The sequence below is a fragment of the Panulirus ornatus genome, chromosome 37 (assembly GCF_036320965.1).
Source record: "Panulirus ornatus isolate Po-2019 chromosome 37, ASM3632096v1, whole genome shotgun sequence".
Classification (NCBI taxonomy): Eukaryota; Metazoa; Arthropoda; class Malacostraca; order Decapoda; family Palinuridae; genus Panulirus; species Panulirus ornatus.
In genome coordinates this window covers 5,871,169-6,306,764 of record NC_092260.1, presented here as the reverse complement: position 1 = coordinate 6,306,764, position 435,596 = coordinate 5,871,169, and the positions used below count along the sequence as shown (strand labels likewise).

The 435,596-nt window shown below is 41.7% G+C and overlaps 2 protein-coding genes across 6 annotated transcripts in view; one reads left to right on the top strand and one right to left on the bottom strand.

The window, feature by feature from the left end:
* The first annotated feature begins 68,257 nt into the window (after nt 1-68,257).
* tws (protein phosphatase 2 regulatory subunit tws) lies at nt 68,258-353,116 on the top strand. Of its 5 annotated transcripts, none has more exons than XM_071683744.1 (11): nt 68,258-68,439; nt 68,616-68,681; nt 92,793-92,890; nt 123,230-123,395; nt 162,420-162,532; nt 193,920-194,090; nt 210,977-211,148; nt 234,480-234,649; nt 275,900-276,115; nt 290,059-290,239; nt 298,160-299,469. In XM_071683744.1, the coding sequence occupies exons 1-10, from the start codon at nt 68,433-68,435 to the stop codon at nt 290,209-290,211; spliced, it is 1,332 nt and encodes a 443-aa protein (XP_071539845.1). In that variant the 5' UTR covers nt 68,258-68,432; the 3' UTR covers nt 290,212-290,239; nt 298,160-299,469. The 5 variants fall into 5 exon arrangements, 4 of the variants coding, with proteins under 4 accessions (XP_071539845.1, XP_071539844.1, XP_071539842.1 ...); XR_011715348.1 differs by lacking the exon at nt 298,160-299,469 and adding exons at nt 338,582-338,660; nt 351,903-353,116 and having other exon boundaries at nt 68,259-68,681; XM_071683743.1 differs by lacking the exon at nt 298,160-299,469 and adding an exon at nt 351,903-353,116 and having other exon boundaries at nt 68,259-68,439.
* Nucleotides 353,117-385,816: 32,700 nt separating this feature from the next.
* LOC139760470 (RWD domain-containing protein 3-like) overlaps nt 385,817-435,596 on the bottom strand; it is a 66,633-nt gene continuing 16,853 nt past the window's right edge. Inside the window, 4 exon segments of the mRNA XM_071683740.1 lie at nt 385,817-387,080; nt 396,136-396,161; nt 396,164-396,295; nt 412,031-412,205. Of these exon segments, the coding sequence (XP_071539841.1) occupies nt 386,850-387,080; nt 396,136-396,161; nt 396,164-396,295; nt 412,031-412,205 (564 nt within the window). The 3' untranslated portion in view covers nt 385,817-386,849.

Sequence of the window (435,596 nt, the reverse complement as noted above, 5' to 3'; positions counted from 1 at the left end):
TTTACGTTACTGTAAAATTACCATATATACTACATGTATTGCGTTACTGTAATATTACCATATCTGCTGTATGTGTTACGTTACTGTACCATTACCATATGTACTGTATGCGTTACGTTACTGTAACAATACCATATGTAGTGTATGTGTTACGATACTGTATCATTAACATATGTACTGTATGTTTTACGTTACTGTAAAATTACAATATGTACTATATGTGTTACGTTACTGTAACATTACAATATGTACCATATATGTCTTATGTTACTATAACATTACCATATGTAGCGTAAGTGTTGCGTTATTGTTACCATATGTACTGTATGTGTTACGTTACTGTAACATTACAATATGTACTATATGTGTTACGTTACTGTAACATTACCATATGTACTGTCTGTGTTACGTTACAGTAAAAACCATTTGCACTGTGTTACGTTACTGTAGCTTTACCATATGTACTGTATGTGTTACGTTATTGTAACATTATCATATGTAGGGTGTGTTACGTTACTGTAACATTACCATATGTAGTGTATGTGTTACGTTACTGTAACATTAGCATATGTACTGCATGTGTTACGTTACTGTAATATTACAATATGTACTGTATGTGTTACGTTACTGAAACATTACCATATGTATTGTATGTGTTACGTTACTGTAACATTACCATATGTACTGTATGTGTTACGTTACTGTAACATTACAATATGTACTATATGTGTTACGTTACTATAACATTACCATATGTACTGTATGTGTTACGTTACTGTAACATTACAATATGTACTATATGTGTTACGTTACTATAACATTACCATATGTAGCGTATGTGTTTCGTTATTGTAACATTATCATATGCTGTTACGTTAGTGTAATATAACCATATGTACTGTAAGTGTCATGTTACCGTAACGTTACCGTATGTACTGTATGTGTTACATTACTGTAACATACCATATGTAATGTATGTCCTATGTTACCGTAGCATTACCATATGTAGCGTATGTGTTACAGAACTGTAACATTACAGTATGTATGTGTGTCTGTTAGGTTATTGTAACATAACCATATGTAGTGTATGAGTTACGTTACTGTGACATTATCATATGTACTGTATGTGTTACGTCTCTGTAACGTTACCATATGTAGTGCATGTGTTACGTTACTGTAACATTACCATATGTACTGTATGTATTACGTTACTGTAACATTACCATATATACTATATGTGTTACGTTACTATACCATTACCATATGTACTGTATGTGTAACGTTACTATAACATTACCATATGTAGTGTATGTGTTACGTTAATGTAACATTACCATATGTACTGTATGTGTTAAGTTACAGTAACATTACCATATGTGGTATATGTGTTACGATAATGTAATATTATCATATGTACTGTATGTGTTACGTTACTTTAACATCACCATATGTACTATATGTGTTACGTTACTGTAACATAACCATATGTAATGCATGTGTTACGATACTGTAACATTGCCATATGTAGTTTATGTGTTACGGTTCTGTAACATTACAATATGAACTGTAGATGTTACGTTACTGGAACATTATCATATGTACTGTATTGTTACGTTACTGTAACATTACAATATGTACTGTATGTGTTACGTTACTGTAACATGACCATATGTACGATATATGTTACGTTACTGTGACATTACCATATGTACTTTATGCATTCCGTTACTGTAACATGACCATATGTGCCGTATGTGTTACGTACTGTAATATAAGCATATGTACTGTATGTGTTAGGTTACTGTAACAATACCATATGTACTGTATGTGTTACGTTACATTAATATTACCATTATCACATATATGTCTTACGTTACTGTAACATTACCATATATACAGTATGTGTTACGTTACTGTAACATTACCATATGTACTATAAGTGTTAAGTTACTATATATTACCATATGTAGTGTATGTGTTACGTAATGTAACATAACGATATGTTGTGTATGTGTGACGTTATTGTAACATTACCATATGTACTGTATGTGTTAAGTTACCGTAACAATAACATATATAGTGTATATGTTACGTTACTGTAACATTACCATATGCACTGTATGGGTTACGTTACTGTAACATTACAATATGTACTGTATGTTTTACTTTACTGTAACATTATCATATGTAGTGTATGTGGTACGTTATTATGACATAACCATATGTACTGTATATATTACGTTACTGTAACATTACCATATGTGCTATGTGTTACGTTAATGTAACATAACCATATGTAATGTTTGTTGCGTTTCTGTAACATTACCTTACATACTGTATGTGGTACGTTACTGTAACATTGCCATATGTACTGTATGTGTTACGTTACTGTAACATTACCATATGTACTGTATGTATTACGTTACTGTAACATTATCATATGTACAGTATGTGTTATGTTACTGTAACATTACCATATGTACTGTACGTGTTACATTACTGTAACATTACTATATTTACTGTATTTGTTACGTTACTGTAACATTTCCATATGTACTGTATGTGTTACATTAGTGTAACATTAGCATATGTACTGTATGTGTTACGTTACTGATTCCATTGTAACATGGCCATATATAATGTATGTGTTACGTTATTGTAAAATTACCACATATACTGTATTTATTACGTTACTGTAACATTACCATATGTACTGTATGTGTTACGTTACTGTAACATTACCATATATACTGTACTTATTACGTTACAGTAACATTACCATATGTACTGTGTGTTACGTTTCTGTAACATTACCATATTTACTGAATGTGGTACGGTACTGTAACACTGTCATATGTACTGTGTGTGTTACGTTACTGTAACATTTCCATATGTAATGTTTGTGTTACGGTACTTACAGTACCGTAACACAAACATTACATATTACCATATGTACTGTAATTGCTACGTTACTGTAACATTACCATAAGTACTGTATGTGTTACGTTACTGTAACATTACCATTTGTACTGTATGTGTTACGGTACTGTAACATTACCATATGTACTGTATGTGTTACAGTACTGTAACATTACCATGTGTATATGTGTAACGTTACTGAAACATTACCATATGAAGTGTATGTGTTACATTGGTGTAACATTACCGTATGTACTATATGTGTTAAGTTACTGTAACATTACTATATGTACTGTATGTGTTACGTTTCTGTAACATTACCATATGTAGTGTATGTGTTACATTAGTGTAACATTACCATATGTATTCTATATGTTACGTTACTGATTCTATTGTAACATGACCCTATGTAATGTATGTGTTACGTTAATGTAACATTACCATATGTACTGTATGTATTACGTTACTGTAACATTACCATATGTACTGTATGTGTTACGTTACTGTATCATTACCATATGTACTGTATGTATTACGTTACTGTAACATTGCCACATATACTGTATGTGTTACGTTACTGTAACATTACCATATGTAATGTATGTGTTACGATACTGTAACTGTACCATACATGCTGTATGTGTTCCGTTACTGTAACATTACCATATATACTCTATGTGTTACGTTACTGTAACATTAACATATGAACTGTATGTGTTACATTAGTGTAACATTACCATATGTACTGTATGTGTTACGTTACTGTAACATTACCATATATACTGTATGTGTTACGTTACTGTAACATTAACATATGAACTGTATGTGTTACATTAGTGTAACATTACCATATGTACTGTATGTATTACTGTAACATTACCATATATACTGTATGTGATACGTTACTGTAACATTAACATATGAACTGTATGTGTTACATTAGTGTAACATTACCATATGTACTGTATGTGTTACGTTACTGTAACATTACCATATATACTGTATGTGATACGTTACTGTAACATTACCATATGTATTTTGCGTGATAAGTTACTGTAACATTACTGTATGTACTGTATATGTTACGTTACTGTAAAATTACCATATGCACTGGATGTGCTACGTTACTGTAACATTACCATATATAGTGTATGTGTTAAGTTACTACAAAATTATCATATGTACTGTGTGTGTTACGTTACTGTAACATTACTGTATGCACTATATGTGTTATGCTACTGTAACATTACAATATGTACTGTATGTATTACGTTACTGTAACATTACCACATGTACTCAATGTGTTACGTTACTGATTCCATTGTAACATGACCATATGTACTATATGTGTTACGCTACTGTAACACTACCATGTGTACTGTATGTGTTACGTTACTGACTCAACTGTAGCACTACCATATGTACTGTGTGTGTTAGGTAAATGTAACATAACCATATGTAGTGTTGTGTTACATTATTGTAACATTACAATATGTACTGCATGTGTTACGTTGCTGTAACATTACAATATGTAGTGTATGTGTTACGTTACTCTAACATTACCATATGTAGTGTATGTGTTACGCTACTGTAACATTACTATATGTATTGTGTGTTACGTTACTGTAACATTGCCATATGTACTGTATGTGTTACGGTACGGTAACATTGCCATATGTAGTGTATATGTTACGTTACTGTAACATTGCCATATGTACTGTATGTGTTACATTACTGTAACACTGCCATATGTACTGTATATGTTACGTTATTGTAACATTGCCATATGTAGTGTATGCGTTACGTTAGACTCCACTGTAAGAAGAGTAACATCACGATATATACTGTATCATATCACGTGTTCTCATCATTATGATATTGTAAGACGTTTTATAACCAGACATGAGACTTATACCCACCTGACAACCTCATACCAGACTTATACCCACCTGACAACCTCATACCAGGCTTATACCCACCTGACAACCTCATACCAGGCTTATACCCACCTGACAACCTCATACCAGACTTATACCCACCTGACAACCTCATACCAGGCTTATACCCACCTGACAACCTCATACCAGGCTTATACCCACCTGACAACCTCATACCAGGCTTATACCCACCTGACAACCTCATACCAGGCTTATACCCACCTGACAACCTCATACCAGGCTTATACCCACCTGACAACCTCATACCAAGCTTATACCCACCTGACAACCTCATACCAGGCTTATACCCACCTGACAACCTCATACCAGGCTTATACCCACCTGACAACCTCATACCAGGCTTATACCCACCTGACAACCTCATACCAAGCTTATACCCACCTGACAACCTCATACCAGGCTTATACCCACCTGACAACCTCATACCAGGCTTATACCCACCTGACAACCTCATACCAGGCTTATACCCACCTGACAACCTCATACCAAGCTTATACCCACCTGACAACCTCATACCAAGCTTATACCCACCTGACAACCTCATACCAGGCTTATACCCACCTGACAACCTCATACCAGGCTTATACCCACCTGACAACCTCATACCAGGCTTATACCCACCTGACAACCTCATACCAGGCTTATACCCACCTGACAACCTCATACCAGGCTTATACCCACCTGACAACCTCATACCAGGCTTATACCCACCTGACAACCTCATACCAGGCTTATACCCACCTGACAACCTCATACCAGGCTTATACCCACCTGACAACCTCATACCAGGCTTATACCCACCTGACAACCTCATACCAGGCTTATACCCACCTGACAACCTCATACCAAGCTTATACCCACCTGACAACCTCATACCAAGCTTATACCCACCTGACAACCTCATACCAAGCTTATACCCACCTGACAACCTCATACCAAGCTTATACCCACCTGACAACCTCATACCAGGCTTATACCCACCTGACAACCTCATACCAGGCTTATACCCACCTGACAACCTCATACCAAGCTTATACCCACCTGACAACCTCATACCAGGCTTATACCCACCTGACAACCTCATACCAGGCTTATACCCACCTGACAACCTCATACCAAGCTTATACCCACCTGACAACCTCATACCAAGCTTATACCCACCTGACAACCTCATACCAGGCATATATCCTACTCTACAGGGTGGGAGTTGTACACTGGTGGACCCATCTCTTGTACTGTACGGGGAGGGAGTTGTACACTGGTGGACCCATCTCTTGTACTGTACGGGGAGGGAGTTGTACACTGGTGGACCCATCTCTTGTACTGTACGGGGAGGGAGTTGTACACTGGTGTGGACCCATCTTTTGTACTGTACGGGGAGGGAGTTGTACACTGGTGGACCCCATCTCTTGTACTGTACGGGGAGGGAGTTGTACACTGGTGGACCCATCTCTTGTACTGTACGGGGAGGGAGTTGTACACTGGTGGACCCCATCTCTTGTACTGTACGGGGAGGGAGTTGTACACTGGTGGACCCATCTCTTGTACTGTACGGGGAGGGAGTTGTACACTGGTGGACCCATCTCTTGTACTGTACGGGGAGGGAGTTGTACACTGGTGGACCCCATCTCTTGTACTGTACGGGGAGGGAGTTGTACACTGGTGGACCCCATCTCTTGTACTGTACGGGGAGGGAGTTGTACACTGGTGGACCCCATCTCTTGTACTGTACGGGGAGGGAGTTGTACACTGGTGGACCCCATCTCTTGTACTGTACGGGGAGGGAGTTGTACACTGGTGGACCCCATCTCTTGTACTGTACGGGGAGGGAGTTGTACACTGGTGGACCCCATCTCTTGTACTGTACGGGGAGGGAGTTGTACACTGGTGGACCCCATCTCTTGTACTGTACGGGGAGGGAGTTGTACACTGGTGGACCCATCTCTTGTACTGTACGGGGAGGGAGTTGTACACTGGTGGACCCCATCTCTTGTACTGTACGGGGAGGGAGTTGTACACTGGTGGACCCATCTCTTGTACTGTACGGGGAGGGAGTTGTACACTGGTGGACCCCATCTCTTGTACTGTACGGGGAGGGAGTTGTACACTGGTGGACCCCATCTCTTGTACTGTACGGGGAGGGAGTTGTACACTGGTGGACCCCATCTCTTGTACTGTACGGGGAGGGAGTTGTACACTGGTGGACCCCATCTCTTGTACTGTACGGGGAGGGAGTTGTACACTGGTGGACCCCATCTCTTGTACTGTACGGGGAGGGAGTTGTACACTGGTGGACCCCATCTCTTGTACTGTACGGGGAGGGAGTTGTACACTGGTGGACCCATCTCTTGTACTGTACGGGGAGGGAGTTGTACACTGGTGGACCCCATCTCTTGTACTGTACGGGGAGGGAGTTGTACACTGGTGGACCCCATCTCTTGTACTGTACGGGGAGGGAGTTGTACACTGGTGGACCCATCTCTTGTACTGTACGGGGAGGGAGTTGTACACTGGTGGACCCCATCTCTTGTACTGTACGGGGAGGGAGTTGTACACTGGTGGACCCCATCTCTTGTACTGTACGGGGAGGGAGTTGTACACTGGTGGACCCCATCTCTTGTACTGTACGGGGAGGGAGTTGTACACTGGTGGACCCATCTCTTGTACTGTACGGGGAGGGAGTTGTACACTGGTGGACCCATCTCTTGTACTGTACGGGGAGGGAGTTGTACACTGGTGGACCCCATCTCTTGTACTGTACGGGGAGGGAGTTGTACACTGGTGGACCCATCTCTTGTACTGTACGGGGAGGGAGTTGTACACTGGTGGACCCATCTCTTGTACTGTACGGGGAGGGAGTTGTACACTGGTGGACCCATCTCTTGTACTGTACGGGGAGGGAGTTGTACACTGGTGGACCCCATCTCTTGTACTGTACGGGGAGGGAGTTGTACACTGGTGGACCCATCTCTTGTACTGTACGGGGAGGGAGTTGTACACTGGTGGACCCATCTCTTGTACTGTACGGGGAGGGAGTTGTACACTGGTGGACCCCATCTCTTGTACTGTACGGGGAGGGAGTTGTACACTGGTGGACCCCATCTCTTGTACTGTACGGGGAGGGAGTTGTACACTGGTGGACCCCATCTCTTGTACTGTACGGGGAGGGAGTTGTACACTGGTGGACCCATCTCTTGTACTGTACGGGGAGGGAGTTGTACACTGGTGGACCCCATCTCTTGTACTGTACGGGGAGGGAGTTGTACACTGGTGGACCCCATCTCTTGTACTGTACGGGGAGGGAGTTGTACACTGGTGGACCCCATCTCTTGTACTGTACGGGGAGGGAGTTGTACACTGGTGGACCCCATCTCTTGTACTGTACGGGGAGGGAGTTGTACACTGGTGGACCCATCTCTTGTACTGTACGGGGAGGGAGTTGTACACTGGTGGACCCATCTCTTGTACTGTACGGGGAGGGAGTTGTACACTGGTGGACCCATCTCTTGTACTGTACGGGGAGGGAGTTGTACACTGGTGGACCCATCTCTTGTACTGTACGGGGAGGGAGTTGTACACTGGTGGACCCATCTCTTGTACTGTACGGGGAGGGAGTTGTACACTGGTGGACCCCATCTCTTGTACTGTACTGGGAGGGAGTTGTACACTGGTGGACGCCATCTCTTGTACTGTACGGGGAGGGAGTTGTACACTGGTGGACCCATCTCTTGTACTGTACGGGGAGGGAGTTGTACACTGGTGGACCCATCTCTTGTACTGTACTGGGAGGGAGTTGTACACTGGTGGACGCCATCTCTTGTACTGTACGGGGAGGGAGTTGTACACTGGTGGACCCCATCTCTTGTACTGTACGGGGAGGGAGTTGTACACTGGTGGACTCCATCTCTTGTACTGTACGGGGAGGTAGTTGTACACTGGTGGACCCCATCTCTTGTACTGTACGGGCAGGGAGTTGTACACTGGTGGACCCCATCTCTTGTACTGTACGGGGAGGGAGTTGTACACTGGTGGACCCCATCTCTTGTACTGTACTGGGAGGGAGTTGTACACTGGTGGACCCCATCTCTTTTACTGTACGGGGAAGGAGTTGTACACTGGTGGACCCCATCTCTTGTACTGTACGGGGAGGGAGTTGTACACTGGTGGACCCCATCTCTTGTACTGTACGGGGAGGGAGTTGTACACTGGTGGACCCCATCTCTTGTACTGTACGGGGAAGGAGTTGTACACTGGTGGACCCCATCTCTTGTACTGTACGGGGAGGGAGTTGTACACTGGTGGACCCCATCTCTTGTACTGTACGGGGAGGGAGTTGTACACTGGTGGACCCATCTCTTGTACTGTACGGGGAGGGAGTTGTACACTGGTGGACCCCATCTCTTGTACTGTACGGGGAGGGAGTTGTACACTGGTGGACCCCATCTCTTGTACTGTACGGGGAGGGAGTTGTACACTGGTGGACCTTCCTCATTATCTTTATATAACTTATGAAATTTTCTTATGATCGCCTAAGTTGTTTGATTGTGGAATAATTCGCTCTAAACCCTTGAGGAATGACAGTAAACAACTTAATGAAAGACAAGAGGAATGACAGTAAACAACTTAATGAAAGACTTGAGGAATGACAGTAAACAACTTAATGAAAGACTTGAGGAATGGCAGTAAACAACTTAATGAAAGACTTGAGGAATGACAGTAAACAACTTAATGAAAGACAAGAGGAATGGCAGTAAACAACTTAATGAAAGACTTGAGGAATGGCAGTAAACAACTTAATGAAAGACAAGAGGAATGGCAGTAAACAACTTAATGAAAGACTTGAGGAATGGCAGTAAACAACTTAATGAAAGACAAGAGGAATGACAGTAAACAACTTAATGAAAGACTTGAGGAATGGCAGTAAACAACTTAATGAAAGACTTGAGGAATGTCAGTAAACAACTTAATGAAAGACTTGAGGAATGTCAGTAAACAACTTAATGAAAGACAAGAGGAATGACAGTAAACAACTTAATGAAAGACTTGAGGAATGTCAGTAAACAACTTAATGAAAGACTTGAGGAATGGCAGTAAACAACTTAATGAAAGACTTGAGGAATGTCAGTAAACAACTTAATGAAAGACTTGAGGAATGTCAGTAAACAACTTAATGAAAGACAAGAGGAATGACAGTAAACAACTTAATGAAAGACTTGAGGAATGTCAGTAAACAACTTAATGAAAGACTTGAGGAATGGCAGTAAACAACTTAATGAAAGACAAGAGGAATGACAGTAAACAACTTAATGAAAGACTTGAGGAATGTCAGTAAATATCTCAATGAAAGACAAGAGGAATGACAGTAAACAATTTAATGAAAAACAGGAAAAGTGGCAGTAAACAACTTTATAGAAGACAAAATATGTGAGAGTAAACAAATTTGTAGAAGACAAGATTAGTGAGAGTAAATAACTTTATTGAAAACAAGATCAGAGAGAGTAAACATCACAGAAAACAAGATTACTGAGAGTAAACAACTCGATCACGGAGACAACAAACGTTACAAAATTGCTGAGAAAATATCAGAGTTTACCATTCAGACTCGTGCTGCTGGGAGCTAGGGCTGGGGTCACTCGTGCTGCTGGGAGCTAGGGCTGGGGTCACTCGTGCTGCTGGGAGCTAGGGCTGGGGTCACTCGTGCTGCTGGGAGCTAGGGCTGGGGTCACTCGTGCTGCTGGGAGCTAGGGCTGGGGCTGGGGGTGACAGACGGAGCTGAGGGCTGGGCTAAGGGACTGGGATTTATTAAAGCTGGTGTGGGAGAAACCCACCAACACAAACCATCTCCACCACAATCACAACCACCATTGTACCCCCCTTACCTGGCACTAGTGGTACCTCCTGGTCTTACCTGGCTGGCTAGCACTAGTGGTACCTCCTGGTCTTACCTGGCTGGCTGGCACTAGTGGTACCTCCTGGTCTTACCTGGCTGGCTAGCACTAGTGGTACCTCCTGGTCTTACCTGGCTGGCTAGCACTAGTGGTACCTCCTGGTCTTACCTGGCTGGCTAGCACTAGTGGTACCTCCTGGTCTTACCTGGCTGGCTAGCACTAGTGGTACCTCCTGGTCTTACCTGGCTGGCTAGCACTAGTGGTACCTCCTGGTCTTACCTGGCTGGCTAGCACTAGTGGTACCTCCTGGTCTTACCTGGCTGGCTAGCACTAGTGGTACCTCCTGGTCTTACCTGGCTGGCTAGCACTAGTGGTACCTCCTGGTCTTACCTGGCTGGCTGGCACTAGTGGTACCTCCTGGTCTTACCTGGCTGGCTAGCACTAGTGGTACCTCCTGGTCTTACCTGGCTGGCTGGCACTAGTGGTACCTCCTGGTCTTACCTGGCTGGCTAGCACTAGTGGTACCTCCTGGTCTTACCTGGCTGGCTAGCACTAGTGGTACCCTATGGTCTTACCTGGCTGGCACTAGTGGACCTCCTGGTCTACCTGGCTGGCTGGCACTAGTGGTACCTCCTGGTCTTACCTGGTGGCTAGCACTAGTGGTACCTCCTGGTCTTACCTGGCTGGCTGCACTAGTGGTACCTCCTGGTCTTACCTGGCTGGCTAGCACTAGTGGTACCTCCTGGTCTTACCTGGCTGGCTGCACTAGTGGTACCTCCTGGTCTTACCTGGCTGGCTAGCACTAGTGGTACCTCCTGGTCTTACCTGGCTGGCTAGCACTAGTGGTACCTCCTGGTCTTACCTGGCTGGCTAGCACTAGTGGTACCTCCTGGTCTTACCTGGCTGGCTAGCACTAGTGGTACCTCCTGGTCTTACCTGGCTGCTGCACTAGTGGTACCTCCTGGTCTTACCTGGCTGGCTAGCACTAGTGGTACCTCCTGGTCTTACCTGGCTGGCTAGCACTAGTGGTACCTCCTGGTCTTACCTGGCTGGCTGCACTAGTGGTACCTCCTGGTCTTACCTGGCTGGCTAGCACTAGTGGTACCTCCTGGTCATACCTGGCTGGCTAGCACTAGTGGTACCTCCTGGTCTTACCTGGCTGGCTAGCACTAGTGGTACCTCCTGGTCTTACCTGGCTGGCTAGCACTAGTGGTACCTCCTGGTCTTACCTGGCTGGCTAGCACTAGTGGTACCTCCTGGTCTTACCTGGCTGGCTAGCACTAGTGGTACCTCCTGGTCTTACCTGGCTGGCTAGCACTAGTGGTACCTCCTGGTCTTACCTGGCTGGCTAGCACTAGTGGTACCTCCTGGTCTTACCTGGCTGGCTAGCACTAGTGGTACCTCCTGGTCTTACCTGGCTGGCTAGCACTAGTGGTACCTCCTGGTCTTACCTGGCTGGCTAGCACTAGTGGTACCTCCTGGTCTTACCTGGCTGGCTAGCACTAGTGGTACCTCCTGGTCTTACCTGGCTGGCTAGCACTAGTGGTACCTCTGGTCTACCTGGCTGGCTAGCACTAGTGGTACCTCCTGGTCTTACCTGGCTGGCTAGCACTAGTGGTACCTCCTGGTCTTACCTGGCTGGCTAGCACTAGTGGTACCTCCTGGTCTTACCTGGCTGGCTAGCACTAGTGGTACCTCCTGGTCTTACCTGGCTGGCTAGCACTAGTGGTACCTCCTGGTCTTACCTGGCTGGCTAGCACTAGTGGTACCTCCTGGTCTTACCTGGCTGGCTAGCACTAGTGGTACCTCCTGGTCTTACCTGGCTGGCTAGCACTAGTGGTACCTCCTGGTCTTACCTGGCTGGCTAGCACTAGTGGTACCTCCTGGTCTTACCTGGCTGGCTAGCACTAGTGGTACCTCCTGGTCTTACCTGGCTGGCTAGCACTAGTGGTACCTCCTGGTCTTACCTGGCTGGCTAGCACTAGTGGTACCTCCTGGTCTTACCTGGCTGGCTAGCACTAGTGGTACCTCCTGGTCTTACCTGGCTGGCTAGCACTAGTGGTACCTCCTGGTCTTACCTGGCTGGCTAGCACTAGTGGTACCTCCTGGTCTTACCTGGCTGGCTAGCACTAGTGGTACCTCCTGGTCTTACCTGGCTGGCTAGCACTAGTGGTACCTCCTGGTCTTACCTGGCTGGCTAGCACTAGTGGTACCTCCTGGTCTTACCTGGCTGGCTAGCACTAGTGGTACCTCCTGGTCTTACCTGGCTGGCTAGCACTAGTGGTACCTCCTGGTCTTACCTGGCTGGCTAGCACTAGTGGTACCTCCTGGTCTTACCTGGCTGGCTAGCACTAGTGGTACCTCCTGGTCTTACCTGGCTGGCTAGCACTAGTGGTACCTCCTGGTCTTACCTGGCTGGCTAGCACTAGTGGTACCTCCTGGTCTTACCTGGCTGGCTAGCACTAGTGGTACCTCCTGGTCTTACCTGGCTGGCACTAGTGGTACCTCCTGGTCTTACCTGGCTGGCTAGCACTAGTGGTACCTCCTGGTCTTACCTGGCTGGCTAGCACTAGTGGTACCTCCTGGTCTTACCTGGCTGGCACTAGTGGTACCTCCTGGTCTTACCTGGCTGGCTAGCACTAGTGGTACCTCCTGGTCTTACCTGGCTGGCTAGCACTAGTGGTACCTCCTGGTCTTACCTGGCTGGCTGGCACTAGTGGTACCTCCTGGTCTTACCTGGCTGGCTAGCACTAGTGGTACCTCCTGGTCTTACCTGGCTGGCTAGCACTAGTGGTACCTCCTGGTCTTACCTGGCTGGCTAGCACTAGTGGTACCTCCTGGTCTTACCTGGCTAGCACTAGTGGTACCTCCTGGTCTTACCTGGCTGGCTAGCACTAGTGGTACCTCCCTGGTCTTACCTGGGACCTGGCTAGCACTAGTGGTACCTCCTGGTCTTACCTGGCTGGCTGGCACTAGTGGTACCTCCTGGTCTTACCTGGCTGGCTAGCACTAGTGGTACCTCCTGGTCTTACCTGGCTGGCTAGCACTAGTGGTACCTCCTGGTCTTACCTGGCTGGCTAGCACTAGTGGTACCTCCTGGTCTTACCTGGCTGGCACTAGTGGTACCTCCTGGTCTTACCTGGCTGGCTAGCACTAGTGGTACCTCCTGGTCTTACCTGGCTGGCTAGCACTAGTGGTACCTCCTGGTCTTACCTGGCTGGCTAGCACTAGTGGTACCTCCTGGTCTTACCTGGCTGGCTAGCACTAGTGGTACCTCCTGGTCTTACCTGGCTGGCTAGCACTAGTGGTACCTCCTGGTCTTACCTGGCTGGCTAGCACTAGTGGTACCTCCTGGTCTTACCTGGCTGGCACTAGTGGTACCTCCTGGTCTTACCTGGCTAGCACTAGTGGTACCTCCTGGTGATTCACCTGGTGTTGTGACCTAACCACATGTTGTCACCAATACACTGGCCTTACTGTAATGGTGTTGTGACCTAACCACATGTTGTCACCAGTACACAAGCCTTACTGTAATGGTGTTGTGACCTAACCACATGTTGTCACCAGTACACAAGTCTTACTGTAATGGTGTTGTGACCTAACCACATGTTGTCACCAGTACACAAGCCTTACTGTAATGGTGTTGTGACCTAACCACATGTTGTCACCAGTACACAAGTCTTACTGTAATGGTGTTGTGACCTAACCACATGTTGTCACCAGTACACAAGTCTTACTGTAATGGTGTTGTGACCTAACCACATGTTGTCACCAGTACACAAGCCTTACTGTAATGGTGTTGTGACCTAACCACATGTTGTCACCAATACAACTGCCTTACTGTAATGGTGTTGTGACCTAACCACATGTTGTCACCAGTACACAAGTCTTACAGTAATGGTGTTGTGACCTAACCACATGTTGTCACCAGTACACAAGCCTTACTGTAATGGTGTTGTGACCTAACCACATGTTGTCACCAGTACACAAGTCCTTACTGTAATGGTGTTGTGACCTAACCACATGTTGTCACCAGTACACAAGTCTTACTGTAATGGTGTTGTGACCTAACCACATGTTGTCACCAGTACACAAGTCTTACTGTAATGGTGTTGTGACCTAACCACATGTTGTCACCAGTACACAAGTCTTACTGTAATGGTGTTGTGACCTAACCACATGTTGTCACCAGTACACAAGTCTTACTGTAATGGTGTTGTGACCTAACCACATGTTGTCACCAGTACACAAGCCTTACTGTAATGGTGTTGTGACCTAACCACATGTTGTCACCAGTACACAGTCTTACTGTAATGGTGTTGTGACCTAACCACATGTTGTCACCAGTACACAAGTCTTACTGTAATGGTGTTGTGACCTAACCACATGTTGTCACCAGTACACAAGTCTTACTGTAATGGTGTTGTGACCTAACCACATGTTGTCACCAGTACACAAGTCTTACTGTAATGGTGTTGTGACCTAACCACATGTTGTCACCAGTACACAAGTCTTACTGTAATGGTGTTGTGACCTAACCACATGTTGTCACCAGTACACAAGTCTTACTGTAATGGTGTTGTGACCTAACCACATGTTGTCACCAGTACACAAGTCTTACTGTAATGGTGTTGTGACCTAACCACATGTTGTCACCAGTACACAAGTCTTACTGTAATGGTGTTGTGACCTAACCACATGTTGTCACCAGTACACAAGTCTTACTGTAATGGTGTTGTGACCTAACCACATGTTGTCACCAGTACACAAGTCTTACTGTAATGGTGTTGTGACCTAACCACATGTTGTCACCAGTACACAAGTCTTACTGTAATGGTGTTGTGACCTAACCACATGTTGTCACCAGTACACAAGCCTTACTGTAATGGTGTTGTGACCTAACCACATGTTGTCACCAGTACACAAGTCTTACTGTAATGGTGTTGTGACCTAACCACATGTTGTCACCAGTACACAAGTCTTACTGTAATGGTGTTGTGACCTAACCACATGTTGTCACCAGTACACAAACCTTACTGTAATGGTGTTGTGACCTAACCACATGTTGTCACCAGTACACAAGCCTTACTGTAATGGTGTTGTGACCTAACCACATGTTGTCACCAGTACACAAGCCTTACTGTAATGGTGTTGTGACCTAACCACATGTTGTCACCAGTACACAAGGCCTTACTGTAATGGTGTTGTGACCTAACCACATGTTGTCACCAGTACACAAGCCTTTCTGTAATGGTGTTGTGACCCAACCACATGCATGTTGTCACCAATACACTGGCCTTACTGTAATGGTGTTGTGACCTATCCACATGTTGTCACCAGTACACAAGTCTTACTGTAATGGTGTTGTGACCTAACCACATGTTGTCACGAGTACACAAGCCTTACTGTAATGGTGTTGTGACCTAACCACATGTAGTCACCAATACACTGGCCTTACTGTAATGGTGTTGTGACCTAACCACATGTTGTCACCAGTACACAAGCCTTACTGTAATAGTGTTGTGACCTAACCACATGTTGTCGCCAATACACAAGCCTTACTGTAATGGTGTTGTAACCTAACCACATGTTGTCACCAGTACACAAGCCTTACTGTAATGGTGTTGTGACCTAACCACGTGTTGTCACCAATACACTGGCCTTACTGTAATGGTGTTGTGACCTAACCACATGTTGTCACCAGTACACAAGTCTTACTGTAATGGTGTTGTGACCTAACCACATGTTGTCACCAGTACACAAGTCTTACTGTAATGGTGTTGTGACCTAACCACATGTTGTCACCAATACACTGGCCTTACTGTAATGGTGTTGTGACCTAACCACATGTTGTCACCAGTACACAAGTCTTACTGTAATGGTGTTGTGACCTAACCACATGTTGTCACCAGTACACAAACCTTACTGTAATGGTGTTGTGACCTAACCACATGTTGTCACCAGTACACAAGTCTTACTGTAATGGTGTTGTGACCTAACCACATGTTGTCACCAGTACACAAGTCTTACTGTAATGGTGTTGTGACCTAACCACATGTTGTCACCAGTACACACGTCTTACTGTAATGGTGTTGTGACTTAACCACATGTCACCAGTACACAAACCTTACTGTAATGGTGTTATGACCTAACCACATGTTGTCACCAATACACTGGCCTTACTGTAATGGTGTTGTGACCTAACCACATGTCACCAGTACACAAGCCTTTCTGTAATGGTGTTGTGACCCAACCACATGTTGTCACCAATACACTGGCCTTACTGTAATGGTGTTGTGACCTATCCACATGTTGTCACCAGTACACAAGTCTTACTGTAATGGTGTTGTAACCTAACCACATGTTGTCACCAGTACACAAGCCTTACTGTAATGGTGTTGTGACCTAACCACATGTTGTCACCAATACACTGGCCTTACTGTAATGGTGTTGTGACCTAACCACATGTTGTCACCAGTACACAAGCCTTACTGTAATGGTGTTGTGACCTAACCACATGTTGTCGCCAATACACAAGCCTTACTGTAATGGTGTTGTAACCTAACCGCATGTTGTCACCAGTACACAAGCCTTACTGTAATGGTGTTGTGACCTAACCACATGTTGTCACCTATACACTGGCCTTACTGTAATCGTGTTGTGACCTAACCACATGTTGTCACCAGTACACAAGTCTTACTGTAATGGTGTTGTGACCTAACCACATGTTGTCACCAGTACACAAGTCTTACTGTAATGGTGTTGTGACCTAACCACATGTTGTCACCAGTACACAAGCCTTACTGTAATGGTGTTGTGACCTAACCACATGTTGTCACCAGTACACAAGCCTTACTGTAATGGCGTGACCTAACCACATATTGTCTCCAGTACACAAGTCCTACTGTAATGGTGTTGTGACCTAACCACATGTTGTCACCAGTACACAAACCTTACTGTAATGGTGTTGTGACCTAAAAACATGTTGTCACTAGTACACAAGCATTACTGTAATGGTGTTGTGACCTAACCACATGTTGTTACCAGTACACAGGCCTTACTGTTATGGTGTTGTGACCTAACCACATGTTGTCACCAGTACACAAGCCTTACTGTAATGGTGTTGTGACCTAACCACATGTTGTCACCAGTACACAAGCCTTACTGTAATGGTGTTGTGACCTAACCACATGTTGTCACCAGTACACAAGTCTTACTGTAATGGTGTTGTGACCTAACCACATGTTGTCACCAGTACACAAACCTTACTGTAATGGTGTTGTGACCTAACCACATGTTGTCACCAGTACACAAGCCTTACTGTAATGGTGTTGTGACCTAACCACATGTTGTCACCAGTACACAAGCCTTACTGTAATGGTGTTGTGACCTAACCACATGTTGTCACCAGTACACAAGCCTTACTGTAATGGTGTTGTGACCTAACCACATGTTGTCACCAGTACACAAGTCTTACTGTAATGGTGTTGTGACCTAACCACATGTTGTCACCAGTACACAAGTCTTACTGTAATGGTGTTGTGACCTAACCACATGTTGTCACCAATACACTGGCCTTACTGTAATGGTGTTGTGACCTAACCACATGTTGTCACCAGTACACAAGCCTTACTGTAATGGTGTTGTGACCTAACCACATGTTGTCACCAGTACACAAGTCTTACTGTAATGGTGTTGTGACCTAACCACATGTTGTCACCAATACACTGGCCTTACTGTAATGGTGTTGTGACCTAACCACATGTTGTCACCAGTACACAAGCCTTACTGTAATGGTGTTGTGACCTAACCACATGCTGTCACCAGTACACAAGCCTTACTGTAATGGTGTTGTGACCTAACCACATGTTGTCACCAGTACACAAGTCTTACTGTAATGGTGTTGTGACCTAACCACATGTTGTCACCAATACACTGGCCTTACTGTAATGGTGTTGTGACCTAACCACATGTTGTCACCAGTACACAAGCCTTACTGTAATGGTGTTGTGACCTAACCACATGTTGTCACCAGTACACAAGTCTTACTGTAATGGTGTTGTGACCTAACCACATGTTGTCACCAATACACTGGCCTTACTGTAATGGTGTTGTGACCTAACCACATGTTGTCACCAGTACACAAGCCTTACTGTAATGGTGTTGTGACCTAACCACATGCTGTCACCAGTACACAAGCCTTACTGTAATGGTGTTGTGACCTAACCACATGTTGTCACCAGTACACAAGTCTTACTGTAATGGTGTTGTGACCTAACCACATGTTGTCACCAATACACTGGCCTTACTGTAATGGTGTTGTGACCTAACCACATGTTGTCACCAGTACACAAGCCTTACTGTAATGGTGTTGTGACCTAACCACATGTTGTCACCAGTACACAAGTCTTAGTGTAATGGTGTTGTGACCTAACCACATGTTGTCACCAGTACACAAGTCTTACTGTAATGGTGTTGTGACCTAACCACATGTTGTCACCAGTACACAAGCCTTACTGTAATGGTGTTGTGACCTAACCACATGTTGTCACCAGTACACAAGCCTTACTGTAATGGTGTTGTGACCTAACCACATGTTGTCACCAGTACACAAGTCTTACTGTAATGGTGTTGTGACCTAACCACATGTTGTCACCAGTACACAAGCCTTACTGTAATGGTGTTGTGACCTAACCACATGTTGTCACCAGTACACAAGCCTTACTGTAATGGTGTTGTGACCTAACCACATGTTGTTTCTTCCTGCAGTTCTGGTCAGCTGACGACCCACGTCATCTGCTCTCGCCTCACCCCCCCCCCCCCCCTCCTCCCCGCAGGTCAAGATGGCGACCTGTTGTTGTTGACTATTGCACAAGGTGGCCACGCCTCAATCATGGATTATAAGGTGACATGTTCACCATTTAAGGTTGTGAGGAAGTGTGAGTGTACCTCACCTGTACCGTGAGTGAGCAACCTCATAGAAAGATGAGGATGGAGAACATTGGTGTTGACGACGACCAGGTTGGCCCAGGGGGAAGGTTAGCACTCTCTGCTCCTCATTATAATGTATTATGACCTTTATGATCATGTTCCAATATGTGTTGTGAACTTACTCAGATCCAGTTAGTGTTGACCGGTGTTAACTCATTACGTCATCAATGTCTGAATTATGTCACATATTTTCTGGCTCACTAACTGCCACACGTAACACATGTTCCTAACACATCACAACCAAATAACAGATCTTCCTCACACATCACAACCAAATAACACATGTTCCTCACACATCACAACCAAATAACACATGTTCCTCACACATCACAACCAAATAACACATGTTCCTCACACATCACAACCAAATAACACATCTTCCTCACACATCACAACCAAATAACACATCTTCCTCACACATCACAACCAAATACTTGACAACATCAAACTACAAGACATTTTCTGTGTGGTTGTTGTAGCGGTTATAAGAAAAAATTCATATATTTGATATATAACACCTCCCCGTAACAGATATCTAGATAACACACATCTAACACTTCCCAGTAGAAGATATCAAATATACCACACCTCTAACACCTCCTCGTAAGGATATCTAGAGATAACACACATCTAACACCTCCCAGTAGAAGATATCAGAGATAACACATATCTAACACCTCCTCGTAAGGATATCTAGAGATAACACACATCTAACACCTCCTAGTAGAAGATATCAGAGATAACACATATCTAACACCTCCTCGTAAGGATATCTAGATATAGCACACATCTAACACCTCCCATAGAAGATATCAGAGATAACACATCTAACACCTCCTCGTAAAGATATCTAGATATACCACACATCTAACACCTCCAGTAGAATATATCTAGAGATAACACACATCTAACACCTCCAGTAGAATATATCTAGAGATAACACACATCTAACACCTCCAGTAGAATATATCTAGAGATAACACACATCTAACACCTCCCCTAGAAGATATTTAGAGATAACACATCTAACACCTCCATGTAGAGGATATCTAGACATAACATATCTAACACCTGCCTGAACAAGATATGTAGAGATAACACATATCTAACACCTCCCTGTGGAAGATATCTAGAGATAACACCTATCTAACATCTCCCTGTAGAAGATGTTTAGAAATAACATATATCTAACACCTCCCTGTAGATGTATAAAGATAACACATATCTAACACTTCCCCGTAAAAGAAAACTTCAGAGAGCACATATCTAACACCTCCCTGTAGAAGATATTTAGAGATAACACACATCTAACACCTCTTCATAGAAGATTTCGAGAAATAACACACATCTAACACCTCATCGTAAAAGATTTTTAGAGATAACACACACCTAACATTTCTTTGTAAAGATACATAGAGATAACACACACCTAACAACTCCCCGTAAAGATATCTAGAGATAACACACAGTTAACACCTCCGAGTAGAAAATATCTAGAGATAACACACATCTAACACCTCCCCCTAATAGATATCTAGAGATAACACATACCTAACACCTCCCCGTAGATATCAGAGATAATACACATCTAACACCTTCCAGTAGAAAATATCAGAGATAACAATCATCTAACACCTCTCAATATAAGATATCAGAGATAACACACATCTAACACCTACCGGTAATATATATATATATATATATATATATATATATATATATATATATATATATATATATATATATATATATATATATATATATATATATATATATATATATATATATATATATATATATATTATCCCTGGGGATAGGGGAGAAAGAATACTTCCCACGTATTCCCTGCGTGTCGTAGAAGGCGACTAAAAGGGGAGGGAGCGGGGGGCTGGAAATCCTCCCCTCTCGTTTTTTTCTTTTTTAATTTTCCAAAAGAAGGAACAGAGAAGGGGGCCAGGTGAGGATATTCCCTCAAAGGTCCAGTCCTCTGTTCTTAACGCTACCTCGCTAATGCGGGAGATGGCGAATAGTATAAAATATATATATATTTTTTTTTTTCATATTATTTGCTATTTCCCGCAGGGAAAAAATGCAATTGAGTGGGAGATGTATAAAAGAAAGAGACAGGAGGTCAAGAGAAAGGTGCAAGAAGTGAAAAAAAGGGCAAATGAGAGTTGGGGTGAGAGAGTATCATTAAATTTTAGGGAGAATAAAAAGATGTTCTGGAAGGAGGTAAATAAAGTGCGTAAGACAAGGGAGCAAATGGGAACTTCAGTGAAGGGCGCAAATGGGGAGGTGATAACAAGTAGTGGTGATGTGAGAAGGAGATGGAGTGAGTATTTTGAAGGTTTGTTGAATGTGTTTGATGATAGAGTGGCAGATATAGGGTGTTTTGGTCGAGGTGGTGTGCAAAGTGAGAGGGTTAGGGAAAATGATTTGGTAAACAGAGAAGAGGTAGTGAAAGCTTTGCGGAAGATGAAAGCCGGCAAGGCAGCAGGTTTGGATGGTATTGCAGTGGAATTTATTAAAAAAGGGGGTGACTGTATTGTTGACTGGTTGGTAAGGTTATTTAATGTATGTATGACTCATGGTGAGGTGCCTGAGGATTGGCGGAATGCGTGCATAGTGCCATTGTACAAAGGCAAAGGGGATAAAAGTGAGTGCTCAAATTACAGAGGTATAAGTTTGTTGAGTATTCCTGGTAAATTATATGGGAGGGTATTGATGAGAGGATGAAGGCATGTACAGAGCATCAGATTGGGGAAGAGCAGTGTGGTTTCAGAAGTGGTAGAGGATGTGTGGATCAGGTGTTTGCTTTGAAGAATGTATGTGAGAAATACTTAGAAAAGCAAATGGATTTGTATGTAGCATTTATGGATCTGGAGAAGGCATATGATAGAGTTGATAGAGATGCTCTGTGGAAGGTATTAAGAATATATGGTGTGGGAGGAAAGTTGTTAGAAGCAGTGAAAAGTTTTTATCGAGGATGTAAGGCATGTGTACGTGTAGGAAGAGAGGAAAGTGATTGGTTCTCAGTGAATGTAGGTTTGCGGGAGGGGTGTGTGATGTCTCCATGGTTGTTTAATTTGTTTATGGATGGGGTTGTTAGGGAGGTAAATGCAAGAGTTTTGGAAAGAGGGGCAAGTATGAAGTCTGTTGGGGATGAGAGAGCTTGGGAAGTGAGTCAGTTGTTGTTCGCTGATGATACAGCGCTGGTGGCTGATTCATGTGAGAAACTGCAGAAGCTGGTGACTGAGGTTGGTAAAGTGTGTGAAAGAAGAAAGTTAAGAGTAAATGTGAATAAGAGCAAGGTTATTATGTACAGTAGGGTTGAGGGTCAAGTCAACTGGGAGGTGAGTTTGAATGGAGAAAAACTGGAAGAAGTGAAGTGTTTTAGATATCTGGGAGTGGATCTGGCAGCGGATGGAACCATGGAAGCGGAAGTGGATCATAGGGTGGGGGAGGGGGCGAAATTTCTGGGGGCCTTGAAGATTGTGTGGAAATCGAGAACATTATCTCGGAAAGCAAAAATGGGTATGTTTGAAGGAATAGTGGTTCCAACAATGTTGTATGGTTGCGAGGCGTGGGCTATGGATAGAGTTGTGCGCAGGAGGATGGATGTGCTGGAAATGAGATGTTTGAGGACAATGTGTGGTGTGAGGTGGTTTGATCGAGTAAGTAACGTAAGGGTAAGAGAGATGTGTGGAAATAAAAAGAGCGTGGTTGAGAGAGCAGAAGAGGGTGTTTTGAAATGGTTTGGTCACATGGAGAGAATGAGTGAGGAAAGATTGACCAAGAGGATATATGTGTCGGAGGTGGAGGGAACGAGGAGAAGAGGGAGACCAAATTGGAGGTGGAAAGATGGAGTGAAAAAGATTTTGTGTGATCGGGGCCTGAACATGCAGGAGGGTGAAAGGAGGGCAAGGAATAGAGTGAATTGGAACGATGTGGTATACCGGGGTTGACGTGCTGTCAGTGGATTGAATCAAGTCATGTGAAGCGTCTGGGGTAAACCATGGAAAGCTGTGTAGGTATGTATATTTGCGTGTGTGGACGTATGTATATACATGTGTATGGGGGTGAGTTGGGCCATTTCTTTCGTCTGTTTCCTTGCGCTACCTCGCAGACGCGGGAGACAGCGACAAAGAAAAAAAAAAAAAAAAAAAAAAAAAATATATATATATATATATATATATATATATATATATATATATATATATTTTTTTTTTTTTTTTATACTTTGTCGCTGTCTCCCGCGTCTGCGAGGTAGCGCAAGGAAACAGACGAAAGAAATGGCCCAACCCCCCCCCCCATACACATGTACATACACATGTCCACACACGTGTATACATACCTACACAGCTTTCCATGGTCCACCCCAGACGCCTCACATGCCTTGATTCACTCCAATGACAGCACGTCAACCCCTGTATACCACATCGCTCCAATTCACTCTATTCCTTGCCCTCCTTACACCCTCCTGCATGTTCAGGCCCCGATCACACAAAATCTTTTTCACTCCATCTTTCCACCTCCAATTTGGTCTCCCTCTTCTCCTCGTTCCCTCCACCTCCGACACATATATCCTCTTGGTCAATCTTTCCTCACTCATTCTCTCCATGTGCCCAAACCATTTCAAAACACCCTCTTCTGCTCTCTCAACCACGCTCTTTTTATTTCCACACATCTCTCTTACCCTTACGTTACTTACTCGATCAAACCACCTCACACCACACATTGTCCTCAAACATCTCATTTCCAGCACATCCATCCTCCTGCGCACAACTCTATCCATAGCCCACGCCTCGCAACCATACAACATTGTTGGAACCACTATTCCTTCAAACATACCCATTTTTGCTTTCCGAGATAATGTTCTCGACTTCCACACATTTTTCAAGGCTCCCAAAATTTTCGCCCCCTCCCCCACCCTATGATCCACTTCCGCTTCCATGGTTCCATCCGCTGACAGATCCACTCCCAGATATCTAAAACACTTCACTTCCTCCAGTTTTTCTCCATTCAAACTTACCTCCCAATTGACTTGACCCTCACCCCTACTGTACCTAATAACCTTGCTCTTATTCACATTTACTCTTAACTTTCTTCTTCCACACACTTTACCAAACTCAGTCACCAGCTTCTGCAGTTTCTCACATGAATCAGCCACCAGCGCTGTATCATCAGCGAACAACAACTGACTCACTTCCCAGGCTCTCTCATCCCCAACAGACTTCATACTTGCCCCTCTTTCCAGGACTCTTGCATTTACCTCCCTAACAACCCCATCCATAAACAAATTAAACAACCATGGAGACATCACACACCCCTGCCGCAAACCTACATTCACTGAGAACCAATCACTTTCCTCTCTTCCTACACGTACACATGCCTTACATCCTCGATAAAAACTTTTCACTGCTTCTAACAACTTGCCTCCCACACCATATATTCTTAATACCTTCCACAGAGCATCTCTATCAACTCTATCATATGCCTTCTCCAGATCCATAAATGCTACATACAAATCCATTTGCTTTTCTAAGTATTTCTCACATACATTCTTCAAAGCAAACACCTGATCCACACATCCTCTACCACTTCTGAAACCGCACTGCTCTTCCCCAATCTGATGCTCTGTACATGCCTTCACCCTCTCAATCAATACCCTCCCATATAATTTACCAGGAATACTCAACAAACTTATACCTCTGTAATTTGAGCACTCACTCTTATCCCCTTTGCCTTTGTACAATGGCACTATGCACGCATTCCGCCAATCCTCAGGCACCTCACCATGAGTCATACATACATTAAATAACCTTACCAACCAGTCAACAATACAGTCACCCCCTTTTTTAATAAATTCCACTGCAATACCATCCAAACCTGCTGCCTTGCCGGCTTTCATCTTCCGCAAAGCTTTTACTACCTCTTCTCTGTTTACCAAATCATTTTCCCTAACCCTCTCACTTTGCACACCACCTCGACCAAAACACCCTATATCTGCCACTCTGTCATCAGACACATTCAACAAACCTTCAAAATACTCATTCCATCTCCTTCTCACATCACCACTACTTGTTATCACCTCCCCATTTACGCCCTTCACTGAAGTTCCCATTTGCTCCCTTGTCTTACGCACCCTATTTACCTCCTTCCAGAACATCTTTTTATTCTCCCTAAAATTTACTGATAGTCTCTCACCCCAACTCTCATTTGCCCTTTTTTTCACCTCTTGCACCTTTCTCTTGACCTCCTGTCTCTTTCTTTTATACTTCTCCCACTCAATTGCATTTTTTCCCTGCAAAAATCGTCCAAATGCCTCTCTCTTCTCTTTCACTAATACTCTTACTTCTTCATCCCACCACTCACTACCCTTTCTAAACAGCCCACCTCCCACTCTTCTCATGCCACAAGCATCTTTTGCGCAATCCATCACTGATTCCCTAAATACATCCCATTCCTCCCCCACTCCCCTTACTTCCATTGTTCTCACCTTTTTCCATTCTGTACACAGTCTCTCCTGGTACTTCCCCACACAGGTCTCCTTCCCAAGCTCACTTACTCTCACCACCTTCTTCACCCCAAAATTCACTCCTCTTTTCTGAAAACCCATACTAATCTTCACCTTAGCCTCCACAAGATAATGATCAGACATCCCTCCAGTTGCACCTCTCAGCACATTAACATCCAAAAGTCTCTCTTTCGCACGCCTGTCAATTAACACGTAATCCAATAACGCTCTCTGGCCATCTATCCTACTTACATAAGTATACTTATGTATATCTCGCTTTTTAAACCAGGTATTCCCAATCATCAGTCCTTTTTCAGCACATAAATCTACAAGCTCTTCACCATTTCCATTTACAACACTGAACACCCCATGCATACCAATTATTCCCTCAACTGCCACATTACTCACTTTTGCATTCAAATCACCCATCACTATAACCCGGTCTCGTGCATCAAAACCGCTAACACACTCATTCAGCTGCTCCCAAAACACTTGCCTCTCATGATCTTTCTTCTCATGCCCAGGTGCATATGCACCAATAATCACCCACCTCTCTCCATCAACTTTCAATTTTACCCATATTAATCGAGAATTTACTTTCTTACATTCTATCACATACTCCCACAACTCCTGTTTAAGGAGTATTGCTACTCCTTCCCTTGCTCTTGTCCTCTCACTAACCCCTGACTTCACTCCCCAGACATTTCCAAACCACTCTTCCCCTTTACCCTTGAGCTTCGTTTCACTCAGAGCCAAAACATCCAGGTTCCTTTCCTCAAACATACTACCTATCTCTCCTTTTTTCACATCTTGGTTACATCCACACACATTTAGGCACCCCACTCTGAGCCTTCGAGGAGGATGATCACTCCCCGCGTGACTCCTTCTTCTGTTTCCCATATATATATATATATATATATATATATATATATATATATATATATATATATATATATATATATATATATATATATATATATATATATATATATATATATATATATATCTACAGGCAGGGAGAATATCCTCTCCCAAGGCAAGCAGGGAGAATATCCTCTCCCCAGGCAGGCAGGGAGAATATCCTCTCCCATGGCAGGCAGGGAGAATATCCTCTCCCCAGGCAGGCATGGAGAATATCCTCTCCCCAGGCAGGCAGGGAGAATATCCTCTCCCCAGGCAGGCAGGGAGAATATCCTCTCCCCAGGCAGGCAGGGAGAATATCCTCTCCCCAGGCAGGCAGGGAGAATATCCTCTCCCCAGGCAGGCAGGGAGAATAGTCTCTCCCCAGGCAGGCAGGGAGAATATCCTCTCCCCAGGCAGGCAGGGAGAATATCCTCTCCCCAGGCAGGCAGGTAGAATATCCTCTCCCCAGGCAGGCAGGTAGACTATCCTCTCCCCAGGCAGGCAGGGAGAATATCCTCTCCCCAGGCAGGCAGGGAGAATAGTCTCTCCCCAGGCAGGCAGGGAGACTATCCTCTCCCCAGGCAGGCAGGGAGAATAGTCTCTCCCCAGGCAGGCAGGTAGACCATCCTCTCCCCAGGCAGGCAGGGAGACTATCCTCTCCCCAGGCAGGCAGGTAGATTATCCTCTCCCCAGGCAGGCAGGGAGATTATCCTCTCCCCAGGCAGGCAGGTAGACTATCCTCTCCCCAGGCAGGCAGGTAGACTATCCTCTCCCGAGGCAGGCAGGGAGACTATCCTCTCCCCAGGCAGGCAGGTAGACTATCCTCTCCCCAGGCAGGCAGGGAGAATATCCTCTCCCCAGGCAGGCAGGGAGAATATCCTCTCCCCAGGCAGGCAGGGAGAATATCCTCTCCCCAGGCAGGCAGGTAGACTATCCTCTCCCCAGGCAGGCAGGGAGACTATCCTCTCCCCAGGCAGGCAGGTAGACTATCCTCTCCCCAGGCAGGCAGGGAGAATATCCTCTCCCCAGGCAGGCAGGGAGAATATCCACTCCCCAGGCAGGCAGGGAGAATATCCTCTCCCCAGGCAGGCAGGTAGACTATCCTCTCCCCAGGCAGGCAGGTAGACTATCCTCTCCCCAGGCAGGCAGGTAGACTATCCTCTCCCCAGGCAGGCAGGGAGAATATCCTCTCCCCAGGCAGGCAGGGAGAATATCCTCTCCCCAGGCAAGCAGGTAGACTATCCTCTCCCCAGGCAGGCAGGGAGAATATCCTCTCCCCAGGCAGGCAGGGAGAATATCCTCTCCCCAGGCAGGCAGGTAGACTATCCTCTCCCCAGGCAGGCAGGTAGACTATCCTCTCCCCAGGCAGGCAGGGAGAATATCCTCTCCCCAGGCAGGCAGGGAGAATATCCTCTCCCCAGGCAGGCAGGGAGAATATCCTCTCCCCAGGCAGGCAGGTAGACTATCCTCTCCCCAGGCAGGCAGGGAGAATATCCTCTCCCCAGGCAGGCAGGTAGACTATCCTCTCCCCAGGCAGGCAGGTAGACTATCCTCTCCCAGGCAGGCAGGGAGACTATCCTCTCCCCAGGCAGGCAGGTAGACTATCCTCTCCCCAGGCAGGCAGGGAGAATATCCTCTCCCCAGGCAGGCAAGGAGAATATCCTCTCCCCAGACAGGCAGGGAGAATATCCTCTCCCCAGGCAGGCAGGGAGACTATCCTCTCCCCAGGCAGGCAGGTAGACTATCCTCTCCCCAGGCAGGCAGGGAGAATATCCTCTCCCCAGGCAGGCAGGTAGACTATCCTCTCCCCAGTAAGCAGGGAGATTATCCTCTCCCCAGGCAGGCAGGGAGAATATCCTCTCCCCAGGCAGGCAGGGAGACTATCCTCTCCCCAGGCACGCAGGTAGAATATCCTTTCCCCAGGCAGGCAGGTAGACTATCCTCTCCCCAGGCAGGCAGGGAGAATATCCTCTCCCCAGGCAGGCAGGGAGAATATCCTCTCCCAGGCAGGCAGGTAGAATATCCTCTCCCCAGGCAGGCAGGTAGACTATCCTCTCCCCAGGCAGGCAGGGAGAATATCCTCTCCCCAGGCAGGCAGGGAGAATATCCTCTCCCCAGGCAGGCAGGGAGATTATCCTCTCCCCAGGCAAGCGGGGAGATTATCCTCTCCCCAGGCAGGCAGGGAGAATATCCTCTCCCCAGGCAGGCAGGGAGAATATTCTCTACCCAGGCAAGCAGGGAGATTATCCTCTCCCCAGGCAGGCAGGGAGAATATCCTCTCCCCAGGCAGGCAGGGAGAATATCCTCTCCCCAGGCAGGCAGGGAGAATATCCTCTCCCCAGGCAGGCAGGTAGACTATCCTCTCCCCAGGCAGGCAGGGAGAATATCCTCTCCCCAGGCAGGCATGGAGAATATCCTCTCTCCAGGCAGGCAGGGAGAAAATTCTCTCCCCAGGCAGGCAGGGAGAATATCCTCTCCCCAGGCAGGCAGGGAGAATATCCTCTCCCCAGGCAGGCAGGTAGACTATCCTCTCCCCAGGCAGGCAGGGAGAATATCCTCTCCCCAGGCAGGCAGGAGAATATCCTCTCCCAGGCAGACAGGGAGAATATCCTCTCCCCAGGCAAGCAGGGAGAATATACTCTCCCTGACAGGCAGGGAGAATATCCTCCCCCCAGTCAGGCAGGGAGAATATCCTCTCCCCAGGCAGGCAGGGAGATTATTTTTCCCTAGGCAGTCAGAGAGAATATCCTCTCCCAGGCAGGCAGGGAGAATATCCTCTCCCCAGGCAGGTAGGTACACTATCCTCTCCCCAGGCAAGCAGGGAGAGTATCCTCTCCCTAGGCAGGCAGGGAGAATATCCTCTCCCCAGGCAGGCAGGAGAATATCCTCTCCCCATTTAGGCAGGGAGAATATCCTTTCCCCAGGCAAGTAGGTATACTATCCTCTCCCCAAGCAGGCAGGTAGACTACCCTCCTCCCAGGCAGGCAGGGAGAATATTCTTTCCCCAGACAGGCAGGGAGAAAATCCTCTCCCCAGGCAGGCAGGTAGACTATACTCTCCCCAGGCAGGCAGGGAGAATATCCTCTCCCCAGGCAGGCAGGTAGACTATCCTCTCCCCAGGCAGGTAGGTAGACTATCCTCTCCCCAGGCAGGCAGGTAGACTATCCTCTCCCCAGGCAGGCATGGAGAATATCCACTCCCCAGGCAGGCAGGGAGAATATCCTCTCCGCAGGAAAGCAGGGAGAATATCGTCTCCCAGACAGGCAGGGAGAATATCCTCTCCCCAGGCAGGCAGGGAAAATATCCTCTCCCCAGGCAGGGAGGGAGAATATCTTTTCCCCAGGCAGGCAGGGAGAATATCCTCTCCCAGACAGGCAGGGAGAATATCCTCTCCTTAGGCAAGCAGGGAGAATATCCTCTCCCAAACAGGCAGGGAGAATATCCTCTACCCAGGCAGGCAGGGAAAATATCCTCTCCCCAGGCAGGTAGGTAGACTATCCTCTCCCCAGGCAGGCAGGGAGAATATCCTCTCCCCAGGCAGGCAAGGAGAATATTCTTTCCCCAGACAGGCAGGGAGAAAATCCTCTTCCCTGGCAGGCAGGGAGAATATTCTTTCCCCAGACAGGGAGGGAGAAAATCCTCTCCCCAGGCAAGCAGGTAGACTACCTCTCCCCAGGCAGGCAGGGAGAATATCCTCTCCCCAGGCAGGTAGGTAGACTATCCTCTCCCCAGGCAGGCAGGTAGACTATCCTCTCCCCAGGCAGGCAGGTAGACTATCCTCTCCCCAGGCAGGCAGGTAGACTATCCTCTCCCCAGGCAAGCAGGTAGACTATCCTCTCCCCAGGCAGGCAGGTAGACTATCCTCTCCCCAGGCAGGCAGGTAGACTATCCTCTCCCCAGGCAGGCAGGTAGACTATCCTCTCCCCAGGCAGGCAGGGAGAATATCCTCTCCCCAGGCAGGCAGGTAGACTATCCTCTCCCCAGGCATGCAGGTAGACTATCCTCTCCCCAGGCAAGCAGGGAGAATATCCTCTCCCCAGGCAGGCAGGGAGAATATCCTCTGCCCAGGCAGGCAGGAGAATATCCTCTCCCAGGCAGGCAGGGAGAATATCCTCTCCCCAGGCAAGCAGGTAGACTATCCTCTCCCCAGGCAGGCAGGTAGACTATCCTCTCCCCAGGCAGGCAGGTAGACTATCCTCTCCCCAGGCAGGCAGGGAGAATATCCTCTCCCCAGGCAGGCAGGTAGACTATCCTCTCCCCAGGCAGGCAGGTAGACTATCCTCTCCCCAGGCAGGCAGGGAGAATATCCTCTCCCCAGGCAGGCAGGTAGACTATCCTCTCCCCAGGCAGGCAGGTAGACTATCCTCTCCCCAGGCAGGCAGGTAGGCTATCCTCTCCCTAGGCAGGCAGGTAGACTATCCTCTCCCCAGGCAGGTAGGTAGACTATCCTCTCCCCAGGCAGGCAGGGAGAATATCCTCTCCCCAGACAGGCAGGGAGAATATCCTCTCCCAGTCAGGCAGGGAGAATATCCTCTGCCCAGGAAACCAGGGAGAATATCGTCTCCCAGACAGGCAGGGAGAATATCCTCTCCCCAGGCAGGCAGGGAAAATATCCTCTCCCCAGGCAGGGAGGGAGAATATCTTTTCTCCAGGCAGGCAGGGAGAATATTCTCTCCCAGACAGGCAGGGAGAATATCCTCTCCTTAGGCAAGCAGGGAGAATGTCCTCTCCCAGACAGGCAGAGAGAATATCCTCTCCCCAGGCAAGCAGGGAGACTATCTTCTCCCCAGGCAGGCAGGGAGAATATCTTTTCCCCAGGCAGGCAGGGAAACTATCCCTGTATTAGTAACCTGTTACTCATGATCATTATGGCAATGTAATCCTGTATTAGTAACTTGTTACTTATGGTCATTATAGTAACGTAATCCTGTATTGGTAAATTGTTACTCATGATCTATATAGTAAGGTAATCTTATATTAGTAAAGTAATTATGGATTACCTTAGATAAGTCTGACATCCTTGATACTACGTTTTCTCTTGAAGGTTCAGTTGTGATGATGAAGATCACCCACTGTGGTAGAGTTACGAGGGACCAACTGTTATAACCACATCACGTCGGAGGTAACCTGACACCAGATAATAACTTGATAGTTTCATGTACAATTGTTCGTGTAAGAAATCATCCATGAGTCTGTACATATCATCAATATTATCTTGATGTAAGAATGTCATATAATCAGACATTAACAAAGTGAAGAAAATGAGATTCCCTGTAACACACGACCATAACCTGGGCACAACCATAACCTGGGCACAACCATAACCTGGGCACAACCATAACCTGGGCACAACCATAACCTGGATGACCAACTGAACCTTTCAAAACGGTGTTACACATCACCACAGTGGAAGGTAACAGTCTGTGGTACACACCACCACAGTGGAAGGTAACAGTTTGTGGCACACACCACCACAGTGGAAGAAAACAGTTTGTGGTACACACCACCACAGTGGAAGGTAACAGTTTGTGGTACACACCACCACAGTGGAAGGTAACAGTTTGTGGTACACACCACCACAGTGGAAGGTAACAGTTTGTGGCACACACCACCACAGTGGAAGGTAACAGTTTGTGGTACACACCACCACAGTGGAAGGTAACAGTTTGTGGTACACACCACCACAGTGGAAGGTAACAGTTTGTGGTACACATCACCACAGTGGAAGGTAACAGTCTGTGGTACACACCACCACAGTGGAAGGTAACAGTTTGTGGTACACACCACCCACAGTGGAAGGAAACAGTTGTGGTACACACCACCACAGTGGAAGGTAACAGGTTGTGGTTACACACCACCACAGTGGATGGTAACAGTTTGTGGTACACACCTCCACAGTGAAGGTAACAGTTGTGGTACACACCACCAAGTGGAAGACAACAGCTTGTGGATCCACACCACCCAGTGGAAGTAACAGTCTGTGGTACACAACACCACAGTGGGAGGATAACAGTTTGTGGTACACACCACCACAGTGGAAGAAACAGTCTGTGGAACACACCACCACAGTGGAAGGTAACAGCTGTGGCACACACCACCTCAGTGGAAGATAACAGTCTGTTGTACACATCCACCAAGGTGGAAGATAACAGTCCTGTGGCACATCTACCACCACAGTGGAAGATAAACAGTCTGTGGTACACACCACCACAGTGGAAGATAACAGTCCTGCGGTACACACACCACAGTGGAAGAAAACAGTCCCTAGTGCACACACCAACCACAGTGGAAGAAAACAGTCTGTGGCACACACACCACAGTGGAAGACAACAGCCTGTGGTACACACCACCACAGTGGAAGATAACAGTCTGTGGTACACATCACCACAGTGGAAGGTAACAGTTTGTGGCACACACCACCACAGTGGAAGGTAACAGTTTGTGGTACACACCACCACAGTGGAAGAAAACAGTCTGTGGCACACACCACCACAGTGGAAGAAAACAGTCTGTGGTACACACCACCACAGTGGAAGGTAACAGTCTGTGGCACACACCACCACAGTGGAAGAAAACAGTCTGTGGCACACACCACCACAGTGGAAGATAACAGTCTGTGGTACACACCACCACAGTGGAAGATAACAGTCTGTGGTACACATCACCACAGTGGAAGGTAACAGTCTGTGGCACACACCACCACAGTGGAAGAAAACAGTCTGTGGCACACACCACCACAGTGGAAGAAAACAGTCTGTGGCACACACCACCACAGTGGAAGATAACAGTTTGTGGTACACACCACCACAGTGGAAGATAACAGTTTGTGGTACACACCACCACAGTGGAAGGTAACAGTTTGTGGTACACACCACCACAGTGGAAGGTAACAGTTTGTGGTACACAGCACCACAGTGGAAGGTAACAGTTTGTGGTACACCACCACCACAGTGGAAGGTAACAGTTTGTGGTACACACCACCACAGTGGAAGGTAACAGTTTGTGGTACACAGCACCACAGTGGAAGGTAACAGTTTGTGGTACACAGCACCACAGTGGAAGATAACAGTTTGTGGTACACCACCACCACAGTGGAAGGTAACAGTTTGTGGTACACACCACCACAGTGGAAGGTAACAGTTTGTGGTACACAGCACCACAGTGGAAGGTAACAGTTTGTGGTACACACCACCACAGTGGAAGGTAACAGTTTGTGGTACACACCACCACAGTGGAAGGTAACAGTTTGTGGTACACATCACCACAGTGGAAGGTAACACGTTGGAAGGAAATAATACAGGAGGGGGAGGCAGGAATACGAATGAGGAAAGTGCTGAAGGGAAGACGAGCCAACTTAAGAAGGAGGAAGTAGGAGGAGGAGGAGTAGGAGGAGGAGGAGGAGGAGGAGGAGGAGGAGGAGGAGGAGGAGGGAGAGGTAAGGGTCGAGGGTTGAGAGGACGAGGTGAGGAGTTGGTGGTGGCTGGTGGGATGATGCGTCAGTCCAGCTTGACCAGACTTGGTATAATGATCAACACAGCTGTTGCAGGGGTCATCAGCAACACAGCCTACAACAAGAAAGGTTAGTGACTCATCTTTAGTAACTCATCTATCAAGTTAGCAATGATTAGTGACTCATCTATCAATCATTAGAAAGGAATGATTAGTAACTCGTCTACCATTCATCAGTTAGATATTATTAGTGACTCACCTACCAATCATTAGTAAGGAATGATTAGTATATCATCTACCAATCATTAATCAGGAATGATTAATCACTCATCAACCAATCATTAGTTTGGAATAATTAGTGAGTCATCCACCAATCATTAGTCAGGAATGATTAATGACTCATCTACCAATCATTAGTTAAAAATCATTAGTGACTCATCTACCAATCAATACTCAGGAATGATTGCTGACTCATCTGCCAATCATTAGACATGATTGAACAGTGACTCATCTACTAATCACTAGTCATAAATGAACATTGACTCAAATACCAATCATGATTCAGAATTATTAATGATTCGTCTACCAGTTATTAGTTATGAATGATTAGTTACTCAAGCAAATCATTTGTTAGGAATTAGTGACTGAACTACAAATCATTAGTCAAGAATGATTAGTGACTTATCTACTAATCATTAGTTAGGAATAATTAGTGACTCATTTGTCGATCATTGGACAGGAATGATTAGTGACTCATTAACAATCTTTAGTTAGGAATGATTAGTGACTCATCTTCCAATCATTAGTCAGGAATTAGTGACTCGTCGTTAGTGGCTCACTCAATCATTCGTTACGAGTGATTAGTAACTCATCTACCATTCATAAGTTAGGAGTCATTAGTGACTCATCTACCAATCAATAGCCAAGAATGATCATTGACTCATCTACGAATCATTATTCAAGAATGATTAGTGACTCATCTACCAATCATTAGTGAGGAATGATTAGTAACTCATCTACTAATCATTAGTCAAGAATTATTAGTGACTCATCCACCAATCATTTGTTAGAAATTATTAGTGACTCATCAACCAATCATTACTCAGAAATCATTAGTGACATCTAACAATTATTTGGAATAATCATCTAATTGTCTACCAGTCATTTGTTAGGACTGATTAGTGACTCATCTACGAATTATTAGTAAGGGGTGATTAGTGACATTATTAATCATTAGGAATAATTAGACTCATCTACCAATCATTAATCAAGAATTATTAGTGACTTATCTACCAATCATTAGTTAGGAATGATTCATGATTCATCTACCAATCATTAGTCAGGAGTGATTAGAGACTTATCTACCAATCATTAGTCAAGAATGATAAGTGATTCATCTACCAATCATTAGTTAGGAATAATTAGTGACTCATCTACCAATCATTAATCAAGAATTATTAGTGACTTATCTACCAATCATTAGTTAGGAATGATTCATGATTCATCTACCAATCATTAGTCAGGAGTGATTAGAGACTTATCTACCAATCATTAGTCAAGAATGATAAGTGATTCATCTACCAATCATTAGTTAGGAATAATTAGTGACTCATCTACCAATCATTAGTCAGGAGTTATCATTGACTCATCTATTCATCATTAGTTGAATATAATCAAACTCACCTACCAATCATTAATCAGAAATTTGTACTGAATCATCTACCAATAATCAGTCGGGAATGATTAGTGACTCATCTACTAGTAATTGGAAATCATTAGTGATTTGTCTACCAATCATTAGTTAGAATTGATTAGTTACTCATCCATCAATCATTAGTAAGGAATGAGTGGTTCATCAGCCAATCATTAATCAGGAATGATTAGTGACTCAACCACCAACCATCCCTTACGAAAGATTAGGAACTCATCTACCATTCGCTACTTGGGAAAGAGTAGTGACTCATCTACCAATCATTAGTCAGGAATGATTAGTGACTCATCTGCCAATCATTAGTCAGGAATGATTAGTGACTCATCTACCAATCATTAGTCAGGAATGATTAGTGACTCATCTACCAATCATTAGTCAGGAATGATTAGTGACTCATCTACCAATCATTAGTCAGGAATGATTAGTGACTCATCTACCAATCATTAGTCAGGAATGATTAGTGACTCATCTGCAAATGATTAGTTAGGAATGATTAGTGAACCATCTACCAATCATCCGTAAGAATGATTAGTGACCCATCTTCCAATTATTAGTCAGGAATGGTTACTAAGTTATCCACCAATCATTGTTAGAAATGATTAGTGGCTCATCTACCAATTAGTTGTTAAGAATCATTATTGACTCATCTACCAATCATTAATCAGGTATGATTAGTGACTCATTAACCAATCATTAGTGAGAAATTATTAGTAACTCATCTGCCAATCATTAGTCAGGAATGATTAATGACTCGCCTACCAATCATTAGTTAGGTATGATTAGTGACTTATCTACCAATCATTGGTCATAAATTACTAGTGACTCATCTACCAATCATTAGTCACGAATGATTTGTGAGTCATCTACCAACCACTACTCAGGAATTATTAGTAACTCATCTACAAATAATTAGCCAGGAATGATTAGTGACTCATCTACCAATCATTAGTAAGGAATGAGGATTGATTCATCAGCCAACCATTAGTCAGGAATCATTAGTGACTCAATCACCAATCATCCCTTACGAAAGATTAGGAACTCATCTACCAAACATTAGTCAGGAATGATTAGTGACTCATCTACCAATCATTAGTCAGGAATGATTAGTGACTCATCTACCAATCATTAGTCAGGAATGATTAGTGACTCATCTACCAATCATTAGTGAGGAATGATTAGTGACTCATCTACCAATCGTTAGTCAGGAATGATTAGTGACTCATCTACCAATCATTAGTCAGGAATGATTAGTGACTCATCTACCAATCATTAGTCAGGAATGATAAGTAACTCATCTACCAATCATTAGTCAGGAATGATTATTGACTCATCTACCAATCATTAGTCAGGAATGATAAGTAACTCATCTACCAATCATTAGTCAGGAATGATTATTGACTCATCTACCAATCATTAGTCAGGAATGATAAGTAACTCATCTACCAATCATTAGTTAAGAATTAGAGACTCGTGTAGCTACCAATCATTAGTCAAGAATGATCACAAACATATCCACCAATCATTAGTCAAGAATGATTACTCACTTATCTAACAATGATAGCTAGGAATGATTGTTGACTCATCTACCAATCATCAGTTAGAAATTATTAGTGGCTCATCTATCAATCATTTGTTAGGAATTATCAGTGACTCATCTACCAATCGTTAATCAAGTATGATTGGTGACTCATCTACCAATCATGAATCACGAATGATCAGTAACTCATCTACCAATCAATAGTCAGGAATGATTATTGACTTATCTACCAATCATTAGTTGAGGATTATTAGTGACTCATCTACCAATCATTTTGTGGGAATTATTAGTGGTTTATCTAACTGTAATCAGTTACGAATGATTAGTGACTCATCTACCGATCATTAAACGTGAGTGAACAGTGACTCATCTACCAATCACATCATGAATAAACAGTGACTCATTTACCAATCATGATTCAGAATTATCAGTGACTCATTTACCAATTATTAGGTAGGAATGATTAGTTACTCATCAACCAATCATTAGTTTAAAATTACTGACTGATCTACAAATCATTAGTAAGAATGATTGGTGACTAATCTACCAATCGTTATATAGGAATGGTTAGTGACTCATCAATCAATCATTAGCCACGAATGATTAGTGACTTCTCTACCAACCACTTGTTACGAATAATTAATGACTTATCTTCCAATCATTATCCAGGAATTAGTGACTCGTCTACAAATCATTAATCAAGAATCATGAGTGACTCACTTAACAATCATTAGTTACGAGTGATTAGTGGCTCATCTACCAATCATTACTTAGGAAAATTATTGACTCATCTACCAATCATTAGCTAGGAATCATTAGTGACTCATCCACCATTCATTAGTCAGAAATGATCATTGACTCATCTACCAATCATTAGTTAAGAATTAGTGACGTTTCTACCAATCACTAGTCAGGAATGATTAGTGACTCATCTACCAATCATTAGTCAGGAATGATTAGTGGCTCATCTACCAATCATTACTTAGGAATTATTAGAGAATCATCTACCAATCATTAGTCAGGAATGATTAGTGACACATCTAACAATAATTTGTTAGGAATGATTAGATAATCATCTACCAATCACTAGTAAGAATGATTAGTGGCTCATCTACTAATCATCAGTCAGGAATTATTCGTGACTCATCTACCAATCATTAGTTAGGGATGATTAGTGAATCATCTACCAATCATCAAACAGGAATGATAAGTGACTCATCTGCCAATCATTACTTAGGTATGATTAGTGACTCATGTACTTACTATATTAGGAATGAATATTGGTTCATCTACCAATCAAGTTTGGAATGATTCGTGACTCATCTACCAATCATCAGTCAGGTGTGATTAGTGTCTTTCTACCAATCAGAAAACAGGAATGATGGTAACTCATCCACGAATCATTAGTCAGGGCTCATAAGTGACTCATCTACAAATCATTATGAATGATTAGTGACCCATTTACCAATCATTAGTTAAAAATTATTAGTCACTCATCTACCAGTTAAACAGGAATTATCGGTGACTCAACCAATCACTGGTCAGGAATTATTAGCGACTCATCTACCAATCATGTCAGGAATTATTAGCGACTCATCTACCAATCATGTCAGGAATTATTAGTAACTCATCTACTAATTATTAGTCAGGAATGATTAGTGACTCATTTACCAGTCATTAGTCAGGAATGATCAGTGACTCACCAACCAATCATTAGTCAGGAATGAATCGTGATCCATCTTCCAGTCATTAGTCAGGAATGATTAGTGACTCATCTACCAATCATTAGTCAGGAATGATTAATGACTCATCTACCAATCATAAGTAAGGAATGAATGGTGACTTATCTTCCAATCATGAGCTAGGAATTGTTAGTGACTCACCTACCAATCATCATTCAGGAATGAGTAGTGACTCATCCACCAATCATTAGTCAGGAATGATTAGTGACTCATCTACCAATCATTAGTCAGGAATGATTAGTGACTCATCTACCAATCATTAGTCAGGAATGATTAGTGATTCATCTATCAATCATTAGTCAGGAATGATTAGTGACTCATCTACCAATCATTAGTCAGGAATTATTAGTGACTCATCTATCAATCATTAGTTAGGAATGATTAGTGACTCATCTACCAATCATTAGTCTGGAATGATTAGAGACTCATCTACCAATCATTAGTCAGGAATGATTAGTGACTCATCTACCAATCAATAGTCAGGAATGATTAGTGACTCATCTATCAATCATTAGTTAGGAATGATTAGTGACTCATCTACCAATCATTAGTCTGGAATGATTAGAGACTCATCTACCAATCATTAGTCAGGAATGATTAGTGACTCATCTACCAATCATAGTCAGGAATGATTAGTGACTCATCTATCAATCATTAGTCAGGAATGATTAGTGACTCATCTACCAATCATTAGTCAGGAATGATTAGTGACTCATCTACCAATCATTAGTCAGGAATGATTAGTGATTCATCTACAATCATTAGTCAGGAATGATTAGTGATTCATCTACCAATCATTAGTCAGGAATGATTAGTGACTCATCTACCAATCATTAGTCAGGAATGATTAGTGACTCATCTATCAATCATTAGTCAGGAATGATTAGTGACTCATCTACCAATCAATAGTCAGGAATGATTAGTGACGCATCTACCAATCATTAGTCAGGAATGATTAGTGACTCATCTATCAATCATTAGTCAGGAATGATTAGTGACTCATCTACCAATCAATAGTCAGGAATGATTAGTGACGCATCTACCAATCATTAGTCAGGAATGATTAGTGACTCATCTGCCAATCAATAGTCAGGAATGATTAGTGACTCATCTACCAATCATTAGTCAGGAATAATTAGTGATTCATCTATCAGTCATTAGTCAGGAATGATTAGTGACTCATCTACCAATCATTAGTCAGGAATAATTAGTGATTCATCTACCAATCAATAGTCAGGAATGATTAGTGACGCATCTACCAATCATTAGTCAGGAATGATTAGTGACTCATCTACCAATCAATAGTCAGGAATGATTAGTGACTCATCTACCAATCAATAGTCAGGAATGATTAGTGACGCATCTACCAATCATTAGTCAGGAATGATTAGTGACTCATCTACCAATCAATAGTCAGGAATAATTAGTGACTCATCTACCAATCAATAGTCAGGAATGATTAGTGACTCATCTACCAATCATTAGTCAGGAATGATTAGTGACGCATCTACCAATCATTAGTCAGGAATGATTAGTGACTCATCTACCAATCAATAGTCAGGAATGATTAGTGACGCATCTACCAATCATTAGTCAGGAATGATTAGTGACTCATCTATCAATCATTAGTCAGGAATGATTAGTGACTCATCTACCAATCAATAGTCAGGAATGATTAGTGACGCATCTACCAATCATTAGTCAGGAATGATTAGTGACTCATCTGCCAATCAATAGTCAGGAATGATTAGTGACTCATCTACCAATCATTAGTCAGGAATAATTAGTGATTCATCTATCAGTCATTAGTCAGGAATGATTAGTGACTCATCTACCAATCATTAGTCAGGAATGATTAGTGACTCATCTACCAATCATTAGTCAGGAATGATTAGTGACTCATCTACCAATCATTAGTCAGGAATGATTAGTGACGCATCTCCCAATCATTAGTCAGGAATGATTAGTGACTCATCTACCAATCATTAGTCAGGAATGATTAGTGACTCATCTACCAATCATTAGTCAGGAATAATTAGTGACTCATCTACCAATCAATAGTCAGGAATGATTAGTGATTCATCTACCAATCATTAGTCAGGAATGATTAGTGACGCATCTACCAATCATTAGTCAGGAATGATTAGTGACTCATCTATCAATCATTAGTCAGGAATGATTAGTGACTCATCTACCAATCAATAGTCAGGAATGATTAGTGACGCATCTACCAATCATTAGTCAGGAATGATTAGTGACTCATCTATCAATCATTAGTCAGGAATGATTAGTGACTCATCTACCAATCAATAGTCAGGAATGATTAGTGACGCATCTACCAATCATTAGTCAGGAATGATTAGTGACTCATCTGCCAATCAATAGTCAGGAATGATTAGTGACTCATCTACCAATCATTAGTCAGGAATAATTAGTGATTCATCTATCAGTCATTAGTCAGGAATGATTAGTGACTCATCTACCAATCATTAGTCAGGAATGATTAGTGACTCATCAGCCAATCAATAGTCAGGAATGATTAGTGACTCATCTACCAATCATTAGTCAGGAATAATTAGTGATTCATCTATCAGTCATTAGTCAGGAATGATTAGTGACTCATCTACCAATCATTAGTCAGGAATGATTAGTGACTCATCTACCAATCATTAGTCAGGAATAATTAGTGATTCATCTATCAGTCATTAGTCAGGAATGATTAGTGACTCATCTATCAATCATTAGTCAGGAATGATTGACCTACAATATATACTTCGTTCTTCATATGTAAAACATTTTCAATATATATGACAATTTTCTTGATTATTTCATTGTCTATTTATCAAAAAAATGTAATCATTTAGGATTAATCTTGTCAATATTGAAATATATTTGTATATATTTTTTTTTTCTTTTTTTTTTGCTTTGTCGCTGTCTCCCGCGTTTGCGAGGTAGCGCAAGGAAACAGACGAAAGAAATGGCCCAACCCACCCACATACACATGTATATACATACGTCCACACACGCAAATATACATACCTACACAGCTTTCCATGGTTTACCCCAGACGCTTCACATGCCTTGATTCAATCCACTGACAGCACGTCAACCCCGGTATACCACATCGATCCAATTCACTCTATTCCTTGCCCTCCTTTCACCCTCCTGCATGTTCAGGCCCCGATCACACAAAATCTTTTTCACTCCATCTTTCCACCTCCAATTTGGTCTCCCTCTTCTCCTCGTTCCCTCCACCTCCGACACATATATCCTCTTGGTCAATCTTTCCTCACTCATTCTCTCCATGTGACCAAACCATTTCAAAACACCCTCTTCTGCTCTCTCAACCACGCTCTTTTTATTTCCACACATCTCCCTTACCCTTACGTTACTTACTCGATCAAACCACCTCACACCACACATTGTCCTCAAACATCTCATTTCCAGCACATCCATCCTCCTGCGCACAACTCTATCCATAGTCCACGCCTCGCAACCATACAACATTGTTGGAACCACTATTCCTTCAAACATACCCATTTTTGCTTTCCGAGACAATGTTCTCGACTTCCACACATTCTTCAAGGCTCCCAGAATTTTCGCCCCCTCCCCCACCCTATGATCCATTTCCGCTTCTATGTTTCCATCCGCTGCCAGATCCACTCCCAGATATCTAAAACACGTCACTTCCTCCAGTTTTTCTCCATTCAAACTCACCTCCCAGTTGACTTGACCCTCAACCCTACTGTACCTAATAACCTTGCTCTTATTCACATTTACTCTTAACTTTCTTCTTTCACACACTTTATCAAACTCAGTCACCAGCTTCTGCAGTTTCTCACATGAATCAGCCACCAGCGCTGTATCATCAGCGAACAACAACTGACTCACTTCCCAAGCTCTCTCATCCCCAACAGACTTCATACTTGCCCCTCTTTCCAAAACTCTTGCATTCACCTCCCTAACAACTCCATCCATAAACAGATTAAACAACCATAAAGACATCACACACCCCTGCCGCAAACCTACATTCACTGAGAACCAATCACTTTCCTCTCTTCCTACACGTACACATGCCTTACATCCTCGATAAAAACTTTTCACTGCTTCTAACAATTTGCCTCCCACACCATATATTCTTAATACCTTCCACAGAGCATCTCTATCAACTCTATCATATGCCTTCTCCAGATCCATAAATGCTACATACAAATCCATTTGCTTTTCTAAGTATTTCTCACATACATTCTTCAAAGCAAACACCTGATCCACACATCCTCTACCACTTCTGAAACCACACTGCTCTTCCCCAATCTGATGCTCTGTACATGCCTTCACCCTCTCAATCAATACCCTCCCATATAATTTACCAGGAATACTCAACAAACTTATACCTCTGTAATTTGAGCACTCACTTTTATCCCCTTTGCCTTTGTACAATGGCACTATGCACGCATTCCGCCAATCCTCAGGCACCTCACCATGAGTCATACATACATTAAATAACCTTACCAACCAGTCAACAATACAGTCACCCCCTTTTTTTAATAAATTCCACTGCAATACCATCCAAACCTGCTGGCTTGCCGGCTTTCATCATCCGCAAAGCTTTTACTACCTCTTCTCTGTTTACCAAATCATTTTCCCTAACCCTCGCACTTTGCACACCACCTCGACCAAAACACCCTATATCTGCCACCCTATCATCAAACACATTCAACAAACCTTCAAAATACTCACTCCATCTCCTTCTCACATCACCACTACTTGTTATCACCTCCCCATTTGCGCCCTTCACTGAAGTTCCCATTTGCTCCCTTGTCTTACGCACTTTATTTACCTCCTTCCAGAACATCTTTTTATTCTCCCTAAAATTTAATGATACTCTCTCACCCCAACTCTCATTTGCCCTTTTTTTCACCTCTTGCACCTTTCTCTTGACCTCCTGTCTCTTTCTTTTATACGTCTCCCACTCAATTGCATTTTTTCCCTGCAAAAATCGTCCAAATGCCTCTCTCTTCTCTTTCACTAATACTCTTACTTCTTCATATATATATATATATATATATATATATATATATATATATATATATATATATATATATATATATATATATATATATATATATATATATACATACATATTTTAACTTTCTAAAAGGGGAAACAGAAGAAGGAGTCAGTCAGGGAGTGCTCATCCTCCTCGAAGGCTCAGATTGGGGTGTCTAAATGTGTGTGGATGTGACCAAGATGAGAAAAGAGGAGAGATAGGTAGTATGTTTGAGGAAAGGAACCTGGATGTTTTGCCTCTGAGTGAAACGAAGCTCAAGGGTAAAGGGGAAGAGTGGTTTGGGAATGTCTTGGAAGTAAAGTCAGGGGATAGTGAGAGGACAAGAGCAAGGGAAGGAGTAGCACTACTCCTGAAACAGGAGTGGTGGGAGTATGTGATTGAGTGTAAAAAAGTAACTCTAGATTGATATGGGTAAAACTGAAAGTTGATAGAGAGAGATGGGTGATTATTGGTGCATATGCACCTGGGCACGAGAAGAAAGATCATGAGAGGCAAGTGTTTTGGGAGCAGCTGAATGAGTGTGTTAGTGGTTTTGATGCACGAGACCGGGTTATAGTGATGGGTGATTTGAATGCAAAGGTGAGTAATGTGGCAGTCGAGGGAATAATTGGTATACATGGAGTGTTCAGTGTTGTAAATGGAAATGGTGAAGAGCTTGTAGATTTATGTGCTGAAAAAGGACTGGTGATGGGAATACCTGGTTTAAAAAGCGAGATATACATAAGTATACTTATGTAAGTAGGAGAGATGGCCAGAGAGCGTTATTGGATTACGTATTAATTGATAGGCGCGCGAAAGAAAGATAATTGGATGTTAATGTGCTGAGAGGTGCAACTGGAGGGATGTCTGATCATTATCTTGTGGAGACGAAGGTGAAGATTTGTATGGGTTTTCAGAAAAGAAGAGAGAATGTTGGGGTGAAGAGAGTGGTAAGAGTAAATGAGCTTGGGAAGGAGACTTGTGTGAGGAAATACCAGGAGAGACTGAGTACAGAATGGAAAAAGGTGAGAACAATGGAAGTAAGGGGAGTGGGGGAGGAATGGGATGTATTTAGGGAAGCAGTGATGGCTTGCGCAAAAGATGCTTGTGGCATGAGAAGCGTGGGAGGTGGGCAGATTAGAAAGGGTAGTGAGTGGTGGGATGAAGAAGTAAGATTATCAGTGAAAGAGAAGAGAGAGGCATTTGGACGATTTTTGCAGGGAAATAATGCAAATGAGTGGGAGATGTATAAAAGAAAGAGGCATGAGGTCAAGAGAAAGGTGCAAGAGGTGAAAAAGAGGGCAAATGAGAGTTGGGGTGAGAGAGCATCATTAAATTTTAGGGAGAATAAAAAGATGTTTTGGAAGGAGGTAAAGTGCGTAAGACAAGAGAACAAATGGGAACTTCGGTGAAGGGGGCTAATGGGGAGGTGATAACAAGTAGTGGTGATGTGAGAAGATGGAGTGAGTATTTTGAAGGTTTGTTGAATGTGTTTGATGATAGAGTGGCAGATATAGGGTGTTTTGGTCGAGGTGGTGTGTAAAGTGAGAGGGTTGGGGAGGATGATTTGGTGAACAGAGAAGAGGTAGTAAGAGCTTTGCGGAAGATGAAAACCGGCAAGGCAGCGGTTTTGGATGGCATTGCAGTCGAGTTTATTAAAAAAAGGGGGTGACTGTATTGTTGACTGGTTGGTAAGGTTATTTAATGTATGTATGACTCATGGTGAGGTGCCTGAGGGTTGGCGGAATGCGTGCATAGTGCCATTGTACAAAGGCAAAGGGGATAAAAGTGAGTGCTCAAATTACAGAGGTATAAGTTTGTTGAGTATTCCTGGGAAATTATATGGGAGGGTATTGATTGAGAGGGTGAAGGCATGTACAGAGCATCAGATTGGGGAAGAGCAGTGTGGTTTCAGAAGTGGTAGAGGATGTGTGGATCAGGTGTTTGCTTTGAAGAATGTATGTGAGAAATACTTAGAAAAGCAAATGGATTTGTATGTAGCATTTCTGGATCTGGAGAAGGCATATGATAGAGTTGATAGAGATGCTCTGTGGAAGGTATTAAGAATATATGGTGTGGGAGGCAAGTTGTTAGAAGCAGTGAAAAGTTTTTATCGAGGATGTAAGGCATGTGTATGTGTAGGAAGAGAGGAAAGTGATTGGTTCTCAGTGAATGTAGGTTTGCGGCAGGGGTGTGTGATGTCTCCATGGTTGTTTAATTTGTTTATGGATGGGGTTGTTAGGGAGTTGAATGCAAGGGTTTTGGAAAGAGGGGCAAGTATGCAGTCTGTTGTGGATGAGAGAGCTTGGTAAGTGAGTCAGTTGTTGTTCGCTGATGATACAGCGCTGGTGGCTGATTCATGTGAGAAACTGCAGAAGTTGGTGACTGAGTTTGGTAAAGTGTGTGAAAGAAGAAAGCTGAGAGTAAATGTGAATAAGAGCAAGGTTATTAGGTACAGTAGGGTTGAGGGTCAAGTCAATTGGGAGGTGATTTTGAATGGAGAAAAACTGGAGGAAGTAAAGTGTTTCAGATATCTGGGAGTGGATCTGGCAGCGGATGGAACCATGGAAGCGGAAGTGGATCATAGGGTGGGGGAGGGGGCGAAAATCCTGGGAGCCTTGAAGAATGTGTGGAAGTCGAGAACATTATCTCGGAAAGCAAAAATGGGTATGTTTGAAGGAATAGTGGTTCCAACAATGTTGTATGGTTGCGAGGCGTGGGCTATGGATAGAGTTGTGTGCAGGAGGATGGGTATGTTGGAAATGAGATGTTTGAGGACAATGTGTGGTGTGAGGTGGTTTGATCGAGTAAGTAACGTAAGGGTAAGAGAGATGTGTGGAAATAAAAAGAGCGTGGTTGAGAGAGCAGAAGAGGGTGTTTTGAAATGGTTTGGTCACATGGAGAGAATGAGTGAGGAAAGATTGACCAAGAGGATATATGTGTCGGAGGTGGAGGGAACGAGGAGAAGTGGGAGACCAAATTGGAGGTGGAAAGATGGAGTGAAAAAGATTTTTATTGATCGGGGCCTGAACATGCAGGAGGGTGAAAGGCTGCCAGGAATAGAGTGAATTGGAACGATGTGGTATACCGGGGTCGACGTGCTGTCAATGGATAGAACCAGGGCATGTGAAGCGTCTGGGGTAAACCATGGGAAGTTGTGTGGGGCCTGGATGTGGAAAGGAAGCTGTGGTTTCGGTGCATTATTACATGACAGCTAGAGACTGAGTGTGAACGAATGTGGCCTTTGTTGTCTTCCTAGCGTTACCTCGCGCACATGAGGGGGGAGGGGGATGGTATTTCATGTGTGGCGAGGTGGCGATGGGAATGAATAAAGGCAGACAGTGTGAATTGTGTGCATGTGTATATATGTATATGTCTGTGTGTGTGTGTATATATGTGTGTACATTGAGATGTATAGGTATGTATATTTGCGTGTTTGGACGTGTATGTATATACATGTGTATGTGGGTGGGTTGGGCCATTCTTTCGTCTGTTTCCTTGCGCTACCTCGCAAACGCGGGAGACAGCGACAAAGCAAAATAAATAAATAAATGAATATATATATATATATATATATATATATATATATATATATATATATATATATATATATATATATATATATATATATATACATGTGTGTGTGTGTGTGTAGGGCAGACAAGAGCTGATGTATCAGTGTTATAACAGACTAATATGTTCTTCATGGTTTGCTATGTACACTTTCTGGTTATCATAACTTAATGTGTTACCTTCTTTATAATAGAACAACATAGTGATCATAACTGTACTGAGTATTGACCAACAATGTCTTCTTCACGGTCAACACTAACAACTACAACACACAATGTACGGGTCTCTCTCACTGTACGGGGAGGGAGTTGTACACTGGTGGACCCATCTCTTGTACTGTACGGGGAGGGAGTTCTACACTGGTGGACCCCATCTCTTGTACTGTACGGGGAGGGAGTTGTACACTGGTGGACCCATCTCTTGTACTGTACGGGGAGGAAGTTGTACACTGGTGGACCCCATCTCTAATACTGTACGGGGAGGGAGTTCTACACTGGTGGACCCCATCTCTTGTACTGTACGGGGAGGGAGTTGTACACTGGTGGACCCATCTCTTGTACTGTACGGGGAGAAAGTTGTACACTGGTGAGGCTCCATCTCTTGTTCTGTACGAGGAGGGAGTTGTACACTGGTGGACGCCATCTCTTGTACTGTACAGGGAGGGAGTTCTACACTGGTGGACCTATCTCTTGTACTGTACGGGGAGGGAGTTCTACACTGGTGGACGCCATCTCTAGTACTGTGCGGGGAGGGAGTTCTACACTGGTGGACCTATCTCTTGTACTGTACGGGGAGGGAGTTGTACACTGGTGGACCCCATCTCTTGTACTGTACGGGGAGGGAGTTCTACACTGGTGGACCTATCTCTTGTACTGTACGGGGAGGGAGTTGTACACTGGTGGACGCCATCTCTAGTACTGTACGGGGAGGAAGTTGTACACTGGTGGACCCCATCTCTAGTACTGTACGGGGAGGGAGTTCTACACTGGTGGACCCATCTCTTGTACTGTACGGGGAGGGAGTTGTACACTGGTGGACCCATCTCTTGTACTGTACGGGGAGGGAGTTGTACACTGGTGGACGCCATCTCTTGTACTGTACGGGGAGGGAGTTCTACACTGGTGGACCTATCTCTTGTACTGTACGGGGAGGGAGTTCTACACTGGTGGACGCCATCTCTAGTACTGTACGGGGAGGAAGTTGTACACTGGTGGACCCCATCTCTAGTACTGTACGGGGAGGGAGTTCTACACTGGTCGACCTATCTCTTGTACTGTACGGGGAGGGAGTTGTACACTGGTGGAGCCCATCTCTTGTACTGTACGGGGAGGGAGTTATACACTGGTAGACCCCATCTCTAGTACTGTACGGGGAGGGAGTTCTACACTGGTGGACCTATCTCTTGTACTGTACGGGGAGGGAGTTGTACACTGGTGGACGCCATCTCTTGTACTGTACGGGGAGGGAGTTCTACACTGGTGGACCCATCTCTTGTACTGTACGGGGAGGGAGTTGTACACTGGTGGACCCATCTCTTGTACTGTACGGGGAGGGAGTTGTACACTGGTGGACCCATCTCTAGTACTGTACGGGGAGGGAGTTCTACACTGGTGGACCTATCTCTTGTACTGTACGGGGAGGGAGTTGTACACTGGTGGACGCCATCTCTAGTACTGTACGGGGAGGAAGTTGTACACTGGTGGACCCATCTCTTGTACTGTACGGGGAGGGAGTTGTACACTGGTGGACCCATCTCTACTACTGTACGGGAAGGGAGTTGTACACTGGTGGACCCATCTCTTGTACTATACGGGGAGGGAGTTGTACACTGGTAGACCCATCTCTTGTACTGTACGGGGAGGGAGTTGTACACTGGTGGGTTCCCATCTCTAGTACTGTACGGGGAGGAAGTTGTACACTGGTGGACCCATCTCTTGTACTGTACGGGGAGGGAGTTGTACACTGGTGGACCCATCTCTTGTACTGTACGGGGAGGGAGTTGTACACTGGTGGACCCCATCTCTTGTACTGTACGGGGAGGGAGTTGTACACTGGTGGACCCCATCTCTTGTACTGTACGGGAAGGGAGTTGTACTCTGGTGGGGCCCCATCTCTTGTACTGTACGGGGAGGGAGTTCTACACTGGTGGACCCATCTCTTGTACTGTACGGGGAGGGAGTTCTACACTGGTGGACCCATCTCTTGTACTGTACGGGGAGGGAGTTGTACACTGGTGGACCCATCTCTTGTACTGTACGGGGAGGGAGTTGTACACTTGTGGACCCACATCTTGTACTGTACGGGGAGGGAGTTGTACACTGGTGGACCTATCTCTTGTACTGTACGGGGAGGAAGTTGTACACTGGTGAGGCTCCATCTCTTGTACTGTACGAGGAGGGAGTTGTACACTGGTGGACCCATCTCTTGTACTGTACGGGGAGGGAGTTCTACACTGGTGGACCCATCTCTTGTACTGTACGGGGATGGAGTTGTACACTGGTGGACCCCATCTCTTGTACTGTACGGGGAGGGAGTTGTACACTGATGGACCCCATCTCTTGTACTGTACGGGGAGGGAGTTGTACACTGATGGACCCCATCTCTTGTACTGTACGGGGAGGGAGTTGTACACTGGTGGACCCCATCACTTGTACTGTGCGGGGAGGGAGTTGCACACTGTTGGACCCATCTCTTGTGCTGTACGGGGAGGGAGTTGTACACTGGTGGACCCCATCTCTTGTACTGTACGGGGAGGGAGTTGTACACTGGTGGACCCCATCTCTTGTACTGTACGGGGAGGGAGTTGTATACATTGGTGGACCCATCTCTTGTACTATACGGGGAGGGAGTTGTACACTGGTGGACCCCATCTCTTGTACTGTACGGGGAGGGAGTTGTACACTGGTGGGTCCCCATCTCTTGTACTGTACGGGGAGGGAGTTGTACACCGGTGGACCCCATCTCTTGTACTTACAGGGAGGGAGTTCTACACTGGTGGACCCCATCTCTTGTACTGTACGGGGAGGGAGTTGTACACTGGTGGACCCTCTCTTGTACTGTACGGGGAGGGAGTTCTACACTGGTGGGCCCATCTCTTGTACTGTACGGGGAGGGTTGTACATTGGTGGGCCCCATCTCTTGTACTGTACGGGGAGGGAGTTGTAAAATGGTGGGCCCCATCTTGTACTGTACGGGGAGGGAGTTGTACACTGGTGGAGCCCCATCTCTTGTACTGTACGGGGAGGAAGTTCTACACTGGTGGGGCCCATCTTTGTACTGTACGGGGAGGAGTTGTACACTGGTGGGCCCATCTCTTGTACTGTACGGGAGGAGTTGTTGACACTGGTTTGGGACTGTTTGTACTGATAAAGGGACGGAGTGTGAACAAGAGTGAGGCACTGTTGTATGAGGGGAGGAGTGCAGACTGGTGGGGCATAATCTGGACTGGTAGTGGGGCAGGTAAGTTTGTACACTGGTCCATGTCATGAAACGTAGAGTGAAGGGACTGTAGTGTGAGCAGTGAGTAAGGGACTTGTAGTGTGAGCAGTAAGTAGAAGGGGATCTGGTAGTGGTGAGGCGTACAGAGTAAGGACTGGTATGTGGCTAAGAGGAAGGATGGTCCATGGTGAGGCAGGTGATTAGGGACTGTAGTGTGAGGCAGTAAGAGTGAAGGGACTGGTCAGTGTGAGGCAGTAAGAATGATGGGACTGTAGTGTGAGGCAGTAGAGTGAGGACTGTTGTACTGTGTAAGGGGTAGGTGAGAGTATGTACACTGGTGGCAGCTAATTCTTGACTGAAGGGAGGAAGTTTAAGCTAGAGTGGGGCATCTTGGTATGTACGGGGAGGGAGTGTGCACTGGTGCCATGTACGTAGGTGAAGGGATGTTGTGTAGGCAGTAAGATGTAAGGGACTGGTAGTGTGAGGCAGTAAGATGAGGGACTTTGTGTATGTGAGGAAGCTAAAGTGAAGGACTGGTGTGTGAGGCGAAAGTGAAGGGACTGGTAGTGGAGGCAGTAAGAGTGAGGGATGGTAGTGTGAGGCAGTAAATGAAGGGACTGGTAGTGTGAGGCATGTAAGATGAAGGACTTCTGTATGTGAGGGCAGTAAGTTAATGGGACCATTTGTACGTGTGAGGCAGTAAGTTGTGACATGGTGACCACTCATTGACAGTAGAGTGAAGGGACTGTCATGTGAGGCATATGAGTGAAGGACTGGTAGGTGAGGAGCTAAGATGAGGGACCATGTCTTGTGTGAGGCAGAAGTAATGAGGACTGTCATGTAGCAGTAAGAGTGGAGGGAGTATGTGACAGGCAGTAAGTGATGGACGGGTAGGTGAGGCAGTAAAGTGAGGACATGTTGTTGTAGGGAGGAGTAAGTGAGGGACCGTCAGTGTGTAGCTGTAAGGTGAGGATGGTCAGTGTGAGGCCAGTACGTACGTGAAGGGAACTTGTCATGTGAGGCCAAATTGAAGTACGGAGGGAGGTTGTACGATGAGGACCATTCTTGTAGCTAGAGTGAAGGAGGTAGTGAGGCAGTAAGAGTGAAGGGACTGGTAGTGTAGGCGTAAGTGAAGGGACTGGTCAGTGTGGAGGCAGTAAGGGAAGGGATGTCATGTGAGGCAGTTGATGAGGGGATGGTCATGTGGGCAGTAGTAGAGGAGGGACTTGGACAGTGTGAGGCAGTAAGAGTGAAGGGACTGGTCAGTGTGAGGCATGTAAGAGTGAAGGGACTGGTCAGTGTGAGGCAGTATAGAGTGAAGGGACTGGTCAGTGTGAGGCAGTAAGAGTGAAGGGACTGTATGTGAGGCAGTAAGAGTGAAGGGACTGGTAGTGTGAGGCAGTAAGAGTGAAGGGACTGGTCAGTGTGAGGCAGTAAGAGTGAAGGACTGGTCAGTGTGAGGCAGTAAGAGTGAAGGACGGTCAGTGTGAGGCAGTAAGAGTGAAGGGACTGGTAGTGTGAGGCAGTAAGAGTGAAGGGACTGGTAGTGTGAGGCAGTAAGAGTGAAGGGACTGGTAGTGTGAGGCAGTAAGAGTGAAGGGACTGGTCAGTGTGAGGCAGTAAGAGTGAAGGGACTGGTCAGTGTGAGGCAGTAAGAGTGAAGGGACTGGTCAGTGTGAGGCAGTAAGAGTGAAGGGACTGGTCAGTGTGAGGCAGTAAGAGTGAAGGGACTGGTCAGTGTGAGGCAGTAAGAGTGAAGGGACTGGTAGTGTGAGGCAGTAAGAGTGAAGGGACTGGTCAGTGTGAGGCAGTAAGAGTGAAGGGACTGGTCAGTGTGAGGCAGTAAGAGTGAAGGGACTGGTCAGTGTGAGGCAGTAAGAGTGAAGGGACTGGTCAGTGTGAGGCAGTAAGAGTGAAGGGACTGGTAGTGTGAGGCAGTAAGAGTGAAGGGACTGGTCAGTGTGAGGCAGTAAGAGTGAAGGGACTGGTCAGTGTGAGGCAGTAAGAGTGAAGGGACTGGTCAGTGTGAGGCAGTAAGAGTGAAGGGACTGGTAGTGTGAGGCAGTAAGAGTGAAGGGACTGGTAGTGTGAGGCAGTAAGAGTGAAGGGACTGGTCAGTGTGAGGCAGTAAGAGTGAAGGGACTGGTAGTGTGAGGCAGTAAGAGTGAAGGGACTGGTAGTGTGAGGCAGTAAGAGTGAAGGAACTGGTCAGTGTGAGGCAGTAAGAGTGAAGGGACTGGTCAGTGTGAGGCAGTAAGAGTGAAGGGACTGGTCAGTGTGAGGCAGTAAGAGTGAAGGAACTGGTCAGTGTGAGGCAGTAAGAGTGAAGGAACTGGTCAGTGTGAGGCAGTAAGAGTGAAGGGACTGGTCAGTGTGAGGCAGTAAGAGTGAAGGGACTGGTCAGTGTGAGGCAGTAAGAGTGAAGGGAACTGGTCAGTGTGAGGCAGTAAGAGTGAAGGAACTGGTCAGTGTGAGGCAGTAAGAGTGAAGGGACTGGTCAGTGTGAGGCAGTAAGAGTGAAGGGACTGGTCAGTGTGAGGCAGTAAGAGTGAAGGGACTGGTCAGTGTGAGGCAGTAAGAGTGAAGGGACTGGTCAGTGTGAGGCAGTAAGAGTGAAGGGACTGGTCAGTGTGAGGCAGTAAGAGTGAAGGGACTGGTCAGTGTGAGGCAGTAAGAGTGAAGGGAACTGGTCAGTGTGAGGCAGTAAGAGTGAAGGAACTGGTCAGTGTGAGGCAGTAAGAGTGAAGGGACTGGTCAGTGTGAGGCAGTAAGAGTGAAGGGAACTGGTCAGTGTGAGGCAGTAAGAGTGAAGGACTGGTCAGTGTGAGGCAGTAAGAGTGAAGGGACTGGTCAGTGTGAGGCAGTAAGAGTGAAGGGACTGGTCAGTGTGAGGCAGTAAGAGTGAAGGGACTGGTCAGTGTGAGGCAGTAAGAGTGAAGGGAACTGGTCAGTGTGAGGCAGTAAGAGTGAAGGGACTGGTAGTGTGAGGCAGTAAGAGTGAAGGGACTGGTCAGTGTGAGGCAGTAAGAGTGAAGGGACTGGTCAGTGTGAGGCAGTAAGAGTGAAGGAACTGGTAGTGTGAGGCAGTAAGAGTGAAGGACTGGTCAGTGTGAGGCAGTAAGAGTGAAGGACTGGTCAGTGTGAGGCAGTAAGAGTGAAGGGACTGGTCAGTGTGAGGCAGTAAGAGTGAAGGGACTGGTCAGTGTGAGGCAGTAAGAGTGAAGGGACTGGTCAGTGTGAGGCAGTAAGAGTGAAGGAACTGGTCAGTGTGAGGCAGTAAGAGTGAAGGGACTGGTCAGTGTGAGGCAGTAAGAGTGAAGGAACTGGTCAGTGTGAGGCAGTAAGAGTGAAGGAACTGGTAGTGTGAGGCAGTAAGAGTGAAGGGACTGGTCAGTGTGAGGCAGTAAGAGTGAAGGGACTGGTAGTGTGAGGCAGTAAGAGTGAAGGGACTGGTAGTGTGAGGCAGTAAGAGTGAAGGGACTGGTAGTGTGAGGCAGTAAGAGTGAAGGGACTGGTAGTGTGAGGCAGTAAGAGTGAAGGAACTGGTCAGTGTGAGGCAGTAAGAGTGAAGGAACTGGTCAGTGTGAGGCAGTAAGAGTGAAGGACTGGTCAGTGTGAGGCAGTAAGAGTGAAGGACTGGTAGTGTGAGGCAGTAAGAGTGAAGGGACTGGTCAGTGTGAGGCAGTAAGAGTGAAGGGACTGGTAGTGTGAGGCAGTAAGAGTGAAGGGACTGGTCAGTGTGAGGCAGTAAGAGTGAAGGGACTGGTCAGTGTGAGGCAGTAAGAGTGAAGGGACTGGTCAGTGTGAGGCAGTAAGAGTGAAGGAACTGGTCAGTGTGAGGCAGTAAGAGTGAAGGAACTGGTCAGTGTGAGGCAGTAAGAGTGAAGGAACTGGTCAGTGTGAGGCAGTAAGAGTGAAGGAACTGGTCAGTGTGAGGCAGTAAGAGTGAAGGAACTGGTCAGTGTGAGGCAGTAAGAGTGAAGGACTGGTCAGTGTGAGGCAGTAAGAGTGAAGGGAACTGGTCAGTGTGAGGCAGTAAGAGTGAAGGAACTGGTCAGTGTGAGGCAGTAAGAGTGAAGGAACTGGTCAGTGTGAGGCAGTAAGAGTGAAGGAACTGGTCAGTGTGAGGCAGTAAGAGTGAAGGAACTGGTCAGTGTGAGGCAGTAAGAGTGAAGGGACTGGTCAGTCTGAGGCAGTAAGAGTGAAGGAACTGGTCAGTTGAGGCAGTAAGAGTGAAGGGACTGGTCAGTGTGAGGCAGTAAGAGTGAAGGGACTGGTCAGTGTGAGGCAGTAAGAGTGAAGGAACTGGTCAGTGTGAGGCAGTAAGAGTGAAGGGACTGGTCAGTGTGAGGCAGTAAGAGTGAAGGAACTGGTCAGTGTGAGGCAGTAAGAGTGAAGGGACTGGTCAGTGTGAGGCAGTAAGAGTGAAGGGACTGGTAGTGTGAGACAGTAAGAGTGAAGGAACTGGTCATTGTGAGGCAGTAAGAGTGAAGCGACTGGTCAGTGTGAGGCAGTAAGAGTGAAGGGACTGGTCAGTGTGAGGCAGTAAGAGTGAAGGGACTAGTCAGTGTGAGGCAGTAAGAGTGAAGGAACTGGTCAGTGTGAGGCAGTAAGAGTGAAGGGACTGGTCAGTGTGAGGCAGTAAGAGTGAAGGGACTGGTCAGTGTGAGGCAGTAAGAGTGAAGGGACTGGTAGTGTGAGGCAGTAAGAGTGAAGGGACTGGTCAGTGTGAGGCAGTAAGAGTGAAGGGACTGGTAGTGTGAGACAGTAAGAGTGAAGGAACTGGTCATTGTGAGGCAGTAAGAGTGAAGCGACTGGTCAGTGTGAGGCAGTAAGAGTGAAGGGACTGGTCAGTGTGAGGCAGTAAGAGTGAAGGGACTAGTCAGTGTGAGGCAGTAAGAGTGAAGGAACTGGTCAGTGTGAGGCAGTAAGAGTGAAGGGACTAGTCAGTGTGAGGCAGTAAGAGTGAAGGGACTGGTCAGTGTGAGGCAGTAAGAGTGAAGGAACTGGTCAATGTGAGGCAGTAAGAGTGAAGGGACTGGTCAGTGTGAGGCAGTAAGAGTGAAGGAACTGGTTAATGTGAGGCAGTAAGAGTGAAGGGACTGGTCAGTGTGAGGCAGTAAGAGTGAAGGAACTGGTCAATGTGAGGCAGTAAGAGTGAAGGGAGTGGTCAGTGTGTGAGGCAGTGTAAGATCAGTGTGAGGTTAAGAGAAGGGTAAGTAGTGTGTTGCATCAACACCACCTGGGTCACTTTCTCCCAGCCACACCTACTGACCTACCTGCCTGCCTCCCACCTCCTCCTACTGCCTCTCTGCCTCCCTCATGCTTATCATGTCCTCCAATATGGTACATATCATGGTACATAATATGGTACATAATATGTACCATGATATGTACCATAATATGGTACATATTATGGTATATAATATGGTACATGATATGGTATATAATATGGTACATAATATGATACATATTATGTACCATATTATGTACCATAATATGGTACATAATATGTACCATATTATGATACATATTATGATACTTAATATGGTACATAATATGGTACATAATATGATACATATTATGTACCATATTATGTACCATAATATGGTACATAATATGTACCATATTATGATACATATTATGATACTTAATATGGTACATAATATGGTACATAATATGGTACATAATATGATACATATGGTACATAATTTAATGATACTCTAATGATACCCTAAAATTTAATGATACTCTCTCACCCCAACTCTCATTTGCCCTTTTTTTCACCTCTTGCACCTTTCTCTTGACCTCCTGTCTCTTTCTTTTATACATCTCCCACTCAATTGCATTTTTTCCCTGCAAAAATCGTCCAAATGCCTCTCTCTTCTCTTTCACTAATACTCTTACTTCTTCATCCCACCACTCACTACCCTTTCTAATCAACCCACCTCCCACTCTTCTCATGCCACAAGCATCTTTTGCGCAATCCATCACTGATTCCCTAAATACATCCCATTCCTCCCCCACTCCCCTTACTTCCATTGTTCTCACCTTTTTCCATTCTGTACTCAGTCTCTCCTGGTACTTCCTCACACAGGTCTCCTTCCCAAGCTCACTTACTCTCACCACCCTCTTCACCCCAACATTCACTCCTCTTTTCTGAAAACCCATACAAATCTTCACCTTTGCCTCCACAAGATAATGATCAGACATCCCTCCAGTTGCACCTCTCAGCACATTAACATCCAAAAGTCTCTCTTTCGCACGCCTGTCAATTAACACGTAATCCAATAACGCTCTCTGGCCATCTCTCCTACTTACATACGTAAACTTATGTATATCTCGCTTTTTAAACCAGGTATTCCCAATCACCAGTCCTTTTTCAGCACATAAATCTACAAGCTCTTCACCATTTCCATATACAACACTGAACACCCCATGTATACCAATTATTCCCTCAACTGCCACATTACTCACCTTTGCATTCAAATCACCCATCACTATAACCCGGTCTCGTGCATCAAAACCACTAACACACTCATTCAGCTGCTCCCAAAACACTTGCCTCTCATGATCTTTCTTCTCATGCCCAGGTGCATATGCACCAATAATCACCCATCTCTCTCCATCAACTTTCAGTTTTACCCATATTAATCGAGAATTTACTTTCTTATATATATATATATATATATATATATATATATATATATATATATATATATATATATATATATATATATATATATATATATATATATATATATATTTTTTTTTTTTTTTTTTTTTTTTGCTTTGTCGCTGTCTCCCGCGTTTGCGAGGTAGCGCAAGGAAACAGACGAAAGAAATGGCCCAACCCACCCCCATACACATGTATATACATACGTCCACACACGCAAATATACATACCTACACAGCTTTCCATGGTTTACCCCAGACGCTTCACATGCCTTGATTCAATCCACTGACAGCACGTCAACCCCGGTATACCACATCGATCCAATTCACTCTATTCCTTGCCCTCCTTTCACCCTCCTGCATGTTCAGGCCCCGATCACACAAAATCTTTTTCACTCCATCTTTCCACCTCCAATTTGGTCTCTCAATTCTCCTCATTCCCTCCACCTCCGACACATATATCCTCTTGGTCAATCTTTCCTCACTCATTCTCTCCATGTGCCCAAACCATTTCAAAACACCCTCTTCTGCTCTCTCAACCACGCTCTTTTTATTTCCACACATCTCTCTTACCCTTACGTTACTTACTCGATCAAACCACCTCACACCACACATTGTCCTCAAACATCTCATTTCCAGCACATCCATCCTCCTGCGCACAACTCTATCCATAGCCCACGCCTCGCAACCATACAACATTGTTGGAACCACTATTCCTTCAAACATACCCATTTTTGCTTTCCGAGATAATGTTCTCGACTTCCACACATTCTTCAAGGCTCCCAGGATTTTCGCCCCCTCCCCCACCCTTATGATCCACTTCCGCTTCCATGGTTCCATCCGCTGCCAGATCCACTCCCAGATATCTAAAACACTTTACTTCCTCCACTTTTTCTCCATTCAAACTTACCTCCCAGTTGACTTGACCCTCAACCCTACTGTACCTAATAACCTTGCTCTTATTCACATTTACTCTTAACTTTCTTCTTTCACACACTTTACCAAACTCAGTCACCAGCTTCTGCAGTTTATCACATGAATCAGCCACCAGCGCTGTATCATCAGCGAACAACAACTGACTCACTTACCAAGCTCTCTCATCCACAACAGACTGCATACTTGCCCCTCTTTCCAAAACTCTTGCATTCACCTCCCTAACAACCCCATCCATAAACAAATTAAACAACCATGGAGACATCGCACACCTATGCCGCAAATCTACATTTACTGAGAACCAATCACTTTCCTCTCTTCCTACACGTACACATGCCTTACATCCTCGATAAAAACTTTTCACCGCTTCTAACAACTTGCCTCCCACACCATATATTCTTAGTACCTTCCACAGAGCATCTCTATCAACTCTATCATATGCCTTCTCCAGATCCATAAATGCTACATACAAATCCATTTGCTTTTCTAAGTATTTCTCACATACATTCTTCAAAGCAAACACCTGATCCACACATCCTCTACCACTTTTGAAACCACACTGCTCTTCCCCAATCTGATGCTCTGTACATGCTTTCACCCTCTCAATCAATACCCTTTCATATAAGTTCCTAGGAATACTCAACAAACTTATACCTCTGTAATTTGAGCACTCACTTTTATCCCCTTTGCCTTTGTACAATGGCACTATGCATGCATTCCGCCAACCCTCAGGCACCTCACCATGAGTCATACATACATTAAATAACCTTACCAACCAGTCAACAATACAGTCACCCCCTTTTTTGATAAATTCCACTGCAATACCATCGAAACCCGCTGCCTTGCCGGCTTTCATCTTCCATAATGCTTTTACTACCTCTTCTCTGTTCACCAAATCATTTTCCCTAACCCTCTCACTTTGCACACCACCTCGATCAAAACACCCTATATCTGCCACTCTATCATCAAACACATTCAACAAACCTTCAAAATACTCACTCCATCTTCTGACATCACCACTACTTGTTATCACCTCCCCATTTGCGCCCTTCACTGAAGTTCCCATTTGTTCCCTTGTCTTACGCGCTTTATTTACCTCCTTCCAAAACATCTTTTATTCTCCCTAAAATTTAATGATACTCTCTCACCCCAACTCTCATTTGCTCTCTTTTTCACCTCTTGCACCTTTCTCTTGACCTCATGCCTCTTTCTTTTATACATCTCCCACTCATTTGCATTATTTCCCTGCAAAAATCGTCCAAATGCCTCTCTCTTCTCTTTTCCTACCAATCTTACTTCTTCATCCCACTACTCACTACCCTTTCTAATCTGCCCACCTCCCACGCTTCTCATGCCACAAGCATCTTTTGCGCAAGCCATCACTGCTTCCCTAAATACATCCCATTCCTCCCCCATTCCCCTTACCTCCTTTGTTCTCACCTTTTTCCATTCTGTACTCAGTCTCTCCTGGTATTTCCTCACATAAGTCTCCTTCCCAAGCTCACTTACTCTCACCACTCCATTCATCCCAACATTCTCTCTTCTTTTCTGAAAACCTCTACAAATTTTCACCTTCGCCTCCACAAGATAATGATCAGACATCCCTCCAGTTGCACCTCTCAGCACATTAACATCCAAAAGTCTCTCTTTCGCGCGCCTATCAATTAACACGTAATCCAATAACGCTCTCTGGCCATCTCTCCTACTTACATACGTATAAAAAGATTTGTAATGTTATAATGTTGTAATGTTATAATATTGAATTACGTGTTAATTGATAGGCGCGCGAAAGAGAGACTTTTGGATGTTAATGAGCTGAGAGGTGCAACTGGAGGAATGTCTGATCATTATCTTGTGGAGGCGAAGGTGAAGATTTGTAGAGGTTTTCAGAAAAGAAGAGAGAATGTTGGGGTGAGGAGAGTGGTGAGAGTAAGTGAGCTTAGGAAGGAGACTTGTGTGAGGAAGTACCATGAGAGACTGAGTACAGAATGGAAAAAGGTGAGAACAAAGGAGGTAAGGGGAGTGGGGGAGGAATGGGATGTATTTAGGGAAGCAGTGATGGCTTGCGCAAAAGATGCTTGTGGCAAGAGAAGCGTGGGAGGTGGGCAGATCAGAAAGGGTAGTGAGTAGTGGATGAAGAAGTAAGATTATTAGTGAAAGAGAAGAGAGAGGCATTTGGACGATTTTTGCAGGGAAATAATGCAAATGAGTGGGATATGTATAAAAGAAAGACGCAGGAGATCAAGAGAAAGGTGCAAGTGGTGAAAAAGAGGGCAAATGAGAGTTGGGGTGAGAGAGCATCATTAAATTTTAGGGAGAATAAAAAGATGTTCTGGAAGGAGGTAAATAAAGTGCATAAGACAAGGGAACAAATGGGAACTTCAGTGAAGGCGGCTAATGGGGAGGTGATAACAAGTAGTGGTGATGTGAGAAGGAGATGGAATGAGTATTTTGAAGGTTTGTTGAATGTGTTTGATGATAGAGTGGCAGATATAGGGTGTTTTGGTCGAGGTGGTGTGCAAAGTGAGAGGGTTAAGGAGAATGATTTGGTAAACAGAGAAGAGGTAATAAAAGCTTTGCGGGAGATGAAAGCCGGCAAGGCAGCGGGTTTGGATGGCATTGCAGTGGAATTTATTAAAAAAGGGGGTGACTGTGTTGTTGACTGGCTGGTAAGGTTATTTAATGTATGTATGACTCATGGTGAGGTGCCTGAGGATTGGCGGAATGCGTGCATAGTGCCATTGTACAAAGGCAAAGGGGATGAAAGTGAGTGCTCAAATTACAGAGGTATAAGTTTGTTGAGTATTCCTGGGAAATTATATGGGAGGGTATTGATTGAGAGGATGAAGGCATGTACAGAGTTTGAATGTTATAATGTTGTAGTTGTATTGTTATAATGTAATGTTGTAATGTAAGGTTGTAATGTTATAATATTTTAATGTAATTCTTTAATGTTATAATGTTGTAATGTTGTAATGTTATATTATGTTGTAATGTTGTAATGTTATAATGCTTTTATGTTATGTAATGTTATAATGTTATAATGTAACGTTGTAATGTTATGTTATAATGTTGTAATGTTGTAATCTTGTAATGTTATAATGTAATATAATGTTGTAACGTTATAATGTTGTAATGTTATAATGTAATATAATGTTGTAATGTTATAATGTAATGTTGTAATGTTATAATGTTGTAATGTTATAATGTTATAATGTTGTAATGTTAAAATGTTGTAATGTTATAATGTAATGTTGTAATGTTATAATGTGTAATGTTATAATGTTGTAATGTTGTAATGTTATAAAGATATAATGTTGCAATGTTTTAATGTAATGTTGTAATGTTATAATGTTGTAATGTTGTAATGTTATAATGTTGTGATGTTATAAAGATATAATGTTGTAATGTTATAATGTAATGTTGTGATGTTATAATGTTGTAATGTTGTAATGTTATAATGTTGTAATGTTATAATGTTGTAATGTTATAATGTTATAATGTAAAGTTGTAATGTTGTAATGTTACAATGTTGTAATGTTATAATGTTGTAATGTTATAATGTTGTAATGTTGTAATGTTATAATGTTGTAATGTTATAATGTTGTAATGTTGTAATGTTGTAATGTTATAATGTTATAATGTTGTAATGTTGTAATGTTATAATGTTGTAATGTTATAATGTTGTAATGTTATAATGTTGTAATGTTGTAATGTTATAATGTTGTAATGTTATAATGTTGTAATGTTGTAATGTTATAATGTTGTAATGTTATAATGTTGTAATGTTATAATGTTTTAATGTTATAATGTTATAATTTTGTAATGTTATAATGTAATGTTGTAATGTTATAATGTTGTAATGTTGTAATGTTATAATGCTATAATGTTGTAATGTTATAATGTTGTAATGTTGTAATGTTATAATGTTATAATGTTATAATGTTATGATGTAATGTTGTAATGTTGTAATGTTATAATGTTGTAATGTTATAATGTTGTAATGTTATAATGTTATAATGTTGTAATGTTGTAATGTTATAATGTTGTAATGTTATAATGTTATAATGTTATAATGTTGTGATGGTATAATGTTATAATGTTGTAATGTTATAATGTTGTAATATTATAATGTTGTAATGGTATAATGTTGTAATGTTATAATGTTGTAATGTTGTAATGTTATAATGTTGTAATGTTGTAATGTTATAATGTTATAATGTTAAATGTTGTAATGTTATAATGTTATAATATTGTAATGTAATGTTATAATGTTGTAATGTATGTTAATGTTATAATGTTATAATGTTGTAATGTTATAATGTAATGTTATAATGTTATAATGTTATAATGTTATAATGTTGTAATGTTATAATGTTGTAATGGTATAATGTTGTAATGTTATAATGTTGTAATGTATAATGTTGTAATGTTATAATGTTATAATGTTGTAATGGTATAATGTTGTAATGTTATAATGTTGTAATGGTATAATGTTATAATGTTGTAATGTTATAATGTTATAATGTTGTAATGTTGTAATGGTATAATGTTATAATGTTGTAATGTTATAATGTAATGTTGTAATGTTATAATGTAGTGTTATAATGTTATTATGTTGTAATGTTATAATGTTGTAATGTTGTAATGTTATAATGTTGTAATGTTGTAATGTTGTAATGTTGTAATGTTATAATGTTGTAATGGTATAATGTTATAATGTTGTAATGTTATAATGTAGTGTTATAATGTTATAATGTTGTAATGTTATAATGTAATGTTGTAATGTTGTAATGTTGTAATGTTGTAATGTTATAATGTTGTAATGGTATAATGTTATAATGTTGTAATGTTGTAATGGTATAATGTTATAATGTTATAATGTTATAATGTTATAATGTTATAATGTTACAATGTTATAATGCTGTAATGTTGTAATGGTATAATGTTATAATGTTGTAATGTTATAATGTTGTAAGGTAACATTATAATGTAATGTTGTAATGTTATAATGTTGTAATGTTATAATGTAATGTTGTAATATTATAATGTTATAATATTGTAATGTTTTAATGTTATAATGTAATGTTGTAAAGTTGTAATGTTATAATGTTGTAATGTTATAATGTAATGTTGTAATGTGATAATGTTGTAATGTTATAATGTAATGTTGCAATATTATAATGTTATAATGTTGTAATGTTTTAATGTTATAATGTAATGTTGTAAAGTTGTAATGTTATAATGTAATGTTGTAATATTATAATGTTATAATGTTGTAATGTTTTTGTTATAACGTAATGTTGTAATATTATAATGTTATAATGTTGTAATGTTGTAATATTATAATGTTATAATGTTGTAATATTATAATGTAATGTGTAATATTATAATGTTATAATGTTGTAATGTTGTAATGTTATAATGTAATGTTGTAATGTTATAATGTTATAATGTTGTAATGTTGTAATATTATAATGTTATAATGTAATGTTTTTATGTTATAATGTAATGTTGTAATATCATAATGTTATAATGTTGTAATGTTGTAATATAATGTTATAATGTTGTAATGTTGTAATGTTATAATGTAATGTTGTAATATTATAATGTTATAATGTTGCGATATTTTAATGTTATAATGTAATGTTGTAATGTTATAATGTTACAATGTTGTAATGTTGTAATATTATAATGTTATAATGTTGTAATGTTATAATGTTATAATGTAATGTTGTAATGTTATAATGTTATAATGTTATAATGTTGAAATGTTGTAATATTATAATGTTATAATGTTGTAATGTTATAATGTTATAATGTAATGTTGTAATGTTATAATGTTATAATGTTATAATGTTGTAATGGTATAATGTTATAATGATGTAATGTTGTAATATTATAATGTTATAATGTTGTAATGTTTTAATGTTGTAATGTTTTAATGTTATAATGTAATGTTGTAATATTATAATGTTATAATGTTGTAATGTTGTAATATTATAATGTTGTAATGTTGTAATGTTATAATGTAATGTTGTAATATTATAATGTTATAATGTTGCAATGTTTTAATGTTATAATGTAATATTGTAATGTTATGATGTTACAATGTTGTAATGTTGTAATATTATAATGTTATAATGTTGTAATGTTATAATGTTATAATGTAATGTTGTAATATCATAATGTTATAATGTTGCAATGTTTTAATGTTATAATGTAATGTTGTAATGTTATAATGTTATAATGTAATGTTGTAATATTACAATGTTATAATGTAATGTTGTAATATTATAATGTTATAATGTTGTAATGGTATAATGTTGTTAAGTTGGTTATGATGAAGAGAGATGGATGGTCGATCATAATATTTTGTTGTACCTGTTTATCCTACAACAACAACAACAACAACAACAACAACAACAACAAAATAAATAGAAATGAGGTTGTGAAGGTCAGGGAAAACGTTAGCACACACACACACACACACACACACACACACACCTGGTAGCAGGTCATATTGTTCATATATTTTGACTATGTAATGTCTGGCATGATGACATATACATTCCAACTATGTATTTCCATGTGAACGATGTATATGATGTCCACTACCTGCCTCACACACTAACACAATGTATATGATGTCCACTACCTGCCTCACACACAATGTATATGATGTCCACTACCTGCCTCTCACACTAACACAATGTATATGATGTCCACTACCTGCCTCACACACTAACACAATGTATATGATGTCCACTACCTGCCTCTCACACTAACACAATGTATATGATGTCCACTACCTGCCTCTCACACTAACACAATGTATATGATGTCCACTACCTGCCTCACACACTAACACAATGTATATGATGTCCCACAATGAATATGATGTCCATACCTGCCTCACACACTACACAATGTATAGGATGTCCACTACCTGCCTCTCACACAAACACAATGTATATGATGTCCACTACCTGCCTCACGTACTAACACAATGTATATGATGTCCACTACCTGCCTCACACACTAACACAATGTATATGATGTCCACTACCTGCCTCACACACTAACACAATGTATATGATGTCCACTACCTGCCTCACACACTAACACAATGTATATGATGTCCACTACCTGCCTCACACACTAACACAATGTATATGATGTCCACTACCTGCCTCACACACTAACACAATGTATATGATGTCCACTACCTGCCTCACACACTAACACAATGTATATGATGTCCACTACCTGCCTCTCACACTAACACAATGTATATGATGTCCACTACCTGCCTCTCACACTAACACAATGTATATGATGTCCACTACCTGCCTCACACACTAACACAATGTATATGATGTCCACTACCTGCCTCACACACTAACACAATGTATATGATGTCCACTACCTGCCTCACACACTAACACAATGTATATGATGTCCACTACCTGCCTCTCACACAAACACAATGTATATGATGTCCACTACCTGCCTCACGCACTAACACAATGTATATGATGTCCACTACCTGCCTCACACACTAACACAATGTATATGATGTCCACTACCTGCCTCACACACTAACACAATGTATATGATGTCCACTACCTGCCTCTCACACTAACACAATGTATATGATGTCCACTACCTGCCTCACACTAACACAATGTATATGATGTCCACTACCTGCCTCACGCACTAACACAATGTATATGATGTCCACTACCTGCCTCTCACACTAACACAATGTATATGATGTCCACTACCTGCCTCACACACTAACACAATGTATATGATGTCCACTACCTGCCTCACGCACTAACACAATGTATATGATGTCCACTACCTGCCTCACACACTAACACAATGTATATGATGTCCACTACCTGCCTCACACACAATGTATATGATGTCCACTACCTGCCTCACACACTAACACAATGTATATGATGTCCACTACCTGCCTCACACACAAACACAATGTATATGATGTCCACTACCTGCCTCACACACTAACACAATGTATATGATGTCCACTACCTGCCTCACACACAATGTATATGATGTCCACTACCTGCCTCACACACTAACACAATGTATATGATGTCCACTACCTGCCTCACACACTAACACAATGTATATGATGTCCACTACCTGCCTCACACACAATGTATATGATGTCCACTACCTGCCTCACACACAATGTATATGATGTCCACTACCTGCCTCACACACTAACACAATGTATATGATGTCCACTACCTGCCTCACACACAATGTATATGATGTCCACTACCTGCCTCACACACTAACACAATGTATATGATGTCCACTACCTGCCTCACACACTAACACAATGTATATGATGTCCACTACCTGCCTCACACACTAACACAATGTATATGATGTCCACTACCTGCCTCACACACACAATGTATATGATGTCCACTACCTGCCTCACACACTAACACAATGTATATGATGTCCACTACCTGCCTCACACACAAACACAATGTATATGATTCTTACATTATATGAAGATGAAATATATATTGTGAGGTAGTGTTGCGTTATCATTTAATGTTTATTACCACTTATTGGTTATTATAAAAGTCTTACGTTAGTTAAGTGTACAATGTTCCTATAATGATGGTAGTGGTCAGTAATTATAATCATTAATGAATCATAATTAAGTGTACAATAATGATATGATAAAGATGGTAGTAAATATAATCATCATTAATGTCAAGATCTTCGATTGATCTTATCATATATCTCCGGAGTCGTGCCTCTCACTATGCCAGGTGATAAACAACAACTTATTATCGTAATAATCCATTCATTAGTTATCATGCTAATGATCCATTTATTAGTTAGTCATTAATGATGTGGTTGTGGTGGTTGTGGTGGGTGTGCGCATGCCGCTGCCTCGTTGTTCTCCCACAATGCCCGTGTTGATGGTGACGTCACAGTGGAGAGAGAGAAGTTGACGCCATACTGGCTGTAATTGTGAAAATTCTCTGAATCTTATGCCATCCGTGCGAGTTCTAGATGTTGAACGCTAAATACATGACATCCTACCACTTGATAGTTCCAAAAAGTGAATACGAGGAACGAGAATATTGGGATGGCCGGTAAGTAGAGTGGAGAATAGATGCGAAGAGGACGAGCCGAGTTTCTCTCTCATGATCCTCGGAGGGAAGTATCGCCGGTTATTACCACACTAGATAACTTCCGTCTGACAAAATAGGGAAGTGTGGCGGCGACCAGCAAGGAAAGACCATTAACTCCATCATGTCTGATTTTGCAGGCAATGGAGACATCCAATGGTGCTTCTCACAAGTCAAAGGTACATTGGACGATGATGTTAGCGAAGGTAAGACCATCCATCATTCCTCCATATCTTGATAATATTTACTATTACAACTTCATAACCTCACTTGTACAGCCCAAGTTATTTTTATACTTTACATGTTTCTTATAACTTGAGATAATATTGTTGGGCGGCGGCCATCAACACACAACTGTTGTGGTTGTTGTTACTCACAACCCTTACCAGCCCCGACCTCTGTAAGGTTGTGTTGTGATGGTCGACGTCATCATGTCACATTAACGGGGTTTAGTCGGTTATATATGGGTTATAATGAGCAGGTTGTAGTTGTGGTTATATTGACCAGGTTGTAGTTGTGGTTATATTGACCAGGTTGTAGTTGTGGTTATATTGACCAGGTTGTAGTTGTGGTTATATTGACCAGGTTGTAGTGTAGTTGTGGTTATATTGACCAGGTTGTAGTTGTGGTTATATTGACCAGGTTGTAGTTGTGGTTATATTGACCAGGTTGTAGTTGTGGTTATATTGACCAGGTTGTAGTTGTGGTTATATTGACCAGGTTGTAGTTGTGGTTATATTGACCAGGTTGTAGTTGTGGTTATATTGACCAGGTTGTAGTTGTGGTTATATTGACCAGGTTGTAGTTGTGGTTATAATGAGCAGGTTGTAGTTGTGGTTATATTGACCAGGTTGTAGTTGTGGTTATAATGAGCAGGTTGTAGTTGTGGTTATATTGACCAGGTTGTAGTTGTGGTTATAATGAGCAGGTTGTAGTTGTGGTTATATTGACCAGGTTGTAGTTGTGGTTATATTGACCAGGTTGTAGTTGTGGTTATATTGACCAGGTTGTAGTTGTGGTTATAATGAGCAGGTTGTAGTTGTGGTTATATTGACCAGGTTGTAGTTGTGGTTATAATGAGCAGGTTGTAGTTGTGGTTATATTGAGCCAGGTTGTAGTTGTGGTTATAATGAGCAGGTTGTAGTTGTGGTTATATTGACAGGTTGTAGTTGTGGTTATAATGAGCAGGTTGTAGTTGTGGTTATATTGACCAGGTTGTAGTTGTGGTTATAATGAGCAGGTTGTAGTTGTGGTTATATTGACCAGGTTGTAGTTGTGGTTATAATGAGCAGGTTGTAGTTGTGGTTATATTGACCAGGTTGTAGTTGTGGTTATAATGAGCAGGTTGTAGTTGTGGTTATATTGACCAGGTTGTAGTTGTGGTTATAATGAGCAGGTTGTAGTTGTGGTTATATTGACCAGGTTGTAGTTGTGGTTGTAATGAGCAGGTTGTAGTTGTGGTTATATTGACCAGGTTGTAGTTGTGGTTATAATGATGACCAGGTTGTAGTTGTAGTTATAATGATGACCAGGTTGTAGTTGTGGTTATAATGATGACCAGGTTGTAGTTGTGGTTATAATGAGCCAGGTTGTAGTTGTGGTTATAATGAGCAGGTTGTGGTTGTGGTTATAATGATGACCAGGTTGTAGTTGTGGTTATAGTGGCAGGCAGGCGTCTTGAACTGTATGTTCTTAAGTAACATTTCATGTTCATGTGTGACGTCATTTGTCTCTGTAATTGGAATTGTTTCATTCGTCTCTCAGCCTCGTCTACAACCGTGGGTATTTCTCAGAATTTTCAGTTTCTCTTCCTACGAGAGATTACGTTGGCTGGTATGAAGAGATACAGATGAAATCAAACAGCAACAGGCTATTAGACTCTTAATGATCCTGTTCATAATAGTGTAAGAGAACGGAGACTCATGGATCAGTATGGCAGGGAATACATTCAGATTGTTAGAAAATGTGACCGTTTCACATGGCTGAGGAGGTGCTGTAAGTAGTCTTTATCCAGTTTGGGCAAAAGCATATTTATGGTACTTCTTTCAACCACTCCAGTTGGTAAGTCATGCCGCAAGTTAACAATCCTGTTGAAGAGGTATCTTGCTTCTTTCGAGGTAAAGTGTTTACCCGTAAGCGAGTTTATCCATTTATACGAGTTACATTAGAGGAATCCGTCCTTATATAGCTGGTTCGATTATCCAAACTTTTTATAATTTTCATTTCCTGTTTTAGGTCACCTCTTAACCTTATCTCTTTTAGCTTATCAGATTTAATTAGGTTTGTCAGTGCTCGTACGATTTCTTTCTCGGGTTAGTAATCGTCTACCATAGTTTCTCTGAAAAATAATGATTTTGTGTTCTGACAAGAATTGGTAAGTTTTGCTAAATGTTGTAATGATATCTTTATGGAACTCAGCATCAACAAAAGTAATGATTGTTGATTTCAGTACAACGTCAGTAGTACACCAACATTAGGTTGTAGACTCAGAATGTGTTGGTAGCGTTCAAGATTTATAAACACTTCGGTTCCATTATTTGATAACAAAGTACTTTTTTCTCTTGTGTTGAAAGATTTTATTAAAAGGCAAACTCCAGAATGATTTTTTGTCATGAAACTTAATGCCGCCATTACAAGTAGTTGATAAATAGATTAAAAGCAGATAGGAAAATTATGGAATTGTATTATATGAGTGTTGTTCAGTCTTGTCTTTTACCATATGCTGTTAGTTTGGAAACTAAATAAAATCGTAAATGGTTGTAGTAAACAAGACTAAAAATGTGAAATCCTTCCCAGATCTGTACCAGAAAAGCTGATATTTACAGATGCAGTGTTTACCACAATGATCCTGACCTCATATTATATACAGTGTTATGTGGTAAAAGTTTAAGATCAGTAACAGATCAAGCTACGTGTTACAATCGATCATTTGTTCCATCCAGCATGAGAATGATTTTTGCATTTATTTCTGCTATGAACGTGTGGTATCAGACTTGAAGCTCTGGGTATATATTATGAATGCTCTCATGCATATTGTGTACTCGTCGTATAATGTCTGATCCTGTACATGCTTGTTTATCTTTTATATATGCCTGGCCACGAGACAAATTCTCTTTATGAACAATAAGGAATTATTATTATCTTGATTGTTCGCCTATGTACATTCTACAATCTGTTTATGTCTTTCCTCACATATGGAACCGAAACTGAACACTATTTAAGATGGTGACACACCAGTGGTTATGAGAATAATTATTCCCCAAGACTTCAGTTTGGCGGACATAACATAGATTCCAAGAATTCTGTTTTTACTGCCTCTTTGAAGTTTGGTTGCTTTCTTCTGCACATTTTTAGTCATGTCTGATTAGTAATATGGGTTATACATAGTCTGGAAAGTATGGGGTTAAGTTGGTAAGGCACATGTTAAAAACTTAGCAGTACCCATGACACCTCACCCCGTCTTTCTCAGTGACCAAAACATAGAAATAATCAACAATAGTCAGGAATGGGGAAGTCAAAGATATCTAGCTTATGGTCATAGATAAGAAGTGTATAAATAGAAGTGTTATACTTAGTAAAAGTGATTGAAACCAGATGTAAACATGAATTATTTTTATTAAGCTAAAGTCATATAAACCAGAAAACAGTTATTTATTTTACTTCATAAAACATGACTTAAAGTAGAAGGGAATATGAGTTTTTCAGTAAATTCACGTAGTATAAGTGATTTAAACCAGAGGGGAACACGTACTGCTATTTATTTTACTTTGGAAAATTTCATTTAAAGTACAGGAGAACTTGATTTGTTATACAACATTAGTAGAAATGGTTTAAACCACAAGTGAAAATGATATGTTACATTGCTTAGTGAAAGTGATTTAAATCAGAGGGGAACATCATTTGTTACATTATATTATGTAGTAAAAGCAATTAAACCAGCGGGAACATGATTTCTTGCATTATGTTGCTTAGTAAAAGTACTTAAACCAGAGGGGAACATGATTTGTTACATTATATTACATAGTAAAAGTAATTAAACCAGAGGGGGAACATTTGTTACATGATATTACTTTGTAAAAGTAATTAAACTAGAGGAGAACATTTGTTACGTTATATTGATTAGTGAAAGTAATTAAACTGGAGGGAACATGATGTTACATTTTATTACTTAGTAAAAGTAATTGAACCAGAGAACATGATTTTTTACATTATATTGCTTAGTAAAAGTAATTACACCTGAGGGATCATGATTTGTTACATTATATTACTTAGTAAAAGTAATTAAACCAGAGGGGAAGATTATTGCTACAATATGTTACTTAGTAAAAGTAATTAAACCAGAGGGGATCATGATTTGTTACATTATGTTACTTAGTAAAAGTAATTAAACCAGGGGGATCATGATTTGTTACATTATATTACTTAGTAAAAGTAATTAAACCAGAGGGGAAGATTATTTGCTACAATATGTTACTTAGTAAAAGTAATTAAACCAGAGGGGAACATGTTTTGTTCCATGATATTACTTAGTAAAAGTAATTAAACAAGTGGGGAACATGATTTGTTACTTAGTAAAAGTAATTAAACCAGAGAAGAACATGATTTGTTACATTATATTCCTTGGTAAAAGTAATTAAACCAGATGGGATCATGATTTGTTACATTATATCAGTAAAAGTAATTAAACCAGAGGGGAACATGATGTGTTACATTATATTACTTAGTAAAAGTAATTAAACCTGAGGGAACATAATTTGTTACATTATATTACTTAGTAAAAGTAATTAAATGAGGAAACATTATTTGTTACTTTAGTAAAAGTAATTTAACTAGAGGGGAACATGATTTATTATATTATACTACTTAGTAAAAGTAATTGAACCAGAGAACATGATTTTTTACATTATATTGCTTAGTAAAAGTAATTACACCTGAGGGATCATGATTTGTTACATTATATTACTTAGTAAAAGTAATTAAACCAGAGGGGAAGATTATTGCTACAATATGTTACTTAGTAAAAGTAATTAAACCAGAGGGGATCATGATTTGTTACATTATGTTACTTAGTAAAAGTAATTAAACCAGGGGGATCATGATTTGTTACATTATATTACTTAGTAAAAGTAATTAAACCAGAGGGGAAGATTATTTGCTACAATATGTTACTTAGTAAAAGTAATTAAACCAGAGGCGATCATGATTTGTTACATTAGGTTACTTAGTAAAAGTACTTACTTAGTAAAAACATCATTTGTTACATTATGTTACTAAGTAATTAAACCAGAAGGGAACATGATTTGTTACATTATGTTACTTAGTAAAAGTAATTAAACCAGAGGGGAACATGATTTATGTTACCTAGTAAAAGTAATTAAACCAAAGAACAACATGATTTGTTACATTATATTGCTTAGTAAAAGTAATTAAACCAGAGGGGAACATGATTTGTTACATTATATTAGTAAAATTTATTAAACCAGAGAACATGATTTGTTACATTATCTTGCTTAGTAAAAGTAATTTAACCTGAGGGGAACATTATTTGTTACATTATATTACATACTAAAAGTAATTTAACCTGAGAACATGATTTGTTACATTATATTGCTTAGTAAAAGTAATTAAACCAGAGGGGAACATGATTTGTTACATTATATTAGTAAAATTTATTAAACCTGAGGGGAACATGATTTGTTACATTATCTTGCTTAGTAAAAGTAATTAAACCAGAGGGGAACATGATTTGTTACATTATATTAGTAAAATTTATTAAACCAGAGAACATGATTTGTTACATTATATTGCTTAGTAAAAGTAATTAAACCAGAGGGGAACATGATTTGTTACATTATATTGCTTAGTAAAAGTAATTAAACCAGAGGGGAACATGATTTGTTACATTATATTAGTAAAATTTATTAAACCAGAGAACATGATTTGTTACATTATCTTGCTTAGTAAAAGTAATTTAACCTGAGGGGAACATTATTTGTTACATTATATTACATACTAAAAGTAATTTAACCTGAGAACATGATTTGTTACATTATCTTGCTTAGTAAATGTAATTTAACCTGAGGGGAACATGATTTGTTACATTATATTAGTAAAATTTATTAAACCTGAGGGGAACATGATTTGTTACGTTATATTACTAAAAGTAATTAACCTGAGGGGAACATGATTTGTTACATGTATTACTTATTAAAAGTAATTAAACCAGAGAACATGGTTTGTTACATTATATTACTTAGTAAAAGGAATTTAACCTGAGGGGAACATGATTTGTTACATTGTATTTCTTAGTAAAAGTAATTAAGCCAGAGGGGAACATTTGTTACATATTACTTAGTAGAATTATAATTAGTAAAATTATATTTCCTTGTAAATGTAATTAAACCAGAGGGGAACATGATTTGTTACATTATATTACTTCGTAAATGTAATTGAACCAGAGGGAAATGTGATTTGTTACTTTATATTACTTAGTAAAAATAATTACAGCAGAGGAGATCATGATTTGTTATACTATATTACTTCGTAAAAGTAATTGAACCAGAGGGAAACGTGATTTGTTACATTATATTACTTAGTAAAAATAATTACAGCAGAGGAGATCATGATTTGTTATACTATATTACTTCTTAAAAGTAATTAAACCAGAGAGGAGTATGAAATATTTATTTTTTGATAGTGTTGTAAGGGTTTTGATTATTAGGTGAAGTGTGCAATAAACCAGTAGATGAAGAGATAACTTCATGTTGATGCTAATTTTGACCTTGATATTCATTTACTAGACTCAGAATTTACCAAAGATATTGTAGTCCATCTTTCCTGTGCCATATTGGCAATTGTGGGGAGTAAGTAAACTTGGTAAACAAAAATCTCGGCAATTGGATGTAAATTAAATCACAGCATTCACAGATTATCCATTTAACATAGCTGGTATCATAAATTGAGTTTATACGGTGAAGTTTGGTTTTCGCTGTTTCTCTTGGTCTAATTTGTTTTTCATTTACTTTACCTCACATTTTCTCCATATCATCGAAACCCCTACCCAATCTGTTTTCGAAGAATGTAATGCTCTGCATCACTCCCTAGTCTAAATAATTTTTGCCAAGTATTAGGAGTTCATTGATGTGCATTTTCTCCGTATTTGTAAGATTGTTCAGTCGTGCTACAAACCATACTTTACCGTAAAAATAAACTACCTTAAATTGTATGGGTGGTTGCACGTTACACGTACTGTTATCATCCCCCATGTGCATTACATCTCATCCAGATTAATAATACAATTATGTTTGAATAATGATGATTGATAATACATTTATGGTTTAATAATGATGATTGATAATACAATTATGATTAGATAATGATGATTGATAACGTGGTTACATACAGAGACTCAACAAATATGTTTTACATAGAAGTAAAATGATCTCCCAGTGTCTGCCATATGATATTGGCCCAACTTCATCATAGGTATGGTTATCATTGATGAATGATATGATGGAAAACGGTATTTGACTTACACAAACCAGCTCAGTACATACACACGAAAATGTGCATTTAAAACGGTCTTGATCCATCCATATTGTTAATGCCTCGTCCATATTGTGAATGACCCATCCATATTGTTAATGACCCATCCATATTGTTAATGACGCATCCATATTGTTATTGACCCATCCATATTGTTGATGATGCATCCATATTGTTAATGATCCATCCATATTATTAATAACCCATCCATATTGTTAATAACCCATCCATATTGTTAATGATCTAACTGTCCGTATTTTTAAAGATCTGACCTATCCATATTGTTACTCGTCTGACTCATCCATATTGTTAATGACCCATCCATATTTTTAATGATGTAACTATTCATATTGTTAATGATCTGACTCATCCATATTATAAATGATCTGACTCATCCATATTGTTAATGACCCATCCATATTGTTAATGACCCATCCATATTGTTAATGACCCATCCATATTGTTAATGACCATCCATATTGTTAATGACCCATCCATATTGTTAATGACCCATCCATATTGTTAATGACTCATCCATATTGTTATTGACCGATCCATATTGTTAATGACCCATCCATATTGTTAATGACCCATTCATATTGTTAATGACCCATTCATATTGTTAATGACCCATTCGTATTGTTAATGACCCATCCATATTGTTAGTGACTCATCCATATTGTTAATGACCCATTCATATTGTTAATGACCCATTCATATTGTTAATGACCCATTCATATTGTTAATGACCCATTCATATTGTTAATGACCCATTCATATTGTTAATGACCCATCCATATTGTTAATGACCCATTCATATTGTTAATGACCCTTCCATATTGTTAATGACCCGTCCATATTGTGAATGACCCATTCATATTGTTGATGACCCATTCATATTGTTAATGACCCATCCATATTGTTAATGACCCATTCATATTGTTAATGACCCATCCATATTGTTAATGACCCATCCATATTGTTAATGACCCATTCATATTGTTAATGACCCATCCATATTGTTAATGATCCATTCATATTGTTAATGACCCATCCATATTGTTAATGACCCATCCATATTGTTAATGACCCATCCATATAGTTAAAGATCCATCCATATTGTTAATGACCCATCCATATTGTTAATGACCCATCCATATTGTTAATGAGCCATTCATATTGTTAATGACCCATCCATATTGTTAATGACCCATCCATATTGTTAATGACCCATCCATATAGTTAAAGATCCATCCATATTGTTAATGACCCATCCATATAGTTAAAGATCCATCCATATTGTTAATGACCCATCCATATTGTTAATGAGCCATTCATATTGTTAATGACCCATCCATATTATTAATGATCCATTCATATTGTTAATGACCCATTCATATTGTTGATGACCCATTTATGTTGTTAATGACCCATCCATATTGTTAATGATCCATTCATATTGTTAATGACCCATCCATATTGTTAATGACCCATCCATATTGTTAATGACCCATCCATATTGTTAATGACCCATCCATATCGTTAAAGATCCATCCATACTGTAAATGACCCATACATATTGTTGATGACCCATCCATATTGTTATTGACCCATCCATATTGTTAATGATGCATCCATATTATTAATAACCCATCCATATTGTTAATAACCCATCCATATTGTTAATGACCCATCCATATTGTTAATGACCCATCCATATTGTTAATGACCCATCCATATTGTTAATGACCCATCCATATTGTTAATGATCCATCCATATTGTTAATGACCCATCCATATTTTTAATAACCCATCCATATTGTTAATGACCCATCCATATTGTTAATGATGCATCCATATTATTAATAACCCATCCATATTGTTAATAACCCATCCATATTGTTAATGACCCATCCATATTGTTAATGACCCATCCATATTGTTAATGACCCATCCATATTGTTAATGACCCATCCATATTGTTAATGATCCATCCATATTGTTAATGACCCATCCATATTGTTAATGACACATCCATATTGTTAATGATCCATCCATATTGTTAATGATCCATCCATATTATTAATGACCAGTCTATATTGTTAATGATCCATCCATATTGTTAATGACCCATCCATATTGTTAATGATCCATCCATATTGTTAATGACCCATCCATATTGTTAATGACACATCCATATTGTTAATGATCCATCCATATTGTTAATGATCCATCCATATTATTAATGACCAATCTATATTGTTAATGACCCATCCATATTGTTAATGACCCATCCATATTGTTGATGACCCATCCATATTGTTGATGACCCATCCATATTGTTAATGATCCATATTGTTAATGACCAATCTATATTGTTAATGACCCATCCATATTATTAATGACCCATCCATATTGTTAATGATCTACCCAAATTGTTGATAACCCATCCATATTGTTGATGACCCATCCATATTATTAATGACCCATCCATATTGTTAATGATCCACCCAAATTGTTGATAACCCATCCATATTGTTAATGACCCATCCATATTATTTATGACCCATTCATGTTGTGAATGACCCATCCATATTGTTAATGATCCATCCATATTTCTTATGACCCATCCATATGGTTAATGACCCATATGTATTGTTTATGACCCATCCATACTGTTAAAGACCCATCCATATTGTAATGACCCATATATATATTGTTAATGACCTCTCCATATTGTTAATGACCCATCCATATAGTAAATGACCCATCCATATTGTTAATGACCCATCCATATCGTTAAAGATCCATCCATACTGTAAATGACCCATACATATTGTTGATGACCCATCCATATTGTTATTGACCCATCCATATTGTTAATGATGCATCCATATTATTAATAACCCATCCATATTGTTAATAACCCATCCATATTGTTAATGACCCACCCATATTGTTAATGACCCATCCATATTGTTAATGACCCACCCATGTTGTTAATGTCCTATCCATTTTGTTAATGACCCACCCATATTGTTAATGACCCACCCATATTGTTAATGACCCATCCATAAAGTTAATGACCCATCCATATTGTTAATGATTCATCCATATTGTTGATAATCCATCCATATTGTTAATGATCCATCCATAGTGTTAATGACCCATCCATATAGTTGATGACCCATCCATATTGTTGATATGACCTATTCATATTAATGGCCCATTCATATTGTTAGTGACCCATCCATATTGTTAATGATCCATCCATGTTGTTAATGACCCATCCATGTTATTAATGACCCACCCATATTGTTAATGATCTATCCATATTGTTAATGACCCATCCATATTGTTAATGACCCATCCCTATTGTTAATGACCCATCCCTATTGTTATCGATCTATCCATATTGTTAATGATCTTGACCCATCCATATTGTTAATGAACTTGACCCATCCATATTTTTTTAATGATCTTTGACCATCCATATTGTATAATTACTGTCGTGTGGTGATGAAATAGTAACTTGTTCTGTTACTATTTAACTTAACAGCATATGTGAATGCATAAAAATGGAAATGAAATCTGCTGAAGGTGTCGCTAAACCAAGAAATGCAACTTCAAAACCATAGTGTAAAGAAATCCTTGTAAGTGGTGTTTAGAAAGGTGTGGGATGTACATCTTCTATGGTATGGGGTATGGCCTTGTACACACAGACCTAACCTCTGGCAAGACCAATTGTCAATTCAGTTCAATCATTTACATGATCTAGTACCAGAAATTATGGAAACATTTTGTGATTTTTGTACGTGTTGGAGAATATTGAACAGTCATGCCAAGTACGTATCACAAAACCATTTTGGATTGTTTGGAAGGAGTCGCCAGGCATAACAGTAATTGTGTAATGTCTTATGGGTCAGTATAACAAATATTTACCTCTTAATGAATGACGTAAATTGGGCATCTTATTGGATTTACCCTCTACACTAGATATTTGAAGCTGCTAGTCTTTCTGATATCTGTGTATTATCACATTTGTGAAGAACATTCTTATGGCATGAAAGACAATTGTTTAAAAATGATAGAATAACCAAGAAACAAATACTGCAGACTTCAACTTGCCAAGAAAAAATTACAAAGATGTGGTTGGAGTATATTGCTCAGATAACCTCAGAGTAATGTGACATGTTACTGGATGGACAATGCAAAACAAAATCGTAATGCATATAGAACATTGAATTGCTAATATATACCAGTTATGTAAGTCAACCGTTTGTCTTAGTATCATGGGTGTATTTCACTGGCACTGCTTTTGTGTTTAAGTGTATTTTGAATGTTGGGGGTTCATAGCAACAGATTTTTGGACCCAGCAATCTTAGCCAACTTCTTTTGTCACTAGCTACCAGCTTCTTTCAGTGGCCTCGAACCTAGATACTTCAGAGGTCAAGGTGACAATGCAAGATACACTACCAGTTGTTGTAGATGTAGTATAGCATAGTGCCAGTTGTTCTTTGGTGTGGTATAGGTTTTTATAAGCATAGTACCAGTTGTTCTAGGTGTTGTATAGGTTGTTATAAGCATAGTACCAGTTGTTCTAGGTGTTGTATAGGTTGTTATAAGCATGGTACCAGTTGTTCTTGGTACTTGGTAGACTTAACATTACCCAGGGAGGACATCTTTGACAAAACCATACAGGATGGTAGTTTGACGAGCAGAAGTAAAATGGTGTGATGAGCTGTTTGCTCAAGGAAATTGTTGTCACCATTAACTCAAGTGACTTAGTACTGCCGCTGCGTGCTTGTTCCTAAAGCACAGCTTGGAAACCTGACTCGCGATGTTAGAAGCAGTAAGTTGCACCCTTGGAACCCCAACACTACTCCCAGCAACATGAAGTAGCAAGGATTTCAATGTATGGAGAGGCTTTTCCATAACTTAGAAGTGCATTGAATGATAGTCATGTGGTTAGTAATAATATGGTGCTTCAGTGATCTACAAGAAGCGACTCTTACTGGTGTTTTACAACTTTGTTTCAGGTGAATGATTTCTGCTGGATTTTTAAGGGGATTCTTTCTGAGGAGTTAGCTACCATTTTTGATTCTGTACATCTGAATGTAGATGTTGAATATAGTTTTACCAAAGGAGGCATTGCTAAGTGAGTTTCTTCTTCTTGGATGTTGTCAGGGTTGTAAGAACCCATTTAAAGTTATTTCGCTGAACCCGCTTTTTTGTTTAGGCCCTGTCCTTTTTTATGACATTTTTTGTGGGGGATATTAAATCATCATTTTTGAAATGATTAATGTGTTGATGGTCCCAGATATATAATGAATGATGATTTTATTATGTGTAGGCTTAACACTGAAATGAAAGCAAGCGTTAAAGATTTGGGTGGTTATTGAGCTAAGGCCGTGTGCTTATTGTAACATGATGTTGCAGTTGGTAAACTTTGCTGAGTATTGCCATATTACTCTTGTCGTTTGCATTGCTCTGCATATGCATTTTGCACAATGTTTATATGAACTGAAATATTCTTATATATGACAGACATCATAATTGATATTATTTATGTGAAGACATTTCAGTTAGTTTTGAAATGAAACTAGATTAATGGGAAAAATTATCAATCAGTAGACTCAAGGCAGCCATGAGATCACTATTCATTATCCTGGTTGCCACAAATGATCAACTTTCCTTTAAAATTAAGTGAATAAAACTTTATAATGAATAGTGAAGGTGGATATAAAACTACAGAGTAAAGGTATATATAAAGCTACTGATGTAGTGGAAAGAGTTTGAAGAAATTAGGATGAAAAGGGAAGTAAAACATCAAGAAGTAAAAATTGTTATGGTAGAATAAGTTCAGAGATGGAAAGAATTTGAGAATGTGTAAAAAGTGTCAAGAGCATACCAAGAAATCAAGAACAGATAACTGTCCTTGCCTGGAATGCAAGAACTACAACTCGGTTCTATTAACAACAATTAAAAGAATAATAAGTGTTCTGTCTGATAGTTTGGTTGTGTCAGCGTTGAATGATTCAGTGAGTTAGTGCCAAGAATGGAAGCGAAAAGGACACATTCACCCAGATCCATTCTCTAGCTGTCAGGTGTAGTGCTTTGGAACCACAGCTCACCTATTCAAAACCAGGCCTTGGATAAATTTCCATAGTTTTCCTCAGCAGCTTCTTATGTCCTGGTTCAATCCAGTGACAGCACATTGAACCCTGTATACCACCTCATTTCAGTTCATTCTCCCTTTTGCTTCTCTTTTACCTTTCTGCATGTTCAAGCTGGGATCACTTAAGATCTTTCTCACTCATCTTCCTTCTCCAACTTGGTCTTTCCCTTCTTGTATTCTCTGCCTCTGACTCATATGTATATATACTGTTTATCAATCTCTCCTTCCTTATTCTCTCCATATGTCCAAACCATTTCAGCACACCTTCAGCTCTCTCAGCCGCATTCTTTATTGCCACAGCTCTCTCTTACCCTTTTAGTATGTACTTGACTAAATACCTTAAAGCACTTTCTGTTGGCACACACTTCATTTTCACTGCATACACCCTCCTCTGCACATCCTCATCTGTCGCTCATGCCTCACATCCGTGTTACATACCCATTACTTACCCTCCAAGATAACGACCTTTCTTTTTTAGCCTTGAATGCCTCTTCCATAACAGGCCACTGGCAGAGGGTTACTATAGCTCAATGTTCATAGAAGCTCCTACCTACTAACTACTTATACCTAATGTTTCTACATACTACTTCTACCTGTGTTCCTACCTACTTCTTCTACCTAATGTTTCTACCTTATGTTCCTACCTACTACTTCTACCAAATGTTTCTACCTTATGCTCCTTCCTAAATGTTCCTAACTGCTACTTCTACCTAATGTTTCTACCTTATGTTCCTACCTACTACTTCTACCTAATGTTTCTACCTTATGCTCCTTCCTAAATGTTCCTAACTACTACTTCTACCTAATGTTTCTACCTTATGCTCCTTCTTAAATGTTCCTAACTACTACTTCTACCTAATGTTTCTACCTTCTGGTCCTACCTACTACTTCTACCTAATGTTTCTACCTTATGCTCCTTCCTAAATGTTCTTAACTACTACTTCTACCTAATGTTTCTACCTTATGCTCCTTCCTAAATGTTCTTAACTACTACTTCTACCTAATGTTTCTACCTTATTCTCCTTCCTAAATGTTCTTAACCACTACTTCTACCTAATGTTTCTACCTTCTGGTCCTACCTACCACTTCTACCTGATGTTTCTACCTTATGCTCCTTCCTAAATGTTCTTAACTACTACTTCTACCTAATGTTTCTACCTTATGTTCCTAACTACTACTACTACCTAATGTTTTTACCTTATGCTCCTACCTAAATGTTCCTAACTACTACTTCTACCTAATGTTTCTACCTTATGTTCCTACCTAAATGTTCCTAACTACTACTTCTACCTAATGTTTCTACCTTATGCTCCTACCTAAATGTTCCTAACTACTACTTCTACCTAATGTTTGTACCTTATGCTCCTTCCTAAATGTTCCTAACTACTACTTCTACCTAATGTTTCTACCTTATGCTCCTACCTAAATGTTCCTAACTACTACTTCTACCTAATGTTTCTACCTTATGCTCCTTCCTAAATGTTCTTAACTACTACTTCTACCTAATGTTTCTACCTTATTCTCCTTCCTAAATGTTCTTAACCACTACTTCTACCTAATGTTTCTACCTTCTGGTCCTACCTACTACTTCTACCTGATGTTTCTACCTTATGCTCCTTCCTAAATGTTCTTAACTACTACTTCTACCTAATGTTTCTACCTTATGTTCCTAACTACTACTTCTACCTAATGTTTCTACCTTATGTTCCTATCTACTACTTCTACCTAATGTTTCTACCTTATGCTCCTTCTTAAATGTTCCTAACTACTACTTCTACCTAATGTTTCTACCTTATGTTCCTACCTACTACTTCTACCTAATGTTTCTACCTTATGCTCCTTCCTAAATGTTCCTACCTACTACTTCTACCTAATGTTTCTACCTTATGCTCCTTCCTAAATGTTCCTAACTACTACTTCTACCTAATGTTTCTACCATATGCTCCTATGTAAATGTTCCTAACTACTACTTCTACCTAATGTTTCTACCTTCTGTTCCTACCTACTACTTCTACCTAATGTTTCTACCTTATGCTCCTACGTAAATGTTCTTAACTACTACTTCTACCTAATGTTTCTACCATATGCTCCTATGTAAATGTTCCTAACTACTACTACTACCTAATGTTTCTACCTTATGCTCCTACCTACTACTTCTACCTAATGTTTCTACCTTATGCTCCTACATAAATGTTCTTAACTACTACTTCTACCTAATGTTTCTACCTTCTGTTCCTACCTACTACTTCTACCTAATGTTTCTACCTTATGCTCCTACGTAAATGTTCTTAACTACTACTTCTACCTAATGTTTCTACCTTCTGTTCCTACCTACTACTTCTACCTAATGTTTCTACCTTATGCTCCTACCCACTACTTCTACCTGATGTTTCTACCTTATGCTCCTTCCTAAATGTTCGTAACCACTGCTTCTACATAATGTTTCTACCTTATGCTCCTTCCTAAATGTTCCTAACCACTACTTCTACCTAATGTTTCTACCTTATGTTCCTACCTACTACTTCTACCTAATGTTTCTACCTTATGCTCCTTCCTAAATGTTCCTAACTACTACTTCTACCTAATGTGTCTACCTTATGTTCCTACCTACTACTTCTACCTAATGTTTGTACCTTATGCTCCTTCCTAAATGTTCCTAACTACTACTTCTACCTAATGTTTCTACCTTATGCTCCTTCTTAAATGTTCCTAACCACTACTTCTACCTAATGTTTCTACCTTATGCTCCTACCTAAATGTTCCTAACTACTACTTCTACCTAATGTTTCTACCTTATGCTCCTTCCTAAATGTTCCTAACCACTACCTCTACCTAATGTTTCTACCTTATGCTCCTACCTAAATGTTCCTAACTACTACTTCTACCTAATGTTTCTACCTTATGCTCCTACCTAAATGTTCCTAACTACTACTTCTACCTAATGTTTCTACCTTTTGCTCCTACCTAAATGTTCCTAACTACTACTTCTACCTAATGTTTCTACTCTACCTTTTACTCCCACCTAAATGTTCCTAACTTTTACCTCTATCTATTGATCTTACCATTTTACCAGAACACAGGACTAGCACATAGCGCTCACCACAGGAAAATCTAGACTTGAGTTATGATGAATGGGCTGTGTGACTTAAGTATTGTCAAGTGTTACATGTGACAAAGATGGACAGAATGGCACTGGTTCATGTGTGGATGAGGCAGAAAGAACAGCTGCCTGGGTTAGAGGAGTGCAACTTGACAACCACTAAAGTAGTGGCTCACTACACAGCTGTTACTACTCCTGATACTCGGGCAGGTTGTACTGGTAATGTACCTCCCTGGTCGTTGGCTGCTTACCAAGTACTAACGTCACCTGAAATGCTTCATTTTGTCCAAATTTTCTCTATTCAAACTCCCTCCCCCAACTAGCCAGTCCCACTACCCTGCTAAACCTGATAGCCTTGTTTTTATTCACATTTACTCTCGACTTTCTTTTTTCACACACTCTGGAATATTCCCCTTAGCAAGTGACATATTGAAGAGTTGAATCAAGGGTTTGACTCATTTTTCACCTTTTTTTGTTGTCCGTAGATAAAACTTATCTGGGCCTGCTGTTTTACATTGTTTATTTTGTGCTGATGCTTTTATTGTCTAAAGTCAGAAAACATTTTTCTTGTAGCATTGGCACTGGAGTCGGGACAAGCTGTATCTTTAGTTGTAAATGCAGATGTGATAAAATCATATAAAATCTTTGTCATGTCTTTGTTTTCATGAACAAAATCACCATTTTCATTTATTGATTGATCATTTGATTGTATGATGACGCTTCTACCATACCCATAAAACTCCTCCTGGATTTTTATGCTTTTTTTTTTCTTTTACAATATATGCTTAATAGTGATATTTACTTTGATGCACATGTCTTAGTTTCTCTATGCAGACTTAAAATGATTTGCTCTGTCAAGCCAGTTATTGGTCTCTTTGAGTGTCTTATGTGTTACTTTTTTAGATAGCACACTTTCTTAGGTCAGTGCTCTTGTGTTTTGGCTTTGCATTTGGCAATGACCGTCTACCTAGGGCTAACACAAATGTGCCCTGCACTGATTTGGACAGTTTACTGAAACTCTCTCAAGGTACTTCCTCATGGCTTTCATATATCATCCCAAGTTTGCCTGTCGAGAGCAATGCCAAGATCTTTAAAATTTGCACATCTGAAATTTTGCATTTTTTTTCATGACTCATGTTGACCTGAATTATAGGCAGCATTGAAAGGTAACTGTGAGGTAACTTATCACTGATCACTGGTACCAAACTTTTCTCTGACTTCATTATTGTTAACAAGACCCTCATTAGTAGTTTGAACTAGATCTGATGTTCTCTTGTTATGTATAGGTTTATCAGCTAATTCTGTCAGGGCACAGTGAATCAGATTTAGCTGTCCCTGAGCCACTGGAAAGGGATTCACTTAGATATTGGTGTATCAAAACTCAGACTATGATTGAAATCGTTGTCATTTTTCATTCCTGCTATGTGATCATATCGTCTTTTATGTGATTCTGGTGTCTATGCTGCAGCCTATAAACTAATCCTTCTGTTTATCTTTCAAAATTTGTCAGATTTCTAATACAAGGAAATTAGTTATATTAACAGCAGCAGAATTGTCTGCACAGGATTTACATAAGCTTTCACAAAGTGCTAGATGCTATTATCGACTTTATAGCCCCTATCATTGTTAAATATAGACTACCAAGAAATGGCATATTCAGTGTGGAATTCTTTATTTCTAGTATTTAGCCAAAATTCTAAAATACCAGTTGTCATAATTTACTTCTAATACAGTTGTTTCTGACTGAATTTTTTTTTATGTATACTCCATGCATTAATGTAGATTATTCTAATGCATGACCCAGAGTTTTTCAATAGTATGTTTATGTGCATCAGTGGCAGTGGGGAGCCTGCCTATGTAAACAAAGTTGTAACCTTGACTTGAACTGTCCTATCCGTGTGCTTTGTTCCATGCTTCCATCTGAGAACTGATCTCATGCTGCTCTGTCCTGCTTTTCCCCCAGTCTGCTTCATTCCCAAATGGTAGTACCAGCAGACATAACCTGTCATGCACCCCAATTGGCCCGTCCCCTGCTTTTACCTGTGAAATGACCTCTACTACATGAGAATTGACCATTAGGTGTTCAGTTGCACAGTTCCCTATCTTCCTTGTCCCTGTCCTTTATCAGTCCTCAGACCTCCAGTTTAGTGTAGTTTTGAATGCAAAAGTTGGTAATTATTGGGGAGGGACTGGGGTATTCACTGAGGTGAAAGGAAATGGGAAACACCATATAGAGTTGTCTGCTGGAAAATTAATGAATGATATTGCAGATGAATTTCTGAAGAAAGGCGATGACTGTCTTGTTGAGGTAATGAGGAACTTAAGGGTTTTACTGGGGGACTTGCTAGTAATCAGTGAGGTGAATGGAAGTGGTTTACAGCTTGTGGAGTTTTGTGCCGAAAAATGACAAGTGAATGGGAGTACTTGGTGTAAAATGAGGGACATACATTAGTATACATGAAATAGGAAATATAGTAAGTAGGTATTATTGGTTTATGTATATTAGTAATTCATAGACATGCAAAAGAATGACTCTTGGATTTGAATATTGTGAGGAGCAGCTGATGGAGTGTATGTCCAATTATTATCTGGTGTTGAGGTAAGGATGAAGATTTGTAGAAGCTCTTAGAAAAGGGGAAATATTGTGGATGAAAAGAAGGTGGTGACAGTGAGCTTGGAAAATTAGACACCTGTGAAGAGATACCAGGAGACTTTGAGTGTAGAATGACAAAAGGTGAGAGTAATTGAAGCTAAGGATGTGGGTGTTTAGGGTGGCAGTGTTGGTTTGTGTGAGAGAAGTGTTTGGTATTTGGAAAGAGTGTATGAAAAGAGAAGAGTTGGTAAGAGCCTTTTCACATATTGAAATGCCAGATGGAGGCTAGATCAAATGGTATTGCAATTGAATTATTTTTAGAAAGTGGTGACCGTGTTGTTGGTTGGTTAGTTTGGATTTTCGGTATGATTATGAACATTAGTGATTTGTCTTATAATTGGCAAAATGCTGGTATGGCATAGGGAAGAATGGAGAGGTTAAAGTTTTGGCAAGTGAAAAGTTAAATCAGAAACAGTGCAGGAAGGGGTTTGAAACTAGGATGACCAGCAGTTTAGATGGAAATGCAGAAACTGTAGGGATATAGTCATTTGTGAATGAGGCATTTAAGATGTTTTGAGATAGACCGTTAAAGTTTGTAGAATTAGCAGTAGGATACAAGGTTGTGAGATATAGAAATAAAAAGGGAAATGCATAATGGATAGATGAGATTAGAAATGCTGTGGATGAGATAAGATAAAGGCATATGTTAGATTGCTCAGAAGAATATAAGATGTGTAAATGGAATGTTAAGAAGCAGTTAAAGGAAAGCAAAGAGAGTATAGGAAGATTTTGGAGTCAGTAGTTTGTTTTGAAGAATTTGTGTGAGAGATTCATAGTTAAACAGAAGCATTTGTATGTGGCATTTTTGGATCTGGAGAAAGTATATGATATGGTTGATACAGATATGATGTTGGAGGAGAAAGCCATTAGAAGCAGTGAGGAGTTTTTATCAAGAGAGTAAGGCACGTGTGTGGGTAGGTAGAGAGGAGGGAGGTGAGTGATTCCAAATGAGTGTGGATCTGCCTGCAGTAGGGGTGTGTGATGTCACCATTATGTGTTTAATCTGTTTATGGATGGGTTGTTTAGGGAGGTAAATGCAAGGGTCTTGGAGAGAGGAGCAGGTATGGGTGTGATGACTTGGGAGGCGAGTCAGTTGTTTGCTGATGATAGGGCTCTGGTGGCCAAGTTAAGGAGAGGAGAAAGTTCAGAATAAGTGAGAATAAAGGCAAGTTTATTTAGTTGTTAAAAGAGATGCATTCTTTGGAGAGAGCTAAGAGGAACTGGAGTAGACATAGCAGCAAATGGAACCACAGGAGCTGAAGTGAGCCATAGGGTGGATGAGGGGGGACATTGATCTTGGGCACATTGAGGAGTGTGTTGACAGAGGCCACTGTTTTTGTGGGCAAAGATGTTAATGCTTGAAGGTAATATTAGTCAAGTCCACCTTGTATGAATGTAAGGTGTGGGCTGTAGACAGAAATGTAAGGAATTTGGTGAATGTGTTGGAAATGAAATGTTTGAGGACAGAATATGGTGCAAGGAGGGTTGATTAAATATGAAACAATAAGGTTAGAGACAGGTGTTGTAGTAAGAGGAGTATGTGTGAGAGATGAAGAGGGTGTGCTGAAATTGTTCAGAGATGTAGAGAGGATGGCTAAGAGGATATAATTGTCTGAAGTGGAAGGATGAAGGAGAAGGGAGAAACCTAGGAGGAAGTTGAAGGATGGCATGAAAAGTGTTTTGAAGGCTCGGGGCATGCAAAGGATAGAGTGATTTTGAGTGTGGTTTACAGGGCACAACATGCAGTTAGTATTCTAAACCAAGGCTTATGAAAGGGTTAAGGGAAACCATGGAAAGGTCTGTGGGGTGTAGCTTTGGATACGGGGTTATGGTTTTGGTGCATTCTACATGACAGTTAGAGGATTGATGTAAGCTATTGTTACCATTTCCTCATATGGCTGATATTTGTGAAAGTGTTGAATGTGATTTTTTTCCTTGAATGTGAAGTGTTTGGAGCTTACACATCAAAAGTCAATGCCGTAACCCTAATTCTTAATTGTCAAATTTCTGAAATAAAGTACAAAACTTTGCATGTCTGGGCATATGTGTGTGCTCCTTTGTATCTGCTTCTGATGAAAACTTCATGAATGTGACTTCATGCTTATGGTGTCATCACTTGCCGATAAAACCCAGGAACTCTTCCTGTTGACAGATACCTGCCAGTTTGTATTATACTTCTTTTTGTGGGGTTGATGTACTGGATTGATATAGAAATGTATGATGCTTTGAGAAAGCTTCCCAAAGCATGTTTGATAACTTAATGTATCAAACATGGAAGTAATGTGAGTGGTGGAGGAATGGGATGTATTTAGGGAATCAGTGATGGATTGCGCAAAAGATGCTTGTGGCATGAGAAGAGTGGGAGGTGGGTTGATTAGAAAGGGTAGTGAGTGGTGGGATGAAGAATTAAGATTATTAGTGAAAGAGGAGGGAGAGGCATTTGGACTATTTTTGCAGGGAAAAAAATGCAATTGAGTGGGAGATGTATAAAAGAAAGAGACAGGAGGTCAAGAGAAAGGTGCAAGAGGTGAAAAAGAGGGCAAATGAGAGTTGGAGTGAGAGAGTATCATTAAATTTTAGGGAGAATAAAAAGATGTTCTGGAAGGAGGTAAATAAAGTGCGTAAGACAAGGGAGCAAATGGGAACTTCAGTGAAGGGTGCAAATGGGAAGGTGATAACAAGTAGTGGTGATGTGAGAAGGAGATGGAGTGAGTATTTTGAAGGTTTGTTGAATGTGTTTGATGATAGAGTGGCAGATATAGGGTGTTTTGGTCGAGGTGGTGTGCAAAGTGAGAGGTTAGGGAAAATGATTTGGTAAATAGAGAGGAGGTAGTAAAAGCTTTGCGGAAGATGAAAGCCGGAAAGGCAGCAGGTTTGGATGGTATTGCAGTGGAATTTATTAAAAAAGGGGGTGACTGTATTGTTGACTGGTTGGTAAGGTTATTTAATGTATGTATGACTCATGGTGAGGTGCCTGAGGATTGTACAAAGGCAAAGGGGATAAGAGTGAGTGCTCAAATTACAGAGGTATAAGTTTGTTGAGTATTCCTGGTAAATTATATGGAGGGGTATTGATTGAGAGGGTGAAAGCATGTACAGAGCATCAGATTGGAGAAGAGCAGAGTGGTTTTTAGAAGTGGTAGAGGATGTGTGGATCAGGTGTTTGCTTTGAAGAATGTATGTGAGAAATACTTAGAAAAGCAAATGGATTTGTATGTAGCATTTATGGATCTCGAGAAAGCATATGATAGAGTTGATAGAGATGCTCTGTGGAAGGTATGAAGAATATAGGGTGTGGGAGGCAAGTTGTTAGAAGCAGTGAAAAGTTTTTATCGAGGATGTAAGGCATGTGTACGTGTAGAAAGAGAGGAAAGTGATTGGTTCTCAGTGAATGTAGGTTTGCGGCAGGGGTGTGTGATGTCTCCATGGTTGTTTAATTTGTTTATGGATGGGGTTGTTAGGGAGGTGAATGCAAGAGTTTTGGAAAGAGGGGCAAGTATGAAGTCTGCTGTGGATGAGAGAGCTTGGGAAATGAGTCAGTTGTTGTTTGCTGATGATACAGTGCTGGTGGCTGATTCATTTGAGAAACTGCAGAAGCTGGTGACTAAGTTTGGTAAAGTGTGTGAAAGAAGAAAGTTAAATGTGAATAAGAGCAAGGTTATTAGGTACAGTAGGGTTGAGGGTCAAGTCAATTGGGAGGTAAGTTTAAATGGAGAAAAACTGGAGGAAGTGAAGTGTTTTAGATATCTGGGAGTGGATCTGGCAGCGAATGGAACCATGGAAGCGGAAGTGAATCATAGGGTGGGGGAGGGGGGCGAAAATCCTGGGGGCCTTGAAGAATGTGTGGAAGTCGAGAACATTATCTCGGAAAGCAAAAATGGGTATGTTTGAAGGAATAGTGGTTCCTGGTTGCAAGGTGTGGGCTATGGATAGAGTTGTGCGCAGGAGGGTGGATGTGCTGGAAATGAGATGTTTGAGGACAATGTGTGGTGTGAGATGGTTTGATTGAGTAAGTAATGTAAGGGTAAGAGAGATGTGTGGAAATAAAAAGAGCGTGGTTGAGAGAGCAGAAGAGGGTGTTTTGAAATGGTTTGGGCACATGGAGAGAATGAGTGAGGAAAGATTGACCAAGAGGATATATGTGTCAGAGGTGGAGGGAACGAGGAGAAGTGGGAGACCAAATTGGAGGTGGAAAGATGGAGTGAAAAAGATTTTGTGTGATCGGGGCCTGAACATGCAGGAGGGTGAAAGGCGGGCAAGGAATAGAGTGAATTGGATTGATGTGGTATACTGGGGTTGACGTGCTGTCAGTGGATTGAATCGGGGCATGTGAAGCGTCTGGGGTAAACCATGGAAAGTTGTGTGGGGCCTGGATGTGGAAAGGGAGCTGTGGTTTCGGGCATTATTGCATGACAGCAAGAGACTGAGTGTGAACAAATGGGGCCTTTGTTGTCTTTTCCTAGTGCTGCCTGGCACACATGAGGGGGGAGGGGGATGGTATTCCATGTGTGGCGAGGTGGCGATGGAAATGAATAAAGGCAGACAGTGTGAATTGTGTGCATGGGTATATATGTATGTGTCTGTGTGTGTATATATATGTGTACATTGAGATGTATAGGTATGTATATTTGTGTGTGTGGACGTGTATGTATATACATTGTGTATGGGGGTGGGTTGGGCCATTTCTTTCGTCTGTTTCCTTACGCTACCTCGCAAACGCGGGAGACAGCGACAAAGCAAAATAAATAAATAAATAAATAAATAAAGATTTGTGATTTTATTGAAATATGCTGTTGTAGATTTATTTGAAATAATGTCTAAACTTATATTGAATATTTCAGCGGACATCATCTCTTGTGTGGAGTTTAATCATGATGGGGACCTGCTTGCTACTGGAGATAAAGGTGGCAGAGTTGTCATCTTCCAGCGAGATCCCTCGGTGAGTTTTGATGTCTTACTTTTAATTATTGTAAGACAAAGGTTGTCAGAAGAAAGAAAAGTAAAGAAGAATTACATATGAACCTCTCCAATTCCTCTAATGGATATTTACTAAGATCTTTATATATTACAGGTACACTACCGATTTTCCTGCACTCTTGATTCCAAAGCCTTGTCGGATTAATCATTTTGCCAGACCATAATAATGATTCATCAATACACCTCAGACTCACTATTTATACATCTCCCATGTGTCTAAAGTATACCATGGACTGCTAGAAATGTAAATTAAACAAATATTAAATGTTTGGGCTCCCTAAGATGGTAAGTCTGTCCTTAGATTGTTTGAATCCAGTGGCGTATCTAGGGTATGGCAGGAAGGGCAGGTGCCCTGGGTGCCACTTGAAGGGGGTCGCCAGTGGTGTAATGGTGTTCTGGATCCAGACAGTGATTCAGATCTTAAAGATTTAGATTTCTTGACCATGAAAACATAACTTTGGCATTTGGAGTCACATTGATGTTATTAGTTCAATAGTCATTCACAAAAAATATATTTCCATAATTGTGTACTGGATCCAGACAAAGATTCGGATCATTCCCAAAATCTAATCAATTGGTCCTTGTGTCATTTTTGACTTTCCCAGAAAATTTCATCAAAATTTGTTCATAACTTTTGTTGAAAGGTGCTCACAGACAAACAAACAAACGCCAGTAAAACATAATCTCCTTGGCGGAGGTAATAAATGTAAAGGATATTGGTGTCATATGTTTGGATAGGGGCGCAATTTCAGTGTTTGCCATAGGCGCTACTTCCCCTAGATACGCCCCTGCTTGAATCCTGTGGGGTCTTCTTCGTCTTTTGTTGTTAGTGTTTTCTTAGGTGTGCATCGCCAGAACAATGCAGTTTTGTCTGCATTATACACCTGCTCAGGATTGAGGTGCTCGTCAGCTATGAGTTTTGTGAATTCTTCCACATACTTGGCAGCTCCTTTGTGGTTTGCAGATTGCTTTTCTCCACACACATTATTCATGGAAATTCCATGACACTTCTTGAATCTTTAAAGTCATCCTTCACTATAGTCACGTTCATGTTGTAAGTTAAGTTCTTTCTGGAGCAATTTAGTCTGGTCCATTATCAAGCTACCTGACAAGTCTACTCTGACGCTTTTGAAACCATTCCCACATCACTCAATTGTGCTTAGTACTCTTACCATCTTTCATAGTTTTTTCTAATCGTCATTTGCTTCTTGGAATCGCTGCCTGCATATAATTCAATATTTCCTCCCTTTACTTCTTAATATCACAAACAGCTGATAAACCAATACTAGATGTCTCACAGCTTACACACCAAAACACCACGGTCCATTTTTTTCAACAGTTCTACTTTATCTTGGATCAATATAAACTGGTGTTTACATTTGACAACACGACTGACACTCTCATATGTCTTAGAAGCCATAGCTAGGTTTAGATTTAAGCAAAATAAGCAAAGAATCTCACAGAATTGCGGTATCACCACCAACGACCGCAGTGTAAAGAATGTGAATAAGCGTGCCCTACACACATCGCCATCTGTGGCCGCCCAGTAAACTAGTCTGGTGGCCATGGTAATTTCATGTTCCCTCACGTGATTTTGTCTGGACTAAAGGAGATGCTGAACCATCAGTTGCCAGAAATTCGGTGGTGTACCTTTTTAGTATAGATATTTAATTTCCCAAGGCATGGATTTTTTTAAGGTTTAAGGGGAAAAAAGATCTTAAGCATTGGCTTTTGCAGGGGAAATTGGTTTCCAGCTACATATTGTGACTTAGGTTGAGTTGCAAGGCTGCCTTTCCCACCAGCCTGCTCTTGTTGTTCACAATACCACATTTAAAAAGTATTCTTCCCCACCCAGTGCATGCACTGATACAGATGAAAGAATGGCCCAACCCACCCACATACACATGTATACACACAAATGCCCACACACGCACATATACATACCTGTACATTTCAATGTATACAATACATAAACATGCATAGACATATACATACATACACATGTACTTATTCATACATGTTGCCTTCATCCATTTCTGCCGCCACCCTGCCACACATGAAATGGCACCCCCCTCCCCCCATGTGCGAGTGAGGTAGCACTAGGAAAACACTCAGTCTCTAGCTGTCGTGTGTATTGCACTGTAACCACAGCTCCCTTTCCACATTCAGGCCCCACAAAACTTTCCATGGTTTACCCCAGATGCTTCACATGCTCTGGTTCAATCCATTGACAGCACATCAACCCCGGTATACCACATCGTTCCAGTTCACACTATTCCTTGCATGCCTTTCACCCTCCTATATGTTCAGGACCTGATCGCTCAAAGTCTTTTTCACTCCATCCTTCCACCTCCAATTTGGTCTCCCGCTGTTTGTTCCCTCTACCTCTGACACATATATCCTCCATTTACCCTCCTTATGTTCAGGCCCCAATCGCTCAAGATCTTTTTCACTCCATCCTTCCTCCTCCAATTGGTCTTCCGCTTCTCTTTGTTCCCTCTACCTCTGACACGTATGTTATCTGTCAGTCTTTCCTCACTCATTCTCTCCCTGTGACCAAACCATTTCAATACACCCTCTTCTGCTCTCTCAACCACTCTCTTTTTATTACCACATGTCTCTCTTCCTGTTTCATTACTTACACGATCAGACCCCCCCCTCACACCACATATTGTCCTCAAACATTTCATTTCCAACACATCCACCTTCCTTCACACACCCCTATCTATAGCCCATGCCTTGCAACCATATAACATTGTTGGAACCACTATTCCTTCAAACATACCCATTTTTGCTCTCTGTGATGATGTTCTTGTCTTCCACGCATTCTTCATTGCTCCCAGAACCTTTACCCCCTCCCACACCCTGTAACACTTCCGCTTCCATGGTTCCATCCGCTGCTAAATCCACTCCCAGATATCTAAAACACTTTACTTTCTCCATCCTCCGGGTTTATTTTATTTATTTATTTTGCTTTGTCGCTGTCTTCCGCATTAGCGAGGTAGCGTAAGGAAACAGATGAAAGAATGGCCCAACCCACCCACATACACATGTATATACATACACGTCCACACCCGCAAATATACATACCTATACATCACAATGTATACATATATATACCCACACAGACATATACATATATACCCATGTACATAATTCATAGTCTGCCTTTATTCATTCCCATCGCCACCCCGCCACACATGGAATAAGAACACCCTCCCCCTCATGTGTGCGGGGTAGCGCTAGGAAAAGACAACAAAGGCCCATTCGTTCACACTCAGTCTCTAGTTGTCATGTAATTGAAATATGAAAATCACTAATAAACTAAGATGAGTTTTGTGTGGTAACTGGTTCCATAAAGTTATGTGTAAAAGTGAAATAACAAAGATCAATACTAAAACTAAAGTGAATTTATTAACTGGCTATGTACCTTCATTTATATACTAAATGAGATGAGAAAGTAACATATAAATTTAAAATGTACATAGTGAAGTGAGTCATTGGGTGGGGGATGCATCAAAAGTTTTAGGAGTGCTGAAGGATGTGTGGAAAGGGAAAACATTATTTGGGAGGGCATAGAAGGGTATGTTTGAAGGAGTAGTAGTCCCAACAATTTTATATAGATGCAACACATGTGTAGATGAGACTGTGTGGAATAGGTTGGATGTATTGGAAAGGAATGGCACAGGACAATATGTGTTGTGAGGTGGTTTGATCAAGTAAGCTATATAAGGGTAAAAAGGTGTGGAAATAGAAAGAGTGTGGTTGAGAAAGCAGAATAGGGTGTGTTGAAGTGGTTTGGACATATGGAGAAAATGTGTGAGGAAAGGTTGACTAAGAGGATATATGTGTCAGAGATGAAAGGAACAAAGGGAATGGAGAGACCAAATTGGAGATGGAAGGATGGAGTGAAAAAGATTTTGAGTGATCAGGGCTTGAACATGGAGGAAGGTTGAAGGTATGCACAGGACAGAGTGAATTGGAATGGTGTTGTATACAGGGGTTGACATGCTGTCAGTGGACTGAACCAGAGCATGTGAAGGTACTGGGTTAAACTATGGAAAGTTCTTTTTTTGGCCTGGATGAGGATAGGGAGCTGTGGTTTTGGTGCTTTACATGTGATAGCTAGAGAATGGTTGTGAGTGGACATGGTGTTTCTTCACCTGTTTCCTGGTGCTACCTCACTAACACGGGAAATAGCAATCAAGTTTGAAAAAAGATTCTCTTCACTAGTAAGACACTACCTACTTTGTATATAAATCACACCATCACTTATGTAAATGTGTTTACTGTTGTAAAGCTTGAAACAAGGCTCAATACACAATGCTACCTCTCAGACAATAAGGAAGTTGTGTGTTTGCATCTACATTACGAAATCATGAGTAAAACCTGTCATGCATATACATGTGATATTTTATTTATTTTGCTTTGCCACTGTCTCCGGCGTTAGCGAGGTAGCGCAAGGAAACAGACGAAAGAATGGCCCAACCCACCCACATATACATGTATATACACACACGTCCACACATGCAAATATACATACCTATACATCTCAACATATACATATATATACACAGGCATATACTTATATACACATGTACATAATTCATACTATCTGTCTTTATCCATTCCCATCGCCATCCCACCACACATGAAATAACAACCCCCTCCTCCTGTATGTGCGCGAGGTAGCACTAGGAAAAGACAACAAAGGCCACATTCGTTCACACGCAGTCTCTAGCTGTCATGTATACTGCACTGAATTCACAGCACCCTTTCCACATCCAGGCCCCACAAAACTTTCCGTGGTTTACCCCAGTTGCTTCACATGCTCTGGTTCAATCCATTGACAACACGTCAGCCCCGGTATACCACATCGTTCCAATTCACTCTATTCCTTGCACGCCTTTCACCCTCCAATTTGGTCTCCCACTTCTCGTTCCCTCCACCTCTGACACATATATCCTCTTGGTCAATCTTTCCTCACTCATTCTCTCCGTGTTACCAGACCATTTCAAAACACCCTCTTCTGCTCTCTGAACCACACTCTTTTTATTACCACACATCTCTCTTACCCTGTTATTACTTACTCGATCAAACCACCTCACACCCCATATTGTCCTCAAACATCTCATTTCCAGCATATCCACCCTCCTCCGCACAGCTCTATCTATAGCCCACGCCTCGCAACCATGTAACATTGTTGGAACCACTATTCCTTCAAACATACCCATTTTTGCTTTGTGAGATAATGTTCTTGACTTCCACACATTCTTCAACGCTCCCAGAACTTTCGCCCCCTCCCCCACCCTATGATTCACTTCCGCTTCCATGATTCCATCTGCTGACAAATCCACTCCCAGATATCTAAAACATTTCACTTTCTCCAGTTTTTCTCCATTTAAACTTACCTCCCAATTGACGTGCCCTCAACCCTACTGTACCTAATAACCTTGCTCTTATTCACATTTACTCTCAGCTTTCTTTTTTCACACACTTTACCAAACTCAGTCACCAACTTCTGCAGTTTCTCGCCCGAAACAGCCACCAGCGCTGTATCATCAGCGAACAACAACTGACTCACTTCCAAAGCTCTCCTATCCACAATATACTGCATACTTGCCCCTCTTTCCAAAACTCTTGCATTCACCTTCCTAACAACCCCATCCATAAATGAATGAAACAACCATGGAGACATCACACACCCCTGCCACAAACCAACATTCACTGAGAACCAATCATTTTCCTCTCTTCCTACATGTACACATGCCTTACATCCTTAATAAAAACTTTTCACTGCTTCTAACAACTTACCTCCCACACCATATATTCTTAATACCTTCCACAGAGCATCTCTATCAACTTTATCATATGCCTTCTCCAGATCCAGAAATGCAACATACAAATCCATTTGCTTTTCTAAGTATTTCTCACATACATTCTTCAAAGCAAACACCTGATCCACACATCCTCTACCACTTCTGAAACCACACTGCTCCTCCCCACTCTGATACTCTGTACATGCCTTCACCCTCTCAATCAATACCCTCCCATATAATTTACCAGGAATACTCAACAAACTTATACCTCTGTAATTTAAGCACTCACTCTTATCCCCTTTGCCTTTGTACAATGGCACTATGCATGCATTCTGTCAATCCTCAGGCATCTCACCTTCAGTCATACATACATTAAATTACCTTACCAACCAGTCAACAGTACAGTCACCCCCCCTTTTTAACAAATTCCACTGCAATACCATCCAAACCTGCTGCCTTGCCGGCTTTCATTTTCCACCTTGACCAAAACACCCTATATCTGCCACTCTATCATCAAACACATTCAACAAACCTTCAAAATACTCACTCCATCTCCTTCTCATATCACCACTACTTGTTATCACCTCCCCATTATCCCCTTTCACTGAAGTTCCCATTTGTTCCCTTGTCTTATGCACTTTATTTACCTCCTTCCAAAACATCTTTTTATTCTCCCTAGAATTTAATTATACTCTCTCACTCCAACTCTCATTTGCCCTCTTTTTCACCTCTTGCACCTTTCTCTTGACCTCTTGCCTCTTTCTTTTATACATCTTCTTGTCATTTGCATTATTTCCCTGCAAAAATCGTCCAAATGCCTCTCTTTTCTTTCACTAATAATCTTGCTTCTTCATCCCACCACTCACTACCCTTTCTAATCTACCCACCTCCCATGCTTCTCATGCCTCAAGCATCTTTTGCATAAGCCATCACTGCTTCTCTAAATACAAATCATTCCTCCCCCACTCCCCTTATGTCCTTTGTCCTCACCTTTTTCCATTCTGTACTCAGTTTCTCCTGGTACTTCCTCACACAAGTCTCCTTCCCAAGCTCACTTACTCTCACCACTCTCTTCACCCCAACATTCTCTCTTCTTTCTGAATACCTCTACAAATCTTCACCTTCACCTCCACAAGATAATGATCAGACATCCCTCCAGTTGCACCTCTCAGCACATTAACATCCAAAAGTCTCTCTCGCGCGCATATCAATTAACACGTAATCCAATCATGCTTTCTGGCCATCTGTGAGGTCATACTGGAAGAGTTGGTCATGTTGTGAGGTCATACTGGAGAGTTGGTCAAGTTGGCAGGTCATACTGGAAGAGTTGGTCAAGTTGTCATGTCATACTGAAAGAGTTGGCCAAGTTGTGAAGTCATACTGGAAGAGTTGGTCAAGTTGTCACGTCATACTGGAAGAGTTGGTCAAGTTGTCATGTCATACTGGAAGAGTTGATCAAGTTGTCACATCATACTGGAAGAGTTGGTCAAGTTGTGAGGTCATACTGGAAGAGTTGATCAAGTTTTCAGGTCACTTGGAAGAGTTGGTCAAGTTTTGAGGTCATACTGGAAGAGTTGGTCAAGTTGTCATGTCATACTGGAGAGTTGGTCAAGTTGTGAGGTCATACTGGAAGAGATGGTCAAGTTTTCAGGTCACACTGGAAGAGTCGGTCAAGTTCGGAAGTCATACTGAAAGAGTTGGTCAAGTTGTGAGGTCATACTGGAAGAGTTGGTCAAGTTGTCAGGTCATACTGGAAGAGTTGGTCAAGTTGTGAAGTCATACTGGAAGAGTTGGTCAAGTTGTGAAGTCATACTGGAAGAGTTGGTCAAGCTGTGAGTCATACTGGAAGAGTCGGTCAAGTTGTGAAGTCATACTGGAAGAGTTGGTCAAGTTGTGAAGTCATGTTGGAAGAGTTGGTCAAGTTGTCAGGTCATACTGGAAGAGTTGGTCAAGTTGTGAGGTCATACTGAAAGAGTTGGTCAAGTTGTCAGGTCATACTGGAAGAGTTGGTCAAGTTGTCAGGTCATGCTGGAAGAGTTGGTCAAGTTGTGAGGTCATACTGGAAGAGTTGGTCAAGTTGTGAAGTCATACTGGAAGAGTTGGACAAGTTGTGAGGTCATACTGGAAGAGTAGATCAAGTTGTCAGGTCATACTGAGAGTTGGTCAAGTTGTGAGGTCATACTGGAAGAGTTGGTCAAGTTGTGAAGTCATACTGGAAGAGTTGGTCAAGTTGTGATGTCATACTGGAAGAGTTGGCCAAGTTGTGAAGTCATATTGGAAGAGTTGGTCAAGTTGTGAGGTCATACTGGAAGAGTTGGTCAAGTTGTGAAGTCATACTGAAAGAGTTGGTCAAGTTGTGATGTCATACTGGAAGAGTTGGTCAAGTTGTGAGGTCATACTGGAAGAGTTGGACAAGTTGTGAGGTCATACTGGAAGAGTTGGACAAGTTGTGAGGTCATACTGGAAGAGTTGGTCAAGTTGTCAGGTCATACTGGAGGAGTTGGTCAAGTTGTGAGGTCATACTGAAGAGTTGGTCAAGTTGTGAGGTCATACTGGAAGAGTTGGTCAAGTTGTGAAGTCATACTGGAAGAGTTGGTCAAGTTGTGAAGTCATACTGGAAGAGTTGGTCAAGTTGTGAGGTCATACTGGAAGAGTTGGTCAAGTTGTGAGGTCATACTGGAAGAGTTGGTCAAGTTATCAGGTCATACTGGAAGAGTTAATAAAGCAGATATCGCTGGACTTGAGAATTATCTAGTAAGTATGTAGAGCTAGAAATTTTCCTCATGTGACGGCAGAAAAAATCAAACATCATTCCTATGTATAAGAATGGAGACAGGAAACACGCACTGAACTATGTACTGGTCTCAGTGGCAGTTGTGGCATGTAAGTTTATGGAAAATAGAATTATGAAGCAAATGGAAAACTTTTTACAGAGAAAAAAATGAACTAAGTCAGCAGCAGCATAGTTTTAAGGCAAGCTTATGTGTAAGAGCTCTCTTTCTATGTGTTCGACAAAAGGGAAGGCTTGGTGGATTGTTTTTATGTGGACTTATATATGTAAAGCTGATTAAGAAGCTGGATCACTAGTAGTCAAAAATAAGGAGCTATCTCTTTCTTTAGGCAAAAAATTATTTCAGTGAAAGTGAAAAATGAAAACAAGCTCATCTTTTCAGTCAACAGGCCTTATGGTGGCTGGAATGCTTTACACCCATTTTCTTTAGAAAACCATTAAGTTTGTTGATAAGTGATAAATTTAGCTCTTAACTTTTTGTGGATTGTGTAGAGAGTGTATAACCTTCATGAAGAATGTTGTATAACATTCAGGTCGGTCTTCACCATTTGGCCTCATCCTGCCTCAAATGTAACATGATTCTCGCAGTTCCCTTATTATTGCTAATGTGATGGCCTAAGGTATGTATCATATTCTGTTGGCCACTTCCGTTGCACATCCTCATGCATCTCTGAGTGGTCTAACTAGAAGTTTGCACTGAATAATCTAAAGTAATCATAGTATTAGAATCTTGAATTCATATGTCCTAATATTGGAACACAGTAAAGTACATAAAACAGTACATCCTAATCAGTAAATTTCTCAGCCTGGTACATGATGCACTACAGGCTCAGGGTTTTGGAATAGTTTTAACACTACAGTCACTGGAGTGAAGTTTAACACAAATACTCGTTCTAATATTCACATGTAATAGCTTTCTGACATCACCAAGTTCTTTCTAACTTAAAGTTCATCATCATTCACTTCAGATCAAATTTTTCTCCAGCTCCTTTGTTCAGTGGGTCTTCTATAATTTCTGACTGGTGAACATCTTCAAATGTTACTGTTGGCACTTGTCTGTTATCTATGAAGTCAAACTCCCTTTTTACATGTGATTTCAAGCTTGGATATTGCTGGAGTTAGGTGCGGAGTGTTAGTCTGTCCCCTCCTACCATTAAACACTGTTTCTGGAAACACATCTAGATGAAGGGCTGGGTCATTACTTGCAAAACGAATTCCCAGTTATATGTTGCTGTGTCATATATCATGAACCTCCATTCTAAGGGCTGGGTTTAATACTTACAAAACAAATTCCCAATTATAAGTTGAAGTGTCATATATCATGAACCTCCTTTCACAAAAGGATGCCTTTACCTAATGTATTGGTAATAGATGTGAAGTTCTTAACAATGTAACAAGTGATCCAAACTAGGAAAGGCTAGTTTAGAATAATCCTCGTAACTAAATGTTAGCTTACTAAAATTTGAACTATTACATAAGAATGATTCATATATAAAGGGAAAGGGTTGACCTGATAGTTTTTTATCTCTGCTTTTGGACTCTTGAAATGTGAAATACTAGTCCTTCACATTGAAGTGTAACTGTTTCTTCAACCTGAATCAAGTAACATTCTTAGGGGGTACAACCAAAGTTGCAAGTCTGTCTGACATTTCTAGGGGTGGTGCAGTCACCAAGAATGGTGGCACAAAGGTGAGGAAATAACCATGTTGAGTCTATATAGTGGATGATGCGACTGTAATAAGCATGTGGGTCTAGATGTAAATCATGTAAATGTTTTAGGTATGTATCATGCCAAGGTGTAGTTGTTAACGTATCTGCTGTGGCAAAGGTCTCTGTACCAGACTCATGGTCCTCATTGCCCTCATTATAGTTAAGTAACTTATGGTTATCAAAACATTATAGTTAAGTAACTTACGGTTATCAGAACATTCTTCTCAACTCATTGCCCTCATGATTGTTAAGTAATTTGTAGTTCAGAGCATTCTACTCAAACAGCTTGAGTTTCTAAATGTCTGAGTTTATATTTATGTCCTCTTATGTGTTGCTTTACCAAAAATGGTCCTGTGAACTGTGGTGCTATCTTATTTTTCTTTCTTGTATCACAGAAGTCCTTCATCATTACTAAGTTACCTTCTCTAATCTGTTTAGGTCAAGCTAGTCTGTTCTTGTGTGAACTGACGTGTTGCTTCACCTGTGTTCTGTTAATTCGCTTATGTGCACATTTGGTATGTGAGAACTTATATGGTACATCATAAGGTCATATGGATGGTCCTATGGATATCTCTTGTTTTACCAATTCGATGCATTAAATGGGGTGTCACCTATTATGGAATGATACACAGCATTAATGGGACTTTGTTCATTAGAGATACATTCATCCCAGTGAGTATTCTGACAACCTATAGTTACTCTTAAGTGTTTCAAATGCCTTACAGTTCAACCTCCCTGCTAACCCATTCATCACTGAGTGATGAGCAGCAGTGCTAGTCTTCCATATGTTATACTTCACCCACATTTCTTCCATGAGTTTATTGAGGGTGATGGTACTGAATGTGAATGGGGTGACTAGTGAGAGTAAAAGGAGGGAGCTTGTGGACAGGTTTAAAAGTTGTCGATTGGATTTGCTAGGGATTGGGGAAACCCATATCCTTGGGCAGGTTGGGTGGCATGAAGATGGAAATGATGAATGTGAGTTAAGGGAGGGCATGGAAGGAGGTGTGGTATGGACAGGAATGATTAAAAGTTGTCATGAAGAGGGCAAGGAGGAGGTTCAATATTGCTATCACGAAAAGTATAGGAGGTTTGTTACTGAGCATGGATGGAATGGATCAAGAATAGTGTGGGTGAAAGGAAAGGTTGGGATTGTGAAGTATGCATGGGTATGTGTATATGCATCTGTGAATTTGAAGACTATGAGGTAAGGATGAAATGAAGCTTTTCTGGAGAAATTTGAATGACTGTATAAATGGATTTGAGGATGAGAGAAATGTGCTTGTATTGGGTGATATGAATGCAAAAGTGGGATGTGATGAAATTCGTGAGATAGTTGGTAAATGGGGAGTGCCTGAAGAAAATGAGAAAGGAAGTTATCTTGTGATTTTTTGCTGAGAGGAGTTTATTCCTTGCAAGCACTTTTTTCAGCACAAGATGATCCACAGATGTACTTGGACGAGGAATGATGGAAATTAGAACAAAAGGCTTTGATTGACTATGTGGCAGTGGATGAAAGAATGAGAAAGGCCATGCTAGATGCTTGTGAGAGGATTCTGTGAAGATTACAACCATTTTTCAGTTCTTGTGGGGATGAGGACCAGGGAAAAGTGGTGGTCTGGGGTAAGGAAGAGTGGAGAGTTAAAAGAGTTGGCAAGCAAGAAAAAAATGCAGGGAGGAGTATGAAAGGAAGGTAACTGAAAGCTTAGATGGAAGTGCAGTGAATGTAGGAATGCCGTCATGTGTGAATGAGTTGTTTGAAATGTTTATAGAAATACTATTAAAGGTTGTTAGTATTAATAATTGGATACAAGGTCATGAGACATAGGAATGAAAAGGGCAGTGCATGGCAGACAGAAGATATTAGAGATGCTGTAGAAGAGAAGAAAAAGGCATATGGAAGATTGCATGATAGGAATGTACCTGTGGAAGTTCAGCAAAGGAGGAGGGAAGAATATGAAATGTGTTAGTGGAATGTTAAGAAGCTGATAGAGGAAAGCCAAGAAAGAGGAGATAAAGATTTTGGAAGAAGGTTAAGTGAAAAGTTCTGGGATAACAAGAAATTATACTGGAAGGAGTTGAAAAAGGAAAGAGGTGGATGAAAGAGTGGAAATGTTAATGTGAAAAGTAAGGAAGGTAGAAGAGAAAAGAAGATGGAAAGAGTATTTTGCAAAGAAATGATGAATGTGGGAGAAGGGGAGGCAGCAGTTATTACATGCATGGGTATGGAGGAGGGAAGGAAGAGGATACAAGTGCAGGGGCTTGTAGCAAAGAGGGAGGTAAGAAGGGTAATTCTGAGGCTGAAGGTAGGAAAGATGTGGATGGGATTATCGCTGAAATGCTCAAGTATGGAGAGAAAGCTTGATAGAATGGATGCATCTGATATGTAATTTAGCATGGAAAGAGAAGGTTATACCTGAGGACTGAGTGAAACTGTTATTGTTCCTTTATTCAAAGGAAAAGGTGCGAAGGATGTATGTAGCAATGATAGGGAAATAAGTCTTTTAAGTACGCTAGGAAAAGTGTATGCAAGAATGTTGATTGATAGAGTGATGGAAGTGACTGAATGGAGAATAAGTGAAGTGCAAGGGGGTTTTATGTGTGGATCAGATTTTTGTAGTAAAGATGACTGTGGAAACGTATATAGCAAAAGGCAAGAAGTTGTATGCAGCTTTTGTGGGTCTGGAGAAAGCATATCAAGAGTTGAGTGGAATGCTTAATGGGATGTGTTCAGGATATATGGTACAGGGGGACAAGTGCTTGATGGTGTGAAAACCCTCTGTAGAGGAGCAAATGCATGTGTAACAGTGGATGGAGAGCTGAGCAAAAGTGTTGGAATGCATGTTAGTGTGAGACAGGGCTATATGATGTTACATGGCTTTTGAATATATGTATGTACAGGAGGGTGAGAGGCATGCAAGGAATAGAGTGAATTGGAATGAACTGGTATACTGGGTTGATGTGCTGTCAGTGGACTGGACCAGGGCATGTAAAGTGTCTGGGGTAAACCATGGAAAGGTCTGTGGGGCCTGGATGTGGATAGGGGGCTGTGGTTTTGGTGCATTACACATGACACCTAGAGACTGACTGTGAACGAATGTGGTCTTTTTTTGTCTGTTTTATTGGCTCTACCTCACTGAAGTGGGGGGTAGCAACACTGTTTCCTGTGGGGCAGGATATCAACAGGAATGGATGAAAGCAAGCAAGTTTGAATATGTAATTGTGTGTATATATGTATAGGGTGGGGGAGGGGGGCGAAAGTTCTGGGAGCATTGAAAAATGTGTGGAAGTCGAGAACGTTATCTTGGAAAGCAACAATGGGTATGTTTGAAGGAATAGAGGTTCCAACAATGTTAAATGGTTGCGAGGTGTGGGTTGTAGGTAGAGTTGTGCAGAGGAGGGTGGATGGGCTGGAAATGAGATGTTTGAGGACAATATGTGGTTTGAGGTGGTTTGATCGATTAAGTAATAATAGGGTAAGAGAGATGTGTGGTAATAAAAAGAGTGTGGTTCAGAGAGCAGAAGAGGTGTTTTGAAATGGTTTGGTCACATGGAGAGAATGAGTTAGGAAAGATTGACCAAGAGGATATATGTGTCAAAGGTGGAGGGAACGAGAAGTGGGAGACCACATAGGAGGTGGAAAGATGGAGTGAAAAAGATTTTGAGTGATTTGGGCCTGAGTATGCAGGAGGATGAAGGGCATACAAGGGATGGAGTGAATTGGAATGATGTGGTATACGGGGGTCGACATGCTGTCAGTGGATTAAACCAGGGCATGTGAAGTGTCTGGGGTAAACTATGGAAAGTTCTGTGGGGCTTGGATGTGGAAAGGGAGCTGTGGTTTCGGTGCATTATACATGACAGCTAGAGACTGAGTGTGAACAAATGTGGCCTTTGTTGTCTTTTCCTAACGCTACCTCGTGCACATGCAGGAGGAGGGTGTTGTCATTTCACATGTGGTGGGATGGTGACGGGAATGATTAAGGGCAGACAGTATGAGTTATTTACATGTGTATATATGTATATGTCTGTGTGTGTATATATATGTATACGTTGAGATGTATAGGTATGTATATGTGCATGTGTGGACGTGTATGTATATACATGTGTATGTGGGTGGGTTGGGCCATTTTTTTCGTCTGTTTCCTTGCGCTACCTTGATAATGCGGGAGACAGCGACAAAGCATGATTAAAGAAAATAAGTATATATGTATATGCCTGTTTATGTGTATGTAAGTACAGTAGGGTTGAGGGTCAAGTCAATTGGGAGGTGAGTTTGAATGGAGAAAAACTGGAGGAAGTGAAGTGTTTTAGATATCTGGGAGTGGATCTGTCAGCGGATGGAACCATGGAAGCGGAAGTGGATCATAGGGTGGGGAAGGGGGCGAAAATTTTGGGAGCCTTGAAAAATGTGTGGAAGTTGAGAACATTATCCCGGAAAGCAAAAATGGGTATGTTTGAAGGAATAGTAGTTCCAACAATGTTGTATGGTTGCGAGGCGTGGGCTATGGATAGAGTTGTGCGCAGGAGGATGGATGTGCTGGAAATGAGATGTTTGAGGACAATGTGTGGTGTGAGGTGGTTTGATCGAGTAAGTAACGTAAGGGTAAGAGAGATGTGTGGAAATAAAAAGAGCGTGGTTGAGAGAGCAGAAGAGGGTGTTTTGAAATGGTTTGGGCACATGGAGAGAATGAGTGAAGAAAGATTGACCAAGAGGATATATGTGTCGGAGGTGGAGGGAACGAGGAGAAGAGGGAGACCAAATTGGAGGTGGAAAGATGGAGTGAAAAGGATTTTGTGTGATCGGGGCCTGAACATGCAGGAGGGTGAAAGGAGGGCAATGATGATGTGAATATTTATGTATAGGTGCATGTATTGGTGTTTATGTATCTAAAGGGGATGGGAGCGGAGGCTAGAAACCCTCCCCCTTGTATTTTAACTTTATAAAAGGGGAAACAGAAGGAGGAGTCATGCGGGGAGTGCTCATCCTCCTCGAAGACTCTGATTGGGGTATCTAAATGTATGTGGATGGAACCGAGAAAAAAGGAGAGATAGGTAGTATGTTTGAGGAAAGGAACCTGGATGTTTTGGCTTTGAGTGAAACGAAGCTCAAGGGTAAAGGGGAAGATTGGTTTGGGAATGTCGTGGGAGTGAAGTCAAGGGTTGGTGAGGAAACAAGAGCAAAAGAAGGAGTAGCACTACTCCTGAAGCTGGAGTTGTGGGAGTATGTGATAGAGTGTAAGAAAGTAACTCTAGATTGATATGGGTAAAACTGAAAGTGGATGGAGAGAGAGGGATGATTATCGGTGCCTGTGTACATACCTGGTCATGAGAAGAAAGATCATGAGAGGCAAGTGTTTTGGGAGCAGCTGAATGAGAGTGTTAGCAGCTTTGATAGGTGATATGAATGCAAAGGTGAGTAATGTGACAGTTGAAGGTATAATTGGTGTACATGGGGTGTTCAGTGTTGTAAATGGAAATGGTGAAGAGCTTGTAGATATGTGTGGTGAAAAAGGACTGGTGATTGGGAATACCTGGTTTAAAGAGATGGCCAGAGAATGTTATTGGATTACATGATAATTGATAGGTGTGCAAAAGAGACTTTTGGATGTTAATGTGCTGAGAGGGGCAACTGGAGGGATGTCTAATCATTATCTTGTGGAGGTGAAGGTGAAGCTATGTAGAGGTTTTCAGAAAAGAAGAGAGAATGTTGGGGTGAAGAGAGTGGTGAGAGTAAGTGAGCTTGGAAAGGAGACTTGTGTGAGGAAGTACCAGAAGAGATTGAGTGCAGAATGGAAAAAGGTGAGAACAAATTATGTAAGGAGAGTGGGGGAGGAATGGGATGTATTTAGGGAAGCATTGATGACGCGCAGAAGATGCCTGTGGCATGAGAAGCGTGGGAGGTGGGCAGATTAGAAAGGGTAGTGAGTGGTGTGATGAAGAAGTAAGATTATTTGCAGGGAAATAGTGCAAATAACTGGGAGATGTATAAAAGAAAGATGCAAGAGGTCAAGAGAAAGGTGCAAGAGGAGAAAAAGGACAAATGAGGGTTGGGGTGAGAGAGTATCATTAAATTTCAGGGAAAATAAAAAGGGGGCATATGGGGAGGTAATAACAAGTAGTAGTGAAGTGAGAGGGAGATGGAGTGAGTATTTTGAAGGTTTGTTGATTGTGTTTGATGTTAAAGTGGCAGATATAGGGTGTTTTGGTCAAGGTGGTGTGTGAAGTGAGAGGGTCAGGGAGAATGATTTGGTAAAGAGAGAAGAGGTAGTGAAAGCTTTGTGGAAGATGAAAGGTGGCAAGGCGAAGGGGTTTGGATGGTATTGGAGTTGAATGTATCAAAAAATCGGGTAACTGTTGTTGACTGGTTGGTAAGGATATTCAGTGTATGTATGGTTCTTGGTGAAGTGCCTGAGGATTGGCGGAATGCATGCATAGTGCCAGTGTACAAAAGCAAAGAGGATAAAGGTGAGTGTTCAAATTACAGAGGTATAAGTTTGTTGAGTATTCCTGGGAATTTACATGGGAGGGTATTGATTGAGAGGGTAAAGGCATGTACAGAACATCAGATTGGGGAAGAGCAATGTGGTTTCAGAAGTGGTAGAGGATGTGTAGATCAGGTGTTTGCTTTGAAGAATGTACATGAGAAATACTTAGAAAAACAGATGGATTTGTATGTAGCATTTATGGATCTGGAGATGCTTTGTGGAAGGTGTTAAGAATGTATGGTGTTGGAGGTAAGTTGCTAGAAGCAGTGAAAAGTTTTTACCAAAGATGTTAGGCATGTGTGCGGGTAGGAAGAGAGGAAAGTGATTGGTTCCCAGTGAATGTCAGTTTACGGCAGGGGTGCATGATGTCTCCATTGTTGTTTAATTTGTTTATGTATGGGTTTGTTAGGGAGGTGAATACAAGAGTTTTGGAGAGAGGGACAAGTATGCAGTCTGTTGTGGATGAGAGGGCTTGGGAAGTGAGTCAGTTGTTGCTTGCTGATGATACAGCGTTGGTGACTGATTTGGGTGAGAAACTGCAGACGTTGGTGACTGAGTTTGGTAAAGTGTGTGAAAGAAGAAAGCTGAGAGTAAATGTGTATTAAGAGCAAAGTACCAACCTTATACCTCAAATTTCTCTTTCACTAGCAGCTTTACTTCTTTGACCAATCGTTTACCAACCACTCATTACCCTTTCTAACCTGGTAGCCATCCACCTTACGTATGCCACATGCATCTCTTGTACATGTTTGCACTGCTTTCCTAAACACCTCCCATCCCTCATCCATTTCCCAAGCTCCATTTTCTCTAACCTTTTGCCATTCTACTCTCAGTCTCTCCTGGTATTTCTTCAGACAGGTCTCTTTTTCAAGATCACATACTTTTGCTACTCTCTTCTTACCCATAATGTTTCCTCCCTAAAACCTCTACAAATCTTCTCCCATGTCTCCATAAGGTAGTGATCAGACATCCCATGAGCTGCTCTTAACGCATTTACATCCAAAGGTCGCTCTTTTTTATTGCAATCAACTATTATGTAATCCATTGATACCCACTGACCATCTTTCCCTGCTCATGCACATATTATATACTTTTGCTCGTCCCTCTTTTATAATAAACAAGGTATTCCCAGTCACCAGGACTTTTCCAGCACTTAACTTGGCAAGCGATTTACTATTTCCATTCACATTATTGAATACTCTGTACCACCTTAGATATACCCTGATATTCCATATTGTTCTGCTTTGCATTTCTATCTCCTTTTGGTAATTCCTGGTCTCTTGCCTCAAAACTGCCGACACTTTCACTCAGCTGCTCCCAAAACACTTGCCTCTTATCACCACTCTTCTCATGGCCAGGTGTATAAGCACTAATAATCACCCATATCTTGCAATCTTCTTCCATTTTTATCCTAATCAATCTGGAGCTCACTCCCTTACACTCCTTCATACACCCACAACTGCTTCAGCAGCACTGCTAACCCTTCCGTAGCTTTTGCACTCAGAACAGCCCCAGGCATTACTTCTAAGACATTTCCAAACCATCCTTCCTCTTGAGCTTTGTTTCATTCAGAGCGAGAACGTAGAGGTTTGTTTCCTCAAACATGCTTCCTAACTCACCTTTTTCCTCATCTTTGTTTCATCAATACACATACATGCACTCTGGCCTTAGCCTTCAAGGTGCATGAGCACTCCTCACTTCGCTCTTTTTTTGTGTTTTGTCTTTTAGAAATTGAAATACAGGAAAGGACGTGGGCTCCATCAGTAGTAGCTCCCCATCACCATCCTCTCCTGCCCTATTTAGTTGCAACATGTAGGGAATACGGAAGTAGAATTCTTTCTCCCTGTTTCCAGAGATTTATTTATGTTTCTTATACTGTGTTGCTTTCTCCTGCATTAGCGAGGTAGTGCAGGGAAACAGATGAAAGAATGGCCCAACCCACCCACATACACATGTATATACATAAATGCCCGCATACGCACATATACCTATACATTTCAACGTATACATACATATACATACACAGACATAAACATGCATCACATGTACATGTTCATGCATGATGCTTTCATCCATTCCCGTTGCCACCTTGCCACACATGAAATGACACCCCGCTCCCTCCCCAGACATGCGAGTTAGTGCTAGGGAAGACAACAAAGGCCACTTTTTTCACTCAGTCTCTAGATGTCGTGTAATGCACCGAAACCACGGCTCCCTTTCCACGTCCAGGTCCCACAAAACGTTCTATGGTTTACCCCAGGTGCTTCACATTCCCTGGTTCAATCCATTGACAGCAGTCAACCCGGTGTACCACATCGCTTCAATTCACTCTATTCCTTGCATACCTTTCACCCTCCTGTATGTTCAGCACCTGATCGCTCAAAATCTTTTTCACTTCATCCTTCCACATCCTATTTGGTCTCCCACTTCTCGTTCCCTCCACCTCTGACACATATATCCTCTTGGTCAATCTTTCCCCACTCATTCTCTCCATGTGACCAAACCATTTCAATACACCCTCTTCTGCTCTCTCAACCACACTCTTTTTATTACCACACATCTCTCTTACCCTTTAATTACTTACTCGATCAAATTACCTCACACCACATATTGTCCTCAAACATCCTATTTCCTACACATATGCCCTCCTCCGCACAAACCTATCTATAGCCCATGCCTTGCAACCATATAACTTCAAACATATCCATTTTTGCTCCGAGATAATGTTCTCGCCTTCCACACATTCTTGAATGCTTCCAGAACCTTCAACCTCTCCTCCACCCTGTGACTCACTTCTACTTCCATAGTTCCATCCGCAGCTAAATCCACTCCCAGATATCTTAAACACTTCACTTTCTCCAGTTTCTCTCCATTCAAACATACCTCCCCATAAACTTTTTCCCCAACCCTACTGAACCTAATAACCTTGCTCTTATTCGCATTTACTCTCAGCTTTCTTCTTTCACACACTTTACCAAACTCAGTCTTCAACTTCTACAATTTCTCACCCAACTCGTCCACCAGTGCTGTATCAACAGTGAACAACAATTGACTCACTTTCCAAGCCCTCTCATCCACAATAGACTACATACTTGCCCCTCTTTTCAAAACTCTTCCATTCACCTCCCTAACCACCCAATCCATAAACAAATTAAACAACCATGGAGACATCACGCACCCCTGCCGTAAACCAACATTTACTGGGAACGATCACTTTCCTCTCTTCCTACTTGCACACATGCCTACATCCTCGATAGAAACATTTCACTGCTTCTAGCAACTTACCTCTCACACCATATTCTCTTAATACCTTCCACAGAGCATGTCTATCAACTCTTATCATATTGCTTTTCTAGATCCATAAATGCTACATACAAATCCATCTGTTTTTCTAAGTCTTTCTCGCATACATTTTTCAAAGCAAACTCCTGATCCACACATCCTCTAACTTCTGAAACCACACTGCACTTCCCCAATCTGATGCTCTGTACATGCCTTTACCCTCTCAATCAATACCCTGCCATATAATTTCCTATTGATACTTAAACTTATACCTCTATAATTTGAACACTCACCTTTATCCCCTTTCCCTATTTCTTTTATACATCTCCCAATCATTTGCACTATTTCCTTGCAAAAATCGTCCAAATGCACCTCTGTTCTCTTTCACTATCAATCTTACTTCTTGATCCCACCACTCACTACCCTTTCTAATCTGCCCACCTCCCACCTTTCTCATGCCACAAGTATTTTTTTCGCAAGCCATCATTGCTTCCCTAAATACATCCCATTCCTCCCCCATTCCCCTTACGTCATTTGCTCTTACCTTTTTCCATTCTAAAATAAATCTCTTCTGGTGCTTCCTCACACAAGTCTCCTTTTCAAGCTCACTTACTCTCACCACTCTCATCACCCCAGCATTCTTTCTTCTTTTCTGAAAACCTCTTCAAATCTTCAACTTTGCCTCCATGAGATAATGATCAGACATCCTTCCAGATGCCTCTCTCAAGACATTAACATCCAAAAGTCTCTCTTTCACACGCCTATCACTTAACATGTAATCCAGTTATGCTCTGGCCATCTCTCCTACTTACACATGTATACTTATATATATATTTTTTTTTTATTATACTTTGTCGCTGTCTCCCGCGTTTGCGAGGTAGCGCAAGGAAACAGACGAAAGAAATGGCCCACCCCCCCCCCCCATACACATGTATATACATACGTCCACACACGCAAATATACATACCTACACAGCTTTCCATGGTTTACCCCAGACGCTTCACATGTCTTGCTTCAATCCACTGACAGCATGTCAACCCCGGTATACCACATCGCTCCAATTCACTCTATTCCTTGCCCTCCTTTCACCCTCCTGCATGTTCAGGCCCCGATCACACAAAATCTTTTTCACTCCATCTTTCCACCTCCAATTTGGTCTCCCTCTTCTCCTTGTTCCCTCCACCTCCGACACATATATCCTCTTGGTCAATCTTTCCTCACTCATCCTCTCCATGTGCCCAAACCACTTCAAAACACCCTCTTCTGCTCTCTCAACCACGCTCTTTTTATTTCCACACATCTCTCTTACCCTTACGTTACTCACTCGATCAAACCACCTCACACCACACATTGTCCTCAAACATCTCATTTCCAGCACATCCATCCTCCTGCGCACAACTCTATCCATAGCCCACGCCTCGCAACCATACAACATTGTTGGAACCACTATTCCTTCAAACATACCCATTTTTGCTTTCCGAGATAATGTTCTCGACTTCCACACATTTTTCAAGGCTCCCAGGATTTTCGCCCCCTCCCCCACCCTATGATCCACTTCCGCTTCCATGGTTCCATCTGCTGCCAGATCCACTCCCAGATATCTAAAACACTTCACTTCCTCCAGTTTTTCTCCATTCAAACTCACCTCCCAATTGACTTGACCCTCAACCCTACTGTACCTAATAACCTTGCTCTTATTTACATTTACTCTTAACTTTCTTCTTCCACACACTTTTCCAAACTCAGTCACCAGCTTCTGCAGTTTCTCACATGAATCAGCCACCAGCGCTGTATCATCAGCGAACAACAACTGACTCACTTCCCAAGCTCTCTCATCCCCAACAGACTTCATACTTGCCCCTCTTTCCAAAACTCTTGCATTTACCTCCCTAACAACCCCATCCATAAACAAATTAAACAACCATGGAGACATCACACACCCCTGCCGCAAACCTACATTCACTGAGAACCAATCACTTTCCTCTCTTCCTACACGTACACATGCCTTACATCCTCGATAAAAACTTTTCACTGCTTCTAACAACTTTCCTCCCACACCATATATTCTTAATACCTTCCACAGAGCATCTCTATCAACTCTATCATATGCCTTCTCCAGATCCATAAATGCTACATACAAATCCATTTGCTTTTCTAAGTATTTCTCACATACATTCTTCAAAGCAAACACCTGATCCACACATCCTCTACCACTTCTGAAACCACACTGCTCTTCCCCAATCTGATGCTCTGTACATGCCTTCACCCTCTCAATCAATACCCTCCCATATAATTTACCAGGAATACTCAACAAACTTAGACCTCTGTAATTTGAGCACTCACTCTTATCCCCTTTGCCTTTGTACAGTGGCACTATGCACGCATTCCGCCAATCCTCAGGCACCTCACCATGAGTCATACATACATTAAATAACCTTACCAACCAGTCAACAATACAGTCACCCCCTTTTTTAATAAATTCCACTGCAATACCATCCAAACCTGCTGCCTTGCTGGCTTTCATCTTCCGCAAAGCTTTCACTACCTCTTCTCTGTTTACCAAATCATTTTCCCTAACCCTCTCACTTTGCACACCACCTCGACCAAAACACCCTATATCTGCCACTCTATCATCAAACACATTCAACAAACCTTCAAAATACTCACTCCATCTCCTCTCACATCACCACTACTTGTTATCACCTCCCCATTTGCGCCCTTCACTGAAGTTCCCATTTGCTCCCTTGTCTTACGCACTTTATTTACCTCCTTCCAGAACATCTTTTTATTCTCCCTAAAATTTAATGATACTCTCTCACCCCAACTCTCATTTGCCCTTTTTTTCACCTCTTGCACCTTTCTCTTGACCTCTGTCTCTTTCTTTTATACATCTCCCACTCAATTGCATTTTTTCCCTGCAAAAATCGTCCAAATGCCTCTCTCTTCTCTTTCACTAATACTCTTACTTCTTCATCCCACCACTCACTACCCTTTCTAATCAACCCACCTCCCACTCTTCTCATGCCACAAGCATCTTTTGCGCAATCCATCACTGATTCCCTAAATACATCCCATTCCTCCCCCACTCCCCTTACTTCCATTGTTCTCACCTTTTTCCATTCTGTACTCAGTCTCTCCTGGTACTTCCTCACACAGGTCTCCTTCTCAAGCTCACTTACTCTCACCACCCTCTTCACCCCAACATTCACTTATACTTATATATATCTCTCTTTTTAAGCCAGGTATTCCCAATCACCAGTCTTTTTTCAGCACACAAATCTACAAGCTCTCCACCATTTCCCTTTACAACACTGAACACCCCATGTATGCCAATTATACCATCACTGCCACATTGCTCACCTTTGCATTCAAGTCACCAATCACTATTACCCAGGTCGCGTGTATCAAAGCTGCTAACACACTCACTCATCTGCTCCCAAAACACTTGCCTCTCATGATCTTTCTTCACATGCCCAGGTGCATAGGCACCAATAATCACCCATCTCTCTCCATCCACTTTCAGTTTTACCCATATTAATCTAGAGTTTACTTTCTTCACTATATCACATACTCCCACGACTGCTTCAGGAGTAGTGCTACTCCTTCCTTTGCTCATGTCCTCTCATCAACCCTTGACTTTACTCCCAAAACATTCCCAAACCACTTTTCCCCTTTACCTTTGAGCTTCGTTTCACTCAGAGCCAAAACATCAAGGTTCCTTTCCTCACACACCTTGGCTACATCCACACACATTTAGACACCCCAATCTGAGCCTTTGAGGAGGATGAGCACTCCCTGCATGATTCCTTCTGTTTCCCCTTTTATGAAGTTAAAATATAAGGAGGGGAGGGTTTCTAGCCCTCCACTCCCGTCCCCTTTAGTCACCTTCCATGACACATGGGGAATGCATTGGTAGTATTGTTTCTCACCTGTATCCAGAGATATATATATTTTTATTATACTTTGCCGCTGTTTCCGATGTTAGGGAGGTAGCGCAAGGAAACAGACGAAAGAATGGCCATACCCACCTGCATTCACTCACGCACATATACGTACGTATACATTTTTACATATACATACATATACATACACAGACATATACATATATACACATGTACATATACATACGTGCTGCCTTCATCCATTTCCGCCGCCACACCACCACACATGAAATGGCACCCCCTCCCCCCGCATGTGTGCGAGGTAGCACTAGAAAAAGACAACAAAGGTCACATTCGTTCACACTTGGTCTCAATCTGTCATGTGTAGTGGACCGAAACCACAGTTCCCTTTCCACATCCAGGCCCCACAAACCTTTCCATGGTTTACCCCAGACAATTCACATGTCTTGCTTCAATCCACTGACAGCAAGTCAACCCCGGTATACCACATCGCTCCAATTCACTCTATTCCTTGCCCTCCTTTCACCCTCCTGCATGTTCAGGCCCCGATCACACAAAATCTTTTTCACTCCATCTTTCCACCTCCAATTTGGTCTCCCTCTTCTCCTTGTTCCCTCCACCTCCGACACATATATCCTCTTGGTCAATCTTTCCTCACTCATCCTCTCCATGTGCCCAAACCACTTCAAAACACCCTCTTCTGCTCTCTCAACCACGCTCTTTTTATTTCCACACATCTCTCTTACCCTTACGTTACTCACTCGATCAAACCACCTCACACCACACATTGTCCTCAAACATCTCATTTCCAGCACATCCATCCTCCTGCGCACAACTCTATCCATAGCCCACGCCTCGCAACCATACAACATTGTTGGAACCACTATTCCTTCAAACATACCCATTTTTGCTTTCCGAGATAATGTTCTCGACTTCCACACATTTTTCAAGGCTCCCAGGATTTTCGCCCCCTCCCCCACCCTATGATCCACTTCCGCTTCCATGGTTCCATCTGCTGCCAGATCCACTCCCAGATATCTAAAACACTTCACTTCCTCCAGTTTTTCTCCATTCAAACTCACCTCCCAATTGACTTGACCCTCAACCCTACTGTACCTAATAACCTTGCTCTTATTTACATTTACTCTTAACTTTCTTCTTCCACACACTTTTCCAAACTCAGTCACCAGCTTCTGCAGTTTCTCACATGAATCAGCCACCAGCGCTGTATCATCAGCGAACAACAACTGACTCACTTCCCAAGCTCTCTCATCCCCAACAGACTTCATACTTGCCCCTCTTTCCAAAACTCTTGCATTTACCTCCCTAACAACCCCATCCATAAACAAATTAAACAACCATGGAGACATCACACACCCCTGCCGCAAACCTACATTCACTGAGAACCAATCACTTTCCTCTCTTCCTACACGTACACATGCCTTACATCCTCGATAAAAACTTTTCACTGCTTCTAACAACTTTCCTCCCATACCATATATTCTTAATACCTTCCACAGAGCATCTCTATCAACTCTATCATATGCCTTCTCCAGATCCATAAATGCTACATACAAATCCATTTGCTTTTCTAAGTATTTCTCACATACATTCTTCAAAGCAAACACCTGATCCACACATCCTCTACCACTTCTGAAACCACACTGCTCTTCCCCAATCTGATGCTCTGTACATGCCTTCACCCTCTCAATCAATACCCTCCCATATAATTTACCAGGAATACTCAACAAACTTATACCTCTGTAATTTGAGCACTCACTCTTATCCCCTTTGCCTTTGTACAGTGGCACTATGCACGCATTCCGCCAATCCTCAGGCACCTCACCATGAGTCATACATACATTAAATAACCTTACCAACCAGTCAACAATACAGTCACCCCCTTTTTTAATAAATTCCACTGCAATACCATCCAAACCTGCTGCCTTGCTGGCTTTCATCTTCCGCAAAGCTTTCACTACCTCTTCTCTGTTTACCAAATCATTTTCCCTAACCCTCTCACTTTGCACACCACCTCGACCAAAACACCCTATATCTGCCACTCTATCATCAAACACATTCAACAAACCTTCAAAATACTCACTCCATCTCCTTCTCACATCACCACTACTTGTTATCACCTCCCCATTTGCGCCCTTCACTGAAGTTCCCATTTGCTCCCTTGTCTTACGCACTTTATTTACCTCCTTCCAGAACATCTTTTTATTCTCCCTAAAATTTAATGATACTCTCTCACCCCAACTCTCATTTGCCCTTTTTTTCACCTCTTGCACCTTTCTCTTGACCTCTGTCTCTTTCTTTTATACATCTCCCACTCAATTGCATTTTTTCCCTGCAAAAATCGTCCAAATGCCTCTCTCTTCTCTTTCACTAATACTCTTACTTCTTCATCCCACCACTCACTACCCTTTCTAATCAACCCACCTCCCACTCTTCTCATGCCACAAGCATCTTTTGCGCAATCCATCACTGATTCCCTAAATACATCCCATTCCTCCCCCACTCCCCTTACTTCCATTGTTCTCACCTTTTTCCATTCTGTACTCAGTCTCTCCTGGTACTTCCTCACACAGGTCTCCTTCTCAAGCTCACTTACTCTCACCACCCTCTTCACCCCAACATTCACTTATACTTATATATATCTCTCTTTTTAAGCCAGGTATTCCCAATCACCAGTCTTTTTTCAGCACACAAATCTACAAGCTCTCCACCATTTCCCTTTACAACACTGAACACCCCATGTATGCCAATTATACCATCACTGCCACATTGCTCACCTTTGCATTCAAGTCACCAATCACTATTACCCAGTCGCGTGTATCAAAGCTGCTAACACACTCACTCATCTGCTCCCAAAACACTTGCCTCTCATGATCTTTCTTCACATGCCCAGGTGCATAGGCACCAATAATCACCCATCTCTCTCCATCCACTTTCAGTTTTACCCATATTAATCTAGAGTTTACTTTCTTCACTATATCACATACTCCCACGACTGCTTCAGGAGTAGTGCTACTCCTTCCTTTGCTCATGTCCTCTCATCAACCCTTGACTTTACTCCCAAAACATTCCCAAACCACTTTTCCCCTTTACCTTTGAGCTTCGTTTCACTCAGAGCCAAAACATCAAGGTTCCTTTCCTCACACACCTTGGCTACATCCACACACATTTAGACACCCCAATCTGAGCCTTTGAGGAGGATGAGCACTCCCTGCATGATTCCTTCTGTTTCCCCTTTTATGAAGTTAAAATATAAGGAGGGGAGGGTTTCTAGCCCTCCACTCCCGTCCCCTTTAGTCACCTTCCATGACACATGGGGAATGCATTGGTAGTATTGTTTCTCACCTGTATCCAGAGATATGTATATTTTTATTATACTTTGCCGCTGTTTCCGATGTTAGGGAGGTAGCGCAAGGAAACAGACGAAAGAATGGCCATACCCACCTGCATTCACTCACGCACATATACGTACGTATACATTTTTACATATACATACATATACATACACAGACATATACATATATACACATGTACATATACATACGTGCTGCCTTCATCCATTTCCGCCGCCACACCACCACACATGAAATGGCACCCCCTCCCCCCGCATGTGTGCGAGGTAGCACTAGAAAAAGACAACAAAGGTCACATTCGTTCACACTTGGTCTCAATCTGTCATGTGTAGTGGACCGAAACCACAGTTTCCTTTCCACATCCAGGCCCCACAAACCTTTCCATGGTTTACCCCAGACAATTCACATGCCCTGGTTCAATCCATTGGCAGCACATCGACCCCGGTATACCACATCGTTTCAATTCACTTTATTCCTTGCACGCCTCTCACCCTCCTGTATGTTCAGGCCCTAGTAGCTCAAAATCTTTTTCACTCCATCCTTCCACCTCTAATTTGGTCTACCACTTCTCCTCATTTCCTCCACCTCTGACACATATATCCTCTTTGTGTCAATCTTTCCTCACTCATTCTCTCCATGTGACCAAACCATTTCAATACACCCTCTTCTGCTCTCTCAACCACACTCTTTTTATTACTACACAGCTCTCTTACCTTTAGTTACTTACTTGATCAAACCACCTCACACCACATATTGTCTTCAACCATCTCATTTCCAACACATCCACCCTCTTCCACACAACCCTATCTGTAGCCAGTGCTTCACAACCATATAACATTATTGGAACCACTATGCCTTCAAAGGTACCCTTTTTGCTTTCAGAGATAACGTTCTTGCCTTCCACACATTCATTAATGCTCCCAGAACCTTTGCCCCCTCTCCCACCCTGTGACTCCCTTCCGCTTCCATGGTTCCATCCGCTGCCAAATCCACTCCCAGTTATCTAAAACACTTCACTTCCTCCAGTTTTTTTCCCATTAAAACTTACCTCCCAATTTACTTGTCCCTCAACCCTACTGAACCTAATAACCTTGCTCTTGTTTTCACATTTACTCTCAGCTTTCTTCTTCCACTAACTTTACCAAACTCAGTAACCAACTTTTGCAGTTTCTCACCTGATTCTGCCACCAGTGTTGTATCATCAGCAAACAAATACTAACTTATTTCCCAAGCTCTCTCATCCACAACAGACTGCATACTTGCCCCTTCTCCAATACACTTGCATTCACCTCCCTAGCAACCCTATCCATAAACAAATTAAATAACCATGGAGACATCACGCACCCTTGTTGCAAATCGACATTCATTGGGAACCAATCACTTTCCTCTCTTCCTACTTGCACACATGCCTTACATCCTACATAAAAACTTACACTGCTTCTAGCAACTTTCCTCCCACACCATATATTCTTAATACCTTCCACAGAGCATCTCTGTCATATGCCCTCTCCAGATCTATGAATGCTACAAACAAATCTATCTGTTTTTCTAAGTATTTCTCACACATTCTTCAAAGCAAACACCTACTCCATACATCTCTACCACTTCCCTTCCCCAATCTGATGCTCTGTACATTCCTTCACCCTCTCAATCAGTAGTACCCTCACTTATAATTTCCCAGGAATACTCAACAGACTTTTACCTATGTAATTTGAACACTCACCTTTATCCCATTTGCCTTTGTACAGTGGTACTATGCATGCATTCCGTCAGTCCTCAGGCACTGACATATATTTGCAAGTATATAATTACTCTTCAGCGCTTTATTTAGTGAAAAGTTGTTACTGTAATAAGCAACTGTGGTAACCAAGAAACCCTTAGCAGCTGCACAGATGTCAGGATTTTGGTGGGTTGTTCAAAATAAAGTGCACAGAAATTAGCAGTCGTAAGTTGACTCTTGGCACCTGCTGCGCGAATTATCATATGATGGCTTGAGGCACTTGCTACTTGAATCATCATGACTCGAGGTACCTTCAGTGTGAATTAACATATGACGACTCCTGGCACGTGAATCATCACAAGATTCCCTCCCAGGCACCTGCTTCGTGAATCATTATATGCACTCATGATACCTCCAGGTACATGCAGTGTGAATCATCATGTGATGACTCCAGGCACTTGCCTCGTGAATCACCATATGATGCTTCAGACAACTGCTTCGTGAATTGTCATATGCTGACTCTGGCCATCTCTTATGTGAACCATTATATGATGACTTCAGGTACCTGCTACTTGATTACTACAGGCAACTGCAATGGGAATCATCATATGATTACTCCAGGTACCAGCTTCATCATACAATGGCTCCAGGCATCAAGGGTTAAGTACTGATATTTGTCTAAGAATTTTGATATTTGGTGTAGATCACATTCAGATGAACCTGTTTCTTGAAAAAAAAAGAAGTGAAGGTAGAAATATATCAGTACGACATATATCAAGTAACATACGGTACTGATGATGTGTTGAAATGAGAACATTGTTCATTTGTTCCTGATATTGCCTTTCTAGGATGGGAGAGGCTTTTGGGTAAAAAAGAGGTTGAACAGCAAAGATAGATATGAGAGAAGGAAGATGATGAGGGAAGCAGCAGAGTTTATGTATACGAAGGGCCCTGAGATAGTATGGGTTTACATGAGAAAAGCAGACAACAGGAGGCCTGATTGGCCCAGGACTGAGTTGTCTGGTGAGAGAGAGAGAGAGAGAGAGAGAGAGAGAGAGAGAGAGAGAGAGAGAGAGAGAGAGAGAGAGAGTTTAACTTGACATGTGGTTTAAAGGAATTTCAGTGGACATTTTGTCATACTATTTCAAAGTACTAATACCTATACAGTATAGATTTGACATTTGTAGCTCATAGATAATTTTTCTTTGTCAACAGTCTAAAAACTGTCATCCTCGGAGGGGCGAGTATAATGTTTACAGCACCTTCCAGAGCCATGAACCAGAGTTTGACTATCTTAAATCTTTAGAAATTGAGGAAAAAATCAACAAAATTAGATGGCTGAAGAGGAAAAATCCAGCGCACTTTTTACTGTCTACTAATGGTAAGTTATTTGCTCTTTTGCTGATGATGAGAGGGAGATTTTAATGTACAGGGAACAGGTAATGCAAAGTATTGCTTTAGTACCCATTTGTTGTATTCTGCAAAAATGTAACTCCAACAGACTGCATAGTTTTATGGTATTCTTTTTGTCCATGAAAAAAATAGTAATAACAGTTTGTGTAAAGCCATAATCTATCCCGTTTAGTTAATTGTCTATGAAACACAGTAGGGTGGACAAGAAATGATGAAGATTTTATTAGTGTCATATGGATAAGTGTTATCAGATTAGAAGCTTGAGTATCTTCTTAGTATCATGATGCAGCACATTTTAGTAGTGCTTTATTATAGAAAAGCTCAGGTTATGAATACTGGGATTGTACATGTAAACTGCTGAAAATCATTGTGTATCATATTTCATTTTTGCCTAATTTTCGCACATTACTAATGTGCTGTATTCCTTGCAGTGTAGTTGTCATATTCATCATTAGCAGTACAAAATAATCTATGTTTTGATTTTTTTTTCTGTCTGCCCATTGAACTAAGGCTATTTTATTCCATGGGCTATTTATAGAAGAAAGTTAAGAGTAAATGTGAATAAGAGCAAGGTTATTAGGTACAGTAGGGTTGAGGGTCAAGTCAATTGGGAGGTGAGTTTGAATGGAGAAAAACTGGAGGAAGTGAAGTGTTTTAGATATCTGGGAGTGGATCTGGCAGCGGATGGAACCATGGAAGCGGAAGTGGATCATAGGGTGGGGGAGGGGGCGAAAATTCTGGGAGCCTTGAAGAATGTGTGGAAGTCGAGAACATTATCTCGGAAAGCAAAAATGGGAATGTTTGAAGGAATAGTGGTTCCAACAATGTTGTATGGTTGCGAGGCGTGGGCTATGGATAGAGTTGTGCGCAGGAGGATGGATGTGCTGGAAATGAGATGTTTGAGGACAATGTGTGGTGTGAGGTGGTTTGATCGAGTAAGTAACGTAAGGGTAAGAGAGATGTGTGGAAATAAAAAGAGCGTGGTTGAGAGAGCAGAAGAGGGTGTTTTGAAGTGGTTTGGGCACATGGAGAGAATGAGTGAGGAAAGATTGACCAAGAGGATATATGTGTTGGAGGTGGAGGGAACGAGGAGAAGAGGGAGACCAAATTGGAGGTGGAAAGATGGAGTGAAAAAGATTTTGTGGGATCGGGGCCTGAACATGCAGGAGGGTGAAAGGAGGGCAAGGAATAGAGTGAATTGGAGCGATGTGGTATACCGGGGTTGACGTGCTGTCAGTGGATTGAATCAAGGCATGTGAAGCGTCTGGGTAAACCATGGAAAGCTGTGTAGGTATGTATATTTGCGTGTGTGGACGTATGTATATACATGTGTATGGGGGGGGGGTTGGGCCATTTCTTTCGTCTGTTTCCTTGCGCTACCTCGCAAACGCGGGAGACAGCGACAAAGTATAATAAATATAAAATAATTTATAGCTTAGTTTTAAAAGCTATTTCTTTTTGTTTTGTTTATTGTGGTTTAAAGTTTTATATATGGGGATATGTGCGAGAGTATATTTGCTCTCCATAAAAGTACACGAAGTGTCAGAATATGAAGCATCATCAAATTATAGATTACAAATTATGGCCATGATATACCACTTTTTCCCAATCGGTTTTAACTCCCAACTGATTGACTATGACATCTCAAGATATTTAGTATGTCCCTCAATGTGGCAATTTTCAATAAATTTGATGAAAAAATTTTTGCTATTCAAAAGTTTACCTGAATTTTTTTTAGATTTATTTACATATTACTCATGTGTGGTGAAATTATCTGACTGATGAATGTTCAGGCTGCAACACTGCCAGGCATACAATGCTCCTAAAATGGCATAAACATATATGGAGTAATTCTGATTTGCTGGTTAGGAACAACATCGCTCTGCTATTTATCAGATTACATATTCAGGTTTAATTATTGATTGTGAAAGTAGCTAGTTAGGTTATGGAGGCCAAGAAGTATGCATAAACTGTTTCAAAACTATATACTAAACATCACACATTATATTATTATTATACTTAATCGCCATCTCCCGCATCAATTAGGTAGCACAAGGAAACGAAGGAGGAATGGCCCAGCCCACCCACATACACATGTATATAAATGAATGCCCATACATGCACATATACATACATACATTTCAACGTATGCTTACATGTACATACACAGACATATACGTATATACTCAAGTACATATTCATTCTTTAAAGCAAACACCTGACCTACACATCCTCTACCACTTCTGAAACCACACTGCTCTTCCTCAATCTGAATTTGAAGAATGTATGAGGGAAATACTTGGAAAAACAAATGGATTTGTATGTAGCATTTATGGATCTGGAGAAGGCATATAATAGAGTTGATAAGAGATGCTCTGTGGAAGGTATTAAGAATATATGGTGTGGAAGGCAAGTTGCTAGCAGCAGTGAAAAGTTTTTATCAAGGATATAATGCACTTGTACGAGTAGGAAGAGAGGAAAGTGGTTGGTTCTCAGTGAATGTTGGTTTGTGGCAGGGGTGTGTGATGTCTCCATGGTTGTTTAATTTGTTTATGGATGGGGCTGTTAGGGGGGTGAATGGAAGAGTTTTGGGTAGAGGAGCAAGTATGCAGTCTGTTGTGGATGAGAGCTTGGGAAGTGAGTCAGTTGTTCGCTGATGATACAGCGCTGGTGGCTGATTCGGGTGAGAAACTGCAGAAGTTGGTGACTGAGTTTGGTAAAGTGTGTGAAAGAAGAAAGCTGAGAGTAAATGTGAATAAGAACAAGGTTATTAGGTACAATAGGGTTGAGGGACAAGTCAATTGGGAGGTAAGTTTGAATGTAGAAAAACTGGAGGAAGTGAAGTGTTTTAGATATCTTGGAGTGAATTTGGCAGCAGATGGAACCATGGAAGCGGAAGTGAGTCACAGAGTAGGGAAGGGGGTGAAAGTTGTGGGAGCGGTGAAAATTGTGTGGAAGTCTAGAACATTATCTCAGAAAGTTGAAAAGGGTATGTTTGAAGGAATAGTGGTTTCAACAATGTTATATGGTTGCGAGGCGTGGGCTATAGATAGAGTTGTGTGGGAGAGGATGGATGTGTTGGAAATGAGATGTTTGAGGACAATATGTGTTGTGAGGTGGTTTGATTGGATAAGTAATGAAAGTATAAGAGAGATGTATGGTAATAAAAAGAGTGTGGTTGAGAGAGCAGCAGAGGGTGTTTTGAAATGGTTTGGTCACATGAAGAGAATGAGTGAGGAAAGATTGACAGAGGATATATGTGTCAAGAGGTGGAGGGAACGAGGAGAAGTGGGAGACCATACTGGAGGTAGAAGGATGGAATGAAAAAGATTTTCAGCAATTGGGGCCTGAATATGCAGGAGGGTGAAAGGCATGCAAGGAATAGAGTGAACTGGAACGATGTGGTATACCGGGGTCGACGTGCTGTCAGTGGGTTGAACCAGGGCACGTGAAGTGTCTTGTGGGGCCTGGATGTGGAAAGGGAGCTGTGGTTTTGGTGCATTGCACATGACAGCTAGGGATTGAGTGTGAACAAATGTGGCCATTTTTGTCTGGTGATGCCATGCTATTTGGGGGAGGGGGGTTTCCTGTGTTTGCAGAGTAGTGACAGGAATGGATGAAGGCAACTAGTATGAATATGTACATCTGTATATGTGGCTTTGTCTGTGTATGTATATGTATATGTATATGTAAGGGCATTTATGTATATATATGTATTTATGGGGGTTGGTGACAGGGTAGTGACAGGAACGGATGAAAGCAGCGAGTATGTACATGTGTGTATATGTATTTGTCTGTGTACGTATATGTATGTATACGTTGATATCTATATGTATATGTGAGCTATGGGTTCTTTATATTTATTTATTTATTTTGCTTTGTCGCTGTCTCCCGCGTTAGCCTCAACCCACCCACATACACATGTATATACATACACGTCCACACTCAAATATTACATACCTATACATCTCAACGTATACATATATATACACACAGACATATACATATATACACATGTACATAATTCATACTGTCTGCCCTTATTCATTCCCATCGCCACCTCGCCACACATGAAATAACATCCACCTCCCCCTCATGGGTGCGAGGTAGTGCTAGGAAAAGACAACAAGGGCCCCATTTGTTCACACTCAGTCTCTAGCTGTCATTTAATAATGCACCGAAACCACAGCTCCCTTTCCACATCCAGACCCCACAGAACTTTCCATGGTTTACCCCAGACGCTTCACATGCCCTGGTTCAATCCATTGACAGCACGTCAACCCCGATATACCACATCGTTCCAATTCACTGTATTCCTTGCACGCCTTTCACCCTCCTGCATGTTCAGGCCCTGATCACTCAAAATCTTATTCACTCCATCTTTCCACGTCCAATTTGGTCTCCCACTTCTCCTCGTTCCCTCCACCTCTTGACATATATCCTCTTTGTCAGTCTTTCATCACTCATTCTCTCCATGTGACCAAACCATTTCAAACCATTGCTCTCTCAACCACACTCTTTTTATTTCCACACATCTCTCTTGCTCTATTATTACTTACTCGATCAAACCACCTCACACCACATATTGTCCTCAAACATCTCATTTCCAGCACATCCACCCTCCTGCGCACAACTCTATCCATAACCCAAGCCTCGCAACCATACAACATTGTTGGAACCACTATTCCTTCAAACATACCCATTTTTGCTTTCGGAGATAATGCTCTCGACTTCCACACATTCTTCAAGGCTCCCAGAATTTTCGCCCCCTCCCCCACCCTATGAATCACTTCTGCTTCCATGGTTCCACCTTCCTCCAAATCCACTCCCAGATATCTAAAACACTTCACTTCCTCTAGTTTTTCTCCATTCAAACTTACCTCCCAGTTGACTTGACCCTCAACCCTCCTGTGCCTAATAACCTTGCTCTTATTCACATTTACTCTTAACTTTCTTCTTTCACATACTTTACCAAACTCAGTCACCAACTTCTGCAGTTTCACATGAATCAGCCAACAGTGCTGTATCATCAGCGAACAACAACTGACTTCCCAAGCTCTCTCATCCATAACAGACTGCATACTTGCCCCTCTTTGCAAAACTCTTGCATTCACCTTCCTAACAACCCCATCCATATATGAATTAAACAACCATGGAGACATCACACACCCCTGCAGCAAACCTGAGGTGCTGAGAGGTGCAACTGGAGGGAGGTCTGATCATTATCTTGTGGAGGCGAAGGTGAAGATTTGTAGAGGTTTTCAGAAAAGAAGAGAGAATGTTGGGGTGAAGAGAGTGGTGAGAGTAAGTGAGCTTGGGAAGGAGACTTGTGTGAGGAAGTACCAGGAGAGACTAGTACAGAATGGAAAAAGTTGAGAACTAAGGAGGTAAGGGGAGTGGTATAGGAATGGGATGTATTTAGGGAATCAGTGATGGCTTGCGCAAAAGATGCTTGTGGCATGCGAAGCGTGGGAGGTGGGCAGATTAGAAAGGGTAGTGAGTGGTGGGATGAAGAAGTAAGATTATTAGTGAAAGAGAAGAGAGAGGCATTTGGACAATTTTTGCAGGGAAATAATGCAAATGATTGGGATATGTATAAAAGAAAGAGGCATGAGGTCAAGAGAAAGGTGCAAGAAGTGAAAAAGAGGACAAATGAGAGTTAGGGTGAGAGTATCATTCAATTTTAGGAGGAATAAAAAGATGTTTTGGAAGTAGGTAAAGTGCATAAGACAATGGAACAAATGGGAACTTCAGTGAAGGTGGCTAATGGGGAGGTGATAACAAGTAGTGGTGATGTGAGAAGGAGATGGAGTTAGTATTTTGAAGGTTTGTTGAATGTGTTTGACGATAGAGTGGCAAATATAGGGTGTTTTGGTCGAGGTGGTGTGCAAAGTGAGAGGGTTAGGGAAAATGATTTGGTAAACAGAGAAGAGGTAGTAAAAGCTTTGCAGAAGATGAAAGCCGGAAAGGCAGCAGGTTTGGATGGTATTGCAGTGGAATTTATTAAAATAGGGGGTGACTGTATCGTTGACTGGTTGGTAAGGAAGTGGATCATAGGGTGGGGGAGGGGGCGAAAATTCTGGGGGCCTTGAAGAATGTGTGGAAGTCGAGAACATTATCTCGGAAAGCAAAAATGGGTATGTTTGAAGGAATAGTGGTTCCAACAATGTTGTATGGTTGCGAGGCGTGGGCTATGGATAGAGTTGTGCGCAGGAGGATGGATGTGCTGGAAATGAGATGTTTGAGGACAATGTGTGGTGTGAGGTGGTTTGATCGAGTGAGTAACGTAAGGGTAAGAGAGATGTGTGGAAATAAAAAGAGCGTGGTTGAGAGAGCAGGAGAGGGTGTTTTGAAGTGGTTTGGGCACATGGAGAGAATGAGTGAGGAAAGATTGACCAAGAGGATATATGTGTTGGAGGTGGAGGGAACGAGGAGAAAAGGGAGACCAAATTGGAGGTGGAAAGATGGAGTGAAAAAGGTTTTGTGTGATCGGGGCCTGAACATGCAGGAGGGTGGAAGGAGGGCAAGGAATAGAGTGAATTGGAGCGATGTGGTATACCGGGGTTGACGTGCTGTCAGTGGATTGAATCAAGGCATGTGAAGCGTCTGGGGTAAACCATGGAAAGCTGTGTAGGTATGTATATTTGTGTGTGTGGACGTATGTATATACATGTGTATGGGGGGGGTTTGGGCCATTTCTTTCGTCTGTTTCCTTGCGCTACCTCGCAAACGCAGGAGACAGCGACAAAGTATAATAAAAAAAAATAAATAAATATGATTCATGGTGAGGTGCCTGAGGATTGGCGGAATGCTTGCATAGTGCCATTGTATAAAGGTAAAGGGGACTAAGGTGAGTGCTCAAATTGCAGAGGTATAAATTTGTTGAGTATTCCTGGTAAATTATATTGGAAGGTATTGATTGAGAGGGTGAAGGCATGTACAGAGCATCAGATTGGGGAAGAGCAATGTGGTTTCAGAAGTGGTAGAGGATGTGTGGATCAGGTGTTTGCTTTGAAGAATGTATGTGAGAAATACTTAGAAAAGCAAATGGATTTGTATGTAGCATTTATGGATCTGGAGAAGGCATATGATGGAGTTGATAGAGATGCTCTGTGGAAGGTATTGATAATATATGGTGTGGGAGGCAAGTTGTTAGAAGCAGTGAAAAGTTTTAATTGAGGATGTAAGGCATGTGTACGTGTAGGAAGAGAGGAAAGTGATTGGTTCTCAGTGAATGTAGGTTTGTGGCAGGGGTGTGTGATGTCTCCATGGTTGTTTGATTTGTTTATGGATGGGGTTGTTAGGGAGGTGAATGCAAGAGTTTTGGAAAGGGGGGGCAAGTGTGCAGTCTGTTGTGGATGAGAGAGCTTGGGAAGTGAGTCAGTTGTTGTTCGCTGATGATACAGCGCTGGTGGCTGATTCATGAGAGAAACTGCAGAAGCTGGTGACTAAGTTTGGTAAAGTGTGTGAAAGAAGAAAGTTGAGAGTAAATGTGAATAAGAGCAAGGTTATTAGGTACAGTAGGGTTGAGGGTCAAGTCAATTGGAAGGTTAGTTTGAATGGAGAAAAACTGGAGGAAGTGAAGTGTTTTAGATATCTGGGAGTGGATCTGGCAGTGGATGGAACCATGGAAGCGGAAGTGAGTCATAGGGTGGGGGAGGGGGCGAAAATTCTGGGAGTGTTGAAGAATGTGTGGAAGTCGAGAACATTATCTCGGAAAGCAAAAATGGGTATGTTTGAAGGAATAGTGGTTTCAACAATGTTGTATGGTTGCGAGGCGTGGGCTATAGATAGAGTTGTGCGGAGGAGGGTGGATGTGCTGGAAATGAGATGTTTGAGGACGATATGTGGTGTGAGGTGGTTTGATCTAGTAAGTAATAATAGGTTAAGAGAGATTTGCAGTAATAAAAAGAGCATGGTTGAGAGAGCAGAGGAGGGTATTTTGAAATGGTTTGGTCACATGGAGAGAATGAGCGAGGAGAGATTGACAAAGAGGATATATATGTCAAGAGGTGGAGGGAATGAGAAGTGGGAGACCAAATTGGAGGTGGAAGGATGGAGTGAAAAAGATTTTGAATGATCGAGGCCTGAACATGCAGGAGGGTGAAAGGTGTGCAAGGAATAGAGTGAATTGGAACGATGTGGTATACCGGGGTCAACATGCTGTCAGTGGGCATGTGAAGCGTCTGGGGTAAACCATGGAAATTTCTGTGGGGCCTGGATGTGGAAAGGGAGCTGTGGTTTCGGGCATTATTACATGACAGCTAGAGACTGAGTGTGAACAAATGGGGTCTTTGTTGTCTTTTCCTAGCACTACCTCGCACACATGAGGGGGAAGGGGATGTTATTCCATGTGTGGCGAGGTGGCGAAGGGAATAAATAAAGGCAGCAGTATGAATTATGTACATGTGTATATATGTATATGTCTGTGTGTGTATATATATGTGTACGTTGAGATGTATAGGTATGTATATTTGCGTGTGTGGACGTGTATGTATATACATATGTATGTGGGTGGGTTGGGCCATTTCTTTTGTCTGTTTCCTTGTGCTTCCTCGCAAACATGGGAGACAGCGGAAAAAAAAATTATTTTATTTTTCTTTTTTCATTTTATTATACATAATTGCTGTGTCCCGTGTCAGCAAGGTTGTGCCAGGAAACAGATGAAGAATGGGCCATCCACTCATAACACACGTATGTACATAGACACCCACATATGCACATATACATATCAACATATACATACATATACATGCATATGTATATGGGGATGAGACAGCTTGGGAAGTGAGTCAGTTGTTGTTCGCTGATGATACAGCGCTGGTGGCTGATTCATGTGAGAAACTGCAGAAGCTGGTGACTGAGTTTGGTAAAGTGTGTGAAAGAAGAAAGTTAAGAGTAAATGTGAATAAGAGCAAAGTTATTAGGTACAGTAGGGTTGAGGGTCAATTTAATTGGGAGGTAAGTTTGAATGGAGAAAAACTGGAGGAAGTGAAGTGTTTTAGATATCTGGGAGTGGATCTGGCAGCGGATGGAACCATGGAAGCGGAAGTGAATCATAGGATGGGGGAGGGGGCGAAAATCCTGGGAGCCTTGAAGAATGTGTGGAAGTCGAGAACATTATCTCGGAAAGCAAAAATGGGTATGTTTGAAGGAATAGTGGTTCCAACAATGTTGTATGGTTGCGAGGCGTGGGCTATGGATAGAGTAGTGCGGAGGAGGGTGGATGTGCTGGAAATGAGATGTTTGAGGACAATGTGTGGTGTGAGGTGGTTTGACTGAGTAAGTAATGTAAGGGTAAGAGAGATGTGTGGAAATAAGAAGAGCATGGTTGAGAGAGCAGAAGAGGGTGTTTTGAAATGGTTTGGTCACATGGAGAGAATGAGTGAGGAAAGATTGAGCAAGAGGATATATGTGTTGGAGGTGGAGGGAACAAGAAGTGGGAGACCAAATTGGAGGTGGAAAGATGGAGTGAAAAAGATTTTGAGTGATCGGGGCCTAAACATGCAGGAGGGTGAAAGGCGGGCAAGGAATAGAGAGAATTGGATCGATGTGGTATACTGGGGTCGACGTGCTGTCAGTGGATTGAATCAGGGCATGTGAAGGGTCTGGGGTAAACCATAGAAAGTTTTGTGGGGCCTGGATGGAAAGGGAGCTGTGGTTTAGGGCATTATTGCATGACAGCTAGAGACTGAGTGTGAACGAATGTGGCCTTTGTCTTTTCCTAGCGCTACATTGCACACATGAGGGGGGGGGGGATGTTTTTCCATGTGTGGCGAGGTGGCGATGGGAATGAATAAAGGCAGACAGTGTGACTTGTGTGCATGTGTATATATGTATATGTCTGTGTGTGTATATATATGTGTACATTGAGATGTATGGGTATGTATATTTGTGTGTGTGGACGTGTATGTATATACATGTGTATGGGGTGGGTTGGGCCATTTCTTTCGTCTGTTTCCTTGCGCGACCTCGCAAACGCGGGAGACAGCGACAAAGCAAATAAAATAATACATGCCTGTAAACAACATTGCATACACGTATACCTATTCATACTTGCTTGCCTTCTTCCATTCCTGTCGCTACCCTGCCCCATAGGAAAACAGCATCGCTATCCCCTGCTTCACCAAGGAAACACCAGGAATGCAGACAAAAAGGCAACATTCGTTTACACTCAGTCTCTATCTGTCGTGTGTAATGCACCATAACCACGGCTCCCTCTCCACATCAAGGCCCCACAAAACTTTCCATGGTTTACCCCAGATGCTTCTCATGCCCTGGTTCAGTCCATTGACAGCACGTTGACCCCGGTATACCACATCGTTCCAATTCACTCTAGTCCTTGCTCACCTCTCAACCTCCTGTATGTTCAGGCCCTGATTGCTCAAAATTGATTATGAATTATGGAAACCTTAGACCCCTTTATGAGGTTCTTTTTACTTTGATGATGCTTACCAAGCAGCTGGGAATTGATGAAATTCTTTACAGTGAGAAATTCCTTCACGAGATTATACTCCTATTTGTTTATAATGATAGTACAGCCTTAGTGGAGGTGGCTTTTCACTCCAGTGTAGCCACATGCAGGTGGAGTCTGGTAATGCTAGATAGAGAGTGATTTTGCTGAATTGTAGGCCTTGACATTGGTTGATTTCAGTTATCCTGTGTTGATAGGGGATTATGGTAAAGACAATTAACATATTTATATGTTTGATTTGTATTTTGGGAGTCATTGGAAACTCATTAATGTACCTCAATATTGCTCAGCAAGCAGTGAGTCTTTGTTATGAAGATTTAGTGCCTTGGGATGGGGAGAAAGAGTACTTCCCATGTATTCCTTGTAAGTCGTAGAAGGTGACTAAAACGAGAGTGAGTCTGGCCTTTCCATTGCAGAAGTCTTTGATGGAACGACTTCCCACTTAATATTTTATCAAAAGTTTTATACCTCAGGGTTCAGTTCTGTATCAATAGTTTTATACCTCAGGGTTCAGTCTTATTGCCTACTGTCTTTCTTTTCTCAGTAAATGATTTTCCTTCTAACCCTATTCATTCTTATGCTGATGATTTTACTGTATGTACTTCAACATATTTTTCCTTCTCTTTGATACCTGTTCTCTTCTCATACTGACCATATTTCCTCTCTCAATTCAGATATCTGCACCATTTCAGAGTAAGAAAGCATTAACCATGTAAAATTTAAGTGTTGAAATGTAATTTCTCCTTATATCTGTTTCTAAGAATCATTTGTTTCTTTCTTTTCAGTTTTACTATACCACAGTTCATCCGTGTAATAACATAAAAATGGTTGGCATGACCATAACCTCCACTCTATCCTGGCATCCCCACATAATTAACATTACAAAGTCTACTTTCCATAACCATGTATTTTTTTCTCCCCAGCTATTTCATATCTATGGGGGTTTAATTATTTACTCAAGTAAGGAACGCTCTGGCACTTTCATTAACTTACCCTTATCATATGCTGCAAAACATGTGCTTTCCTTCTGTTCAATAGATATTGTTTTGGTTGATTTTCTTGTAAGTAGTCCCCATGTGTCTCCCACCCCCAAGTTGGATCCATGACACTCGTTTGGCTGATGTTTCACAGGTTGTGTGTAAAATCCTGCCACTTAAGGATTGGCTGTCATGATATTTTTTTTTTCCCCTCACGCAGATGAGCTGTAGAATTCTCTGCCTTCTCTCGTGTTTCCCTTTTCATATAGCTTTACTCATTTCAGATTCAGGTATACAGACACCTACAGAGGCCTGACTCATTTCTGTACTTTTTTTCACCCAAGATGGTCCCAGTGTGGGCATATTTTGCTCATGCCATCATTTTTTTTTTTTTTTTTTTTTTTTTTTTTTTACTTTGTCGCTGTCTCCCGCGTATTGCGAGGTAGCGCAAGGAAACAGACGAAAGAAATGGCCCAAACCCCCCCCATACACATGTACATACACACGTCCACACACGCAAATATACATACCTACACAGCTTTCCATGGTTTACCCCGGACGCTTCACATGCCTTGATTCAATCCACTGACAGCACGTCAACCCCTGTATACCACATCGCTCCAATTCACTCTATTCCTTGCCCTCCTTTCACCCTCCTGCATGTTCAGGCCCCGATCACACAAAATCCTTTTCACTCCATCTTTCCACCTCCAATTTGGTCTCCCTCTTCTCCTCGTTCCCTCCACCTCCGACACATATATCCTCTTGGTCAATCTTTCCTCACTCATTCTCTCCATGTGCCCAAACCATTTCAAAACACCCTCTTCTGCTCTCTCAACCACGCTCTTTTTATTTCCACACATCTCTCTTACCTTTACGTTACTTACTCGATCAAACCACCTCACACCACACATTGTCCTCAAACATCTCATTTCCAGCACATCCATCCTCCTGCGCACAACTCTATCCATAGCCCACGCCTCGCAACCATACAACATTGTTGGAAACACTATTCCTTCAAACATACCCATTTTTGCTTTCCGGGATAATGTTCTCGACTTCCACACATTTTTCAAGGCTCCCAAAATTTTCGCCCCCTCCCCCACCCTATGATCCACTTCCGCTTCCATGGTTCCATCCGCTGACAGATCCACTCCCAGATATCTAAAACACTTCACTTCCTCCAGTTTTTCTCCATTCAAACTCACCTCCCAATTGACTTGACCCTCAACCCTACTGTACCTAATAACCTTGCTCTTATTCACATTTACTCTTAACTTTCTTCTTCCACACACTTTACCAAACTCCGTCACCAGCTTCTGCAGTTTCTCACATGAATCCGCCACCAGCGCTGTATCATCAGCGAACAACAACTGACTCACTTCCCAAGCTCTCTCATCCCCAACAGACTTCATACTTGCCCCTCTTTCCAAGACTCTTGCATTTACCTCCCTAACAACCCCATCCATAAACAAATTAAACAACCATGGAGACATCACACACCCCTGCCGCAAACCTACATTCACTGAGAACCAATCACTTTCCTCTCTTCCTACACGTACACATGCCTTACATCCTCGATAAAAACTTTTCACTGCTTCTAACAACTTGCCTCCCACACCATATATTCTTAATACCTTCCACAGAGCATCTCTATCAACTCTATCATATGCCTTCTCCAGATCCATAAATGCTACATACAAATCCATTTGCTTTTCTAAGTATTTCTCACATACATTCTTCAAAGCAAACACCTGATCCACACATCCTCTACCACTTCTGAAACCACACTGCTCTTCCCCAATCTGATGCTCTGTACATGCCTTCACCCTCTCAATCAATACCCTCCCATATAATTTACCAGGAATACTCAACAAACTTATACCTCTGTAATTTGGGCACTCACTCTTATCCCCTTTGCCTTTGTACAATGGCACTATGCACGCATTCCGCCAATCCTCAGGCACCTCACCATGAGTCATACATACATTAAATAACCTTACCAACCAGTCAACAATACAGTCACCCCCTTTTTTAATAAATTCCACTGCAATACCATCCAAACCATGCCATCATATCAGTCATTATATGAACAGAGTTGTATTGTACTTTGTGTCTTTAGATATGACTTCAGAGCATTAAGTTTAGTTATACATAATGTTTTACCCTAAGAAGGGCAATGAAAGTGATGGCTTTATAGCAAAAAAGAATTGGCTTATTTGCATTGCACTGGGTGACAGTCTAACATCTGTTAGAAGGCATTTTGTTGTTAGTGAGTTGGCAGGGTGAACCATAAAGAAAAATTAAGCAGCCTTTTTTGCAGCATAGCTGGCTGGTTTCAGTGTACAAGAGCCAAGCACAGAGCATCACAAGTCTTGTGTTGCCACAGTTTCGTACATCATTTCTTTATATTCTTGTAGAAAAAGTGCATTGTTCCTGAGGAATAAAATGCTGATTTTTTTTAAAGGGTTCATAAACATATGGATAGAGTTGTGCACAGGTGGGTGGATGTGCTGGAAATGAGATGTTTGAGGACAATATGTGGTGTGAGGTGGTTTGATCAAGTAAGTAATGTAAGGGTGAGAGAGATGTGTGGAAATAAAAAGAGTGTGGTTGAGAGAGCAGAAGAGGGTGTTTTGAAATGGTTTGGTCACATGGAGAGAATGAGTGGGGAAAGATTGACCAAGAGGATATATGTGTCAGAGGTGGAGGGAATGAGAAGTGGGAGACCAAATTGGAGGTGGAAAGATGGAGTGAAAAAGATTTTGAGTGATTGGGGCCTAAACATGCAGGAGGGTGAAAGGCATGCAAGGAATAGAGTGAATTGGAACGATGTGGTATACAGGGGTCAACGTGCTGTCAATGGATTGAACCAGGGCATGTGAAGCGTCTGGGGTAAACCATGGAAAGTTCTGTGGGGCCTGGATGTGGAAAGGGAGATGTGGTTTCGGTGCATTATTACTTGACAGCTAGAGACTGAGTGTGAACGAATGGAGCCTTTGTTGTCTTTTCCTAGCACTACCTCGCACACATGAGGGGGGAGGGGGATGTTATTCCATGTGTGGCGAGGTGGTGATGGGAATGAATAAAGGCAGACAGTATGAATTATGTACATGTGTATATATGTATATGTCTGTGTGTGTATATATATGTGTACATTGAGATGTATAGGTATGTATATTGTGTGTGTGTGGACGTGTATGTATATACATGTGTATTTGGGTGGGTTGGACCATTCTTTCGTCTGTTTCCTTGCGCTACCTCGCAAACGCGGGAGACAGCGACAAAGCAAAATAAAAAAAATAATAAACGTGTAATTTATGTTTCTCAAGGGTGACATGTTTTAAGCCCCATTTTTCATAAGGATAGTACCTCACTAACTGCAGTTTTGCCTCTCAGGATTTTCCTGGAACATAATTCCTGTGATTGACAAGGGACCTCATAATCATTATAATGGAGTGGTATATTACACTCTCCTCTCAGCTGCTGATCTTGCCTTGGTAGCACATCAATATTGATTAATCTTTGTAGCCTCCTTTAAGGGAAAAATTAAAAGATATTCTTTTAACCTTTCAAATCAGAAATAATATAGATTTAAGTGGTAAGGCTGGTGGTCAAAATTTATCTTATTGTCTTTTATATAGAAAAATTTCCAAGGGTGCATGTTTTTAGTAATGGGATGCAAGATGTACATTTACTTTCCTGTGAAAATTTTTGTCAACCACATTAGTTCTCTTAGTTTTTTTTCTACGTGTCTCCTGTATGGCACGTTGCTGGAGGGAGTGGAGTGTGGGGAGTGAGCCTTTGGTTTGTTGTCCTTTTCTTTGCTGCTTTCAATGGGACTTTATCTTTTTTGGAAAAGAGGAAATGATATGGGTGAGAAGAGAGTAATGAAAGTAAGTGATCTTGGAAAAGAAACTTTTGCTAAGAAACATCTGGAAAGATTGAGTGTAGAATGGTTAAACATGGAGTAAATGAAGCTAGTGGAGTGGATAAGGAATGGGAGGTATTTTTGGAAGCAATACTGGTGTGTACAGAAGTGTGAGGCATGTGGCAGGTGGGCAGGTGAAAAAGGGAATGGTGGCATGATGAAGTAGAGTTGCTAGTGAAGGGGAAAAAGAGAGGTGTATGAATGTTGTTTTGATGAGAGGAGTGCAAATGATTGGGAGTTGCACATCAGAAAGTGGCAGGAGGCTAAGGGGAAAATGCAGTGAGTTGAAAGAGAGGGCAGATAAGAGGTAGGATTAGTGAGTATCAGTAAACTTAAGGGAAAATAAGATGTTTTGGAAGTAGGTTGATAATGTGAGAAGAGAGAGAAAAGAACAAATGGGAAAGTTTGTGCAGGGGTAAACAGGGAACTGGTAACAGGTAACGATGGAGTTAGGAGATGTAGTGAGTATTTTCAAGGATAATTGAATTTGGTTGATGATAGGGTGGCAGATGTAGGGTGTTTGGGTCAGGCAGGTATGCAAGGTGTAAGAGTCATGGAAAGTGGTTTTGTGCAGAGAGAAGAGGTAAGATAAAATGCAGCAAGGCAGCTGGAGTGAGTGGTATTGCAATTGAATTTCTTTAGAAAGGAGGTCACTATGTTGTTGATTGCTTAGTTAGGATTTTCGTTGTATGTATGGATCATTGTGAGGTGTCTGAAGATTGGCAGAATGCTTGCATGGTGCCATTGTACAAAGGTAAGAGGGACAGAGGTGAATGTTTGAGCTATAGAGTTATAAGTTTCCTGTGTGCCTAGTAAGGTGTATGGAAAAGAGGTGATTGAGATGGTTGGTAGCTTGTACAGAACACCAGATTGGGGAAGAATAGTGTGGTTTCAGGAGTTGTACAGGCAGTATGGATCAGGTGTTTATTTTAAAGCATGTGAGTGAGAAATACTTAAGAGAAACAGGAGGATTTGTATGTAGAGAAAGCATATGATAAGGTTGATATCGATACCTAGTGTAAGGTCAGGGTTGATAAAGATGTCTTGTGGAAGTTCTTATGAATATATAATGCTTGGGAGGTGAGGTATTAAAAGCAGTGAGAAGTTTTAATCAAGGGTGTAAGGGGTGTGTGTTAGTAGACAGATAGTAGGGTGAGTGATTACAAGCGAAGGGGTTAATGGATGGTGTGATGTACTTATTTATCATGAGATTTAGACAAAATGGCAGGACTAGCACGAAGCGCTCACCACATATCTTGCTTGATGTATATGACTATTCTTATCAGCTGCCAACTGTATTACAGGTTGAACCTCATTGATCTGGCAGCCTTAGGACCTGACCATTACTGGACCACAGACAATGCTGGAAAAGAGGAATTAACCCCTAAGGGAACCCCCTATGTAAACATATGCTCGACCTCTAGTCTTGCCAGATCATTCCATGCACATATTGCTGTGTTATCAAAGGTAGAACAAAGCTTGAAACAGGAAATAATTTTTTTTTTTTTTTTTTTTTTTTTTTTTGCCGCTGTCTCCCGCGTTTGTGAGGTAGCGCAAGGAAACAGACGAAAGAAATGGCCCAACCCACCCCCATACACATGTATATACATACGTCCACACACGCAAATATACATACCTACACAGCTTTCCATGGTTTATCCCAGACGCTTCAAATGCCCTGATTCAATCCACTGACAGCACGTCAACCCCGGTATACCACATCGATCCAATTCACTCTATTCCTTGCCCTCCTTTCACCCTCCTGCATGTTCAGGCCCTGATCACACAAAATCTTTTTCACTCCATCTTTCCACCTCCAATTTGGTCTCCCACATCTCCTCGTTCCCTCCACCTCCGACACATATATCCTCTTGGTCAATCTTTCCTCACTCATTCTCTCCATGTGCCCAAACCATTTCAAAACACCCTCTTTTGCTCTCTCAACCACGCTCTTTTTATTTCCACACATCTCTCTTACCCTTACGTTACTTACTCGATCAAACCACCTCACACCACACATTGTCCTCAAACATCTCATTTCCAGCACATCCATCCTCCTGCGCACAACTCTATCCATAGCCCACGCCTCGCAACCATACAACATTGTTGGAACCACTATTCCTTCAAACATACCCATTTTTGCTTTCGAGATAATGTTCTCGACTTCCACACATTCTTCAAGGCTCCCAGGATTTTCGCCCCCTCCCCCACCCTCCCCCACCCTATGATCCACTTCCGCTTCCATGGTTCCATCCGCTGCCAGATCCACTCCCAGATATCTAAAACACTTTACTTCCTCCAGTTTTTCTCCATTCAAACTTACCTCCCAATTGACTTGACCCTCAACCCTACTGTACCTAATTACTTTGCTCTTATTCACATTTACTCTTAACTTTCTTCTTTCACACACTTTACCAAACTCAGTCACCAGCTTCTGCAGTTTCTCACATGAATCAGCCACCAGTGCTGTATCATCAGCGAACAACAACTGACTCACTTCCCAAGCTCTCTCATCCCCAACAGACTTCATACTTGTCCCTCTTTCCAAAACTCTTGCATTCACCTCCCTAACAACCCCATCCATAAACAAATTAAACAACCATGGAGACATCACACACCCGTGCCACAAACCTACATTCACTGAGAACCAATCACTTTCCTCTCTTCCTACACGTACACATGCCTTACATCCTCGATAAAAGCTTTTCACTGCTTCTAACAACTTGCCTCCCACACCATATATTCTTAATACCTTCCACAGAGCATCTCTATCAACTCTATCATATGCCTTCTCCAGATCCATAAATGCTACATTCAAATCCATTTGCTTTTCTAAGTAATGATACAACCATTAAATCTTTCAAACAAGATTTTTATTGTTACATTAGGTTACATTAAAAGTATCCTCAGATGGAGGCTCCTCGTTATCTTGGGCAAAGGTTTTTCGCGGTATACGAAGCCAATACAGGACAGATTTGTCAGCATTGTACACTTATTCTGGGGCTAAGTTTTCCACTGCCGCTAACTGTGCAAATTCAACCACAAACTTTGTCGCAACTTTGTGATGAGTAGTTGATGTAACAATCATAGGTTGGCAGTTGGTTTTGGTCCACTTGTTACCATTGTTGTTTTATTGTTATCATCAAAGCAGTCAGCCCATGATACGTCAGTCCCAGCTAGCCAGCCGAATCATACACTCTCTCGCCCGGTGGCATATTGCTGTTGGTTGTTTAATAGAGAATTGGTGTTTTTATCGATTCTGTTGACCTTACACTACAAGCTTCTGTGTGAGCACTATGCTTTTCACCGTACACACTATGTACTGAAATTCCATGTCTCCACTCAAACTTGTGTAACCATCCTTGCAAATATTCAGTCATAGTCTAGTTTTAGTTCTCTATGAAAAACTTTGGCCTGCTCGATAAACATCTCCCTAGAAATGCTTACACCTTCAACATGTCGGAGCTTAAATCACTTTACAAGTGCACTTTCTGATTCTGTACTCCTGGCACCTTTCAAAGTTTTCCAAAACTTTAAACTTTTCTGGCTTTCATTTTCAGCAAAAAACTGAATATAAGAAATTAACAAGACTGTTAATTAGCTCGGCTGCAGTGTAAACAGATTTTGGCGCCTTAGCGCTGCTAACAGCACCGCCCTGGTGGCAGATCCACAAACTAATGGTGGCAGATTCAAAACGTGCCGGACCATGGGAGTTGCCAGACCACAGAGCGCCGGATTAGAGAGGTACAACCTGTACTTGATTATCGATTCTTGGTTCATATGGGACTGATTTCAACCATATGTCAAGTTTTCTTGTAAATGTTTATAAAGTTGTTCTATGCATGTTTCTTATTTTTTCTGGTAGTGTATTGAATAATGGTTCATGCTTCCTGGCTGGGCTATCATATATTTTTGTCTTACTTATTTTCAGTTTGTTTTATGATATTCTTGGTGGCTTAACAACTGTGTATCTTTTCTGTTGTGAGGCTTTCTGGTTTAACACATTTTCTTTTATACCTTCCATATTTTTCTATGTGTAGATTATCCTACATCTTTATCTTCCTTCTAGGCTATATAGTTTCATTTCTTTCTTCCTTTCATGGCAGTCCATGTGTTCCATCCCTTCAATTTTGCTTGTGATGTGCTTCTGAATTTTCTCTTAATATGCTCATTTCTTTTCACATAGTAGTGTTTTAACTAATGAGATTAGGAGGTGCTGCTGCTGTAGTAGAGCGCTCAGTGATTGGGAAAAGTTAGAATTCAGTGCCTCATAAGGGCACTCAAGTTTTCTAGAGTATCCAAGTCTCACCCCGCCTTCTCATGGTGACCCTTAAGGATGAAACTGAAGGAAGTGATGTTTTCAATTTCAATAGGGAATTGTTATAAGAAAAACAAACACTTGAGGTGTACCGAGATTTTAGTTAAATTTTTGGAGAGAATTTGAGGGCCTCGTTACCTTGGGGAAACACTGCTGTGGAGTTGCTCTCAGCCTGTCGAGGGTGAGGCACTAAAGGCTAAGAAGTGGCAATGGAATTCACCAGTTTTGCTGGGAAGTTAGAAGGATGGAGTGATTGAGGGTGATGGTTGGAAATATTATTGTGATAACTGGTGAGAGTAAAAGGAGGGAGCTAGCCAAGAAATTTTGAATTTGTAGTATGGAGGGGTTGGGATTAGGGAAACCCATATCCTTGGGCAGGGTGTATCGAATGGAAATGTAGATGATGATTGCAAATTGTGGTAGTGCGTGGAAAGAGGAATGGTATGGACAGGAATGAAAAAAAAAAAAGGTTATCAGACAAGAAGGAAAGGATGTACAATTGTTCTGTGATCGAGAGTATGGGAGGGTATTACAGAGTATGGATGGAATGGATCAAGAGTAGTGTGGGTGAAATAAAAGATTGGAATGGTTGAAGTATTCATGAGTATGTGTATATGTGACTGTGAATATGAAGACTGTACGAGGTAAGTATGAAATGAAGTGTTTCTGGAGAAGTTGGAATAACTGTGTAAATGAGTTTGAGAAGGAGAAAAATATGGTTATAATGGATGATTTGAATGAGAAATGTGGGATGTGATGAAATTGGCAAGATGGTAAATGGGAAGTGCCTGGAGTAAATTAGAATGGAAGTAATCTTTTGGATATCTGAGATGAAAGGGGTTTGTCCTTTGCAAACACCTTTTTTCAGTATAAGATGATCCACAGATATATGTGGATGATAAATAATGGAAGTGAAGAACAAAAGGATGTGAGTGACTGTTGCAGTGGATGAAAGGTTGAGGAAGGCTATGCTGGATGTTAGAGTTGTGAGAGAATTCTTAGGAGATTCTGTTCATTTTGCAGTTCCTTTGTTGGTGAGTACCAGAGAAAAGTCAAGGTAAGACATAAGGAAGACTGGAGAGGTAAAAGGGTTTGCTAGTGAGAAGAAGTGAAGGGAATTATGGCTGAAACAGCTGAAGTAGGAAAGAGAAAGTGTGTCGTAGTGGATGGCTTTGATATGTAGTTTTGCAGGGAAGTAGGTCATGCCTGAGTACTGGGTGAAAGCTATTAACGTTCCTATATTCAAAGGAAAAGGTAGTAAGGATGTATGTAGCAGTTATAAGGGAATAAAACTATTAAGTATACCAGGAAAACCATGTGCAGCAATGTTGATTGATGGGGTGATTGAAGTGACTGAATGCTGTATGAGTGAGGGGCAAGAGGGTTTTAGGAAAGGTAGGGGATGTGTAGATCAGATTTTTGTAGTGAGAATGACTATTGAAAAGTATCAAGCAAAAGGTAAGAAGCTGTATGTAGCATTTATGGATTTGGAGAAAGCATTCGAGTGGAATACTTTGAGATGTGTTCTGGATGTCGGGTAGAGGAACAACTGTTGGATGATGTGAAAGCCTTCTGTAGAGGAGGAAATGCATTTATAAGAGTGGATGGAAGGTTGAGAGAGAGTTTTGGTATGCATGTGGGTGTCAGGTAGGACTATGTTATTTCACCATGGCTTTTTCAAGTATATATAGATGGAGTGGTAAGAGATGTTAAAGTAGAATTAGGGGAAGTGAGAGTAGAGATGGAGGGTGGTGATGATGTATGGTGGCTAGTTACAAGCATGTCTGTGGATGATACTGTGCTGTTTGCTGAGAGTGAAGAGGAGTTACAGAAGGTTGTAAGTGTGTTTTATGATGTGTGTAAGCACTGGCAATTGAAAATAAATGAGTAAAAGTAAAGTATTGATGTTTGAAAGGAAACAGAGTGAAAGTAAAGATATTCTAAAGCCCTATAGAGTGAGATAAGAAAGTGCACTAAACTCAGTTACGGATATGGTGAGAAAAAGACTGGAAGAGGTGACAGAATTAAAGTAATTAGGAGCTATCTTGGTTAAATTTGGTAATATGGAATGATTGTTAAAGGAGACAGCAGTACAGGGTAGAAGAGTCGTTGGGTCCCTTAAAAGATTAAAAGATAGAGGTGCAAGTATGGACATGAAGAAAGGATTAAGGGATGACTTACTTCTCCCAACCCCAACTTATGCAGCAAAAACATGGACACAGAATGAGTCACAGAGGTCAAGAATCCAGGCTGTGGAAATAAGCTATTTGAGAGGCACATGTGGTATGACTAGATGGAATGAAGAGATTTGGTACAAGAGGGATTGCAGTGGGAATGAATTGTGGAGTGGTAGAGGGGGTGAAACCTAATACTGTGAGGTGGTTTAGGCATCTGGAAGAATGCAAGACCGAGTTTCCAGGGAGAGAGTATGATAGTATGATTAAATGGGTTAGTGTTAGAGGAAGACCACCTTTTGACATGGGGAAATAGAGTGGAAGAGTTCTGAAGGGAGAGAAATGGTGGAAGAATGCGTGGATTGGTGTTTGTGGAGGAGGCATGTAAGGATGGGGATAAGTGGAGATCTTTGCCATGGCCACTCCTTTGATAGGAGCTTGTTGAAGGTGGGCATCAGAGATGTAGATAGATAGATGTATTTATTTCTGATTGTTTCTTTGGTGACCATACAACTCAGCAGCATTTGATTTTACTTCTTATATTTTCATTGAACATTTTCATCAATAGGTTTCAATCAGTGTAGAGACAGTTCACTGTATCATACCACTTGTCACTTGATAGTGCTATTTTCTTGATACAGATGACCCTGACTTATGATGGTTCAACTTATGATTTTTTTTACCAAACGATGGTGCGATAGCGATAAGCTGTCAGTAGAAAACATTCTTAGAATTCTGAATATTGATCATTTCCTGGGCTTGCGATATGTGGTACGATACTCTCTCGTGATGTTGTGCTGTGGCAGCGAGCAGCAGCTTCCAGTCAGCCATGTGATCTTGAGTGTAAACAACTGTTACTCTACAGCATTGTTTCCCAAACCCATGGTCACAACCCAAATGTGGGCACAAGGATGCTCCTCAGGGTTGCTGGATGGTTTGAAAAAACAGAAAGAGAAGAAAATAGATAAAGATTTAAATGTACAAAATAATGCAAATATATTTACATCACAATTTTGGAATATAAAGCATCATTGAGACTCTAGAACAGGAAAATAGTTTTGATTGATATACTATTGATAATGTGTGAAAACTCCTGACATATTCATGTCTGTTCTCATCCATTACTTGTATGCCGAAGCAGCTGGAGCCAGATGCAATCACTGTGTCTTTTCTTACTCATTTCTGGCATTGCTGTGTAGGATGACTGACGTGCTGTGATACGCAGTTATCATAATGTAAGTTTTATTTGCCTCTTACCTGTTTTAGCTACTGTGATTGCCAAGCTACTTCATGAATAGAGTAGCTGTTTAATAGTCTAATAGAGGAAACAGCCTAAGCCTGGGAATTTTCACTCAAAGAAAGGAACTTGCTAGAGATAAACTTTATTATGATCGATGTAATAAGGTTGTTAATTTCTACAAGTGTGTGTTTTACATTGTAAGTTGTTATCATTGAGTATGCGGGTGAGCATTTGTGAATAGTTGAGACAAGTATGTGTTAGAACAATGTATGGTGCAGAGATGGAGTATTCAAATTTGGTATTCGTCTTCAAATCCATTGAAATAGAGTATATTTGTTTATTTGTATTTGACTTACTCTTATGGTATTTGTATTTACATTCAAATTCATGGGCAGAGTACTTTTATTCATTTAATGGTATATAATTTGACGAATGGTTGCAGACTGCTAATTTCTGTTTGAAAATGTAGAGAGGTATACTCATACACAGTTTTCTGAGAATGATTTTCATGATAATTATCATCATTGTGATTATTATTATTATTATTATTATTATTATTATTATTATTATTATTATTATTATTATTATCAGTAGTAGTAGTAGTAGTAGTAGTAGTAGTATCTGTTAGTAGTTATGAATTTCAGTGTCTTCCAATGTATTTTGAAAAATAAGTAAATAGATGATATATGTTATGCCACGTCTGTAATATATATTTTTTCATACATGTTTGCCATTTCCCGCTTTAGCGAGGTAGTGTCAAGAACAGGTGACTGAGCCATATAGGGAAAAATTCTCACTGGGCCCCCTTCTCTGTCCTTTTAGAAAAGTAAGGGGAGGATTTCCCCTTTCACTGTCCTTTTGGAAAAGTTAAAGCAGGATTTCCAGCCCCCTGCTCCCACCCCTTTTAGTCGCCTTCTATGACAGGCAGGGAATATGCGGGAAGTATTCTTTCTCCCTTATTTCCAACATATTTCAAAAAATAAGTAGATAGATTATATGTTATGCCACATCTGTATGCAGTCTGTTGGGGATGAGAGGGCCTGGGAAGTGAGTTGGTTGTTATTCGCTGATGATACAGCTCTGGTGGCTGATTCGAGTGAGAAACTGCAGAAGTTGGTGATTGAGTTTGGAAAAGTGTGTGAAAGGAGAAAGTTGAGAGTGAATATGAATAAGAGCAAGGTTATTAGGTTCAGCAGGGTTGAGGGACAAATAAGTTTGGATGGAAATTTGAATGGAGAAAAATTAGTGGAAGTGAGGTGTTTTAGAAATCTTGGAGTGGACGTAGCAGTAAATGGAACCATGGAAGTGGAAGTGAGTCATAGGGGGGTGCAGGTTCTGGGAGCAATAAAGAATGTGTGGAAAGAAAGAATGTTTTCTCAAAGAGTGAAAATGGGTATGTTTGAAGGAATAGTAGTTCCAACAATATTATATGGTTGCAGGGCTTGGACTATAGATACGGTTGTACAGAGGAGGATGGAAGCGTTGGAAATGAAATGTTTAAGGACAATATGTGGTGTGAGGTGGTTTGATCGAGTAAGTGATGAAAGGGTAAGAGATGTGTGGTAATGAAAAGAGTGTGGTTGAGAGAGGAGAAGAGGGTGTGTTGAAATGGTTTGCACTTAATGGAGAGAATGAGTGAGGAAAGGTTGACAAAGAAGATGCATGTGTCAGAGGTGCAATGAAGAAGAAGCGAGAGACCAAATTGGAAGTGGAAAGATTGAGTGAAAAAGATTTTGAGCAATTAGGGCCTGAACATGCAGGAGAGTGAGAGGCGTGCAAGGAATAGAGTGAATTGGAAGGATATGGTATACCGGGGTTGACATTCAGTCAGTGGACTGAACCAGAACAGGTGAAACATCTGGGGTAAACCATGGAAAAGTCTGTTGGGCCTGATTGTGGTTAGGGAGTTGTGGTTTTCATGCATTACACGTGACAGCTAGAGACTGAGTGTGAATGAATGCGGTCTTTTTTGTCAGTTTCCAGGAAAACGGACAAAAAAGGAGACATTCGTTCACACTCAGTCTCTAGTTGTTATGTGTAATACACCGAAACCACAACTTCCTGTCCACATCCAGGCTCCACATTCCTTTCCATGGTTTACCTCAGATATCTCACATGCCCTGGTTCAGTCCATTGATAGCATGTCAACCCCAGTATACCATATCATTTCAATTCACTCAATTCATTGCATGCCTCTTACCCTCCTGTATGTTCAAGCCCCGATCGCTTGAAATCTTTTTCACTCCATCCTTCCACCTCCAATTTGGTCTTCCGCTTCTTGTTTCCTCCATCTCTGACACATACATCCTCTTTGTCAATCTTTCCTCTCTTTCTCTCCATATGTCCAAATCATTTCAACACACCCTGTTATGCTATCTCAACCACTCTCTTTTTATTTCCACACATCTCTCTCATCCTTTCATTACTTCCTTGATCAAACCACCTCACACCACATATTGTCCTCACAAACATTTCATTTCCAACACATCCACCCTCCTCCGTACAACCCTATAATAGCCCATGCCTCACAGCCATAGAGTATTGTTGAAACTACTTACTATTCCTTCAAACATACCCATTCTACTCTCTGAGATAACTTTCTCTCCTTCCACATGTTCTTCATCGCTCCCAAAACCCTCACTCCCTCCTCAACCCTGTGACTCACTTCTGCTTCTATGGTTCATTTGCTGCTAAGGCCACTCCTAGATATCTAAAACACTTCACTTCCTCCCATTTTTCTCCGTCCAAACTCACATAGCAATTTACTTGTCCCATAACCCTACTGAACCGAATAACCTTGCTCTTATTCACATTTACTCTCAACTTTTTCCATTCACACATTTTTCCAAACTCAGTCACCAACTTCTGTAGTTTCTCACTCGAATCAACCCCTAGAGCTGTATTATTGGTGAACTACAACAACTGACTCACTTCCCAGGCCCTCTTATCCCCAACAGACTGCATGCATACTCATCCCTCTCTCCAAAACTCTTGCATTCACCTCCTTAAGCACCCCATTCATAAACAAATTAAACAACAATGGGGACATCACACACCCTTGCCTCAGACTGACCTTCACTGGGAACCAATCAGTCTCCTCTCTTCCTACTTGTACACATGCCTTGCATCCTTTGTAGAAACTTTTCACTGCTTTTAGCAACTTTCCTTTCAGATCATATACTCTTAAAACCTTTATGAACCCCATCATATGCCTTCTCTAGACCCATAAATGCTACATATATATATATTACACATGACAGTGTCAATGAATGTGGCCATTTTGTCTTTTTCTGGTGCTACCTCGCTGAAGTGGGGGTAGCGATGCTATTTCCTTAGGGGTGGGGTAGCACCAGAATGGATGAAGGCAAGCAAGTATGAATATTTACGTGCATATATATGTATATGTCTTTGTGTGTGTTCCTGGTGATGCCTTCACAAGGTGAATGCTATTTCGTATGTGACGGGATGGCAACAGGAATGGATGAAAGTAGTAAGGATATGTACATGTGTATGTATGTGTATGTCTGTCTTTATATGTATATGCATGTATACGTTGAAATGTATATGTATTTATATGTGCGTGTGTGGGCGTTTATGTACGTACATATGTATGTTGGTGGGTTGGGCCATTCCTCGTCTGTTTCCTTACACTACCTTGCTGACGCAGGAGACGGTGGTTAAGTATAATGATAATTAAAACCTTTGTGTATGTATATATATGTATATATATGTTGGGGATAGGGGAGAAAGAATACTTCCCACGTATTCCCTGCGTGTCGTAGAAGGCGACTAAAAGGGGAGGGAGCGGGGGGCTGGAAATCCTCCCCTCTTATTTTTTTTTTAATTTTCCAAAAGAAGGAACAGAGAAGGGGCCCAGGTGAGGATGTTCCTTCAGAGGCCCAGTCCTCTGTTCTTAACGCTACCTTGCTAATGCGGGAAATGGCGGATAGTTTGAAAGAAGAAAGAAAAGATATATGTTGGTATGTATATGTAAGTAAATATGCGAATATGGGCATTTTTGTTTATGTATGTGTATATGAGTGGATTGTTCATTATTCATCTGGTTCCTGGTGCTACCTCACTGATGCAGGATTATGTATAATGAATATATTTATTAATTTTATATTATACTTTGTCGCTGTCTCCCGCGTTAGTGAACTAGTGCAAGGAAACAGACGAAAGAATGGCCCAACCCACCCACATACACATGTATATACATACATGCCCACACACGCACATATACTTACCTATACTTTTCAACGTATACATACATGTACATACACAGGCATATACATTTATACACATGTACATATTCATACTTGCTACCTTCATCCATTCCCGTCGCAACCCCGCTTCACATGAAATGGTAACCCCCCCCCCATACACACACACACACACACTTGGAAAAGACAACAAAGGCCACATTCATTCACACTCAGTCTCTAGCTGTCATATGTAATGCACCGAAACCACAGCTCTCTTTCCACATCCAGGCCCCACAAAACTTTCCATGGTTCACCCCAGATGCTTCACATGCCCTGGTTCCATCCATTAACAGCATGTCGACCCCGGTATACCACATCATTCCAATTCACTCTATTCCTTGCACGCCTTTCACCCTCCTGTTTGTTCAGGCCCTGATCACTCACAATCTTTTTCACTCCATCTTTACACCTCCAATTTTGACTCCCGCTTCTCTTCATTCTCTCTACCCCTGACACATTTATCCTCTGTCAATCTTTCCTCACTCATTCTCTCCATGTGACCAAACCATTTCAATACATCCTCTTCTGCACTCTCAACGACACTCTCTTCTGCTCTCTCAACCACACTCTTTTTATTACCACACATCTCTCTAACCCTTTCATTACTTACTCGATCAAACCACCTCACACCATTTATTGTCCTCAAACATTTCATTTCTAACACATCCACCTTCCTCCATGCAACCCTATCTATAGCCCATGCCTCGCAGCCATATAACATTGTTGGAACCATTATTCCTTCAAACATACCCATTTTTGCTCTACGAGATAATGTTCTCGCCTTTCACACATTCTTCAATGCTCCCAGAACCCTCTGCGGTCTCACACCTGAATCAGCCACCAGCGCTGTATCATCAACGAACAACAACTGACTCATTTCCCAAGCCCTCTCATCCACAACAAGCTGCATACTTGCCCCTCTCTCCAAAACTCTTGCATTCACCTCCCTAACAACCCCATCCATAAACAAATTAAACAACCATGGAGACATCACGCACCCCTGCTGCAAACCAGCATTCACTGGGAACCAATCACTTTCCTCTCTTCTTACTTGTACACATGCCTTACATTTTGGTAAAAACTTTTCACAGCTTCTAGCAACTTACTTCCCACACCTTGTACTCTTAATACCTTCCACAATGCATCTCTATGAACCCTGTCATATGCCTTCTCCAGATCCATAAATGCTACATACAAATCCATCTGTTTTTTTTAAGTATTTCTCACATACATTCTTCAAAGCAAACACATGATCCACACATCTTCTACCACTTCTGAAACCACACTGATCTTCCCTAATCTGATGCCTTTACCCTCTCAATCAGTACCTTCCAATATAATATCCCAGGAATACTCAACAAACTTATACCTCTGTAATTTGAACACTCACTTTATCCCCTTTGCCTTTGTACAGTGGCACTGCATGCATTCTGCCAGTCCTCAGGCACTTCACCATGAATCATACATACACTGAAAATCCTTACCAACCAATCAACAACACAGTTACCCCCTTTTTTAATGAATTTCACTGTATTACCATCCAAACCCTTTGTCTTGGTGGCTTTCATATTCCACAAGGCTTCTCTGTTTACCAAACTATTCTCCCTGATCCTCTCACTTCGCACACCACACCAAAACACCCTATTTCTGCCACTCTTATCATCAAGCACATTCAACAAACCTTCAAAATACTCCATCTCCCCACTTCACTACTACTTATTATTATCTCCCCATTAGCCCCCTTCACCAAAGTTCCCATTTCTTCTTTTGTCTTACACACTTTGTTACCTCCTTCCAAAACATATCTTTATTCTCCCTGAGATTTAATGATTCTCACCCCAACTCTCATTTGCTCTCTTTTTCACCTCTTGCACATCTCTCTTGACCTCACTAACAATCTTACCTTGTCGTCCCACCACTCACTATTTCTAATCTTCCCACCTTCCACCTTTCTCATGCCACATGCATCTTTTGCACAAGTCATCACTGCTTTCCTAAATACATCCTATTTTTCCCCCACTCCCCTCATGTTATTTGATCTCACCTTTTGCCATTCTGCACTCAATCTTTCCTGGTACTTCCTTACACAAGTCTCCTTTCCAAGCTCACTTACTCTCACCACTCTCTTCTCCCCAACATTTTTCTGAAAACCTCTACAAATCTTCACCTTCGCTTCCACAAGCTAATGATCAGACATCCCTCAAGCTGCCTCTCTCAGCATGTTAACATCCAAAAGTCTCTCTCTCACATGCCTATCGATTAACACGTAATCCAATAATGCTCTCTGGCCATTTCTCCTACTTACATATGTATTTATTTATTTATTTATTTATTATATTCTGTCGCTGTCTCCTGTGTTAGCGAGGTAGCACAAGGAAACACGATAGAATGGCCCAACCCACCTACATACACATGTATATACATACATGTCCACACACTTGCATAACATGCCTACGTATCTCAACGTATACATATATATACACACGCAGATATATACATATATACACATGTACATAATTCATAGTCTGCCCTTATTCATTCCCGTTGCCACCCCACCACACATGAAATGACAACCCCCTCCCCCCGCATGTGTGCGAGGTAACACTAGGAAAAGACAACAAAGGCCACATTCGTTCACACTCAGTCTCTGGCTGTCATGTATAATGCACCGAAACCACAGCTCCCTTTCCACATCCAGGCCCCACAGAACTTTCCATGGTTTACCCCAGACGCTTCACATGCCCAGGTTCAATCCATTGACAGCACGTCGACCCCGGTATACCACATCGTTCCAATTCACTGTATTCCTTGCACGCCTTTCACCCTCCTGCATGTTCAGGCCCTGATCACTCAAAATCATTTTCACTCCATCTTTCCACCTCCAATTTTGTCTCCCACTTCTCCTCTTTCCTCTTTGTCAATCTTTCCTCACTCATTCTCTCCATGTGACCAAACCATTTCAAAACACCCTCTTCTGCTCTCTCAGCCACACTCTTTTTATTACCACACATCTCTCTTACTCTTTCATTACTTTCTCAATCAAACCACCTCATACCACATATTGTCCTCAAACATCTCATTTCCAGCGCATCCACCCTCCTCTGCACAACTCTATCTATAGCCCACGCATCACAACCATACAGCATTGTTGGAACCACTATTCCTTCGAACATGCCCATTTTTGCTTTCTGAGATAACGTTCTCGCCTTCCACGCATTTTTCAATGCTCCAGAACTTTCTCCCCCTCCCCCACCCTATGACTCACTTCCGCTTCCATGTTTCCATCCACTGCCAAATCCACTCCCAGATATCTAAAACACTTATTTCCTCCAGTTTTTCTCCATATGTATACTTATGTATATCTCTCTTCTTAAACCAGGTATTCCCAATCACCAGTCCTTTTTCAGCACACAAATCTACAGGCTCTTTACCATTTCCATTTACAACACTGAACCCCCCCTAGTACACCAATTATGCCCTCAACTGCCACATTACTCACCTTTGCATTAAAATCACCCATCACTATATATTCATTTCAGGTTTGAGTTCCAAAGGGAACAATGGCTCATCTCAACAATTGCAGTATATACCTGAGTTTCTGAAATAAGGCTTCAGTGAGCTGAGAGAGATCGGGGAATGTCCGTCCTCAGTGTGTCTAGTGCCTGCAAGTCCTCGCCAATGAATCTATGATGGAAAACAAACTTAAACTTCATTTATGTTCAGTTCATCCAAACTTTTGTTGAAAAGCCACAATGTTATTGGAAGGATTACGAAGAACATGTAAAATTAAGTTGGACTGATGCTCCTTCAGGCTTAGCTTCTTCTTTGGAGAAAGCTTCCTTGGCATCCTTTGAATTGGCATGGAATATTGCAAGATGCAATAAGCCTCATAACTTTGGATAGGTGCTGGTAAAACCAGCAGCAACAGCAGCTGTGGTGAAAACTACTAGTGGAGCAGATGTTGCTCAGAAGGTTGAATTGGTGCCACTTTCTAACAACAGCATCAAATGTCAAGTTGATCTCATGTCATTAGATATTTTGGATCAACTAATTGTGGCGCTGAGAAAGCGGGAAGATTTTCATTGCAGATAGATGAATCTGTGAACACTGCTGGCAAACTTCCAGTCATAGATTTTGTGAGGTATAGAGGAGGAATTCTGGAGGAATTTCTGTTCTGTAGTGCCTTGTCAACAACTGCCACTTGGGAAGATATCTTTATTGTGGTGGACAACTTACACTGGTTGAATTGTGTTGCTGTGTGTACTGATGGAGCTTCATCTATGATGGGAGGTCATGTAGGCTATGCCACTCAAGAGAGAAAAGGCCTGATGTCATAATGATTCACTGTTTCTTACAGGAGGAAAACTTGGCCTCTCACTGTCTTCAGCTGGACTCCATGTGGTTCTCAATGATGTTATCTATATTTGTTTATTATATTTTGCTTTGTCACTGTCTCCCGTGTTAGCGAGGTAGCGCAAGGAAACAGACGAAAGAATGGCCCAACCCACCCACATACACATGTATATACATAAACGTCCACATGCAAATATACAATACCTATACATCTCAACGTATACATATATATACACACGCAGATATATACATATATACACATGTACATAATTCATAGTCTGCCCTTATTCATTCCCGTTGCCACCCCACCACACATGAAATGACAACCCCCTCCCCCCGCATGTGTGCGAGGTAACACTAGGAAAAGACAACAAAGGCCACATTCGTTCACACTCAGTCTCTGGCTGTCATGTATAATGCACCGAAACCACAGCTCCCTTTCCACATCCAGGCCCCACAGAACTTTCCATGGTTTACCCCAGACGCTTCACATGCCCAGGTTCAATCCATTGACAGCACGTCGACCTCGGTATACCACATCGTTCCAATTCACTGTATTCCTTGCACGCCTTTCACCCTCCTGCATGTTCAGGCCCTGATCACTCAAAATCATTTTCACTCCATCTTTCCACCTCCAATTTTGTCTCCCACTTCTCCTCTTTCCTCTTTGTCAATCTTTCCTCACTCATTCTCTCCATGTGACCAAACCATTTCAAAACACCCTCTTCTGCTCTCTCAGCCACACTCTTTTTATTACCACACATCTCTCTTACTCTTTCATTACTTTCTCAATCAAACCACCTCATACCACATATTGTCCTCAAACATCTCATTTCCAGTGCATCCACCCTCCTCTGCACAACTCTATCTATAGCCCACGCATCACAACCATACAGCATTGTTGGAACCACTATTCCTTCGAACATGCCCATTTTTGCTTTCTGAGATAACGTTCTCGCCTTCCACGCATTTTTCAATGCTCCAGAACTTTCTCCCCCTCCCCCACCCTATGACTCACTTCCGCTTCCATGTTTCCATCCACTGCCAAATCCACTCCCAGATATCTAAAACACTTATTTCCTCCAGTTTTTCTCCATATGTATACTTATGTATATCTCTCTTCTTAAACCAGGTATTCCCAATCACCAGTCCTTTTTCAGCACACAAATCTACAGGCTCTTTACCATTTCCATTTACAACACTGAACCCCCCCTAGTACACCAATTATGCCCTCAACTGCCACATTACTCACCTTTGCATTAAAATCACCCATCACTATATATTCATTTCAGGTTTGAGTTCCAAAGGGAACAATGGCTCATCTCAACAATTGCAGTATATACCTGAGTTTCTGAAATAAGGCTTCAGTGAGCTGAGAGAGATCGGGGAATGTCCGTCCTCAGTGTGTCTAGTGCCTGCAAGTCCTCGCCAATGAATCTATGATGGAAAACAAACTTAAACTTCATTTATGTTCAGTTCATCCAAACTTTTGTTGAAAAGCCACAATGTTATTGGAAGGATTACGAAGAACATGTAAAATTAAGTTGGACTGATGCTCCTTCAGGCTTAGCTTCTTCTTTGGAGAAAGCTTCCTTGGCATCCTTTGAATTGGCATGGAATATTGCAAGATGCAATAAGCCTCATAACTTTGGATAGGTGCTGGTAAAACCAGCAGCAACAGCAGCTGTGGTGAAAACTACTAGTGGAGCAGATGTTGCTCAGAAGGTTGAATTGGTGCCACTTTCTAACAACAGCATCAAATGTCAAGTTGATCTCATGTCATTAGATATTTTGGATCAACTAATTGTGGCGCTGAGAAAGCGGGAAGATTTTCATTGCAGATAGATGAATCTGTGAACACTGCTGGCAAACTTCCAGTCATAGATTTTGTGAGGTATAGAGGAGGAATTCTGGAGGAATTTCTGTTCTGTAGTGCCTTGTCAACAACTGCCACTTGGGAAGATATCTTTATTGTGGTGGACAACTTACACTGGTTGAATTGTGTTGCTGTGTGTACTGATGGAGCTTCATCTATGATGGGAGGTCATGTAGGCTATGCCACTCAAGAGAGAAAAGGCCTGATGTCATAATGATTCACTGTTTCTTACAGGAGGAAAACTTGGCCTCTCACTGTCTTCAGCTGGACTCCATGTGGTTCTCAATGATGTTATCTATATTTGTTTATTATATTTTGCTTTGTCACTGTCTCCCGTGTTAGCGAGGTAGCGCAAGGAAACAGACGAAAGAATGGCCCAACCCACCCACATACACATGTATATACATAAACGTCCACATGCAAATATACAATACCTATACATCTCAACGTATACATATATATACACACACAGACATATACATATATACACGTTCATAATTCATACTGTCTGCCTTTATTCATTCCCATCGCCACCCCACCACACATGAAATAACAACCCCCTCCCTGCTCATGTGCTCGAGGTAGCGCTAGGAAGACAACAAAGGCCCCATTCGTTCACACTCAGTCTCTAGCTGTCATGTAATAATGCACCGAAACCACAGCTCCCTCTCCACATCCAGGCCCCACAGAACTTTCCATGGTTTACCCCAGACGCTTCACTTGCCCAGGTTCAATCCATTGACAGCACGTCGACCCCAGTATACCACATCGTTCCAATTCACTGTATTCCTTGCACGCCTTTCACCCTCCTGCATGTTCAGGCCCGATCACTCAAAATCTTTTTCACTCCATCTTTCCACCTCCAATATGGTCTCCCACTTCTCCTCGTTCCCTCCACCTCTGACACATATATCCTCTTGGTCAATCTTTCCTCACTCATTCTCTCCATGTGACCAAACCACACCAAAACACCCTCTTCTGCTCTCTCAACCACACTCTTTTTATTACCACACATCTCTCTTACCCTATTATTACTTACTCGATCAAACCACCTCACACCACATATTGTCCTCAAACATCTCATTTCCAGCACATCCACCCTCCTTCGCACAACTCTATCCATAGCCCACGCCTCGCAACCATACAACATTGTTGGAACCACTATTCCTTCAAACATACCCATTTTTGCTTTCCGAGATAATGTTCTCAACTTCTACACATTCTTCAAGGCTCACAGAATTTTCGTCCCCTCCCCCACCCTATGATTCACTTCCGCTTCCATGGTACCATCCACTGCGAAATCCACTCCCAGATATCTAAAACACTTCACTTCCTCCAGTTTTTCTCCATTCAAACTTACCTCCCAATTGACTTGACCCTCAACCCTACTGTACCTAATAACCTTGCTCTTATTCACATTTACTCTCAACTTTCTTCTTTCACACACTTTACCAAACTCAGTCACCAGCTTCTGCAATTTCTCACATGAATCAACCACCAGCGCTGTATCATCGGCGAACAACAACTGACTCACTTCACAAGCTCTCTCATCCACAGCAGACTGCATACTTGCCCCTCTTTCCAAAACCCTTGTATTCACCTCCCTAACAGCCCCGTCCATAAACAAATTAAACAACCATGGAGACATCACATACCAACCAGTCAACAATACAGTCACCCCCTTTTTTAATAAATCCCACTGCAATGTCATCCAAACCTGCTGCCATGCCGGCTTTCATCTTCCACAAAGCTTTTACTACCTCTTCTCTGTTTACCAAATCATCCTCTCTAATCCTCTCACTTTGCACACCACCTCGACCAAAACACCCTATATCTGCCACTCTATCATCAGACACATTCAACAAACCTTCAAAATACTCACTCCATCTCCTTCTCACATCACCACTACTTGTTATCACCTCCCCATTAGCCCCCTTCACTGAAGTTCCCATTTGTTCCCTTATCATACACACTTTATTTACATCCTTCCAAAGCAGCTTTTTATTCTCCCTAAAATTTAATGATACTCTCTCACTAACTCTCATTTGCCCTCTTTTTCACCTCCTGCCTCTTTCTTTTATACATCTCCCAGTCATTTGCATTATTTCCCTGCAAAAATTGTCCAAATGCCTCTCTCTTCTCTTTCACTAATAATCTTACTTCTTCATCCCAGCACTCACCACCCTTTCTAATCTGCCCACCTCCCACGCTTCTCATGCCACAAGCATCTTTTGCGCAAGCCATCACTGCTTCCCTAAATACATCCCATTCCTCCCCCACTCCCCTTACCTCCTTTGTTCTCGCCTTTTTCCATTCTGTACTCAGTCTCTCCTGGTACTTCCTCACACAAGTCTCGTTCCCAAGCTCACTTACTCTCACCACTCTCTTCACCCCAACATTCTCTCATATTTTCTGAAAACCTCTACAAATCTTCACCTTTGCCTCCACAAGATAATGGTCAGACATCCCTCCAGTTGCACCTCTCAGCACATTCACATCCAAAAGTCTCTTTTTTGCGCGCCTATCAATTAACACGTAATCCAATAACGCTCTCTGGCCATCTCTCCTACTTACATACGTATACTTATGTATATCTCTCTTTTTAAACCAGGTATTCCCAATCTATATTGTGGATTTTATCAAGGCCTGAGCTTTGAACTGATGTATTTTCCATAAAATGTGTGAAGAGATAGGATCACATCTCCAAGACTTATTTTTCACTCAGATGTCTGCTGGCTGTCTTGTCAGAAATAGCCCTTGCTGATGTTGAAGTGGTTTTTGAAGATCACTTGAGGAGGCTTTAGGGGGAAATGGACTGATATTTGCCAGAAAATGTCGACCTATTTCAACATAGCAGGGTTATGAATGTATTCAGTGTGAACGTCAGTGAAGTTGGAGAAGATATTCCTGGTTTTCAAGAAGAACCTATAGATCTCCAGTAATATTAGGCCGCAGAAGCAGTGTTTTGAAAGTCTGTCTTACTCTGAATTCTTTACTCAACTCAAGGCTAAAAGGCTGAAAAGGCTCTTCTCCCTTTTCCAACCATATACCTCTGTGAACAGGACTAACAGCTCTTGTGACGATCAGGACTAAAGCAAGGAACTGGCTGAATCCTCAGCATGATTTGTGCAGTGCTCCATCTATCAACATAAAGCCGAACCTGGAAGAACTTGCCCTTGATATGAACTTCACAGTAGCCACTAAAATACTAAATGTTTTCTTCCTTTTAAAGTTTTGCAATGAAGTCCATTTGAAGAAAGAAATCTTCAAATTCCTGTCATTTGTGTGATCATAAACAAGCATCGCCATTTTAACCACAATTTTTGTTTACTGAATTTTTAAGCAAAGAATCAATAGTTAGAAGGCCAGGCTCACTTATGAAGCAGTGTCATAGTTGCTTGTAAAAAGTTTGTTTTCTTGCCTAATTTTGCAATAAATTACATTTGCATGAAGTTGTGCTCTTCATTTTCTTTGATCAACATAAGAAATATTGAAATTTATTGATTATTAAAGTAAAATTCAGTAAGATATATTTGATAAAACTGAATGAAGAAACACAGAAACTATGTTTCTGCCGTGAGGGTCACCAGGAAAAAATCTGTTTTCAGGGTCTTGTCCAAAAAAAGTTGGGAAACGTTGCTCTACAGTATGCTGTAATGCCAACGTTTTTTGGATTTTGTGTTTTTGCATCCCATCATGTTTACAAAATGCTCATCTGTGTCTCCCATCTCTGGTGAGAAGAGGAAGGCAATTACTCTTGAGGTGAAATTAAAGATAATTGCCCAAGGCACCAAGAAAGTTCATAGCAAAGAAACTGGCAGAGGTATTTGCTACAATCAGCACTTTATTAAGAAATGGTCTTTGTGTTAGATGCTTTTGTTCAACCATAAGGCTAATGAAAGTGTTCTGAGAATGCTCTAGTTAGGCTGGGATAAGCTATGATGTTTGGTAGGTTAGATGTACTGTGTTTTATGTATTTTCAACTTATGATGGATTTATCGGAGGTTAAGTCCATTGTAAGTTGAGGAGCATCAGTATGCTTTTTAAAATCTAGTTTCTCATTTATCTTTTACAATCAGCTCAAAGGGAGGCAAGTGGAAGGGTCTTGGGAAGAGTGGTGAATGTGCAGTCTGTAGGTGGTGAGGAGGGCTTGGGAATTGTTTGTTGTTGTTTGCTGATGATACAGAGCTTGTACCAGATGCAAATCAGAAACTGCATAAGTTGGTGACTGAGTTGGGGAAAATGTGTGAAAGGAGGAAGTTTAGAGTAAACCTGAACAAAAGCAGGGTTGTGAGGTTTAGCAGGATAGAGAGAGAGGCTAGTTGAGGTGGGAGTTTGGAGAAAATTTGGAAAAAGTGAAATGTTTTATATATGTAGGAGTGGTTTTGGCATCAAAGGGAACCATAGAAATGAAAGTGAGTCAGGTTGGATGTGGGGATGAGGTTCTAGGAGAATTGAGGAATGGGTGGAAAAAGAGGTCTTTATCTGGGAGGGCTAAAATGAGTGTTTGAAAGTATAGTAGTTCCAATAATGTTTTATAAATGCTAGGCATGTGCTGTAGATGAGGATTTTTGGAGGTTGGATGTTTTAGAAATGTAGAGGATATTGGGTTATGAGGTGGTTTGATTAAGTAATAAATGTGTAAGGTAAGAGTTGTGGAAATAAAATTGTTGTTTAGAGAACTAAAGAGAGTATGCTGAAATGGTTTGGGTGTATGGAGAGAATGTTTGAGGAGAGGTTGACAGAGAGGATATATGTTTCAGAAATGGAAGGGACAAAAAAGAGAGGTGAATTAAATGAAGATGGATGTAATGAAAACAATTTTGAGTGTGTGATGCCTGGATATGCTGCAGAATAAAAGGTATGTGTGGAGTATAGAGAGTGAATTAGAATAGTGTGGTATGCAAGGGTAGAATCAGGGCATTTGAAGCAGCTGAGGGTGGGGCAAACCACTGAAAAACTGTAGGACCTGGTTGTGGATGAGGGCTGTGGTTTCAGTGCATTACACATGACTGTTATTGAATGGATGTGAGTGAATGAGGCCTTTCTTCATCAGTTCCTGATGCTAGCTCACTAATGCAGGAAATGATAAACGAGTGTCAAAGAAAGGAAGTCATGTAGAGGATTTATTTTTGCAAATGAGTCTGTTATGCATTTGTTGTTGATGCTTCTTTACTAAGATGGGAAACACAATTAGGTATAGAAAGTATACAACTTTATTTTTTATTTTTATTGTGTTCTCCAGTATAGAGACTTCACTGTAACCATTTGATAAGTTAGTCCAGTGCTGTTTGTTTCATGATAACCATGAAGCCATGATATAGCTTCATTTTATTAAATTCTCTTTGTGATTTCACCAAAATTGCTAACCATACTTTTTACAGATAAAACAATAAAGTTATGGAAGGTGTCGGAACGAGACAAACGAGCAGAAGGCTACAACTTACGTGATGAGTCCGGCCAAATCAGGGACCCAACTTCACTTACTACTTTACGGGTAACAAAGCTATCTTTCTCCTATTTTCTGCAGCCTGTCCCTAGAAATCTGGATGTCAGAACCTTCCAACCATCAGTCTTTCTATTTGAGGAAGTGCTAGTGTTCAAGTCCTTCATTAACCATGCAGTTGTGATTACTGTGGTTTGCTCATTTTGGGCTTTTGGCAAGTTAATGACCATGACTGGGATATCTTCATCCCCCTCACTTCCAGCCTGTAATTATATATTGTACAGCTTTTAAGAATCTTTCATTGGAGAGAAGTGATGCATCCAGACCGGCTTTTACCATCCCAGGGATCAGTAACTTTTTTCATTTCTTGACAAGATATTTCTCTTTTTATCATGATGATAGTGCCCTTAGGTGTGCCACGGTCACTCTTTTATGATACTTTTTTACGTTATGTGCTTCTAGGGATTGGGGCCTGAACATATAGGAGGGTTTAAGGCATGCACAAGATAGAATTGATTAGAGGGATATGGCATACAATAGGGTGATGAGAATTGATTAGAGTGATATGGTGTACAGGGAGTGATGAGTTGTCAGTATGCTGAATGAAGTCATATGAAGCAGTAGGAGAAACCACAGAAAGGTTGGTGGGCATCACTGTGGATATGTTGCTCTGGTTTTGTTGCATTATGTGTAACAGTTGTTGAGTGGATGTCAGCAAATGAGGCCATTTTTCAACAGGATCTGGGGCTATTTCATTGTGCGGGAAACTGTAAACCATATGAAAAGAATTTTCAACATCATTATTTATTTTGCTTTGTCGCTGTCTCCCGCATTAATGAGGAAGCGCAAGGAAACAGACGAAAGAATGACCCAACCCACCCACATACACATGTATATACATACACGTCCACACACGCAAATATACATTCCTATACATCTCAACGTATACATATGTATACACACACAGACATATACATATATACACATGTACATAATTCATACTGTCTGCCTTTATTCATTCCCATTGTCACCCTGCCACACATGAAATAACAACCCCCTCCCCCCTCATGTGCGCGAGGTAGCACTAGGAAAAGACTACAAAGGCCACATTCGTTCACACTCAGTCTCTAGCTGTCATGTAATAATGCACTGAAACCGCAGCTCCCTTTCCACATCCAGGCCCCACAGAACTTTCCGTGGTTTACCCCAGACACTTTACGTGTCCTGGTTCAATCCATTGACAGCACGTCAACCCCAGTGTGCCACATCGTTCCACTTCACTCCATTCCTTGCATGCCTTTCACCTTCCTGCATGTTCAGGCCCCGATCACTCAAAATCTTTTTCACTCCATCTTTCCACTTTCAATTTGGTCTCCCACTTCTCCTTGTTCCCTCCACCTCTGACACATATATCCTCTTGGTCAATCTTTCCTCACTCATTCTCTCCATGTTACCAAACCATTTCAAAACATCCTCTTCTGCTCTCTCAACCACACTCTTTTTATTACCACACATCTCTCTTACCTATTATTACTTACTCAATCAAATCACCTCACACTACATATTGCCCTCAAACATATTATTTCCAACACATCCACCCTCCTCCGCACAACTCTATCCATAGCCCATGCCTCGCAACCATATAACATTGTTAGAACCACTATTCCTTCAAACATACATCATTATTTTTTTGTTATTATACTTAATTGCAGTTTCCTGCATCAGTGAGGTAGCGCTTGGAAACAAACAAAGAATGGCCCATCCACTCATGTACACATCATATTTTATTTTATTTATACTTAATCACCATCTCTTGCGTCAGTAAGGTAATGCAAGGAAACAGATGAGGAATGGCCCAACTCACCCACGTACTCATGTATATACATAAATGCCCACACACACACATTTTCATACATACATACACATATCAACATATACATACATATACATATACATACATACACATGTACACACCCACATTTGCCACCTTCATCCATTCCCGTTGCCACCCCGCCACACATGACATAGTATCCCCCTATTCCAGCGAGGTAATGGCAGGAAAGGACAAAAAAAAAAAAAAGCCACAGTAACTGAGTGTGAACTCAGTATCTAGCTGTCATGTGTAATGCACCAAAGCCACAGCTCCCTTTCCACATCCAGGCCCCACAGACCTTTGCATGGTTTACCCCAGATGCATCACATGCCCTGGTTCAATCCATTGACAGCACATCGACCATGGTATACCACATTGTTCCAATTCGCTCTATTTCTTGCATGCCTTTCACCCTCCTCTATGTTCAGGCCCTGATCACTCAAAATCTTTTTCACTCCATCTTTCCGCCTCCAATTTGGTCTCCTACTTCTCGTTCCCTCCACCTCTGACACATATATCCTTTGTCAGTCTTTCCTCAGTCATTCTCTCCATGAGTCCATACCATTTTGACACACCCTCTTCTGCTCTCACAACCACACTCTTTTTATTACCTCACATCTCTCTTACCCTTTCATTACTTACTCGATCAAACCACCTTACACCACATCTTGTCCTCAAACATTTCATTTCTTACACATCCACCCTCCTCCGCACAACCGTATCTGTGGCCCACACCTTGCAACCATATAACATTGTTGGAGTCACTATTCCCTCAAACATACCCAATTTTGCTGCGAGATAACGTTCTCACCTTCCACACATTCTTCAACATTCCCAGAACCTTTGCCTCCTCCCCTGCCCTCTGACTCACTTTCGCTTCCATAGTTCTGTCTGCTGCCAAGTCCACTCCCAGATATCTAAAACACTTCACTTCCTCCAGTTTTGCTCCATTCAATCTTACCTCCCAATTAACTTGTCCCACAACCCTACTGAACCTAATAACCTTGCTCTTATTCATATTTACCCTCAACTTTCATCTTTCACACACTTTACCAAACTCAGTCACTAACTTTTGCAGTTTCTCACCCCGAATCATCCATCAACAGTGTATCATCAGCGAATAACAACTGACTCATTTCCTAAGCCCTATCATCCAGGACAGACTGCATACTTCCCCTCTCTCCAAAACTCTTGCATTCACCTCCCTAACCACTCCATCCATAAACAAATTAAACAACCATGGAGACATCGTGCACCCTTGCCGCAAAGCGACCTTCACTGGGAAGGTACACGTCTTACATTTTTGGTAAAAACTTTTCACTGCTTCTAGCAACTTACCTCTCACACCATATACTCTACTCTTAAAGCCTTCCACAAAGCATCTCAATCAACCCTATCATATTCCTTCTCAAGATCCATGAATGCTACATGGAAATCCTTCTGTTTTTCTAAGTACTTCTCACACATACATATACACATATACACATTTAAACGCCCATACACTCACCTGTACTTATACATATCAGCATATACGAGTAGGAAGAATGGAGAGTTCTTGGTTCCCAGTGAATGTCGGTCTGCAGCATACACTTACACAGACATATACATTTATACACATGTACATATTCATATTTGCTACCTTGCCCCACAGGAAACAGCATTGCCACCCACTGCTTCAGCGGGGTAGTGCCAAGAAAACAGACAAAAAAGGCCACATTCGTTCACATTCAGTCTCTGCCTGTCATGTGTAATGCACCATAAACCACAGCTCCCTATCCACATCCAGGCTCCACAGACCTTTTCATGGTTTACCCCTGATTTTTCACAAGCTCTGGTTCAGTCCATTGACTGCGCTTCGACCCTGATGTTCCACATTGTTCCAATTCAGTCTATTCTTTGCATGCCACTCACCCACCTTATGTTCAGGCCCCAATTGCTCAAAATCTTTTTCACTCCATCCTTCCACCTTAAATTTGGTGTTCCGCTTCTCCTTCCCTCCATGTATGACACTTATATCTTCTTTGTCGGTCTTTCCTCATTCATTCTCCCCATATGTCCAAATCATTTTAGCACACCTTCGTTTGCTATCTCAGCCGCATTCTATTTATTTCCATGCATCTCTCGTACCCTTTCATTACTTACTCAATCAAACCATCTGACAATACTTTTTGTCCTCAAACATTTCATTTCCAACACATCCACCCTCCTCCATACAACCCTATCTATAGTCCGTACCTTGAAACCATATAACATTTTTGGAACCACTGTTCCTTCAAACATACCCATTTTTACTCTCCAAGATAATGTTCTTTCCTTCCACATATTCATCATCGCTCCCAGAACCTTGCCCCCTCCCCTATCCTGTGACTTACTTTCACATCTATGGTTCTATTCGCTGCATAGTCCACTCCCAGATATCGAAAGCACTTCACTTCCTCCAGTTTTTTTCCATTCAAACTTTTACTATTCATCATTTCCCACGTTAGCAAAGTAGCATTAAGAACAGAGGCCTGGGCCTTTGAGGGAATATCCTCACCTGGCCCCCTTCTCTGTTCCTTCTTTTGGGAAAAAAAAAAAAAAGAGAGGGGAGGATTTCCAGCCCTCCGCTCCCTTCCCTTTTAGACGCCTTCTACGACACGCAGGGAATACATGGGAAATATTCTTTCTCCCCTATCCCCAGGGATATGGGAGAAAGAATATTAAACTTGCATCCCAATTAGCTTGTCCCTCAACCCTACTGAACCTGATAACCTTGATCTTATTCACATTTACTCTCAACTTTCTCCTTTCATGCACTTTTCCAAAATTTGTCACCAACTTCTGCAGCTTCTCACTCGAATCAGCCACTAGAGCTATATCATGGGCGAACAACAACTGACTCACATTCCAGGCCCTCTCATCCCTAATAGACTGCATACTTGCCTTTCTCTCCAAAACTCTTGCATTTACCTTCCTAACCACCCCATCCATAAACAAATTAAACAACCATGGGGACATCACACACCCCTGCCACAGACTGACCTTCACTGGGAACCAATCACTCTCCTGTCTTCCTTCTCGGACACATGCTTTACATCCTTGGTAAAAACTTTTCACTGCTTCTAGCAAATTATCTTCCACACCATATACCATATCAATTCTTATCATATGCCTTCTTCAGATCCATAAATGCTACATACAAATTCATCTGCTTTTGTAAGTATTTCTCATGCACATTCTTTGAAGCAAACACCTGATCCTTACATCCTCTACCACTTCTGAAACCACCACACTGCTCTTCCCCAATTTGATGCTCTGTACATGCCTTCACCCTCTCAATCAATACCCCCGTATAATTTCCCAGGAATACTCAACAAACTTATGCCTCTGTTGTTTAAACACTCACTTTTATCCCCTTTACCTTTGTACATTGGCACTATGCATGTATTCTACCAGTCCTCAGGCACTTCACTATGATCCATACATACATTGAATATCCATACCAGCCAATCAACAACACAGTCATCCCCTTTTTTGATAAATTCCATTGCAATACCATCCAAACCTGCTGCCTTGCCAGATTTTGTCTTCCGCAAAGCTTTCGCTACCTCTTCTCTCTTAACCATTCTTCCTGACACTTTCACTTTGAACACCACTTAAACCAAAACACCCTATATCTGCCACTCTATCATCAAACACATTCAACAGACCTGCAGAATACTCACTCCATCTCGTCCCTTCATCACTGCCTGTTTGCATCTGGGCATGAGAAGAAAGATCATGAGAGGCAAGTGTTTTGGGAGCAGCTGAGTGAGTGTGTTAGTAGTTGTGATGCACGAGACTGGGTTATAGTGATGGGAGATTTGAATGCAAAGGTGAGTAATGTGGCAGTGGAGGGAATAATTGGTGTACATGGGGTGCCCAGTGTTGAAAATGGAAATGGTGAAGAGCTTGTAGATTCATGTGCTGAAAAAGGACTGATGTTTGAGAATACCTGGTTTAAAAAGAGATATACAAAAGTATACGTATGTAGGTAAGAAAGATGGCCAAAGAGCGTTATTGGATTACGTGTTAATTGATAGGCAAGTGAAAGAAAGACTTTTGGATGTTAATGTGCTGGAAGGTGCAACTGGAGGGATATCAGCTCATTATCTTGTGGAGGCGAAGGTGAAGATTTGTAGAGGTTTCCAGAAAAGAAGAGAGAATGTTGGGTAGAAGAGAGTGGTGAGAATAACTGACCTTGGAAAGGAGACTTGTGTGAGGAAGTACCATGAGAGAAAGAGTGCAGAATGGAAAAAGGTGAGAGCAAAGGATGTAAGGGGAGTGGGGAGAAATGGGATATATTTAGGAAAGCAGTGATGGCTTGAGCAAAACATGTTTGTGGCGTAAGAAGCATGGGAGGTGGGCAGATTAGAAAGGGTAGCAAGTGGTGGGATGAAGAAGTATGATTATCGGTGAAAAAAAAAAGAGAGGCATTTGGACAATTTTTGCAGAGAAATAGTGCAAACAACTGGGAGATGTACAAAAGAAAGAGGCAGGAGGTCATGAGAAACGTGCAAGAGAAACAGGGCAAATGAGAGATGAGGCGAGAGTATCATTAAATTTTAGGGAGAGTAAAAAGATGTTTTGGAAGGAGGTAAATAAAGTGCGTATGATAAGAGAACAAATGGGAACATCGGTGAAGGGAGCTCATGGAGAGGTAAGAACAAGTAGCGAGTGATGTGAGGAGATGGAGTGAGGATTTTGAAGGCTTGTTGAATGTCAGATGATAGAGTGGTAGATATAGGGTGTTTTAGTTGAGGTGGTGTGCGAAGTGAGATGGTTAGAGATAAGGATTTGGTAAACAGAGAAGAGGTAGTGAAAGCTTTGCAGAAGATGAAAGCCGGCAAGGCGATGGGTTTGGATGGTATTACACTGGAATCTATTAAAAAAAGAGGGTGACTGTGTTGTTGACTGGTTGGTAAGGATATTCAATGTATGTATGGCTAATGGTGAAGTCCCTGAGGATTGGCAGAGTGCATGCATAGTGCCATTGTACAAAGGCAAAGGGGATAAAGGTGTGTGCTCAAATTACAGAGATATAAGTTTGTTGAGTATTCCTGGGAAATTATATGGGAGGGTATTGATTGAGAGGGTGAAGGCATGTACAGAGCATCAGACTGAGGAAGAGAAGTGGTTTCAGAAGTGGTAGAGGAGGTGTGGATCAGGTGTTTGCTTTGAAGAAAGTATGTGAGAAATACTAAGAAAAACAAATGGATTTGTTTGTAACATTTATGGATCTGGAGAAGGAATATGATAGAGTTGATAGAGATGCTCTGTGGAAGTTAAGAGTACATGGTGTGGGAGGAAAGTTGTTAGAAGCAGTGGAAAGTTTTTAATAGAGGATGTGAGGCATGTGTAACAGTAGACAGAGTGTACCAGTAGGAAGAGAGGAAAGTGATTAGTTCCCAGTGAATGTCGGTCTGCGGCTGGGATGTGTGATGTCTCCATGGTTGTTTAATTTGTTTATGGATGGGGTTGTTAGGGAAGTAAATGCATGAGTTTTGGAGAGAGGGGTAAGTATACAGTCTGTTGTGGATGAGAGGGCTTGGGAAAAGAGTCAGTAGTTGTTCGCTGATGATACAGCGCTGGTGGCTGATTCGTGTGAGTGAAAGAAGTGTGTGAAAGAAGAAAGCTGAGAGTAAATGTGAATAAGAGCAAGGTTATTAGGTACAGTAGGGTGGAAGGACAAGTCAATTGGGAGGTAAGTTTGAATGGAGAAAAAACTGGAGGAAGTAAAGTGTTTTGGATATCTGGGAGTGAATTTGGCAGTGGATGGAACCATGGAAACAGAAGTGAGTCACAGGGTGGGGGAGGGGGCGAATGTTCTGGGAGCATTGAAAAATGTGTGGAAACTGAGAACATTATCTCGGAAAGCAAAAGTGGGTATGTTTGAAAGAATAGTGCTTCAATAAATGTAATATGGTTGCGAGGCATGGGCTATACATAGGGTTGTGCGGAGGAGGGTGGATGTGTTGGAAATGAGATGTTTGAGGACAATATGTGGTTTGAGGTGGTTTGATTGAGTAAGTAATGAAAGAGTAGGAGAGATGTGTGGTAATAATAAGAGTGTGATTGAGAGAGCTCTTATTCACATTTACTCTCAGCTTTTCTCTTTCACACACTTTACCAAACTCACTCACCAGCTTCTGCAGTTTCTCACATGAATCAGCCACCAGCGCTGTATCATCAGCAAACAATGGATTGAACCAGGGCATGTGAAGCATCTTGGGTAAACCATGGAAAGTTGTGTGGAGCCTGGATGTGGAAAGGGAGCTGTGGTTTCAGTGCATTATTACATTACAGCTAGAGACTGAGTGTGAACAAAAGTGGCCTCTGTTGTCTTTTCCTAGCTCTACCTTGTGCACATGAGGGGGAAGGGGGTTGTTATTTCATGTGTGGCGAGGTGGCGATGGGAATGAATAAAGGCAGACTATGAATTATTTTTTTTTTTTTTTCGCTGTCTCCCGCTTTTGCGAGGTAGCGCAAGGAAACAGACAAAAGAAATGGCCCAACCCACCCCCATACACATGTATATACATACGTCCACACACGCAAACATACATACCTACACAGCTTTCCATGGTTTACCCCAGACGCTTCACATGCCCTGATTCAATCCACTGACAGCACGTCAACCCCAGTATACCACATCGATCCAATTCACTCTATTCCTTGCCCTCCTTTCACCCTCCTACATGTTCAGGCCCCGATCACACAAAATCTTTTTCACTCCATCTTTCCACCTCCAATTTGGTCTCCCACTTCTCCTCGTTCCCTCCACCTCCGACACATATATCCTCTTGGTCTATCTTTCCTCACTCATTCTTTCCATGTGCCCAAACCATTTCAAAACACCCTCTTCTGCTCTCTCAACCACGCTCTTTTTATTTCCACACATCTCTCTTACCCTTACGTTACTTACTCGATCAAACCACCTCACACCACACATTGTCCTCAAACATCTCATTTCCAGCACATCCATCCTCCTGCGCACAACTCTATCCATAGCCCATGCCTCGCAACCATACAACATTGTTGGAACCACTATTCCTTCAAACATACCCATTTTTGCTTTCGGAGATAATGTTCTCGACTTCCACACATTCTTCAAGGCTCCCAGGATTTTCGCCCCCTTCCCCACCCTATGATCCACTTCCGCTTCCATGGTTCCATCCGCTGCCAGATCCACTCCCAGATATCCAAAACACTTTACTTCCTCCAGTTTTTTCTCCATTCAAACTTACCTCCCAATTGACTTGTCCTTCCACCCTACTGTACCTAATAACCTTGCTCTTATTCACATTTACTCTCAGCTTTCTTCTTTCACACACTTTACCAAACTCAGTCACCAGCTTCTGCAGTTTCTCACACGAATCAGCCACCAGCGCTGTGTCATCAGCGAACAACAACTGACTCTTTTCCCAAGCCCTCGCATCCACAACAGACTGTATACTTACCCCTCTCTCCAAAACTCATGCATTTACTTCCCTAACAACCCCATCCATAAACAAATTAAACAACCATGGAGACATCACACACCCCTGCCGCAGACCGACATTCACTGGGAACTAATCACTTTCCTCTCTTCCTACTGGTACACTCTTCCTACTATTACACATGCCTCACATCCTCTATTAAAAACTTTCCACTGCTTCTAACAACTTTCCTCCCACACCATGTACTCTTAACTTCCACAGAGCATCTCTATCAACTCTATCATATTCCTTCTCCAGATCCATAAATGTTACAAACAAATCCATTTGTTTTTCTTGGTATTTCTCACATACTTTCCTCAAAGCAAACACCTGATCCACACCTCCTGTACCACTTCTGAAATCACTTCTCTTCCTCAGTCTGATGCTCTGTACATGCCTTCACCCTCTCAATCAATACCCTCCCATATAATTTCCCAGGAATACTCAACAAACTTATATCTCTGTAATTTGAGCACTCACCTTTATCCCCTTTGCCTTTGTACAATGGCACTATGCATGCACTCTGCCAATCCTCAGGGACTTCACCATTAGCCATACATACATTGAATATCCTTACCAACCAGTCAACAACACAGTCACCCTCTTTTTTAATAGATTCCAGTGTAATACCATCCAAACCCATCGCCTTGCCGGCTTTCATCTTCTGCAAAGCTTTCACTACCTCTTCTCTGTTTACCAAATCCTTATCTCTAACCATCTCACTTCGCACACCACCTCGACTAAAACACCCTATATCTACCACTCTATCATCTGACATTCAACAAGCCTTCAAAATCCTCACTCCATCTCCTCACATCACTCGCTACTTGTTCTTACCTCTCCATGAGCTCCCTTCACCGATGTTCCCATTTGTTCTCTTGTCATACGCACTTTATTTACCTCCTTCCAAAACATCTTTTTATTCTCCCTAAGATTTAATGATACTCTCGCCTCAACTCTCATTTGCCCTGTTTCTCTTGCACGTTTCTCATGACCTCCTGCCTCTTTCTTATGTACATCTCCCAGTTGTTTGCACTATTTCTCTGCAAAAATTGTCCAAGTGCCTCTTTTTTTTTTCACCAATAATCATACTTCTTCATCCCACCACTTGCTACCCTTTCTAATCTGCCCACCTCCCATGCTTCTTACGCCACAAACATGTTTTGCTCAAGCCATCACTGCTTTCCTAAATATATCCCATTTCTCCCCACTCCCCTTACATCCTTTGCTCTCACCTTTTTCCATTCTGCACTCTTTCTCTCGTGGTACTTCCTCACACAAGTCTCCTTTCCAAGGTCAGTTACTCTCACCACTCTCTTCTACCCAACATTCTCTCTTCTTTTCTGGAAACCTCTACAAATCTTCACCTTCGCCTCCACAAGATAATGAGCCGACATCCCTCCAGTTGCACCTTTCAGCACATTAACATCCAAAAGTCTTTCTTTCACTTGCCTATCAATTAACACGTAATCCAATAACGCTCTTTGGCCATCTTTCTTACTTACATATGTATACTTTTGTATATCTTTTTAAACCAGGTATTCTCAATCATCAGTCCTTTTTCAGCACATGAATCTACAAGCTCTTCACCATTTCCATTTTCAATGCTGGGCACCCCATGTACACCAATTATTCCCTCCACTGCCACATTACTCACCTTTGCATTCAAATCTCCCATCACTATAACCCAGTCTCGTGCATCACAACTACTAACACACTCACTCAGCTGCTCCCAAAACACTTGCCTCTCATGATCTTTCTTCTCATACCCAGATGCATAGGCACCAATTATCACCCATCTCTCTCCATCCACTTTAAGTTTTACCCATATCAATCTAGTTTACTTTCTTACACTCTATTACATACTCCCACCACTCCAGTTTCTGGGGTAGTGCTACTTCTTCCCTGCTCTTGTCCTCTCACCAACCCCTGACTTTACTCCCAAAACATTCCCAAACCACTCTTCTCCTATACCCTTGAGCTTCGTTTCACCAAGAGTGGAAACATCCAGGTTCCTTTCCTCAAACATACTACCTATCTCTCCATTTTTCTCATCTTGGTTACATCGAGACACACGTAGACACTCCAGTCTGAGCCTTTGAGGAGGATGAACACTCCCCGCTTGACTCCTTCTGTTTCCCCTTTAGAAACTTAAAATACAAGGAGGGGAGGGTTTCTAGCTCCCCACTCACGTCCCCTTTACTCGTCTTCTACGACATATGGGGAATGCATGGGAAGTATTCTTTCTCCCCTATCCCCAGGGATATTATCCCTGGGGATAGGGGAGAAAGAATACTTCCCACGTATTCCCTGCGTGTCGTAGAAGGCGACTAAAAGGGGAGGGAGCGGGGGGCTGGAAATCCTCCCCTCTCGTTTTTTTTTTAATTTTCCAAAAGAAGGAACAGAGAATTGGGCCAGGTGAGGGTATTCCCTCAAAGGCCCAGTCCTCTGTTCTTAATGCTACCTCGCTAATGCGGGAAATGGCGAATAGTTTGAAAGAAAAGAAAGAAATATTGATATTATACTTTTTCGCGTGTTCCTGCGTTAGTGAGGTAGCATAAGGAAACAGACAAAAGAATGGCCCAACCCACCTACATACACACATATATGCATAAATGCTCACACATGCACATATACATACCTATACATATCAATGTATACATGCCTATACATATACATATATACACATTTACATCATATTCATACATGCTGTCCATCCATTCCTGCCGCCACCCCACCACACATGAAATGACACCCCTCTCCCCCTGCGTGCATGCCAGGTAGTGTACAGAAACAGATGAAAGAATGGCCCAACCCACCCACACACATATGTATATGCATAAATGCCCACACACGCACATATACATGCCTGTCCATTTCAACATATACTTGCATATACATACACAGACATATATATACACATGTACATGTTTATGGAGGTTGTTAGGGAGGTGAATGCAAGAGTTATGGAAAGAGGGGCAAGTATGAAGGCTGTTGAGGATGAGAGAGCTTGGGAAGTGAGTCAGTTGTTGTTCGCTGATGATACAGCGCTGGTGGCTGATTCATGTGAGAAACTGCAGAAGCTGGTAACTGAGTTTGGTAAAGTGTGTGAAAGAAGAAAGTTAAGAGTAAATGTGAATAAGAGCAAGGTTATTAGGTACAGTAGGGTTGAGGGTCAAGTCAATTGGGAGGTAAGTTTGAATGGAGAAAAACTGGAGGAAGTAAAGTGTTTTAGATATCTGGGAGTGGATCTGGCAGTGGATGGAACCATGGAAGTGGAAGTGAATCATAGGGTGGGGGAGGGGGCGAAAATCCTGGGAGCCTTGAAGAATGTGTGGAAGTCGAGAACATTATCTCGGAAAGCTAAAATGGGTATGTTTGAAGGAAGAGTGGTTCCAACAATGTTGTATGGTTGCGAGGCATGGGCTATGGATAGAGTTGTGCACAGGAGGATGGATGTGCTGGAAATGAGATGTTTGAGGACAATGTGTGGTGTGTGGTGTGAGGTGGTTTGATCGAGTAAGTAACGTAAGGGTAAGAGAGATGTGTGGAAATAAAAAGAGCGTGGTTGAGAGAGCAGAAGAGGGTGTTTTGAAATGGTTTGGGCACATGGAGAGAATGAGTGAAGAAAGATTGACCAAGAGGATATATGTGTCGGAGGTGGAGGGAATGAGGAGAAGTGGGAGACCAAATTGGAGGTGGAAAGATGGAGTGAAAAAGATTTTGTGTGATCGGGGCCTGAACATGCAGGAGGTTGAAAGGAGGGCAAGGAATAGAGTGAATTGGGTCGATGTGCTATACCGGGGTTGACGTGTTGTCAGTGGATTGAATCAGGGCATGTGAAGCGTCTGGGGTAAACCATGGAAAGTTGTGTGGGGCCTGAATGTGGAAAGGGATCTGTGGTTTCGGGCATTATTGCATGACAGCTAGAGACTGAGTGTGAACGAATGGGACCTTTGTTTTTTCCTAGTGCTACCTCGCACACATGAGGGGGAGGGGGATGGTATTCCATGTGTGGCGAGGTGGCGATGGGAATGAATAAAGGCAGACAGTGTGAATTGTGTGCATGGGTATATATGTATGTGTCTGTGTGTGTATATATATGTGTACATTGAGATGTATGGGTATGTATATTTGCGTGTGTGGACGTGCATGTATATACATTGTGTATGGGGGTGGGTTGGGCCATTTCTTTCGTCTGTTTCCATGCGCTACCTCGCAAACGCGGGAGACAGCGACAAAGCAAAATAAAATAGATGAATAGATAACATCATATTCATACATGCTGTCCATCCATTCCCTCCGACACCCCCCCTCCCCCTGTGTGCATGCCAGGTAGCGCTAAGAAAGGACAACAAAGGCCACATTCGTCCACACTCAGTCTCTAGCTGTCATGTGTTATGCACCAAAACCACAGCGCCCTTTCCACATCCAGGCCCCACAAAACTTTCCTTGGTTTTCTGTAGGTGCTTCACATGCCCTGGTTCAATCCATTGACAGCACATTGACCCTGGTATACCACATTTTTCCAATTCACCGTATTCTTTGAACGCCTTTCACCCTCCTACATGTTCAGGTAGGTCCTGATCGCTCATAATCTTTTTCACTCCATCCTTCCACCTCCAATTTGGTCTCCCACTGCTCCTTATTCCCTCCACCTCTGACATATATATCCTCTTTGCCAATCTTTCCTCACTCATTTTCTCCATGTGTCCACACCATTTCTACAAACCCTCTTCTTCTCTCTTAACCACACTTTTTATTACCGCACATCTCTCTTACCCTTTCATTGCTTACTCGATCAAACCACCTCACACCACATATTGTCCTCAAACATTTCATTTCCAACACATCCACCCTCCCCCACACAACCATATCTATAAACCATGCCTCACAACCATATAACATTGTTGGAACTACTTTTCCTTCAGACATACCCATTTTTGCTCCGAGATAACATTCATTCCTTCCTCACATTCTTCATCGCTCCCACAACCTTGCCCCCCCCCCCCACCCCCCACCCTGTGACTCACTTATGCTTCCATGGTTCCATCCGCTACTAAGTCCACTCCCAGATGTCAAAAGCACTTCACTTCTTCCTGTTTTTCTCCATTCAAACTTGCATCCCAATAAAATTGTCCCTGATCCATACTGAACCTTATAAACTTGCTCTTATTCACATTTACTCTCAACTTTCTCTTCTCACACACTTTACCAAACTTAGTCACCTACCTCTGCAGTTTCTCACCCAAATCAGCCACCAGTGCTTTATCATCACCGAACAACAACTGACTCACTTCCTAGGCCCTCTCATTTCCAAGCGACTGCATACTTGCCCCTCTTTCCAAAACTCTTGCATTTACCTCCCCAACCATCCCATCCATAAAGAAATGAAACAACCATGGGGACATCACACAGGGAAAAGGTCCTGAGTTTTATTTTTGTGCTGTTTCAGCTTGCACAGAAGCCTTCCCAGGAACCTACAAGAGAGTACTACCTTGCTGGATACTGCTCCCTTGCAGCCCATGTTGCGCATTTCTCTGCTGTGTTCCCCTGCTTTCTGTAACCACCATGTTTACCGCTGTTATATGTTAGGCTGAACCTGCAGGAAAAATGGCAGTCACAGAAAGTAGGGTAACACAGAAGAAAAATGAAGAATACAACTGGCTGAGGATAAGGAACACAGCCAACAAGGAAGCATTCTTGTGTGTGGGGAAATAAAGACTTGACTTGTATATTGACTGAGCTGCTTAGAAGAAGGCTTTCTGCACAAGCTAGAATGTTAGAACAATGGCTTTCCCTTGTGTTTACTTACCATCCTAGTTCACAACTAGAAATGTCTTGACCATCCACACATCATTGTTGGAAGGATTGTATTAACCATCCTGACATCATTGTTGGAAGGATTGTGTTAACCATCCTGACATCATTGTTGGAAGGATTGTATTAACCATCCTGACATCATTGTTGGAAGGATTGTATTAACCATCCTGACATCATTGTTGGAAGGATTGTATTAACCATCCTGACATCATTGTTGGAAGGATTGTATTAACCACCCTGACATCATTGTTGGAAGGATTGTGTTAACCACCCTGACATCATTGTTGGAAGGATTGTATTAACCATCCTGACATCATTGTTGGAAGGATTGTGTTAACCACCCTGACATCATTGTTGGAAGGATTGTATTAACCATCCTGACATCATTGTTGGAAGGATTGTATTAACCATCCTGACATCATTGTTGGAAGGATTGTATTAACCATCCTGACATCATTGTTGGAAGGATTGTATTAACCATCCTGACATCATTGTTGGAAGGATTGTATTAACCACCCTGACATCATTGTTGGAAGGATTGTATTAACCATCCTGACATCATTGTTGGAAGGATTGTATTAACCATATTGACATCATTGTTGGAAGGATTGTATTAACCACCCTGACATCATTGTTGGAAGGATTGTATTAACCATCCTGACATCATTGTTGGGAGGATTGTATTAACCATCCTGACATCATTGTTGGAAGGATTGTATTAACCATCCTGACATCATTGTTGGAAGGATTGTGTTAACCACCCTGACATCATTGTTGGAAGGATTGTATTAACCATCCTGACATCATTGTTGGAAGGATTGTATTAACCACCCTGACATCATTGTTGGAAGGATTGTATTAACCATCCTGACATCATTGTTGGAAGGATTGTATTAACCATCCTGACATCATTGTTGGAAGGATTGTATTAACCATCCTGACATCATTGTTGGAAGGATTGTATTAACCACCCTGACATCATTGTTGGAAGGATTGTATTAACCATCCTGACATCATTGTTGGAAGGATTGTATTAACCATCCTGACATCATTGTTGGAAGGATTGTGTTAACCACCCTGACATCATTGTTGGAAGGATTGTATTAACCATCCTGACATCATTGTTGGAAGGATTGTGTTAACCACCCTGACATCATTGTTGGAAGGATTGTATTAACCACCCTGACATCATTGTTGGAAGGATTGTATTAACCATCCTGACATCATTGTTGGGAGGATAGTATTAACTATCCTGATATCATTGTTGGGAGGATAGTATTAACTATCCTGATATCATTGTTGGAAGGATTGTATTAACCATCCTGACATCATTGATGGAAGGATTGTATTGACCATCCTGACATCATTTTTGGAAGGATTGTATGAACCATCCTGACATCATTGTTGGAAGGATTGTATTAACCATCCTGACATCATTGTTGGAAGGATTTTATTAACCATCCTGACATCATTGTTGGAAGGATTGTATTAACCACCCTGACATCATTGTTGGAAGGATTTTATTAACTACCCTGACATTATTGTTGGAAGGATTGTATTAACCAACCTTGCTTCATTGTTGGAAGGATTGTATTAACCAACCTTACATCATTGTTGGAAGGATTGTATTAACCAATCAAACCCCATTAATGGAAGGAATGCCGTAACCAACCTTACATTTTTTTTTTTTTCATACTTGATCGCCATTTCCTGTGTTAGCGAGGTATTGCTAGGAGCATATGAAGGAAGACCACATCCACTCTCCCATTCTTTTGCTGTCATGTTTTGTAATGCACAGAAATCACAGCTTCCTATCCACATTCAAGCCCCACAGACTGTTCCATGATTTACTCCAGGTGCTTCACATGCCCTGGTTCAGTCCATTGACAACACGTCGACCCCAGTATACCACATTTTTCCAGTCCACTCCATCTTGTGCACACCTTTCACCCTCCTGTATGTTCAGACCCTGATCAAAGTCTTTATCTTCATCCTTCTATCTCCAATTTGATTTCCTTGTTCTTGTTCCCTCCACTTCTGACACATATACTCTCTTTTTCAACTTTCCCTCACTCATTCTCTTCGTGTGTCCAAACCATCTCAACACACCCTCTTCTCTCACTAACACTCTTTTTATTACCAGACATCTCTCTTACCCTTTCATTACTTACTCAATTAAACCACCTCGCACCTCACATTTCATTTCCATTCACCACATTCACTCCTTAGACAGCATTATCTGTAGCTCATGCCTCACATCCATATGACATCGTTGGAACTACTATTCCTACAAGCATACCCATTTTTGCCCTCTCAGACAACATTCTCTCTTTCCAAACATCCTTCATTGCTCACAGAACCTTCGCTCCCTCCTGTGACTCACTTCCACTTACATGTTTCCATTCACTTCCATGTCCAATTTTTCTCCATTCAAACTCATACACAAACTAACCTGTTCCTCATCTCTGTTGAACCTGATATCCTTGCTATCTATATTTCTGATGCCTGTTCTGTTTTGGAACTTTGTTAGGGGTTGACCATGGCTAAAGAGTCTCCATAACTAGTGAACTCCATTGCCTCCTCTTAACCTTTAGTGCCTCACCCTTAGCAGACCACTGGCAGGGGGCAAGTCTACCATATTGTTTGCAGAGCCTCCTACCTAATGTTCCTACTGACTTCTAATTGAAGCTCCTGCTTTTATTCACATTTACTCTCAACTTTTTCCTTTCACGTATTCTTCCAAACTTAGTCACCAACTTCTGCAGTTTCTCACTTGAATTTGCCACCAGTGCTTTATCATCAGCAAACACCAACTGACTCCTTTCCCAGGCCCTCTCATTCCCCTTAGACTTCATACTTACCCCTCTCTCCAAGACTCTTGCATTTACCCCCCCTCACCACCCCATCCATAAACAAGCTTGATAACCATGATGACATCACACACTTGTCACAGACTGCCGTTCACTTGCAATCATTTACTTTCCACTCTTTCTTCTCATACACAAGCTTTACTCCCTTGATAAAAACTACTCTGCTTCTAGCAACTTTCCTTCCATACTGTATATTGTTAAGACCTTCCATAAAGCATCTCCGTCAGCCATATCATATGCCTTCTCCAGATCCATAAATGCCACTTACAAATCCATCTGTTTTTGTAAGTATTTCTCACTCACATTCTTTAAAGCAAACACCTGATCCACATGTCATCTATACCACTTTTGAAACCACACTGCTCCTCCCCATTCTGATCCTTTTTACATGCCTTCACCCTTTCAGTCAATACCCTCCCATGCAACTTAACAGGTATACTCAGCAAACTTATTCCACTTAATTTGAACACTCACCTTTATCCCCCTTGCCTTCATGTAGTGCACTCTACATGCATTCTGCCAATCCTCAGGCACTTCACCATGATCCATATGTATATTGAATATCCTTACCAACCAATCAACAACACAGTCACTCCTTTTCTTAATGAATCCAACAGCAAAACCATCCACTCCAGCCTCCTTGTCACATTTCATCATAAGCAAGGCTTTTGCCACCTCTTCTCTCTTGACCAAACTGCTCACCTTGTCCCTCTCACATCACATACCACCCCAACTAAAACATCTTGCATGTTCCTTCCTCTTGACTTCCTGCGGTTAGTACCACCCAAAGGCTTCATTTTTCTCTTTCACTAGCAACTTTACTACTTCATTCCATCACTCACTACCCTCTCTTATCTGCCAACCTCCTACTTTTCACATACCACTTGCATGTTTTGCACATGCCATCACTGTGTAGCAACCCATGGTTGCTCCACAAAGTGTTACCTTACTAATGATGATCTGACTTGGTGGCAGGTCACACCAGATGACCTCACTCAATCCAGTAATCCCCAGAGAAATGAGTTTTGTGGCCTGACCCAAGGCTGCGCCATTGATAGTACTCCTTGACAGCCATACTCATAGTCCGTAACTGGCAGATCAAAAGATGCCTTCATAATTAGTGTTTAACATAATTTTTGTTCTTGGGTAGTAAGTGTTATTTCCTTATTGCTTATGTGTAAAAGTAGAGAAAAGTGTATTATTCCCTTCAAACTTAGTTTTTGCTTTTGTGACCAGGACAGTGATATTTTGAAATTTACCTATTTCCAATTGAACAACAGATGAATTTGCACATTTTTAGTCACATAAAATCAGAAGAACAACAACATTTGAATAGAAATTAACGTGTATATACACTAATGTTAAACAAAATTGATCACAAAAGATTTAGAAGTGAGTAGTTTTTCAAGATTTATGATTGTACTGTAAATCGCTTTCTTGAATCAGACCCCAAATGTAATCTTCCATCATGTTTTCGTTATATGTTCCTTGGTAGCGGTGTTCAAAGTCTAATATATCCTGACAGAAGCACTCACCTTGCTTCTCCAAATATGCCTCCATGTTCTCCTTGAATTTATCAAGATGGGCATCAAGGATCTGCATTTTGAGGGACATCCTGCAGCCCATTCCTTGCACTCCAGGATCTTTATCTGTGGTGTGACGAAGACACTGGCTTTGACCTTTGCCCTAGACAGCTCTGGGAAGAAATCTTGAAGGTACTTGAAGGCTGCAGACTCCTTATCTAGAGGTGTGACAAATAGTTTCATAAGGCCTAATTTTACATGCAGTGGTGGCATCAACACCTTCCAGGGATCTGCCAGTGGCTCCCACAGAGAATTCAGTCCTCTGTTGCCAGACTTTGTCTTGATCCCAGACTGGCATGCTGAAATATGCCTTGTAGGCCTCGCACTTCTTTTTCGTTCTTGTTTTGATAGATTGGCTGCAGACATAGCAAAATGCGTCTGCTGGACACATGCAGCCTCTAGATGCCAAATCAGAAAAATGTATGTATAGTATCCACCTAAGCAGCTACATCTAAACTGAACTGGTTGGATTAAGGCCCATATATTTTTTTTATTCATCTCTGGGGATAGGGGAGAAAGAAAGAGTATTCCCTGCATGTTGTAGAAGGCGACTAAAAGGGGAGGGAGCCGGTGGCTGGAAATCCTTCCCTCTCTTTTTTTTTTATTTTTTTTTTATTTTTTTTTTATTTTCCAAAAGAAGGAACAGAGAAGGGGGCCAGGTGAAGATATTCCCTCAAAGGCCCAGTCCTGTGTTCTTAACGCTACCTCACTAACGCGGGAAATGGCGAATAGTATGGATTTTTTTATCATTATTAGACATAATTGCTGTTTCCCATGTCAGAGGTAGCACCAGGAAACAGACAGAACATGGCCCATGCACTCATCTAAACATATGTATACATAAACGCCCACATATTCACATATACATACGTATACAAAACATATACATATATATACATACACTTATGCAGACATTACATACACATGTACATATTCATGCTTGCCTTCATCCATTTCTGTTGCTACCCGACCCCACAGCAGCATTGCTATCCCCTGTTTCAGTGAGGTAGTGCCAGCAGTACAAACAAAAAGGCCACATCCGTTCACAGTTTGTAGCTGTCATGTGTAATGAACCAAAACCACAGCTCCCTGTCCACATCCAGGCCCCACAGACCTTTCCAAATTTACCCCAGATGCTTCACATGCGCTCGTTCAGTCCATTGTCAGCATGTCGACCCCGGTATTCCACATTGTTCCAATTCACTCTGTTCCTTGCATGCCTCTCCCCCTCCTGTATGATTAGGCCCTGATCACTCAAAATCGTTTTCACTCCATCCTTCCACCTCCAATTTGCGTCTCCTGCTTATGTTTATATTGCTATTTATATTACTGGAAAGTTCTGTATCAGCTGCTCAAGACTGAATCTATCTGGAATATTCTGAATAATAGGCAGATTTCAAAATATAGGTCTTGATCACAAAAGCAAAATGTCAAGGGAATAATAGCTATTTTCTGTACTTTTTAAACATATTATTTTTATTTTTTTTTATTTATTTTGCTTTGTCGCTGTCTCCCGCGTTATAAAATAACACATTACTAAGGAACAACAACAACAAAAAAAAGTATAAATTTGTTACACATTGTTATATATTAGATGACCTGACTATTTCCATGAGAGGCAATGATTGTCCAGTCTTAACCTCTGTCCAGCATCTTAGAGAGAGGTCAGAGCTTGCGACATTTGGCTTCACTGTCTCGAATTACCTCTCGGAAGAGCACCCCTCCTAGACCTGACCTCACCACCTCTTAAATGCCTGGTTTTCTTCGCAGTATTGGAGCACAGGCATACAGGTGTGAAGCTTTTTGCAGGTGGTCACACTGGCCATAGGAACTGTTGATGGCCAGTCCTCATGTCCACCTGAATCCCCTGTTGTTGTATGTACCTGACCATCTCTCTGGCTGCCGTTTCCCCATCAATATGGGAGTGGCCAACTGTTATTCCACTATCACCAGGAGCTGAACTTTGCTGTACTCCTCTGCCAATGGAACCTCCATCCCCACCTATGGTCGGCTGCCTCTCATGCTGGACCTAGGCCTCCATATTCCTCCTACAGATGTGCCAGTGGGTTTTTCAGATGCAGAACTGACTTAATGTTCCACTGTCTTGCTCCTTAGAGAATGCCTTTCCCCAACACATCCCTCTGCACTGTCGGACCCCCAGACTTACATGGAAAGGCTGCATACCACACTCGCCAACATCCACCTTGTTCCATCCCACCATCTATCCAATCGGCCCATGTATGACCCTCGAAATCTCCTCTCTGTGATCCATGTTTTCATCAGGGTAGATGCTATTTGCTGACCCTTGCAGCAGCCATATGAAGGTCCTTTCAGAGTACTTATCTGAACCCCCAAACACTGTACTATTGAGCGCTATGTAAAGACAGAGGTCATTGCCATTAACTGCTTGAAACCTTCGCACTATGACACTCATGTCATAGTCCATAACTCACTTCCAACTCCCACCCATCCCTTTCCTCCTTCATATTCATCTCTTCCTCAGTTCCAGTAACACCAGCATCACCTCCAGATGATCTCCAGCTTTCTTTACTGGTGCAACATACCCCAGTCCTACAGCCAGGAGACATAGCATACCAAACCCCAGTGGGTGAGATCAGGGATCACTACTGCAAGGACTAGGAACCCAAAACATCATCATCACTGGATCCAGACCTCCACCTTCACCACCACCAGGAAGTTGTACCAGACCCCCAGGACCATGCATCAGACCACCAGGACCACACATCAGACCACCAGTACTACGTACTTGATCACCTTTTCTTTTCAGTAGCGGTCAAGTCTAGTCTCATGAAGTACATACATTTCCCCCACCTAGTCTTTGGTCTCCTCGTAATAAAATGGAGTGTCCACTTTCTGTCCATTACGCAGACAGTGAACTTCTACGACAAAGAAGATGGAGAGGGGGTATCATTGCATCATTATCTGACCTTCCGCCTCTCCAGTCCCTGTCAGCACTGGACAACCAGCTGACTATGCCATCTTAATCTCAAAGTGTTAGCTTACTGACGATGCCCTGACTTGGTGGCAGGTCATAGTGGGTGACCTCACCTGACCGAATGATCCACAGAGAAATAAGTTTGGTGGTCCAGCCTATGGCCGCACCTGTGCTATTACTCTTTGACATCTATACTTGTCCTCGGCAGTGGCAGCTCGAAAGATGCCACTGTGATTATATATGACCTGACTATTTCCATGAGAGTTGCTGCTCTTAAGGACAACCTAAGTTCAAGAGCTTGTAGAGAGGTCAGAGCTGGTAATATTTAGCTTCGACATCTCAAATTCCCTTTAGGAATAGCTACCCCTTCCAAACCTGTTTCGATGCCCCTTAGATTCCTGGGTATCACTGCAGGAAGGCAGTTAACTGGCTTTAGACTATAAGTGTACCATTCCAGTACCTGAAGACTTAGCCATGTGACTCCAGACTCAAGTCACCCTTAGGGCATCTCCTCTGTCAGCTGATGTCTCAACATGACTCCTGGCATTTCATCTTCCTGGCAGGTTTTATTGTGGTGCCTCATCTCCGACATCCACCTTTAGTAGGACTCTCGTGGGACATCACCTCCACCTGTCATGAGCAACAGCTGTGACAACAGGGGACCAACAGCCACACCTACTTGGTTTGCAGGAGCAACCTAAGCACAACTCTAGGAGCCTCCTACAACCCAAGCAGAAACTGGCAGCCACTACACACTCCAGGAGACTCCTACAACCCAAGCAGAAACTGGCAGCCACTACACACTCCAGGAGACTCCTGCAACCCAAGCATGAACCGGCAGCTGCTGCATAACTCCAGGAGCTGCGATATGTACCATACCCACCTCCTATAGGAGTTCCTCATCAACCTGGAAGCCACTTTTTTCTCCCATGTGCTCCTGCTTCATCTGGCATCCTTATCAGCATCACAAGCCTACCTTGTATTTCTCAACCTGCCACAAATGACCTCTCCTTTCCCACTGTAATCCTGCACCTCTAGTAGCTTATTGCCCCTTGTTACTTCATCATATATATCCTGTCCAATAAAGTACTGTTGTTGCTGTTAACGTGTTTCTGTGCCCTTCTCTCGGTTATGCCACTCCAGTAATCCATGACTAGAACACCTCACAAGTCTGCTTCCCTAAATATCTTCCATTCCTAAACCACTCCCTTCGCTTCATTTACTCTTACCTTTTGCCTTTCTGCACTTAATCTCACCTAGTATCTCCTCGCACAAGTCTTTTTCCAAGCTCACTTACTGCTCTCTTCAAAAAGTAAGATTAAGGAAAATGGCTTTTATGATTATTTGGACATCTGTCTGTTTATCCCCAGCCTGCTATGCCTTAAGAGTGTTATTCCCTTTATCATTAACTTATTCATTCCATTAAACAAATGTGACTTTTTGTTTTGTTTGTGGATATTTGAATAGTAATGCCATTAAATTGAAGTGGAGACTGAAGACCCAAGTGATATGAATTTTGCTTTCTTCAGCAGAAAAGGTCTTGAATATTTATCTTAAAGCTTATTTGTAGTATTATTGCTAATAGTCAGTTTTGTCTGTGGTGCATCTTTGCTTATGTACACCCCCTTCCCAGCATACATTTGAGTTCCATTCTGACGGACTGGTCAGATCTCGAAATGGACCTAAGTCGGACACATGTCAGCATGGTGTGTAGAATTCGTTTACCTATATAGCATTCTTTTAACCTACTCAATTTCTATCATGATTGTCCTGTTTTTTTTATTAACCAGCTGTATTATATGATTCTGTTGTTTGTTTTTACCTCTTTTAAAATACTTTAGTTAATATTTCATCAGTTTTATTTTTTTTTTATTTATATTTTTCCCAGTCGTATTTACAGAAAGTTGTAAGTCACATGATTGCATCCCTTAATTTACTTCATTTTCATCTAAACATTTTGTAACCCATCTTTCATACTCCTTGCATTCTTTCTGATTTATATTCTCGCTTTCCAGCACTTTTACCTCTCCATTCAATTCTTCTTCACAAGAAATGCAAAATGTTCAGAATCTCCAGAGTCCTTTCACAACCATAGCATCCAGTAAAACCTTTCTCAACCTCTTGTCCACTGGGCCACATAGTCAGAGTCTTTTACTCTTCCATCATTTCTCTTCCATGTATATATGTGCATCATTTTGTACTGAAAGAAGGTGTTTGTAAGGAATGAACGCCTCTCAGCACAGACATCCACATGATAACATTCATTCTTATTTACACCAGGTACTCCCCATTTACCAACTGTCGTGCCAGTTTCCTTCCATCCTACCTTCACATTTATATCTCCCATGACAACCACTTTTCTTTCCTCATTTCCATTTGTATAGTCATTCATATTTCTCCAGAAATGTTTCATTACATCCTTACCTCACACACTCTTCATATTTATTAGTGCATATACATATACCCATGCATACTTTACAGTTCCAGTCTTTACTTTCCCCTTCACTTTTCTTGATCCATTCCATCCAAGCTCTTTAACACCCTCCCATACTCTAGTTGATGGCACAATTGCACATCATTTTTTTCCTTCTTCCTTGATAATTTTCATTCATTCTCATACATACCACTCCTCTTTCCACACCCTCCTATGACTTGCATTTATTTTGTTTTCATTGTATAAACCCAGCCCATGGATATGAATTTTCACAATGCCAACACATTTATATTATGTCTTAAATTTTCCCCAAGCTTCCTCATTTTGCCCTCACGTCTCATCCCTCAACACTCAAAGCCTCGATTATTTGTCCCTTATACTCCTCGGCATGACTGGTGTGACTTAGAGCTTCACCCTTGACGAGCCACTGTGGCAGAGAACTACTCCAGTGCAGTTTTTCCTAGAGGCAGTGAGGCTCTCACATTTTCCAAAAAACTAAATCCTCAGTACACCTTAAGTGTTTGTCTGTTTTAAAAAACTTTTGCCCTTATGGGGTTGGGCAATACCTCTTCCTCCTGTTTCAACCATAAAGGTGTACTAATGAGGTCACTACAAGAAGGGGAGGGGGATGAGACTTGAATACTTCAGAAAAGTAGAGAATCCCTTTGAGATGCAGAAAGGCAACTTTTCTAATTATTGAGTCCCTTCTGCACTCGCAGTACATCCTAACCTCGTATGTGCCATTTGAAAATTTACTGGATAAACAAAATCCTATTGTATTTTACTTAATCTGTGATGGGAAAATGAAAGTTACCTCTATGAATAATTTGTGGACTCGGACATAAGCAGGGATTTCAAGTGAAGGTGGGAATGGTAGGGTTGTTGGTATGTTGCACCGAGCAGTGTTATGAGGGTGCATCATGTGACACAGAAAAGTCTAAAACATGCATTAGTTATACAAAACATTCCGTTAAGCTTATGGTATCTTCAGACCACAATCTGTGACCCATATGTTATTATAATCCTTAGTATTCCAAAATCCAAACTCTGCATACCTCAAGAGAATTACCTTTCAGTACTCTGCCTGTAATCATGTAACGAGATAGCACAGAATATGTGTAATTTTCATTAAATGAGACCATATTTTTATAACTATAAATCCTTTGTAAAATGATTTTGAACTATGAATAATGATGATAAAAAGAGCATTGGTGAAGGGGGCAATAGGGGAAGTAGTAACAGGTGCTGATGAAGTGAGAAGATGGAGTGAATATTTTGAAGGTTTGTTGAATGTGTTTGATAATGGAGTGGCAGATGTAGGGTTTTTGGTCTGGGTAGTGTGCAAAGTAAGAGAGTCAGGGAGAGTGGTTTGGTGAAGAGAGAAGAGGTGGTAAAAGCCTTGTGGAAGACAAGATTTGGCAAGGTGGTGGGTTTGGATGGTATTGCAGTTGAATTTATTGAGAAAGGTTAGTAAGGATATTCATTGTATGTATGGATCATGGTGAAGTGCCTGAGGATTGGTGGAATGCATGTATAGTGCAACTGTACAAAGGCAAAGGGATAAAGGTGAGTGTTCAAACTACAGAGGCATAATTTTGTTGAGTATTCCTGGAAAAATGTATGGCAAGGTATTGCTTTAGAGGATGAAGGCATGTATAAAGCATCAGATTAGGGAGGAGCAGTGTGGTTCCAGAAGTGGTAGAGCATGTGTGGATCAAGTATTTGCATTGAGGGATACTTAGAAAAAGAGATGGATTTATATGTTGCATTTATGGATCTGGAGAAGGCATATGATAGTGTTGGTAGAGATGCTTTGTGGAAGGGGGGGGGGGGGGGCAAGTATGCAGTATATTGGGGATGAGAGAGCTTTGGAAGTGTCAGTTGTTGTTTGCTGATGATACAGCGCTGGTAGCTGATTCGGATGAGAACCTGCAGAAGTTGGTGACTGAGTTTGGAAAAGTGCATGAAATGAGAAAGCTGAGAGTAAATGTGAACAAGAACAAGGTTATTAGGTTCAGCAGGGTTAAGGGACAAGTTAGTTGGGATGTGGGTTTGAATGGAGAAAATTTAAGGAAGTGAAGTGTTTTAGATATCTTGGAGTGGATTTAGTAGCAGATGGAATCCTGGAAGTGAAAGTGAGTCATATGGGGGTGAGGGGGGCTAAGGTTCTGGGAGCGATGAAGAATGTGTGGAAGGAGAGAACATTATCTCAGAGAGCAAAATTGGTTGTTTGAAGGAAGAGTGCTTCCAACAATTTTGTATGGTTGCGAGGCATGGGCTATTGATAAGGTTGTACGGAGGAGGGTGGATGTGTTGGAAATGAAATGTTTGAGGACAGTATGTAGTTTGAGGTGGTTTGATCAAGTAAGTAATGAAAGGGTAAGAGAGATGCTTGGTAATAAAGAGTGGTTGAGAGAGCAGGAGAGAATGTGTTGAAATGTTTGAACATATGGAGAGAATAAGCAAGGAAAGGTTGACTAAGAGGATATATGTGTCAGAGGTGGAGTGAAGAAGGAGAAGTGAGAGACCAAATTGGAAGTGGAACAATCAGGACCTGAACATATAGGAGGGTGAAAGGCATTCAAGGAATAGTGTGAATTGGAACAAAATGGTTTATGCGGATTGTTGTGATTTACAGGGGTCGACATGCTTTCAGTGGACTGACCCAGGGCATGTGAAGCATCTGAGGTAAACCATGCAAAGGTCTGTGTGGCCTGGATGTGGATAGGGAGCTGTGGTTTCGTTGAATTATATAACAGCTAGCAGCTGAGCGTGAACCGAATGTCGCTATTTTGTCTGTATTCCTGGTGCTACGTTGCTAATGCTGGAGATGGCAATAATGTTTCCTGTGGGGCATGGTGGTGCTGTGATTGGATGAAGGCAAGCAAGTATGAATATGTACATGTGTATATCTGTATGTGTATGTGTGTATATGTATGTTTATATGCTTTTTTTTTTTGCTTTGTCGCTGTCTCCCGCGTTTGCGAGGTAGTGCAAGGAAACAGACGAAAGAAATGGCCCAACCCACCCCCATACACATGTATATACATACGTCCACACATGCAAATATACATACCTACACAGCTTTCCATGGTTTACCCCAGACGCTTCACATGCCCTGATTCAATCCACTGACAGCACGTCAACCCCGGTATACCACATCGATCCAATTCACTCTATTCCTTGCCCTCCTTTCACCCTCCTACATGTTCAGGCCCCGATCACACAAAATCTTTTTCACTCCATCTTTCCACCTCCAATTTGGTCTCCCACTTCTCCTCGTTCCCTCCACCTCCGACACATATATCCTCTTGGTCAATCTTTCCTCACTCATTCTCTCCATGTGCCCAAACCATTTCAAAACACCCTCTTCTGCTCTCTCAACCACGTTCTTTTTATTTCCACACATCTCTCTTACCCTTACATTACTTACTCGATCAAACCACCTCACACCACACATTGTCCTCAAACATCTCATTTCCAGCACATCCATCCTCCTGCGCACAACTCTATCCATAGCCCATGCCTCGCAACCATACAACATTGTTGGAACCACTATTCCTTCAAACATACCCATTTTTGCTTTCCGAGATAATGTTCTCGACTTCCACACATTCTTCAAGGCTCCCAGGATTTTCGCCCCCTCCCCCACCCTATGATCCACTTCCACTTCCATGGTTCCATCCACTGCCAGATCCACTCCCAGATATCTAAAACACTTTACTTCCTCCAGTTTTTCTCCATTCAAACTTGCCTCCCAATTGACTTGACCCTCAACCCTACTGTACCTAATTACCTTGCTCTTATTCACATTTACTCTTAACTTTCTTTATATGCATGTATGTATATATAACAAGTAGTGGTGATGTGAGAAGGAGATGGAATGAGTATTTTGAAGGTTTGTTGAATGTGTCTGATGACAGAGTGGCAGATATAGGGTGTTTGGGTCGAGGTGGTGTGCAAAGTGAGAGGGTTAGGGAAAATGATTTGGTAAACAGAGAAGAGGTAGTAAAAGCTTTGCGGAAGATGAAAGCCGGCAAGGCAGCAGGTTTGGATGGTATTGCAGTGGAATTTATTAAAAAAGGGGGTGACTGTATTGTTGACTGGTTGGTAAGGTTATTTAATGTATGTATGACTCATGGTGAGGTGCCTGAGGATTGGCGGAATGCGTGCATAGTGCCATTGTACAAAGGCAAAGGGGATAAGAGTGAGTGCTCAAATTACAGAGGTATAAGTTTGTTGAGTATTCCTGGTAAATTATATGGGAGGGTATTGATTGAGAGGGTGAAGGCATGTACAGAGCATCAGATTGGGGAAGAGCAGTGTGGTTTCAGAAGTGGGAGAGGATGTGTGGATCAGGTGTTTGCTTTGAAGAATGTATGTGAGAAATACTTAGAAAAGCAAATGGATTTGTATGTAGCATTTATGGATCTGGAGAAGGCATATGATAGAGTTGATAGAGATGCTCTGTGGAAGGTATTAAGAATATATGGTGTGGGAGGCAAGTTGTTAGAAGCAGTGAAAAGTTTTTATCGAGGATGTAAGGCATGTGTACGTGTAGGAAGAGAGGAAAGTGATTGGTTCTCAGTGAATGTAGGTTTGCGGCAGGGGTGTGTGATGTCTCCATGGTTGTTTAATTTGTTTATGGATGGGGTTGTTAGGGAGGTAAATGCAAGAGTCTTGGAAAGAGGGGCAAGTATGAGGTCTGTTGGGGATGAGAGAGCTTGGGAAGTGAGTCAGTTGTTGTTCGCTGATGATACAGCGCTGGTGGCGGATTCATGTGAGAAACTGCAGAAGCTGGTGACGGAGTTTGGTAAAGTGTGTGGAAGAAGAAAGTTAAGAGTAAATGTGAATAAGAGCAAGGTTATTAGGTACAGTAGGGTTGAGGGTCAAGTCAATTGGGAGGTGAGTTTGAATGGAGAAAAACTGGAGGAAGTGAAGTGTTTTAGATATCTGGGAGTGGATCTGTCAGCGGATGGAACCATGGAAGCGGAAGTGGATCATAGGGTGGGGGAGGGGGCGAAAATTTTGGGAGCCTTGAAAAATGTGTGGAAGTCGAGAACATTATCCCGGAAAGCAAAAATGGGTATGTTTGAAGGAATAGTAGTTCCAACAATGTTGTATGGTTGCGAGGCGTGGGCTATGGATAGAGTTGTGCGCAGGAGGATGGATGTGCTGGAAATGAGATGTTTGAGGACAATGTGTGGTGTGAGGTGGTTTGATCGAGTAAGTAACGTAAGGGTAAGAGAGATGTGTGGAAATAAAAAGAGCGTGGTTGAGAGACCAGAAGAGGGTGTTTTGAAATGGTTTGGGCACATGGAGAGAATGAGTGAGGAAAGATTGACCAAGAGGATATATGTGTCGGAGGTGGAGGGAACGAGGAGAAGAGGGAGACCAAATTGGAGGTGGAAAGATGGAGTGAAAAGGATTTTGTGTGATCGGGGCCTGAACATGCAGGAGGGTGAAAGGAGGGCAAGGAATAGAGTGAATTGGAGCGATGTGGTATACAGGGGTTGACGTGCTGTCAGTGGATTGAATCAAGGCATGTGAAGCGTCCGGGGTAAACCATGGAAAGCTGTGTAGGTATGTATATTTGCGTGTGTGGACGTGTGTATGTACATGTGTATGGGGAGGGTTGGGCCATTTCTTTCGTCTGTTTCCTTGCGCTACCTCGCAAACGCGGGAGACAGCGACAAAGTATAAAAAAAAAAAAAAAAAAAAAAATGTATATATATGTGTGTATATTAGTGGGTGAGTCTTTCTTCGTCTGTTTCCTGGTGCTCCCTTACTGACGCAGGAAACGGTGATCAAGTATAATGATAATAATGAAGAAAAAAGAACACTGCTTTTTTTTCTATGACCCACATTGAAATGAAGTAAACATAATTACATTTTTTATGATATTAAAGCTCTGTTTCATGGGTAGTGTTCATATGCGAGGGAGGCATGTAATGATAGGGATAAGTGGAGACTCTTGCTGTGGCCACCCCCTTGATGTTAGTTCCCAGTGGGAACGGGCATCAGAGATATAGGTAGATAGATAGTTTATTAACATGTTAATGTTATTTTCTTATAAAGATAATATTTGAATAGTATTTCTTTTTTCATTCATACACATTCACTCTCTCCAGCATGAATGAGGTACCATCTAGAACAGGTGACTAAGCCTCAAAGGAAGATATATTCTGACTTAGCTTCTACAGATGTTCCTTCTTTTGGAAAGTAATTTAGTAGGGGAGGATTTCCAGCTCCTTACTGCTCCCATTCTTAGTTGCCTTGTACAACATGCAGAAGATACATGGTTTATTCTTTCTCCCATATCCCCAGGGATAATGTGAAATTAATTATTAATGCCCAATGAATTTTGATGTAGATTATATTTACAACATTTACATGTTCACAGGTGCCTGTTTTAAAACCAATGGAACTGATGGTTGAAGCTTCACCGAGGAGAATTTTTGCCAATGCACATACATACCATATTAATTCAATATCCATCAATTCAGATCAGGAAACCTATTTGTCTGCTGATGATCTCCGTATCAATCTGTGGCACATGGAAGTTACTGATCAGGTCAGTTATTAATTTTTATGTGCAGCAGGTTAGCTTTTGTAGGGCCTTCTAGCATATAAAGAGTGATGTATCATTTGAGACATCATTCTAGCATTGTTAACCATCATTTCATTATTCATCTCCCTTTATATTTACTTTAGATTGTTCATTTGACTGATTCTTTGAAATAAAGAATTTTGTATACACTTAAATGGAATTGCAGGTTTTTTAAGGTATGTAATTTAAATATTTTTGTTCATACTTGATGTGGGAGGTAAGTTATTAGAATCTGTGAAAAGTTTTTACCAAGGATGTAAGGCATGTTTACAAGTAGGAAGAGAAGAGGGTGATTGGTTCCCAGTGAATGTTCGTTAGTAGCAAGGATGTGTAATGTCCCCATGGTTGTTTGATTTGTTTATGGATCGGGTGGTTAGGGAGGTAAAAGCAAGAGTTTTGGAGAGAGGGGCGAGTATGCAATCTGTTGGGGATGAGAGGGCCTGGGAAGTGAGCCAGTTGTTGTTCGCCGATGATACAGTGCTGGTGGCTGATTCATGTGTGAAACTGCAGAGGTTGGTGACCAAGTTAAGAAAAGTGTGTGAAAGGAGAAAGTTGAGAGTAAATGTGAATAAGAGCAAGGTTATCAGGTCCAGGAGGGTTGAGGGACAAGTTATTTGGGATGTAAGTATGAATGGAAAAAGCTTGGAGGAGAAGTGTTTTAGAGTATCTGGTAGTGGATGTAGCAGTGGATGGAACCATGGAAGCAGAAGTGAGTCACAGGGTGGTGGAGGGGGCCAGGGTTTTGGGAGCCATGAAGACTTTGTGGAGGGAGAAAAGGTTATCTTGGAGAGCAAAAATGGGTATGTTTGAAGGAATAGTAGTTCCAACAATGTTGTATGGTTGTGAGGCATGGGCTATAGATAGGGTTGTATGGAGGAGGTTGGATGTGTTGGAAATGAGATGTTTGAGGACAATATGTGGTGTGAGGTGGTTTGATCAAGTAAGTTATGTAAAGGTTAGAGATGTGTGGAAATAAAAGGTGTGGTTGTGAGAGCAGAAGAGGGTGTATTGAAATGGTTTGGTCACATGGAGAGAATGAGTGAGGAAAGATTGACTAAGGGGATATATACCTCTGAGGTGTAGGGAACAAGAAGTGGGAGACCAAATTGGAGGTGGGAGGATGGAGTGAAAAAGATTTTGAGCAATTGAGACCTGAACATATTGGAGGGTGAGAGGCTTTTAAGGAGTAGATTGAATTGGAGCGATGTGGTATACCAGGGTCAACGTGGTGTCAGTGGATTGAACCAGGGCATGTGAAACATCTGGGGTAAATCATGGAAGGGTCTGTGGGGCCTGGATGTGGATAGGGAGCTGTGGTTTTGGTGCATTACACGTGACAGCTAGAGACTGAATGTGAATGAATGTGGCCTTTTGTGTCTGTTTTCCTGGCGCTACCTTACTGAAGCAGGGGATAGTGATGCTGTTGTCCTGTGTGGCGGGGTAGCTACAGGAATGGACAGTGGCAAGTATGTATGAATATGTACATGTGTGTGTATGCACATGTCTGTGCATATGTATATATATGTATGTCTATATGCGTATGTGGGCATTTATATATATATTTGTGTATATGAGTGGATGCGCCATTCTTCGTCTGTTTCCTGGTGCCACCTCGCCTACATGGGAAACAGCAATTATGTATAATGATAATGATAATAATTATATTTATTTATATATTTTGCTTTGTCGCTGTCTCCCGCGTTAGCGAGGTAGCGCAAGGAAACAGACGAAAGAATGGCCCAACCCACCCACATACACATGTATATACATACACGTCCACACACGCAAATATACATACCTATACATCTCAATGTACACATATGTATACACACACAGACATATACATAAATACACATGAACATAATTCATACAGTCTGCCTTTATTTATTCCCATCACCACCTCGCCACACATGGAATAACAACCCCCTCCCCCTTCATGTGTGCAAGGTAGCGCTAGGAAAAGACAACAAAGGCCCCATTCGTTCATACTCAGTCTCTAGCTGTCATGTAATAATGCACCGAAACCACAGCTCCCTTTCCATATCCAGGCCCCACACAACTTTCCATTGTTTACCCCAGACGCTTCACATGCCCTGGTTCAATCCATTGACAGCACGTTGATCCCGGTATACCACATTGTTCCAATTCACTCTATTCCTTGCACGCCTTTCACCCTCTTGCATGTTCAGGCCCCGATCACTCAAAATCTTTTTCAATCCATCTTTCCACCTCCAATTTGGTCTCCCACTTCTCCTCATTCCCTCCACCACCGACACACACATCCTCTTGGTCAATCTTTCCTCACTCATTCTCTCCATGTGACCAAACCATTTCAGAACACCCTCTTCTGCTCTGTCAACCATACTCTTTTTATTTCCACACATCTCACTCACCCTTATATTACTTACTTGATCAAATTACCTCACACCACATATTGTCCTCAAACATCTCATTTCCAGCACATCCACCCTCCTGCGCACAACTCTATCCATAGCCCACGCCTCACAACCATACAACATTGTTGGAACCACTATTCCTTCAAATATACCCATTTTTTGCTTTCCGAGATAATGTTCTCGACTTCCACACATTCTTCAAGGCTCCCAGAATTTTCGCCCCCTCCCCCATCCTATGTTTCACTTCCACTTCCATGGTTCCATCCGCTGCCAGATCCACTCCCAGATATCTAAAACACTTTACTTCCTCCAGTTTTTCTCCATTCAAACTTACCTCCCAATTGACTTGTCCCTCAACCCTACTGTACCTAATAACCTTGCTCTTATTCACATTTACTCATAACTTTCTTTCAAACACTTTACCAAACTCAGTCACCAGCTTCTGCAGTTTCTCACATGAATCAGCCACCAGCGCTGTATCATCAGCGAACAACAACTGACTCACTTCCCAAGCTCTCTCATCCACAACAAACTGCATACTTGCCCCTCTTTCCAAAACTCTTGCATTCACCTCCCTAACAACCCCATCCATAAACAAATTAAACTAACAACCCCATCCATAAACAAATTAAACTAACAACCCCATCCATAAACAAATTAAACAACCATGGAGACATCACACACCCGTGCCTCAAACCTACATTCACTGAGAACCAATCACTTTCCTCTCTTCCTACACGTACACATATATATAATTTTTTTTTTTTTTTTTTTTTTGCTTTGTCGCTGTCTCCCGCGTTTGCAAGGTAGCGAAAGGAAACAGACGAAAGAAATGGCCCAACCCACCCCCACACACATGTATATACATACGTCCACACACGCAAATATACATACCTACACAGCTTTCCATGGTTTACCCCAGACGCTTCACATGCCCTGATTCAATCCACTGACAGCATGTCAACCCCGGTATACCACATTGATCCAATTCACTCTATTCCTTGCCCTCCTTTCACCCTCCTACATGTTCAGGCCCCGATCACACAAAATCTTTTTCACTCCATCTTTCCACCTCCAATTTGGTCTCCCACTTCTCCTCGTTCCCTCCACCTCCGACACATATATCCTCTTGGTCAATCTTTCCTCACTCATTCTCTCCATGTGACCAAACCATTTCAAAACACCCTCTTCTGCTCTCTCAACCACGCTCTTTTTATTTCCACACATCTCTCTTACCCTTACGTTACTTACTCGATCAAACCACCTCACACCACACATTGTCCTCAAACATCTCATTTCCAGCACATCCATCCTCCTGCGCACAACTCTATCCATAGCCCACGCCTCGCAACCATACAACATTGTTGGAACCACTATTCCTTCAAAACATACCCATTTTTGCTTTCCGAGATAATGTTCTCGACTTCCACACATTCTTCAAGGCTCCCAGGATTTTCGCCCCCTCCCCCACCCTATGATCCACTTCCGCTTCCATGGTTCCATCTGCTGCCAGATCCACTACCAGACATCTAAAACACTTTACTTCCTCCAGTTTTTCTCCATTCAAACTTACCTCCCAATTGACTTGACCCTCAACCCTACTGTACCTAATAACCTTGCTCTTATTCACATTTACTCTTAACTTTCTTCTTTCACACACTTTACCAAACTGAGTCACCAGCTTCTGCAGTTTCTCACATGAATCAGCCACCAGCGCTGTATCATCAGCGAACAACAACTGACTCACTTCCCAAGCTCTCTCATCCCCAACAGACTTCATACTTGCCCCTCTTTCCAAAACTCTTGCATTCACCTCCCTAACAACCCCATCCATAAACAAATTAAACAACCATGGAGACATCACACACCCCTGCCGCAGACCTACATTCACTGAGAACCAATCACTTTCCTCTCTTCCTATATAAATATGTATGACTCATGGTGAGGTGCCTGAGGATTGGCGGAATGCGTGCATAGTGCCATTGTACAAAGGCAAAGGGGATAAGAGTGAGTGCTCAAATTACAGAGGTATAAGTTTGTTGAGTATTCCTGGTAAATTATATGGGAGGGTATTGATTGAGAGGGTGAAGGCATGTACAGAGCATCAGATTGGGGAAGAGCAGTGTGGTTTCAGAAGTGGTAGAGGATGTGTGGATCAGGTGTTTGCTTTGAAGAATGTATGTGAGAAATACTTAGAAAAGCAAATGGATTTGTATGTAGCATTTATGGATCTGGAGAAGGCATATGATAGAGTTGATAGAGATGCTCTGTGGAAGGTATTAAGAATATATGGTGTGGGAGGAAAGTTGTTAGAAGCAGTGAAAAGTTTTTATCGAGGATGTAAGGCATGTGTACGTGTAGGAAGAGAGGAAAGTGATTGGTTCTCAGTGAATGTAGGTTTGCGGCAGGGGTGTGTGATGTCTCCATGGTTGTTTAATTTGTTTATGATGGGGTTGTTAGGGAGGTAAATGCAAGAGTTTTGGAAAGAGGGGCAAGTATGAAGTCTGTTGGGGATGAGAGAGCTTGGGAAGTGAGTCAGTTGTTGTTCGCTGATGATACAGCGCTGGTGGCTGATTCATGTGAGAAACTGCAGAAGCTGGTGACTGAGTTTGGAAAAGTGTGTGGAAGAAGAAAGTTAAGAGTAAATGTGAATAAGAGCAAGGTTATTAGGTACAGTAGGGTTGAGGGTCAAGTCAATTGGGAGGTGAGTTTGAATGGAGAAAAACTGGAGGAAGTGAGGTGTTTTAGATATCTGGGAGTGGATCTGGCAGCGGATGGAACCATGGATGCGGAAGTGGATCATAGGGTGGGGGAGGGGGCGAAAATCCTGGGGGCCTTGAAGAATGTGTGGAAGTCGAGAACATTATCTCGGAAAGCAAAAATGGGTATGTTTGAAGGAATAGTGGTTCCAACAATGTTGTATGGTTGCGAGGCGTGGGCTATGGATAGAGTTGTGCGCAGGAGGATGGATGTGCTGGAAATGAGATGTTTGAGGACAATGTGTGGTGTGAGGTGGTTTGATCGAGTGAGTAACGTAAGGGTAAGAGAGATGTGTGGAAATAAAAAGAGCGTGGTTGAGAGAGCAGAAGAGGGTGTTTTGAAGTGGTTTGGGCATATGGAGAGGATGAGTGAGGAAAGATTGACCAAGAGGATATATGTGTCGGAGGTGGAGGGAACAAGGAGAAGAGGGAGACCAAATTGTAGGTGGAAAGATGGAGTGAAAAAGATTTTGTGTGATCGGGGCCTGAACATGCAGGAGGGTGAAAGGAGGGCAAGGAATAGAGTGAATTGGAGCGATGTGGTATACCGGGGTTGACGTGCTGTCAGTGGATTGAATCAGGGCATGTGAAGCGTCTGGGGTAAACCATGGAAAGCTGTGTAGGTATGTATATTTGCGTGTGTGGACGTATGTATATACATGTGTATGGGGGGGGTTGGGCCATTTCTTTCGTCTGTTTCCTTGCGCTACCTCGCAAACGCGGGAGACAGCGACAAAGTATAATAAAAATAATATAATAATTTTTTTCTATTTTGCATTGTTGCTGTCTCCTGCGTTAACAAGGTAGCGCAAGGAAACAGACGAAAGAATGGCCCAACCCACCCACATACACATTTATATACATACATATCCACACACGCATACATATATACACGTACAAAATTCATACTGTCTGCCCTTATTTATTCCCATCGCCACCTCACCACACATGGAATAACAACCCCCTCCCCCCTCATTTGTGCGAGGTAGTGCTAGGAAAAGACAACAAAGACCCCATTCGTTCACACTCAGTCTCTAGATGTCATGTAATAATGCACCGAAACCACAGCTCCCTTTCCACAACCAGGCCTCGCAGAAGATTCCATGGTTTACCCTAGACGCTTCACATGCCCTGGTTCAATCCATCGACAGCATGTAGACCCTGGTATACCACATCGTTCCAATTCACTATTCCTTGCACGCCTTTCACCCTCCTGCATGTTCAGGCCCTGATCACTCAAAATCTTTTTCACTCCATCTTTCCACCTCTAATTTGGTCTCCCAGTTCTCCTTGTTCCCTCCACTTCTGACACATATATCCTCTTTTGTCAATCTTTCCTCACTCATTCTCTCCATGTGACCAAACCATTTCAAAGCACTCTCTTCTGCTATCTCAACCACTCACTTTTTATTACCACACATCTCTCTTACCCTTCCATTGTTCTCACCTTTTTCCATTCTGTACTCAGTCTCTCCTGGTACTTTCTCACACAAGTCTCCTTCCCAAGCTCACTTACTCTCACCACCCTCTTCACCCCAACATTCACTCTTCTTTTCTGAAAACCCATACAAATCTTCACCTTAGCCTCCACAAGATAATGATCAGACATCCCTCCAGTTGCACCTCTCAGCACATTAACATCCAAAAGTCTCTCTTTCGCGTGCCTGTCAATTAACACGTAATCCAATAACGCTCTCTGGCCATCTCTCCTACTTACATAAGTAAGGGAAGTGGGGGAGGAATGGGATGTATTTAGGGAATCAGTGATGGATTGCGCAAAAGATGCTTGTGGCATGAGAAGAGTGGGAGGTGGGTTGATTAGAAAGGGTAGTGAGTGGTGGGATGAAGAAGTAAGAGTATTAGTGAAAGAGAAGAGAGAGGCATTTGGACGATTTTTGCAGGGAAAAAATGAAATTGAGTGGGAGACGTATAAAAGAAAGAGACAGGAGGTCAAGAGAAAGGTGCAAGAGGTGAAAAAAAGGGCAAATGAGAGTTGTGGTGAGAGAGTATCATCAAATTTTAGGGAGAATAAAAAGATGTTCTGGAAGGAGGTAAATAAAGTGCGTAAGACAAGGGAGAAAATGGGAACTTCAGTGAAGGGCGCAAATGGGGAGGTGATAACAAGTAGTGGTGATGTGAGAAGGAGATGGAGTGAGTATTTTGAAGGTTTGTTGAATGTGTTTGATGATAGAGTGGCAGATATAGGGTGTTTTGGTCGAGGTGGTGTGCAAAGTGCGAGGGTTAGGGAAAATGAGTTGGTAAACAGAGAAGAGGTAGTAAAAGCTTTGCGGAAGATGAAAGCCGGCAAGGCAGCAGGTTTGGATGGTATTGCAGTGGAATTTATTAAAAAAGGGGGTGACTGTATTGTTGACTGGTTGGTAAGGTTATTTAATGTGTGTATGACTCATGGTGAGGTGCCTGAGGATTGGCGGAATGCTTGCATAGTGCCATTGTACAAAGGCAAAGGGGATAAGAGTGAGTGCTCAATTTAAATTACAGAGGCATAAGTTTGTTGAGTATTCCTGGCAAATTATATGGGAGGGTATTGATTGAGAGGGTGAAGGCATGTACAGAGCATCAGATTGGGGAAGAGCAGTGTGGTTTCAGAAGTGGTAGAGGATGTGTGGATCAGGTGTTTGCTTTGAAGAATGTATGTGAGAAATACTTAGAAAAGCAAATGGATTTGTATGTAGCATTTATGGATCTGGAGAAGGCATATGATAGAGTTGATAGAGATGCTCTGTGGAAGGTATTAAGAATATATGGTGTGGGAGGCAAGTTGTTAGAAGCAGTGAAAAGTTTTTATCGAGGATGTAAGGCATGTGTACGTGTAGGAAGAGAGGAAAGTGATTGGTTCTCAGTGAATGTAGGTTTGCGGCAGGGGTGTATGATGTCTCCATGGTTGTTTAATTTGTTTATGGATGGGGTTGTTAGGGAGGTGAATGCAAGAGTTTTGGAAAGAGGGGCAAGTATGAAGTCTGTTGGGGATGAGAGAGCTTGGGAAGTGAGTCAGTTGTTGTTCGCTGATGATACAGCGCTGGTGGCTGATTCATGTGAGAAACTGCAGAAGCTGGTGACTGAGTTTGGTAAAGTGTGTGAAAGAAGAAAGTTAAGAGTAAATGTGAATAAGAGTAAGGTTATTAGGTACAGTAGGGTTGAGGGTCAGTTCAATTGGGAGGTGAGTTTGAATGGAGAAAAACTGGAGGAAGTGAGGTGTTTTAGATATCTGGGAGTGGATCTGGCAGCGGATGGAACCATGGAAGCGGAAGTGGATCATAGGGTGGGGGAGGGGGCGAAAATTCTGGGAGCCTTGAAGAATGTGTGGAACTCGAGAACATTATCTCGGAAAGCAAAAATGGGTATGTTTGAAGGAATAGTGGTTCCAACAATGTTGTATGGTTGCGACGCGTGGACTATGGATAGAGTTGTGCGCCGGAGGATGGATGTGCTGGAAATGAGATGTTTGAGGACAATGTGTGGTGTGAGGTGGTTTGATCGAGTAAGTAACGTAAGGGTAAGAGAGATGTGTGGAAATATAAAGAGCGTGGTTGAGAGAGCAGAAGAGGGTGTTTTGAAATGGTTTGGTCACATGGAGAGAATGAGTGAGGAAAGATTGACCAAGAGGATATATGTGTCGGAGGTGGAGGGAACGAGGAGAAGAGGGAGACCAAATTGGAGGTGGAAAGATGGAGTGAAAAAGATTTTGTGTGATCGGGGCCTGGACATGTAGGAGGGTGAAAGGAGGGCAAAGAATAGAGTGAATTGGAGCAATGTGGTATACCGGGGTTGACGTGCTGTCAGTGGATTGAATCAAGGCATGTGTATGGGGGTGGGTTGGGCCATTTCTTTTGTCTGTTTCCTTGCGCTACCTCGCAAATGCTGGAGACAGCGACAAAGCAAAAAAAGAAGAAAAAAAAGATCTCTCTTACCCTATTATTACTTACTCAATCAAACCACCTTGCACCACATATTGTCCTCAAACATCTCATTTCCAGCACATCCACCCTCCTGGACACAACTCTATCCATAGCCCATGCCTCGCAACCATACAACATTGTTGGAACCACTATTCCTTCAAACATACCCATTTTTGCTTTCCGAGATAAAGTTCTTGCCTTTCACACATTCTTCAAGACTCCCAGAATTTTCGCCCCCACCCTATGATTCACTTCCGCTTCCATGGTTCCATCCGCTGCCCAATCCACTCCCAGATATCTAAAACACTTTACTTCCTCCAGTTTTTCTCCATTCAAACTTACCTCCCAATTGACTTGAACCTCAACCCTACTATACCTAATAACCTTGCTCTTATTCACATTTACTCTTGACTTTCTTCTTTCACACACTTTACCAAACTCAGTCACCAGCTTCTGTAATTTCTCACATGATTAAGCCACCAGCGCTGTATCATCAGCAAACAACAACTGACTCACTTCTCAAGCTCTCTCATCCACAACAGACTGCATTTTTGCCCCTCTTTCCAAAACTCTTGCATTCACCTCCCTAACAACCCCATCCATAAACAAATTGAACAACCATGGAGACATCATACACCCCTGTCGCAAACCTACATTCACTGAGAACCAATCACTTTCCTCTCTTCCTACACATACACATGCCTTACATCCTCGATAAAAACTTTTCACTGCTTCTAACAACTTGCCTCCCACACCATATATTCTTAATACCTTCCACAGAGCATCTCTATCAACTCTATCATATGCCTTCTCCAGATCCATAAATGCTACATACAAATCCATTTGCTTTTCTAAGTATTTCTCACATACATTCTTCAAAGCAAACACCTGATCCACACATCCTCTACCACTTCTGAAACCACACTGCTATTCCCCAGTCTGATGCTCTGTACATGCCTTCACCCTCACAATCAATATCCTCCCATATAATTTACCAGGAATACTCAACAAACTTATACCTCTGTAATTTGAGCACTCTCTCTTATCCCCTTTGCCTTTGTACAATGGCACTATGCAAGCATTCCGCCAATCCTCAGGCACCTCACCATGAATCATTTTTTTTTTTTTTTTTTTTTTTTTTATACTTTGTCGCTGTCTCCCGCGTTTGCGAGGTACCTACATTAAATAACCTTACCAACCAGTCAACAATAGTCACCCCCTTTTTTGATAAATTCCACTGCAATACCATCCAAACCTGCTCCCTTGCTGGCTTTCATCTTCCGCAAAGCTTTTACTACCTCTTCTCTGTTTACCAAATCATTTTCCCTAACCCTCTCACTTTGTACACCAACTCGACCAAAACACCGTATATCTGCCACTCTATCATCAAACACATTCAACAAACCTTCAAAATAATCACTCCATCTCCTTCTCACATCACCACTACTTGTTATCACCTCCCCATTAGCCCCCTTCACTGAAGTTCCCATTTGCTCCCTTGTCTTACGCACTTTTTTACCTCCTTCCAAAACATCTTTTTATTCTCCCTAAAATTTAATGACACTCTCACCTCAAGTCTCATTTGCCCTCTTTTTCACCTCTTGCACCTTTCTCTTGACCTCCTGCCTCTTTCTTTTATAAATCTCCCAGTCATTTGCATTATTTCCCTGCAAAAATCATCCAAATGCCTCTCTCATCTCTTTCACTAATAATCTTACCTTTTCATCCCACCACTCACTAACCTTTCTAATCTGCCCACCTCCCACGCTTCTCATGCCACAAGCATCTTTTGCACAAGCCATCACTGCTTCCCTAAATACATCCCATTCCTCCCCCGCTCCCCTTACCTCCTTTGTTCTCACCTTTTTCCATTCTGCACTCAGTCTTTCCTGGTACTTCCTCACACAAGTCTCCCTCCCAAGCTTACTTACTCTCACCACTCTCTTCACCCCAACTTTCTTCTTTTCTGAAAACCCTTAAAAATCTTCACCTTTGCCTCCACAAGATAATGGTCAGACATCCCTCCAGTTGCACCTCTCAGCACATTAACATCCAAAAGTCTCTCTTTCGCGTGCCTATCAATTAACATGTAATCCAATAACGATCTCTAACTCAGATTTATTTATTTTATTTATTTTGCTGTCTCCAGCGTTTGCGAGGTAGCGTAAGGAAACAGACGAAAGAATGGCCCAACCCACCCACATACACATGTATATACTTACACGTCCACACACGCAAATATACATACCTATGCATCTCAACATATACATATATATATACTCACTCAGACATGTACATATATACACATGTACATAATTCATACTGTCTGCCTTTATTCATTCCCATCACCACCTCGCCACACATAAAATAACAACCCCCTCCCCCCTCATGTGTGCGAGGTAGCGCTAGGAAAAGACAACAAAGGCTCCATTCATTCACACCCAGACTCTAGCTGCCATGTAATAATGCACTGAAACCACAGCTCCCTTTCCACATCCAGGCCCCACAGAACTTTCCATGGTTTACCCGAGATGCTTCACGTGCCCTGGTTCAATCCATTGACAGTACATCGACCCCGGTATACCACATCGTTCCAATTCACTCTATTCCTTGCACTCCTTTCACCCTCCTGCATGTTCAGGCCCCTATCACTCAAAATCTTTTTCACTCCATCTTTCCTCCTCCAATTTGGTCTCCCTCTTCTAGTTCCCTCCACCTCTGACACATATATCCTCTTTGTCAATCTTTCCTCACTCATTCTCTCCATGTGACCAAACCATTTAAAAACACCCTCTTCTGCTCTCTCAACTACACTCCTTTTATTACCACACATCTCTCTTACCCTTACATTACTTGCTCGATCAAACTGCCTCACCCCACATATTGTCCTCAAACATCTCATTTCCAGCACATCCACCCTCCTGCACACAACTCTATTCATAGCCCATGCCTCGCAACCATACAACATTGTTGGAACCACTATTCCTTCAAACATACCCATTTTTGCTTTCCGAGATAATGCTCTCGACTTTCACACATTCTTCAAGGCTCCCAGAATTTTCGCCCCCTCCCCCACCCTATGATTCACTTCCGCTTCCATGGTTCCATCTGCTGCCAAATCCACTCCCAGATATCTCAAACACTTCACTTCCTCCAGTTTTTCTCCATTCAAACTTACGTCCCAATTGACTTGACCCTCAACCCTACTATACCTAATAACCTTGCTCTTATTCACATTTACTCTCACCTTTCTTCTTTCACACACTTTACCAAACTCAGTCATCAGCTTCTGCAGTTTCTCACATGAATCAGCCACCAGCGCTGTATCATCAGCGAACAACAACTGACTCACTTCCCAAGCTCTCTCATCCCCAACAGACTCCATACTTGCCCCTCTTTCCAAAACTCTTGCATTCACCTCCCTAACAACCCCATCCATAAACAAATTTACAACCATGGAGACATCACACACCCCTACCGTAAACCCACATTTACTTTCTCCCCTATCCCTGGGATAGGGGAGAAAGAATACTTCCCACGCATTCCTCATGTGTCGTAGAAGGCGACTAACGGGTACGGGAGCCAGGGGCCAGAAACCCTCCCCTCCTTGTATTTTGACTTTCTAAAAGGGGAAACAGAAGAAGGAGTTACGCGGGGAGTGCTCATCCTCATCGATGGCTCAGATTGGGGTGTCTAAATGTGTGTGGATGTAAGCAAGATGAGAAAAAAGGAGAGATAGGTAGTATGTTTGAGGAAAGGAACCTGGATGTTTTGGCTCTGAGTGAAATGAAGCTCAAGGGTAAAGGGGAAGAGTGGTTTGGGAATGTCTTGGGAGTAAAGTCAGGGGCTAGTGAGAGGACAAGAGCAAGAGAAGGAGTAGCACTACTCCTGAAACAGGAATTGTGGATGTATGTGATAGAGTGTAAGAAAGTAAATTCTAGATTGATATGGGTAAAACTGAAAGTTGATGGAGAGAGATGTGTGATTATTGGTGCATATGCACCTGGGCATGAGAAGAAAGATCATGAGAGGCAAGTGTTTTGGGAGCAGCTGAATGAGTGTGTTAGTGGTTTTGATGCACAAGACCGTGTTGTAGTGATGGGTGATTTGAATGCAAAGGTGAGTAATGTGGCAGTTGAGGGAATAATTGGTATACATGGGGTGTTCAGTGTTGTAAATGGAAATGGTGAAGAGCTTGTAGATTTATGTGCTGAAAAAGGACTGGTGATTGGGAATACCTGGTTTAAAAAGCGAGATATACATAAGTATACGTATGTAAGTAGGAGAGATGGCCAGAGAGCGTTATTGGATTACGTGTTAATTGATAGGCGCGCGAGAGAGACTTTTGGATGTTAATGTGCTGAGAGGTGCAACTGGAGGGATGTCTCATCGTTATCTTGTGGAGGCAAAGGTAAAGATTTGTATGGGTTTTCAGAAAAGAAGAGGGAATGTTGGGGTGAAGAGAGTGGTAAGCGTAAGTGAGCTTGGGAAGGAGACTTGTGTGAGGAAGTATCAGGAGAGACTTGAGTACAGAATGGAAAAAGGTGAGAACAAAGGAGGTAAGGGGAGTGGGGGAGGAATGGGATGTATTTAAGGAAGCAGTGATGGCTTGCGCAAAAGATGCTTGTGGCATGAGAAGCGTGGGAGGTGGGTTGATTAGAAAGGGTAGTGAGTGGTGGGATGAAGAAGTAAGAATATTAGTGAAAGAGAAGAGAGAGGCATTTGGACAATTTTTGCAGGGAAAAAATGCAAATGAGTGGGTGATGTATAAAAGAAAGAGGCAGGAGGTCAAGAGAAAGGTGCAAGAGGAGAAAAAGAGGGCAAATGAGAGTTGGGGTGAGTGAGTATCATTAAATTTTAGGGAGAATAAAAAGGTGTTTTGGAAGGAGGTAAATAAAGTGCGTAAGACAAGGGAGCAAATGGGAGCTTCAGTGAAGGGGCTAATGGGGAGGTGATAACAAGTAGTGGTGATGTGAGAAGGAGATGGAGTGAGAATTTTGAAGGTTTGTTGAATGTGTTTGATGATAGAGTGGCAGATATAGGATGTTTTTGTCGAGGTGATCTACGAAGTGAGAGGGTTAGGGAAAATGATTTGGTAAACAGAGATGAGGTAGTAAAAGCTTTGCGGAAGATGAAAGCTGGCAAGGCAGCAGGTTTGGATGGTATTGCAGTGGAATTTATTAAAAAAGGGGTGACTGTATTGTTGACTGGTTGGTAAGGTTATTTAATGTATGTATGATTCATGGTGAGGTGCCTGAGGATTGGCGAAATGCTTGCATAGTGCCATTGTACAAAGGCAAAGGGGATAAGAGAGAGTGCTCAAATTACAGAGGTATAAGTTTGTTGAGTATTCCTGGTAAATTATATGAGAGGGTATTGATTGTGAGGGTGAAGGCATGTACAGAGCATCAGATTGGGAAAGAGCAGTGTGGTTTCAGAAGTGGTAGAGGGTGTGTGGATCAGGTGTTTGCTTTGAAGAATGTATGTGAGAAATACTTAGAAAAGCAAATGGATTTGTATGTAGCATTTATGGATCTGGAGAAGGCATATGATAGAGTTGATAGAGATGCTCTGTGGAAGGTATTAAGAATATATGGTGTGGGAGGCAAGTTGTTAGAAGCAGTGAAAAGTTTTTATCGAGGATGTAAGGCATGTGTACGTGTAGGAAGAGAGGAAAGTGATTGGTTCTCAGTGAATGTAGGTTTGTGGCAGGGGTGTGTGATGTCTCCATGGTTGTTTAATTTGTTTATAGATGGGGTTGTTAGGGAGGTCAATGCAAGAGTTTTGGAAAGAGTGGCAAGTATGAAGTCTGTTGTGGATGAGAGAGCTTGGTAAGTGAGTCAGTTGCTGTTCGCTGATGATACAGCACTGGTGGCTGATTCATGTGAGGAACTGCAGAAGCTGGTGACTGAGTTTGGTAAAGTGTGTGAAAGAAGAAAGTTAAGAGTAAATGTGAATAAGAGTAAGGTTATTAGGTACAGTAGGGTTGAGGGACAAGTCAATTGGGAGGTAAGTTTGAATGGAGAAAAACTGGAGGAAGTAAAGTGTTTTAGATATCTGTGAGTGGATCTGGCAGCGGATGGAACCATGGAAGCGGAAGTGAATCATAGGGTGGGGGAGGGAGCAAAAATCCTGGGAGCCTTGAAGAATGTGTGGAAGTCGAGAACATTATCTCGGAAAGCAAAAATGGGTATGTTTGAAGGAATAGTGGTTCCAACAATGTTGTATGGTTGCGAGGCATGGGCTATGGATAGAGTTGTGCGCAGGAGGGTGGATGTGGTGGAAATGAGATGTTTGAGGACAATATGTGGTGTGAGGTGGTTTGATGGAGTAAGTAATGTAATTGTAAGAGAGATGTGTGGAAATAAAAAGAGTATGGTTGAGAGAGCAGAAGAGGGTGTTTTGAAATGGTTTGGGCACATGGAGAGAATGAGTGAGGAAAGATTGACCAAGAGGATATATGTGTTGGGGGTGGAGGGAACAAGGGGAAGTGGGAGACCAAATTGGAGGTGGAAAGATGGAGTGAAAAAGATTTTGAGTGATCGGGGCCTGAACATGCAGGAGGGTGAAAGGCGGGCAAGGAATAGAGTGAATTGGATCGAATCTTGTATACCGGGGTCGACATGCTGTCAATGGATTGAATCAGGGCATGTGAAGCGTCTGGGGTAAACCATGGAATGTTGTGTGGGGCCTGAATGTGGAAAGGGAGCTGTGGTTTCGGGCATTATTGCATGACAGCTAGAGACTGGTTGTGAACGAATGGGGCCTTTGTTGTCTTTACTTAGCGCTACCTCGCACACATGAGGGGGGAGGGAGATGTTATTCCATGTGTGGCGAGGTGGTGATGGGAATGATTAAAGGCAGACAGTGTGAATTGTGTGCATGTCTATATATGTATATGTCTACGAATAAAGTGTATATGAACGCGCACCTTCATAGAACATACAAAGCTCCATCAGCCAGGATCGAACCGTGGGACCCCTTGTGCAAGAGGCAGGCATGCTAGCCTAGCAGCTTGGTATGTATGATGTATATGTCTGTGTATATGTATGTGTACATTGAGATGTATGGGTATGTATATTTGCGTGTGTGGATGTGTATGTATATACATGTGTATGTGGGTGGGTTGAGCCATTTCTTTCGTCTGTTTCCTTGCGCTACCTCGCAAAAGCGGGAGACAGCGACAAAGCAAAATGAATAAATAGATAACATGTACATATTCATACTTGCTGCATTCATCCATTCCTTTGCTACCCCACCACATAGGAAATAGCTCAGACACACACACACACACACACACACACAAAAAGAAAAAAAAAAAAAAAACACACTCTTTCAGTGTGGTATTGCCAGAAAAAGAGAAATAAGGCCACATTCGTTCACACTCAGTCTTTACCTGTCATGTGTAATGCACCAAAATGAGAACCAGTAGATATATTTCCTAGAAAAGTTTTTTCATCTTCTATAATTCCCCTTTTAATCTGGATTGTTATGCCACTTCAGCTTACTTGCAATATATTTTTCCTGTTGCTGACATTCCTATCATATTTTTCATATATAATAATTTCTTTCTGAGATTGAGAGCAACTGTGCTTAACTGTGGGGTTTCACTGATATCCTGAAGTTGAGATATGCAGACAGTAAAGGATTTAGAGATTTCTCTCTTGGCCACATTAACTTAGTGTTGAAGGCCATCATGACACACTATAAAGTCTTATGTATTAAAGTTGTGAGTTAGTAAACTGATGTAATTACAAGTAGAATTTTGATATTTTCAGTCCTTCAATATTGTAGACATCAAGCCAACCAACATGGAAGAGCTCACTGAAGTGATTACTGCAGCTGAGTTCCACCCACATGACTGCAATGTGTTTGTATACTCCAGCAGTAAGGGAACCATTCGGCTCTGTGACATGCGGCAAGCTGCCCTCTGTGATAGTCATTCAAAGTGTAAGTCTTGTTTTTCCATGTGCCTTTTCTTCTAACATTTACTTTTTTACCATTTCTTTTCCATTTGTATTTGTTCACCATTTCATTCATCAGCAAGGTAGTGCCGAGAACAAATGAAGAAAACGCATCATTCAGTTGCATCCATTCTTTAGCTAGCATGTGCAATGCACCAAAACCATAGCTCCACATTCATAACCACCATATGCTACAGCCCTTTTCATGGTTTCCCTATGCTGCTTCATATTCCCTGGTTCAGTCCATTGACAGCACATCGCCCCCTGTATACCACATCATTATATTTCCCTCTGTTCCATGCATTTCTTTCATCTTCTTCCATGTGCAGGCCCCCAGCACTTAAAATGTTATCCTTCCATCTCCATTTTGTTCTCCCTCTTCTCCTTGTCCCCTACATCTCTGACTCATATATTCTCTTTTTCATATCTGCTTATGAATTCTCTCCAATGTCCAAACCGTTTCAGCTTACTTTCTTCAGCTCTGTCAACCATATTCATCATATTACCTCATCTCTCTCTTAGCCCTGTCCTCATTTGTTTGATCAGCCCTCCTAACATATGGCTTTCAAAAATTTTATTTCCAACATATTTACTCTTCTGTACATTGTCATTTACATATAGCCCATGTCTCACATCCATACAATACCATCAGTACCAATATGCCTTCCACTCATTCCTTAGTGCTCCCAGAACCTTCATCCCCTCACTCACCTCAGCTTCAATGATTCTGTCCACTTTCTCTGTCTAGACCCTGGTATCTAAAACACTTTGCATCCTACAAGTTCTCTCCATCCAGACTTACTCCCTATCTGACTTATCTATCCATCTATATCTCTGATCCCTGTTCCCAACTGGAGCTCCTTCAAGGGGGTGGCCATGGTAATAGTCTTCATAAGATTGAACTCCAATGCTGCTGCTTATCCTTCAGTTTCTCACCCTTAACAGGCCACTGGCAGAGGGCAACTCTAGTGTAGTGCTTGCAGAAGCTCCTACCTAATGTTTCATCTGACTACTTCTGCCTGAAGCTCCTGCCCAATGTTCCCACCTACTATTTCTACCTAATGCTGCTGCCTAGATGTTCCCACCTACTACTGTCTACTGCCCCTATCATTTTGCCAAAAGGCAGGGCTAGTGTATAGTGCTCACCGCAGGAAAATCTAATTGTGGAGCATGAGCTGTGTGAATTAGAAATTGTCATGTGTTACATATGACAAGTAGAGATTTTACATTTGCAGACAGAATGACAGCAGTCCACATGTGGGTGAGGCAGAAAGAAAAGACAGCTCCCAAAGCCAGAGAATCACAACTTGTCAACTACTGAAATGCTGGCTCACTACACGGCCATCACTGACCCTAGCTGACCTATGCCTTTGTACTTCTAAACTTATAAACCAATGCTTTTATTCACATTTATTCTCAATTTTCTAACTTTTTACACTTTCCCAAACTCAGGCACCAACTACAGTATCTCACTCAGTTTTGCCACCTGTGTCATTTCATCAGCAAACAACTGACTTGCCTCCCAGGCCCCATCATCCCCAACAATGTGTATACCTCCCCTCTCCATTACCTCCCTAACCACCCCATCCAAAAACAAATTAGATTGTCATGGTAACATCACACACCCATGCTGCAGACCCACCTTCACCTTGAACCACTTACCTTTCTCTTTGCTTTCTCACACATATGCCCTAGTCCCTTGATAAGAATTCCTTGGCTTCTGTTAGCTTGCATACCACACTAGATGTTCGTGACACCTTCCACAAAGCAACTTTGCCAATCCTCTCTTATACTTTCTGAATCCATGAATATTTTTTATTATACTTGATTGCCAATTCCCGTGTCAGCAAGGTAACACCTGGAAACAGGTGAAGAACGATCCATCCACTTATATACACATACATAAACTCCCATACACACATATACATACATATATATATATCAACATATACACATACACAGGCATATTCATGTATACACATATACATATTAATTCTTGCTTGCCTTGAATCCATTCCCAGCACCACCCTGCTCCACAGGAAACAGCATTGTTACCCCCTGCTTCAGCAAGGTAACTTCAGAAAAACAGACAAAAAAAGGCCACATTCGTTCACACTCAGTCTCTAGCTGTCATATGTGATGCACCGAAACCACAGCTCCCAGTCCACATCCAGGCTCCACAGACCTTTCCATGGTTTACCTCAGACATTTCACATGCCCTGGTTCAGTCTGTTGACAGCACGTTGATCCCGGTATACCACATCGCTCCAATTCACTCTATTCCTTGCACGCTTCTCACCTTTCTGTATGTTCAGGCCTTGATCACATAAAATCTTTTTCACTCCATCTTTCCACCTCCAGTTTGGTCTCCCACTCCTCCTCGTTCCCTCTGCCTCTGACACATATATCCTCTTTGTCAACATTCCCTCTCTCACTCTTTCCATATGTCCAAACCATTTCAGCACGCTCTTCTGCTCTCAACCACTCCTTTATTACCACTTATTTCTCTTACCCTTTCATTACTTACTCGATCAAACCACCTCACGCCACATATTGTCCAAATATTTTTCCGTACAACCTCATCTATAGCCCATGCCTCACAACCATATAATAGTGTTGGGACTACTATTTCTTCAAACATACCCATTTTCGTTCTCTGAGGTAACATCCTCTTTTTCCAGACTTTCTTCATCGCTCCCAAAACCTTTGACCCCTCCCCCATCCTGTGACTCACTTCCGCTTCCATGGTTCCATTGATGCCAAGTCCACTCCCAGATATCTAAAACACTTCACTTCCTCCTACCTTTCTCCATTCAAACTTGCATCCCAGTTGACTTGTCCATCAACCCTACTGAACCTAATAACCTTACTCTTTCTCACATTTACTCTCAACTTTCTCCTTTCACACACTTTTCCAAACTCAGTTACCAACCTCTGCAGTTTCTCCCTCAAATCAGCCACCAGTGCTGTATCATCGGTGAACAACAACTGACTTACTTCGTAGGCCCTCTCATCCCCAACAGACTGCATACTTACCCTTCTCTCCAAAACTCTTGCATTCACCTCCCTAACCACCCCATCCATGAACAAATTAAACAACCATGGGGACATCACACACCCGTGCTGCAGACAGACTTTCACTTGGAATCAGTCATTTTACCCTCTTCCTTCTCGTATACGTCTTACATCCTTGATAAAAACTTTTCATTTCTTCTAGCAGCTTCCTTCCCACACCATATACTTTTAAGACTTTCCACAAAGCATCTATATCAACCCTATCATATGCCTTCTCCAGATCCATAAGTGCTACATACAAATCCATCTGTTTTTCTAAATATTTCTTGCACACATTCTTCAAAGCAAACACCTGATCCACACTTCTGAAACCACACTGCTCTTCCCCAATCTGATGCTCTTTACATGCTTTCACCCTCGCAATCAATAACCTCCCATACAATTTTCTAGGAAAACCCAGCAGACTTATACCTCTGTAGTTTGAACAATCACCTTTAACTCATTTGCATTTGTACAGTGGCACTATACATGCGTTCTGTCAATCCTCAGGCACTTCACCATGATCCATACATACATTGAATATAGTTACCAACCAATCAACAACACGGTTACCTCCTTTCTTAATGATTTCAGCAGCAATACTGTCCAAACTCGCCGCCTTGTAGGATTTCATCTGCACAGCTTTCACCACCTCTTAACTCTTAATCAAACTATTCTCCCTGACCCTGATTGGGGTGTCTAAATGTGTGTGGATGTAACCAAGATGAGGAAAAAGGAGAGATTAGGTAGTATGTTTCAGGAAAGAAACCTGGCTGTTCTGGCTCTGAGTGAAATGAAGCTCAAGGGTTAAGGGGAAGAATGGTTTGGATAAGTCTTGGGAGTAAAGTCAGTGGTTGGTGAGAGGACAAAGACTAAGGAAGGAGTACTACTACTATTGAAGCAGGAGTTGTTGGAGTGGATGATAGAGTGTAAGAAAGTGAATTCTAGGTTGATGTGGGTAAAACTGAAATTTGATGGAGAGAGATGGATGACTATTGGGGCGTATGCACCTGGTCATGAGAAGAAACATCATGAAAGGCAAGTGTTTAAGGAGCAGCTGAGTGAGTGTGTCAGCAGCTTTAATGTATAGGACCGGGTATTAGTGATGGGTGATTTAAATGCGATGGTGAATAATGTGGCAGTTGAGGGTATAATTGGTGTGCAGTGGGTATTCAGTGTTATGAATGGAAATGGTGAAGACCTTGTTGATTTGTGTGCTGAAAAAAGACTGGTGATTGGGAATACCTGGTTTATAAATAGAGAAATATATAAGTTTTAGATATCTGGGAGTGGATCTGGCAGCGGATGGAACCATGGAAGCGGAAGTGGATCATAGGGTGGGGGAGGGGGCGAAAATTCTGGGAGCCTTGAAGAATGTGTGGAAGTCGAGAACATTATCTCGGAAAGCTAAAATGGGTATGTTTGAAGAAATAGAGGTTCCAACAATGTTGTATGGTTGCGAGGCGTGGGCTATGGATAGAGTTGTGCGCAGGAGGATGGATGTGCTGGAAATGAGATGTTTGAGGACAATGTGTGGTGTGAGGTGGTTTGATTGAGTAAGTAACGTAAGGGTAAGAGAAATGTGTGGAAATAAAAAGAGCGTGGTTGAGAGAGCAGAAGAGGGTGTTTTGAAATGGTTTGGGCACATGGAGAGAATGAGTGAGGAAAGATTGACCAAGAGGATATATGTGTCGGAGGTGGAGGGAACGAGGAGAAGAGGGAGACCAAATTGGAGGTGGAAAAATGGAGTGAAAAAGATTTTGTGTGATCGGGGCCTGAACATGCAGGAGGGTGAAAGGAGGGCAAGGAATAGAGTGAATTGGATCGATGTGGTATACCGGGGTTGACGTGCTGTCAGTGGATTGAATCAAGGCATGTGAAGCGTCTGGGGTAAACCATGGAAAGCTGTGTAGGTATGTATATTTGCGTGTGTGGACGTATGTATATACATGTGTATGGGGGTGGGTTGGGCCATTTCTTTTGTCTGTTTCCTTGCGCTACCTCGCAAATGCGGGAGACAGCAAAAAAAAAAAATATATATATATATATATATAAGTATACGTATGTGAGTAGGAGAGATGGTCATAGGGCATTAGTAGATTCGTGTTAATTGAAAGGCACGTAAAAGAGAGATTGGATGGTAATGTGCTGAGAGGGGCTGCTGGAGGGATATCTGATGACTATCTTGTGATGGCAATGATGAAGATTTGTTGAGGTTTTCCAAAGAGAAGAGAGAATGTTGGGGAGAAGATAGTTGTGAGAGTAAGTAAGCTTGTTAAGGACACATGTTTGAGGAAGTGCCGGGAGAGATTGAGTGTAGGCTGGCAAAAGGTGAGAGCAAATGACGTGAGGGGAGTGGGTGAGGGATGGAATGTATTTAGGGAAGCAGTGATGGCTTGTGCAAAAGATGCATATGGCATGAGAAAGGTGGGAGGTGGGCAGATTAGAAAGGGTAGTGAGTGGCGGGATGAAGAGGTAAAGTTGTTAGTGAAAATGAATAGAGAGATGTTTGGACGATACTTACAAGGAAGGAGTGCAAATGACTGGGAGATGTACAAAAGAGTGGCAGGAGGTCAAGAGGAAGGTGCAAGAGTTGAAAAAGAGGGGCAAGTGAGGTTTGGGATGTGAGATTATCATTAAATTTTCTGGAGAATAAAAAGATGTTTTGGAAGGAGATAAATGACATGTGGAAGACAAGAGAACAAATGGGGGCAAGGGGGAAAGTGATAACTGGTAGTGATGAAGTGAGGAGGAGTTGGAGTGAGTATTTTGAAGGTTTGTTGAATGTGTTTGATGATAGAGTGGCAAATGTAGGGTGTTTTGATCGGGATGGTGTGTGAAGTGAGAGGGTTTGGGAGAATGGTTTGATAAAATCCATAAATACCACATGCAAGTCATTCTGTTTCTCTAAATATTCCTCACATACATTCTTCAAGCAAACACCTGATCCACAAATCCTTTACCGCTTCTGAAACCACATTTTGCCTCTCCAGTCTGAAGGTCTGTGTGTGCCACCACCCTCTCAAAGCCCCACTGTTCCTTAGAACTTACCAAGTACACTCAGCAAACTCATGCCCCTGCAATTCAAACATTCACCTTTCTTCCCTTTACTTTTTTTATTTTGTTTTACAAATTATTTTGGAAAGTGGCATTGCTTATGACTGTATTGCGCTAAAATTTGTCTTTGACAAAATTTGCGCTACATTGGAATAGTTTCTTTGCACGTTGTTGTAGAAACCTTTGTATATACATACACATGTATATACATACACGTCCACACATGCAAATATACATACCTATACATCTCAACATATACATATATATGCACACACAGACATATACATATATACACATGCACATAATTCATACTGTCTGCCTTTATTCATTCCCATCGCCACCTCGCCACACATGAAATAACAACCCCCTCCCCCCTCATGTGTGCGAGGTAGCGCTAGGAAAAGACAACAAAGGCCACATTCATTCACACTCAGTCTCTAGCTGTCATGTAATAATGAACCGAAAACCACAGCTCCCTTTCCACATCCAGGCCCCACAGAACTTTCCATGGTTTACCCCAGATGCTTCACATGCCCTGGTTCAATCCATTGACAGCACGTCGACCCCGTTATACCACATCGTTCCAATTCACTCTATTCCATGCATGCCTTTCACCCTCCTGCATGTTCAGGCCCCGATCACTCAAAATCTTTTTCACTCCATCTTTCCACCTCCAATTTGGTCTCCCAGTTCTCCTCGTTCCCTCCATCGCTGACACATATATCCTCTTGGTCAGTCTTTCCTCACTTATTCTCTCCATGTGACAAAACCATTTCAAAACACCCTCTTCTGCTCTCTCAACCACACTCTTTTTATTACCACACATCTCTCTTACCCTATTATTACTTACTCGATCAAACCACCTCACACCACATATTGTCCTCAAACATCTCATTTCCACCACATCCACCCTCCTGCGCACAACTCTATCCATAGCCCACGCCTTGCAACCATATGACAGTGTTGGAACCACTATTCCTTCAAACATTACTCATTTTTGCTTTCCGATATAATGTTCTCGACTTCCACACATTCTTCAACGCTCCCAGAATTTTCGCCCCCTCTCCCCACCCTATGATTCACTTCCACTTCCATGGTTCCATCTGCTGCCAAATCCACTCCCAGATATCTCAAACACTTCGCTTCCTCCACTTTCTCTCCATTCAAACTTACCTCCCAAGTAAGTTGACCCTCAACCCTACTGTACCTGATAACCTTGCTCTTATTCACATTTACTCTCAACTTTCTTCTTTCACACACTTTACCAAACTCAGTCACCAGCTTCTGCAGTTTCTCGCATGAATCAGCCACCAGCGCTGTATCATCAGCGAACAACAACTGACTCACTTCCCAAGTTCTCTCATCCACAACAGACTGCATACTTGCCCCTCTTTCCAAAACTCTTGCATTTACCTCCCTAACAACCGCATCCATAAACAAACCATAACAACCCCATCCATAAACATCTTTTTATTCTCCCTAAAATTTAATAATAGTCTCTCACCCCAACTCTCATTGGCCCTCTTTTTCACCTCTTGCACCTTTCTCTTGACCTCCTGCCTCTTTCTTTTTTACATCACCCACTCATTTGCATTTTTTCCCTGCAAAAATCGTCCAAATGCCTCTCTCTTCTCTTTCACTAATATTCTTACTTCTTCATCCCACCACTCACTACCCTTTCTAATCTGCCCACCTCCCACACTTCTCATGCCACAAGGATCTTTTGTGCAAGCCATCACTACTTCCCTAAATACATCCCATTCCCCCCCACTCCCCTTACCTCCTTTGTTCTCACCTTTTTCCATTCTGCACTCAGTCTCTCCTGGTACTTCCTCATACTTCCTTCCCAAGCTCACTTACTCTCACCACTCTCTTCACCCCAGCATTCTCTCTTCTTTTCTGAAAACCTCTGCGAATCTTTACCTTCGCCTCCACGAGATAATGATCAGACATCTCTCCAGTTGCACCTCTCAGCACATTAACATCCTAAAGTCTCTCTTTCACGCGCTTATCAATTAACACATAATCCAATAACGCTCTCTGGCCATCTCTCCTACTTTCATACGTATACTTATGTATATATCTCTTTTTAAACCAGGTATTCCCAATCACCAGTCCTTTTTCAGCACATAAATCTACAAGCTCTTCACCATTTCCATTTACAACACTGAACACCCCATGTACACCAATTATTCCCTCAACTGCCACATTACTCACCTATGCATTCAAATCACTCATCACTATAACCCAGTCTTGTGCATCAAAACTACTAACACGCTCCCTCAGCTGCTCCCAAAACACTTGCCTCTCATGGTCTTTCTTCTCATGCCCAGGTGCATATGCACCAATAATCACCCATCTCTCTCCATCCACTTTCAGTTTTTCCCATATCAATGTAGCCTTTACTTTCTTACACTCTATCGCATACTCCCACCACTCCTGTTTCAATAGTAATGCTACTCCTTCCCTTGCTCTTGTCCTCTCACCAAGCCCTGACTTTACTCCCAAAATATTCCCAAACCACTCTTCCTCTTTATCCTTGAGTTTTGTTTCACTCAGAGCCAAAACATCCAGGTTCCTTTCCTCAAGTATACTATCTATCTCTCCTTTTTCTCATCTTGGTTACATCCACACACATTTAGACACCCCAGTCTGAGCCTTCGAGGAGGATGAGCACTCCCCGCATGACTCCTTCCTCTGTTTCCCGTTTTAGAAAGTCAAAATACAAGGAGGGGAGGGTTTCTAGCCCCTCGCTCCTGTCCCCTTTAGTCGCCTTATATGACACATAAGGAATGTGTGGGAAGTATTCTTTCTCCCCTATCCCCTGTTGAAATGTATAGGTATGTATATGTGCGTTTGTGGGTGTTTATGGATGCACGTGTATGTGGGTCTGTTTGGCTATTCTTTTGTTTGTTTCCTTGTGATGCCTCACTAATGCGGGAGACATCGACAAAGTATAATGAATAAATAATTGTGTATATGAGTGGTTGGGCCATTCTTCATCTGTTTCCTTGCGCTACCTCGTTGATGTGCGAAACAGTGATTATTATAGAAATATTTTTATATTTTTTTATTTACTTTGTCACTGTCTCCCGCGTTAGCGAGGTAGCGCAAGGAAACAGACGAAAGAATGGCCCAACCCACCCACATACACATGTATATACCGACACGTCCGTACACGCAAATATACATACCTATACATCTCAATGTATAGATATATACACCCACAGACATATACATATATACACTTGTACATAATTCATACTGTCTGCCTTTATTCATTCCCATCGCCACCCCAACACACATGAAATAACAACCCCCTCCCCCCGCATGTGTGCGAGGTAGCACTAGGAAAAGACAGCAAAGGCCACATTCATTCACACTCAGTCTCTAGCTGTCATGTATAATGAACCGAAACCACAGCTCCCTTTCCACATCCAGGCCCCACAGAACTTTCCATGGTTTACCCCAGATGCTTCACATGCCCTGGTTCAGTCCATTGACAGCACGTCGACCCCGGTATACCACATCGTTCCAATTCACTCTATTCCTTGCACGCCTTTCACCCTCCTGCATGCTCAGGCCCCGATCACTCAAAATCTTTTTCACTCCATCTTTCCACCTCCAATTTGGTCTCCCACTTCTCCTTGTTCCCTCCACCTCTGACACATATATCCTCTTTGTCAATCTTTCCTCACTCATTCTCTCCTTGTGACCAAACCATTTCAAAAAACACCCTCTTCTGCTCTCTCAACCTCACTCGTTTTATTACGACACATCTCTCTCACCCTATTATTACTTACTCGATCAAACCACCTCACACCACACATAGTCCTCAGACATCTCATTTCCAGCACATCCACCCTCCTCCACACCACTCTATCTATAGCCTACACCTCGCAACCATATAACATTGTTGTAACTACTATTCCTTCAAACATACCCATTTTTGCTTTCCAAGATAATGTTCTCAACTTCCACACATTCATCAGCGCTCCCAGAACTTTCGCCCCCTCCCCCACCCTATGACTCACTTCCACTTCCATGGTTCCATCCGCTGTCAAATCCACTCCCAGATATCTAAAACACTTCACTTCCTCCAATTTTTCTCCATTCAAACTTACCTCCCAATTGACTTGACCCTCAACCCTACTGTACCTAATAACCTTGCTCTTATTCACATTTACTCTCAGCTTTCTTCTTTCACACACTTTACCAAACTCAGTCACCAGTTTCTGCAGTTTCTCACACGAATCAGCCACTAGCGCTGTATCATCAGTGAACAACTGACTCACTTACCAAGCTGTCTCATCCACAACAAACTGCATACTTGCGCCTCTTTCCAGAACTCTTGCATTCACCTCCCTAACAACCCCATCCATAAACAAATTAAACAGCCATGGAGACATCACACACCCCTGCCGCAAACGAACATTCACTGAGAACTAATCACTTTCCTCTCTTCCTACACGTACACATGCCTTACATCCTCGATAAAAACTTTTCACTGCTTCTAACTTGCCTCCCACACCATATATTCTTAGTACCTTCCACAGAGCATCTCTATCAACTATATCATATGCCTTCTCCAGATCCATAAATGCTACATACAAATCCATTTGCTTTTCTAAGTATTTCTCACATACATTCTTCTAAGCAAACACGTGATGCACTCATCCTCTACCACTTCTGAAACCACACTGTTCTTCCCCATCTGATGCTCTGTACATGCCTTCACCCTCTCAATCAATACCGTCCCATATAATTTCCCAGGAGTACTCAACAAACTTATACCTCTGTAATTTAAGCACTCACTTTTATCCCCTTTTCCTCTGTACAGTGGCTTTATGCAAGCATTCCGCCAATCCTCAGGCACCTCACCATGAGTAATACATATATTAGATAACCTTACCAACTAGTCAACAATACAGTCACCCCTTTTTTTAATAAATTCCACTGCAATACCATTCACACCCACTGCCTTGGCGGCTTTCATCCTCCGCAAAGCTTTTACTACCTCTTATCTGTTTACCAAATCATTCTCCCTAACTCTCTCACTTTACACACCACCTCAACCAAACCAAACCACCCTATATCTGCCACTCCATCATCAAACACATTCAACAAACCTTCAAAATACTCACTCCATCTCCTTCTCATATCACCACTACTTGTTATCACCTCCCCATTAGCCCCCTTCACTGAAGTTCCCATTTTCCCTTGTCTTACGCACTAGATTTACCTCCTTCCCTATATAGAAATATAATATGATGATAATACAGTTATGAGGGCTACTGGTATTATTAAACAATAGGTAGTCGTTGATAGGCAGCCAACGACCAGGGAGGTATATTACCAGTGATACCCACTTGGGTATCAGGAGGGTTGTCAAATTGTACTCATGTGACCCAGGTAGCTTTCTATTCTTTCTGGCTTACTAACATGTGGACAGCTGGCATTCTGTCCACTCATGCAATATCTCCTTGTCATTGCAACACTTGACAACACTTAATTCACACAGCTCATCTTCGTACCTAAATTTACCTATGGTGAGCACAGTGCATTGTCCCTGCCTTTTGGCAAAATGGTAGGAGCAGTAGATAGAAGCATTAGGTAGGTTCATTTATGCAGGAGCACTAGGTAGAAACATTAGGTTGAAGTAGTGTCAAGGAGCAATAGATAGAAGTATTCATTAGGAACATTAGGTAGGAGCCTCTGCAAATACTGCACTAGAGTAGCCCTCTGCCACTAAAGGGTAAGAAGCATCACTGGAGTTCTTTAGTTATGGAGAATCTCTTGCTGTGGCTGCCCGTTTGAGGGAGTTCCAATTGGAACATTCATCACAGATATACGTAGACAGATAGAATAAACAGATTATTACAGTATCTTGGTCATTAATGAACAGCAAATAAACAATGTGAAATAGTGTATCATAAATGATAGTTATTTGATGAAAAGTGACAATTGTAGTAGAATGAGTGAGATAGGCAGTAGATGTCATATAACTCTGCTGTGGCTGAAGCTAATCCATCTCTGCATTGCTGAAGATATAAATTAGGTGGTGATGATTGGAATAGTGTTGATGGGAGGGAGACTGTGATAAGTGGTGATAAGTGGTAATACTAGCTGCAGCACTGCCAGATGCTACTGAACAGCTAATGTGTACCCACAAAATTGAGTGCAAGTATGAATGAGCATCAAAGTATCCCTTCAGCCTTACATTACATAACATTTTATGATATGGCACAAGAAAGCAGAAAGGTGGTGGTGATTAGAGAGGTGAAGTGGAAGGGTACAGTAATACACACTGGATGTGTAGCCAAGCACTCCTTGCCTAGCCTGCCTTCTATTTTTTTTTTTTTTTTTTTTTTTTTACAAACTTTTTCTGGAGAGTCACCTTTATTGCTGTTAATTTTCTGTTTATAATGGCAGAAGCCTTTTTGTTGTTGCATTCTTATTGATGGTCTTAACCATCAGTGTAGCCAAGTTGAAAGCGTCACAGACATCTAACTGATGCTCCTAAGCTATCCACCAACTCAACCCTTGTAATTCTACATTCAAGTGGAAGCTTTTTCTAGGCACTTTAGATGCACTGGCTGGATGAGAATTTGCAGGCCTTCTTCCTGACATGATGGGTGAAAAATAGTCTCAATAACATCAAAAAATTGGCAAGTCAGCAAGAATGTGTGTGTACATTGTAAGTGCAGCAAGATATGTACAGTACTAAGAGAGAAGAGCACTTGGTGCTATTTAGATGAGATTATGTGTTTATGGCACTCTGATTGGCCAAGTGCCTAAAACCAAAGAAATTTACTCTCAGTACGTTGTGAGTGTTAGGATGCATGACTTTTGAATTGTATTATGGACTTTTAATTTTTTTCTAAATCTAGAGCTCTTAAGTTGCAAAATTTGTGATACAACGTAAACAGCCTACCATGTGCTGTAGTGTCAGATACTTTCAGCCAGGTCAGATACAGCCAATCTTCCCTTATGTCCAGAACTGAACTTACTATTTCATAGATCTGTGAGAGGTTAGTTACACATGACTTTTCCCTTAAATCACTGTCTTACAATTTGGAAGTATTTCCTTAGAGAGTCAAGTTGCTTTCTAATAATCTTTTCCACAACCTTACACGCCACACTTGTTAGTGAGACTGTTTTCCTTTCTTGAAATATATACTTGTGACATTTGCCCTTATTCTTGCCTTGACATTTTCCACTCTCTTCAGTGACATCTTGAACAATGAATCAAGTGGTTTATTGTAGCATATATCTACATGTTTATAGATTGTGTGGTGAAATTTCATTCAGACCATGGGCCTTGTATGAGTCAAGTCCTTTTAGTATTTTGTTCATATCTTATATATTGCACATGATTTCCAAAACCTCTTCACCATTCCATTTCACTGGTTTAGGGGCTATAGTGTCTTCCACCATGAAAACACCTTTTAAACTTGTCATTCAGTTCCTTACATCATCCCATCAAGTGTTCCATGCGAATCCTTTAACCTGATTAGCTACTCCTGAACTGACAATTGACTTGATGAATTTATGGAAAAGTGTTGTATTTTCACCTGCTCTGACTATTATATTCCTTTCAAAGTTTCTTTATTTCTCCTTTCTTTCTTTTTTATATATTATTATACTTTATTGCCGTATCCCGTGTCAGCATTGTAGCACCAGGAAACAAATGAAGAATGGCCCTTCCACTCTTATACACCTTTTTCTTTTTTGTACATATTCACCTTATCCTGCATTTGTGAGGTAGTGTTAAGAACAGAGAAATGAGCCTTAGAGGGTATATCCTCAGTTGGCCCACCTCTCCATTCCTTTTTTTGGAAAATTATAAACAGAAGGGGAGGATTTCCAGCCCCTGCTCCCTCCCCTTTAAGTCACCTTCTATGACATGCTGGGAATACATGGGAAGTATTCTTTCTCTCCTTTCCCAGGGATAGGGGATCATACTTGCACATATACATACATATACATATACATATATGTGTCATCATATACACATCTTTTCTTTCTTTCTTCCTTCAAACTATTCTCCATTTCCCGCGTTAGCAAGGTAGCGTTAAGAACACATATACATACATATATACTCACACACACAGACATATACATATATACACATGGACATATTCATACTTGCTTGCCTTTGTCCATTCCTGTTGATACCCTATCCCACAGGAAACAGCATTGCTACCACCTGCTTCAGTGAGGTAGTGCCAGGAAAACAGACAAAAAAGACCACATTCATTCACACTCAGTCTCTAGCTGTCATGTGTAATGCACTGAAACCACAGTTCCCTATCCACATCCAGGCTCCACAGACCTTTCCATGGTTTGCCCAGACACTTCACATGCCCTGGTTCAGTCCATTGACAGCATGTCGACCCCAGTATATCACATCCTTCTAATTCGCTCTCTTCCTTGCACGCCTCTCACCCTCTTGTATGCTCAGGCCCCAATCACTCAAAGTCTTTTACACTCCATCCTTCCACCTCCAATTTGGTCTCCCGCTTCTCTTTCTTCCCTGCGACTCTGACACATATATCCTATTTGTCAATTTTTGTCAGTCTTTCCTCTCTCATTCCCTCTGGTCTGTGTCCAGACCATTTCAGCACACCCTCTTCTCTCTCAACCACACTTTTTATTTCCACACTTCTCTCTTACCCTTACATTGCTCCCTGAGATAATGTTCTTTCCTTACACTCATTCTTCATTGCTCCCAGAACCTTCACCCCCTCCCCCACCCTGTGATTCACTTCCATTTCCATGGTTCAATTCACTGCTAAGTCCACTCCCAGATATCTAAAATGCTTCACTTCCTCCAATATTTCTCCATTCTATCTTACATTCCAGTTAAATTGTCCCTCAATCCTACTGTACCCAATAACCTTGCTCTTATTCACATTTACTCTCAACTTTCTCCTTTCACACACTTTTCCAAACTCAGTCACCATCCTCCGTAGTTTCTCACACGAATGAGCCATTAGAGCTGTATCATCGGCGAACAACAAATCATTCACTTCCCAGGCCCTCTCATCCCCAACAGACCACATACTTGCCCTTCTCCAGAACTCTTGCATTTACCTTTCTTAGCACCCCATCCATAAACACATTAAGCAACCATGGGGACATCACACACCCCTGCCGCAAACCAGCATTCACTGGGAACCAATCACTCTCTTCTCTCCCTACTTGTATACATGCCTTACATCGTTGGTAAAAACTTTTCATCGCTTCTAGCAACTTACCTCCGACACCATATACTCTTAATACCTTCCACCAAGCATCTCTATCAACCCAATCATCTGTTTTTCTTAGTATTTCTCACATACATTCTTTAAAGCATACACCTGATCCACATATCCTCTACCACTTCTGAAACCACACTGCTCTTCCCCAATCTGATGCTCTGTATATGCGTTCACCCTATCAATCAATACCCTCCCATATATTTTCCCAGGAATACTCCACACACTTATTCTTCTGTAGTTTGAACACTCACCTTCATCCCCTTTGCCTTTGTACAATGGCATTATGCATGCATTCCACCAATTCTCAGGCACTTCAGCATGATCCATACATACATCAAATATCCTCACCAACCAGTCAGTAACACAGTTCCCTGCTTTTTTAGTAAATTCCACTAATTCCCAGACCCTCCTACTTTGCACACCACCCGGACCAAAACCCCCTGTATCGTTCTTTTTAAACCAGGTATTTCCAAGTCACCAGCGTTATTCAGCACACAACTCCAAAAGCTCTTCATCATTTCTATTCATAACACTGAAAACCTCATGCATCCCATGATGCAGAGCCTTATGAGCTTCAGTTTCTTTTCCCCTCCCTTCCTTCCTCTCTTTCCTGGTATATAAACCATTTTCTGATTCATTACAGTAATGGGCTTTATGTGCAGACTAGTGGGTCTGTCTACCTATATATATCTGTCGCCTGTTCCCTCTAGAAACTTCCATCGAGGGGATAGTCAGGGGGAAAGAGTCTCACTTATCCATGCCCTTAGATAGCTTCCTTGCATACACTATTCCATGCACTCTTCCTCCATTTCTCTTCCTCCAGTACTCTTCCACTCAGTTTCCCCATGCCACAGGTGGTCTTGCTTTAACACCAATCCATGTAATTGTCCTATCATACGCTCTCCTTGTAAATTTCCCATCTTGCATTCTCTCCTTATTCCCACACCACCTCAAAGTATTGTTCTTTCTTCCATTCTACCACTCCTTATTCCCACACCACCTCAAAGTATTTTTCTTTCTTCCATTCTACCTCTCCTTATTCCCACACCACCTCAAACTATTGTTCTTTCTTCCATTCTACCTTTCCTTATTCCCACACCACCTCAAAGTATTGTTCTTTCTTCTATTCTACCACTCCTTATTCCCACACCACCTCAAAGTATTGTTCTTTCTTCCATTCTACCTTTCCTTATTCCCACACCACCTCAAAGTATTGTTCTTTCTTCCTTTCTACCACTCCTTATTCCCACACCACCTCAAAGTATTGTTCTTTCTTCCATTCTACCACTCCTTATTCCCACACCACCTCAAACTATTGTTCTTTCTTCCATTCTACCACTCCTTATTCCCACACCACCTCAAAGTATTGTTCTTTCTTCCATTCTACCTTTCCTTATTCCCACACCACCTCAAAGTATTGTTCTTTCTTCCATTCTACCACTCCTTATTCCCACACAACCTCAAAGTATTGTTCTTTCTTCCACTCTACCACTCCTTATTCCCACACCACCTCAAAGTATTGTTCTTTCTTCCATTCTACCTTTCCTTATTCCCACACCACCTCAAAGTATTGTTCTTTCTTCCATTCTACCACTCCTTATTCCCACACCACCTCAAAGTATTGTTCTTTCTTCCATTCTTCCACTCCTTAATTTATTCCCTTTGCATTCCTTGCCATACCACATCTCACACTCTCCTTCCTTTCTTTCTTCATTCCATCTAATCACACCACATGCTCCTCTCAAATTGCTCATTTCCACGGCCTGGATTGTTGACCTTTGTGCCTCATTTCATGTCTGTCTTGGATGCATAGGTCAGAGTCGGTAGGACTATGCTGTCCCTTAATGCTTTTTTCACTTCCATACTTAAACCTCTGTCTTTCATTATTCTCTTAAGGGAGACAATGTCGTCTACCCTGTACTGCTCCCCCTTCCTTATTTCTCCTTCCATAGCACCATACTTACCTATGATAGCACCCAAATATTTAACTTCTCTCTCCTCTTCCTGTCTTTCACCCTCATATCAATAACATGGTTTAGTACACTTTCTTCTTTCATTCTGTAGGTTTTGCAGAATCTTTACTTTCACTTTTTTTCTTTCAAACCTCATTACTTTATTTTTACTTGCATTTGCCTTGTCACCTACGCTTACACACATCATAAAAGATTCTTACAACCTTCTGTAACTCCTCATCACTCTCTACAAACAGCAGAGTATCATCTGCAAACAGGCTTGTTATTGGCCACCACACCATCTTTTCACCCCCTTTCCCTGTCTTGCTTTCACCTCTCCTATTACTCCATCCAGTTACGGTAACATCACACAACCCTACCTCACACCCACATTTATTCTGGAACTTTCACCCAACTTTCCACCCACTCTTACACGTGCATTTGCTCCTCTGAAAAATGCTTTCACATGATTCAGAAGTTGTCCTCCTACCCCATATATCCATTAAAAATCCCATAAAGCATTCCACTTGACTCTCATATGCTTTCTCCAGGTCTATAAAAGTTGCATACAACTTCTTACCTTTCACTAGATACTTTTCTAGTCATTATCACCAAAAAAATGTGACCCACACATCCCCTACCTTTCCTTTAACCCCTTGTTCTTACTTATTCTATATTCAGTCACTTCCATATCTCTTTTGGTCAGCACTTACATAGACTTTTCCTGATATACTTAACAAACCTATTCCCCAATAATTGCTGAATCCTTAGCACTTTTTCCTTTGAATTTTAGTAGCTTTCACCCAATCCTCGGGCACAACTTTCTGTTTCTGTGCTAAATTACACATCAAATGTATCCCCTCTATTGCAGTTTCTCCTCTTCCGTCAGCATTTTAGTTGTAATCCCGTCTAATTCAGGTGCCTTTCCTATGTTCAGCCTCATGATTGCCCTTTTGTACCTTCCTTTTTGCTGTAGGGCCTTGCACTTGTAACCTCTACCATCCTTATTGCCCATTGCATGTAATAACTGCTGCCTCCCCTTCTCCCACATTCATCAGTTCTTCAAAATACTCTTTCCATCTTCCGTTCTCTTCCACCTTCTGATTCAGTAAATCCCCTTCTTTACTTTTCACATTAACATTTCCACTCTTACATCCACCTCTTTCATGTTTCACCTTCTAGGACAGTTTCTTATTTTCCCATAACTGGACTATTTCTTACTTTCCCTTAACTTTTTTCTCACCTATCAATCAGAATCTTCATGTACTCTTTCTCCTCTTTCCTCTCTCATCATCTTAGCATTCTGCTTACACATCATGTATTGTTCCCTACTCCTCTGCTGAGCTTCCATTGTACATTCTTATTTATTTATTTATTTATTTATTTATTTATACTTTGTCGCTGCCTCCCACATTAGCGAGGTAGCGTAAGGAAACCGATGAAAGAATGGCCCTCCCCACACACATACACATGTATAAACATAAATGCAAACACACGCACATATACATACCTATACATTTCAACGTATACATACATACTTATACATACACAAACATATACATATATACACATGTACATATTCATACATGCTGCCTTCATCCATTCCCACCGCCACCCTGCCACACATGAAATGGCACCCTCCTTCCCTCTTGTGCGTGTGAGGTAGCACTTGGAAAAGACATCAAAGGCCACATTCGTTCACACCCAGTCACTAGCTGTCATGTGTAATGCACTTAAACCACAGGTCCCTTTCCACATCCAGGCCCCACAAAACTTTCCATGGTTTTCCCCAGACGCTTCACATTCCCTGGCTCAATCCATTGACAGCATGTCGACCCCAGTATACCACATCATTCCAATTCACTCTATTCCTTGCTCGCCTTTCACCCTCCTTTATGTTCAGGCCCCAGTCACTCAAAATCTTTTTCACCCCATCTTTCCACCTCCAATTTGGTCTCCCACTTCTCATCGTTCCCTCCACCTCTGACATATATATCCTCTTTGTTTTGTCAATTTATCCTCGCTCATTCTCTCCATGTGGCCAGACCATTTCTATTCACCCTCTTCTGCTCTCTCAACCACACTTTTTATTACCACACATCTCTATTACCCTTTCATTACTTACTCGATCAAACCACCTCACACCACATTGTCCTCAAACATCTCATTTCTGACACATCCACCCTCCTCCGCACCCTGTCTATCACCCATGCATTGCAACCATATGACATTGTTGGAACCACTTTTCCTTCAAACATACCCATTTGTGCCCTCTGAGATAACGTTCTCACCTTCCACACATTCTTCAACGTTCCCAGAACCTTTGTCCCTTCACCCACCCTGTAACTCACTTCTGCTTCCATGGTTCCATCCAGTGCCAAATCCACTCCCAGATATCTAAAACACTTCACTTCCTCCAGTTTTTATTCATTCAAACTTGCCTCCCAATTTACTTGTCCCTTGACCCTACTGAACCTAATAACCTTGCTCTTATTCACATTTACTCTCAGCTTTCTACTTTCACACACTTTACCAAACTCAGTCACCAACTTCTGCAGTTTCTCACCCAAATCAGCCACCAGTGCTGTATCATCAGCGAACAACAACTGACTCACTTCCCAAGCCCTCTCATCCACAACAGACTGCATACTTGCCTTTCTTGCCAAAACTCTTGCATTCACCTTCCTAACAACCCCACCCATAAACAAATTTAGCAACCATGGATACATCACGCACCCCTGCCGCAAACCAACATTCACTAGGAACCAGGATAGGAACTAGGATAAAAACTTTTCACTGCTTCTAGCAACTTACCTCGCACTCCATATACTCATAATACCTTCCACAGAGCATCTCTATCAACTCTATCATATGCCTTCTCCAGATCCATAGATGCTACATATATATTCATTTGTTTTTCTATGTATTTCTCACATACCTTTTTCAAAGCAAACACCTAATCCACACATCCTCTACCACTTCTGAAACCACACTGCTCTTCCCCAATCTGATGCTCTGTACATGCCTTCACCCTCTCAATCAATACCCTGCCATATGATTTCCCACGAATACTTAACAAACTTATACCTTTGTAATTTGATCCCTCACCTTTATCCCCTTTTGCTTTGTACAGTAGCACTATGCATGCATTCCACCAATCCTCAGGCACCTTACCATGAACCATACATCCATTGAATATTGTCACCAACCAGTCAACAACACAGTCACCCCCATTTTTAATGAATTCCAGAGCAATACCATCCAAACCCGCCACCTTGCTGGCTTTCATCTTCCACAAAGTTTTCACTACCTCTTATCTGTTTACCAAATCATTCTCCCTGATCCTCTCTCTTCGCACACCACCTCAACCAAAGCACCCTATATCTGCCACTCTGTCATCAAACACATTCAACAAACCTTCAAAATACTCACTCCATCTCCCTTCTCACTTCACCACTACTTGTTATTACCTCCCCAGTTGCCCTCTTCACTGATGCTCCCATTTGTTCTCTTGTCTTATGCACTTTATTTACGTCCTTCCAAAACATCTTTTTATGCTCTCTAAAATTTAATGATGCTCTCTCACCCCAACTCTCATTTGCCCTCTTTTTCATCTCTTGCACCTTTTTCTTGACCTCGTGGCTCTTTCTTTTATACATCTCCCAGTCATTTGCACTATTTCTCTGCAAAAATCATCCAAATGCCTCTCTTCTCTTTCACTAACAATCTTACTTCTTCATCCCACCACTCACTATCCTTTCTAATATGCCCACCTCCCACCTTTCTCGTGCCACAAGCATCTTTTACGCAAGCCATCACTGCTTCCCTAAATACATCCTATTGAGCAATATTCCATTTTCCTTTTTCTTCTCTTCTGCAGCATTTCTGGTCTCATTTGTCCAACATGCATTTCCTCTTTCTGTTCCTATATCTCACAACCTTGTATCCTATTACTAATTCTGCAACCTCTAACAATCTTTCTCTAAACATTTTAAACACCTCATTTACACCTGATTGCATCTTACTTTTACTGCACTCATATCTAAACTTTAGCTCATTCTTTTCATACTCCTTGCAATTATTTCAGATTCATATTCAGCCATGCCAACACTTTTACCTCTCCATTTTTCCTTACACCATACCTCTGTCTCTCTTTGATCTTCACCACCACAAGAATTTTGAAATGGTCAGTTTCCAAAGAATCCTCTGACAACTCTAGCATCTAGCACAGCCTTTCTCAGCTTTTCATCCACTGCCACGTAGTCAAACCTCAGTGCTCTTCTCTTCCATCATTTCTCATCCATGTATACCTGGAGATCATCTCATGCTGAAAAAAGGTCTTTGCAGGGAATAAATCCCTCTCAGCACAGACATCCACAAGATAACTTCCATTCTCATTTACTCCTTGCCCTCCTCATTTACCAATGCCAATTACAGCCATCCTATCTCCATCTCAAAATCATTCTACAATCATTCATATTTCTCCAGAAACATTTCACTTCATTCTTATCTCGCTCAGTCTTCTCATTCTTGTGCGCATATACACATACCCATGCGTACTTCATAATTCCAGTCTTTCCTTTTGCCCACATTATTCTTAATCCATTCCATTCATGCTCTGTAACACCCTTCCATACTTTTGATTATAACTCTATTGCACATCCTTCTTCCCTGATGATTTTCATCCATTCCTGTCCATGCTCACTCGTCCCTCCACCCCCTCCCATAACTTACATTCATAATTTCCATTTTCACTCCATACACCCTGCTTGAGGATATAGGTTTCCCAAATTCCCTAATCATCCAGACTATGAACACACACACACACACACACACACACACACACACACACACACACACACACACACACACACACATGCCACACAATACACACACACACACAATACACACACACACACACACACACACACAAACACACACACAAAACACACACACAAAACACACACACACACACACACACACACACACACACACACACACACACACACACACACACACACCACACCAAACCACACCACACACACACACGAGCTTCTTCCATTTGCTCACCAGTCATTCCATTTGCATTTAGCACCATCTCCATCTGTCACTCGCCTCTTTTATTGAGTGGCGTAACTGTAAGACTCCAGTGTTACTTCTTAGACTTTTGTGCCTCACCCTTTATAGCCACTGGCAGAGGGCTACTCCAGCACAGTGTTTCCCAGAGGCAGCATGGCTACCAAATTGACCAAAAAAACTGCATCCCAGCACACCTCAAGTGTTTGTCTATATTTAGAAAAAAAGAATACTACTAATGCCCTGATGGAATTGCACAACGCTTCTCCCTTCTGTTTCACCCCCAAGGGTGGAACACACACACACACACACTAGTGGGTGTGTGTATCCCCTTGAGGCACTGAAATTCAAACTTTTTCCCCGTTTTGAGCCCATACCATTGTAGCAGTACCTACTAACCTCATTGGTTATGATACTGCCACTGCACAGTAGTAAGTGAAAAAGATTGTATGCAAGGAAGTACCACCTTATCTTATCACCAGTGAAGTGGTTTGCTTTATGGTTTTTAGGGCCTCTGGGAATGAGGTTTAGTTGGCCTCATAGATATCATGTTGATGTAAGAGGGTGAAGTTTTGGTAGATTTTTATCCCCATATCAGTTGACAAATGCTGTTCATATGCTCTTAGGAGTTAACCTTTGATAGAATAATGGGTCTTTTCATTCTTAGAGCCCCACAGCATTGGAAAGATTGACATGGTGTTACTTGTAGCACTTGCCTTTTGTGTATTTAGCTGCAACTAACTGGATATAGCAAATGTAACCGTCAGTCTGTTTTAACATATCTTTAATGAGAGCTCCTCATTGTTATATTATTTATATTCCATCAAATCTAAATTTTATGTTCTGAATCAAGTGTTTACATGGAAATTATCTTCTCTATAGTTGAATACTCAATGTTCATTTTTTATTTTTCAGTGTTTGAGGAACCAGAAGATCCCACAAATCGTAGCTTCTTCAGTGAAATCATATCTTCCATTAGTGATGTAAAGTTTTCAAATAGTGGTCGCTACATGATTTCACGGGACTATCTTTCAGTTAAAGTGTGGGATCTACACATGGAGACTAAACCTATAGAAACTTATCCGGTAAGATTCAAGGATGTAAATGAATTTGTGAAACAGGAGTGGTGGGAGTATGTGATAGTGTAAGAAAGTAAACTCTAGATTGATATGGGTAAAACTGAAAGTGGATGGAGAGAGATGGGTGATTATTGGTGTATGTGCACCTGGGCATGAGAAGAAAGATCATGAGAGGCAAGTGTTTTGGGAGCAGCTGAGTGAGTGTATTAGTAGTTTTGATGCACGAGACCGGGTTATAGTGATAGGTGATTTTAATACAAAGGTGAGTAATGTGGCAGTTGAGGGAATAATTGGTGTACATGGGGTGTTCAGTGTTGTAAATGGAAATGGTGAAGAGCTTGTAGATTTATGTGCTGAAAAAGGACTGGTGATTGGGAATACCTTGTTTAAAAAGAGAAATATACATAAGTATACGTATGTAAGTAGGAGATATGGCTAGAGAGCGTTGTTGGATTACGTGTTAATTGATTGGCGCTCGAAAGAGAGACTTTAGGATGTTAATGTGCTGAGAGGTGCAACTGGAGGGATGTCTGATCATTATCTTGTGGAGGCAAAGGTGAAGATTTGTAGAGGTTTTCAGAAAAGAAGAGAGAATGTTGGGGTGAAAAGAGTGGTGAGAGTAAGTGAGCTTGGGAAGGAGACTTGTGTGAGGAAGTACCAGGAGAGACTGAGAACAGAATGGAAAAAGGTGAGAACAAAGGTGGTAAGGGGAGTGGGGGAGGAATGGGATGTATTTAGGGAAGCAGTGATGGCTTGCACAAAAGATGCTTGTGGCATGAGAAGCATGGGAGGTGGGCAGATTAGAAAGGGTAGTGAGTGGTGGGATGAAGAAGTAAGAATATTAGTGAAAGAGAAGAGGGAGGCATTTGGATGATTTTTGCAGGGAAATAATGCAAATGAGTGGGAGACGTATATAAGAAAGAGGCAGGAGGTCAAGAGAAAGGTGCAAGAGGTGAAAAAGAGGGCAGATTAGAGTTGGGATGAGAGAGTATCATTAAATTTTAGGGAGAATAAAACAATGTTTTGGAAGGAGGTAGATAAAGTGCATAAGAAAAGGGAAGTAATGGGAACTTCATTGAAGGGTGCTTAGGGTAGGTGATAACAAGTAGTGATGTGAGAAGGAGATGGAGTATTTTGAAGGTTTGTTGAATGTGTTTGATGATAAGAGTGGCAGATATAGGGTGTTTTGGTCGAGGTGATGGGCAGAGTGAGAGGGTTTGGGAGAATGGTTTGGTAAACAGAGAAGAGGTATTAAAAGCTTTACGGTAGATGAGAGCCGGCAAGGCAGTGAGTTTGCATGGTATTGCAGTGGAATTTATTAAAAAAGAGGGTGACTGTATTGTTGACTGGTTGGTAAGGTTATTTAATGTATGTGTGACTCATGTTGGGGTGCCTGAGGATTGGCGGAATGCTTCCATAGTGCCATTGTACAAAGGCAAAGGGGATAAAGATGAGTTCTCAAATTTTTTTTTTTAAACTATTTGCCATTTCCCGCGTGAGCGAGGTAGCGTTAAGAACAGAGGACTGGGCCTTTTTTGGAATATCCTCACCTGGCCCCCTCTGTTCCTTCTTTTGGAAAATTAAAAAAAAAAAAAAAAAACGAGAGGGGAGGATTTCCAGCCCCCCGCTCCCTCCCATTTTAGTCGCCTTCTACGACACGCAGGGAATACGTGGGAAGTATTCTTAATCCCCTATCCCCAGAGGTATAAGTTTGTTGAGTATTCCTAGTAAATTATATGGGAGGGTATTAATTGAGAGGGTGAAGGCATGTACAGAGCATCAGATTGGGTAAGAGCAGTGTGGTTTCAGAAGTGGTAGAGGATGTGTGGATCAGGTGTTTGCTTTGAAGAATGTATGTGAGAAATACTTAGAAAAGCAAATGGATTTGTATGTAGCATTTTTGGATCTGGTGAAGGCATATGATAGAGTTGTTAGAGATGCTCTGTGGAAGGTATTAAGAATATTTGGTAGGCAAGTTGTTAGAAGCAGTGAAAAGTTTTTATCGAGGATGTAAGGCACGTGTATTTGCAGGAAGAGAGGAAAGTTATTGGTTCTCAGTGAATGTAGATTTGCGACAGGGGTGTGTGATATCTCCATGGTTTAATTTGTTTATGGAGGGGGTTGTTAAGGAGGTGAATGCAAGAGTTTTGGAAAGAGGGGCAAGTATGCATTCTGTTGTGGATGAGAGCTTGGGAAGTGAGTCAGTTGTTGTTTGCTGATGATACAGCGCTGGTGGCTGATTCGTGTGAGAAACTGCAGAAGCTGGTGACTGAGTTTGATAAAGTGTGTGAAAGAAGAAAGCTGAGAGTAAATGTGAATAAGAGCAAGGTTATTAGGTACAGTAGGGTTGAGGGACAAGTCAATTGGGAGGTAAGTTTGAATGGAGAAAAACTGGAGGAAGTAAAGTGTTTTAGATATCTGGGAGTGGATTTGGCAGAGGATGGAACCATGGAAGCGGAAGTGAATCATAGGGTGGGGAGGTGGCAAAAGTTCTGGGAGCGTTGAAGAATGTGTGGAAGTTTACAACATTATCTCGGAAAGCAAAAATGGGTATATTTGAAGGAATAGTGGTTCCAACAATGTTGTATGGTTGCAATCCCTGGGCTATAGGCAGAGTTGTGTGGAGGAGGGTGGATGTGCTGGAAGTGAGATGTTTGAGGACAATATGTGGTGTGAGATGGTTTGGTTGAGTAAGTAATGTAAGGGTAAAAGAGATGTGTGGTAATAAAAAGAGTGTGGTTGAGAGAGCAGAAGAGAGTGTTTTGAAATGGTTTGGTCACATGGAGAGAATGAGTGAGGAAAGATTGACCATGAGGATATATGTGTCGGAGGTGGAGGGAATGAGGAGAAGTAGGAGACCAAATTGGAGGTGGAAAGATGGAGTGAAAAAGGTTTTGAGTGATATGGGCCTGACCATGCTGGAGGGTGAAAGGCGTGTAAGAAATAGATTGAATTGGAACGATGTGGTATACCAGGGTTGATGTGCTGTCAATGGATTGAACCAAGGCATGTGAAGCGTATGGGGTAAACCATGGAAAGTTGTGTGGGGCCTGGATGTGGAAAGGGAGCTGTGGTTTTGGTGCATTATTACATGACAGCTAGAGACTGAGTGTGAATGAATGTGGCCTTTGTTGTCTTTTTCTAGCGTTACCTTGCGCACATGCGAAGGTAGGGGGTTGTTATTTATGTTTGGGGGGTGGCGATGGGAATGAATAAAGGCAGACAGTATGAATTATGTACATTTTTTTTTTTTACACTATTCGCCATTTCCCGCATTAGCAAGGTAGCGTTAAGAACAGAGGACTGGGCCTCTGAGGGAATATCCTCACCTGGCCCCCTTCTCTGTTACTTCTCTTGGAAAGTTGAAAAAAGAAAATTATCGATAGTAATAGTAATTATGTACATATGTACAGGGGGTGACTGTATTGTTGACTGGTTGGTAAGGTTATTTAATGTATGTATGACTCATGGTGAGGTGCCTGAGGATTGGCGGAATGCGTGCATAGTGCCATTGTACAAAGGCAAAGGGGATAAGAGTGAGTGCTCAAATTACAGAGGTATAAGTTTGTTGAGTATTCCTGGTAAATTATGTGGGAGGGTATTGATTGAGAGGGTGAAGGCATGTACAGAGCACCAGATTGGGGAAGAGCAGTGTGGTTTCAGAAGTGGTAGAGGATGTGTGGATCAGGTGTTTGCTTTGAAGAATGTATGTGAGAAATACTTAGAAAAGCAAATGGATTTGTATGTAGCATTTATGGATCTGGAGAAGGCATATGATAGAGTTGATAGAGATGCTCTGTGGAAGGTATTAAGAATATATGGTGTGGGAGGAAAGTTGTTAAAAGCAGTGAAAAGTTTTTATCGAGGATGTAAGGCATGTGTATGTGTAGGAAGAGAGGAAAGTGATTGGTTCTCAGTGAATGTAGGTTTGCGGCAGGGGTGTGTGATGTCTCCATGGTTGTTTAATTTGTTTATGGATGGGGTTGTTAGGGAGGTAAATGCAAGAGTTTTGGAAAGAGGGGCAAGTATGAAGTCTGTTTTGGATGAGAGAGCTTGGGAAGTGAGTCAGTTGTTGTTCGCTGATGATACAGCGCTGGTGGCTGATTCATGTGAGAAACTGCAGAAGCTGGTGACGGAGTTTGGTAAAGTGTGTGGAAGAAGAAAGTTAAGAGTAAATGTGAATAAGAGCAAGGTTATTAGGTACAGTATTGTTGAGGGTCAAGTCAATTGGGAGGTGAGTTTGAATGGAGAAAAACTGGAGGAAGTGAAGTGTTTTAGATATCTGGGAGTGGATCTGGCAGCGGATGGAACCATGGAAGCGGAAGTGGATCATAGGGTGGGGGAGGGGGCGAAAATTCTGGGGGCCTTGAAGAATGTGTGGAAGTCGAGAACATTATCTCGGAAAGCAAAAATGGGTATGTTTGAAGGAATAGTGGTTCCAACAATGTTGTATGGTTGCGAGGCGTGAGTTATGGATAGAGTTGTGCGCAGGAGGATGGATGTGCTGGAAATGAGATGTTTGAGGACAATGTGTGGTGTGAGGTGGTTTGATCGAGTGAGTAACGTAAGGGTAAGAGAGATGTGTGGAAATAAAAAGAGCGTGGTTGAGAGAGCAGAAGAGGGTGTTTTGAAGTGGTTTGGGCACATGGAGAGAATGAGTGAGGAAAGATTGACCAAGAGGATATATGTGTCGGAGGTGGAGGGAACAAGGAGAAGAGGGAGACCAAATTGGAGGTGGAAAGATGGAGTGAAAAAGATTTTTTTTTTTATACTTTGTCGCTGTCTCCCGCGTTTGCGAGGTAGCGCAAGGAAACAGACGAAAGAAATGGCCCAACCCCCCCCCCCATACACATGTACATACACACGTCCACACACGCAAATATACATACCTACACAGCTTTCCATGGTTTACCCCAGACGCTTCACATGCCTTGATTCAATCCACTGACAGCACGTCAACCCCGGTATACCACATCGCTCCAATTCACTCTATTCCTTGCCCTCCTTTCACCCTCCTGCATGTTCAGGCCCCGATCACACAAAATCTTTTTCACTCCATCTTTCCACCTCCAATTTGGTCTCCCTCTTCTCCTCGTTCCCTCCACCTCCGACACATATATCCTCTTGGTCAATCTTTCCTCACTCATTCTCTCCATGTGCCCAAACCACTTCAAAACACCCTCTTCTGCTCTCTCAACTACGCTCTTTTTATTTCCACACATCTCTCTTACCCTTACGTTACTCACTCGATCAAACCACCTCACACCACACATTGTCCTCAAACATCTCATTTCCAGCACATCCATCCTCCTGCGCACAACTCTATCCATAGCCCACGCCTCGCAACCATACAACATTGTTGGAACCACTATTCCTTCAAACATACCCATTTTTGCTTTCCGAGATAATGTTCTCGACTTCCACACATTCTTCAAGGCCCCCAGAATTTTTGCCCCCTCCCCACCCTATGATCCACTTCCGCTTCCATGGTTCCATCCGCTGCCAGATCCACTCCCAGATATCTAAAACACTTCACTTCCTCCAGTTTTTCTCCATTCAAACTCACCTCCCAATTGACTTGACCCTCAACCCCACTGTACCTAATAACCTTGCTCTTATTCACATTTACTCTTAACTTTCTTCTTCCACACACTTTCCCAAACTCAGTCACCAGCTTCTGCAGTTTCTCACATGAATCAGCCACCAGCGCTGTATCATCAGCGAACAACAACTGACTCACTTCCCAAGCTCTCTCATCCCCAACAGACTTCATACTTGCCCCTCTTTCCAAAACTCTTGCATTCACCTCCCTAACAACCCCATCCATAAACAAATTAAACAACCATGGAGACATCACACACCCCTGCCGCAAACCTACATTCACTGAGAACCAATCACTTTCCTCTCTTCCTACACGTACATATGCCTTACATCCTCGATAAAAACTTTTCACTGCTTCTAACAACTTTCCTCCCACACCATATATTCTTAATACCTTCCACAGAGCATCTCTATCAACTCTATCATATGCCTTCTCCAGATCCATAAATGCTACATACAAATCCATTTGCTTTTCTAAGTATTTCTCACATACATTCTTCAAAGCAAACACCTGATCCACACATCCTCTACCACTTCTGAAACCACACTGCTCTTCCCCAATCTGATGCTCTGTACATGCCTTCACCCTCTCAATCAATACCCTCCCATATAATTTACCAGGAATACTCAACAAACTTATACCTCTGTAATTTGAGCATTCACTCTTATCCCCTTTGCCTTTGTACAATGGCACTATGCACGCATTCCGCCAATCCTCAGGCACCTCACCATGAGTCATACATACATTAAATAACCTTACCAACCAGTCAACAATACAGTCACCCCCTTTTTTAATAAATTCCACTGCAATACCATCCAAACCTGCTGCCTTGCCGGCTTTCATCTTCTGCAAAGCTTTCACTACCTCTTCTCTGTTTACCAAATAATTTTCCCTAACCCTCTCACTTTGCACACCACCTCGACCAAAACACCCTATATCTGCCACTCTATCATCAAACACATTCAACAAACCTTCAAAATACTCACTCCATCTCCTTCTCACATCACCACTACTTGTTATCACCTCCCCATTTGTGCCCTTCACTGAAGTTCCCATTTGCTCCCTTGTCTTACGCACTTTATTTACCTCCTTCCAGAACATCTTTTTTTTTTTTTTTTTTTTTTTTATACTTTGTCGCTGTCTCCCGCGTTTGCGAGGTAGCGCAAGGAAACAGACGAAAGAAATGGCCCAACCCCCCCACCCCCCATACACATGTACATACACACGTCCACACACGCAAATATACATACCTACACAGCTTTCCATGGTTTACCCCAGACGCTTCACATGCCTTGATTCAATCCACTGACAGCACGTCAACCCCTGTATACCACATGACTCCAATTCACTCTATTCCTTGCCCTCCTTTCACCCTCCTGCATGTTCAGGCCCCGATCACACAAAATCTTTTTCACTCCATCTTTCCACCTCCAATTTGGTCTCCCTCTTCTCCTCGTTCCCTCCACCTCCGACACATATATCCTCTTGGTCAATCTCTCCTCACTCATTCTCTCCATGTGCCCAAACCATTTCAAAACACCCTCTTCTGCTCTCTCAACCACGCTCTTTTTATTTCCACACATCTCTCTTACCCTTACGTTACTTACTCGATCAAACCACCTCACACCACACATTGTCCTCAAACATCTCATTTCCAGCACATCCATCCTCCTGCGCACATCTCTATCCATAGCCCACGCCTCGCAACCATACAACATTGTTGGAACCACTATTCCCTCAAACATACCCATTTTCGCTTTCCGAGATAATGTTCTCGACTTCCACACATTTTTCAAGGCTCCCAAAATTTTCGCCCCCTCCCCCACCCTATGATCCACTTCCGCTTCCATGGTTCCATCTGCTGACAGATCCACTCCCAGATATCTAAAACACTTCACTTCCTCCAGTTTTTCTCCATTCAAACTCACCTCCCAATTGACTTGACCCTCACCCCTACTGTACCTAATAACCTTGCTCTTATTCACATTTACTCTCAACTTTCTTCTTCCACACACTTTACCAAACTCAGTCACCAGCTTCTGCAGTTTCTCACATGAATCAGCCACCAGCGCTGTATCATCAGCGAACAACAACTGACTCACTTCCCAAGCTCTCTCATCCCCAACAGACTTCATACTTGCCCCTCTTTCCAGGACTCTTGCATTTACCTCCCTTACAACCCCATCCATAAACAAATTAAACAACCATGGAGACATCACACACCCCTGCCGCAAACCTACATTCACTACATCTTTTTATTCTCCCTAAAATTTAATGATACTCTCTCACCCCAACTCTCATTTGCCCTTTTTTCCGGGGGGCCAGAAATCCTCCCCTCCTTGTATTAACTTTCTAAAATGGGAAACAGAAGAAGGAGTCACGCGGGGAGTGCTCATCCTCCTCGAAGGCTCAGAGTGGGGTGCCTAAATGTGTGTGGATGTAACCAAGATGTGAAAAAAGGAGAGATAGGTAGTATGTTTGAGGAAAGGAACCTGGATGTTTTGGCTCTGAGTGAAACGAAGCTCAAGGGTAAAGGGGAAGAGTGGTTTGGAAATGTCTGGGGAGTAAAGTCAGGGGTTAGTGAGAGGACAAGAGCAAGGGAAGGAGTAGCAATACTCCTGAAACAGGAGTTGTGGGAGTATATGATAGAGTGTAAGAAAGTAAATTCTCGATTAATATGGGTAAAACTGAAAGTTGATGGAGAGAGGTGGGTGATTATTGGTGCATATGCACCTGGGCATGAGAAGAAAGATCAAGAGAGGCAAGTGTTTTGGGAGCAGCTGAATGAGTGTGTTAGTGGTTTTGATGCACGAGACCGGGTTATAGTGATGGGTGATTTGAATGCAAAGGTGAGTAATGTGGCAGTTGAGGGAATAATCGGTATACATGGGGTGTTCAGTGTTGTAAATGGAAATGGTGAAGAGCTTGTAGATTTATGTGCTGAAAAAGGACTGATGATTGGGAATACCTGGTTTAAAAAGCGAGATATACATAAGTATACTTATGTAAGTAGGAGAGATGGCCAGAGAGCGTTATTGGATTACGTGTTAATTGACAGGCGTGCGAAAGAGAGACTTTTGGATGTTAATGTGCTGAGAGGTGCAACTGGAGGGATGTCTGATCATTATCTTGTGGAGGCTAAGGTGAAGATCTGTATGGGTTTTCAGAAAAGAAGAGTGAATGTTGGGGTGAAGAGGGTGGTGAGAGTAAGTGAGCTTGAGAAGGAGACCTGTGTGAGGAAGTACCAGGAGAGACTGAGTACAGAATGGAAAAAGGTGAGAACAATGGAAGTAAGGGGAGTGGGGGAGGAATGGGATGTATTTAGGGAATCAGTGATGGATTGCGCAAAAGATGCTTGTGGCATGAGAAGAGTGGGAGGTGGGTTGATTAGAAAGGGTAGTGAGTGGTGGGATGAAGAAGTAAGAGTATTAGTGAAAGAGAAGAGAGAGGCATTTGGACGATTTTTGCAGGGAAAAAATGCAATTGAGTGGGAGATGTATAAAAGAAAGAGACAGGAGGTCAAGAGAAAGGTGCAAGAGGTGATATATATATATATATATATATATATATATATATATATATAGATGTTCTGGAAGGAGGTAAATAGGGTGCGTAAGACAAGGGAGCAAATGGGAACTTCAGTGAAGGGCGTAAATGGGGAGGTGATAACAAGTAGCGGTGATGTGAGAAGGAGATGGAATGAGTATTTTGAAGGTTTGTTGAATGTGTCTGATGACAGAGTGGCAGATATAGGGTGTTTTGGTCGAGGTGGTGTGCAAAGTGAGAGGGTTAGGGAAAATGATTTGGTAAACAGAGAAGAGGTAGTAAAAGCTTTGCGGAAGATGAAAGCCGGCAAGGCAGCAGGTTTGGATGGTATTGCAGTGGAATTTATTAAAAAAGGGGGTGACTGTATTGTTGACTGGTTGGTAAGGTTATTTAATGTATGTATGACTCATGGTGAGGTGCCTGAGGATTGGCGGAATGCGTGCATAGTGCCATTGTACAAAGGCAAAGGGGATAAGAGTGAGTGCTCAAATTACAGAGGTATAAGTTTGTTGAGTATTCCTGGTAAATTATATGGGAGGGTATTGATTGAGAGGGTGAAGGCATGTACAGAGCATCAGATTGGGGAAGAACAGTGCGGTTTCAGAAGTGGTAGAGGATGTGTGGATCAGGTGTTTGCTTTGAAGAATGTATGTGAGAAATACTTAGAAAAGCAAATGGATTTGTATGTAGCATTTATGGATCTGGAGAAGGCATATGATAGAGTTGATAGAGATGCTCTGTGGAAGGTATTAAGAATATATGGTGTGGGAGGCAAGTTGTTAGAAGCAGTGAAAAGTTTTTATCGAGGATGTAAGGCATGTGTACGTGTAGGAAGAGAGGAAAGTGATTGGTTCTCAGTGAATGTAGGTTTGCGGCAGGGGTGTGTGATGTCTCCATGGTTGTTTAATTTGTTTATGGATGGGGTTGTAAGGGAGGTAAATGCAAGAGTCCTGGAAAGAGGGGCAAGTATGAAGTCTGTTGGGGATGAGAGAGCTTGGGAAGTGAGTCAGTTGTTGTTCGCTGATGATACAGCGCTGGTGGCTGATTCATGTGAGAAACTGCAGAAGCTGGTGACTGAGTTTGGTAAAGTGTGTGGAAGAAGAAAGTTGAGAGTAAATGTGAATAAGAGCAAGGTTATTAGGTACAGTAGGGATGAGGGTCAAGTCAATTGGGAGGTGAGTTTGAATGGAGAAAAACTGGAGGAAGTGAAGTGTTTTAGATATCTGGGAGTGGATCTGTCAGCGGATGGAACCATGGAAGCGGAAGTGGATCATAGGGTGGGGGAGGGGGCGAAAATTTTGGGAGCCTTGAAAAATGTGTGGAAGTCGAGAACATTATCTCGGAAAGCGAAAATGGGTATGTTTGAGGGAATAGTGGTTCCAACAATGTTGTATGGTTGCGAGGCGTGGGCTATGGATAGAGATGTGCGCAGGAGGATGGATGTGCTGGAAATGAGATGTTTGAGGACAATGTGTGGTGTGAGGTGGTTTGATCGAGTAAGTAACGTAAGGGTAAGAGAGATGTGTGGAAGTAAAAAGAGCGTGGTTGAGAGAGCAGAAGAGGGTGTTTTGAAATGGTTTGGGCACATGGAGAGAATGAGTGAGGAGAGATTGACCAAGAGGATATATGTGTCGGAGGTGGAGGGAACGAGGAGAAGAGGGAGACCAAATTGGAGGTGGAAAGATGGAGTGAAAAAGATTTTGTGTGATCGGGGCCTGAACATGCAGGAGGGTGAAAGGAGGGCAAGAAATAGAGTGAATTGGAGTCATGTGGTATACAGGGGTTGACGTGCTGTCAGTGGATTGAAGCAAGGCATGTGAAGCGTCTGGGGTAAACCATGGAAAGCTGTGTAGGTATGTATATTTGCGTGTGTGGACGTGTGTATGTACATGTGTATGGGGGGGGGGGTTGGGCTATTTCTTTCGTCTGTTTCCTTGCGCTACCTCGCAAACGCGGGAGACAGCGACAAAGTATAAAAAAAAATATTTATATATATATATATATATATATATATTTTTTTTTTTTTTTTTTTTTTTTATACTTTGTCGCTGTCTCCCGCGTTTGCGAGGTAGCGCAAGGAAACAGACAAAAGAAATGGCCCAACCCCCCCCCCCCATACACATGTACATACACACGTCCACAAACGCAAACATACATACCTACACAGCTTTCCATGGTTTACCCCAGACGCTTCACATGCCTTGATTCAATCCACTGACAGCACGTCAACCCCTGTATACCACCTCGCTCCAATTCACTCTATTCCTTGCCCTCCTTTCAACCTCCTGCATGTTCAGGCCCCGATCACACAAAATCTTTTTCACTCCATCTTTCCACCTCCAATTTGGTCTCCCTCTTCTCCTCGTTCCCTCCACCTCCGACACATATATCCTCTTGGTCAATCTTTCCTCACTCATTCTCTCCATGTGCCCAAACCGTTTCAAAACACCCTCTTCTGCTCTCTCAACCACGCTCTTTTTATTTCCACACATCTCTCTTACCCTTACGTTACTTACTCGATCAAACCACCTCACACCACACATTTTCCTCAAACATCTCATTTCCAGCACGTCCATCCTCCTGCGCACAACTCTATCCATAGCCCACGCCTCGCAACCATACAACATTGTTGGAACCACTATTCCTTCAAACATACCCATTTTTGCTTTCCGAGATAATGTTCTCGACTTCCACACATTTTTGAAGGCTCCCAAAATTTTCGCCCCCTCCCCCACCCTATGATCCACTTCCGCTTCCATGGTTCCATCCGCTGACAGATCCACTCCCAGATATCTAAAACACTTCACTTCCTCCAGTTTTTCTCCATTCAAACTCACCTCGCAATTGACTTGACCCTCAACCCTACTGTACCTAATAACCTTGCTCTTATTCACATTTACTCTTAACTTTCTTCTTCCACACACTTTACCAAACTCAGTCACCAGCTTCTGCAGTTTCTCACATGAATCAGCCACCAGCGCTGTATCATCAGCGAACAACAACTGACTCACTTCCCAAGCTCTCTCATCCCCAACAGACTTCATACTTGCCCCTCTTTCCAGGACTCTTGCATTTACCTCCCTAACAACCCCATCCATAAACAAATTAAACAACCATGGAGACATCACACACCCCTGCCGCAAACCTACATTCACTGAGAACCAATCACTTTCCTCTCTTCCTACACGTACACATGCCTTACATCCTCGATAAAAACTTTTCACTGCTTCTAACAACTTGCCTCCCACACCATATATTCTTAATACCTTCCACAGAGCATCTCTATCAACTCTATCATATGCCTTCTCCAGATCCATAAATCCTACATACAAATCCCTTTGCTTTTCTAAGTATTTCTCACATACATTCTTCAAAGCAAACACCTGATCCACACATCCTCTACCACTTCTGAAACTGCACTGCTCTTCCCCAATCTGATGCTCTGTACATGCCTTCACCCTCTCAATCAACACCCTCCCATATAATTTACCAGGAATACTCAACAAACTTATACCTCTGTAATTTGAGCACTCACTCTTATCCCCTTTGCCTTTGTACAATGGCACTATGCACGCATTCCGCCAATCCTCAGGCACCTCACCATGAGTCATACATACATTAAATAACCTTACCAACCAGTCAACAATACAGTCACCCCCTTTTTTAATAAATTCCACTGCAATACCATCCAAACCTGCTGCCTTGCCGGCTTTCATCTTCCGCAAAGCTTTTACTACCTCTTCTCTGTTTACCAAATCATTTTCCCTAACCCTCTCACTTTGCACACCACCTCGACCCAAACACCCTATATCTGCCACTCTGTCATCAGACACATTCAACAAACCTTCAAAATACTCATTCCATCTCCTTCTCACATCACCACTACTTGTTATCACTTCCCCATTAGCGCCCGTCACTGAGGTTCCCATTTGCTCCCTTGTCTTACGCACCCTATTTACCTCCTTCCAGAACATCTTTTTATTCTCCCTAAAATTTACTGATAGTCTCTCACCCCAACTCTCATTTGCCCTTTTTTTCACCTCTTGCACCTTTCTCTTGACCTCCTGTCTCTTTCTTTTATACTTCTCCCACTCAATTTCATTTTTTCCCTGCAAAAATCGTCCAAATGCCTCTCTCTTCTCTTTCACTAATACTCTTACTTCTTCATCCCACCACTCACTACCCTTTCTAAACAGCCCACCTCCCACTCTTCTCATGCCACAAGCATCTTTTGCGCAATCCATCACTGATTCCCTAAATACATCCCATTCCTCCCCCACTCCCCTTACTTCCATTGTTCTCACCTTTTTCCATTCTGTACACAGTCTCTCCTGGTACTTCCCCACACAGGTCTCCTTCCCAAGCTCACTTACTCTCACCACCTTCTTCACCCCAACATTCACTCCTCTTTTCTGAAAACCCATACTAATCTTCACCTTAGCCTCCACAAGATAATGATCAGACATCCCTCCAGTTGCACCTCTCAGCACATTAACATCCAAAAGTCTCTCTTTCGCACGCCTGTCAATTAACACGTAATCCAATAACGCTCTCTGGCCATCTCTCCTACTTAAATAAGTATACTTATGTATATCTCGCTTTTTAAACCAGGTACTCCCAATCATCAGTCCTTTTTCAGCACATAAATCTACAAGCTCTTCACCATTTCCATTTACAACACTGAACACCCCATGCATACCAATTATTCCCTCAACTGCCACATTACTCACCTTTGCATTCAAATCACCCATCACTATAACCCGATGCACGAGATCGGGTTATATATATATATATATATATATATATATATATATATATATATATATATATATATATATATGGATCTGGAGAAGGCATATGATAGAGTTGATAGAGATGCTCTGTGGAAGGTATTAAGAATATATGGTGTGGGAGGCAGGTTGTTAGAAGCAGTGAAAAGTTTTTATCGAGGATGTAAGGCATGTGTACGTGTAGGAAGAGAGGAAAGTGATTGGTTCTCAGTGAATGTAGGTTTGCGGCAGGGGTGTGTGATGTCTCCATGGTTGTTTAATTTGTTTATGGATGGGGTTGTTAGGGAGGTGAATGCAAGAGTTTTGGAAAGAGGGGCAAGTATGAAGTCTGTTGTGGATGAGAGAGCTTGGGAAGTGAGTCAGTTGTTGTTCGCTGATGATACAGCGCTGGTGGCTGATTCATGTGAGAAACTGCAGAAGCTGATGACTTAGTTTGGTAAAGTGTGTGAAAGAAGAAAGTTAAGAGTAAATGTGAATAAGAGCAAGGTTATTAGGTACAGTAGGGTTGAGGGTCAAGTCAATTGGGAGGTAAGTTTGAATGGAGAAAAGCTGGAGGAAGTAAAGTGTTTTAGATATCTGGGAGTGGATTTGGCAGCGGATGGAACCATTGAAGCAGAAGTGGATCATACGGTGGGGGAGGGGGCGAAAATCCTGGGAGCCTTGAAGAATGTGTGGAAGTCGAGAACATTATCTCGGAAAGCAAAAATGGGTATGTTTGAAGGAATAGTGGTTCCAACAATTTTGTATGGTTGCGAGGCGTGGGCTATGGATAGAGTTGTGCGCAGGAGGATGGATGTGCTGGAAATGAGATGTTTGAGGACAATGTGTGGTGTGAGGTGATTTGATCAAGTAACGTAAGGGTAAGAGAGATGTGTGGAAATAAAAAGAGCGTGGTTGACAGAGCAGAAGAGGGTGTTTTGAAATGGTTTGGGCACATGGAGAGAATGAGTGAGGAAAGATTGACCAAGAGGATATATGTGTCGGAGGTGGAGGGAATGAGGAGAAGTGGGAGACCAAATTGGAGGTGGAAAGATGGAGTGAAAAAGATTTTGTGTGATCGGGGCCTGAACATGCAGGAGGGTGAAAGGAGGGCAACGAATAGAGTGAATTGGATCGATGTGGTATACCGGGGTTGATGTGCTGTCAATGGATTGAATCAGGGCATGTGAAGCGTCTGGGGTAAACCATGGAAAGCTGTTTAGGTATGTATATTTGCGTGTGTGGACTTATGTATATACATGTGTATGGGGGATGTATATACATGTGTATGGGGGTGGGTTGGGCCATTTCTTTCGTCTGTTTCCTTGCGCTACCTCGCAAACGCGGGAGACAGCGACAAAGCAAAAAAAAAAAAAGAAAAAAAAATAATTATTCTGTACTCAGTCTCTCCTGGTACTTCCTCACACAAGTCTCCTTCCCAAGCTCACTTACTCTCACCACCCTCTTCACCCCAACATTCACTCTTCTTTTCTGAAAACCCATACGAAATCTTCACCTTAGCCTCCACAAGATAATGATGAGACATCCCTCCAGTTGCACCTCTCAGCACATTAACATCCAAAAGTCTCTCTTTCGCGCGCCTGTCAATTAACATGTAATCCAATAATTCTCTCTGGCCATCTCTCCTACTTACATACGTATACTTATGTATTTTTTTTTTGCCACTGTGTCCCGCGTTTGCGAGGTAGCGCAAGGAAACAGACGAAAGAAATGGCCCAATCCACCCCCAAACACATGTATATACATACGTCCACACACGCAAATATACATACCTACACAGCTTTCCATGGTTTACCCCAGACTCTTCACATGCCCTGATTCAATCCACTGACAGCACGTCAACCCCGGTATACCACATCGATCCAATTCACTCTATTCCTTGTTGCCCTCCTTTCACCCTCCTGCATGTTCAGGCCCCAATCACACAAAATCTTTTTCACCCCATCTTTCCACCTCCAATTTGGTCTCCCACTTCTCGTTCCCTCCACCTCCTTCACATATATCCTCTTGGTCAATCTTTCCTCACTCATTCTCTCCATGTGCCCAAACCATTTCAAAACACCCTCTTCTGCTGTCTCAACCACACTTTTTTTTTTATTACCACACATCTCTCTTACCCTTTCATTACTTACTCGATGAAACCACCTCACACCACACATTGTCCTCAAACATCTCATTTCCAGCACATCCATCCTCCTGCGCACAACTCTATCCATAGCCCACACCTTGCAACCATAGAACATTGTTGGAACCACTATTCCTTCAAACATACCCATTTTTGCTTTCCGAGATAATGTTCTCGACTTCCACACATTCTTCAAGGCCCCAGGATTTTCGCCCCCTCCCCCACCCTATGATCCACTTCCGCTTCCATGGTTCCATCCGCTGCCAGATCCACTCCCAGATATCTAAAACACTTTACTTCCTCCAGTTTTTCTCCATGCAAACTTACCTCCCAATTGACTTGACCCTCAACCCTACTGTACCTAATAACCTTGCTCTTATTCACATTTACTCTTAACTTTCTTCTTTCACACACTTTCCCAAACTCAGTCACCAGCTTCTGCAGTTTCTCACATGAATGAGCCACCAGCGCTGTATCATCAGCGAACAACAACTGACTCACTTCCCAAGCTCTCTCATCCCCAACAGACTTCATACTTGCCCCTCTTTCGAAAACTCTTGCATTCACCTCCCTAACAACCCCATCCATAAACAAATTAACCAACCATGGAGACATCACACACCCCTGCCGCAAACCTACATTCACTGAGAACCACTTTCCTCTCTTCCTACACGTACACATGCCTTACATCCTCGATAAAAACTTTTCACTGCTTCTAACAACTTGCCTTCCACACCATATATTGTTAATACCTTCCACAGAACATCTCTATCAACTCTATCATATGCCTTCTCCAGATCCATAAATGCTACATACAAATCCATTTGCTTTTTAAGTATTTTTCACATACATTCTTCAAAGCAAACACCTGATCCACACATCCTCTACCACTTCTGAAACCACACTGCTCTTCCCCAATCTGATGCTCTGTACATGCCTTCACCCTCTCAATCAATACCCTCCCATATAATTTACCAGGAATACTCAACAAACTTATACCTCTGAAATTTGAGCACTCACTCTTATCCCCTTTGCCTTTGTACAATGGCACTATGCAAGCATTCCGCCAATCCTCAGGCACCTCACCATGAGTCATACATACATTAAATAACCTTACCAACCAGTCAATAATACAGTCACCCCCTTTTTTAATAAATTCCACTGCAATACCATCCAAACCTGCTGCCTTGCCGGCTTTCATCTTCCACAAAGCTTTTACTACCTCTTCTCTGTTTACCAAATCATTTTCCCTAACCCTTTCACTTTGCACACCACCTCTACCAAAACACCCTATATCTGCCACTCTATCATCAAACACATTCAACAAACCTTCAAAATACTCACTCCATCTCCTTCTCATATCACCACTACTTGTTATCTCGTTATCTTGTATATCTCGCCTTTTAAACCAGGTATTCCCAATCACCAGTCCTTTTTCAGCACATAAATCTACAAGCTCTTCACCATTTTCATTTACAACACTGAACACCCCATGTATACCAATTATTCCCTCAACTGCCACATTACTCACCTTTGCATTCAAATCACCCATCACTATAACCCGGAAAAAGGTGAGAACAATGGAAGTAAGGGGAGTGGGGGAGGAATGGGATGTATTTAGGGAATCAGTGATGGATTGCGTAAAAGATGCTTGTGGCATGAGAAGAGTGGGAGGTGGGTTGATTAGAAAGGGTAGTGAGTGGTGGGATGAAGAAGTAAGATTATTAGTGAAAGAGAAGAGAGAGGCATTTGGACAATTTTTGCAGGGAAAAAATGCAATTGAGTGGGAGATGTATAAAAGAAAGAGACCGGAGGTCAAGAGAAAGGTGCAAGAGGTGAAAAAGAGGGCAAATGAGAGTTGGGGTGAGAGAGTATCATTAAATTTTAGGGAGAATAAAAAGATGTTCTGGAAGGAGGTAAATAAAGTGCGTAAGACAAGGGAGCAAATGGGAACTTCAGTGAAGGGCGCAAATGGGGAGGTGATAAAAAGTAGTGGTGATGTGAGAAGGAGATGGAGTGAGTATTTTCAAGGTTTGTTGAATGTGTTTGATGATAGAGTGGCAGATATAGGGTGTTTTGGTAGAGGTGGTGTGCAAAGTGAAAGGGTTAGGGAAAATGATTTGGTAAACAGAGAAGAGGTAGTAAAAGCTTTGTGGAAGATGAAAGCCGGCAAGGCAGCAGGTTTGGATGGTATTGCAGTGGAATTTATTAAAAAAAGGGGTGACTATTGTTGACTCGTTGGTAAGGTTATTTAATGTATGTATGACTCATGGTGAGGTGCCTGAGGATTGGCGGAATGTGTGCATAGTGCCCTTGTACAGAGGCAAAGTGGATAAGAGTGAGTGCTCAAATTACAGAGGTATAAGTTTGTTGAGTATTCCTGGTAAATTATATGGGAGTGTATTGATTGAGAGGGTGAAAGCATATACAGAGCATCAGATTGGGGAAGAGGAGTGTGGTTTCAGAAGTGGTAGAGGATGTGTGGATCAGGTGTTTGCTTTGAAGAATGTATGTGAGAAATACTTAGAAAAGCAAATGGATTTGTATGTAGCATTTATGGATCTGGAGAAGGCATATGAGAGTTGATAGAGATGCTCTGTGGAAGGTATTAAGAATATATGGTGTGGGAGGCAAGTTGTTAGAAGCAGTGAAAAGTTTTTATCGAGGATGTAACGCATGTGTACGTGTAGGAAGAGAGGAAAGTGATTGGTTCTCAGTGAATGTAGGTTTGGGGCAGGGGTGTGTGATGTCTCCATGGTTGTTTAATTTGTTTATGGATGTGGTTGTTAGGGAGGTGAATGCAAGAGTTTTGGAAAGAGGGGCAAGTATGAAGTCTGTTGTGAAAGAGAGAGCTTGGGAAGTGAGTCAGTTTTTGTTCGCTGATGATACAGCGCTGGTGGCTGATTCATGTGAGAAACTGCAGAAGCTGGTGACTGAGTTTGGTAAAGTGCGTGAAAGAAGAAAGTTAAGAGTAAATGTGAATAAGAGCAAGGTTATTAGGTACAGTAGGGTTGAGGGTCAAGTCAATTGGGAGGTAAGTTTGAATGGAGAAAAACTGGAGGAAGTAAAGTGTTTTAGATATCTGGGAGTGGATCTGGCAGTGGATGGAACCGTGGAAGCGGAAGTGAATCATAGGGTGGGGGAGTGGGCGAAAATCCAGGGAGCCTTGAAGAATGTGTGAAAGTCGAGAACATTATCTCGGAAAGCAAAAATGGGTATGTTTGAAGGAATAGTGGTTCCAAAAAATTTGTATTGTTGCGAGGCGTGGGCTATGGATAGAGTTATGTGCAGGAGGGTGGATGTGCTGGAAATGAGATGTTTGAGGACAATGTGTGGTGTGAGGTGGTTTGATCAAGTAAGTAACGTAAGGGTAAGAGAGATGTGTGGAAATAAAAAGAGCGTGGTTGAGAGAGCAAAAGAGGGTGTTTTGAAATGGTTTGGGCACATGGAGAGAATGAGTGAGGAAAGATTGACCAAGAGGATATATGTGTCGGAGGTGGAGGGAACAAGGAGAAGTGGGAGACCAAATTGGAGGTGGAAAGATGGAGTGAAAAAGATTTTGTGTGATCGGGGCCTGAACATGCAGGAGGGTGAAAGGAGGGCAAGGAATCGATGTGGTATACCGGGGTTGATGTGCTGTCAGTGGGTTGAATCAGGGCATGTGAAGCGTCTGGGGTAAACCATGGAAAGTTCTGTGGGGCCTGGATATGGAAAGGGAGCTGTGGTTTCGGTGCATTATTGCATGACAGCTAGAGACTGAGTGTGAACGAATGGGGCCTTTGTTGTCTTTTCCTAGTGCTACCTCGCACACATGAGGGGGGAGAGGGATGGTATTCCATGTGTGGCGAGGTGGCGATGGGAATGAATAAAGGCAGATAATGTGAATTGTGTGCATCGGTATATATGTATGTGTCTGTGTGTGTATATATATGTGTACATTGAGATGTATAGGTATGTATATTTGCGTGTGTGGATGTGTATGTATATACATTGTGTATGGGGGTGGGTTGGGCCATTTCTTTTGTCTGTTTCCTTGCGCTACCTCGCAAACGCGTGAGACAGCGAGAAAGCAAAATAATAATAAAAAAAATATATTTATATTTATTTATAACAAGTAGTGATGATGTGAGAAGGAGATGGAGTGAGTATTTTGAAGGTTTGTTGAATGTGTTTGATGATAGAGTGGCAGATATAGGGTGTTTTGGTCGAGGTGGTGTGCAAAGTGAGAGGGTTAGGGAAAATGATTTGATAAACAGAGAAGAGGTAGTAAAAGCTTTGTGGAAGATGGAGCAGGTTTGGATGGTATTGCGGTGGAATTTATTAAAAAAGGGGGTGACTGTATTATTGACTGGTTGGTAAGGTTATTTGATGTATGTATGACTCATGGTGAGGTGCCTGAGGATTGGTGGAATGCGTGCATAGTGCCATTGTACAAAGGCAAAGGGGATAAGAGTGAGTGATCAAATTTCAGAGGTATAAGTTTGTTGAGTATTCCTGGTACATTATATGGGAGGGTATTGATTGATAGGGTGAAAGCATGTACAGATCATCAGATTGGGGAAAAGCAGTGTGGTTTCAGAAGTGGTAGAGGATGTGTGGATCAGGTGTTTGCTTTGAAGAATGTATGTGAGAAATGCTTAGAAAAGCAAATGGATTTGCATGTAGCATTTATGGATCTGGAGAAGGCATATGATAGAGTTAATAGAGATGCTCTGTGGAAGGTATTAAGAATATATGGTGTGGGAGGCAAGTTGTTAGAAGCAGTGAAAAGTTTTTATCGAGGATGTAAGGCATGTGTACGTGTAGGAAGAGAGGAAAGTGATTGGTTCTCAGTGAATGTAGGTTTGGGGCAGGGGTGTGTGATGTCTCCATGGTTGTTTAATTTGTTTATGGATGTGGTTGTTAGGGAGGTGAAGGCAAGAGTTTTGGAAAGAGGGGCAAGTATGAAGTCTGTTGGGGATGAGAGAGCTTGGGAAGTGAGTCAGTTGTTGTTCACTGATGATACAGCGCTGGTGGCTGATTCATGTGAGAAACTGCAGAAGCTGGTGACTGAGTTTGGTAAAGTGTGTGGAAGAAGAAAGTTAAGAGTAAGTGTGAATAAGAGCAAGGTTATTATGTACAGTAGGGTTGAGGGTCAAGTCAATTGGGGGGTGAGTTTGAATGGAGAAAAACTCGAGGAAGTGAAGTGTTTTAGATATCTGGGAGTGGATCTGGCAGCGGATGGAACCATGGAAGCGGAAGTGGATCATAGGGTGGGGGAGGGGGCGAAAATTCTGGGAGCCTTGAAGAATGTTTGGAAGTCAAGAACATTATCTCGGAAAGCAAAAATGGGTATGTTTGAAGGAATAGTGGTTCCATCATTGTTGTATGGTTGCGAGGCGTGGGCTATGGATAGAGTTGTGCGCACGAGGGTGGATGTGCTGGAAATGAGATGTTTAAGGACAATATGTGGTGTGAGGTAGTTTGATCGAGTAAGTAATGTAAGGGTAAGAGAGATGTGTGGAAATAAAAAGAGCGTGGTTGAGAGAGTAGAAGAGGGTGTTTTGAAATGGTTTGGCCACATGGAGAGAATGAGTGAGGAAAGATTGACCAAGGGGATATATGCATCAGAGGTGGAGGGAACGAGGAGAAGTGGGAGACCAAATTGGAGGTGGAAAGATGGAGTGAAAAAGATTTTGTGTGATCGGGGCCTGAACATGCAGGAGGGTGAAAGGCGTGCAAGGAATATAGTGAATTGGAACGATGTGGTATACCGGGGTCGACGTGCTGTCAATGGATTGAACCAGGGCATGTGAAGCGTCTGGGGTAAACCATGGAAAGTTGTCTGGGGCCTGAATGTGGAAAGGGAGCTGTGGTTTCGGTGCATTATTACATGACAGCTAGAGACTGAGTGTGAACGAATGGGGCCTTTGGTGTCTTTTCCTAGCGCTACCTCGCACACATATGGGGGGAGGGGTTGTTATTCTATATGTGGCGAGGTGGCGATGGGAACAAATAAAGGCAGACTATGAATTATGTACATGTGTATATATGTATATGTATTTGTGTGTATATATATGTGTACATTGAGATGTATAGGTATGTATATTTGCGTGTGTGGACGTGTATGTATATACATGTGTATGGGGATGGGTTGGGCCATTTCTTTCATCTGTTTCCTTGCGCTACCTCGCAAATGCGGGAGACAGCGACAAAGCAAAATAAGTAAATAAATAAATATTTATTTTATTTATTTTGCTTTTTCGCTGTCTCCCGCATTTGCTAGGTAGCGCAAGGAAACAGAAGAAAGAAATGGCCCAACCCACCCCCATACACATGTATATACACACACGTCCACACACGCAAACATACACACCCATAGTTCAATGTACACATATATATACACACAGACACATACATATATACCCGTGCACACTATTCACACTGCCTGCCTTTATTCATTTCCATCGCCACCTCGCTACACATGAATACCATCCCCCTCCCCCCTCATGTGTGCGAGGTAGCGCTAGGAAAAGATGACAAAGGCCCCATTCGTTCACACTCAGTCTCCAGCTGTCATGCAATAATGCCCGAAACCACAGCTCCCTTTCCACATCCAGGCCCCACAGAACTTTCCATGGTTTACCCCAGACGCTTCACATGCCCTGATTCAATCCATTGACAGCATGTCGACCCTGGTATACAACATCGATCCAATTCACTCTATTCCTTGCCCGCTTTTCACCCTCCTGCATGTTCAGGCCCCGATCTCTCAAAATCTTTTTCACTCCATCGTTCCACCTCCAATTTGGTCTCCCACTTCTCCTCGTTCCCTCCACCTCCGACACATATATCCTCTTGGTCAATCTTTCCTCACTCATTCTCTCCATGTGCCCAAACCCTTTCAAAACACCCTCTTTTGCTCTCTCAACCACGCTCTTTTTATTTCCACACATCTCTCTTACCCTTACATTACTTACTCGATCAAACCACCTCACACCACACATTGTCCTCAAACATCTCATTTCCAGCACATCGACCCTCCTGTGCAGAACTCTATCCATAGCCCACGCCTTGCAACCATACAACATTGTTGGAACCACCATTCCTTCAAACATACCCATTTTTGCTTTCCGAGATAATGTTCTCGGCTTCCACACATTCTTCAATGCTCCCTCTTTTGCTCTCTCAACCACGCTCTTTTTATTTCCACACATCTCTCTTACCCTTACATTACTTACTCGATCAAACCACCTCACACCACACATTGTCCTCAAACATCTCATTTCCAGCACATCGACCCTCCTGTGCAGAACTCTATCCATAGCCCACGCCTTGCAACCATACAACATTGTTGGAACCACCATTCCTTCAAACATACCCATTTTTGCTTTCCGAGATAATGTTCTCGGCTTCCACACATTCTTCAATGCTCCCAGGATTTTTTTTTTTTGCCCCCCCCCCAATGCTTCACTTCCGCTCCATGGTTCCATCCGCTGCCAGATCCACTCCCAGATATCTAACACACTTTACTTCCTCCAGTTTTTCTCCATTCAAACTTACCTCCCAATTGACTTGACCCTCAACCCTACTGTACCTAATAACCTTGCTCTTATTCACATTTACTCTTAACTTTCTTCTTTCACATACTTTACCAAACTCAGTCACCAGCTTCTGCAGTTTCTCACATGAATCAGCCATCAGCGCTGTATCATCAGCGAACAACAACTGACTCACTTCCCAAGCTCTCTCATCCACAACAGACTTCATACTTGCCCCTCTTTCCAAAACTCTTGCATTCACCTCCCTAACAACCCCATCCATAAACAAATTAAACAACCATGGAGACATCACACACCCCTGCCCCAAACCTACATTCACTGAGAACCAATCACTTTCCTCTCTTCCTACATGTACACATGCCTTACATCCTCGATAAAAACTTTTCACTGCTTCTAACAACTTGCCTCCCACACCATATATTCTTAATACCTTCCACAGAGCATCTCTATCAACTCTATCATATGCCTTCTCCAGATCCATAAATGCTACATACAAATCCATTTGCTTTTCTAAGTATTTCTAATATACATTCTTCAAAGCAAACACCTGATCCACACATCCTCTACTACTTCTGAAACCACACTGCTCTTCCCCAATCTGATGCTCTGTACATGCCTTCACCCTCTCAATCAATACCCTCCCATATAATTTACCAGGAATACTCAACAAACTTATACCTCTGTAATTTGAGCACTCACTCTTATCCCCTTTGCCTTTGTACAATGGCACTATGCAAGCATTCCGCCAATCCTCAGGCACCTCATCATGAGTCATACATACATTAAATAACCTTACCAACCAGTCAACAATACAGTCACCCCCTTTTTTAATAAATTCCACTGCAATACCATCCAAACCTTCTGCCTTGCTGGCTTTCATCTTCCGCAAAGCTTTTACTACCTCCTCTCTGTTTACCAAATCATTTTCCCTAACCCTCTCACTTTGCACACCACCTCGACCAAGACACCCTATATCTGCCACTCTATCATCAAACACATTCAACAAACCTTCAAAATACTCACTCCATCTCCTTCTCACATCACCACTACTTGTTATCACTTCCCCATTAGCGCCCGTCACTGAAGTTCCCATTTGCTCCCTTGTCTTACGCACTTTATTTACCTCCTTCCAGAACATCTTTTTATTCTCCCTAAAATTTAATGATACTCTCTCACCCCAACGCTCATTTGCCCTCTTTTTCACCTCTTGCACCTTTCTCTTGACCTCCTGTCTCTTTCTTTTATACATCTCCCACTCAATTGCATTTTTTCCCTGCAAAAATCGTCCAAATGCCTCTCTCTTCTCTTTCACTAATAATCTTACTTCTTCATCCCACCACTCACTACCTATATATTCCTGGGGATAGGGGAGAAAGAATACTTCCCACGTATTCCCTGCATGTCATAGAAGGCGACTAAAAGGGAGGGGGGGGGGAGGGGGGGCTGGAAATCCTCCCGTCTCTGGTTTTTTTTTATTTTCCAAAAGAAGGGACAGAGAAGGGGGCCAGGTGAGGATATTCCCTCAAAGGTCCAGTCCTCTATTCCTAACGCAACCTCGCTTTTGCGGGAGATGGTGAATAGTATGAAAGAAAGATATATATATATATTTACGTTAAGATGTATAGGCATGTATATTTGCATGTGTGGACGTGTATGTATATACATGTGTATGTGGGTGGGTTGTGCCATTCTTTCGTCTGTTTCCTTGCGCTACCTCGCTAACGCGGGAGACAGCGACAAAGCAAAATAAATAAATAATGAAATAAAATAAATAATGAATTATTTTTCATCTACAAGATGTGTGTAGTCACATCATCCAGAAGTGTGGAGGTCTGCTATTTAGCCCATTACTAGAACAACAAAGTTTAGTAACCCTTTCTCTCAGGATTAGCATGTCCTGCTTCAGGTAGGTACATACTCTCTCTCTAATGTTGATGTTGAAGCAAAAGTTAGACAAAAGTAGAGTTAGAATGTTGCAGAGAATGGCTGTACACAGCATGAAATTAAGCAAGGAACTTGCTAGAAATTATGTAAAGAAGTACTTTTATGGTATAAGAGCTGTGGATAGATGGAAAAGAATGACTGAGGACAGCAGATGCTGATAGCATATATAGATGAAAGAAGTTGTAGTATCATAGAGAATTTTCAAGAGATGAGGCACCATGAATGTAAAACTTTCTCTGTACTAAAAGGTAAGTTGGACATTAAATAGTTCTTTCAGTGATGTAGAGCAACTAGAGGATATAATATAAAAAAAGCAAGCAAGAAACTTCTTTAAAAAGATTTAGAAAAGTTCTTTTATAGTAAAAGAGTTGTGGGATTGTGTGAAGGAGTGTAAGGAAATGAGCTGTAAACTGATGTGGGGTAAAAATGACATTGGGTGGCAAGAGATGGGTGTTTATTAGTGCTAGTGCACTTAGCCATGATAAGAGTGATCCTGAGAGGCAAGTGTTTTGGGAACAGCTGATTGAGAGTTAGCAGTTTTAATGCCAGCGACTGGTTATGAGTAATGGATGATTTGAATGCATTTAGTGATGTGGCAGTTGAGGGTATAATTTGGGGGCATGAAATATTCAGCATTATAAATGGAAAGAGTGTACATCTTGTGAAGGTGCATGCTGCTAAAGGACTGTTGATTCGGAACACTTGGTATAAGTATATGCAGTTGAGTAGGAAAGATGGTTAGTGGGCATTATTGGATTACATGTTTGCATGTAAAAGACAGACGGGTATAAATGTGCTGACAGGGGCAGCTAGTGGGATGCTTGATCTCTGTCTTTTGTAGGCAAGGATGATTTTTAGAGGTTTTAGGAAGAAAGGAAACAATATTGGTGAGAGAGAGTGGTGAAAGTAAGTGAGCATGGAAAAGAGTTGTGTGAAGAAAGATCAGGAGTGATTGAGTGTAGAATGACAAATGGTGAGAATAAATGAAATAAGGGGAGTGCATGAAGAATGGGAGGTAATTAGTGAAGTAGTGCCAGCATATGTGAGAGATGCGTGTTGCATACGAAAGTTGGAAGGTGGGCAGATTAGAAAGGTTGTGATTGATGGATGGAGAAGTTGCAATTGAGAGAAAAGGAAGGCATTTGGATGGCACTTAAATGGAGGGAGTGCAAATGATTAGGGGATGCATAAAAGAAAGTGGGAGAATGTCAAAATGACAGTGCAGGGGTTGAAAAATAGGGCAAATGAGAGTTGGGTGAGCAAATATCAGTAAACTATAGGGAGAATAAGATGTTTTGGAAGGATGTTAATCATGTGTGAAAAACAAGATAACAAATAAGAACTTGGTGAAGGGAGCAAAAGGGAAAGTTGTAACAGGTAGTGATGAAGTGAGGAGGTGGAGTATTTTGAAGGACTGTTGAATGTGTTTGATGATAGGGTGGCAGATGTTGGGTATTTTGGTCAGGTTGGTATGTAAGGTGAGAGAGTCATGGAGAGTAGTTTAGTGAAAAGAAAAGAGGTGGTGAAAGCATTACTTAGTATGATATGTGGCAAGGTGGCTGAAGTAAATGTTACTGCTGTTGAATTTGTTAAGAAAGGGTAAACTGTGTTGTTGATTGGCTTGTTAGGATTTTCAGTGAATGTATGAATCATGGTGACATCTCTGAGGTTTGGTAGAATGTATGTATAGTGCCATTGTTTAAAGGTGAGGAGGATAAAGGTGAGTGTTCATACTACATAGGTATAAGTTTGTTGAGTGTACCTGGTAAGATGTATTGGTGGGTAATGATTGAGAGAGTGAAGGCATGTGCAGAGCATCAGATTGGGGAGGAGCAGTGAATATGTACATATGTATATATATTTCGTCTTGTGGATGAGAGAGCTTGGGAAGTGAGTCAGTTGTTGTTCGCTGATGATACAGTGCTGGTGGCTGATTCATGTGAGAAACTGCAGAAGCTGGTGACTGAGTTTGGTAAAGTGTGTGAAAGAAGAAAGCTGAGAGTAAATGTGAATAAGAGCTAGGTTATTAGGTACAGTAGGGTTGAGGGACAAGTCAATTGGGAGGTAAGTTTGAATGGAGAAAAACTGGAGGAAGTAAAGTGTTTTAGATATCTGGGAGTGGATTTGGCAGCAGATGGAACCATGGAAGCAGAAGTGAATCATAGGGTGGGGGAGGAGGCGAAAGTTCTGGGAGCGATGAAGAATGTGTGGAAGTTTAGAACATTATCTCGGAAAGCAAAAATGGGTATGTTTGAAGGAATAGTGGTTCCAACAATGTTATATGGTTGCGAGGCGTGGGCTATAGATAAAGTTGTGCGGAGGAGGGTGGATGTGCTGGAAATGAGATGTTTGAGGACAATATGTGGTGTGAGGTGGTTTGATCGAGTAAGTAATGTAAGGGTAAGAGAGATGTGTGGTAATAAAATGAGCGTGGTTGAGAGAGCAGAAGAGGGTGTTTTGAAATGGTTTGGTCTCATGGAGAGAATGAGTGAGGAAAGATTGACCAAGAGGATATATGTGTCGGAGGTGGAGGGAATGAGAAGTGGGAGACCAAATTGAAGGTGGAAAGATGTAGTGAAAAAGCTTTGAGTGATCGGGGCCTGAACATGCAGGAGGGTGAAAGGCATGCAAGGAAAAGAGTGAATTGGAACGATGTGGTATACCGGGGTGGACGTACTGTCAATGGATTGAACCAGGGCATGTGAAGCATCTGGGGCAAACCATGGAAAGTTCTGAGGGACCTGGATGTGGAAAGGGAGCTGTGGTTTTGGTGCATTATACATGACAGCTAGAGAGTGAATGTCAAGGAATGTGGCCTTTGTTGTCTTTTCCTAGCACTACCTCGTGCACATGTGGGGGGAGGGGGTTGTTATTTCATGTGTGGCGAGGTGGCAATGGGAATAAATAAAGGCAAGCAGTATGAATTATGTACATGTGTATATATGTATATGTCTGTTTGTTCCTATGAGTCCACGGGGAAAATGAAACACGATAAGTTCCCGTGGACTCATAGGAATATCTTGATCACGCGCAAAATTGTGATCTTTTCCAACATTGTGTGTGTATATATATGTATACGTTGAGATTTATAGGTATGCATATTTGCGTGTGTGGACGTGTATGTATATGCATGTGTATGTGGGTGGGTTGGGCCATTCTTTCGTCTTTTTCCTTGTGCTACCTTGCTAATGCGGGAGACAGCGACAAAGTAAAATAAATAGATAAAATAGAAGTAGTATATATGTCTGTGTATGTATATGTTGATATATATATGTATATGCTGGGGAGAAGAGAATGGTGAGAGTAAGTGAGCTTGGAAAGGACACTTGTATGAGGAAGTACCAGAAGAGATTGAGTGTAGAATGGCAAAAGGTTAGAGTAAATGACATAAGGGAAGTGGGTGAGGAATGGGATGTATTTAGGGAAACAGTGATTGCATGTGCTAAAGATGCATGTGTCATGAGAGAGGTGGGAGGTGGGCAGATTTGAAAGGGTAATCAGTGGTGGGATGAAGTAAATTGTTAGTGAAAGAGAAAAGAGGCGTTTGGTTGATACTTACAGGGAAGTAGTGCATATGCTTGGGAGGTGTATAAAGGAAAGCAGCAGGAGGTCAAGAGGAAGGTGCAAGGGTTGAAAAAAAGGGCAAATGAGAGCTGGGGTGAGAGAGTATCATTAAACTGTATGGAGAATAAAAAGATGTTTTGGAAGGGGGTAAATAATGTGCATGAGACAATAGAGCAAATGGGAGCATTCGTGAAGGGTCAAGGGGGGAAGTAGTAACAGGTGGTGATGAAGTGAGAAGGAGATGAAGTGAGTATTTTGAAGGTTTGTTGAATGTGTTTGATGATAGAGTGGCAGGTATAGGGTGTTTTGATCGGGATGGTGTGTAAAGTGATAGGGGTCAGGGAGAATGGTTTGGTTAAGAGAGAAGTGGTAGTGAAAGCTTTGTGGAAGATGAAATCTGGCAAGATGGCAGATGTGCATGGTATTGCAGTTGAATTTATTAAGAAAGGGGGTGACTGTTGTTGATTGGTTGGTAAGGATATTCAGTGTATGTATGGATCATGGTAAGTGCTTGAGGATTGGCGGAATGTGTGCATAGTGCCATTGTGCAAAGGCAAAGGGGATAAAGGTGAGTGTTCAAACTACAGACGCATAAGTTTGTTGAGTATTCCTGGTAAATTATATGGGAGTGTATTGATTGAGAGGGTGAAGGCATATACAGAGCATCAGATTGGGGAAGAGCAGTGTGGTCTCAGAAGTGGTCTAGGATGCGTGGATCAGGTGTTTGCATTGAAAAATATGTGTCAGAAATACTTGGAAGAACAGATGGATTTGTATGTAGCATTTATGGATCTGGAAAAGGCATATGATAGGGTGTTGGAGGCAAGCTGCTTGAAAGTGAAAAGTTTTTACCAAGGATGTAAGGCATGTGTATGAGTAGGAAGAGAAGAGAGTGATTGGTTCCCAGTGAAGATTGGTCTGCGGCAGGGATGTGTGATGTCCCTATGGTTGTTTGATTTGTTTATGGATGGGGTGGTTAAGGAGGTAAATGAGAGTTTTGGAGTGAGGAGCAAGTATGCAGTCTGTTGTGGATGAGAGGGCCTTTGAAGTGAATCAGTTGTTCGCCGATAATTCATCTCTGGTTGCTGATTCGAGGGAGAAACTTGGTGGCTTATTCGAGGGAGAAACTGCAGAGGTTGGTGACTGAGTTTAGAAAAGTGCGTGAAAGGAGAAAGTTAGGGGTAAATGTGAATAAGAGCAGGGTTATTAGGTTCAGTAGGGTTGAGGGACAAGTTTCCTGGGATGTAAGTTTGAATGGAGAAAAATTGGAGGATGTGAAGTGTTTTAGACGTCTGGGAGTGGACTTCGCAGCAAATGGAACAATGGAAGCAGAAGTGAGTCACAGGGTGGGGAAGGGGGCAAAGGTTTGAGGACCGATGAAGAATGTGTGGAAGGCACGAATGTTATCTTGGAGAGCAAAAATGGGTATGTTTGAAGGAATAGTTGTTCCACCATTGTTATATGGGTGCGAAGCATTACCTATAGATAGGGTTGTACGAAGGATGGTGGATGTGTTGGAAATGAAATGTTTGAGGACAATATATTATGTGAGGTGTTTTGATCGAGTAAGTAATGAATGGGCAAGAGAGGTGTGTGAAAATAGAAAGAGTGTAGTTGAGAGAGTGGAAGAGGGTATGTTGAAATGGTTTGGACATATGGAGAGGATGAGTGAGGAAAAATTGACAAAGAGGATATATGTGTCAGAGGTGGAGGGAACAAAGAGAAGTGTGAGACCAGATTGGAAGTGGAAGGATGGAGTGAAAAAGATTTTGAGTGATCAGGGCCAGAACATACAGGAGGATGAAGGGTGTGCAAGTAATAGAGTGAAATGGAATGATGTGGTATACTGGGGTTGATGTGCTGTCAATGGACTGAATCAGGGCATGTGAAGCATCTGGGGTAAGCCATGGAAAGTTTTGTGGGACCTGGATGTGGAAAGGGAGCTGTGGTTTCGGATTTAACAGCAAATGGAACCATGGAAGTGGAAGTGAGTCACAGGATGGGGTAGTGGGCAAAAGTTCTGGGAGTGATGAAGAATGTGTGGAAGGCGCGAATGTTATCTCGGAGAGCAAAAATGGGTATGTTTGAAGGAATACTAGTTGCAACAATGTTATGTGGTTGGGAGGCATGAGTTACAGATAGGGTTGTATGGAGGAGTGTGGATGTGTTGGAAATGAAATTATTGCAAGTGACTGAGAGATGTATAAAAGAAAGTAGCAGCAGGTCAAGGTGCAAGGGTTGAAAAAGAAGGCAGATGAGAGTTGGGGTGAGAGATTATCGTTAAACTCTCGGGAGAATGAAAAGATGTTTTGGAAGGAGGTAAATGATGTGTGAAGGGTCTAGTAGGGAAGTAATAACAGGTAGTGATGAATTGAGGAGTTGAAGTGGGTATTTTGAAGGTTTGTTGAATGTGTTTGATAATAGAGTGGCAGATATAGAGTGTTTTGATGAGGATGGTGTGTGAAGTGAGACGGTCAGGGAGAATGGTTTGGTTAAGAGACAAGAGATAATGAAAGCTTTGCAGCAGATGAAATCCAGCAAGGAAGTGGGTTTGAATGGTATTGCAGTAGAATATATTAAAAAAGGGGGTGTCTGTGTTGTTGATGGTTGATAAAGATATTTAATGTATGTGTGGATCATGGTGAAGTGCCTGAGTATTTGCGGAATGTATGCATAGTGCCATTCCACAAAGGCAAAAGTGATGAAGGTGAGTGTTCAAACTACAGAGGCATAAGTTTGTTGAGTATTCCTGGGAAATTATATGTGAGCGTATTGATTGAGATGGTGAAGGCATGTACAGAGCATCAGATTGGGGAAGAGCACTGTAGTTTCAGAAGTGGTTGAGGATGTGTAGGAGGTTGCTTTGAAGAATGTGTGTGAGAAATACTTAGAAAAACAGATGGATTTGTATGTAGCATTTATGGATCTGGAGAAGGCACATGATGGGGTGGATAGATGCTTTGTGGAAGGTCTTCAGAGTATATTGTGTGGGAGGTAAGTTGCTAGAAGCAGTGTAAAATTTTTACCAAGGATGTTATTCATGTGTACGAGTAGGAAGAGAGGAGAGTGATTGGTTCCCAGTGAATGTTGGTTTGCATCAGGGTTGTGTGATGTTCCCATGGTCATTTGATTTGTTTGTGGATGGGGTGGTCAGGGAGGTAAATGCAGTAGTTTTGGGGAGAGAGATGAGTATGCAGTCTGTTGAGGATGAGAGGGCCTGGGAAGTGACTCCATCTTTGTTTGCCGATGATACAGCTCTAGTGGCTGATTCGAATGAGAAACTAGAAGTTGGTAACTGAGTTTGGAAAAGTGTGCAAAAGGATAAAGTTGAGAGTAAATGTGAATAAGAGCAAGGTTACTAGGTTCAGTAGGGTTGAGGGACAAGTTAAATGGAATGTAGGTTTGAATGGCAAAAAATTGGAGGAAGTGAAGTATTTTAGATATCTGGGAGTGGATTTAACAGCAAATGGAACCATGGAAGTGAGTCACAGGATGGGGTAGTGGTCAAAGGATCTGGGAGTGATGAAGAATGTGTGGAAGGCAAGAACGTTATCTCGGAAAGCAAAAATGGGTATTTTTGAAGGAATAGTAGTTGCAACAATGTTATATGGTTGGGAGGCATGGGCTATAGATAGGGTTGTGTGGAGGAGTGTGGATGTGTTGGAAATGAAATGGTTGAGGACAGTATGTGATGTGAAGATATGTGGAAATAAAAAGAATATGGTTGAGAGAGCAGAAGAGGGTGTGTTGTGTTGAAATGGTTTGGACATATTGAGATAATGAGTGAGGAAAGATTGACAAAGAGGATATATGTGTCAGAGGTTGAGGGAAGAAGGAGAAATGGGAGACCAAGTTGGTGGTGGAAGGATGGAGTGAAAAAGATTTAGAGTGATGGGGGCCTGAACAAACAGGAGGGTGAGAGGTGTGCAAGGAATAGAGTTATTTGGAATGATGTGGTATACCGGTGTTGACGTGCTGTTAGTGGACTGAACCAGGGGATGTGAAATGTCTGGGGTAAACCATGGAAAGAGCTGTGGGGCCTGGATGTGGTTAGGGAGCTGTGATTTCGGTTCATTACACATGACAGCTAGAGACCGAGTATGAACGAATGTGGCCTTTATTGTCTTTTCCTGTCACTACCTCGCTGAAGCAGGGATAGTGATGCTGTTTCCTGTGTGGTGGGGTAGTTCCAGGAATGGATGAAGGCAAGCAGCTCCATATTCACAAGGCATGTGTGTCAGACTGGTTACCTCGAGTTGTAAGAGAGTCTTCCTCTGACCCAGCACTGGTCCTTGGTCAACCTGTTTGAAAACCCAGACTTTTCCTTCTGCTGCTTAGAAGTATGCCTAGTTGCAGCCCATCCCTGAGAAAGAAGACTTCTCTAACCATACCAACTATTGCCCCATTGAACTCACTTCTGCTATATCTAAAGTCTTTTAAACTGTACTAAACGCTTATTTTCTCAGACACTCAGAAACTTAGTCTCATATTTCAGATGGCTAGTATGGATTTTGCAGTGTTAGATCTACCAATGATCTCTCTTATGTGACTCACTTCTGGTCCTCCTCTTTTAGGGATTTTGGTGAAAATTTTTTCATAGCCCTTGACACCCCTAAGTATTTGACAGGATATGGCATAAGTTTGCTTTTTAAACTGACTTTACATAAATATTCACCTGAAGGAGTTAAGGGTTGGAGCATTGTTTCCTTTCTGTACCTTCAACTCCTTTACGATTTCCCTCTTTTCAAATAGTCTCATCCTAGGACATTTTTCTCTCAGCCTCTCTTGGTATATTTTCACACCTTCCAGTTTTGCAAGTTTACACACTTTCACCTCTTTTTTCTCATATTTTTTTTTTTTTTTTTTTCAAACTTTCGCCATTTCCCGCGTTAGCGAGGTCGCGTTAAGAACAGAGGACTAGGCCATTAAGGGAATATCCTCACCTGGCCCCCTTCTCTGTTCGTTTTCCCTGGGGATAGGGGAGAAAGAATACTTCCCACGTATTCCCTGCATGTCGTAGAAGGCGACTAAAAGGGGAGGGAGCAGGGGGCTGGAAATCCTCCCCTCTCAATTTTTTTTTTAATTTTCCAAAAGAATGAATCTCTTATATTTATCATCGTCTTATTCAGAAGCAACCTGATGCTGTCATACTAAGAAATAGTCAGACATTCCATGTATTGCCTCTCTCAGTATGTTCACAGTTAACAACCACTCCTGTGGACATATGTAAACCCTTTAGTCTTTAGCTGTCCTCTACCAGATTTAGCCAGATTTCCATGTATGGCTTCTTTACACCCTCATATATTGGAAGGTGTGCTATATTTGTATGTAGAGGTGCTTCATGCCATAAGGAACAATATTTAGCATATAACACGAGACCGGGTTATAGTGATGGGTGCTTTGAATGCAAAGGTGAGTAATGTGGCAGTTGAGGGAATAATTGGTGTACATGGGGTGTTCAGTGTTGTAAATGGAAATGGTGAAGAGCTTGTAGATTTATGTGCTGAAAAAGGACTGGTGATTGGGAATACCTGGTTTAAAAAGAGAGATATACATTAGTATACATATGTAAGTAGGAGAGATGGCCAGAGAGCATTATTGGATTATGTGTTAATTGATAGGCACGTGAAAGAGAGACTTTTGGATGTTAATGTGCTGAGAGGTGCAACTGGAGGGATGTCTGATCATTCTCTTGTGGAGGCGAAGGTGAAGATATGTAGAGGTTTTCAGAAAAGAAGAGTGAATGTTGGGGTGAAGGGAGTGGTGAGAGTAAGTGAGCTTGGGAAGGAGAGTTGTGTGAGGAAGTACCAGGTGAGACTGGGTACAGAATGGAAAAAGGTGAGAACAAAGGATGTAAGGGGAGTGGGGGAGGAATTGGATGTATTTAGGGAAGCAGTGATGGCTTGTGCAAAAGATTCTTGTGGCATGAGAAGTGTGGGAGTTGGGCAGATTAGAAAGAGTAGTGAGTGGTGGGATGAAGAAGTAAGATTATTAGTGAAAGAGAAGAGAGAGGCATTTGGATGATTTTTGCAGGGAAATAATGCAAATGAGTGGGAGATGTATAAAAGAAAGAGGCAGGAGGTCAAGAGAAAGGTGCAAGAGATGAAAAAGAGGGCAGATGAGAGTTGGGGTGAGAGAGTATCATTGAATTTTAGGGAGAATAAAAAGATGTTTTGGAAGGAGGTAAATAAATTGTATAAGACAAGGGAACAAATGGGAACATCAGTGAAGGGGGCTAATGGGTAGGTGATAACAAGTAGTGGTGATGTGAGGAGATGGAGTGAGTATTATGAAGGTTTGTTGAATGTGTTTGATGATAGAGTGGCAGATATAGGGTGTTTTGGTCGAGATAGTGTGCAAAGTGAGGAGGTTAGGGAGAATGATTTAGTAAACAAAGAAGAGGTAGTAAAAGTTTTGAGGAAGATTAAAGCCGGCAAGACCGCGGGTTTGGATGGTATTGTAGAGGAATTTATTGAAAAAGGGGGTAACTGTATTGTTGACTGGTTGGTAAGGTTATTTAATGTATGTATGACTCATGGTGAGGTGCCTGAGGACTGGCGGAATGCTTGCATAGTGTGCCATTGTACAAATGCAAAGGGAATAAAAGTGAGTGCTCAAATTTTAGAGGTATAAGTTTGTTGAGTATTCCTGGGAAATAATATGGGAGGGTAGTGATTGAGAGGGTGAAGACATATACAAAGCATCAGATTGGGTAAGAGCAGTGTGGTTTCAGAAGTGGTAGAGGATGTGTGGATCAGGTGTTTGCTTTGAAGAATGTATGTGAGAAATACTTAGAAAAGCAAATGGATTTGTATGTAGCATTTATGGATCTGGAGAAGGTATATGATATTGATAGAGATGCTCTGTGGAAGGTCTTAAGAATATATGGTGTGGGAGGCAAGTTGTTAGAAGCAGTGAAAAGTTTTTATTGAGGATGTAAGCCATGTGTACGAGTAGGAAGAGAGGAAAGTGATTGGTTCTCAGTGAATTTTGGTTTGTGGCAGGGGTGTGTGATGTCTCCATGGTTGTTTAATATGTTTATGGATGATGTTGTTAGGGAGGTGAATGGAAGATTTTGGAAAGAGGGGCAAGTTTGCAGTCGGTTGTGGATGAAAGAGCTTGGAAACTGAGTTTGGTAAAGTGTGTGAAAGAAGAAAGCTGAGAGTAAATGTGAATAAGAGCAGGGTTATTAGGTAGAGTAGGGTTGGAGGACAAGTTAGTTGGGAGATGAGTTTGAATGGAGAAAAACTAGAGGAAGTGAGGGTTTTTAGATATCTGGGAGTGGATTTGGAAGCGGATGGAACCATGGAAGCGGAAGTGAATCATAGAGTGGGGGAGGGGGCGAAAGTTCTGAGAGTGTTGAAAAATGTATTGAAGTCAAGAACGTTATCTTGGAAAGCAAAAATGGGCATGTTTGAAGGAATAGTGGTTCCAACAATTTTATGTGGTTGTGAGGCGTGGGCTATAGATAGAGTTGTGTGGAGGAGGGTGGATGTGCTGGAAATGAGATGTTTGAGGACAATGTGTGGTGTGAGGTGGTTTGATTGAGTCAGTAATGAAAGGGTAAGAGAGATGTGTGGTAATAAAATGCGTGTGGTTGAGAGAGCAGAAGAGGGTGTTTTGAAATGGTTTGGACACATGGAGAGAATGAGTGAGGAAAGATTGACTAAGAGGATATATGTGTCAGAGGTGGAGGGAACGAGAAGTGGGAGACCAAATTGGAAGTGGAAAGATAGGATGAAAAAAATTTTAAGTGATCTGGGCCTGAACATGCAGGAGGGTGAAAGGCGTGCAAGGAATAGATTGCATTGGAACAATGTGGTATACTGGAGTGACGTGCTGTCAGTGGATTGAACCAGGGCATGTGAAGCGTCTGGGGTAAACCATGGAAATTTTGTGGGGTCTGGATGTGGAAAGGGAGCTGTGGTTTCAGTGCATTATACATGACAGCTAGAGACTGAGTGTGAACGAATGTGGCCTTTGTTGTCTTTTCCTAGCGCTACCTTGTGCGCATGCAGGGGGAGGGAGGTTGTCATTTCATGTGTGGTTGGGTGGCGAGGGGCAGACAGTATGAATTATGTACATGTGTACATATGTATATGTCTGTGTGTATATATATGTGTAAACGTTGAGATGTATAGGTATGTATATGTGTGTGTGGACGTGTATGTATATACATGTGTATGTGGGTGGGTTGGGCCGTTCTTTCATCAGTTTCCTTGCGCTACCTCACTCACGCGGGATACAGCGACAAAGTATGATAAATATAAATAATAGGACTTTAACTGTATTTCTGTGAGTTGTTTTCCTGCCAGTCATTGGCATTGGAAGATGGGCATTATTGGTATGTAGAGATGCTGTACATCTTAATGGAAGACAGGCATTATTGGTATGTAGAGGTGCCATACATCATAGCAAAAGACAGGCATTATTGGTATGTAGAGATGCTGTACATCATAACGGAAGACGGGCATTATTGGTATATAGAGATGCTCTTATGTCGTAACGGAAGATAGGCATTATTAGTATGAAGAGGTGCCATACTTCATAAAGAAGATGGGTATTATTGGTATGTAGAGATGCTGTGCTTCATAACAGAAGACAGGCATTATTGGTATGTAGAGATGCCATACTTTATAAAGGAAGATGAACATTATTGGTATGTAGAGATGCCGTACATCATAACAGAAGACAGGCATTAATGGTATGTAGAGATGCTGTACATCATTATGGAAGATGGGCATTATTGGTCTGTAAAGATGCTGTATGTCATAATGGAAGACAGGCATAATTGATATGTAGAGATGCTGTGCGTCATAATGGAAGATGTGCATTATTGGTATGTAGAGATGCTGTACATCCTAATGGAAGATGGGTATTATGGGTATGTAGAGATGCTGTACATCATAATGGAAGATGGGCATTATTGGTATGTAGAGATGCTGTATGTCATAATGGAAGATGGGCATTATTAGTATGTAGAGATGCCATACTTCATAAAGGAAGACGGACATTATTGGTATGTAGAGATGCTTTATGTCATAATGGAAGATGGGCATTATTGGTATGTAGAGATGCTGTACTTCATAATGGAAGATGGGCATTATTGGTATGTAGAGATGCCATACTTCATAAAGGAAGATAGGCATTATTGATGTGTAGAGATGCTGTACATCATAACGTAAGATGGGCATTATTTGTATGTAGAGATGCTGTACATCATAATGGAAGATGGACATTATTGGTATGTAGAGATGCTGTATATCATAACGGAAAACGGGCATTATTGGTATGTAGAGATGTATGTCATAATGGAAGATGGGCATTATTGGTGTGTAGAGATGCTGTACGTCATGATGGAAGACGGGCATCATTGGTATGTAGAGATGCTGTCTGTCAAAATGATAGATGGGCATTATTGGTATGTATAGATGCCGTACTTCATAAGTAATTATTGCATTTAGCTCCAAGAAAGGATCCTATAGAGTGTTAGCAATGCATATAACACAGGGTGTAAGTGCCTAAGTTATGAACCAAGCATGTATACCTAATTTGAATGCCTGTTCAATAACAAATGTTGATTTACCAGATGTTTTGTTTTTCTGTTGATTGATAAGAGTTCTCTTAATAAACCTTCGTTCTGGGGACTCACCTGAATATTTTTGGCTTTGTCCACAAGAGGTAAATGAACATGATCAGAACATTTGCTGTAAAAGTTGGCATGTTTAGACATCAGTTTTGTGAATTAGTCACCAATTGCCTCTGTTAATTGATGAGACTTTAAAAAATGAGGGGTGTGATCCTTTGTAGATATATTTATTTATTCATTTTGCTTTGTCGCTGTCTCCCGCGTTAGCGAGGTAGCACAAGGAAACAGACGAAAGAATGGCCCAACCCACCCACATACACATGTATATACATACACGTCCACACACACACACAAATATACATACCTATACGTCTCAACATATACATGTATACACACACACACACACAGACATATACATATATACATGTGTACATAATTCATACTGTCTGCCTTTATTCATTCCCATCGCCACCCCACCACACATGTAATAACAACCCCCTCCCCCTCATGTGTGCGAGGTAGTGCTAGGAAAAGACAACAAAGGCCCCATTCGTTCACACTCAGTCTCTAGCTGTCATGTAATAATGCACTGAAACCACAGCTCCCTTTCCACATCCCGGCCCCACAGAATTTTTCATGGTTTACCCCAGACGCTTCACATGCCCTGGTTCAATCCATTGACAGCACGTCAGCCCCGGTATACCACATCGTTCCAATTCACTCTATTCCTTGCACGCCTTTCACCCTCCTGCATGTTCAGGCCTCAGTCACTCAAAATCTTTTTCACTCCATCTTTCCACCTCAAATTTGGTCTCCCACTTCTCCTCATTCCCTCCACCTCTGACACATATATCCTCTTAGTCAATCTTTCCTCACTCATTCTCTCCATGTGTCCAAACCATTTCAGAACACCCTCTTCTGCTCTCTCAACCTTTCCTCACTCATTCTCTCCATGTGACCGAACCATTTCAAAACACCCTCTTCTGCTCTCTCAACTACACTCTTTTTATTTCCACACACCTCTCTCACCTTATTATTACTTACTCGATCAAACCACCTCACACCACATATTATCCTCAAACATCTCATTTCCAGCACATCCACCCTCCTCCGCACAACTCTGTCCATAGCCCACGCCTCGCAACCATACAACATTGTTGGAACTACTATTCCTTCAAACATACCCATTTTTGCTTACCGAGATAATGTTCTCAATTTCCACACATTTTTCAATGCTCCCAGAATTTTTGCCCCCTCCCCCACCCTATGATTCACTTCCACTTCCATGGTTCCATCTGCTGCCAAATCCACTCCCAGATATCTGAAACACTTCACTTCCTCCAGTTTTTCTCCATTCAAACTTACCTCCCAATTGACTTGACCCTCAACCCTACTGTACCTAATATCCTTGCTCTTATTCACATTTACTCTCAACTTTCTTCTTTCACACGCTTTACCAAACTCAGTCACCAGCTTCTGCAGTTTCTCGCATGAATCAGCCACCAGCGCTGTATCATCAGCGAACAACAACTGACTCACTTCCCAAGCTCTCTCATTCCCAACAGACTGCATACTTGCCCCTCTTTCCAAAACTCTTGCATTCACCTCTCTAACAACCCCATCCATAAACAAATTAAACAACCATGGAGACATCACACACCCCTGCTGCAAACCTACATTCACTGAGAACCAGTCACTTTCCTCTCTTCCTACACGTACACATGCCTTACATCCTCGATAAAAACTTTTCACTGCTTCTAACAACTTGCCTCCCACACCATATATTCTTAATACCTTCCACAGAGCATCTCTGTCAACTCTATCATATGCCTTCTCCAGATCCATAAATGCTACATACAAATCCATTTGCTTTTCTAAGTATTTCTCACATACATTCTTCAAAGCAAACTCCTGATCCACACATCCTCTACCACTTCTGAAACCACACTGCTCTTCCCCAATCTGATGCTCTGTACATGCCTTCACCCTCTCAATCAGTACCCTCCCGTATAATTTACCAGGAATACTCAACAAACTTATACCTCTGTAATTTGAGCGCTCACTCTTATCCCCTTTGCCTTTGTACAATGGCACTATGCAAGCATTCCACCAATCCTCAGGCACTTCACCGTGAGTCATACATACATTAAATAACCTTACCAACCAGTCAACAATACAGTCACCCCCTTTTTTAATAAATTCCACAGCAATACCATCCATATATTAACGAAAAAGATTAGAGAAAAATTAACATGAAGGTAAAGATGGTAAATTTTTTTATTAGATTATTTTTGGGTTTGAATTTTTCTATTATTTCAAAAAATGCGTTTTGATTTATAGCTAAAGATGATGATGGTACTGTACAGTGTAATAGGAAAGATATGAGTGGTTTCACTAAAGTACTTTGAATGGGCAACTAAGGCCCACTAGTGTACTGTCTATACGGATGTTATTGTTATTTTAAACTTTAATATTTGAAATACCTGTAGAGTTATGTGCTCTTAAAAATGTGAAGTTGTGTCTATACCCAGAATGAATATTTGTTTTCTTTACAGGTGCACGAATATCTACGCTCCAAATTGTGCTCACTGTATGAAAATGATTGTATATTCGATAAATTTGAATGCTGTTGGAGTGGTAATGACTCTGCCATTATGACAGGCTCTTACAACAACTTCTTCCGCATGTTTGATAGAACAACAAAACGAGATGTCACACTAGAGGCCTCAAGGGAAACGGCCAAGCCAAGATATTTACTAAAGCCGAGAAAGGTAAGCCACATACTCAACATTGCAGCAGTTTACGTAAAAAGTAATGCTTTGATAGATGTACAATGAAAAAACTTTGAATATGGATAATTTTACTTAATATCAGTGTCTGTGGTTGTTCAATCCTTTTTTGGTTGGGGTGGTGAGGGATACATGTTTGAATACTGGTCATCTTAAAATTGACTTTCTAGTGCATTTTGTAAATTCAAAACTCCCACTAAAACTCCTCAGGTAAGTACATCTATTTTATGATCACAGGAGGTAGGAAGCCACTAGAGGTTTCTTTTGATCTGCACTAGTGTCCCATTATCATGCCAATTTTTAGTTCATCTTTGCTGTTTAGAGATTTTGAGAATTATCCTTGCTATGAAATGATATGTGAATAAAAATGCTTCCTAAGCTAGTTGGGCAAATTATAAACAGGCGCCTAGGCATTTGCATACCTGGGGTAGAAGACGTGGAGGCCATGGCCCATAGTAAGGCAGGTTAAGGTCCTGACCAAATATTTTCCCAATCTGATTCTTGTGTATTGACAATGCTGTAGATGAGTTTTTATTCATGAATAAGTTAGGAGTCTACTGAGGAGAACTGTGCAGAAGAAATACTTGGAAAATATGATTTACAGTATCATTATTTCTTATCTGTTAACGAGTGTTTTGAACCAAAGATCATTGCTCATGCTCTGTAGACTTTCATTCATATCAGCCAGTTTCTCTTATTTTTCTGAATATGGGGATAATTATTTTATCAATTTAAATCATTTTATCAATTATGTTTTGAATGAGAACAAATCATCACAAATATATGGTGAGACTTCCATTTATTTCAGCTTTTGTATCATTTGATTAGGTATATGATTAATAATTCATACATTATGTAAGAATCTTCTGAGGAGAACTGCAGGAAAAAAGTATATGAAAGATACAGATTACTAAATAGTTTTATTGATTATATGCCAAATGCTTTGAAATGAAGTGCTGAACATGAGCCATCTCATCAGTACAGCAAAACCTCAAAAATGCCCAAAATTTATGAGAATAATGCCTATTTTGTATTACAATGAGCTGTTAGAAGAATGTATGAGATACAGTTCATAGCCAAAGAAAATCCATAATTATTTTGCTTTAATTGAAGTGAAAAAAAATCTTAGAAGAATAATGAAAAAACAAACAACAAGAGATATAGTTCTCTACTTATTCAGGGAGAAATGAATATCTTAAAGTAGGAGCTTATTGGTAAGATACCTATGTATCTCTGTCTTTCCTTCCATCTATCTCTCTGATGCCTGTTTCCTCCTGGAATACCAATCAAGAGGGTGGCCATAGCAGAAGAATCTCCACTTATCCCTGCCCTTACATGCCTCCTCTGCATACACTTCCACACATTCTTCCACTGTTTCTCTCCCTCCAATACTCTCCCACGCTATTTTCCCATGTCACAGATGGCCTTCATCTCACACCAACACCTTTAATTGTTACTACCATACAGTTCCCTTGTAAACTCCCCTTCCTGTATTCTTTCCAGATGCCTGGACCACCTCACAGTATTGCATTCATCCACCTCAAGCGGTTGATCAATAAAATGGGTACCTGTCTCTGGCTAGGGTATCTATCTATCTATCTATCTGTTTATGTCTCCAACACCTGTTCCAACTGGAATACATATAAAGGGATGGCCAAGCAGTAGAGTCTCCATAACTAATGAACTGCTGTGCCACTTCTTAGCCTTTACTGTCTCACCCTTATCAGGCCTCTGGCAGAGGGCAACTCTTGCAGTGTTTGCTAAGGCTCCTACCTAATGTTCCTACTGACTTTTTCTATCTCATGCTCCTTCAAACTACTTCTACCTAATATTTCTACCTAATGTTCCTGCCCAAAGGCAGGGCTAGCGCATAGTTCTCACCACAGGGAAATCTAGTGTTATGAAGAATGAGTGGTGTGACTTAATTGTTGTCAAGTGTTACATATAACAAGGAGAGATTGCACATTTGTGGACAGAATGCCATGAGTCCATGAGTTAGTGAGGCGGAGAGAAAAGACAGGTACCTGAGTCAGAGGAGGAGTGCAGCTTGACTACCGCAAAAGTGCTGGCTCATGAAGCAGATGTTACGAACTCTCCTGATACCTGGGCAGGTTTTATTAGTAATATACCTTCCTGGTCGTTGGCTGCCTACAGTTGTCTGTGATGATAGTTATAAAGGTGAAATCACAATTCAGTAGGAGTTTATTTGGGGTGGTTCTAGCTCTGCATCCTTACTTGACATTGTTGAGTCAAAAGTGATCTGACTTATAAACTGTTCCAGGGGAATTTATTTGGGGTGGTTCTAGCTCTGCATCCTTACTTGACATTGTTGAGTCGAAAGCGATCTGACTTATAAACTGTTCCAGGCTAACTTCCAAACTTGCCTTATGCCACAAGGTTGATCCACTTTACCTTTTCTACAGGTATAACTTTGGCTTTTGCTCCCAAGAGCTGGCTAGTTAGACCATGCAATACTTGGCAAACTGTTGTATCACATGATTATTGTGTTTCCATCAACTCAAGGTTGAGCCATTTTGGCACCTGCTTCTTTCCCTACATGTCGAAGCTTTGAAACTTTCTACTTTCTCCTGTCTTTCCCAATAGCTATGACCTGGCACATTTCAAAAGACAAGATTTTCACACCCTCCAAAATTCGTAAATACTCTTCTTTGTCTATTCTTTTTCTGTTTTATAATGTTCTCTATATTTCAACTAAGGCCCTGCCTTGATATGGACTTTTCTATGTGGCTGGAGCCTGCCTTCAACATAAAGAAAGAAAAGATTATTTAACAGGAAAATTTTTTATGCATGCATTACTACATGTTTCACAGAGGCAATCCACCTCATCAGGTACAAACACTTCAATAAGTATTCCAAATCCCAACACTACCACAAAAACTCTATCTCTCGTGTCATTCTTGACCACACACACTGGCCTGACGGTATAGGAAAGGTGGGGTGCCTTGTAGTTAAGGGTGTGTGTGTAGGTTTGTGGGGGTGGGGGCTTGGCTTGGGTAACAAGACGTGTGTTCAACTATTTTTCTTATATTATTATTATATATTTATTTTATTTATTTTGCTTTGTCGCTGTCTCCTGCGTTTGCGAGGTAGCGCAAGGAAACAGACGAAAGAAATGGCCCAACCCACCCCCCATACACAATGTATACACACACACGTCCACACACGCAAATATACATACCTATACATCTCAATGTACACATATATATACATACACAGACATACATATATACCCATGCACACAATTCACACTGTCTGCCCCCAGTCACTCCCATCGCCACCTCGCCACACATGGAATACCATCCCCCTCCCCCCTCATGTGTGCGAGGTAGCACAAGGAAAAGACAACAAAGGCCCTATTCGTTCACACTGTCTCTAGCTGCCACGCAATAATGCCCGAAACCACAGCTCCCTTTCCACATCCAGGCCCCACACAACTTTCCATGGTTTACCCCAGACACTTCACTTGCCCTGATTCAATCCACTGACAGCACGTCAACCCTGGTATACCACATCGATCCAATTCACTCTATTCCTTGCCCTCCTTTCACCCTCCTGCATGTTCAGGCCCCGATCACATAAAATCTTTTTCACTCCATCTTTCCACCTCCAATTTGGTCTCCCTCTTCTCCTCATTCCCTCCACCTCCGACACATATATCCTCTTGGTCAATCTTTCCTCACTCATTCTCTCCATGTGCCCAAACCATTTCAAAACACCCTCTTCTGCTCTCTCAACCACGCTCTTTTTATTTCCACACACCTCTCTTACCCTTACATTACTTACTCTATCAAACCACCTCACACTACACATTGTCCTCAAGCATCTCATTTCCAGCACATCCACCCTCCTGCGCACAACTCTATCCATAGCCCACGCCTCGCAACCATACAACATTGTTGGAACCACTATTCCTTCAAACATACCCATTTTTGCTTTCCGAGATAATGTTCTCGACTTCCACACATTCTTCAAGGCTCCCAGGATTTTCGCCCCCTCCCCCACCCTATGATTCACTTCCACTTCCATGGTTCCATCCGCTGCCAGATCCACTCCCAGATATCTAAAACACTTTACTTCCTCCAGTTTTTCTCCATTCAAACTAACCTCCCAATTGACTTGACCCTCAACCCTACTGTACCTAATAACCTTGTTCTTATTCACATTTACTCTTAACTTTCTTCTTTCACACACTTTACCAAACTCAGTCACCAGCTTCTGCAGTTTCTCACATGAATCAGCCACCAGTGCTGTATCCTCCCAAACAACCCCATCCATAAACAAATTAAACAACCATGGAGACATCACACACCCCTGCCGCAAATCTACATTCACTGAGAACCAATCACTTTCCTCTCTTCCTACACATACACATGCCTTACATCCTCGATAAAAACTTTTCACTGCTTCTAACAACTTGCCTCCCACACCATATATTCTTAATACCTTCCACAGAGCATCTCTATCAACTCTTATCATATGCCTTCTCCAGATCCATAGATGCTACATACAAATACATTTATTGTTTCTTGTTAATTCTTTCATAATGATTTGGTTGATAATAAGATGTGCTTTAAAGTTACCTGGAGACAAATTAAAGTTATTAATATTAGTATTTGAGACAGGTTCACTGACATTGCAGGTAGCTTGGTCAGAAGCAGGGTTCAGTGTGACTGGGTTGTTAAGGTCTATAGGATGATTGTTTTCGTGAGTGTTTAGCAATCACATTTTTGTGGCCATTGCTGTATACTGAATGACTGTTTTACTGGTCTAGCCATTGTATACATCTTTACATGCCTTACATTTGATGGCGTAAACACTCCCAATTTTCGAGTAATTTGGCCTACATGTAATTGAGCTCTTATTGATAGTGATATTGTTCTGGAAGGGTGTTATTGTACCAGAAGGCAACATTAAAAGTGCTGTATTTATACAATGACCAGACCCATAAAACAATGACTGAGAGATGCTATTGGCACTGTCATTCAATAAGCAGGGAGACCACAAAAATCGCCACTAAACACTGTCTTGAAAACAATCACCCAGTAGACCTTAACAACCCAGACACATTGTACCCCTCTGCTGATTATGCTACCTGTAACATCATTTAATCTATCAACTGCTAATTCTAAGAGCTTTGATTTGTCCCCAGTTTACTTTAAAGTAGATCATATTAATGAAATCAGTATGAAAGAATTGTCAAGAAATGATGAAATAAGAAAAATAGTTGAAAACACGTCTTCTTACCCAGGCCAACGACCCTTCCCCCTTCCCACACCCACACACACACACAACCCTCCCTTAACCATAAGGTGCTTACCACTTCCCCTTTAATGGTCATGACCAGTGTGTAGTTGAGAATGATACAAGAGAGGGAATTTTTTTGCACCTCATGAGGTGGATTGTCTCCATGAGACATGCATAGAAAATTATATGTTACAGAAAATTCTCTGACCATCGGAATTGCAGTTTCACTTTCATATACTTTTTAGTTACCATACATCATCGCTGTTTCCCCTCATCAGCAGGGTAGCTCCAGGAAACTGAGAAATACTTAGAAAAGCAAATGGATTTGCATGTAGCATTTATGGATCTGGAGAAGGCATATGATAGACTTGATAGAGATGCTCTGTGGGAGGTATTAAGAATATATGGTGTGGGAGGCAAGTTGTTAGAAGCAGTGAAAAGTTTTTATCGAGGATGTTAGGCATGTGTATGAGTAGGAAGAAAGGAAAGTGATTTGTTCTCAGGGAATGTCGGTTTGCAGTAGGGGTGTGTGATGTCTCCATGGTTGCTTAATTTGTTTATGGATGGGGTTGTTAGGGAGGTGAATGCAAGAGTTTTGGAGAGAGGGGCAAGAATGCAGTCTGTTGTGGATGAGAGAGCTTGGGAAGTGAGTCAGTTGTTGTTCGCTGATACGGCGCTGGTGGTTGATTCGGGTGAGAAACTGCAGAAGTTGGTGACTGAGTTTGGTAAAGTGTGTGAAAGAAGAGAGCTGAGAGTAAATGTGAATAAGAGCAAGGTTATTAGGTTCAGTAGGGTTGAGGGACAGGTCAATTGGGAGGTAAGTTTGAATGGAGAAAAACTGGAGGAAGTGAAGTGTTTTAGATATCTAGGAGTGGATTTGGCAGTGGATGGAGCCATGGAAGCCACAGGGTAGGGGAGGGGGCGAGAGTTCTGGGAGTGTTCAAAAATGTGTGGAAGGTGAGAACATTATCTCGGAAAGCAAAAATGGGTATGTTTGAAGGAATATTGGTTCTAACAATGTTGTATGGTTGTGAGGCGTGGGCTATGGATAGAGTTGTGCGCAGGAGGGTGGATGTGCTGGAAATGAAATGTTTGAGAACAATATGTGGTGTGAGGTGGTTTGATCGAGTAAGTAATGTAAGGGTAAGAGAATGTGTGGAAATAAAAAGAGCGTGGTTGAGAGAGCAGAAGAGGGTGTTTTGAAATGGTTTGGGCACATGGAGAGAATGAGTGAAGAAAGGGAACGAGGAGAAGTGGGAAACCAAATTGGAGGTTGAAAGATGGAGTGAAAAAGATTTTGAGTGATCGGGGCCTGAACATGCAGGAGGGTGAAAGGCGGGCAAGGAATAGAGTGAATTGGATCGATGTGGTATACCGGGGTCGATGTTCTGTCAATGGATTCAATCAGGGCATGTGAAGCGTCTGTGGTAAAACATAGAAAGTTCTGTGGGGCCTGGATGTGGAAAGGGAGCTGTGGTTTCGGGCATTATTACATGACAGCTAGAGACTGAGTGTGAACGAATGGGGCCTTTGTTGTCTTTTCCTAGCGCTACCTCGCACACGTGAATGGGGGAGGGGGTTGTTATTCCATGTGTGGCGAGGTGGCGATGGGAACAAATAAAGGCAGACAGTATGAATTATGTACATGTGTATATATGTATATGTCTGTGTGTGTATATATTTATGTGTACATTGAGATGTATATTTGCGTGTGTGGACGTGTATGTATATACATGTGTATGTGGGCGGGTTGGGCCATTCTTTCCTCTGTTTCCTTGCGCTACCTCGCTAACGCGGGAGACAGCGACAAAGCAAAATATAAATAAAATATATATATATATATATATGCGTGTCGTAGAAGGCGACTAAAAGGGAAGGGAGCGGGGGGCTGGAAATCCTCCCCTCTCGTTTTTTTTTTTTTTTAATTTTCCAAAAGAAGGAAGAGAGAAGAGGGCCAGGTGAGGATATTCCCTCAAAGGCCCAGTCCTCTGTTCTTAACGCTACCTCGCTATCGCGGGAAATGGCGAATAGTATGAAAAAAAAAAAAAATATATATATATATATATATATATATATATATATATATATATATATATATATATATATATATATATATATATATATATATGTGTGGAAGTCGAGAACATTATCTCGGAAAGCAAAAATGGGTATGTTTGAAGGAATAGTGGTTCCAACAATGCTGTATGGTTGCGAGGCGTGGGCTATGGATAGAGTTGTGCGCAGGAGGATGGATGTGCTGGAAATGAGATGTTTGAGGACAATGTGTGGTGTGAGGTGGTTTGATCGAGTGAGTAACGTAAGGGTAAGAGAGATGTGTGGAAATAAAAAGAGCGTGGTTGAGAGAGCAGAAGAGGGTGTTTTGAAGTGGTTTGGGCACATGGAGAGGATGAGTGAGGAAAGATTGAGCAAGAGGATATATGTGTCGGAGGTGGAGGGAACAAGGAGAAGAGGGAGACCAAATTGGAGGTGGAAAGATGGAGTGAAAAAGTTTTTGTGTGATCGGGGCCTGAGCATGCAGGAGGGTGAAAGGAGGGCAAGGAATAGAGTGAATTGGAGCGATGTGGTATGCCGGGGTTGACGTGCTGTCAGTGGATTGAAGCAGGGCATGTGAAGCGTCTGGGGTAAACCATGGAAAGCTGTGTAGGTATGTATATTTGCGTGTGTGGACGTATGTATATACATGTGTATGGGGGGGGTTGGGCCATTTCTTTCGTCTGTTTCCTTGCGCTACCTCGCAAACGCGGGAGACAGCAACAAAGTATAATGAAAAAAAAAATAATATATATATATATATATATATATATATATATATATATATATATATATATATATATATATATATATATTCCCTCAAAGGCCCAGTTCTCTGTTCTTAACGCTACCTCGCTAACGCGGGAAATGGCGAATAGTTTGAAAAAAAAAAAATATATATTATCCCCTGGGATAGGGGAGAAAGAATACTTCCCACGCATTCCTCACGTGTCGTAGAAGGCGACTAAAGGGGACTGGAGTGGGGGGCCAGAAACCCTCCCCACCTTGTATTTTGACTTTCTAAAAGGGGAAACAGAAGAAGGGGTCATGCGGGGAGTGCTCATTGTCCTCGAAGGCTCAGATTGGGGTGTCTAAATGTGTGTGAATGTAACCAAGACGAGAAAAAAGGAGAGATAGATAGTATGTTTGAGGAAAGGAACCTGGATGTTTTGGCTCTAAGTGAAACGAAGCTCAAGGATAAAGGGGAAGAATGGTTTGGGAATGTCTTGGGAGTAAAGTCAGGGGTTAGTGAGAGGACAAGAGCAAGGGAAGGAGTAGCACTACTCCTGACACAGGAGTTGTGGAAGTATGTGATAGAGTGTAAGAAAGTAAATTCTAGATTGATATGGGTAAAACTGAAAGTTGACAGAGAGAGATGGGTGATTATTGGTGCATATGCACCTGGGCATGAGAAGAAAGATCATTAGAGGCGAGTGTTTTGGGAGCAGCTGAATGAGTGTGTTAGTGGTTTTGATGCACAAGACCGGGTTATAGTGATGGGTGATTTGAATGCAAAGGTGAGTAATGTGGCAGTTGAGGGAATAATTAGTGCACATGGGGTGTTCAGTGTTGTAAATGGAAATGGTGAAGAGCTTGTAGATTTTTGTGCTGAAAAAGGACTGGTGATTGGGAATACCTGGTTTAAAAAGCGAGATATACATAAGTATACTTATGTAAGTAGGAGAGATGGCCAGAGAGCGTTATTGGATTACGTGTTAATTGATAGGGGTGCGAAAGAGAGACTTGTGGATGTTAATGTGCTGAGAGGTGCAACTGGAGGGATGTCTGATCATTATCTCGTGGAGGCGAAGGTGAAGATTTGTAGGGGCTTTCAGAAAAGAAGAGAGAATGTTGGGGTGAAGAGGGTGGTGAGAGTAAGTGCGCTTTGGAAGGAGACTTGTGTGAGGAAGTACCAGGAGAGACTTGAGCACAGAATGGAAAAAGGTGAGAACAAGGGAGGTAAGGGGAGTGGGGGAGGAATGGGATGTATTTGGGGATTTGGGGAAGCAGTGATGGCTTGCGCAAAAGATGCTTGTGGCATGAGAAGAGTGGGAGGTGGGTTGATTAGAAAGGGTAGTGAGTGATGGGATGAAGAAGTAAGATTGTTAGTGAAAGAGAAGAGAGAGGCATTTGGATGATTTTTGCAGGGAAAAAATGCAAATGAGTGGGAGATGTATAAAAGAAAGAGACAGGAGGTCAAGAGAAAGGTGCAAGAGGTGAAAAAGAGGGCAAATGAAAGTTGGGGTGAGAGAGTGTCATTAAATTTTAGGGAGAATAAAAAGATGTTTTGGAAGCAGGTAAATAAAGTGTGAAGGACAAGGGAGCAAGTGGGAACTTCAGTGAAGGGCGCTAATGGGGAGGTGATAACAAGTAGTGGTGATGTGAGAGGGAGATGGAGTGAGTATTTTGAAGGTCTGTTGAATGTGTTTGATGATAAGAGTGGCAGATATAGGGTGTTTTGGTCAAGTTGGTGTGCAAAGTGAGAGGGTTAGGGAAAATGATTTGGGAAACAGATAAGAGGTAGTAAAAGCTTTGCGGAAGATGAAAGCCGGCAAGGCAGCAGGTTTGGATGGTATTGCAGTGGAATTTATTAGAAAAGGGGGTGACTGTATTGTTGACTGGTTGGTAAGGTTATTTAGTGTATGTATGATTCATGGTGAGGTGCTGGAGGATTGGCGGAATGCTTGCATAGTACCATTGTACAAAGGCAAAGGGGATAAGAGTGAGTGCTCAAATTACAGAAGTATAAGTTTGTTGAGTATTCCTGGTAAATCGTATGGGAGGGTATTGATTGAGAGGGTGAAGGCATGTACAGAGCATCAGATTGGAGAAGAGCAGTGTGGTTTCAGAAGTGGTAGAGGATGTGTGGATCAGGTGTTTGCTTTGAAGAATGTATGTGAGAAATACTTAGAAAAGCAAATGGATTTGTATGTAGCATTTATGGATCTGGAGAAGGCATATGGTAAGAGTTGATAGAGATGCTCTGTGGAAGGTATTAAGAATATATGGTGTGGGAGGCAAGTTGTTAGAAGCAGTGAAAATTTTTTATCGAGGATGTAAGGCATGTGTGCGTGTAGGAAGAGAGGAAAGTGATTGGTTCTCAGTGAGTGTAGGTTTGGGGCAGGGGTGTGTGTTGTCTCCATGGTTGTTTAATTTGTTTATGGATGGTGTTGTTAGGGAGGTGAATGCAAGAGTTTTGGAAAGAGTGGCAAGTATGCAGTCTGTTGTGGATGAGAGAGCTTGGGAAGTGAGTCAGTTGTTGTTCGCTGATGATACAGCGCTGGTGGCTCATTCATGTGAGAAACTGCAGAAGCTGGTGACTGAGTTTGGTAAAGTGTGTGAAAGAAGAAAGCTGAGAGTAAATGTGAATAAGAGCAAGGTTATTAGGTACAGTAGGGTTGAGGGTCAAGTCAATTGGGAGGTAAGTATGAATGGACAAAAACTGGAATAAGTGAAGTGTTTTAGATATCTTTGAGTGGATCTGGCAGCGAATGGAACTATGGAAGCGGAAGTGGATCATAGGGTGGGGGAGGGGGCGAAAATTCTGGGAGCCTTAAAGAATGTGTGGAAGTCGAAAACATTATCTCGGAGCAAAAATGGGTATGTTTGAAGGAATAGTGGTTCCAACAATGTTGTATGGTTGCGAGGCGTGGACTATGGATAGAGTTGTGCGCAGGAGGATGGATGTGCTGGAAATGAGATGTTTGAGGACAATGTGTGGTGTGAGGTGGTTTGATCGAGTAAGTAACGTAAGGGTAAGAGAGATGTGTGGAAATAAAAAGAGCGTGGTTGAGAGAGCAGAAGAGGGTGTTTTGAAATGGTTTGGTCACATGGAGAGAATGAGTGAGGAAAGATTGACCAAGAGGATATATGTGTCGGAGGTGGAGGGAACAAGGAGAAGAGGGAGACCAAATTGTAGGTGGAAAGATGGAGTGAAAAAGATTTTGTGTGATCGGGGCCTGAACATGCAGGAGGGTGAAAGGAGGGCAAGGAATAGAGTGAATTGGAGCAATGTGGTATACCGGGGTTGACGTGCTGTCAGTGGATTGAATCAAGGCATGTGAAGCGTCTGGGGTAAACCATGGAAAGCTGTGTAGGTATGTATATTTGCATGTGTGGACGTATGTATATACATGTGTATGGGGGGTTGGGCCATTTCTTTCGTCTGTTTCCTTTTTCTTTCATACTATTCGCCATTTCCCGCGTTAGCGAGGTAGCGTTAAGAACAGAGGACTGGGCCTTTGAAGGAATATCCTCACCTGGCCTCCTTCCTGTTCCTTCTTTTGGAAAATTGGAAAAAACGAGAGGGGAGGATTTCCAGCCGCCCGCTCCCTCCCCTTTTAGTCGCCTTCTACGACATGCAGGGAATACGTGGGAAGTATCCCTGGGGATAGGGGAGAAAGAATACTTCCCACGTATTCCCTGCGTGTCATAAAAGGCGACTAAAAGGGAAGGGAGCGGGGGGCTGGAAATCCTCCCCTCTTGTTTTTTTTCGTTTTTTTCCAAAGAAGGAACAGAAAAGGGGGCCAGATGAGGATATTCCCTCAAAGGCCCAGTCCTCTGTTCTTAACGCTATCTCGCTAACGCGGGAAATGGCGAATAGTATGAATGAAAATGAATGAGTGAAATATATATATATACATAAAATAAAGCCTACTGACTTCATTGCATTCTTAAGGTAATCAAAAGCAATATTTCATGCTTCAAGCAACATTAAAGCATTATGAAGGAACAAAAATAATTGCAAGCTGTTAGCATAACTAATGCTTATTGAGTATACAGGCTAGGTGTAAATACAATGTCTCTTTTTATAGCTGTGGAGGCTGCCTCCATTTTCTCGCGAAGGTTAGGATCTCCAATGATGTGTGCAGCATTCTTAACAACCTTAAGAGTTTCATCTAAGTGCTGGATGCACTTTACGGTGATTCCTTCCTGAGCATCTTTCAACTCCATTATTTTGCTAAATGGTAACCCACTTGCCCATTGATATACCACCTCTGTTAATCCAAAGTTGAACTGATCTACAAAATCACCAACTGGCTCTGGAAGGCCACACTCCTCCTGGATTTTCCCAATGTTTTCTGCCACATCCTTGAACTTGTTAATTCCTTTCTCTAGTTCTGGTGTTAGAGTTGGTTTATTACGATTTTTCTGTTGGAAGACCATACTAGATAATAAGGCAGCTACTATTTCTACTGGGCTCTCTGCAAACACATTTTCAAGAACTAGTTCAGTTACCATTAATTCATGGTTACCCATCTCACATGCTACTCGACCTTTCAGTGTGACTGTATTGTTATTTTCAATGTACCCAAGCCTTTTAAGCACCTTGATCCTCATCTGGTATTCAGGATGTAGCTGAAGAGCCTCTTCTGACATGAGGAACTTAAGATGTCCAAGTCTTTCCTTTAAGTTATATCTATATACAGTTATATATATATATATATATATATATATACAATGTAAATAAGAGCAAAGTTATTAGGTATAGTAGGGTTTAGGGGCAAGTCAATTGGGAGGTAAGTTTGAATGGAGAAAAACTGGAGAATGTGGAAGTGGAGTGGATTTGGCAGCGGATGGAACCATATAAGAGGAAGTGTGTCATAGAATGGGTGAGGGGGCAAAAGTTCTGGGAGCGTTGAAGAATGTGTGGAAGTCGAGATCATTATCTCAGAAAGCAAAAATGGGTATGTTTGAAGGAAAAGTGGTTCCAACAATGTTATATGGTCGCGAGGCGTGGGCTATAAATAGAGTTGTGTGGAGGAGGGTGGATGTGCTGGAAATGAGATGTTTGAGGACAATATGTAGTGTGAGATGGTTTGATCGAGTAAGTAATAATAGGGTGAGAGAGATGTGTGGTAATAAAAAGATTGTGGTTGAGAGAGTAGAAGAGGGTGTTTTGAAATGGTTTGGTCACACGGAGAGAATGAGTGAGGAAAGATTGACCAAGGGGATATATGTGTCAGAGGTGGAGGGAACGAGAAGTGGGAGACCAAATTGGAGGCGGAAAGATGGAGTGAAAAAGAATTTGAATGATGGAAAGATAGAGTGAAAAAGAATTTGAGTGATCGGGGCCTGAACATGCGAGGTTGAAAGGCGTGAAAGGAATAGAGTGAATTGGAACGATGTGGTATGCTGGGGTCGACTTGCTGTCAATGGATTGAACCAGGGCATGTGAAGCGTCTAGGGTAAACCATGGAAAGTTTTGTGGGGCCTGGATGTGGAAAGGGAGCTGTGGTTTCGGTTCCTTAGACATGACAGCTAGAGACTGAGTGTGAATGAATGGGGCCTTTGTTGTCTTTTCCTAGCGCTACCTCGCACACATGAGGGGGGAGGGGTTGTTATTTCATGTCTGGCGGGGTGGTGATGGGAATGAATAAAGGCAGACAGTATGAATTATGTACATGTGTATATATGTATATGTGTGTGTGTATATATATATATGTGTACATTGAGATGTATAGGTATGTATATTTGCGTGTGTGGACATGTATTTATATACATGTGTATGTGGGTAGGTTGGGCCATTCTTTCTTCTGTTTCCTTGCGCTACCTCGCTAACATGGGAGAAAGTGACAAATTAGAATAGAAATATTTTTTTTTTTCAGGTATGCACAGCAGGCAAGAGAAAGAAGGATGAGATAAGTGTAGACTGCCTTGATTTCAATAAGAAGATTCTGCACACAGCCTGGCATCCTCATGAAAACATTATTGCTGTTGCTGCAACTAACAACCTTTACATATTCCAAGACAAATTTTAGCAATCCTCATCTGATGACTAGAGCTTAGGTAAGTGGACACCTTGACATTTTTTGGAAGAAAAGGCTTTCTTTGTTTTTCTCTTTGGTGCTTGTTTTGCCATTTCCCACATCAATCAAGTAATGCCAGAAGCAGATGAAAAAAGGTGTCTTTTTCCGCAACTGCTACATATATTCTTATACAGTCCATTGACAGCACAATGACCTGTGTATACATATCTTTCCAATTCACTTTGCACCATGCATGCCTTTCACCCTTCTGTTTCTTCAGGCCATTGCACTCAAAATCTAATTCACTCCGTCCTTCCAGTCTTGAAGATTTTGAAATTTGATCAGATTATTGAGGAATTGATTTTCTATTATTCGTAAATGCTGCATCATCATTATTTCTACTACCTTTCATGCCTCTGTAAAACCAGATTGAGTAAGAAATTTTTGTCTGTAAAAGCTTTAGGCTCACCAAATACATATATACTTACCTTTATCACGTTGGCCATGGTCAGAATGCCATGGGATAAGCTATCTATCCATGTATCTATCTATATCTCTTATGCCTGTTCCCTTTGGGAACTCCCTCAAGATAGTGGCCACAGCAAAAGAATCTCCATAACTGGTGAAGTCCAGTGCAGTTTCTTACTCTTTTTTTGCCTCATCCTTAGCAAGCCACTGGCAGGGAGCAACTGTTGTGTAGTGTTTTCAGAGGCTCCTGTTTATCGACATGCATAGGCAAGTGGAAAGGAACACAAGATTTTTGTAGTTATATACTTGCCATAGATGCCGTTACATTTGGATATTAAAACTTAAATATTTAACTTTAAGGAGACTGTAGGTGAGTTTTATATGTGATGGTTATTTCCTTGGACTCTTCCCATTTGAAAATACAGTATTTAAACACAGTATTATGTTAAGTTGTTAGCATCTTATGAAGGTGACTGGCATGGAAGGCTTAATTGCATCTTGCTTCCCAGTACAGTGATAAGCCTTTGAAGATAATAGAAAATATAATGTATTTTAACTTTCTAAATGGGGAAACAAGAAGGAGTCACACAGGGAGTGCTCATCCTCCTTGAAGGCTCAGATTAGGGTGTCTAAATGTGTCTGGATGTAACCAAGATGAGAAAAAAGGAGAGATAGGTAGTATGTTTGAGGAAAGGAACCTGGATGTTTTGGCTGTGGGTGAAACGAAGCTCAAGGGTGAAGTGGAAGAGTGGTTTGGGAATGTCTTGGGAGTAAAGTCAGGTGTTAGTGAGAGGACAAGAGCAAGGGAAGGAGTTGCACTACTCCTGAAACGGGAGTGGTGGAAGTATGTGATAGAGTGTAAGAAAGTAAACTCTAGATTGATATGGGGAAAACTGAAAGTGGATGGAGAGAGATGGGTGATTATTGGTGCATATGCACCTGGGCATGAGAAGAAAGATCATGAGAGGCAAGTGTTTTGGGAGCAGCTGAGTGAGTGTGTTGTAGTTTTGATGCACGAGACCGGGTTATAGTGATGGGTGATTTGAATGCATGGGTAATGTGGCAGTTGAGAGAATAATTGGTGTACATGGGGTGTTCAGGGTTGTAAATGGAAATGGTGAAGAGCTTGTAGATTTATGTGCTGAGAAAGGACTGGTGATTGGGAATACCTGGTTTAAAAAGCGAGATATACATAAGTATACATATGTAAGTAGGAGAGATGGCCAGAGAGCATTATTGGATAACGTGTTAATTGATAGGCTTGCGAAAGAGACTTTTGGATGTTCATGTACTCAGAGGTGCAACTGGAGGGATGTCTGATCATTATCTTGTGGAGGCTAAGGTGAAGATTTGTAGAGGTTTTCAGAAAAGAAGAGAGAATTTTGGGGTGAAGAGAGTGGTGAGAGTAAGTGAGCTTGGGAAGGAGACTTGTGTGAGGAAGTACCAGGAGAGACTGAGTAAAGAATGGAAAAAGGTGAGAACAAAGAATGTAAGGGGAGTGGTGGAGGAATGGGATGTATTTAGGGAAGCAGTGATGACTTGCGCAAAAGATGCTTGTGGCACGAGAAGTGTGGGAGGTGGGTAGATTAGAAAGGGTAGTGAGTGGTGGGATGAAGAAGTAAGATTATTAGTGAAAGAGAAGAGAGAGGCATTTGGACGATTTTTGCAGGGAAATAATGCAAATGACTGGGAGATGTATAAAATGGGAGATGTTTAAAGAAAGAGGGAGGAGGTCAAGAGAATGGTGCAAGAGGCAAAAAAGAGGGCAGATGAGAGTTGGGGTGAGAGAGTATCATTAAATTTTAGGGAGAATAAAAAATGTTTTGGAAGGAGGTGAATAAAGTGCATAAGATAAGGGAACAAATGGGAACTTCAGTGAAGGGGGTTAATGGGGAGGTAATAACAAGAAGTGGCAATGTGAGGAGATGGAGTGAGTATTTTGAAGGTTTGGTAAATGTGTTTGATGATAGAGTGGCAGATATAGGGTGTTTTGGTCGAGGTGGTGTGCAAAGTGAGAGGGTTAGTGAGAATGATTTGGTAAATAGAGAAGAGGTAGTAAATGGGCATGGCAACGGGTTTGGATGGTATAGCAGTGGAATTTATTAAAAAAGGGGGTGACTTATTGTTGACTGGTTGGTAAGGTTATTTAATGTATGTATGACTCATAGTGAGGTACCTGAGGACTGGCAGAATGCTTGCATAGTGCCATTGTACAAAGGCAAAGGGGATAAGAGTGAGTGCTCAAATTACAGAGGTATAACTTTGTTGAGTATTCCTGGTAAATTATATGGGAGGGTATTGATTGAGAGGGTGAAGGCATGTACAAAGCATCAGATTTGAGAGGAGCAGTGTGGTTTCAGAAGTGGCAGAGGATGTGTGGACCAGGCTTTTCCTTTGAAAAATGTATGTGAGAAATACTTAGAAAAGCAAATGGATTTGTATGTAGCATTTATGGATCTGGAGAAGGCATATGATAGAGTTGATAGAGATGCTCTGTGGAAGGTATTAGGAATATATTGTGTGGAAAGTAAGTTGTTAAAAGCAGTGAAAAGTTTTTATCAAGGATGTAAGGCATGTGTACAAGTAGGAAGAGAGGAAAGTGACTGGTTCTCAGTGAATGTTGGCTTGCGGCAGGGATGAGTGATGTCTCCATTGTTGTTTAATTTGTTTAAGGATGGGGTTGTTAGGGAGGTTAATGCAAGAGTTTTGGAAAGAGGGGCAAGTATGCAGTCTGTTGTGGATGAGAGAGCTTGGGAAGTGAGTCAGTTGTTGTTCATTGATGATACAGCGCTGGTGGCTGATTTGGGTGAGAAACTGCAGAGGCTGGTGACTGAGTTTGGTAAAGTGTGTGAAAGAAGAAAGTTGAGAGTAAATGTGAATAAGAACAAGGTTATTAGGTACTGTAGGGTTGAGGGACAAGTTAATTGGGAGGTAAGTTTGAATGGAGAAAAACTGGAGGAAGTGAAGTGTTTTAGATATCTGGGAGTGGATTCGGCAGCGGATGGAACCGTGGAAGCAGAAGTGAATCATAGGGTTTGGGGAGGGGGCGAAGGTTGTGGGAGCGTTGAAAAATGTCTGGAAGTCGAGAACGTTATCTTCGAAAGCATAGATGAATATGTTTAAAGGAATAGTGGTTCCAACAATGTTATATAGTTGCGTGGCTTGGGCTATAGATAGAGTTGTGTGAAGGAGGGTGGATGTGCTGGAAATAAGATTTTTGAGGACAATATTTGGTGTGATGTGGTTTGATTAAGTAATGAAAGGGTAAGAGAGATGTGTGGTAATAAAAAGAGTGTGGTTGAGAGAGCAGAAGAGGGTGTTTTGAAATGGTTTGGTCACATGGAGAGAATGGGTGAGGGAAGATTGACAAAGAGGACATATGTGTCGGAGGTGAAGGGAACGAGGAGAAGTGGGAGACCAAATTGGGGGTGGAAAGATAGAGTGAAAAAGATTTTGAGTGATCGGGACCTGAACATGCAGGAGGGTGAAAGGCATGCAAGGAATAAAGTGAATTGGAACGATGTGGTATACTGGGGTCGACATACTGTCAGTGGATTGAACCAGGGCATGTGAAGGAGGGTGGATGTGCTGGAAATGAGATGTTTGAGGACATGTGGTGTGAGGTGGTTTGATTGAGTAAGTAATGAAAAGGTAAGAGAGATGTTTGGTAATAAAAAGAGTGTGGTTGAGAGAGTAGAAGAGGGTGTTTTGAAATGGTTTGGTCACATGGAGAGAATGAGTGAGGAAAGATTGACAAAGAGGATATATGTGTCAGATTTGGAGGGAACGAGGAGAAGTGGGAAACCAAATTGGAGGTGGAAAGATGGAGTGAAAAAGATTTTGAGTGATCAGGGCCTGAACATGCAGGAGGGTGAAAGGTGTACAAGGAATAGAGTGAATTGGAACGATGTGGTATACCAGGGTCGACGTGCTGTCAATGGATTGAACCAGGACATGTGAAGTGTCTGGGGTAAACCATGGAAAGTTCTGTGGGGTCTTGATGTGAAAAGGGAGCTGTGGTTTCTGTGCATTATACATGACAGCTAGAGTCTGAGTGTGAACGAATGCGGCTTTTGTTGGCTTTTCCTAGCACTACCTCGCGCACATGTGGGTCATTTCATGTGGGGGGGGGGGATGAATATGGGCAGACAGTATGAATTATGTACATGTATATATCTGTGTGTATATATATATGTGTATACTTTGAGATTTATAGGTATGTATATGTTCGTATGTTGACGTGTATTTATATACATGTGTATGTGGGTGGGATGGGCCATTCTTTCGTCTGTTTCCTTGCGCTACCTCACTGACGTGGGAGACAGTGACAAAGTATAATAAAAAAAAAAAATGATAATGATGTTTCAAGCAGCAAGTGACAGAGAGGTGAGGGATGAAGGGAATTCATTTATGCCAGTATGCCTCCCTCCCTTTTCCACAAAATTAAATGCCTTTTTACAATTCCAAAACTGTTTTTAGTTATAAAGTTTTTTCTTCACATCTGATTGCCATTTCTTGCATTGAGAAGATGTCACCACGAACAGATGAAGAAAGGCTGCATCTGCGCACATCCTTTTTCTTTCTCTAGTTGTCATGTGCAGTGCACTACACCCACAGCTCCTGATCCACACACTCTGCATTCTTGCTCCTGTTTCCATGACCCTTACATTCACCACCCTTAGCACCCCATCCATAAACAAATTAACGGTCATGGTGACATTACACACCCCTACTGCATACCCACCTTCACCTGGAACCTCTCACTCTCCTTGCAACATACTTTTCACACGCCTTACACTCTTGATGAAAAAATCCCACTGCTTCTAGTAGCTTTCTTCTCGCTCAGTATATTTGTAAGACCTTTCACAAGGCATCTCCGTCCACCTTATCATATACTTTCTCTAGATCCATAAATAAGACATAAAAATCCCTGTGTTTCTCTCAGTATTTCTCACACCCATTCTTTAAAGCATGCACCTGATCCACACAACCTCTACCTTTCCTGAAACCAAGCTGTTCCTCCCCAGTCTAATGTTTTGTACATGCCCTCACCACAGTTTACTAGGTACACTCAACAGACTAATACCTCAATAGTTGAAACTCTCATCTTTGCATCCTTTGGACATTGGCACAATTAATGCATTCTGCCAGTCTCATCGAAGTTGTATTATTATTATTATTATTATTATTATTATTATTATTATTATTATAATAATACATAATCGCTGTTTCCTGCAGCAGCATGGTAGCGAAAAGAAACAGATGAAGAATATATACACATATATATACATATACACGTTGGAAAGGATCACAGTTTTGCGCTTGATCAATATATTCCTATGAGTCCACGGGGAAAATGAAACATGATAAGTTCCCAAGTGCACTTTCATGTAATAATCACATCATCAGGGGAGACACAAGAAAGAAATATGACAGTCAGTTGATATACATCGAAGAGACGAAGCTAGGACGCCATTTGGTAAACATGCGATTGTTCAAGACTGACTGTTATATTTCTCTCGTGTCTCCCCTGATGATGTGATTATTACATGAAAGTGCAATTGGGAACTTATCGTGTTTCATTTTCCCTGTGGACTCATAGGAATACATATTTATTTATTTTTTATTTATTTATCTATTTTGCTTTGTTGCTGTCTCCCACGTTAGTGAGGTAGCGCAAGGAAACAGTCGAAAGAATGGCCCAACCCACCCCCATACACATGTATATACACACAGACATATACATATATACACATGTACATAATTCATACTGTCTGCCTTTATTCATTCCCATCGCCACCCCGCCACACATGAAATAAAAACACCCTCCCCCCTCATGTGTGCAAGGCAGTGCTAGAAAAGACAACAAAGGCCACATTGGTTCACAGTCAGTCTCTAGCTGTCATGTAATAATGCACCGAAACCACAGCTCCCTTTCCGCATAGAGGCCCCACAAAACTTTCCATGGTTTACCCCAGACGCTTCACATGCCCTGGTTCAATCCATTGACAGCACGTCAACCCCGGTATACCACATATACACATATATATACATCTTTTTCTTTCAAACTATTCGCCATTACCCACATTAGCAAGGTAGTGTTAAGAACAGAGGACTGGGCCTTTGAGGGAATATCCTCACCTGGGCCCCCTTCTGTGTTCCTTCTTTTGGAAAATTAAAAAAAACAAGAGGGGAGGATTTCCAGCCCCCGCTCCCATATATATACATATACACATACATATACATGCACAGAAGCAGACATTATGTACATACACATGTACATATTCATACTTGCTTGTTACCATCCGGATATTCCTGTCGCTACCCCATCCCACAGGAAAACAGCATCGCTATCCCCTGCTTCAGTGAGGTAGCGCCAGGAAAACAGACAAAAAGGCCACATTCGTTCACACTCATTTTCTAGCTGTAATGCACCAAAACCACAGCTCCCTATCCACATCCTGGCCCCATAGACCTTTCCATGGTTTACCCCAGACGCTTCACATGCCCCAGATTAGTCCATTGACAGCACATCGGCCCTGGTATACCACATCGTTCCAGTTCACTCTAATCCTTGCACGCCTCTCACCCTCCTGTATGTTCAGGCCCCAGTTGCTCAAAATCTTTTTCACCCCATCCTTCCACCTCCATGGAAGAATGTTTCGGGAATACCTTGAGAGGTGAAGTACTCGTAATTATCAACTTTTCATTGGTGGAAACCTAAGGAAGATGTAGAATTACTGCTGAAGCTGGAGTTATGGTAATGTGTGAAAAAGTGCGAGGAAATGAGTTCCAGACTGATTCAGGTAAAAATGAAAGTGAATTACAAAAGATGGTGATTATTAGTGCTTGCGGATTATTATTAGCACCTGTTTGCCTGGCCATGAGAAGAAAGATGATGAAGGGAAAGTGCTTTTGGGAGCAGGTGAGTGAGTGTTTCAGCAGTTGTGTTGTGAGAGATTATGTATTAATGATGCATGATTTAAATGCAAAAGTTAGTAATGTGGCAGTTGAGGGTATAACTGGGGGATGTGGGGTATTCAGTAAGATATATGGAAGTGAACAGCTTGTATGCTGAAAACAGACTAATGATTAGGAATACTTGATTTAAAATCTGGGAAATACTTCTGTGGGGAGTAGGAAAGATGGTAAAAGGGTATTATTGGATTGCTTACTGATTATTAGGCTCTAAAACCTCAGTCTTTGCATCTGCTCTGGGCATTCAACTGTTTTTGCATTAATCACGCTTAATCAGTTTCGAAGGAGTAAGCCACTGTTTTTGGTGCTTTGTTTAATATAGTTTTAAGGAACTTCACATTGTGTTTTTGTTTGTTGTAGAAACTAAACCATTTTAAACTTTGGAATTTTTTTCATATATATTTTATATATTAGTCATTTATTCATCACATGTGAATATTTAGTGTGTATGTATATACACACCTCAACATTGCATTATGCGCGAGAGGGCTGATGCATAGTTCTATGATTCCAGCTCACTATCCCTGGCAGGCAGAGTGCTGAAGTTTCTCGGGTTATCAAGCAGCGATGTGAGGGGTGGAGCTACAAGCAGACCCAGGCAAACAACCACAAGTTGTCTTTTATCATTACTAGTTGGAAGATGATTGATGAATGTTGACGGTCTACCTGAGTTTGTCCCCTTCTGATACTCTACTGCCGAAGATTTTCATGCTCTCTAGCCACAATGGACAAGTGAGAGGACTTGACAAAAGAGCAGATAGCTTCAGGTGTTAGTGTGTACAAGGCACTGAAGCCAGTAAGGGCGATATTGAGAATTGTCTGATCAGTGAGGGTATGGTAAGATTTCACAACACTGGAGGTAAGGCAACAATCAGCGTACAAGGGGAGACCTGGGAAGGCTCGGAAGACAACCACACATGCTAACCATCCTGAAACATCTGCTAGAAGCTAATCTGCATTTGTCACCACAAGAATTAAAAAAAACAAAAAGTGATTGGTGAATTGTCAGTAAGGATCATTCATCCACGTTTGTCAGCACAGGAATTGAAAAAAACCCAAGACTGATTGGTGAAGTGTCAGTAAGGATCGTTCATCGACGCATCCGTGATGACCTACACTTCAGCTGCCATAGAGCCTGCAAGAAGCCCCTCCTCACCCTTATGCATGGGCAGCCTAAGATTGCTTTTGCCAAGAATACCTTCAGTGGGATAAGACCAAGTGGAAGCACATGCTATGGAGGGATGAAGCCACGTTTTCTGTGACTGGGAATTGAGTTAGCATGTTTATTGGTACTCCGGGAGTGACACTCTCGATCCCAAGTACACTTCCAGTAGTGTTAAACAGCCTGATTCTCTCGTGGTTTGGGGTTGTTTTTCTTATTATGGAACTAGTGACCTTCTACTGCCCAGACATCAAACCATGAATCAGCACAACTAACTCAAGCTACTGATGGACTATTTACCAGACTTTTCAGAAGGGCCTGTAGACATTTTCATGCAGGATGGCACTCCTTGCCTTACTGCAAAATCTGTGAAGCAGTGGCTCACTTCCTCTGGAATCAACTTCATCAATGACTGGCCTGAAAACAGCCCAGATATTAACTGATAAAGCACTTGTGGAGCATCATTAAGTGCTCAATTTCAGAGAAGGATACTAGCATTGTTCCCAAGCTTGAGGCAGCCATTCAAGAAGAATGGCACAATCTGGACCCAGAGTTTCTCAAGAACTTGGCAGAATCAATGTCTTTACACCTTCAGCAATGTTTAAAGAGGACAAGAAAGCCAGTCACCTACTAAAAGTGTATATAAATAAAACTAGAGAATAGTTTGTCTTTATTTTCATCCATTGGCTCCCAGCGCATAATGCAATGTCAAGGTTTGTGTATATATACATCTAGTATATAGTGTTTTTATACATATTTGCCATTTCCTGCATAAGCGAAGTACCATTAAGAACAGAGGACTGAGTCTTTTAGGGAATATCCTCACTTGGCTCCCTTCTCTATTCCTTTTTTTGGAAAATTAAAAACAGGAGGGTAGCATTTCCAGCTTAGAGGGAATATCCTCTCTTGGACCCCTTCTCTATTCCTTCTTTAGAAAATTAAAAACAGGAGGCGAAGATTTCCAGCACCCCCCCCCACTCCCTCCCCTTTTACTCGCCTTTTATGACACACAGGGAATACGTGGGAAGTATTCTTTCTTCCTTATCCCCTATCCTTAGGCAGACAAGTATGGACGTGTACATGTGTGTGTTTATATGTCTGCATGTGTATGTATATGTATGTATGTGCATTTATTTATTTATACTTTGTCGCTGTCTCCTCCGTTAGTGAGGTAGAGCAAGGAAACGCATGAAAGAATGGCCCAACTCACCCACATACACATGTATATACATACAGATCCACACACGCACATATACATACCTATACATCTCAACATATACATATATTTTTTTTTTTTTCAAACTATTCGCCATTTCCCGCGTTAGCGAGGTAGCGTTAAGAACAGAGGACTGGGCCTTTTTTGGAATATCCTCACCTGGCCCCCTCTGTTCCTTCTTTTGGGAAAAAAAAAAAAAAAAAAACGAGAGGGGAGGATTTCCAGCCCCCCACTCCCTCCCCTTTTAGTTGCCTTCTACGACACGCAGGGAATACGTGGGAAGTATTCTTAATCCCCTATCCCCAGGGATAATATACATATATATATATATATATATATATATATATATATATATATATATATATATATATATATATATATAATATACATATAATATACATATTATATATATATTTTTATTTATTTTTATTTATTTTATTATACTTTGTCGCTGTCTCCCGCGTTTGCGAGGTAGCGCAAGGAAACAGACGAAAGAAATGGCCCAACCCACCCCCATACACATGTATATACATACGTCCACACACGCAAATATACATACCTACACAGCTTTCCATGGTTTACCCCAGACGCTTCACATGCCTTGATTCAATCCACTGACAGCACGTCAACCTTGGTATACCACATCGCTCCAATTCACTCTATTCCTTGCCCTCCTTTCACCCTCCTGCATGTTCAGGCCCCGATCACACAAAATCTTTTTCACTCCATCTTTCCACCTCCAATTTGGTCTCCCTCTTCTCCTTGTTCCCTCCACCTCCGACACATATATCCTCTTGGTCAATCTTTCCTCACTCATCCTCTCCATGTGCCCAAACCACTTCAAAACACCCTCTTCTGCTCTCTCAACCACGCTCTTTTTATTTCCACACATCTCTCTTACCCTTACGTTACTCACTCGATCAAACCACCTCACACCACACATTGTCCTCAAACATCTCATTTCCAGCACATCCATCCTCCTGCGCACAACTCTATCCATAGCCCACGCCTCGCAACCATACAACATTGTTGGAACCACTATTCCTTCAAACATACCCATTTTTGCTTTCCGAGATAATGTTCTCGACTTCCACACATTCTTCAAGGCCCCCAGGATTTTCGCCCCCTCCCCCACCCTATGATCCACTTCCGCTTCCATGGTTCCATCCGCTGCCAGATCCACTCCCAGATATCTAAAACACTTTACTTCCTCCAGTTTTTCTCCATTCAAACTCACCTCCCAATTTACTTGACCCTCAACCCTACTGTACCTAATAACCTTGCTCTTATTCACATTTACTCTTAACTTTCTTCTTCCACACACTTTTCCAAACTCAGTCACCAGCTTCTGCAGTTTCTCACATGAATCAGCCACCAGCGCTGTATCATCAGCGAACAACAACTGACTCACTTCCCAAGCTCTCTCATCCCCAACAGACTTCATACTTGCCCCTCTTTCCAAAACTCTTGCATTTACCTCCCTAACAACCCCATCCATAAACAAATTAAACAACCATGGAGACATCACACACCCCTGCCGCAAACCTACATTCACTGAGAACCAATCACTTTCCTCTCTTCCTACACGTACACATGCCTTACATCCTCGATAAAAACTTTTCACTGCTTCTAACAACTTTCCTCCCACACCATATATTCTTAATACCTTCCACAGAGCATCTCAATCAACTCTATCATATGCCTTCTCCAGATCCATAAATGCTACATACAAATCCATTTGCTTTTCTAAGTATTTCTCACATACATTCTTCAAAGCAAACACCTGATCCGCACATCCTCTACCACTTCTGAAACCACACTGCTCTTCCCCAATCTGATGCTCTGTACATGCCTTCACCCTCTCAATCAATACCCTCCCATATAATTTACCAGGAATACTCAACAAACTTATACCTCTGTAATTTGAGCACTCACTCTTATCCCCTTTGCCTTTGTACAATGGCACTATGCACGCATTCCGCCAATCCTCAGGCACCTCACCATGAGTCATACATACATTAAATAACCTTACCAACCAGTCAACAATACAGTCACCCCCTTTTTTAATAAATTCCACTGCAATACCATCCAAACCTGCTGCCTTGCCTGCTTTCATCTTCCGCAAAGCTTTCACTACCTCTTCTCTGTTTACCAAATCATTTTCCCTAACCCTCTCACTTTGCACACCACCTCGACCAAAACACCCTATATCTGCCACTCTATCATCAAACACATTCAACAAACCTTCAAAATACTCACTCCATCTCCTTCTCACATCACCACTACTTGTTATCACCTCCCCATTTGCGCCCTTCACCGAAGTTCCCATTTGCTCCCTTGTCTTACGCACTTTATTTACCTCCTTCCAGAACATCTTATTATTCTCCCTAAAATTTAATGATACTCTCTCACCCCAACTCTCATTTGCCCTTTTTTTCACCTCTTGCACCTTTCTCTTGACCTCCTGTCTCTTTCTTTTATACATCTCCCACTCAATTGCATTTTTTCCCTGCAAAAATCGTCCAAATGCCTCTCTCTTCTCTTTCACTAATACTCTTACTTCTTCATCCCACCACTCACTACCCTTTCTAATCAACCCACCTCCCACTCTTCTCATGCCACAAGCATCTTTTGCGCAATCCATCACTGATTCCCTAAATACATCCCATTCCTCCCCCACTCCCCTTGCTTCCATTGTTCTCACCTTTTTCCATTCTGTACTCAGTCTCTCCTGGTACTTCCTCACACAGGTCTCCTTCTCAAGCTCACTTACTCTCACCACCCTCTTCACCCCAACATTCACTCTTCTTTTCTGAAAACCCATACAAATCTTCACCTTATCCTCCACAAGATAATGATCAGACATCCCTCCAGTTGCACCTCTCAGCACATTAACATCCAAAAGTCTCTCTTTCGCACGCCTGTCAATTAACACGTAATCCAATAACGCTCTCTGGCCATCTCTCCTACTTACATAAGTATACTTATGTATATCTCGCTTTTTTTTTTTTTTTTTTTTACTTTGTCGCTGTCTCCCGCGTTTGCGAGGTAGCGCAAGGAAACAGACGAAAGAAATGGCCCAACCCCCCCATACACATGTACATACACACGTCCACACACACAAATATACATACCTACACAGCTTTCCATGGTTTACCCCGGACGCTTCACATGCCTTGATTCAATCCACTGACAGCACGTCAACCCCTGTATACCACATCGCTCCAATTCACTCTATTCCTTGCCCTCCTTTCACCCTCCTGCATGTTCAGGCCCCGATCACACAAAATCTTTTTCACTCCATCTTTCCACCTCCAATTTGGTCTCCCTCTTCTCCTCGTTCCCTCCACCTCCGACACATATATCCTCTTGGTCAATCTTTCCTCACTCATTCTCTCCATGTGCCCAAACCATTTCAAAACACCCTCTTCTGCTCTCTCAACCACGCTCTTTTTATTTCCACACATCTCTCTTACCCTTACGTTACTTACTCGATCAAACCACCTCACACCACACATTGTCCTCAAACATCTCATTTCCAGCACATCCATCCTCCTGCGCACAACTCTATCCATAGCCCACGCCTCGCAACCATACAACATTGTTGGAACCTACTATTCCTTCAAACATACCCATTTTTGCTTTCCGAGATAATGTTCTCGACTTCCACACATTTTTCAAGGCTCCCAAAATTTTCGCCCCCTCCCCCACCCTATGATCCACTTCCGCTTCCATGGTTCCATCCGCTGACAGATCCACTCCCAGATATCTAAAACACTTCACTTCCTCCAGTTTTTCTCCATTCAAACTCACCTCCCAATTGACTTGACCCTCAACCCTACTGTACCTAATAACCTTGCTCTTATTCACATTTACTCTTAACTTTCTTCTTCCACACACTTTACCAAACTCAGTCACCAGCTTCTGCAGTTTCTCACATGAATCAGCCACCAGCGCTGTATCATCAGCGAACAACAACTGACTCACTTCCCAAGCTCTCTCATCCCCAACAGACTTCATACTTGCCCCTCTTTCCAAGACTCTTGCATTTACCTCCCTAACAACCCCATCCATAAACAAATTAAACAACCATGGAGACATCACACACCCCTGCCGCAAACCTACATTCACTGAGAACCAATCACTTTCCTCTCTTCCTACACGTACACATGCCTTACATCCTCGATAAAAACTTTTCACTGCTTCTAACAACTTGCCTCCCACACCATATATTCTTAATACCTTCCACAGAGCATCTCTATCAACTCTATCATATGCCTTCTCCAGATCCATAAATGCTACATACAAATCCATTTGCTTTTCTAAGTATTTCTCACATACATTCTTCAAAGCAAACACCTGATCCACACATCCTCTACCACTTCTGAAACCACACTGCTCTTCCCCAATCTGATGCTCTGTACATGCCTTCACCCTCTCAATCAATACCCTCCCATATAATTTACCAGGAATACTCAACAAACTTATACCTCTGTAATTTGAGCACTCACTCTTATCCCCTTTGCCTTTGTACAATGGCACTATGCACGCATTCCGCCAATCCTCAGGCACCTCACCATGAGTCATACATACATTAAATAACCTTACCAACCAGTCAACAATACAGTCACCCCCTTTTTTAATAAATTCCACTGCAATACCATCCAAACCTGCTGCCTTGCCGGCTTTCATCTTCCGCAAAGCTTTTACTACCTCTTCTCTGTTTACCAAATCATTTTCCCTAACCCTCTCACTTTGCACACCACCTCGACCCAAACACCCTATATCTGCCACTCTGTCATCAGACACATTCAACAAACCTTCAAAATACTCATTCCATCTCCTTCTCACATCACCACTACTTGTTATCACCTCCCCATTTACGCCCTTCACTGAAGTTCCCATTTGCTCCCTTGTCTTACGCACCCTATTTACCTCCTTCCAGAACATCTTTTTATTCTCCCTAAAATTTACTGATAGTCTCTCACCCCAACTCTCATTTGCCCTTTTTTTCACCTCTTGCACCTTTCTCTTGACCTCCTGTCTCTTTCTTTTATACTTCTCCCACTCAATTGCATTTTTTCCCTGCAAAAATCGTCCAAATGCCTCTCTCTTCTCTTTCACTAATACTCTTACTTCTTCATCCCACCACTCACTACCCTTTCTAAACAGCCCACCTCCCACTCTTCTCATGCCACAAGCATCTTTTGCGCAATCCATCACTGATTCCCTAAATACATCCCATTCCTCCCCCACTCCCCTTACCTTCCATTGTTCTCACCTTTTTCCATTCTGTACACAGTCTTCCTGATACTTCTTCACACAGGTCTCCTTCCCAAGCTCACTTACTCTCACCACCTTCTTCACCCCAACATTCACTCTTCTTTTCTGAAAACCCATACTAATCTTCACCTTAGCCTCCACAAGATAATGATCAGACATCCCTCCAGTTGCACCTCTCAGCACATTGACATCCAAAAGTCTCTCTTTCGCACGCCTGTCAATTAACACGTAATCCAATAATGCTCTCTGGCCATCTCTCCTACTTACATAAGTATACTTATGTATATCTCGCTTTTTAAACCAGGTATTCCCAATCATCAGTCCTTTTTCAGCACATAAATCTACAAGCTCTTCACCATTTCCATTTACAACACTGAACACCCCATGCATACCAATTATTCCCTCAACTGCCACATTACTCACCTTTGCATTCAAATCACCCATCACTATAACCCGGTCTCGTGCATCAAAACCGCTAACACACTCATTTAGCTGCTCCCAAAACATTTGCCTCTCATGATCTTTCTTCTCATGCCCAGGTGCATATGCACCAATAATCACCCACCTCTCTCCATCAACTTTCAATTTTACCCATATTAATCGAGAATTTACTTTCTTACATTCTCGCTTTTTAAACCAGGTATTCCCAATCATCAGTCCTTTTTCAGCACATAAATCTACAAGCTCTTCACCATTTCCATTTACAACACTGAACACCCCATGTATACCAATTATTCCCTCAACTGCCACATTACTCACCTTTGCATTCAAATCACCCATCACTATAACCCGGTCTCGTGCATCAAAATCACTAACACACTCATTCCTTTTTTCCATAGCCAGAGGTTGAACCATTATGTGACATTCATTTTTTTCATTCATTTCAAGCTAGAAGTTTCAGTTTTCTAATTGTTTCTTACATTTTTCATATGTATATATATGTATGTGTGTGTGTGTGTGTATATGTGCATATGTATGTGTATGTGTGTGTATGTGTATATGTATATATATATGTATATTTTTTTTTTTTTTTTTTTTTTTTTTTTAGACTTTGTCGCTGTCTCCCGCGTTTGCGAGGTAGCGCAAGGAAACAGACGAAAGAAATGGCCCAACCCCCCCCATACACATGTACATACACACGTCCACACACGCAAATATACATACCTACACAGCTTTCCATGGTTTACCCCAGACGCTTCACATGCCTTGATTCAATCCACTGACAGCACGTCAACCCCTGTATACCACATCGCTCCAATTCACTCTATTCCTTGCCCTCCTTTCACCCTCCTGCATGTTCAGGCCCCGATCACACAAAATCTTTTTCACTCCATCTTTCCACCTCCAATTTGGTCTCCCTCTTCTCCTCGTTCCCTCCACCTCCGACACATATATCCTCTTGGTCAATCTTTCCTCGCTCATTCTCTCCATGTGCCCAAACCATTTCAAAACACCCTCTTCTGCTCTCTCAACCATGCTCTTTTTATTTCCACACATCTCTCTTACCCTTACGTTACTTACTCGATCAAACCACCTCACACCACACATTTTCCTCAAACATCTCATTTCCAGCACATCCATCCTCCTGCGCACATCTCTATCCATAGCCCACGCCTCGCAACCATACAACATTGTTGGAACCACTATTCCTTCAAACATACCCATTTTTGCTTTCCGAGATAATGTTCTCGACTTCCACACATTTTTCAAGGCTCCCAAAATTTTCGCCCCCTCCCCCACCCTATGATCCACTTCCGCTTCCATGGTTCCATCCGCTGACAGATCCACTCCCAGATATCTAAAACACTTCACTTCCTCCAGTTTTTCTCCATTCAAACTCACCTCCCAATTGACTTGACCCTCACCCCTACTGTACCTAATAATCTTGCTCTTATTCACATTTACTCTTAACTTTCTTCTTCCACACACTTTACCAAACTCAGTCACCAGCTTCTGCAGTTTCTCACATGAATCAGCCACCAGCGCTGTATCATCAGCGAACAACAACTGACTCACTTCCCAAGCTCTCTCATCCCCAACAGACTTCATACTTGCCCCTCTTTCCAGGACTCTTGCATTTACCTCCCTAACAACCCCATCCATAAACAAATTAAACAACCATGGAGACATCACACACCCCTGCCGCAAACCTACATTCACTGAGAACCAATCACTTTCCTCTCTTCCTACACGTACACATGCCTTACATCCTCGATAAAAACTTTTCACTGCTTCTAACAACTTGCCTCCCACACCATATATTCTTAATACCTTCCACAGAGCATCTCTATCAACTCTATCATATGCCTTCTCCAGATCCATAAATGCTACATACAAATCCATTTGCTTTTCTAAGTATTTCTCACATACATTCTTCAAAGCAAACACCTGATCCACACATCCTCTACCACTTCTGAAACCGCACTGCTCTTCCCCAATCTGATGCTCTGTACATGCCTTCACCCTCTCAATCAATACCCTCCCATATAATTTACCAGGAATACTCAACAAACTTATACCTCTGTAATTTGAGCACTCACTCTTATCCCCTTTGCCTTTGTACAATGGCACTATGCACGCATTCCGCCAATCCTCAGGCACCTCACCATGAGTCATACATACATTAAATAACCTTACCAACCAGTCAACAATACAGTCACCCCCTTTTTTAATAAATTCCACTGCAATACCATCCAAACCTGCTGCCTTGCCGGCTTTCATCTTCCGCAAAGCTTTTACTACCTCTTCTCTGTTTACCAAATCATTTTCCCTAACCCTCTCACTTTGCACACCACCTCGACCAAAACACCCTATATCTGCCACTCTGTCATCAGACACATTCAACAAACCTTCAAAATACTCATTCCATCTCCTTCTCACATCACCGCTACTTGTTATCACCTAGTATATATATATATATATATATATATATATATATATATATATATATATATATATATATATTTTTTTTTTTTTTTTTTTTTTATACTTTGTCGCTGTCTCCCGCGTTTGCGAGGTAGCGCAAGGAAACAGACGAAAGAAATGGCCCAACCCCCCCCCCATACACATGTACATACACACGTCCACACACGCAAATATACATACCTACACAGCTTTCCATGGTTTACCCCAGACGCTTCACATGCCTTGATTCAATCCACTGACAGCACGTCAAACCCTGTATACCACATCGCTCCAATTCACTCTATTCCTTGCCCTCCTTTCACCCTCCTGCATGTTCAGGCCCCGATCACACAAAATCTTTTTCACTCCTTCTTTCCACCTCCAATTTGGTCTCCCTCTTCTCCTCATTCCCTCCACCTCCGACACATATATCCTCTTGGTCAATCTTTCCTCACTCATTCTCTCCATGTGCCCAAACCATTTCAAAACACCCTCTTCTGCTCTCTCAACCACGCTCTTTTTATTTCCACACATCCCTCTTACCCTTACGTTACTTACTCGATCAAACCACCTCACACCACACATTGTCCTCAAACATCTCATTTCCAGCACATCCATCCTCCTGCGCACAACTCTATCCATAGCCCACGCCTCGCAACCATACAACATTGTTGGAACCACTATTCCTTCAAACATACCCATTTTTGCTTTCCGAGATAATGTTCTCGACTTCCACACATTTTTCAAGGCTCCCAAAATTTTCGCCCCCTCCCCCACCCTATGATCCACTTCCGCTTCCATGGTTCCATCCGCTGACAGATCCACTCCCAGATATCTAAAACACTTCACTTCCTCCAGTTTTTCTCCATTCAAACTCACCTCCCAATTGACTTGACCCTCAACCCTACTGTACCTAATAACCTTGCTCTTATTCACATTTACTCTTAACTTTCTTCTTCCACACACTTTACCAAACTCAGTCACCAGCTTCTGCAGTTTCTCACATGAATCAGCCACCAGCGCTGTATCATCAGCAAACAACAACTGACTCACTTCCCAAGCTCTCTCATCCCCAACAGACTTCATACTTGCCCCTCTTTCCAGGACTCTTGCATTTACCTCCCTAACAACCCCATCCATAAACAAATTAAACAACCATGGAGACATCACACACCCCTGCCGCAAACCTACATTCACTGAGAACCAATCACTTTCCTCTCTTCCTACACGTACACATGCCTTACATCCTTACATATATATATATATATATATATATATATATATATATATATTATCCCTGGGGATAGGGGAGAAAGAATACTTCCCACGTATTCCCTGCGTGTCGTAGAAGGCGACTAAAAGGGGAGGGAGCGGGGGGCTGGAAATCCTCCCCTCTCTTTTTTTTTTCAATTTCCAAAAGAAGGAACAGTGAAGGGGGCCAGGTGAGGATATTCCCTCAGAGGCCCAGTCCTCTGTTCTTAACACTACCTCGCTAACGCGGGAAATGGTGAATAGTATGAAAAAAAAAATGGGGAGGTGATAACAAGTAGTGGTGATGTGAGAAGGAGATGGAATGAGTATTTTGAAGGTTTGTTGAATGTGTCTGATGACAGAGTGGCAGATATAGGGTGTTTTGGCCGAGGTGGTGTGCAAAGTGAGAGGGTTAGGGAAAATGATTTGGTAAACAGAGAAGAGGTAGTAAAAGCTTTGCGGAAGATGAAAGCCGGCAAGGCAGCAGGTTTGGATGGTATTGCAGTGGAATTTATTAAAAAAGGGGGTGACTGTATTGTTGACTGGTTGGTAAGGTTATTTAATGTATGTATGACTCATGGTGAGGTGCCTGAGGATTGGCGGAATGCGTGCATAGTGCCATTGTACAAAGGCAAAGGGGATAAGAGTGAGTGCTCAAATTACAGAGGTATAAGTTTGTTGAGTATTCCTGGTAAATTATATGGGAGGGTATTGATTGAGAGGGTGAAGGCATGTACAGAGCATCAGATTGGGGAAGAGCAGTGCGGTTTCAGAAGTGGTAGAGGATGTGTGGATCAGGTGTTTGCTTTGAAGAATGTATGTGAGAAATACTTAGAAAAGCAAATGGATTTGTATGTAGCATTTATGGATCTGGAGAAGGCATATGATAGAGTTGATAGAGATGCTCTGTGGAAGGTATTAAGAATATATGGTGTGGGAGGCAAGTTGTTAGAAGCAGTGAAAAGTTTTTATCGAGGATGTAAGGCATGTGTACGTGTAGGAAGAGAGGAAAGTGATTGGTTCTCAGTGAATGTAGGTTTGCGGCAGGGGTGTGTGATGTCTCCATGGTTGTTTAATTTGTTTATGGATGGGGTTGTTAGGGAGGTAAATGCAAGAGTCCTGGAAAGAGGGGCAAGTATGAAGTCTGTTGGGGATGAGAGAGCTTGGGAAGTGAGTCAGTTGTTGTTCGCTGATGATACAGCGCTGGTGGCTGATTCATGTGAGAAACTGCAGAAGCTGGTGACTGAGTTTGGTAAAGTGTGTGGAAGAAGAAAGTTAAGAGTAAATGTGAATAAGAGCAAGGTTATTAGGTACAGTAGGGTTGAGGGTCAAGTCAATTGGGAGGTGAGTTTGAATGGAGAAAAACTGGAGGAAGTGAAGTGTTTTAGATATCTGGGAGTGGATCTGTCAGCGGATGGAACCATGGAAGCGGAAGTGGATCATAGGGTGGGGGAGGGGGCGAAAATTTTGGGAGCCTTGAAAAATGTGTGGAAGTCGAGAACATTATCTCGGAAAGCAAAAATGGGTATGTTTGAAGGAATAGTGGTTCCAACAATGTTGTATGGTTGTGAGGCGTGGGCTATGGATAGAGTTGTGCGCAGGAGGATGGATGTGCTGGAAATGAGGTGTTTGAGGACAATGTGTGGTGTGAGGTGGTTTGATCGAGTAAGTAACGTAAGGGTAAGAGAGATGTGTGGAAATAAAAAGAGCGTGGTTGAGAGAGCAGAAGAGGGTGTTTTGAAATGGTTTGGGCACATGGAGAGAATGAGTGAGGAAAGATTGACCAAGAGGATATATGTGTCAGAGGTGGAGGGAACGAGGAGAAGAGGGAGACCAAATTGGAGGTGGAAAGATGGAGTGAAAAAGATTTTGTGTGATCGGGGCCTGAACATGCAGGGGGGTGAAAGGAGGGCAAGGAATAGAGTGAATTGGAGCGATGTGGTATACAGGGGTTGACGTGCTGTCAGTGGATTGAATCAAGGCATGTGAAGCGTCTGGGGTAAACCATGGAAAGCTGTGTAGGTATGTATATTTGCGTGTGTGGACGTGTGTATGTACATGTGTATGGGGGGGGGGGGGTTGGGCCATTTCTTTCGTCTGTTTCCTTGCGCTGCCTCGCAAACGCTGGAGACAGCGACAAAGTATAAAAAAAAAAATATATATATATATATATATTATCCCTGGGGATAGGGGATGAAGAATACTTCCCACGTATTCCCTGCGTGTCGTAGAAGGCGACTAAAAGGGGAGGGAGCAGGAGGCTGGAAATCCTCCCCTCTCTTTTTTTTTTTTTTTTCTTCTTTTTTTTAATTTTCCAAAAGAAGGAACAGAGGGGGGCCAGGTGAGGATATTCCACAAAGGCCCAGTCCTCTGTTCTTAACGCTACCTCGCTAATGCGGGAAATGGCGGATAGTTTAAAAGAAGAAAAGATATATATATATATATATATATATACAGACACTTGTGTGAGGAAGTACCAGGAGAGACTGAGTACAGAATGGAAAAAGGTGAGAACAATGGACGTAAGGGGAGTGGGGGAGGAATTGGATGTATTTAGGGAATCAGTGATGGATTGTGCAAAAGATGCTTGTGGCATGAGAAGCGTGGGAGGTGGGTTGATTAGAAAGGGTGGTGAGTGGTGGGATGAAGAAGTAAGATTATTAGTGAAAGAGAAGAGAGAGGCATTTGGATGATTTTTGCAGGGAAAAATGCAATGGAGTGGGAGATGTATAAAAGAAAGAGACAGGAGGTCAAGAGAAAGGTGCAAGAGGTGAAAAAGAGGGCAAATGAGAGTTGGGGTGAGAGAGTATCATTAAATTTCAGGGAGAATAAAAAGATGTTCTGGAAGGAGGTAAATAAAGTGCGTGAGACAAGGGAGGAAATGGAACTTCAGTGAATGGGGCTAATGGGGAGGTGATAACAAGTAGTGGTGATGTGAGAAGGAGATGGAGTGAGTATTTTGAATGTTTGTTGAATGTGTTTGATGATAGATTGGCAGATATAGGTTGTTTTGGTCGAGGTGGTGTGCAAAGTGAGAGGGTTAAGGAGAATGATTTGGTAAATAGAGAAGAGCTAGTAAAAGTTTTACGGAAGATGAAAACCCGGAAAGGCAGCAGGTTTGGACGGTATTGCAGTGGAATTTCTTAAAAAAGGGGGTGACTGTATTGTTGACTAGTTGGTAAGGTTATTTGATGTATGTATGATTCATGGTGAGGTGCCTGAGGATTGGCGGAATGCTTGCATAGTGCCATTGTACAAAGGCAAAGGGGACAAAGGTGAGTGCTCAAATTACATAGGTATAATTTTGTTGAGTATTCCTGGTAAATTATATGGGAGGGTATTGATTGAGAGGGTGAAGACATGTACAGAGCATCAGATTGGGGAAGAGCAGTGTGGTTTCAGAAGTGGTAGAGGATGTGTGGATCAGGTGTTTGCTTTGAAGAATGTATGTGAGAAATACTTAGAAAAGCAAATGGATTTGTATGTAGCATTTATGGATCTGGAGAAGGCATATGATAGAGTTGATAGAGATGCTCTGTGGAAGGTATTAAGAATATATGGTGTGGGAGGCAAGTTGTTAGATGCAGTGAAAAGTTTTTATCGAGGATGTAAGGCATGTGTACGTGTAGGAAGAGAGGAAAGTGATTGGTTCTCAGTGAATGTAGGTTTGCGGCAGGGGTGTGTGATGTCTCCATGGTTGTTTAATTTGTTTATCGATGGGGTTGTTAGGGAGGTGAATGCAAGAGTTTTGGAAAGAGGGGCAAGTATGAAGTTGTTGTGGATGAGAACTTGGGAAGTGAGTCAGTTGTTCGCTGATGACACAGCGCTGGTGGCTGATTCATGTGAGAAACTGAAGAAGCTGGTGACTGAGTTTGGTAAAGTGTGTGAAAGAAGAAAGTTAAGAGTAAATGTGAATAAGAGCAAGGTTATTAGGTACAGTAGGGTTGAGGGTCAAGTCAATTGGGAGGTAAGTTTGAATGGAGAAAAACTCGAGGAAGTAAAGTGTTTTAGATATCTGGGAGTGGATCTGGCAGCGGATGGAACCATGGAAGCGGAAGTGAATCATGGAGTGGGGGAGGGGGCGAAAATCCTGGGAGCCTTGAAGAATGTGTGGAAGTCAAGAACATTATCTCGGAAAGCAAAAATGGGTATGTTTGAAGGAATAGCGGTTCCAACAATGTTGTATGGTTGCGAGGCGTGGGACTATGGATAGAGTTGTGTGCAGGAGGGTGGATGTACTGGAAATGAGATGTTTGAGGACAATGTGTGGTGTGAGGTGGTTTGATCGAGTAAGTAATGTAAGGGTAAGAGAGATGTGTGGAAATAAAAAGAGTGTGGTTGAGAGAGCAGAACAGGGGGTTTTGAAATGGTTTGGGCACATGGAGAGAATGAGTGAGGAAGGATTGACCAAGAGGATATATGTGTCGGAGGTGGAGGGAAGGAGGAGAAGTGAGAGACCAAATTGGAGGTGGAAAGATGGAGTGAAAAAGATTTTGTGTGATCGGGGCCTGAACATGCAGGAGGGTGAAAGGAGGGCAAGGAATAGAGTAAATTGGATTGATGTAGTGTACCAGGGTTGACGTGCTGTCAGTGGATTGAATCAGGGCATGTGAAGCGTCTGGGGTAAACCATGGAAAGTTATGTGGGGCCTGGATGTGGAAAGGGAGCTGTGGTTTCGGGCATTATTGCATGACAGCTAGAGACTGAGTGTGAACGAATGGGGCCTTTGTTGTCTTTTCCTAGTGCTACCTCGCACACATGAGGGGGGAGGGGGATGGTATTCCATGTGCGGCGAGGTGGCAATGGGAATGAATAAAGGCAGACTGTGAATTGTGTGCATGGGTATATATGTATGTGTCTGTGTGTGTATATATATGTGTACATTGAGATGTATAGGTATGTATATTTGTGTGTGTGGACGTGTATGTATATACATTGTGTATGGGGGTGGGTTGGGCCATTTCTTTCGTCTGTTTCCTTACGCTACCTCGCAAACGCGGGAGACAGCGACAAAGCAAAATAAATAAATATATACAGACACAGACATATACATATATATACACATGTACATAATTCATAGTGTCTGCCCTTATTCATTCCCATCGCCATCCCGCCACACATGAAATGAAAACCCCATCCCTTGCATGTGCGCGAGGTAGCGCTAGGAAAAGACAACAAAGGCCACATTCGTTCACACTCAGTCTTTAGCTGTCATGTATAATGCACCAAAACCACAGCTCCTTTCCACATCCAGGCTCCACAAAACTTTCCATGGTTTACCCCAGACACTTCACATACCCTGGTTCAATCCATTGACAGCATGTCGACCCCAGTATACCACATCGTTCCAATTCACTCTATTCCTTTCATGCCTTTCACCCTCCTGCATGTTCAGGCTCCAATCACTCAAAATCTTTTTCACCCATCTTTCCACCTCCAATTTGGTCTCCCACTTCTTCCCTCCACCTGTGACACATATATCCTCTTTGTCAATCTTTCCTCACTCATTCTCTCCATATGACCAAACCATTTCAAAACATCCTCTTCTGCTCTCTCAACCACACTCTTTTTATTTCCACACATCTCTCTTACCCTTACATTACTTACTCGATCAAACCACCTCACACCACACATTGTCCTCAAACATCTCATTTCCAGCACATCCACCCCCCTCCTCACAACTCTATCTATAGCCCATGCTTCGCAACCATATAACATTGTTGGAACCACTATTCCTTCAAACATACCCATTTTTGCTTTCCAAGATAATGTTCTCGACTTCCACACATTTTTCAGCGCTCCCAGAACTTTCACCCCCTCCCCTACCCTATGATTCACTTCCGCTTCCATGGTACCATCCGCTGCCAAATCCACTTCCAGATATCTAAAACATTTCACTTCCGCCAGTTTTTCTCCATTCAAACTTACCTCCCAGTTGACTTGTCCCTCAACCCTACTGTACCAAATAACCTGGCTCTTATTCACATTCACTCTTAGCTCTCTTCTTTCACACACTTTACCAAACTCAGTCACCAGCTTCTGCAGTTTCTCACATAAATAAATCAGCCACCAACGCTGTATCATCAGCGAACAACAACTGACTCACTTCCCAAGCTCTCTCATCCACAACAGACTGCATACTTGCCCCTCTTTCCAAAACTCTTGCATTCACCTCCCAAACAACCCCATCCATAATCAAATTAAACAACCATGGAGACATCACACACCACTGCTGCAAACCAACATTCACTGAGAACCAATCACTTTCCTCTCTTCCTACAAGTACACATGCCTTACATCCTCGATAAAAACTTTTCACTGCTTCTAACAACTTACCTCCCACACCATCTATTCTTAATACCTTCCACAGAGCATCTCTATCAACTCTTATCCTATACCTTCTTCAGATCCATAAATGCTACATACAAATCAATTTGCTTTTCTATCCCTGGGGATAGGGGAGAAAGGATACTTCCCACGTATTCCCTGTGTATCGTAGAAGGCGACTAAAGGGGAGAGAGCGGGGGGCTGGAAATTCTCCCCTCTCATTTTCAATTTTGTGAAAGAAGGAACAGAGAAGGGGGGTCAAGTTAGGATTTCCTTCAAAGGCTGTCCTCTGTTCTTAGTGCTACCTCACTAATGTGGGAAATGGCGAATAGTATGAAAAAAAAAAAATATTTTTCAAAGCAAACACCTGATCCAAACATCCTCTACCACTTCTGAAACCACACTGCTCTTCCCCAATCTGATGCTCTGTACATGCCTTCATCCTCTCAGTCAATACCCTCCCATGTAATTTGAGCACTCAGTCTTATCCCCTTTGCCTTTGTACAGTGGCACTATGCACACATTCTGCCAGTCCTCAGGCACCTCACCATGAGTCATACATACATTAAATAACCTTACCAACCAGTCAACAATACAGTCACCCCGTTTTTTTTTTTTTTTTTGATAAATTCCACTGCAATACCATCCAAACCCGCTGCCTTGCCGGCTTTCATCTTCCGCAAAGCTTTTACTACCTCTTCTCTGTTTACCAAATCATTCTCTCTAACTCTCACTTTGCACACCGCCTCAACCAACACATCCTATATATGCCACTCTATCATCAAACACATTCAACATTATATTTTATTTTTTTTTTTTTTTTTGTCGCTGTCTCCCGCGTTTGCGAGGTAGTGCAAGGAAACAGACGAAAGAAATGGCCCAACCCACCCCCATACACATGTATATACATACGTCCACACATGCAAATGTACATACCTACACAGCTTTCCATGGTTTACCCCAGATGCTTCACATGCCCTGATTCAATCCACTGACAGCACGTCAACCCTGGTATACCACATCGATCAAATTCACTCTATTCCTTGCCCTCCTTTCACCCTCCTGCATGATCAGGCCCCGATCACACAAAATCTTTGTCACTCCGTCTTCCACCTCCAATTTGGTCTCCCACTTCTCCTCGTTCCCTCCACCTCCGACACATATATCCTCTTGGTCAATCTTTCCTCACTCATTCTCTCCATGTGCCCAAACCATTTCAAAACACCCTCTTCTGCTCTCTCAACCATGCTCTTTTTATTTCCACACATCTCTCTTACCCTTACGTTACTTACTCGATCAAACCACCTCACACCACACATTGTCCTCAAACATCTCATTTCCAGCACATCCACCCTCCTGCGCACAACTCTATCAATAGCCCACGCCTCGCAACCATACAACATTGTTGGAACCACTATTCCTTCAAACATACCCTATTTTGCTTTCCGAGATAATGTTCTCGATTTCCACATTCTTCAAGGCTCCCAGGATTTTTGCCCCCTCCCCCACCCTATGATTCACTTCTGCTTCCATGGTTCCATCCGCTGACAGATCCACTCCCAGATATCTAAAACACTTTACTTCCTCCAGTTTTTCTCCATTCAAACTTACCTCCCAATTGACTTGACCCTCTACCCTACTGTACCTAATAACCTTGCTCGTATTCACATTTACTCTTAACTTTCTTCTTTCACACACTTTACCAAACTCAGTCACCAGCTTGTGCAGTTTCTTACATGAATCAGCCACCAGCACTGTATCATCAGCGAACAACAACTGACTCACTTCCCAAGCTCTCTCATCCACAACATACTTCATACTTGCCCCTCTTTCCAAAACTCTTGCATTCACCTCCCTAACAACCCCATCCATAAACAAATTAAACAACCATGGAGACATCACGCACCCCTGCCGCAAACCTACATTTAATGAGAACCAATCACTTTCCTCTCTTCCTACACGTACACATGCCTTACATCCTCGATAAAAACTTTTCACTGCTTCTAACAACTTGCCTCCCACACCATATATTCTTAATACCTTCCACAGAGCATCTCTATGAACTATACCATATGCCTTCTCCAGATCCATAAATGCTACATACAAATTCATTTGCTTTTCTAAGTATTTCTCACATACATTCTTCAAAGCAAACACCTGATCCACACATCCTCTACCACTTCTGAAACCACACTGCTCTTCCCCAATCTGATGCTCTGTACATACCTTCACCCTCTCAATCAATACCCTCCCATATAATTTACCAGGAATACTCAACAAACTTATACCTCTGTAATTTGAGCACTCACTCTTATCCCCTTTGCCTTTGTACAATGGCACTGTGCACGCATTCTGCCAATCCTCAGGCACCTCACCATGAATCATACATACATTAAATAACCTTACCAACCAGTCAACAATACAGTCACCCCCTTTTTTAATAGATTCCACTGCAATACCATCCAAACCTGCTGCCTTGCCGGCTTTCATCTTCCGCAAAGCTTTTACTACCTCTTCTCTGTTTACCAAATCATTTTCCCTAACCCGCTCACTTTGCACACCACTTTGACCAAAACACCCTATATCTGCCACTCTATCATCAAACACATCCAACAAACCTTCAAAATACTCACTCCATCTCCTTCTCACATCACCACTACTTGTTATCACCTCCCCATTAGCGCCCTTCACTGAAGTTCCCATTTGCTCCCTTGTCTTATGCACTTTATTTACCTCCTTCCAGAACATCTTTTTATTCTCCCTAAAATTTAATGATACTCTCTCACCCCAACTCTGATTTGCCCTCTTTTTCACCTCTTGCACCTTTCTCGACCTCCTGTCTCTTTCTTTTATACATCTCCCACTCAATTGCATTTTTTCCCTGCAAAAATTGTCCAAATGCCTCTCTCTTCTCTTTCACTAATAATCTTCCTTCTTCATCCCACCATTCACTACCCTTTCTAATCAACCCACCTCCCACGCTTCTCATGCCACAAGCATCTTTTTGCAATCCATCACTGATTTCCTAAATACATCCCATTCCTCCCCCACTCCCCTTACCTCCTTTGTTCTCACCTTTTTCCATTCTGTACTCAGTCTCTCCTGGTACTTCCTCACACAAGTCTCCTTCCCAAGCTCACTTACTCTCACCACCCTCTTCACCCCAACATTCACTCCTCTTTTCTGAAAACCCATACAAATCTTCACCTTAGCCTCCACAAGATAATGATCAGACATCCCTCCAGTTGCACCTCTCAGCACATTAACATCCAAAAGTGTGTCTTTCGTGCGTCTATCAATTAACACGTAATCCAATAATGCTCTCTGGCCATCTCTCCTACTTACATACGTATACTTATGTATATCTCGCTTTTTAAACCAGGTATTCCCAATCGCCAGTCCTTTTTCAGCACATAAATCTATAAGCTCTTCACCATTTCCATTTACGACACTGAACACCCCATGTATACCAATTATTCCCTCAACTGCCACATTACTCACCTTTGCATTCAAATCACCCATCACTATAACCCGGTCTTGTGCATCAAAACCACTAACACACTCATTCAGCTGCTCCCAAAACACTTGCCTCTCATGATCTTTCTTCTCATGCCCAGGTGCATATGCACCAATAATCACCCATCTCTCTCCATCAACTTTCAGTTTTATCCATGTTAATCGAGAATTTACTTTCTTACATTCTATCACATACTCCCACAACTCCTATTTTAGGAGTACTGCTACTCCTTCCCTTGCTCTTGTCTTCTCACTAACCCCTGACTTGACTCCCAAGACATTCTCAAACCAGTCTTCCCCTTTACCCTTGAGCTTCGTTTCACTCAGAGCAAAAACATCCAGGTTCCTTTCCTCAAACATACTACCTATCTCTCCTTTTTTCACATCTTGGTTACATCCACACACATTTAGACTCTCCAATATGAGTCTACAAGGAGAATGAGCACTTCCCGCGTGACTCCTTCTGTTTCCCATTTTTAGAAAGTTAGAATACAAGGATGGGAGGATTTCTGGCCCCCCGCTCCCGTCCCCGGTAGTCGGCTTCTACGACACGTGAGGAATGCGTGGGAAGTATTCTTTCACCCCTATCCCCAGGGATAATATTTTTTCATATTATTTTGCTTTGTCGCTGTCTCCCGCGTTTGCGAGGTAGCGCAAGGAAACAGACAAAAGAAATGGCCCAACACACCCTCATACACATGTATATACATACACGTCCACACGCAAATATACATACTTATACATCTCAATGTACACATAAATATACACACACAGACACATACATATATACCCATACACACAATTCACAATGTCTGCCTTTATTCATTCCCATCGCCACCTCGCCACACATGGAATACCATCCCCCTCCCCCCTCATGTGTGCGAGGTAGCGCTAGGAAAACACAAACAAAGGCCCCATTCGTTCAAACTTAGTCTCTAGTGGTCATGCAATAATGCCCGAAACCACAGCTCCCTTTCCACATCCAGGCCCCACACAACTTTCCATGGTTTACCCCAGACGCTTCACATGCCCTGATTCAATCCACTGACAGCACGTCAACCCCGGTATACCACATCGATCCAATTCACTCTATTCCTTGCCCGCCTTTCACCCTTCTGCATGTTCAGGCCCCGATCACTCAAAATCTTTTTCACTCCATCTTTCCACCTCCAATTTGGTCTCCCACTTCTCCTCGTTCCGTCCACCTCCGACACATATATCCTCTTGGTCAATCTTTCCTCACTCATTCTCTCCATGTGCCCAAACCATTTCAAAACACCCTCTTCTGCTCTCTCAACCACGCTCTTTTTATTGCCACACATCTCTCTTACCCTTACATTACTTACTCGATCAAACCACCTCACACCACTCATTGATCTCAAACATCTCATTTCCAGCACATCCACCCTCCTGCGCACAACTTTATCCATAGCCCATGCCTTGCAACCATTTACCATGGAAATGGTTTTTTTTTTTTTTTTTTTTTTTTTTTTTTGCTGTCTCCCGCGTTTGCGAGGTAGCGCAAGGAAACAGACAAAAGAAATGGCCCAACCCACCCCCATACACATGTATATACATACGTCCACACACGCAAATATACATACCTACACAGCTTTCCATGGTTTACCCCAGACGCTTCACATGCCCTGATTCAATCCACTGACAGCACATCAACCCCGGTATACCACATCGCTCCAATTCACTCTATTCCTTGCCCTCCTTTCACCCTCCTGCATGTTCAGGCCCCGATCACACAAAATCTTTTTCACTCCATCTTTCCACCTCCAGTTTGGTCTCCCTCTTCTCCTCGTTCCCTCCACCTCCGACACATATATCCTCTTGGTCAATCTTTCCTCACTCATTCTCTCCATGTGCCCAAACCATTTCAAAACACCCTCTTCTGCTCTCTCAACATGCTCTTTTTATTTCCACACATCTCTCTTACCCTTACGTTACTTACTCGATCAAACCACCTCACACCACACATTGTCCTCAAACATCTCATTTCCAGCACATCCATCCTCCTGCGCACAACTCTATCCATAGCCCACGCCTCGCAACCATACAACATTGTTGGAACCACTATTCCTTCAAACATACCCATTTTTGCTTTCCGAGATAATGTTCTCGACTTCCACACATTCTTCAAGGCTCCCAGAATTTTCGCCCCCTCCCCCACCATATGATCCACTTCCGCTTCCATGGTTCCATCCGCTGCCAGATCCACTCCCAGATATCTAAAACACTTCACTTCCTCCAGTTTTTCTCCATTCAAACTCACCTCCCAATTGACTTGACCCTCAACCCTACTGTACCTAATAACCTTGCTCTTATGCACATTTACTCTTAACTTTCTTCTTTCACACACTTTACCAAACTCAGTCGCCAGCTTCTGCAGTTTCTCACATGAATCAGCCACCAGCGCTGTATCATCAGCGAACAACAACTGACTCACTTCCCAAGCTCTCTCATCCCCAACAGACTTCATACTTGCCCCTCTTTCCAAAACTCTTGCATTCACCTCCCTTACAACCCCATCCATAAACAAATTAAACAACCATGGAGACATCACACACCCCTGCCGCAAACCTACATTCACTGAGAACCAATCACTTTCCTCTCTTCCTACACGTACACATGCCTTACATCCTCGATGTAAAACTGGAGGAAGTGAAGTGTTTTAGATATCTGGGAGTGGATCTGGCAGCGGATGGAACCATGGAAGCGGAAGTGGATCATAGGGTGGGGGAGGGGGCGAAAATCCTGGGAGCCTTGAAGAATGTGTGGAAGTCGAGAACATTATCTCGGAAAGCCAAATGGGTATGTTTGAAGGAATAGTGGTTCCAACAATGTTGTATGGTTGCAAGGCGTGGGCTATGGATAGAGTTGTGCGCAGGAGGATGGATGTGCTGGAAATGAGATGTTTGAGGACAATGTGTGGTGTGAGGTGGTTTGATCGAGTAAGTAACGTAAGGGTAAGAGAGATGTGTGGAAATAAAAAGAGCGTGGTTGAGAGAGCAGAAGAGGGTGTTTTGAAATGGTTTGGGCACATGGAGAGAATGAGTGAGGAAAGATTGACCAAGAGGATATATGTGTCCGAGGTGGAGGGAACGAGGAGAAGTGAGAGACCAAATTGGAGGTGGAAAGATGGAGTGAAAAAGATTTTGTGTGATCGGGGCCTGAACATGCAGAAGGGTGAAAGGAGGGCAAGGAATAGAGTGAATTGGATAGATGTGGTATACCGGGGTTGACGTGCTGTCAGTGGATTGAATCAGGGCATGTGAAGCGTCTGGGGTAAACCATGGAAAGCTGTGTAGGTATGTATATTTGCGTGTGTGGACGTATGTATATACATGTGTATGGGGGTGGGTTGGGCCATTTCTTTCGTATGTTTCCTTGCGCTACCTCGCAAACGCGGGAGACAGCGACAAAAAAAAAAATATGAAAAATGTAGGAAATAATTTAGAAAACTGAAATTTCTAGCTTGAAATGAAATGAAAAATGAATGTCACATAATGGTTCAACCTCTGGCTGTGGAAAAGGGAAATGTATAATTTATATACACAAACGTCACTAGTAGTTTTCATCAATTTAACCACTGTATTATACTGCCTGGTCCACTTCTCTTATCATGAAACTGGAATATCGGCTTATGATGTTTCTCAATTGTCTTCATTACACAAAGTACAACCATATCTTGGATACATGAGGGTAGGTAGTTGGTCATCCGCCATAATAAAGCCTTGACAGACCAAAAGTTTATCTGGAACTCAACTTTTCCAGTACATTCATGAAAAACACCTTTTTGCTCTCCATCTCTATCACTTTGAAAAAATGCTCCCTTTGTTCACATTTCAATGAAAGAATAAGCTTCAGTGTCTAAGCTATATATATATATATATATATGTATATATGTATATATATATATATATATATATATATATATATATATATATATATATATATATATATATATATATATATATCATCCCTGGGGATAAGGGAGAAAGAATACTTCCCTCGCATTCCTCACGTGTCGTAGAAGGCGACTAAAGGGGACGGGAGCGGGGGGCCAGAAACCCTCCCCTCCTTGTATTTTAACTTTCTAAAAGGGGAAACATAAGAAGGAGTCACGCGAGGAGTGCTCATCCTCCTCGAAGGCTCAGATTGGGGTGTCTATATGTGTGTGGATGTAACCAAGATGTGAAAAAAGGAGAGATAGGTAGTATGTTTGAGGAAAGGAACCTGGATGTTTTGGCTCTGAATGAAACGAAGCTCAAGGGTAAAGGGGAAGACTGGTTTAGGAATGTCTTGGGAGTAAAGTCAGGGGTTAGTGAGAGGACAAGAGCAAGAGAAGGAGTAGCACTGCTCCTGAATCAGGAGTTGTGGGAGTATGTGATAGAGTGTAAGAAAGTAAATTCTAGATTGATATGGGTAAAACTGAAAGTTGATGGAGAGAGATGGGTGATTATTGGTGCATATGCACCTGGGCATGAGAAGAAAGATCATGAGAGGCAAGTGTTTTGGGAGCAGCTGAATGAGTGTGTTAGTGGTTTTGATGCACAAGACCGGGTTGTAGTGATGGGTGATTTGAATGCAAAGGTGAGTAATGTGGCAGTTGAGGGAATAATAGGTATACATGGAGTGTTCAGTGTTGTAAATGGAAATGGTGAAGAGCTTGTTGATTTATGTGCTGAAAAAGGACTTGTGATTGGGAATACCTGGTTTAAAAAGCGAGATATACATAAGTATACGTATGTAAGTAGGAGAGATGGCCAGAGAGCGTTATTGGATTACGTATTAATTGATAGACACACGAAAGAGAGACTTTTGGATGTTAATGTGCTGAGAGGTGCAACTGGAGGGATGTCTGCTCATTATCTTGTGGAGGCGAAGGTGAAGATTTGTGGGGGTTTTCAGAAAAGAAGAGAGAATGTTGAGGTGAAGAGAGTGGTGAGAGTAAGCAAGCTTGGGAAGGAGACTTGTGTGAGGAAGTACCAGGAGAGACTGAGTACAGAATGGAAAAAGGTGAGAACAAAGGAGGTAAGGGGAGTGGGGGAGGAATGGGATGTATTTAGGGAAGCAGTGATGGCTTGCGCAAAAGATGCTTGTGGCATGAGAAGCGTGGGAGGTGGGTTGATTAGTAAAGGTAGTGAGTGGTGGGATGAAGAAGTAAGATTATTAGTGAAAGAGAAGAGAGGCATTTGGACAATTTTTGCAGGGAAAAAATGCAAATGAGTGGGAGAGGTATAAAAGAAAGAGGCAGGAGGTCAAGAGAAAGGTGCAAGAGGTGAAAAAGAGGGCAAATGAGAGTTGGGGTGAGAGAGTATCATTAAATTTCAGGGAGAATAAAAAGATGTTCTGGAAGGAGGTAAATAAAGTGTGTAAGACAAGGGAGGAATTGGGAACTTCAGTGAATGGGGCTAATGGGGAGGTGATAACAAGTAGTGGTGATGTGAGAGGGAGATGGAGTGAGTATTTTGAAGGTTTGTTGAATGTGTTTGATGATAGAGTGGCAGATATAGGTTGTTTTGGTCGAGGTGGTGTGCAAAGTGAGAGGGTTAAGGAGAATGATTTGGTAAATAGAGAAGAGCTAGTAAAAGTTTTACGGAAGATGAAAACCAGCAAGGCAGCAGGTTTGGATGGTATTGCAGTGGAATTTATTAAAAAAGGGGGTGACTGTATTGTTGACTGGTTGGTAAGGTTATTTAATGTATGTATGATTCATGGTGAGGTGCCTGAGGATTGGCGGAATGCTTGCATAGTGCCATTGTACAAAGGCAAAGGGGACAAAGGTGTGTGCTCAAATTACAGAGGTATAATTTTGTTGAGTATTCCTGGTAAATTATATGGGAGGGTATTGATTGAGAGGGTGAAGGTATGTACAGAGCATCAGATTGGGGAACAGCAGTGTGGTTTCAGAAGTGGTAGAGGATGTGTGGATCAGGTGTTTGCTTTGAAGAGTGTATGTGAGAAATACTTACAGAAACAAATGGATTTGTATGTAGCATTTATGGATCTGGAGAAGGCATGTGATAGAGTTGATAGAGATGCTCTGTGGAAGGTTTTAAGAATATTTGGTGTGGGAGGCAAGTTGTTAGAAGCAGTGAAAAGTTTTTATCGAGGATGTAAGGCATGTGTACTTGTAGGAAAAGAGGAAAGTGATTGGTTCTCAGTGAATGTAGGTTTGTGGCAGGGGTGTGTGATGTCTCCATGGTTGTTTAATTTGTTTATGGATGGGGTTGTTAGGGAGGTGAATGCAAGAGTTTTGGAAAGAGGGGCAAGTATGCAGTCTGTTGTGGATAAGAGAGCTTGGGAAGTGAGTCACTTGTTGTTCACTGATGATACAGTGCTGGTGGCTGATTCATGTAAGAAACTGCAGAAGCTGGTGACCGAGTTTGGTAAAGTGTGTGGAAGAAGAAAGTTAAGAGTAAATGTGAATAAGAGCAAGGTTATTAGGTGCAGTAGGGTTGAGGGTCAAGTCAATTGGGAGGTAAGTTTGAATGGAGAAAAACTGGAGGAAGTAAAGTGTTTTAGATATCTGGGAGTGGATCTTGCAGCGGATGGAACCATGGAAGTGGAAGTGAATCATAGGGTGGGGGAAGGGGCGAAAATTCTGGGAGCATTGAAGAATGTTTGGAAGTCGAGAACATTATCTCGGAAAGCAAAAATGGGTATGTTTGAAGGAATAGTGGTTCCAACAATGTTGTATGGTTTCGAGGCGTGGGCTATGGATAGAGTTGTGCGGAGGAGGGTGGATGTGCTGGAAATGAGAATTTTGAGGACAATATGTGGTGTGAGGGGGTTTGATCGAGTAAGTAATGTAAGGGTAAGAGAGATATGTGGAAATAAAAAGAGCGTGGTTGAGAGAGCAGAAGAGGGTGTTTTGAAATGGTTTGGGCACATGGAGAGAATGAGTGAGGAAAGATTGACCAAGAGGATATATGTGTCGGAGGTGGAGGGAACGAGGAGAAGAGGGAGACCAAATTGGAGGTGGAAAGATGGAGTGAAAAAGATTTTGTGTGATCGGGGCCTGAACATGCAGGAGGGTGAAAGGAGGGCAAGGAATAGAGTGAATTGGAGCGATGTGGTATACAGGGGTTGACGTGCTGTCAGTGGAGTGAATCAAGGCATGTGAAGCGTCTGGGGTAAACCATGGAAAGCTGTGTAGGTATGTATATTTGCGTGTGTGGACGTGTGTATGTACATGTGTATGGGGGGGGGGGTTGGGCCATTTCTTTCGTCTGTTTCCTTGCGCTACCTCGCAAACGCGGGAGACAGCGACAAAGTATAAAAAAAAAAAAAAAAATATATATATATATATATATATATATATATATATATATATATATATATATATATATATATATATATATATATATATAAGGTGAAGATTTGTATGGGTTTTCAGAAAAGAAGAGTGAATGTTGGGGTGAAGAGGGTGGTGAGAGTAAGTGAGCTTGAGAAGGAGACCTGTGTGAGGAAGTACCAGGAGAGACTGAGTACAGAATGGAAAAAGGTGAGAACAATGGAAGTAAGGGGAGTGGGGGAGGAATGGGATGTATTTAGGGAATCAGTGATGGATTGCGCAAAAGATGCTTGTGGCATGAGAAGAGTGGGAGGTGGGTTGATTAGAAAGGGTAGTGAGTGGTGGGATGAAGAAGTAAGAGTATTAGTGAAAAAGAAGAGAGAGGCATTTGGACGATTTTTGCAGGGAAAAAATGCAATTGAGTGGGAGATGTATAAAAGAAAGAGACAGGAGGTCAAGAGAAAGGTGCAAGAGGTGAAAAAAAGGGCAAATGAGAGTTGGGGTTTGAGAGTATCATTAAATTTTAGGTAGAATAAAAAGATGTTCTGGAAGGAGGTAAATAAAGTGCGTAAGACAAGGGAGCAAATGGGAACTTCGGTGAAGGGCGCAGGTGGGGAGGTGATAACAAGTAGTGGTGATGTGAGAAGGAGATGGAGTGAGTATTTTGAAGGTTTGTTGAATGTGTTTGATGATAGAGTGGCAGATATAGGGTGTTTTGGTCGAGGTGGTGTGCAAAGTGAGAGGGTTAGGGAAAATGATTTGGTAAACAGAGAAGAGCTAGTGAAAGCTTTGCGGAAGATGAAAGCCGGCAAGGCAGCAGGTTTGGATGGTATTGCAGTGGAATTTATTAAAAAAGGGGGTGACTGTATTGTTGACTGGTTGGTAAGGTTATTTAATGTATGTATGACTCATGGTGAGGTGCCTGAGGATTGGCGGAATGCGTGCATAGTGCCATTGTACAAAGGCAAAGGGGATAAGAGTGAGTGCTCAAATTACAGAGGTATAAGTTTGTTGAGTATTCCTGGTAAATTATATGGGAGGGTATTGATTGAGAGGGTGAAGGCATGTACAGAGCATCAGATTGGGGAAGAGCAGTGTGGTTTCAGAAGTGGTAGAGGATGTGTGTATCAGGTGTTTGCTTTGAAGAATGTATGTGAGAAATACTTAGAAAAGCAAATGGATTTGTATGTAGCATTTATGGATCTGGAGAAGGCATATGATAGAGTTGATAGAGATGCTCTGTGGAAGGTATTAAGAATATATGGTGTGGGAGGAAAATTGTTAGAAGCAGTGGAAAGTTTTTATCGAGGATGTAAGGCATGTGTACGTGTAGGAAGAGAGGAAAGTGATTGGTTCTCAGTGAATGTAGGTTTGCGGCAGGGGTGTGTGATGTCTCCATGGTTGTTTAATTTGTTTATGGATGGGGTTGTTAGGGAGGTAAATGCAAGAGTTTTGGAAAGAGGGGCAAGTATGCAGTCTGTTGTGGATAAGAGAGCTTGGGAAGTGAGTCAGTTGTTGTTCACTGATGATACAGTGCTGGTGGCTGATTCATGTAAGAAACTGCAGAAGCTGGTGACTGAGTTTGGTAAAGTGTGTGAAAGAAGAAAGTTAAGAGTAAATGTGAATAAGAGCAAGGTTATTAGGTGCAGTAGGGTTGAGGGTCAAGTCAATTGGGAGGCAAGTTTGAATGGAGAAAAACTGGAGGAAGTAAAGTGTTTTAGATATCTGGGAGTGGATCTTGCAGCAGATGGAACCATGGAAGTGGAAGTGAATCATAGGGTGGGGGAAGGGGCGAAAATTCTGGGAGCATTGAAGAATGTTTGGAAGTCGAGAACATTATCTCGGAAAGCAAAAATGGGCATGTTTGAAGGAATAGTGGTTCCAACAATGTTGTATGGTTTCGAGGCGTGGGCTATGGATAGAGTTGTGTGGAGGAGGGTGGATGTGCTGGAAATGAGAATTTTGAGGACAATATGTGGTGTGAGGGGGTTTGATCGAGTAAGTAATGTAAGGGTAAGAGAGATATGTGGAAATAAAAAGAGCGTGGTTGAGAGAGCAGAAGAGGGTGTTTTGAAATGGTTTGGGCACATGGAGAGAATGAGTGAGGAAAGATTGACCAAGAGGATATATGTGTTGGAGGTGGAGGGAACGAGGAGAAGAGGGAGACCAAATTGGAGGTGGAAAGATGGAGTGAAAAAGATTTTGTGTGATCGGGGCCTGAACATGCAGGAGGGTGAACGGAGGGCAAGGAATAGAGTGAATTTAAGCGATGTGGTATACCGGGGTTGACGTGCTGTTAGTGGATTGAATCTGGGCATGTGAAGCGTCTGGGGTAAACCATGGAAAGCTGTGTAGGTATGTATATTTGCGTGTGTGGACATATGTATATACATGTGTATGGGGGTGGGTTGGGCCATTTCTTTCATCTGTTTCCTTGCGCTACCTCGCAAACGCGGGAGACAGCGACAAAGCAAAAAAAAATATTATATATATATATATATATATATGTATATATATATATATATATATATATATATATATATATATATATATATATATAAGGTGAAGATTTGTATGGGTTTTCAGAAAAGAAGAGTGAATGTTGGGGTGAAGAGGGTGGTGAGAGTAAGTGAGCTTGAGAAGGAGACCTGTTTGAGGAAGTACCAGGAGAGACTGAGTACAGAATGGAAAAAGGTGAGAACAATGGAAGTAAGGGGAGTGGGGGAGGAATGGGATGTATTTAGGGAATCAGTGATGGATTGCGCAAAAGATGCTTGTGGCATGAGAAGAGTGGGAGGTGGGTTGATTCGAAAGGGTAGTGAGTGGTGGGATGAAGAAGTAAGAGTATTAGTGAAAGAGAAGAGAGAGGCATTTGGACGATTTTTGCAGGGAAAAAATGCAATTGAGTGGGAGATGTATAAAAGAAAGAGACAGGAGGTCAAGAAAAAGGTGCAAGAGGTGAAAAAAAGGGCAAATGAGAGTTGGGGTTTGAGAGTATCATTAAATTTTAGGTAGAATAAAAAGATGTTCTGGAAGGAGGTAAATAAAGTGCGTAAGACAAGGGAGCAAATGGGAACTTCGGTGAAGGGCGCAGGTGGGGAGGTGATAACAAGTAGTGGTGATGTGAGAAGGAGATGGAGTGAGTATTTTGAAGGTTTGTTGAATGTGTTTGATGATAGAGTGGCAGATATAGGGTGTTTTGGTCGAGGTGGTGTGCAAAGTGAGAGGGTTAGGGAAAATGATTTGGTAAACAGAGAAGAGGTAGTGAAAGCTTTGCGGAAGATGAAAGCCGGCAAGGCAGCAGGTTTGGATGGTATTGCAGTGGAATTTATTAAAAAAAGGGGTGACTGTAATGTTGACTGGTTGGTAAGGTTATTTAATGTATGTATGACTCATGGTGAGGTGCGTGAGGATTGGCGGAATGCGTGCATAGTGCCATTGTACAAAGGCAAAGGGGATAAGAGTGAGTGCTCAAATTACAGAGGTATAAGTTTGTTGAGTATTCCTGGTAAATTATATGGGAGGGTATTGATTGAGAGGGTGAAGGCATGTACAGAGCATCAGATTGGGGAAGAGCAGTGTGGTTTCAGAAGTGGTAGAGGATGTGTGGATCAGGTGTTTGCTTTGAAGAATGTGAGAAATACTTAGAAAAGCAAATGGATTTGTATGTAGCATTTATGGATCTGGAGAAGGCATATGATAGAGTTGATAGAGATGCTCTGTGGAAGGTATTAAGAATATATGGTATGGGAGGAAAGTTGTTAGAAGCAGTGGAAAGTTTTTATCGAGGATGTAAGGCATGTGTATGTGTAGGAAGAGAGGAAAGTGATTGGTTCTCAGTGAATGTAGGTTTGCGGCATGGGTGTGTGATGTCTCCATGGTTGTTTAATTTGTTTATGGATGGGGTTGTTAGGGAGGTAAATGCAAGAGTTTTGGAAAGGGGGGCAAGTATGAAGTCTGTTGGGGATGAGAGAGCTTGGGAAGTGAGTCAGTTGTTGTTCGCTGATGATACAGCGCTGGTGGCTGATTCATGTGAGAAACTGCAGAAGCTGGTGACTGAGTTTGGAATAGTGTGTGGAAGAAGAAAGTTAAGAGTAAATGTGAATAAGAGCAAGGTTATTAGGTACAGTAGGGTTGAGGGTCAAGTCAATTGGGAGGTGAGTTTGAATGGAGAAAAACTGGAGGAAGTGAAGTGTTTTAGATATCTGGGAGTGGATCTGGCAGCGGATGGAACCATGGAAGCGGAAGTGGATCATAGGGTGGGGGAGGGGGCGAAAATCCTGGGGGCCTTGAAGAATGTGTGGAAGTCGAGAACATTATCTCGGAAAGCAAAAATGGGTATGTTTGAAGGAATAGTGGTTCCAACAATGTTGTATGGTTGCGAGGCATGGGCTATGGATAGAGTTGTGCGCAGGAGGATGGATGTGCTGGAAATGAGATGTTTGAGGACAATGTGTGGTGTGAGGTGGTTTGATCGAGTGAGTAACTTAAGGGTAAGAGAGATGTGTGGAAATAAAAAGAGCGTGGTTGAGAGAGCAGAAGAGGGTGTTTTGAAGTGGTTTGGGCACGTGGAGAGGATGAGTGAGGAAAGATTGACCAAGAGGATATATGTGTCGGAGGTGGAGGGAACAAGGAGAAGAGGGAGACGAAATTGGAGGTGGAAAGATGGAGTGAAAAAGATTTTGTGTGATCGGGGCCTGAACATGCAGGAGGGTGAAAGGAGGGCAAGGAATAGAGTGAATTGGAGCGATGTGGTATACCGGGGTTGACATGCTGTCAGTGGATTGAAGCAGGGCATGTGAAGCGTCTGGGGTAAACCATGGAAAGCTGTGTAGGTATGTATATTTGCGTGTGTGGACGTATGTATATACATTTGTATGGGGGGGGGGCCATTTCTTTCGTCTGTTTCCTTGCGCTACCTCGCAAACGCGGGAGACAGCGACAAAGTATAATAAAAAAAAAATAAATATATATATATATATATATATATATATATATATATATATATATATATATATATATATATATATATATATTTATACTTTGCTGCTGTCTCCCATGTTAGCGAGGTAGTGCAAGGAAACAGACAAAAGAATGGCCCAACCCACCCACATACACATGTATATACATACATGTCCACATGCACATGTACATACCTATACATTTGAACGTATACGTATATACACAGACATATATATATATATATATACACACATGTATATGTTTCATAATTCCTATGTATAATAATATCCCTGGTTACAGGGGAGAAAGAATGCTTCCCACACATTCCCCACGTGTCATAGAAGTCGGCTTAATGGGACAGGAGTGGGGGGGGGATTAGATACCCTCCACTCCTTGTATTTTAACTTTCTAAAAGGGGAAACAGAAGAAGGAGTCATGAGGGGAGTGCTTATCCTATTCGAAGCCTCAGATTGGGGTGTCTAAATGTGTGTGGATGTAACCAAGATGAGAAATAATGAGAGATAGGTAGTATGTTTGAGGAAAGGAACCTGGATGTTTTGGCTCTGATTGAAACAAAGCTCAAGGGTAAAGGGGAAGAGTGGTTTGGGAATGTTTTGGGAGTAAAGTCGCGTTGGTGCAAGGACAAGAGCAAGGTAAGGAGTAGCACTACTCCTGAAACAAGAGTGGTCTGAGTGTGTGATAGAGTGTAAGAAAGTAAACTCTAGTTTAATATGGGTAAAACTGAAAGTGGATGGAGAGAGAGGACTAATTATTGGTGCCTGGGCATGAGAAAAAAGATCATGAGAGGCAAGTGTTTTGGGAGCAGCTGAGTGAGTGTCTTAGCAGTTTTGATGCACGAGACCGGGTTATAGTGATGGGTGCTTTGAATGCAAAGGTGAGTAATGTGGCAGTTGAGAGAATAATTGGTGTACATGGGGTTTCAGTGCTGTAAATGGAAATGGTGAGTGAAGAGCTTGTAGATTTGTGTACTGAAAAAGGATATACATAAAGAGATATACATAAGATATACATATCCACTCCCAGATATCTAAAACACTTCACTTCCTCCAATTTTTCTCCATTCAGCTTACATCCTAACTAACTTGTCCCTCAGACCTACTGAACTTAATCTTGCTTTTGTTCACATTTACTCTCGACTGTTTCCTGTTACTCACTTTTCCAATTTTAGTCACCAGTTTCTGCAGTTTCTCACTTGAATCAGACATGAATGATGTATCATCGGCAAACATCACCTGACTCACTTCCCAGGCCCTCTTGTCCCCAAAGACATACTCGCCCCTCTCTCCAAGACTTGCATTCAACTCCCTCACCACCTCATCCATAAACAAATCTGGGAAACATATTTGAAATAAATCTACATATAAGATTACCTAACTTATGTGAACCAACATTTTTATTCATACCAATATCTTTACTATGTTTGATAACTTACAATTCAACAATATAGTTCTATTATTTTCCCTGTTTGCGTCCCTTAACTGATTTTCCCATGTATTCTCTTATTTTTCTCGTACAATCAACCTCCTGTGAATACATCTTATTCTCCCTTAAGATGAATGATACTCGCTCATCCCAACTCTCATTTGCCCTCTTTTTCAACCCCCGCACCTTTCTCTTAACCTCCTGCCACTTTCTTTTATACATCTCCCAACCAATAATATGCAATTCTTCCCTGTAAGTATAAACCATGATCCTGTTCTCATTTTCACTAGCAACATTACATCATAATCCCAACACCCACAACCATACGTAACTGCCAACCTCACACATTTTTTATGCCCCACAATACACTCACACATGCCAGCACTGCCTCTGAGAATATATCCCAGTCCTAACCCACTCACTTTGCTTCATTAACTCTCACCTTCTGCCATTCCCAAGAGAACAAATAGGATCATCAGTGAAGGGGGCAAATGGGGAGGTAATAACAAGTAGTGATGAAGTGAGAGGAGATGGAATGAGTATTTTGAAGGTTTGTTGAATGAGTTTGATGATAGAGTGGCAGATATAGGGTGTTCTGGTCGAGGTTGTGTGCGAAGTGAGAGGGGTCAGGGAGAATGGTTTGGTGAACAGAGAAGAGGTAGTGAAAGCACTGTGGAAGATGAAAGCGGGCATGGCGGCGACTTTGGATGGTATTGCTGTGGAATTTATTAAAAAAGGGGGTGACTGTGTTGTTGATTGGCTGGTATGGATATTCAGTGTATGTATGGGCCATGGTAAAGTGCCTGAGGATTGGTGGAATGCATGCATAGTGCCATTGTGCAAAGGCAAAGGGGGTAAAGGTGAGCGTTCAAACTATAGAGGAATAAGTTTGTTGAGTATTCCTGGGAAATTATATGGGAGGGTATTGATTGAGAAGGTAAAGAGCATCAGATTGAGGCAGATCAGTGCGGATCAGGTGTTTGCTTTGAACAATGTATGTGAGAAATACTTGGAAAAACAGATGAATTTGTACGTAGCATTTATGGATCTGGAAGAGGCATACCATAGGGTTAAGAGATGCTTTGTGGAAAGTTTTTAAAGTATATGGTGTGGGAGCTAAGTTGCTAGAAGCAGTGAAAAGTTTTTACCAAGGATGTAAGGCATATGTACAAGTAGGAAGAGAGGAAAGTGATTGGTTCTCATTGAATGTCGGTTTGCAGCAGGGGTGCGTGATGTCCCCATGGTTGTTTAATTTGTTTGTGGATGGGGTGGTTTGGGAGGTGAATGCAAGAGTTTTGGAGAGAGCGTCAGATATGCAGTCTGTTATGGATGACAGGGCTAGGGAAGTGAGTCAGCTGTTGTTCGGTGATGATATAGCGCTGGTGGCTGACTTGAGAGAAACTGCAGAGGTTAGTAACTGAGTTTGGTAAAGTGTCCTCAAACATTTCATTTCTAACATATTCACTCTCTTCCATAAAATCCTATTTATAGCCCAAGCCTCACAACTATATGATATTGTTGGAACTACTATTCCTTCAAACATACCCATTTTTGCTCCCTGAGATAATGTTTTCTCTTTCCACACATTCTTCATCTTTCCCAGAACCATCACCCCTCAACCTCACCTAGATATCTAAAACACCTCACTTCCTCCAATTTTTCTCCGTTCAAACTTACCATGGAAGCGGAAGAGAGTCATAGGGTAGGGAAGGAGCGAAGGTTCTGGGAGCGTTGAAGAAAATGTGGAAGGCAAAAAGGTTATCTCGGAGAGCAAAATTAGGTATGTTTGAAGGAATAGTGGTTCCACCATGTTATACAGTTGTGAGGCATTGGCTGTTGATAGTGTTGTGTGGAGGAGGGTGGATGTGTTGGAAATGAAATGTTTGAGCACAATATGTGGTATGAGGTGGGTTGATCGAGTAAGTAATGAAAGGGTAAGAGATATGTGGTAATAAAAAGAGTGTGGTTGAGAGAGCAGAATAGGGTGTATTGAAATGGATAGGTCACATGAAGAGAATGAGTGAGGAAAGATTGACAAAGAGGATATATGTGTCAGAGGTGGAGGGAATGAGGAGAAGTGGGAGACCAAATTGGAGGTGGAAAGATGGAGTGAAAAAGATTTTGAGCCATCAGGGCCTTAACATATAGAAGGGTGAAAGGCGTGCAAGGAATAGAGTGAATTGGAATGATGTGGGATACCGGGGTCGATGTGCTGTCAATGGATTGAACCAGGACATGTTTGGGAAAAACCATGGAAAGTTTTGTGAGGCCTGGATGTGGATCAGAAGCTGTGGTTTTGGTGCATTACACATGACAGCTAAAGACTGAGTGTGAACAAATGTGGCCATTTATCATCTTTTCCTGGCGCTACTTCGCTAATGCAGGGGATGGCGATGGTGTTTCCTGTGGGTACGTGTGGCACTGGAAATGGATAAAGGCACACAAGTATGAATACCTTAAACCCTCGATTTAACGGACCAACGTGGGAAAGGGGTGTCCATTAGTGTCGAGAGTCCGTTAAATCGAATGTAACCCATTTCTGTGCCATACTTCAGTTCATGCGCTTTCTTTTAACTCCTCTATCACTGTAGGGCTTAATGTGTGGTGCAGTAGTTGGGCGGCGGGCACCAGCAGCGTGGGAATGCTCACCGGGCAGTTGGAGGCAGGAGTCAGACTAAGGTGGAGGTGATGCCACCCGTCTCCTGTGAAAGAATACTTCTTTATGATAAAGTGAGGATAGACTACCTGCTTTCATTGCACCTCTTACAATCACTTGATGCCATTTTGAGTTGTGAGGATTGCAGAATTATTTGATAAGTAAGGTCAGTTCTGAAATAACAGAAATAATCTGCATACAACCTGACCACACAATAGCTTGAGGCAAGCTAAGACTGAAACAAAGCAAGTTTACCCCACTGTACGAAAAACAAGCGCAATATAAAATGCGCATGTTGCGGTGTTTGACTTTTTTGAATTTACTGTATTATTTTTTGTGTTTAATGTGAAATCCGTTATATTGGGGATAAGTAGGAAGTATTTCTCCCCTATCCCCAGTAAATGTACATAAGAGCAAGGTTATAAGGTTCAGCAGGGTTCAGGGACAAGTTAATTGTGACTTGAATTTGAACGGAAAGAAATTGGAGGAATTAAAGTGTTATAGATTTATAGATATCTGGGAGTAGACTTAGCAGTGAATGGAAATATGAAAGTGGAAGTGAGTCGTGGTGGTAGAGGGGCGAAGGTTCTTGGAGCGATGAAGAATGTGTGGAAGGAGAGAACGTTATCTGGGAGAGCAAAATGGTTATGTTTGAAGGAAAAGTAGTTCCAACAATGTTATATGGTTGTGAGGTGTGGGCTATAGATAGGGTGGATGTGTTGGAAATGAGATGTTTGAAGACAATATATGGTGTGAGGTGGTTTGATCGAGTAAGTAATGAAAGGGTAAGAGAGATGTGTAGTAATAAAAAGAGTGTGGCTGAGAGAGCAGAAGAGGGTATATTGAAATGGTTTAGTCACATAGCAAGAATGAGTGAGGAAAGATTGACAAAGAGGATGTGTATGTCAGAGGTGGAGAGAAGAAGGAGAAGCAGGAAACCAAAGTGGAGGTGGAAGGATGGAGTGAAAAAGATTTTGAGTGATCGGGGCCTGAACATGCAGGAGGGTGAAAGGCGTGCAAGCAGTAGAGTGAATTGGAACATTATGGTATACTGGATTCAATGTGCCTTCAGTGGACTGAACCAGGGCATGTGAAACATTTGGGGTAAACCATGGAAATGTCTATTAGGTGTGGATGTGCATAGGGAGCTGTGGTTTGATGCATTACATGTGCCTTTACCCTCTCAGTCATTACCCTTCCATATAACTTCCCAGGAATACTCAACGAACTTATGCCTCTGTAATTTGAACACTCACCTTTATTCCCTTTATCTTTGTACAGTGGCACTATGCATGCATTCTGCCAATCCTCAGGCACATCACCATGAACCATACATACATTGAATATCCTTACCAACCAGTCTCCAACAACAGTCACCCCCTTTTTTGATAAGTTCCAATGCAATACCATCCGAACCCGTTGTCTTGCCAGCTTTCACTACCTCTTCTCTGTTTGCCTAATCATTCTCCCTGACCCTTTCACTTCCCACACCAGCTCGACCAAAACACCCCACATCCCCCATTCCATCATCAAACACAATCAACAAACCTTCAAAATACTCACTCTGTCTCCTTCTCACTTCACCAATGCCTATGTTCACTTCCCCTTTCACCCCCTTCACCAATGTTCCTATTTATTCTCTTGTCTTTCACACATTATTTACTTCCTTTAAAAACATCTCTTTATTCCCCCTAATGTTTGATTATACTCTCTCACCCCAACTCTCATTTGCCCTCTTTTTCAACTGCTGCACCTTCGTCTTGCCCTCCTACCGCTTAATTCTATGCATCTTCCACTCATTTGCACTCCTTCCTTGTAAGTACCGCCCAATTTACTCTCTTTTTGTCCTTCGCTAAGAACTTTAAATCTTCATCCCATTGCTCACTATTTCAAATCTACCCACATCCCACCTTTTGCATGCCACATGCATCTCTTGCATATGCCGTCACTGCTTTCGTATGTGCCTCCCATTTCTCATCCACTTCCCTCGCTTCATGTTCTCTCACCTTTTGCCATTCCACACTCAGTCTCTCCTGGTACTTCTCCACATAAGTCTTCTTTCCAAGCTTACTTACTCTCACCACTCTCTTCTCCCCAACATTTTTTCCTCTTTTTCTAAAACCTCTATTCATCTTCACCTTCACCTCCACTAAGTAGTGATCAGACATCCTACCTGCTGCCCCTCTCAGCACATTTATATCCAGAAGCCTCTCTTTCGTGCCTGTTGATTAATATGTGATCTAATAATGCCCTTTGACCATCACTCCTACTCACATATATATACTTATGTATATCTCTTTTTAAACCAGGTATTCCCAATCACCAGTCCTTTTTCAGTACACAAATCCACAAGCTCTCATGCATCTAAGCTGCTGTCACACTAACTCAGCTGCTCCCAAAACACTTGCCTCTCATGATCTTTCTTATGACCAGTTGCATAAGCACCAGTAAGCACCCATTTCTTGCCGTCCACTTTCAGTTTTACCCATATCAATCTCGAATTAACCTCCTTACTCACTATCACAGACTCACACAACTGCTTCAGGAGTAGTGTTACTCCTTTCTTAGCTCTTGTCCTCTCACCAACTTTACTCCCAAGACTTTCCCAAACCACTCTTACTCTTCCCCTTTACCCCTGAGCTTGGTTTCACTCAGAGCCAGAACATCCAGGTTCCTTTCCTCAAACATACTACCTGTCTCTCCTTTTTTCTCATCTTGGTTACATCCACACACATTTAGACACCTCAATCTGAGCCTTCCAGGAGGAGGAGCTCTCCCTGGAAGCGCCAGGCTCATGTTTCATCTTTTAGAAATTAGAATACAAGAAGGGAATGGTTCCAGCCACGTTTAGTTGCATTATACAACCTGCAGGAATACGGAAGTAGAAATCTTTCTTGTCTTCCTCAGGAATACAAGAATGGGAGTGTTTCCTGACCTCCGCTCCCGCCCCCATGAATCACCTTGTCCCACACGCAGGAATACGGAGGTACAAATCTTTTTCCACATACCTCAGCGATATATATATTTAGAATTGAAATGTAAATTTCTAAAAGGGGAAATGGAAGGAGTCATGCGGGGAGTGCTCATCCTCCTCAAAGGCTCTGATTCGGATGTCTAAATGTGTGTAGATGTAACCAAGATGAGAAAAAAGGAGAGATAGGTAGTATGTTTGAGGAAAGGAACCTGGATGTTTTGGCTCTGAGTGAAATGAAGCTCAACGATAAAGGGGAAGAGTGGTTTGGGAATGTTTTGGGAGTAAAGTCAGGGGTTGGAGAGAGGACTAGAGCAAAGGAAGGAATATAACTACTCCTGAAACAGGAGTGGTGGGAGTATGTGATAGAGTTTAAGAAAGTAACCTCTAGATTGATATGGGTAAAATTGAAAGTGGATGGAGAGAGATGAGTGATTATTGGTGCTTATATAAGCACCTGGTCATGAGAAGAAAGATTATGTGAGGCAAGTGTTTTAGGAGCAGCTGAGTGAGTGTATTAGCAGCTTTGATGCAAGAGACCAGGTTATAGTGATGGGTGATTTGAATGGGAAGGTGAGTGATGTGGCAGTTAAGGGTATGATTGGTGTAAATGGGGTGTCCAGTGTTGTAAATGGAAATGGTGAAGAGCTTGTGGATTTGTGTGCTGAAAAAGGACTGGTGATTGGGAATACCTGGTTTGAAAAGAGATATGCATAAATATATGTGTTTGAGTTGGAGAAATAGCCAGTAGGTGTTATTCAATTACGTGTTAATTTATAGGTGTGTGAAAGAGAGACTTTTGGATGTTAATGTGCTGAGAGGTGCAACTGGAGGGATGTCTGATCATTATCTTGTGGAGGCGAAGGTGAAGATTTGTAGAGGTTTTCAGAAAAGAAGAGAGAATGTTGGGGAGAAGAGAGTGGTGAGAGTAAGTGAGCTTGGGAAGGAGACTTGTGTGAGGAAGTACCAGGAGAGATTGAGTGTAGAATGGCAAAAGGTGAGAGCAAATGACATAAGGGGAGTGGGGGAGGAATGGGATGTATTTAGGGAAGCAGTGATGGCTTTCGCAAAGGATGCATGTGGCATGAGAAAGGTGGGAGGTGGGCAGATTAGACAGGGTAGTGAGTAGTGGGATGAAGAAGTTGATTGTTAGTGAAAGAGTAGAGGCGTTTGGACAATTTTTGCAGGGATGTAATGCAGATGTATAAAAGAAAGAGGCTGGAGGTCAAGGGAAAGGCACAAGAGGTGAAAATGAGTGCAAATGAGTGTTTGGGTGAAAGAGTATCATTAAATTTTGAAGAGAATAAAAAGATGTTTTGGAAGGAGGTAAATAAAGTGCCTAAGACAAGAGAACAAATGGGAACATCGGCGAAGGGGGCAAATTGGGAGATAATAACAAGTAGTATTGAAGTGAGAGGGAGATAGAATGAGCATTTTAAAGGTTTGTTGAATGTGTTTGATAGAGTGTTAGATATAGGGCGTTTTGGTCGAGGTGCTGTGCGAAGTGAGAGGATCAGAGAGAATGGTTTGGTAAATGGAGAAGAAATAGTGAAAGCTTTGCTGAAGATTAAAGCTGGCAAGGCAACGGGTTTGAATGGTATTGCAGTGGAATTTATTAGAAAAGGGGATGACTGTGTTGTTGACTGGTTGGTGAGGATATTCAATGTATGTATGGATCGTGGTGAAGTGCCTGATGATTAGCAGAATGCATGCATAGTGCCATTGTACAAAGGCAAAGGGGATAAAGGTGAGTGTTGAAATGTTCTAATTTCATAGGTGTAAGTTTGTTGAGTATTCCTGGGAAATTATATGGGATGGTATTGATTGAGAGGGTGAAGGCATGTACAGAGCATCAGATGGGGGAAGAGCAGTGTGGTTTCAGAAGTGGTAGAGGATGTGTCGATCAGGTGTTTGCTTTGAAGAATTTATGTGAGAAATACTTAGAAAAACAAATGGATTTGTATGTAGCATTTATGTATCTGGAGAAGGCATATGACAGTTAATAGAGACGTTCTGTGGAAGGTATTGAGAGTATATGATGTGGGAGGTAAGTTGCTAGAAGCAGTGAAAAGTTTTTATCAAGGATGTAAGGCATTTGTACGAGTAGGAAGAGAGGAAAGTGATTGATTCCCAGTAAATGTTGGTTTGCGCCAGGGGTGCAGGGATGTCTCCGTGGTTGTTTAATTTGTTTATGGATGGGGTTGTTAGGGAGGTGAATGCAAGAGTTTTGAAGAACGGGGCAAGTATGCAGTCTGTTGTGGATGAGAGGGCTTGGGAAGTGAGTCAGTTGTTTGCTGATGATACAGTGCTGGTGGTTGATTCATGTGAGAAACTGCAGAAGTTGGTGACTGAGTTTGGTAAAGTGTGTGAAAAGAAGAAAGCTGAGATTAAATGTGAATAAGAGCAAGGTTATTAGGTTCAGTAGGGTGGAGGGACAAGCCAATTGGGAGGTAAGTTTGAATGGAGAAAAACTGGAGGAAGTGAAGTGTTTTAGATATCTGGGAGTGGATATAGCAGCAGATGGAACCGTGGAAGTGAGTCACAGGGTGTGGGAGGGGGCGAAGGTTCTGGGAGCGATGAAGAATGTGTGGAAGGCGAGAACGTTATATCTGAGATCAAAAATGGGTGTTTGAAGGAATAGTGGTTCCAACAGTGAGCGATCGGGGCCTGAACATACAGGAGGGTGAAAGGCGTGCAACGAATATTGTGAATTGGAACAATGTGGTATAATGGGGTCGACATGCTGTCAATGGATTGAACCAGGGCATGTGAAGCGTCTGGGGTAAACCATGGAAAGTTTTGTGGGGCCTGGTTGTGGAAAGGGATCTGTGGTTTCGGTGCATTGTACATGACAGCTAGAGACTGAGTGTGAACGAATGTGGCCTTTGTTGTCTATTCCTAGCGCTACCTCGCATGCGTGTGGGGGGTTGTCATTTCATGTGTGGCAGGGTGGCGATGGGAATGAATGAAGGCAGCAAGTATGAATATGTACATGTGTATATATGTATATGTCTGTGTATGTATATATATGTATACGTTGAAATGTATGGGTACGTATATGTGCGTGTGTGGACATGTATGTATATGCATGTGTATGTGGATGGGTTGAGCCTTTCTTTTGTCTGTTTCCTTGCACTACCTCGCTAACGCGGGAAACAGTGACAAAGTATAATAATAAGAAAATATGATATAATTATTCATGATTCGTCATTTCTTGTATTAGTGAGGTAGCATTAATAAGAGAGGACTGAGCCTAAGAGGGAATATCCTCACTTGGTCCACTTCTCTGTTCCTTCTTTTGGAAAATTAAAAATGGGAGGAGAGGATTTCCAGCCCTCCGGTCCCTCCCCTTTTTGTAGCCTTCTATGACATGCAGGGAATACGTAGGAAGTATTCTTTCTCTTTCGTCAGTCCTGAGGCACTTGACCATGATCCATACATACATTGAATATCCTTACCAACCAGTCAACAACACAGTCACCCCCTTTTTATTAAATTCCACTGCAATACCATCCACACCCGCCGTCTTGCCGGCTTTCATCTTCTGCAAAGCTTTTACTACCTCTTATCTGTTTACCAAATCATTCTCCCAAACCCTCTCACTTCGCACACCTCCTCGACCAAAACACCTTTTATCTGCCACTCTGACATCAACCACATTCAACAAACCTTCATATACTCACTCCATCTCCTCCTCACTTCATCACTATTTGCTGTCACCTTCCCATTAGCCCCCTTCACCGATATTCCCATTTATTCTCTAGTCTTATGTACTTTATTTACTTCCTTCCAAAACATCTTTTTATCCTCCCTATAATTTAATGATATTCTCTTGCCCCAACTCTCATTTGCCCTCTTTTTCACCTTAAATGGCCCCTGTCGTAAGACCTATGTGACTTAAGACCATCCTTACATGCAACTGGAAGAAACATGAATTAAGAAATATATGTAAATATACAATTTACACCTTGTCGTATGTGCAGCAGTGGTGTGTTAGTATGATAGTTAATGTGAGATGATCTCAGCAGTGTGTACATGGTAGCATACATGTCAATTTTGGTTCTGTTAATATTCAGTAAGCATGGTTTATCATGCTGCATTATACCACAGATGATGACGAGTGAGAGAAAACCATGACATATTCATAGATGTGGCAAGAACACAAGGAAGATGGTCAGTTTGATGGAGGTTATCACCAAATATGGAGGAGCAGATATGATTATGTACACTTGTCTCATTCCACGACACTCACCTACACAATTGTAAATATCAACATACATGAAGAAGTGAAGTTTTGAGCAAGAGTGAAGTGATGTTTGAGTAGTGAGTATGGTCTGTGATTGGTTTGTGGCTGATGTTTGAGTAGTGAGTATGGTATGTGGTTGGTTTGCGACTGATGTTTGAGTAGCTCATGTGTTTGTGTGTGATGTTAATAGATAGTATGTTGTCTCTAGTTAACATGTTTGTTAATCATCATTAGTTGTCGTTCTTGTGATAATCTACTATACAACTTTGGTCTTAACATAAACAACCCAAATGACAAACATGATAATTCATAACAATAATATACTGTACATGATAATTCATAACAGTAGTTATATAACATGATAATTCATAACAATAGTTGTATAACGTGATAATTCATAACAATAGTCATATTACATGATAATTCATAACAATAGTTGTATAACATGATAATTCATAACTTTAATTGTATAACATGGTAATTCATAATAGTTGCAATGTTATACTTTGTCGCTGTCTCCTGCGTTAGTGAGGTAGCGCAAGGAAACAGACAAATGAATGGCCCAACCCACTCACATATACATGTATATACATACACATCCACACATGCAAATATACATACCTATACATTTTAATGTATACATACATATATACACAGACATATACATATCCATGTACATATTCATACTTGTTGCCATCATCCATTCAAATCACCACCCCGCAACACATGAATATCCACCCCTCCTCTGAGAGATACCACTAGGAAAAGACAACAAAGGTCACATTCCTTCACACTCAGCCTCTAGCTGCCATGTATAATGCACCGAAACCACAGCTCCCTTTCCACATCCAGGCCCCACAAAACTTTTTATGGTTTACCCCAGACGCTTCACATGCCCTGGTTCAATCCATTGACAGTACGTCGACCCTGGTATACCATATCATTCCAATTCACTGTATTCCTTGTAAGCCTTTCACCCTCATGCATGTTCAGGCCCCACTCGCTCAAAATCTTTTTCACTCCATCTTTTCACCTCCGATTTGGTTTCCCACTTCTCATTCCCTCCACTTCTGACACATATATCCTCTTTGTCAATATTTCCTCACTCATTCTCTCCATGTGATCAAACCATTTCAGTACACTCTCTTCTGCTTTTTCAACCACGCTCTTTTTATTACCACACATCTCTCTTACCCTTACGTTACTTACTCATCAAACTACCTCACACCACATATTGTCCTCAAACATCTCATTTCGAACACATCCACCCTCCTCCGCACTACTCTATCTATAGCCCACACCTCGCAACCATATAACATTGTTGGAACCACTATTCCTTCAAACATACCCATTTTTGCTCTCTGAGAATATGTTCTCTCCTTCCACACATTTTTCAACGCTCCCAGAACTTTCACCCCATCCCCCACCTGTGATTCAGTTCCAGTTCCATAGTTCCATCCGCTGCCAAATCCACTCCCAGATATCTAAAACACTTCACTTCCTCCAGTTTTTCTCCATTCAAACATTCAAACTTACCTCCCAATTGACTTGACCCTCAACCCTACTGTACCTAATAACCTTGCTCTTATTCACATTTACTCTCAGCTTTCTTCTTTCACACACTTTACCAAACTCAGTCACCAGCTTCTGCAGTTTCTCGCCCGAATCAGCCACCAGCGCTGTATCATCAGCGAACAACAACTGACTCACTTCCCAATCTCTCTCATCCACAACAGACTCTATACTTGCCCCTCTCTTCAGAACTCTTGCATTCACCTCCCTAACAACCCCATCCATAAACAAATTAAACAACCATGGAGACATCATGCATCCCTGCCGTAGACTGACATTCACTGGGAACCAATCACTTTCCTCTCTTCCTACACGTACACATGCCTTACAGCCTTGATAAAAACTTTTCACTGCTTCTAACAACTTACCTCCCACAACAATAGCTATATAACATGGTATTTGATAACAATAGTTGAATAGCATGATAATTTATAACAATAGTTGTATAGCATGATAATTCATAACAATAGTTGTATAACATGATAATTCATAACAATAGTTGTATAGCATGATAATTCATAACAGTAGTTGTATAACATGATAGTTCATAACAATAGTTGTATAGCATGATAATTCATAACAATAGTTGTATAACATGATAATTCATGACAATAGTTGTATAACATGATAATTCATAATGAGTTGTATAACATGATAATTCATAAGTTGTATGATATGATAATTCATAATACTTGTATAACAGTAATTCATAAGAGTTGTATAACATGATAATTCATAATAGTTGTATGACATGATAATTCATAACATTAGTTGTATAACATGATTCAAAACAATAGTTTGTATAACATGATAATTCATAATAGTTGTATAACATGATAATTCGTAACTAGTTGTGTAACATGATAATTCATAATGGTTGTATAACATACTTCACAACAATAGTTGTATAACATGATAATTCAGACCAATAGTTGTATAACGATATTTCATAACAGTTGTATAACATGATGATTTAGTTTGTATAACATGATAATTCATAGTAATTGGATAACATAATTCATAACAATAGTTGTATAACATAATCATTCATAACATTAATTGTGTAAATGATAATTCATAACTAGTTGTATAACATGGTAATTCATAAGTTTTTATGACATGATAATTCATAACAATATTAGTTGTTTTTTATTTTATATATGATCTATTATACTTTGTCGCTGTCTCCCGCATTAGCAAGGTAGCGCAAAGAAACTGACGAAAGAATGGCCCAACCCACCCACATACACATGTATATACATACATGTCCACACACGCACATATACATACCTATACATCTCAACGTATACATGTATATATACACACACAAACATATACATATATACACATGTACATAATTCATACTGTCTGCCCTTATTCATTCCCATCCCACCACACATGAAAATGAAAACCCCCTCCCTCCGCATGTGCGCAAGGTAGCGCTAAGAAGAGATGACAAAGGCCACATTCGTTCAAACTCAATCTCTAGCTGTCATGTATAATGCACCGAAACCACAGCTCCCTTTCCACATCCAGGCCCCACAAAACTTTCCATGGTTTACCCCAGATGCTTCACATGCCCTACTTCAATCCATTGACAGCACATCGACCCCGGTATACCACATCGTTTCAGTTCACTCTATTCCTTGCACACCTTTCACCCTCCTGCATGTTCAGGCCCCGATCACTCAAAATCCTTTTCACTCCATCTTTCCACCTCCAATTTGGTCTCCCACTTCTCCTTCTTCCCTCCACCTCTGACACATATATCCTCTTTGTCGATCTTTCCTCACTCATTCTCTCCATGTGACCAGACCATTTCAAAACACCCTCTTCTGCTCTCTCAACCACACTCTTTTTATTACCACACGTCTCTCTTACCCTTTCATTACTTACTCGATCAAACCACCTCACACCACATATTATCCTCAGACATCTCATTTCCAGCACATCCACCCTCCTCCGCACAACTCTATCTATAGCCCATGCCTCGCAACCATATAACTTTGTTGGAAATACTATTCCTTCAAACATACTCATTTTTGCTTTCCAAGGTAACGTTCTCGACTTCCACACATTTTTCAACGCTACCAGAACTTTTGCCCCCCTCCCCCACCTATGATTCACTTCCGTTTCCATGGTTCCATCCATTGCCAAATCCACTCCCAGATATCTAAAACACTTCACTTCCACCAGTTTTTCTCCATTCAAACTTACCTCCCAATTGACTTGTCCCTCAACCCTATTCTACCTAATAACCTTGCTCTTATTCACATTTACTCTCGGCTTTCTTCTTTCACACACTTTACCAAACTCAGTCACCAGCTTCTGCAGTTTCTCCCCCGAATCAGCCACCAGCGCTGTATCATCAGCGAACAACAACTGACTCACTTCCCAATCTCTTTCATCCACAACAGACTGCACACTTGCCCCTCTTTCCAAAACTCCTGCATTCACCTCCCTAACAACCCCATTCATAAACAAATTAAACAACCATGGAGACATCACACACCCCTGCCACAAACTAACATTCACTTAGAACCAATCACTTTCCTTTCTCCCTACACGTACATATGCCTTACATCCTCGATAAAAACTTTTCACTGCTTCTAACAACTTGCCTCCCACACCATATATTCTTAATACCTTCCACAGAGCATCTCTATCAACTCTATCATATGCCTTCTCCAGATCCATAAATGCCACATACAAATCCATTTGCTTTTCTAAGTATATCTCACATACATTCTTCAAAGCAAACACCTGATCCACACATCCTCTACCACTTCTGAAGCCACACTGCTCTTCCCCAATCTGATGCTCTGTACATGCCTTTACCCTCTCAATCAATACCCTCCCATATAATTTACCAGGAATACTCATCAAACTTATACCTCTGTAATTTGAGCACTCACCTTTGTCCCCTTTGCCTTTGTACAATGGCACTATGCAAGCATTCCGCCAATCCTCAGGCACCTCACCATGAGTCATACATACATTAAATAACCTTACCAACTAGTCAACAATACAGTAACCCCCCTTTTTTAAAAAATACCACTGCAATACCATCCAAACCCGCTGCCTTGTAGAAAATGATAATTCATAACATTTCATAACAATTGTTGTATAACATATAATATTTGTATGACATAATTCATAACAGTAGTTGCATAAAATGATAATTCATAACAATAGTTGTATAACATGATAATTCATAACAATAGTCGTATAACATAATAATTCATAACAATAGTTATATAACATAATTCATAATAGTTTGTATAACATGATTCATAACGATAGTTTTATAACATGATAATTCATAACAATAGTCGTATAACATGATAATTCATAACAATAGTCATATAACATAATTCATAAGTTTGTATAACATGATAATTCATAATATTTGTGTAACATGATAATTCATAACAATAGATAGTTTAACGATAATTCATAACAATAGTTGTGTAACATAATAATTCATAACAGTTGTATAACAGAATAATTCATAATTGTATAACATGATAATTCATAACAATAGTTGTATAACATGATAATTCATAACAATAGTTGTATAACATGATAATTCATTACTAGTTGTATAACAATTCATAGCAATAGTTGTATAACAGGATAATTCATTACTAGTTGTATAACAGTTCATAGCAATGGGTGTATAAAATGATAATTCATAACAAAAGATGTATAACATAATTCATGACAATAGTTTGTATAACATGATAATTCATAATAGGTGTATAACATGATAATTCATAATAGTTGTATAACATGATAATTCATAACAATAGTTGTATAACATGATAATTCATAACAATAGTTGTAAAACATAATAATTCATAATGGTTGTATGACATATTTCATAACAATAGTTGTATAACAATGATTCATAACAATAGCTGTATAACGATAATTCATAACAGTTCTATAACATGATAGTTCATAACTAGTTGTAATGATATGATAATTCATAACATTAGTTTGTATAACGTGATAATTCATAACTATAGTTGTATAACATGATAATTCATAACCTTTTTCTTTCATACTATTCGCCATTTCCCGCATTAGTGAGGTAGCGTTAAGAACAGAGGACTTGGCCTTTGAGGGAATATCCTCACGTGGCCCCCTTGTCTGTTCCTTCTTTTGGAAAATTGAAAGAATGTGAGAGAGGAGGATTTCCAACCCCCTGCTCCCTCCCCTTTTAGTCACCTTCTATGACATGCAGGGAATACGTGGGAAGTATTCTTTCTCCCCTATCCCCAGGGATAATTCATAATAATAGTTGTATAACATAATTCATAACATTAGTTGTATAACATGATTCATGTTTATTATTTATTTATTAGTTATTATACTTTGTCGCTGTCTCCTGCGTTAGCGAGGTAGTGCAAGGAAACAGACGAAAGTATGGCCCAACCCACCCACATACACATGTATACACATATACGTCCACATACGCACATATACATACCTACACATCTCAATGTATACATATATAGATACACATGCAGACATATACATATATACACATGTACATAATTCATACTGTCTGCCCTTATTCATTCCCATCACCACCCTGCCACACATGAATAACAACCCCCCCTTCCTCTGCATGTGTGCTAGGAAAGACAACAAAGGTCACATTTGTTCACATTCAGTCTCTAGTTGTCATGTATAATGCACTGAAACCACAGCTCCCTTTCCACATCCAGGCCCCACAAAACTTTCCATGGTTTACCCCAGACGTTTCACATGCCCTGGTTCAATCCATTGACAGCACGTTGTCCCCGGTATACCACATCGTTCCAATTCACTCTATTTCTTGCACGCCTTTCACCCTCCTGCATGTTCAGGCCCCAGTCACTCAAAGTCTTTTTCACTCCATCTTTCCGCCTCCAATTTGGCCTCCCACTTCTCCTCGTTCCCTCCACCTCTGACACATATATCCTCTTGGTCAATCTTTCCTCACTCATTCTCTCCATGTGACCAAACCATTTCAAAACACCCTCTTCTGCTGTCTCAACCACACTTTTTTTTTTATTACCACACATCTCTCTTACCCTTTCATTACTTACTCGATCAAACCACCTCACACCTCATATTGTCCTCAAACATCTCATTTCCAGCACATCCACCCTCCTCCACACAACTCTATCTATAGCCCATGCCTCGCAACCATATAACATTGTTGGAACCACTATTCCTTCAAACATACCCCTTTTTGCTTTCCAAGATAACGTTCTCGACTTTCAAACATTCTTCAGCGCTCCTAGAATTTTCGCCCCCTGCCCCACCTTATGATTCACTTTCACTTCATTGGTTCCATCCATTGCCAAATCCACTCCCAGATATCTAAAACACTTCTTCCTCCAGTTTTTCTCCATTCCAACTTACCTCCCAATTGACTTGTCACTCAACCCTACTGTACCTAATAACCTTGCTCTTATTCACATTTACTCCAGCTTTCTTCTTTCACAGACTTTACCAAACTCAGTCACCAGCTTCTGCGGTTTCTCACACGAATCAGCCACTAGCACTGTATCATCAGCGAACAACAACTGACTCACTTCCCAAGCTCTCTCATCCACAACAGACTGTATACTTGCCCCTCTTTCCAAAACTCTTACACTCACCTCCCTAACAACCCCATCCATAAACAAATTGAACAACCATGGAGACATCGCACACCCCTGCCGCAAACCAACATTCACTAAGAACCAATCACTTTCCTCTCTTCCTACATGTACACATGCCTTACATCCTTTATAAAAACTTTTCACTGCTTCTACCAACTTGCCTCCCACACCATATGTTCTTAATACCTCACAGAGCATTTCTATCAACTCTATCATATGCCTTCTCCAGATCCATAAATGCTACATACAAATCCATTTGCTTTTCTAAGTATTTCTCGCATACATTCTTCAAAGCAAACACCTGATTCACACATCCTCTACCACTTCTGAAACCACACTGCTCTTCTCCAATTTGATGCTCTGTACATGCCTTCACCCTCTTAATCAATACCCTCCTATATAATTTACCAGGAATACTCATCAAACTTATACCTCTGTAATTTAAGCACTCACCATTGTCCCCTTTGCCTTTGTACAGTGGCACTATGCAAGCATTCCGCCAATCTTCAGGCACCTCACCATGAGTCATACATACATTAAATAACTTTACCAACCAGTCAACAATACAGTCACCCTCTTTTTTAATAAATTCCACTGCAATACCATCCAAACCCACTGCCTTACCGGCTTTCATCTTCCGCAAAGCTTTTACTACCTCTTCTCTGTTTACCAAATCATTCATAACTTTTGTTATGAATTATCATGTTATACAACTATTGTTATGAATTATCATGTTATACAACTATTGTTATGAATTATCATGTTATACAACTGTCGTTACGAATTATCATGTTATACAACTATTGTTATGAATGATCATGTTATACAACTATTGTTATGAATTGTCATAACAATAGTTGTATAACATGATTATTCATAATAGTTGTATGACATAATTCATAACATTAGTTGTATAATATGACAATGCATAACAATAGTTGTATAACATGATAATTCATAACAATAGTTGTATAACATGATAATTCATAACAATAGTTATATAACTTAATTCATAACAATAGTTGTATAACATGATAATTCATAACAATAGTTGTATAACATGATAATTCATAACAGTTGTATAATATGACAATTCATAACAATAGTTGTATAATATGATAATTCATAACAGTGGTTGTATAACATGATAATTCATAACAATAGTTGTATTAAATGATAATTCATAACAATAGTTGTATAACATGATAATTCATAACATTAGTTATATAACTTAATTCATAACAATAGTTGTATAACATGATAATTCATAACAATAGTTGTATAACGTAATTCATAGCATTAGATGTATAACATAATTCGTAACATTAGTTTTGTGTTCATGAAGAATGTTTTAGCATCAGTAGTGTTCAGTACTGTTCATCTTGGGTGTTCTTCAGTTGAGCCACCATATGTAACTTGTTCAGCTCAGCTGTGTACATGATGCTTTGATTTTCCAAGATGTAAACAGTGGGTTGGTTACATCATGAGACATTTAAGTTTGTGATGATTATTATTTATATATTTAGATTTAACATAATTATCTCTGTTGTAATGGAGGAAACATTGTAATATCTTCATAGGATTTTGATATTACTGAAGAATCCTTCATTATTGTTATTATGAGTGGCTGACCTGATTATATAGGATTGTGTGTGTGTGGAAAGTTATGCTTGCTTCAAGTGGCTCATTACCAATATTTACACAAAATGAAAGAAATGAAGTATGTGTCCTTGACACCATCCAGATGAATGCAGTAATTAATATTTTTTTGTGTTCTAGGTCATGCAGTTGGATGTTTGGGCAGTGTTACATTGTGGTGGTGGTGTAGCAGAAGAGGTGACCATATTATATGGTGCCCTCTGCACCTCCTGCTGTATGTGCCATACATCTACTGCTTCAAGCCACACAATTCCTGCTGGCCACTATACATCGTGTGACCAACCAAGTCAACAATAATAATAATGATAATAATAATAGTGGTCCAATGTGCCCACTCACCAGTGCTGCCATCCCAAAGGACATGTCCAGCAGCCCCTCACAGCAGCTGACTTCTGGATAATATGATGTGATTTTGGGACAAACCAACCAAGAACATATGTGGGTGCCCGACCCTTGTGATCATTTATCTGTGTTCCACCCTCAGATCATCTGTTGACAAGCATTGATATTAGTTGCCTTCATTGGAGGCTATTACAAGATAAGAAGTATTGCATACTTGGTGAATCCAGTGATGATGAAAGGATAGGAGTTTGCCATGTTATTATCAATAGATTAGTCAGTGGCTTCAAATTTAAAACACACACACATGACTGCAGAGCCAAAATTACTTTATCTGATGCCTGGCTTTCTGATGAATGTGTCTTGTTGCCAAATTGAGCTGTGACCGGTAACAAACTGAAGGGAACGAGGTCATGACAGCACGAACTTGAGGGATGATATTATAGGGTTCAGTTGTTGACCTTTCTTAATCAAGCAAGATGTTGGTTGGGTTGAGAACTAACCTTAAGTTACAACACAAGGGTTCACTGCTGACTTGTCCTCTCCTGAGTAAGTAGCATGAATGTTTCACAGGATTTAAGTTGATGTGCTCATTGCTTTTACAAGACCACTTCCAGCTGCCAGATAACAACATGATTACCAATTTGAGCTTTAGTTGGTGCATTTCAGTAAGACCTGTTTTTTCCTAAACGATATCGAATTGAAAATGAAACTTAACTGAATATTCTCCAAGGTTCATGAAGGGTATTGTGACAAATATCTATTGTGTGGCACAGATGCCGCACAAATGTTTTCCCATTCATTCTCACCCCCCCCCCTCTCTCTCTCTCTCTCTCTCTCTCTCTCTCTCTCTCTCTTTCTTTTTTTTCTTTTTTACTTTTTTGAGATGCAGAGAAGTTTGTTGAAAAGGTAATTATTTCAAGTGTTTATTGTCTCAAAACTGCTGTATACTTTTTTAATTAGTTTAGTGTAATAAATTATATTTCAATAGGCAAGATGTGTTTTTTTGAAATCAATATTCAAAAACATCTATAACAATGGTATTTCCCTTTATTATCATTGTTCACAAGAGTATATATATATATATATATATATATATATATATATATATATATATATATATATATATATATATATATATTATATATAAATATATATATATATATATATATATATATATATATATATATATTCTTTCATACTATTTGCTATTTCCCGCATTAGTAAGGTAGCATTAAGAACAAAGGACTAGGCCTTTGAGGGAATATCCTAACCTGGCCCCCTTCTCTGTTTCCTCTTTTGAAAAATTAAAAAAAAAAAAGTTAGGGGAGGATTTCCACCCTCCCGCTCCCTCCCCTTTTAGTTACCCTCTACGACACGCAGGGAATACGTGGGAAGTATTCTTTCTCCCCTATCCTCAGGGATAGAGGTTTTCAGAAAAGAAGAGAGAATGTTGGGGTGAAAAGAGTGGTGAGAGTAAATGACCTTGGGAAGGAGACTTGTGTGAGGAAATACCAAGAGAGATTGAGTACAGAATGGAAAAAGGTGAGAACAAAGGACATAAGGGGAGTGGGGGAGGAATGGGATATTTTTAGGGAATCAGCGATGGCTTCCGCAAAAGACACTTGTGGCTTGAGAAGTGTGGTAGGTGGGCAGATTAGAAAGCGTAGTGAGTGGTGGGATGAAGAAGTAAGATTATTAGTGAAAGAGAAGAGAGAGGCATTTGAACGATTTTTGCAGGGAAATAATGCAAATGACTGGGAGATTGTAAAAAAAAAAGAGGCAGGAGGTCAAGAGAAAGGTGCAAGAGGTGAAAAAGAGGGCAAATGAGAGTTGGGGTGAGAGAGTATCATTAAATATTAGGGAGAATAAAAATATGTAAAGTTCTGTGGGGCCTGGATGTGGAAAGGGGGCTGTGGTTTCAGGCATTATTGCATGACAGCTAGAGACTGAGTGTGAACGAATGGGGCCTTTGTTGTCTTTTCCTGGCTCTACCTCGCACACATGAGGGGGGAGGGGGATGTTATTCCATGTGTGGTGAGGTGGCGATGGGAATAAATAAAGGCAGACAGTGTGAATTGTGTGCAAGTGTATATATGTATGTGTCTGTGTGTGTATATATATGTGTACCTTGAGATGTACGGGGATGTATATTTGCGTGTGTGGATGTGTATGTATATACATGTGTATGGGGGTGGGTTGGGCCATTTCTTTCGTCTGTTTCCTTGCGCTACCTCGCAAACGCGGGAGGCAGCGACAAAGCAAAATAATAATAATAATTAAAAAAGATGTTTTGGAAGGAGGTAAATAAAGTGCGTAAGACAAAGGAACAAATGGGAACTTCAGTGAAGGGGGGTAATGGGGAGGTGATAACAAGTAGTGGTGATGTGAGAAGGAGATGGAGTGAGTATTTTGAATGTTTGTTGAATATGTTTGATGATAGAAGGGCAGATATAGGGTGTTTTGGTCGAGGTGGTGTGCAAAGTGTGAGGGTTAGGGGAAATGATTTGGTAAACAGAGAAGAGATAGTTAAAGCTTTGCGGAAGATGAAAGCTGGCAAGGCAGCAGGTTTGGATGGTATTGCAGTGGAATTTATTAAAAAAGGGGGTGACTGTATTGTTGACTGGTTGGTAAGGTTATTTAATGTATGTATGAGTCTTGGTGAGGTGCCTGAGGATTGGCAGAATGCTTGCATAGTGTCATTGTACAAAGGCAAAGGGGATAAAGGTGAGTGCTCAAATTACAGAGGTATAAGTTTGTTGATTATTCCTGGTAAATTATATGGGAGGGTATTGACTGAGAGGGTGAAGGCAGGTACAGAGCATCAGATTGGGGAAGAGCAGTGTGGTTTCAGAAGTGGTAGAGGATGTGTGGATCAGGTGTTTGCTTTGAAGAATGTATGTGAGAAATATTTAGAAAAGCAAATGGATTTGTATGTAGCATTTATGGATCTGGGAAGGCATATGATAGAGTTGATAGAGATGCTCTGTGAAAGGTATTAAGAATATATGGTGTGGGAGGCAAGTTGTTAGAAGCAGTGAAAAGTTTTTATCGAGGATGTAAGGCATGTGTACGTGTAGGAAGAGAGGAAAGTGATTGGTTCTCAGTGAATGTAGGTTTGCGGCAGGGGTGTGTGATGCCTCCATGGTTGTTTAATTTGTTTATGGATGGGGTTGTTAGGGAGGTGAATGCAAGAGTTTTGGAAAGGGGCAAGTATGCAGTTTGTTGGGGATGAGAGAGCTTGCAAAGTGAGTCAGTTGTTGTTCGCTGATGATACAGCGTTGGTGGCTGATTCATGTGAGAAACAGTAGAAGCTGGTGACTGAGTTTGGTAAAGTGTGTGAAAGAAGAAAGCTGAGAGTAAATATGAATAAGAGCAAGGTTTTTAGGTACAATAGGGTTGAGGGTCAAGTCAATTGGGAGATAAGTTTGAATGGAGAAAAACTGGAGGAAGTGAAGTGTTTTAGATTTCTGGGAGTGGATTTGGCAGCGGATGGAACCAATGAAGCGGAAGTGAATCATAGGGTGGGGGAGGGGGCGAAAATTCTGAGAGCATTGAAGAATGTGTGGAAGTCGAGAACATTATCTCAGAAAGCAAAAATGGGTATGTTTGAAGGAATAGTGGTTCCAACAATGTTATATGGTTGTGAGGCATGGGCTATGGATAGAGTTGTGCAGAGGAGGTTGGATGTGCTGGAAATGAGATGTTTGAGGACAATATGTGGTGTGAGGTGGTTTGATTGGGTAAGTAATAATAGGGTAAGAGAGATGTGTGTTAATAAAAAGAGTGTGGTTGAGAGAGCAGAAGAGGGTGTTTTGAAGCGATTTGGTCACATGGAGAGAATGAGTGAGGAAAGATTGACCAAGAGGATATGTGTGTCATAGGTGGAGCGAACGAGGAGAAGTGGGAGACCAAATTGGAGGTGGAAAGATGGAGTGAAAAAGATTTTGAGTGATTAGGGCCAAAACATGCAGGAGGGTGAAAGGCGTGCAAGGAATACAGTGAATTGGAACGATGTGGTATACCGGGGTCGACGTGCTGTCAATGGATTGAACCAGGGCATGTGAAGCGTCTGGGGTAAACCATGGAAAGTTCTGTGGGGCCTGAATGTGGAAAGGGAGCTGTGGTTTCGGTGCATTATTACATGACAGCTAGAGACTGAGTGTGAACGAATGTGGCCTTTGTTGTCTTTTCCTAGCGCTACCTTCCACACATGAGGGGGGAGGGGATTGTTATTTCATGTGTGGTGAGGTGGTGATGGGAATGAATAAAGGCAGACAGTATGAATTATGTACATGTATATATATGTATATGTCTGTGTGTGTATATATATGTATACTTTGAGATGTATAGGTATGTATATTTGCGTGTGTTTATGTGTATGTATATACATGTGTATGTGGGTGGGTTGGGCCATTCTTTCGGGTTTCCTTGCGCTACCTCACTGATGCGGGAGACAATGAGAAAGCAAAATAGATAAATAGATGAATATATATTTTTATTATTATTATTTTGCTTTTTCGCTGTCTCCCACATTACCGAGGTAGCGCAAGGAAACAGATGAAAGAATGGCCCAACCCACCCACATACACATACATATACATACACATCCACACACACAAATATACATACCTATACATCTCAACATATACATATATATACACACACAAACATCTACATATATACACATGCACATAATTCATACTGTCTGCCTTTATTCATTCCCATCGCCACCCCGCCACACATGAAAATAACCACCCCCTCCCCCCCAAATGTGTACGAGGTAGCGCTAGGAAAAGACAACAAAGGCCACTTTCATTTACATTCAGTCTCTAGCTGTCATGTAACAATGCACCGAAACCACAGCATATATATATATATTTTTTTTTTTTTTTTTTTGCTTTGTCGCTGTCTCCCGCGTTTGCGAGGTAGCGCAAGGAAATAGACGAAAGAAATGGCCCAACCCACCCCCATACACATGTATATACATACGTCCACACACGCAAATATACATACCTACACAGCTTTCCATGGTTTACCCCAGACGCTTCACATGCCCCGATTCAATCCACTGACAGCACGTCAACCCCGGTATACCACATCGACCCAATTCACTCTATTCCTTGCCCTCCTTTCACCCTCCTGCATGTTCAGGCTCCGATCACACAAAATCTTTTTCACTCCATCTTTCCACCTCCAATTTGGTCTCCCTCTTCTCCTCATTCCCTCCACCTCTGACACATATATCCTCTTGGTCAATCTCTCCTCACTCATTCTCTCCATGTGCCCAAACCATTTCAAAACACCCTCTTCTGCTCTCTCAACCACGCTCTTTTTATTTCCACACATCTCTCTTACCCTTACGTTACTTACTCGATCAAACCACCTCACACCACACATTGTCCTCAAACATCTCATTTCCAGCACATCCATCCTCCTGCGCACAACTCTATCCATAGACCACGCCTCGCAACCATACAACATTGTTGGAACCACTATTCCTTCAAACATACCCATTTTTGCTTTCCGAGATAATGTTCTCGACTTCCACACATTCTTCAAGGCTCCCAGAATTTTCGCCCCCTTCCCCACCCTATGATCCACTTCCGCTTCCATGGTTCCATCCGCTGCCAGATCCACTCCCAGATATCTAAAACACTTCACTTCCTCCAGTTTTTCTCCATTCAAACTCACCTCCCAATTGACTTGACCCTCAACCCTACTGTACCTAATAACCTTGCTCTTATTCACATTTACTCTTAACTTTCTTCTTTCACACACTTTACCAAACTCAGTCACCAGCTTCTGCAGTTTCTCACATGAATCAGCCACCAGCGCTGTATCATCAGCGAACAACAACTGACTCACTTCCCAAGCTCTCTCATCCCCAACAGACTTCATACTTGCCCCTCTTTATATATATATATATATATATATATATATATATATATATATATATATATATATATATATATTCTTTTTTTTTTTTCTTTTAAACTATTCGCCATTTCCCGCATTAGCGAGGTAGCGTTAAGAGCAGAAGACTCGGCCTTTTTTGGAATATCCTCACCTGGCCCCCTCTGTTCCTTCTTTTGGAAAATTAAAGAAAAGAAGAAACAAGAGGGGAGGATTTCCAGCCCCCCGCTCCCTCCCCTTTTAGTCGCCTTCTACGACACGCAGGGAATACGTGGGAAGTATTCTTAATCCCCTACCCCCAGGGATAAAATATATATATATATATATATATATATATATATATATATATATATTCAACAAACCTTTAAAATACTCACTCCATCTCCTTCTCACATCACCACTACTTGTTATCACCTCCCCATTTGCGCCCTTCACTGAAGTTCCCATTTGCTCCCTTGTCTTACGCACTTTATTTACCTCCTTCCAGAACATCTTTTTATTCTCCCTAAAATTTAATGATACTCTCTCACCCCAACTCTCATTTGCCCTTTTTTTCACCTCTTGCACCTTTCTCTTGACCTCCTGTCTCTTTCTTTTATACATCTCCCACTCAATTGCATTTTTTCCCTGCAAAAATCGTCCAAACATAAAAAAATATATATATATATATATATATATATATATATATATATATATATATATATATATATATATATATATTTTTTTTTTTTTTTTTGCTTTGTCGTTGTCTCCCGCGTTTGCGAGGTAGCGCAAGGAAACAGACGAAAGAAATGGCCCAACCCACCCCCATACACATGTATATACATACGTCCACACAAGCAAATATACATACCTACACAGCTTTCCATGGTTTACCCCAGACGCTTCACATGCCCCGATTCAATCCACTGACAGCACGTCAACCCCGGTATACCACATCGCTCCAATTCACTCTATTCCTTGCCCTCCTTTCACCCTCCTACATGTTCAGGCCCCGATCACACAAAATCTTTTTCACTCCATCTTTCCACCTCCAATTTGGTCTCCCTCTTCTCCTCGTTCCGTCCACCTCCGACACATATATCCTCTTGGTCAATCTTTCCTCACTCATTCTCTCCATGTGCCCAAACCATTTCAAAACACCCTCTTCTGCTCTCTCAACCACGCTCTTTTTATTTCCACACATCTCTCTTACCCTTATGTTACTTACTCGATCAAACCACCTCACACCACACATTGTCCTCAAACATCTCATTTCCAGCACATCCATCCTCCTGTGCACCACTCTATCCATAGCCCACGCCTCGCAACCATACAACATCGTTGGAACCACTATTCCTTCAAACATACCCATTTTTGCTTTCCGAGATAATGTTCTCGACTTCCACACATTCTTCAAGGCTCCCAGAATTTTCGCCCCCTCCCCCACCCTATGATCCACTTCCGCTTCCATGGTTCCATCCGCTGCCAGATCCACTCCCAGATATCTAAAACACTTTACTTTCTCCAGTTTTTCTCCATTCAAACTTACCTCCCAATTGACTTGACCCTCAACCCTTCTATACCTAATAACCTTGCTCTTATTCACATTTACTCTTAACTTTCTTCTTTCACACACTTTACCAAACTCAGTCACCAGCTTCTGCAGTTTCTCACATGAATCAGCCACCATCGCTGTATCATCAGCGAACAACAACTGACTCACTTACCAAGCTCTCTCATCCACAACAGACTTCATACTTGCCCCTCTTTCCAAAACTCTTGCATTCACCTCCCTAACAACCCCATCCATAAACAAATTAAACAACCGTGGAGACATCACACACCCCTGCCGCAAACCTACATTCACTGAGAACCAATCACTTTCCTCTCTTCCTACACGTACACATGCCTTACATCCTCGATAAAAACTTTTCACTGCTTCTAACAACTTTCCTCCCACACCATATATTCTTAATACCTTCCACAGAGCATCTCTATCAACTCTATCATATGCCTTCTCCAGATCCATAAATGCTACATACAAATCCATTTGCTTTTCTAAGTATTTCTCACATACATTCTTCAAAGCAAACACCTGATCCACACATCCTCTACCACTTCTGAAACCACACTGCTCTTCCCCAATCTGATGCTCTGTACATGCCTTCACCCTCTCAATCAATACCCTCCCAAATAATTTACCAGGAATACTCAACAAACTTATACCTCTGTAATTTGAGCACTCACTCTTATCCCCTTTGCCTTTGTACAATGGCACTATGCACGCATTCCGCCAATCCTCAGGCACCTCACCATGAGTCATACATACATTGAATAACCTTACCAACCAGTCAATAATACAATCACCCCCTTTTTTAATAAATTCCACTGCAATACCATCCAAACCTGCTGCCTTGCCGGCTTTCATCTTCTGCAAAGCTTTTATATGTTTATATTTTATTTATTTTGCTTTGTCACTGTCTCCCGCGTTTGCGAGGTAGCGCAAGGAAACAGACGAAAGAAATGGCCCAACCCACCCCCATACACATGTATATACATACGTCCACACAAGCAAATATACATACCTACACAGCTTTCCATGGTTTACCCCAGACGCTTCACATGCCCCGATTCAATCCACTGACAGCACGTCAACCCCGGTATACCACATCGCTCCAATTCACTCTATTCCTTGCCCTCCTTTCACCCTCCTGCATGTTCAGGCCCCGATCACACAAAATCTTTTTCACTCCATCTTTCCACCTCCAATTTGGTCTCCCTCTTCTCGTTCCGTCCACCTCTGACACATATATCCTCTTGGTCAATCTTTCCTCACTCATTCTCTCCATGTGCCCAAACCATTTCAAAACACCCTCTTCTGCTCTCTCAACCACGCTCTTTTTATTTCCACACATCTCTCTTACCCTTATGTTACTTACTTGATCAAACCACCTCACACCACACATTGTCCTCAAACATCTCATTTCCAGCACATCCATCCTCCTGTGCACCACTCTATCCATAGCCCACGCCTCGCAACCATACAACATCGTTGGAACCACTATTCCTTCAAACATACCCATTTTTGCTTTCCGAGATAATGTTCTCGACTTCCACACATTCTTCAAGGCTCCCAGAATTTTCGCCCCCTCCCCCACCCTATGATCCACTTCCGCTTCCATGGTTCCATCCGCTGCCAGATCCACTCCCAGATATCTAAAACACTTTACTTCCTCCAGTTTTTCTCCATTCAAACTTACCTCCCAATTGACTTGACCCTCAACCCTACTATACCTAATAACCTTGCTCTTATTCACATTTACTCTTAACTTTCTTCTTTCACACACTTTACCAAACTCAGTCACCAGCTTCTGCAGTTTCTCACATGAATCAGCCACCATCGCTGTATCATCAGCGAACAACAACTGACTCACTTCCCAAGCTCTCTCATCCCCAACAGACTTCATACTTGCCCCTCTTTCCAAAACTCTTGCATTCACCTCCCTAACAACCCCATCCATAAACAAATTAAACAACCGTGGAGACATCACACACCCCTGCCGCAAACCTACATTCACTGAGAACCAATCACTTTCCTCTCTTCCTACACGTACACATGCCTTACATCCTCGATAAAAACTTTTCACTGCTTCTAACAACTTTCCTCCCACACCATATATTCTTAATACCTTCCACAGAGCATCTCTATCAACTCTATCATATGCCTTCTCCAGATCCATAAATGCTACATACAAATCCATTTGCTTTTCTAAGTATTTCTCACATACATTCTTCAAAGCAAACACCTGATCCACACATCCTCTACCACTTCTGAAACCACACTGCTCTTCCCCAATCTGATGCTCTGTACATGCCTTCACCCTCTCAATCAATACCCTCCCATATAATTTACCAGGAATACTCAACAAACTTATACCTCTGTAATTTGAGCACTCACTCTTATCCCCTTTGCCTTTGTACAATGGCACTATGCACGCATTCCGCCAATCCTCAGGCACCTCACCATGAGTCATACATACATTGAATAACCTTACCAACCAGTCAATAATACAATCACCCCCTTTTTTAATAAATTCCACTGCAATACCATCCAAACCTGCTGCCTTGCCGGCTTTCATCTTCTGCAAAGCTTTTATATGTTTATATTTTATTTATTTTGCTTTGTCACTGTCTCCCGCGTTTGCGAGGTAGCGCAAGGAAACAGACGAAAGAAATGGCCCAACCCACCCCCATACACATGTATATACATACACGTCCACACACGCAAATATACACACCTATACATCTCAATGTACACATATATATACACACACAGACACATACATATATACCCATGCACACAATTCACACTGTCTGCCTTTATTCATTCCCATCGCCACCTCGCCACACATGGAATACCATCCCCCTCCCCCCTCATGTGTGCGAGGTAGCGCTAGGAAAAGACAACAAAGGCCCCATTCATTCACACTCAGTCTCTAGCTGTCATGCAATAATGCCCGAAATCACAGCTCCCTTTCCACATCCAAGCCCCACACAACTTTCCATGGTTTACCCCAGACGCTTCACATACCCTGATTCAATCCACTGACAGCACGTCAACCCCGGTATACCACATCGATCCAATTTACTCGATTCCGTGCCCGCCTTTCACCCTCCTGCATGTTCAGGCCCCGATCACTCACAATTTTTTTCACTCCATCTTTCCACCTCCAATTTGGTCTCCCACTTCTCCTCGTTCCCTCCACCTCCGACACATATATCCTCTTGGTCAATCTTTCCTCACTCATTCTCTCCATGTGCCCAAACCATTTCAAAACACCCTCTTCTGCTCTCTCAACCACGCTCTTTTTATTTCCACACATCTCTATTACCCTTACAATACTTACTCGATCAACCCACCTCACACCACACATTGTCCTCAAACATCTCATTTCCAGCACATCCACCCTCCTGCGCACAACTCTATCCATAGCCCACGCCTTGCAACCATGCAACATTGTTGGAACCACTATTCCTTCAAACATACCCATTTTTGCTTTCCGAGATAATGTTCTCGACTTCCACATTCTTCAAGGCTCCCAGGATTTTCGCCCCCTCCCCCACCCTATGATTCACTTCCGCTTCAATGGTTCCATCTGCTGCCAGATCCATTCCCAGATATCTAAAATACTTTACTTGCTCCAGTGTTTCTCCATTCAAACTTACCTCCCAATTGACTTGACCCTCAACCCTACTGTACCTAATAACCTTGCTCTTATTCACATTTACTCTTAACTTTCTTCTTTCACACACTTTACCAAACTTAGTCACCAGCTTCTGCAGTTTCTCACATGAATCAGCCACCAGCGCTGTATCATCAGCGAACAACAACTGACTCACTTACCAAGCTCTCTCATCCACAAGTCAATTGGGAGGTAAGTTTGAATGGAGAAAAACTGAGGAAGTGAAGTGTTTTAGATATCTGGGAGTGGATCTGGCAGCGGGTGGAACCATGGAAGCGGAAGTAAATCATAGGGTCGGGGAGGGGGCGAAAATCCTGGGAGCCTTGAAGAATGTGTGGAAGTCGAGAACATTATCTCTGAAAGCAAAAATGGCTATGTTTGAAGGAATAGTGGTTCCAACAATGTTGTATGGTTGCGAGACGTGGGCTATGGATAGAGTTGTGCGCAGGAGGGTGAATGTGCTGGAAATGAGATGTTTGAGGACAATATGTGGTGTGAGGTGGTTTGATCGAGTAAGTAATGTAAGGGTAAGAGAGATGTGTGGAAATGAAAAACAGCGTGGTTGAGAGAGCAGAAGAGGGTGTTTTGAAATCATTTGGGTACATGGAGAGAATGAGTGAGGAAAGATTGAGTAAGAGGATATATGTGTCAGAGGTGGAGGGAACGAGAAGTGGGAGACCAAATTGGAGGTGGAAGGATGGAGTGAAAAAGATTTTGAGTGATTGGGGCCTGAACATGCAGGAGGGTGAAAGGCGGGCAAGGAATAGAGTGAATTGGATCAATGTGGTATACCGGGGTCGACTTGCTGTCAATGGATTGAATCAGGGCATGTGAAGCGTTTGGGTAAGCCATGGAAAGTTGTGTGGGGCCTGGATATGGAAAGGGAGCTGTGGTTTCAGGCATAATTGCATGACAGCTGGAGATTGAGTGTGAATGAATGGGGCCTTTGTTGTCTTTTCCTGGCGCTGCCTCGCGCACATGAGGGGGGAGGGGAATGTTATTCCGTGTGTGGTGGGGTGGCGATGGGGGTGAGTAGGGGCAGACAGTGTGAATTGTGTGCATGTGGGTATATGTGTGTGTATATATGTGTGTACATTGGGATGTGTGGGTGTGTATGTTTGCATGTGTGGACGTGTGTGTGTGTGCTTGTGTGGGGGTGGGTTGGGCCATTTCTTTCGTCTGTTTCCTTGCACTACCTCGCAGGCACGGGAGACAGCAACAAAGCAAAAAAAAAAAGAAAAAAAAGAAAATATGTATATTCTCACATGAATCAGCCACCAGCACTTTATCATCAGCAAACAACAACTGACTCACTTCCCAAGCTCTCTCATCCACCACAGACTGCATACTTGCCGCTCTTTCCAAAGCTCTTGCATTCACCTCCCTAACAGTCCCATCCATAAACAAATTAAACAACCATGGAGACATCACACACCCCTGCCGCAAACCTACATTCACTGAGAACCAATCACTTTCCTCTCTTCCTACATGTACACATTCCTTACATCCTCGATAAAAACTTTTCACTGCTTCTAACAACTTTGCCTCCCACACCATATATTCTTAATACCTTCCACAGAGCATCTCTATCAACTCTTATCATATGCCTTCTCCAGATCCATAAATGCTACATACAAATCCTTTTGCTTTTCTAAGTATTTCTCACATACATTCTTCAAAGCAAACACCTGATCCATACATCTTCTACCACTTCAGAAACCACACTGCTCTTCCCCAATCTGATGCTTTGTACATGCCTTCACCCTCTCAGTCAATACCCTCCCATATAATTTACCAGGAATACTCAACAAACTTATACCTCTGTAATTTGAGCACTCACTCTTATCCCCTTTGCCTTTGTACAATGGCAAAGGGGATTCATGTGAGAAACTGCAGAAGCTGGTGACTGAGTTTGGTAAAGTGTATGAAAGAAGAAAGTTAAGAGTAAATGTGAATAAGAGCAAGGTTATTAGGTACAGTAGGGTTGAGGGTCAAGTCAATTCGGAGGTAAGTTTGAATGGAGAAAAAACTGTGAAATAAAGTGTTTTAGATATCTGGGAGTGGATCTGGCAGCGGATGGAACCATGGGAGCCCAAGTGAATCATAGGGCGGGGGAGGGGGCAAAAATTCTGGGAGCCTTTTAGAATGTTTGGAAGTTGAAAACATTATCTCGCAAAGCAAAAATGGGTATGTTTGAAGGAATAGTGGTTCCAACAATGCTGTATGGTTGCGAGGCATGGGCTATGGATAGAGTTGTACGCAGGAGGGTGGATGTGCTGGGAATGAGATGTTAGAGGACAATATGTGGTGTGAGGTGGTTTGTTTGAATAAGTAATGTAAGGGTAAGAGAGATGTGTGGAAATAAAAAGGGTGTGGTTGAGAGAGCAGAAGAGGGTGTTTTGAAATGGATTGGTCACATGGAGAGAATGAGTGAGGAAAGATTGACCAAGAGGATATATGTGTCAGAGGTGGAGGGAACGAGGAGAAGTTGAAAACCAAATTGGAGGTGGAAAGATGGAGTGAAAAAGATTTTCAGTGATCGGGGCCTAAATATGCAGGAGGGTGAAAGGCGTGCAAGGAATAGAGTGATTTGGAACAATGTGGTATACCGGGGCCGACGTGCTGTCAATGGATTGAACCAGGGCATGTGAAGCGTCTGTGGTAAACCATGGAAAGTTGTGTGGGGCCTGGATGTGGAAAGGGATCTGTGGTTTCGGTGCATTATTACATGACAGCTAGAGACTGAGTGTGAACGAATGGGGCCTTTGTTGTCTTTTCCTAGTGCTACCTTGCACACATGAAGGGGGAGGGGGATGGTATTCCATGTGTGGCGAGGTGGCGATGGGAATGAATAAAGGCAGACTGTGTGAATTGTGTGCATGGGTATATATGTGTGTGTCTGTGTGTGTATATATGTGTGTACATTGGGATGCATAGGTGTGTATATTTGCGTGTGTGGACGTGTATGTATATACATTGTGTATGGGGGTGGGTTGGGCCATTTCTTTCGTCTGTTTCCTTGCGCTACCTCGCAAACGTGGGAGACAGCGACAAAGCAAAATAAAAAATTAAAAAAATATATATTTATATTTATTTATATTTATTTATTTTGCTTTGTCGCTGTCTCCCGCGTTTGCGAGGTAGCGCAAGGAAACAGACGAAAGAATGGCCCAACCCACCCACATACACATGTATATACATACAAGTCCACACATGGAAATATACATACCTATACAACTCAATGTACACATATATATATACACACACACAGACATATACATATATACACATGTACATAATTCATACTGTCTGCCTTTATTCCCATCACCACCTCGCCACACATGGAATAACAACCCCCTCCCCCCTCATGTGTGCAAGGTAGCACTAGGAAAAGACAACAAAGGCCCCATTCGTTCACACCCAGTCTCCAGCTGTCACGCAATAATACCCGAAACCACAGCTCCCTTTCCACATCCAGGCCCTACACAACTTTCCATGGCTTACCCCAGACGCTTCACATACCCTGATTCAATCCACTGACAGCACGTCAACCCTGGTATACCACATCGATCCAATTCACTCTGTTCCTTGCCCTCCTTTCACCCTCCTGCATGTTCAGGCCCCGATCACAGAAAATCTTTTTCACTCCAGCTTTCCATCTCCAATTTGGTCTCCCACTTCTCCTCGTTCCCTCCACCTCTGACACATATATCCTCTTGGTCAATCTTTCCTCACTCATTCTCTCCATGTGCCCAAATCATTTCAAAACACCCTCATCTGCTCTCTCAACCATGCTGTTTCTATTTCCACACAACTCTCTTACCCTTACATTACTTACTCGATCAAACCACCTCACACCACACATTGTCCTCAAACATCTCATTTCCAGCATATCCACCCTCCTGCGCACAACTCTATCCATAGCCCACGCCTCGCAACCATACAACATTGTTGGAACCACTATTCCTTCAAACATACCCATTTTTGCTTTCCAAGATAATGTTCTTGACTTCCACTCGTTCTTCAAGGCTCCCAGGATTTTCGCCCCCTCCCCCACCCTATGATTCACTTCTGCTTCCATGGTTTCATCCGCTGCCAGATCCACTCCCAGATATCTAAAACACTTTACTTCCTCCAGTTTTTCTCCATTCAAACTTACCTCCCAACTGACTTGACCCTCAACCCTACTGTACCTAATAAATTACCTTTCTCTTATTCACATTTACTCTTAACTTTCTTCTTTCACACACTTCACCAAACTCAGTCACCAGCTTCTGCAGTTTCTCACATGAATCAGCCACCAGTGCTGTATCATCAGCGAAAAACAACTGACTCACTTCTCAAGCTCTCTCATCCACAACAGACTTCATACTTGCCCCTCTTTCCAAAACTCTTGCATTCACCTCCCTAACAACCCCATCCATAAACAAATTAAACAACCATGGAGACATCACACACCCCTGCCGCAAACCTACATTCACTGAGAACCAATCACTTTCCTCTCTTCCTACACGTACACATGCCTTACATCCTCAATACAAACTTTTCACTGCTTCTAACAACTTGCCTCCCACACCATATATTCTTAATACCTTCCACAGAGCATCTCTATCAACTCTATCATATACCTTCTCCAGATCCATAAATGCTACATACAAATCCATTTGCTTTTCTAAGTGTTTTTCACATACATTCTTCAAAGCAAACACCTGATCCACACATCCTCCAACACTTCTGAAACCATATATATATATATATATATATATATATATATATATGCTGTGGTTACAAGAATGTTCTTCCGTCCACCAGTGATGCTACTATGTTTGTGAATCAAGAACCATTGCAACACAAACCTCGCCAGGTGGTAGAGTGTCCCGCAGTGTATCGAGACAGACTTCCCCAGAACTTTTTTAAAGGGGAAGTAAATGTTTATAGTTGTGGTACTGGAGTGATAGTTTTCATACATGGTGCTTTGACAAGAAAATAGTGAAATTGGAAAAAAAAAAATGTAGCTTAGACATTGAAGCTTATTGATACAGTGGTTAAATTGATGAGAACTACTATTGATGTTTCTGTAAATAAATTATACATTTCCCTTTTCCATAGCCAAAGATTGAACCATTATGTGACATTCATTTCCTCATTTCATTTCAAGCTAGAAGTTTCAGTTTTCTAAATTATTTTTTACTTTTTTCATATGTATATGTATGTATATGTGTGTGTGTGTGTATGTGTGCGTGTGTGTGTGTATGTATATATATATATGTATATATATATATATATTATCCCTGGGGATAGGGGTGAAAGAATACTTCCCACGCATTCCTCGCGTGTCGTAGAAGGCGACTAGAGGGGATGGGAACGGGGGGCCAGAAATCCTCCCCTCCTTGTATTTTTCAACTTTCTAAAATGGGAAACAGAAGAAGGAGTCACGCGGGGAGTGCTCATCCTCCTCGAAGGCTCAGACTGGGGTGTCTAAATGTGTGTGGATGTAACCAAGATGTGAAAAAAGGAGAGATAGGTAGTATGTTTGAGGAAAGGAACCTGAATGTTTTGGCTCTGAGTGAAACGAAGCTCAAAGGTAAAGGGGAAGAGTGGTTTGGGAATGTCTTGGGAGTAAAGTCAGGGGTTAGTGAGAGGACAAGAGCAAGGGAAGGAGTACCACTACTCCTGAAACAGGAGTTGTGGGAGTATGTGATAGAATGTAAGAAAGTAAATTCTCGATTAATATGGGTAAAACTGAAAGTTGATGGAGAGAGATGGGTGATTATTGGTGCATATGCACCTGGGCATGAGAAGAAAGATCATGAGAGGCAAGTGTTTTGGGAGCAGCTGAATGAGTGTGTTAAAGGTTTTGATGCACGAGACCGGGTTATAGTGATGGGTGATTTGAATGCAAAGGTGAGTAATGTGGCAGTTGAGGGAATAATTGGTAAACATGGGGTGTTCAGTGTTGTAAATGGAAATGGTGAAGAGCTTGTAGATTTATGTGCTGAAAAAGGACTGGTGATTGGGAATACCTGGTTTAAAAAGAGAGATATACATAAGTATACGTATGTAAGTAGGAGAGATGGCCAGAGAGCGTTATTGGATTACGTGTTAATTGACAGGCGCGCGAAAGAGAGACTTTTGGATGTTAATGTGCTGAGAGGTGCAACTGGAGGGATGTCTGATCATTATCTTGTGGAGGCTAAGGTGAAGATTTGTATGGGTTTTCAGAAAAGAAGAGTGAATGTTGGGGTGGTGAGAGTAAGTGAGCTTGGGAAGGAGACTTGTGTGAGGAAGTACCAGGAGAGACTGAGTACAGAATGGAAAAAGGTGAGAACAATGGAAGTAAGGGGAGTGGGGGAGGACTGGGATGTATTTAGGGAATCAATGATGGATTGCGCAAAAGATGCTTGTGGCATGAGAAGAGTGGGAGGTGGGTTGATTAGAAAGGGTAGTGAGTGGTGGGATGAAGAAGTAAGATTATTAGTGAAAGAGAAGAGAGAGGCATTTGGACGTTTTTTGCAGGGAAAAAATGCAATTGAGTGGGAGATGTATAAAAGAAAGAGACAGGAGGTCAAGAGAAAGGTGCAAGAGGTGAAAAAGAGGGCAAATGAGAGTTGGGGTGAGAGAGTATCATTAAATTTTAGGGAGAATAAAAAGCTGTTCTGGAAGGAGGTAAATAAAGTGCGTAAGACAAGGGAGCAAATGGGAACTTCAGTGAAGGGCGCAAATGGGGAGGTGATAACAAGTAGTGGTGATGTGAGAAGGAGATGGAGTGAGTATTTTGAAGGTTTGTTGAATGTGTTTGATGATAGAGTGGCAGATATAGGGTGTTTTGGTCGAGGTGGTGTGCAAAGTGATACAGTTAGGGGAAATGATTTGGTAAACAGAGAAGAGGTAGTAAAAGCTTTGCAGAAGATGAAAGCCGGCAAGGCAGCAGGTTTGGATGGTATTGCAGTGAAATTTATTAAAAAAGGGGGTGACTGTATTATTGACTGGTTGGTAAGGTTATTTAATGCATGTATGACTCATGGTGAGGTGCCTGAGGATTGGAGGACAGCGTGCATAGTGCCATTGTACAAAGGCAAAGGGGATAAGAGTGAGTGCTCAAATTACAGATGTATAAGATTGTTGAGTATTCCTGGTAAATTATATGGGAGGGTATTGATTGAGAGGGTGAAGGCATGTATAGAGCATCAGATTGGGGAAGAGCAGTGTGGTTTCAGAAGTGGTAGAGGATGTGTGGATCAGGTGTTTGCTTTGAAGAATGTATGTGAGAAATACTTAGAAAAGCAAATGGATTTGTATGTAGCATTTATGGATCTGGAGAAGGCATATGATAGAGTTGATAGAGATGCTCTGTGGAAGGTATTAAGAATATATGGTGTGGGAGGCAAGTTGTTAGAAGCAGTGAAAAGTTTTTATCGAGGATGTAAGGCATGTGTACGTGTAGGAAGAGAGGAAAATGATTGGTTCTCAGTGAATGTAGGTTTGCGGCAGGGGTGTGTGATGTCTCCATGGTTGTTTAATTTGTTTATGGATAGGGTTGTTAGGGAGGTGAATGCAAGAGTTTTGGAAAGAGGGGCAAGTATGAAGTCTGTTGGGGATGAGAGAGCTTGGGAAGTGAGTCAGTTGTTGTTCACTGATGATACAGCGCTGGTGGCTGATTCATGTGATAAACTGCAGAAGCTGGTGACTGAGTTTGGTAAAGTGTGTGAAAGAAGAAAGTTAAGAGTAAATGTGAATAAGAGCAAGGTAATTAGGTACAGTAGGGTTGAGGGTCAAGTCAATTGGGAGGTAAGTTTAAATGGAGAAAAACTGGAGGAAGTAAAGTGTTTTAGATATCTGGGAGTGGATCTGGCAGCGAATGGAACCATGGAAGCGGAAGTGGATCATAGGGTGGGGGAGGGGGTGAAAATCCTGGGAGCCTTGAAGAATGTGTGGAAGTCGAGAACATTATCTCAGAAAGCATAAATGGGTATGTTTGAAGGAATAGTGGTTCCAACAATGTTGTATGGTTGCGAGGCGTGCTCTATGTATAGAGTGGTGCGCAGGAGGATGGATGTGCTGGAAATGAGATGTTTGAGGACAATGTGTGGTGTGAGGTGGTTTGATCGAGTAAGTAACGTAAGGGTAAGAGAGATGTGTGGAAATAAAAAGAGCGTGGTTGAGAGAGCAGAAGAGGGTGTTTTGAAGTGGTTTGGGCACATGGAGAGAATGAGTGAGGAAAGATTGACCAAGAGGATATATGTGTCGGAGGTGGAGGGAACGAGGAGAAGTGGGAGACCAAATTGGAGGTGGAAAGATGGAGTGAAAAAGATTTTGTGTGATCGGGGCCTGAACATGCAGGAGGGTGAAAGGAGGGCAAGGAATAGAGTGAATTGGATCGATGTGGTATACCGGGGTTGACGTGCTGTCAGTGGATTGAATCAGGGCATGTGAAGCGTCTGGGGTAAACCATGGAAAGCTGTGTAGGTATGTATATTTGCGTGTGTGGACGTATGTATATACATGTGTATGGGGGTGGGTTGGGCCATTTCTCTCGTCTGTTTCCTTGCGCTACCTCGCAAACGCGGGAGCCAGCGACAAAGCAAAAAAGAAAAAAAAAAAAATATATATATATATATATGTATATTTAGGGGTGCCTAAATGTGTGTGGATGTAACCAAGATGTGAAAAAAGGAGAGATAGGTAGTATGTTTGAGGAAAGGAACCTGGATGTTTTGGCTCTGAGTGAAACGAAGCTCAAGGGTAAAGGGGAAGAGTGGTTTGGAAATGTCTGGGGAGTGAAGTCAGGGGTTAGTGAGAGGACAAGAGCAAGGGAAGGAGTAGCAATACTCCTGAAACAGGAGTTGTGGGAGTATGTGATAGAATGTAAGAAAGTAAATTCTCGATTAATATGGGTAAAATTGAAAGTTGATGGAGAGAGGTGGGTGATTATTGGTGCATATGCACCTGGGCATGAGAAGAAAGATCATGAGAGGCAAGTGTTTTGGGAGCAGCTGAATGAGTGTGTTAGCGGTTTTGATGCACGAGACCGGGTTATAGTGATGGGTGATTTGAATGCAAAGGTGAGTAATGTGGCAGTTGAGGGAATAATTGGTATGCATGGGGTGTTCAGTGTTGTAAATGGAAATGGTGAAGAGCTTGTAGATTTATGTGCTGAAAAAGGACTGATGATTGGGAATACCTGGTTTAAAAAGCGAGAATACATAAGTATACTTATGTAAGTAGGAGAGATGGCCAGAGAGCGTTATTGGATTACGTGTTAATTGACAGGCGTGCGAAAGAGAGACTTTTGGATGTTAATGTGCTGAGAGGTGCAACTGGAGGGATGTCTGATCATTATCTTGTGGAGGCTAAGGTGAAGATTAGTATGGGTTTTCAGAAAAGAGGAGTGAATGTTGGGGTGAAGAAGGTGGTGAGAGTAAGTGAGCTTGGGAAGGAGACCTGTGTGGGGAAGTACCAGGAGAGACTGTGTACAGAATGGAAAAAGGTGAGAACAATGGAAGTAAGGGGAGTGGGGGAGGAATGGGATGTATTTAGGGAATCAGTGATGGATTGCGCAAAAGATGCTTGTGGCATGAGAAGAGTGGGAGGTGGGCTGTTTAGAAAGGGTAGTGAGTGGTGGGATGAAGAAGTAAGAGTATTAGTGAAAGAGAAGAGAGAGGCATTTGGACGATTTTTGCAGGGAAAAAATGCAATTGAGTGGGAGAAGTATAAAAGAAAGAGACAGGAGGTCAAGAGAAAGGTGCAAGAGGTGAAAAAAAGGGCAAATGAGAGTTGGGGTGAGAGACTATCAGTAAATTTTAGGGAGAATAAAAAGATGTTCTGGAAGGAGGTAAATAGGGTGTGTAAGACAAGGGAGCAAATGGGAACTTCAGTGAAGGGCGTAAATGGGGAGGTAATAACAAGTAGTGGTGATGTGAGAAGGAGATGGAATGAGTATTTTGAAGGTTTGTTGAATGTGTCTGATGACAGAGTGGCAGATATAGGGTGTTTTGGTCGAGGTGGTGTGCAAAGTGAGAGGGTTAGGGAAAATGATTTGGTAAACAGAGAAGAGGTAGTAAAAGCTTTGTGGAAGATGAAAGCCGGCAAGGCAGCAGGTTTGGATGGTATTGCAGTGGAATTTATTAAAAAAGGGGGTGACTGTATTGTTGACTGGTTGATAAGGTTATTTAATGTATGTATGACTCATGGTGAGGTGCCTGAGGATTGGCGGAATGTGTGCATAGTGCCATTGTACAAAGGCAAAGGGGATAAGAGTGAGTGCTCAAATTACAGAGGTATAAGTTTGTTGAGTATTCCTGGTAAATTGTATGGGAGGGTATTGATTGAGAGGGTGAAGGCATGTACAGAGCATCAGATTGGGGAAGAGCAGTGTGGTTTCAGAAGTGGTAGAGGATGTGTGGATCAGGTGTTTGCTTTGAAGAATGTATGTGAGAAATACTTAGAAAAGCAAATGGATTTGTATGTAGCATTTATGGATCTGGAGAAGGCATATGATAGAGTTGATAGAGATGCTCTGTGGAAGGTATTAAGAATATATGGTGTGGGAGGAAAGTTGTTAGAAGCAGTGAAAAGTTTTTATCGAGGATGTAAGGCATGTGTACGTGTAGGAAGAGAGGAAAGTGATTGGTTCTCAGTGAATGTAGGTTTGCGGCAGGGGTGTGTGATGTCTCCATGGTTGTTTAATTTGTTTATGGATGGGGTTGTTAGGGAGGTAAATGCAAGAGTTTTGGAAAGAGGGGCAAGTATGACGTCTGTTGGGGATGAGAGAGCTTGGGAAGTGAGTCAGTTGTTGTTCGCTGATGATACAGCACTGGTGGCTGATTCATGTGAGAAACTGCAGAAGCTGGTGACTGAGTTTGGAAAAGTGTGTGGAAGAAGAAAGTTAAGAGTAAATGTGAATAAGAGCAAGGTTATTAGGTACAGTAGGGTTGAGGGTCAAGTCAATTGGGAGGTGAGTTTGAATGGAGAAAAACTGGAGGAAGTGAAGTGTTTTAGATATCTGGGAGTGGATCTGGCAGCGGATGGAACCATGGAAGCAGGAAGTGGATCATAGGGTGGGGGAGGGGGCGAAAATCCTGGGGGCCTTGAAGAATGTGTGGAAGTCGAGAACATTATCTCGGAAAGCAAAAATGGGTATGTTTGAAGGAATAGTGGTTCCAACAATGTTGTATGGTTGCGAGGTGTGGGCTATGGATAGAGTTGTGCGCAGGAGGATGGATGTGCTGGAAATGAGATGTTTGAGGACAATGTGTGGTGTGAGGTGGTTTGATCGAGTGAGTAACGTAAGGGTAAGAGAGATGTGTGGAAATAAAAAGAGCGTGGTTGAGAGAGCAGAAGAGGGTGTTTTGAAGTGGTTTGGGCACATGGAGAGGATGAGTGAGGAAAGATTGACCAAGAGGATATATGTGTCGGAGGTGGAGGGAACAAGGAGAAGAGGGAGACCAAATTGGAGGTGGAAAGATGGAGTGAAAAAGATTTTGTGTGATCGGGGCCTGAACATGCAGGAGGGTGAAAGGAGGGCAAGGAATAGAGTGAATTGGAGCGATGTGGTATACCGGGGTTGACGTGCTGTCAGTGGATTGAATCAGGGCATGTGAGGCGTCTGGGGTAAACCATGGAAAGCTGTGTAGGTATGTATATTTGCGTGTGTGGACGTATGTATATACATGTGTATGGGGGGGGGTTGGGCCATTTCTTTCGTCTGTTTCCTTGCGCTACCTCGCAAACGCGGGAGACAGCAACAAAGTATAATAAGAAAATAATAATATATATGGGGGATTAAGAATACTTCCCACGTATTCCCTGCGTGTCGTAGAAGGCGACTAAAAGGGGAGGGAGCGGGGGGCTGGAAATCCTCCCCTCTCGTTTTTTTTTTTTAATTTTCCAAAAGAAGGAACAGAGGGGGCCAGGTGAGGATATTCCAAAAAAGGCCCAGTCCTCTGTTCTTAACGCTACCTCGCTAATGCGGGAAATGGCGAATAGTTTAAAAGAAAGAAAAAGAATATATATATATATATATATATATATATAAATATATATATATATATATATATATATATATATATATATATATATATATATATATATATATTATTTATTTATTTATTTATGTATCTATAGCCCATGCCTCGCAACCATATAACGTTGTTGGTACCACTATTCCTTCAAACATACCCATTTTTGCTTTCCAAGGTAACGTTCTCGACTTCCACACATTCTTCAATGCTCCCAGAACTTTTGCCCCCTCCCCCACCCTATGATTCACTTCCTCTTCCATGGTTTCATCTGCTGCCAATTCCCCTCCCAGATATCTAAAACACTTCACTTCCTCCAGTTTTTCTCCATTCAAACTTACCTCCCAGTTGACTTGTCCCTCAACCCTACTGTTCCTAATAACCTTGCTCTTATTCACATTTACTCTCACACACTTTACCAAACTCAGTCACCATCTTCTGCAGTTTCTCACCCGAGTCAGCCACCAGAACTGTATCGTCAGCGAACAACAACTGACTCACTTCCCAAGCTGTCTCATCCACAACAGACTGCATACTTGCCCCTCTTTCCCAAAGTCTTGCATTCACCTCCCTAACAACCCTATCCATAAACAAATTAAACAACCATGGAGACATCATGCACCCCTGCCACAAACTAACATTAACTGAGAACCAATCACTTTCCTCTCTTCCTACACGTACACATGCCTTATATCCTCGATAAAAACTTTTCACTGTTTCTAACAACTTGCCTCCCACACCATATATTCTTAATACCTTCCATCGAGCATCTGTATCAACTCTTATCATATGCCTTCTGCAGATCCATAAATGCTACATACAAATCCATTTGCTTTTCTAAGTATTTCTCACATACGTTCTTCAAAGCAAACACCTGATCCACACATCCTCTACCACTTCTGAAACCACATTGCTCCTCCCCAATCTGATGCTCTATACATTCCTTCACCCTCTGTCAATATCCTCCCACATAATTTCCCAGGAATACTCAACAAAGTTATACCTCTGTAATTTGAGCACTCACTCTTATCCCCTTTGCCTTTGTACAATGGCACTATGTAAGCATTCTGCCAGTCCTCAGGCACCTCACCATGAGTCATACATACATTAAATAACCTTACCAACCAGGCAACAATACAGCTACCCCCTTTTTTTAATAAATTCCACTGCAATACTATACAAACCCGCTGCATTGCCGGCTTCCATATTCTGCAAAGCTTTTACTACCTCTTCTCTGTTTACCAAATCATTCTCCCTAACCCTCTGACTTTGCACACCACCTCAATCAAAACACCCTATATCTGCCACTCTGTCATCAAACACATTCAACAAACCTTCAAAATACTCAGTCCATCTCCTCACATCACCACTACTTGTTATCACCTCCCCATTAGCCCCCTTCACTGATGTTCCCATTTGTTCCCTTGTCGTACACACTTATTTACCTCCTTCCAAGTCATCTTTTTATTCTCACTAAAATTTAATGATACTCTCTCACCCCAACTCTCATTTGCCTCTTTTTCGCCTCTTGCACTTTTCTCTTGACCTCCTGCCTCTTTCTTTTATACATCTCCCACTCATTTGCATTATTTCCCTGCAAATATCATCCAAGTGCCTCTCTCTTCTCTTTCACTAATAATCTTACTTCATCCCACCACTCACTACCCTTTCTAATATGCCCACCCCCCTACGCTTCTCATGCCACAAACATCTTTTGCACAAGCCATCACTGCTTCCCTAAATACATCCCATTCCTCCCCCACTCCTCTTATGTCCTTTGTTCTCACCTTTTTCCTTTCTGCACTTAGTCTCTCCTGGTACTTCCTCGCACAAGTCTCCTTCCCAAGCTCACTTACTCTTACCACTCTCTTCACCCCAACATTCTTCTATATTTAGTCGCCGTCTCCTGCGTTAGCGAGGTAGCACATGGAAACAGTCAAAAGAATGGCCCAACCCACCCACATACACATGTATATACATACATGCCCACAGATGTGCATATACATACCTATACATTTCAATGTGTACATACACAGACATATATACACATGTACATATTCACAGTTGCTGCCTTCATTCATTCCTACCGCCACACATGAAATAGCACTCTCCCTCCCGTGCACATGGGAGGCAGCACTAGGAAAAGACAACAAAGGCCATATCCATTCACACTCAGTCTCTAGCTGTCATGTGTAATGCACCGAAAGCACAGTCCCCTTTCCATATACAGGTCCCACAAAACTTTCCATAATTTACCCCAGACTCTTCACATACCCTGGTTCAATCCATTGACAGCACATCGACCCCAGTATACCACATCGTTCCAATTCACTCTGTTCCTTGCACCCTCCTGTATGTTTAGATCCCGATCGCTCATAATATTTTTCCCTTCATCTTTCCACCTCCAATTTGGTCTCCCACTTCTTGTTCCCTCCACCTCTGACACATATATCCTCTTTGTCAATCTTTTCACACTCATTCTCTTCATGTGACTAAACCATTTCAATACACCCTCTTCTGCTCTTTCAACCACCCTCCTTTTATTACCACACATCTCTCTTACCCTTTCATTACTTACTCGATCAAAACACTTCACACCAAATATTGTGCTCAAACATCTCATTTCCAACACATCCACCCTCCTCCACACAACCCTATCTATATCCCATGACTCACAACAATATAACATTGTTGGGACCACTATTCCCTCAAACATACCCATTTTTGCTCCCCAAGATAACATTCTGGCCATCCACACATTCTTCAACGGTTCCAGAATCTTCACCTCCTCCCCCACCCTGTGACTTGCTTCCGCTTCCATTGTTCCATCCACTGCCAAATCCACGCCCAGATATCTAAAACACCACTTCCTCCAGTTTTTCTCAATTCAAACTTACCTTCCAATTTACTTGTCCCTCAACCCTACTGTACCTAATAACCTTGCTCTTATTTACATTTACTCTCAGCTTTCTTCATTCACACACTTTACCAAACTCAGTCACCAGCTTCTGCAGTTTCTCACCCAAATCAGCCACCAGCGCTGTATCATCGGCAAACAATAACTGACTCACTTCCCAACAGACTGCATACTTGCCCCTCTTCCAAAACTCTTGTATTCACCTCCGTAACTACCAGATCCATAAACAAATTAACCATTGAGAAATCATTCACCCCTGCTGCACTGTTGCTCCTAATGCACTGCTGCTGCACGATTACCAGAACTTATCCCTGGGAACCAATTACTTTCCTCAAGGATATATGTGTCAGAGGTGGAGGGAACGAGGAGAAGTGGGAGACCAAATTGGAGGTGGAAAGATGGAGTGAAAAAGATTTTGACTGATCGGGGCCTGAACATGCAGGAGGGTGAAAGGCGTGCAAGGAATAGAGTGAATTGGAACGGTGTGGTATACCGGGGTCGACGTGCTGTCAATGGATTGAACCAGGGCATGTGAAGCATCTGGGGTAAACCATGGAAAGTTCTGTGGGGCCTGGATGTGGAAAGGGAGCTGTGGTTTCGGTGCATTATTACATGACAGTTAGAGACTGAGTGTGAACGAATGGGGCCTTTGTTGTCTTTTCCTAGCACTACCTTACACACATGAGGAGGTAGGGGGTTGTTATTCCATGTGTGACGAGGTGGCGATGGGAATGAATAAAGGCAGACAGTATGAATTATGTACATGTGTATATATGTATATGTCTGTGTGTGTGTATATATATGTATACATGGAGATGTATAGGTATGTATATTTGCGTGTGTGGACGTTTATGTATATACATGTGTACGTGGGTGGGTTGGGCCATTCTTTTGTCTGTTTCCTTGCACTACCTCGCTAACGCGGGAGACAGCGACAAAGCAAAATAAAAAAATAAAAAGAAATAACCATATACTCTTGATACCTTCCACAGAGCATCTCTGTCAACTCTTACCATATGCCTTCTCCAGATCCATAAATGCTACATACAAATCTATTTGTTTTTCTAAGTATTTCTCACATACATTCTTCAAAGCAAACACCTGATGCACACACCCTCTACCACTTCTGAAACCACTCTGCTCTTCCCCAATCTGATGCTGCGTACATGCCTTTACCCTCTCAATCAATACCCTTCCATATAATTTCCCAGGAATAAATAACAAACTTATACCTCTGTAATTTGAACACTCACCTTTATCCCCTTTGCCTTCATACAATGGCACTCTGCATGCATATTCCTCCAATCCTCAGGCACTTCACCATGAAACATACATAAATTGAATATCCTCACCAACCGGTCAACAACACAATCACCCCTTTTTTTTGATAAAGTCCACAGCAATACCATCCAAATCCTCCAGCTCGCCAGCTTTCATCTTCCACAAAGCTTTCATCACCTAGTCTCTGTTTACCAAACCATTCTCCCTGACCCTCTCACTTCGCACACCACCTCGACCAAAACACCCTATATTTGCCACTCTGTTATCAAACACATCCAACAAACCTTCAAAATACTCACTCCATCTCCCTCTCACTTCACTCTTACTTGTTATTACCTCCTCATTACCCCCCTTCTTGCTTTGAAGAATGTATGTAAGAAATACTTAGAAAAACAGATGGATTTGTATGTAGCATTTATGGATCTGGAGAAGGCATGTGATAGGGTGGATAGAGATTCTTTGTGGAAGATTTTTAAAGTGTATGGTGTAGGAGGTAAGTTACTAGAAGCAGTGAAAAGTTTTTACCAAGGATGTAAGGCATGTGTACTAGTAGGAAGAGAGGAAAGTCATTGGTTTCCAGTGAATGTCAGTTTGCGGCAGGGGTGCATGATGTCTCCATGGTTGTTTAATTTGTTTATGGTTGGGGTGGTTAGGGAGGTGAATGTGAGTTTTGGAGAGAGGGGCAATTATGCAGTCTGTTGTTGATGAGAGGGCTTGGGAAGTGAGTCAATTGTTGTTCGCTGATGATACAGCGTTAGTGGCTGATTCGGGTGAGAAACTGCAGAAGTTGGTAACTGAGTTTGGTAGTGTGTGAAAGAAGAAAGTTGAGAGTAAATGTGAATAAGAGCAAGGTTATTAGGTACAGTTCGGTTGAGAGACAAGTTAATTGGGAGGTAAGCATGAATGGAGGAAAAATGGAGGAATTGAAGTGTTTTAGATATCTGGGAGTGGACTTAGCAGTGGCTGGAACCATGGAAGTGGAAGTGAGTCACAGGGTGGGGGAGGGGGTGAAGGTTACGGGAGCGTTGAAGACTGTTTGAAACGTGAGAACATTATCTCGGTGAGCAAAAATGGGTATGTTTGAAGGAATAGTGGTTCCAACTATGTTATATGGTTGCAAGGCATGGGCCTATTGATAGAAAGGATTGTGCGGAGGAGGGTGGATGTTTTGGAAACGAGATATTTGAGGACAATATGTGGTGTGAGATGGTTTGATCGATTAAGTAATGAAAGGGTAAGAGAGATGTGTGTTAATAAAAAGAGTGTGGTTGAGAGAGCAGAAGAGGGTGTATTGTAATGTTTGTTAACATGGAGAGAATGAGTGAGGAAATATTGACAAAGAGGATATATGTGTCAGAGGTGGAGGGAACAAGAAGTAGGAGACCAAATTGGAGGTGGGAGGATGGAATGAAAAAGATTTCGAGTGATCAGTGCCTGAACATACAGGAAGGTGAAAGGCGTGCAAGCAATAGAGTGAGTTGGAATGATGTGGCATACCAGGGTCGACGTGCTGTCAATGGATTGAACCAGGGCATGTGAAGCGTCTGGGGTAAACCATGGAAAGTTTTGTGGGGCCTAGATGTGGAAAGGGAGGTGTGGTTTCGGTGCCTTACACATGACAGCTAGAGACTGAGTGTGAACGAATGTAGACTTTGTTGTCTTTTCCTAGCGCTACCTCGCACACACACGGGGATACTATTTCATGTATGGCGGGGTGGCAACAGGAATGGATGAAGGCAGCGAGTATGAATATGTACATGTGTATATATGTTTATGTCTGTGTATGTATATGTATGTATACGTTGAAATGTATAGGTATGTATATGTGTGTCTGTGGACGTGTATGGAATAAATGTGTGTGTGTGGGTTGGGCCATTCTTTCGTTTTTGTCCTTATGCTACTTTGCTAACGCAGGAGACATCGATTAAGCATAATAAAAAATATTTATTTTGCTTTGCCCGTCTCCCGCGTTATCGAGGTAGCGCAAGGAAACAGACGAAAAAATGGCCCAACCCACCCACATACACATGTATACACATACATGTAAACACACGCAAATATACATACCTATACATCTCAACATATACATGTATATACACACACAGACATATACATAATACACATATACATAATTCATACTGTCTGCCTTTATTCATTCCCATCGCCACCCCGCGAAACGATATAAAAAACCCCTCCCCCCTCATGTGTGTGAGGTAGCGCTAGGAAAAGACAACAAAGGCCACATTCGTTCACACTCACTCTCTAGCTGTCATGTAATAATGTACTGAAACCACAGCTCCCTTTCCACATCCAGGCCCCACAGAACTTTCCATGGTTTACCCCAGATGCTTCACATGCCTTGGTTCAATCCATTGACAGCACGTCGACCCCGATATACCACATCGTTCCAATTCACTCTATTCCTTGCACGCCTTTCACCCTCCTGCATGTTCAGGCCCCGATCACTCAAAATCTTTTTCACTCCATCTTTCCACCTCCAACTAGGTCTCTCCACTTCTTCTCGTTCCCTCCACCTATGACAAATATATCCTCTCTGTCAATCTTTCCTCACTCATTCTCTCCATGTGACCAAACCATTTCAAAACACTCTCTTCTGCTCTCTCAACCACACTCTTTTCATTACCACACATATCTCTTACCCTATTATTACTTCCTCGATCAAACCACCTTACACCACATATTGTCCTCAAACATCTCATTTCCAGCACATCCACCCTCCTCCGCACAACTCTGTCTATAGCCCACGCCTCGCAACCATATAACATTGTTGGAACCACTATTCCTTCAAACATACCCATTTTTGCTTTCCGAGATAATGTTCTCGACTTCCACACATTCTTCAACGCTCCCAGAACTTTCGCCCCCTCCCCAACCCTCTGATTCACTTCTGTTTCCATGGTTCCATCTGCTGCCAAATCCACTCCCAGATATCTAAAACACTTCACTTCCTCCAGTTTTTCTCCATTCAAACTTACCTCCCAATTGACTCGTCCCTCAACCCTACGGTACCTAATAACCTTGCTCTTATTCACATTTACTCTCAGCTTTCTTCTTTCACACACTTTACCAAACTCAGTCACCAGCTTCTGCAGCTTCTCACACGAATCAGCCACCAGCGCTGTATCATCAGCAAACAACAACTGACTCACTTCCCAGGCTCTCTCATCCACAACAGACTGCATACTTTCCCCTCTTTCCAAAACTCTTGCATTCACCTCCCTAACAACCCCATCCATAAACAAATTAAACAACCATAGAGACATCACACACCCCTGCCACAAACCTACATTCACTGAGAACCAATCACTTTCCTCTCTTCCTACACGTACACATGTCTTACATCCTCGATAAAAACTTTTCACTGCTTCTAACAACTTGCCTCCCTCACCATGTATTCTTAATACCTTCCAAAGAGCATCTCTATCAACTCTATCATATGCCCTCTCTAGATCCATAAATGCTACATACAAATCCATTTGCTTTTCTAGGTATTTCTCACGTATATTCTTCAAAGCAAACACCTGATCCACACATCCTCTACCACTTCTGAAACCACACTGCTCTTCCCCAATCTGAAGCTCTGTACATGCCTTCACCCTCTCAATCAATACCTTCCCATATAATTTACCAGGAATACTCAACAAACTTATACCTCTGTAATTTGAACACTCACTTTTATCCCCTTTGCCTTTGTACAATGGCACTATGCAAGCATTCCACCAATCCTCAGGCACCTCACTATGAGTCATACATACATTAAATAACCTTACCAACTAGTCAACAATACAGTCACCCCCTTTTTTAATAAATTCCACTGCAATACCATCCCAAACCCGCTACATGATGGCTTTCATCTTCCGCAAAGCTTTTACTACCTTTTCTGTATTTACCAAGTCATTCTCCCTCACCTTCTCACTTTGCACACCACCTCGACCAAAACAACCTATATCTGCCACTCTGTCATCAAACACATTCAACAAACTTTCAAAATACTCACTCCATCTCCTCACATCACCACTACTTGTTATCACCTCCCCATTAGCCCCCTTCACTGAAGTCCCATTGATTCCCTTGTCTTATGCACTTTATTTACCTCCTTCCAAAACATCTTATTCTCCCTAAAATTTAATGATACTCTCTCACCCCAACTCTCATTTGCCCTCTTTTTCACCTCTTGCACCTTTCTCTTGACCTCCTGCCTCTTTCTTTTGTAAATCTCCCAGTCATTTGCTCTGTTTCCCTGCAAAAATTGTCCAAATGCCTCTCTCTTCTCTTTCACTAACAATCTTACTTCTTCATCCCACCACTCACTACCCTTTCTAATCTGCCCACCTCCCACGCTTCTCATGCCACAAGCATCTTTTCCGCAAGCCATCTCTCCTGGTACTTCCTCACACAAGTCTCCTTCCCAAGCTCACTTACTCTCACCACTCTCTTCACCTCAACATTCTCTTCTTTTCTGAAAACCTCTACAAATCTTCACCTTTGCCTCCACAAGATAATGATCAGACATCCCTCCAGTTGCACCTCTCAGAACATTAACATCCAAAAGTCTCTCTTTCACGCGCCTATCAATTAACACGTAATCCAACAATGCTCTCTGGTCATCTCTCCTACTTACATACATATACTTATGTATATCTCTCCTTTTAAACCAGGTATTCCCAATCACCAGTCCTTTTTCAGCACATAAATCTACAAGCTGTTCACCATTTCCATTTACAACACTAAACACCCCATGTACACCAATTATTCCCTCAACTGCCACATCACTCACCTTTGCATTCAAATCACCCATCTCTGTAACTTGGTTTCATGCATCAAAACTACTAACACACTCACTCAGTTGCTCCCAGAACACTTGCGTCTCATGATCTTTCTTCTCATGCCCAGGTGCTTATGCACCAATAATCACCCATCTCTCTCCATCCACTTTCAGTTTTACCCATATCAATCTAGAGTTTACTTTCTTACACTCAATCACATACTCCCACAACTCCTGTTTCAGGAGTAGTGCTACTCCTTCCCTTGCTCTTGTCCTCTTACTAACCCCTGACTTTACTCCCAAGACATTCCCAAACCACTCTTCCCCTTTACCCTTGAGCTTCATGTCACTCAGAGCCAAAACATCCAGTTTCCTTTCCTCAAACATACTACCTCTCTCTCCTTTTTTCTCATCTTGGTTACATCCACACACATTTAGACACCCCAATCTGAGCCTTCATGGAGGATGAGCACTCCTCGCTTGACTCCTTCTGTTTCCCCTTATAGAAAGTTGAAATACAAGGAGGGGAGGGTTTCCAGCCCCCTGCTCCCGTCCCCTTAAGTTGCCTTCTACAACACATGAGGAATGCGTGGGAAGCATTCTTTCTCCCCTATCCCCAGGGATAAAAAATAATATTTATCTATTTATTAATATTGGGTGTGGGTGTCGAGTCCAGCAGGATGGGTCAGTGAAATCTTCAGAAACGAGTTAGGTTAAGGTGTTCAGGAGAGAATGTGGGAGTGTAGGGATATGTATGTAGGTGTGGATTACTTGGTATTGTGTACTTTTATGGAGTTTTTCCAATAGTATTTGTGATTTGTGTTGTGCTGTGAATAATGTGTAAGAAGTACTAGCACCCCATCCTTGTTCACCTTTTTCTTGAGGTTTTGTAATTACAGAAAGGAGGAAGGAAGGAATTGGATTCAGGTTTGGTGTTGTGGATGAGGGAGAGCAGTTTGTACCACTTGTGCTGAATCATACAATGTTTTAAGTATGAATGAACTTTGATGGAGTCAAGGTTTTATCGGGCATAACAAGGAGTTGTGTTGATGTTTGAAGAGCATGATGGTCTGGAAGGATGTGTTGGGTACAGTAAGAGTGGTTGGGTCTTGTATGTCCACAGTCTTCACTATGAAGGGAAACACCTACAATGAAGATTGGAGGCAGGTGACAGTAGTGTTTTTGGTGATGAGGGTATGTCATTGTGGGCCTGTGTACTATAATGTCATCATCTTATATTACTAGGTGGCCAAGACATCATCCCGCACTGGAGGAAAAAATTGTATGATTGTGACTTAAGCCAGCACATCAGGTGAGCATATCTCAAGTGTGCGTTCCAGGTGGCAGCAGGTAAGTGTGCGTCCCTATGAGATAGGAAGGACAAACATGGAGAGAGTTGTGTTGTTGTTAGCACTGAAGCTAAGCAGCTTTACTCTCTGTTCTAGTTTGATTCCTCTCTCTGACCAGATGGTCTTCCTTAACATGGTACAGTGTTGGGAATAAGTGGGCCATCCATACTGGAGAAGGTTAGAGGAAAAGAAAAACTAAAAAGAGCAGATATTTCCACATTTTTTGCATTCAAGAAAAAGAGGTATCATAATAGTCAGTCCTCATATGACTGGTCTTTACGTACAAACTAGAGGTAGCAAGAACCACAGGTTTGAAATCTTCCAACCTTGGAGGAGTGAAGGGTGACGATCTTAACCTTTGAGATTTTCAAACTGACTTGATGATGCAGTCAATGATCAAGTCTTGTAAACATGTATGGATTGGACAACTGGAGGTCAAAGAATGAGATTAAGCAAGAAACTCATTAAAAATGTGACAAAATACTTTTATGACTGAGGACACAATGAGACTGCATAAGTGCAAGAGGATTATGACAGTAGAGAATGTTCAAGAGATGGGGCTGCATACAACTCCATCAGCGTACAATATCAAAGTGTACATGATACAGATTCAGGCCTAAGTGGTAGGGTTACATGCAGACCGCTCACGAGAGCCCTGGCCAAGTTAACAACATGATGCTTGAAGAGAGGTTATAAATGTAGAATTAATGAGACAACAGAATCCTGATTCCACTTCAGCAAGAGATAGTCAAGGAAAAGCCACACTGACATATATGTAATACTTGAGTAAACAGAACAAAATACCTGTAGCTGGAAAAATTATGTATTGGGAAAATAAGATTCCAAAGTATAGTCCATCATCTCTCAGGTTCTCCGTGGTAATACCAGGACCATTAATATGGCAAATTCCATTATACCATAAGTACTCAGCCCTCTAGATGCCATATTTCAAATATATAAATAAATAACATCACCAAAAATATAGGATATTGTTATAATTCTAAATTATTTCTTTGCATACACTTCATTATTTTCAGGGGAAAAAAAATTGGTAAGAAAGAGAGACAATGTTCCATGGGAGAAAAATTGCTTCAACTGCAGCACAAACTATTTACATTAATGATGGCTATCTCTTCCATAACTTCACTTTTTCTTGTAGTTAACATGTGTAACACTTCTTGGCTTTTTATATTAAAGGGTATTAATAACTTATGCAAACAATGGAACTGATAAAACATCAAAATCTTCTTGAAATAACTGGTGCTATTACATCTTTAAATAAATTTGATGAACCAAATCTTGTCATCCACTCTTGAAAGTCTGATATACTTTCTAACCGATGGATTTCAAAGTCGACAAATCTGTTTTCCTGAATACCTTGGTAGAGAACAGACATCAACCTTTCTTTACAAGCTCTTCCAGAGGAGTCTACATCCACACAGTGAGTCTTGTTGCGCTGGATATATGTCTGACCAAAGCAAGGAAAGTACATCTTAAATGTTTGATTCAAAATTAGTGAAAAGGAAAAGATGAACTATATTATTTTTATTTATTATACTTGACTGCTGTCTCCCGCATTAGCGAGGTAGCGCAAGGAAATAAACAAGGAATGGCCCCACCCACCCACATACACATGTATATACATAAATGTCTACACACGCACATATATGTACCTATACATTTCAACGTATACATACATGTACATAGATATATATACATATATACACATGTACATATTCATACTTGCTGCCTTCATCCATTCCTGTTGGCACCCCGCCACACATGAAATAGCAGTGAGATAGCACTAGGAAAAGACAACAAAGGCCACATTCGTTCACACTCAGTCTCTAGCTGTTGTGTGTAATGCACCAAAACCACAGCTCCCTTTCCACATCCAGGCCCCACAAAACTTTCCATGGTTTACCCCAGACTGCTTCGCATGCCCTGGTTCAATCCAATGACAGCACATCAACCTCGGTATACCACATCATTCCAATTCACTCTATTCTTTGCACGCCTTTCACTCTCCTGTATGTTCAGGCCCCGATCGCTCAAAATCTTTTTCACTCCATCCTTCCACCTCTAATTTGGTCTCCCATTCTCCTCGTTCCCTCCACCTCTGACACATATATCCTCTTTGTCAATCTTTCCTCACTCATTCTCCCATGTGACCAAACTATTTCAATACACCCTCTTCTGCTCTCTCAACCACACTCTTTTTATTACCACACACCTCTTTTACCCTCTCATTGCTTACTCGATCAAACCAACTCGCATCACATATTGTCCTTAAACATTTCATTTCCAACACGTATATAATCACCAATAATAGTAAGAATAAAAAATTGCCATCTCTTCAGTACATCAACTTGGATTTTATGTATAATGAGAAGAGAGATAGGTAGTATGTTCGAGGAAATGAACCTGGATGTTTTGGCTTTGAGTGAAACGAAGTGGTTTGGGAATGTTTTAGGAGTAAAGTCAGGGGTTGGTGAGAGGACAAGAGCAAAGGAAGGAGTAGCACTACTGAAACAGGAGTGGTGGGAGTATGTGATAGATTGATATGGGTAAAACTGAAAGTGGATGGAGAGAGATGGGTGATTATTAGTGCCTATGCACCTGGTCATGAGAAGAAAGATCATGATAGGCAAGTGTTTTGGGAGCAGCTGAATGAGTGTGTTAGCAGCTTTGATGCATGAGACCGGGTTATAGTAATGGGTGATTTGAATGCAAAGGTGAGTAATGTGGCAATTGAGGGAATGATTGGTGTACATGGGGTGTTCACTGTTGTAAATGGAAGTGGTGAAGAGCTTGTAGATTTATGTGCTGAAAAAAGACTGGTGATTGGGAATACCTGGTTTAAAAAGAGAGATATACGTAAGTATACATATGTGAGTAGCAGAGATGGTCAAAGGGCGTTATTAGATTGCATGTTAATTGATAAGCGTGTAAAAGAGACTTTTGGATGTTAATGTGCTGAGAGTGGCAGCTGGAGGGATATCTGATCAATATCTTGTGGAGGCGAAGGTGAAGATTTGTATGGGTTTTCAAAAAGAAGAGAGAAAGTTGGGGTGAAGAGAGTGGTGAGAGTAAGTGAACTTGGAAAGGACATTTGTGTGAGGAAATACCAGGAGAGATTGAGTGTGGAATGGCAAAAGGTGAGAGCAAATGACGTAAGGGGAGTGGGGGTGGAATGGCATGTATTTAGGGAATCGGTGATGGCTTGCGCAAAAGATGCTTGTGGCATGAGAAAGGTGGGAGGTGGGCTGATTAGAAAGGGTAGTGAATGGTGGGATGAAGAAGTAAGATTGTTAGTGAAAGAGAAGAGAGAGGCATTTGGACAATTTTTGCAGGGAAATAGTTCAAATGACTGGGAGATGTATAAAAGAAAATGGCAGAAGGTCAAGAGAAAGGTGCAAGAGGTGAAAAAGAGGGCAAATGAGAGTTGGGGTGAGAGAGTATCATCAAATTTTAGGGAGAATAAAAAGATGTTTAGGAAAGAGGTAAATAAAGTGTATAAGACAAGAGAAAAAATGAGAACTTCGGTGAAGGGAGCTATTGGGGAGGTAATAACAAGTAGTGGTGATGTGAGGAGATGGAGTGAGTATTTTGAAGGTTTGTTGAATGTGTTTGATGATAGAGTGGTAGATATAGGGTGTTTTGGTCAAGGTGGTGTACGAAGTGAGAGGGTCAGGGAGAATTTTTTGATAAACAGAGAATAGGTAGTGACAGCTTTGCAGAAGATGAAAGCTGGCAAGGCGGAGGGTTTAGATGGTATTGTAGTGGAAATTATTAAAATGGGGGTGACTGTGTTGTTGACTGGTTGGTAGGATATTCAATGTATGTTGCACTCAAACCATGGCAGTCCCCATGTCATATATGATTCACTCAAACCATGGCAGTCCCCATGTCATGTATGATGCACCCAAACCATGACAGTCCTCATGTCATATATGATGCACTGAAACCATGGCAGTCGCCATGTCATATATGATGCACTCAAACCATGACAGTCCTCATGTCATATATGATGCACTCAAACCATGGCAGTTCCCATGTCATATATGATGCACTGAAACCATGGCAGTCCTTTATCAACAGAAAGGCCCCACAGACCTTTCTGTGGTCTCTCCCATGTGTTTTGTATGCCCTCTTCAATATATTGATAGCACATCACCCCCTATAAACCACATTGCTCCAATTTACTCTACCCCATGCATGCATGTCTTTCAGCCTTATACATGTTAAGACATGAGCACTCACAATCTTAGTTACTTCATTTTTCTGTGTGCAATTTGGTTCCTCCTTGTCATCTTCATATATGACACACATATATCCTGTTTGTCAACCTCTTCTCACTCATTCATGTCCAAACCATTTCAGCAAACACTGTTCACCTTTTTCACCATCTCTCATACCTTATCATTACCTACTTGAACAATCCCCCCCATACAACCATGCATTGTTCTGAAACGTTTCATTTCCAACACATTCATCCTCTTCCATGCATTCTTATCTATAGTCCATGACTTGCATTCATACCTGATCCACACATCCTCTACCACTTCTGAAACCACACTGCTCTTCCCCAATCTGATGCTCTGTACATGCCTTCACCCTCTCAATCAATACCCTCCCATATAATTTACCAGGAATACTCAACAAACTTATACCTCTGTAATTTGAGTACTCACTTTTATCCCCTTTGCCTTTGTACAATGGCACTATGCACGCATTCCGCCAATCCTTAGGCATCATTTCAGTGCATCGTATATGCCATGAGGACTGCCATGGTTTGAGTGCATCATATATGACATGAGGACTCATGGTTTGAGTGCATCATATGTGACATGAGGACTGCCATGGTTTCAGTGCATCATATATGACATGGGGACTGCCATGGTTTGAGTGCATCATATATGACATGAGGACTGCCATGGTTTGGGTGTATCATATATGACATAGTGACTGCCATGGTTTCAGTGCATCATATATGACATGAGGACTGCCATGGTTTGGGTGCATCATATATGATATGGAGATTGCCATGGTTTGGGTGCATCATATATGACATGGGGACTGTCATGGTTTGAGTGCATCTTACATGACATGGGACTGCCATGGTTTGAGGGCATCATATATGACATGAGGACTGCCATGGTTTGAGTGCATCATATATGACATGGGGACTGCCATGGTTTCAGTGCATCATATGTGACATGAGGACTGCCATGGTTTGAGTGCATCATATATGACATGGAGACTGCCATGGTTTCAGTGCATCATATATGACATGAGGACTGCCATGGTGTCAGTGCATCATATATGATATGGAGATTGCCATGGTTTGATGGGACTGTCATGGTTTGAGTGCATCGTATATGACATGGGGACTGCCATGATTTGAGTGCATCATATATGACATGGGGACTGTCATGGTTTGAGTGCATCATATATGACATGAGGACTGCCATTGTTTGAGTGCATCATATATGACATGAGGACTGCCATGGTTTCAGTGCATCATATATGACATGGGGACTGCCATGGTTTCAGTGCATCATATATGACATGGGGACTGTCATGGTTTCAGTGCATCATATATGACATGAGGACTGCCATGGTCTGAGTGCATCATATATGACATGAGGACTGCCTTGGTTTGAGTGCATCATATATGACATGAGGACTGCCATGGTTTCAGTGCATCATATATGACATGGAAACTGTCATGGTTTCAGTGCATCATATATGACATGAGGACTGCCATGGTTTGAGTGCATCATATATGACATGGGGACTGCCATGGTTTTAGTCCATCATATATGACATGGAGACTGCCATAGTTTCAGTGCATCATATATGACATGGGGACTGTCATGGTTTGAGTGCATCATATATGATGGGGACTGCCATGGTTTCAGTACATCATATATGACATGGAGACGTCATGGTTTCAGTGCATCATATATGACATGAGAACTGCCATGGTTTCAGTACATCATATATGACATGAGGACTGCCATGGTTTGAGTGGATCATATATGACATGAGGACTGCCATGGTTTCAGTGCATCATATAAGACATGATGACTGCCATGGTTTGAGTGCATCATATATGACATGAGGACTGCCATGGTTTCAGTGCATCATATATGACATGGGGACTACCATGGTTTAAGTGCATCATATATGACATGAGGACTGCCATGGTTTGAGTGCATCATATATGACTTGAGGACTGCCATGGTTTGAGTATATCATATATGACATGGGGACTGCCATGGTTTGAGTGCATCATATATGACATGAGGACTGCCATGGCTTGAGTGCATCATTTATGACATGGAGACTGTCATGGTTTCAGTGCATCATATATGACATGAGGACTGCTATGATTTGAGTGCATCATATATGACATGGGGACTGCCATTGTTTCAATGAATCATATATAATATGAGGACTGCCATGGTTTGAGTGCATCATATATGACATGGGGACTGCCATGGTTTCAGTGCATCATATATGACATGAGGACTGCCATGGTTTCAATGCATCATATATGACATGACTGCAATGGTTTCAGTGCATCATATATGACATGAGGACTGCCATGGTTTCAGTGCATCATATATGACATGAGGACTACCATGGTTTGAGTGCATCATATATGACATGGGGACTGCCATGGTTTGAGGGTATCATATATGATATGGGGACTGCCATGGTTTCAGTGCATCATATATGAGATGGGGACTGCCATGGATGGGGTGCATCATATATGACATGGGGACTGCCATGGTTTGATTGCATCATATATGACATGGGGACTGCCATGGATTGAGTGCATCCTATATGACATGGGGACTGCCATGGTTTAAGTGCATCATATCTGACATGGGAACTGCCATGGTTTCAGTGCATCATATATGACATGGGGACTGCCATGGTTTCAATGCATCATGTATGATATGAGGACTGCCATGGTTTGAGTGCATCATATATGACATGGGGACTGCCATGGTTTCAGTGCATCATATATGACAAGAGGACTGCCATGGTTTCAATGCATCATATGTGACATGAGGACTGCCATGGTTTCAGTGCATCATATATGACATGGGGACTGCCATGGTTTCAGTGCATCATATATGACATGGAGACTGCCATGGTTTCAGTGCATCATATATGACATGGGAACTGCCATGGTTTGAGTGCATCATATATGACATAAGGATGGCCATGGTTTGAGTGCAAATGACATGGGGACTGCCATGGTTTCAGTGCATCATATATGACATGGGGACTGCCATGATTTGAGTACATTATATATGACATGAGGACTGCCATGGTTTGAGTGCATCATATATGACATGGGGACTGCCATGGTTTCAGTGCATCATATATGACAGGACTGCCATGGTTTCAGTGCATCATATGTGACATGAGGACTGCAATGGTTTGAGTGCATCATATATGACATGGGGACTGCCATGGTTTGAGTGCATCATATATGACATGAGGACTGCTATGGTTTGAGTGCATAATATATGACTTGGGGACTGCCATGGTTTGAGTGCACCATATATGACATGAGGACTGCTATGGTTTGAGTGCATCATATATGACTTGGGGACTGCCATGGTTTGAGTGTTTCATATATGACATGACGAATGCCATGGTTTGGGTGCATCATATATGACATGAGGACTGCCATGGTTTCAGTGCATCATATATGACATGGAGACTGTCATGGTTTGAGTGCATCATATATGACATGAGGACTGTCATGGTTTCAGTGCATCATGTATGACATGAGGCCTGCCATGGTTTCAGTGCATCATATATGACATGGGGACTGCCATGGTTTGAGTGCATCATATATGACATGAGGACTGCCATGGTTTCAGTGCATCATGTATGACATGAGGCCTGCCATGGTTTCAGTGCATCATATATGACATGGGGACTGCCATGGTTTGAGTACATCATATATGACATGGGGACTGCCTTGCTTTCATTGCATCATATATGACATGGGGACTGCCATGGTTTGGATGCATCGTATATGACATGACTGCCATGGTTTGAGTGCATGATATTTGACATGGGGACTGCCATGGTTTGAGTGCATCATATGACATGGAGACTGCCATAGTTTGGGTGCATCATATATGACATGAGGACTGCCATGGTTTGGGTGCATCATATATGAGGACTGCCATGGTTTGAGAGCATCATATATGACATGGGGACTGCCATGGTTTGAGTGCATCATTTATGACATGAGGACTGTCATGGTTTGAGTGCATCACATCTGACATGACTGCCATGGTTTGAGTGCATCATATGACATGGGGACTGCCATAGTTTGGGTGCATCATATATGACATGAGGGCTGCCATGGTTTGAGTGCATCATATATGACATGGGGACTGCCATGGTTTGAGTGCATCATATATGACATGAGGACTGCCATGGTTTGAGTGCATCATATGTGACATGGGGACTGCCATGGTTTGAGTGCATCATATATGACATGAGGACTGCCATGGTTTGAGTGCATCATATATTACATGGGGACTGCCATGGTTTGAGTGCATCATATATGACATGGGGACTGCCATGGTTTGAGTGCATCATATATGACATGGGGACTGCCATGATTTGAGTACATTATATATGACATGAGGACTGCCATGGTTTGAGTGCATCATATATGACATGGGGACTGCCATGGTTTCAGTGCATCATATATGACAGGACTGCCATGGTTTGGGTGCATCATATATGACATGAGGACTGCAATGGTTTGAGTGCATCATATATGACATGGGGACTGCCATGGTTTGAGTGCATCATATATGACATGAGGACTGCTATGGTTTGAGGGCATAATATATGACTTGGGGACTGCCATGGTTTGAGTGCACCATATATGACATGAGGACTGCTATGGTTCGAGTGCATCATATATGACTTGGGGACTGCCATGGTTTGAGTGTTTCATATATGACATGACGAATGCCATGGTTTGGGATGCATCATATATGACAAGAGGACTGCCATGGTTTCAGTGCATCATATATGACATGGAGACTGTCATGGTTTGAGTGCATCATATATGACATGAGGACTGCCATGGTTTCAGTGCATCATGTATGACATGAGGACTGCCATGGATTCAGTGTATCATATATGACATGGGGACTGCCATGGTTTGAGTTCATCATATATGACATGGGGACTGCCTTGCTTTCATTGCATCATATATGACATGGGGACTGCCATGGTTTGGATGCATCGTATATGACATGACTGCCATGGTTTGAGTGCATGATATTTGACATGGGGACTGCCATGGTTTGAGTGCATCATATATGACATTTAGACTGCCATAGTTTGGGTGCATCATATATGACATGAGGACTGCCATGGTTTGGGTGCATCATATATGAGGACTGCCATGGTTTGAGAGCATCATACATGACATGGGGACTGCCATGGTTTGAGTGCATCATTTATGACATTGGGACTGCCATAGTTTGGGTCCATCATATATGACATGAGGACTGCCATGGTTTGAGTGCATCACATATGACATGACTGCCATGGTTTGAGTGCATCATATATGACATGAGGACTGCCATGGTTTGAGTGCATCATATATGACATGGGGACTGCCATGGTTTGAGTGCATCCTATATGACATGGGGACTGCCATGGTTTGAGTGCATCATGTATGACATGAGGACTGCCATGGTTTGAGTGCATCATATATTACATGGGGACTGCCATGGTTTGAGTGCATCATGTATGACATGAGGACTGCCATGGTTTGAGTGCATCATATATGACATGGGGACTGCCATGGTTTGAGTGCATCATGTATGACATGAGGACTGCCATGGTTTGAGTGCATCATATATTACATGGGGACTGCCATGGTTTGAGTGCATCATATATGACATGGGGACTGCCATGGTTTGAGTGCATCATATATGACATGGGGACTGCCATGGTTTGAGTGCATCATATATGACATGGGGACTGCCATGGTTTGAGTGCATCATATATGACATGGGGACTGCCATGGTTTCAGTGCATCCTATATGACATGAGGACTGCCATGGTTTGAGTGCATCCTATATGACATGAGGACTGCCATGGTTTGAGTGCATCCTATATGACATGGGGACTGCCATGGTTTGAGTGCATCCTATATGACATGGGGACTGCCATGGTTTGAGTGAATCCTATATGACATGGGGACTGCCATAACATTAAGTACTACACCAAGACAGTCTTTTTTATCATTATGTTTTGCTTTTGTAACCATTACAGCCATTCTAAACTTCTCATTATTGAAGTTTGCATCAAATACTCTGAAGTTCATAACTAAAGATGCACAAAATTATTTATTTTCCTTTAAGTCACAAAAACTATTACTTAGTGTGCTTCTTCTGTGTCCATGGAAGAAATCATCACAAAATTCTTTTTAAAATAAAAGCATAAATAAATACCTTAATATTTTCCTCATAACCTTGTAGAATAATAATATCCATTGTAAACAGAAAACGATCCGAACACCAAGGTTTAATTCTTTACACCAAGCTTTGATTGTTTTGAGATATCTTGTTTGATTCCTCATATGATCCAAATGTAGAACACAGGTACAGCCACCTGTAAATATACAAACTGTTTACTTCATGATCTAATGCACACAATTGAAACAATCTTCATTGTATAGTTGAAAATTACAACCAGGCAATTCAAATATTCTTCTACCAACTAGCTACATGGTGTCAAATATTTTCCCAACTTGCTACATGATGTCAAATATTCTTCTACCAACTACCTGCATGTCAAAAATTCTTCTACCAACTACCTACATGATGTCAAATATTCATTTCCAACTAGCTACATGTGTCAAATATTATTTTCCGAGCTAGTTACATGATATCAAATATTCTACTAAGTAGGTGCATGATGCCAAATCTTCTACCAACTACATACATGATGTCATATATTCCACTAACCAGCTGCATGATGTCAAAATTCTACCAACTAGCTACACGAAGTCAAATATTCTACCACCTAGCTGCATGATGCCAAATATTTTACCAACTACATACATGATGTCAAATATTTTACCAACTAGCTACATCAAATATTCTACCAACTAGCTACATGATTCAAATATTCTTTTACCAACTAGCTACATGATGTCAAACATTTCTCTACCAACTAGCTACATGATGTTAAATATTTTACCAACTAGCTACATGATGTCAAATATTTTACCAACTAGCTACATGTCAAATATTCTACCACTAGCTACATGATGTCAAATATAATTCTACCAACTAGCTATATGATGTCAAATATAATTCTACTAACTAGTTACATGTCAAATATTCTTTTACCAACTACCTACATGATGTCAAATTTTCTTCCACCAACTAGCAACATTATGTCAAATATTCTTTTACCAACTAGCTATGTGTCAAATATTCCTCTACCTACTAGGTACATGTTGTCAAATGTTTTAGCAACTAGCTACATGCTGTCAAATATCTCACTAGCTACATGATGTCAAATATTCTACCAACTAGCTACATGCTGTCAAATATAATTCTACTCACTAGCTACATGATGTCAAATATTCTACCAACTAACTACATGATGTCCAATATTCTACCAACTAGCTACATGATGTCAAATATTCTCCTACCAGCTAGCTACATGTCAAATTTTCTACCAACTAGCTACATGATGTCAACTATTCTTTTATCAATTAGCTACATGATGTCAAATATTCTACCAACTAGTTGCATATGTTAAATATTCTTTTACCAACTACCTACATGTCAAATATTCTACCAACTAGCTACATGTCAAATATTCTTCTACCAACTAGCTACATGTCAAATATTCTTTTACCAACCAGTGACATGTCAAATATTCTAGCAACTATCAACATGATGTCAAATATTCTTTTACCAATTAGATACATGATGTCAAATATTCTACCAACTACCTTCACATCAAATATTCTACCAACTAGCTACATGATGTCAAATATTCTACCAACAAGCTACATGATGGCAAATATTCTTTAGCTACATGATGGCAAATATTCTACCAACTAGCTACATGATGGCAAATATTCTACCAAATAGCTACATGATGGCAAATATTCTACCAACTAGCAACATGTCAAATATTCTTCTACTAATTAGCTACATGATGTAAAATATTCTACCAACTAGTTGCATATGTTAAATATTCTTTTACCAACTGCCTGCATGTCAAATATTCTACCAACCAGCTACATGATGTCAAATATTCTACCAACTAGCTACATGATGTCAAATATTCTTCTACCAAGTAGTTACATGTCAAATATTCTTTTATCAGCTAGCTACATGATGTCAAATATTCTTCTACCAACTAGCTACATGATGTCAAATATTCTTTTATCAATTAGCTACATGATGTAAAATATTCTACAAACTAGTTGCATATGTTAAATATTCTTTTACCAACTACCTACATGTCAAATATTCTACCAAGTAGCTATATGATGTCAATTATTCTTCTACCAACTAGCTACATATCAAATATTCTTTTACCAACCAGCGACATGATGTCAAATATTCAAGCAACTATCAACATGATGTTAAATATTCTTTTACCAATTAGATACATGTCAAATATTCTACCAACTACCTACATTTCGAATATTCTCTACCAACTAGCTACATGATGTCAAATATTCTTCTACCAACTAGCTACATGATGTCAAATATTCTTTTACAACTAGCTATATGTCAAATATTCTACCAACCAGCTACATGAAGTCAAATGATCTACCAACTAGCTGCATGTTAGATATTCTTTTAGCAACTACCTACATGATGTCAAATATTCTACCAACTAGCTACATGTCAAATATTCTACCAACTAGCTACATGTCAAATATTCTTTTACCAACTAGCAACATGCCAAATATTCTTTTACCAACTAGCTACATGATGTCAAATATTCTTTTACCAACTAGCTACATGATGTCAAATATTCTCTTACCAACTAGATACATGTCAAATATTCTACCATCTAACTACATGTCAAATATTCTTCTACCAACTAGCTACATGATGTCAAATATTCTACCAACTAGCTACATGTCAAATATTCTACCAACTAGCTACATGTCAAATATTCTATTACCAACTAGCAACATGTCAAATATTCTTTTACCAACTAGCTACATGATGTCAAATATTCTTTTACCAACTAGCTACATGATGTCAAATATTCTCTTACCAACTAGATACATGTCAAATATTCTACCATCTAACTACATGTCAAATATTCTTCTACCAACTAGCTACATGTCAAATATTCTTTTATCAACTAGCTACATGTCAAATATTCTTCTACCAACTATTTACATGTCAAATATTCTACTAATTAGCTACTTATGTCAAATATTCTTTTATCAGTTAGCTACATATGTCAAATATTCTTCCACCTACATGTCAAATATTCTACCAACCAGCTACATGATGTCAAAAAATCTTTATCAACTAGCTACATGTCAAATATTTTACCAACTAGCTACATGAAGTCAAATATCCTTCTACCAACTAGCTACATGTCTAATATTCTTTTACCAACTAGCTGCATGATTTCAAATATTCTAGCAACTATCTACATGATTTCGAATATTCTTTTACCAACAAGATATATGATGCCAAATATTCTACCAACTAACTACATGTATATGTGCGTGTGTGGACGTGTATGTATATACATGTGTACATGGGTGGGTTGGGCCATTCTTTCGTCTGTTTCCTTGCGCTACCTCGCTAACGCGGGAGACAGCGACAAAGCAAAATATAAAATAAAAAAATATAACTACATGTCAAATATTCTTCTACCAACTAGCTACATGATGTCAAATATTCTTTTACCAGCTAGCTACATGGATGTCAATTATTCTACCGACTATTTACATGTCAAATATTCTAATAATTAGCTATATTATGTCAAATATTCTTTTATCAATTAGCTACATGATGTCAAATATTCTTCCACCTACATGTCAAATATTCTACCAACCAGCTACATGTCAAAAAATCTTTACCAACTAGCTACATGTCAACTATTCTACCATCTAGCTACATGAAGGCAAATATTCTTTTACCAACTATCTACATGTCAAATATTCTCTTAACAACTAGCTACATGTCTAATATTCTTTTACCAACTAGCTACATGATGCCAAATATTCTAGCAACTATCTACATGTCAAATATTCTTTTACCAACTAAATGCCAAAATATTCTTCTACCAACTTGCTACATGATGTCAAATATTTCTACCAACTAGCTGCATGATGACAAATATTCTTCTACCAACTAGCTACATGTCAAATATTCTACTAATTAGCTACATAATGTCAAATATTCTTTTATCAATTAGCTACATGATGTCAAATATTCTTCCACCTACATGTCAAATATTCTTCCAACCAGCTACATGATGTCAAAAAATCTTTACCAACTAGCTAAATGAAGTCAAATACTCTACCAACTAGCTGCATGGTCAAATATTCTACCAACTAGCTGCATGGTCAAATATTCTACCAACTAGCTGCATGGTCAAATATTCTACCAACTAGCTGCATGGTCAAATAATCTACCAACTAGCTACATGTTAGATATTCTACCAACTAGCTACATGGTCAAATATTCTTTCATCAATTAAAGACATGTTAAATATTCTTCCAACAAGCTACATGGTGTCAAATAATCTATCAACTAGCTACAATCAAATATCATTTTACCAACTAGCTACATGATGTCAAATATTGTTTTACCAATTAGCTGCACGATGTCAAATATTCTTGCACCTACATGTCAAATATTCTATCAACCAGCTATGTGATGTCAAAAAATCTTCTACCAACTAGCTACATGTCAAATATTCTACCAACTAGCTATATGTCAAACATTCTATAAACTAGCTACATGTTAAATATTCTACCAACCAGCTACATGTCAAATATTCTTTCATCAAATAGCTACATGATGTCGGTTATTCTTCCAAACAGCTACAAGATTTCAAATATTCTTCTACCAACTAGTTACATATCAAATATTCTTTTACCAACTAGCAACATGTCAAATATTATTTTACCAACTAGCTACATGATGTCAAATACTCTTCTACCAACTAGCTACATATCAAATATTCTACCAACTAGCTACATGATGTCAAATATTCTAGCAACTATCTACATGATGTTGAATATTCTTTTACCAACTAGATACATGTCAAATATTCTACCACTAACTACATGTCAAATATTCTTCTACCAACTAGCTACATGTCAAATATTCTTTTACCAACTAGCTACATGTCAAATATTCTTCTACCAACTAATTACATGATGTCAAATATTCTTCAACTAATTAGCTACAGGATGTCAAATACTCTTTTATAAATTAACTACATGATGTCAAATATTCTTCCACCTACATGTCAAATATTCTACCAACCAGCTACATGATGTCAGAAAATCTTTACTAACTAGCTACATGTCCAATATTCTACCAACTAGCTACATGAAGTCAAATATTCTTTTACCGACTGGCTGCATGATGTCAAATATTTACCAACTAGCCATATGTCAAATACTCTACCAACTAGCTACATGATGACAAATATTCTTTCATCGATTAGCTACATGTTAAATATTCTTTCAACTAGCTACATGATGTCAAATAATTCACCAACTAGCTACATGATGTCAAATATCACTTTACCAACTAGCTACATGATGTCAAATATTCTCTTACCAATTAGCTAAATGGTGTCAAATATTTTACCAACTGGCAAGATAATGTAAAATATTCTTTTACCAACTACCTACTTTATGTCAAATATTCTTCCACCCACATGTCAAATATTCTACAAAATGCTACATGTCAAAAAATCTTCTACTAACTAGCTACATGTCAAATATTCTACCAACAACCTAAATGGTGTCAAAAATACAAGAAAGATAAGATTCAATACAGATACTAGAAAATACAAGAAAGATAAGATCCAACAAAGATAAAAGAAAATACCAGAAGGATATGATTCAATAAAGATACAAGAAAATACAAGAAAGATAAGATTCAATACAGATACAAGAAACCACAAAAAAGATAAGATTCGATACAGATACAAGAAAATGCAAGAAAGATAAGATTCAATAGAGATACAAGAAATACAAGAAAGATAAGATTCAATACAGATACAAGAAATCACAAGAAAGATAAGATGCAATACAGATACAACAAAATACACGAAACATAAGATTCAATAGAGATGCAAGAAAAAACAAGAAACATAAGATTCAATACAGATACAAGAAATCACAAGAAAGATATGATGCAATACAGATACAACAAAATACACGAAACATAAGATTCAATAAAGATGCAAGAAAAAACAAGAAACATAAGATTCAATACAGATACAAGAAAATACAAAAATGATAAGATTAAAAAAAAATACAAGAAAACACAAGAAAGATACGATTCAATACAGATACATGAAAATACAAGAAAGATAAGATTTGATACAGATACAACAAAACACAAGAAAAATAAAATTCAATACAGTTACAAGAAAATACAAGAAAGATAATATTCAATGCAGATATTAGAAAATATAAGAAAGATAAGATTCAATACAGATACAAGAAAATACAAGAAAGATAAGACAACACAGATACATGAAAATACAAGAAAGATGAGATTAAATACAGATACAAGAAAGATAAAATTAAATACAGTTACAATGAAATACAAGAAAGATAAGATTCAATACAGATACAAGAAATTGCAAGAAAGATAAGATTCAATACAGATACAAGAAAATACAGGAAAGATAAGATTCAATACAGATACAAGGAAACACAAGAAAGATAAGATTCAATAGAGTTACAAGAAAACACAAAAAAGATAAGATACAATACAGATACAATAAAATACAAGGAAGATAAGATTCAAAAGAGATACAAAATAAAATGAAGATTAGATTCAATACAGACACAAGAAAGATAAGATTCAATACAGATACAAGAAAATACAGGAAAGATAAGATTTAATACAGATACAAGAAAATACAAGAAGATAAGATTCAATACTGATACAATGAAATACAAGAAAGATAAGATTCATTACCGATACAAGAAAATACAAGAAAGATAAGATTCAATACAGATACAAGAAAATACATGAAAGGTAAGATTTAATACAGTTACAATGAAATACAACAAAGAAAAGATTCAATACAGATACAAGAAAATACAAGGAAGATAAGATTCAATAGAGATACAAGAAAATAAAACGAAGATAAGATTCAATACAGATACAAGAAAATACAAAAAAGATAAGATTCAATACAGATACAAAGAAATACAAGAGATATAAGATTCAAAAAAGATACAAGAAAACACAAGAAAGATAAAATTAAATACAGATAGAAGAAAATACAAGAAAGATAAGATTTAATACAGATACAACAAAATACCAGAAAGATAAAATTCAACATAGTCACAAGAAAATACAATAATGAAAAGATTCAATACAGATACAGGAAAATACAAGAAAGATAAGATTCAATAAAGATAGAAGAAAACATAAAAAAGATAAGATTCAATACAGATACAAGAAAATACAAGAAAGATAAGATTCAATAAAGATACAAGAAAACACAAGAAAGATAAGATTCAATACGGATACAATAAAGTAAAAGAAAGATAAGATTCAACAAACATAAAGAAAAATACAAGAAAGATAATATTGAATAAAGATACAAGAAAGATATGATTCAATACAGATGCAAGAAAATACAAGAAAGATAAGATTCAATACAGATTCAAGAAAACACAAGAATGATATGATTCAATACAGATGCAAGAAAATACAAGAAAGATAAGATTCAATACAGATACAAGAAAACACAAGAAAGATATGATTCAATACAGATGCAAGAAAATACAAGAAAGATAAGATTCAATACAGATACAAGAAAATACAAGAAAGATCAGATTCAATAAAGATACAAAAAAAAACAAGAAAGATCAGATTCAATACAGATACAAGAAAATACAAGAAAGATAGAATTCAATACAGATACAAGGAAATGCAAGAAAGATAAGATTTAATACGGATACTGGAAAATATAAGAAAGATAAGATTCAATACAGATACAAGAAAATAGAAGAAGGATAAGATTCAATACAGTTACAGGAAAATACAAGAAAGATAAGATTCATTACAGATACAAGAAAATACAAGAAAGATAAGATTTAATACAATTACAAGAAAATACAAGAAAGATAAGATTCAATACCGATACGAGAAAACAGAAGAAAGATAAGATTCAATACAGATACAAGAAAATACAAGAAAGATAAAATTCAATGCAGATACTAGAAAATACAAGAAAGATAAGATTCAATAAAGATACAAGAAAATACAAAAAAGATACGATTCAATAGTTACATGAAAATACAAGAAAGATAAGATTTAATACAGATACTACAAAGTACAAGAAAGATAAGATTCAATACAGATACAAGAAAATACAAGAAAGATAAGATTCAATACAGATACAAGAAAATACAAGAAAAATAAGATTCAATACAGATACAAGAAAATACAAGAAAGGTAAGATTCAATACAGATTCTAGAAAATATGAGAAAGATAAGATTCAATACAGTTACAAGAAAATATAAGAAAGATAAGAATCAATACAGATAAAAGAAAATACAAGAAAGATATGATTCAATGCAGATACAAGATAATTAAAGAAAGATAAGATTCAATACAGATACAAGAGAATACAAGAAAAATAAGATTTGATACAGAAACAAGAAAATTGAAGAAACATAAGATCCAATATAGATACAAGAAAATACAAGCAAGATAATATTCAATACAGATACTAGAAAATACAATAAGATACGATACAAGTCAGATACAAGAAAATACAATAAAGATACGATTCAATACAGATACAAGAAAATACAAGAAAGATAAGACTCAATACAGATACAAGAGAATACAAGAAAGATAAGATTCAATACAGATACAAGAAAATACCAGAAAGATAAGATTTAATACAGTTACAATGAAATACAAGGAAGATAAGATTCAATACCGATACAAGAAAACACAAGAAATATAATATTCAATACAGACACAAGAAAATACAAGAAAGATACGATTCAATACAGATACAAGAAAATACAAGAAATATAAGATTCAATACAGATACAAGAAAATATAAGAAAGATACGATTCAATACAGATACAAGAAAATACAAGAAATATAAGATTCAATACAGATACAAGAAAACACAAGAAAGATAAGATTCTATACAGCTACAAGAAGTTACAAGAAAAATAAGATTAAATACACTTACAATGAAATAAAAGTAAGATAAAATTCAATAAAGATACAAGAAAATACAAGAAAGATAAGATTCAATACAATAACAAGAAAATACAAGAAAGATAGATTCAATACAGATACAAGAAAATATAAGAAAGATATGATTTTTTTTTTTTTTTCAAATGAAGGAACAGAGAATTGGGCCAGGTGAGGGTATTCCCTCAAAGGCCCAGTCCTCTGTTCTTAACGCTACCTCGCTAATGCGGGAAATGTTGAATAGTTTGAAAGAAAAAAGAATGATTCCATACAGTTACAAGAAAATACAAGAAAGATACGATTCAATACAGATACAAGAAAATACAAGAAAGATAAGATTCAATACAGATACTAGAAAATACAAGAAAGATAAGATTCAATCTCGATACAAGAAAATACAAAAAAGATAAGATTCAACACAGATTGAAGAAAATACAAGAAAGATAAGATTCAATTCATATAGAAGACAATACAAGAAAGATAAGATTCAAGATTCAATACAGTTACAATGAAATACAAGAAAGATAAGATTCAATACAGATACAAGAAAACACAAGAAAGATAAGAATCAATACAGATACTAGAAAACACAAGAAAGATAAGATGCAACACAGAAGAAAATACAAGAAAGATGAGATTCAATACAGATACTAGAAAATACAAGAAAGATAAGATTCAGTACAGATACAAGAAAATACAAGAAAGATAAGATTCGATATGGTTACAAGAAAATACAATAAAGATAAGATTCAATACAGATATAAGAAAATATAAGAAAGATGCAATTCAATACAGTTGCAAGAAAATACAAGAAAGATAAGATTCAATACAGATACAAGAAACCACAAGAAAGATAAGATTCAATACAGATACAAGAAAATACAAGAAAGATAACATTCAATACAGATACAAGAAAATATAAGAAGGATAACATTCGATACAGATACAAGAAATTACAAGAAAGATAAAATTCAATACAGATACAAGAAAACACAAGAAAGATAAGATTCAATATAGGTACTAGAAAATACAAGAAAGATAAGATTCAATACAGATACAAGATAATACAAGAAAGATAAGATTCAATACAGATACAAGAAAATACAAGAAAGATAAGATTCATTACAGATACGAGAAAACACAAGAAAGATAAGATTTAACTAAGATACCAGAAAATACAATAAAGATAAAATTCAATACAGATACAAGAAAATGCAAGAAAGATAAGATTCAATACAGGTACAAGAAAATACAAGAAACATAAGATTCAATACAGATACAAGAAAATCAAGAAAGACAAGATTCAATACAGATACAGGAAAATACAAAAAGATAAGATTCAATACAGATACTAGAAAATACAAGAAAGATAAGATTCAATAGAAATACAAGAAAATACAAGAAAGATAAGATTCGATACAAATACAAGAAAATACATGAAATATAAGATTCAATACAGATACAAGAAAATACAAGAACAATGAGATTCAATAGAGATACAAGAAAATTATAGAAATCAAATTGTTCAGGACACATCCTCATCCACATAATTTCCAAATAGGATTATGCCATGTGCAAAAGTGTCCTATTTACGGAAATGTGTCGAATGTGGAAAAGTGACACAATGAAGTTACCCAGCCTGGGGGGTAAGTTAAGTACCCTACCTCCTTGGGGACAGTTACCCAGCCTGGGGGTAAGTTAAGTACCCTACCTCCTTGGAGATAGTTACCCAGCCTGAGGGGTAAGTTAAGTACCTTACCTCCTTGGAGACAGTTACCCAGCCTGGGGGGTAAGTTAAGTACCCTACCTCCTTGGAGACAGTTACCCAGCCTTGGAGGTAAGATAAGTACCCTACCTCCTTGGAGACAGTTACCCAGCCTGGGGGGTAAGTTAAGTACCCTACCTGCTTGGAGACAGTTACCCAGCCTGAGGGGTAAGTTAAGTACCTTACCTCCTTGGAGACAGTTACCCAGTCTTGGGGGTAAGTTAAGTACCCTACCTCCTTGGAGACAGTTACCCGGCCTGGGGGGTTAGTTAAGTACCTTACCTCCTTAGAGACAGTTACCCAACCGGGGGGGGGGGGGGGCGCGTAAGTTAAGTACCTTACCTCCTTGGAGACAGTTACCCAGCCTGGGGGGTAAGTTAAGTACCCTACCTCCTTGGAGACAGTTACCCAGCCTGAGGGGTAAGTTAAATACCCTACCTCCTTGGAGACAGTTATCCAGCCTGGGAGGTAAGTTAAGTACCCTACCTCCTTGGAGACAGTTACTCAGCCTGGGGTCCATAGCACTCAACATCCACTAAGAAATCGCGATAAGGTAATGCGTTGATTTGTTACAAAAACGTATTTATACAGTTTGCCTGGCTCACTCACTGTGAGGGTAATGAAGCAATAATGTGTCTACCAGGGACACTGATACTTTGGTTCCAACAAGGCAGTTCGTTGGACATGAGCAGCTTGGTCAAGCCTGGTTGATTCCAGGAGCTGTAAGAGTCGAGCACTTGTTCAGGTCAAGCATGTGTAGGGCTGCAGTCAGGTCCCAGCTGGGGCTGCAGTCCAGATACAAAGAATCCAGCTAAGATCAAGTGTTATACACATCAAGTTTCAGCATCAGAGAACAAAATGTTACTTGCATTAGTGAATTTAGAAGTTGATTAACTATTAGCATTTGTGTTACAAGACAGGTCCCATTATTTCTACTACAGTGGGTAGTTTGAGATATCTAAGCAGTTGTGTTAGGATGAAGGACGCATTATTTCTGATACTGTGAGTAGCCTCAGATATTTAATGTAAACGTCTGCAGACTCATGTATAATGACTGATTATGTTAATAGTGTTACAACCAGTTAAATATTAAGATTCCAATCATTGTGGGCTTACGTACATTTACCTTACATACATTTACCTTCATCCATTCCTGGCACTACCCTGTCCCACAGGACACAGCATCGATATCCCCTGCTTCAGTGAGGTAATGCCAGGAAAACAGATAAAAGGCCACATACATTCACAGTCAGTCTCTAGCTGTCATGTGTAATGCACCGAAACTACAGCTCCCTTTCCACATCCAGGCCCCACAAAACTTTCCATGGTTTACCCCAGATGCTTCACATGCCCTGGTTCCAATCCATTGACAGCTTGTCTACCCCGGTATACCACATCATTCCAATTCACTCTATTCCTTGCATGCCTCTCACCCTCCTGTATGTTTAGGCCCCGATCGCTCAAAACCTTGTTCACTCCATCCTTCCACCTCCAACTTGGTCTCCCACTTCTTGTTCCCTCCACCTCTGACACATATATCCTCTTTGTCAATCTTTCCTCACTCATTCTCTCCATGTGACCAACCCATTTCAATACACCCTCTTCTCCTCTCTCAACCAAACTCTTTTTATTACCATACATCTCTCTTACCCTATTATTACTTACTCGATCAAACCACCTCACACCACATATTGTCCTCAAACATCTCATTTCCAGCACATCCTCCCTCCTCTGCACAACCCCATGCCTCACAATCATATAACATTGTTGGAACCACTATTCCTTCAAACATACCCATTTTTGCTCTCAGAGATCATGTTTTTGCCTTCCACACATTCTTCAATGCTCCCAGAACTTTTGCCCCCTTCCCCACCCTATGACTCACTTCTGCTTCCATGGTTCCATCCACTACCAAATCCACTCCAAGATATCTAAAACACTTTACTTCCTCCAAACTTTCTCCATTCAAACTCATACCCCAACTACTACATCCCTAATAACCTTCACATCTACTCTCAACTTCCTTCATTCACACACTCGTTCAAACTCAGTCACCAGCTTCAACAGTTTCTCGTTTGAATCTCCCACCAGCACTGTATCATCAGCAAACAACAACTGACTCACTTCCCAAGCCCTTTCATCCACAACAGACTGCATACTTGCCCCTCTCTCCAAAACTCTTGCATTCACCTCCCTAACAACCCCATCCATAATCAAATTAATCAACCATGGAGACAACATGTACCCTTGCTGCAAACTGACATTCACTGGGAACCAATCACTTTCCTCTCTTCCTACTCGTACAGATGCCTTACATCCTTGATAAAAACTTTTCACTGCTTCTAGCAACTTACCTCCCACACCATATACTCTTAATACCTTCCACAGAGCATCTCTATTAACTCTATCATAGGCCTTCTCCAGATCTATAAATATTAGTTATTTATTATACTTTGTCGCTGTCTCCTGCGTTAGCGAGGTAGCACAAGGAAACAGACAAAAGAATGGCCCAACCCACCCACATACACATGTATATACATACACGTCCACACACGCACATATACATACCTATACATCTCAACGTATACATATATATACACACGCAGACATATACATATATACACGTGTACATAATTCATACTGTCTGCCCTTATTTATTCCTGTCGCCACTGTGCCACACGTGAAATGAAAATCCCCTCCCCCCATATGTGCGCGAGGTAGTGCTAGGAAAAGACAACAAAGGCCACACTGGTTTACACTCAGTCTCTAGCTGTCATGAATAATGCAATGATACCACAGCTCCCTTTCCACATCCAGGCCCCACAAAACTTTCCATAGTTTACCTCAGACCCTTCACATGCCCTGGTTCAATCCATTGATAGCACATCGACCCAGGTATACCACATCATTCCAATTCACTCTATTCCTTGCACACCTTTCACCCTCTTGTATGTTCAGGCCCCAATCACTCAAAATCTTTTTCACTCCATCTTTCCACCTCCAATTTGGTCTCCCACTTCTCCTCGTTCCCTCCACCTCTGACACATATATCCTCTTTGTCAATCTTTCCTCACTCATTCTCTCCATGTGACCAAATCATTTCAAAACACTCTCTTCTGCTCTCTCAACCACACTCTTTTTATTACCACACATCTCTCTTACCCTATTATTACTTACTCGATCAAACCACCTCACACCACATACTGTCCTCAAACATCTCCTTTCCAGCACATCTACCCTGCTCCACACAACTCTGTCTATAGCCCACGCCTCACAACCATATAACATTGTTGGAACCACTATTCCTTTAAACATACCCATTTTTGCTTTCCAAGATAATGTTCTTGACTTCCACACATTTTTCAACGCTCCCAGAACTTTTGCCCCCTCCCCCACCCTATAATTCACTTCTGCTTCCATGGTTCCAAATCCACTTCCAGATATCTAAAACACTTCACTTCCTCCAGTTTTTCTCCATTCAAACTTACCTTCCAACCGACTTATCCCTCAACCCTACTGTACTGCTCTTATTCACATTTACTCTCAGCTTTCTTCTTTCACACACTTTACCAAACTCACTCACCAGCTTCTGCAGTTTCTCACCCGAATCAGCCACCAGCGCTGTATCATCAGCGAACAACAACTGACTCGCTTCCCAAGCTCTCTCATCCACAACAGACTGCATACTTGCCCCTCTTTCCAAAACTCTTGCAATCACCTCCCTAACAACCCCATCCATAAACAAATTAAACATCCGTGGAGACATCACACACCCCTGCCGTAAACCAACATTCACTGAGAACCAATCACTTTCCTCTCTTCATACATGTACACATGCCTTACATCCTCGATAAAAACTTTTCACTGCTTCTAACAACTTGCCTCCCACACCATATATTCTTAATACCTTCCACAGAGCATCTCTATCAACTCTAACATATGCCTTCTCCAGATCCATAAATGCCACATACAAATCCATCTGTTTTTCTAAGTATTTCTCACATACATTCGTCAAAGCCAATACCAGATCCACACATCCTCTACCACTTCTGAAACCACACTGCTCCTTCCCAATCTGATGCTCTGCACATGCCTTCACCCTCTCAATCAATACCTTCCCATATAATTTCCAAGGAATTCTCAACAATCTTATACCTCTGTAATTTGAACACTCACCTTTATCCTCTTTGCCTTTTTACAATGGCACTATGAATGCATTCCGCCAATCCTCAGGCACTTCACCATGAACCATAACATACAATGAATATCCTTACCATCCAGTCAACAGCACAGTCACCCCCTTTCTTTATAAATTCGAGTGTAATACCATCCACTCCAATTGCCTTGCCACATTTCATCTTACAGAAGGCTTTTACCACTTCTCTCTATACCACACCATTCTCCCTGGCCCTCTCACTTCACACAACACTCCAATCAAAACACCCTATATCTACCACCTTATCGTTAAACATATTCTACAAACCTTCAAAATACTCACTCCATCTCCTCCGCACTTCATAACTACCCATTACCATTTCCCCTTTTGCCCCTTTCATTGATCTTTCTATTTGTTCATTTATTTTTTGCACATTATTAATCTTCTTCTAAAGCATTACATGGCACTAGAAGTCATAATTATAACTGTAAGGTTTAATAAAACTGTTATCATCCTATATCCAGAGTTCAATAGAGATAAATTGAATGTTCAACTTCCCATCTTTTAGGGCACAACCACCCCTGCCTCCCTTAATGAAGCCAAGAAGACATACCATGGCTATATCAATACATATTTCCACAACACAGGAAAAATTCTGACTTTTACACAGAAACAATGATAGACATGCAAGCACAAGTTCAGAGGTATGCTCATTCCACCTTGCAAATATGAGGAAAGATACGATCTAATCTATATTGTCTGGACTGTGAAACAAGATTACAGGTGCAGGCACAGGATCACAGAGAAAAGCATCAGGGGTTATGAGAGGATGAGTTACAGGAGAAAAGAAAGTTGCTTGGTCAAGTAAGCAAGTCATCAAGGGACGAGGGAAAGCAAGGAAGAGTTTGAGGAGAAAATCAAATCAAAGAAAGTTGCTTTGTCAACAAATCAAACTTGACTAAAAGAAGAAATCTCAAACTAAAACATACACCAAACCTTTAGGTGTGTGTGTCAACTTCTTAGCAGAATTCTCAAGTGTCTCTGTAATGTCTTCCTTCACTTGTAGAGCTGTGAGAAGGTCGAGGATCATAGGTGCTCCACAGCAGGAGTCTGCTACTCCTTTCAAGAAGTTCTTTACTTGATCACACTCCATGCGGGTCAAGGATAAACACTGGAAAATAATGACTTTAATCAAACCCGACAAACCAACTTGGGTCAAAGATGATCAATGATAACAAACAGCATCATTTACATTTGACATATCAAATTCAGTCATGATTTCAAAATAACAAACTGGACAATGATTTGCTTCTCATTAGAGAAAGTTTGGTCCCTGCATCTAAAGAAGTTCAAAGGGCTAATCTTATAGCATAAATATGGTGGATGGCATGACTATAGTTACATCACAGAACATATTCAAAAAGCTGCTCGATAGTAAACAATGTTCATGAGACAGGGCCCCACAAACCTCCCTCCCCATACAGTACAATGACAGAAGTTGTACCCCACATAGGGCCACAGAAACCTCCCTCCCCATATAGTACAAGGACAGCAGTCGTACCCCACATGGGACCCCAAAAACCTCCTTCCCCATATAGTACTATGACAGTAATCATACCCCACAAAATAAAACATCAAAAAGCAAGATCCAACTAAATGCCCTCAGAATACTTAAATGCCCTCAGAATACTTAACTGGTACGAGATCTGAACAAGGAAAAGAATCTACAAGCATTTTCTATCTAGGCCATCCCAAACTATACCTCTCCTGCCCGCTTGTCCATAATCTCTACAGTAAATATAATACAATTAATCACTAACAAAAAACACTGGTTTTCTACCAATCAAAAACAGTGGATTAGAAATACAGAAGACATCATTGAACATAATTATGAATCAGTAGATAGACCGCTAAATTGGCTGTTAAAAATCTCATTGATTTCAACAATCCTAACCATTACACTATGGTTGTAAGCAGGATTTTGAAGCCTCACCCAGCTATGCCGGACCCTTCAAAACAAACACAAACTATTATGAGACAACAATCACTTAATGAAGATATCCATCCATCATTATAATAAAGATATCCACCCATCATTGTCATGAAGATATCCATCCATCATTGTAATAAAGATATCCATCCATCATTGTAATAAAGATATCCACCCATCATTGTAATGAAGATATCCACCCATCATTATAATAAAGATATCCACCCATCATTGTAATGAAGATATCCACCCATCATTGTCATGAAGATATCCATCCATCATTGTCATGAAGATATCCATCCATCATTGTCATGAAGATATCCACCCATCATTGTAATGAAGATATCCACCCATCATTGTCATGAAGATATCCATCCATCATTGTCATGAAGATATCCACCCATCATTATAATAAAGATATCCATCCATCATTGTCATGAAGATATCCACCCATCATTGTCATGAAGATATCCACCCATCATTGTCATGAAGATATCCACCCATCATTATAATAAAGATATCCACCCATCATTGTAATGAAGATATCCACCCATCATTGTAATGAAGATATCCATCCATCATTGTAATGAAGATATCCATCCATCATTGTAATAAAGATATCCATCCATCATTGTCATGAAGATATCCACCCATCATTGTAATGAAGATATCCACCCATCATTGTCATGAAGATATCCACCCATCATTGTCATGAAGATATCCACCCATCATTGTAATGAAGATATCCACCCATCATTGTAATGAAGATATCCACCCATCATTGTCATGAAGATATCCACCCATCATTGTCATGAAGATATCCATCCATCATTGTCATGAAGATATCCATCCCATCATTGTCATGAAGATATCCACCCATCATTGTAATGAAGATATCCACCCATCATTGTAATGAAGATATCCATCCATCATTGTAATGAAGATATCCACCCATCATTGTCATGAAGATATCCATCCATCATTGTAATGAAGATATCCACCCATCAATGTAATAAAGATATCCACCCATCATTGTCATGAAGATATCCACCCATCATTGTCATGAAGATATCCATCCATCATTGTAATAAAGATATCCACCCATCATTGTAATAAAGATATCCACCCATCATTGTAATGAAGATATCCATCCATCATTGTCATGAAGATATCCATCCATCATTATAATAAAGATATCCACCCATCATTGTAATGAAGATATCCACCCATCATTGTAATCAAGATATCCACCCATCATTGTAATAAAGATATCCACCCATCATTGTAATGAAGATATCCATTCATCATTGTAATAAAGATATCCACCCATCATTGTAATAAAGATATCCATCCATCATTGTAATGAAGATATCCACCCATCATTGTCATGAAGATATCCACCCATCATTGTCATGAAGATATCCATCCATCATTGTAATAAAGATATCCATCCATCATTGTAATGAAGATATCCACCCATCATTGTCATGAAGATATCCACCCATCATTGTCATGAAGATATCCACCCATCATTGTCATGAAGATATCCATCCATCATTGTCATGAAGATATCCATCCATCATTATAATAAAGATATCCATCCATCATTGTCATGAAGATATCCATCCATCATTGTCATGAAGATATCCACCCATCATTGTCATGAAGATATCCATCCATCATTGTCATGAAGATATCCACCCATCATTGTCATGAAGATATCCATCCATCATTGTCATGAAGATATCCATCCATCATTGTCATGAAGATATCCACCCATCATTGTCATGAAGATATCCATCCATCATTATAATAAAGATATCCATCCATCATTGTCATGAAGATATCCATCCATCATTGTCATGAAGATATCCACCCATCATTGTCATGAAGATATCCATCCATCATTATAATAAAGATATCCATCCGTCATTGTCATGAAGATATCCATCCATCATTGTCATGAAGATATCCACCCATCATTGTCATGAAGATATCCACCCATCATTATAATAAAGATATCCACCCATCATTGTAATGAAGATATCCATCCATCATTGTCATGAAGATATCCATCCATCATTGTCATGAAGATATCCACCCATCATTGTCATGAAGATATCCATCCATCATTGTCATGAAGATATCCACCCATCATTGTAATGAAGATATCCACCCATCATTGTAATAAAGATATCCATCCATCATTGTCATGAAGATATCCATCCATCATTATAATAAAGATATCCACCCATCATTGTCATGAAGATATCCATCCATCATTATAATAAAGATATCCATCCATCATTGTCATAAAGATATCCATCCATCATTATAATAAAGATATCCACCCATCATTGTAATGAAGATATCCATCCATCATTATAATAAAGATATCCATCCATCATTGTCATGAAGATATCCATCCATCATTATAATAAAGATATCCATCCATCATTGTAATGAAGATATCCATCCATCATTATAATAAAGATATCCACCCATCATTGTCATGAAGATATCCATCCATCATTATAATAAAGATATCCATCCATCATTGTCATGAAGATATCCATCCATCATTGTAATAAAGATATCCACCCATCATTGTAATGAAGATATCCACCCATCATTGTCATGAAGATATCCATCCATCATTATAATAAAGATATCCACCCATCATTGTCATGAAGATATCCACCCATCATTGTCATGAAGATATCCATCCATCATTATAATAAAGATATCCATCCATCATTGTCATGAAGATATCCATCCATCATTATAATAAAGATATCCATCCATCATTGTCATGAAGATATCCATCCATCATTATAATAAAGATATCCACCCATCATTGTAATAAAGATATCCACCCATCATTGTAATGAAGATATCCATCCATCATTGTCATGAAGATATCCATCCATCATTATAATAAAGATATCCATCCATCATTGTAATAAAGATATCCATCCATCATTGTCATGAAGATATCCATCCATCATTATAATAAAGATATCCACCCATCATTGTCATGAAGATATCCATCCATCATTGTCATGAAGATATCCATCCATCATTATAATAAAGATATCCACCCATCATTGTAATGAAGATATCCACCCATCATTGTCATGAAGATATCCATCCATCATTATAATAAAGATATCCACCCATCATTATAATAAAGATATCCATCCATCATTGTCATGAAGATATCCATCCATCATTATAATAAAGATATCCACCCATCATTGTAATAAAGATATCCACCCATCATTGTAATGAAGATATCCACCCATCATTGTAATGAAGATATCCACCCATCATTATAATAAAGATATCCATCCATCATTGTCATGAAGATATCCATCCATCATTATAATAAAGATATCCACCCATCATTGTAATGAAGATATCCACCCATCATTGTAATGAAGATATCCACCATCATTGTAATGAAGATATCCACCCATCATTGTCATGAAGATATCCACCCATCATTGTAATGAAGATATCCATCCATCATTGTCATGAAGATATCCACCCATCATTGTAATGAAGATATCCACCCATCATTGTAATGAAGATATCCATCCATCATTGTCATGAAGATATCCACCCATCATTGTCCAATGTATATGAAATATCCACCCATCATTGTCATGAAGATATCCACCCATCATTGTAATGAAGATATCCATCCATCATTGTAATGAAGATATCCATCCATCATTGTCATGAAGATATCCACCCATCATTGTAATGAAGATATCCACCCATCATTGTCATGAAGATATCCACCCATCATTGTAATGAAGATATCCACCCATCATTGTAATGAAGATATCCATCCATCATTGTCATGAAGATATCCACCCATCATTGTCATGAAGATATCCACCCATCATTGTCATGAAGATATCCACCCATCATTGTCATGAAGATATCCACCATCATTGTCATGAAGATATCCACCCATCATTGTAATGAAGATATCCATCCATCATTGTAATGAAGATATCCACCCATCATTGTAATGAAGATATCCACCCATCATTGTCATGAAGATATCCACCCATCATTGTCATGAAGATATCCATCCATCATTGTAATGAAGATATCCATCCATCATTGTAATGAAGATATCCACCCATCATTGTAATGAAGATATCCATCCATCATTGTAATGAAGATATCCATCCATCATTGTCATGAAGATATCCACCCATCATTGTCATGAAGATATCCACCCATCATTGTCGTTCTGTAACACAAGTATTGAATTATACTCAGAAGAAATGTGGTCATCTCAACAATAAGACACTAGGGGTTTGCCTTCCTATGGTGAGGCAAAACTTCTAATAGTCAACAAACTAATTCATCTCACACAAGAGAATTAGTGATGACAAGCATACAGTTATGTGCTTACATAACCAGGTCATAATAATGTGTCTCCTTACATAACCAGGTCATAATAATGTGTCTCCTTACATAACCAACTCTGGCTCAACACCTACTCCTCCTCCTACCTCTGGCTCAACACCTACTCCTCCTCCTACTCTGGCTCAACACCTACTCCTCCTCCTACCTCTGGCTCAACATCTACTCCTCCTCCTACTCTGACTCAACACCAATTCCTCCTCCTTCTCTGGTTCAACACCTACTCCTCCTCCTACCTCTGACTCAACACCTACTCCTCCTCCTACTCTGACTCAACACCTACTCCTCCTCCTACTCTGACTCAACATCTACTCCTCCTCCTATTCTGACTCAACACCTCCTCCTCCTACCACTGACTCAACACCTACTCCTTCTACCTCTGGCTCAACACCTACTCCTCCTCCTACCTCTGGCTCAGTATCTACTCCTCCTCCTACTCTGGTTCAACACCTACTCCTCCTACTCTCTCACACCTACTCCTCCTCTAACACCTACTCCTCCTTCTACTTTTTTTTTTTTTTTTTTTTTTTTTTTTTTTTTTTTTTTTTTTTTTTTTTTTTTTTTTTTTTTTTTTTTTTTTTTTTTTTTTTTTTTTTTTTTTTTTTTTTTTTTTTTTTTTTTTTTTTTTTTTTTTTTTTTTTTTTTTTTTTTTTTTTTTTTTTTTTTTTTTTTTTTTTTTTTTTTTTTTTTTTTTTTTTTTTTTTTTTTTTTTTTTTTTTTTTTTTTTTTTTTTTTTTTTTTTTTTTTTTTTTTTTTTTTTTTTTTTTTTTTTTTTTTTTTTTTTTTTTTTTTTTTTTTTTTTTTTTTTTTTTTTTTTTTTTTTTTTTTTTTTTTTTTTTTTTTTTTTTTTTTTTTTTTTTTTTTTTTTTTTTTTTTTTTTTTTTTTTTTTTTTTTTTTTTTTTCCCCCCCCCCCCCCCCCCCCCCCCCCCCCCCCCCCCCCCCCCCCCCCCCCCCCCCCCCCCCCCCCCCCCCCCCCCCCCCCCCCCCCCCCCCCCCCCCCCCCCCCCCCCCCCCCCCCCCCCCCCCCCCCCCCCCCCCCCCCCCCCCCCCCCCCCCCCCCCCCCCCCCCCCCCCCCCCCCCCCCCCCCCCCCCCCCCCCCCCCCCCCCCCCCCCCCCCCCCCCCCCCCCCCCCCCCCCCCCCCCCCCCCCCCCCCCCCCCCCCCCCCCCCCCCCCCCCCCCCCCCCCCCCCCCCCCCCCCCCCCCCCCCCCCCCCCCCCCCCCCCCCCCCCCCCCCCCCCCCCCCCCCCCCCCCCCCCCCCCCCCCCCCCCCCCCCCCCCCCCCCCCCCCCCCCCCCCCCCCCCCCCCCCCCCCCCCCCCCCCCCCCCCCCCCCCCCCCCCCCCCCCCCCCCCCCCCCCCCCCCCCCCCCCCCCCCCCCCCCCCCCCCCCCCCCCCCCCCCCCCCCCCCCCCCCCCCCCCCCCCCCCCCCCCCCCCCCCCCCCCCCCCCCCCCCCCCCCCCCCCCCCCTCAACCCTCTCTCTCTACTTGTAAACTTCTCTACTCTGATAACACCTATTCTCCTCCTGACAACACTTCCTCTCTATTGTCAACACACTCTCCTCTCCGACTAACATCCTCCTATTGTAAACTCTCCTCCTACTCTGTCAACCTCTCCTTACTCTGCAACTACTCCTCCTATTGGCTCAACCTACTCCTCTCCTACCTCTGTCAACACTTACTCCTCTCTACCTGACTCAACACTATCCTCCTCCTACTCTCAACACCTACTCCCCTCTACTCTGGTCAACACCTACTCCTCCTCCTACCTCTGCTCAACACTACTCCTCCTCTACTCTGACTCAACCTACTCCTCCTCTACTCTGGTCAACACCTATCTCCTCCTCTCTGCTCAAACCTATCCTCCTCCTACTCTGGCTCAACACCTACTCCTCCTTACTCTGTTCAACACTATCCTCCTCCTCTCTCTCAACACCTACTCCTCCTTCTTTTGAACACCTACTCCTCCTCTACTCTGGCTCAACACCTACTCCTCCTCCTACTCTCACTCAACACTACTCCTCCTCCTACTCTGACTCAACACCTACTCCTCCTCCTACTCTGGCTCAACACCTACTCCTCCTCCTACCTCTGACTCAACACCTACTCCTCCTCCTACTCTGGCTCAACACCTACTCCTCCTCCTACTCTGACTCAACACCTACTCCTCCTCCTACTCTGGCTCAACACCTACTCCTCCTCCTACTCTGGCTCAACACCTACTCCTCCTCCTACTCTGACTCAACACCTACTCCTCCTCCTACTCTGACTCAACACCTACTCCTCCTCCTACTCTGGCTCAACACCTACTCCTCCTCCTACTCTGGCTCAACACCTACTCCTCCTCCTACTCTGGCTCAACACCTACTCCTCCTCCTACTCTGGCTCAACACCTACTCCTCCTCCTACTCTGGCTCAACACCTACTCCTCCTCCTACTCTGGCTCAACACCTACTCCTCCTCCTACTCTGACTCAACACCTACTCCTCCTCCTACTCTGACTCAACACCTACTCCTCCTCCTACTCTGGCTCAACACCTACTCCTCCTCCTACTCTGCTCAACACCTACTCCTCCTCCTACTCTGGCTCAACACCTACTCCTCCTCCTACTCTGACTCAACACCTACTCCTCCTCCTACTCTGTCTCAACACCTACTCCTCCTCCTACTCTGGCTCAACACCTACTCCTCCTCCTACTCTGGACTCAACACCTACTCCTCCTCCTACTCTGGCTCAACACCTACTCCTCCTCCTACTCTGGCTCAACACCTACTTCTCCTCCTACCTCTGACTCAACACCTACTCCTCCTCCTACTCTGACTCAACACCTACTCCTCCTCCTACTCTGACTCAACACCTACTCCTCCTCCTACCTCTGGCTCAACACCTACTCCTCCTCCTACCTCTGACTCAACACCTACTCCTCCTCCTACTCTGACTCAACACCTACTCCTCCTCCTACTCTGACTCAACACCTACTCCTCCTCCTACTCTTGTTCAACACCTACTCCTCCTCCTACTCTGGCTCAACACCTACTCCTCCTCCTACCTCTGGCTCAACATCTACTCCTCCTCCTACTCTGACTCATCACCTACTCCTCCTCTTACTCTGGTTCAACACCTACTCCTCCTCCTACCTCTGACTCAACACCTACTCCTCCTCCTACCTCTGGCTGAAGACCTACTCCTCCTCCTACTCTTGTTCAATACCTACTCCTCCTCCTACTCTGGCTCAACACCTACTCCTCCTCCTACTCTTATTCAACACCTACTCCTCCTCCTACTCTGGCTCAACACCTACTCCTCCTCCTACTCTGACTCAACAACTACTCCTCCTCCTACTTTGATTCAACACCTACTCCTCCTCCTACTCTGACTCAACACCTACTCCTCCTCCTACTCTGGCTCAACACCTACTCCTCCTCCTACCTCTGGCTCAACATCTACTCCTCCTACTCTGACTCAACACCTACTCCTCCTCCTTCTCATGTTCAACACCTACTCCTCCTCCTACCTCTGACTCAACACCTACTCCTCCTCCTACTCTGAATCAACACCTACTCCTCCTCCTACTGTGACTCAACACCTACTCCTCCTCCTACTCTGACTCAACACCTCCTCCTCCTACCTCTGACTCAACACCTACTCCTCCTACCTCTGGCTCAACACTTACTCCTCCTCCTACCTCTGGCTCAGCACCTACTCCTCCTCCTACTCTGGTTCAACACCTACTCCTCCTACTCTTGCTCAACACCTACTACTCCTTCTACTCTGGTTCAACACCTACACCTTCTACTCTGACTCAACACCTACTCCTCCTCCTACTCTGGCTCAACACCTAATCCTCCTTCTACTCTGGCTCAACACCTACTCCTCCTTCTACTCTGGTTCAACACCTACTCCTCCTCCTACTCTGACTCAACACCTACTCCTCCTCCTACTCTGGCTCAACACCTACTCCTTCTCCTACCTCTGGCTCAACACCTACTCCTCCTCCTACTCTAGCTCAACACCTACTCCTCCTCCTACTCTGGCTCAACACCTACTCCTCCTCCTACCTCTGGCTCAACACCTACTCCTCCTTCTACCTCTGACTCAACACCTACTCCTCCTCTTACTCTGGTTCAACACCTACTCCTCCTCCTACTCTGGCTCAACACCTACTCCTTCTACTCTGGCTCAACGCCTACTCCTCCTCCTACTCTGGCTGAACACCTACTCCTCCTCCTACCTCTGGCTCAACACCTACTCCTCCTACTCTGGCTCAACACCTACTCCTTCTCCTACTCTGGTTCAACACCTACTCCTCCTCCTACTCTGGCTCAACACCTACTCCTCCTCCTACTCTTGTTCATCACCTACTCCTCCTCCTACTCTGGCTCAACACCTACTCCTCCTCCTACCTCTGGTTCAACACCTACCCCTCCTCCTACCTCTGACTCTACACCTACTCCTCCTCCTACTCTGACTCAACACCTACTCCTCCTCCTACCTCTGACTCAACACCTACTCCTCCTCCTACTCTGACTCAACACCTACTCCTCCTCCTACCTCTGGCTCAACACCTACTCCTCCTACTCTGGCTCAACACCTACTCCTCCTCCTACTCTGACTCAACACCTACTCCTCCTCCTACTCTGGTTCAACACTTACTCCTCCTCCTCCTACTCTGGCTCAACACCTACTCCTCCTACTACCTCTGGCTCAACACCTACTCCTCCTCCTACCTCTGACTCAACACCTACTCCTCCTCCTACTCTGACTCAACACCTACTCCTCCTCCTGCCTCTGAATCAACACCTACTCCTCCTCCTACTCTGACTCAACACCTACTCCTCCTCCTACTCTGACTCAACACCTACTCCTCCTCCTACTCTGGCTCAACACCTACTCCTCCTCCTACTCTGGCTCAACACCTACTTCTCGTCCTACCTCTGGCTCAACATCTACTCCTCCTCCTATCCTGACTCAACACCTACTCCTCCTCCTACTCTCGTTCAACACCTACTCCTCCTCCTACCTCTGACTCAACACCTACTCCTCTCCTACCTTTGGCTCAACACCTACTCCTCCTCCTACCTCTGACTCAACACCTACTCCTCCTCCTACTCTGACTCAACACCTACTCCTCCTCCTACTCTTGTTCAACACCTACTCCTCCTCCTACTCTGGCTCAACACCTACTCCTCCTCCTACCTCTGGCTCAACATCTACTCCTCCTCCTACTCTGACTCATCACCTGCTCCTCCTCTTACTCTGGTTCAACACCTACTCCTCCTCCTACCTCTGACTCAACACCTACTCCTCTTCCTACCTCTGGCTCAACACCTACTCCTCCTCCTACTCTTGTTCAACACCTACGCCTCCTCCTACTCTGGCTCAACACCTACTCCTCCTCCTACTCTGACTCAACACCTACTCCTCCTCCTACTTTGACTCAACACCTACTCCTCCTCCTACTCTGGCTCAACACCTACTCCTCCTCCTACTCTGGCTCAACACCTACTCCTCCTCCTACCTCTGGCTCAACATCTACTCCTCCTCCTACTCTGACTCAACACCTTCTCCTCCTCCTACTCTGGTTCAACACCTACTCCTCCTCCTACCTCTGAATCAACACCTACTCCTCCTACTCTGACTCAACACCTACTCCTCCTCCTACTCTGGTTGAACACCTACTCCTCCTCCTACTCTGACTCAATCCCTACTCCTCGTACCTCTGACTCAACACCTACTCCTCCTACCTCTGGCTCAACACCTACTCCTCCTCCTACCTCTGGCTCAGCACCTACTCCTCCTCCTACTCTGGTTCAACACCTACTCCTCCTACTCTTGCTCAACACCTACTCCTCCTTCTACTTTGGTTCAACACCTACACCTTCTACTCTGACTCAACACCTACTCTTCCTCCTACTCTGGCTCAACACCTACTCCTCCTTCTACTCTGGCTGAACACCTACTCCTCCTCCTACCTCTGACTCAACACCTACTCCTCCTCCTACTCTGACTCAACACCTACTCCTCCTCCTACTCTGGCTCAACACCTATTCCTCCTCCTACCTCTGACTGAATACCTACTCCTCTTCCTTCCTCTGACTCAATACCTACTCCTCCTCCTTCTCTGGTTCAACACCTACTCCTCCTCCTACCTCTGACTCAACACCTACTCCTCCTCCTACTCTGGCTCAACACCTACTCCTCCTCCTACCTCTGGTTCAAAACCTACTCCTCCTCCTACCTCTGACTCAACACCTACTCCTCCTCCTACTCTGACTCAACACCTACTCCTCCTCCTACCTCTGGTTCAACACCTACTCCTCCTCCTACTCTGACTCAACACCTACTCCTCCTTCTACTCTGGTTCAACACCTACTCCTCCTCCTACCTCTGACTCAACACCTACTCCTCCTCCTACTCTGACTCAACACCTACTCCTCCTCCTACTCTGGCTCAACACCTACTCCTCCTCCTACCTCTAACTGAATACCTACTCCTCTTCCTACCTCTGACTCAATACCTACTCCTCCTCCTACTCTGACTCAACACCTACTCCTCCTCCTACCTCTGACTCAACACCTACTCCTCCTCCTACTCTAGCTCAACACCTACTCCTCCTCCTACCTCTGGTTCAACACCTACTCCTCCTCCTACTCTAGTTCAACACCTACTCCTCCTCCTACCTCTGACTCAACACCTACTCCTCCTCCTACTCTAGTTCAACACCTACTCCTCCTCCTACTCTGACTCAACACCTACTCCTCCTCCTACCTCTGGCTCAACACCTACTCCTCCTTCTACTCTGGCTCAACATCTACTCCTCCTCCTATTCTGACTCAACACCTACTCCTCCTCCTACTCTGACTCAACACCTACTCCTCCTTCTACTCCGACTCAACACCTACTCCTCCTACTCTGACTCAACACCTACTCCTCCTCCTACTCTGACTCAACACCTACTCCTCCTCCTACCTCTGACTCAACACCTACTCCTCCTCCTACCTCTGACTCAACACCTACTCCTCCTCCTACTCTGACTCAACAACTACTCCTCCTCCTACCTCTGACTCAACACCTTCTCCTCCTCCTACTCTGACTCAACACCTACTCCTCCTCCTACTCTGACTCAACACCTACTCCTCCTCCTACTCTGACTCAACACCTACTCCTCCTCCTACTCTGACTCAACACCTACTCCTTCTCCTACTCTTACTCAACACCTACTCCTCCTACCTCTTACTCAACACCTACTCCTCCTCCTACTCTGGTTCAACACCTACTCCTCCTCCTACTCTGACTCAACACCTACTCCTCCTCCTATTTTGGTTCAACAGTGCACGTCAGCTCCCCACCACCACATGAATTCTAAGGCATGATTAACCAAGCATGTTGACCAGTTAGCACACTTACTTAACAAGTATAGGTCTACTATCGCCTTATCAAGAGAACCACTCACCAGAACTCACTTGGATGGCCACAGTATTAACTTAGAGAAAGGCACACATCCCATTTATATCCCAGCCTATCAATTTCCGCAAATGCATAGAGATTTTGCGAATTATCTGGTTCAGGATATGTTGACAGATAATGGTATTAAAGAATCCTGATCACCATGGAATTCACTGCTTTTACTCATTCAAAAAAGGACAGAACTTTTAGACCAGTCATAGATTTTGGGAAGCTCAACAAGGTGACATTGAAGGATCATTTTCCATTACCGGTCATATCAGAGCTTCTTCATAGCCTCGGCAAGAATAAGATACTTTCAACTTTGGATTCATTGAGTTGATTTTGTCAAATATTGTTGTCAGGGAGAAGCCAGGCTCTGGTTGCAATCAGTACACCAAACAGTCATTGGGAATTCATATGCATGCTGTTTGGGTTACATTCCTCACCAATCACTTTCTTGAAGTTAATGACTAACATCTTTCATCATATGCTGGCAAAGAAGTCTTGGTTTATCTAGATGATATAATCATGTCTCCAGACATCCCTTCTTATTCAAATAGTCTTGAAAGAGTGTTTCTATGATTCAAAAATGCAAATTTAAAACTCTAAGTATTGTAGTATTCCTTTCTACAAACAAGGATTGATCACTTAGGTCACACTGTTGATGAAAACAGTATTCAACCAAGTGCAGGATATCATCAAAGATTTATCGCAAATTTTGCGAAGATTGCAAACCCACTCACTTCACTTTTGAAACATGGGGTTACATGCCAGTGGACCACAGCGCAAGACAATGCATTTAACTTACTCAAGCAACACTTGATTGAGGCGCCTATCCTTCGATTTCCCAACTTTGAGAAACCCTTCGTTTTGCACACAACAGATGCTTGTAAACAGGGTCTTGCAGCTGTACTTATGCAGGAGTCAAATAAGGATAGACTTTTTCCCCATAGCTTATGAAAGTCATTCATGTCCAAAGGCAGAATTGAAATACTTGATACATGAGTTAGAAGGCCTTGCAGTAGTTTGGGCACTCAAACATTTTAAATAATATATATATATGGTTACCCTATGAAAGTTTATACAGAACACAGCAGCATTGTTATGCATTTTTCAATGACAAGATCCAACTATACAAGCCTTTGACCCAGACATTCTTCCCTGCAGAGTGGGAACAGTCACTGTTGACGACAGCCCCATAGATTTTGATATAGAGAAGTTGAAACAGCATCAACAAGATGACCCAGTTTGGGATTCAGTCATAGAATTTCTAGAGGGAAGACATCCTTCCTTGGATGCTAAGACAGTTGTTCCAGTCAGAGAATTGTATTTAGCACAGGGAGTCTTGTGCAGGGACATGAGATTAGGAGTGCCAGCCTGTATTGTTAAACAAACAATAATTCTAACAGCATTAGTACAAGATTTCTTGAAGTTACCACATGATTCACCCCAGGCCATACACCCAGGCACAGATAAAGGCTATAAACAAACTCGTTTGAGGTATTTTTGGCCAAGATGCAGAGAAACATCACAGATCATATTTTGAGATGCCAAACCTGTAACACACACAAGGGAAGTCCCACTACCCCGCAGACTGTGTTGAAATATCCTTTACCTTCATACCCATGGGAAAGAGTTCATGAGGACATATCAGGAGGTTTTTCTAGGTCTATGGCAGGCTATGGATGTTTTAGTAATTATTGATGCTTTCATAAGATATTGTGAATTTTCCAGTCCAAAATAAAGATGCAGCCAAGGTTGCTAAGGCATTCAAGAAACATATTCTAGACAGACATAATGCACCTAAGGTTTTAGTCACAGATAATGGAGGAGAATTCAATAACTCATTACTACAAGAAACTTGTAAGTTGTATAACATAACCAAATGTAATATAATGGCACATCATCCAGCCTCGTAAGGCCTTGCAGAAAGGTTGAACCGTAAAATCTTCCAGAGTCTTCGCACCAACATTAATTTGATCATAATGAATAGGATGAGTATCTGTCTGATATCCAGTGTTCATTAAACTCAGCATATCATAAGTCAATTGGAGACACCCTTCCACGCCTTACATGGTTTTGATAAAGTGTTGCCATATGACATAACAGCCTCCCCTCCTTCATGTCCAGCAGTTCAGAAATCAGTTGTTGCGGAAAAATATCGCACAACTTAATTGATCCATCAAAGGATCAAGGAAAATCTAGGTGAAGCCACTACAAGGTAACCTTTATGGATCAGGCTAATAAATCCACAAAACCATCAAAGGAACGAGGCTCCTGGACTTTTGGTAATGGTGCAGGAATTTAACTCTAGAAGTGAGGTTCTTAAACTTGACCCAAAATGTTCTGGTCCCTATAGAGTCTTAGCTCATTTAAAGGGACGTAAGTTTAGGGTTCAGCATCTAAATAAAGGTGACATTCATGAAGAACATGAGGACCACTTGAAAGTTGTACAGTATTGTGAAAATGATCATCCCCGTCCCACACCAGACAGTACTCCTCAAACCCTAAAACAATGTCAACCAACCACCTTCTACCACTGTTCAGTCTGTCCCCACACCAGAAGTGAATGCCCTCACATCACCACCACAGACACATCATTAAGACCTTGCCTCTAATAAGTTGTTTATGGTGTTACACTCTCAAGTCTTACACCAGTGTAATGGTCAGCAACTTTAGTGTTGCTCCTCCTCCAACTTTAAGACAATGAACCTGGAAACTGAATAGCACTAGTGGAATTCTGTATGACATAATACAAGACATTGAATCTCCAATTAACATAAATGCCGAGAATAACATAAATCAATGAAGAAGCAAAAGAGGTCTATTCAATTTTGTAGTGTCCCTCCTTTCTTCTTATTTGTTCAGTACTGCCATGCAGGAAGAATTTAATTCAGTTGGGAATCAGCTTCACTCCCTGCAATTTCAACAACTTCTTTACAACAAATATATCAAATCTGAGGCCAAAATGCTGAAACAACGTGCACAGCATCTGAGTGACTTGTTAACATTTAACTACTTGACTTAGCATGTAGAACTATTGTCAAAATTGTTTAATGCAATGTTTTCAATGTTGAATATTTTCAAGTAAGTTGATAGTCTATATATTCAAATTACTTATCATGCACATTAACTCACTGGCTTTTTGGAAGATATCAATAATTTGGTAAAGCAAGTTGTCACGCCATCATTTTTCCATTATGTGGAACTCGCCTATCATTCACAAAACAATGACACAATTGGGTCACACCTCACCAGCTCTCCACGTGGCCACTTACTAATGTTTGATGTGCTTATCTGAACAGGTCATAATCCATGGACCATTCACTGAACCAGATATTTACAGCCTTGTAAATGTAATACCATTCCCTTTTAATTCTACATAAGAGTTGCCAAGAACCTTAATTCTTAATAATAACATGAACATTCTATCATATAATGCTAATTCCTCATTGATTGCATATCTCTCCTTGCATGATTTAGCATTTTACCATAAACCATTGTTTGACAACTTGTTTTGCCCTCCCAACACTGTTTTTGATACACTACAAACAAATTCATGTGTGTACCACCTACTTTTTGGACTTAAACAAAGTGTTCTTAATTCTTGTTGTTAATGAATCTTGGATTACAAGTATGGACTTATTCTTCCCAAACCAACAAAATGTTCCAGTTCACTGCCCACCTAACCAACCCAAATCTTCTTTGGTTCTAGGTTAAGTTCAGTTAGGATCACAATGTACTATCATTGGTCCTAATTTCACATTGTTCAGCCATCATGATCATTCCTTGGGACAGATTAATAGAACAATCCTGAGTAGAGAACAAATCCCCCATAACATTAAGTTCTCACTGCTTGATGAAGTAAAGATAAACATCTTTCATCTAAAGTTAAGGATGATTTACATTCCTCAATGGATGTTTTGGATTTTGGTCCTTTTGGGTACACTGCTCATGGAATTTCAATCATTTCATTGTCTTTTGCAACCATCATATTGTTATTCATAATATTTATCTTATAGTGTCATCATATTGTTATTCATAGTACTTATCTTATAGTGTCATCTACAACTTACAGTTTCCAATATAGACTTTTCTGCACCTATATTGGATATTCAGAAAGTAGTTACATCAGCACTTACTTCCATATTGAAAGAAAACTTTAACTTCAAACTAATATGTACTTTATGAGTTGTTTGGATTTGCTAATTTCTACATATGTGAATTTATGAGTACTCAAATTTTGTATAGTGTGTTATCCCTTTTCTCAAGTAAACTTAGATAATGTAAAAGTTAACTTTTGTAATTAACTATTATTTGTTTAATGTTTGCACTCTTATATCCAGTACTATTCCAAGTATATTCATAATCCATTATGACTTACAAGAGCTTGAGTCAAGATGTGACTGAATCATGCAAGATATACACGCATATCATTAATGTTTCAATATGTAGTTGCATCACATGGAATGCGTTCATGGGCTCACAGCTTAGTGTGTAAGAACTAAGCATAAGGTATTGTTTAGTCTTGTGTAACATGTAAAGCGTTGCCACCTGCCCACCACACAAGGAAGAGCAGAACATTCACTCAAACACGTGATCAGTGTTGACAGCTGTGCCCAGAACTGAAACCTCACTCCCTTGACATACATAAATTATACTCTCCCTTTAATGCTCTGTCATCCATATTATCTCAAGATCCTTCATTACCATGATGTAATTATTTCAATGAAGATACTGAATACTCAATTGCCCTGCATGCTCCACCATGTAGATATCTACACATCACTATGATTTATAATAACCCGAGGTGCCACCCAGTGGATGATGCTAATTTCTTGAGCACTGCAGGAGTACCATGGATGAAAGAAGGAACCCCTGAAGCAGAAAGTAAGTATCTATAATCATACATATTACAATGGCATCTTGGACAACAACTGGGTAGGCAGTGGAAGCCTAAAATTGAAAACCCAAAGTCAATAACAATGAAAACTGTATGCCAGCATTTTAGGTAGAGCTCTTCCCTTACACAAATGCAAAACAAAACATGCATGAATATGGAACACAACTGCAAGCAACAACATCATGAAAAACCCCTTCTTCTTTTACTCTAGCCTATCATCTGTAAGCTACTCAATATATGGCACTATAGAAACACTGGTTTATCTTCCAGTGATGATTCAGGCATGTGAACTGATCTCATACTATGTTTCTTTCCAGGACATCAACATCATGCTTTTTTTTTTTTTTTTTTTTTTTTTTTTTTAGACTTTGTCGCTGTCTCCCGCGTTTGCGAGGTAGCGCAAGGAAACAGACGAAAGAAATGGCCCAACCCCCCCCATACACATGTACATACACACGTCCACACACGGAAATATACATACCTACACAGCTTTCCATGGTTTACCCCGGACGCTTCACATGCCTTGATTCAATCCACTGACAGCATGTCAACCCCTGTATACCACATCGCTCCAATTCACTCTATTCCTTGCCCTCCTTTCACCCTCCTGCATGTTCAGGCCCCGATCACACAAAATCCTTTTCACTCCATCTTTCCACCTCCAATTTGGTCTCCCTCTTCTCCTCGTTCCCTCCACCTCCGACACATATATCCTCTTGGTCAATCTTTCCTCACTCATTCTCTCCATGTGCCCAAACCATTTCAAAACACCCTCTTCTGCTCTCTCAACCACGCTCTTTTTATTTCCACACATCTCTCTTACCCTTACGTTACTTACTCGATCAAACCACCTCACACCACACATTGTCCTCAAACATCTCATTTCCAGCACATCCATCCTCCTGCGCACAACTCTATCCATAGCCCACGCCTCGCAACCATACAACATTGTTGGAACTACTATTCCTTCAAACATACCCATTTTTGCTTTCCGGGATAATGTTCTCGACTTCCACACATTTTTCAAGGCTCCCAAAATTTTCGCCCCCTCCCCCACCCTATGATCCACTTCCGCTTCCATGGTTCCATCCGCTGACAGATCCACTCCCAGATATCTATAACACTTCACTTCCTCCAGTTTTTCACCATTCAAACTCACCTCCCAATTGACTTGACCCTCAACCCTACTGTACCTAATAACCTTGCTCTTATTCACATTTACTCTTAACTTTCTTCTTCCACACACTTTACCAAACTCCGTCACCAGCTTCTGCAGTTTCTCAACATCATGCACTACTGTATATTAGAAATTCTGATGCCTATCACTTTATGGAAATGGTGGTACATTTCACTTTAGGATGGGACCAATGATGTTGCAGACTAGGTCCCCACCATCACTGAGATCAAATAGTGTATCATGAGTATACTAGCCAGGGTAAAGGGACTTTTAAGAAACTGTGACCTACCTCTCATATCTTAGTCATTAAGCAGGGAACAAGAGAGTCTTGCACATCAAGACACAGTACACTGAAATTATGGGTATGTGTGTGTACTCTGAGTTACCTTATGACAGGGGTCTGGGATCTACAACTTTATAAACTAGTATGCCTCTTTACCAACACGTGATCAGTGATCAATTGCTACACATGATAATCATTTAATATACAGACACCACTTCTAAAAAGGTCTCGTGTAGCAGATTTTCATTTAACAAACAGGAAAAAAATATTCTTTCTTTCATACATGGTCACGGTTTCCTGGATAAGCAAGGTAGCATCCTGAACAGATGACTGAGCCTTAAAGGAAAAAAAGATTCTCACTTGGCTCTTCCCTCTATTCCTCCCTTCGGAAAGAAATACAGGATGGAAGAATTTACATCCCCCCACTCTCATCCCTTTTAGTTGCCTTCTATAAAATGCAGGAGATACATAGGCAGTATTCTTTCTCCCCTATCCCTTACCCCCATGAAAAACATTTGTATGTACCTTTTATGGATCTGGAGAAGGCGTATGATAGAGTTGATAGAGATGCTCTCTGGAAGGTTTTACGAGTATATGGTGTGGGAGGCAAGTTGCTAGAAGCAGTGAAAAAATTTTTACCAAGGATGTAAGGCATGTGTACAAGTAGGAAGAAAAGAAAGTGATTGGTTCCCAGTGAAGGTTAGTTTGTGACAGGGGTGTGTGATGTCTCCATGGTTGCTTAATTTGTATATGGATGGGGTTGTTAGGGAGGTGAATTCAAGAGTTTTGGAGAGAGGGGAGAGTATGCAGTCTGTTGTGGAGGAGAGAGCTTTGGAAATGAGTCAGTTGTTGTTCGCTGATGATACAGCACTGATGGCTGATTCAGGTGAGAAACTGCAGAAGCTGGTGACTGAGTTTGGTAAAGTGTGTGAAAGAAGAAAGTTAAGAGTAAATGTGAATAAGAGCAAGGTTATTAGGTACAGTAGGGCTGAGGGACAAGTCAATTGGAAGGTAAGTTTGAATGGAGAAAAACTGGATGAAGTGAAGTGTTTTAGATATTTGGGAGTGGACTTGGCAGCAGATGGAACTATGGAAGCGGAAGTGAGTCATGGGGTGGGGGAGAGGGCGAAAATTCTGGGAGCATTGAAGAATGTGTGGAAGTTGAGAACATTATCTCTGAAAGCAAAAATGGGTATGTTTGAAGGAATAGTGGTTCCAATCATGTTATATGGCTGCGAGGCGTGGGCTATGGATAGAGTTGTGCAGAGGAGGGTGGATGTGCTGGAAATGAGATGTTTGAGGACAATATGTGGTGTGAAGTGGTTTGATCGAGTAAGTAATAATAGGGTAAGAGAGATGTGTGGTAATAAAAAGAGTCTGGTTGAGAGAGCAGAAGAGTGTGTTTTGAAATGGTTTGGTCACATGGAGAGAATAAGTGAGGAAAGATTGACCAAGAGGATATATGTGTTAAAGGTGGAGGGAATGAGGAGAAGTGGAAGACCAAATTGGAGGTGGAAAGATGGGGTGAAAAAGATTTTGAGTGATCAGGGCTTGAACATGCAGGAGGGTGAAAGGTGTGCAAGGAATAGATTGAGCTGTAACGATGTGGTATACTGGGGTCGACGTGCTGTCAATGGATTGAACCAGGGCATGTGAAGCATCTGGGGTAAACCATGGAAAGTTGTGTGGGGCCTGGATGTGGAAAGGGGGCTGTGGTTTTGGTGCATTATTAAACGACAGCTAGAGACTGAGTGTGAACGAATGGGGCCTTTGTTGTCTTTTCCTAGCGCTACCTTGCGCACATGAGGGGGGGAGGGGGTCGTTATTTCATGTGTGGTGGGTTGACGATGGGAATGAATAAAGGCAAACAGTATGAATTACGTACATGTGTATAAATGTATATGTCAGTGTGTGTATTTTGAAGGTTTGTTGAATGTGTCTGATGACAGAGTGGCAGATATAGGGTGTTTTGGTCGAGGTGGTGTGCAAAGTGACAGGGTTAGGGAAAATGATTTGGTAAACAGAGAAGAGGTAGTAAAAGCTTTGCGGAAGATGAAAGCCGGCAAGGCAGCAGGTTTGGATGGTATTGCAGTGGAATTTATTAAAAAAGGGGGTGACTGTATTGTTGACTGGTTGGTAAGGTTATTTAATGTATGTATGACTCATGGTGAGGTGCCTGAGGATTGGCGGAATGCGTGCATAGTGCCATTGTACAAAGGCAAAGGGGATAAGAGTGAGTGCTCAAATTACAGAGGTATAAGTTTGTTGAGTATTCCTGGTAAATTATATGGGAGGGTATTGATTGAGAGGGTGAAGGCATGTACAGAGCATCAGATTGGGGAAGAGCAGTGCGGTTTCAGAAGTGGTAGAGGATGTGTGGATCAGGTGTTTGCTTTGAAGAGTGTATGTGAGAAATACTTAGAAAAGCAAATGGATTTGTATGTAGCATTTATGGATCTGGAGAAGGCATATGATAGAGTTGATAGAGATGCTCTGTGGAAGGTATTAAGAATATATGGTGTGGGAGGCAAGTTGTTAGAAGCAGTGAAAAGTTTTTATCGAGGATGTAAGGCATGTGTACGTGTAGGAAGAGAGGAAAGTGATTGGTTCTCAGTGAATGTAGGTTTGCGGCAGGGGTGTGTGATGTCTCCATGGTTGTTTAATTTGTTTATGGATGGGGTTGTTAGGGAGGTAAATGCAAGAGTCCTGGAAAGAGGGGCAAGTATGAAGTCTGTTGGGGATGAGAGAGCTTGGGAAGTGAGTCAGTTGTTGTTCGCTGATGATACAGCGCTGGTGGCTGATTCATGTGAGAAACTGCAGAAGCTGGTGACTGAGTTTGGTAAAGTGTGTGGAAGAAGAAAGTTAAGAGTAAATGTGAATAAGAGCAAGGTTATTAGGTACAGTAGGGGTGAGGGTCAAGTCAATTGGGAGGTGAGTTTGAATGGAGAAAAACTGGAGGAAGTGAAGTGTTTTAGATATCTGGGAGTGGATCTGTCAGCGGATGGAACCATGGAAGCGGAAGTGGATCATAGGGTGGGGGAGGGGGCGAAATTTTGGGAGCCTTGAAAAATGTGTGGAAGTCGAGAACATTATCTCGGAAAGCAAAAATGGGTATGTTTGAAGGAATAGTGGTTCCAACAATGTTGTATGGTTGCGAGGCGTGGGCTATGGATCAGCTGGTGGCTGATTCATGTGAGAAACTGCAGAAGCTGGTGACTGAGTTTGGTAAAGTGTGTGGAAGAAGAAAGTTAAGAGTAAATGTGAATAAGAGCAAGGTTATTAGGTACAGTAGGGGTGAGGGTCAAGTCAATTGGGAGGTGAGTTTGAATGGAGAAAAACTGGAGGAAGTGAAGTGTTTTAGATATGTGGGAGTGGATCTGTCAGCGGATGGAACCATGGAAGCGGAAGTGGATCATAGGGTGGGGGAGGGGGCGAAAATTTGGGAGCCTTGAAAAATGTGTGGAAGTCGAGAACATTATCTCGGAAAGCAAAAATGGGTATGTTTGAAGGAATAGTGGTTCCAACAATGTTGTATGGTTGCGAGGCGTGGGCTATGGATAGAGATGTGCGCAGGAGGATGGATGTGCTGGAAATGAGATGTTTGAGGAAAATGTGTGGTGTGAGGTGGTTTGATCGAGTAAGTAACGTAAGGGTAAGAGAGATGTGTGGAAATAAAAAAGAGCGTGGTTGAGAGAGCAGAAGAGGGTGTTTTGAAATGGTTTGGGCAAATGGAGAGAATGAGTGAGGAAAGATTGACCAAGAGGATATATGTGTCGGAGGTGGAGGGAACGAGGAGAAGAGGGAGACCAAATTGGAGGTGGAAAGATGGAGTGAAAAAGATTTTGAGTGATCGGGGCCTGAACATGCAGGAGGGTGAAAGGAGGGCAAGGAATAGAGTGAATTGGAGCGATGTGGTATACAGGGGTTGACGTGCTGTCAGTGGATTGAATCAAGGCATGTGAAGCGTCTGGAGTAAACCATGGAAAGCTGTGTAGGTATGTATATTTGCGTGTGTGGACGTGTGTATGTACATGTGTATGGGGGGGGGGTTGGGCCATTTCTTTCATCTGTTTCCTTGCGCTACCTCGCAAACGCGGGAGACAGCGACAAAGTATAAAAAAAAAAAGAAAATATATATATATATATTTTTTTTTTTTTTCAAACTATTCGCCATTTCCCGCGTTAGCGAGGTAGCGTTAAGAACAGAAAACTGGGCCACTGAGGGAATATCCTCACCTGGCCCCCTTTTCTGTTCCTTCTTTTGGAAAATTAAAAAAAATTGAGAGGGGAGGATTTCCAGCCCCCCGCTCCCTCCCC

Coding starts and splice junctions, on each gene's coding strand:
- tws (XM_071683741.1), top strand. CDS start 68,600: ATGTCTGATTTTGCAGGCAATGGAGACATCCAATGGTGCTTCTCACAA. Junction 211,149..234,479: donor CTGTGATAGTCATTCAAAGT/GTAAGTCTTGTT, acceptor TTTATTTTTCAG/TGTTTGAGGAACCAGAAGAT. Junction 234,650..275,899: donor AACCTATAGAAACTTATCCG/GTAAGATTCAAG, acceptor TTTTCTTTACAG/GTGCACGAATATCTACGCTC.